At 53.0% G+C, this 567,275-nt stretch overlaps 10 protein-coding genes and 3 long non-coding RNA genes across 20 annotated transcripts; 9 read left to right on the top strand and 4 right to left on the bottom strand.

Moving 5' to 3' along the window:
• Window positions 1-5,417: 5,417 nt before the first annotated feature.
• On the bottom strand, window positions 5,418-22,533 carry GALT (galactose-1-phosphate uridylyltransferase). 3 transcript variants are annotated; one of them, XM_059725334.1, is made up of 11 exons: window positions 22,427-22,533; window positions 21,043-21,212; window positions 13,083-13,158; window positions 12,724-12,772; window positions 12,084-12,213; window positions 8,593-8,649; window positions 7,645-7,767; window positions 7,341-7,473; window positions 6,738-6,821; window positions 6,124-6,278; window positions 5,418-5,905 (listed from the first exon to the last, which is right to left on the bottom strand). In XM_059725334.1, exons 1-11 carry the CDS (start codon window positions 22,440-22,442, stop codon window positions 5,840-5,842), a joined length of 1,059 nt encoding a protein of 352 aa, XP_059581317.1. In that variant the 5' UTR covers window positions 22,443-22,533; the 3' UTR covers window positions 5,418-5,839. The 3 variants fall into 3 exon arrangements, with proteins under 3 accessions (XP_059581317.1, XP_059581316.1, XP_059581314.1); XM_059725333.1 differs by lacking the exon at window positions 22,427-22,533 and adding an exon at window positions 22,237-22,376; XM_059725331.1 differs by lacking the exon at window positions 22,427-22,533 and adding an exon at window positions 22,121-22,189.
• Window positions 22,534-22,631: 98 nt separating this feature from the next.
• SIGMAR1 (sigma non-opioid intracellular receptor 1) lies at window positions 22,632-28,336 on the top strand. Its single transcript, XM_059725335.1, has 4 exons — window positions 22,632-22,860; window positions 24,528-24,728; window positions 25,980-26,072; window positions 26,622-28,336. The coding sequence occupies exons 1-4, from the start codon at window positions 22,713-22,715 to the stop codon at window positions 26,846-26,848; spliced, it is 669 nt and encodes a 222-aa protein (XP_059581318.1). The 5' UTR covers window positions 22,632-22,712; the 3' UTR covers window positions 26,849-28,336.
• Window positions 28,337-51,322: 22,986 nt separating this feature from the next.
• Window positions 51,323-94,649, top strand: ARID3C (AT-rich interaction domain 3C). 2 transcript variants are annotated; one of them, XM_059725329.1, is made up of 7 exons: window positions 51,323-52,007; window positions 82,048-82,120; window positions 90,129-90,312; window positions 91,001-91,245; window positions 91,551-91,808; window positions 92,772-92,861; window positions 94,417-94,649. In XM_059725329.1, exons 1-7 carry the CDS (start codon window positions 51,501-51,503, stop codon window positions 94,566-94,568), a joined length of 1,509 nt encoding a protein of 502 aa, XP_059581312.1. In that variant the 5' UTR covers window positions 51,323-51,500; the 3' UTR covers window positions 94,569-94,649. The 2 variants fall into 2 exon arrangements, with proteins under 2 accessions (XP_059581312.1, XP_059581313.1); XM_059725330.1 differs by having other exon boundaries at window positions 51,325-52,007; window positions 91,554-91,808.
• Window positions 94,650-104,015: 9,366 nt separating this feature from the next.
• Window positions 104,016-114,613, top strand: DCTN3 (dynactin subunit 3). Its single transcript, XM_014597910.3, has 7 exons — window positions 104,016-104,139; window positions 104,224-104,308; window positions 104,604-104,690; window positions 105,434-105,517; window positions 106,758-106,816; window positions 112,972-113,031; window positions 114,099-114,613. Exons 1-7 carry the CDS (start codon window positions 104,044-104,046, stop codon window positions 114,186-114,188), a joined length of 561 nt encoding a protein of 186 aa, XP_014453396.1. The 5' UTR covers window positions 104,016-104,043; the 3' UTR covers window positions 114,189-114,613.
• A 5,184-nt stretch (window positions 114,614-119,797) lies between these two features.
• On the top strand, window positions 119,798-124,715 carry RPP25L (ribonuclease P/MRP subunit p25 like). The gene is made up of 2 exons (XM_014597899.3): window positions 119,798-119,887; window positions 122,365-124,715. The coding sequence occupies exon 2, from the start codon at window positions 122,376-122,378 to the stop codon at window positions 122,931-122,933; it is 558 nt and encodes a 185-aa protein (XP_014453385.1). The 5' UTR covers window positions 119,798-119,887; window positions 122,365-122,375; the 3' UTR covers window positions 122,934-124,715.
• Window positions 124,716-135,381: 10,666 nt separating this feature from the next.
• Window positions 135,382-349,477, bottom strand: DNAI1 (dynein axonemal intermediate chain 1). Of its 4 annotated transcripts, none has more exons than XM_019480027.2 (20): window positions 349,328-349,477; window positions 331,201-331,275; window positions 327,944-328,042; window positions 326,469-326,549; window positions 324,738-324,864; window positions 323,229-323,308; window positions 321,021-321,173; window positions 320,531-320,590; window positions 317,888-318,022; window positions 311,081-311,165; window positions 308,510-308,627; window positions 304,222-304,265; window positions 262,050-262,297; window positions 233,701-233,790; window positions 228,313-228,400; window positions 223,763-223,842; window positions 213,806-213,954; window positions 212,041-212,140; window positions 179,889-180,074; window positions 135,382-135,651 (listed from the first exon to the last, which is right to left on the bottom strand). In XM_019480027.2, the coding sequence occupies exons 1-20, from the start codon at window positions 349,358-349,360 to the stop codon at window positions 135,547-135,549; spliced, it is 2,136 nt and encodes a 711-aa protein (XP_019335572.1). In that variant the 5' UTR covers window positions 349,361-349,477; the 3' UTR covers window positions 135,382-135,546. The 4 variants fall into 4 exon arrangements, with proteins under 4 accessions (XP_019335572.1, XP_019335573.1, XP_059581310.1 ...); XM_019480028.2 differs by having other exon boundaries at window positions 349,349-349,477; XM_059725327.1 differs by lacking the exon at window positions 349,328-349,477 and adding an exon at window positions 348,153-348,286.
• Window positions 155,982-161,952, top strand: LOC132249671 (uncharacterized). The gene is made up of 2 exons (XR_009461196.1): window positions 155,982-157,977; window positions 159,037-161,952. It is a non-coding gene; the product is annotated as an uncharacterized LOC132249671 (long non-coding RNA).
• LOC109281286 (uncharacterized) lies at window positions 289,674-299,016 on the top strand. The gene is made up of 3 exons (XR_002087893.2): window positions 289,674-290,233; window positions 296,810-296,923; window positions 297,496-299,016. It is a non-coding gene; the product is annotated as an uncharacterized LOC109281286 (long non-coding RNA).
• A 98-nt stretch (window positions 349,478-349,575) lies between the features above and the next one.
• Window positions 349,576-476,397, top strand: FAM219A (family with sequence similarity 219 member A). Of its 2 annotated transcripts, none has more exons than XM_006269952.4 (6): window positions 349,576-349,847; window positions 419,259-419,358; window positions 456,741-456,843; window positions 463,756-463,836; window positions 464,233-464,287; window positions 466,221-476,397. In XM_006269952.4, exons 1-6 carry the CDS (start codon window positions 349,788-349,790, stop codon window positions 466,374-466,376), a joined length of 555 nt encoding a protein of 184 aa, XP_006270014.1. In that variant the 5' UTR covers window positions 349,576-349,787; the 3' UTR covers window positions 466,377-476,397. The 2 variants fall into 2 exon arrangements, with proteins under 2 accessions (XP_006270014.1, XP_006270013.1); XM_006269951.4 differs by having other exon boundaries at window positions 349,583-349,847; window positions 466,218-476,397.
• A 9,411-nt stretch (window positions 476,398-485,808) lies between these two features.
• On the top strand, window positions 485,809-499,366 carry SPMIP6 (sperm microtubule inner protein 6). The gene is made up of 7 exons (XM_019480029.2): window positions 485,809-486,124; window positions 492,179-492,326; window positions 495,314-495,426; window positions 495,987-496,053; window positions 496,272-496,477; window positions 497,948-498,037; window positions 499,290-499,366. Exons 1-6 carry the CDS (start codon window positions 485,990-485,992, stop codon window positions 498,035-498,037), a joined length of 759 nt encoding a protein of 252 aa, XP_019335574.2. The 5' UTR covers window positions 485,809-485,989; the 3' UTR covers window positions 499,290-499,366.
• A 1,743-nt stretch (window positions 499,367-501,109) lies between these two features.
• Window positions 501,110-504,196, bottom strand: LOC109281285 (uncharacterized). The gene is made up of 2 exons (XR_002087892.2): window positions 503,860-504,196; window positions 501,110-502,013 (listed from the first exon to the last, which is right to left on the bottom strand). It is a non-coding gene; the product is annotated as an uncharacterized LOC109281285 (long non-coding RNA).
• A 65-nt stretch (window positions 504,197-504,261) lies between these two features.
• LOC132249670 (myogenesis-regulating glycosidase-like) lies at window positions 504,262-527,357 on the top strand. Its single transcript, XM_059725325.1, has 2 exons — window positions 504,262-504,379; window positions 518,910-527,357. Exon 2 carries the CDS (start codon window positions 519,100-519,102, stop codon window positions 521,134-521,136), a length of 2,037 nt encoding a protein of 678 aa, XP_059581308.1. The 5' UTR covers window positions 504,262-504,379; window positions 518,910-519,099; the 3' UTR covers window positions 521,137-527,357.
• Window positions 527,358-534,492: 7,135 nt separating this feature from the next.
• MYORG (myogenesis regulating glycosidase (putative)) lies at window positions 534,493-540,687 on the bottom strand. Its single transcript, XM_059725324.1, has one exon. It carries the CDS (start codon window positions 540,066-540,068, stop codon window positions 537,954-537,956), a length of 2,115 nt encoding a protein of 704 aa, XP_059581307.1. The 5' UTR covers window positions 540,069-540,687; the 3' UTR covers window positions 534,493-537,953.
• Window positions 540,688-567,275: the final 26,588 nt, after the last annotated feature.

Genomic DNA, 567,275 nt, shown 5'->3' with positions numbered 1-567,275 from the left:
GGTGGCCTCGTAAATCAAGGCTAATTGTGCATGCCGGGCGGGGACGAGCTGTGCAGCAACCAGTTTGCCCACTAACCGACTCAGCCACGGGCCCGGAGCCGTGGAGGAGGAGCTGAGGCTGGGCACACAATGGCCCCACTTGTTGCAAAGAGAATCGCAGCCAGGCATCTGCTGTGGTGGGGAGCAGGGTGCAGCCGCTGGGGCCCGCGGGAGATGAGGCAGCCCCCGTAGCTGATGCACGGACTCTTGTCTCAGGAGGAGGGAAAGGCTGTGCAGTGCCCTGACTAGGGCCCAACCCCTCTCGGTGCAGGTGTTGGACCTCGGAGCTGGGGAGCGGCTGAATCTGGGGAGCAGGTGGGCCAGAAGCCTCCAGCAAAAGGGAAGAGCGATGCTGGGCAGTGCCTCAGTGGCCTACTCACTCCCTGCCCTGGACAAGCCTGATCACAGGGCTGCAGGCAGGTGCTGGGAGCAGCTGGGGGTGCAGAGCCAGAGGCTGGTCCCCCAGCCAGCTCCACTGGGGGCCACGGAGCAGGGCAGCCCCCAGGGTCCTCCTCCAGACTCGCAGCCCTCCCAGCAACTGGGCACAGAGCAGGGAGGGAAACATCCCAGCCCCCGTCCCTGGGTCTTGGCAGCACATCAGGGCTCTGCAGCACAGAGCATGGGGTGTAACTGCAACCCTGCAGCATCGTTTCAACACAAATGATTTGCTGTGACCCAAGAGACTGACTCGGGGAGCTCTACAGACTCGGGCTGAGTAGCTTCCCAGACCCCGTGCAATTGCAGGGCTTGCAAACACCAGCTCTGGTGCAGCTCAGGACCTGTTTGGTGCAGGGAGCCCTTAGAGAGACAGCTTGGGGTATTTGGGGCTCTCTGGACAGGTCCAGGCATTTGGTTGCCCTGAGACCGAGCCCCTGATGGGTAGGGGGGCTAGAGTCAGGCTGCCCCAGCCACAAGCCCCATCTGCCCAGGGCTCAGCCAGCAGCTGGTAGCAGCTCCCCCCAGGGTCATACAAAGCCTCCCCACTCGTCACCGCCGGTCCCTTGCAACAGCAGCTGCGGTCCCTGCTCTTGGCCCTAGCACACCCCTCGCCCGTGGGGCACCCGCCTCACACCCCACATCTCACCCCCAGGCTCCTAGGACCCCAGAGCCCCCCAGCAGCTGCCTCCTGGCCCAGCACCAGGCCAAGGGGAAGGATGCTCTCAAGGTCAGGCAGGGCACAGGCAGCAGATACAGGCATGGCTCCAGTGCTGGGTCACGCAGGAGCCGCACAGGCAATAACGCAGCAGGAGGGAACCGCATGCAGCACCTCGCTGCTGCCAGCACCTAGCGACCAAGGGGCCTTAAAAAACAAATAGGGCCATTTAGATGCAGAGACAGGAACGAGCTGCGGCTCCCAGCAGGAGCGCGATGGCTTTTAAAGACAGTGAGACAGCAGCAGCTCAGCTGTTCAGGGCAGACAGCATGGGCAGGGTATGGTCTGGGCCAGATGTGCTGGAAGTGGCGTGCCAGGAGGCTCCAGACTTGCCCTCGGTACCAAGAGGCTCTCCCACAGCACCAGGCCGCGGCTGAGCCCTCTCAAGGGGCAGGAAAGGCTGGGGTGCAGCCCTCACCCTCTGCAAGGGTCACTGTGTACCTCCAGGCACCCATGCTGCCCTGCTCACACCTTGTGCCCCAGCTCTGGACCTCAGTGCAACCCTCGCCATGCAGCTGTGCCAGGGTTCGACCTCCTGCAACATGCTCAGGGATTTCCCAGGAGCTAGGGCAGCGGGCCAGGAGCAGTCGCGCCAGTCCCAGCTCCATCCCCTCCTCCTCCCCCCACCAGGCAGCCAATAATCAGGATCAAGCAGAGGAGACAAGTAGGGTCAGATAACTTAAGGAGCAGGAAGTTGCTGGTTCCTCCCAGTCTGCCATGTGCCAGGTAGGGTAAGGTATGACCAGTGTCACGTAGAGGGGGAGGATCACCTCCTGGGACCTGCTCGAGATGCATCTGTGGATGCACGACAAGGTGCGGTTGCCCTTCTTGACCGCGTCCCCACACTGCCGGCCCATGTTCATTTTGGCATCAATAATGACTCCAAGATCCTTTTCCGCCTCTGCACTAATGAGAAGGGAGTTCCCCAGCCTGTAGGTCTGCTACTGGTTCTTCCTCCCCAGGTGCAGCACCTTGCACTCGTCGGTGTTGAACCCATCCTGTTCTCATCCACCCACCCCTGTAACCTGTCCAGGTCCAATTGCAGCCTGTCCCTCCCTTCAAGCGTGCCCACTTCCCCCCACATCTGTGTCATCTGCGAATTTGAACAAGGTGCTTTTTACCCCCTCGTCCAAGTCACTGATGAAGACGTTGAACAGCGCAGGCCCGAGGACCGAGCCCTGGGGGACCCCACTGCCCACAGCCCTCCAGGTCGAATAAGACCCGTCCACCACCACTCTCTGGGTGCAGCCCTCCAGCCAACTAGTGACCCATCCGACTGTGTAGGTGTTGACACCACAGTCCCCTAGTTATTTAATGAGGATGGGGTGAGAGACAGTGTCGAAGGCCTTCCTGAAGTCCAGAAAGACTACATCCAATGCTACCTCTGCGTCTACAGATTTTTGCGACCTGGTTGTAGGAGGCCACCAGGTTGGTCTGACAGGACCTGCCTCGAATGAACCCGTGTTGGTTACCCCTAAGCATGATCTCCCCTGCCGGCCCCTCGAGGACATGCGCCAGGATAACTCTCTCAAAAAGCTTCCCCAGGACCAAGGTAAGACCGACTGGCTGATAGTTCCCCTGGTCCTCCTTCCTCCCTTTTTTGAAAATGGGAACCACATTGGCCCTTTTCCAGTCCTCCGGCACATCACCAGAGCACCACGAGTGCTTGTAAAGCCGTGCCAGGGGTCCCGCAATGACTTCTGCCAGTTCCCTCAGCACCCTGGGGTGGAGGTCATCAGGACCAGCTGATTTAAATACACTCAGTCCCTCCAGAAACTCCCTGCCTAGGTACTCGCTGACCCTGGGCCTGGGTGCACCTCCCCTGGGGCCTATGGAGGTCCGGGGGGGGGGGGGAAATGACCTGGTCCCTGTTCAGAAAAAAATGGATGCAAAGAAATTGTTAAATAGGTTAGCTTTGCTGTCTGGTGTGATGACCAGATTTCCTTGCGTGTCTTGCAGAGGCCCCACATTACCCGGTACCTTCCTCTTTTAAATAGAGGGCAAAAAGGACTTCTTGTCATCCTTGGTCTGGGGCGCTAGTCCCAGTCTCAGTCCCATCTCCACCTGGGCCTTCCTGGCCACCCCCCTGCAGCCCCGAGCACCCGAGGTGTAGTCCTCCCTGGGGATGGCTGCTCCCTTCCATTGGATCTATGCCTCCCTTTTAGCTAGGAGACGTTCCCGTATGCTTTTGGTGAGCCATGGGGGCTTTTACACCCTCTTGCCCCCTTTGACCTTTGTTGGGATGACCTCCCTTTGGGCTTGGAGGATCGTCTCCTTCAGGAACGACCACTCTTCTTGGACCCCCGACTCCCCTCCCCTCCGGGACCTCAGTGCCTCCCTGACTAGTCTCCTTACCTCATTGAAGTCCGCCCTCCCGAAGTCCAGGGCTGCTGCCTTGCTGCACGCTTCCACCACCTTGCGCTGGATGGTGAATCCCAGCATGCGAAAATCCCTGTCGCCCAGGTGGTCGAGCACCCGCAGCCCCCTCACCAGGTCGTCGCCCGTGACCAGGACCAGGTCGAACAAGGCATCTCCCCTGGTGGGGCTGTGCACCTCCTGGGTTAGATGGAGGTCCTGTATCTCAGCTAGGAACCTGCATGAGCGGGCAGACCTGGCTGTCTGCTCTTCTCAGCAGATGTCTGTAAAGTTCAGGTCACCTATGATGACCACGTCCTTGGACTTAACTACCTCCGTGAACTGACTTAAGAATTCCCGGTCTAGCTCTTCCCTTTGGTTGGGTGGTCTGTAGTAGACCCCCACCGTTAAGTCCCTTTCTCGACATCGGCATCCTGCCCGCCCCAGCATGTCAGCCCCCATCAGAGTCAAGGTGCCCCCAGTCCTGCTTATTGGGGTCACCTGGGCTCAAGCCCCTTCACAGCAGCACTGTGCTCTGGAGGATGTGGAAATAGGGAGAGCAGGATCTCAAACCCACGGTGCCTGAAGCAGAGGGTGGACACTGGTCTGGGCAGAAGCAAATACATCCCCACAAATGCCTTCAGCTGTTGCAGAAGCTGCCAGCTGGGAGTGGGGGTTCACTGAGCAGGGTCCAGCCCCATTATTGACCCCATGCAAGACACATCCACACCTGGGACCCCAAAAGGTACTTGCTCCCCCACAAGCCTTCTCCCCCAGCGCAGGCAGTGGGCACCCCTGCTCCGCGCCAGGCTGAGGGGCTGTGGGCAGCGTGACAAGCTGTGCAACCCCTGGGGAGGCCTGGTCCCTTGCAGCACCAGCCTTACCTTCAAGGCAGGATGAGAGATGCCGACTTAAAACCCACCCCACAACCTCTCCCTACTACAGACCCTCCTGGGAAAAAAATAAAATAAAATTCATGAACCCAGCATCTGCCAGCTGCCAAGGAAAGGGAGCCACTACTCCCACGCTGAGCTTTGCCAATCCTTTGGCCCAAAACTGGAGCACTGGAGGTGGGTAGGGAAAAAGCTCAGATCTCAGGGCCTGGTAGCTGAATTGCTCACCCTGGACCAGTTTCTCCAGCACAGGAGCTGGTCTTGCCAGCACAGGGGACTGGGGGTGTAAGGGGGGTTGTACCCTCACCTACTGGAGCAGCAGCTGCTGGGATACCCAGCTGCCCAAGCTACGGGCAGAGGCCTGAGGCCCTGCTGCCTGGCAGAGGAGCAGGGAGCCCAGCTCAGCACCACCCTTGACCTAGGCAAAGCTGTTCCTGCTCCAAGTCCAGGCCCAGGGCTTGGGGGGCAGCACTGGGACACTGGTCTCACCCATGGGGGGGGGGGGGTCACAGAGAAGCCAGCGTCCCAGGGCAGGCACCCTGAGCTCCTCGTAAACCCCAACCCCACAAATCCCAATCCTCTTCACCACCCCCTCCACACTCTCCAGGGCATCCTCCGACTCTGCTGCAGTCAGCAAGCACCTATAACCAGCAGCCCCAAGTCAGGATGCCAAGGGGACATGCATGCAAGTGAGATGCCCAAGGCCAGGACAGCAAGAACAGGGCAGGAAGGGGACAGCAGGATCATGCCCCAGCTGCGGGTACAGCCATACCCGCCCCACTAGCTCAGTAGGGCTGGGGCAGAGAACCACAAGATGCTCCCACACCTTCTCCCCTGCAGTCAAGGTGCTGGCAGCCCCAGGCCCAGGGCACCGACCGGCTGCCCCACGCTGCTCCCGGAGAGCCCTGGACCCCTCAGGGGAACTCCACAGAGCAGGCAGCTGAGATACTCCCACCAGCCACAGGACAGGAGACTACTTTGGTCTGCATGGTTTATTGGAAGGCAGGGGGAAGGGGACAGAGGCACAGAGCCCTCCTAGTCCCCAGCCCAGCCAGGCAGCTCTTCCCAGAGGTAGGTGAGGTAGAGGGAGAACTGACTGGCAGGAGCCTGAGTGAGATGGGGCGGCTGCAGGCACAGGCACGAGGGGTTAAGGAACAGCAGCAGCAAATATGTTCAGCAGCATGGCCTGGGAGCCTGGCTCAAGAGGAGCCAGGAGTGCAGGGAGCCCCAAGCCTCCACCCAGAAACGGCCCTCGGGCTTGGACCGCTCACAAGTGACACGAGTTGGCAGGGCTGAGCCCATTCTCCCATCATGCTGCAATGTAGTTCCCTCCAATGCAAGTCCTGGAGATGCAAATACAAGCCATCTCCGCCCCGAGGCCGGCAGCCCCCCGGCCCCATCACTGCGCGGCCTGGGCCCTCGTGCGGTAGTGCTCTTCGGGCAGGCTCCGGAGGCGCTGGGCAGCCTGCAGGGATGAGGACGGTGTGGGTGAAGTGCTGCACCCCGGAATGAAGGCAGGGCTGGACCTACAATGTAGGGGTGCCCTGGCCCAGTGCCACCACCCTCCCCTCCCCCACAATCCCCATGCAGTGTGTCCTCTCCCTGCAACCCCTTCCCCTAACACCCAGCCAGGCCCAGACCTCTCCGAGAGGACCCCCAACCCCAGCCAAGCCCCCCACTCACCTGCTCAGGTGTCAGGTCACGCTGGGCCTGAGCCAACATCTCGTAGCCCACCATGAACTTGCGGACAGAGGCCGAGCGGAGCAGGGGTGGGTAGTAGTGGGCATGGAGCAGCCAGTGCCCACAGTCCTCCCCCAGGTGGGGGCCCGTGGGGGCACCTGCCGGGGACACGTGCCATGAGCCAGGCTACCAGAGCCCCACTTCCCTGCCAGCTATGGGGGCAGGTCAGAAAGCCCAGAGCTAGGAGGCACAAGGGCAGACCCACAGCCCCCCCATCGCTTCTTCCAGCAGGGCTCAAGCCTGCTTATTAGGGTCACCCAGGCTCAAGCCCCTTCACAGCAGCACTGTGCCCTGGAGGATGTGGAAATAGGGAGAGCAGGGTCTCAAACCCACGGTGCCCGAAGCAGAGGGTGGGCACTGGTCTGGGCAGAAGCAAATACATCCCCACAAATGCCTTCAGCTATTGCAGAAGCAGCCAGCTGGGAGTGGGGGTTCACTGAGTGGGGTCCAGCCCCGTGGAGACCCCATGTCTCACCCGCTCCCCTAGGGGGAGGCTGGATTTGAACCAGAAGCCACCACATCTGGACCAGAAGTGTCCTCATCACCCTAGCTCTTACCGTGCCACCCCATGGAGTAAGGAAAGGAGACCTCGAAGAGATTGTCATACTTGGTGAGGAGCCTCTTCATGATGGAGGCCAGGCCTGCACACAAGGACACGGGGCTCAGCTCAGAGACCCCACCCCACCCCACCCAGCAGGAAAGGGAGGCACCCCAGCATCTATTAGGGGCTCTCCAGGACCACAGCCAGCCCCCTTTGTAGGTACAGGACAGCATTCAGTGTGGCCACACTGCTAGGAGCTGCCTGCACCCACACCTCATCCAGGGATGTTCACTCTGAAGCCAAATGATGGCAACAATGATTAACAATCCAGCGCCCATCACTTATGACTTGGCTGCAGGTCTGATGAATGAATGCTGGGATAAAGAAAGGAATAAAGCCCAAAAGCCTCTGGGAGGGGGCACCCTCCTTGCCTCTACATGCAGGGAAACTGAGGCAGGGAGGGGGTCTTCTTCTTGCTCAGATGCCAAGAGCCCTGCCCTTCCTGCAAGGCTGGAAGAGAGAGCCCCCGTGCCCTGGCGGCCAGCTCGGAGCCAAGCCCCAGGCTCCTAGCTACTCTCAGCAGCTGGAGCCCCCGGGGTGGGAGGGGACAGGGACTCACTGTCTCGCTCATCGGCGCTGAGGTCCTGGAGCCGGGTGACGTGGCGCCGGGGCAGGAGCAGGGTCTGGAAGGGCCACACAGCCCAGTAGGGCACCACCACCAGCCAGTCAGTGTTTTCCACCACCAGCCGCTCCTGTGGGAACAGACCGCCATGGGGCAGGGGCTCCAGGACCCCTTCAAGCAGCAGGCACCAGAGCCAGAAGCCCAGGACCCATGGACGAGTCCTCCCCCAGCCCCAACCCCCCTGCCCTCAACTTCCCCAACCCAGCCAGAGCCAGGGCTCTGCCCTGCTTTTCAGCTCTACCTTCCTCTGGGCTTCCAGCCGGCCGTACTCCAGCAGCAGGGGCTGGCCGTGCGCCTGCAGGTGCTCCCGCTGTGTCCGGTCTTCCAGCCGTGCCTCATTGGGCAGGAAGTTGCTGGCCCAGACCTGGCAGGGACAGGCAGATGGATGCTGGAGGGGGAGAAGCTCCCAGGGCTGGGAGGCGCCCTTCAGAGCACGGGGCTCCAGCCACCAGCAGGGCCTAGGCCAGCTGCCAGGCAGCTTGCGGGTGTCAGTCAGCATCACCCTATGGGGCTCTGGGGTCCAGACAAGCACCCGGGACCCAGGACCGGCTTTGCTCCAAGCCAGCAGCACCAGGATTGATCCGTGGGGTCGCGCTGACCCCTGGTGGAAGAGGTGCGCACTGCAGCCACCAGCAGCTGCTCCGACCCAGCTCCCTGCCCTGGGGTCTGTCGTGAAACGCATCCCGCTTGCATCACTGGGCTATGCTCGTGTCATCGCTTGCACCACCCTGATGCAGAGAGGCTGGTGGCCATGAACAGGACAGCAAGAGGGGTTCCAGGACACGCACCCCATCTTAGCTAGGATCGCTAGGCTGGTACAAGCCAGCACAGCCATGGAGGCCCACACGGACCCCAGGCAGTGAGCAACGCTGGGGTAGGGGCCAGGCCAGGTCACCCCAAAACAGGCAGAGAGGCTGGTGGTAGCATGGACAGTCCCTCCATTGGGCCCAGGTACATGCCGGGAAGCAGCTACTTTGACAGCAACTGTCCCATCACCTTGCTCTGAGCAGGTTGTGGGTAAATGCACTGGTTGGGGGGCTGATGGCCAGATCAGGGCCACAATATTAGGCTGAGAAGGAAGAGCAGGGCAGTGGCTGGCGGGGTCGATAGCAGAGGGTGCACTGGCAGGAGGAACAGAAAGGTCAGGAGATATCCCGGGGCCCTGCCCTCCGCGGCACCCTCCCCTTACCTGGCAGTGAGGGTGCGGGTTGGAGCAGCCCATCATGGCCCCCTTGTTCTCAAAGATCTGTGGGGACAGGAAAGAAAGAGAGGTGGCCCTCAGCACCCAGTTTGTCTGCCCCACCGCAGCTGCCGCTGGCACACCCAGGGGCAACAAGAGGATGCCCGGACCCCTGGGTCCCACTGAGCAGCCAGAGCCAAGTCTTGACTTCAACTGGGCATTAAAAACTGAAGCTGCTGGGGGATGGGTGGACAACCAAAACAAGCCCACCAGGCAACAGCTACAAAACCAACAGGTTAGGGCAGTCATGGGAATCCACTCCTACCCCCGCCCTCAAACGGCATCCTCCTGGGAATGCGAGGAAGCCTAGGGCTCCCAGTGGGATGCTTACGTGTCTGTACACCAGTGCCAGGAATTTGAGGAACTGCTCCTCCTGCTAAACAAGAATAACTACAGTTTCATAGGAATAATGGAGACTTGTTGGGACTCCACCTATAACTGGGAGATGGCTATACCCTGTACAGGAGAGATTGTGCAGAAAGAGGGGGGGTGCGGGTGTAACTCTGTCAAGGACCGCGACACGTCCCTGCAAGCTGACACTGGCACCCAGGGAGGACGACTGGAGACCCTCTGGGTTAAAAATACATGGGGAACGTGGCATAGGGGACACAATGTTAGGAGGTCTGTAGTAGACTCCGACTCAGGATCAAGAGCTGGACCAGGAATCCGCAAGGGAACTGGCTGAGGCTGCACCTTCTCAGTGCATGGTTGTCAGGGGAGACTTCAACTACCCAGACATCTCACGGGAAGAGCACTCAGCCAAGTCTGAGCAGTCACAACGCTTCCTCGCACGCGTGGACGATCTCTACCCAACTCAAGAGGTCTATGCACTGACAAAAGGTAAAGTGCTGCTGGACCTGGTACTGGCCAAAGGAGAGGATCTAGTCAGCAACTTAAGAAGAATTGAAGGGAAGCTGGGAGACAGTGACCATGAGCCGATCACTTTTACTACCCATCGCAAAGCTGGCAAGTCATTCAGCAATGCAAAAGTACTTGATTTCAGGAAAGCTGACCTTGATAAGCTCAGGGAGACTCATTGTAGAGGCCCTAAAGGGGCCATGACTTGACAGGGAGAGAAGTCCAAGAGGAGTGGTTGCTCCTTAAGGGAGAGATCCTAAAAGCACAAGGGATGTCCATCCCATCTCGGTGGAAAAGGTAGCAAGAGGGCACAGCAACCCCCTTGGTTCAGCAAGGGGCTCATAGACCTCCTACATCTAAAAAGAGAGGCTTGTAACTGATGGAAAAACAGGAATCACTGCTAAGGAGGAGTACTCTGAACTGGTCCAGACTTGTAGGGAGCAAACCAAGAAAACCAAGGCTGCAGCTGAACTCTACCTGGCTACACGTATCAAGGACAATAAAGAGTCCCTTTTTCAGATAACGTGGGGAGTCGGAAGAAAAGCAAGGGTAACACTGGACCCCTGCTATACCAAGTGGGACAACCGACAACCGCCACACAGGAAAAAGCCAACCTGCTTAACAGGTACTTTGTGCTGATGGAAAAACCAGTGCAAAAGGGACTGCTCTGCCTACCATGATGCAGGACAGCCAGGGTGAGGGTGAATCCAGCATTGGTGTAGACCTAGTAAAGGAACACCTTGAGAGGCTAGACACCTTCAAGTCAGTGGGTCCTGACAGACTGCACCCCAGAGTACTTAAGCAGCTGGCAGGAGTCATAGCCCAGCCACTGGCAAGGATATTTGAGAACTTGTGACACTCAGATGAAGTGCCCAAAGACTGGAAGAGGGCCAATGTGGTGCCCATCTTCAAGAAAGGGAGAAAAAGTAGATCAAGCTGATTGGCCTGTAGATCCCCAGATCTCAACCCTGGGGAAGATTTTGGAAAATATCATAAAAAGAGACCATTCTTGACAAGCTGGCTGACGGCAACATCCTAAGGGATAGCCAGAACGGGTTTGTTGTGGGTAGGTCTTGCTTGACCAATCTCATCTTCTATGACCAGGTGACCTATCACCTGGACAAGGGAGAAGAGATTGATGTCATATCTGGACTTCAAAAAAAAAAAAAAAAGCATTTGATCCAGCGTCTCATGATCTCCTCAGCTACATCAGTCTGACGGCTGGGGAATTGGCTCTGAGGCTGGACCCAGATAGTGGTGGTCGATAGAAGTGAATCACTCTGGTGCTCTGTGACCAGTGGGGTCCCCCAAGGCTATCCCTGGACCGGTTCTCTTCAACAATCTTTGTTAACAACCTGGACACTGGTGTCAGAAGTGCACTGGCCAAGTTCACCAACGACACTAAACTTCAGGGTAGAGCATCCACACCCGAGGACAGGCTGGTGATTCAGGCTGACTTCGACAGGCTTAAAAAAAAGTGGGCAGATAAAAGCCTGATAACATTCAATACAGAAAAGTGCAAGTGCATCAGGATCTGGGGCAACGCCTATTCACCAGAGCACCCCAAGGGATGACAAGGTCCAACAGTCACAAACTCCAAGAACATTTCATGCTGGACATAAGGAAAAACTTCTTTACGGTCCAAGCCCCCAAGGTCTGGAATAGGCTGCCTCCAAGAAGATGGTGCAAGCACCTACTTTGGACACTTATCTCACTGGGATCCTTTGACCCTAGCTGACTTCCTGCCCCTGGAGCAGGGGGCTGCACTTGATCTTCCAAGATCCCTTCCAGCTGTAATGTCTATGAATCTAAGTCACACCCCCCCCAATTCATGCCTCAGTTCCACCCCCCCACCCACCCCCCAGATCAAGCAGGAAGACAAGTGGCCCTTGGGGCTGAGCATTAGGCAGCCCCAGTTTAGGATTTATTTCAGACTCCTCCTGCAGCTCTGGATCTGACAAGGTTGCTCCCTCCCAAGAAACTTGAAATGCCTGTGGCTGGTTGAGAGGGCCACAGTGAGCAATCCAAGGTCCTGGGGACACCGGGCCCTGGGCACCAGCAGCTCAGACAGCCCAGAGACCTGGGGAAGAGAGAGACACCCGACTCCCTAGACTCCCAGGAAGCCCATGGCCCTGCTTTGAAAGGGGAAAAGACGCCAAGCTGGAGCCCAGCCCAGCAAGGGAGTCCCAGGGTGGGGTGGCAGGAAGGAAGGCAGCCCACACCCTGCAAGCCTTGGCCTTCCTGCAGCATCCATGCCTCCCCTGGTGCTGCACACACACAAAACAGGACAGCCTCTCCCCTACCTGGCCTTGAGACAGTTTCCTCTCCTCCACAATGGGGGCAGTGCCCCGAGGCATGGAGCCAGCCAGCAGGGGTGGGAAGTAGCAGGCCCGACTCCCCAGTGACAGCAGACTTCTCCCCCCTGTGCCTCCCAGGGGACAAGGGCACAAGGACACCTGCCAGTCAACCCCCTGAGGAAGTCACTGGATAGGGGGTACCCCTTCTGCCCCCCATGCTCCCAGCCCACCCCAAGGCCACGACAGCGGCAGGGCACCAGGGATGGAGGGAGGCGTGGTACTGACCTGTACCCAGGGGTAGGTGGCACCCAGCTCTACCGCAAGCTCTGCCCACTTGTCAATCACTGCCCGGATCTCGGGCAGCGCCATGAGCGGCAGCGTCATGTCGGACCAGGGGTGGAAGCACATCACCTTGCTGGGGGATGGGGGGAGTGCGGTGAGAGCAGACCCGGTGCTCGGGAACCCTGGTGGGGACGGACACCCTCCCAGCCCCAGGCTGCATGGGTCGGGTACTGTAGCCGGCACCGGCCCCCAGCTCCATGCCGGCCAGCAGAGACTAGCAGAGCAGCAAGGCTTTAGTGGGGTGGGACCCCACCCCCTCCCACCCTCCTGCACCTCCAGGATGCCATGGGGGCTGTGAGGCAAGTCCCTGGGTCTCCAGGGTGCCCCCTCCTCTAGCCAGCTCAATACTCCAGCCTCACAGCACTGCAGGTTCATGGCCAGGCAGGGTCCCACCCAGCACGTGGGGGTCAGAGCTGAGACATCCCTCCTCAGCAAGCATTTAAGGCATGGGCACTGCCTGGGGGCAGGGTGGGGGATGCTGGCGAGTCGCCTACAGCAAAGCAGTGACCCAGAGCAGCTGCCTCTGTGCTCCCTCCAAAGCCCTCATGGGGTTAGTGGCTCCAGGCAAAAAAGTTTAACTTACCAAACTCCTTGGGCAGAGGCTGATCGGAACAAGGGGTGGTCGCCAACATCTGGGAGACAGCATGTTAAGAAAGCAGAGGTGAGCTTAGCATGGCATAAGCTATCCAGCCTTAGCACCCCTCACCCCTGACCCACAGCCACAGCCTCCCAGAACCCTGCTGGTGCCCCTCACGCCCAAGCCCAGCCAGCCCAGGCCAGGCCCCTCCAGAGCAGACAGCCTGTTGGGCTGGACTGAGCACTGCCCCACGAGGGCCCCAAGGCTGGAGCCCAGCCCCTCAGCCAGTGTCTGCTCAGGGCGAGGGAAAAGGGGTGGACAGGCCCCATCCCTCGGAGTCTCAGGGCACTGTGGCATTGCCTTACCGGGCTCTGGGGCATCTGGCTCCAGTGCAGGGAAGTCGTTGTCGAAGACAAAGGTGCTCTCATACTCGGGATTCACCTGCAGCAGGAAAAAAGGGCAGGATCAGGGCCCACTTCCCACCTACCCAATGATGTGTCTCCCCTGCCCGGCCCTGGCACCAGCTCGCAGCAGTGGCAAGATGCACGGGCAGGGATGGTTGGAGCCGGGATCCCAGAGCACACTGCAGCAAGGAGCCCTGCATTAAAGAGATGTTAGCAAGAGGCTGCCAGATGGATATACACAAAGGACCCAACCAAATCCTCTAGAAGATGAATACAAGACCATTACAAATATAAATGCAGCAGCCAATCTCCAGCTTGTCAAAACCAATGCCTGGGGGCTCTTGGTCCCATCACTGTCAGACTCTTTACCAAGAGGGAGTTGTGTCACCAGCTTTCCTACATTCCTGAAGCATTTCAAGTATTTACAGTCATTTTCTTTTCTTGGTTCTTCTCTCCCTTTTGCTCCTTCAGTCCTTAAAGTCTGGGCTTGTGCTCAGAGTGGGGGTGCAGGGGGAAAAAAGAGAGAAGTAGGCTTCAGTGTTTTCAAAAAACACAAGAGATGAGGAAAAAGAAAGCCTGCTGAACTTCACATTTCCCCCCCCCATTTTCACAGCAGGGCTGCTGTTGCTGCAATGGTCCAGGGAATATGCCCAAAGCATGATTGCGCTTGGTAAGATCTTTCATCAGGTGAATGACACAGATAGAAGAGATCTCCAGACAAAAAGAAATCTTGTTCTCCCAGTTTCTACAAGCAGGCCTGGGACTGACAGGCAGACACCACGGGGGGAGGGCAGTGCTAGCTCAAGCAGAAAAATAAATGGCAGGCAACAAGAGGCAACTCTGCCTTGGCAGGTTAGAAACAACCTGTGGCCACAAAAAAGTACTTTGATCCCATGCAAAGAAACAGAAATGACCCCCGAGTCAGTGGGCAGTTTAGCAAGCCAGCAACTTGGGCAGCAAGATGAACAATAAGATGGCGGGGTGGGGCTCATGCAGAAAAACAGCTGTAAGTCTTATACCAACAGCCTGCTCTGCAACCTGCAGCTTGAGCAGCGATGCTGGGAGCACAGCAGAGTTTGGGGCACAAACAACTGTAAATCCATCTCCGGGGGAAAACAAAAGGTGCCAGTCACAGGGCTCCAGTGCCTATACACCAATGCTAGGAGCATGGGGAACAAGCAGGAGGAACTAGCGCTCCTGCTTGCAGAAAACACTTACAACTTAGTGGGGCTAACAGAAACCTGGTGGGAGTCTACCCACGACTGGGCGGTGCACGTTGAGGGCTATAAGCTGTACAGAAAGGATAGAGCGGGGAGGAGAGGTTGCGCTCTATGCCAAGGAGCGACATACATCAACTCTTATCACAATGGAAAAATCAGAGGAGGAGAAAGTAGAAGGATTGTGGGTTAGGGTACATGGAGGTCAAGGGGAAAGGGATTTGGTGGTAGGGGTCTGCTACAGACCCCCACACTAAGGGGAAGAACTAGATTTGGGGCTCCTGAGGCAGCTCTCGGAGACCATAAAGACTAGGGAAGCAGTAGTCATGGGGGACCTAAACTACCCAGACATCTACTGGGAGATGCAGACGGCAAAGTCCCACCGTTCACGCAGGTTCCTATCCTGTGTGCAGGACCTCCACCTGACACAGGAGGTGCACGGTCCCACTGGGGGGGAAGGCCTTACTGGACCTGGTCCTGGCAACGGGAGACGACATGGTAGGGGACCTACAGATCAGTGGTCACCTGAGGGACAGTGACCACCAAATACTAGAATTCACTATAAGGCGTCGAGTGGGAAAGGTAACTAGTAGGGTGGAAGTGCTAGACTTCAGGAAAGCTGACTCCACAGTGCGTCATTGACTAAACGCCTGAGCTCACCGGAGTAAGAGATTTGGCGAGATGGGAGCCCAGGAAGGGTGGCTGCGCCTCAAGGAAGCGATCCTTCGGGCACAGAGGGAGACGATCCCAATGTAGGGGAAAAGGGGCCACGAGGCTTCCTTGGCTGACCAGAAAAATCCAAGGGCAAAAAAGGGGGGGGCATACAAGCAGTGGAAACAAGAAGAGATTGCTAAAGAGGAGTATGGCTCCTCTGCTCGTGCTTGTAGGGAGGCAGTTAGGCGGGCCAAAGCTGCCATGGAGCTGAGGATGGCATCCCGAGTTAAGGATAACAAAAACCTGTTTTTCAGATATATAGGGAGTATCTGAACACTCATGGTGCACAGGCCAGGTCCCGGAGGACTGGAAAAGGGCCAACATGGTCCCCATTTTCAAGGGGAGGAAGGAGGATGTCGCAGGGCACCTTAGTGCCTGCTCCTAAGAGAGGAGAAACTGCCAGGGAGAGAGCCCTGGCCTGACATAACGAGCCCAGCCAAGGCTTGCTCAGGTAATGAGCGCAGCTGTGGGTTGCCGGAGCAACCAAGCAGCGCCAGCTGCCTGTATGGGGGCAGGGCCTGGCCCTTATAAAGCTCAGGGCTGAGGCCAGGCTGGCAGCTCTCTGCCCGCAGCCGGAGAGGCAGGAGCTCCCTCGGCCGAGAGATGGGAAGGAGCCTAAGTAGCAAGTACAGCTCATGATAGCCCTGGAGGCTTGAACTATGATGATGAGTTATGGCCGTGCGGCTTGCATTTGTGTTACAGCCTAGGGGCTTGTGGTTTTGCTTTGTGTTTGTGTTATTACACCCGGAGGCTTGGGTGAGGCTGTAGGGGTTGGAGGAGGCCTCAACTATAGGGACCCCAGAGAGTGTGGGGTGCCCTAGTGCCAAGAGGGCGCATTATCTACATAGCGCCAGGGAAGGCGCAGCTCGCACGCCAGTGTATGAGCGACTGGCGGCGAGGAGCGCGGTCAGTAGGTCGTGGGCGCAACCCGTAGGTTGCAGACGGGGACCTAGACCCCGGATTGCGTGTGGGGGAACATAGCCCCTGTATAGCGCCAGGGAAGGCGCAGCTTGCACGCCAGCGAGCAACTGGCGGCGAGGAGTGCGGCCAGTGGGTCGCGGGCGCAGCCCGTAGGTTGCGAACGGGGACCGAGACCCCGGATTGCGTGTGGGGGAACATAGCCCCCGGCCCCAGGAAAGGGGCGGTATTACTGAGGAGCCCAGTGTGGGCGCGGCGAGCCCCAGAGAGGGGGAATGCCATTGTGTTTTATTGAGTAGCCCAGTGTGGGCGCGGCGAGCCCCCAGAGAGGGGGAACGCCATTGTGTATTATTGAGTAGCCTAGTGTGGGCGCACGGGCATAGCGAGCCCGGCCGCAGGCTAGTGCGGCAATCCCCCTCAGACCAAGGCAGGGCGCTGCGGTTGCCCCTGAGAAGACAGGGAGTAGCAGCGCGGGGAGCCAGAGTCAGGGAGCGTGTCCGTGCGGTTGGCCCATAGGACCGGAGGCCCGCTAGAGAGTCCCGAAGCGGAACCACACCGGCAGGGGAGGCCCAGAGTGGGCTAGACGGGAGTCCCAGCAAGAGGCTGGGCACGAGACAGGGAGCCCAGAGTGGGCCACATTAGAGAGGAGGCCCGGGAAGCGGGCGTATAGACCGAACAACGTCCTTTACATCTGCGAGGCTTGGGGCGTGGTATCAGGGGAGGTAGGAGCCACGCATAGCCCATAAGGCTAGGGCGCTTGGGTAGCGCCCATTGTACGGGGAGACCCACGAGGGGTCCAGGAGCTGACAGGCCCGAGGAAACACAAGGCAGCCTCCCTATTACATATTCGATCAAGACGTGGCGGGCGAGAATGGAGGGTGCCCTCGGGCCGGAGTAGCGCGGCGAGAGGGCCTCAAAGAGATCACGGCCCTCCGCGAGGACCCCGCTGTGACAGAGGACCCAGGGAACTATAGGCCTGTGAGTCTTACCTCCTTCCTTGGCAAAGTCTTTGAAAAGATTAAGGCTCACATATGCAAGAGCCCAGCAGGAAAAATTATGCTGAGGGGAAACCAGCACAGGTTCATAGCAGGTAGATCGTGCCTGACTAATCTAGTCTCTTTTTGTGACCAGGTTACAAAACGCCTGGACACAGGAGTAGGGGTTGCTGTCGTATACTTAGACTTCAGGAAGGCCTTCGATACGGTATCCCACCCCATACTGGTGAACAAGTTAAGAGGCTGTGATGTGGATGACTACACAGTCCGGTGGGTGGCGAATTGGCTGGAGGGTCGCACCCAGAGAGTCGTGGTGGATGGGTCGTTATCGACCCGGAAGGGTGTGGGCAGTGGGGTCCCGCAGGGCTCGGTCCTTGGACTGATACTCTTTAATGTCTTCATCAGCAACTTGGACAAGGGAGTGAAGTGTACTCTGTCCAAGTTTGTGGATGACACAGAACTGTGGGGAGAAGTGGACATGCCGGAGGGCAGGGAACAGCTGCAAGCAGACCTGGACAGGTTGGACAAGTGGGCAGAAAATAACAGGATGCAGTTCAACAAGGAGAAATGCAAAGTGCTGCACCTAGGGAGGAAAAATGTCCAGCACACCTACTGCTTAGGAAATGACCTGCTCGGCAGCACAGAAGTGGAAAGGGATCTTGGAGTCCTAGTGGGCTCCAAGATGAACATGAGTCATCAGCATGATGAAGTCATCAGCAAAGCTAACGGCATTTTATCATGCATCAGCAGGTGCATCATAAACAGGTCCAGGGGGGTAATACTTCCCCTCTATCGGGCGTTGGTCAGAGCGCAGTTGGAGTACTGCGTGCAGTTTTGGGCACCGCACTTCAAAAGGGATGCGGATAACCTGGAGAGGGTCCAGAGAAGGGCCACTCGTATGGTTAAGGGCTTGCAGGCCAAGCCCTACGAGGAGAGACTGGGGCACCTGGACCCCTTCAGCCTCCGCAAGAGAAGGGTGAGAGGCGACATTGCGGCTGCCCATAAATTCATCATGGGGGCACAGAAGGGAATTGGTGAGCTCTACTCACCAAGGCACCCCTGGGGGTCACAAGAAATAAAGGCCACAAGCTAGCAGAGAGCAGATTTAGATTGGACATTAGGAAGAACTTCTTCACAGCTCGAGTGGCCAAGGTCTGGAACGGGCTCCCAAGGGAGGTGGTGCTCTCCCCTACCCTGGGGGTCTTAAGAGGAGGTTAGATGGGCATCTAGCTGGGGTCATCTGAACCCAGCACTCTTTCCTGCCTATGCAGGGGGTCAGACTCAATCTATCAAGATCCTTTCTGGCCCTAACATCTATGAATTTCACAGCCCCTTTACCTCCCAGCTGCTGAAGGAAGTTCAGGGGTGTTTAAAGAACATGCATCAGCACCACTACAGAGGGGAAGAAAGGGTGCAAATCTCCGCATGCCCAGGAGGTATCCCCAGCTGAAGGAGAAAGAGAAGCCCCCTACTTAACAATGGCATGTGGCAATTCAACAAGTACATCTTCATGGGTTGAAGAAAGCAGCATGTGCCCCCATGTGTGGAAATAACACATCCGTCCCTGCCGGGAGCCACGTACATGGAGGAAGTGAGACTGCACATGAGGGAAGAGCACCCTGAGCTAAGGGGCTGCCACTCCCATTAGCCAACAGCACATTTGTATCAAAAGAACCTGCCATGACAAGCAGCAGAGTGCTCATCCCGTGCCAGCCGTTACAGTGCTACCCAAACAAGACCGCGAGGACAGGCCACTCGGGCAGTGCCAGCCTGGGCTCAGCTAGGACACCCCTCACGCCACAAAGCCTGAATGCTGCCTATACCCACAACCCCAACACAAGGCCTGTCAACTGCAGCCAGCCTCTCTGGGGGGAAAAGCATCTTGCAAAGCTTTAGCAATGTAGTGCGCATGCTTGTTATTACCCTGAAATAGAATAGTTTTTTTGATAGCATACTGTTAGGTTAACAATAATTTGGATTATTAAGTAGTATTAGCTTTACAGCTGAATACAAGGCATGACCTGTGGCCTAGCAATGCAGCTGACCACAAGGCAGAATGATAGCTAAGTCTTTGCTTGTATCAAATATTCATTTTAACTGTATTAAGCATTTTCCGAGTTAAAAAGTGGATCTGTGTCTGTGCGCTGAAAAATCAGCTACAGCAAGTAAGATAAGACAGGGAAACCATTGTTCTGGGTGCAGTGGTTGTGTCCTTGAGAAGTATCTACTACTGTGTAAGGTTTTGCTAACATATTATAATGTTACTGTTAATTAACTTTTAGCTTTTAAAGAGTGCTAGTTCAGCTTAATAGAAATATGCTGTTACAAAGATTTGTAAAGCACCGCCCAAGTATTGCTTCTGTTAACCCTGTAAGTCTTGCCTTATAAGTACAAAAGATCGCCTCACCCTTGAGGGGGGGCCATTTTGCCTTTTGCTGGCTTTATGGTCTTTGCTGGAGCAAATAAACAGCTGTCTTTCTTTACTCGCGTTGTCTGTCTATCAAATTACAGCTAGACAACGAACCACAGGGAGGTTTCTCCCACCCCAGCAATAATCCAAGCAGCAACAGCTGTAATAGGTCCTGTGCTGCCGGTGACATCAAACAGGCCCGTCTGCATGTGCCAAGACACTGTACCCCACCACGGGTGCAGAGGAATCACAATGCCATTTTGGGAACAGGCGAAGGCAGGTTAGGCATTCCAACTGCACATCCAAACCCCAGCCCAACTTCCAACAAGCCCTGGGTTAACAAAGCACAAGGGTCAACGAGCCAATTCCCTCAGGCTGTGGCATGCTGAGTGTTGATATGCTAATGCAGGAGCCAGGGGCCGGACAAAAGCAAGGAGACTGCAGCCCCAGCCTCTGGCTCCAGGGAGTCTGCAGAAGCCCCCCCCACCCAGGAAGGGGCTACTTGCCATCACAAAAGGGAGAGGTTCTGCAATACAATGCTGTTCTGCAACACAATGGCCTGTAGGCAAGTTCCTAGAAGAGGGTCTAAGCAGAAATTGAGGTGATGAAGCAGACAAAAAAAGGGGGGGGGGAGAAAAAGGGCAGGGGTGTCTTTGCAGTCAGCAACATCTGCTCAGACCAGCCAGACGAGGGCAGGCAGGGGTAGGGTTCTAGCAGCCCGGGTGCCCACATCATGCTATCATCACAGAACCATCTCTCATAGAAGGGACCTTGAGAGATCACCTGGTCCAACTAGGGATCAAACCTGCGACCTTGGAGTTATTAGCATCCCACTCTAACCAGCTGACCGCAGCACTCCCTCCCTCCTGGGGGTGCTCACAAAGAAGTTCCAGCCAACACGTAGCTGGGGCTGTTCCAGGACAGCAGGACACTGGCTAAGGGTGACCGCAGCATGGCTACGGGCTGGTGGATTTAACACAAAGGAGTTTAGACCTTTACTGGCACACAGAGGGAATCCCAGTGCTGGCCACAGGCTTCCAACATGGCTTAGATTCCCAGTCCCCACCAGAGCCCCCATAGGGGCAGCTCAGTCTGTTCAGTCCTGCCGCGACCTGGAGACCGCGCCAAAGAGGGACAGATGGGTGGCTGTTGCAGACACTTTCCAGGAGCACATTGCTGAGGGTGCTAGCAAAGTCATGGGGCTTCCTCCATGGGAAAGAGAGGGTCTGTGTCCCCGTGCTGTCCCCCAAGGGACCACACCAGACTCCCTGGGCATGGATCCATGTACACCAAAGACCGCACACTTGATCCTACCCCACTAGGCGAAGGAGTTTGAGACACCAGCCAGCTACTCGAGAGCCGCTTCCAGGGGTCAGAATCATCTGTGAAGCCCCTGGCACAGGGTAACTCCTTTGTCACTCCCAGATGCCAGGAGCAAAGCCCAGAGGACAGAGCCAGGGTCCTGGCAATCAGGACTCCAGGGTTCCAGCGCCAGCTCCTGGAAGGATCAGGCCCCTTAACAGCGAGGCTGGGTTCTGCAGAGCGCAGCCCAGGACAAGCACGTGCTCTGTAATGCAGGAATACCAACACCACTTCCCCATGCCCAGGATGCACGTCCAAGTGTCTCTGCCCTGAGCATACCCCAAGCCCCTGCACCAGTCTCCTACCTTCCCATTAGCTCGCGTTGCCCCAGGGCACAGCGGGTTGGACGGGTCATAGCGGGGCACATCCTCCTGCACCGGCTTCTCCACCTGCCCCTGCCAGGGGCGCTTCATCCTGTGGGCAGACACCAGGACCCAGTCGTCCCGCAAAGGGTTGTAGCGGATGTGCTGGTGCTCTGGAAGGGAGAGCAGTGTTGTGAGCGGGGAGTGGAGCTGCTTGAACACATCATCCCCCGGTGCTGCTAGAGCTGTTGGACACAGCAGAAGTACAGAGACCCCCCCCACCTCAAACCTGCCCGACTTCACCCACAGCCCAGCACGGGTTCCCACTGCAATCTCAGCACAGGCCAGGCGCCAGGACTCCTGGGTGGTCTCCCTGGCTCTACCACCGACTTGCCACATAACCTGGGGCAAGTCACTTAGGCCAAGGCTCAAAATATCAGCTAGCGACCTACACAGAGGGAGTCTCCAGCAGAGTTCACTGGCTTTCACCTTCCTCCTATCCCACACCTGAAGGGGTGCATAGGGCTGTCTCCCATGCAAGCTCCAAGCCTCTCCACCTGGCAGCCTGCTGTAGGCACTACGCCTGGCACTGCCAGCACAAGCAGGGAGGCTTCTGTCACCTCACACCGCTCTCCTCTGGGGGCACGTCCGTGCTGCAAAGGTGCATGGGCCCATCAGCCAGAATGCGGGACCCGACTCTGAGGAGCTGGGCACAGGTTACTGGTGGTGAACAGGGTTTTAGTGCCTGAAGGGCAGTGTAATTGCTGCCACCCGCTGGGTCTGGAGACACAGCTAGGGGTGAGGGGTAGGGCAAGTACTCCGCTGAGAAGGGGAACAAGCCAGAGCAGCAGAGGAGCTGTGCAACACAGCAGCAGGGCTGGCATCCCCAGTTCCTCAAGTCCTGAGCACAGCAGGCAGCCATGCAGGATTGCTGCTGGGGGACAAGGCTGGGTAAAGGATGTGGGGGCAGGGGGGAGGGCACAGCACCCTCGGGGGTCCCCAGAGGTCCCCTCTAACCCAAGCCCAACCTGAGGCAGGATCAAGCCTGTGCAAACCAGCGCGGACAAACCCACTGCCCAACCTCTGAGCACGAAGTCGGCCCCAGGCATCGCCCCCGACCCTGCCCAGGGAAAGCAGGGGGGCCGCAGCCACCAGCGTCCTGCTGCTGCAAAGAAAAGGGGGGTCACAGACACCCACAGAATCACAGGCAGCGGTGGGAGGTCCCTGGCAGGGAGCCACAAGGGAGCTCAGCAAGTCCCATCCAGTCCAAGCAGGACCAGGACCAGCCCCAGCTCCATCATCCGCCCCAGTCTGAGCAGGGGGGAAAGCCCTGCCTGGCCCCAGCGCGGCATCAGGCGAACCCAAGAGCTGACGGCAGCGGCAGTACCTGCCGCGCGCTCCATGCTGCTTCCGCTCCCGCTTCCGGCGCCGAACGCTCGCGCGCCCAACGTTCCATCCGCTCCGCCCCGCGCCGCGCGCCTCTTAAAGGGGCCGCCGCGCCCTGCGCTCCTGCTGCTGTGGCCGGGCCGGGGCGGGGCTGAGCCCGGCGGGGCGGGGCGGGGTTGGGGCCGAGGCCGGGGCCGCCCCGCCTGGCCGGGCCGGGTCGGTTGGGGCCGGGCCGCCCCGTGCGGGAGCAGAGCGGGTCGGGAGCGGAGCGGAGCGGAGCGGGCGCGATGTGGGTGCTGGGGCCGCGGGCGCTGCGGGCCGGGCTGGTGCTGGGCGCGCTGGCGCTCGTGCTGCAGGGGATGCGGGTCTGGCTCGGCTCCAAGCGCTACGAGTTCCAGCCCGACGAGATCGCGCAGATCGCCCGGCACCACGCGGGTACGGCCCGGCCCGGCCCGGCCCGGCTCGGGCTGCGTGGGGACCTGGGGGAGGGGTCCAGGGGCTGATCTGGGGGAGGGGTGCAAGAGCTGGTCTAGGGGTGCAGGGGGCTGCAGGGACCTGGGGGAGGGGTATAAGAGCTGATTCAGGGGGCCAAGGGACTTGGGAGGGGGTGCAAGAGCTGATCTAGAGGTGCAGGGGGCTGGGGGGACCTGGAGGAGGGGTGCAAGAGCTGATCTAGGGGTGCAGGGGGCTGGGGGGATCTGGGGGAGGGGTGTAAGAGCTGATATAGGGGTGCAGGGGGCTGGGGGGATCTGGGGGAGGGGTGTAAGAGTTGATCTAGAGGTGCAGGGGGCTGGGGGGATCTGGGGGAGGGGTGTAAGAGCTGATATAGGGGTGCAGGGGGGTGGGGGGATCTGGGGGAGGGGTGCAAGAGCTGATCTAGAGGTGCAAGGGGCTGGGGGGACCTGGGGGAGGGGTGTAAGAGCTGATCTAGCGGTGCAGGGGGCTGCAGGGACCTGGGGGAGGGGTATAAGAGCTGATCCAGGGGGCCAGGGGACTTGGGAGGGGGTGCAAGAGCTGATCTAGAGGTGCAGGGGGCTGGGGGGATCTGGAGGAGGGGTGCAAGAGCTGATATAGGGGTGCAGGGGGCTGGGGGGACCTGGGGGAGGGGTGTAAGAGCTGATCTAGAGGTGCAGGGGGCTGGGGGGATCTGGAGGAGGGGTGCAAGAGCTGATATAGGGGTGCAGGGGGCTGGGGGGATCTGGGGGAGGGGTGTAAGAGCTGATATAGGGGTGCAGGGGGCTGGGGGGATCTGGAGGAGGGGTGCAAGAGCTGATCTAGGGGGGCTGGGGGGATCTGGGGGAGGGGTGTAAGAGCTGATATAGGGGGCTGGGGGATCTGGGGGAGGGGTGTAAGAGCTGATATAGGGGTGCAGGGGGCTGGGGGGATCTGGGGGAGGGGTGTAAGAGCTGATCTAGAGGTGCAAGGGGCTGGGGGGACCTGGGGGAGGGGTGTAAGAGCTGATCTAGAGGTGCAGGGGGCTGGGGGGATCTGGGGGAGGGGTGTAAGAGCTGATCTAGAGGTGCAAGGGGCTGGGGGGACCTGGGGGAGGGGTGTAAGAGCTGATCTAGGGGGCTGGGGGAAGGGTGGGGGTGGTGCAGGGGGTTGGGAGGAGCCTGGGGTGCATGGCTGGAAGGGGCTGGAAGCTGCAGCCCACAAGGGTGCAAGGGGTTCTGGTGGCGGAGCCTTAGTGCATGGAGGCAGGCAAAACAAGGGGCTTTGCAGGAGGTCTCTCAGGGCTGGGGGTCAGCAGGTGCCCTCTGCGATTGCCCAGGAGGCCTGAGGGCATCCCCTGTGAGCCCAGGACTGCTCCAGGCAGGGCACAGCGCACAGCCTGCACCCGCTCACAGTGGAGCAGTGAGCCCCAGGGATGGCAGGGGGAGCCCAGGGTGATTGCAAAGAGCAGCCGGTGCAAAGGGCAGCAGGTCCGGCTCCCCCCATCCAGTCTCCAACAGTTGTTTGAACTCAGTTCGGTGGCTTGGGCTGGCAGGGGCAGGAGCTGGCAGGGTGTGGAAGGTGGAGCCTGCAGGAAATGGAAGTGAAGCAGGGGCCTCTCAGAGACGCTGGACATGAGCCAGGCTGAGCCAGCCGTGTCTGTGCCGTAGGCCTGGACCATGAGCTGGCCTTCTCCAAGATCATCATGGAGCTGCGGCGGAGGCACCCAGGCCACATCCTGCCGGACGAGGACCTGCAGTGGGTGTTCGTGAACGCAGGCGGCTGGATGGGCTCCATGTGCCTGCTACACGCCTCGCTCACCGAGTACGTACTGCTCTTCGGCACCGCCATCGACACCGGGGGTCACTCAGGTAAGCAGTCGCTTCCACCCCCTTCCCTGATAGCCACCAGGTCTTGTGCCTGCGCCAGCGGCTGCAGCAAGGGAAGTTGAAGTTAGATACTAGGAAAAACTTTCTCACCAGGAGGGCAGTAAAACACTAGAACAAGTTATCCAGAGGGGTGGTGGGATCTCCATCCTTGGAGCTATTCAAGACCCGGGTAGACAAAACCTTGTCTGGGAGGATGTAGTTGGGGTTGGTCCTGCTTGGAGCAGGGGGTTGGACTAGATGTGACCTGAGGTCCCTTCCAGCCCTCATTTTCTATAATGTAAGCCAGGCTGCAGGGCACTGCTTTGCTGCATGGGCCCAGCCCTCTGTTTGGGACAGGTCTTTGCGAGGCAGTTCACTAGGAAGGGAGAAGGGGGGCGAGCCACAGAGCCTGGGAGTGGACATGCCAGCAAATGGGGACCTGCTCAACTGGGTCTGCCCTGGGGCTCTGCACACTGGCTTGTTCCCTGTCTCCTCCAACCAGTGTCCACAGTCACAGTGCCTGAGCAACAACTGGTCCCACCAGTAGCTGGGGCAACTGCTTATGGAGACAAGTGGGCAATTGGGATAGGGAAATACGAAGCTAGACCCCGAGGCATCGGCCCCACTGGGCAATGACTGCAGTGACCGGTTCGGCAGCTGCCCTGGTGCGTTGTGTGCCCAGGCCTGGTCACCTACGTGTGGGAGGTGGTGTTAGGGTACCAGGGGAACCCCATGGGCACTCAGGCTTGTCTCCCCAGAGCAGGGAGGCTGTTCTGAGATGGTCCAAGGCGGGGAACCGACCGCTGGTGGCACAGTGCAGGGAGGGAGACTGGTGCTAAAGGACGTTGCTGGCACCCGAGCCTGGCTTGCTCTGTTCTGCACAGCCAGGACTCCTGGGTTCCAGCTGGCAGGACATGTTGGCCCTTCCCCTAAAGTTACGCCAGCTTCACCTGCCAAGGACTTTGGAGCAGAGAAATGTGTTTGAGGCAAGGATTGTTTTGGATGGCCTTGCCCTGCCAGAGGCTGATTCAGCACCAAGAAACCCGCCTGGCTAGTCCCAATCCAGCAGGGCTTGGCACAGGCCCAGGACTGCAATCAACCAGTTGATCCAGCAGCTCTGCTCCCTCTCTGCATGGCTGAGCCTGCCATCAACTCAGACGTGCCCTCCAGCACCTTGATCCAGCGCCTGGATGGGACAGAGGGAGCCTGGGGCCACACCCCAGAGCCCTGGCATGACCCAAATCTCTCTTGCAGGTCGCTACTGGGCTGATATATCGGACACGATCATCTCAGGGACCTTCCGGCAGTGGAAGGAGGGGTCAACCAAAAGCGAGATGTATTACCCAGGTGAGTGTGGGGGGCCCCTCACGCCTGTACTCTGAGGCTGGGTCACCTCAGGGCTTTGGGGGAACAGGGTAAGCAGGGAGGGGGTGCTGGGTCTCTGGAGAGCTCTTCACAGCTGCCCAGCGAGGCAAGTAAATGCAATATATGCAGGAGGTATATAACTGCAGAGCATGCTGACAGGGGAGGGGGTGCTTGAGGAAAGCTGAAGTCCTGACAGAGGTAGTGGCAACCCCAGGAGGGTTTATATGCCTAGCATCAGGGCTCCAGCCAGCCTGATATTGGAAGGGAGGGCAAGGAACTGTTCCAGGACTGTGTAGCAGACAGCAGGTTTGTGCTGTCTGGGACCAGGCGCAGTCCAGGTCAGCCCCTGCCTTAGCTGCCCCCGCCAGTGCTCGCCTCTCCTCTGGAGTGCTGAGCTCCCCCTGTTTCCAAGCCCCTCCTGGGACCCCCACACAGCTGCACCAAGGCAATCCAGGGGCAGTGCTGGCAGGTGGGGATTCTCCTTGCCCTTCCACCACCCCCCAAAATGATGGCCGGTGCATCTGCCTGCAGGGGACACCATCGTGCACCGGATGGGCGAGACCACAGCGGTGCAGTGGAGCGCTGGGACATGGATGGTGGAGTACGGTCGGGGCTTCATCCCCTCCACACTGACCTTCGCCCTGGCCGACACCATCTTCAGCACTCAGGACTTCCTCACTTTCTTCTACACCCTCCGTGTCTATGCCAAGGGGCTGCTCCTTGAAGCCAGCACCTACTTCATCGGCGCTGCCCACTGAGGTCTGGGTGCTGGGGGCCATGCCCTGCCCCTGCCACTTCTGGATAACACTAGGGCATCCCTGCCCCATCACCTATGCGCCCCTTTCCAGCGGGCGTCCAGCTCTGGGGGCTAGCCGGACTCTGCTGGAGAAGGAGATCAGCCTTTGGGAACGCCCAGCTGCTCCTCCCTGGAGGGACCGTTGTTCAGACTGGCTGCCCTGCGGGGGTCCCCAGGGGTCCTGCACACTCTGGGTGGGGCTTGGGCCCAGCCAGAGGTGCTCCCAGGAAAGAAGCACGGCCAGGAAATGGGTGTGCCAGCTGGGGAGGAGCACAGGGGGCACAGGTTGTAACAGCCCTGTGCTGGACACTTCCATCTGCGTAAGAGCAGGGTCTGATACAAAGACCCCCTGGACCAGCTCCAGGGTTGGCCTCCTGCCCTCGGTGTCAATGACCTGGCCCCACACTCGATCTCCTGGAGTACCACTGCTGCCATCAGCTCTGCCTCCTGTCGGTGCAGCCAGTGCCCCTAGGAGCCCTGTGGTGCCAGCCAGGCACGCACGTGTGCATATGCATCTCAGCTGTCCATGAGCGTGCGCTGTAATGCCTTCTGACAGCTCAGGGGAGGGGGGAGAGGTGGCAGAGGCCCCCTCCCCTTGTCAGGGCAGAACCATCATCCATTGCCTTCACCAAGAGCCTTACTCTGGGTCTGCACACATGTCCAGGCTGGGGAAGGGCAATGCTCACCCAGGGGCTGTCGCCTGGGCAGAGCAGACCCAGCCCATCCCCCTTGCCCTTCTGCCTCCTGTGAGGCCTTGCCCCACAGCCGTCATATGTCCTACCCCCACAACCTGGGCACCCCCTGACTGGCACATCCTGACCCCCAAGCGGGACAGGGCTGACCGGGGGGGCAGCAGTGAAGTCCCATGGCCACCCACCCAGCGGTGGCAGGCTGCATACTGCTTCTCCATGAAGCAAAGAACTCAGAAACGGTCCAGCATCCACCTTCACTGGTAACATCCAGGGTGCTGCCCCATGGGGTGGAGGTAGGAGGATTGTAGGGGTGTTTGAGGGTGCTCTTGGGGTCACCTGCTGGCCCAACAGTGTTCCCATCCTCTTGTTACCTGCTGCCCAGGGCCATTGTGAACGCTAGCCCCTGTGGCTCGGCCCTCCCATTCTTCACAGAGGGCACAGCCCTGCTCCGTTTCCCCCTCCCAGGGGCAACTGGCTCCCATGTGCTCTTGCCAGGGCTGCAGCTGCTCTTCCTCCCAGTCCCAGTGCACTAGTGGGGTCGGGAGCTATGCACCCCCTGCACCCATCTTCCCTGTAGCTGGGATCCAGATGGCCCTGTCCGCCACATACCCAGCAGCGCCAGCCTCTTCTGTTCCCAACGCAGCGTCAGCCCAGCAGCCACCAAATCCCATTGCTTGTGTCAGACTGGTCCTGTCCCAGCCTTTGGGGGGGACATGGTTAAGTATGTCACCAATAAACCTGCTCGTGTGACCAGTCTATGCGCAGAGTCTCTGCCCCATGCAAGGCCTTGGGGGGCCTGGGTGGATGCAAGCATTGTGCAGCCCCTCGGAGGCCAGCTCCCGGCTGTAGAGAGGCTCTGGGACCTTTCCAGCTCTGCCTCCTAGCATGGCCCCATTGAGTTCTGCTATGTGCTGTGGGGGGAGTAAGAAGAGGGGTTGGTTTGGCTTGTGCATGGCCAGTGGAGCTCCCACGTGAGCCCTTTCATGGCTTGGTGAGTCTTGGTGCCAGGGGGAGCGTGGGGGCTTTGCCAGGCACTCCCTACCCCTGGTGCCTGGCATTCCCATGACCTCCACTACCATCCGGGGGCTTGGGTTTTCTGTGTGCAGGGGCAGGGGCTGTCTGAGCCCAAGCCCCTTGCTGGGAACGTTTCCTCTTCCCTGTAAGGTCCCCTGGGGATGCGGAGCTGGGGTTCCAAGGTAAATGGGCACGCAAGCCTGGCTCAGGCCCTGCCCAGGCAGGATCACCCTATCTCCCCAGGTGCCACCAGCCAGCAAGTGGCCTCACAGCTGAGTCCCAAACTGTCCAGACATCCTGTGGTCTCTCAGCTGCTGGCGGGGCTTCTCTGCCTTTGCTCTCTTCCTTCCCAGTCCCAGCAGTGAGAGTCCTAGCATTGCCCCAGGTCCTGCCACAGCCAGGTGGGAGCTCAGCTAGAAACCAGACAGCCCCTTTCCCAGGGGTCTATTTGCAGATGACACCAAGTTGGGGGGAGTAGTAGATACACTGGAGGGTATGGCTAGGATTCAGAGACCTCGACAAATTGGAGGACAAAAAGAAATCTTATGGGGTTCAACAAGGACAAGTGCAAAGTCCTGCATCTAGGAGAGAACAATCCCCTGCACTGGTGCAGGCTGGGGGTGACGGGCTGGGCAGCAGCTCTGCAGAAAAGGACCTGGGGTGATAGGGGACAAGAAGCTGGACAGGAGCCAGCAGTGTGCCCTTGGTGCCCAGAAGGCTAACGGTGTCCTGGGCTGCATCGGTAGGAGAATTGCTGGCAGATTGAGGGCAGTGATTCTTCCCCTCTATTCAGCGCTGGGGAGGCCACATCTGGATCCTGTGTCCAGCTGTGGGACCCCACTACAGAAAGGATGTGGAGAAACTGGAGAGAGTCCAAGAAAGGGCAGCAAATGGTTCAGGGGCTGGGGGACATGATTTCTGGGGAGAGACTGAGGGAATAGGGAAGGCTGAGAGGGGATTGAAGAGCAGCCTTCAACTCCCTGCAGGAGGGTTGCAAAGAGGATGGAGCTGGGCTGTTCTCAGACAACAGGACAAGGAGCAATGGGCTCAAGTTGCAGCAAGGGAGGTTTAGGTTGGATATTAGGGAAAACTTTTTTCACTAGGAGGGTAGTAAAACAGTGGAACGGGTTCCCTAGAGGTGGTGGACTCTCCATCCTTGGAGGTGTTGAAGACCCGACTAGACAAAGCCTTGGCTGGGATGATGTAGCTGGGGCTGGTCCTGCTTGGAGCAGGGGGTTGGACTAGATGTGATTTCCAGGGGTCCCTTCTAACCCTCATTTTCTACAGGGTGCAGGGGGTGCTGGCAGCAGTTGCTCCATTCCCTCCTGCTGAGCCCGCAGGGAGGAGCTGGCTCCCCTGGGTGCCGCCAGGCTGCCCCTTCCCACTGGCTGGCCCCGCGGAGGGCACGAGGAGCCTGGCTTCGTCTCTGCAGCTGCCCCCACGGAGCCTGGCTTGGACACTGCAAAGCCCAGAGCTGGGCCACCTGCCACACTGAGTTAAGAGCTCCCGGCTCCCCTCGGGAGGGTCTTGGCCTGTGCCAGGGGAAGTGGGGCCACATCCAGTGAGGCTGGCTCTGACTCTGCTCGACTTCCAGGGCTGTCCTCTTCCAGCCTGCAGGAGAGGGCACAGGCTGCCGCCAGCACCTGCAGCCTCCCTTGCTGCCTACATAGGGCTCTTCACCACCTGCCTCCCTCCTCTTGCGCTGCCTGGTAGGGAGCAGGATGAGCAGTACGGGGCCGATCCTGAGAGCCTGGCAACCTCCGGGGGGCAATGGGCTCTGGAGCTGGTAGCCCCCATGGACAGACCCCTTCTTCCTGTCTCGTAAGCCCCAGCATTGGTGAGGTATGGTGCAGAGAAAGGGGCAAGTCCAACCCTGCAAGGTCCCATGTGTCTGCCCGGACACTGAGCAGGATTAGGCCCAGGATCCAGCCCCTGCAGGCTGCGTGCTGGGCCAGGAGGTGGCGGCATTGCCTTTCCGCAGGCCGGCAGCATCTCTAAAGAGGCAGCGAGCGGTGCTGGGCACAGCCAGGACAGGTCCACCCCGGGGCCGTATCCTGACCTGCTCCCCTGGAGCCCCAGAGGTTCTAGCCAGACCCAGGGCCCGCACAGCGGGGCTGGGAGTAGGGGTAGCTGCCTGGGGCTCCCCGCACGCACCGCTACGCTCGCACGGCTTGGGCGCAGGACACGTGGCCCAGGTGTGGAAACGGGGCTGGCGTAGGGGTCACTCTCGAGTCAGCTCCCACGGGGGAACTGCATGCAGAGCCATAACCCTCTGTAAAGCACTGGCTCCCCCCTTCCAGAGCAAAGCACGAGGCTGTGTCCTGCAGTCCCCTGGGTCTCTGGGCTGGCTGCCAGCATCATCCAGCCCCCTCCGGCCCTGGCCAGACCCTTGCTCAGCCCCGAGCTCTGCAGCTCAACTTTATTCCCCATTACGTCCAGCCCAGCCTGTGCTTTGCTTCCTCTTCCTTCCCTGTCTCCCCCACTCTCCTGTGTCACACCAGCCCTCCCATCTCAGCTCCCGTGCAACACAATGGATCTCTTTGCACAAGTGGGTCATTCTCACCCCTCCAAAGCCAGCTGGGACACTGTTCCCCCACCACAGGGACAGCACAGGCTTGCAGCACTGCCAGCGAAGCCAAACCCAACCCTGGGAGCTGCCCTCAATGCCCACCCGAGACTGGCTTTATGCGGTCCTGGCTGCACTGACAAAGGAGTGACCAGGGTTGTTGGCCATCTGGGATGGAATGGGAGCAAGAGTTTGGGCTGAGAAATAACAGGGACGACGCTGATCATGCCAAGCCCTTGGGTTTGCAAAGGCAACACTTGGACTTCTCATAGCGTCCTGGAGCCATCAGGCAGGCAGGGCCCTCAGGAGACCACATCTAGTCCAGCCCCTTGCTTGAAACGGTCAAGTCCCAGCAGGAGCATTAGCACTACTCAGTCCCCACTCCCCAGCCTGGGCTGTAGCCAGCACCCAGTGCCTCTGAGAGAGGTGGAAAAGCTCAACACGAAGCAACAGGAGGGAAAAAAATTCCTTCCTGGCTCCATGTGGCAACCAGCAAAGCCCAGAAGCCTGGGTAAGGAAAAGCAGCCTCCACAGCCTGACTGCCCAGCCCATCCTGTCCTCCTGGCCTCTCCAAGCAGGTCCCAGCTCCTTTTGTGCTTCCAAACCAGGCAGTTTTGGTTCAAAACTAAACAATGTTTAGAAGGGGAAAAAAATGAGGGGTGGATAAAGGAACGCAGCCAAAGACCAGCAAAGCGGCGCTTCATGTTGGTCTATTCTCTCTCCAGCCCCAACCAGGCTGCGGCTCACGCTCGCGTGGGGGACGCACTGCACGTGCCGCCCCATTGCTCTGCTCAGCCCCATCGGGCAGGCAGAGATGCTTCCCCCTGGTCCGGCCGGCACCAATAGGGGCTTTACCCCCCTGAGCCGTGCATGCATGGCGGGTAGGGGCCTCTTCCTAGGAGTCTGAGCCTTTCCCTGTGGTTGCACCCACAGTGCCCGCGTCTCCTCTGCTGTTGCTTGTGGCAGGGTACAGTGTACTCCCGGTGTTTTTGGTTTGAGTCTTGCAATGGGCAGGGGTTGGCAGTGGTGGTTTGGGGGTGTCTTGGGGTTGGTGGTTGCCAGCAAACCTGGCCCCAGCCCAGCCCTGTGTCCCCTAGGGGGGTCGTCGGCAGGCGTGGATTGCTGTCGATGTCAAGCTGTGTGATGGCAAAGATGCCAAAGCCGTGGCAAGCTGTGTGATGTTGTGTAGGTGATGTGCCAGCTGCCATGGGACCATGGTGGAGCTGCCGGGTTGCTTCCCTTTGCCTGCTCTCTCTTTCCTACAGTGGCCCCATGCATTGTCCACATACCGTCCTGCAGTGACACCCGCCGTGGAGTCTATCTCCACAGAGCCCACAGAGGGGCCCCGGGCAGTTGGGGACTCCTCGACCTGCCCTGCACAAGGGCATGGAGCAAGGGAACTGGAACAGCGCCAGAAGCAGGGCTGGGAGGGGTCTCAAGTCCAGGCCCACTAGGCAACCAGTTCTCCAAGGATCCCCCCATAATCACACCTGTAAATGCACACAGCAGCACCGTGCACAGCTGCCATGGACCGACTGCAGGGCCACAGCTGCGCTGCATGAATGGGTGCTGGCTGGATGTGTGCACTGGGGTAGCATGGTGTGCGAGCAGAAGGGGACGATGTGCCGGATGTGAGAGCATCCATGTGAGCATGTGGCTAGATGGGAGAGGTGCTCGTGGGGTGATGCCATGTCTGCAGTGGAACAATTGTAGCATGTACTATGTGCACATTAAATCAATTAAGTGCAAAATGCCTGTGTGTGTGTCTGGGCGGGGGTGGGGGATTGGGTGAGTGTGCAGAATGGCCCTCGTGTAGAAGATGCACACAGGATAAGGTGTGTGTGCAGGGTAAGTGTGTGTTGGTCAGATGATTGTGAAGGGGTGTGCATAGGGAGGCTGGTTGTGTGGCAGTGGGTGCCTGTGTGTACAGATGAGTGACTGCATGTGTGTAGAGAGGATGGACTTACAGCATCCTTGAGCCAACAAGCTGGCAGGGCCCTCCTATTACATCTGTCCTTGGAATAAGTCAGACCAAACCAAACCAAAATATTTTAAAAAGAAAAGAGAAAGGAGTAAGAAAAGTGTGTTTCCAAAGAGCACAGCCAGGAGCGCCGGCTCTGTTTGCACAGACCCTCTTTCTGTACCTGTCCGGCCGGGCTGACAAGTGTTAGACGGTTCTCCACCAGCGCTGAGTGCTGACAGTGCCGGATGGTTCTCCATCAGTGCTGCTCCCAGGCCTCCCTCCATGGCGTCGCCTTGTAGCTGTACTTGCTCTGCTGTTGTAATGCTTCAAGACTGGTGCCTTGCGTACGAGTTCCTTTCTCCTTTCAAACGCCTGCTCCTGGGCTTCTGCCCCGTCCCATACCATCGCCTTGTGCATTCGCTGTCTCAAAGGTTCACCAGCCTCTGCCAAGTGTGCACATGATCTGGAAAGATAGTTAGCCGTGCCGAGGCATCGCTGGACTCCCTTTTCATCTTGCGGGCTCTGCATTTCCATAGTGGTTCTCAGTTTCTTAGGGTCAGGCCAAACACAAGGGATCTCTGTTCTCCTCTCCTTCAGCGTGTCTGAGTTCAACTAACTTCTCTGCTCCCTCCAGCCGTTTGGGAGCTGCCCCTGTTTAGCAGTGTGGTTCTTGCCAGCCTCTTCCTTGCCCCCCAGTTGTGGTGTCTGCTACAATCCTGCAAAGGTTTTCAGATGGCTGCAGGACTCATCCAGCTTAATATGCCAGAACTCATGTGTTAAGTCACAAACCACGGACACTTTTGCCCTCCATATTTCAGGCAATAGGTCCTCAAGAGTGGGCAATGGGTAAGTGCCCTCCTCAGTGGTTTGGGATCTATGCAAATCCTCAGTTTGCCAGATGGTTTCCTTATGCTTGGACTAGATGACCTCCTGTTGGACTAGGTGATCTCCTGAGTTCCCTTCCAACCCTAATTTTCTATGATTTATATCACTGCTGAGCTGCCGATCCAGTTTGTATTAATTGTCGCTGATTTAATAATGTCTCTTGTCAGGCTTGGTAGTTCTTGGTAGGATCCGGGGCTGCCCACCACGCACAGAAACATGTGCCCAAGTTGCAGCAGACTTTGTCAATCCCGGATAGGCTTTGTCAGCCTCTTTAGACCCACAGATAAGACAATCATAGAAGACAATCATCCTTGACTGTGAGGGATTGCTGAAGAAGGAGAAGTTCCTCTTTGAGCATCTCCATCAGGAATAGTGGTACTCCGCGCTTTGGCAAGCATACAGGTTGGACTTGCAGGTCTACCTCTCACGTGAGCTTTCCCTCTCCCTTCAGCACATCTTTGTACTCCTGTAAAACATCTGCCACAGGCCACACTGTGCTTCCTCCCTCCCGTCTCACATGCAGGTTTTTCTGGCGTCACACTCAGATCGGACGGCATTTTTCAGAGCTGCGTTCCAGCCGCTATCGTTTTCTGTACTTGGGATTTTGTATCGAGAGTCTGCCTTTACCCACTGGCTGCAGCATTGTTTTGTTGCACATCACTTGTATCTGCTCACGTCTCTCCAATCTGATATCACCACTGAGTAGTTCTGCAGGCACCGCACTGCAGCTTCATAAAACCATAGAAAATGAGGGTGTGAAGGAAGCTCAGGAGGTCGCATCTAGTCCAACCCCCTGCTCCAAGCAGGACCAGCCCCAACTACATCATCCCAGTTAAGGCTTTGTCTAGCCAGGTGTTAAAACCCTTCAAGGACGGAGACTGCACCACCTCTCTGGGTGACCTGTCCCAGTGCTTTGCCTCCCTCCTAGTGAGAAAGTTTTTCCTAATATCCAACCTAAACCTCCCTTGCTGCATCTTGAGCCCGTTGCTCCTTGTCCTGTCTTCCTCCACAATCAAGCTGGAATCTGTCTGGTTGCTGCTCCACTCATCATCACTGGCAGCCGTCTGTCTTCAGAGACCATACTGATGGTTGTACCACCACGGTTTCTAGTGTGGCCAACTCCAATGTGCAACAAGCAGACCCTCTGGCAAATTGCACATACAAACCTGGTTGAGGTTGCACCAGTGTGCCGAATGCCATCTTGTCTTGCCCGCCTCTGACACATCTTCCCTGTCTCATCATTGACCCGCTCCAGCTCAAAGTGACATAGGCCTTGCTTCATAGTGGCTTTCCACTCCCAATGGTCTGAAGTGATTGATTCCCAGTATTGACCATCAATGCACAGCTCATGGAGGTTTTCTTGCAGATTGGGCTGTCCAAGTTGATGCTGGCCAGTGACCAGCTCACCACAGAGGAGGTCCTTGGGGATTCAGCCTTTGCTCACACGATTCACATGTCCTAACCAACGGAGGCATCTCTGTCTCAGGAGCATGAACATATTGGGTATCTTGGCCCATTCCAGACACACCAAGTTAGAGATTTTTGTCATGTTATTTTATGCCCAGAATATGGAAGAGACATCAAAGATGGAAACTTCTCAGTTTTCTTTCTTTCTTGGCATAAGGAGTCCATGTTTTGCTGCTGTACAATAGACAGATCTAAGCACGCAAGCGCTGTCGATGGGCATCTTTGTCCATAGAGCGAGCACGCCATTTTTCCAAACTCTTTTGAAGTTTAGTTTTGCTGTTCCACTAACATAGCTGCAAATATAGCACATGGCTCTTTGTCAGCTTTCTTCTGTAGTGCAGGGATGTTCAGAGTATTTGGATCGGCTGAAGTCAAGGGAATCAGTGTCCTCCCCTATTGCATGTATCGTGGCTTTATTTCTTTTGGGGTTGCTGCGGCACCGGGACACAAAATGATTTTGTTTCCCACAGCCCAGGCATCTTTGCCCATAAGCTGGGCATTTCTCTTCCTGTCTTTCATGCTGCTTCCCAAGGCTGGAGCCTCTTTGTTCTGCCTCCTGGGCTCCTTCCATTTGGCTCCGTGTATTTGTTCTGCAGCAGCAATTGTTTTCATTCTTTCTTCAGATAATTCAGTTGCCCTTGAAATTTGGAGGCACTTGTCCAGAGGCTGGACAGCCTCTTTCAACAACTTCTCTGTTAGCTTAGAGACAGGTGTCCCATGAATAATTCTGTCTCCATTAAGGGAATCTGTGGTCTTTCCAAAATTACACATGGACTCCAATGATGTCAGCTCTATAACATAATCAGCTATTCATAGAATCAGAGAATCATAGAAAATGAGGTTTGGAAGGAAGCTCAGGAGGTCACATCCAGTCCAGCCCCCTGCTTCAAGCAGGACCAGCCCCAGCTGCTTCATCCCAGCCAGGGCTTTGTCGAACTGGGTCTTAAACACCTCCAAGGATGGAGAACCCACCACCTCTCTGGGGAGCCTGTTCCAGTGCTTTACTTCCCACTTCATGAGAAAGTTTTTCCTACTATCCAACCTCAGCTTCCCTTGCTGCAGCTTGAGCCCATTGCTCCTTGTCCTGTCATCTGCCCCCACTGAGACCAGCCCAGCTCCATGCTCTTTGCACCCCCCTGCAGGGAGGTGAAGGCTGCTATTCAATCCCCCTCAGTCTTCTCTTCTGCGGACTAAATCAGCCCAGTTCCCTCCTCCTCTCCTCACCAGTCCTGTCCCCCAGCTCACAGCCATTTTCATTGCCCTCCACTGGGCTCTCTCCAACGTGTCCACATCCTTTCTGTAGTGGGGGCCCACAGCTGGACACCAGACTCCAGATGTGGCCTCCCCAGTGCTAAATAGAGGGGAAGAATTGCTTCCCTTGATCTGCTGGCAATGCTCCTGCCAATGCAGCCCAGGATGCCTGGCAGCAAGGACACACTGCTGACTCATATTGCTTCTCCTGGATCCTGATTCTGGGTTTAAAAAAACCCTCAAAAAACAGCATTGTCCATGGTCTCATTTTTGGAGGGATCACAGCACTCATCAAAAGCCTTCCTCAGCTGCATGTATTGGGCCCCTCAGGTAAAAGCCACTGCCACCAGGTTTCATACCCAGAGCTCTGTGCCAGAATTGAAGGATCCATGTGGACTGCAAGAACTGGGATCTTTATTTGAAGTCCCTGTGCTCACTGTGGCTGCTTGCAGCTATGAAGTGCAGTGTTCTCAGGGCTATTGTGAAATTCCCTGAGCACGTGGAGCTTCCTCAAGTCATTCTCCAAATCATCCCCACAACAACACTTGTTCTAACCTACACCAGCCCAGCCAAGCATCCGTCTGACCTGCTTGTAGGCCTTAGACCTGCTCTTTCAGTGCTGGAGATCCCACAGCCTCTCTAGGGACTGCGCTCCAAAATACCTAGAGACAGCTGTGTATATGTGTCTGCGGCTAGCATGGTCGTGCGTGCATGTGTGTATATGCAGATGCAACGCTTGTATGTGTGCATGGCCGGGATAGCTGTGCATACCTGCATGCATATGTAGACACAATGATTTTGTGTGTGTATGCATGGCTAGGACACATATAGGATATACACATAGGATAGCTACGTGTATATATATGCATGGAGTGTGTGTGTGTGTGTGTGCATGGCTGGGGTACCTGTTCATACTTGCATGTATGCATAGGCCCAATGACTGTGTGTGTGTCTATGTGTGTGTGTGCATGCACTCATGCATGGCTAGGATATATATTGGATATACATGTAGGATAGCTACATGTGTGTATATATAAGCACAATGCTTGTGTGTGTGCATGCCTGGCATAGCTATGCATACCTGCATGTATATGTAGGCACAACATTTGTGTGTGTGTGCATGTGCACATTCAAGCACATGGATAAGATATATATAGAATAGTTACGTGTGTATATATAGGCACAATGTTTGTGTGTGTATATGGCTAGGATAGCCGCACGTAGCTGTGTGTATATGCAGGGACAATGCTTGTGTGTGTGTGTGCATGGCTGGGATAGATATGCACACCTGTGTGTCTGTGCAGGTGCAAAGCTTGTGCATGCACGTATGCAGGCAGGAAGGCCAGGTACCTTGCAAGCTCCCCTCCCTCGCAGACCCTTGCCCACCCATCCTCGCCGTGTCCCGTCATTTAGCACAAGATACTGTTGAGGAATATGAGTAATTTTTAATTGGTGTCTGCAGGCAGGCAGCTGAAGTCAGCAGCTCGTATCAATACCGCTCCACTTACGGCGAAGGCCAGCGTAATGAAAATCCGATGGGCCCGCCGCCGCAGTAAATAAGTATGCCATTAGAATGAGAAAATCAAAGGCCCGGACAGGTCCTTTCTCTTGCCCATGGATTCCGGCGATTACGGAAATATTGCTGCTAAATAACATTAGTGTGAACAATCTCAACAGGGCTTTCCGCAGATACCGTGTCGATAACTCCATCCCGGGGGCGGGGAACCCATCGCTGCCGGGGCTGGGGCAGGGGCCACGAGACTTGAGGAAGGCTGGTGCCTGGGGTGCCCAGCTTTGCACGCTCCCTGTTCCCCACAACAAAGCACCCAGGCACTGTCCTGACAGCAGAGGAGAGCTGTGAGCCTCCCCAGACTCTGTCCCCCTCCCCAGACTCTCTGGAGGTAGGCAGGGTTCGTGGGCCCTGTTGTACCCCAGGAAGGGATATGGGGGCAGGGAGAGGCCGCGACTGTGAGTACCCCCTCACTGGCAGGCGTGCACACAGCAGCATGGTACGTGGTGTGCACACATCCTTCGTGTCCGAGTCCAGCATCCTGGTGTCCCGATGGCACTGGCTTCTCCCCTGCATTGCATTACAGAGCAGCCTGCTACGGGAACAGGCTGTAGTCACTCGAACCGCAGGCACTGTACAGCTCTGCCCTGCCCTGCCCCTCTGCTTACTGCCTCAGGGCAGGGCAGGCCGATAGTCTCACTGGACTGAGCTCTGCCGTTGAGGCAAGTGACTGTTATTCCTACCTTAGAGGCAGGGGAAACTGAGGCACGAGGTCAAGGGGCCATGACCAGGGTCACTCAGGGGGTCAGTAGCAGAGTGCAGCTGCCCCCAGAACTCCTTACTCCCCTGCCAGCTCCGCAGGGCAGCACGGCCTCACAGAGGCCGGAGTGGGTGCTGACCCAGGAGCCCAGCCGCGGGGAAAGGATGACCAGGGGGGCACAGCACTGCCCACAGGCCCCATCCTGCTCTGTGCCCCAGATCACCCCAGGCATGAAACAGCCCAGGTGCTGGGAACCCCGGCAAGTCTGACGGCAGGTCTGGGGGTGCAATGCACTCGGGGCGCTCTCCTGTCTCTGGCCAGGCTGCAGCACCCTGCAGCACGCCGCCCGAGCCCTGGTACTGGCAGCTGGGTCTGGCTAGGAGGTACACTGTACACACACTGGCCAGCCCCAGCTGGCTCTGATGGCCTGGGAGCCCTTAGCTCCTGGTTGGGGCCCCTGGCATCCTGACCTTGCCTGTTCCTAGCTCCCATGCCCAGCACCCCCAGCACTGAGCCCTGACTGCCCCAGCAGAGCCCCCCTATGGACTGTCCCTAGGGGGTTTGTGCAGATATATCCATGCAGGATGATGCAGACTTTGCCCTGGCCCCTAGCGGGTATCTCCCAGGTGAACCGTGGTCCATCGAGGGTGTTACACATCACCCTCCCCAACGGCTGACGGAGGCCCTCACCTTCCCCAGCATGGGACCCCAGTAGCCAGTGTACCTGCTCCTGGAGGGCTGGAGCTGGCACAACAGGGAGATTTGAGGCTTGGGCTCTGGACAGGTGCAGTCACCACCTCCCACAGCTCCCCACTGCTTCCCCAGCTGAGCAAGGCTGGGCCAGAGCAGTGCTGGGACAAGAGGCTGAGGCCATCCCTGGCATGGCTGGGCCTGTAGCTGGTGAATCAGGAGACGGAGCAAACCCTGAGGAATGCCTGAGCCGGGGGCTGGACTAGACTTTTCCTAAGATGCTGCAAAAAGCACGTCCCAGCAACTCGCTGTTCGCACCTGGAAGAGGACAAACCACCCTCCCTGGCCTTGCAAGACACGTCACGGTGGCTTCCCGAGAGGCCACGCACCCATAATCACCGCCGCCAGCTCCAGAAACACCAGCCAGCCTGGACCAAGGCTTGGGGCTGAGCCCTTCTTGGACCCGAGCTGCACTTTCCAACCCGGTGGCTCAAAGCAATGCCAGCCGCTGTCCATCAAAGCACATTCTCCCCATGCCGTGCTCTGTCTTGCTGTCTCTCTGTGTGCAGCGGCTATTGATTTGCTCACAGGATCTATCTATCTGGAGGATCCATCTATCTACAGATTCCTCCTGCAGTATCTATATGTTCAGTGTATCTCTCCATCTCGGCGGGCTGTCTATAGTATCTGTATATCCACAGCGTCTATCCATCTGCCGGCAGTAGCTATCTGCGAGCTCCCTGCAGCATCTATCAAGGCCTGGCATTTATCTATAACCGTTATCTACGTGGCCCGCTTCTGTCGACACCAGAGAGAGCCAACCTGTGGCTTCCTGCCTCCCCAGGACAGCATCACGCAGCTACTGGCACTGGAGACTGCATCCAAGAGCTCAGGGTACAGGACGAATGGAAATGGAAAGGGACGGACCTTTGTCATCTCAGGGCTCATAGGGTTTTGTCCACACAAGAGCTCAGCTCAGCCGTGACATTCCCTTGGTTATAATCTTTCTGGAGCCTTGTGAGGCCGCCCCGTGCCGATACCCAAGGGGAGAATGGGGTGAGATGGGCACGGAGGCACCTGCTTCCACCCAGGCATGACGGGATGACCGTCTCCCTTGCAGTCCTCTCAGGGCCCAGGAGCAACCCTGGGCAGGAAGGGCATGGGGGGAAGCTGAGAAGTTTAATTGCAAGGTGTCCTGTAGAGCAGATGGACACGTCCATGCCCCTTAATTGACAGGCCCCTGGGATGGGCTCTGCCATTCTCAGGGGAGCCAAGGAGACCGATGTGAGACCCTCTGCCATGCCGGGGTCCCTTGTCAGTGCCCTGATGCTGCTCCTACCCCCAGCACGACACGGCTGGCCGGGGCCGTGAGCCCGGGCTGTCACTAGATGTCACTAGACCCCATCCTTGCTCATCCATGCCAGACCCGTGAGTGTGGCTGAGCCAGGAACAGCTGGCACCGGGCAGGGGTCGGCCCAGGGCTGTGCTCTGCACTGTCTTGTGCTGGATTTACCCCCTCCCTGCCCTTGACTCTGATGTCTTAGGGGTGTGGGAGCTTGGCCGGACCCTCCATGGGGCAGAGCCCACCTGCTTGGTCTGCGTTTGTGCAGCACCTGGCACCACGGGGGCCAGGTCTAGGCCCACAGCTCCTCAGGGCTGCTGCCAGATGCATGCAGCTGGGTCTGCGGTGGGCACCGTCTCCACCCAGCACCTGCAGAGCCCTGCAGCCCAGAGGGATGGAGAGCCCCATGAGGCCTGGTCCTAACCCATCCCATAGCCTGGGCACAAGATGGGCCAGAGCCCTGACAACTGCCCTGCCTCCCATGGCAGCTCAGCAAGGTCCCTGGGACTCCAGCAGCTCCCCCTCCAGCCTGGGCTCTCTGGGGCAGGGATCCCACAGGAGACTGAAGGACCCTGATGCCCCTCGTGCCCCTTTAGCTCCAAACCTACCTGCTGGGCACTGCCTTCAGCCAGGGAAATGGACCCCTTTGCCTGCCCAGCCCAGAAATAAAGGACTTTATCTCATCCACACCTTGCTTAATGGCTTTGTGGCCCAGTGAAACTGTTTTTGTCTGGTGCAGAACTTGTTACCAGATGCAACACAAGAGCGTGGGTGCGAGGCACTCATTTTTCCCTCCACCTGGGCCACTCCCCTGCTTTCCCAGGCAGTGAGGAAGCCTGGATGGGGGGTAGGCAATGGGTTTAGAAGTGGGATAAAAGTGGGAAGAAGAGCTCGACCCCGCGAGGAAAAGGAAGGACCAGTTGGGAACAGGTTGGTCCTGTCTCAGCTTTGTCCACTGGAAAATAAAACCAAGACAATCCTGGTTCTTAAGGCAACGAAAAGGTTTCTGTGCCCCTCAGTGTTTTTGCAGACCTGGGCTAAGCCACAGTTGGTGGCAGACAGGTGAAAGCATAGTTGTATGTGGAGAGCCTTGCAGGGCTACTGGGCATCATGGACTAGGCAGGGAGAGTTTGCATGCACAGGGAGCTCCAGGCAAAGGGGCAGCGATTCAGGGCCCACCCCTCCAACCCAGCCCATCGCCCCGCTGCTGCTCCAGATGCGGGTCCTGAAGTATTACGACCCCACACCTCTCTGTAAGTGTCCCAGAGCAAGGGCCACCTGCTCCCTGCCCTTGGGGAAAGCATTCACCCAGGACAATGTACACCTGCTCACAATCATGCCCCCTCCTGCACACATGTGACGTGCCGCACGCACACTCACAGTGACACCCTGACTCACACCTCACACGACAAGCACACACAGCACGCTGACAGCCCGACTTGCACATCACATGGCATGCACACGCCACCATGCAGACACCTGCTCATGCCCACGGCATCCCTCCATCGGCAATCCCTCGCAGTCGAGGATGACTGTCTTCCCCGGTGGTCTTATCTGTGGGTCTGAACACAGCTGACGAGGCCAATCCAGGATGGACAGACTCCGTTGCAGCTCGGGCGCGTGTTTCTGTGCGGGGTGGGTGGCTCCGGGTTCTTGGTCCGGTCCACGAGACGCTGTTTCTGCCCCTCTCACTTCTCCGTTTCCTGTTGTCATCATGAGGTTTCAAAGTACTGAGATCCCTGCAACGGACTCTTCCTCCATTTGGGGCGGTCCCGGGCAATAACCTCCCACGAGTTGATGCTGATGTTGCATTTTTTCAAGTTGGCCTTGAAGGCGTCCTTGAAGTGCTTTCTCTGCCCTCCTCTTGATTGCGCGCCTTGGCTGAGCTGGGGGAATAAGACTTGGTTTGGGAGTCTGGAGTCAAACATCCAGATGATATAATCTCACTCATAATCTCATACACAAACCCTGCACACCTCTTCATTCATGTACAGTCACATGCTTGATCCTATATGTACAAAGGGTTGGTCCCACATCTGTACGCATTTTCACTGGGACATATACAGTTAACTGCACGCGCGCGTGCGCGCACACACACACACACACACACACACACATCTTTTGAAACCCCACTTCCACAGGATGTGTCAATTAACACAGCCCCTCCTTGCTGCGGCCGCTCTCCAAACCCCAGGGCAGACATCACAGGGTGGCCTCTGCCTTCCTGAGAGCCCCGAGCCCGTGACCCGACCCCCATGCATTTGAGGCATGTGGTAATAGCCCTGCACTACACGCCCTGTCATGTCTGATTGCCTAATTGAGCTCCCTCCCGGCCTTATTTATGGAGCAGGTTCCCTGCAGAGATGGCCGAGCTCAGTAGCTCTCAACCTCCGTCGGCTCCCGGCGCCCCTTGGCTCTTTGCTTTCGCTTGGTTTTTTTAATGACAGAAAAATCCCAGAGCCGTTCTTCTGTGGCTGTGTTGAGAGTCTCCGGCCCCGATGCAACCAGGCTTGGAGCTGTTGTTTCCAATGGGAAAAATCCACCTTGCCGTTGGCCGAGGCTGCGCTGGCTTTGGTCCCCTGCTCCTGCAGCCTTTCCCCAGGCCCTGCCTGGTTTGGTGGTTCTTCTTGGGCACATCTTGCCATAGTTGCATAGTTGTTAGGGACTGGAAGGGACCTTACAGATCATCGGGTCCAGCCCCCCTGCACTTGGGCAAGAAAGACTGCTGTGATATGCTTGTTCCCTCCTCGCTGCCCAGGGAGGGACCTCCCACTATGCCAGGCTTTGAAGAGAGCCTTGCTCCCTGCTTCAGGGACTCTCCTTTGGCATTGTCCAGAGCTTCACAACTACCCCAGGGCTGTTACCCAGTTTTGCATGGAGGGGAGAACATGCTCCCAGCCACGGGCCAGGCTCCTGCACTGTTTGAGACAGGGCTCAGCCATGCCAGGTCTAGTCCAGACACTAGCAGGGGTGGGTAGTGTGCGTATTAACCCTTTCTGCTTCCTCCCTCCTTACTGTCCTGTCTTACCCTTTCCAGGGCACTGACAGCACTTCTAGCATCCAGTGACAGGGCAGCTCCTTGCAAAGAAGAGAAGTGACTGCATGGGGGGATCCTGCACACACCATGCCCAGAGCACATGCAAGCTCCGGAGGAGAATCCAGCAGCCGGGCTCCATAGGGCTGGTAGGACCCTCGGGGCATCACAGCTCGTCCAAGCCCCCTGCTCTGGGCAGGACCAGCCCTGTGTAAACCAGCCCAGCCTGACCTGCTCTTAAATACTCCCAAGGATGGAGACTCCACCCCGGCTCCAAGGCTGAACCCGGCTCAGGGTGCGTTCTTCCTCGCATCCAACCTGCCTGGCTTTCATTGCAATACAAGGCTGCAATCCTGTCCCCTTCAGCCACACACACAGCTGAATCACCTTCTCCAGACCTGCCCCAGAATAATTCAGCTAGACACAAGGACTGGACCAATGCTTGGAGGAAAGGAGCATCAGTCACTAGTGAGCATGGCAGCTAAGGATACAGCCTCGGCACCAGAGCTTCCTCAAACGCTGGAGGCTGCAAGGGAGAGAGGAGCAGGGGAAAACCCCTGCTCAGACCCAGCTCACTCCCACTTCCAGCCTCCACTCTCTGCCGCTGCGTGACACAAGGCATTGGGCAAGATGGACATAGGGTCTGACCCAGTCAGTGGCAATTCTTATGGATATGTGCCCAGCAAGGCAAATTTCAACCCTCAAAAGCCCAATTTCTAATGGGAGGGAAAATGGCCTCATTAACCCTCCAGGGTGTTACGAGAACATCTGTCGCATTTTGCAAGCTCCTGGTGAAAAACAGCCTTGGGTGGAAATCAAGGATTGCTGCTCTTTATTTCTCCTGGTCACAAGAAAAAGAAAGAACAATTAGCATCATCATCAATATCATTCTCTTCCACGGGTCTGACGCCTCCCGAGAGCAGAGACCTGCAGCAAGCGAGATGATCGCAAGCTCATTGGCAGATAACGTGTAGGGCGCGCACCAGGGGAAAGCTAGTGATGAACTCTTCCGGCTGCCCCAGGCCAGTGCTGGAAGCCCTGTTGTTTGAGATGCTTGAAATCAGACCCAGCCCTGGAGGTTGGGTGTGGGGGGCCAGCACACCTTGTACCCCCAGGCCCTGGAGCGCTCCCGTTTGCTGCCCCTCGTGTTCATAGTAATCACAGAAAATGAGGCTGGAAGGGACCTCAGGAGGTCACATCTAGTGCAACCCCTGCTCCAAGCAGGACCAGCCCCAGCTACATCATCCCAGACAAGGCTTTGTCTACCCGGGTCTTACACCTCCAAGGATGGAGACTGCACCACCTCTCTGGGGAGCCTGGTCCAGTGTTTCACCTTCCTCCTCCTGAGAAAGTTTTCTTCATATCTAACAGCAGCTTCCCTTGCTGCAATTTGTTCTAAGGGGCTTTGGCAGTTGCTAAATACACCCTGCTAAAATACACCATGCAGGAAAGGGTATAGCCTGGCATGTGCGGGAATGGGAGACACTCAGGACTCCTGGGTCCTCTCCCCAGCTCTGCTGCCTTTCTCTGGGATGTGAGGAGAAGGAAAGTGCCTTGCAAGCTCTTACAGGAAGGGGCCTTAGCAAATGAAGTGGTGAAGGGGTCGTGCCAACGTCCCCCCCAGGCCACCTGTGCTTTCCTTCACCAGTGGGGCTCCAGGCCAGGGCTCGTCATTCCCTCGGAGGCAGGGGGATCTATACCCTAGGCAGATGCCTGCATCTCATGGCGATGGGCGCTAGCAGCTATCCCATCTTGCACCCAATGCTCTCCTTCACGACGGTCTCTGCCAGGCCTCCAAGAGCCATGCACAGACAGTATGGGCCAGACTGTGGTGTCAAAACAGACTGAGGTGCCTTAGTGCAGTTCCCAAGTCCCAGGATATACACCCAGGCATTTCCTTTACAGCACGCCTCATCTGCCCCTTAGGATGGGGCCACGTGGAGGAGGAGATGATGCCCCACCTGCCTCCTGCATTAACAACCTAACAAGGCCTTGAGCAGGCTGCAGTATCCCTGGTTGGACTAGGTGATCTCCCAAGGTCCCTTCCAGCCTTACTCCCGTATGATGATTTCTATGAATAGCTTTGCATTTAGGCACCTAAATCCACTTAGATGCCTCATGGGGGGAGCAGCACCTGGTCCTCGCTGTCCAAGCCAAGTTGATCTGAAGCACCAGCAGATCAGACAAAAAAGATTCGATGGGCACGGAGCAGCAGAGCGGCCCCCATAGAGTCTCTCACAAAGGGTCAGAGCTGGGAGGCAGCTCTGAAATCCCAGCTCACCCAGGATGTAACCCAGTATGAATAATGGTGGGTTACTTTCAGACCCCGCAGCCTGTTTCTATGCAGCTCGCTCCTTAGTGGATATAACCAGGATGCATCGTGGGCAGAGGGGTTCCCTGAGCTGAGCCATCATCTCCAGGACCCCCACCCCTCTGCCGGGAAGGGTAGGCAGTGGCTGCAGCAGTCCCAGCTCAACCAGGAGCAGGACACACGGTGCAACCGGTGGGGCACTGGGGGCTTGGATCCGTCCCATCAGACTGCAACATGGGACCATGGCTCAGCGCGGAGCCCAAGGGCTCATTACCAATTCAGGCCCAGGCTGCCTCACACCAATCTGGGGAACCATAACACCACGAAAAGGTGGCTATTAGAAGGGGGCTGAGCCACTGGCTCTTGGTTAAAAGGGGCCGGATCCTGCAGCACTTGGGGAGAGCACCCAGCTCAAGGGACATGTTATAGGGAATCAGCAGGGTGCAAACTCAGGGTCCCAAGCAGCTGGGAACCAGTGCTTCATGGCATGTGGCCTGTATCAAATGCACAGTGGAGCTTAGCCGCCTACGATCATCCAAGGATCCAGTGTCAAGAGGTAGCACTCCGGGGTGGTGAGGAGCACCAGCAAAGGAGAGAGGCTGCTAAAGCCATCAGGATCACAGCCTGTATTAATAGGAGTGTTGCCAGCAGATGGAGGTCAGTGATCCTTCCCCTCTATTCAGCACTGGGGAGGCCACATCTGGAGTCCTGTGTCCAGCTGTGGGCCCCACTACAGAAAGGATGTGGACACATTAGACAGAGTCCAGTGGAGGGCAACAGAAATGATTCAGGGGCTGGGGGACAGGACTGGTGAGGACAGGCTGAGGGAACTGGGCTTATTTATTTTACAGGAAAGAAGACCAAGGGATTGAATAGTAGCCGTTAACTCCCTGCGAGGTGATTGCAAAGAGGATGGAGCTGGGCTGGTCTCAGTGGGGGCAGATGACAGGACAAGGAGCAATGGGCTCAAGCTGCAGCAAGGAAAGTTGAGGTTGGATATTAGGAAAAAACTTTCTCATCAGGAGGTTAGCAAAGCACTGGAACAGGCTCCCCAGAGAGGTGGTGCAGTCTCCATCCTTGGAGGTTTTGAAGACCCGACTCGACAAAGCCTTGTCATTCCCAGGTACTATTACACTGTGGCCACGGGCCACCCCAGAAGCAGGTGCACTCACTGGGAAGAGAGCATGAGTCACAGCAGGTGCAGGATACAAGGCGCTGGGTCTGAAAGGCACCCTTGGAAATACAAGACAGTTGCTTATAACCTACGTTATTCCCAGCATCAGCTACAATCAATCTTTCATCTCAGGGTCCCATTCAGGAATGCCATGTGGGTTCTCCAGGCTCTCAGGGTTTTCTGGTCCTGGACAGGGGTGGGGGAGTGTGAGCAAAAGCTGCTGCTCCCATGCCAGAAACAGACACTTGCTGAAAGCTGGAAGCCGCTGGCAGGAGGGGCAGGGCAGCTGCCTGCAAAGAGGAGCTGGGAGCTCAGAGCCTACTTTGCAGCTGGCAGTGGGATGAGGAAGAGGATGGTCTGGCACCCACATTTTGTGATGTCCTGTACCAATGTAGCCGTGCAGGATGAGGTCTCACACTCCTACCAGGGACCTCCCCTGCACCCTGCCATGTGCCAGCTCTGATCTAATTAAGGTTGACATCATCAGGCCATCAGCTGAGCCCCTTCAGCTCCATGCATCAGTCCTGCATCCCAGGCATCCTCCTGCTGCGAGGGCAAAACCCCAAAGTCTCAGCCTGCAAGGGCTGCCACTCCAGCACCAGGACTTGGCATCCACAGGATCAGAAACCAGGAGGATCTAGGAACAGGCTTGAAGGCAAGAAGGCACTTTGCCCCTCATCTGTTCCTTGCGCACATGTGTGAGTGCATGTGTGAGTGAATGAAACATGCCAGGCACACGGGCAGAGGAGGAAGGGGAACAGCAGGCATCACACCAGGGAGGCAATATGGCCTGTGCGCTTGGTTGTGCAGAGGCTCCATGCAAGGCGGCGGGGGCCTGGGCACTGCCAGCTCACAGGTCACCATGACAGGAGAAGTGCACAGCCCAAGCGTCCAGCCCCCTCTGAGGTTCAGCCCCTCTGCTCCAAGTCTCTGGTCCAGACTCACTGGATTGCAATGAGAGCCTGCGTCTTTGGGATAAATGTAAATGCTAGCAGCCGCCCGGGCCGGGAATGTTTAGATAGCACGGTGATAACTGGGCTGGACGTGCCGGGGAGAGGGAAGAGCGCGCCGGACCTTCCTAATCTGCCCAGGAAGAGGACGGGAACACCAGGAATCTTAGAAATGTGCAAGTGTGCATGGGCGTGCATGTCTGTGTTTGTGTGTGCAGGGCCATGTGTGTGTGTGTGCACATGGGCATGTGTGTGTAACTGTGCGTGTGTGTGTGCATGGGTGTGTGCTCATGGGTGTGTATGGGTGTGCATGTGCAGCTGTGTGCATGGGTGCGTGCGCACATGGGCATGTGTGTGTAACTGTGTGACAGTGCATGGGTATGTGCTCATGAATGTGTGTTCATGTGTGCATGTGCAAGTATGTGCATGGTTGTGTGTGTGCATGCATTATGTATGTGTATGCGTGCAGGTGTGTGTGTATCTGTGTATGTGTGTGTGTGTGTGTGGTGTGTGTGTGCATCTGTATATGTGTATGCATGGGCTTGTTTGCATATGTATGTGTCTGTGTATGTGCATGTATGTGCATGGGCATGTGTGTGTGCATGGGCGAGTGTGTATCTGTCTGTGTATGTGTGCCCATGGGTGCGGGTGCATGTGTGTCCATGTGTGTATGCGTCTCTGTGTGTATGCGTGCATGCGTGCATGCATGTGTATACAGGGCTAGACTTGTCCCAGGACAAAAGCTGCCCAGAAGATCGAGCCCTTCAGCTCAGGGTAAAGCCAGGAATTCGGTCTTAATGATGAATCCCTAGGCCGTGTGGGCCAGGGCACGGGTTTCATGCATGTTCACACAGGGGCTGGTGGGGCACAGCGCATATGTATTGTGTGTGCATGCGTGTGCGTGTCCCCTCATGCTCTCAGAGGTGTTAACTTGCTGCCCCGCTGCCCCTCACACTGGAGGGGCTTGTCCCCTGCCCCTGTCCCCAGCTGATGCGGGAGACCCAGGTGGCTGGGAGGCAGATAGGGTCTTCTGTCCAGTGCGCCTGCCCCTGGTGCTCCGTCTCAGCAAACCTCACACATAGGTGAGCACGCACATGCACACACAAGGAAACATCACACGCTCGTGTCAGGTATGACAGGCATGCTAAAGAAGGTCATGGACCCGTCTCTGTGGACTTGAGGCCTTTTGCAGCTACCCAGAGCTCAGCCCCCCAGCACGCGCGCACGTGCACACACACACACACACACACACACACACACACACTTCTAATCATGCACAAACACATGCATACACACCCTGCCTCTGCTTCCAGTTACCAAACACACACGCAGGGGCTGCTCACACTTCCACCCAGCTCCCACCCGGCTCACATTCACACCCCCGTGGCCGGCCTGGGATTGTGGGCAGGGGCTGTGCCAACCCCCAACTCCCACTTACACACACCACCCAATACAGTGTGGGGCTGCCAAGCGATCTGGGGCAGGTGCTTGGAGCCCCCAGTGCAAATACACACAGACATGCCTGGGGGTCAGCGGCTGCCCCTCCCCTGGGCTCCCATACTCAGGTGCAAACACACACCTACAGACATACACACACGTGGGGGGCAGAGCTCTACCAGCCCCCAGACCTGTGGGGTAAGAACACACATGGAGACACTTGGAAGGGGGCAGATCTCCTCCCTTCCCAGCCTCAGACCTCTGGGCTGCGAACACACATGGGCACAGACACGCGTGGGAGGTCAGAGCTCCCGAATCCAGCCTCAGAGCTCCTGGCTCTGAACACTCACACACACACCCAGACACGCGTGGAAGGGACAGAGCCCCCCTGACCCGGGCTCTGAACGCACATAGACACATGCCTAGACACAGGTATGTGTGGGGCCTCCCACACACACACACACACATACACACACAAATACACACAAACAGAGTGGGCAGAGCTTCCCCTACCCCAGCCCTGAACACACACAGACACACACACACACACATGCATGGGGGTGTCAGCTCACGCTGCCCTGGCTCCAGTCACACACGCCCAGACACGGACACGTGTGGAGGGGACAGACCCCCCCTCCCCGCCCCCCCCCCCCCTCGGACCACACACAGACGCCCAGAAAACAGACACAGGTTGGGGAACTCCCCTCCCAGCCTCAGAGCCCTGGGCTCCAACACACACACACACACACACACACACACACACACACACACACACACACACACACACCGTGGGGGGTCAGTTTGCCCTGCCCCAACTCTGAACACACACAAACACACGTGAAAGGGTCAGAGCTCCCCCCACCCCAGCTCTGAACACACAGCCACGGGTGGGGGCAGGGGGTCAGAGCTCCCCCTCCCAGCTCTGAACACGCACACACCCAGACACAGACACCCGTGGAAGGGACAGAGCCCCCCCTTGCCCCCGGCTCCTCACACACGCGGACCCACACCCAGACACAGACACACGCGTGGAGGGGGACTCCCCTCCCACCCCCGAGCTGCGCTGCGCGCACACACAGACCCACATCCGGACACAGACATGTGTGGAGGGGACTCCCCTCCCACTCCGAGCTCCGTGCTGCGCACACACACACACACACACGTAGACACGCGTGGAGGGCACTCCCCCCCCACTCCAAGCGGCGCGCACACACCGCAGACCCGCGTGGGGGTGCGATCTCGCCCTGGCCGGCCCCGCACGGCCCCGAGCGCGTGGGAAAGGCTGGGCGCCGGCGCTCCCCGCGCGTCCGCGGGCGGTGGGCAGGGCAGGGCAGGGCAGGGCAGGGCAGGGTCCCCGGGGCTCGGCTCGGCTCGGCTCGGCTCGGCGCGGGGCCGCCCCCTCCCTCGCTCCCTCCCTCCCTCCTTCCCTCCGTCTGTCCGTCCATCCGTCCGCCCGTCCATCCCCGCCGCCGCTGCGAGCGCGGCTCCGCCGCCCCTGCCCCTGCCCCAGCCCGGCCACTTGTTGCGCGGGGCGGGCGCTGGGCTGGCCCCGGCGGGGCCGTGCGGGCATGGTGGAGAACACGCGTGGGGCGGCCCCCGCGGCTCTGGTGAGCGGGTGCCGGGGCGGGGGCGCTCCCGGCTGCCAACTTGCGAAGTTGGAGCCGGGGCCGGGGCCGGGGCTGAGCGCGGCCGCCGTGTGCTCCGCGCCCGGGGCGCTGCCCGCGCGGGTGCTGCGGCTGGAGGCGGTGATGGAGAACCTGCAGCGGCAGCAAGCGGCGCGGCTGGCCCGGGCCGACGGGGAGCCGGGGCCGGGGCCGGGGCCGGGGCCGGGGTCGGCGCCGGGGGCGCGGCTGCAGCAGCGGCAGGCGCTGGCGCTCCGACACTGCCAGGCGGTGCGCTGCGGGCTGCAGCCGGACGACGACGAGGACGAGGAGGACGAGGCCGGCGGGGACGGGGACGGGGACGGGGACGGGGACGAGGACGAGGAGGCGCCCCGCTGCCCGGACGCCCCCGGCCCGCTGTCCCCCGCGCCGCCGCCGCCCCACGAGTGGACCTACGAGGAGCAGTTCAAGCAGGTAGGAGCCCCCCGGCATCACGTCCCCCCTCCCCACGGCCTGCCTGCTGCGGGTGGCAGGGTCAGCCACCCCCCGCTTTTCCCCTGGCACTTGGAGGGGTCTGGGGGGGGGGGGGCAGGATCAGGACCCTGCCCCACGCGTCCCCTTGCTGCCCCGCTTGCAAACTCCCCTGTGCGCGCACGGCTCCCAGCTCATTGTCCAGGCGCTGTATTGTTCTCCAGGACGGGGTTGCCCGGCCCTAGTGACCCGTGCTGGCCCCGGGTGCAGGACTGGCTGGTCCCGCACAGACCGCCGGCGTAGGGTCCCCGGCCCCCCTCCAGCAGCCCAGCCTGTGTTGCCAGGGGAGGCTGCTGGACAGTGGGCAGGATCGGGGCTGGAGTGGGAGCTGGGCTGGGGCCCGGTCACCGGTTTGCACCGATTTCACTCCTTCCCTGGGAACTGAGTCTCCCTCCCCTTGCTCGCTGTGACACGCACACACATGCACGCCCACTGTCACACAGATACACCATGCCGGGCAGGAATTGTTGCACACATGCTCTACTGCACACAGCTGCACACTCACACACATGCATTGTCACACACTGTCACACACTCACATGCAGTCTCTCCCGCACACAGTCATTCATACATTGTCACCCACACTATCACATGCACACACTATTCCACGTGCAGTTATATGCAGTGTTGCACACTCACATGCACACAACACATGCACAGTCACGCACACATACATGTACATAGTATCTCACACACACTGTCACACACACGTCACATACAGTCACACACGTTGTCACACACTGTCACATGCTCACATACGCACTCTCTCCCGCACACAGTCATTCACATGTCATTCTGTCACACACACAAAATCACATTCTCACACATAGACACAGTCACACACACTGTCACAATCACTTCTACACTGTCACACACACAGTCACACTCTCATACAAACAAGCCCATACTCTCACACACAGTCACACCGTCTCTCACACACACACACACACACACACACACACACACTGTCATGCTCACTTGTACGCATGCACACACTGTCACACTCTCTCACGCACACCCTCGTGCAGTTCACCTGCTGAACACAGGGGAAGACGGGCCCCCTCCGGAGACGGGAACTGGGGAGCCGCGGTGCGCTGCGGCTGTGCCGGTGGGAGGGGGAAAGGAGCCGGGGCTGGAGCCAGGCGGTGCAGGGACCGGCTGCCACGCAGCCCCCTGCAGACACCCACAAGGGGGGTGCAGGCGTGGCTGGCTGTGCTCCACTTTTCCTATCCACGCCCGACCAGCCCACCCGGGAACGGGCAGGAGCGTGGCTGGAAGCACCCCAGCAAGGCAGCTGCATGGAGCAGAGGGCACAGGGCCTCTTGCTCTGCTGCTCGGCAGGTTGTGAGTCCCAGAGGAGGCGGCAGGCTGTGGGGGGTCTGTGCTGAGCCCAGGTGACTGTCTCGGGGTCCGTGTTTGCAGCCAGTGCCCGCTGCTTGCTTGCGTACAGCTGGCTGCTGGGCAGTGCCGGGAGACCGTGGCAAGGTTGCGTGGCTTGGCACGCTCCCACCCAGGACGTCGCAGAGATCCTGGCTGTGCTCCTTGGCAAATACCAGAGAGACAGAGACAGCCCTGTGTGCTTAGCCCCCCAGCCCGGTGTGTCAGGGCTCAGCCCCCTCCCTGGAGCCACTGCCTCTGCATTGCGCAGCACCGTGGCTGTCCCCGGTTCTGCGCGCAAAGCACTCGTGTGTCACCGATGCTCCGGGCTTCCCGTCCAGCCAGCCCCGGGCATCGTGCGGGGAACAGCCTTGCAGTGGCTCTGCGGGGTGTCGCGCCCCGCGTGCATTCTCTGAAGGAGAAGGGGCTGCGGGGGGTGGGTGTGGGGGCTGTGTGAAGGCAGCAGCAGGTTCTCCTGCTTGTGAACATCCATGCAGCAAGTGTCAGAGTCCCGGGGGCTGAACCTCCTTGGATCTCTCTCCTTGCTTCCCTCTGCAAAAAAACGTGGTTTCTGGTGGGGGCTGTGCTCCATGACCCCCTGAACCTGTTGTCCCCAGGGGTGGTGGGCCGGGGCAGGTCCCTGAGGGTGCATGCATGAGGGCAGACGCAGACAGAGCTGCATACGGCACCGTCGACCCCTCTGCTCACGGCTTGCGCAACGGCCGGCTGGCTCCCAAGGCTCCCAGCGTGGCCACTGGCCCGACTGGAAATCACTCCTCTCTGCGCACAGGGCCGTCATGCATCAGGTATGCGCACCGGCAGCTCGCGGGGGCCGGCCCGAGCCCCAGGCCCCAGGCCCTCCGAGCGCTCGCTTGGCCTTTGGTCTATTTCTGGAGCCGGGCATGTGTTTCCAGCGAGCGGCCGGAGGAATCGATGGGGTGGGCGTGCTGCATAGATCGAATAGCGCAGCCCGCAGCAGCTCCCCCGGACGGGTTACGTTACAGCCCGGGGCACAGGAAAAGGCAGACGGTCCGGTTCCCAGGGGGGCAGCAGGCAAGGGGGAGAAGGGCTCCCGGCACAGGGGCGGGGTGCAGGGCAGTGCGGCGAGAGAAGGCATTCGAAGCATTTGCATCAGGCTGGGCCCAGGCAAACGGGCAGCCCCGGAGCTCATGGGTGCAGGAGAAACCCAGGCGAAGAGATGGGCATGAATGGAGAGCTCTGCAAAGCCTGGCCTAGCTCAGAGCAGGGGGCTAAGACAGTCCTCCTGCTTCCACCCTTGCAAGGCTGTCTCCCCCCCTGACCGGGCTGGCAGGGCTGGGAGGGCTTGTCCAGCCAGCCCAGCCGGCGTTCTTGGTCAAACCGGAATGGGAGCTCCGGGGTGCCAGGCACGGCCTCCCGTCAGTGCTTCCGGATGCTCCCTGAAGGCTGCAGCACTGCATTGCCTCCTCCCCTGCCAGTGGGATGCATGGGTCCTCCCGCTGGCTGCCTTGCTCTGTGCCTCAGTTTCCCCCCTCCCCGGCTTTGCTGGAAGCAGGTGCAGTTCCCTTATGGGTATGTCTGGTCTCGCCCCCTCGGGCGCCCCTGCTCTGGAAAGGGACCCGTGCCAGGCAGGGGTGAGGAAACACCTTCTGCTGCTGTGGGGAGCTCAGGTCTGGCCAGAGGCATATCCAAGTGTCATTTGTGGGACCACTGTGTCCTGAGGGAGGGAGAGTAGGGGCATGCTCTGCTCTGTCTGCAGTAGCTGGGGTCATAGCCCCCAGGCTGTGGGCCAACACAGTGTAGACACAGGGCCAGAATGGGCCATGCATGCAGCAGGTGATGTGCCACCTGCATGTGCACACATGCATACACACATGTACATGCTCTGCAGCTCTTGGGACATCCCTGCGGGGAAGCGGGACGTGGGGAACACACAGGCAACATCCTCCACACACGACCTCTGACTGGTGGGAGGATTTCCCTGCATGTGCACACACGCACGTGCATGTACATGCACACATACATGCACAGAGAACCCTCCCACACACACACAGCTTGCACAGAACGGCGCTCTCGTGCCTAAACCCAGCAGTTCGTTTGCATCTGCAGGCTGCAATGGGGGCAGAGGTGAGTCCTCGCCTCTCCCTGCCTTTCTCCTGTGCCCAGCCCCCTGCCTTGCAGCCAGCCCTGGCTGCACGTGCTAACAACACTTTGCCTTCACCCATCGGCTCCCGTCCAAAGGTCTCAGTGCTCACAGAAAGCCTCATGACCCCAGCTGCCGCTTATGTCCTCCTGCCAATGCTCCTGCTGGGACCAAACCCTGAGGGTCCTGGCTAGAGGATCTTGCCCCTCTGCTCAGGCTCAGACCGACTCTGTATTTGGGGTCAAGAAGAGATTTTCCCCCTGGTCAGACTGGTCCGGACTGTGGGGTTTTGCCTTCCTCTGCAGCAGGGGCTTGGCCTCTGCCAGGGGTCTCTGGAGTGTGTATTAAAACCCTTTGCAGCAGCAGGACGTGGCACCGTGGTCCCCCTGCTTTCCCTTTGGCAGGGCTGGGTGTGATGCTTGGTGCTGTGTTGGGATCAATGGTAGTTTTACTAAGAGGTTGGACATTGGATGTATCTGGGCTGCTTTGGACAGGGCTGATCCTGCCTCAGGCAGGGCTTGGACTAGATGTGACTTCTGCAGGTCCCTTCCAGCCCCACTTCTCTAGGATCCTATGATTCCTGGGGTGGTGGATCTAGGCAGGAAGGAGAAGGGGGCACTGCCCTCTTCAATTTGGCCTCGCACAGGCACATTGGACTATCAGGCCGGTGTGGAATCGGAGGCCGCAGAAACGCCTCTCCGCATTATTGCTCACATGCTCTAAGGAGAAGCCTGCATCCTGGCTCTGCAGCGCTTGCAATGCCAACAACGAGACAGCGCGTGCAGCTGCAAACAGACGTGCACCGGCCGTGTCGGTCTCCGGGGCTGAACCTGGAGACAAGCAAACAAGGTGCCAAATGCAGGAGGGGTGGAGCTGGGTGTCCCAAACTGCTGCCGTCTGCTCGTGGTACTGAGCAGCTGCTATGAAGGGCCCGCCTGGAAGGTGTGACGGGGTCTCGACAACATGCAAGGCCTGGCCATGTGCGCACACGGCTGGACTCTGGCCCGTACAACACAGTGAGCGCCGCTAGAGGACTCACGCTATTTAAAGGGATACCCCCACCTCCTGCGCACCACCCAGATTGTTGCCTGTGGTGCAGCCTGAGGTGTTAGTGATGCAAGCAGGGAAGTGCATGGGGTGATGTTCTTGCTGCTTATCCCAGCATCAGCATGGATGTGATGCTGAGAAGCCAGTTCTACCCCGTGGTCCACATATTAACCCCCGCAAGCGCAGAGGGAGTGACAGTGGTGCAAGGTTTTACCGCAGTGGGTCTAGGAGGGGGGTGTTCCTCCTAATATGTCATGGGTCCCACCCTGTGTCTCCGTCCTTTATCCCTCCTGTAATGCGCCGGCTATTCACCCGCCCGCTGGTGCCGTCGCTGTCGGCACAGTCTGGTGATAAGCACGCTGTGCAGTAAAAAGGCCTTTCTCTATCCAGCACGGCTGGAAACGCGTAATGCTTTTTGCCACCTTGAAGGATCTCAAAGCTGTTTGCAAATGAATAAGCTGAGACAAGAAGTTTAGACCTGTCCATCCATCCATCTATCCATCCATCCATCCCTATGCAGCTCCTATACCTGTTGTCTCAGCACTTATTTATTTGATTTCTATGCTGCCGTTCCAGCAAAGGCTCAAGGCAGCTTCCCGTGAGAGACAAAATAGCATATAAAAGCAAGCAAACTATTAAGATATAAAATGTCTTCACAGTAAGGGTTGCCATAATCTGGAACAGGCTTCCAAGGGAGGAGGTGCTGTCCCCTGCCTTGGGGGTCTTCAAAAGGAGACTGGACAAGAGCGTGGCTGGGGTCGTCTGCCCAGGGTAGGGAGTTGGACTCGATGACGTACTAAGGTCCCTTCTGACCCTAATATCTATGAAAAACCAAAACTCCCCAAAACCTGCCCCGTTATAGCCTGGTGATCTTGAGTGTATTTGCCATCAATACGGGCTGGTGAGAGCATAAGAGCTGCCATGTACCGGGTCAGACCATGGGTCCCTCTTGCCCACTCTCCCATGTCACGTGCCAGCAGAGAGCGGATGCTGGAAGGGGGAGTGAGCTGGGTCTGACCAGGGTTTGTGCGCTGTCTCATTTGCAGCCTCCAGCATTTAGGGTCTAGGAAGTTCAGATGCAGAGGCACTGAGGTCTGGAGCGGAAGAATGACTTGCCCAGGGTCTTGCTATCACTCCGGGATAAAGTGACGGATTATACCCTTAACACCATCCCAGTGGAAAGACTGATGCTTCAGGTCTCACAGCCCCGGCTCCACGCTCCCTGGGCTTTCACGCGGAGTCTCTGGCCCTGTGCTGGTGGTAGGGAGCACGTGGCATCTGCTCCAAGGGGTCCTGCTTCTTTGGCCGTGCCCGAAGCTCAGGGCCGGGGCAGCGGAGCTGGGACAGCTGCAGAGCTGGCTGGGGGCAGGGGTGGGGGCTCGGGAACACCTGGCGTGGTGCCCTGTAATTTGTGTCTGTGAGATGCTTGCTTTCAACAGCGCTTTGTAATTGTGTGCTTCTGTTCGCAGGCCGGGGGGACACAGCCCCCGCCCCACACACCTGACCACGGCCGCCGCGCTGCGTGGCGTGTCCGGGCCCAGCCCAGAGCTGGCTGGGAGAGGGGGGCTTTGGGGTCAGGTGGCAGCTGGCTCTTCGGGAGGGTGTGTGGTCTGTATGTCCTCCCCACAACTGCAGCAAAACTCAGCAGGGACCTGTGGGAGGGGTGCTTGTGCCCCAGCTACTGAATGGCACCTCCAGCGCCCAGCCATGAGCTGGCCCCTTGCACACGCATGCACCCATGCTCGTGCCCCCCCACCCCAGCCTCTCTGCTGGAAGCTGGGGAACTGTGCAGCTCCTGGACCAGGCACGGTGTTTGCCCGTGCCCAGGAGGGAGGCTGTGCCAGGGGTTGGATGTGCCTGGGAGCAGACCCAGGGACACAGCCTGTTCCTAAGGGCACTTGAGTGAGTCCTTTAGATCAGCCAGGTTTGAGTACAGAGCTCCTGTCTAGCTGGAGACTCACTGCAGCTCCCAGGGTGGTGCCCCGTGGGCAGGCAGCAGTCCCTGTACCAAGGTGGCTGCAGCTGCATTAGGTCAGGCATCCCCATGCAGGCTATCCCTGTATCCATGCTCTGAGGCTTCCCCAGGGCTCACAGATACCTTGAAAATCAACAGCAACGTTCCAGTCAGCCCCTAGGCCAGTTCTTCTGAAACTCTTGGAAGCCAGTCCTCCCAAGCACCTTCCGTAGTTACCATCTAACAGCCCCGTTAGCTCCTTTTGGGACAGAAAGGACATCATGTCATCTGGTTTTTCCTTCCAACATGGAGCAGAAGTGTTTGCCCAGCCTCTCAGCTTTGCCTGCCTTGTTAGTGACCGTTCCTTCGTGCCATCAGTCATATCCTGGGGGGTGCTAATGTCCTCAAACTCAACTCCCCTGTCCCTTGCTGCCCTTGGCTCTGCTGGCCACCCAGTTCCCTTGTGTCCTTTCGCTTCCCATATCAACAGTCTGCATCTCCTGGGCTCTGACTTCTGCCCTGGCTATCGCCTGCCCGAGCGCTCCGCTGCTTCTAGACGCTCTCCCTTCCCCACTGAGCCAAGGCTGACCCTCACCAGCCTCCCCACAGGGCCCAGGGCCTTAATAAAGCCGAGAGGTGTGGGGGTCAGAGCAGAGGCTGGCGCGGGGAATGTGAGGAGCCTGGGTGGGGCTGACCCCTGGTGCCCCGTCCCCCCCCATCCAGGCCTGCGTCTTTAATCCAGGTGCATCGGCCAACAAGCTCGGGCCTCCTGGTGCTTAATTAAAGGGTCTCTGGTTGCATTCCAGCCGGGAGGCCTGGCGGGGGGGTCAGGGCATCTTCCCCTGCCGCCAGATTTCTCAATTGCCACTGGCAGGCGCTAATAGGGGAGTGTTTCCCCACCCCACCCCCCTCCCCCACACCTGCTATGGGGGGCTGACCAGGAGCAGAGGTCAGGGGCCAAGAGTGGAAGGTCACTGCATGCCCGGTTGGGGGTGGGGGGCTCAATCCCATGCTTCTGCGGGCAAACGTGTGTGTGCACAGGCGTGCATCCATGTCTGGCAGGGTGGGACATAGAGATTAGACCCTGCACATGTGATATTTCAGGTACAACTCCAGATCCGGAGAAGGGGAAGGTGTCTGGGGGCCTCTGGCCTGCAGATGCTCCCCATGTTAACGCCCTGACGCAGCGTGAGGGCACGGACACACGAAACAGCCCTTTAAAGGCTCCGTGCAGGGGGAGCCTGGACAGTCAGTGCAGCCCAGGGCATGGCTGGTGGGGGCAGGGGTGGCCCCGAGGGCTGCAGGGGAAGCCCCCTCGGCCCCCTCCCCAGCTCTGCTGGGCTGGGCGCAGAAGCACCCGGGTCCCTGCGGGATGAGGGCAGGGATGAATCTACCCCCGCCGCTACCACACGCCCGCCCCGGCCTTCCCAGCTGCTGTCTGTAATTGGATGTCACCAGAGTCTCCTGGTCCTGCTCCCTCGGGGTGGGTCGGGGCTAATCCAGTAATTGGTTTAATAACGAAAGGCAAATCCCCGTGCAGAATCCGCTGGCCGGGCTGGGAAAGCCGGGGGCTGTAGGCGGGCGAAACCCCGAGCAGCAGGCCAGAGCATCACTGCCATCAGCCACCGTTGCGTTGCCCCTTTCTGGCTGTGGACTGTGTATGTGTGTGTGGCCTGCACACCTGAGTGCATTTGTGTACAAGTGTCTCCACCAGTGTCTGTGTGTGGTTGTGCCCTGCACATGTGTGCATGTGTGGCTACACCTGTGGCTGGGTGTCAGTGTGTTCTGCACATGTATATATGTGCCTATACCTGTGTGTGCTGGTGTGTCCTGTATACGTGTGTGCATTTGTATACACCTGTGGCTGTGTGTCAGTGTGTTCTGCACATGCGTGTATAGGTATCTATGCCTCTGTGTGCTGCTGGTGTGTCCTGTATATGAGTGTGCATGTGTCTACACCCGTGACTGTGTGTCGGTGTGTTCTGCACATGTGTGTATACGTATCTATGCCTCTGTGTGCTGTGGGTGTGTCCTGTATATGTGTGTGCATGTGTTTACATCCGTGACTATGTGTCGGTGTGTTCTGCACATGTGTGTATATATGCCTATTCTTGTGTGTGCTGGTGTGTCCTGTATACGTGTGTGTGTCTACACCTGTGACTGTGTGCTGGTGTTCTATGCACATGTGTGTATACGTGTCTGCCTGTGACTGTGTGCTGGTGTGTCCTGCATATGTGTGTGCATGTGTCTACACCCATGACTGTGTTGGTGTGTCCTGTACATGTCTGCACATATCTACACCCTCGACTGGGTGTTAAGGTGTCTTGCACATGTGAGTGCATGCTTCTATGACCATAAGTGTGTGTTGGTGTGTCCTGCACATGTGTGCACTTGTGTTAATGCCTGTAACTGTGTATTGGGATGTTCTGCACATGTATGTGCTTGTCTCTACATCTGTGAGTGCACTGATGTTTCTTGAACATGCATGTGCATGTATGTGTCTACACCCAAAACTGTGTATTGGTGTGCCCTGCACAAGTGTGTGTGTGTCTATGCCCGTGATTGTGTGTTGCTGTGTTGTGCACATGTGTGTGCATATATCTACCCCCATGACTCTGCATTAGAATACCCTGCACGCATGTGTGCATTTGTACATGTGTGTCCTGCCCTCTCGCACTGCTGTGCCCAGCACTATCTCCCCATGAACGTGCTCCATCCCTGCTGTATCCCCTCTCCACCCAGCTGTGCCCATGGAGCCCTCGCTGCAGGGCACAGCCCCTGCCGCACCTCGGGGCATCTTCCCTGGAGCTCCCTCAGGTCCCCGATGAGGGGAGATGAGTCTGGGGAAGGGCCAGTGTAAAAGGGCAGAAAGCCCTGGCACTTCCACCTGGGGCTGTGACTGGTGTGTCCTGCACATGTGTGTGCATTTGTGCATGGCTGCCCTGCCCTCCCATGCTGCCGTGCCCAGGGCGACCGATGATGGCAGATTGTCTGCGGTGTATCCTGGCATACCCGCAGCCCTGGGTAGCTGGTCCACTGCCTTCCCAGGGCATGATGGGGTGGGAACACAGGCCCACAGGGACCCAGGGCAGGGGAGGTCTTACAGGCTGGACAAGACCAGGCCCCTACAGACAGAGAGTCTCGGGGCCCAATCCCCTGCCCCACAACAGCCATATACAACCCCCTCCCACCAGTCTCCAGGTGTCCTCCATCCTGTGTAGGGGACCAGCGCCCACCCCTTCTGCTATAGGGATGCAGAGCAAGGGGTGGGGGGCACTGCCCTTGGCCCAGCCCGCAGCTCACCCCGGGGTCACAGCCCCAGAGGCATGTGCACCCGGGGCTCTCGATACCGTGCTCCCTTCATGGCTCTGGGCCGGCATCACAACAAGCACATCTGGGATCTCTCGAGTGTATGTTAACCCCCCTTGTAGCAGCAAGACGCTGATGCCTTCATCTGCTGGCTTTACCTGGGGCAGGTTTGGGGGCTCTTGGCATCTCTGGGCAGTGTCTTGGTAGCTGTGCCCCAGGGTGACGGTGTCATTTTAGGACCAGGTCAGACAAGGATGTGCCTGGGATATTTGGGGCTCTCTATGATGGTGCCCAGCAGTGCCACACAACGCTTTGGGGCAGGAGGTGGCGGGGGGACGCACCAAGGCAGGCACTGCAGGTCACCCCCTTTGCTGGCTGGGAACGCTGACCCTGAGCAAACGCCCCGCAGCGGCCATTCGCCTCGATGCCCCCGCCTGGGAGACACTGTCTTCGGTTCACAGCACGGCTCCCCCACCACGTTCTCCAAGCCGAGCCCCCAGCTCCCTGGAGTCCCCCAGCGTTGAGCCTGAGGATGCCCTTCAACCCCAGCCCAGCCCTGCTCTCTCCAGCCAACTGCGGAGGGTGCTGGCATGGGTGCCAGGCTCAGGGCTGGGTCTCTCCCACATAGTCCCCAGGGCTAATCTGGTGGGGGACCTGGGCAGAGAGTGGGCAAGCCCCCTGCACCTGGCAGCTGCAGGCAGTAGGTGCCTGGGAGCAGGGCACTGTTTGCTGAACAGAAGGGGCAGGGGCAGGCCCGGGGAACTCCCCTCCCCGCTCATGGGGAAGGGAGGGAGGGAGCCCAGCTAGGGGCCTTGTGGCCTATGGACTCTGCAAATACTCAGGTAACAGCAAGAAGAGGGAGTTAACCACTTCCCTGCTGCATCGGGCAGGGGGTCCTCCGTGCAGAGCCCGGCAAGGGAGAGCTGCAGCTGGAGCCGTGCAGGGTCCCTTTGAGGCCCCTAGCTCCAGCCCTCAGAGCCGGCTCAAGCCCCACGTGCCTTTTGCATGGGAGATAAGGCTCCACTCCATTGCTACACTTCCATCCCGCTCCCTACTGCTCTCTGTTCCCCCCCAGAGGCAGCTGCATTTCCCTGGGACCCACTGCTGGGGGGCTTGGGCGGGGGCCATGTGGCTAGGACACAGGATTAGATACTGCTTCAAAGACGACAGAGCACTGCTGCTTCAGCCCACTGCCCTAGAGACCCCCCAGCCTCCCACATCTTGGGAGCTTTGATGGATCCCCCCCCTCTGGCTGTGCTTCTTGGCAGCCGTCTCTCCGCTGCCAGTCCCTGGTCCCGGGTCCCTGGGGGCTTCCAGCCGGTTGCCATGGCAGGAGCACAAGAGAAGGATGCTCTTGCAAAGAGGGGGGTCTCCAGGGCTGTGATGGGGGAAGGGATGGCTCTGGTCTGGCATTATCCTCTCCCCCCCACCCCAGGGGGAACACAGGAGACCCCCAAGCTGGGCAGAGAGGGGCCTGGAGCAGCCGTGGGGACCCCAGTAGGACAGACCCCCCCCTCCCCAACCTCCCCCACCTCGCTTCCCCACTTCGATCCATCCAGGGCTGAGGCTGAGGACCTGGCTGAGAGCCCTGCTCCCACCCCATGGGCTGCGACGTGACAGGGACTGCGTTTACTGGGGGTGGGGGGAGCAAGAAGCAGCTCTGCCCTCACCCCAGCAGCATGCAGCCTTGGCCAGGCCAGGAGGGGAAACTGAGGCATGGGCTGCGATGTGGCGGAGCCAGGAGGCCACGCTGTGGGCTTGTTAGTCCCATCCGCAGGGGAGCTCCCAGGTCTGGCTGCCCCCCAGGACGTGGCCCTGCTGTCTGGGAGCCTGGTCCGGCTCAGGCGACTATGGGGGGAGTGGGGAAGGAAGGTCACGGGACCCCTGGGCTGAGCAGGCCGAAGCCGTCTGGCCCGTGTCATGCCCATGCACAGGCTGTGATTTATGGCCACGGGCCATCCCCCATGTCCTGCGGGGCTGCTCTCCCAGCCTGGGCGCCCTGTGACTGGGTGGATGAGGCAGGTGGCTGGGCACAGAGCCCGGGGGGTTGCTCGGGGCACTGCCGGATGTGTGGCAGCCGGTTCCTGACCTCTGACCCCCAGACCCGTGGGGTGCTGCGTGGATTCCTTCTTGGCAGAGTCAGTCCTGTGCACACGCCAGACATGCATGCACATGCGTGTGCACTCTGAGGGCATGCAGGCCCCCAGCCTGGCTACAGCTGCACACATGAGCCAGGACCCACGTGGCTACAAGGGGACACACAGAAGTGGGCACATGCACATGCATGTCTCATGTTGCTCCCATAGAGCTTCAGCCCCGGCCCCAGTGCCTGCAGTAGCTTGCTGGCCTGCACATCGCTGGCCGGCGGAGGTGAAAGGTCCTGACCCCGTCCCTCCCCACCATCGAGTGACACACGGGGTCACGGCCCGGGTCAGGGACCGGTGGATACGGCACAATGGCCCGAGCCGACAGTGGCACGTGCCCAGTGCCCTGCCCCCATCTCCCTGCAGCCGCACCACAAGGGATAAGCCCACAGGCCTGCGCCACCTTAGAGCAGCAAAGACTCCGGTGTAATTGCCTTGGCATTGGCATTGGCACCGGCCCGTTGCCGGGGCCAAAGCACCAGTCTGGCAGGCAGGACTCTTGGGTTCCTGGGTCCCTTCCTGTCCCCTCCTACCCCTCCCCCAGCCTGCTAAGCAGGGCTGGGCTGGGTCAGCGCCTGGATGGGAGACTTGGCAGAGGACGTGGGTGACGTGAGTCCTCCTTTCAGGGATTCCCAGTTATTCTCTAGGCCACGAATGCACCCGGCCCCGGGCTGTCCCTAAAGGCCCCAATCCTGGGGCAGGAGAGGGGAGCAGGGGCAGAGCCCACAATTCGGTGTCCCCACTGCCCCAATAGCTGTTTGCAGCTGCCGTGCTGCACCCCAGAGCTGAGCACCTCGTGGCACTGCTCCCTGCTTGCCCTGGGCCTCTTGCCAGCGCAGGGCTGGGCGCGCGCCAGGTCGCTGTTGCAGCTGCCTGAGCAGGGGCCGGGGGTGGCCAAGAGCGTGCCCACACCCTGCGCATCTGGGCTTGCAGCCGGGGGAGTGTATGGGGGGTACATGTGTGTGGGGATGCATGTGTGCATTTACACATGTACATGTGCATCATTTAGGTATGTGCACATGTGCAGATTAGATGTGTGAATGTGTGCATGCGTGTGCACACATGTGTGTATGTACCTGTGTGTACACTTGTGCACATCTGTATGAATGTGGTTATGTGTCTGTGCGTGTGTATGCACATTATGTGCTCATGTGTGTGCTTGTGTTCGTGCATATGCATACGTGCCTGTGTGCACATTATATACGTGAGTGTGCATGTGGGTTCGTGCATGCACTTGTGTATGTGCAGCTGTGTGCATGTTCTGTGCACAGGTGTATTTGTGTGGTTGTGTGCATGCATGCGTGGGTATGTGCACATTATCTACCTGTGTGTGGGTGTCTGCGTGCATGTTATGTACGTGTGTATATGGTTGTGCACATGCACATGTGTGTGCATGCACGCACATTCCTTACATGAGCGCGTGCATGGGTGTGTGCTCACACATATGTATGTGTTTGTGTGTGCACATTTTGTACATATGTGGTTGCATGCATACATGTGCAGGTTATAGGCACACATGTATGCGCGTGTGAGTGCACATTATGCACACGTGTGTGCTGCCTCGCAGTGCAGCAGTGCAGTGCCTGCTCCCCAGCTGCGCCAGGGGCCTGCCCTGCCCGACCGGCCCCTGCCTCTGCCCCTCCAGGGGGAGAGTGGCCTGTCAGGCTGGCCTGGCGGGCAGGGGTCGCAGAGGTTAACCTGAACAAATCCCCTCATTGACTTCCTGTCGGCTTCAGCCATGAACTAATCATGGCAGGGAAGGGGGGAGGATTGGGCTACGTTCCCCAGCCCCCGGCCTGGGGGTCTGCGCCCAAGGCAAGGAGCTGCCTGGAGGCAGGGCAGGGCCAGCCATGGACCCCCATGCAGCTGCCCATGCTGCCGTGCAGCCCCCGACCCCCGGGCAGGCCTGGCACTGGGCAGGGGAGAGATGCAGTGGGCCTGAGCAGCCGCTGATGCCCCATTGCAAGCACCTGATCTGGGCACCCAGCGTGATAAGGGGTCAGATCCTGCTGCAGCATCAGGACTGGGTCCCACCTGGCTGTGGTGCCCCCTGCCAGCCCTGCCTTCAGTGTGGCCAGCAGGTCCAATGGCTCCCACGGGCTGAGGCACTTGTGTGTGGGCAGGGGAAGGGGCTGGATCTGGAGCAGGGGTGTGCAGGTGTGCATGTATGCACATGAGAGTGGGGGTATCAGTGTGTGCTCATGTGTGTGGAGGTATGTGTGTGTGTGTGTGTCTGTATATGCATGTATGGATGTGCCTGCAGACATGTGTGTGTGTGTGCGCGCACGCGCGCAGGCCTGTCTGTGTGTATGTGTGTGTGCAGGCATGCATGGATGTGTATACATGAAGGGGGGGTGCTGATTGGTGTACGTATGTCTTTGTGTATGTGCATGGGTGTATGCATGTGCATGTGTCTGTGTGTGTATGCATGTATGTACGTCCATGAAGGTGTATGTGTGTGTATGTTTGTGCATGTGTGCAGGTAGGTGTGGGTGTGTACGTGCATGGGTGTGTGAGTACGTGTAAGGATGTGTCCATGTAGACATATGTGCATGCATGTGCATGTAGGTGTCTGTGTGTCTGCACATGCATGTGTGTGTGTGCATGTGTGTGTTATCATTGTGTGCACACACGTGTACCTGCGGGTATCTGGATGGGTGTGTGTACACGTGCATACCTGCAGTGCGTGTGCAGCATCTCCTCCCTGCCTGGTGAGAACACCACCCCCTGCTTGCTCTGTCCCCATCCGCAGTCCGGCCTCCTGCATTCTCTGCCACTGCCCCCTCCCCAGGCCTTGGTCATGCCCCTTTCCTGCCTCCCACCTTTTTCCCCATTTGTAGGACAGGGACAAGGACAGGGACAGGGATAGGGATCTATCCTGCCCTTTACATGGCTCTGAGACCAGCCGACAAATCATGCTCCAAGGCAGCTTCCCTGGCTCCCAAGGGGCTTCTGCTTTCCCTTCTGTCCACACTGCTGGGCCTGCTGCCTCCCCAGAGGCCAGGTCCCCATGGTCTGTTGGCTTTGCACAGCAGCCCCATGGGGGACCTAGAGGTTTTGGAGCTGTGCCCAGCCAGCACATCCCCTCCCCTGCCCAGCAGCCGGGTGACACTTTCAGATGAGGTGAGGCAGCCTGCACCCCTTCAGATGGTCCTGGCGTTGGGCAGGGGCAAGAAGGGGGGCAGAGCAGGGCAGGGGAGGGGGCCCAGACAGGGCATGTCTAAGAGGAGGGTGGGCAGCCACTGGACTGGGATAATCTAGGCATAGCAATGCCTGTGCTCTGCTATGGGGGTTTCCCAGGCTTCTGTGTGTTGCTGGTGCCCCTGCCCCCCACTTTCTGCGCCATGTGTCAAGGGGGGTTTGCCTCCCCCAGAGGCGCTGGGTGCTGCAGCCTGGGCTGGGGATGGGGACTGGGCTGTGCCAATGCTCCTGCTGGCACCAACCCCGCAGGGGCCTGGCTGGAGGGTCTTGCCCCTCTGCCCAGGGTCAGACCAGTGCTAAATTGGGATCAAGAGGGGATTTCCCCCCTGCTCAGACTGGTCCGGACTGGGGGGTTTTGCCTTTCTCTGCAGCAGAGGCACGGCCCTGCCTGGGGTCTCGGGAGTGTCTGTGAACCCCCTTTGCAGCAGCAGGACATTGGCAGCCGTGGCCCCTCTGCTTTCCCTGGGGCAGGGTCGGGGGTGATACCTGGGGCTCGGGCTGTGTCAAGGGGACTGTTGTGCTTGGGGGTTGGACACCGGGTTTGTCTGGGCTGGTTTGCATAGACAATCCTGCCTCAGGCTGGGGGGTCAGACTACATGTGACCCCCGGAGCCCCCTTCCAGCCCTTCTTCTCTATGACTCTATGAAGGGGCCGTCTGAACACTCAGAGGTCAGCTCCAGCTCCGCTACTGCTTCCCTGTGCAGCCTCAGGCACATCCCTTGCCCTCCCGGTGCCTGTGACGTGGGGACACGGAGGATCCTGCATGCCCAGGCTGCATTGAAGGCAAAGCAAACCCCTCATGCCCCAGCCCCAGAAAGCCGTGAAGGCTGTGGGCTTCCCTGGCTCCTCGGGGCGGGAGCTCAGCCCCTCCTGGATCCCAAGGCCGGCACCCAGAGCAAACACGTGCTCACCTTTCCCCGGGCCGGGTTAATGTGTGCAGGCGCGGGCCCACGTGGGCACCCACGCCGGGGAAGAACCACCCGCCCCGGTTAACCATTAAACATGGGGGAAAGGGGCTATTTAGCCAGAGAGGGGAGGTCTTGGTTGGGGTGCAGTCCCCATGGGCCATCAGGGACAGGGAAAACCCACAGCCAGGACCTGGTGGAGTGTGTGGGGACCCCGCAGCCCGGCTCTGTGCCAGGAGGCAGTGGCGCGGTGCATGGGGGGCCCCCAGTGAAGGCAGCGCTGGGGCATGGGGTGCTGCTGGTGCTGGCAAGAGGTGGAAGAGAACAAAAGGGGAACAGGGGCAGCGGGGTGCGGCCCCCCCTTCCAAGCTGGCAGGCCGCCGTGCCCTTCCCAGGCTGGCGACAGCTCCAACCTTAATAAGCAGCAGCCCCTTAACCATTAACTTATTAACGGCGCGATCAGGCCCCATTAAAGGCTGGGACATGGGGGGGAGGGGGCACAGCACTGGCTTCAAGGTCACGGGGGCTGGGCAGAAGGACAGGCCATGGGGTGAGCTGAGACCTGCCAGCTCACTTCACCCGCCGGGGGAGGAGGAAGGAAGGGGGGGGGGGGGGGTCCTCTTTGCGCTATCCCAGCCACAGGGGCTGAAAGGGGCTCGGACCCGGTGACAGCACCGCTCAGCAGCTGCATGGCTGCAGGGGCAGGAGTGCTCCTTCGAGGTCAGGGCCCCGGCGCGCTTGGTGCTGTACGTGCAGCTTGCACTCTGATAGGCAGGCAAAGCCTGGGGGGGACCCTGGAGTGGAGCGGCCCTGATGCCCTGACACTCAGCTGCATGCTCGGACCCCGCAGACCCCAGGGGGGGCACAGTGGGACCAGGAGAGTCTCCCAAGGTCATGCAGAGATGCAGTGGCAGAGCTCAGGGCTCTGTGGCTTTGCAGCGTGCCGGGGCACTGCTGCCCAGGAGAGTAGGACACAAAGCAAGGTGTGAGCAGCACACAGTGTTCGCACAGACCAGGGAGGAGGGAGCCCCGTACAGCTCTGAGCAAGGAGACTTGAGGCCCCGCGGCCTGTGGGAGGGCATCCTGGGGTCCCCCCAGACTCGGGCTCTGCTCAGCGCTCCCCCATGGGAAGGAGTGGATCTTGTACTGCAGCGGCAGCATGGCCGCTGTTACCCTGCCGAGGTCCAGGCCAAGGATGCCTCTGCTGTTTGTACAGCACCGAGCACCTTGGAGACCCGAGCCAGAACAGAGAGGCAAAGGAACTTGGCCAGGGCCACCCAGGCAGGCGGTGGCAGAGCCCCAACCCCCAGCCTACCTCCTTGGCAGGGCATTGCAAGCCCCAGACACTCCTGGGCATGTGCCTGGCTATGCTGTGGCATCTGCCTTGGCCCCTGTGCCAGCCCTCGGCTGCCCAGAGGGGTGGAGAGTGGGGAGAGACCCCATCCATATCCCCTCCTCCCTCTGAGCCCAGCTCCTGCAAGGGGAGCTGCTGGCTCATAGCCACAGGGAAGGGCTGCATCCTTTCCTGGCTCCCTGCCCGACTGTCCCAGCCTGGCACAGGTCTGTGCTGGGCAGGGCTTAGAGGATGGTGAGCCTCCTTCGCGCACGGGGCTGGACTGATGGTGCAGTGTGGCCAGCCACCCCCCGGACTGAGGGCAGCCTGCAGCAGGATGTACAGCTGTCATCCATGAGCGAGTGTGTGCATGCATGTGTGTGCACACACATGTGCATGTATGCATGTGTGTATGAGTGTGTACATCTCTGTATGTGTGCCTGCATGTATATGTACATGCCCATGTGTATGTGTGTGCGTGTCTCTGTGTGTCTGCATGTGTACATACATGCCTGTGTGTATGCATGTGCACATATGTGTATGCAAGTATGTTTGTGCACCAGTGTGGGCATGTGTATGCATGTGTATGTGTGTTAGTGCGTGTGCGCGCGCGTGCATGGAGGTGTGAATGCATGTGTGTGCACATGTATATGCATGCATGTGCATGTGTGTCTGTGCTTGCATGTATGTAGGTATGCATGGGTGTCTGTGTGTGTGTATGCATGTGTGTGCATGCACACGAATGTGTGTCATGGCTGCAGGTGATGATCACACTCCCGCTCGGCTGCAGCCGGTTAGAGGCGCTGCCGGGTTCTCCTATCGCCCATCATTAGAAAGTGCACGGCGGGGGGTGGAGGAGGGATAAAAAGCGGAGCAGTTTTGTCCCATGCTTTTAATAACAGTGCGTTCGACCCAGCGACCTCTGACCTCGCCGGATAAGCCCCCATTATCCCTAGCGCTTAAGTAATAAACACATCTCCATGGCAACGGGATGGGGGGAGGCTGGGGGGCTCTTTGGCCATAGCCCTGAAGTCTGTGGGCTGGCAGATGGGCTCGGGGGTCCCTGCTGGGACCCACCGCAGAGGGGCGGGTAGGTGCACGGCCCTGCCCTGGGACCCGGGTACCAGTGCCGCCAGCACCGAGTCGGGCCAGGGGACCAGGCGGGGGGCCAGGGCAGCCCTGCACTAGGTGGGGGGCAGCCTGGGGGGGTGCAGTGGCTTGCGGAGGCTAATGAAGAGGCTGCCTGTCTGCGTCCCAGCATGGGTCGTTAGCAGGGGCAGGGGGAGCTGCGGGTGGGGTATCGATCCTGGGCCTTGACAGTTTAATACTGGTGTTTATAGAGGAATATCGCTCCATCGATGGCGTTAAATGAGTTACTAATTATATCAATACGCCCGCGATTAAAAAGGGCCCGCTCAGAGGTCACCGCCTGCCGCCACCACCGCCGCCGCAGGGGGCTTGCACAACTGCCTGGGGGCTGGGCATGTGTGTGCATGCTCACACGTGTTTGTACGCCTGCCATGTACATGCACACGTGTGTTCATGTAGTAGTACGTGAACCCACGTGCATGGGCATGTAGTCCATGCCTGTGTGTATTTACACACTAAGAACATGCACACATATGTTTGTACACCTGCTGTGTACATGCATACATGTGTTTGTGTAATAGTATATGCACCCATGTGTTGGTGGGCATGTAGTCTGGGCCCATGTGTGTTTGCACACTATGTACATGCGCACATGTATTTGTACACCCGTCATATACATGAACACACATGTTTGTGTGCTAATAAGTGCATACACATGTGTGTGTGCATGTAGTCCATGCCTGTATCTGCACAGTATGTACATGCACATGTGTGTTTGCATGCCTGTGTGCACGCACACACACGTTTGTGTGCATCTGTGAGCATGCATGTGTGTGCTCATGCATGCACACATTTGTGCCTGCTCTTCTGGGCATTGTGCCCATCGTCACGTGCCAACTGCTCCTGCATGCTGAAGAATACACCCAGGGCTGGCTCTGGCTGAGTTTGGCCCCTTGCTCATGGAAAAGAGCTGGGGTCAGGAAGGGTTTTCCCCCCGAACCAAAGACATGGGCTTCATTCATCAGAGACAGGGCCGATTGAGCAAAAAGACTCTGGGAAGAACACGTCGGGGCTGGGCAGTGGCACAGAGAAACACCCTCATCCTGGGCACAGCCCAGCTCAGCCAGTCACTGGCACCCCGGGCCCTGTCTGTGCCACGGCTATCTTGGCCAGGACCAGCCATGAGGCAGGTGCTTTGGGGTCTGGGGGCGTCTGGATCTGTGTTCCAGTCTCATTGCCCAAAAGCTGGGAAAGGTCCATGGCCAGCGCTGGGGAGGGGAGCAGGAGCCTAGGTGCTGGCTGGGAGCAGGCTGCAGGGCTCCAGGTGGGAGATAGCAAGGGAGAGGTGCATAGCTTGTCCCCCACACCCGCCTCTCCCCTGGCCATGCCCCTCTGTGCACAGCCACGCCAGGAAGAGCCATGAGCTCCCGGCGCCAGCCGTGGCCTCGTGCTCATTTCTGCCCGGGAACCTTGACCCTGAGCCTTGGGGGCAGGTTTTGCAAGCGCTGGCGGCTTGGCCGGCTTCCAGCTCCGGGGGTCCTGTCCTTCCTCCTTTGTGCTCCCAGCCAGACACGGGCTGCGTTGTCACCGCGTTCCCAGCGCCGGTGAAGCACGCCGCAGAAGAGCTGCCGTGCTGTGCCCAGAGGTGCCCGCACTTCGCTGGGAGGTGAAGGGGGCCCCATCCGTAGCTCCTTGAGGCTTGGCATGACCAGGCACACAGAGGATCTTCCCTCCAGCCAGCCCCAGACTTGTGCCTGAGTGCGTGACGCCCATCACCAGTTTGGCCCCTCTGGGCTGGGGTAGCCAAGAAAGGGGGGCGCGTGCTGGGAGCCTGCCTGGTCCCAGCACCCATCACTCACCTGTTCACCAGCATGCACACGCACCCATTCACCACCATGCACATATTCACCAGCACATGGACTCACCCCCACACTCATTCACTAGCACACACACACACACTCACCAGAGCACACACTCACCCATACTCACTTGTTCACCAGCACACACACACACTTTCCTGCTCACCTATTCACCAGCACATACACTCATCAGTACTTACCCATTCACCAGCACACATACACACTCACCCCCTCACTCTCGCTGGCACACTCACTAGTGCACTACCCAGCACACACTCCCCCATCCCCAGCAGTCTCTGGTTCACTAGCCCACACACACACGGCTGTGTGCATACGTGCACTCACTCATGCATTCATCAGTACACTCGCACATACCTTCTTACCCATATCTGCTTGCTGACCCACTCACCAGCATGTTCACCAGCACACACACTTGCACTCCTTCACACACACTCCCCAGCTCACTAACACACATGTGCACACATTTGCATGCACTTGCACACACCCACTCACCCATTCTCCAACAAAAGCTCCCAGCAGACAACTCCCACTGCCACATCCCTGTTTGCCAGCCTGTGCACACAGCGAGCACAAGCACACGTAGACACCAACACCCCCCCACATGCATGCATTCATCAGCTTGCAGCAGCAGCAAGGCCACACATCATCGCTGCTACCAGCATATGTGTGCACCAACACACACCCAGGCACGTGCATGTGCCCAGGGTGCCCCCATGTTCCATTTGCTAACAAGCTCCTTTGTGCTTTCTGCCACCTGGGGTGGAACAAGCTTAGCTTGTGCGCTTGTGTGCAGTCCTGGCCACATCTCAAAAGGGGTGTAGTAGAATTAGAAGAAGTCCAGAGAATGGCAAACAAGATGATCGGGGGCCCGGGGCACTTGCCAGATCAGGAGAGACTAAAAAAACCCAGGATAAGACCCAGGATAAAACCCTCTCTTCTCTTCAGAGAGGAGAAGGCTGAAGGGGGATAGGACAGAGGTCTATAAAACCATGAAGGTTGTGGACCAAGTGACCAGGGACCTGTTGTTCACCAATTCCCAGGATACCCGCTGACATGAGTAGGTGGCGGGTTTAAGACTAACAAGCGAAAAGGACTGTTTTACTCAACGCGTCGTGAACTCGTGGAATTCCTCGCCGCAGGAGGGGGGAAGGCAGAGAGCAAGGGCCTGGACACATTCGTGGATGCTGGATCTACTGATGGCTCCTGAACAGAACAGCTGGAGATGTTTCCTCTGGCATCTCTGAACCCATAATGGTGGACGCTGGTGGGATGGTATTGAATAGGGGTTAGATCACTCTAGAGAAGCCCGTTTCGATGCTCTCCCTCTATAACATCCACCCCTGCCACAGGATGGGGGCAGGAGGGGGGCGAGATGGACCAGCCTGGCACTGCTGATGTCCTTATGTTCCTATACCTGAGCCAGGCTGAGTGTGTCCGAGTCATCTTCACGGGGCAAATGGGATATGCTGGTGTTGCTCCAGCTCCAAACACAGCCAGGTAGGGAGTCCTCCGGACCGGCAGCAGGGCAGGGGCCTGGAACGGCGCCGAGACAGGTTTATGGGGAACCAGCGGAGCGTTGTGGGCTGGCGGCGGGGCCGGGAGGAAGGAAACGCAATCCTTGCGGGGGCCGTGTCCGGACGCCCCGGTGCTCCGGGGCCCGGAAGGTGTTTCCCCATGAGCGCGTGGCTGGTTCCCAGCTTGGCCTCGCTGCTGGAGCAGGGGGGTTTCCCTCCCTCCCTCTCTCCCTCCCTCTGCCCGGAGACACTGAGCACAGCAGGACTGGGCCAAGGGAGCAGGAGCTCCTGCCGCGGGGTCTGGCTCCTTCCCAGAGACCAGCCTCCGGCACGGGAAGGGACGTGGCCTCTTGTGTTTCTGGGGGTCCAGCTAGCTGTCAGCCCAGGGGTCTGTGGCCTGGAGGCCTCTTCCCACCTCCGTCCCTATTAGCGACATTGCCGCTGAGGCAGCTGGTAGCTCAGTTGCTATTATTTGGTGTGCTCTCTGCCCCTCTCGCGCCAGGTGCTGTACAAACCCAGCTCTCTCTCTGCGTGCGTCGAGCTCCCCTGTCCAAGTCCACGCTCAGAGCTTCGGGAGGTGTTATTTGCTCCCAAAGCACCTGCAGATGTGTCCTGGTCCGTGTCCTCTGCAGCTCCGGTGGAGTTCCCCAGTGCAGGACGTGGCATGACCCAGCCATCGGCCTGGAGCCAGCCTGGCCTGTGCACCAGCCTAGCTGGAGATGGAGTTGATGAACCCCCACATTGACACTGAACCGGGCAGGCATGCGTCCAGCACCGTGGGCCCGTGTCCCGCTGCAAGGCAGGCTGAGGGACAGGGTTGGCAATCTTCGGCTGTCTTGACCTGGGGTTAGCTCTGCTCATATGCCCCATCCCTGCGTATGACACGAGCTGTTACAGGGCTCTGCTCCACACTGGTCTAGGGTGCTGCTGAGCCACCTGGGTGCCAGGCTCACCCAGCCTCTCTGCCATTGCCTCCGGACTCCCCTCCCGCTGCCGCGGGGCTCAGGGAAACCTTGATCCTTGCCCGCCTGGCTCTGTGCACCCTCTGCGCCCCCATCCTGCGGATGCGGGTGAGTTATGTCCAGCAGGGAGGGGGGACCTGCCATGGCGTGCGCTAGGGTAATTGGTTTTTAAACGACTCTGTTTTGTCGGGGCCAGGGTGCGGCGCCGGCTCCTTTGTGCACGGCCCGGCCATCCATCCCTGCTTGCCCACTTTTGTTTCTTTTCAATGGTTCTTCATCCTCCGCCGGCCGCCTCTATCGGCCCTTCGATCCGCGCTCATTTTTCCTGCCAGGGCTCTGACTTTTATGGCCGGGGCATTGATCCAGCGCTTTGGTCCTCTCTGTCCCCCCCCTCCCGGCATCCTGTGCTCTGGTGCAGGCATCGGTCCAGGGTTTGGGGTCACGCTGAGGCCCCTGGCCTTGGTGTCCTGCCAACAATGTGCTGGGGTTTCCTGGCGGGCTGTCCAGACAGCCGGCACGGTCATATATGGACAGGGGGCAAGTCCAAAGCAGGTCCCGGGTGCGGCACATCTCGGTCCGTTCTGACGCGGTCTGATGCCCTTTGCTGACACGCCGCGGGCGGTCCTCTTCCTCTGGCACTGAGAAGGGGAAGGGCGAGGTTTGGGACACCTGCCCAACACGTACATGCAACACTGCCAAGGCACGTGCGTCCCACCGCCCGCCCAGCCATGCACCTGTCACCACCAGCACACACAGGCACCACCGCCAATGCCACCACACACTAGGATATGCATGCTCCACTTTCAGCCCCCACACATTCATTGTCACACACACATCACCACCAGTGCACATGTTCACTATTGCACACACGTACCCCTAGCAACACACATTCACTATCGCATGCATATACCACCGCCAATACACACATCATATATGTTCACTGTCATACATACCGCTACCAACATGCACTATTACACTACCTGCTGGCACCAACCCACAGGGTCCTGGCTGGAGGGTCTTGCCCCTCTGCTCAGGGTCAGACCAACGCTAAATTGGGGTCAAGAGGGATTTCCACCCTGCTCAGACTGGTCTGGACTGGGGGGTTTGCCTTCCTCTGCAGCAGGGGCACGGGAGCATCTATGACCCCCTTTGCAGCACCAGGACGTTGGTTGCCGCGGCCCCCCTGCTTTCCCTGGGGCGGGTCTGGGTGTGATGTGTGGGCTGTGTCGGGGTGCTGGTAGTTTTGCTCAGAGGTCGGACAATGGGTTTGTCCGGGCTGGTTTGCACAGGGCTGATCCTGCCTCAGGCAGGGCTTGGACTAGATGTGATCTCCAGCGGTCCTTTCCAGCCCCACGTCTCTATGACTATATGATATATGTGCACACAGCCTCAGAGATTTGCTCACACCCACAGACTAGCATGCACATGCCCCGCATGCACACACTCTCATGATGCACAAATGGTATCACAGATCCACTGGCACGCACCCACCGCAGATCCCCTGAGATGCATGTATGCATGCCTACACTCACTTGCTTATATCCACATGTGGCTGGTACACCCAGTGCTCCCAGACATGCTAGCACACATGGACACATACGTGCTCATGCACATACAGCTCACAGATGCACTAACAAGCGTATGTGGTGCACTGTGCATGCTTACCCCGCTGCCTGCTCTGGGTCCCTCACTGCAAAGCTGCCCAGCACCAAGCGTGGCCTGGTCCTGCTGAGGCTGAGGGGAAGGGGCTTGGCAAACCCAAGGGGGTCGGACTTGATGATCTATTGTGGTCCCTTCCGACCCTAACATCTATGAACCCGTTGCCCATGCCCACTGGCATGGCTGAGCCAGCTGTGCTGAGCCCTGCAGAGGCACCTGCACCTTACACCTGCCTCCCCTCCATGCCCCCAGCCCTTCAATCAGCTGCGTCTCCCATCCATCACTCCTCGGTGACATGGGACAAACTGTGCTTATCGTATCATCGATAGGTCCTGGGTCAAGCATCCCCTTCCACCACAGCCTCCCGCTAGACCGCAGCCAGGAGCCTCCTCTCCTCTAGGATGCAGGGGGCTCCACCACCCTGTCATATGCAGGCATGGGGCATAGCAGAGCAGGGAAATGCACCCAGGCAGCAGCTTCCCCAAAGCCCATTCATGAGCACATCCATTGCATGCAGCCTGGATCAGAGATGTCTTAGTCTGGACCTTGCAGGGACCTCCCAGGACACTGGGGCACCCAGCCGGTGGCTGGCGTGGTTTTCTGTGCTGCCTGGTAGCAGTGCCAGGCCAGCAAGGAGTCTCGGTGCTGGCCACAGCAGAGCCTTTGGTCCAGCACGGTGGCCCTGGGACCAGGCACACCCCCTGGGCTCCAGCCTCTTCTGGGGTGGAAGCCCCATCCCTGGCACGTTCCTGGAAAGAGACTGCCATGGCCCCTTTGCAGAGGTTGGCACTGCCGTGCTGCGCTCCCCCCCAGATCATCAGCTCCCTGCAAAGCAAGTGCAGCCCTGGTCACTGCTTGGAGGGGAGATCTCAGCGGCCGTGGCATTAACCCCTTCATCCCCTGCCTGCTCTCAGGGTCGGTGCCATCCCAGTCTGCCAGGTCCAAGGCTCCTGCTACCTGCTGGAGGCTTGGGGAGTGGGGGGGGGGGGCACTCTCTCTGCCTGGGGCACAGTCCCCTTCCACCTTCCTCCCTTCCCCCACTAGCCAGTGCAAATATTTGTCCCCAGGACAGCTCTAAAGTCCGGGGTTTGCACACAGGTGAGTGCCCTTCTGGGCACCTGTGGGGATCCCGGCAGCGGTGGGGGTTGGTGGTGGAAGAATACACGTGGGGATCCGGAGCAATGAAGGGTGTAGGTGGCCGAGGGATACCTGGTGGTCCTGGCACTCCCCGGGCACCAGCACCCCTGGTTCTGGGTCTTCCTGCCATGCCAGCTGCCCCACACAGGTGTGCAATGCACCAGTGTGTCTCACCCCCGCTGTGTATCACAAGCGCTGGCCCCAACCCATCTCCTGGGAGCTGGCTGGGAAAAGTCCCCAACATTGCTGGAAAGGCCCCAAGACGCAGAGGCGCACAGAGCTGGTCCCGGTGCTGGTGTTAGATATTTCTGCACCGCAGTCGAGCCGTGATGCCTGGGATATTCTGCAGAGAGCAGCATTTGGGAGCCCAGGGTCCCCACGCTGAGTGCTGGGACATGACAGGAGCCCTGTCCCTGGGGCAGCGGGATGCTCATAGGAGCCCAGAGGGCTCCCCGTGCCCCTGAGGAAGGCTTCAAACCCCCTGACACATGGAGCAAAAAAGGGGTAAGAGGGCAACCAGCACAGCCCAGGAGCCTGGGAAATCCCCACAGCAGAGCATGGGCATCGCTGCACCCAGATCATCCCTGCCCAGCCTCTCCTGGACACCTCCAGTGATGGAGAGTCCCCCCTTCCCTGGGCAGTCTGGGGAGAGGACCGTGCTCAGCAGCAGCAGAAGGGAGCAGAGTCCACCACTGGCTTCGTCGTGCCAGAAGGTCACAGCCTCTGGGACAAGGTCACGGAGGGGCAGAGCCGGGGGAGCCCTGGCTGGGCAGTTAGGGGGTGAGGGGTGGGCTCTGCTTGCTGTCCCGGGCTGCAGGGCAGGGGGGAGGGTTCCTGGTGCTTCCCCGGTTTCTGGGCTTTGCTGTTTGCCGCGTGGGGTCAGGAAGGAATTATTTTCCCCTCTTGCTGCTACACTGGGGGGGGGTTGAAGCCTCCCCCAGAGGTGCTGGTGCTGCTGCAGCCCAGGCTGGGGCTGGGGCTGGGCTGTGCCGATGCTCCTGCTGGCACCAACCCCGCAGGGGCCTGGCTGGAGGGTCTTGCCCCTGCGCTCAGGCTCAGCCCAATGCTGCACTGGGGGCAGGAAGGGATTTCCCCCCCCCGGTCAGACTGGTCCAGACTGGGGGATTTGCCTTCCTCTGTACTGGGGGCACGACTTCTCTCTGGGGTCTCTGGAGTGTATGTTAACCCCCCATGCAACAGCAGGACACTGATGCCTTCATCCCCTGGCTTTACCTGGGGCAGGTTTGGGGGTCTTGGTGTCCCTGGGCAGTGGGCCTGGTAGCTGTGCCGCGGGGTGACGGTGTCGTTTTAGGAACAGGTCAGATAAGGATGTGCCTGGGATGGTTTGGACAGGGCTGGGCCTGCCTCAGGCAGGGGCTTGCACTAGATGTGACCTCCGGAGGGGCCGGCAGCCCAGCTACCCCGTGATTCTGCCATCCCCCTTCTTCCCCCAGCCAGCTTCTCTGCCTGCTCCCTTTCTGGCTGGCCCCATGCCCTGGCTCTGAAACCCCCGTGCCCGTACCTCGACTTGTGCCCCACGGCTCCCTACTCTCGGTTGCAGTGCCCCCACCCGCAATGGTGCCTCTGCCGCCATCCAGCTGTGCACACACTCCGCAGCAGTGCCAGATGTGCAGGCTCCTCCAGAGCCCAGATGTGTGGGGAGGCTGGCAGGGCCTGGTTGGGCAGATGGCACTGTAGGGAGCAGGACAGCATGACACCGGGGCATCAAATCATGTCTTGAAATGATGAAGCAGCTCCATGCTGTGGGGAAGAGCTGCAGCAGGATGGTTGGGGTGCAAGGAAGGGACCCCTCAGGAAAGCGCTCAGCGCCTTGGTGGCAGAGGTGCTGTTCACCCTGTCCAGAGAGGTCTGGGAGGGAGGACCCTGACCCTAACCCTAACCCACCCCGGCAGTGGAGGGGATTCGTTCCTTCATTACTTAGAGGGGTCCAAGCTGGACGCTGCTCTGGTCCCTCCTGCTGGTGCTGGGGTACTTTTCCAAGCACCGTGTGTGCCCAGAGACCCCCTTGCCCCGCTCCCCTGGCATGCAGCCACCTCTGGGGAGGAACAAGGCCGCTCCACAGCTCCCCAACAGCTTGGCATATGCACAGCAAACTCGTCCCCTGCCTTTGCAGACGCAGTCCCAGCACAGGGCTACCCTGATCTGGAGGTTCCCCAGGGATCGGAGCGTCACAGCTTCCCATGGGAAGCCCCGTGCTCTCTGCCAGCCGGGCCCGACACCCAGCTCCTGGCCAGACCCTTTCTCAGCCCTGTTGGGGGATTCCCCGTGTGTGTACCCAGGGCAGCCTTCCCTGCCAGACCGTGTCAGCAGCCTGGCTGGCACCGAGCCTTAGCAAAGGGCTCTGACCCCGCTGAGCAAACAGCCCAGCTGCCAGGAGCCCCAGGCAGAGGCAGCATCGGCTGGGCTGGGGCTTTTGGGGTGGCTGATGGACGGGCACGGAGCTCAGTGATCTCGCTGCGTGGCGTTTGGCTTGTCCTTTGCCCTCTGGGGATGACACTTGTGTCCCTGTGATGTGGAGGCTGCCCCAGAGCATGCGGGTGGCCAAGCACAGCAGTCGTGCCCCCACGTTGCAGTTGTCACAGCCCCATGTTGTGATATCACTGCCCATGGTGCAATAGCCACATGCCGTAGCAGGCCCATGGCATGATTGCCGCAGCCCCCATGTCATGACAGTGGCAATACGATAGATGCATGTTGCAATGGGTGCATGGCGTGATTGGTGCAGCCTGGGTCATGATAGCAGTGCCATGTCATGACAACAGTGAGATGTCATGATAGCCACACGTTACCGGCTCACGTCATGATTGGTCAGCCACTGCGTGGTAGCTGTGTCATGTCGTGACAGTGGTACTATGCCACGATAGCCACATGTCATCGTCTGATGCACCCAGTTAACAGCGTGATAGCAGCATCATGTCATGACAGCACCTCCTGCTATGACACATTGCAATGGGTGCATGCCACGGTGCCATGCCGTGATGGTCATGTCATACATAGCATGGTATAGGCATGGCCCTTGCTGTCCATGTGGCAATAGTCACACTGTGGCATAATAGTTGTGTGTCATGATCACTGTGGCTTATATCATGATAGTGGTACCCCATGACACAAAGGTTGGGGGTTCACCTCACAATAGCTGCCCTGGGACATAAGGATGGTTACACCTCCGCTCCGTGGCAGCTGCATGTCCAAGCTGAGCTAGACTCCCCATGTCACAATAGCTGCAAACCCTGTCGTGACAATCATGCCTCGTGTCATGACGTGATGTGACGGCAGGGTACGGCTTTGCTCCTGCTCCGTGGTGGCCACACGAGGACATGACAAGGTCCCTGCCCTGTGGCTGCCGTGTGCCCGTGTCATGACAGCTGTGCCCACAATTGCTTGGGCTCTGTCTTCCTGTTGTGATGCTGCACCGTGACGTTGGGGGTGGGTGGCTCGTGGTCGCGACTCTGAGAAACCCCCTGTCTCCTGGGCTGTGGGAAAGAGAAGGGGAGTCTGTGTCTGTCCGTCCATCCACCCATCCATCCATCCATCCATCCATCCACTCATCTGTTATTATCATACAGCTCATCCATCCACCTGTCTGTCTGCACCCCAGCCCTTCTCTCTATCCACCCCCATACACCCAAGGTATGTCCCTTCCCATCTGTCCTCACAGCCTGCCTGTCTCTCTGTCTAGCCTCCCCCGTGCTGGGGTGTCTGAGCACCTCGGGGGTATCTAAGCCTTTTGCCAGCCTGCAGCTGGGAGCACAGGAGCTGCCCTGAGCACGGCATGGTGCCCTGGGGCCCTACGGCAGGGCGTTCAAAGGGCTGGCACGGCACCAGCATCGGGCTGGCTGCCAGGCCAGCGGTGAGCTGGATGCTGGCCACGCTTTAGCACCGTGACAAGTTCTCCACGGGCAGCAGGTGCCAGGGCGCCGGGCGCTGGAGACAGCACAGGCTGCAGTGGTGGGGAGTGAGCGCCACAGCCCAGGTCCAAGAGCAGGGATGGGCACCTGGGCGGGCGCTGCGGTCCCGGTGCTGTGGTCTCGATGCAGCCAGCGGGGAATCCAAGCCAGGGTCAGCGCTGGGCGACGGGGGAGGCAGACTCGGGCACCAGGGAGGCGGATGGGGCAGGAAGCAGCAGCCCTGGGCACTTGCCCAAGAAGCTGGAGTCCTGCCTGGGCTCACAGCCCTTCTCCGCTGGAGGGGCTCAAGCCCAGACCCGTGTCAGCACTCGGAGACTCCCCACTGGCAGTAGAGGGCACAGGGCATGCAGCAGAAGGCACCTTCCCCTATCCCCCGTGCCCGGCCCCGCCAGCCTGACCCCTGTTCCTCTCTCCCCTGCAGCTGTACGAGCTGGACGACGACCCCAAGCGAAAGGAGTTCCTGGACGACCTCTTCGGCTTCATGCAGAAGCGAGGTACGGGCAGGGGGAGCAGCCTGGGGTGCCGCAGCGCCGCCAGCATCTGTCTCCAGGCTAAAATGAGGGTGCTCTGGGGATGCTGGCTCTGCTCTAACCGGTGCAACGGGGGCTGGGATAACAGGGGGCCGCGGATGGGAGCTCCGAGTCACGTCCCAGCCGCGCCGGGAGGCCGGGGGGGCTGCACCGTCCCTGACGGACAGCTGCCCCCTCATCGGAAATCAGTGCAGCCGTGTTATCAGCCCCCAGCGGGGAAACCAGGCCGCTGCCACAATCGCGGGGACTCGATAAATGCTTTAACCTTTGCCCTCTCTCCCCCCTCCCCAGCCGGCCGGGAACAATTACGGGCCCCCGCGTACGGGGCCGGATTAATTAGGGCTCTTTGCCAGCATCTGGATTAATGAACACGCCGCTCGATAGCGCATCAACCCCAGGCAGAGGTTAATGCTTTGCTAATTAACGGGGAAAGGCCAGGCGGGCTCGCAGGGCGGGTGGAGGGGCCTGCTCTGCTGGGGGGGGGGTTGTCACCCCCCCCCCACACACACACACACACACACACATACACACACACACACACACACACACACACACACACCCTTTGGTGCTTGCTGTCTGCTAGGAGGGTGCCTGGGCTGCAGCCGAGACCCGGCAGACTCGTGTCACGCAGGGGTTGGCCATCACAGGGGAGAGACAAGACACAAGGGCAGCTGTGCAGGTTCGTTATCTCTCTCTCCAGAGCTAATTAACTCCAACGCTGGATGCTAATTACCCAGCAGCCTCTCTGCTTGCGCCAGGCTTTGTGCTGGACAGTGTTGTCTCTGCTCCCCCCACCCCGGATCCTGAAACCCCAGCTCTTGGGGGCTTCGTGCCCGCGTCCCGGCCGCGTGCCCGGAGTCGCACATCCTGGCCGAAGCTGCTGCGCCTGCCGCGTTCCACCCCAGAGGTGGCTGCATTTCAGCCCGATTCACTCTCCTGTGAAGGGCTCTGGAAAGGTCCACGCACGGCTGTTGTCCTGGGAGCAGATGTATTGAGGGCGGTCGTTTATGTAGGACCTACACAAAGCATCTGTTGCTCCAGGTCTGTTCCAGCACTGGGAGGTCGGCGTGGGCACGGGGAGCACATGGAGCCGGCCAGGGGGTGGATACTCCTCCCTGGGCATGGCAGCAGGGTTGGGGAGGGAGCATGCGGCACACAACGGGGGGCAAAGCTGGGACTGGGGGCTGGGCTGGGGGCAGACAGAGCAGCTGCTGGCCGGAGGAGGGAGCTTGGCAAGGCGCGGGGGATTTATGACCCTCCTTTGTAGCAATATTTATCCAAGCGCTGGGCCGTGAAACTGGTTCTTCCTGCTCCCGCAGGCCCCCTCCTTGCAGTGGGAGGAGAACAGGACCTGCCCAGGGGCTTTGAAGATGCCCAAGTGTGAAACAGCCTCAGAGGGGTGGTGAAATGGAGCCTGCCCGGCTATAGCCCCTTTACCAGGCAGCTGGGCAGGCCCCTGGCTCCGGGCTGGGGGCTGTGCCAGGCTCTGGGGCATGGCAGGCATGGGCAACCGTGGCTCCCTGGTTGAAAAGACGGGGCTGCGGTGGCCAAGACAGGGCCTCAGCATGGCAGGGAGGGGACTCAGCATGTGGCTGGGGTGCTGCATGCGTGTGCACTTTGAAGTGCACAGAGAAAGGAGCCGGGGGTGCAGAGGAGCACTAGGTCATAGGTAACCCCTCGGCTCCTGTTCTCTCTCCCAAGCTCAGCAGGAACAAGCCTAGCTGATGCTTGGAGGAGCGACCTTTTTGGGGCTAGGGTGCTGCTCCCAGGTTATAGGCACTTCTCCGTGTCTCAGCCGCAGCGTAGCTTAAGGCCATGCTAGCTGATACGTTCCTCCAAGGGCTGCTTGTTTTCTGCCAGGTTCGGGTGGGCAGCGAGCCTCGTTGCAGCCTTAGGGCGCTTGTACACGTTGCGAGTCGTTCACGTAGATGTTGTGAAAAATCACGGAAAATCGCCACTTGTGTAGCATCATAAAGACTGCCGTTCCACCCCAGAGGTGGCTGCGGTCCAGAGACAAAGAAGATCTCTCGCCCCCGGTTGTGGAGCCGCGTGCGGGGTGCGGCTGGGAGAGGGCAGCAGAAGCAGCAGCCGGAGCCCTGCGTGGGAGCCGGGCGGAGGAATGTCAGTGTTTACCTTGAAAGTTTTTATTGCTTGACCTTGTGTCTCCGCCCCGGCTCGTGTGTGTGCGTGCGCGCGCACGCATAGGTGTTCATGCACACATGCATGCAGGGGAGAGAGGTGCTGTGCCTTTCTGGCGCGGGGATACCAGAGCGAGACGGCGTGCACGTGTGACTCTGAATGGGTGACCCGGTGGGGGCATTCCTCTGCCCGCCCATGTGCATGTGTGTTTGTACACCTGGGTGTGGAGGGGCAGAGGTCACATGTGTTTCTAGAAGGGTGTGTAGAGTCTGCGGGGGAGGCAGGGCACAGGGGCGTTTGTGGGGATGGGTGTGTGGTTGGGAGTTAGCTATGTGAGCGGTGTCTGGCTGCATGTGGGGGTGTGTCTGGCTGTGTGTGTGCATGATGTGGGGGTGTGCTCTGGTGTGTGGGCCACGCCTGGGTGACTATGTCTGCCTGTTGCCTAGGGGAGTGTGTCAGGGGTTTTGCCTCTCTTTCTTTGCCTGTGAGAGAATGTGCGCGTGTGTTTGTGGAAATGAGAGAATGTGTGTGTATGTGTGTGCGCGCACGCGCGTGCATGTGTGGTAGGTGTTGTAGACATGTTGGGGAGGAATTATTTAAATTTCATCCATTATCTTGTGCATATTAGTGTATATGGGGAAGCAGCATGTGTGTGTGCAGTATTGTAGGTGTAGGTATGTGTGCATGTGTAAATTGTGTTGTGCATGTGAAAGAATGTGTATGAGTGTATACGGGGGATGTGTGTTTGTGTGTGTGCATGTGTGTGTTTTGGGAGCAGAGCATGTATGTGTGCGTATACGTGTGTGTGTGTTGCGTATGTATCTGGGGGATCAGTGTGTGCATGTGTGTGTGTCTGGGGGAGCAGTGTGTGTGTATGTGCATGTGCATTTGTGTATATATGTGTATGGGGGAGCAGAGTATGTATGCATGTGTGTGCACACGTGTGGTACGTGTATGGGGGACCAGTGTGTTTGTGTATGGGGGAGCAGTGTGTGCATGTGTGTGTGTGTTCAGTGTTGTAGGTGTGGGTGTGTATGCGTGCGTGTAAATTGTGTTGTGCATGTGAAGAAATGTGTGTGCATATGTGGGGGATGTGTATGTGTGTGTATGTGTGTATAGGGGAGCAGAGGACATATGTGTGTGCACGTGCGTGGTGTGTGTCTATGGGGGAGCAGTGTGCGTGTGAATGTGCATTTGTGCATGTGTGCGCATGGGGGAGCAGAGCGTGTGGGCATGTTCATGTGGTATGTGTGCACCCCATGTGGGGTGGGGACGACACCCATGTGTGTACACATCTGTGCACAACCCCAGCTCCATCCATCACCTCCTCGTGAACTACAGACATGGGTGAGCCCCCCCGGTCCCCACCCAGCCGACTGCGTGTTGCTCCCGTGTCCTGGCAAGGGAGGGGCAGGGGGAACACGTGTGCCCGAAGCCCCCGTGGGCACGGGGGGGGGGGGGGGGGTCCTGGCTCACAGGCGCAGCCCCCTCAACAGGGCGCCCCCCCAGCTCCCCACCCGCAAGCTTGAAAGTGAGCTTGGGCCGCGCTGCCTCGTTAGGTCTGAGCAGGTCATGACCCCGACGGTGCCCTTTGACCCCGGCGCCATCCATCACCAGCTGCCGGGCGCTGACACGGGAGGGGGGAGGCAGGGACACGGGCGGCTGGATTGGCTTGCACGCCCGGCTCCGTTTCCCCACTAGAAAGGACTCCCGTGTGCACCCAGGTTGCGTGCACGTGCACACGGGGCCCAACGTAGCCAGACGGGGAGCCGACGAAGAGGGGGTTCGGTGCTGATGGGGGCCGTGAGGGGCTAAGCCGAGCCGCGGGGGCCGTTCCTCGCAGGCCCCCCCGCACCAGAGGACTGGGCCTTCAGACCCCCCCTGAGGCCGCGGCGGATTGATGCGCCCGCTGTCAGCCCTAATGAACCCGCCGCCGCGTCCCGCTCGCTGCTTGTCGGAGCAATTAAGCCCCTTCCATCCGTCAGCGGGGCGCCGAGATGAGCCACGCTGAGAAATGGGCCCTCGCACCAGCCACCCGCTGCCTCCCCCAACCCCTGCGAAGCCACGGCCCCTGTGCTGCCCCCCACGACATGGGAGGGGGTGCATGCCGGCTGGGGGGGTCCGTGCCATGGCTGGCAGGGCAGGGGACGGCTCCGAATCTGCAGCGATGCAGCTGCCTCTGGGGTGGAGCAGGGAGGAGTGACGAGGCGGAACGGGGTGCTTGGCTGCCAGGGGCTCCCAGCAAGCCTCCTGCATGCACCCAGCGCCTGCTAGGGTGCTGAGGTCAGTGGGGTGGGTGCAAAGCTGCCCTCAGTGGATGCACCCAGGTGCCAGCTGCCACCCCCTTGACACAGCTCGGGGATGGCACCCTGTACGCGGCTGTGCCCCGGGCCGGGCACAGGATGGGATGGAAGGATCCGGCCTCCCCCGGGCTTTGCATCCCCCCCCGCAGCCGTTCCCAACCCTGCCGATAATTCCCCTCCATCCATCACGCCGGAGCTAATTGTCGGCCCACAATGGCTGCGCCTCCTGAATGGGCTTTTGTGCGCCTCTCCAGCCCGGCGCAGGGAGCCATCACTCTGCGGGGCCCCGACAGGTCCCTTTGTGCCTGCAGGCCCCTGCCGCTCTGAGACGCCCCCGAGATTAATGACAGCCCATTTTCATGTGTGCACGCGGGGGGGTCAGCCATCTCCTCCAACCTGAAAGCCCTGGGCAGGGTCCGGCCCCAGAGCTGCACCCCACTGCCCCCCGCCATCACTCGCCTGGGGTCCGTGCAGCATCCGAGGCAGAGACGAGGCTCCCGGCTCGGGTCTGGGGCCAGCAGGGAGGCGGGGGGTGGTCCCTGCACCTGGGCTGAGCCCCAGCAAACTCACTCCCCTTGTGATGCAGGGGAGGGTGGGACTGGGCCGTCCCAGGAGAGCAGTATCCCGTGTCTGCGGCCCCTGCCCAGCGCAAGGGCCCCGATTCTGCACCCAGGGAGCGTGCCGGCGAAGGCGGATGGGTGCAGCGGCAACCCCCCGAGCCCCATTCTTGTGCACAGAGAAGCTTGTGGGAAACAGAGACCCCCTCACCCTGCCTGGTGCCACCTGGCTGGGTCCAGACCCCCCACCCCAGCCGTGGCATGATGGAGCAGCCCACAGCAGGGCTGCTGGGCTCTGTGCGGGACGCCTGAGCTGTCCCGGGACCGGGAAGCTGCAACGTTGCAGGGAGCAACGAGGCTTTGCTTCGAGGAGATGCCGGCGGCGGTGGGGGGGATGCAGGACCCAAACTCCTACCCCCGGCCAGGCCGCCCAGACAACAAAGTTAAATGAACTCAGCCAAGGAATAAAAGGAGCTCATTTGTCAGGCTCCGCGCAGCCGGCAAGCCAATATCGGGGCCATAAATTAGGGTCCGGGAAAGCTGCGGTGAGTGACGGTTTCGTTTGAGGTGGGAAGCGGGCCCGTGACAGCCTCTGCAAGGCAAATGGATGGCTTTCCGATACCGCCACCGCCGCCCAAAGAAAGGCCGGGATGAATGCGGGGCACCCCCGCCCGCCTCGCTTCCCGGGCACCAGGCATTGGCGTGACCTCCGGGCGCTGCATCGCTGCAACAGTGCAGCAGCTGCGACAGCAGGGCTGGCACACGCGGCTCCTGCCTGAGCTGACCGTGGTCAAGCTGGCACCGGTGCCCGCGCATGACCAGGGGTCTGCAGAGGCCCCTGTCCCGGAAAGGGGATGCATTGGTGACTCCACGTCGCAGCTGCAGCCAGCGCTGCGAGCAACCACGTTGTTAGGAACGGTCCAGGAGCCAGGTAGCTGCATGCTTCAGGGCAGGCTCTGCCTGCGGCTGCGGGGGTCAGGAAGAAATGCTGCAAGAGGGAAATGTTCGCACTGCATCATGATTTTCCCCGGGTCCTGGGGGGAATCGGAGCCGGGGGCAGCAGGGAGATTTGCCCCCTCCCCAGCAGCTCCTGTTCCCCCAGGTGAACCCAGACCCTTCACCCCCGGGCCGGTCCCTCTGCCCAGGGCTGCGGCTGCACGACGCTCCCTCCGCCTCCCCGGAGAGTTACGGCATCGCAGCGGCCGTAATTCTCGCTGCCTATTGAGGGCTGCCACCATAAATCCGGGCTGCCCCATAAAACTGCAAAGGCAAAGCACAGGTTAATGATGGCAGGTCAGGCCTCAGGGCCCCTCGTGGCGGCTGGGGGACACGAATGGGGCCCTGCAGCCCTGGCACCTGGAGCCGGGCAGGGCTGGGGGGCTGCTGGCCTGTGCCCCATGCCCCAGGACAGCCTTGGGAGCAGGAGGAGAGAGGCAAGGGCAGCCTGCTTGTGGGGTGCTGGGGGCAAAGGGCAAAGGGCACCAGCTGTGCCCAGGTGCTGGGGCACAGAGGGGGCTATGGGGGTGCTGGGAGATGGGGTCTCTCTGTGTCCCCGCCATCCGTGCAGCCTCCGCGCCAGGGCTTTGCTGGTCCCGGGGGCGCAGGGCCGGCTGTAATTAGCCCCTGAATATCTGGCAGCGCTGTCGATGCTGCAGGATTATTGGAATTGATCTCAGCCGCGGGGGAGGTGGGGGGGCAGCCGCCCGGGGAAGGCGAACGGCGCGGCCCTCGTTAGCGCCCGCCCGGGGGCTCCGAGCGAGGCGGCGCGGCCTGGCCCCCGGCAGCCGGGACGCCAGGGTTTGCTGTCTGCCTGTTGTGGGGGGGCAGGCATCGGGGCTCAGCATCCTGCACTGCCTGGAGCTGGAGCCGGCGCCAGCCCCATGGAGGGGCGACTGGCAGGACCCTCCACCCCCAGGCCTGGGCTTCGGTGCCTGCTGGCGTGGCCCCGCTGGCGAGGGGCATCCGGGGGCCCCAGCTGCTCTGTCCAGCCTGGTCCCTGGATGCCCGTGCACTGCCCCACTTGCTGGCTCAGGGCTGGGGGGACCTGGTGCTGGACGGCCCAGGGGGTCCTGGGGTGCCAGGCCAGGCTGGCTGAGGGGTCCCCGAGGGTTGTGCCATCCCGGTTGTTCCTCGATGCCCAGCCCTGCCCCATGCACCCTGCACCCCGCTGCAGCTCCAGCTCCCCGGGGCTCTACCTTGGCACCTGGGGCCTTCCCCGACACCCCCGGGGGCAGGGGCAGGTGTGGGGCCGGGTTCCCAGCCCGCCTCAGTCGTTCTGGCCTGTGAACACACACGAGCTCTGCACAACACAACACAACACAACACACTCCCTCTGCACAACACCACACGGCATAATGCAACACAGCACACCTGCCTTCTCTCCCACACAGCACCATGCAACACAACACGCCTGCCTTTCCTCCAATACAGAACACAGCACACAACCTCCCACCAATACAAAACAACACAATGCAACACAACGCATATGCTCCCTTTGACAGCACAACACAACACACACAGTAACACAGCACCATGCTCCCCACAACACAACACACGCATTGCGATGCAACACACACGCTGCCTCCAACATAGTACAACACCCGTGTGTTCTGTACAACACAACACACTCCCTCCCTCCAGTGCAGCCCCACACACACACCATGCACTATAACGCGTGCTTCCTCCAGCACAACACACGCGCACTCCTCCAGCACCACACAGCACGTGTGCTCACGCTCCAGCGCCGTGGGCCAGTGTCCCAGATGCCAGTAGCTGCCCACGGTGACCTGGGGTGGGTGTGTGCCTGCGGCTGTGTGGGGACACAGCAGAGCATCCCGCTGTGTGTCCTAGACCCCATACTGCTGGACAGGAGCTGAGTCCCCGGGGTCTGCTGACCTATGTGTCAGCACATGGCTGGCTCTTGCCTTCATGCCCCTCACCCCGTGCCACGCTCTCTCCCCCCGTGTCTCCCAGGGACGCCCGTGAATCGCATCCCCATCATGGCCAAGCAGGTGCTGGACCTGTACACGCTGTACCGGCTGGTGACCGACAAGGGCGGCCTGGTGGAGGTGATCAACAAGAAGATCTGGAGGGAGATCACCAAAGGCCTCAACCTGCCCACCTCCATCACCAGCGCCGCCTTCACCCTGCGCACCCAGTGAGCTGCGTGGCTGGGGGACGGGGGGGCTCATGAACCCTGGGCATGGCTCCTGCTGCCCGCTCGCTCCTGGCCACGAAACCATGGCTGTGCTCGGGCACCGTATTAAGAGAATGGGGTGGCTCCATCATGACCATGAGGGCTGCCCACGTACCCTCAGCTCTGCCCCTGCCAGGTTGCAGCCTGGGCTGTACAGCGCCTAGCACAGGTGCACCTCCCTACTGAGCGGGTTCTCCGGGCACCGCCGCTGTGCAGGAGTGAAGGGCAGCGCTGCTACAGCCCTGCTCACCTGAGCCCAGGCTGGGCCACCTGGGCATCAGGATCCTCAGCCCAGAGCTTGGGCTGAGCTGCTAGTTCTTAGGCATGTATGTGCCTGCGTGTACATGTGCATGCATGTATGTGTGCTAGCATGTGTGCATGCCTGCGTTTGCATGGGTGCACATTTGTGTTTGAGTGCATGCGTGTGTGAATGTGTGCGTGCATGTGTGCATATGCATGTGCGTGCGCGAATTTGTGCATGTGTCTATATGCATGTGTGCATGTGTGCGTGCAAATGTGTGCACATGCATATGTATGCACACATGAGCAGGTGTGGGTACATGTATATCCATGCATGTGTCTGTATACATGTGCATGGCAGTGGGTCCCCACCTCCCCTGTCTCACTCACACCTCCGTGCCCCCCGTAGGTACATGAAGTACCTGTACCCCTACGAGTGCGAGAAGCGAGCGCTCAGCTCCCCGGGCGAGCTCCAGGCCGCCATTGACAGCAACCGGCGGGAGGGCCGGCGGCAGAGCTTCAGCGCCGCGCTCTTCAGCTACTCGCCCGTGGGCACGCCCGCCATGCTGGCCTCCCCCAAGGGCCCCGTGCCTGCCCTCGCCCTTGCCACCCACGGCTGCAGCCAGCTCGCCCAGGTGCACGCCATCAAGAAAGGTGGGTGGGGAGGGGACAGGTCCCGCTTCTCCGGGGCTGAGAGCTGGCAGCTCTGGGTACCGGTGCGTGTGGGCTGCCCAGAGAGGCTTGCCCCCAGGATACGCCTGGCCCGTGCTGTCCATACGGCCACACAAAGAGAGGGCAATATGGTGGAGGGAGGCTGAGATGCCCACCCCATGGCATCTGAGTCCCAAGAGCCCCTATGCCCGGTGCTCCCATCGCCCTGCCCAGCTCTGGGGGGCTTTACCTGGGGGTATAGGGGTGCCACCCCGCACCCCCTGAACCCCCGCCCTGCCTCATCCCAGCAGAAGATGGCCTGCTGTCCGCGGCGGTGCCTGGGCGCCTCACCATCCCCGTGAGCCTGGCGGGGCACCACCTGGCAGCCGCCTCCCAGGCCGCGGCGCTGGAGCAGCTGCGGGAGAAGCTGGAGACGGGGGAGCCCCCCGAGAAGAAGATGGCACTGATGGCAGAGGAGCAGCAGCGGCTGGTGCAGCACGCCCTGCAGCAGAACCTCCTGGCCATGGCCTCCCAGCTCCCCATGAGCGTCAAGATCGGCAGCCGAGGTACCTGCCGCAAGGCGGGGGCATCGGGGCCTTATGGGGCACCCCGGGGTGCAGGCGCTGCCCAGAGCCTGACAGCTAAGCAGGGTTGGGCCTGGCTGGTGCGTGGAAGGGAGACCCCAGGATGCTCCAGGAGGTGCCGGTGCCTCTGCTGCGTGTTGCTCTGCGGTGGGGGAGATGGTAGGATTGCTATGGAGGGGCCTGGGAATGCTGCAGCCATCTGCGGGGCTTGAACCTGTGTCTGCTTGGCTCCAACATATGGGTAGGGCAGGTATTCTTCCATGGCCAACACGTAGCGAGCCCACAATGGGGAAGATGCCCGTGACACGGTATTCCTACGGTCAATCTCTGAGTGTGACTCCCAGGCAGGTGGTTGCACACTCAATGCTGCACGGCACCCTTAAAAGGATCTTGCGGCACCCCAGGGTGCTGCAGGACCCCTGCTGAGACCCACCACTGTGATGTCCCGGGAGCTAGAGAAACACTGCAGGTGTCAGGGTTGACAGTAGCTTTACCAAGGGTTTAGATAATGGATTTGGTTTGGACAGGGCTGATCCTGCCTCAGGCAGGGGTTGGACTCCGGAGCTCCCTTCCAGCCCGATCAGGGGCGTTTGCTCTACGCCCGTGGAGAAGGGCGCAGGGAGGGGTGGATGGGCAGACAGACGACAGCACGTCTGCAGATGAACGGGGGACTGAGAGAGCCGCTGTGAAGAGGTGGGAGGCCGGGGGGGTACATAGAGGGCATGCGTGCTCAGCAGAGAAGAGGGATGGATGGAAGGACGTGTGCAATGACACACTCGTGGCCTGCCCCTTCTGGGCCGTGTTAACCCCCCCCCCAAGACCCACCCAGCCTCACGCCAGGCCAGGAGCAGAGAGCCGTGGGGCCGCGGCCCTTCCCTCCGGCGCTCCCCCATCTCGTCTCTGTTTCTCTCCGTGCTCATATCGGTATTTCCTCCCCCTCCGCAGATGACAGACAGGAGACTGCATTGAACCTGTCCACCACAGGTATTAGCAGCATCAACATGTCAATAGAAATAAATGGAGTTGTCTACACAGGTAAATAGAAGGGCTGCTTGGGCCGTGTAATTGCGGCCGGGAAATCCAATAAGTTATAGCCACTGCCGGGCCGGCGAGTCCTTCCTGCGAGCTGATGTCTTTACTATAAAATCCATTGTAATGAAGTGGCAGGGCTGAGAGCGCCGGGGTGGGGGCAAGGGGGCAGGGGGCCGAGCGCTGGGAGCCCGGCGCCGGGGTTGGCTCCGTGCCGGGGGGGTCTGGGGTGTTGGAGGCACTGGGACGCCTGGGATGTGGCTGCTCCTGGGAGCGGGTGGACGGGCAGGTGGGGGTGTCTTCTCTGCCCCTCCCTTCCCTCTGTTTGGGGACGGCGGTGCTGCCAAGGCACTGTCTCAGCCAGCAGCAGGGGGTACCAGTCCTGGACTGGTCCTGGGTGGGGTGGGCTGAGCTGAGCAGCGCCAGTGCCTCTCCCTGGCGGCTCTCCATGGCGGCTGCTGAGCATTGGGGAGGGGGCACGAACCCAAGTGTGCTACCCTAGGGCTGCACAGGGAGCCGCCATGCTCGGCTGCCACGGCTTTTTTCACCATGGCTCTGGGTTCCAGGGGCTTGGCCCGCTCTGGGCTGGCAAAGCTGCAGTGTGTGCCCAGCCCAGAGCCTGAGCCAGCCCAAGGGCCCCTGCCAATGATGTGAGCTGGGCCCGTGGGCCCCACAGTGGGTGGTGGGTGAGCACTTGGGCTGAGGTCTGTGGCCGTCAGGGGAGGTGAGCGAGCCCAGGGGAGGCAGAGGGAGGGGAGCAATCTGCACATAGGTTCAATCCCTGTGTATGTGCGTGTGTGCACATGGATGCATGTGTGTGCATGCATGCTTGCTTATATGTATACATTTGTGTGCATGCATGCTTTGTGTGTGCACATACTTATTCATGTGTGCACGCATACTGTGTGTGCATGCATGTTTCTGTGTGTAGGTGTGCATGCATGCTAATGTGTACTTGCATGCCTGCATGTTTGTGTGTGCATGTGTGTGCGTGCATGCTGCTGTGTGTACATATGTATGCACATATGGCTGTGTGTATGCATATGCATGTGTGTGCATGTGCATGTGTGTGTACATATGTATGCACCTGTGTACATGTATGCATGTCTAAGGGCATGTGTGTGTGTGTGTGAATGTGTGTATGTGTAGGCACGTGTATGCTTACCAGTGTGTGTGTGCATGCATGTGCATATATGTGTGTGTATGTTTGTGTGCAACTGTGTGGTGTGTGCATGCGTGTTTCCCATCTGGGCTAAGTGGGTCACCCCGTGGCCCCCCACAGCCGCCTCCCCACCCCGCTGAGCTGTCCCAATTAAATCCTGACACTGGCTCTGACAGCAGTTAAATATTTAACTCCCTGCAAAGGTCAGGCTGGATAAACAACCCCTGCATCCGCCCCACGGCCCCGCACCCCTTCCCCAAGCACCAGGCCCAGGTGGGGCGAGCTGGGGGTAGGACAGGGCTGGTGGGGAGGGCATGCAGAGGGGTTCCCTGCTCAGGGACCGGAGGCTGTGCCGTGGGGCTGTGCCAGGGCTACCATAACCCGTGTGTTTGCCCACAGGTGTCCTGTTCGCCCGCCGGCCAGCGGTGCCCGGAGCCCCCAGCAGCGCCGGCGGGGGCAACACCCATGGGCGGGCAAGCCCAGCGCCCTCCCAGAACCAGCTGCTGTCAACCTCTTCCCACAGCCACACTCCCGCCAGCACCTCGCCGTGAGCGGGGGGGACCGCCAGCCCCAGCCCCCACCCCTCCATCCTCCCTCGCACCCGAGGACGAAGCACCCCTGAGCTATGCCCAGTGGAGCACCCGCTGCCACCCTGCTGCGGGGACACCGTGGACGCTTGCCAGGCTGCTGCCTTCACCCGCTCGCCTCTGCCACCTCCTTCCCCACCTGCCTGGGCCGGGGGCCTGGTGCCAGGCTGGGGGCTCTGAGTCCACTGCCCGGGGCCAGGTCTGGGCTGGCGGTGGCTTCGGCTGCTTGAGTACTGAGCTGAGGCATAGTGGGGTGGAGGGAGCCACACGCCTGTGCCCTGCATGGCACACGTGTGCCCTTCCACCCTGAGAAGCTCCCGGGCTGTCCTTGCACGCTCACGTGATGGCCAGGCTTGTGTGCCACACCTCCCCACAGGGCATGATCATGCACACCCTCTGTCCTCACTGTTGCACCCCTGCCCAGTGTCCTCCCCTGCACACACACACACACACACACACACATGCACACGCACACACTCTCACTCACTCATGCACAAGATGTTACGCACATGCAGTCTCTTCACCGTGATGCCCACACACATAATCCCCTTGCCAGCCCCTGTCGCACACATGCTGTCCTCCCCTGCCTGTCACACGTGTGCAAACACACAATGACCCCTCTGGTGCAGGCACACCCCCCTCATACACACACATACACACATGCACACACCGCCCTCCCTGTCACACCCACCCCATTCTCCCCCCTCTCACACAGGGTGCTAGGCCTCTTACACACACACACACCTCCCCCCCGATACACACACATGCACATGTGCATGGCACCATCCAAGCATGTGTGATGCCTTCCACGTGACAGGCGTGCACTCACACAATACCCCCTCAATACATGTTGCACTTGCTCCTGTCATATCCCCCCAGTACCTCCAAGCACTTGTACAACACCCCCCCCACACACATGCACTTACTGTTGTCCATGCATGCACACAATCCGTTACATGCGTGAACTCACACGCTGCCCTCCATCACACGCATGCACGCGCTCTTGCTACAGCCGTGCACACACGCAATCCCCCCACTGACGTGGTGCCCCCGTGACCCCCAATCACCCCGGGAAGCCAACGTGGATGGTAGCCAGGGCAGAGCCGGGGCGAGAGGAAGAGGAAGGGCGGCAGGCAGGGCACAAAGTCGTGCGTGCAAGAGAGGGATGTGGGCTGGGCTGAGCCTGGCTGTTCTCCCTCCACTGGTCCCCCATTGGGCGGGGGATCCCTCTGTGGGTGCTGGAGACTGGGAAGGGGCGGGGTCTGGTGGAGGGTGGAGCCTACACTGGCCTGGGTCCAGAGTGCTGTATGTGGAGGGCGGAGCCTATGGGAGGGGTGGGGCCTAGTGGGTTGAATGCATGTGGGGGATGGAGCCTGGGGGGGAGGTGAGGGGTGGGGCCTACTGAATTGAATGCAAGGGGTGGAGCCTGGGGGTTAAGGGGCGGGGCCTTCTGGATTGAATGCAAGGGGGTGGGGCCTGGAGGATGTGAGGGGCGGGGCCTAGTGAACTGGTGCAGGGGGTGGAGCCTGGGGATATAAGGGGCGGGGCCTAGTGGGTTGAATGCAAGGGGTGGAACCTGGGGGATGAGAGGGGCGGGGCCTAGTGGGTTGAATGCAGGGGGGAGGTCCTAAGGGCAGCGGAGGGCCCCCGCCCTGCTGTACCCCAGGGCATACCCCCCTCACCACACTCCCCTTCCCCATGCCAAGATTGCCAAATACCTCACCGCGGGCGCCGGGGGGGCACCTGGCTCTACCTCTACCCGCTAAACCCGGCGCCGGCCCCCAGCCATCCTGGCTCGGCCCAGCTGTGCGGGGGCAGACCCCCAAGGTACCAAAGAAAGGACCGAGCCGCACAGTCCTCACGTCTACCTCATCCTGCAGCGGGTCTCGATGCCAGCCCCTGTGTGGGCAAGGGCCGGGGGCTGTGGGGAGCTGGCTCCTGTCTGCGTCACCGGTGCTGTCCCCGGCGGGACCGGCTCCGATGCCCTGAGCTGTCCGGCCCGATCCCCTCTGCATGTCCCTGAACGTTCAGAGAAGAGGCTGAAATACTCCCCGATGCCGACCAAAGATGGACGAGGACCCTGCTCCCCTGTGGCCTTGCCCCGTGAAGCAGGTGGAGCCCCCCACAATCCCCCAGGATGGGTCTGGGGGCAGCTGGACTCGGCCATGCGTTGTCTGGCGGGGGGCATGGGCTGAAGCTATGGACTTCGAGGCCACCGCGCTACTCGCCCAGGGACCGGACTGAGCCGGGGAAGGGGGTGGGGGAGCTCCATTTACAGCCGGTACCAAAGAGCGGACGCATCCGGGAAGCGGCGGAGCCGCGGCCCACGGAGGAAGGGGCAGGAAGCAGCCGAGGATCTCACTTGTGTCTGCCCAGGTGTCCGTCCGTCCGCCTGCTACTCAGCTGGTTGGAGGCGCTGTCTGGGCAGACTGCTCCTCTGCTCCTTTCCTGGGCTAGGTCCTTCCTCCTCCGGGAGCGGGTCTGGGAGCCCGCGATGGGGGCTTAGGGGCGCCCGTGCGGCAGCGCCGCGCTCCCGCGCGCTCGCGCAATAAAGATGCTGCTTTTCTCTGACGTGCCCTGCGCCGCCTGTGTCTACTGGGCTTGGCCCCTGCTTTCGCTCCTTACCCATAATGCCTTGCTCTCGCCTCCCACCCACAAGCCCCCTGCTCTCACTCCTACTCGCAGTGCCCACTGCTTTTGCTCCTTACCCACAATTCCCCCTGCTCTGCTGCCCACAGTGTCCCTGCTTATGTCCCTTACCCACAATGCCTGCTGCTCTTGCTCCTTACCCATAATGCCTTGCTCTCTCATCTTACCCACAAGCTCCTTGCTCATGCCTCTTATCCACAATGCCCTCTGTCCTTGCTCCTTACCCATGATGCCCCTGCTCTCGCTCTTTACCCACGATGCCCCCTGCTCTTGCTTCTTCCCCGTAATGCCCTTTGCCCGTGCTCCTTACCGATGATGCCCTCCTGCTCCTCGGGGGCCACGAAGGTGGGGGCCGACCCGCTCATGCCTGTTCCCCCCACGGATCTGGGGAAATGCAGGCCGGGGGAGAGCAACTGAGGCTCAGCTCTGACCGATCCCCCTCGGCCCAGCCTCTGGTGCACACCGGCTCCTCCACGTGCTCACACGTGCATGCACACGCACACACTGGCCCCCTCCATGCGCATGCGGGTGCCTCTGCACATGAATACACAGTTTCCTCCATGCACATACACACACACGTATCACTCTGCATATACATGCATGCACCCCAACCACTCTGCACATACACACACACTGGCCCCTCTGCAAGTGCACATACACGCGCACACATACCCCACAACCCCTCTTCACACACCTTGTTTCCTCTGCACGTGCACACACACACTGATCTCTCTACACACACACACCAGCCCATCTGTGCACGCATGCGCACACACACACACACACTCTCCAACCCCTCTGCACACGCAGACACATACACGCGCCCCTGGGCATGTGCACACCCGCACAGGCCCAGGATGGCCGCAGGTACAGGGACAGACCTCGCTGCCCGCTGCATCCAGCCACCTCCTGCCTGGGGGTGCCCGCTGGGAGCCTTGGCAAGGCAGGGCAGGCCTGGCTGCTCTCCCCCATCCCCTGCTCTCAGCTGACCCTGGAGCTTGGCCGTTGTGGAGCACCGTGGCACAAGAGCCCAGTGCAGCCCCTGCCCTCCTGGGGCTCATAACCATGACTCCTGGCTCCCTGCTCCAGCCGGCCTGGACACACAGCATGGCAGGGCTCCCGGGGCCTGCAGGGAAGGAAGATGGGAACATGTGCCCTCCACCCATGCAGGAAAGGGGGTAGGTAAAGCTGCTGGAGCCCCACGGTTGCACCAAGCTGACAGTAGCAGGTTGTTATCCCCCACGCAGCCTGGCTCCTAGAGGCATGGGGGTCAGGAGTTGAAGGTGGAGGGCAGCACGCCCTAGGGCCAAGCCCAGGCTGGGGAGGGGTGGAGGGTGAACATGGGCTGTCTCCTTCCGGCTGCAAGGCCCAAGCCTGGGGCGCAGCAGAGGCTGGGGCGGAAGAGGCCATGAGCCTGGGGGTGCTGCTCCTGAGCTGGGGCACAGCTGGGAAGCGTCTAGTGCAGGCTGGACTGTCGGGGTGGGGCTGGATGCGTGTGTGTGTGTGTTTCCATGGGACAGGGCTGGATGTGTGCAGACAGGCACGTTTGTGTGTGTGTGTGCACCATGGGATGGGGTGGGTGTGTGCAGAGGCCCATGTGCATGCATATATCACAAGATGGGATTGGGTGTGTGCATGTACATGCCTTTGCAGGGACCTTATCCTGGCCAGGACCCCCACCACAGGAGGCAAAAGCAGAGAGCATGCGTTTGGGGGGCACACGCGTGTTCCTTTGCAGGGGGGTGCACATGGAGCGCTGCCTAGGTGCATACATGACAAGCGTGTGCCTGTTTGTGTGTGTGTGTGTGTGTGCGCGTGTGTCTACATGTGTGCATGCAGAGGGACAAGGGAGGGCCCTGTGTGTGTGCAGGAGGGATGCAAAGAGTCATGTGTGTGAGTGTATAAGCATGTGCATGTGTAGGCTTGTTTAAGTAGGGACACGTGTCAAGAGTAAGGGGTGCTGGCTGAGCTGGGGGCTGCAGGTCAGGAGTGAGGGGCACCCTCGTGTGTGCATGCATGTGTGCGTGTGCACACCAGGGTGCCTGTGGGGCCTCCCCGCGGTCCAGAGCAGCCCAGGCCCGTGGAGGTGTAGAGGGGCAGAGGCCAGGCTGAGCTAGGAGGGGAGTGGGTGCCATGGCCTGTGGCATCAGTCCCTGCTGTGGCCTGGACCCCGGTGCTGCATGTCCATGGCGACTGGTGCATGCCGTTTCTTGGCTCCAGCTGATTTCCCAGGGGGTTGAAGGGGGGATGCTCTGCTGCTTGGCAGCTGGCTCAACCCCCACTCCCCCAATCCCACCTGGAGCTTTGAATTGCCCGCCCCCCCTGCTTGCTGCTGCAGTGACTGCATTGATTCAGCAGGGTCACAGCATCCAACGCCTCTGGGCCAAGGGATCCAGCCAGGGAGGCAGACAGACTGGAGTGGGGTGCAGGCGGGCTGCCTGTCGGGAGTGAGGGGCATCCATAGCGCTGGGGTGGAGGGGGTTGCAGATTGGAAGATCAACCTGCAATCCCTCGGGGTCTCCCTGGACCTGGAAGCAGCCAGAATAGAGTCCCAGGGTCTGATGCATAGACAGGACCAGAGCCGGGCACTGAGGAGCCCGCAGCCCCTGAGGACAACATGCCAGGAGCCCTGGCCCGACTTTCCCCGCTCGCCCGCTGACAGCAGCCATCTCGGTCCTGCTAAAGTTTGGAGAGTCTCTGCACAAGTTTGCCGGCCTTCGAATACAACCACTGTGAGGGCTCCGCGCTCGGGGACTGCAGTAATTGTCAGATGCCAATTAGCAGTTTGGGGCTGCGGCTGAATTCATTAGCACCTCCTTGTTTTAATCATCGGCGCCCGTGGGATCGATGGGGTGGAGAGGCGACGTGGCGGGCCCAGGGCCTGGGGAGAAGCCCCCGGCCGCCTCGCTGCGTTCAAAGGCCCCTTGCAGGCAGAACCGATGGCTCGATCGGGGGGTTTTAATGCGTTTGAGTGGCTCTTCCCTGCCACACGGTGCCGGAAAGAAGCGTGCATCGATCCATCGGGTGCGTGAGGCCCTCACACAGGAAGGTGCCTCTTTCTACAGTGCAAATCAGCATTGATCAGCTTGAACCGCTCGTGTTCAGCTTTGAGATGCGCCTCACATCTCCCGAAAAGAAGCCGGTTCCCCTCCCCTCCCCTCCCCTGGCTTCATTAAGCTCTCTCTGCTGCGGGGGCCGCGTGCGCCGCAGGGGCATCGCCTGGATGTCCTTCACGATGAAGGTCTCGCAGCTCCCAGGCTGAGGAAGCAGAGGCTCACGGGTCACAGTTGCCTGGTTCTCACTTGCCTTCACGCGGCTTCGCTCCAGTGATGCTGCGGAGAGGGGCTCTTGTACACCATCTACCCCATGGGCACTTGGAGCTTGGCCACTGTCACCACTGTGGACACAGGCCTGGATGCTTTCAACTATTCACCACGCAAAATGCCTTGCCCACAGGTGGGTGATCTCACTGCTATGGTGTCTCCCCTGAGCATTTTCGTGATAGAGTTGGTATGAAAATGACAGCGCTAACTGTAATATCACCAGGCGGGGAGTGTTGTTGGATTTATTGTCCATAACCGCGTCCCTCTGTCTTAACAACATATAAGAACATCAGAATTGCCACTGATCTGCTCAGACCCCTAGGTCCTTCTTGCCCCGTCTCCTTTGTCACACACCAGCAGAGAGCGGAGGCTGGAAGGGAGAGGGACTGGGTCTGAGCAGGGGTTTTCCGTTCCTCTCTCCCTTGCAGCCTGCATTGAAGGTCTAGGAAGCTCTGATACAGACCGTGCCCCTGACTCCCTGCTCAGTAGTGACTGATGCCCCTGTTCTCCAAGCATCTGTCCAACCCTTTGTGAATCCGGCTGAACTCTCAGCTTCCACCTCATCTGGTGGCCACAAGTCCCACTCTTTAACGACATGCTGGGGGGAAAAGATCCTTTCAGACAGTGCCCCAAGTGCTCTCTGTTGGCATGAGAAGGCATCTCTTGTTCCAAGAGAAATCCTTCCATCTCCTGACCGTACGGTCATGTCCCCCTTCCCAGATCAGCTCTGCAGCCTTGAGCGTGGTCTCCAACTTGTCCCCGGTCTTTGCCGTATCACGGAGTTGATGACAACGCTCCGACCCAGCTTGTCCCATCATGGAGAGCTCTTACATGCACCAATCGCCTGGTGAGGGCAACTTGTGTGTCACTGTCTTGGTGGATGATCAGAACAATTCCCCGTGTCAGCACTGCTTGAGGAGGAGACTGTCAGAGCCCTCAAAGCACTACGGCAGTGGTCCTCGACCTCTGCAGACTCCAGGGTGTCCCATCCCCCGCCCCAGCTCTTTGCTTTCACTTGTTTCCTGACTATGGAAAATGAACAAGAAAAATTCTTCCTTTGCACAGAACTCAAAGACTGTTTGTGTCACTGGATTCTGGGTTTATCTCTGAGTTTATCTTACGAATCATGTGCAGGTGTTGGCACACCTACCGGTGCTAATATTGCACAGCACCCTGCGACACCCTTAAAAGGATCTCCTGCCACCCTGGGTGCCGAGTAAGAATCACCACACTCAGGCAACCTGCCTGCCCTTTGGGTCTCTGCAAAGCTTCTCTCCAAAGGCAAGTGCTTGTTTCGGCTCCAGTAGGTGAGGCCTGAGCAGGAGGGGCAGAAGGACCTATATTCTCTCTCTGCAGCCACTGCAAACATCACGGGGCCACATCGGCAATCAATAACTTCCTGGATGACTGCTGGCTTCTACTGAGACTTCCCTCTCCACGGGGGGCGGATAATTGGTTTATTTACACTAGAGTCCAGCGAGTGGTAGGCAGCTTCCAGACACTCTGAAAGGGTGAGAGTCTTTGCACCAGGGAGCTCCACGTCTAAACCCAGACACAGGAGGCAGGGGCTGGGAAGGGGAAAAACAAAGAAGGGTGTTTTATGCAGCCAGCCTGATTTGCCATTGACAGCACGGCAGGAAGGAGCCTTGAAAGGGGTCTTACATGGATCAGGGATGTTATACTATTAAAAGGAGCTGAACTAGTTAATTGTGCGGCACTTTGCCAGTAGAAGATGCAGAATCTTATACTGCGATGAGGCTGGTTTCCATCCACATGGTCTGCGGAGGAAAAAAAAGGTCTTAAAATTGACTTGGACACAGAGCTCTTAATCTGATGGGAAGAGAGTTACTCTCGGTTGGGTCGGGAGTGGAATCACCGATGCCTTCGGGATAAAGCTGGGGTGCCTGCGTTGTCACATAAGAGCTGCCATTGACTGGGTCGTTCCATCGGTCTGTCTTGCCCAGTCTGTGTCACACGGTGGCAGAGAGCGGAGGCTGGGAGGGAGAGCGGCCTGGGTCTGAGCAGGGCTTTTTTTCCCCCTGTTCCTCTCCCCTTTGCAGCCTCCAGCATTTAAGTCCTGATTCAGAGGCCGTGCCCTTTGCTCCCTGCTCAATAGCAACTAATGCCCCTTTCCTCCAAACACGTGTCCAATCCCGTTCTCAATCTGGCTGACCTCTCAGCTACATCTGGTGGCCACGAGCCCTACTCTTTAATGCCACGGCGGATGAAAAATAACTTCCTCGCGTTAGTTTTAAACCGACTGCCCGCTCGTTTCACGTGGCGCCCCCTCATTCCTCTCTGGCGAGAGACAGTCGGTAATAAATCCCTATTGACTTTCTCTTCACCATTTAGTATGTTGTAAATGCTTCTCCTGTCCCCGCTCGAGCGTCTCTTCTGCACTGAAGTGGCCCGTCGCCTGGAGGCTCTCCTCGTACGGAAGCACCTCCGTAGCGCCCATCACCCTTGCAGCGAGGGGACCAGAGCTGGGCACAGTATTCAGAGCGGCACATCACGCCGCGCCAGGACACAAGCTTCACCGCGGGGCACTAGACGCAAAGACGCGCCGAGTGTCACGATGCTGCAGCAGCTCCGAGAGCTGACTCCTCAGCCCTTGCGGAGGCTCTTTCCCTGAATGCCGGCCGTGTTGCTTTCTCTTCCGAGGCGTGCCGTGCGGGGGGGGGGGGGGGGATCTGGTTGCCGTTGCTTTTGATACGCAGGCTGCCGGGGTCTGCGTGTTTCGCACGGCTGACGCCAGCGAGCCGTCCTCCAGATCCCAAAGGCAATGCCGAAAACACAACTGGGATCTGTGTTCAGTGTTGAAAGCTCAGAAAGGTTGGTTGGTCTCCGACGGCGCTCCCGCTGGGCTGATGAACCGTCAGCGCTCTCCAGGTTTTCAGTTGTTTTCAGTCGTTTTGCTCGTTCCTGCATTTTTTACGATCTTTCTCGAGTCGGCCAGCGGTCACCGCGCCTCTTTCTCCCGTGCTGCTTTTTGGCACCGTTGCTCGCAACCGCTCGGTGCAGGGGTGCCACCCTCCACGACTGTGCTGGAGTCTTCAGCAATTAGGTATCTATGTCCGGGAGACTGCTGAGAGCCGCCTGCGACATCCATGATAGAGCGTTCATTACAATTAAATGTTAAATGTTGGATCCACTTTATACAGTAGAACTGGGGGTTTGTAAAACGTAATAATAATAATGTGCATTTTCCTTCTGACACCTCCGCGAGCCACGGGGGCAAAGGCGGCTACGCGAGGCAGGCTTGGGGCCTGCCGTCTCCATGGCAACGCCTGCCACACGGAAGCGCTAGGCCGGAAGCGCGCTCCCTCCGCCCCGCCCAACTACTTCCGGGTGCCGCTGGGTGCCGCTTCCGGCTCGCGCTGCATCCCTTCCGGGCGGCTCGCGCGGCTATTGGCTGTTGGGGGCGGCGGGGACCCGCCTTCACTTCCGGCGCGGGGGGCGTTGGCAAGATGGCGGCGGCAGCAGCCGAGGTGCGGCGGTTGCAGGCCCGGCTGGAGGCGCTGGAGCGGCGCGTGCTCGGGCCCGGCGCCGGCGGGCCGCGCAAGGTGCGGGGATCGGCGCCGGGTCACCACCACCCCTTCCCCCGGGTTGAGGCCTTACGACTCATTTGTTTTTCTCTCCCCTTGCAGCTGGCGGACGGGCTGGTGAAAGTGCAGGTGGTTCTGGGCAACGTGGCGAGCAAGCGAGAGAGGGTTAAGATATTATTCAAGAAAAGTAAGCGAACACCCGCCACGCCGGGGGGGTGTCAAGACCCTTGGATGAGGGTGGGGGGGGTTATGGGGGCAGTCAAGACCCCTAGTTGGGCGGGGGGGGGGGGTTAATTTGGCTGCTGCTCCCCCCCGTGGTATCTTTGAGCCCCGTCCTGTGGAAATCCGTGGTCCCGCGTTAAATACCGTACACGCAGCGTTTATTTCAACAAAACGCCGTAGCCGGTGCAGTTTGGCACCAGGCATCGCTTGCAAATCTCGTAACGTCCCCTTTTGCTCTTTCTTCCCTGAAACCGCATCAGTTGAAGACGTGATAAAATACCTGGACCCGCAGTACATCGATCGCATGGCCATCCCCGACGCCATGAAGCTGCAGTTCATCTTGGCGGGTACGTGACGAAGTTCATGCCTTTACAGACTTGTTTTCAGTGGCTCCCCAGAAGGTGGGTCGTTAGTTGCGAAAGGGAAGGAAAACTTTTCGCGCAATTTCCGATCGGGGGGCTGAGAAAAGAAACGCTGCCTTTGGTGTCCGGCGTGTCCCCGCGCTGTGTTACGGCGGCAGAGCGGAGATGGATGAGCTGGGAGGACAAAACTAAACTGTTGACATAACAAAGCTGTGCTTGGAGGCCTTAAAGCCCTGGACGTAGATTAACTCTCTCTGCCTCGACGTCCAGCCCTGTGTAGCTGTGCGCAGGCAGGCCCTCGCCCCTGCAGCTGGGGCCGGTGATCGCAGTCACTTCGGCGGAGTTTCCCCTGATGCCCCCTAGTGCCAGGGAGATGGAATCAAAGCCCAAGACGTTGCTTTAGTTGAGGGAGCAAGAATGCCTGGTGCTTTCGAGGGCTTCCTCCTCCACCCGTGTATGGTTTCGTTTGAGGCAAGTCCCCTTGACTGTGGCTGTAGGAATCTCCATCTGATAATGCCCCCCTCCACATGCTGAAGTTTTCAGTTAGTGGCCTCTGCTTCCTGAAAGGTGCTCGGTTAACGAGCATCGCTGTGTTTAAAGGATTTAGGTGCAATTTGCAGTGACTTTCTTTCCCCCTTTCCTCCAAGCAACTCCTCTTTTCCTTGTGCCTCGAATTTCAAGTAGTGTCTTGCTTCCCTGCATTTCCTCCTGTGTCTCTTTTCCATCAGAGGAGCAGTTCATCCTGTCCCAGGCAGCTCTGCTGGAGCAAGTGAGTAACCTCCAGCCGTTTCTGGACAGCACCCACATCAAAGGTAATGCCCCTTCCCCCACAGCCGCCTTATGGTTGCAGGCTGCTTCGAGCAACGTCCGTTTCCTTATGCCCTTGTGCCGAAAAGGGTATGGAAATGGTGTCTGCCTCATACTGAAAGGGAGCCATTAGCATAGTGACGGGCAGTTGTTTGGCCTATGGGCCACATAGGCAGTTCTGGGGTACTGCTGCGGGCCAGTCAGCCCTCTGCTGCTCAGTGTAGGCAGGTGAGTCCAGAGCAGGTGTGGGCCAGGGCGGGGCTGCGCGTGCGGGTTCTGGCTAGTCCAGAGCTGGTTCGCTCTGTCAGACTGAGTCCAGAGTGGGCATGGGACGGGACGGGACGGGACAGGCAGGGCTGTGCGTGCGGGTCCCTGCCAGTACTAGAGGGCTGGGGCCAGCGACGGCAGCAGCCAGAAAGAACTGCTACCTGGGCTGCCTAGCTGCATGCCCAGGGAGCAGCAGGATCTGCTGGCTGTATTTTACCCATCCATGCATTAGCAGGCCCGACATCTGAAGAGTTTGCAGCCAGCAGCATGCCTCAGTGCTGGGGAGCTAGTAATATTGGACTTACTAAGGAGTGAATTCACAGGCAGTAGCTACTCTTTGGCTGCTATGCCCTGCCCTCCCTTGGAGACAAGCCCTGAGAAGGCTGCAGAGCCCAAAACAGTGCAGTGCCATCAGTTGCATGGCCACCATCCTCTGCAGCACAGGTCTGAGTGTACTGTCTTGGCCATGGTACCATCACTTGGTGGTGAGGGTGAGTTCAAGTGGACTAGAGCCCATGCTGTACTTCTGTGCTGGTAACTGTCCCTGAGAAGTAGGAGCACTCTCAGCTTGACTGTTAGGGGGAGTAAAATGGAGGCCAAGATAGATGTTCTTTGTAACAACCCCTTGACTTACATTGGGAAAAAGTAAAACAACCATGTCAGTGCCTGCTGGTAGGTAAAGGAATGAAAAATATGCCACGTTTCCTATGTATGTAGTGAGATTGCGGAAGCAATAGAGGGCGGACCAGGAGATGTTTTTTAGTTTGTCCTGATCCTCAAGCAAATGTCAAAATGTTTCTCTGTTAACTTGCAGCCCTTTAAATGGCAATAAACAGGGCTGGGTGGGTTGTGTTAGTGTGCTCTGAGCTGTTAAAAGCTTCCCTCTCATGCAGACATGTGTTAGGCAAAGCCCAAGATGAGGGTTAAATAGTCCCATTGATGCAGAGTATCTAACTGAATTCTGTTCTCTGCTTTCAGCGGTTCCTGAGCACGCGACCAAACTGCAGCGGCTCTCTCAAATCCACATACAGCAGCAGGTAGAGTGAACGCTTTTGGCCGTCTTAGAATCACAGACAATGAGGGTTGAAGGGATCTCAGGGGTCACATCCAGTCCAACCCCCTGCTCACAGCAGGACCACCCCCAACTACGTCATCTCAGACAAGGCTTTGTCTACCTGGGTCTTCAAAACCTCCGAGGATGGAGACCCCACCATCTCTCTGGGGAGCCTGTTCCAGTGCTTTACTACCCTATACATAGAGAGGATTTTCTACGTATCTTGACCTCAACTTCCCTTTCTGCAACTGGAGCCTGTTGTTCCTTGTTTTGTCATCTGCCTCCACTGAGAACAGTCCAGCTCCATCCTCTTTGCAACCCCTGCAGAGAGCTGAAGGGTCTTTGTCTTCAGCGGAAAAGGAGAAGTGGGGTGGGCTTCTGTTAAGCATGAGAGATGAAGAGCCCAGCTGGAGATGGCCTGTCTAGCTGATTTGCATTATGGTTTTCAATTTTATCCAAATCCTGGCCCTGGCACTGACTAGGAAGAGATCCTATCTGAGTGTGTCACCTGAACACACTCAGCTTGAGGGGTGTTTTAGACTGCAGTGGACATAGTTTAGTGTTTCTACTTCCCAGGGCAGAGAATTGAGGCACAGAAATGTATTGATTTATAGGATTATACCTCCATTGCTTGAGACTGTAGGGGGGCTGTTAGGAAGGCTAAGGCGGAACTAGGACTAGCGACTAGGATCAAAGATAACAAGTCCTTTTTTAAATACATAGGGAGGAAAAAGAAGGCACCAGGTGATGTGAGGCCCCTGCAGGACACGCTTGGCAATCTGGTGGTTGCACCAGATGAGAAAGCTGACCTCTTTAACAAATTTTTTGCCTCCATTTTTCTGAGCAGGGGACTGGGACATATACCACCCCCTACCCCCCCCAACTGGGATTCCAGACAGACCCAGGAGAGGCACAGACAGGCCTAGGGGCAGTGAGGGCCTAGTCAGGGAACTTCTGGTAGGACTAGATGTGTTCACATCAGCAGGTCCAGATGCTTTCCACCCCAGGGTGCTGAGGGAATTGGCGGGAGTCATTGCTGGACCCTTGGCATGGCTTTACAAGCACTCGTGGTGCTCTGACGAGGTGCCAGAGGACTGGAAAAGGATCAGTGTGGTCCCCATTTTCAAAAAAGGGAGGAAGGAGGACGCAGGTAACTATAGGCCTGTTAGTCTTATCTCGGTCCTGGGGAAGCTCTTTGAGAAAATTATCGAGGAGCACATCTGCAAGGGGCCAGCAGGGGAGATTACGCTCAGGGGCAGCCAACACGGATTCATTAGGGGCAGGTCCGATCAGACCAACCTGGTGGCCTTCTACAGCCAGGTCACCAAATCCCTGGATGCAGGTGTAGCAGTGGACGTAGTCTTTTTAGACTTTAGGAAGGCCTTCGACACTGTCTCTCACCCAATTCTCATTAAAAAAATTAGGCGACTGTGGCATTGATGCCTACACAGTCAGATGGGTTACAACATGGCTAGAGGGCCGCACCCAGAGAATGGTGGTGGACGGGTCTTTTTCAATCTGGAGGGCTGTGGGCAGTGGGGTCCCCCAGGGCTTGATCCTTGGGCCCGCACTGTTCAACATCTTTATCAGCAACTTGGACGGGGGGTGAAAAGCACCTTGTTCAGATTCGTGGATGACACTAAGATGTGGGGAGAGGTGGGCACTCTAGAAGGAAGGGACAGGCTACAACTAGATTTGGACAGGTTACAGGGGTGGGCGGATGAGAACAGGATGGGTTTCAATACTGACAAGTGCAAGGTGCTGCACCTGGGGAGGAAGACCCAGCAGCATACCTACGAGCTGGGGAACTCCCTTCTTGTCAGCACAGAGTCAAAAAGGGATCTTGGAGTCATTATTGATTCCAAAATGAACATGGGCCGCCAATATGGGGACACGGTTAGGAAGGCTAGCCGCACCTTGTCATGCATCTACAGATGCATCACGAGCAGGTCAAAGGAGGAGATCCTCCCCCTCTATGCGACACTGCTCAGGCCGCAGTTGGAGTACTGCATCCAGTTCTGGATGCTGCACTTCAGGAGGGATATGGACAGCATGGAGAGGGTCCAGGGGAGGCCACTCACATGATCAGGGGGCAGCAGGGCAGGCCCTATGAGGAGAGGCTACAGGACCTGAACCTGTTTAGCCTCCACAAGAGAAGGCTGAGGGGGGGATCTTGTTGCCGTCTGTAAACTGGCCAAGGGGGACTAGCAGGCATTCAGATGTTAGGGTCGGAAGGGACCTCAATAGATCATCGAGTCCGACCCCCTGCATAAGCAGGAAAGAGTGCTGGGTCTAGATGACCCCAGCTAGATACTCGTCTAACCTCCTCTTGAAGACCCCCAGGGTAGGGGAGAGCACCACCTCCCTTGGGAGCCCGTTCCAGACCTTGGCCACTCGAACTGTGAAGAAGTTCTTCCTAATGTCCAGTCTAAATCTGCTCTCTGCTAGCTTGTGGCCATTATTTCTTGTAACCCCCGGGGGCGCCTTGGTGAATAAATACTCACCAATTCCCTTCTGTGCCCCCGTGATGAACTTATAGGCAGCCACAAGGTCGCCTCTTAACCTTCTCTTGTGGAGGCTGAAGAGGTCCAGGTGCCCCAGTCTCTCCTCATAGGGCTTGACCTGCAAGCCCTTAACCATACGAGTGGCCCTTCTCTGGACCCTCTCCAGGTTATCCACATCCCTCTTGAAGTGTGGCGCCCAAAACTGCACGCAGTACTCCAACTGCGGTCTGACCAGCGCCCGATAGAGGGGAAGTATCACCTCCTTGGACCTATTCGTCATGCATCTGCTGATGCACGATAAAGTGCCATTGGCTTTTCTGATGGCTTCGTCACACTGCCGGCTCATGTTCATCTTGGAGTCCACTAGGACTCCAAGATCCCTTTCCACCTCTGTGCCACCCAGCAGGTCATTCCCTAGGCTGTAGGTGTGCTGGACATTTTTCCTCCCTAGGTGCAGCACTTTGCATTTCTCCTTGTTGAACTGCATCCTGTTGTTTTCTGCCCACTTGTCCAACCTATCCAGGTCTGCTTGCAGCTGTTCCCTGCCCTCCGGCGTGTCCACTTCTCCCCATAGCTTTGTGTCATCCGCAGACTTGGACAGAGTACACTTCACTCCCTCGTCCAAGTCGCTGATGAAGACATTGAAGAGTATCGGTCCAAGGACCGAGCCCTGCAGGACCCCACTGCCCACACCCTTCCAGGTCGAGACCGACCCATCCACCACGACTCTCTGGGTGCGACCCTCCAGCCAATTCGCCACCCACTGAACTGTGCAGTCATCCAAGTCACAGCCTCTTAACTTGTTCACCAGTATGGGGTGGGATACCATATCGAAGGCCTTCCTGAAGTCCAAGTATACGACATCCACCCCTCCTCCTGTGTCCAGGCATTTTGTAACCTGGTCATAAAAAGAGACTAGATTAGTCAGGCACGATCTGCCTGCTACGAACCCGTGCTGGTTTCCCCTCAGCATAATTTTTCCTGCCGGGCTCTCGCAAATGTGAGCCTTGATAATTTTTTCAAAGACTTTGCCAAGGATGGAGGTGAGACTGACTGGCCTATAGTTGCCCGGGTCCTTCTTCCTCCACTTCGTGAAAATGGGGACCACATTGGCCCTTTTCCAGTCCTCCGGGACCTGGCATGTGCGCCACGAGTGTTCAAATATTCCTGCCAGTGGCTCTGCAATGATGTCGGCCAGTGCCTTCAGCACCCTCGGATGGAGCTCATCTGCGCCTGCCGACTTAAACACATCCAGTTCCTCCAAGTGACTCTGCACCATCTCAGGGTCAACGCATGGCAGTCTGGCGCCTTGCTGCTGCCTCTACAACCCCAGTGAGAGACTTGTCGTGTCCCTCACTTAGGATCACCGAGGCAAAGAACTCGTTGAGGCGTTCAGCCTTGTCCCCCCTGTCCATCACCAACTGTTTTTGCCCATTCAGTAGTGGTCTTATACTGCCCTGGGCCTTCCTTTTACTCCCTATATATCTGAAAAACAGTTTCTTGTTATCCTTAACTTGGGTTGCCATCCTCAGCTCCATGGTAGCTTTGGCCTGTCTAACTGCCTCCCTACAAGCACGAGCAGAGGAGCCATACTCCTCTTTGGTAATCTCCCCGTTTCCACTTTTTATATGCCCCCTTTTTAGCCCATAGGCTGCTCTGGATTTCTCTGGTCAGCCAGGGAAGCTTTCTGGCCCCTTTCCCTCTTTTTCCTCGCATCGGGATCATCTCCCTCTGTGCCCGAAGGATCATTTCCTTAAGGCACAGCCACCCTTCCTGGGCTCCCATCTCTTCAAAACTCATACTGTGCAGTGTGTCCTTGACTAATCACCTGAGTTCATTGAAATCAGCTTTCCTAAAGTCTAGCACTTTCACCCTACTAGTTACCTTACCCACTCGACATCTCATAATTCTGTTATTTGGTGATCACTGTCCCCCAGGTGACCACTGATCTGTAGGTCCCCTACCATGTCATCTCCCATTGCCAGGGCCAGGTCTAGTAAGGCATTCCCCCTAGTGGGACCATGCACCTCCTGTGTCAGGTGGAGGTCCTGTACACAGGATAGGAACCTGCGCGAAAGGTGGGACTTTGCTGTCTACGTCTAAGATATCCAGGTAGTTTAGGTCCCCCATGACTACCGCCTCCTTAGTTTTTATGGTCTCCGAGAGTTGCCTCAGGAGCCCCGCATCTATTTCTTCCCCTTGGTGTGGGGGTCTGTAGCAGACCCCCACCACCAAACCCTTTCTCCTTGCGCCCCCCATGTAACAACCCACAATCCTTCTACTTTCTCCTCCTCCGATTCCGTCTTGATGAGGGTTGATGTATACTGCTCATTGACATAGAGCGCAACCCCTCCCCCTTTCTTCCCCACCCTGTCCTTTCTGTACAGTTTATAACCCTCAATATTTACCGCCCAGTTGTTGGGAGAGTCCCTGTTCCCCCGAACACTGCCAGGAGTAACTAGGAATAACAGCCACAAGGTGACTGAGAGTAGGTTCAGGCTAGACATCAGGAGGTGCTACTGCACAGTCAGCAGCTAGGATCTGGAACCAACTTCCAAGGGAAGTGGTGCTTGCTTCTACCCTGGGGGTCTTCAAAAAGAGGCTAGGCAATCACCTAGCCGGGGTCCTTTGACCCCAGCGTTCTTTCCTGGTTGGCAGGGGATCGGACTTGATAATCTGCTCATGTCCCTTCTGACCTGACCAGCTATGAAACTATAAGTCGGGTGGGCAAAATGCGGCCCGGGGGCCGGATGGGGCCCACCAGGCCACTTTGTCCGACCCACGAAAATTAGAAAATTTATATTTATCTGCCCCTGGCTGCCTGTCATGCGGCCCTCAATGGCTTGCCAAAACTCGGTAAGCGGCCCTCCACCTGAAATAACTGCCCGCCCCTGCTATAAGTGCTGGGACTCGCCTTTTGTTGCATGGGAGTTGTTTGGGTTTTTTGTCTATCTGAACCCTGATCTGAGCCCCCACTGGGCCATTCTTCCTTGCTTTGTAGTGTCATCGTAGTCTCTCCCCATTCTCTCCTCCCCTTGGGGCTTGTCTTTCTCCCCATTGGAAGCTCACAAGGCTGTGACTCCCTAATATATACCTTATCTGGCATACCAAGGCCCAGATCTTACTTGCCGTCTTTGCACTACTGCTGTATAGCAGTTGTGATGGTTTGAGCAGTCCTTGTTAGTTGCTGTACAGAGTCCAAAATGGTTGCTGCCCAAAGAACCTGTTCAGCCGCCACAAGAGAAGGCTGAGGGGGGATCTGGTGGCCATCTGTAAACTGGCCAAGGGGGACCAGCAGGCAATGGGAGAGGAGCAAGGTACACAGGGTGGGGAGGGGAAGACAGACGTTGGATCACTTCAGCCCCTCTGTTGCTCTGGTTGTGCTCTCTGGAGCCTTCGCCTGTGTTTTTTGTTGATAGAAGTCATCACATTTTGATGATCAAAAAAAAAGAAATTGGAGCCAGGAACTGGAGGGTTTTGCTCTTGGCCCTGGCCTGAGAGAACACTATCCCTCTGTCCCAGCTTCCCTGGGGTAGTAACTTCCCTTCGGGGGTGGGTGGGTAAATGCTCTGAAGTGCCGTGTCAGTGTGCGGCTGGCACTGCTGCCTGCTCACCAAGTGCTCTCTTCCTTTAGGACCAGTGTGAAGCCGTCACTGAAAACGTCAAAGCACTCCTAGAAGACTACAACAAGATGGTATCCTTCGCCTGGTGCTGCGGTCACAGCCCCTGCCAGTGGGCAGCTGGGCACCTCACTTTGGGGTCATTAACTAGCAGGGACACCCTCTACTAGGATCCTTTAGCCCAGGGTTGGCCAGTCCATGACACCAGTGACACGGGCAGTCTGTGCATGGCATGTGGTATTGGGGTAGGAAGCAGAGCAGTATATCAGGCAAGGAATCAGTGACACTTGGGGGGGGGGGGGGGGTGCAGGGCTAATTTGTGATGTGCCTGCCAAAAAGGTTGTCCCCCGCTGCTTTAGCCTGTCAAGTAGTAGGGCAGCAGATTTAGCTCCAGTTCCCAGCTAATGGAAGCAGGAGCGCCTGGCACAGCAAGGTGTGGCCTGAAGGACCATATCCCTCTGCTCTGTTACAAGCGGAGCTGTGTGGCTCTGTTACCTGAGAATCCGAACGCGGATGCCACTGTGCAGGTCCATCCCTGTCCGTGTGAGGGGGATCTCAGCTCCCACCTGGGCTGATGTTTGACCTGCCTGGGAGAGCTGGGCTCATGACAGCTATGGAGCAGCCTACATTCAACCCCCTTTCCTGCCAGCTACTCACCAGAGCAGAAGACTAGTCCAGGCTGACAAACCACTGGTGTAGCCGGGTGCTTGCCTGAGCGACGTCAGAGGTATAATTGCACTCCGAGCTTCTGTCCCCTGCAGAGTCCAGCTTAAAGCCCTTATTGCCACGTGACAGAGTGGATCCCTGGGCCGGGAGGTCTAGGGAGATGGGTGCTTGCACTGTCACCTCGTTGTCTTGGCCTCCCTCAGAACAGGGACTTCCATGGGGTCTACTTAGTATAGGCACTAGGCTTCCCCTGGCTTGAGAGTTTGTCCCTTACTGCTGCTGCATGTCACCGTAGCCTTTCGCAGGCTGGACCCCAGCCTCCATTCCTGTCCTATGGGACCTTGTGGGAGAATTGCGCATATGGTTAAAGAGCAGTGGTGCTCAGACTGGCCCCTTGGCTCACTGGTCCGTTCTAAGATCATCCTAGCCCCTCAGGTCGGCCCCCCCCTGTGTTTTCCTTAAGAGCCACCATCAGACTGTGCTCCTGTCGAAGCAGTTTGTCCAGTGGGACGAAATACTGACCCAGTTGGAAATGGCCAAGCAGGTGAAGCCTGTGGCAGAGTGACAGCAGCAAGAAACACAGCCTGCGGCCATGGGCAACACCAGACACATGGGTCTCATGGGAGAGAAGGGCAGCGGGACCTGCCAGCCAGCATCCAGCACACAGGATTCCCGTCTTTGGATCAGAGCACTGCACAGCAGGGCCTGCACTTTCTTGTTCAGTAGGAACACGCTGCAGGTAGGCGCCCAGTGGCTGCGGCCAGCTCCGTCCTCCCCTGCTCCCTCCTGTGAAGCCAAGTGTCTGGTGCCTCTAAAAATCCAACCGTCTGCGCTTTTTATTTGCACTTCTCCAAGTGGTTTTGACTCTTGATTTGTAACTTATTTAAGCTCCTGCCCTGCTTGGCCCCATATTCGGGCTGGCGGACCTGACTATAACAACCTCTCAGCTATTGCTGATCCCTGGACCTTAATAAAACCCGAAGACACTAATGGCACTGGGTCTCGTTCAGTGTTTCCTGCCATCAGTTGCAGCTGGGGCTGTGCCTGTGGGCCAGCAGCATGCAAGTGCTTGGACTTGTATATACCTGTGGGTCCCCAAACTCTGAAAGCCACCTTCCTGGCACAGCCTGGAGGTCAGCAGAGCTAGGCTGGCTGTGAGCTTCCTCCCAACAGTGCTAAGAGGTGTGATTTGATGCTGGGAGCAAGAGTAGTTAGCAGTCAGCCTGCCCTAGCTAGCTCCCTGGCACAGTGAGGAGGAGGAGTGTTAGCTGAGCTGCTCTGATTGGCTGAAGTGTGTGCCTTTTTGGGACTGCAGCCAATTGCCGTGCTTTGTCAGTGGAGGGGCCTGTGCTCTGACACCCTGTAGCAGCAGGATTATGACCCGACCCCCCCAGCATATCTAATAAAGCGGGTACTTCTGACACTGCTTTACTGCTGTTTCACGCTGTGGGTTTCTAGCTCCTAGTCGAGGCAGTGCTGCTTCCCTTCCCTGCTTTGTGGTTTGAAGCAAGGAGGAAGGGGACTCTGCCAGCTGACTGGTGCTACCAGCTGTCCTTCAGACAAGAGGCTTTGAGAAGAGGAAAGGAGCACAGCCAGCTGGTGCGGGGCCTACCACAGGCTCACAGGCCTCGTACTCTTCAGGCCCTCGGAGCTTTTCCTTTGGGGGTAGGAGAGCTGGAGGCTTTCCAAGAAATGCACTGAGAAGATTGTCTGGCAGCCAAAACAAGGAGCAGAAAGGGGTCAGGAGTAGGGCTGTACGAAATTTCATCACCAGTTTTGTTTCGACCTGTTTCGAGGTCAAAACAGCAAAACTGAAACGAAACAGATATGGCCGAAACAAAACGAGATGCGTCAAAACGTTTCAACGCTGTTTCAACGTTTCGCCCGTGGGCTATAATGGGGAAGGTCAAAACAGCCTATAACTTTGTCATTTCTGGCCAGATTTGGATAAAACTTGCAGAAATGGTAGCCCCTTCTGAGGGCATAAAGCGTGGCAAGTTTCAGGAAGATAGGTGGAGGGGGTTTGGAGAAACTGCACCCCAAAATCCTGAAAGCGAAACTCATGTCGTGTATGTGTTGATCCGCAGTAGGGTCAAACCTGCAGGCATGCTAGCCCCTGCTGAGGCCACAAAGCCTGCTAAGTTTCAAGGAGATAAGTACAGGGGTTTGAGGGAAACTGCACCTCAAGCTGTGGACAAGCAGAACTCATGACATGGGTGACCCTGTGTGTGCTAAGGCACAGCAGGGTGGAAGCTGCAGGGACGGTAGCCCCTGCTGCGGCCATGATGCCTGCCAGCTGTCTAGATCGGTGCAGGGGTTCTGGGGCCCCTGCACCCCTAGCTGCTGACAGGCAAATCTCATGACATGGGTGCTTGTGCAACCGCTGCCTCTCATCAGGCAGGAGGACCAAAGATCCCCCATCACTTGCCACCACAGACCTGGGGTTAATAATTGACCACAGTATGAACATGAGCCAGCAGTGCGATGCTGTAGGCAGCAGGGCCAACAATACACTGGCATGCATCAATTGATGCATCTTCAGCAAAACCATTGCAAAGAAGTGATTCTCATGCTCTGCTCGGCTCTTCTCAGCACTGGTGAGACCTCAGCTGGAGTGCTGTGTCCAGTTCTGGGCTCTGCACCTTAGCAAGGACGTGGTAAAGCTTGAGAGAGTCCAGAGGAGGGCTACCCATATGATCAGAGACTTTCATGGTAAGCCATACAAGGAAAGGCTGAGGGACCTAGGACTCTTCAGCCTGAAGAAGAGAAGGCTGAGAGGGGACCTGGTAGCAGCTTACCACTACACTAGGGGAGTACATCTAGGGCTCAGTGAACAAGTGTTCACCAGGGCACGTACATCTAGGGCTCGGTGAACTGTTCACCAGGGCATCCTTGGTGAAAACCAGGAGTAACGGTTACAGTGTGGACACCCTAGTTGTGAAGTCGTTTTTCCTAACATTGAGCCTGAAACAATCTTCCAGGAGTTTGGGACCATTCCTATCCTACGGGTGAAACATTGAAACGGCAAAACGTTTTGACGGAACAAAATGGAACAGCTGTTTCGACTCGAAACACAAGTCGAAACAAAATGCTGTTCTGTCGAAACAACGCTTCTGTTTCGCACAGCCCTAGTCAGGAGCTCTGGCTTCTGATACCGGCCTCACCAAACCTCTTCCTGCCTCTGCACCTCTCAGGAGGCATGGAGGTATGTGTCCTCTTGTTGGAGCCATGGCTGCTGCAGTGCCCAGCAGCCCTCCCTGAAAGTTGCTGCTGGACAGTGCTAGCACCTGCGGCAGCTCTGCCTCCCATCTCTGAGAGAACTTGCAGCACGTCCTGCAGGCAGGCAGCCTGGACCCTTCACACCTGGCAGCAGAAGCAGGTTCTGCAGCCAGGGCCCAGCGTGGAGCTCCTGCTGTTTGGATGTGGTGAGTTCCCCCTGACAGGGACAGCAGCAGCTCGAGGGGCTCTGAGCCGCATAGGGCCCTGCAGGTCAGACTAACAGCTTAGGATCCACCTGGAAATTGGGTGGCATCCAGTGCAGCTCATGGAGTGGGAGCATCACGTGCCACTTGCAGAGCTACAGCCCACCTACCTGCCCTCAGGTCCACGGGCTGACCCTGGGTGGGGGTCAGAACTCTCCATCCTGCTGATGTGCTGAAGGGAAGGAAATGGGCTTCGCGCAGCTTTCCCGCTGCTCCTGCCAGCATCGCCATGCCCTCGTGTGCCCCCAGCTCCAGCCAGCTTGCTCCCTAGGCACCGAGCCAGGCATCCCACAGCAATGGTCGGATCCGAGGAGGCAGCAGCAGCTGCAAACCTCCCCCACCAGTAGTACTGGCCTCGAGTCCTCCGCTGGGCGTGTGGGATGTTTGTTTCTGGCTTTTCAGCTATTCAAGAAAAGAACCATGGCTGCCTGTCTCCCCAGAGTTACAGCACAAACACACGCTTTTCCTTCTTTGTTCGTTACTTTTGTAACTTTCTCATCCCAAATTGTCCAATCCTTGGGTCCCATACCGTATCTTTTTAAATAAGGTACTCCAATCCTACTCGGTTTTTGGTTTCGTTTTCTTTTAGGGAAACTTGTACCTGGTTTCGCTGACTGTACCAATCGCAGCACTCACTGTTTCCAGTGCCTTATATAAGGCACTTTGTACAATTGCATTGCTTAGTTCTGGGAGGGCCTCGACCGTGGCTAATAGCCATAGCATAACTCAGTTTGCCTGCTACGCTGCTGTGCTGCCGTCTGAGCCTGGTGTGATGACCAAAGCAGGTGCTCTGCAGCTTTAGCTTTAGCTACAAGTTCTGCTCTAGGCTCTAGTGGAAGGCTGCCCCAGCTGCCCTGGTTTGGTATGTGGGCATCTGGGTTGAGGACCAGCAGCAACAGTCCTACTGGCTAGGACCAGTTGGCCTTAGGCTGGCCTCATGGGCTACCAAGGCCTGGTCAACATGTGACTCAGCCCAGCTTTAGGGAATCCACTTGTCCCTGCAGACTGGAATATGCTGGTCCCAACAGAGTTAAATGTGTCAGGACTTAACGAGTGGCAGCAGAGAGACCGGATCTTTGTGCGGTCAGGGGGCCTGCCCGTAGCTGTCTCTGCTTCTAGCATGCCGACGGGCTGGAGGGGGCTGGTGTGGGGTTGTGTCATGTCTGGTGAGATCCCCCTCCTTGGTGCGTGCAGGGAGCGTGTTTTCCCTGGCGTGTGCAGCACCCTGCTCGGGGGCTGGGAGGCATGTCGGGGGGGGCCCAGGCTGCTGTTACCCCACAGCCATGCAGAGCTGCCTGCAGCTGGAGCGATTCCAGGGGGCTGGGCCGTGGGCACACACGAGCTCCTCTGCAAGGGCAGCATCAAACCGCTGCACAGTCAGCCCCAGGAGCCGGCTCTACACTGATCCTCCCAGCTCAGATCTGGTGCCTGTCACCTGGACGCCTCTTCCTATTGGACTGGCTCCTCTGTGGGCTTGAAGTCTCTTCTCCCTGGTAGCCAGGCCCTGGGTGGGGCACAGACCCCAGGGCCTGGCCCTTTTCCCCTCCAGCCTGCACTTGCAGAGCCTGTGAACTGAGCGGCAGCACTTCCAACGCACGGTGCCTCCAGCCGGCCCCACGACCACCCACGAGAGGGAGCTGCAGGCCTGGCAGAGAACAGACGTCCCCTCGTGCACCCGTGCGAGGCAGTCCCCAGCTGATGGTGCTGCTGCAGCGGGGCTCTGGAAGAGCCTGTGCCCGGCTGTAAGGGCCCTGCTTGGCCTCGAAGAGCCCTCGCATTTCTGTCGCTGCAGGAAAGCTACCGCTGGAATCTGTTTCTGCGGTGCCAGCGCTGCGGAAATGCCCGAGACACGGCCCCGGGGGAGCAGAGCGGAGATGGGAACGGCTTATTCCAGCATTGGCAGCGCAGGTCAGGCTAACAGCCTGGGACCCAGCTGGAAACCAGGTGGCATCCAGCGCAGCTCACGGAAGAGGAGCATCCCCTGCCACTTGCAGAGACACCTGCCGCAGCCGCCGGCCCTCGGCGGGAGCTGTGGGGCAAAGAGGAGGGAGAGCCGGGCACCCGCGTGGGGGCATCCTCCTTGCAGGTAAAGCCTTTGCTGCCCCTGCGCCCGGAGTCGCCCATGGTTCGTCAGGATGAAGGCCGGGGGCTGTTGCTGAGTTGGTTGAGTGCTAGAGCCGCGGGGCTGCAGGAGGCCTGCAGAGCAGGGGTCACGTCCAGCCCAGCCCGGGCCACCCCCCTGGCTGACTAGTCACCCTGACAGCCCCGGGCGTCGCACCCGAGCCCACCACGGGCAGCAGGGGCCGCGGCAGCCAACGTCCCGCTGCAAAGGGGGCCAGAGGTGCTCAGTGGACCCAGGCAGGACTGTGCCCCTGCTGCAGAGGGAGGCAAAAGCCCCCCATTTCGGACCAGTGTGAGCAGAGGGAAATCCCTGCCTGCCCCAGTGCAGCAGCAGAGGGCCTGGTGGGGGCACGGGACCGCCTGGCCCCTTCCCCGCGCCGGGCGGCCCATGGCAGGCGCACGACCTGCGCCATCCTCAGCCCCCGCTGTGCGCGCGGGGGACGCCCGCTAGGGGGAGCCGCTGCTCCGCGCCGGAGGCGCCGCTTGCGTCACAGGAGTAGGGGCGGGGGCGGGTCGCTCTTCGCGCATGCGCCCTCGCGGCCCGCCTTCGCGCACGCGCATGCTGTTCGGCGGGCTCGCCACGGGCCGAGTGCGCATGCGTGTTCGCCCCTCACCGGAAGTGGTCGCCGTGTTGCGGCGGGGAGGCCTGGCGGCGGCAGTGGTGAGAGCGGGCTCTGAGCACGCTTCCCGGGGCCCCGCGGCTGTCTCCGCGGCTGTCACCCGGGGGGGGGGCGGGTACGGGCGGCGCCATTGCCCCGCCGGGGGGTGGTGGCGGGAGGTTCCATTCATGCCCCGGGCCCCGCGGATGTCCTGCGGGGGTCCGGGAGGTTCCACTCATTCCCGGGGCGGTTCCATTGATCCGGGGGGGGGGGGGGGGTCGAGCGGTTCCACTGTTCGTTGGGGGGGGTCCCTCGGACGGTTCCATTAATCCGGGAGGGGGGTGGGGCTCGAGCGGTTCCATTGATTCATGGGGGCTCTTCAGGCGGTCCCATGGATCCGTGGGGGGGGGGGGATCTTGGGCGGTTCCATTGTTCAGGGGGTCCCTCCGGCCGTTCCATTGATGGGGGGGTCCTCGGGCGGTTCCATCGGTCGGGGCCCCTGGCGCTGGTGACTCCCGCCCCAGGCGCCTGCTCCCTGGCCAGTGCATGGCCGTGCTCTGCTGTGGGGGTTGCCCCCTCCCCCCTTCCTGCTACGTGGGAGGGGGTTAAGCCCCTGTGGGAGGCTTGCTGGCTGCAGTCGGGGCCGGGCTGTGCCCATGCTCCTGCGGGGCCCTGGCTGGAGGGTCTCGCCCCACGCTGCGCTGGGCTCGGGATCAATCCCCCCGTGCTCCGACTGCGTGTGATAGCGGCGGGACGCGCGGTGCCGGGTCCCCTGCTTTACGCGTGGCGGGTTCGGCCGTCCGGTTTAGCTGGCGGGTTTGCGCGGGGCCGAGCCTGCCTCGGGCGGGGGTTGGACTGGACCTGACATCTGCTCCCTTCCCCCCCCCCCCCCCCCCCCCCCCCCCCGCTGCTTTAGGATTTCTATAAATTGCGATAATATTTTTCCATAATGGGGGGAAAAAGTGAATGGGAGCGGAGATCTGGCATCTTCCAGGGGGGCCTTGAGTCTCTCTCGAGTCTGCGGAGGCTGAGAACCGCTGATCTGTAATTGGCAGGGTCCTAGGGAAGCTGAGCTGAGAGGCACCTCATGGGGTCCCATCAAGTCCGGCCCCTGCTAACCCCCCCCGGCACAGGTCTGTGCACCCTGCTCTTGAACACGTCGGAGGATGGGGAGCTCACAGCATCTGTTAGTCTGTCCCAGGGCCTGACCCCCCCGAGTCTGCAAGTTCCTCCTCGTCTCCAGCCTCAGTTTCCCCAGCAGCCGCTTGAGCCCGTTGCTCCTAGCCCTGCCCCCACGGAGAAGAGCCCACCTCCATCCTCCCTGTCATCGCCTTTCAGGGATTTGCAAACTGATCAAACCCCCCTCCAGCCTTCTCTTCTCCAGGCTAAATGCCCCCAGCTCTTTCAGCCTGTCCTCGCCAGCCTCGCCGCCCAGGCCCCGTCGTTTCTGTCACTCTCCCTGGACTCCGTCCAAACTGTCCCCGTCCTCCTCCAAGTGCGGAGCCCTAGGCTGGACACGGGGCCCCAAGGGAGGCCTCCCCGGTGCTGAACGGAGCAGAAGAATCGCCGGCCTTGATTTGCATGTTTGTACAGCTCAGGAGACAGCTTATTTTGCAGCGAGAGCGCACTGTTGGCTCCTATTCAGCTTATGGCCCACTCATTCCCAGGTCCCTCTCTGCAGCGCTGCAGCCCGGCCCCTCGCTCCCCCGTCTGTATTTGTGCGCGCCGGTTTTCCATCCCAAGTGCAGGACTTGGCACTTGTCCTTGCTGAATCTCGTCCGTTTGATTTCAGACCATTTCTCCAGCTGTTGGACGTATGCGTAAGGCTCGGGAGGTTTACAGTCCAAACAAAATAGGCTACAATGGGCAAATAAACCTAGCAGCGCTGGTTCTCTTCAGCTTCTGGCTCTCCTGTTGCATCTCCCACGGGCGACTGCTTGGGCTAAATGCAGGAGAATGATTGGCTCCAAATGTATCTGCAGCGCGTTATCTAATACCTCAGCATGTTTTAATTAAAGCATGTCTATTACTGCTTTGCATGACCATCTTCTCTCAGAATCCCTGGCCCTGAGCTTTGACAGCATCCAATTAAGTTATGACTGTAATTAAATTCTCCAGTCTGATTAGTTAAACACCTGTACAGCAGATTTTAAAAAGGGAGTTATGTGAAGCGGAGGCATTTGGGATGTCTGGGATTACTCTTCGCTTGCATGCCATATGGTTGTAAGTGCTGGAAACTGTCTGATGGCTCTCGGGCGAATGGCTGAAAGGCAGGGACTGTTTTCCTTCGTTTGTAGAGCATGTGGTAGCACTTTAGGCAACACAATATAAATACCTGATTTATGGATTAAAGCACCGTTGCCATTCCTGACTTCGGGTAGGTATTTCAACCATGTCCAGAGTCGGAGCATGTTGTGCTAAGCAGTGATTCCCCGCAGGCTGCTTGGCACGAGGCTAGGAACGAACAGACGAATCCCTCTAAGACAGCCTCATGAATCATGATTAAGAGATAATCACCAATTTGTGCTTTCCTTTGCAGTGTTGGAAGCAATGGAGAACTATAAAAAGAGCAAGATTGTGGAGAAGCCCTGTCCTCTGCCTTTCTCCAACCTGCCCTCAGACATTATCGAGATGAAGGTGAAGGACGGCAGCAAGATCAGAAACCTGATGGGCTATGCCATCGGCAAGATGGAGGCGGACGCTGTCAGGCAGATCCTTTTCACTGGCTCGGGCAAAGCTGTCGGCAAGACCATCACCTGCGTGGAAATCATGAAGCGGAGGCTCAAGGAACTCCACCAGGTCACCAAAGTGCTCTTCAGACAGATTGAAGAGATTTGGGAGCCCATCGTGCCCGAGGCGGGCCTCGACACCTTGACAGTGAAGAGGAACATCCCTGCCATATGCATCTTGCTGAGCAAAGATGCGCTCGATCCCCAAGAGCCTGGTTATCAGGCTCCAGGCTCTTTCGAGGCCTTCTGGATTGAGACGCTCGCGGCAGAATCCCAGGGCCAAATGAAGAGGAAGCAGGGGGCGGGCAGGGGGACCGGCAGCACAGGAAAGCACCCCAGATCTGTTGGCGAGCGTGGGGAGTCCTGCAAAAAGCCCTGAAGCAAAGACGTTCACAGAAGCAACCGACGGGATGAGAAAACACACTGGCTCCTCGAACACTAACACTCAGCACGTGATGCCAAGGTCATTGATGCAACAGGGCTGGAACGTAGGTCAGCTGAGGGAGGGAAGGAAATGGGGTGTGAAAAGCAATCCGGTCAAGCTGTTGTGAATACAGACTCCTCTCAAAGCTAGTCTGACATTCGCTTGGAAGATTTAGGATGCAGTGCCCAGTACTAGTGCACCCTCCGTCCTTGCTGGAGGTGGATGGTGGCAGGTGCTGTGTGTTTGCACTCCGAGCTGTGATTTAGGTGGTATTTTCAGCTGCCCCCAGTCAGCGATTGCAGTGCAGTTTTATCGGGTGGGACCAACCAGCAGCCTTTGCAGCTGTGAGGTCCCTCTTCAGGGTGTGTTGTGTTCATCCTTTGGAGACAGGCAAGTGCTCTGAACGGAGGACTGGGGTCTCTCTCGGTTCTGCCAGCGATGCCCTGTGACCTTGGACTGCTCCCCTCTCCTCCGTGACTCGGTTTCCTCATCTGTGCAATGGGGATGTTTACGTGCGTTTCGCGGGGAGTCGAGGGCTGGTTCGTGCAGAGGTTATCTCAGTATTACACTGCTTTTTGTAACTGCTAATGGCAAACTCCAAAGCCAAAAGCTGGTTTCCTTTACTGCTGTTTTACCTTCACTATTGAACAAAAAGTTGCCTCTTTATTTAACATTAAAAAAATCTTTAGTTGGTTTTTCTTTCCACTGGAGACTTAATAACGTTTGGAGGTTGGGACTAGGGACACTGGACTGAAGCCTAAGCACTGAGCTGTTCCTGAGATGAATGTGAGAGTTTTTCTTTTCGTCAAGAAACTTCTCAGTGGGGCCCAGAGCACGCGCGTTTCAGTCTCCTTCCCCAGCATTTCACCTCAAACACCGAAAGGTTTTCTGACCTGTTTTGTCCGGAGTGAGGACAGCCCAGCTTTGTGTGCAGCGAAGCGGGGGTTTTTTGTTCATTTAGATTTATTTAAGGTGTTCTTGCAGCAGTTCTGAAGGCAGGCAGGACTGTTTCGGGACCCGCCAAAAGCACCTTCTTCCCAGGAAAACTGCCAGGGCAACTGGACAAACACATAAATCAGTACTGGGAAGACGTGAACTGCATGAGATCCCTTTGTGAGGACGTGAAGGTTTTCCAGGCCCCGTAGCAGCCATTGTGTTCCTCTGTTAGCCCCCTCCCAGCTTGCCTGAGGCGTCATGATAGCAACACTTTTTATCGCTGCAGCTCAACGGTACAGAAAGTGAAGATTTATGCAATAATCAGTCCCTTCTGTGGGGTGGCTCTCACCTCTCCTAACACAAGCGCTCCATTCAGGTATCAACAGCCCGGCTCCATTACCACGAAATAATAAGTCAATTGTATTGTGGGGCGGACGTACAAAGGCGGGTGGAACAACATCGCGCCTGTCTTGAAATGCGTGACCTGGAGATGCCCCACTGACGTGGATCCCCTTTGCTTCCAGCTTGAGTGGCTTTACTAAGAGCCGGGGCAGTCAGAAACCAGATACCCTTCAACTCAGATTCCTGGTCTAGGGACAGCACGAGTAATCCTGAGACCCGTCTCCATCCCACACTTCATCCAGCATTGACTCTTCACGTTTACTTGCGCGAGAAGCTGCCAAGCGTGTGTTGGCACGTGAGAAACTTGGGAGACTGGGAAGCTGCTTACGCAGCTCTGTGGGGGTTGGTTTCGTTCCGTTTTCAGACACGTTTCAATAAACGGGGCCCCTGTTTTCGCTAGCTGCTTGTGGGGTGTTTTTGAGCCGCTGCCATGAGCTCCCAAAGCACAATTCATGCAAATTGGGTCCTGCAGTCAGCCAAGTTCACGAGCATCTGCTTAAGTGTGCAGATAATTCCCACTGGCTGGGCTGTTCCCTGCTTCATGCCCCAGTTCAACAAGGTACTTGGGAGTTTGAGACTGTTTAGTCATGAAATATATATGTGAGTGCCTTCCACCAGAAGTGCAGCAAGGCGTACGGCTGACTGGCTGGAGACGTTCAGGAGATGAAGAGCCAGTTGAGTTGACTTGCCCATCATCTTCAGCAGAGGCATGCTGCTCCTGGCACCCTGAGATCTAGGACCCAGGTGGTTTTTATTAACGAATTAGCAGTTTAGCGGCAAGTAATAAGTGTCAGAGCAAACGGGCACAAACGCCTGCCTGCTCGGGCTACTTGCTCCTGTACTGATTGCCCTAGGGCTCGAAACCATTCCAGCTTATTGCTAATTTGCCCTTCTGAAAGACAGCCGTGTCCTGAAATAGCACGTACAATCATCTCTGTTTGCTGGCCTGCCACGTCGTGGGTAGCGCCTGTTAATCCTGGCTGCAGACTGTTTGTGTTTGCAGTTCAGGAAACGGTTGTACTACTCTCGACTGTGCGTTGGGGGGGGTTGGTTTAGAGAGACTAAAACGGGGGCTGCACTTTAGTTTCTATTTTTCTGTCCTGCATGAGCTCTGATGGCTCCAAAACCCAGCGAAGGAACTGATTTGTTGATCAGCTCTGGGAAGAATTTCACCTCCCCTGGGGAGCCCAGCAGTTAACACAGGCTTCTCCCCACGTCTGCCCCCCCGGGAAGCCCCAGCTCTGATCCTTTTTGAGGAAATGTAGCTGCAAAACTGTGACAATTGCCAGTCCTGCTTCCTCGCGCCCATCCCTGCCCAATGCAGGCAGCTCCTGTTTGTGAGGACAGAGGAATGGGCTGGCGTGGTCACTGCGTGATGATTCCTCTGTGTAGGCAGTGACTTGACTCCAGTTCCCTTGTTACCCATCCATTATCCAGTGCTGTACGCATGGAGGTGGGGTGGTGGGCAAGGGGAGGGTGTGCCTGCACCGGGCCATCGCTGGCACCATCATTACGCACCGGCAAAGTTCGTCTCAAAGGCCCTGTCCTAACAGCGTGCTCTCATTTAACAGCTACAGCGCCCGCTGTTCCAGCAAAGGTGCCATTGCTCCTTGTATCCTGCCGTGCAAAACAACCCTTTGCCTTCTAGGTTTCAGTCGATCCATCTGCAGAGCTCTGGAGGGGATGGCTCTGCAGGGGGAAGCCTCTTTGGGGGCTGTCGAGGCAGCATCAGCCCTCAGTGCCCACAGCAGCTTGGGCCTATGAAACATCTCCCCTCCAGCGATGAATCTGTGCTGATGGCAGGTGGCCCACTGCATGTTTTGCCCTGGATTTTAAAACAGGTTATAGGACCAGATTTCTCTTAGTGAGAGACAAGCTGCTGGTTACACAGGCAGTTGTCCTAGGACAACTGTCCGTGATCTTAGTGCCTCGACGTTGGCGGGAGCTGGCGCCACACATTGCAGCCATCCAGGCTCGCCCCGGGGGAGATGGGCAGAGTCTCAGGATTGCCGTCTGTCCAGAAGGATTCACAAGGCCCCTCAAGCAAAGCAGAAGCCTCTTTTAAGGAAGAGAGGAGTCCCCATCTGCGGCCTACTCTCCTGCAGATAGACCTGCAACTTCTGCAGAGGAGCCTGTGGCTCGAGGATCATGCTGAAAGTCCCCTGAAGACCCATCCATGAGCTGAAATGCAGAGATTGCCAACAGTGCAACAAGCACCTGATGCTGCTTGGGGCGCCCGAGTGCTGCCACGGCATGAATAAAGAAGTAGTGGCACAGAGCAGGGCGCGGGGGGCAAGGCTGTCCAACCTGCTGCCTTTCCCTGCTCGTGAAGGCAGGGTAGAGATGCACCTTTATGCATAAATAAGGTATGTACATGTGTGCGCATGCGCATCTATATGTGCTGTCCTTCCACAGCACCTGATGAAGTGAAATCGCGTTTGCAAATCTTGTGCTCTCTCTCCCATATATATGTGTGTGTACACACACACGAGAGCCCGAGTTGACTCCATCAGACACTGAAAGGGCAGTGCAGAGCACGAAGCGGAGTGATGGGAGTACGGCGGGTGGGAAAGCTGGGGGAGGAGCGTGGGGCCGTCAGAGCTAATCCTGGCAACGAGATGAGCGTCCCTATTCCCCGGTTCAACCAGACTGACCGCAGTCTGGTCTGGTGCTTTTGTTCTGCAGGTTCCCTTTTACACCAGCTACCCGCCCCGCCTGCACAAGTGGCGCTACCCCCTTGTCAAAAGCGATGCAATCCGGACATGCCGTGGATGGTGCTCCTGCACCCCTGGCACTTCACACTGGTTGTGGAGGTGCAGAGCGTGTGCCAAGCTGCTGGGCTGCCCACCTCGCAGGCCCCTGCAACCCTCGTGAGAGGAACCAGGGCAAGGCGAAGTACCTGGCTCTGGCTCTGGTCCAGTCCAGGCAGCTCTGATGCCCTGTATTTTACAGTCAGCTCTTCAAGCCCTGGAGAAGAAAAGCACTGCTTCCTCCTGGAGGGGTGCCCGGTTGGGCTCAGCGTGGAAGCCTTCCCAGGGCGCGCAGCAGCGTCTGCCTTGGTGAGACCTCTGCACTACCCCGCTCTCTCCCCCTGCCCTGGAGAGCTGCCCGAGCCGGGGCGGGGGCAGCTGTGCCGTTCACAGCAGCAGCAGCAGCAGCGTGCGCGCTCCGATACCTCGACCCCGCTTGGATCGCAGCCCTCTTTGCAGGCACCTCTGCTCCGGCGCTGCTCTCTGGAGGCCCCGAAGCAATTAGCGGGGCTGGTTATGGAGCCAGCTCCTGCCAGGGCAGTGCCAGGAGGATGAAGCTGTCATGTGAGAGGTGCAGCTGATGGGTTATTTCCTTCTCAGCTTCTCATGCCACCCTGCCCCCAGCCCCTGCTCTTGGCTTCCTTTCCCTGAGCATTGGGCTCTGCTTGTCCGGCCTCGTTGCCCCTGTGGCTGCCAGCCACGGGCCTCTGTCTCCCTCGGAGTTTGCGCACCTCGGGTTGAGTCTCGGGGCAGTGGGGAGGGGATGGGCAGTGGGCGCTGAACAGCCAGAACGGGCATATGGACCCTGGTGGCTGGCTCGCGGCGGGCCGCATGCCGACAGCTGGAGAGCTGTTGACACCAGTGCCTGCCTCCCATCGCACTGGGACTACTGGGACCTCGCCTAGCTGTGCAGCAGGGGTAGCCAGCCTGTGGCGTGGACAGCTTGTGCGTGTGGGGCAGGTGGCACAGCAGCAGATGGAGCAGGGAGCAGCAAGCGGAGCAGCAGAAGGGGATAGCAATGGCATTCAGGAAGCATGCAGGACTCACCTGTGTCTTGCCTGCCAGAGAGCTGCAAAACAGTTACCCCAGGATTACCGTGGGCCGTCTAGCTGGAGCAGCAAAAGCTTCTGGGCTCTTCTGGGTGCCCCGGGCCCCTTTTCTGCTCCATGTGTTGGGGGTTGGAGCATCCCCCAGAGGCGCTGGGTGCTGGCTGCAGCAAGGGCACAGCCTCGGCCTGGGGTCTCCGGAGAGTGTTTTACCGCCCTCCAGAGAGGTCTGGAGTCGGGGCAGGTGGGCTCTGGTTCTGCTGCCTTTCTGCTGGGAGGCACAGAGCTGGACCGGTCCGTGCCCCGGTGCTCGGCCGTGTGCTGCAACTGTGCCATCAGGACTGCCCGGCCCCAGGCCTCTCGCCCCTTGTGCTTGGGGCGGGGGCAGGGATGCCTGCAACCCCGAGGCACCGTGCACAGGACGTGTGTCGCTGGCAGTCTGCGCCCTCCGGGAGCCCCTTCAGCCAAGCGTCTCCCACTGCTGGCCTGTGCCAGACAAAAGGGTCTCTGACACCCCCGCTGAAATGCAGCCGCCTCTAGGGTGGAGCGAGGCAGGGAACAGCGCGCAGCGGAGCAGGACGGGGCAGGGAGCTGGGCATGCAAAGCGCTTCGAGGAGGGGCTGATCCCAGAGAGGCAGCGCCTGCATGGCTTGCCCGGACCAAGGTGTGGAGGGGACCGGGCGAGTGCCGGGCAGCGCTGCCTGACCACTCAGCCCCACATGGAAGGAGAGGGGCCTGGGCTGAGCTGCTGGCCTGCACAGGCCGTGGGCAGGAGGGCAGTGATGCCATGCCAGCGTCCCCCAGCAGCTGGGACAGGGACGGGATGAGCCAGGTTTGCCCTGTGTCGGCCCCTTCCCTGCCCATCTCTCCCCTACCGCTGCCAGTGCGACCGTGACACCCCTGACCCCGGGTTTCAGGCTGTCCTCAAGATACTTCCGTCCCAGGGGGGCACAGGGCCGGGCCTGGCCCCAGTCTTGGTGCCCTGAAGAGCCAGCCCGAGCCACGTCCAGGCCTGAGACGTGCAGCCATGAACCTCCCCTGCTTGCTCCGGGGATGCTGCACTCCCCAACAGAGGTGTCTTGGGGCAGCCTCGTCCCTGGTCAACTCCTTTGCTGCCCTCGGCCTGGCCGGGGCCCCGCCAGCTAAAGCAGCACCGAGAGGCCAGGACGTATTCCTGTTTGCCCGGCCAGCGGGATCCAGCGGGAGGAGGTTGCTGCGGAGCCGGGGGGTGCCCGGGTGCTGGGTCACGGAGGCGGATGCAAGGGCTGGGTTCTGGGTGGTTCTGCCGGCTCTGCTACTGACTTGCCTTGTGCCCTTGGTCATGTCACCAGCCCATGCTCTCCCAGGGGGCTGCCGTGGGGCTCCTTCATTTCTGACACGTATTCAGAGCTGCAGGCGGGGGCGCAGCACTGTTCAGCACCCCGTGCGTGGTAGCAGCCCATCGGGGCAGCCCTGGGGCCTCCAACGCAGCCACCCAGGTGCTTCCCCGCCCCTCCAGCCTGGCTCTGACCTGTGCCAGGGGTTCAGCACAGCAGACAGTGCCGGCCAGGCCCAGCCCAACCCCTCGCAGCATCACCCCAGCTCCTGCCTCCATCCCTGCTGCAGAGCGCGGGAGGCAGCTTCCCCTGGGCCCAGACACCCCCCCAGTGACTCCCCCCTGGTCAGACTGGTACAGACTGGGGGGGGGGGGGGGTTGCCTTCCTCTGCAGCGGGGGCACGGCCCTGCCTGGGGTCTCCCTTTGCAGCAGCAGGACGTTGGCGGCCGTGGCCCCCCAGGTTTCCCTGTGGCAGGCTTGGGGGCTCTCAGTGCTTGCTCGCTGTAGCAAGGGCTGCTCCCGGAGGGCTTAAGGGCAGGTCCAGGCAGGGCCACAGAGAGCCTGGGTCCATGCAGGGAGCTGCTCCCTGGCACCGGGATGGCGTGTTGCTCGGACGATGCACCTCCAGGTAAACCCCTCTGTGCCCAGCCGGGCTGGGCTTCTCCAGGGACCAGGGGAGCAGGATTCGTGCCTTGGAGACCGGGTGGTCCGCGAAGTGCGGGTCCAGCTTGGATCTCTGTTAGCACGACCGGTCGCTGCTTAGAGAGGCTGGATTTTCAAGCTGTGTCCTCCAGGCCAGTGGGGAAGTGTGAGGCTGTCCTGGCCTGTCCGGTTGGTGAGAGATGGTCCCGTTTGGCCCGGCTGCTTCTGCCAGCGCCTCGCAAGCCACGGCCTGGTGGTAGGGCTGGATCCAGGGGGTGCCGTCACTCCCCCTGCCTTGGTTCCTGCTCCAACCAGTGTTTAAAACCAACTGCCCAGCAGCGGCTGTGGCATTTCTATACAGGCAGCGCCGAGGGAGTCCATTGACTTCACAGTTCATTGTCACCTTGCCGAGCCCTGCTAAACTCTTCACTCCGCAGGTGTTAATGACCCTCTTTCCTTTCTAACGGCCGTGACGTTCCAGTAATCAAGCTATTCTCGCTGCTGCTGCCCTGTTGCTGCTCCTGGAAACGTAGCTCCTGTTTCACAGCCCCACGGACTGTTGTTTTTTCTAGCTCAAAACATGAGCTCAGGTGTGGAGATGTTAATTCAGGTGAACGGTAGCGCAGGTGTGGAGCTCATGTAAGCGAAGCACGGGGGAGCACTGCTGGGATGCCTGGGGAAGAGACGAGTGAGGAGGGATTCGACAGCAGCCGTCACCTCCCTGCAGGGGGGCTGCAAAGAGGATGGAGCTGGGCTGTTCTCAGTGGGGGCAGATGGCAGGACAAGGAGCAATGGGCTCAAGCTGCAGCCAGGGAAGTTGAGGTTGGGTATTAGGAAAAACCTTTGCAAGAGGAAGGTAGTAAAGCACTGGACCAGGCTCCCCAGGGAGGTGGTGGACTCTCCATCCTTGGAGGTGTTGAAGACCCAGGTAGACAAAGCCTTGTCTGGGATGATGCAGCTGGGGCTGGTCTTCCTTGGAGCAGGAGGTTGGACTAGATGTGACCTCCCAAGCTCCCTTCAACCCCTTGTGACTATGCTCAGGAAGGCTTGACTTTGCTTTAGGACTCTGAAGAAGACGCACCTTCAGTTCTTGACGACTACACGACTAACCAAGAAACCCTCTTTTGCCGGGGTCGCCTGCTTTGCTGCGATTTTTATGCCTGTGCTGTAGCACACGGATGCACGTTCTAGTCACGTTTTGTTCCCTGTTTCCACCGTACGCCAGACAGCCCGGGGCCGTGTATTAGCCAAGCCTTTTATTTTTACCTGGAGAAAAACCAGCCCAGTGTGACGCCTGCGCCCCCCCTCCTCGCAGTCCTCTCCCTGCTCCGGGGGGCCGCAGGCTGGGCAGGGCCAGCGCCCGGGAGGCCTCCCCCCACCCAGCCCGGTCTGCGGGTGTGCGGGTGTGAGAGTGGGTCAGTGTGTGTAAGTGCAAGTGTAGGAGTGTGTGCACATGGGTGTGCAAGTGCATGAGTGTGGGACTGCAGAAGTATGAGTGTGAATGTGTGTGTATGCAAGTGTAGGAGTGTGTGCAAGTGTGGGAGTGTGCACATGTGTGTTCATGTCTGTGTGTATGCAAGTGTGTGTGTGCATGCAAGTGTGCGTGTGTGCATGCAAGTGTGTGTGTGCAAGTGCATGAGTGTGGGAGTGTGCATGTGTGCATGAGTGGGAGTGTGAATGTGCGTGTATGCAAGTGTATGAGTGTGTCTGCATGTGTGTATGCAAGTGTATGAGTGTGCATGCATGTGTGCACGTGTGTGTGCAAGTGCATGAGTGTGTGTGTGCATGAGTGGGAGTGTGAATGTGCGTGTATGCAAGTGTATGAGTGTGTGTGCAAGCGTGGGAGTGTGTGCGTGTGTGTGCAAGTGCATGAGTGTGGGAGTGTGCATGGGTGTGTATGCAAGTGTATGAGTGTGCATGCATGTGTGCGCGCAAGTGCATGAGTGGGAGTGTGACTGTGAGTGTGTAAGTGCAAGTGCGGGTGGGTGGAAGTGTGCGCGTGTGCAAGCCCGTGTGTGCGTGTGCGAGTGTGTGCGGGCCGGGGGGCGTGTCCGCGGGCGGCCAATGGCGGGGCGGGGCGGGGCGGGGCCGGTCCCGCGTGGGGCAGAGCCGAGCCGGGCCGGGTTCCGGGCTCCGCGCTCCGCTCCGCTGGCGGTGGGTCGGGCGGGCGGTCTGGCCGGGTCGGGCCGGGCGGGCGGTGGGTCGGCCTGGCCGGGCCGGGCAGGTGAGCGCCGGGCGGCATCCCTGGGCGGGGCGGGGTGGGGCGGGGGGACCTGCCCCTTCTCCCTTCTCCCCCGCAGCGCCCCAAACTTGGCGGGGCGGCGGCGGGACCTGGCTCCGCGCGGGCGGGCGGGCGGGCGGAGGGATGCCGGGCTGTCGCCGGCCGGTGCGTGTGGCCCGGCTCGGCCCCTGGCTCTGCGCGCCGGGCGGGCGGTTGCTGGAGGTGCCGTGTCCCCGTGGGAGATGCCCCGGCGGTCTCCAGGGCGGGCTGGGGGCCGCCTCTCCCCTGCTGCAGCGCCCGCCCCGGCCGGCCGGGGTGCGGCCCCCAGCTCCTCGGGGGCGCCGGGCCGGGGCCTCTGGGGCACGGGGCACCCTGGGGCGATACCCGCTTTGCATCCCTCCTGCTCCAGTGGGCGGGAGGCCCCGCGGCTCCGTGTGTGACACTCTCCTTGTGCTCTCCACAGGTGCACGCGGGTGCTGGACGCGCCGCAGCGATCCCGGGCACTGGGAGGCTGGACGTCCGGGCAGAAGTGACCGGGACCCTTCCCGCGCAGGAAGCCGACGCTGCGCCCCTCTGCAGCGCCCGGAGCCCAGCCCTGCTGCCCTCCGGCTCCGGCTCCAGCTCTGCCAGGTGGACGCCCGTGCTCAAGACCTGGCCGTGCCCAGTGGAGACGTGGCGGAGGCGTGTGGGTGCCCGGGATGGTCTCCCTTCGGCTGCCACGTCTGGCGTGACGGATCCCGGGCTCTGGAGGCTGAGCGGTCCCTGCTGCTGTTGCCCAGGGGCGATTTCTAGCACCGCCTGCCCCCGCCGATGCCTCGGGGGCGCACGCGGCCTCCTCCGTCGCCAGGCCGGGCCTCCTGGGCACCGATGGGCAGAGGGGGGGCCCGCGTCTCCCGGCGGCCCAGCCCGTGACGGTCATGGGGGCAGGTCTGTCCACCGGAGCCGTCGTTGCCATCTCCTTTAACTGTGTCGTCGCCTTCCTCATCCTCGTCCTCTTCCTCATCCTGTGCAAGGCCTGCCGGACCCCCTCCTGCCCCAAGAGCCCCGCGGCCGACGAGGGCAAGAACGAGGAGAAGTACCTGCTCCAGCCCTGAGCCCGTTGCCCGGGCCGGCTAGGAGCTCCATGGCTCGTGCCCCCGGCGCCCCGGCCCCTGCGGGGATCTCTGGACCTGGCACCAGCCAGCCGCTCGGCCTGCCTCGGACCCGTCAGAGATGCGCGCGGGGCTGGCTTGGGCATGCCAGCTTCCCCGGCGAGGCGGGCAGCGGGGGACCGGGCTGACGGGGCTCGGGGGGTGAGAGCTGAGGGAGCAGCGAGGCTGGGCATCACGGTGGCCTGCGGGGAGCGTTGGAGCTGAGCCGGGCCTTTCCCCTCAGCTGCTGCGGTGGCAGGCAGCTCAGGGGGCGCTGAGCAGAGGGTCTTCCAAGCCTCTCCCTTCCCGGGGGGGGGGGTGACCGGAGCTGTGCTCGTGGCGGGCCGGCTCCCCGCTCCCGGTGCAGCGAGGGCAGCCGTAGCCTGGCAGCTGTGAGGTGCTGCCGTGCACGAAGCGATGGGCTAGCAGGAGGAGGAGGAAGGTGAGGGAGGGATGGAGGATGTGGGGGGCAGTGGAGGGGGCACATGGTGGCAGGAGCAGGGCCCTGCTGCTGCTCCAAACCTTCGGGGGCACCGGGCTTTCTAGTACCCTGAGTGGGGGAGCTGGGGACCGCTGCTTTGACATCCAGGCGGTCCCTGCACAGGGACAGTGGTCCCGGTCGGGGTGGGAGGCTGTGGTGAGCTCCTGCGTGGTGCGGGAATGGCCTGGAGACCGAGCTCGGGGGGGACTGCTGTGCGGGCCCCTGCACGTGGCAGCCAGGGAGCCAAGGAGCAGTCTGCTCAGTGGCCCCCTGCCCTCTAGCCTCTTTTCTCCTGGCTCTGCTGCCCCCGGTACAGCCCGGCATGGAGCAACCCCTGTGCTGCTCCCGCCCAGGGCAGTCGGTGACTGCGGGGCAGGCAGGATCCTGGAGGGCAGAGGTTACGTCACGCCCGTGACATCACACCTGTCTCCAGCTCGTGGTGATGTCACGCTCGGGGGTCAGCAGCCGGGCTGGGGCTCACCTGGCCTGTCTGGCTAGGCAGCAGCTCGGTGGCACTGGACTGTGCAGGGAGGCTGTGCTGGCAGAGGCCAGCGTGTTTGCTGCGTGACTGGGAAGGCACATGGAGGCCTGGCTCTGGGGCAGGGTCTGGTGGTCCAGCTGGGAGCCGTGTACCCGTCGCCTGCCCGGGCAGAGCCCTCCAGCAGCTGGCGGTGGGTGGGAGGCACCTGCTGCAGCCCAGCCCTCGCAGAACGGCAGCATCTTCCACCCTGGCTCAGCTCGGACGCCCGCCGGGGCTGTGAGGGGCCGATGGTTTCTTGCCAGTGTTGGCACGCAGACAGCTGGGTGTTGGCAAGCTGCCTCTGGACCCCTGGCGGCACTCCCCGTGCCCTCCCTTAGCACCGTGCTGTCGTGTCGCCAGTGCCGACCTGCAGCCAGCGCTACAGCCAAGCAATAAGTAGGTGCTCCGAGGCCGGAGCAGGGTGCCTGTCCCCTGGCCCAGCCTTTGCAATAAGGGCCTCGGGGAGTTCCCAGGGCTGGGGGTCGGCAGGTGATGTGCCCAGTGCCTCTCACCCAGGGGGCTCCTGCCATCTCCCCGGCTTGTCACGTTAACGACCCGCCATCAGGTGTAATCAGTCCCTTTGCGGTTGTGTTTTTACTAGGACAATAAATCTACCATAGCAAATAGGCCGGCGCCTTGCCCCGTGCTGTGATTTCCTCGCCCGGGGGGAGGCTTGGCTATAGCATCTCCGGGCCCGAAGGGGAGAGTAGCAAGCTGGCATTAGTCTCCCGGGCCCTGCTGCCAACCCTGCCTCATGCCCACAGCTGAGTTCCTCCCGGCCTGGGCCTGTGCCCATGGCAGAGAGCTGGGAGGGGGTCAGCAATGTGGCCTGTGCCAGGGTCTGCCCCGAAAACCAGATCCTGGCCCTGAGGGCTGTGCCCCGGTGCTGGGTGCTAAGCCTGGACGACCCCCGCTCACCCTGGCCGGCGCTTCCCCAGCCACAGCTGTGCCACTGCGGGGCCTTTCCACGGCTTTATTGACTCGCTGGGCAGCCAGGGCAGCACACGCGATCGTGTGTGGGGCCAGGATGGGCACGGCCTGCGGGGCAGCCAGGAGACCAGCTCCTCCATGGAGGAGCCCAGCTCGGGTGATGTGCGAGGAGTTGGGGCTGAGCTGCCACCTGCTCACTTGGCCTGCTTGCTGTCTGGCTCCCGCACCAGGTTGAGCAGCTTGTCCAGCTTGGCGATCTCCACCTCGGGGCCCTTCTGCACCTCCTGGCCCTTCTTCTCCTGCGGAGAGAAAAGCAGACGGGGCTGTTAGCGGAGAGGAGCCGGTCACTGGCACTTGGGGGGGGCCTCTCCAGAGAGACGTGCCCTCCCTTGTGACCCCTGAGACACCGGGCACGGTGCAGGGAGCCTGCAGGGCTGAGAGGGGCAGCCGGTCCCCAGGCGGGCATGCTGTAGGGCTGATGCACTGGCTGCACCCTGTTCCCCACCAAGCCCGCACCTGCGGACAGAGCTCATTTGGGCTCCCGCGTACCCTCTGTGCCCAGCCCAGTGCAGCTCTGCCAGGCTTGGCACGGAGCCGGGCACTGCAAGGAGGTGAGGGAAGGGCACTGGCTTCCTCAGCACCCACCAGAGAGGAGGAGGCCGAGGCGTGCCGGGTTTCGGGGCACATGCTCCCCCATGCCCGGCAGCTCACAGCGGTGCAGGGAGTGAACCGAACCCCGCCTGGAGCCCAGCTGCACCTCCGGCCCCGCGCAGGCCCTTCTCGCCGCCCCCACACACCGCCTTCCTTCCAGGCTGCCCCACAACAGCAATGCTTCTTCCTTTCCCCCCTGGTCCCGCAGCCCTCGTCTCCACCCCGGCGGTGTCGGGACTAAGTGGTGACGGTCCACAGCCGAGGAGCCCTTCGCTGGAGGCTTTCAAGCAGCGCCAGGCTAGGCTGGAGCAGCGCGGCCGGCTCTGTGCAGGGGCTGGACCGTAGGAGCCTCGGGGATGCTACGTAAGCATCTGGCCATGTCACGACCTGGGCTGACGGCAGTCTCCAACGCTAAAAATAATACCTAGCAATCCCTGTGCGCGTGGTGCCCTGCTGCTCTGCCCACCCACACCTGCCCCAGGGCAGGGCCTCCCCCGGGTCGGGGAAAGGCATCGGCAGGGAGAGGAGGAGGTGAGCAGGCTGTGGACGGGGGCCTCTGCCGGCCTCGCGCCCACTGCCCTAGCGTGGCTAACGTGCGGGGGGCTGGCATGCGACAGCTGGCGTGTGCCTGGGCTCCCTGCCGGCTGCTCCTGCCCTGTCCCATGTCACTGCCTCGCCGAGCTCGTCTGCTCTCCGGTGGGGATTGCAGGCTGCCAGGAGCACGACCCTGGAACAGCCGGTCCCAGACGCCAGGCAGGCACTCGAGCAGACCCTGCTTCTGCTCCCCTGGTGCCCACGGGGAGGGAGAGCGCGCGGGGGCAGCCGCCCGGGCCGCCAGCCTGCTTTTTCTGTGAGGAGACGGGCCCGTGAGCATCGATTCTGTTCATCTTGATGGGATTTGCTGGAGCGACTGTTGGATTATGCTCCAGAAGCGCCTGCCGGCTGCCTCGGGATTAAGGATCAGGCCAGCTGAGCGGCCAGGCGGATATAACCCTGTACATGGCGCAGGAGCGACGCCATCGCAGCCCCGGGCACTCGGCTGGCACGGATGTATTGCTGCAGCCAGATGCAGGACGACGCAGCCACGGGTCTGGGGCACTAAGAGACACCGTGCAATGCCTTAGGCACATCAGCCAGCTCTGTGACAGTGACACACACACGCACATGCACACACACAGCGAGAGCCCAAGCTACCTGCTTCTGGGCTTTGCTGTTGCTTCCTCACCCCTGCACCCTCCTTTTTCTGCTCCATTTGTTGTGGGGATTTGAAGCCTCCCCCCGAGGCGCTGGGTGCTGCAGCCCAGGCTGGGGATGGGGCTGGGCTGTGCCAATGCTCCTGCTGGCACCAACCCCGCAGGGGCCTGGCTGGAGGGTCTCGCCCCATGCTCAGGGTCAGACCAATGCTGCGTTGGGGAGGAAGGGATTTTCTCCACAGCTCATGAGGGGTTTTGCCTCCCTCTGCAGCGGGGGCATGGCTTCTGCTTGGGATCTCTGGAGCGTCTATGAACCCCTTGGCAGCAGCAGGACGTGGCACCGTGGTCCCCCTGCTTTCCTTGGGGCAGGGTCGGGGGTGATGCCTGGTGCTGTGTCGGGCATGAAGGTCGTTTGACAAAGAGGTTCGATGATGGATGTGTCTGGGCTGGTTTGCACAGGGCTGATCCTGCCTCAGGCCGGGGGCTGGACTAGCTGCAGCAGGCCTGGCCGGAGCACAGCGTCTCAGCAGGACGGGATGCTGCGACTGCGTCGGCTCAGCGCTGCGCTTGCTGCCCCGGCTCCCGCTCGCTGCCAGGCCACGGCCCAGCTCCTGGCAGAGCCAATTCCCCTACCACGCCAGGGCACTGGGACCAGGCAGGGACGATGTGCCCTGGAGCAGAGGACACGGTGGTGCTGGGGAGGAGAACCTGGTCATGGTCCGGGGCACACCCACACCCTGGTGCACTGCGTCCCGGTGCTGGCCGTCTGTCTCGGGTGAGGAAGGGTCCTGGGAGACCTGGGAGGCAGCGCCTAGAAAAGGAGCCATCTCAGCCGGCGCGGAGGATGCAGGTTGGGAGGCCGCGCCAGCTGGAGGAGCCTGCAGGGACTGGACAGGGGAAGCTGAGGTCCCACAGAGCCCGGCCCTGCAAGGGCACTGGTTTGCGCACGCCTTGTTCCAGCCGGCACGTGTTGGGCCCATCCAGCCCCTGCGCGGCGGCACGTCCGTGCTGCCATCACTCCCTGGAGAAACGCAGGCACGGAGCTGGGGGCGAGCAGCGGGCAGTCGGGCTCCTGGCCCTGACGACGGGATGTGGAGCCCAGTCCTAGCCAGGACCGCCTTGAGGTGGTGTGACCACTCCTGTCCTGCTGCGATTGGAGCCATGTGTGAGCCTGGTCAGGAGGGGCTGCGTGCGCCAGCTCCAGAGCACCGCGAGTCCCAGCGCCGACGACCAGCATAAGCCAAAGCCCAGAGGGGAAAACTCTCCCTCTGGGTCATGCGATCAGGGCTGTCAGCAAGGAGACTGGGGGGCAACGTCACGGGAAAGTCACCCCTTTCTTGGCTCTTACAGAAATATGGTGCATTCTGGCATGCGATTTGGCAGCTTGGCGATTGCTGATACGTGTCCAGCTGTGCAAATGCACAGGCAGTGTTACACACTTAACACCACCCCCCCGCCACCAAATGTGTCTCCCTAAAGGTCTCAGCGGTCTGTAGCGCATAGCCGTGTCTTCATCTGCTGTGCCCCTTTCTCCCTCTGATCTGTAGCCTGGGGGCTGCCCCCCTCCCCCTGGGAATCGCCGCCTTTCCGGCTCACAGCTCCCTGCTGCTCTGGCACCAAAGGGGCTGTGAAGCCTTGGGAGGGCTGGAGAGGAGATGGCAGTGGGTTTGGCACAGCTGATGTCCTCCTCCTTCCCAAATACGCCAGGGCATGCCTCCCCCATGGCAGGCTGCTCCAAGGTGTACAAAAAAGCTCTCTCTGGTGCTGGAGTTCAGGTGGCCACAAGGACAGGACAGAGGGGGACGACCTCCCAAAATTCACTGCACCCTGTGAAGAACCCTCCCTGGCTCACTATCCCTAACCCTGACCCTAACCCTGACCCTGCCCAGAGTTCCCAGAGTGCGTCAGCTTGTGCACATCTGGGCACGTGCACATCTGGCCACACTGCCTAGATGCAGCCAGGGGCACTGGTGGTGCCGAGCGGGGTTTGACACAGGCCGTGGATGGAGCCCGGTTCCCCATCGCGCCGCTCTCCCGCGCTCTCCCTCTGTCTGGCAGATTAATCCCGAGGCAAGTCTCACACCAGACAAACCCCGCCACTTAGCGACAAATCTAGCAGCCGGCGAGTGGGTGACAGCTCACACCAGCAGGCGAGCTGGCGAGGAGAGAAACCATCACATCGTGGCTGCAGGCTTGAAAACCAGGTACCGGCTGCTTGGCCCGGCTGTTTCCTGCGTAGGCGGCTGCATCGCCTCTGCTGGAACCTGCAGAGGTGACGTCCGCGGGGCCAGAGCTCGGCGATGCCTGAAGTCCCACGAAAGAGGGAGAAGTTTTCTAGCCGGGGCAGAGCTGCGGTGCAGCGTGTCCGCTGCGTCTCAGCTGCCCCAGTGACCGCGATGACGGCGTGCTCCGGTAAAGTTCACGGAGGCCGGAGGATGTCCCAGAGGCTGCGAGACTCCACAGGAGCAGCGCTGGGCTTTGCAGATGCCCTCCTCCAGTGTCCTTCCACCAGCCACGGCCGCTGCATCGTCTCCCTTTGTCCTTGATCCAACCCAGGGCCCACTCCAGGCAGGTGTGCGCCCTCCTTCCTACAGGCTTTCCTAGGAAAAGAGCACCCCTGAACGGGCACTAAGACTGCTCGACCAGGGGACGGGCTCTGGGCTGGATGCTCAGCATCTGCCTGGGCACCTGGAGGAACTGCGGCCGTCTGTGAGGCCTCCGAGCCCCGGCACAACGCGCAGGAAGGACTAGCTAGGGCCCTGGGAAGAGGATCCACAGGCGACACAAACAGGGAAACTCTTTAGGGACCTAACTTCGCCAGTGCAGACCGCAGGTATGGGCCTTCCCCCGCTGGGATTCGCCAGCTGGAAACCTCTCCTGGGCTCAGCCAGCTCTGAAGTCCCCCTGCCCTCATCTTACCCCACGAAGCCAGTGGGGCGAGCACTCACCACCACGTGGGAGACCCAGAGTAATTAAACATGCACTGGGCCAGAGAGAGAGCGAGCAAGAGCACGAAAGCTTTTGACTCTGCTGTGGCCATCCCCGGGCAGCGGGCAGGCCTGTTCCCATTCACACCCAGTCTCAGCTACTCCCGCACCCATTTGGACCGCGCTGGGGCTGAAGACCACACTGTGCTGCTCACCATGGCCAGGACTCATGCAGAACTGGCTGGCTGAGCTCTTCGCAAGAAAAAAACTGCTCTGATATTTGTCTGTAGTCAAAAAATTAGTGAAAACTAAGAGCTGGTGTTCTCCAAGTGGGGTATGGAGATGCCTCGAGTCTAAAAAGGCTGCGGACCACTGCTCTTGGTCCTCCAGGCTTGCCCAGGAGTGGGTGTCAGCTGAGCAGGGTCTCCGAGGATCGATGCATTGGATTTAGGAGCCCACCGTGGCACTCAGGCAGTCCCTAAGTGCTTTCGCCTTCAAAAAAGCTGCTTATGTGCTTTTGAAACTCTTCCAATCTGGGCACTGAGCATGGGAGTCAGCCTCCGAGCCAGCGCTTCCTAGACCTTCAGGGAGCGAGGAACAGGGGAAAACCCTGCTCAGAGCCGGTTCGTCTCCCTGCCAGCCTCCGCTCTCTGCCGCCGCGTGACACTGGGGACCGGGCAAGACGGACCTTTGGCCTGTCTCAGTAAGTGGCAGATCTCATGCTCTTATTTGCCTCGACATACATAAAACACGTCTCTTCTGCAGCCCAGGTCCTGAGTCCTGAACTAACTCACTCAGAAGACCCTCTCTCGTCTGCTTAGAGACCAGGCTTTATTAATGTACCTGCCCCGGTACGGGTCAGATGCTGGCAGGTCTGAGGCACGTCAAACCCGGCGGGTTACTGCTCTAATTAGACGCCTCCGTCTCTCTCCCTGTATCACCGTGCTGCTCAGAAGCAGGTTAGTCTGGTAAGAAAGCCGATTACACACACACAGAGCGACTTTCACCGCCCGCATCTCTCTCATCTGAGGCGCATTTGCTGAGAAACGTGGGTGACCCATCGCACGGCAGCCTCGCAAGCCAAGCCTGCCACGGGCCCAGAGTGGGGCAGCGCTGGGCTGCACAGGCAGGGATGCAACGTCACCCTCCAGACTACGGCCCTCGTTGGCCCGCGCGCGCGGGTGAGAGAGGAACCGCTCTGACAGGAGCCCCAGCAGCAGGGAGGAACTACCACTAAATATTCACGTGCTGTGCTAATAACAGTGCAGCGCCTCAGTGCAAGGTGCATTGCTTCTTGCGTCCATTCGCAACCTCCTGCTAGAGGAGCATGCCCTGGACGTCACTCCCACCAGACCGCTACCAGTTCAGCATCGTCTAGTGGCAGCGTGCGCGTGATGCTGTTTCTGAGCTTCTCCCCAGGTAGCTTCCCAGTGACCCAAATCCACGTCTGGGGAGCGGGGCGGGCTTGCGGCTGGCTGCAGAAGTGCTGCGAGTCCCAGAGGTGCTGGCAGGAGGAGGAACGAGGACTGCATCCTTACAGGGAGAGGTACCAGGTGTTCACGGCTCTCGCCAGCTGCGTGTGGAGATGCTGCTACTCAGCACCTCTGAAGACAGGGCTGACTCGGGGGTTTCCTGTGCAAAGAGGAAGAAAGGAATGAGCCTTCTGCATGAGCAAGCAGAGACTTGATGCCTCCTGCTCCACTGCTGAGACACAAAGCAATCCTCCTCTGATGGAGAGCTGATGGTCTGGTGGCCCACAGGCTGCAGCAGTCATCAGCCCCAAATTTGAGCTGCCCTCTCCCTCAAGCAGTGATCCTCAGCTGGGGAGGTGCAGGCTGCCCGGGTCTGGGGCGTCTCAGAAGGTTTTCCTGGGTAGACAAAGATGTCGTGGTGCAGTGAATTGGTTGCTCCCCTTTCAAAGGCTGTCAGTGCCAGAGCAGAAGAATAGTCATGTGTGTGGGTATGTGCGTGTGTGTGTGTGTGTGCGTGTGTGCATGTGTGTGCACACGTATGCATGTGTGTGCATACACACACGTGTATTCTCCCTTTGAAGAAGTTGGGCAGGAAGCAGCCTTCATCTACAAGACGTCTGGGAAACTCAAGCAGAAAAGCAGAGCCACATAAACACGGAGACGATCAGGTCCATTAGCGGAAGGGCTGAACGAGCTCCTGGCAGCTTTTCTCCGAAGGACGAGGCCCCCGAAGTCACAGGGGATGTGCACCTGGGGTCTGGCTGTGCAGACCGGGTCTCGCTCCTCCTCGCCGTCTCTTGCAGGAGGACGGAGAAGTCAGTGGTTTTGCTCCAATGGAAACGCGTCCATCTGGCTGCAACAAGGCCCCGCGGGAGACATGCAGTATCTGAAAGAGTCAAATCCTTCAGGGCTTCCTCCACACTCCCCTCAGCTCTGGATGGGATGGGCCCAGGGCTTATTTATTGACTCCGCTAATGAGAACCATCTCAGTGGTGTTGCTCTTTGGCAGGCTAATGTGTTAAACTGAAGAATAAGTCCCTGGTTGGGTACTGCTGGCTGGGGTGAGTCGCAATGCTTTTATTTATTGCTCCAGACACAGCTGAGGCCTCACTCTAGGCAACAGACTTCAGGCAAAAGCTGTTTTTTCCTATTTGTCCAGCATATGCAACCGATTCTGTAGCCCAGCCACAATGCAGGAGCCTACTGGCATCTGACACAAGGGATGAGACCAGCCATCCAGACCCAGGGGTGGTGCAGGAGTCCCGGTTGTGCTAGGCTGCAGCACGCTACGCTATAGGAAGCTCCCGTGCCAAAGCGCAGGATGGGAGAACGGGGCCTCATGACCGCTGGAGGACCCAATAAGCAAAAAAATAATGAGAACACACTAATGAGCAAAAAAAAGATGCTGAAGGGAGCCCGATAGCAGCAGCTGAGAAATTTGAGGATGAAGGTAAGAGACAGAGAGGGCACGAACCCGAGTGCAAGTGTGCAAACTTGGCAAACGAAACAACGTGCCAGAATAAATCCAGAGTCTGGAGATCTGTCCCCGCTGAGTCCCACGGGAGTGGGAACCACGTGCGGTGTCTCCGCCTGTCGAGGACAAGCCGCACTCAGCTGCACTGACTGTCCATCAGCCCAGCGGGTGCGCCGGCCGAGAATGATAAACCTGTCTGAGCTTTGGCTGCTGAAGACGGACCTGAGATGTTTTTCTGCCTTTCCTCCAGGATCCGGGACAGCGGCCGTCCAGGACACGCAGACCCCGGCAGCCTGCGTACCAAAGCAACAGCAACCAGACGCCACCCGCGGGAAAACTTTGCAGGCTCAGAACAACATATAGCTGCTGCTTCACTGCGCTCCCACGATGTCCGCTCCATCAGGCCTCGATCCTCGCCAAGTTTGACTACTTCTAGGGCTCAAAGGGCGCGTTGTTTCCATTGGCTCAGCTGGGAACGTCGATGAGATGCCGGCGGCTGACGATACCTGGGGTGTTTCGAACGGTGCCCGTCACCGGGGCATCTAAGCGCTGCTGGCTTTGCACTACAGAAGGGGCTCCTCGCTGTGGGCAGACGTCAGCCTGGCGCCACCAACAGAAGTCGGCGAGCAATGACGGAGGCTACTGCCCCGCACCCCGCTTGCAGGGGTTGCAGCCGCTGAGCGCGCACCAGCGGGATTCAGCGTCCAAGGAAGCTGGCACGAGGTGGTGGCATCGGTGATTTCCTGGAGTGCAAGAGCAATCGTTCAGTGCTCGGGAGTTTGCTGGAAGGGCCCCCACTGCCGAAGCTTGGGTCTGCGTGCATGGTGGCAGGGAGCCCTGCCTCGGCTCCTCCGGAGGCTCTTTGGGCTTTGTCACCCTGCAGGGCCAGCCCCTGGCTGCTCAGTGCCACGAGGAGCAGAGGGACCCTGTCTCCCCGCAGCTTCCCGCTGGTGTGAATAGGCTGCAGCAGGAGGCAGGAAGGCCGACAAAAGCAGCAGGTGGCTTGGGTGGGGACAGGAGCTATTCTGGAGCTGATGGGCTGTCCATGCAGATGTGCAATGGGGGCCCAGCTCCTGACCCTCTCCCTGCCTCGGGCACGGGTGATCAGAGCGAGCGGTGCTGGCTGATGCTGCATTGGAGCGAGCAGAGACTCCTCGGTCCCTGGGGTTTTCCCCAGTGTCATGTCACATTCATGCGGGTGCTTGCAGCTACCAGGGACCTTTGCAGTTCACCTACAGCTTCACACCATTGAGCCTCCCTCCGGCACTGAAATGCAGCCACTTCTGGGGCGGAGCGCAACAGCCCACAGTCATGCTACACAGCAGTTTAAAGGCAGGACGTGGATGCTGCACCTAATTCAATAGGCAGAGCTGAATTAACCATGGCTGAGTGCACCTGGAGGGGCTGAGCAACACCCCCCATCTAGCCAAAAGGGCTTGTGGTGGTGTATAACAAGCATAAAAGGAAAGGGATTTTCAGTGCAGGTCCCGCTCCCTCGGATCTGCTACACACAGACCCTGAACTGGAGCCAGACCAGGCAAACGCAGCTCCCTCCGTCCTGCTTCACTACGACACCCACAACCAGCTGGCTCCACGCTTGGTGCAGAGGCCCGAGCTGGTGCGTGACAAGGCCAGAGAGGAGGGAGGTCTGCATGGCCGGGTCAGAGCCGGGCTGCGGGGGATGGAGGATGGCAGCTCGAAGAAGCACTCGCTTGGCACTCTGCTCGCGGAGCATCATGAACTTAATGGCCACAATATGGACTTCATCTTGGCCCCAGCCCATGCTCTTTGGCTAATGGATCCGGTCTCCCTCTCTCAGAGCAGTAAAACACAAGGCTCATAAACTCTCCCATCGAGCCAGGAACACAGCTCTGCCACAGCGCTTCAGCGCTTATCATCCATCTGCATGGCTGGGAGCAAGCAGGAGCCCCTGGGCCTGATCCAGCTCACAGCGAGGCTGCTGGAAACCTTTCCAAGAACTCCTGGACCTGAGCTTGGCTTCTTCCCTTCTGTTCTGCTCCTGGGCTCTGCACCTGCTGTGCCTCCCTTTGGGCAGGGAAGAGCAGGGTGCCGAGGGCCTGGGCATACAGGAGTGGGGCCGGGGGCAAATGTACTGATGGGAACCGAGGAGGGCAAGACCTTGGGGACACCCACAAAAGCCTCTCTGCGGTTTAGACCCCTGCACTGGCACCCAGGCTACAAAGGGACTTGGGGGCCTTCAGCCATGGGTGGGGGCCTGGTAGGTTTGCAGAAGCACCTGGGTGCTTCCCATTTGCCTGCACCGGGGCACTATCTAACCTCCACCCAGGAGCCCACCAACATCTTTAGGTGCCTCAGTACCCTCGCAAAGCTAGGTCTTCACTGCTTCTCCTCCACTGGCTTTCAACGAGCTGGAGGCCTTGGCACCGCTGAGGTCTTCATATGGCTTGAGCCTAGGTGCTGGCTTCACTCAGACTTGGGCTGCGGCACAGCTACCTTGTGTCCCTGCTGTGCACAGCTCCGGAGTAAGGACTAGGCAGACTTTGGTATCTAAGGGTCAAATTGATTATGAGAAAGAAGCCAAGTCTTTGGACTGGAGCGTCTGTCTCATAAGAGCACCACCCAAGACCATCTGATCGCAGCGGTCTTTCCTGCCCAAGTGCAGGAGCTGGACCCGATGATCTGTAAGGCCCCTTCCAGCCCCTAACAACTATGAAACTATGAAACACCAGCAGTGCCACACTGTCCTGGGTCAGACCCACGTCCAGCCAGCCAGCATCCTGTTCCCGAAGTGCACACTGTACAGGGAGAGCGCGGACCCGGGTACCTCTAGCGAGATCTAGCTGCTATTCAGTACTCTCCCTGGCGTCCACCATTACTGCTGCAGATATGCCAGAGGAAACTTCTCCACCTGTTTTGCTCAACAGCTGTGAATAGATCCATCGCCCGTGAATGTGTCCAGTCCTTCGCTAACCCGGCTCTGCTCTCTGCCTCCCGTGACAATGAATCCCACAAGGTAACGACGAGGTCTATAAAAAGGGACTTTCTCTTGCTAGTTTTAAACCTTTCACCCACTAATTCCAGCAGGTTCCCCCTAGTTGTAGTACTCTGGGACTTGGTGAACAACAGTTCCCTCTGCCTTTGGTCCGCACCCTTCATGATTTTCTGGACCTCTATCTGATCCCCCTTCCGCCTTCTTCTGAATAGTCCTAGGCTTTTTAGTCTCTCGTCTGGCAACTGCGCCAAGCCCCTGACCATTTTAGTTGCCCTTCTCTGGACCTTTTCTGATTCGACTTCATCCCGTTTTGAGATGTGAGGCCCAGCACTACACACGCCATTTGAGAGGTAGGCATATCACGGACTTGTATGAGATGAGATCCAGGCAGCAAAGCAACCCACCCTGCCTGTGAACAAAGCTTCATTTTCTCATATGCTCCAGGGAAACTCAGGCGCGCACTGATCCAGTCCAAGCCCCAAGCTCCCACGTGCCCCACCCAGCCGAAACCACGTCCTTATCCGTTTCCATTGGCTCGACTGCCCAGACGCTGCAGTGTGCTTATCGGCAAAGGGAAGAGCCCCGAGTCAATCTCCCATTCAATCTCCCACCTGCTTTGACAGCTCTGTTCCTGGCCTGCAGACAGATTAGCCGATGGAGCGGAGATAAGTGGTCGGATTTATTTTGCAGTTGTTTGGAAAGAAATGGTGCGGGACTCGTCGCATTAGCCTGGAATTAAATCCGCTGAAATCCCCGTGGGGCGATTAGCGACGGTGCCCGGTAGCCGGTCTCGGATCGCGGGCAGCATCTGTGGAGGGCTCTTACACCAAACCGCCGTGCGAGCCAGACATTGTGTGCTGGGGAGAAAGACACTTGGGACCACGGCCTTAAAGCTCTTGTCTGCCTAACTCCCACGGAAATCAACAGGGCGGATCCTGCCTCAGGCAGGGGTTGGACTAGACGTGACCTCTGGAGCTCCCTGCCAGCCCTGCTTCTCTATGACTTCTGCATTTAAGCACACCGAAATTTAATGCGCATTATCTTAATGTGCATTAAGCGGGTTTAGGCAGGCGTCTACATGTGCAGGCATTAAAACTCATTAACGCTATATGTGGACTGACTTGGGACTAAAGTTGGTCCCAAGTCAGTCCACACACACAGAGCATTAATGCGCTTTAATGTGTCTACACATGTGTTAATGAGCTTTAATTATCCGCACCTAAAGTTGATACCTACATTTGCAGGTATCAAACTTAGGCAAGAATAGCTTAAATTCACCACTTTTAATGAGCATTAAGGGGGTGCACGTGTAGATGTGCACCCTTAATGTGCATTAACTTAGACCAAGGCGCATTAAAGCATCACATGTAGACGCACCCTATGAGCCATGCCTGGGCTTCAGTGCTTGTAACTCCAAAGCACACTGAAAGCATGAATGACCTGGCCTGGAGATCCTGCTGAGGTAGCTAAGCGAGCATGACTGTCCTCGTGTCACAGACAGGCCAAGGATGCAGAGAGCTTAACTCCAGGGAGAAAACATTATCTAGTGATCAAGGCATGAGGCTGGAGCCAGGGATCCTGGGTTCTGCTCTCAGCACTAACGCCACCTCGCTGCGTGACCTTGCTCTATTTTTCCTGTTCCTGAGGGTGGATTTGACAGGCCATCAAGCACTTTACTGCAAGGACAGGGCAGGGGCAGCAACGGGAAACCAGGAGAAGCAACATTACCAGCGCAGCCGGCTCATCTGGAGACATAAATGTGTGTCCTGAAGGCCCGCAGCCGCTGGGCAGGAGAACACAAGATAGAGATCCTGGAACTGCGGATGAAAGGAGCTTCCTCCCCCCGCCACCCCCAGAGGAGGGAAATAAGATGACAGAGTGAAGCAGAAACCAGAGAAGAGGATATCAAAGGCCAAGCTTTGGAGACCCCAACGGCTCTTCCCCCGAAGCGGACGCAGGGAGCAGGTCAGCATGCACCACAGATCAGCTGGTTTGATAGACGGGCCGGTCTGCAGTGGCAATTGCGGTAATAGCTGTCTAATAATGAACTGCCAAGTCCCAGGCTGGGGTCTGTGGACGTACGGGGGACAAACCCGGTCTGGGCTCCACTCTGTCCTGCAGGGGAGTGGGTTGCAATCCCTCTAAGGGCAAGCAGCCTCCCCACAGCACTTCCCACCCTGGGGGCCATAACCAGAGCCTGTGCACTGCACTCATGCAATGTACTGTAATCACTGTCTATGCAGCCTGTGTCTATGTACGGAGGCACGGCGCGGCCTGGGAAGAACAGTCCTCACTGACCTTTCTCACTAGGAGGGTGGCGAAGCACGGGAGCAAGTTACCCAGAGAGGTGGTGCAGTCTCCATCCTTGGAGGCTTTTAAGGCCCAGCTAGACGAAGCCCTGTCTGGGATGATGTAGTTGGGGCTGGCCCTGCTTGGAGCAGGGGGTTGGACTAGAGGTGACCTCCTGAGCTCTCTTCCAGCCCTCATTTTCTCTGATTCTTTGCATGAATTGAGAAGAAATATAAAAAGCAGAAATCCATGAACAAGCAAAACAGCTGGTGCGAGAAAGGAGGGGTAGAATTAAAACGACAGGAATGAGGGTGGGTGTCGAGATAGTGGAAGAACCAAAGGGATGAACCAGGTATGAACTTGGCAGAGACGAGTAGCAGTGGAGATCTGGACAGACAGACAGAAAGCCTCGACACGAGGACTTGGGGTATAAATAGGGGGGGCCGCACTGTTCATTTCTTTGTAGCAATGAAGGGGAGCATGATTCCCACCAGGAGTTTTTTGTCCTGGCAGCTTTCTGAGCTGGGCTGACTGCTAAACAGCCCAGGCAGCGTGGTGTCTGTGTGACAATAAACCCCTCCGAGCTTTCACCGCTGAACATGAAGTTGAGTCCTTTTTTCTGTGCCGTACCCAGGGTCCAAGCACCGGCCATCCGCAGCGCCCGCACACCAACGGCCTGAGTGCCAAAAGCAACACCCGAACACCACACATCTCAGAACAACATACCGCACGCACGCAGTGTACTGGCACCAGCGTGTATGTACTGTGCACACGCAACGTACCGTAACCGCCGTGTACTGAGCCAATTAAGTACCTCTTGCTTGTGTCCCCGTCTGCGAAGCCGGGTGCAAAAGGCAGGTTGGCAGCAGCCTGATGTGCAGGGAGCCCTATCAATACGCCCCGAATGCAAAAAGCAGCAAGCCGCTAAACAGCGGCGTGGCGAGAGCGCTGGCAGGACTGAATGGTTCATCAACAGCCCCGCATGGGTACACAGGGAAGTGCCTGCGAGACGTAATGTGATTAGGTGCATGAGAGTTGGGAGAGGAATTGCTGCACAGCTGTGTCGTGCATCTGATCACTTCAAACTGTCAAGGATTATTTACGCCCCGCCAGGCAGGGGCAGCAGGAGTACACGGCACAGCAAACCGCAGTGCCGCACGCCGAGCACGTCCTCCCTTCAGTGCACCGCCAGGAATTACCTAATTAACTCCCCAAGACCCCTGTGGAAATAAGAAAGATGGTTCTCCATTCCCTGGGGAAACCAAAGGCACAGAGAAGACCAGGCCAGCATTTCCTGTGCGGGGTGCCTATGGTAGGCACTTACAGCTATATTTTGGTACCTAAATAAATGGCTTTCCTTCCAGAGCGGCTGAACGTGCATGGTGCCCACTGACTTCAGAGCAATGGGTGGCAGCTCGAGCACTAGTTGAGAAGCCTAAATGCAGGTATAGGTGCCCGAGTTTGCAAATGCTGTCTAAAGCAATTAGGCCAAGGACATCAGTGAAGTCGGTAGTGAAGCTGAGGCCAGCACACAGCCGTGCCAGGCTGTTTCCCGTGCTGTCTCATCAGATGTTACGGCGATGGGGCAAGGACACAGCCCTGACACACACAGAGGCAGTTTTAATCCCCTCATCATTTGTCATCAGGCTCGGTGCCGGGCAAACTGCAGAAAACCACCACAGACGGTTGAAACTCTCTCTAGCAGTGAGTGAGAGAGGAAGCTCGGGATGTTTAATTTGCCAACCTGAAGCACTTCATTAGGCAAATGATGAGAAAAAGGAACCATGCCCTTGATCTGGACAGCAAACAGCCTGGCGTGCTACAGGTAGCAGATTTCTTGGCAGCGCTGCCTCCAGCCATGTCTGGTCTGCTCCTGAACATAAGGACAGTCCTGTGATGCCAACAAAAGAGCAGGCGGAGGGGAGAGCAAACCATGGGGTTTGAACACACCCCAGAGCCAACTCTGTGTGCAAGCTGACTCTTGCTCTGCCCCCAGTTGAAAGTCACCTTCCCTGCAGGGCTGAGGCAGGGCTGTCGTTTCAGGGCTACGGCTCCGAACCCCAAGCCCAGGCGTGTAAAGCCAAAACCGCGGAGTCGCAGCTACATTGGAAAGCAAATCAAAGATGTTAAGGGCTGGAAACGAAGAAGCAAGGAATGCAAATGTGGACTGTGCCCTGTGGCAGAGGGCGGTTTTATAAGAGCAGCGATTCCCGGCTGGGTGTAATCAGGCTTTTTGTGCCCGATCAGATCAAGCTGCCTGTTAAAGACCCACTGGAGCTTTTCTTTTCCCCTTTTCCCTTGGGGTCCTCAGTGCTGTGAGAGACCTTCCCACCCCGTGCAGCCCGTCTGGCTGATTTTACTGAGCTCTGAAAGCCATTTTGAAAGACGCTGCCCAGGGCAATCTTGGCCTCGCTCACTGAGGGCAGTCGAAGCTGGCGCCCTTCTGGAAGAGGGCATGGAAAGGCATGAAATTCAGGACACTCCCCGTGGAGCGACATGACCCATCCAGTCCATGACAGAGAAATGTTCTGTGCTGGAGAACAGCGGGGAAAATGGAGCCCGTGCCTAAGACTCCAGTCAGCTTTAATTACACGGCAAAGCGGAAGAGCAGGCACTTTCCTATTATTAAGATCACTTGAGACAAAAAAGATCTGCCACGGGGCCTAAATTACAGAGAGGGCCAGCGTGAGATAATTTCCGCTCACACTAATTAACAGACATCACTGTATGTTCTGAGCAAATGCATGTGCACGCAGCGTGCAAGATGCTCAACTCCCTGTTGCTGGGTGAAAAGGGGTGGGGTGGTATTGAGAGGCTCTCAACCCCCAAACCTAGCCAGGAACTGATGAAAACAGTTGCCATCTGCTTCCCAAGGACCCCCCAAGCCTCACCTGGCGCGGGGCGTGGGACCACAGAGTACCTTTCTGTAGGACAGGCTTTGGGGTCCCAAGGAGGCTGCTACTTAGCTCACAGGGAGGTTGTTAGCTTGTAGGACATGTCTATGTGGCGGGAGGCAGTGCCACGCCGAGCAAGCTGGCCTGGATGCTGGAGGAAGAGCAGCTGCCGGTACCCGACCACGCTGGTGTCTATGTGGCACTGCCCTGTGCCGTGTACACACCCCGGAGAGGCACTGCGCAGAGCAGCAGAGCAAGCCTTCTCCTCTGTGATTAACCGGCTGCTCCAAGTACAAGACTCAGTTTCCCTTTGTCCGGGACCGCCCAGCAATGCTCTCCTGCCCCAGCTCAGCTGCACGTATCCTCAACAGACCCTCATGCTCCCGCCCACCAGCGCACCAAGCCCTGACCGTCCTGGCACAGGCGACGAGGGCAGACAGGACGTTAGACACGGCCTCACGCTCTTCACGTTGCCTCCCAGCATGTCAGCGGTGCGGCACATCCCGCCGGGGTAGATTACAGCAGCTCTCAGCTGCCCCGTGGTGACCTGGCACATAGTGCTGTGGGCTAGAGCACTTGCTTACACTCGCTTGACCAAAGCTGGGCTCGCACAAGAAGAGTCAAAGGAAATGATCAGCCCAGAAGACGTCTCGGGGTATGACTCACTTTAGAAAATTCAAGAAAGATGGGATGGAAAAAAGCTAGGTTATAGGGCTTGCTCAAGGTCCTTTGCAATGTACTGAGTGGTTAGACCAGGCTAATTTTAGACAAGATATAGCATAGAGATAGCATAAGAACAGGCATATGAATATTCATTAGAGCAACCCCTATTAGGAACCAGCTGTTTTACCTTACACGGTCAGCTTTTTGTTATTATCGCCAAGCCAAAGAGCATAAAAATCTGGGTTCATCTCAGATGTTTCGGTTGTCAGCCTTGAACCACGATTCTTGCTGAATAGCCCAGTTGCAGGTGAGCTAAGATAAGAGCTCTTTTAAAATTTAATTTAAAACATTTCCCCTACCAGGCTGGCCACCTGCTAGAGACTTTTTAAGATTTAAAGACTTAGAAATGTTAAAATAATGTGCATTTTATGGGTGTTTAATCAATTGCTTGATATGTCTTATCTGTACTGTTTAGTCAGCTATATCTTTTCTGAATTTTATTCTTCGATTTGCTATTAAAATGTATCTATGTTTACATCTGTGAGTATTTAGTTTGGGGAGACTGGCTCTTTGAACCTGTCTGGGTTCTCAGAACACACCTGAGGGTCAACACCAGTACGTGGTGAACAGCCCTAGTGCAGAGACCCAGGTCCAGCCCCAAGAGGCTCATTACACGTCCAGTTATACGACGTCGTCCGAGGGAGTTGGGCTGGTTGAGTCTGCAGAAGAGAAGACCGAGGGGGATTGAATAGCAGCCTTCACCTCCCTGCAGGGGGGCTGCAAAGAGGCTGGAGCTGGGCTGGTTTCAGTGGGGGCAGATGGCAGGACAAGGAGCAATGGGCTCAAGCTGCAGCAAGGGAAGTTGAGGTTGGATATTAGGAAAACTTTTTCACAATGAGGGCAGTAAAGCCCTGGAAGGGGTTACCCAGAGAGGTGGGGGAGTCTCCGTCCTTGGAGATGTTTAGGCCCCGGTTAGACTAACAATGTCATGGTGTAAGCTGTACATGCTTGTAGGGGAAGCTATTTACTGACACTTCAGCTGGGAAATGTCTCAAACCCAGCTGGCCCATGGTGTCTGGTTGTGCTAACAGGACCACTTCACCTGCCTGCTCTGTTAAGGGTGACGCACCCTTGGAAACATTGCCAGGGACCAGTTTGTGCACCCAGGACAAGGCAGGATCTACAGTTAAGCCGGGGACTGGCACAGGAAGCACAGGGCTGGGGGAAAGCTGCTGGTCCCTTCTCTTCTTGCGCTTCTTATTCTCCTAGAGGCAAGGGCAAACTTGGCCATAAAGCCACGCAGCCAACTGCCTGCATGTCAGGAAATGACACTATTAAGGATGCACTCATCCCCTTAACTCTGTCCCCTTGTGTATCGGCATTATGGCAATCTTTCATTACACCATCTTATGCGACATGTCAGATAGTACGCCGTGGTATCACACAGTCTTTATTTGTTACCTTCATGTGTAGCATCTTGTTTAAACTTTGCAGACTTACTCTAGTTTCACTGTCATAATGACTCAGTGTATTTTTAACTGATTTTCCATTAATAAATGTATAACAAAATGCGACAGATTTAAGAGGCTATGTCTGGCTAGACCTGGAGACACTCTGCAAATGCTAAATGAGCTCTGTTGTCTCTCACCAGTCATCTCTTAAAAAAACCACTTTGGGCCAAATCCCATCCCATTTATCAGGCCTTAAAGTGGACTTAAGTACCTAAGGGTGAAGTTACATGCTACACTTAGACTACGCTAAGCGAATTTAAAATGCAAGCATCTGCACGTTAAAGCTCATTAACTTACGTTAAGTGCCCTCTGAGCATCTTATTGTCATGCCACTTTAGGCGAGGGCTAACTCTGGGCTGTGCTACCCAGCTCATGTCAGGGTAACTTCAGTCTGCTCCACAGAGAAAAAACGAGGGATCTGCAGTCTCCCAGCATCCCAGGATGCACTTCTCCTAGACTCCCCCATGTCCCCCAGGTGTCCTGGCTCCTGGCCACACACCTGCCCACCAGCCCTCTTGTGGCAAGTCAGAGCTTCACAGGCAAGAAATGATCTTAACCCTTAATGTGCGACTGCTCACAACGCGGTCTAACGTTAACACGGCTTAACGCTCCACGGATCTCGTATGGGCCGAGCGTAACGTGGAACTTGACCCTCAGCCCGATTCTAATCCACGCTACTTGAGTCCCCGAGAAACCGTTCATGCGAAAGGTGGGTGGGTCCTCCTCCTCCTCCCTGCTTTCAAACACAATCGAAAGGGTCAGCTGATGGCATGTTACAGAAGTGGATGCAATATGGACTTCCAGGCTTTGAGCAGGGTAGAAAACAATCGTATTTAGGCACTTAAGTCTACTTCAGTCCCCAATGGGCAGAACAGAACTGGGCCCTTAGTGCTGTATGAATGGAAACTTGTAAAAACCACATTTTGGTTTACCAGGGTTTTTTTGTTTTTCATAGAAATCCTGCCAGACTAGCTTCCAGGGAACTTGTATTTCACTTGTAGCAGTAAAACCCAGCTCAGGGCAGAGCGTACTTTAAATTGTGGTTAAACAAGTTCTTATAAAACTCACAAAACAATTTGCATGCAGAGATTATCCTTTGTTGCTGAGGTGAAAATGCTTTGCATTTTTTGCTTCAAAAAGGCATCTTTCAACAAGCTCTGGTCACTAGTCGGGGAAGTGCAGTGGGACCAGGGGCCAAAGGTGAAAAGTGTGCATGAAGAGTGGTCGCTCCTTAAGGACACGGTCCTTGAAGCACAAAGGAAGTCCGTTCCCATGAGGAGAAAAGGTAACAGAAGGGCTGGGAAGCCCTCTTGGCTAAACAGGGAAATCATGGCCGTCTTAAGAAAGAAGAAAGAGGCTTATAAACAACCTCCCAATTACAAGCATCCCGAGTATGAGAAAACTGCCTGTGCGGGGACAGAGGTTCACCAGTCGACTGAGGCACTGCACTCAGCAAACAGAGGAAGTCCAGGCAGGCCGGCTTGGTCTCCCAAATGCCACAGGTCACCCTTGGCATAGGTGCCGAGTACATGGGGGCCCGAGAGCCCTGGCTCCCCTCAGGAAGAGGGTAGGGTGACCACCTGTCTGTAATTGGGTAGGACAGTCCCGAAATGGGAACATCAAGTCCTGGGCTGCATGACTCCAGGACAGTATTTATCCCGGATTCCCACTATCACGCAGAGATCCAGGTTGGAAAAACGTGGGAAATGGCAGGTCTCCCCTTGCAGGCTGGCCGGCTCCAGCTTGCAAGGGGCTGTGGGAAGCAGGGCGCAGGGGGTGCCACGTGCATGTGTTCACGCACACATATGCACATGGCCAGGAATACAGCCCCCAGCTGAGTCCTCAGGTAAGTCTATGGGGAGAGGGGGGCAGCTTGAGGCCCCCACAGTGAGGGAGGGAGTGGGGTAGGGGCTGGGCCTGGGGGTGCCGCCCAGCCAGGATGGTGCATGGGGCCCGAGGCCTGGGCAGGGAGTAGAACAGAGCCGCGGGTGGCTTGTCCAGGGGGTCGGGGGCAGCTCCCTGCTCCTGCGCACACTCCCAGGGAGGGAGGAATGGGGGAGCACATGCCCCCCAGATCTATGTGTGGGACAAGGGCAAATGTCAGCTGCCCGCTGAGGGCTCGGGGCTCCCCGCTCTGCTGCCCCAGACCCCCCGAGGCATCCCCCTCCCCACCTAGCAGCAGTGGGGGGGCAGCACATCATCGGTGGGAGGCTGCAGCAAGATGCGACTGTAGGTCTCGGTCCCGGCAGTACCGTGTGCAGGGTCTGAGAGTGGATTTGACTCTGGTCCCACCCCAGCTGGAGCACTGGGGCCAGGGTGAGGCACCACATATTAAGAGGGATGTGGAGAAAGAGGAGACGACCCAGAGGTGGCAATGAAGATAAGGAAGGGGTAGCTGCATGATGGTGGCTGAGAGGACGAGGCATTTGGAGACAAGGAGATATAGAGGGGACAGGAGAGGGCAGTTTTAAACATCTACAAGGCTGCCACGAAGGAGGGTGGGGGGACTGTTCTTTTCCCTTGCAGCAGAGAACAGGATTACAGCAAAGCAGATTGAGACTGGGATTCGATCTCAGGGTTATCTCCTCCCTGTAAGAACCAGGGGACGGAGGCACAAGCTGCCCAGGGCAGCGGCGGCATCTCCTCTGGGCAGTTCCCAGCAGAGGCTGGATGGCATCTGTCTGCGCTGGGGTAGGAACAGAGCAGTCATTGTATTAAGCTCCTTCACAACTTGCTTAGAAAAGCATTATTAAATCTAATGGCCCCATGCCTCTATTGCAGCTTTAATTATAACAGAAGCAGCTGAGAGGATATGGCTAGCAATCAATCTCACCAATGTGGCCGTGGCTCTCTTGAAACTTGAAAAAGGCTCATCTGACATCATGGTGTGAAACCAGAGGGACGCTCACATTAACCTGTCGCCGTGACCTCGGACAGCGGCGACGACACCGCTGATGACGGCTTTGCTGCTGAACGCTGCAACGCTGACCAGACTGCAGCGCCTGAATTAATTTGCTGTGTTTGCCACCGTCTCTCTGTTGTACTGAAACATAATTACTTCAATGCCGTAAGACCGGTTAAATCCATCTGCTTGGCTGCCTGTGGAAATTAATGGAGCTTCTTTTCAATAGAGTATTTCAAAATAAAGACAGGCTGCAAAGAAAACAACGTGGCACTCATTACGGTCCTGAAGGCAGGCGCAGCCTCATTCAAGCTCCTCATCTCTGTGTCCCACCGACAGAGCAGGCACGAGCCAGCGATGCTTCCAGCTCCAGGCAGACCAAGGGCAGCTCAATGAAACAGATACCTGGCAATTAATTAGCGGTGAGATTTCGGCACAAGAGAAGCCCTGTTAGCAGAGGTTAACTGGAGCCGGTGCACATACAGAACAGAAGCTGTGCAAATACGCTGCGTTGTGAAGGCAGCCACGTGGCAAAGACACACTCCCCGGTCAAGATGTAATGAAGCAAAGGTGGAAGTAGAGCCTTTAACTCTGGGGCAGTGTCACATCAGGCCAGATCCTCCGTCACACGGCATCGCTCAGCTCCAGTGCGGTCGGGGGGGGTGGGGGAGAAACAAGGATCCTTGTACCCCAGCAGCTAGCCAGGCCCCTAGGGGCCTTTGGGGACCAGACAAAGGCTGAATTGGCACGTGGCAGGCTGGGGTCAGGTGAGCACAGCACCTGCTTGAGCTGAGCTAAGTACCCAATGACAGCCGTTCAGCAGCTCCCCCATTCCCATGCTGTCTCTGGTTTATGGAGCAGGCACGGCAGCTCATCTGCTGTGGCCAGCCCGTCCATACTCGGGTGCAGTCCAGGCTGGGGCAGACCCTTCCAGCCCAGCACGTCTGTGGCCCTGCACTGTGCACCTGAGCAGCTTGGTTTGCAGAGAAGTCGAGTGCCCTAAACCCCAGCTGATCTCTGCCCAGTGGGCTGCAGGGGTTGCACTGCAGGCTTTCCGGTGGGTTCCCGTGTTGTTTTCCTGCAGGAAGTTATTTGAAGACCGCACCAGATGGAAAACCCAGCACTTCCCAGTAGTTTGTTCTGCTCACGGTTTGATCTCTGGGTTTACAGTTAGGGAAATACCAAGCACTCTTCCGGGACTGGAGCTTATATTCCTGCGATGGAGTTCACTGGCCTGGCACCAAACCCACAGACCAGCGGTCCTCCTCTAGCAAGTTCCTGGCCGATTCCATCTGGTTTAACGTCTTTGGGTTCATCCCTGGAGGTGCTTGGCATCATCGCTGGGGGAGAAGTACTGACATCCCACGCTGTTGGCCTAGATTGGGAGGCTGTGAAGGAGGCAGTAAAGCATGATTAAGCGGCGGATGATGTCTTAAGAGGCCTCGGGATGATAAACAAATAGTTCTTTTTTACCAATGCAGAACAGCGGCCCAGGATCATCTACGGAAAACACTGAAACAAGGCACGCGATGAAAACAAAGCGTTTTAGGCCAATGACGGGATGAAATCAGCTGCAGTCGGCTGTAACTCTGCAGTGGGCTGGCACGATCCAAGGGAAGAGCGGAAACAACAGAATCGCCATGTCTGGGGTGAAACTGCACCACTATCATCTCAGGTGCGTAGGACAGGAACGGCCAAAGGCCTCAGCCGGGATCAGGACCCCGGTGGGAGGCAGTCAGGTGGGAGGCAGCCAGGACCCTGGTGGGAGGCAGTGTAGCTTCATGGAGAGAGCGCTCGGCTATAACTTGGGAGAGCTTGGCTCTGTTTCTGATTCTATTGCTAGCCTAGGTGAACGTCTTCCCCCTTCTGTGCCTCAGTTTTTCCATCTATAAAATGGGGACAGTGACCCCAATTTAGTTTGCAAGGTGCTTTGAAATGAAGCACTGGAACAGCTTACCAAGGCAGGTGGTAGAAACTCCATTCTTGGTGGTTTTTAAGACCCGAGTAGACAAAGCCCTGGCTGGGATGATGTAGCTGGGGATGGTTCTGCTTGGAGCAGGGGCTTAGACTAGATGTGACCCCCTGAGCTCCCTTCCCACCCTCGTTTTCTATGTTTCGATGATTCTATGAGATCTGTAGATGCAAAATGTGCCACAAGCCTCAGCATCCCTATGCCCCCGTCGTTCCTGAGAGAGGCGCTACCCAGAGCCACAGGAAGACACGCTGCTGTCCCCAAATGTCTTCATGCAGTGACTTCAGCAGGAGGTGGGAGTGAGGTTTAAACACAGCTCAGCCATGTTTGTGCTCCAGGACAGCTGCTGGTGCTAATCTGCCTGGCAGGGCATAACGGCGCCCTGCAATGCGGGAGTTTTGCGCAGCGAAGATGGGCCTGGCAAAGGGGCGTTCCCGTGTCCAACAGCCGAGTGGAAAAACAAAGGGAAGTGCACAAGGAGGCATTTGGTGCTCAGGAAATGAAGCCCAGATTTAATGCCTGCAATTACACTTTCATTAGACTCATCAAGATAAGATACTGTGAGGTCCTCTTTGCAGTAAAGACACATGATTGAGGACATAAAATCCCCCCCCCCCCCCCCCCCCCAGATAAAGCTGCTATGGTTTAGGGCATGCAAGGGAAGGCAATTCAGGAAATACTGCTGGCATTTTCCCTCTGCTATAAACTCACTTGGCGGCTGGATCATTGGTTGACCACAGTTATTTCTTATTTTATTTTCAGCACCCACGAGGGAGCCGAGCAGCCAGGGGTTTATCAGACGCAGCAAAGAGCCTGGAACCATGCTGGTTTATTCTGGCCTCCTGCGGGCTTGTTGTCAGCACAGGCAAAGTCAAGTGCACCGTACGTGATTATCTGGTGCCTAAATGCTGCAGTGATGGATGCTCTCCGAGCTACAATCTCTCCCCTAATCCAGTTCCTCGCGTTTCTGGAATTGGATCAAGCCCGGCCGGCTAAAAATGACCTCCTGGAGGGAGCTCCCACCGGCTGCCGTGCCAGGGCCCAGCTCCAGCCTCCTCCAGGCATTCGGAGTCAGGACAGACCTGGTGCAATCACTGAAGGGGTCCAGGGAACTGTGACCAGGACTCAAGTTAGGGGAGATGCTGAGCTACTTGGCGGGGTCTCCTTGGACCCTGACCAGATAGGTCTCGTTACCTCCACTTCACAGATTCACAGGAGTTATAACCTGGCAACCACCTCATCTACTCCAGCCCTGCACCTTGGGCAGGACTGATTATACCTCCTCCAGCCCCGGCAACTATTTGTCCAACCTGCTCTCAAAACCTTCCCGTGAAGAACGTGTCCCCACAGGGAGCCCGCTCCAATGCTGCACGCTTTATAGATTGAAGTCTCTTTTCTATACAATCTAATTCTTCTTTGCTAGACCTTAGGCTGGTTCCTCCCTGGTCTTCCATCAGCGGACAGCTGATTGCCGTTGCCTTCGCAAGGACCTCTCACGTCCTAGAGGACTGCTATCATGTCTCCCCTCTTGCCTACGCTCCGGAGACTTGGTTCCTTCAGTGCTTCCTCCCAGACCTTGTTTTCCAAGCCTCTCCTTGCTCTGTTTTTCTTCACAACTACCCCACATTTTTAAGATGCCAGATGAGGCCTTGCAGTTACTGAGGGGAGAGGAATAAATACTCCTGGGTCGTATAAGCAACACTGCTGTGAAGCCCTCGCAAAAGGACGGTGGCCTGTTCTGCAACAGCATCACAGCCCCGGCTCCAGTTCACTACATGGTGCGCAACAGCCCCTGGTCCTCTTCTGGCTTGTTGGTTTGAGGGGTATCAACCTCACTATGGGGGCAACCCCACGTTGTCTACTATTTTTTCATCCTGTGAAGCTTTTAAGTGCTTGGTTACACAAATATTAGTCTGGGTTAATTTAGATCGAGATGATCATGCCTTGAATAGCAGGTAGGACTAGATGGCCTCCTGAGGTCATCCATCATCCAAGTCACCCATGAAAATACTGGATAGTACCAGACCCATGACAGATCCCTGTGGGACTTGATACAGCCTCATATTTGACAGCAAGCTGCTGACAGCTACCTTCTGAGTGCACATTTTCAAACAGCTTGCGGACCACAGGGAATCACAGACTCATAGGGCTGGAAGGGACCCCAAAGGATCATCGGGTCCAGCCCCCTGCACGAGCAGGAAAGACATCTGGGGTCCGATGACCCCAGCCAGGTGACCGTCCAGTCTTCTCTTGAAGACCTCCGGGGTAGATGATTGCACCACCTCTGTGGGCAGCTTGTTCCATAGTCTGGACACCCCGGTTGTGAAGAAGTTTTTCCTAATGTTCAGCCTGAAACTATCTTCCAGGCGTTTGTGACCGTTGTTTCTAGTTTCCCCCCAGGGCACCCTGGTGAACAGTTGTTCACCGAGCCCCTGATGTACGCTTCTGATATAGCAGTAAGCCGCAATCAGGTCCCCTCTCGGCCTTCTTTTCTTTAGGTTGAAGGGTGTGAGATCCCTCAGCCTCTCCTTGTATGTCTTGCCATGCGAGTTCCTGATTATGTGGGTGGCCCTTCTCTGGACCCTCTCGAGCTTTAGCACATCCTTGCTGAAGTGCAGTGCTCACAAATGGACGCACTACTCCAGCTGCGGCCACACCAATGTTGAGTAAAGAGGGAGAATCACTTCTTTGGATTTACTGGAGATGCATCGATTGATGCATGCCAGGGTTTTTTTGGCCCTACTGGCTACTGTGTCGCATTGTGTGTTTGCAAGCAGGTATTGAGGGCCAGTGCCCAAAGCCCCACTAAGGGGACTCAGCCGGTGGCCAGACCTGGTGGTAGACGTCCCAGGCCCTTGGGTGCTCTTGGCTATAGGAACTGCAGTGCCTCGACCATGCCAGGCCGAGGAGGACCTCTGCCCTTTTCATTCTCAACACACCCATGCCAGCTGGTTTTTATCACCTCGTTCCCTACTAGACGCTTAGAAACCGATTGTTTAATAAATCATTCTGGACTCAAGCACAGCCGAGCAATGAAAAGGTTGTAAATCTCTAAGAGAAGCAGAGTTTACGAGGTGAAGGAACGGCTTTTGTTGGACCAACGTATGCAGCGGGGAGGCAGGCGTTTGGGGGGGAGCGCCCCTCACCAGCCGAGAGCAAGGGAGCCGAGAGCAGCCGGAGAAAGGGGAAACCCGGGAGGCTATGAATAAAGGGACCAGCTGAAGGGAGCCGCCTGATCTCTTCAAAGTCCTTTCAAGATGAGCAAGGGCAGAAGGAGGTGTTTTTAGGCCAGAAGGGCCCATGACGACCTGAGGACACCTGAGGAAGGGCAGTTTGTGCCTGAAAGCTTGCCCTATGCAGTCAGTCCAATAAAAGGGATCATCAGTGAGCCCGTGCCTCGTATGCATTTCCTGGACTATCACGGCTACCATCACGCTCTAACAACCTCGCTGGGTAACGTGCCCAAGTGAATCACTCCTGTTTGTCTTTTAGAAAGGGACATGTGGTCCTCATCGTAGGAGCTGGAGTGGTTGGGCACAAGCTGCCCGGATCTTATTCTGCCTTTTTCCACTCAATTAAGGAGCTGTCGACTGTTAGCAACCTCATCCCCCGGTCAGTACTTGCAGGCTGTGATCACGTCACCTCTTGACATTTTTTCAATAAATAACATAAATCGAGCTTCCTAAGTCTGTTGCTCTATGTGGTGTTTTCCAGACCTCATATCATCCCTGCCACGCTCTTCTGCGCCCTGTCAAATTTTCCCCCAGCTTTGGGGAAGTGTGGAACTGGGACCAATATCCCAGTAAGAGACTCGCCAAGGCTGAATGCAGAGGTGAAGCACCTCTTTCTCCCTAGGTGATGCGCCCGTGGTTATGCATCCGAGGTCTGCACGAGCCCTGGCGGCTGCAGCGCCGGACTGGGTTCACTCTGTCCACCGTGAACCCTTCGGTCCCTCTGAGGCAGTTGCACTCCTGGACAGAGTTCACCATCTTGCAAGTGCAATGTGCTTCTTTGTTCCTAGATGCATGCTAGCGTTTGGCTGGACGTTGCCCAATAAGACCACCTCGCCAAGCGATCTGGGTTGTGCTCGAGAACCGACTTGCCTACACGCAGAGTGTCACCAGTCTTTATGTCATCTATAATGATCTAGTATTTTCCTTAATGCCCAATCGATCTCTAATCCTCCAGCTCGCTGGGCTGAGAGCAGATCCCTGCAACAGGACCCCCGGGCCTGGATGATGATTCCCCATTGCTTTTTTGCCCCTTAAGCACCTTCTAATCCAGCACTTCCCAAACTTTGGGAGCTGCTATTCTAATCCCTTCAGCCCAGGCTGCATTGGTCTTGCATAGGGCTATTTTTTTTTTTTTTTTAACTGAGAGTTTTAAGTTTTAAGAATTAATCTGTGTTACAACCTTGCCCTCACCCGTGTCCCGATAGGGCCATTTTTCTATACTATAAATAATGCCTTTCACCAGGGTTTATTGCAGGACGGATTTAGACACTATAAACCAAGGCTGAAAGCCTCAGAAGTGAGTAATAGGGCCCGCGTAAGTGGAAGGAGGTTGAAGAGGCCTTGTGCGGAGAGATAAATGAATGACCGCAAGGATGGATCGGTGTTTATGTTCCCTGTAATTCCCCATATCACATAATGCAAATGTCTGGGACGCATCCAGCTCAGGCTGTCAGAGCCGTTTACAAGAGCCATATCGTTCCGGCTCCTCCGCTCAGTTCTGTCAATTTGCCTTCGCTGCAACACACGGGAGCAAACACTTAGATGTGCTTTTAACATGATAAATGGGGATGGAGAGGAATGGGGATGCCCAGGAGGAAAGCGCATGCCTTCAGGGTCCTCCAGGAGCTGGTGAGAGGGCAGGGATCCCAGGCTCCCATCTCACCTTGCTTGGGAAACCTCAGTGCTCGCTGGACCACCAACAACCTTGACTCCTTACAGAGCTCCTCGCCTCCTCTTCCTCCCCATCACCCCCCAGGTTGGCAGTGTGCAGCGTCCTTACTCCCCTCCCTTCCTGCACGCTCAGCCCAGCTGTTACTGAACACCATCAGCTCAGCCTTGGCAAATCTGACCCTTCCCCTCTTCTAGCAGCCCCTTGGTGCTTTAGACATCCTCTGCCTTGCCTGCTCTGGCCTCCACGGTACTCACACCCTTCCTCTGCGACTAAGCTTCGTTAAAATCCATACTATCTTTGTTCTCGTCCCAAAGTCTGTGCCATCTAAACTCGATCTGGCAGCAGGACGCTTGCTGTTCTGGGTGCTCGCTGCCCAACTGCGCCTTGAAACAAAAATGGAGAGCCAGGTTTTTGGCTGGTGCAGAAACAGCCTGGAGAGGATCAGGAGGCATGCGGATCCCAGAGAGGACTTTGCAGGTCCCGGAGAAGTAGCGTGCTATGGGAGGGAGGTGGCAGACAGGCAGCCGCACGGCTGTGCTTCACCCCAGCTGGTGGGCAGACGATACAAGCTCAAACAGCATCACGCGCCGAGAGCCCTACCAGAGATATCCGCTGGGCTTTCTAGTCCAGAGAGTGCAGATAAGCTTCGGACTTCAGGTGTTTCTGACTTTTCCCACCGCGCGTGGCAGTACCCCAGATGTTCTCCATGCCCCTGTGCAGATCTGTCGGGTCCTCTTCCCACTGCCCTCCGAGCCCCACCTGGTTTCTGCGTTAGGTGCAGGACAAAGGGAGCGGGTCTCCTGGTTTTCTCCGTGAAGACCCCTGTGCCTGGTAGTGGGAGCTGTCCTTCTTAAGCAAGCAGGATTCATCAAGCCTTTGGTCCCAGGCAACCTTGCAACCTGCGCCTCTGATGAGGCCACGGACCTGTGTATGATGAACTGGCCCTGCTCAGGCTGGGCCCCGGAAGAGGAAACTATTTTTGCTTCCTTCTGGCTCAACAAGTCTCTGAAATCCCAACACCCTGACTCAGGAGGGAGGGCAAGGACAATCCTGTGGGTGCTGAGACCCCAACGCCTCCTGGGATGTCCTCCAAAAGCAGGTTTCAGAGACTGCATGTTCTGGGGCCCAGCTCCGGTACGTCGGCCACAGTTCCCAAACTGACGCCCCTGAGATCAAGGCAGAGAAATCCTGATTCAGACAACTGAGCTGCGCGGTGTGATTAGCGGAGGTGTCGGACAGGCACTGCTCCCAGTGGCGTGCTCTGGGCCCAGCTGAACCGTGAGCCGAGCAGGGTTTGAAACGTGCAGCGGTGCTGCAGTTCCTGCAGGCCGTCCGCGGGCTCCGGTGCACCATCCCACCTTGCGGCTGCTCGGGAGGCTTCGCTGGGCCTCTTGATTTTATGCTTTTCGTGAGACAAAAATATTCCTCTTGCGTCAGCTACGGCGCTGGGCTCAGCAAGGCGGTTGATTCATCTGCGATTCCTTCCCGGCTTTCATTTAAACAATTCCCCCTCGAGCCCAGCAAATTAATTGGAGCAGAAGACATGTATTTGGACAGCCTGCCAGCGCAGGTGTCTGTCGGGGCTTTCTCTCCCTTGCCGAGGCGGCTGGTGGATCGCACACGCTGTGTGTGTGTGTGTGAGCGCACGCGTGTGGTGTGAAATGCTGCCTCGGGGCAGTAATCGAGGTGTGCAGGGTCAGGACTGTCTGCACGTTTTGTTTCTACCCGGGTGACGGGAAACACAATGAGAGAAGTCCGTGTTGGCTGCGTCCGGGGGGACATAGCGTATACCGGTGGAAATGAGTTGCCAATGGCATTACCCGACGCCAGCCTGGCCCCGTACGATCTGGGGAGGTTCCCCGCGGAGGCTGCTTCACGCTCCCTCCCAGCTCGGGGGCTGCCTCACCGCCGTCCATCGTTACCACTCCCCGCTTCCCCTTTCACTGCAGGGGACCTGCCCCAGTGGCTGTAGCTGTCGGACCGTCTCCAGGGTCCCCAGGTCAGACCGGATGGACGCGGGGCAGGGATCCAGCTCTGCAGAAGTCAGCAGGAAGGAGAAGCAGGGAGGCTTGGAGGGGAGCAGGCTGTCCCGGACTCCCGTCCCTGGACTCGCTGGAGAAGCGAAGGACTGGCTTACTCCTCCCAGCAAGCACCTGCCTCAGGGAGCCTCAGAACCAGCTCCCTTGCTTTGCTCCCCTCCCGGCCCCAGGTGCTGGCCTCCTCGGCTGCCCTGAGACACAGCATCAGGACCGGGGAGGAGGAGTCCTTCCTCCCCCAGCCTGGGAGGAACGGCTCAGACCCGGCTCGGGCTCTCCCCTCGCCCACAAGCAGGGAGTCTGCCTGACCCGCCATCTCTCCCCGCTTTTCTCAGCTACTCTGTGCTACGGTTCACGGAGCTCTCTGCACCTACCTCCTCCACCGCCAGCCTGGGGTTGTGTCCCTCAGGCCCCCTTTCTCCACACCGCTGCCTCCTCCTCAAGCCAAGGGCCCTGCACTCTCCTTCTCACTCCCTGTCTTCTTGCCTGGGCAGGGAGGGAGGAATCCATCGGGACGTCCTGGGAAGAACAGCACGGCTAAACCAGCCGGCCCTTCGGGGCTTGCAGCCGCTCTCCCAGCTGCAGGGTTACGGAGCAGGTGAATCTTTTCCGGTTTTCACAGCGGCCCGCAGGGCTCTGGCTACTCTGGTCTGGAGTTTGCCGACTGCAGCATTTGAACGCTCCTGCACTACAAACGGAGCGATGCCCCGGGCCAGGTATCAGACCAGAAACCCAACCCAGCACCTTCCTCTGCTAGTCACTGCGATGACACAGGTATGCTGAAACCATGATGCAAAGGCACCAGTAGAATAAGCAGCTCGTGACAGGGACTGGCCCTGGCCGGGCTGGACGAGGAAGCCTGGCCCGCAGCTCCCCGGTGCAGATCCTGCCCCAGCGCTCTCCAGAGCAGTGGTTCTGCACCGGCAGGTGGGGACGGCCCCGCGGTGCGGGCCAGGCAGCACCCTAGTCAGCAGACTGTGATGTGGGCACTGAGCAGAGCACACGTCAGCCCTCCTCTGGGCAGCCAAAGGGGCAGATATGTGGGGCCAGGAGGGGGAGAAAGAGATGGTTGCTGCCCTGGAAGGGAGGGAGCCTGTGGGGCAGACAATCCCACCGCTACCCACTGGATACCGAATGTGCAAGGCACAGAAAAGCCTCCGAGTGGGGCCGAGCTCTAGGGCTATGAAGCCACGCGAGTGCCCCTGAGGCTCACGGAGGCGACATGGGATTTAGGCGCAAGAGCTGAGTCGTATGGAGGGTCGCGCCCTTCGCCAAGCTGGCCGCAGCTGTTCACAGCGCGATGAAAAGACGGTGCAAAGGGAATTAACGATAAATGGGGATTAAGACAGCCCTGACTGCAATTAACTCACGAGTCACATGACTGGACGGGTAATTAGCAGTGACAGACGCTTAAGCAGAGTGAGCCCCAGAAATGCCAATGTTAAGTCCTGGAGGGTGGAGCTCCAGCTTGAATCTCCTGGGCCCCAGCCCCGCTACGGCGCTCTCTTCAAGGTACCCCGGGGCTTGGGGTGTCTTCATCCTGCCTTGCAGAAGGGGGACGAAGCCTGTCTATATGGTGCACGGCTGTGTTAGCACGATGCCAAGAGCTGGAGCTGGCCGAGGTCTCTGCTCCTCCCCGGCTGGGAGCTACTGTGCCTGGGCTGCGAGGGAAGGTCTCAGCACAGCACTGACCTGAGCCGCGCAGACAGACCGCAGACCCCGAGAGCTGAGGGGCCTTGCCCCTGGTGACCCGCAGTCTCATGCCAAAGCCAGGAACAGAAGCCAGGTCTGCTAGGGATTAGCTTGTGCTGCTTCCCCCGGGAAAACCAGCCCGCTTTGGGGGGAAGTAACGCCACCTCTGACCACAGCCAAGGGAACAGCCACCCTGACAGCCAACATCGAAAGAACGGGTAGTTCCCCATCCGGCCCCTGTTTCTAAGTGGCCCTGGTCAGTGTTAGCAGAGGACCCAAGGGCTGTACGGCCCCTCCAGAAGAGGCCAGAAAGGCCTGGCGGCAGAGCAAGAAATGGCCCCTTTTTGGGTCACACTGTAGATATATTCCCAGGCTGCATGGGGAACAGCAGGCTCTCAGAAAGCAGAAGTCAGCTCCAATGCAGAGCTGGAAATGCATCCCAAAAACTCCATTCGAGGAGCTAACATCACACCACGGTGCTGCCCCTCAAACGCGCACTGCGCGAGGGATGCTCAGCTCCGATGCCAGGCGTGTCAGCAGAGGCGCTGACTTGCTGCTGCAAGGGAAGAACGAGGAAGGAGTGCTCCCAGCTTGAAACCCCGGCGTGTGTGTGTGTCCCCAGCTGCCTCTCCAGTCCTACCCTAGATGCCTTTTGGTCTCCATGTGCAGGTTTGGGTTTGGAATAGTCTCATGTGCCTGACGTTTAGCCTGACATACAGAAGAAATCTGCAGGGCCTCTTCTTATACACAGTTAGGAGAGCAGATGCAAAGGGAAGAGCCTGCAAGCAGGGGCCGGGCACACAGCCTCGCTGGCTGCCAACCTCGGGGGCAGCACTTGGGGCTGGGCTCTTCCCGGGGTTCCCAAACCAGGTCCTGGCTACCAGGTGTTGGTGAGGAGGTGCCTGGGCAGGCTACCCCGGCAGCACTGCCCTGGCTGCCTTGGCACAAAGCACCTCTTACAGTGCTGCAGGGCTGGCCACGTACGCACAGTTCCCTAAATGGAGATAAGCCCAGGACAAGGGAAATGAATGAGATGCTTCAAGGCGAAGCCCTGGCCTGCACAAATCCATCAGCACTGATGTTTCCCCTATGTGTCCTGGAAAACACAGACGGGCCAAATCCTGCTCTTGGGCACAGCACTGCAAATCACATGGAAGGTGGTGGAATCCCTTGGGAGTTACAGAGCTGCGCAAGAAAGCAGAGATCTCTGTGTTGTTCACCCAGATCGCGGGCGTTCAACATCTGGCCTGTGGAGGTGGGTCGTCTGGCCTGCCGTCTTCTCCCGGGACTGCAATGGAGGAGCAGAGGGCAGGAGTCACCCACTCCTGGGGCTTGCCTAGCTGCTGCGGGGGGGAAGTGTCGGCACGGTGCCCGCTGCAGCTGCCGCCGAATTGACCGCTCCTCGTTGCTACACCAGCCGCTCGTTCAGGAGCTAGGGGAAGCTAGGCAGGAGAAGTCAGCCCTGACCTCCCTGACACAGAAGGCGCTCGGCACTGCTCAGCACCGCGCAGGTCTGAGCCGACACCTTAGCAATTATTCATGAGAACAATCGACTCGTCTAAAAATGGAGGGACAAAGGGAGCTGCGCTGGCTCCAATTCCCAGCACCTCCGTTTCAGACTAATGCACCTTCCCCGGACTGCCAGGAGTCAACCTCAGCTTAAAATAACCCACCGGTACTGCTGAGGCTGTGTCTCTACTGATGGACAAAGTGAGAGAGGGCAATGGGGTTGACGTGACATGCCGGGAATAAGGATGGGGGTGACAGGAGGCCAGGAACAGAAGAACGGAAGAGTTCTCCCCGTCCCCCCAAGCCCAGCGCGCCCACCGGCGGGCTCTCTTCTCCCCTCACCGATGCTGGTGCCATCAAGTCACGGGACCCTGGTGAACTGGGAAGAAGGATCCAGCCTCTTGCGTCTATTCCTGGAGGGTTTCATTTAGCATTTCTGTTATTTGGTGCGCTAGCAGCAAACACCTGATCTGCCTCCTGTGCAGAAGCCTTCCCTGATGGCTATTCCCCCCCCTCTAATTTTTGTTCAAGCAATATTCTCAGTTTGAAAGGGATCCAGCAGGTAGGAGAGAGTCTGTTCAGGCCCTGTGGGAGGGCCGTGGGGGCACTAGGGAAGAGGCAGGGGGAGAAGGGAAAAGATGCCCTCCTGCCCCATGCAGCAACCAGCAAAGCCTAGAAGCCCGGGAAACCCCATAGCCGAATACAGGCACAGTGAAAAAGGCCCCCCAGGGCACTTCTGGGAACAGGTCTGCACAGGTCACTGGAAAGAAAATAGTAAGAGTGACGCTGTTGGGGTGATGGTTCAAAGCCTGTGTACGCAGGGACCTCTGCCCAGTTCTAGCCGACGGCTTTGCAGAAATGCATCGAATCGTATCTACTCTATTCGGTCTCCTTCGGTGAGCACAGTCAGTCCCAGACGAAGCCGGCTTGTATCTCAGGAAACCGAGTTTTGCTTTTGCCTCCGCTCCTGGTGTATCAGGTTGGGCAGCTGCCGAAATAACTCACGTGACCGAAGAGCGGGCATGGCAACAGAAACAGCCTACTGGCTTTTAACTCTTCCAGGCACTGATGGTCACTGCAAACGCTCTGCATTGGAGCATGAAAACCACTTACATTTGGGACCTAATTTGCCAATGAGGTCATTTACCTGGCAAATGAGTGTGGGTGATCGTGATCAAGCACCTGATGCCCACATGCATATTAGCACCAGGCTGGGGACTGTGCTACCGCGAGGGCCCCAATCCTGGCTCAAAGCCTGATGCGAGGCACTGGATAAACAGAGAACACAGGCTCCAAGGAGTTTGCTGTGTAACCAAGGGAGAAGAAACTGGTCCCCGTAGCACACAGCTGGGGGAGCCCAAGGGAACAGCGAGGTGTCTGGTCCACGTGATATGCGACCCTCCCATCGCACTTGCTGCCAGCTGGGCGTGTGCCTTTCAACGTGACTTAAACCTGCCTTTTGCATCCTTGTTGGCTCTGCTGAGCCTGACCCATCAGTCTAGGCATGTGTCGCTCTTCTGAGCAGCATATTTCTCTTCCAGGGGGGAGGAGAGGTAGAGACTTCCTACAGGCTGCAAAAAGACGGCCAATGCCAGGAACAGTTTTCCTCCTGGATGCCTCAATCCAAGACGTTAGCAATGTTGCTACCATCTTCCCTGGGCTGCCCTTATGGCCCGATCCAGAAACCACCACATTAGCAAACTCGCCTCTTTGATTATAACATTTCTTAGAATCACAGAATCATAGAAAATGAGGGTGGCAGGGAGCTCAGGTGGTCACATCCAGTCCAACCCCTGCTCCAAGCAGGACCAGCCCCAACTGCATCATCCCAGCCAAGGCTTTGTCTACCTGGGTCTTCAAAACCTCCAAGGATGGAGATACCACCACCTTTCTGGGTAGCCCATTCCAGTGCTTCACCACCCTCCTCACGAGAAAGTTTTTCCTAATATCCAACCTCAACTTCCCTGGCTGCAGCTTGAGCCCATTGCTCCTTGTCCTGCTACCTGTCCCCACTGAGAGCAGCCCAGCTCCATCCTCTTTGCAGCCCCCCTGCAGGGAGGTGAAGCTACTATTCAATCCCCCTCAGTCTTCTCTTCTCCAAACTAAATCAGCCCAGTTCCCTCATCCTCTCCTCACCAGTCCTGTCCCCCAGCCCCACAATCATTTCCACTGCCCTCCACTGGACTCTCTCCAGTGTGTCCACATCCATTCTGTAGTGGGAGCCCACAGCTGGACACAGGACTCCAGATGGGGCCTCACCAGTGCTGAATAGAGGGGAAGAATCACTGCCCTCCATCTGCTGGCAATGCTTCTGCCAGTTCAGCCCAGGATGTTGTTAGCCTTCTTGGCACCAAGGGCACACTGCTGGCTCATCTCCATCTTATTTTCCACTGTCCCCCCAAGTCCTTTTCTGCAGAGCTGTTGCCCAGCCCATCAGCCACAGCTTGTCCCAGTGCATGGGACTGCTCCCTCCTTTGCACTTGTCCTTGTTGAGATTTCTTTTGGCCCAATCCTCCAATGTGTCAAGGTCACTCTGAATCCTAGCCCTGCCCTCCAGCATATCTACTACTCCCCCCAGATTGGTGTCATCCATGAACTTGCTTAGGGTGCGCTGCATCCCATCTTCCAGATTGGTAATAAAGATATTGAACAAAACCAGCCCCAGGACTGCTTTTTATCTTACTTTCATCTGTTTTGGTTTGAAGCCTTTGTTCCGCTGCTGTTTTTCTCTCCTGCTTGAGCGTCAGAGGGGTTGATGCGTGGCTGTTTTAGATGTTTTGTTAAACAGCTGCATTCTTCTGAGCGTGGTAACAAAATGCTTTAATTTCTTCCTACCCAGCAGATGAAAAGAAGCTGGAAGTGTTTACCTAACTAAGCAGCCCTACTGGAGCCAGATTCCCACAGCAACGTCCCCAGGCCAGCTCAACTTCTTGGAATTTAGTGCAAATTAAGAACAATGTGTTACTAATTAAGTGATTTCTCTCATGGAACACACTTCAGTATTTTAAGTGTAGCTCAGATCCCTAAAGCAGTGCGTTCAGCGGCAGGGCGAGCAGTTGATGCTCCATAAGATAATACAAGCGCTTGGGTGCGATCTGCACTGGACTCCAGGGGAGACTGGCTTGCTAAGTCCCTGAGGATCCGACTGGACTTTGCTGAGGTCCTTGATGGGGGAAGGTGTCCAGTCCCACAGAGCTCCTTGCTGGATGGGGGCTGTGTTTCTATAGTGCCTAGCACACTTTGGCACCTACAGAAGTAAAAACAGCATCTCCCCATTTGCAGCGAGGAAGAACGACCCATCTCCTCTGCACGGGGACCGCTACGCTGCAATTAGGGTTTCCGGCACACCCCCCAGTCACTGCGACCACACTGTCACCCTGGCCAGCCTCACTTTGTGACTCGACTGGCTTTCTGCAGCCCCAGCGTGTTTGTCTGAGTGCAAAGAGCACAGAAATCCTGCTGGTGTGGAGGAAGTTTCATTTAGGTTAAAGAAGCAAGTGCCAGCTCATTGCGGGAGAGCACAGGGTGGACGTGCCCCTGTGGCAGTCTGCCCTGAGCACAAGATAGCCCCTGCCTCAGACAGCAAATCCTCAGCGGTGTGTCGGCAAAGGACAGCAGACAGATGCAGAACTGAGCTAGGCATCATCAGTCTCCTGAGAAAGGGACTTTGGGAAATATAACTGGGGCTTCGGCAAAGGATTTTATAGGACGGCACAAGGGAACCTGAGTTGGAAGGGACTTCAAAGGTCATCCAGCCAAAGCCCCTGCACAGATGCAGGCCTGGCGGTTCTTAACCCATCACGGACACGTGCCCAGCCAGCCTCTTGAACGCCACCTCCCACACCATGATGTTCCCCATGCCGCTTGTTCAATTAGGCTCGTGTTATCCCAGCAAAAAAACTCCTAACCACTCTGCTGTTGTTTGAGCCCGCTGCCTTGTGTCCTATGCTTGGCAAAGGGGAAGAAGTTTCCTTCCTCTTCTTTGTGGAAACCTTTCAGATACTTGAAAACTGTTATTCAGCCAAGTCCACAGGCTCCTAGTGGTAATTTGTGCTAGCTCAGGTTTCTCTAGCTTATCACACAAGGAAGAGACTTGGGAGGCATTGTGGAGAGTTCACGAATAACACCAGCTCCGTGCTCAGCAGCCGTCAAAAAGGCAAACAAAATGTTAGGGGTGACAAAGAAGGGAACTGTGCTTTCCAACAAAATGGAAAGTATCATGATGCCCCTTAAAAAATGCACGGCGTGTCCACCCCTTGAATACTGCGCCTAGTTGTGGCCCCCATACCTCAGAAAGGAGGTAGAAGAACTGGAGAAGGTGCAGAGAAGGGCAACAAGGATGCTGCGTGCTTTGGAGGGGCTTTCCTAGGAGGAGAGACTCACGAGGCCAGGCCTGTTCTGTTTAGAAGAGAGGGGGGACACGAGAAGGGTTTACAACATAGTAAATGGTGAAGAGAAAGTCAATAAGGATTTATTACTTCCTCTCTCACACAAGACCAGACTGAGGGGTCACAAAATAAAACTAGTCGGTCATAACTTTAAAACCAGCACCAGGAAGTTCTTTCCCACCCGGCGTGTTGTTACAGCGTGGGACTCGTGGCCACTGGATGTGGGGGGAGCTGACAGGTTCGCCCGATTCACGGAGGGGCTGGACACGTTCTTGGAGGAAAGGGGCATCAGTAGCTATTGAGCAGGGGAGTTAGGAGCTCAGCCTCTGAATTCGAACTTCCTAGACCTTAAATGGTGGTGGCTGAAAGCAAGAGAGGAGCAGGGGGAAACGCTGGTCAGACCTAGTTCACTCTCCCATTCAGCCTCTGCTCTCTGCCACTGTGCGGCACAGGAGACTGGGCAGGATGGCAGGACTCAGCAAATGGCAATTCTTCTGGACTTACGAGAATGGCAGGGGCGGCTGTGACAAAAGCCTTACGAGAGTCCTGGTATGTGATGTGCGGATATGTGACGTACAAGAGTCCAGATACGTGATGGGCAACGTATTTCTCTCATCCACCAAACCAGTTACCCCATCAGAGAAGCAAATCATGATGGTTTGGCCTGATTTGTCCATAACAAATCCGCGCTGGTTGCCAATGATCACTCCGTCTTCCTCCAGATACCGACACACTGAATGTTTCTAAGTTGCTCTAGTAACTTCCCAGGTACTGAAACCAGGTTGGTTCAATGGTCATTCCTCAGGGCCTCCTTACCCCGCTGCCTTTTCTAAAGAGGGGCACTGGGCTAGCCCTTCTCCTGTCCTCTGGGATCTCACCTGGCAATGCCTTGGCAAGGACTATTGCTGGCAGCTCTACTCTTCCAGCCCCCTCAGGTGAATGCCAGCAGGCCCTGCCGGCTCCAAGCTGTCCACATTCTCACTCTCTCCAGAGCTGCACTGTGCTATCTGTCCACTTGTAGGGTTTCTTGCACATGGGACCACTGCAGCAAAGCCAGCTCCGAGTGAATCTGCCTTCTCCAAGCGTTCTTTGAATAGCTCACCTTCCCCACGAAGAAGCAGACACGCAGCCTCTCCTGATCTTTCTTTTCCATTCGATGTGTCGGTAAGAGCCCCTTGCTGCTGTCTTGGACAGCTCCTGCCAGCTGCCCCGATCTGCGTTCTGGAGCTTGCCCCTCCAGGTTCAGACTGTTATTTCATCCTCTCATCATCCTTCCTTCCACTGCCTGCCTGTCTTGCTGGATTTTCACAGAGCAAAAATTAGCAACATGAGAGCAGGATTAGTACAAAAGCTACGCAGGTGAGGAAAGGAAGGTAATGGCATTTGCATTTGCTGATAGGGGAACAATGAGGCTGGAGCTCAAGGGCTGGCACAGGGACCAGCATATTTAATAGTCACATTGATGACCTTGGCACAGAGAGCAGATGTGTGCTGTTGCTAGGTCTTATGGACAGAGTCAGACGCCATCACCACTGCAGCCTCACTGCAGCAACAGAAAGCCACTGCTCATGCACCACTCTGGAAAAACATCTAGCTTATGACAAGGATGTGAGAAGAAGAAAAACCATGGTGGCCCAAGATCTAAGTATTACATTATTATATTATTATAGAGGAATAATAATAGTCTCTGCATGGGTAGCTGCCTTAAGATGTTTAACCAGCATGACACAGGCTGCCAACTTTGACGCGCTCAGAACCACTGCACTTGCAATGGCGTATGCCCCGGCAGAAGATTGTGCCCCGGTATGGTCCAGAAGTTATCACACTAAAAAGCCTGACACTGTATTTAACAGGCTGCACAACCTACACACACACAGATGTACTCCCTGTACTCTTGGGCATTGAACCAAGCGACATAAGAAGATAGATCCTAACATCATTACTGAGAATAGAGGCAAGAGCTGATGAAAATCACCTGTTCCATCAACTGTTAACTGACAACTTGAACAGATGGAGGTTTAAGAGGCTTAAAAGCCATAAACTGTTTATGTATGAAGCCCACAAGCTCCTGGAGGAGACTGGGGATGAGGAACCAAACCTATGGGCAGCAATGGAGCGGGCCGACCACTGGGAAAGGTCAGACCTACCCCTACAGTGTTTCATACCAACACCAAATGAGTCCTCCGCTGGGCACAACCTTGACAGAGAAGCGTGGGTCAAGCTGAATACACTGAGATCTGGACACGGATGCTTCAAAACAACACTTCACAAGACGAACAACTTGGACAGCCCCCTGTGCAAATGCAGGGCCCAGCAAACAGCCAGCACTTAATCAAAAGCTGCAATCTTTACAAATGCCCAGACGGATCTTCACATTGAGCGATAAATCCAGACAGCGGCTCATAGAATTGGAAGTTGAAGTCTAACATCATATGAGAGAGAGATTATTATAGAAGAACAGACCATCAAGACTGGAGTAACAGAATATCAGACCATGGACCTTTAAGCCACAGCCAATGTCCAGGACCCCCAAGGAGATCCTTCTTCCAGGCACCATCTTTCCCAGATATGAACCCTCTCCAAAACACCTCCTAGCATTCAGCACAGCCCAGCTGGGCCAGCGGTCTTTTCCCTAACACACTGGATGCTGGGGATCACAAATGCTTTTTTATGCTGTGGTTTCTCATGCTTCAATTTATAAGAGATCCTGCATCACAGCTGGCAAAGGTACTGCAGGGGGTCGCTCTCCTGGGCTTCATCAGGCTGTTGCTCCCCTCGCATCTCTCAACAGAGCCCAGCAATAATCAGTCTTTTAGCAAATAAAGCAAGGAAATTAAATAAAAAATAATCCTTTTTGGCCCTCAGCCAGGCTGGCTGCCCTCTCTTAAGGGGACAAGCCACCCTGTTACAGGCACCTAATCTAGGGTTGGGTATTTGACCGCTCAAAGAAAGTTTGCTCAATCGACCGGTCAATATTGGTCAACAATTGAAAAAAATTCTTAATAGGTCCAAATAATACACAGAAAAAGCACAACTTTGCCATTAAGAAATGTGTCAAAAAACAACACAAAACCATATTTCTGTCAAGAAAACTACCAAAAAAAATGTTTTTTGGAAACATTTCTATAAACTTTCACCAGCCAAAAATACGCAGTCAACTGACAGTCAGTTGACAATGTTTGACCCGTCAGTTGACCGGCTTACATAAATCCCATCTTCCAAAGTGACGTAGGCACCTAGTAGCTGAAGGGGACATTTTTAACACATCTCAGTGATGCAGGACCTTAAGGCCTTCAAGAGACAATGGGACTTAGGCATTCTGGACATTTGACTCGGGCACTATGAAGGTCACGTTAGGAAGAGGGTTTCATGTCTTTTTGAAAGTTTCAGCCTTTGGCTTCTCGGTCCTGCACGCCGCTAAGAACCAAGCTGTGGTAATGGTGCTGAGAAGTGTTGAGGTGAGGAGCTTCAGGTGTCTACAAACTGGAATGAATTAAGCTGCACGCACCTCCGGCGCCCTACCCGGCAGGCAGGCAAAGGGCAGCGGAGTGGCTCACGGGCACGTGGGGAGCCCGTGGCAGCGCTGTGAACAGAACCCGGGAGTCCTGGTTTCTCCCCACCTCCCTTTCCGTGCTTCAGCTGTGAGACAGACAGGATTAAGCTCAGCCCTGCCATAACTCCCTCCACTTCAAAGGAGCTGGGCTGCGTTTAGCTCTGTCTCTCCCGGTGATTCCTCTCCCGGCAAACCCAATTACATGCCAGCATTAAGGAATCTGCCAGAATATACAAATCCTGCCCGTGGAACAGACAGCCCCGGTCTGTTATTAGGGAGAGAGAGAGGTTTTGGAATGACATGTGGCTATTAAGAGTTCTCTGTCGAGCGAGGTGATTAGGCTGCTTGTCTTACCTGCCTGGAGCACATGGCCCAGCTGTGCGGGGAGCTATGAGTAGCAGCAGCGTAGCGCAGCCCCGCTCCTCACCTAGCCCCGTACACAAAGATCAGAGGGCAAAAAGGACATGTGGGTGAGTGCAGGAGGCCAGGAAACCACTGTGTCCTGTCAGCTCATTAGTGCTGCCAGGACCATCAAGAAAATGCAGGGCCTGGTTTCCAGCGAGCTGATGGAAGGGTGGCACAGCTTCCTCATACAGCCCAGCTTTGAGGCCGTCACGCATGGGCGGCGTTAGGGCCGACAGCAGGACAACAGGGAGCACAGGGCACCTCACTTGCAAGAAAACAGTCTAAGGACACAGGCAGGCAAGGTTCTTTGAATAGACCTGATATCTTTTCTTAGACCCACTGAGTAGTTGGAAAAAAAGTTCTTAGCAAGCTTTCGGGTGCAATCGCCCTTCTTCAGGCCTAGGGACTCTCCGCTTTTCTGAGACTCCAAGGAATGACCTTGCAATTGGGGGCTTTGCAGTTGTGGGTTTCCACGGCTGCTCTCTGAGGTCATGCAGCTAGTCGACAGCTGCGAACAGAATCTAGGAGCCCTCCTGTCCTGACACGCTGACTAGAGAGATCGCTGCTTGAACTGGGCAACAGATTCACACCTATTCCTGGATTTCCAAGACGCCCCAACTTTAATGCCACAACCCAGGCAGGACTTTCCCAGGTCATGAAGAATCCCCTACTGGGTTCAACATCACCTTCCCCTGTTGTCTTGCATTACGTGATGTTGGAAGCACTGAGGGCCACAAGCACCATGTCTGCCCTAGAGAACAAACTCACTGATTCCTCACCCCAGTTCACGCACCTGCGTGTGGCCAGCCAGGCAGCCAGGCTGGGTCTGCAGGACCTACACAGCCAGCACGTGTCATTAGTCATTAGGGATCGCACTGCTTTTAATTCAGACCTGACTTTAGACGGGCGACGTGCACAGATCGGCCTTCTGCTGCCTATCGGTTGCCCCTCCTTCCTCCCCACATGTGGAGGACACATTTAATCCCATGTTAAATGTCCCTTCAAAGACAATGAGGCAAGCAGAAGATGGACAGCTTAATAATGGCTGAGAGCAAGAACTTACAAAGAGGAGCCCATCACTTGCACCCCATTTGCACACTTCTTGGAAAGCAAGGCTTGTCATTTTTAAAGTCACTAGACAACTGCTGCCGGTTACTGGACAAGTGTCTGACAAAGCGCTGCATTTCCTTCTCAGCCGTTGCTGTCTCCTGCTAAGCAGCTGCTTTGTTTAAACCCAGACGTGGCTGCATTTCAGTGCAGAGCAAAGGGATTAAACAACTGTGTTGTGTGGGCCCCTCTGCTTGATGTACCCTTGCTAGACCACCGGGGCCTTTCCAGCTTTAGAACAATCTGGGACACCCTGAGCAGCAGAAATGGTGGCTTACATACGCCCAAGAATTAATGGATCAGCAAGGGAAGCAGTAAAAGAATGGGCTGTGAGCCAGGCAGAGAGTTCGGATGTTCCTGGGCTGGGGCTGTGAAGAAAGAAAAGAAACTTCCTTTCTCCATGCTGGCATCACCTGTATTAGATCTTCATGCAGCTGCCCATGCTGCTCACCTGAATGAATGGCACTCAGCTAGTCTTCCTGCTATTATATTCAGACAAGGAGAGATTCCCATCCCACTCACTCCAACGGCAAGCCACAGTAACTCTGCTAAAGCCCAATTACCCAAAGTTAGGCTGGTGAGAGGAGAATTGGGCCACAGCCTGTCCTCAGCCTGTCCTCAGCATGGGTTTGCAGGGTAGGTAAAGTCCTTTGGGATCAGTGTAAAGAAAGGTGCCGCAGAGATGCAAGGCTATGGCCACTAGACCAAAGCCCTTCCTTGGTGCTGTGAAGTCCAGGTGAAAATGGTCCGCTAACAAGAGAAGACTGTGTTCAGGGATTATGCAGGGCTGACAGAGAAGAGCCTTGCAGTACAAAGCAGCCCTGCTCACATAGCTGAATGAGCTGCACACCGGCAGCCCTGGGTTAATACTAGTTAAGAAACATGGAAGAGTTTATCAGAAGCATCCTGCGCTACTACCTAGTCCTGAGCTTGCAGGAGAAGGCTAGGTAGGTTTCATCAAGTCGCTGAGGCAGGTATGTGGCTGTTGCAAGTAGGTTGGGAGAAGCTGGGGAAGCTCCTTCACTGGAGGGCTTCAAGCAGAGGCTGGACAGGCATCTGCCGTGGGGTAGGAACAGCACAGCCTGCATCTGTGCAGGGGGGTGGACTCAGATGCCACTTGAGGTCTCTTCCAGGTGTGGGATTCTGGAGCAAACTTCGAACAGGGGCAGTGAGGGCAAATCTGTCACCTACAGCTAAAGTGGATCTTCAGCTCTGGCTGCCTGAGATCCTGGGTGGTGGGACCAGGTGGCCTGGGAGGCTGGTCCGATGTTTCTAGGTGATGCGCTCCCTATAGAGAGAGGAAGCAAGTGTGCCAGCCCTGCAGGGGACCCCAGGAGGAAGTCAGGCCTAGGCAGCAGCTTATTTTGTCCCATTTTTGTGAATAAAACCAGGACTGCAACAAAGGTAGGGTGAGGTAGGTAGCTGTGTTCATCTGGACTAGACTGGATGACCTCTGAGGTCCCGTCCAGCCCTACTTCTCGATGACTCTAAGAAGTCAGGCAGGAGGCCGGGTAAAGATGCACCTTATACACTAACTAAATCAGAGGTGCAGAAGCATTCATGAGCTCACGATCATGACAGCTTATGCATCTCTTATTTAGTTAGTCTACAAGGTGCATCTCTTCCCTGCCTTCAACAAAGGCATGAGTGTGGAGCTGCTACAACATAGCCTGTGACCTGTGTTTGGAAACCACCTGCTCACATGTAGTTACTGCCCTGTACGATGGGGCATCTTACAACTGGCCTACTGGCCAGCTAGAAAAAAACCTTGAGTTTCCTTTTCCCCACGTCCATACAGAGCAGAGACAACCCCCACAGCTAGTGTTGTTCCTTACTGTGTAGATCATTTCTCACAACCCCAAGGGCTTTACAAGAGCGTCGCTACCGTGATTCCCATTCTGCAGGAGGACAAGTTGAGGAGCAGCAAGAGGAAGCCACTTGCTTGAGGCCACACAGGCCTGGTGCCACAGGCTGTGCCTTGCACACGGGAGCTCTGTGCATCCACGACGGCGCCCTTACCTTAGGCATCTTGCGCAGATTGGGGGAGAGCTTCAGGCTGGTCACGTGGCCTCGGTCGTCCCCGATGATGATGACAGGGTAGACAGGGTTAAACTGGACGTGGGTGATCTTGTTTTTCTTCTTGGCCACCACGGGCTGGGAGCAGATCGCTTCGTACTTGTTAATGCTCAGATCAAACACGTGGGCCTGGGAAACAAAAGTAGCCAGCACAAAAGGGATTAATCAAGCATGAACATCCATTTGCAGCAGAACAAAGCTGAGCAGAGTGCCGCGGCCAGACAGGCCTATGAGGTCCTGGTGAAAGCCATCCCTGGGGACCTGGCACAGAACTACTCCCCACAGCCTGTTCCCAGGGCTTTGTCCTGTTGCAAACAACTCACGTGTGAGGGCACTGAGCGCTTCCCAGGGGAGACTGGCTGGCAGTCTACTTGAGATGCAGAGTGTGCCCTCATTTTAGCTCCAAGGGCTCTGGGGGCCTGTGGAGGATGTTGTTCCCAAGCCCACAGCAAAGCCCCAGCTGACCCAGCAGCCCTCCATGCCCGGATCAAGGCTTTAAAGTAACCAGGCAATCATGGTTTCCATCATGCTTGCTGTGCCCAGCCCGGTGCGAGCCCGGGAAGAGTTTCCAATGTGCTGATTAGCCTTCGCTGCAAAGCTTCCGAATATTTTGGGCCTTAATAACACAATAAGGAGCAGACACACTAATAAGCAAATTAGGAGAATGTACACGCTATGCTAATGAGCGTTTCCCTGGACAGAGGAACCGAACAGTGCGCTGTGGGACTGGCTGACACCAGGCCTTCGCGGGAGCCCTGCTCTTTCAGGCACCAGCGTAGCTACAGCATCTGTATTCATACAGCAGCAGCATCTCGCAGCTCACAGCCGCGCTGTGCTGGGGGCTGTCCAAACACAGAGCACAGTGGTGGCTTCACGTGCCAGGACTCAGGAGGGCTCCCTGGGGATGGTGTGAGAGAACCAGGTCCCAGCAACTCTCACATCATCTGTTCAGGGTCTGATGCCTTCTGAAGGGCACAAATCCTGTGCATTGAGCCCCACGCTTCATTCACGCCATTGTCATGTCACAGTTACTGTTCGGCACTGGTTCCAGGATGCAGGCACCTGGGCAGCAGGGTCCCACCATCCCAAGAGGCTGCTAGCCATGAGGAGAAGCCCAAAAGTAAGAACAGCCACAAAGGGATTCAGCCCTTGGACCCAGTGTCAGATCCTTGTCCATCCAGAGAGGCCAGCTAGGCCAGGCTGGGAGCCTCGTCTGCTCTGAGATGGACCGGAAGAGGAGGGAGTGAGGGCACTGGTGCACTGGTGTTGCAAAGTGGGGATTATTAACACAAGCAGAGGTGTGATGGCAAACCCGGGGACAAGCTGAGACGGGCACAGCTGGATGTATGCACACTACCATTACAGCAACCAGGAGCAGCCCAAGCTCTGCACAACAGCATTAGTGCAGGGCATAAGCCTGTTGCCTGGCCAGTAGCAGCATCACATGCAGAGCGGGTCTGGCTCACTGCAGCCATGGGTTGTTGCAGCCCTGGGTGGAGGCAAGAGGTTGCACAGGTATGTCCTTAGTAGGGCTGTGCTTTAGCACCCCAGCTCAGCTGCCTGCTTCCACTGGCCCCAGTGTTGCTCCTGGGTTAGGAGACTGCTGCATGCAGCAGCAATGCCAAATCCAGTCTGCTGGGAGCCCGGAGAGAACCAGCTGGCCACGCTCTCCCGCCTTTCCAGCCTGCTCGTGCCCTCCGGTTACTCGTCTGCCTACTCGTCGCCAGCTCCACAGCAGGGCACGGGGGCCTTCTTCCCAAAGGCTGCACAGATGCTCTCCCTCTGACTCTCAGCTCTTGTGAGCCCAGACTCAAAGCTATTTTAAGAGACCCAGCCTGGCGCAGAGACCCCAGTGACTTTCAAGAGCTTGGCAGGGAATAAGGTCCAAGGCTGCCTGCATTCAGGACGCCTGGTTTATAGAACCATAAAATCCCAAAGAAGTGAGGTTGGAAGGGACCTCCAACCACTGCCTGAGGCAGGATCAGCCCTGTCCATCTGTCCTATGCAAATCCAGCAACTTTTTAGCAAAACTTCACAGTCACCCCTGACACAGCACCAGACATCACACCCGAACCTGTGACAGTGAAAGCAGGGGGACCAGGACAGCTGAAGTCTTGCTGCTGCGAAGGTGGTTAAAATACACTCGAGGGATCTTTTACCCCCGGTCAAGCTGGTACGGACTGGGGGGGGGGGGGGGGGGGGTGCTGCAGAGGAAGGCAAACCCCCAGTCCATACCAATGTAACCAGGGGTAAAATTCCTTCCTAACCCCAACTATGGCATTGGTCTGATCCTGAGTGGAGGGGCAAGACCCTCTAGCTCTCAATTCCAGCATGCAAAGGTGCTGGCATCATACATATCACCTGTGCACCCCATGGAGCTGCCCGTGAACCTCCCTCTGTGGAGGCCGTGGCCTGCAGAGCCACCACATGCACCAAAAAGAAGGCTAAAGGATGAGTACATACACTGAGAGCATTACAACAGCCCTCAAAACCCCTTCACTCGAGGTGCATACAAGGGCTTAGGGGCCTAAACGTTAGGCATAGGCGAGTCCAAGCTGTTGCCCTGCAGATCCTGGCTGGAAGGCAAGGGAGGGCTGCTCACATCCCCGGTCCATTAGGTGTCTGTGGAGCACCCCTGGCTGCCGACTGGAGTGAGAGCACCGAGCTCAGCACCCCGGCTGCTCTCACCTCCCGCACACAGGCCCAGTGGTTAGAGTCAACCCACAAAAAATGGGTGGTCCGGGCTCCAGGCCTCCTCAAGTGATAGGACCAAAACCTCCCACTTTGCAGGGGAGTGCTTTAAGCATGAGGCTACACAGCTCCTTGCATACAGACCCCTGCTTCCTCCTGGCCCACGCTGGCTGGTGCTGAGCCACGGTGGCCAAGTGTGCATGGGTTATGTCCTCAGGAGGAGTACGGGATGGGGAACCGGACTACAGGTGAGGAGCTGTCTGCAAGAGGGGAGCCCCAGGTCCTGAGCCCTGCTCCCGGACTCTCTCTGCCTTTTATATTAGACAATCCCTGGTTACAGATGGCCAGAGCCCCAGGGACAGACACTCCTCAGGGCAGGACCTTGTCACGGGACTGCAAGTTCAAGCTCTCTCATGCCTATTCCTCTGGATCCGTGAGTCCTCTGGATCCCGACCCCTTGGTCAGTAGCCCAGTTGCAACAGGGAAGGTGGCAGAGGATGGGGAAGGGCCAGACCGCAGTCCTTCCCCAGGCACATGCTGCAGTCCTTCCTTCTCCATGCTGAGTTGGGTTGGCTAGAGCATCCTCACTGGGCTCCAGCCCCGTCACCTTCTTACCCGCGGCACAGATAACTGCCAGTTAACGCACGTTTCCCACCAGCCCCAGCAGGAACAGCAGTAGTCACTCAAAGTCTTAACAGTTAACTCAACATCATCTCCCGCTAATGCCAACTAACTCTCATCGCCAACAGTTGCAGAGGCTAACGCAACGTGACGCCCCTGCACAGTCCGTTACAGAAGTGAGCGATCTCTCTGGCTTGAATCCAGGCCAGGCAGGAAGATTCAGGCGCTGGTTTCCTTCTTCGTCTTAAGTGAAACGAAAGAAGCCGGAACATTTGATGCTAATGAACGGAGAGGGGCTCTAGAGGGAGAGCTGCGAATGTGCTCAAGAAGCTGTGTGCGTCCTGCCAGCTGCAGCTTGTTTACGGGCACTGAGAAGCCACCGAGCCAGGCATTATTTCAGCGCTGTGTCGTGTTCACCGGGAGAATCTGAATTCAGGCATTAAAGAGAGGCGACGAGATTGCAGTACAACATCATGCATAATTATTCCGAGGAAGAGCACATCGAAGTATGAGCTTCTCATTGCACAGAAGTGGGATGGGGGGTGTTATCTCAGACTACACGTGCAAGAAGGTGGCGAGCAGCTTCCCAGCACTTTTATCCGAGACGGGTCTGTACAGGCGCCTGCCGTCACTCGGGTTTCAAATGGACCCGAGGTCCAGCGATGTGTCTGTCAGGTCCCTTAAGTGGTTGGGAAGACACAAGGGTTTCAAGGCTGCAGACTGGGATAACATCACATGCTAACAGAAAGGAGAGAGGAGGAAAGCATCCTTCCTGATGGAGAAGAAAGCACTTAGAGCCAGCGAATGGTCTGGGTTGGGGCAGGATCTATCAGATGTTTTGTGCTTCTCATAACAGAAACCGCTGCCAGCATCACAGCTGTGTCCCCAATTAGCCGCGTGGTTGATCACAACGTGCGGCAGAAAAAAGTGCTCTCTCCATAAACAAATGCCGAAGGACCCTGCGGATCAGAGCTCATCGGCTGGAGCGAAGCCAGTGAAAACCCCGGGCGCCTGCGAGAGCTCCACATCACCCTCCACGCAGCGTGTCCCTGTATAAATAGAAGCTGCTACGCGATGCTTGTACCTGATTCCCAATTCCAGTGCTGCCTCTGCAAAGCGAGAAGCTCTGTTGCATATTTAACTGAGGCCCCATGAAAGATGCATGTTGAAGGCCTAATTGTTTGGCTTCATGGCAGAAGTTTTTATTAACTCCGGGGCATGAGTCATTCCTCTGACAACACTAGCTCAACGTGCCGTGACTCAAGAGCCAGGACCCCTGGAAAAGGCCTGGTGGTGGGAAGCGGTCTGCTCACCTCCATCCGGGGGGGCAAGCGGAGATTCACCCCCACCTCTCCCTCCCCACAGCAATGTCTGCACCAGCTGCGTTTGCAATGCTGGCAGTGCCCCGTGTATTTGCATGGTGCTCAGGCCGTATGGCTGTAATGCTGCTGGAGCCATCTGTAAATGCAAATATGCTGGCTGACAGGGCCTTCTCCCAAGGCAGCCAACAGCTGCATGCCGGCGAGAGGCCAGGGATGAGGATCCAAGAACAGGGGGAAATGTGTGGAAGGTCAAACAGAACAAGGAGCAGTGGTCTCAAGTTGCAGCAAGGGAAGTTCAGGTTAGATAGCAGGAAGAATTTTCTCGCTAGGAGGGTGGTAAAACACTGGAGCAGGTTGCCCAAAGAGGTGGTAGAAGCTCCATCCTTGGAGGTTGTGAAGACCCAGGTAGACAAAGCCTCGTCTGGGATGATGTAGCTGGGGCTGGTCCTGCTTGGAGCAGGGGTTGCACTAGATGTGACCTCCTGAGCTCCCTTCCACCCTCCTTGTCTGTGATGCTAGGATTCAGACACAATCGTGCCGATGAGGGCCCCAACTCTAATGCCCAACTCTCGTGAGCTCGCAGCGCTGGGGTGTATTTGCTGCTGTGCATGGGGCTGCAGGGAAGCAGGAACTGTTTCGGTTCTGATGGAAATGTCGGGGCACAGGCAGCGGGCAGCTTCTCTGAACTGTGGGTTGGGGGACGACAGGCAGCGCTCAGCGAATAGCACCAGCGCAGCGTGCCGCGAGCGTGTCCCCGGGGCAGCGGAAGGAGGGAGGTCGGTAGTTCTTCCAGGGCACCTTGAAGGCACGGAGCAGTGCAGGGTATTTGGGCACAGCTTCAGGCAACGCAAAACAGCATTTCTCCTTTGAGAGGCAATAATTTGTGTTCACAGAGGGTCTGGCCTGTGGTTCAGGGAGGAGCTTCTGCCCAAGGGATCCAAGAGTCCCAGCCTGCAGAGATCCTGGTCCCATTTATTGCATCATTGACCGTGCTCACCTTGGTGAGGGCTGGAAGTCTCTCCTATTCACACACAACTCACCCGCAACACCTAGCTTCCCCTTGACACCAAGACAGCTGCCCCCATCCTACCAGCCCAGAGCTTGTTTCTCAGCACTGCACCTTCACACCAGTTTATAAGAATCATAGGAAAGCAGGGCTGGAAGGGACCTCACAAGGTCATCTAATCCAGCCTCCTGCTCAAGGCAGAAGTATCTCTGACTACCATTAAATACACGGGTCTACAAGGTGGCAGCAGGAGCTAAGTTCAAGGTGAGCAAAAGCACCTGTCTGGCCATGGGAGTCTCGGTCCCCCGTGAGAGGGTCAAGACCCTCAGGGTGGAGTCTGACCCCGAGCTGAGCAGAAGGACAGCCTAGGAGAAGAAGACCAAGGTGAAGCGGAGATTGGGTCTGTGGCATGCACACCACCTCTTCATGGGGGGGGCACATTCATAGATTCATAGATTCATAGATGCTAGGGTCGGAAGGGACCTCAATAGATCATCGAGTCCGACCCCCTGCACAGGCAGGAAAGAGTGCTGGGTCTAGATGACTCCAGCTAGATACTCGTCTAACCTCCTCTTGAAGACCCCCAGGGTAGGGGAGAGCACCACCTCCCTTGGGAGCCCGTTCCAGACCTTGGCCACTCGAACTGTGAAGAAGTTCTTCCTAATGTCCAATCTAAATCTGCTCTCTGCTAGCTTGTGGCCATTGTTTCTTGTAAACCCCGGGGGCGCCTTGGTGAATAAATACTCACCAATTCCCTTCTGTGCCCCCGTGATGAACTTATAGGCAGCCACAAGGTCGCCTCTCAACCTTCTCTTGCGGAGGCTGAAAAGGTCCAGTTTCTCTAGTCTCTCCTCGTAGGGCTTGGTCTGCAGGCCCTTGACCATACGAGTTGCCCTTCGCTGTACCCTCTCCAGGTTATCCGCATCCCTCTTGAAGTGCGGCGCCCAGAATTGCACGCAGTACTCCAACTGCGGTCTGACCAGCGCCCTATAGAGGGGAAGTATCACCTCCCTGGACCTGTTCGTCATGCATCTGCTGATGCACGATAAAGTGCCATTGGCTTTTCTGATGGCTTCGTCACACTGCCAGCTCATGTTCATCTTGGAGTCCACTAGGACTCCAAGATCCCTCTCCACCTCTGTGCCACCCAGCAGGTCATTCCCTAGGCTGTAGGTGTGCTGGACATTTTTCCTCCCTAGGTGCAGCACTTTGCATTTCTCCTTGTTGAACTGCATCCTGTTGTTTTCTGCCCACTTGTGCAACCTATCCAGGTCTGCCTGCAGCTGTTCCCTGCCCTCCGGCGTGTCCACTTCTCCCCATAGCTTTGTGTCATCTGCAAACTTGGACAGAGTACATTTCACTCCCTCATCCAAGTCACTGATGAAGACATTAAAGAGTATCGGTCCAAGGACCGAGCCCTGCGGGACCCCACTGCCCACACCCTTCCAGGTCGAGACCGACCCATCTACCACGACTCTTTGGGTGCGACCCTCTAGCCAATTCGCCACCCACCGGACTGTGTAGTCATCCACATCACAGCCTCTTAACTTGTTCACCAGTATGGGGTGGGATACCGTATCGAAGGCCTTCCTGAAGTCTAAGTATACGACATCCACCCCTCCTCCTGTGTCCAAGCGTTTCGTAACCTGGTCATAGAAAGAGACTAGGTTGGTCAGGCACGATGAGGTTTGTTAATGAGGTTGAAGATGTGTGATGGAAAGTTTGTGATAGAGCATGTATGTATATAACTTCATATATATATATATATATATATATATATATATATATATATATATTAAATAAATAAAAGCGTCTCTGACAACCATCCTAGCCAAACTTGTCTAACCTGCTCTTGAAAACTTCCAAGGACGGTGCTGCCGCAGCTCCTCTGGGTGCCTGTTCCAGCGCCTGACCACCCTCAGTCAGAAAGTTCCTCATCGTCTCCAACCTGTTTCCCTGCTGCAGCTTGAGCCCATTGCTCCTAGTCCTGTCCCCTGTGGCCACAGAGAAAAGCCCATCTCCATCCCCCTGTCATCACCCTTCGGGTACTTGAAGACTGATCAAATGCCCCCTCAATCCTCTCTTCTGCAGAGTAAATAACCTCGCTCTTTCAGCCTCTCCTCATCAGTCTTGTCTCCCAGGCCTCTGATCAGGGTTGTTGCCCTGTGCTGGACTCCTGGTGCTCCCATCCCACCCCTGCAGCTTTCTCAGGAGTGCCTCTCCCTAGTAATCCTCGCCCTACCCTGGTTCCCATTCCTCTAGCACCAAACCCAGTATAAGACAGTGACGCCCCTCCTGCAGCCACCTTTTGAGGTCTCTCTCAGCGTGATGAGGAGCCATGGCAGAGGCTTCAGAGTGGAAGCGGCTGGACAGTGCTCCCGTCAAGCACCCTGAGAAGTGGTACCGGCCTACCACTGCCCCCTCCTGCTCTGAGAATCAGGAGTTACACTTCAATAGAGTGACACACACAAACCCGATCGCTGGCCATCTCTCTGCAGAGACCCATGGCAGCTGGGGTAGCATCTGCCCTGATGCTAGAGCCTTTGGCTCAGTGCAGAAGCCTGTGGCGGGGGGCAGCAAACCCCAGCCCATGGCCACACACCTCTTCAATGCAGAACAGGACCCTGCCGAGGCCAAGAGGAGGGTGCCAGCCTGGTCTGCATTGAGTGCAGCTGCTGCACCCTGCACTCTGCCCTGGAGGGAAGAATCAGGGGGAGAGGTGACGATTCATTGGAAATGAGGGGGCTGCTTGAACAGCTAAGAAACTGGGGGTGCACCCAGGCAATCTGATCACAAGCAGGGCTATCCCAGGCTGGGCCAGTGGCCCTGCTAGCTTTTGCAGTCTTTCTGGCAGTGGCAAGTTGGTAGATGCTTTATAGGGAGAGGATACACACAGGGCATGTCTAGAGTGACCCATCCCGTCCAACCTCCCTTGCACCCACCATCACTGGTTTTGGGCTGCCCTGATTTCTCGATTTAATAACTCCCAATGGGCCTGTCCTCCGTGAACTGGTGTCACCCCTTTCTGAACCCCGTTCTACCACCCACCTCTACAACCTCCTGCAGCAATGCATCATACTGGGGAGCTCTGCACTCAGTAAGACCCTTGGATTGTGGATGAGTCTTTTCAGGGGGTCACAATCTCCTCTCTCTGCTTCCAGGGCCTCTTATCAATAGTTCAAGAGCCCCACTGTGATCCCTCTAACTATGATGAATTCAACCTAAGAGCAGAGATTGGGATGAGACGCAGGGATCCCACCGTCATCTAGCATGGAAATACAGACCTGCTTGCTGACTGCGGGGCTCTCTAGAGAGACCATCCATCAGCAGGGGGATAAAAGCCAGCACCTGGGCACGTGGCGGTTGCAGCAGTGCCCTCCACACAGGAGCCGGTGCTCTGGGGAACATGTCTTGTATGGCAGCCCCATGGCTTGTCAATGCAGTTGCCCTCAATGCCTTTGCAAAGGCCTCCTGGTCACTACCCAGGCTTCCTTCCAGCCATGGGAGCAATCCTTCCTTGCTCATTATGATATCCGAGCGCCACTGAATCTCTAGCAATGTATCAATGCAATGGCAGTTATTACTCACATGGGACTTCCCTGTTTAGTTAATCCACATCATTCCCCCAAGGAGCAGGCACCTAACAGTGTTCCCATCTCAGCGATAGGGAAACTGGCTCATGGGGAATTTAAGCAACTTGCCTGAGGTTGCAGAGTCCGTTGGCAGTGCAGCCTTGATTAGCGTTCGGGCTAGTCTCAGCTCCCAGCCTACTCTTAGTCCGCTCCCCCATGCTGCCTCTGGGGCAGGGGACCAAGGCAATGCCCAGCTGGGGGCTGCAGTATTGTACTGACTAACACATCCCAAACAAAGCAACTTGGCTCTTGAGGGAGATGAACCTGCAGGTAAGGACCATGCTCTTCAGTGAAGAAACAGCCAGGAGTTGCACCTAATAAATGTGGGTCAGTGGCCAAGCGAGTCCAATCCTTGTTTGGTTACAAGATGGAAGATGTGGAGTCCTGTATGAAGTGCTGGGACCCACACTTTTAAAAGGACGTGGAAAAGTTTAGAGAGGGGCCAGAGGCAGGTCACAACGACGATGACGAGCTTGGAAAGCAGGCCATGTGAGGAGAGGCTGAAGGAGATAGGCATGTTTAGCTTTCAGAAAAGGCGCTTAAGAGGGGACACAAGAGCAGACTTCAAATACTTGAAGGGCTGCCATCAAAAAAGGGGGCAAGCACTTTTTCTCTCTTGCTGGAGAGAGGAGGATGTGGACCTTGAAGAGCTTGAAGTTGCAGCAAAGTAAATTTAGATGGATCTCAGGAAAACTTCTTCAGTGTCAGAGCAAGGAGGCCTAGGGAAGCTGTGGACTCACTCTCCATCACTAAAGGAGTCCAGGAGAGGTTGGGCAGCCACTGGTGCGGGATGATCTAGGAGTAGAGATGCCTGTGCTCTGCCATCGGGATTTTTCAGGCTTCTGGGCTTTGCTGGTTGCCCTCACCCCTTTCTGCTCCATGTGTCAGAGGGGTTCATAGATTCATAGACGTTAGGGTCGGAAGGGACCTCAATAGATCATCGAGTCCGACCCCCTGCATAGGCAGGAAAGAGTGCTGGGTTCAGATGACCCCAGCCAGATGCTCCTTCTTCAGAGGCACTGGATGTTGGCTGCAGTGTTGGATGGGGGCTGGGCTGTGCCAGTGCTCCTGCAGCAACCAAAGCCAGAGGGTGCTGGCTAGCATCTTGCCCCTCGGCTCAGCCTTGACCACTGTGATCTTTATCACAAATACCCTGGAGTGACCAGCAGCCCATATATGAGGGGGCGTTAAAGCCATCTGCAAAGGACTACGCTTTGTGGAGACAAGCAGGACTGGAAGAGGAGTCTCTTCGGCCCAGCCCTCACTTCAGCTGCTCTAACAGGGAGGCGGCTGAGGTTACAGAACGGAGAGGACAGCTGAGAGAGCAGGTCCCCAGTGACGGACGTCCAGGCGGTGCAAGCCACCAGCAAGCTGCTCCTGTGACTTCTGGGACTGCAGTTGCCAAGCCCCTCACTGTTTTGTGGCTGTATCCTCAAAGCACTGCTCTGAGGCTTGGCTGTGCAAGTCTCCTCCCTGGACAGCTGGAGAACCGCGGCACGGAGATGTTATGGTCGTGTCTGTGCCGCCTGCCTGCCAAGCACCATTCTCCCAGCACCCTAGGAGCCTGACAAGCGGGGAAACTGAGGCAGAGAAGTTAAGGGACTCATCCAAACCATCCCAGACAAACATCATCTACATAAGACGACCCTCAACCCTGACACAACACAGTCCTAAGCCCCGAACCTGCTACAGGTAGAGCAGGGGAACCACAGCAGCCAGCGTCCTGCTTCTATAAAACATTGCCCATATACACTCAAGACATCCCAGGCAAAGGGCCACGCTCCCCGCCACAAAAGAAGACAAACCCCCCACAGTCCGCTCCAATCTGATCGTGGGGTGAAATTCGTTCCTCGCTCAAATATGGCATCGCTCTGACCCCGAGCAGAGGGACAAGACCCTCAGCCAGGACCCTCCAGTGCTGCTCCTAGCAGGAGAATCAGCACGCCGCTGCCTTGCACACGTGACCTGACTAGTTCTTTTTTAGGAGCCCAATTTTAGACACCCAAGGTTGGGAAGCAAGTCGGCTAATAATGAAAACCAGACCTATTCATGTAAGCAAGCGTTATCCGGCAAGGACGCTGCATCCCAGAGGGAGCACAGGAGGCCGTGCGAGACCCCAGCTGCTCTCAGATGACTGAGCATGGCATTTTGGTTTGGACTCTGGTGGTGAGGACCAGCACTGGGAAACCCATACTTGTGGTATTACGTTGCTGCTGCCTCTTTGGATCCCGAGTCTTTTATGAGGATGACCTGCCCTGAACCAGGGCTGATGCCCCTTGTCCCAAGTCTATGCCTTGCTGTCGACCTTCTCCCTCCATCACCAGCTTGTGGACTGCATCAGCTTGTTCTGGCAGCATGGCCTCTCCTGACCTTGTCTCACCTTCACTGCTGATTCTTCCTCACTTAAAAAGTGGGCAGCCACCATGTCCTGGGGGGGGTTTCCCTTTGAGTTCAGCCCCTTCCCATGGAGATGCTCAGTCATCCATTCTTCATTTTCCCAAACTGTCAGTGACAGACTCACTTTCACATGTCTTCGCATAAGTTTGGATCAGATTAGAAAGACATGGCCACTAACAAAAGAGCACTTTGATCTGTGAAATCTGCTGGGCTCTAGCGTACCATTGCGGAGGCCAGGTTAGATGCTTTCTGAACACCCTGCATGTTCGCTGGCAGCTGAGACAAATGAGCTTGTGCATGTTTGGAGCCGAGAGGCTTTGCCCTTTGCTGCCACTTCCATTGAGGTGACCTGGGAGCTGGGGCCTGGCTTGGTCCTAGTCATCTCCATCGTTACCAACCACATTCTGGCCCTATTCATTGAATCAAGGGGTTGGAAGAGACTTTGAGGGTCACTTGCAAACTCCCCCTGTGCAATCCCACTGCCCTGCAGAGTCAGAGGTCTTTAGCCACGTGGGATTTAGGAACTAGCTCTGTTGTAGGTGCCAAGACAGGGCTCCCTGCTCGCTATCCCAGAGCCGCCTTCCTCTGCACAGCTCGCAAGGGGGAAAGTGCAAACTAGTGTGTGTCATTCCAGTCAGCAGCCCAGAATTGGATCCGCTAAGTGAGATGGTGCCGGGCCACTGCTTGAGACTGAGCTGTGATCGTTCGACCTGAAACAAATGGGAGTCTCAGGGCAGCAACAGCACAAGCCAATGGACCTGGCCAATCTTCAGGGATCAGGATCCAATAAACTCCTCCGAGCTTGTTTCATCTGGATTGCAGCTAGGATGCTGCCTCCGGAGACACAGCCAGCTGCAATAGTCTGAACACCCTTGTATCCCAAACATTTCCCACTCCATGTTGAACCCACTTGCTCTCTTGGAAGTGCCTGGCATCTCCTACCGCTACCCAAAGGCCTTGGTGCATCAGCCACTGAACAGGTAACGTCACTCCTACACACGAGGGGAAATGGTCGCGCTTCCAGGCCGGTAGCACCATGACTTGTGCAACCTCCCTGACAAGGCAGCAAAAGAGGAGCTTGGCCTGCGACCTACAACGCATGCGGCCCCTCCTGTCCTGAAGAAGTTCTGCTCTGTGACTGCAGCCTGTGCAGACTAGTGTCATCCGCTCTTCCCGGAGCTCAGTACGAGGCAAAGATGGGGGGGACGGACGACATGGGGGGAAAAAAAAGCAGACATCTGGTAACTTGGCAACAAAGAACAAAATCAATGCAGGACTGAAAGGTGAAGGATGATTTAATACAGTGCTGCCCCGTGTGTCCTGACATCTTTCTTATTGCCTGGCTTCACTGTCCTTGTGATGGATTTTCTTTTGTCTCCCGCACGGAATCAGGATTCATCAAACACTGACAAAGCCAATGAGGATATCAAGTTCCCAGATGACAGGACAGGGAGGCAATACATTTAACAACACTCTGCACGTAACCTCTAGACACTGTCTGACATCGGTGAGGTGGCAGGAGCATCCGAGAGGCACCGACAAAAGGCAGGAACAAAGCAGAGCTGCCTTTGTGTAGAGCAGACGGCGCTGCTGTAGCCAGGGCCCAAACTGGAAAGGGCTTTGTTTGCAGCCGGGAGAAGCTACGTTGCAGCTGTTAGCAGGCAAGGGGAGAGAGATGAGAATTATCTCCTAAAAAGAGATCACCCAATTAAAACCAGGCCAGGTGGTCAGGTCCCAGATCCAAGGGTCAGTCGGTCGGGGAGTCCAGAACCCGTGAGCAGAGACACCCACTTGCTCCTCAAGCTTCCCCGCCTGGGTCTTGCATGCTACCCATGTCGGCGGGGGCATCGTGCGAAGGTGCTTCTTACAATCCAGGCTTTGCATGGGACCAGTTTTGCTGCAGAAACTCGCTCTCTGACCAGCCCGGCACATGATCCTGCCTCAGGCTTCCCCTCCACCCCACTTCCCCAGTGCTTGCACTAGCTGGGTTGCCCACATTCGTTCAGCCCATCCCGCAGCCTATCCAGACCCCCCAGCTCCTCCCTTCTGCTCTCTCCAGCTTCTTGTGTGTCCTCCTGGGGCTACTCACCCCTTCTGGGCCTGAGAGCGGGGGCTACAGGGTCCCTTCCTCCAGGCTGAGGCCGAGGAGCCATGCCCGTTGATCACAAGACGACGGAGGGGTAAAGGAGCCTGAACCCAAACCTGAGCTCCTGGGCTCCACTGGCTTCCAGTTCCCAGCACTGTTGGGCTGTTCATAGGTTTCATAGACATTAGGGCTGGAAGGGACCTCGGAAGATCATCAAGTCCAGCCCCCACCCGAGGGGCAGCAAGTCAGCTGGGGTCATTGGATCCCAGCAAGATAAGCATCCAGTTTTCTCTTGAAGGTGTTCAATGTAGGTGCTTGATCCACCTCCGGTGGCAGGCTGTTCCAGACCTTGGGGGCTCAGACAGTAAAGAAATTCTTCCTTATTGTTGGGGGAGACGCTATCTACCGGCCTCAACAAGTCGGAGTGGCTGCTTCAACCCCAGGCAGCTGGCCATGGATCAGAAGGGGCAGTCCCCATAGGTGACTTTCTGAGAGGTCTGACCCGTGTGAGGCCGGCCGGACTGCCTCACTTGCAAGAAAGCCGTAAGAGCTGGCAGCATGGCATGCTCCATCCCTCCTCAGAGCCTGGGAGTAATTCACTGAGCCCAGGGAAGTTTTGTCTCTGCAAAGAGATGGTCAGGCTCTGCCTGAGCCCTTTGCAAGTACAAGTCGGTCCTGGCGTGCGAGTGCTGAATGTGGAGTTCCTGAACGAGCTGAAGCCAGCACAGATGAGAGCCCCTTGGGTGCTGCAGGTCGATGGCTCCATAAATGATCGCTCTCCCCAGGCCGGATTCTCATGACAGCAGGCACCGCTTTAATCCCACTGAAGCCAATGGAGTTAACCTCGCTTTACACCATTGCAAGGGAGATTTGAATCAGGCTGCGTGAGTCAGCACGGAGCCAATAGCTCAGCCGGGGCACCGCTGTTCAGGCTGGATGAGAAGCAGGGATCCCACTCAGCGGTGCTCTTGGGAGAGCCACGGTACTCTGTGCAAAGCTACGGCATTTATCCTGATCTCAGTGAGCGCTGCCTGCCAACTTGGCTTCCCAAAAGAAGAGGGGACTCCCCTTCCTGGCACAGTCCTAAACTGGCCAGATGCCGCCCCAGAAGTGGCTGCATTTCAATTCTGGCTACAGGGCTCCTTACCTGTTATGCATACGTCGGTCCGCTGCACCTGGGGATGCTTCGCAGTGAAAGGCAATGCTAAACTAATATCTGTCGTGCAGCTCCTGCTTGCTTGGGAGATTTGTACTAAATTAGCCAGGTTTCAGCTCAGGCCTGGCATGGAAGACGGACTGCTTTCCCACACGCGTGAACGCAGGGAGAGCTAGCCGAGGTGTTTTTACCGCAGTCTCTCCTATCACAGCAGTGTAGACATACACTGGGATGTTTAGCTCTGACACCGTTCAGCAGAGGCCTAGCCAATACTGAGCAGCATGGAATAATTACCCCCTCTGTCTTCCGTGAGATGTTCCTGTTAACGTCTCCCAGACTAAGATTTATCTCTTTTGCAACAGCATCGCTTTATTGACTCATTTGGTTTGTGGGCCATTATAGCTGCTGGATCTTTCTCTGCCCTGCTGCCACATAACCGGTTATTACTCATTTTATATTTGTGCATCTGATGTCTCCCTTCCCAAGAGCAGAGCTTTGCACGGGTGTTTATTGAATTGCATGTCATCGATTTCAGACAATTTATCTGATTTATCAAAGTCATTTCAAATTCCTGCCCTGACCTTCGGCGTGCCTGTAACTCCTCCCCACTTGCTGTCAGCCACACTCCATATGTCGTGGTCCAAACTGTAGAGACAAGGACTAAGCCAGGGGTGGTCAATCTGCAGCATGTGTGCTACAAGTGGCATGGGTAGCCTCTGAGTGTGGCATGCGACAGATCAGGGAGGGTACGGGCAGGGGCAGGTGGGGCTGGAAGCAAAAAACAGCAACAGATTGGGCAGGGAGCTTACGGCAGGGAGCAGAAAGCAGAGCAGCAGATTGAACAAGACTGGAGTGGCATTTGGGGAGGGCTAATTTATGGTGCACGTGCCAAAAAGGTTGGCCCCATTGGACTAAACAGGAAAATTCAGTCAACACCCCTGCTGGACCCCACTTGATACGTCCGCCCCGGCTGACAGCGAGCCATGGATAACTCCTCTGTGAGTGCAGCTGTGTACCCACTTCCTACAGTTTTGTCTGCGCCGTTCCCAATTAGCTTACGAGAACATCCTGCAGAACTGGGGCCGAAGCCTTAGTGAAGTCCAAATACTTCCCATCCACTGCTTCCCCTTACCCTGCCCAAAAAGGAAGTTAGTTTGGTGTGACACAACTTGAACTTCACAAATCCAGGTTGGCGCTTTCGTTTCTTTTGATCCTCTAAGTGGTTGTAATTGGACTGTTTAATCAGTGGCTCCAGCATCATTCCAGGAATAGAAGCTGGAACGACCAAGCCATAATTATCCAAGTCCTCCTTTGTGCCCCTGCCTCTTGCATCTGAAGATCAGTGCTACGCTCACTCTTCTCCAGTCCTCCAGGACATCAACTCTCCCTCCAAGGGCTCTCAGAGATCCTGGGTTTCATGTTCGCAGACTGCTGGAGGAAGTGGCGGACGTGCACTTGGCTAAGTTTAAAATCAGCCCCTGCTGTCAGGAATACGTGGAAACTCGGGGATGCTCAACCTCTGGCCCACAGGCCACATCCAGCCCCTGACAACATGTCATCTGGCCCGCAGGGCTCTCCACAGGCCTGATCCCAGCATGCAGGGCTGGGCAGGGGCAGCATGGGGCCCTAGGGTCCGATTCTGGCTTGCGGGGCCTGATCTCAGCACATGGGGCTGGGCAGGGCCTCCGGGCCCAATCCCAGCACTGGTGGCACAGGCTCCGGGGCCCAATTCTGATGCATGGAGGCAGGGATGGCCCAGGGCTGACTTAACTGGAGGGATGGAGCCTCGATGCTAAGAGGCAGATAACACATCCTGATCTCTAAGTGTCGGTCTACTTCCATCTGTGCGGGCTCTTGCTCTCTGAGTGGACTCAGATTCAGAGGGGAATTGGAAAATGCCTCACAGTTCCTCTTGCAGAAAGGAAGCGAGCCGTTGTGCTGGGGGACCTGCCCTCGGCTGTAATTCTGTAAATGCAACTTCAAGCCATGTCAAGTCGGCTTCTGCCCACTTAAGTGCGACCAGAGGCACTTACGGGGAACAAGGGAGGAGGAAGATGTACTTTGCTACTGGCTTCGTGCCCCCAGGAGTGTGCTGGGCACTGCATAACAGGCTAAGTGTACACACGGTCGCTGGCAAGACAGGCTGGGAGGGACAAGCAGAGGCTGGGAAGAGAGACACATCCATTCACATAGAGAAACTGGACCTTTTTAGCCTCCGCAAGAGAAGGTTGAGAGGCGACCTTGTGGCTGCCTATAAGTGCATCACGGGGGCACAGAAGGGAATTGGTGAGGATTTATTCACCAAGGCGCCCCCGAGGGTTACAAGAAACAATGGCCACAAGCTAGCAGAGAGCAGATTTAGATTGGACATAAGGAGGAACTTCTTCACAGTTCAAGTGGCCAAGGTCTGGAACGGGCTCCCAAGGGAGGTGGTGCTCTCCCCTACCCCGGGGGTCTTCAAGAGGAGGTTAGATGAGTATCTAGCTGGGGTCATCTAGACCCAGCACTCTTTCCTGCCTATGCAGGGGGTCGGACTCGATGATCTATTGAGGTCCCTTCCGACCCTAACATCTATGAATCTATGAACCACTGCTGCTACTGCTCCTCTTCCCAGCTGATCCCAACACCCTTGCAGGCCCTCCCCACAGCCTGCAGCTGGAGTGGGGCTGGAGCACCTCTGGGCTGCCCTGCACCTGGGTCCACCAGATATGGTGGTGAGTGGGTCCCTCTCTCCTGCTGCTGCGCCCTGTCCAGCCCCGTCGGATGTCCACACCAGCCCTGTGGTTCCAGCTGTGGGAAGCAGCTGCATGGGGCCAGTGGCGATGGCAGCCAGGTTTCCTGCCCCTGCTCCCTGCCAGGTCCCACCTGTGTGCCCCCCACCAGCCAAGAGCAGGGGCAGGAAGAGGGAACCTGCTGTCCCAATGAAGCCTGGTGCCCAGCACCACTGCTCCCACAGCCCCTGGCTGGAGAGCAGCAGAAGCTCTGGGGCTCTTCTTGCCCCCAGGTCAGTCGGGGACAAGTTCACCCTTCCTGCACCTGCCCCCTGCCTGGCCCTCCTGGGCATCCCGGGCAACCCAGGGTCTCCAGCAGCACCTCCAGGGCCTGACCTGCGCTCCCTGCCCTCCACCGGTGTTTTGGCTCAGAGGTGGGTTCAGGCTCTGGCCCTGCAGCTGGGGAACAGGATCCCCGTACCCTGATTGCAGAGCCATCTCCCTCAGTGGGACAGACCCCATCCGAATGCGCTCTGGAGCTCCCACCACCGCAACAGCAGCTGGTGGGCAGGGGGCCCCAGCTGTGTAGGTAACACCAGCCACTGTGGCTCTCGGGCAGTCTGCGCAATATCCTCCCCCCCGCCCCCCCAAGCAGCTCTGCCCAGAAAGCAGAGTAGCTCTCGACAGCTGGTGCTGCCAGCAAGAGCCTCAGGGCATCATGCTGGCTCCCTCTGAACCCCCACTGCCCTCAGGAGGGGCCAGGACCCTCCTACCTAAGCTGGCACCAGGGAACGAGCTGGGATGCGACCACACCAGTGCCCCCCCATGGATCTGTCCCCGGCTCAATCACATATGACAAAGAGGTAGCCAGCTTGGGGGTGACTGAAGCTGCGATTGGAGGTGCTGAGGCAGAGCGTGCACTTTCCAGACACCAGGACTGGGGAGGGGAGGGCAGCGTGGACGGCACCAGGACGGAAGAAAGAGCCCAGCGGGGCATCGAGACCTTTCCAGATCAGCAAGACCTGAGATCAAAGCCGCAGGCTGACAAGGAGCCCTGCAGAGCCTTGATCCGAGCGTGTGGGAGCCAGTCGATGGCTTGGAGCAGCAGGGTGCAGGGAGGCAATGAACCCGGCAGCACCTGTCTGGCCTGGCTGCTTTGGCTGGCATTGGTGCTCAGCACTAAGGAGATGCACATCGGGCAGACAGGGCCCATAGAGGCTGGCTCATCACCTTGCAGGGGTAAGCCCAGGGGGTCGGTCTCCCAGGGCAGGGCTTGCAGAACCGTGCCCCCAAACTCCCTGCAAAAGCATTTGCAAGGCTGGGATCGCTCAGAAAACCTTACAGCTGCCAAACTCCACCTGCCTTTTAGCCACGCGCCAGCTTTTGCCTCCCATTAGTGGCGAGCAGGCAGGAGCCGTCTGAAAATAGCCCAGCATTTATCCTCGCAGGCAGGGAAGGGGGGTCTCGGGAACGGCTTACGGACCCCTTAGGCCCGCCTCCAGGGGAATCCTTCTCTGCAAGTGAGACGCGCTCCAATCCTGATCACGGAGACTTGTTATACAAAATAATTGTTCAGTGGCGCATGTTTTCTCCGCATGGGAAAGGGCAAGCACGCTTCTGGACTGCCAGGGCGGATTAACTCATTTCCACAAGGTTGTGGCGTTTAAAGCATTCCATATTTTGAAAGGTCAATAGCTTTGGTAATGGGGGAAAATGCCCTGGGAGCAGCTGTATATGAAGTGTTCTTTGTAGGAGGCATGCAGCAGCATGGCATTTATCTTGAAGCCATCAATATTTACAGAGGCCAGCAGTAATACCACTGGGCCTTTGCTGCCTTGCAGGGGGGGTTTTGCAAGCCTCAAAAAAAAAAAAAAAAAAAAAAGACACACACACAAAAGCAAATATACTTGGGCTTAATTAACTGAACCGCTTCACCTGGTCCGATGCTGACTTCTTCTCACTAAAATGAGTTTTGTCTGTCGCAACAAGGGCACTGTTTAGTGGCTGCTGTCTTACCCTAGAGATGACCCAGGATGCCTGGACTGCAGCTGCTGGACCTTTTAAAGGTCATGTCATTGTTTCCCATTTAGTCTCCTCTCTGATGGGAAGTGGAGGAGAGCAAGAAATGCATCTAAACCTTCTTTTCGAATGCATCTTCCATCAGGGCTGGAACATAGCATCTGGAAACTTTTTTCTAGGGTGCGTTTGCACCTGGCCTGCTCCCCAGGGGGGCTCTCTGATACTGGCATCTCGGGTTTAACCCAAATTCAGCTGGAGAAATAGCTGCTTACAGGTGTTTCCTGCTTGTCTAGACTTAAAGGGTTGTGGCCTTACCCTTGAGGGCACCCCCCCTAGCAGGACAAAGCGTGGCAGAGCATCTTCCTGTTTCCACCCCAGCAACTCTGCTGACCCACCCAGCTTTCAGCGCCTTGCCGGTTGGGGGGAGTGTGCTGCCGGCCCTTCCAGCCTACCCAAGATGGGAAAGGTCCACTGAGAAACAAACTCTGCCCCTGCCTCTTTCAGGGCTCAGCAAGCCCCTCATCCCTTCCCCAGCTCTGTGATGGACCAAGAAAGCCAATGCTTCTGCTCTGCTGAGCAAACCAGTCTCCTGGTGGCAGCCAACTGCTTCCCACTGGGCTTACCTTTCCATGCGGAGGGTCCAGCAAGAGGCCACCTCCCCTGGCTTCACACCACCCGCCGGGCTGCTGCCCCTCAGCTGTCCTGGGCTTCGGGGCTCTTCCCTGGAGGCCCAGCTCCCACCTCCGGTGTCACAGGTCAGTCCTGATTAGGCCCTCGGCTGCCCACGAACTCTTCCAGCCCGGTGCACACCTGCCGTAGACATGGCTTTGGCACAGCTTATTGTTAGGCTCAGTGCTGACGAGTCCAAATGTGAGATGGGATTTTTCAATTGTTTTCCTTGGACTGCATCGCAACCAGGCTCTATCATAAGCTCTGGCCTCCAGAGGCGAGCTCCAGCGAGCTCTGTGGGAACTTCAAACCATTCTGGGCTGTGCTGGGAGGGGGGATGTCAGGCAGTGAATTTCGACTGGCAAAGGTCTGTGGTTTGTAGGGAAAATCCAAGACAAGCCCAAAGCAGGATCCCAATGCAAACGCCGCTGAATGTCAGGGCGACTGAAAGCCACGGCCAGCTAAGGCTCAGGACCCTGTAGCAGGTCTCTGTCTTCACAAGCTGATCCAAGCTCCCACAGCCAAATTTAGGAGTCTGCTGAATCCAGATCCACGTCCACTTCTTTCTACATCAGAAGCAGGTCACTCCGCCAAGCCCATCTTTCTGCTGGGTTTCATTATTTGTTATAGGAAGCCTGTCACCCCTCCCGTTATACTTCAATACGGCTAATCACATTAGTAACTACCCCCACATGTCCACCTGCAGCTTAACCTAGGAGGGACATCGCTGAGCTGGAGATATCAAAGCAACGTCTGCTCAAACAACAGCGTGTCAGGGTTCAGTGTTAGAATAAAAATATCTATCCACCTGCCTGCTAAAGGAGCCACAGTGTGCTCTTCCCAGGAAACACAGAGCAATCTGAAAGGCAATTATCTTGCCGAAATGAATATAGACTATTCTCTGTGGCCACAGGGGATTAGGAGCAGTAGGAGATTAGGAGCAGTAGCCTCAAGCTGCAACAGGGGAAATGTAGGTTGGAGATGAGGAGGAGCTTTCTGACTCTGGTCAGGCACCTCGAGAAGCTGTGGGATCTCCATCCTCGGACACTTTCAAGAGCAGGTTGGACAGATACACGGCTCGGATGGTTAAGTCAGGGCTGATCCTGCCTTGGGCAAGGGACTCAACTGGATGACCTCATGAGGTCCCTTCCAGCCCGACTTCCCTATCATCCTACGATCAACAACGTACCAAGCAAAAGACTCAAAGGAAAGGGAGAAAACTGTTCATCAGCAGCTTCTCCAAAGCAATTCAGCAAAGACTGACTACAGAAGTCTGGAGCTGTCTGGTATCGATGCAAATCAGGCCATTTATCTAGGCTCTGAGGCATCAGTGTAGAGGCCTGCCCTTTGCCAAGGATGGAGCGGCTCTGGGCTACCTCTATTTTTTTTTAAATTTTCACTGCAAGTTTTTATTTGGGTTTCAGTACATACCCCTTGCAGTGTTTTCCCCCTAAGTAGGCCATGCAACTAAGAGCAAGACCCGTCAAAGGAGAAGGGGAGTATGGAATAGGCCGTTTTCACCGTACCAGGCTCGAAGCCAGGCAGGCCAGCTATTCACGTTCCTTCGATTCCTTAACAAAGGTGCTGTCTGTAGTGCAGGCACGGCTGCCAACGCGCACAGCCTCACTGGGAGTCTCAGGATACGCAGAGCTTTTCTCCAGGCCCCGGCCCTGGCTGAACCCAGCCCAAAACGCAGGCAGCAGAGAAGAAGGAGCCTACGCTGATGATGTTTCAAGTGTCATGATCTCCAAGTCAGTTCCTTGAAGCCCGGGGTCTGACATATGATTGTTGAACCTTTTGGGGTTGGCAGTACTGCACTAAGGAGGAAACGCTAGTCTTTAACATCAGCACCGGCGGTCCTTTAAGACTTTGAAATGGGCCTCAGTTTTAAAAGGGGCTCTGAGCAATGTTGAACTCTTCAGGCCTGATAATAGGTGGGTGCAAAGTCGGAGGCTGTTCCCGAACGGGAGGCAGCGAATGCCTCATTCTCCAGCTGCACACCCTGGAGTTTTATGTAGCTTATTAGCATGGATTTTGTTCGGCCATTAATGCAGCCTGCCCTTCATTAGCGAGAGATATTGAATCATTCACACTAAGTGAGTTCGGCGCTAAATGGAACGTCTCCAGGAATGAATAGATTGTAAGCAATTATCTGCGACGCTTATGGGAAACCTGAAAGGGTCTAGGAGAAATTCAAAAATAATCAAGCCAGGTTTCAGCAGTGTCGAAATCCTACCATGCTCCGTCAGGGCTTGGTAGCTGGAACAAGGGGCTGGGCTTTCTGACCATGCCGATCCAGCGGTATCCAGAGGGGAAGGAGCCCCCAGACCAGTCAAGGCAAGAGTCACCCCATGGATCATGATTGTGAGGGCAGCTTTGCTGCTCCCTTTCAGCCAGCACAGAGGGCATGAAGGCTCCTCACAGCAGTGTTAGCTCCTGCCGAGATACTCCGTGGGAGACGCACAGGCTGAGCAGGGAGGCGAACCTGAAAATCTAGGGAAAGCTGCTCCTTGAGTTCCCTGAAGAGGTCAGTGGGACTTGATCGCAGCCCAGGAATGAGGACACGATGGCTTCTAGCACAGGGCTCTTTAGCACAGCCGGGAAAGGCAGAGTGAGATCTAGGGCACAGAAGGCATGAACCCTAGATGGGGTTGGACAGGGTGGCACAGATCCACCATGCGTTGGAGGTCTCCTGCGGAGAGCACGTGGCTCTGAAGGGTATGGAGTCTGAGCGGATGCTGGGGTGTGATACAGCGATGCGTGGGGGCATCCCCCGTCCCGGGTCAGACTGAGGTTCACAGGGAAGGGCCACAGTGGTCCTTTCCCACTTGAAAACCTGTACCCCTGCTGCGTGAAGCAGCCAGCACCCTGGTGGCCCTCAGTGTGTTCCCAAAGGGACGGCCTGGGATCTACCACCTGTACACTTCCACTGAACGAGCCTCAGGCTGCCTGCAGCTTCAGTGAATAGCATGAAATCAGGGCTGGGACCCTAGAAACCTGGTTTTTCACCAGAGCTAGCATGAATCTGAGTCACTTGACCCATGAGTCAGAGTTTGCATCTTATGTGGCTGTTTAGACCAAAGTCAGAGGCCATCCCAAGTGGGCGTTGATATACCCCGGGGACAAGCTGTGGGTGGACGGATAAGACCGGGCCCCTATTCCTTCTGCACATCATGGTGCTGTTTACTCCAGTGCAAAGTGGGGGGGAAGCACTCTGTCCACTGGGTGTTTCACATCCCGCTGCTTTGGTCTAAACAGCCACATAAGATGCAAAGCATTAAGCGATGGGACTCCAGCAGTGGGACCCCAGGGAATCCAGGGGTTCAAGTGCTGCCTGGCATGGATTTCAGGGCTCCTTTGTTCCTTGCTACGTTATGGCCCGGTGCCTCTTTTCTGCTGGGGATCTGCGCTAGATGGATGAATCAAGAGTGCCCAGTTTGTTTTGGAGGCAACAAGTTCACAGCGCAGCTCACTTCGTATTGACTTACAATAAAGTGGTAAGACCTCTAACTGGATTCTTTGCTCTGAACCTTGGCCTGCTCAGCAGTTCATGGGCTATGGGCAGGCTGTTTTACAGCAGGGATAAGTCAGAGCCGCCTTTTAGCCCAAGAGTAAATGGCTGTCAGCCCTGCATAGGCCTCCGCATGCACATGGGGGGAAGAGGGAGTCACTGTGCTAGGTCCCCAAACCTGCATACACCCAGCAGGACCTCGCCAACCCACTGCCATGGCCTCATCAGACCAGGTGGGGTTCATCCCATTTGCTCTTGTATTGGCACCTTCTCTTAGAAGCCTTACTCAACCTGAAAGTCCCCAGCTGCAATAGCTTTCCTGAATATACCTTTACTTGCCTGGGAGGGGATTAAATAGCAGCCTTCACCTCCCTGCAGGGGGGCTGCAAAGAGGATGGAGCTGGGCTGGTCTCAGTGGGGGCAGATACAGGACAAGGAGCAATGGGCTCAAGCTGCAGCAAGGGAAGTTGAGTTTGGATATTAGGAAAAACTTTCTCACTAGGAGGGTAGGTAGTAAAGCACTGGAACAAGTTACCCAGCGAGGTTGTGGGATCTCCATACTTGGAGGTGTTTAAGTCCCAGATAGACAAAGCCTTGGCTAGGATGATGTATTTGGGGCTGGTCCTGCTTGGAGCAGGCGGTTGGACTAGATGACTCCTGAGGTCCCTTCCAGCCCTCTTTTTCTGTGATGCTATGCCAGAGCCCCCCAACACCCCCTCAGTCACTCCGACCTCCAGATGATGAAACCTCACCCGAGCCCCCTGGATGTGCTACCTGGACTGCAGTAATGAGCTAGGCAGAAGGTGGGGCAGGGTGGCACCTTAGAGACTAATAGGCTCACAGAGGTAAGAGCTGTTGTCAGCAATAACCTACTTCGTCAGATGCTAGGAATGGACCGGCAGAAAGAAAAGATTTCACAGGGAAGGGAAAGGGGCAGGGAAGGAGACACCACTAACAGCGCTGTTCCCGGTTACCTTTAAACCACTCTAAGGCTGTGCAATGACAGGCGCTGTTAAAGCCAGAACCGTTTCCAAGCAGTGGCAGGTTAAGCCTAAGTGCTGCCCTTGACCTGCAAACTATGACTTGCCACTAAGGGGCCTGGCAAGAAGTGGCATGGCCTGGAGCCAGGACTCTCCCTCTCATCTCGGAGTGGAGCCCCAGGGGTTCAGCAGTGCGAGCATGGAGCCTGGCGATGCACGCCTCCCCGGGCTCCATGTTCCCACCATGCTCAGTGCTAGGGAGCTCTCTCCCTCCCAGAAAAGGGGGAAGCTGGGGAAGGGAGCCATGCCCTCTCCCCCAAAATTGTCCTGGCTAGGGGACAGCTGCCCAGATATGGGGCAAAGGCATAGCACCCTGAGGGGAAGGCCGTGTGCCTGGCCCCCAGCCCAGGGGCCTGGATCAGATGTCCTGGGGTCCCTGGAGCCAGCCACATAGTGTCATGTGGGCTGGGGTCAGACCCACTGGGGGTGTTGGTGGTGTTGCCTTGGGGCCAGTACACCCCCTGGACAGCAGAGCTTGGGAGAGTGGAAAGGCTGTTGGGGTAGAGGGGCTGGGAACCGTTCATCCTGGGATGCTGGATGGCTGCAAATCAGTCACTTTTTCTCCGTGGAGCAGACTTATAATACCTTAGCTCAAGCTAGGTAGAATGGCTCAAAGATAATCCTTGCCCGAAGCAGCATAACTTGAAGACTTGCTGGTACTTAGCACAGTGTAACACCCTTTAATACGCGAATGCTCCCGTTTTAAGTGCCTTTAGAATGGTTTAAAGGTAACATGCAATACCACCCTAAGAGGGGTAGTAAGTGGGTTGATTAGATCAACTCCAGAAAGCACCTAGAGACCCTCACAAACTCCAACCCATCCTGAGACCCAAAGAAGGATCCCAAATGATGGCCTGAGATACAGCTGAGAGCCATCACATTGTTACCCCCGTAACCGCAGAGATTTTCCCAACTCAGGGCACTGCGTGGTACATTATTAATGGTAATTATTGATTATGATGGGGTTCTGGGGCCCACACCATGGCAGAGACTGTACCATTAGGAAGTTGTTGCCATGTTCTGTTAGCTCAGTGCTGTTGGATCAAGCTTGAGTATCATCTGGTGGAGTCAGCCTCAGTAACCAGCATTTAGGGTATTACATACCAGCTTAAGGGCCATGTTCTGCCCATAATGGGGGGACCCATAGATGTTAGATGTTAGGGTCGGAAGGGACCTCAATAGATCATCAAGTCCGACCCCCTGCATAAGCAGGAAAGAGTGCTGGGTCTAGATGACCCCAGCTAGATACTCGTCTAACCTCCTCTTGAAGACCCCCAGGGTAGGGGAGAGCACCACCTCCCTTGGGAGCCCGTTCCAGACCTTGGCCACTCGAACTGTGAAGAAGTTCTTCCTAATGTCCAGTCTAAATCTGCTCTCTGCTAGCTTGTGGCCATTGTTTCTTGTAACCCCCGGGGGCGCCTTGGTGAATAAATCCTCACCAATTCCCTTCTGTGCCCCCGTGATGAACTTATAGGCAGCCACAAGGTCGCCTCTCAACCTTCTCTTGAGGAGGCTGAAAAGGTCCAGGTGCCCCAGTCTCTCCTCATAGGGCTTGGTCTGCAGGCCCTTGACCATACGAGTTGCCCTTCTCTGGACCCTCTCCAGGTTATCCGCATCCTTCTTGAAGTGCGGCGCCCAGAATTGCACGCAGTACTCCAACTGCGGCCTGACCAGCACCCGATAGAGGGGAAGTATCACCTCCCTGGACCTATTCGTCATGCATCTGCTGATGCACGATAAAGTGCCATTGGCTTTTCTGATGGCTTCGTCACACTGCCGGCTCATGTTCATCTTGGAGTTCACTAGGACTCCAAGATCCCTTTCCACCTCTGTGCCACCCAGCAGGTCATTCCCTAGGCTGTAGGTGTGCTGGACATTTTTCCTCCCTAGGTGCAGCACTTTGCATTTCTCCTTGTTGAACTGCATCCTGTTGTTTTCTGCCCACTTGTGCAACCTGTCCAGGTCTGCCTGCAGCTGTTCCCTGCCCTCCAGCGTGTCCACTTCTCCCCATAGCTTTGTGTCATCTGCAAACTTGGACAGAGTACATTTCACTCCCTCGTCCAAGTCGCTGATGAAGACATTAAAGAATATCGGTCCAAGGACCGAACCCTGCGGGACCCCACTGCCCACACCCTTCCAGGTCGAGACCGACCCATCCACCACGACTCTTTGGGTGCGACCCTCTAGCCAATTCGCCACCCACCGGACTGTGTAGTCATCCACGTCACAGCCTCTTAACTTGTTCACCAGTATGGGGTGGGATACCGAATTGAAGGCCTTCCTGAAGTCTAAGTAGACGACATCCACCCCTCCTCCTGTGTCCAGGCGTTTCGTAACCTGGTCATAGAAAGAGACTAGGTTGGTCAGGCACGATCTGCCCGCCACAAACCCATGCTGGTTTCCCCTCAGCATAATTTGCCCTGCCGGGCTCTCACAAATGTGAGCCTTGATAATTTTTTCAAAGACTTTACCAAGGATGGAGGTGAGACTGACCGGCCTATAGTTGCCCGGGTCCTCCTTCCTCCCCTTTTTGAAAATGGGGACCACGTTAGCCCTTTTCCAGTCCTCCGGGACTTGGCCCGTGCGCCACGAGCATTCGAATATTCCCGCCAGTGGCTCTGCAATGACGTCGGCCAGTGCCTTCAGCACCCTCGGATGGAGCCCATCCGGGCCTGCTGACTTAAAGGCACCCAGTTCTTCCAAGTGACTCTGCACCATCTCAGGGTCTACGCATGGAAGTCTGGCGCCTTGCTGCTGCCTCTCTACAACCCCAGTGAGAGACTTGTCGTGCCCCTCGCTTAGGAACACTGAGGCAAAGAACTCGTTGAGGAGTTCAGCCTTGTCCCCCCTATCTGTCACCAATTGCTTCTGCCCATTTAGCAGGGGTCCTATTCCTCCCTGGGCCTTCCTTTTACTCCCAATATATCTAAAAAACAATTTCTTGTTGTCTTTTACTTGGGTTGCCATCCTCAGCTCCATGGTAGCTTTGGCCCGCCTAACTGCCTCCCTACAAGCACGAGCAGAGGAGGTATATTCATCTTTAGTGATCTCACCCTGTTTCCACTTTTTATGTGCTCCCCTTTTGGCCCTTAGGCTGCCCTGGATTTCTCTGGTCAGCCATGGAAGCCTCCTGGCCCCTTTCCCTCTTTTGCCTCACTCGGGGATCGTCTTGCTTTGTGCCCGAAGGATCGTTTCCTTAAGGCACAGCCACCCTTCTTGGGCACCCATCCCATCAAAACTCCTACTCTGCAGTGCTTCCTTGACTAATCGCCTGAGTGCATTGAGATCAGCTTTCCTAAAGTCTAGCACTTTCACCCTACTAGTTACCTTACCCACTCGACGTCTTATGGTGAATTCTATTATAAGGTGATCACTGTCTCCCAGATAGCTACCGATCTGGAGGTCCCCTATCATGTCATCTCCCGTTGCCAGGACCAGGTCCAGTATGGCATTCCCCCTAGTGGGACCGTGTACCTCCTGTGTCAGGTGGAGGTCCTGTACACAAGTTAGAAACCTGCGTGAGCGATGGGACCTTGCTGACTGTGTCTCCCAGCAGATGTCCGGGTAGTTTAGGTCCCCCATGACTACCGCCTCCTTAGCTTTTATGGTCTCCGAGAGTTGCCTCAGGAGCCCCGCATCTATTTCTTCCCCTTGATGTGGGGGTCTGTAACAGACCCCTACCACCAAATCCCTTTCTCCTTGCCCCCCATGTAGCCTAACCCACAATCCTTCTACTTCCTCAACCTCGGACCCATGTGGGGTGTGTGGTGGGGGGGAAGGGCCATGTGGAGTGGTGCAAAGTGTGCATGTGTTCCCAAAGCCAGCCTGGCAGTGCAGGGCAGGCCAGCCCTGGGCGGACAGGGAAGTCCGCGTTGACGCGCACTTGCCAGCATGCAGCAGGGATGAGATGAAGCCCGGCTCCCACCCCAGCACTTGCTTCATATGAATATTCATCACAGTGATTTGCATAGATGTCTACCTGCTGCAGTCCGCAAGGACATTACAGTGATTTCCTGTGACGGCTCCCTGTGCTACTCTGTGCTAACGACACATGCCTGATCAAGCTGCTAGTGTGACAGCTCTAGACCCTTCCTACCCCTTCCCCCAATGAACCCATGCACAGCTGACAGAAGGGCTCCCAAGGCTCTGCTGTAATCCCTGCCTTGGGCCTGCTTCCCAATGTGTCGCTGTCTCCTCGGGGTACTCCAGGGGACAGGAGGGGCAACAGGAGCTCCCTGCCCCCTTGGGCAAGTGGCCAGTGTAGGCTGAGTAGGAAAGGGCCCCTGGAGTTAACCCCTCGAATGCCATGGACTCTGCAACTTGACATACAGCCATTAACTGGATTGGTTTCTCCTGCCCTCTCAAAGGGGAGGCTGGCAAGGCAGGTCGGTTCCCCCTTCAACTACCACTGGTGCCAGACTCACCCAGGACCATTCAGCACGTCATGGGGGAAGCAGGTAGCTGACTGCAGGTCCACAGGCTCAGTAAACAGGACCCACATGGAGGAGGGGTGGGGGACTACAACATGGCTCGATGTTGGTTGGAAGTGTTCATGCTGTTACCACTACTGGTACCCTGGCCTCTGGGCCCGTGACTCAGGCCACCTGAGCCAACCCATGCCCTTTCACAGCCGGTCCCTAATTACATCAAGCCACTGGCTTTTTGCTGTTTCAACTGCAAAATGTATTTCCAGTGCTCAAGTACTCCTGGACCTGGAGATGAGAGGTTTTCCAAACTGCCCATTGCACACAAAAAAGTTCACAGTCATTTGTAGCCTGTCTCAAACCCAGTCACATGAATGAGCGATCGATGGATGATGGCAGGACTGACTGGGCAACCTGCGTGCTTCACGAATGAGCCCCAGGTCATGACAGCACAGCAGCATCACTCCCATCTGCTGCTGCCTTCAAAGCTGCAGGGTTGCAGGAGACCAAGGTGAGGGGTGCAGGCACTGGGGGAATGTGTGGGGGGATGGCTCTTGTAGCACAAGCTATGCAGCCAAGGCCACAGGAATGACTGACCTGCTGGTAAAGACCTGACAAAGAATATGACACAGCCAGTGAAGATCAGGCTGCTCTTGGGTGGAGCTGCTGGTTTAACTGGGTGCAGGAACAAGAAGTTCGTGCGGGCCGAGACTGGATGTCGTGTTCTCTGAACACCATTAAACACCGTCCGGGGCCCAGGGCTGTCACTACATCCTTCACTCTTCCCATCTGAACCTTGCTGCTAGCTCCAGGGAGGGGATGGTTTGTGCAGGTATCAGCATGACACTGTTAACACCAGGGCTCCATCTGGCTTGTGACACACAGCTCTGATCTCCTGGCTTCCACCCTCACAACACAGGTGACCTACTCTGACCACCCCTGCCTTGCTCCATTATACATTTTAATCTGAACTACTGCCCCAGGCTGAACCAGGCCTGGCTCTGTGGCTGATGTGCCTTTGCTCTTGGGAAAGCTGCCACAGGTGCTCTACAAACAAGCAGCTAGGACCTTTGCTTTGCATTTGCTGGAGAAAAACAGCACGTTTGTGAGCAAGGGGCCTTGAAATCCCATGGCAGTGCACATACTGGGGCTGTTCAGAGAGACGACCCCACGACTGATTCAAGTGGCAGCACTCTGGCTCTTCCTTGGAGGCTGCGTCGTTGAGTCAGGGCTACACTGGACACTGCTTTGCTAACACTGAGTGCTCTGCCTGAGCCGGCCTGGCTGTGGGGCAACCAGGCCACGCTAGTATATCAGCAAAATTAATTTTTCTTTGACTATAATGGTTAAACTGCAATAAAACTGCCAACCTGATGATCTAGGACCAAGTTCTCTGCTAGTATTATTGGGAGAAGCCCCATGCTGTCTCATGTGCTACATTCATACCAGCAGAGAAAGGGGTCTGTCGTTTCACAGCAATCCTTCTCAGATGGCTCCCTGCACTGGCAGCTTGCCAGGACTGAATTAACTGTGCGAGATGCTAGATGGATGGTTAGGGGCAAAAATCTAACTCCCATCAGCCCGACATTAGGACTGTTCTAAGTATTGCGCTAACAAGTCATTAGTCTTGGAGACGATTCCACCTGAGTGCCGGGTGAGAAATGCTGATTTCATCCCATTTCATTACAGCAAAGGGCTCCGGGCTGCCTTTGGACACATCACTGTAATTGAAGGCTTATATATATAATATATATATACACTTTAATGCTTCCCTGAATCTTGGAAGTTCAGGCAATACTGATCCAACGTCAGGTCCCTCTGCAGGACTTCCCCATCAGAAGCCCATTGACTTGACAGTCAAGGAGCAATTTCAGAGGAAGGCCCAGGTCCCAGGAAAGCCTCTGGCCACACTCCAGGCTACCATAAATGCTTCCACCTCAGGTATAAACTGGTTCTAACATGAGTGCAAATGGCAGCTTTCGTGGTGTTGAGAGGGGTTCGACATGATTGGGGTTGCCAGCCCAGGGGGGTGGAGAGAATGAAGGAAGCATTATCAAGAGGAGGGTATTAGAGAAAGCAGCCTTCTCATGTTGGTGGTTTAAATCATTGTGCACTTCTCCCATACCAATGGCAACCTTCATGCCTGCACTAAGAGGAGCAGGCTCTCAGCTGAAGCAGGATCTGTGTTTGCTTACACCAGAGCCCCGGGTTTGGCTCCCTAATAGCCATTACATTGGCTTTGCACATCTCCAGAGGGCCATGGGAACTGCCTGACTTGGACAAGGCACACGCATCCCCGCCATCCTGCCATGGCTGAGTTTTGCAGCTGGCCCCTGCCATCTGCCAATGGGTCCCCTGGTTTTCAGTTTAAGACAGGCAAAGGCATTGGCACTGCTGTGAAGAAACCTTGCTGGCTATGTCATCCCGGCAAGTGCAGAAGCAGTTTTGAGGGGGAAATGGGAAGTGTTGCTGCCCCGAACTCCTACCATACAACTGCCTCAAGATACTGGTGAGCTATGGAGTCAGGGGCAGGAAGGGAAGAACTCAGACTGAGTAGGGAGCATGTGTTACTCTCCTCCCCAGCTGCCAGCCACCCCACTCCACCCCCCTGTAACCAGAAAGCCTTATTCCCAATTTCTCGCATGCATTCCTGCTCCTGAGTCTCTGACTCCAGCCCAAATGAGGCAGCCAACAGCAGCTGGCCAGATGCAGCCAGCTGGGTGCTGACCTGCCTCCCCACTCAGTCTGGGAACACTGGATTGCAAGGGCCTTTCTCCTGGTTCCAGCACATCTCGCTCCCAAGCTCCTACCTTCCCATCAGTGGTGACCGCAGCAAAGGTGGTGGAAGAGAAAGGTGCCCAGGCAACGTCGCCTACAGCCGAGTTCAGGTCATAGATGAACATTGGGGTCCTGAAAGGAAAGACCCAAGGAGAAGAGCTCATCTCAATACATGCCACTTCCCCAAACCAATGACTTCCTTCATGCTTGCAGTAAGAGGGGCTGTGACCTCAGCCCCGGGGAGAAACACAGAACAGAGCAGCCTCTGGCGTCAGCAGTAGGAGGTGGAAAGTCTCTCTCCTGCCAAGGTCTTTGCATGACCCATTGGGGTGAAGGCAAAGCAGGCTGCTTCTCCCCCCTCCTCTGGAGGTTGCACTAAGAGCTCCCCCAGCCTTCCCCCAGGTCACAGCACCCTGGCTCATTCCAGAGACACTGGCCAGTGAGAAGAGCTGGAACTGGCCCACTTTCAAAACTTCAGTTCTATGATTGTGCCCAGATACGTGTCATTCACAGGCCTGGGATCTATTGCTCTCAAACGGTCTGTTCCTTCTGCCCCCCTTGTTGCTGGGTGTCATAAGTCTTTTGGCCGTGAGCTGCCAATGTGGATTTCATGTCACATTTTCCTGTAAACCTGAACTGAAAACCGGAGACGTGCCTGCTTTTGTATCACCCAGGCTGGGCCAAGGTTTGCTTTCATTAGCCTCAGGTTTTGGGGCTCACAGGCTGCAGAAGGGGGGCTATGAGCCCTGCAGGACAACAGGGAGATCCAGCTACTGAGAAAGGGCATGGAAAAGAGGAACCACTGGGTTTGAATAAAACCCCTCTGAGTCAGAAACAAACCTGAATAAGAGCCCTAAATCCCTGGCATGACCTTGGGAGACACCTTCCAGGGACTTACAACACTGATGCAGCTCTGCAACACCCTGGAAGCAACAGTACATTGTCCCAGTGGGTCAGGCATGGCCCAGACACAGACCCCATATACTTACAATGTAGGTGCTCCCCATGTGTCCCTCGGGGATAAAGGTGACCACAAGAGACATAACCAACAAGTTTTACACCCTGGAAGATACTCCACTGCTCCTGGGGTACAGGATGGGAGGTGGGGGGTCTCCAAACACCAGAGTGGTGGGAGGGGGACAGTGGTCAGTCTCGTGTCCCTGCACTTAGTTCCTGTGCCTGCGTAGCCTGGGGCTGCCCCTGTCAGAGCAGATTCAGGGGGAGGGGGATTCTGAAGCCCCTTTGAAGTCAGTGCCTGGGGCTGATGCTTGCAATTACTCTCATCTCTCCCTGCAGCGGGCTCTGTGACTGGCTCTCTGCCTTCCCAGTTGTGCCCCCACGGGCTGGCTGACAGTAAGATTGCTCCAGCGGAAGGCAGCAGTTGGGTGGGGATACTCCTAATGGGGAGGGATGGCTGATGTCAGATAGCCAGGCCCAGCACCATGGGGGTTGTTAGCCTCCTGCCCACATACTTGTAATGCAGGGCTGTTTTGACCCAGAGAGCTCAGCTGCAGGCCAGAGGAGAGGCACACTATAGCTTTCTGGCACTAGACTCACACGTGCAGCAGTCCAGGAGCCTCTGCTGTTACTGCTGGAAGAGCTGCTGCTCTCAGTAAAAACCCAGAGAATGAGGGAGTCGTTAGCAACACGTCCAGCCAACAGTGATGCGAAGAACCCCAGATGTGAGCAGACCAGGCAGGCTGCACACCGTGTGCATTATTGCTTGTGCTGCAAGCTGGACTCTCAACCCACAGCCGTGAACACTCAGCGCCCAGGTCAGGACGCAGCGAGACTTACTTGATAGTGTGGTCCCAGATCTTGACGGTCCAGTCAGAGCTGCAGGAGATGAAGACTTTCATGTGGAAAGGGTTCCAGTTCACGGCATCCACAGCCATGTGATGGGCATCAAATACGTCCAGGAACTGGCTTGAATAGGCCTTGGAGCACTGCAAAGGAACCAGGAGCTGGGGTCAGGGACAGACGTGCCTTGGGAGCGCGGCAGGACGGCGTCTTGGCTCCGAGGAGCGCTTTTGGTTCTGGTACCTACTGGGGACGGGGTGCACGGGGTCATGACCATTTGTGCCAGGCATGTGGACACCCTGGCATTACCGTGCTAGGCAGCAGGGTCCCCTCACACACTGTCTGCTGCATCGGGGCTGCCTCCTGTGCTAGGCGCAGTGCAGCTGTGTTCACGCTGCACTGCAGGAAGGGCTCAGCAGCACGGCTGAGTGTCAGCTTGCGCGGGGCAGTGCAGCCCGTGAGGATGCTGCAGCCTGGCACGGGGCATTTGCAGCACAGATCTCCCTCAGGTTTTTGGTTAGTGCATGTGATGCTTCTCCCCTGCATGGTTTAGCCCTGTGCCTGGCAGAGAAATGAGCCTGGATGGGAGAGGGCCTCGATTCATTTCCTTCTGCCCACACTTACCATTTCTGCTGTTGGATGCACTGCAGCTGTGTGCCCTGCCCAGGGCTTACTGCCCTCTAAGACACAGCCCCAGGGAAAGGCAATTGCTAAAAAGCAAGGGGGACAGTGAGGGGCACGCACTGCTAGCAACACCCAGGGAAAGCCTGCCTCTGTTGAGGTCAGCATTAGATGGGGGCTTGCAAGGGAGAGCACAGACACGGGCCAGTGCTCCTGGGTGCCACGAACAGCGATACTGCAATGCACGTGAGTGCAGTTGAGTGTCTTGGGAGCAGGCCTGGGGAACGGCTCCAGCTGGGGATAGACCATGGGGTCTGTCCTCTGGTTCTCAGCCAGGTGGGTCTGGCAATCCTGCAGAGCCTCTAGCCGGCACTCAGCCCCCCTGGGTGTAATGCTGCTGGCAGCAGCAGTGCTGTGGTCCCACGGCTCTGTTCTGCAGTCAGAGCTGCTCAGCGTGGCACCATCCTAGGTAGTACTGGAAAGCCCTTGCTGCTCTGTCCAACAGACCCTGTCCAGGAACGGATCCTGCTCCATCTCCGAGGGAGATCTATGTCGGGGTGCTCGACCCCAGTGCCAGCCGACAGGGTCCCCACAGCCATAGTCCTGTGTGCTAGATTCAGCATTCAGGGGGACGTGAGGCCCAATCCCAGCACATGAGACTGAACAGAGACAGCGTGGGGCCCCGAACCTGTGTACAGAGTCTGGGGGAAGCAGCACGGGGCCCCAGAACCTGATCCCCGCACACAACGATGCATAGACGTGGTTCAGGCCTCCAAGGCCCCCATCCTGGTGCCCAGAGCGCGACACAGGGTCCAGGACCCCATCCCAGCATGCAGGGCCAGGTCGGGGTGGCACTGGGTCCTGAGCCCCCAATCCCAGCAGGCAGGGTGGTGCAGGGTCCCAATCCCGGCACGTGAGGCTAGGCGGGGGCAGCTCAATCTGGATCAAGATGTGTGGGCCTGAATCCTGGGCTGCAGGGTCTGATCTAGCCCATGGACCAGCCCTGCACTATTCATCTGCCTGGCAGGGCCAAAGGCTGAGCGCCACTGGTGCAGACAGGCTCCTCACCCACTGACTAGGTCCCAGGGGGCACAAAGCAATGCGTGGGCCAGCAGAGCTTCCAGTGGGTCAGTGCATGCATGGATGGCTCCCAGGTGCCCAGCAGCAGGGCCAACTTGTCCCCGGCGAGGGTGGCTTTAGCCTGCAGTTAAGTGCTGCTGTGAGTGCCAGAAGAAGGACTGCCCAGGACGTGACTCTCTTAACCCCGGAAGACTTTAAAGTGCTTCATGACTGGTTGTTCTCTAAACCCGGTCTTCGTTTAGCTAGTCTGTGGAGAATGAAAGGCAATACCATGAACAGCCTCCAACCACATCCTGCACTGGGAAATTGCCCCAGGCCCCTGGGGGACAGGTGCTCCAGCAGCCCCAGAACCCACACATAGCTGGTCCTAACGCCACTTGGGGAAACGACCCAACAGCAAGGGAGGCAGCCAGTCAAGCTCCAGCTGGCAAGGGCTCAGTGGGTGGGAGCTTGGAGAACCCAACCTGCAGCATGCGGGAAGAGCTCAGCTTGCCCACAAGCATCCCTAGAGCTACCACCCGTTGTGGCACGTGGATCATAAATGGCGACCCACTCCAGGGCCATGCTGGCAGCCTGCAAAGTGCTCAGTTTCTGTGTCAGGCTCTGCTCCTTTCTGCAGCACTGGATTTCAGGGTCAATGTTCCCCTTGTCTGGTCATGTCACGCTCAGTGACAAAGGGCCAAATGCTGCCCAGCTTTGTGCTGGGTGGAAACAAGATGCTGGAAGCCTCTTCCCTCCCACACACTTGCACCAGGGCAGGAGGTGCTTGTAGTTAGGCATCAGGCTCTTTCAGGCTCTGGCCAGCAGAGACAGGAGATGGCCCCAAGGGGACTGGCCCACGTTGCCCTGCTTGCATCTGAAAGCTGGCACTGGAGACCACCCTGCTGCACCTTTCCGTTGCAGTCAGCAGGCCTTTGTTGTATGGTTTCCCTCGGGCCCCAGAGCCCGTCAGCCCAGGGCTCTGCTCTGTCCAAGTCAGGTGCGTGAAGTTACAGCATTGCCCAAAGACACCCTCAAGTTCCTTCTGCTTTTCAAGGCCCCGCTCAGAGGAACCACTACAGCCTGCCGCAATCACAGCGGTCTGCCTGCTCCATCCTAGGCTGGAGTTTGCAGAGAGGGGGTCAGGAGCCATCTGTTCAGCTGATCCAAAGCTGCAGGGCCCGCCCTTCGTTTGCCAAAGGAGGTGGAACTTTGTCCATCACCCACTGACGAGGGGCTTGGCCAGCAACAGGCTGAGACCAAGCTGCAGGTAGTCAGCAGTGAAGAGTCTGCCTGGCGGGAAGCCTGGGGACCAGCTGTAACGGATGACCAGCAAACGAGGGAGGAGCCACAGACAGCATTAAGAGCTGCAGGGCCAGAGAGCCAGGGAGAGAGGAGGCTGGCATGCCAAGGGAGAAGCCTGGAGCCAGGGTCACACCTCTGCTTCTCTCTCATCTGCCTTTCCTGGAGGTGGGGAACTGCACCTTTAAGGGGCTCTTGTAAGATCTGGATCTACCTGAGCCACCTTAGAAGCTCCTGTTACCAAGGCAGCTCTGGATACAGCTGCAGAAGAGACCCCCGGTTATCTCTGCTAGACCCCTTGGCTCTGGCTGATTTCTGAACAGTCCCCCAGTGTGTGTGTGCGGTAGGGAGCAGAGTGATTCGTGCACCGGACCAGAGGGAGGAACCCCAGGTCCTTCAATACTTGCAGTCCTGGTAGAAGTTGCTTCATGCAAGATGATGCTTGATGATAACTTTCCAGAGGGGACTATGACGTGGCTGCCTGCAGTACTAGGGGACCGTTCGGTGGCCCAGGAGTTCCCTTCTAGCCCTATATCCAATGCTCTGTTGTTTGTGCACCTCTACACCAGTTTCCTCATCCAAAAAAGCCAGGAGGTAATGCCTCTCCAGACACACGCGCACAGAGGGGCCCTGGCATGCATCTCTCATCAACAACTAACTAAATCAGAGCTATATAGCATAAGCTTTCATAAGCAGTGGACTTACGTCACCAGATGCTATCTGGCGTAAGCCCACTGCTTACAAAAGCTCGTGCTATGCATCTCATTTAGTCTATAAGGTGCAAACTTACCCTGCCTTCTCCCTGACTTCAGACTACCACAGCTAACTACCTCTCTCATTAATGCCAGGGATCTTTTTCTGGAAATTAAACTGCTCGCATTCTTGTTTCACTGCACAGACCCCTCACATTGCCATGTACCACGTGTGCAAATGGTGCAGGTTGGATGCCCAGTGCAATCAGTTTAGGTCTGCTGAAGCGTTAAGGGAATGGGATACTTGCAAAGCAAAGGCTGGCTGCACAGGCAGCGGCCCATTGGGGCTCTGCAGCTTGGCTCTGTCCTTTCTGCTGGATGGTCACCGTCTGTGTTCTGACTGGTCTTTGCCCTCGCATTGCCTTTGTATGCCAGTAGTGATTAAGGCTATTCATAATGCAGTATCTCCATGAGGTCCCCTGCTTGAGGTCAACTGCAGGAATATGGCACCTGCCCCAAAAGGATTGCTGAGCTCTGGGAGATGAACGTCGCTGAATCATCTCCCTTTGCAGCTCAGGCTCATCAGAAGTTTGCTACTACTGCCCAAGTGCCACGTCCCTGAGACACCGGGCCCGCAGTCATTATCCTGCAGCAGTCTGCTGTGACGGTGCATGCTGTAGCAATGCTCTCTAACTGCTAGTGCTTCATCAGAAGGGAGGGGAGAGGAGAAACGTGTGCTGGCTTGGTTTTGAAAGCAGCTCTGTTGCAAAGAGGCAAGCAGGACACGGGTAATTTGACAAGTGAAAGAAGCTGCTTTCTTCGACTGTCAGCGCGAGTTATTGACTTGAAAGACCTTTAATGTCTCGTGGCTTTAATCAAGAAGCGTCTTGGCCAGCGGCTGTCTGGATCCCACAATATTAATATTCAGGGGACTATTTTTAAGGCTTTCTCTAGACAGAATTGGGCACAGTTTTGATCAGAGGACACTGCAGCCATCACGGAGGGATGGCTCAGTGTCTTGGCCCCAGGCTGGCTGGCTGGAGTGCATGAGGCTGACCCAAGGCTTGAGTGCCAGGCTCAGAAAGGAAAGGCATGTAGTGGTTGTTGCTGAGACTGGCTCCAGCTTTCAAGGACCAGCCGGTCTCTTCAAGAACCCGGGGCCTCCTTCAGGGTTGGGACGCTGGAAGGAGCCCTTGGCTACATGCCCAGCAGGTCCCTGCCCTTCAGGCCTGGCCCCACCACAGAGGGGGAACAGAGGCCATTCACTGTCCCTCTTGCAGCCCCCCCCACGCTGTCTTTTTCTGCATGAGTCCCCGTGTCACTAAGCACAGGTGGAAACTCTCCGCTCCACTTTCGAAGGGAAAACTGGGTCTGGAAGGTACCTGGCTTCCCCTGCAGATCATAGCGCCCTCCGCACCTCTCTGCTTTGAGAGAAGTAACAAAACCTCAGGCAGATGTCACTGGTGCCCTCCGCACCTGGCCCTTGTCGGCAAAGACCTGGCGCAGTCATCACAAGTGTGGGGCCCTTTAACTGGTTCTGGAGCTAGGTGACAGAGCTGAAGTAGCAGAGGAGGGCTGCACGGCTGCTTAAAGGGGCTGGAGTGACCTAGGAAAGCAGGGAGCTCCGTTTACGTTTAACACCTGTAAGGGGCGAGCAACTGGAATACCTGAAAAGAGGCTGAACGCATTAGTCGTGAGAGACATGGGGTACACGAGGGACCAAGGGGGAGAAGGGGGTGCAGATCCCTACAAAAACCCAGGCAAAGATGAGGCCTGTGGGGTCTCCTGCTCATCACCTATGAAGACCTGCGGATCTCCCGAGAGACTTTCTGAATACCTGGCTCCAAGAAGACGCTCTGTCCTCAGGATTATGTCAAATCTATGCAAGGCTTTCTCGTGTCTTTTTGGCTTGTTATTTTGCATTTTAAGTGAGGATAAGTGGTGCATGCTGTCACTGCATCTTACTGGGCTGCGCCTTAGCTTAGGCAGAGTTTGCCTGTTGTTCTTTGTCGCATACTTGAAATTGCAAATTGCTGTGCTCAGTAAATGCTTTCTTCAGAGAACGGACTATTCCTTCTCAAGCATTCATGAATTCGGTGCCACTCCGTAATGTGAAGTCTGGTAACACCCCTACCAGGAGGCAAGCTGTCTTGCGGGGGTGACCACACACGCATGTCTTACCCTTGGCAAAGGGCAGACACTCAGAGAAGTAGAGACAGAAGAGACCAGTAATACGGTTACAAGCCCTTACCATTCACAATGCTGATCCCACTGACTTTAAAGGGAGCGAAGGAGCTGTGCACTTTGCCAGCTCAGGCCCACAGCTCCCAGGCAGCATCCGTTCCTAACAGGGAAGTCAGAATCATTTTAAAGGGACCGTAGCCATTGGAAAAAAAATGTCAAGTGGAAACGTGAAATCTGCCTGAGGTTTTGTTACAGACTAAATTTAAACTTTTCCATTCTGCTTAGCTCCTCAAGCCTTTCCCTTCACTTCTTCATCTGGATAATTACACATGGGGAATGTGTATTATAAGCTGAGCTGAACCCCCCCCACCCCCCTACTGAATACTGTGACATCTGATCACTGGCACAGAAGTTTTAAAGCTAACTCAGACTCCAGAGCCGGGGATGGCAGCTTCTGTCTGAAGCTCTGAATGCTGCCTGAGATGTGCTTGGGATATTTTTCTCCTATTGAAGTAGAGATAGATGTGTTCTCTGGAAGCCGGCAGAGCTGTTACGATGGTTGAACAAGGACCCTGTCTATAGCAGCATGGCACATGGTAACAAGGCAGCTGGCGAGAGGGGCATGCGGCAGTGCAGCGGGATACGGAGAGGTCTGGAGACTTCTGAGGCTGCAGCATGTGTTTGTGAAGCTGGCCAGCAGCACTCCCGCCTGCACCGAGCAACATCAACCTGGCACAAAACTGTCCCGCTTCTCCCTGCCCAAGTGATGGATGGATGGCTACCAAGACACTAATCATTCTGTTGGGTTTTACTGGGTTGCTGACAGAAGTGCTGTGTATCAGCTTAATGTAAAAACCAATAAAGGGATATTTTTCCCTTAAGAGGCTCATAATAGGCTGAAAACAGGGCTCTGCCATGCTGACAGCCTCAGCCAGGCTGGGATGATGCTTTTTTTAAACCCACTGGAACCTAAAGTGTTCAGAGAGATTCGTTAGGAGCAAGATACTGAGTTGCTTCCTGGGTGTTGCTTTGTGTGTTCTCAGGCAGCGAGGACCTTGTATCATTCTCTCTCCTCCCAGGTATTTGGAGGCCACTGAAACCTTACAGTGCCCAGCAGTGATGCCCTCAAACACGATGGGCTGCCTGAATGTGCTAGCTCCCTCGCTGGAAGCAGGGCACCCAAATCTGCCTAGCACTGGGGCGCGCGCTGCCAACGAGGCTGCCCCAGCGGTGTGGAGCCCTGAGGTAGCTCAGGGAGCCCCAGGGCATGTTTGAGGGCACCACTGCTGGGCACAGTAAGTTTGTGGCCTTGGCATGACTTACCAGGAACACTGCCATTTCCCATCAACTGCCCATTGGCTAGGAACTGCCGCTGTCCAAAGGATTTACAGCCGCAACTGGGGTTTCAAAGCCTTGCTCTGAACCGTCCGGGTCTGTGCGTCTCCAACTCGCCTTCCACACAAATCGGAGCAATTCATAAACAGCCAGCAAGGAGCCATGGGTTCATATGAATGCAGAAGCAGTTTGTCCTCTATGTAAAAGGGCAGTAGATAGGCCTGTGTGTAATTAAGATAATGATGTCTTGGCTTCAGAAATGCTATTAACCAGGCTATTTTCTGAAATTCACTGTAATTGTGCCGCAGCTAAAAAATTAACATATTATCATGCTGTTTGTTGGCAAGTTCTATCCCTCCGGAAAAAAAAAATGCCTTTCTGAAATTTTCTTCTCAAATCCCTATAATAAATGATTAATCTATAGCTCCGTCCCTGCAGAGAACAGCTTTCTGCTCAGCTCCTAAGTCTAGCCTCTCCTTTCAGTCACCACTCAGGTGGCAAAGTCACCTTAGGAAAGCCCCCGGGCAGCTCGCTGGACATGTGCTTCTCTGTCCGGCAGAGAGAAGGAAAACAGGCCACTTCCCCGATGTGAAACATTTCATAGCGATGGGGCTCCAGCCTTCTGGGGCAGAAGCAGTGAAGCCCAGATACTTATGCCGTGTGTTGTAATAAAAGGGGTTTAGCACACATACAGAAACCATGGGAAAGTGAACAAAAGCTTAAAAAATGTTCCAGCCATCCAACATGGTAATGACTGATGGGAAAGAGAGATTGAATCCGTCCGAAGAACGCAGCCCTTGGACTATCTCAGCAGGCTGGGTTGTGATCGTATCTGGGGAACTAGGAACCGATGGACCAGTACGGGCGTGCTGGAAGTGAGGCCTTGTGGTGAATGAAATGGGTGTATGAAATCCCCCTTTTTGGGATCCTCAGAGAGAAAGACTGCATAGGGGGGATTCACAACTAAGGGATACTTGGGGGTGAGGGGAGACCATCACTCTGCATCATCCAGAGACACTGTCCCTCATTCATCAACCTCAAAGATCAGCACATCGTCGGGACTCCATGCCTCAGCATGGCAGTGGGGATGCCCTCCCCATCCAGCAGCACAGCGGCAGCTAGGAGCCCAGCCGAAACCCCGAGACCTGCTTTGTTTCTCTTTCCCTGAGATGTTCCTTTCAGCCCCGTTACCTGCCTCCTGTTAGCTCTTTCTCCCCCTTCCTTCCCCCATCTCTTTCTTCCTCTTTCTCAACTTCCCGCAGAGTACACTGCACAGCTGGATGGGGTGAGCTGGCCCACCTAGCTTTGCCCACCTGGAGGAGGGCTGGCAAAGGAAAGACAGATGCTGTCCCAGACAGGGCACTGAGCCAGAGTCCAGGGTAACTGCTCTTGTGGCTGATCTGCAAGCCCAGACAACTTTCTGCCCTGGGCATATCAACAGAAAGCCCCATCGTTTTCCCCCTTGTACTAGCTGTCCTTGCCAAAGCAGAGGAAGTGAGCATTGTTCGGAAGTTAGGGTTGAGCAATGCCACCTTCCTCTCCAACAGGAAGGACTGCTTGGCACAGTAAGAGATTTTAACCAAGATCCTCTCCCCCCTGCTTTACCTGTTGAAGGTTTGGAGGGTTAAGTCTTGTGTTGTGTCAGGGATGACTCTGTAGTTTTGCTAAGAGGTTGGACAATGGGTTTATATGGGACAGATTGGATAGGGATGATCCTGCTGACTCAAGCAGGTGGTGGAACTAGACCTCAAGAGGTCCCTTCCAACCCTGCTTTTCTGTAAGTCTATGATTCTGTGAACAAGTGTCTTTGAAAGGCTGATTAAGTGGGTTACATAACCATCCCATCCCTTTCCAAGCGCTCCTTCTTTGGATTCTCTCTCCTGTCGCAGAATCAAGGCACCGAATACATTTCCAGACTCTGCCGGGAGCTGCCCGCTGCGCGGGTCACTGTAACTAAGCAGGCTCTGTTCTGTGTGCGATGCTCCAAGCCCTTCTTAGCTTTCTAAAACTAATGTAGGCAGGGTCATACTAGTATTTATTCCATCAGAATGAACACAACAGGCCCATACATGGAGGCCAGCACTTTGGAGAGGCTGACCAGATAAATGGGAAGCTGCCAGGATAGCTGTGTACATGCTCTGCTGGAAGTTAGCACACAACACTAGACTGAATCTCCAGTCCAGCTAACTATTGAAGTACAGGCTTAAATACTTCACGAGAGCAAGACTGCAATCTCCACAGCACCCTTGCAAGGCAGGCATTGCTGTCCCCATATTACACAGAAGCCCTGAAAAGGCTGGAGCACAGCAACAGAGGACACTGCACTGGAGCATGCTGGCTTTCCTGACATATGGCTCCTCTTCCCCAAGGCTTGAGAGCACAACAGCTGCTCAGCACGGAGCTGTTTGTGCCACGGGCAGGGCACTGAGAAGGGACGTGCTGTAGTATAGTATCCCGCGTGTCTTTGTTCTACCATCCATACAGAGCTAGAGGTCCATGCCCAAACTGAAGGGCCTCTGGCAGACCCCCAAAGCCATGGGAGACTCCATGCCTGCATCACAGGGGGACTGGGAGCAAGCAATCAGGTCCTCGTTCTGGGCCTGGCTTTCAGGGGACAGGGTCCTGCACCCAGTGGGGCTCCAGACAGGTAGTGCACGGACCTGAGCGCACTACTAGGACTGAGCCTGCTGGGAAAATCATTTGGATGACAACAACCTGACAGGAAATTCAGCAATGATGGGACATAAAACACAGCCCTTACCTTGTAGATCTTCCCTTCTTCAGTGCCAACGAGGAATAAGTAATCAATCTTCTTGTGGAAATCAAACGACGTTCCACAGCCTGGTTGAGAAGGGGAGAGTGGTCAGTCAGGGAGGTGTCAAACCACCTGGTTATTGCAGAGATCACTTCTGAACATCTTAGCAGATCGACTAGAGGTCCCGAGTGAGAATCAGGCCTCACTGCAATAGAAATGCCTGCTAAGAAAGCACCTGCTCCAGAGTCACAATCAGCAGAGACAGGGTAGACAAAGGGCAAGAGTGGAAATAAAGGCCCAAAAGAAGGGAAGCGATTTGGAGAAGTTCACCCAGCAGGTCAGCAGCAGAAGCCAGGTCTCCAGGCCCCTTTCCAACCCCTTGTCCACGCTGCCTCTCAGACTGGTTACAAGACTCAACAAAGAGGAGGGTTAGAACAGCTGCTCTGTAGCACCAGCGACCAGCCGAAGCTGGAAAACTAAGCTTGGGGATACAGGTCCCTGCAAGCGGCAGCCTGATAGTCTAATGCATGCCACACAGTGTGGCCGCCGGTAAAAACTCAGTCTGTACAAAAGGTAATGGTGCAAACTGGACAACAGGCATAGAAAGACACCTTGAAAGATTCCAGCTGACAAGAAAGAAGGACAGACAACCCCCTCCCTCCAAACACAACTGAATCCAAAGCGCCTGCTACACAGACTGCAGAGGCACTGTTTGTAAGAGAAGCTCTGGCAGCACAAATGTCCAAGTTTTCTGCTGCTGCATTTCTATAGACCAGTAACTAGGACTCCTTTTCTCTCTCTGGGGTCAGATTCTAGCCAGAAAATGCAAATCCTTTTACCGAGCCCCTTTCAAACAAGGGTGCTTCACACCTCATCTTTAAGTGTTCCTCACATCTTGAAGGCTGTGGACAAGTGTAACACTAAGCCATTTTAAAAGCAGGCAGGGGTGAGGCAGGAGTTACCCACATCAGTTGAATCTATAGGGCTGTTTTGTCTGTCTGCACCTAAGAAAGAAGAGTGAAGCTAAACTGCTGTTTCTCCCAAAGTCTTTCACTCCAGTTTAAAGTTTAAAAAGTTCAGGGTCTGTTTACAGTACAACAGTCAGGACAGCTGAAACATTACAATGCTCAGCTCTAAAACACTATCATTTCAAGTGTTTTAATGGCTTGTCTATTTACATGTAAGAGTTCAGATTCAAGCCCAGACCCAACCTGCTCTTTCCTACGCCATATGACAATACTTCTAGGGATCCCTGGGTGGCCCTGGGAAGTCAGACAGCCCTCCTTGAAAGCACAGTCTATCACAGGGGTGGGCAAAATATGGCTCATGGGACACATCCAACCTGCCAGGCCATTTCATCCGGCCCACAGGCGCCCACCAACTAATTGGTGGGTCCAGCCCGTGCGCCTCGCTCCCACCCTCGTGCGTGGAAGGGCCCAGCCCAGCCAGCACGCGGCTTCCAGAAGAGGCTGTTGCTGCCACTGCCGCAGCTGCGGGGGGACGTGCTCAGCTTCCCCGGTGTCCAGTGGCTCGTCCCCATCTCCCTGCTGCAGCGCTTGCTCTGGGCAGCGGCAGGGGGAGCGGGAGCTACAGCTGGGCAGGAGCGTGGAGTCTGGGGCTGGGGCTGGGGGGAGTGTGGAGGCCGTGCCCAGGGGGGCAGTGGGAGTGCAGAGCTGAGGTGGGCAGGGTGTGGGGAGGATGGAGGGTATGGAGCAGCAGCAGGTGGCAGGTGCTTGGGGAGCTCGTGGCCCGTGCAGACACTGCTGCCTGGCAGTGCACAGCTCCAGTCAGCACTGCTCTTGGTGGCAAGAAGCACAGCCAGGCTGGCCCACCTCTATCAGGTGGGGCTCTCCGCGGTGCATGTGCAGCTCCTCGCGCTCCTCCAGGGGAAGCCCCACCTGACGGGAGTCACTTGCCTTCCCACCCCCAGCTGTGCAGGTCCTGGGACTCCACCCAGCAGCGGCGTGCTGGCTGGGCCAGGCCTTTCCGTGCACAAGGGTGGGAGCGAGGGGTGCAGGCTGGGTGAGGTATCATTAGTTGGTGGGGTCTGTGGGCTGGAAGAAATTGCCTGGTGGGCTGGATCCAGCCTACAGGCCATATTTTGCCCATCCCGGTCTAAATACTACACACCAGAACCTCGCTTTCTTCCAAAGATATAGTATCAATTAAGTCAATTAAACCTCTTTTTAAGAATAAACTCCTAGCCATGGCTTCTCCTGCCTGAGGAGGAACAAAGAAGAAAACTCATATGACACATTTCCATCCTTAGTTCTTCGACACTCAGATGTGCAGCATGTGCATTTTGCGATGCCACAAATCTCTTTCCCGCTCCACAAACAGCGCATGTTGCATGTTTAACAGGTTGCAGGTTAAACTGTGCCCAACGCTGCTAATTTGCAGTGCTGGGGCAAAATTTGCTACCGGGATTTCCCAGGAGCAAAAAATAAACCCTAACAAAAAGCAGCACAAAGCACAACAAAGTGCAGCGTGCTGGGACAAATGCAGAGACGGGGGAGAAACCGGTCTAGGGCTGCCTGCTCCCTTGTCTCTGCATGCTGCAAAGCCCCCGCTCTGGGACACACTGCGCCCCTGCCAGCCACTCCCCAGCTGGCTGGGGCAGCGTGCCACCTCGAGACAGGGGAGCAGGCAGTCCTGGGCTGGCTGCTCCTTTGTCTTCGTGTGTCCCAGAGTGAGGGCTCCGCGCGTGGGGCCTCCATCTCCAGGCACGCTGCACCCCGGTCAGCCACAGAGCAGCTGGAGCAGCGTGCCTGGAGGCAGGGAAGCAGGCAGCCCAGGGAGCTCGGCTGGCTGCTGCTCTGTCTCCACATGCCGCTCCTTGACTAGCTGCAGACCACATGAGCAGGGGCATGCACTGCAGCACAAAGTAGAGGCACAAATTTCTGGCATTTGTGCTGCTGCAAACACACGCCCCTGCTCGTGTGGACGTGGCCTCAGATAGCACGGTAGTGGGCTAGAAGCTAAATGGAATAGCGGGATGGTGTGCTTCAAGGAAGAGATGCTTCACCAGGATGACTTCATTAACATGGAAGAGTCCACTCTCCCTTCATCCCCTTCTGGAGAGCTGAGACCCAAGGGTGCCGTGTCCTTTGTTAAAAGAAGGCATCAGTCATCGCTGCTTGTAGGTCATTGAGGCCGCTTATGTTCCACTCTGGAGGCAGACCGCTTCAGCCCTCGGGAGACGCCTTCCACAACTTCATGTGAAAATTCAGAACAGCGACTCTTGATGAAGTAGGATTGAGAGGAAATGCCCTACACACTAACGTACGTGCTAACACAGGTCAGGGAAGCTGCACGTCACCATGGCAGATGGTAGACACTGATTAATGACAGGCCCTAGGAGTCTATGGGTTGTCAGTGAGGTGTGACATGCACATTTTTGGGGAGAGGACAAAGCCAGCCTGCCTGCCCTCAAGGCTCAAAGACGTGCAGAAGATCAAGAGTTACAGCCTCCATAGGAAGAAATTACAGTGGCAACAAGCATGTTAGAAAACAGGTTTTAAGGAGGTGCTTGAAGCGGCACGGAGAGGGTTCTTGGCACACAGGACATGGGAGGCTGTTCAGGCAGACAGAGGGATGTAAGAGGCCAAGCATGGGATGGGAAGGGTGACAAAAGGAGAGTTTTGAGGGCTGAGCAGAGGCTCATAGGGAGTATATTTAACAGTATGCCGTGGCTCTTTCCCCAGCATTGAAAGCAAGTAGCACAGCCTTAGAGAAACAGCCCATAAGCATATGGACCACAGGGAAAGCAAACTGCAAACTGCTTCAGCTTCCAAGCACCAATCTGGAGCAGGATGAAATGGGACCTTGGAGGGCGCTGCTGTGGTATTTTTACTGCTGGATACTTGTCATCCTACATAACACTGAAGCATTCGGCAAAAATCCTTGGAAGTCGGTTCCATGGCACCGTTAACCAACAGCAAAAGGCCACAGAGAATTTCGCAACCGGGCTGGGATGAAGTCCAGCTATTTTATACGCTGACCTGCCCTCACTACAGAGTAGTGCACAGCGCTCCACAGAATATTAACGTGGAAAGAGGACAGTTCTTCTGCAAACTCTGGCTCTATCTTCACTGTCAAAAAATAAATTACATTTAAAAAAGCCTGCAGGAGAGCTAGTTCAGGCTGTGAGATCCTAATGGAGATCAGGCACCGCTTACTTTCATTTAGATGTGTCAGTCCAGGTCAGCCCCCCACCACTGTAAGGTTGAAAGCTGACCTCGATTTGCTACATCAAGACAAAATCGATCTGAGTGCTTTGTCTGCAGGGGGATTGAATGAGAAGCTCATCTCACTGCTCACAGGACAGGGCGATGAAGACACGGCCTAAGCCTCAACCCTTCAACCAGGCTAGTGACCAGCGTTACAGAGTGATTCTTCATATATATTGACTAACATGCAAGAAAAGCTGCTTTCCTTTACAAGTCTCTCCCCAGTATCACCCCCTTCCAAGCCCGTTCTCTCCTCTAATGTGTGTGAATGATTGATTAGAGGCTCCGTGCGGTAATTATCAGGGTGGTAAGGACTTGGGCTCTTACCAACCGTGTGCAGCTGCAGTCCCTCTGGCCCCTCTATTGTTGCTCCCTCTACCACCAGCTTGATGACATCTGTATGAACCAGCTCATTCTGCAGGCAGAGGAGAGAGACTGGGGATTAATAACAGTCTTTGTGGCGACAATACTGTGACGTCCCTCACTGGGAAATGGTATGTTTGGGCGAGGAATTTTAAAAAGTTGTGCAGAAAGTTGTTTAATGTTTTGTGCCAGCAACTGGCAGCTTGCTAGCTGAGAGGTCTGAGAGCTAATGAGAGATAATGAGAGCTCCCCTTCCCTTTCCCAGGAAACTTATACTTTCACACTCACCCACTGTACGGGGTACACACACCTGGCTTAGACACGCTGGAGTCCTAGGTCAAAGTTTGAGGTTTGAACGCTATTAGTTAGGCATCTATGTGGCCTGATTTGTTTTCAGAAGTCCTGGCTACTGGCTGGGCCAGATAGTTTTGGTATCTCTTGAACTCAGGCCCAAGGAATTTTAGATTGAATATTCAGGGGGAAAAGGCACTCGAAATGAGCAGCTTTGGAGAACTTAGGCAACAAGGGGAGGAGAGCGCTCATGTCGTGACAATCAGCAGATCATGCTTTACTTTCTGTAAGCCAGGATATGGGAGAAGAGAACTTCAGGCCCCTGCCACACGTTACATATAGCACACAATTCACTGGTTAATTGTGCAATAAATTTAGACTGGAAACACATGCCAAATAAGACTGGCCACGTGCAAAGTAATTATCATGCAATTAACTGGCTAATCGCACAGTAGGTTTAGACACAGACAAGGTAATGATCACACCATAGAAATGTCCATCCAGCTCTGAAAAGAGCCAACCAGCTACAAAGTTAGTGCTTGGAAATTTGTAACGACTCTATAGATGGTTTCTAGTCAGCTTTAATGTGAGCATGTGTCAGGTCCTTCGGTTGCTACTCATCCAACACTAGAGTCCTGCTGTGGGGGTGAGCAAAGAGGAGGGGACCCCTTGGTCATTCCTGTCCTTTACAGTTTTCCTGTTACTATAAATGCAGCTTGCAACCTAGCACTCAATCTCCCAACTGCTGAGAAGCAAGTGCCAGGCAGACACAGCTGGGTGCTCGCCTCAGGGATGAATGCCGCATATTATGATCTGCATTATCATAACTCCTTTCAGGCCTAGCCAGGAACCAGAAGTCCACTGGACAAACCCCGAACAAGGAAGTGCAAGTCCCAAGGAGCGTACAATCTAAGCATGGGACAGGTGACAGACAGACTGTGGGGGGGTTCAAGGAAATAGTGAACGTGTGCAAAGATCCTTTGTGAGCATATATTCAGGGATTAGAATATTTTTGCATAATAGGAGCTGGTAGGTAATGTGGGAATAGCCTGGGGCGAGGGGAGGAGATAAAAGAACAAAGAATTAAAGACTAAATTAACGAGCACCCTGGGTGAGGATTGGATGTTTTCAGGCAATTTTTAGATTTTTCAGTGGAGCAGCTTGAGAACAAAATGTAAATCTTCAGTTCGGTGATCCCAGCCTCGGTCAGTGCAGAGCACAGGTGGAGAAGGCGGCTCTGCTCAGCCACGCCATACCAGGGGAGTCCTCTTGTAGTGAGGGTAGAAACGGCCTGACAATCATCTGCAGTTCATGGGGGGTGTTGCAAAAGGAGGTGTAAGTCAGACTTGCTCCCAGCAGCTTCCTGACAGCTTTGGGGGCTTCACACATGCTTGGCCCACACCCTGAAGGGGAAGGTGGTGGATGCTGGTGTTGCTCACACCTGCCCACCAGAGCTGTTAGGACAGGGGGGACCCCTGAGACTTGTACATTCTTGCATGCTGCTGTCAGTGCTTCTCTCCTGCTACGTGTGAATTAAAACCGGTCAGACTCAGCGGCTGAAGTCCAAAGTGACATGTAAGAAGCCGTGAGCTATACAAGCTGCTAAGCAGCAAGAGCCTAAAGATGTGTCTTCAGCATGGTGGCGGCACATCCCTGCTAGGCAAGGCAGATTTGACCTGCTAGGACACTCCCCAGCACGTCCCACCTGCCTACTCCCACACTCCGAACCCAGAGATCTGCTGCTGAGGCAGCCCCCGGCTCCCTTAGCAGCAGCTCTCTGGCCAGAAACGGAGGTCCTGAGGATGAGCACAGAGGGGATCCCAGGTTGGCCTCTCCGGCGCATTTCCAGGCTTGAAGCATGTGCGTGGGAGCGGATGTGTGGGTGCACATGGGAAGGCCCCGCCAGCTCATGCTGCCCTGGCACTGCATACCCTCTGCGTGTCTAGAGTCTGCACGGACCTGGCATAAGCTTTGTAGGTGGAGGGAGGGAGCAGAAGACGAAACGACTTTTTAGCTGGTTGCTTTGCCCCACCCCCAGCCTACAGAGGGCTGCAGACAGCAGGCAAATTAACAGCAGCCTTTTTAAATGGACAGCTCAGATTGTTTTATTTAAAGACCACTCCTTTCTACACCGCCCTGTGCCCCTTGGCTAGATACAAAAGCAAGTGAGGCTTGCACCGATCTCTCTCTGTCTCTCTCTCTCTGTCAGTCTCCGTCTAAGTGAGGAAGCCTAGCAGCACCCAAAGATGGGGGTTTTCCATCTCCATCATAGGGAAGCCTGAAATGGCCAAGTGTTAGTGTGGCAGATTGGTGGGAAAGAGAAACGCTACTGAGAGTCAAAAATAAATAAATAGATAAATAAAAATTTAAAAAAAGAGAGGGGCTGCTTTAGGAACAGGTCTGCTGTGGCCAGAAGAGATGGAGCCAGGGGCTACAAAAGCCCAAAGCAGGAGAGGAACTGGGCAGTCTGGCCTAGACAGCCCATGGAGGAGGAGCTCCCAGAGGAGATCTGTGAACGACAAGCCACTAACTGCAAACTGCAAACTTTGAGTAAGCCCAGAAGGGCTGGAGCTGGGATAGCCAGGAAGATATGGAGGGAGGCCTGGGGAAAAGGCATCTTGGTGGGAGCCGAACTGTTGGTTCAGGGAACTAATCTTTGAAAACTCATGGCGATTAGGGGAGGTCCCGAACGACTGGAAAAGGGTACATATAATAGTGCCTATATTTTTAAGGACAGGAAGAAGGAAGATCCAGGGAACTACAGACCAGTCAGCCTCACCTCAGTCCCCAGAAAACTCCTGGAGCAGGTCCTCAAAGAATCCATTTCTAAGCACTTGGAGACGGTGATTAGGAGCAGTCAGCACGGATTCACTGGGGGCAAGTCATGCCTGACCAACCTGACTGCCTTCTGTGATGAGATGACTGGCTCTGTGGATGCGGGGAAAGCAGTGGGCTGATGTACCTTGACTTTAGCAAGGCTTTTGATACAGTCTCTTACAGCATTCTTGCAAGCAAGCTGAGGAAGTACGGGTTGGATGAATGGACTGTAAGGTGGATAGAAAACTGGCTGGATTGTCGGGCTCAACAGGTAGTGATCAATGGCTCAATGCCTAGCTGGCAGCTGGTTTCAAGTGGAGGGCCCCAGGGGTCAGTCCTGAGGCTGGTCTTGTTCAGTATCTTCATTAATGACCTGGAAGATGGGATGCAGCGCACCCTCAGCAAGTTCGCAGATGACACCAAGCTGGGGGGAGTAGCAGATACTCCCTGGAGGGAAGGTCTGGGATTCAGAATGACCTCGACACATTGGAGGACTGGGCCTCAAGAAATCTCATGAGGTTGAACAAGGACTAAGGACAAGTGCAAAGTCCTGCACTTAGGACAGAACCAGTGGTGACACGTAGAGGGTGCACAGGGGTGCACGTGCACCCCCTGTGAGCACTGGTGCACCCCCGGACAAGGCCGCACTTCCCGCTTAGGCGATGGGCGGGGGGACAGGCAGGAGCACTGGTGCCCACCCTGCAAGTGCCGGCCAGGGAGTGGGAGCGCCGGATGTAGGACCGCGGCCACTTTTTCCAGGAGCCACTTCTTCCCAGTTGGTGAGTTTTGCTGCAGGGGGATCCCCCCCTCAGTCACTGACTGATCACTGGGGCCCCCCTGATTAAGGTGGCACCAGTCGCCCATGGACAGATCAATCCCATGCACCAGTACAGGCTGGGGGTGACGGGCTGGGCAGCAGCTCTGCAGAAAAGGACCTGAGGGTGACAATGGGCAAGAAGCTGGACAGGAGTCAGCAGTGTGCCCTTGTTGCCAAGGAAGTTACCGGCATCCTGGGCTGCACTGGTAGGAGCATTGCCAGCAGATCGAGGGCAGTGATTCTTCCCCTCTATTGAACAGCAGCCTTCAGCTCCCTGCAGGGGGGCTGCAAAGAGGATGGAGCTGGTCTGTTCTCAGTGGTGAAGATAACAGAACAAGGAGCAATGGGCTCAAATTGCCGCAAGGGACGTTGAGGTTGAGGAAGAACTTGCTCACGAGGAAGGTAGTAAAGCACTGGACCAGGCTCCCCAGAGAGGTGGTGGAGTCTCCATCCTTGGAGGTGTTCAAGCCCCGGGTAGACAAACCCTCATCTGGGATGATGTAGTTGGGGCTGGTCCTGCTTCGAGCAGGCGGTTGGACTAGATGTGAACCCTGAGGTCCCTTCAACCCTCATTTCTATGAACTCTGCATTTTGCTAATTTTGGGGCAAAGTATACCCCTGATGGCAGAAGCCTGCTGCGAGGCATGGGACAGCTGGATGGGAGGCTGCTGGAAAACACTGTTGTGTGAGTGCTGCACTTGCAAATTGATCTGAACTAATGAACCTTGGGGAAGTGACTGGGGGCAGCAGCTCCTGTGGACCGAACCGGGCTTACAAGCTCGTAGGGACTAATTTGAGGCTAACAAGGCCTCTGGGACTGATAAAGCCTCTGGGACAGAAAATGATCATGAGACAAATAGGTTGGTGAGGCAGTGGCTAATGAGCAGTGGCTGAGGAGTTTGCACTGACTGGGCCAGAACTGGGAAAACCCAGTGATGAGAGCTGTGGAGAAAGGCATCTGAGGGGTCTCTGGTAGAACTGATGGCTGACCCCCGATTAACATTTAACAACAAGAGGTGGCAGGTGAAACAAGGAGACCACAGGGGTGCTGGCGTGGAAAGGAGGCCAGAAGGTGACAGACTGCACCTTAGACACCAAGACCAGCTACAGATCAACTGATGAACTTGTTCTGGAGCTGTATTCTCAAGGGAAAAGCTGGCTGAGTTGACCAGAGAGTTTAAGCTTTGTGTCTCCCTTCCTGAGAAGCCTCCCAGTGATCGTTTCCTTGGAGAAGGAGAAAAGGAAAGGCCTTGTTCTGCCCCTGTTTGTGTCTGGCTCTCAAATTAACCATGGGGGTCCTGTGCAGAGAACCGGGCTCTCCTGCTGCAGTGCTGGCCAGCCCAGACTCATTGCAACTACTCAGATAAACACGCTGCTGACAGGACACTAGCATCAGTTTGGAAGAATCCTCACAATATAACATTTACCTTAACTAAAGTCCAGGACACAATCCTCCCATCGGATGAGATGGAGAAGAAGTTTAAATTATTGTCCATGTCGTCCTTCTGCCACTTGACCTTGAAAACAAACACGAAGAGTTAGCACGGCAGCACTTCAGGCAGGACAACTACTCAGTCCTTGGTAGGAGCGGTGTCTCCACTGAATGGGTCTCCTTCCCCCGGGAGCCCTTGGTATTCTGTAGCAACACGCCAGCGCTCCCTCTTGCCAGCGTCGGGGACCCACAGAGGTAAGAGCAAGAAAAAGAAGGGTCTACATGATGCTGATGCCCGTTGCTCCCCTGCTCTGTGCCATGAGTTGCAAAGCCAGGCCCAGATGCTATGGTCTGATCCATGCAAACAAATCCCTGCGCACCCGTGAAGCCCCACTCACAGTAGTGGGATGTTTAAACCACATGAAATCCAGCAGATAGAAGGGCCCACCTGTACACTTCAAATTGCAGGATCAGGGCACAAAGGGTTTGCAAAGAAAGCTCTGCACCAACAAGTTCAACCAGGCCTGTAAATCATGAGCTCAAAGGGTGGTCCATGTCTCCCACAGTGCATAACAGCGACACACAAAACTTGGGCAAGGCAGTCAAAGCCCAAGGGCCTTCAGAGATTCATCAGACTTGTGGCATTCCCCCCCCCTGGCAGGACAGGCCGCTCAGTTTGGAGATGACACTCCTTTCCCTTCTCCAAAGCTGACTTCTGGCCAAAATAAGGTGCCGTGTCCTGCCAAACCTTGTACACACAGCCTTCCCACATGTTCTGCACAAGGCAGGGGAAGGCACTTTGCTTTGGAGCTATGCCCTTTCAGCAATGGCTTTCAGTACCTGTGCAGTGTAGAGAGGTTCCTCTGCACCGTATTCAGGTCCCACTGGGTCAATCCCAGTAAGTAGCCTTACTGGGCAGGGGCTAGATGTTGCATGGGAGAGAAGAGAAGCTACCCCAAACACTTGCTAGAGACCCTCAGAGGAACAGCCTCTTCCTCACTTGAATGCAGCTATGCTGCCCTCGCCCAGAAGCCAGCTTGCACCGTGCCCAGCGCTCCAGGGCTGTCTCCAGCCTGATGGAGGCCTGGAAACCCATGTGCTGGCTGGTTCTCTTGGTGCAATCCCTAGTGGAGGGGGGTCCTCCACTCTCACAATCGGTGCCCACCTCAGGAGCCAGGAGCCTGGAGACCCCCTCTGCATCACGGTAGGGGAGGAGTTGGCAGAGGCAACGCCTGGGAAGCTCAGGAAGCCGTCCTCACTGTACCTTACAGCTGTTGGCTTGGCTTCCTTTGCAAACATTAATTTAATCCATTTAAGGATTAAACATCCTTAAATATTTTGCAGGGGCTCAGACATCATTGCCTGAGTAAACCGCTCTTTATCACATGTATCCAGGTCCCAGAGGAGTCCACAAGTAGGACAGGGTCCCATGCGAGGTCTCTGCTGAAGCAGGTTTACCACCGAGGGGTGTCACCGCTCCGCAAAGGGCAGCAGAGGGGCTGGAGCTAACGGGCTGCGCCGACAATGGAGCTTCTCTTGTTAACATGTAAATCCTCCTCCATGGTTTCGAGTCTCGGCAGCGTAAGAGGATTTGCCTTTTCAATGCGACTGTGCAGGGACAGAGATCAGAAAGTGGATAAACGATCTGGGGTTTGTCAGAGAAATTGCAGCTGGACTGAAAGTGCCGAGATTGCTCTGATTTCCCAAACTAGAAATTCAATGAGAGTGAGGAGTAAAAGATGACCTGCCACCAGGTCTACCCACTCCCACTTCCACAGGCATCCGTCAGCTGAGCACGGGCACTATGACTTACAAAGCCTGCCCTTGTGATGTCCAAGGTGTATTTGTCTCTGTCCAAATACAACAGTCAATGTATTTCTCTAGCCGTCACACATTATTAATGAATCTGATTATCATAGAGCTTACCAAATCCTTCATTTAGGACAAACTAGGTGGTATTGTCAAAAAGAAAAAAAAAAGAAGCAGGTTTCTCAATACAATCTTTAGAGGTATTGGGTTTGCTGGTACTGCTCTCGTGGGGGAAAAAATCATTGATCCTATAAAAAAAAATTGTGTGTACGATGAAGTCTTATGGAGCATGAAAATGGAGTGAGGGACTTGCTGAAGAAACATCGATGCTGTCACGAAAAGGTTTCTACCTAGAGCACGCTGTTCTGAGGAAGGAAAAAGAAAAGTGGAGGAACTCCATATTAGCATCTGTTGATACGCTACCCATCTGGCTGAGATGCGACTGAAAACGAACTGATCTGGTGGCATATGGCTTATGATTCCCTTGATCAGGACGGCTATGAGTGGTAGGTCACGGGCAGCAGGTACCAGCAATGCTCCCCGCTGCTTCACACAAAAGGAAGCGCACGATGCAAGACGCCAACAAAAAGAAAGGGCCAGCGACGGTCGGGTAACTGTTCCAGTGGTGCATGGACACCGTTTCCACCAGGCTAGGAAACGGGCACCGGCATTGCTGAGAATGGCTGCTCCAGGACCATCGGCCTGCGATGCTGATCCCCTGCTGCCGACGGCTGGCACTGCTGGGTACGCCCTGGGAACCCTTGACCCGACACTGAAAACGTTTTAGGTGCTAGTGAAGTGGTGCGGACCAGTTCTTGGCAGGCAGAAATTGTGATGGAGAATGTGACCCAGCAGCCTTTCTCACCCTCTGTAGCGCCTGCCTCACCCGTGCCAACAGGTCAGCTGGTTCCAGAAGGAAGGAGATGCTATGGGAATGTGTGACCAAACGCCTCCAAGAGTCTGGCCCTTGGTAATGGAGGGGTCCCTAAACTTATCTGGAATCACAGGCTTTTTCTCCCCTGCCCAAAGCATTAGGAAAACTCTCCCCCTTAGCTCAGACACATCCTCTTCAACCCATCTCCTCAAGCACATGGGATAAATAGGTAAGCCTTGTAGCATATCCCCAAGGCAAACTGACTCAAGCTGAAGTAGGAAAAGCAAATTCCCGTGTTGCTGCCTTCTCATGGGAAGTACCTGTCACCACGATTGGGCTGTTTAAACCTGGGAGTCGTGAGCTCAAGTGCTCTGCTGGACCAAACACGCTGAGATGGGGCTTCGAAGGGAGCAAGGGCATGGACCGTTTAGGACGCAGAACAAAGCGATCTGAACGGCGCGTGGAAGCGAGCTGCAGGGCACAGAGCACAGATGTCACGCGCTTCTTGCGAGAGGCATCACAAGGCATGACGGCAGCTGCACGGTGCATTTGCAGACGTGTCGAGGAGTTTTCAGGGTTAGCCCCGAGCAGCGCGCATGTTAGCAACCCCATCTGGAGGCGATCAGCAGCCCACATCTGAGAAGGTCATGATTGTCCTTTGTCTTCCACAGCCTGGGACGCTGCCCTAAGCTAGAGCATTTCTCACCCGCCCTGCACTTCGCACGCTCTGCATCCACAGAAGCAGTTCTCCCTCTTGGATCAGAGCGTAAAAGTCGAGGACACACATAAATGAATGCCGGCACCCCCCATGGAAGTTAGCTAGAATTTCATAGCGCTGAACGGGCACCAGCTCTTTCAGGCTTCCTCCACACATCAACCCCTCCACAACGTTGATGGCTTGTGGGTTTTCTTCTCTGCTCTCTGAGTGCTGCGAGCATTCATTAGTTCAGTGTGGAGCCTTCCACTATACACGAACAGCTTGTATGTCTGTTCAGCACAGGCTCTTGTTCCCCTACCGACGTCTGTGCATGCGGGACAAACCTCCCCTCATTATCTGCTTCCATGCTGGGTGTGTCCTGACAATACATTTTTTTTGCACACTGGCCATTTTTTGTGTGCGTGCTGGGAAGTTAATTTTGTTAGTTAAGCATGGGATAATGATCTCAGCAATTTAACAGCAGGATAATATACACAAGGGTTGCTTATCGCATGTTAAATGAAAACCGCATCTGAAGTGTTTATAAAATTATTTACAACCAAATGAGAACTTTTGCATCTAGGGATACTTAAAAAAAAAAAAAATCAAGTATTGTGTGTATTGCAATCATGTCTAAGAGCCCTGGTTATGGAGGAGGAATCCACTGTCCAAGCTCAGTACAAATTTCATCAAGGCATTACTGCCTTTTTTCCTTATTTATGTACACCAGGGTGCTTCTCCCTCCAGTGGATTGCTGTAAAAATACTGACTGGCTCCGGACAGACAGAAGAAATAGGGAGAAAATATGCACTTGGCCTCTCCAGATTCTTCTCCTTGTAACATCATTTTTGAAGTCTATTGATATATTTTGTCTTTATTTAGACAAAATTAGATATATTAGACTATTAGAAAATATTAGACTATTAGTTCAATTTTCTACCAAATTTAAATTTAGTAAAAGTGAAGGGATTTTCCCCCAATGCTTGCCAATAGAACATGCTTCAGGACTATGCTTTAAGTTTTACACCGGGGGTGGGCAATTATTTTGGGTGGAGGGTCGCTTACTGAGTTTTGGCAAGCCATCGAGGGCCGCATGACAGGCAGCCTGGGGCAGATGCATATTAATGTTCTGAATTTTTTAGGGGTAGAATGGCCTGGCGGGCCGCATCCAGCCTGCGGGCCGCATTTTGCCCGCCCGTTTTACACAGACAGCCTGTTGGTTTTGTGTTTTTAAAAAGGGATCATACATTCTCCTGCAGTGTTTTGAAGCCCAAGTTGCACTCCTGGGCCAGCACATGAGCACCTGAATGTCAGACTGACTAGAATCAGACACACAAAACCAACCAGACAACCCAGAGACATGCAGAGTACACAAGGAGAAGAACAGAAAAAAAGAAATGAGATGTCATTCCAAATGTGAATCCAAATGCAATAACAAGCAAGGAAATTTGCTCTTCCAGGTAATGGGTATTTTAACTTCAAACTTCATCTTTTAACTCGGTGCAAAATTAGCCTGCGGAATTCGTTGCTACCAGATTGCCGAGGCGAGTTTAGCAAGATTCAAAGACTTTATGACTATTTGTAGAGATAATGGGAATGCCCGCAGCTAGACTAACTGGGTTAAAAGGAAAACAAGGAGTCCAAATCTTAAAGTCACAGGCTGCCTATAGACGTGCTTGTTCACTTTAACTACACCTTGTTGAATGAGCTTTACATAAAGCGTCCTGCAGTCATTTTGAAACATGGAGGGGCTTAATACACGTGACGGTGAGCCATTCTAATTAGAGCGGCAGGCCAGGAACTGTTCTAATTAAAACACTCCACCCCCACCCGCAAGCACGTGTATAGACAGCTGTAGAAAAAGACGGGCTACAACAGGCCTCTGGAGGTCACATCTATCCCAACTCCTGCTCGGGCAGGATCACCCCTATCCAAACCATCCCATACCAGCGCTTCTCAAACGTATTCCTAAAACCCCACAAACAACTCTGTTGCACAACTACAAAGCACATTGCCTAAAACATCAAGAGCATCCTAAACCACCCCAGGTAAAGCAAGGGGAAGGGGGCACTGTCAATAGCCCGCCACTGCATGGGTTGTTAAAACACATTTGAAAGAGCCAAGGCAGAGGGCCATGCCCCCCACTGTGGAAGAAGGCAAACCCACCCTCCCCCTGCCTCCTGAGGCCTTACCACTCTAATCACGGGATCAAATTCCTTCCTGACCCCAAACGTGGCGATCAGTCTGACCCCAAGCAGAGGGGCAAGACCCTCTAGCCAGGAGCCTCTGGCTCACCACTAATTATGTTAGTGAGCAACATCCCCGATATGTGGGTTATTTACTGCCGGTGAAGAGAACACAAGCCCCTTCCCGTGAACCAGCTGGTACGCATTGTGGCAGAGGCGGTATATCAGATGAGGCCCCCCACTTTACCAACATGCTGCGAAAATTCCCCGTTTCTTTAAAAAAAAGCTGGGTGCATTTAGTTGGTGTGGAGCTTCAGGATGGTTACCGCTGGCTTTGGCAACATGTAATTGGTCCAATCACCCCTGCGTGACTTCAGTGCTTCGCAAGCAGCCATGACAAGACTGACAAGCCGTTTTCAGCAACGGAGTAAATCCGAATAAGGCAGCGCTGGGACCAGCATTCACGGACACTGAGGCCTGACAGGACCCCTAGATCATGAAGTCTGACCTCCTTATACCCCAGGCTGGTGGCTCCCTTTAGACCCCCTGTACCACTGGGGGCCAATCTTTTGTGCAGGCGTGCCACCGATTAGCCCACATCCTCCCCAAGTGCCACTCTGATCTCTTCCCCTCCCGTTCTGTCGCTCTACTTTCTGCTTCCTGCCCTGACATCCTTGCCCAATCTGCTGCTCTGCTTTCTGCTTCCTGCCCTGTTGCCTGTGTGTTTCTTGCCCTCTCCCCCATCCGCTGTGCATCACACACAGAGGCTGCCCATGCCACTTGTGGCTCTCGTGCTGCCAGTTGGCCACCCCTGTCCTACATGAAACCTAAAGATTTAGTTAAGACAGACCGTCCAGTCCCCAGAAAACTAAACTGTTTGCTATGGGAAGAGGAAAGGAGAGAGAACAGACAATGGCTGAGGTTCCTGCAATGGACGGAAGGGGATTCAATAGGTAGCACATGCCAAGATGGTCCTAGCAAGTGCTAGCAAGTCCTCAGAGGCCTCCACCCAGACGGAGCCCACGGTCCCGGGCTCCACGCAGACGGAGCCCCTGGCTCTCGGCTGCGGGGGCTGCCTGTCCCTTTTTCAGGCTGTGGGGCCCAGGAGCATGGCTAACTCCTCTTGTGGGGTCTGCTCCCTGCTGGGGTCTCTGGCATGCCAGCTGGAGGAGCTCCAGGCCGCAGTCCAGAGACTGCGTGCCATCAGGGACTGTGAGCAGGAGATTGACTCCTACTGCCAGGCCCTTCTCCCCCGGGAGGCCGAGGGTAGACCATGACAACTATTCATCAGAGCACCCCAGGGGATGACAAGGTCCAAGGTCACAAACTCCACCGTGACCCTTTCAGACTGGACATAAGGAAGCACTTCTTTACTGTCCGAGCCCCCAAGGTCTGGAATAGCCTGCCGCTGGAGGCGGTTCAAGCGCCCACTTTGAATGCCTTCAAGACACATTTGGATGCTTATCTTGCTGGGATCCTATGATCTCTGCTGACTTCCTGCCCCTGGGGCAGGGGGCTGGACTCAATGATCCTCCGGGGTCCCTTCCAGCCTGAATGTCTATGAAATCTATGAAAAAATGCGCTCCGGGTCCTGACCATATGACCTGGGGACAAACTCCTTTCCAGTCCCAAATCTGGCAATCAGATTGGTGCAGGGCTGGAAGGCACCCTGATTGCTCATGCACTCCACCCCCTCCCTGCCTGAGGCAAGACCCAAAAGTACCCAGACCATCCCCAAGACATGTTTCTCTAATTTGTTATTAACCCCCACCCGGTCATGTGGGTTCCACAACCTCCCAAGGCAAAACTGTTCCCAGTGCTTCACTGTGCTTACAGTTAGAAAGTCTTTCTTAATATCTCGCCTAAATCTCCCTTGCTGCAATGTAAGCTGATTATTTCTTGCCCTACTTCTAGTAGACATGAAGAACAGTTGATCATTGTTATCTTTATAGCTGACTTCAAATACGTAAGAGATGGTTATCATGTTCTCTCTCCCGCTTCTTTTTTTCTAGACTAAATCATTCAGTCTTTCTTTACAGGCCATTTTCTAAACATTTATCCTTCTTGCTGCTCACCTCTGGACTCTCCAAAGTGGCTGCATCTCTCTTAAAGGGTATGGCTTGGGACTGGGGACATTATTCCAAGGCAGCCCTCACCAACACCGACCAAAACACTGTATGTTCTCACATAAAACACAACCCCCAGTAAGACATGCCCGTTGGCTTTGGGAAGACAGAATGAAGCGGGGAAAAGCCTTTTCAGGAGTATGGCACCGTAGGGCAAGGACAGAGCCTCATCTTCAGTTCACTCACCTGCTCGTTCTTGCTTAAACAAAAATTGAAACCCAAGCAAGCTGTTGCTGAAGTCTGGTCTGTATGGGTGGATCTAGGGTTTTGAAAAGAGCTATAAAGACTGCAAGGCTGTGAAATAGGAAAGAAGAGACCAGGAGTAGCTAACAAAGAGCAAAATTACCAGAAGAAAGGCTAGCTTGATTAGTGGAAGATGAAGAATATTTAAAAGGAGAGGTGGTCATTAACACCCGTGAAGTGAAGAACAATGAGCCATCAAGTCAAATGACTTCCTCAGCTGCCTGAATAGAAACGTCACTGCTGCTGCCAGGCAGTTGGATTGGACAGGAATCAAAGCAAGACGCTTCTATTCCAAGAAGAAATCGGCTGCCTTAATTAAGAAATGCTCTTCAATTTTGGAGGGCTGATGTATGGGGAAAAGATGGGTGTGGATGCAAGAAAACATCGTAATTGTCTCTCATGTTTTGGCAGAAATGTGTGACATCCCCAAGTGACATTTGTTGCTTGTGGAACAGCCTTGTCCTGACGTCTCATTCACTCTGTGGTCCGGTAGAATCTGATTGTGCCCTGCCGCGACTAGACCATTTATTCCCCTTCTTGTATTTGTGCACATGAGTCGTCCTTCCTAAATGAAGTACCTTGTACATGTAGTTGTTGAATTTTATCATATCGATTTTGGACCAATCTATCAAACTCATTTTTAATTCCATCTAACCTAATTCAGCTGAATCCACAGTGCTTGCAACTCCTCTCAGCTTGGCGTCACCCACAAGTTTTATAAGGGTACTTTCCGTTCCGTCATCCAAGTTAATGACAATATTGACTACACGGAGACCCAGGAGAGGTCTCTGTCAGACATCAGCAGATATGTCCTGACAGCTAGACAGCAAATCACTTGCAACTATTCTAGGAGCCTCTTTTTAAACCAGTTGTGCCCCCAGCTGAAGGGGGTTACATCTAGAGAATACTGCCCAAGTTTGCTGAAGAGAATGCCATGTGGGACAGTGTCAAAAGCCTTATGAAAGTCTAGGAGAGGGGTGTCAAACATACAGCCGGCGTGGGACGTGACCTGCTGTGGAATTCAGGGACCTTTGGCCCTGCTGACCACGGCCACAGCTACTGCTGCCTTCAAGCCATCACTGTGCACCCAGTCCTCTTCCTCCCCTGGACCTCTTGCCACCACTGCCATCTCTAGACCCCTCGCCAACACCACTGCCAACCCCTCACCACCTCCAGACCTGCTCACTGCTGGCCCCCTCACATGGCAGCCACCCCTGTGCCCCAGGCTGCAACTGGTCCACAAGGAGCCCCATGGTCTGCATTCAGCTTGGTCCACAAGCGAGTTTGATACCCCAGGTGTTGGACATTATGTCTACCACTCGACTGGGCCAGTTACCCAGTCAAAGCAGGACATTAGATGGGTTGCCACTTGTTCTTAACAAGCAAGGTTGGTGTCTTCTTTTCACCTTATCCTCTAGGCGTTTGCCAGCTCTGATTAATCGGCACTTATATCTTGGCTGGTAGTGAAGCTGGGCTGACTGATCAACCCTTTCAGAAGCCCTTCTCTGGCAGGCTGGGTGAGGAGAGGGGTCATTGCCCATTCCCCTCCTGAACTTCCTCCCAGGCCAGGGTATGTGATACTCCCTCACTTGGCTTCGATTGTAGAGTCCTCACCAAGCATAGTCCTTTGCCCATCTCTCAGGCTCAGTTCTCTTCAGGCTGCTCTGTAGCTTCAGTGAGTTCCTCCTACCCTCTTCCCTTTGGGGCTGTATGGTCTTCCCAGCCAGACGTGCATCTGGTTCTTGAGCTGGCCATCCTCCACCTAGCCAAGCAAAGGACCCCTGATTCTTCCTCCGGCTCTCTTAGCTGTAGCCCTAACTGGGCTGGTCTCCTCATGGGACAGTGCCTGGTTGCCTACTTAACAATTTACCAGCTCCAATCAAGGACTGAAGACCACAGCAGGCCTCTTTCTTCTGAATACTAGCAGGATTATTCCCATGGCAGGAGCCATCTCCTCCCTGCTAAGAGCAGTCTGCATTGTGCTGCTGTCCTGGCATTGTTTGGCTGAAAATGAGCATCGCCACGAACGTAGGTGCCAGCACGTGAGCTACATGTTCATCTCTTCTGTGGTCCGTGGCCACATCAGAAAGCATGTGGCCTGCAACCAGCTTGTGGGGGCTTCTTGTTAGCCAGTAGCCAAGGGTCCCTCTTACCCACAGTCTAAGAAGTTACTACCTGTTGGTGGGCTCTCTCTCTGATGGAAACAGCCTCCCACTCACATGTATTGCTGGGTGTTCCTCACCTTTGCATCCCTCCAGAGTCCCTGCCTCTAGAGACAGACCCCCCCATCTTGTAGCTATAACCTTCTTTCCCGGTTCCCAGATGCAGGATCTTGCATTTGGTCGTACTTAAATACATCGTCTTGGATTATGACCATCTAACCGGACCATCCAGACCACTCTGTAACAGGGAGCTGTCCTCCTCAGTGCTTGCAATCCCACTGATCTTTGTGTATCTACAAACTTCTTCAACAAGGATTTTATATCACTAGAACATTAATAAAAAAATATTGATTTTGGACCAGGAACCAATCCCTGTGGGACCTCACTAGAAAAAGCCCCACTCACTAATGTCTCACATTACCAGTTATATTTTGACATGTGTCTTGTAATGCAATACAATGCAGATTTTATTATATAAAAATGTGATCCTAAAACAAATGCTTTGGATAAGTTTGAGTCAGCTGCTTTGGCTGACCAGAGGCTCAGACCTCATTAAAATAACTAACATTTCTCCCCCCAGATAAAAAAAAAATTGCTAATGGAACTGAGTAAGCAAAGCAAAAGCCTTGCACTTAGTATAAAACAAGCTTTGCTCAAAACAAAATAGGATTAAAATGTGCTCATTTAAAATAAAGGCCTTGCATTTGAAACAAGCCTGCCCACGTTGGGCTGTGTTTATAGAAAATAAAAGCACATGTGCAATCAATATTCAAGTACGCACCTGAGGTTTTAATGTAATTCAATCATGTTGTAAATAATAAAAAGGTAACATGAAAAACATCCTTAATTTGTGTATACAGACTCTAAAATGAATCCTCCAGCAGCTCCCCACTGCCCACCGCCATCTAATCACCTGCCTAACCGTGATTAAAGGCTAAGCTGGCAACAAATTTACAAATCAAACTTTGTGCATTTGACGGAGATGGAGTATTGCATCCAGTTTTGGAGGCCGCACTTCAAGAGGGATGTGGGTAACCTGGAGAGGGTCCAGAGGAGGGCCACTCCTATGGTTGAGGACCTGCAGGTAAGACCCTATGAAGACAGACTGTGGGATCTGAATCTCTTCAGCCTCTGCCAGAGCAGGCTGAGAGGTGATCTTGTGGCTGCCGACAAACTCATCACGGGGCGAGGCAGCAGGGAATACGGGACACTGCTTACCAGGGCGCCCCTCGGGGTTACCAGAGATAATGGCCACAAACTGAAGGAGAACAGATTTAGATTGGACATAAGGAGGAAATTCTTTACAGTAAGGGTTGCCAAAATCTGGAATGGGCTCCCAAGGGAGGTGGTGCTTTCCTCTACCCTGGAGGTGTTCAAGGGGAGATCAGACAGGCATCTGGCTGGGGTTACCTAACCCCAGTGCTCTTTCCTGCATGCAGCAGGGGGTCGGACCCGATGATCTACCAGGTCCCTTCCGACTCTAGAAATCTATGACCTTATGGAAGAGCCTGGGCAGGCCACAATTTGTGGAATCACCTGTATTGCCTGTATTCAGTAGACCCGTAATCCTGTTTAAAAGGACACATTTGATAAAAGCCTCCTATCCCTCACAGAATGTGCCGTCCACACTTGCTGCACTCGGTCCTCCAGGAAGACACTCTTTTTTGACCAGGTGTGAATGCTGGCTTGGGCTTGTCTGAGTTTCCACTGGCTTGAGCAATGTACCAGTCCTCCGGTCTTCCCTTGGGAACTTGTATGCTTCTTCCTCCATTTGGTTCGTCCTGGTTGCTCTCAGCTGGTGTCCTGCTTGCCCTGTGGAAGTATCTAATCATTGCCAGCTGTGAAGACATCTGTTGAGTTCTCTTATCTCCGGTGCTGACCGAGTTTCCAGTCTCTGGTTTCCTTGACTCACCTCATCATTTGTTGCCTGCCCCTTCAGATCTGCTCTGGTGATGATGGAAGCTCGGTATCCAGAAACCCTCTTTCCCTGATGCTCTGCAAGGTGGGGAGGTATTTCTCAAGACCACACGCTTTTGCTCATCACAGCCACCAGCTCGTGCTTCATGCTGATGAATCCTTCTGTCTTCAGACGGGGAAGAAAACACGGCAGTCACAATAACCGCTGAGTCTTTATCTTTGTGGAAGAGATAGTGCAGTTCCTCTGAAGGTAAAGCTCCAAATCCCCATGGCAATCCCACTGCCGGATGTGCCTTGCCTGCTGCTTAGTTGGCTTTTTTAACGTAGTTATGCTAAGTCAGCTCTGCCTGCTTCTATCAGCCAGCAATCACTCAAAGACTAGGCGCTAGTTCAAGGTCATACACCTGGAGCAAAATGCTTGAAGATCAAGGCAGCTCTCCTGAAATCAATTAGCAGAGAGCTCACTCACTCAGCACCCACCAAACACAAGACCAGCAGTGTCCTTATAGGCAAAGTAACTCTTCTGCTAGTTATTTCCTGCCCTGGAGTGACAGCCCTCTAAATGAAACCCCTTCCATGCTGGGCTTTGGCTAACGGTGAACACAGGATGAGACCACCTACTTCACACTTTGATTTAGGGCTAAGCTATTGCAGCTTAGCTTTCACCTATCACAGCATAAGTCTGTGTGCATGGGTAATTATTGTGGGACAGCTGATGCACAGTAAATCCTTTCCACCATTTTTATTTTATGTGAACTAAGTCTGTTCACATACCGTCTCTGTTTGCAGGCTGCTGGTGAGCAGGCCACAGAGGGAGCAAAATACCTGAGCACTTCATCTTCGGGCTGGAATCGAGGGACAGAATGGGGAGCTGCAGTATGGGCATAAGAGGCGAGGTGAGCATAATACGTCAAGCTGGCAAACATTTGAAATGGCTGCGTAGAAATGCCAGGTGCATGGGGAATAACCAGAAGGAGGCAGAGGGCTCAGGGCCCAGCCAGACATCTGATAAAACTGGCATCCCAGATACCAGGTGGAACAAATCTCGAGGCTGGAATCCCAGCAGGGAAGGGGACAGCCGGCTCAGGAAGAACAGGCAGGTCAGGAGGGAGGAGATGTGCCGTGTGCTGAGTGCATATGTGCTTGCTATACAATTCAGGAGAGACAGAGCTCACTGAATGCCTCCGGGTGGTCAATGAGGACAAGAGGAGGAGCGATGTCATGGGAAGGATCTAGTAGGGACCAGGAGAAGGAGGTGGGTGAGGCTTTTCTTTGAAACAACTATCAAAGTACCCAAAGAAAGGAACTGATGGTAACGTGGGACTTTTAGCTACCTAGCTACCTGTTAAAAAAGCAATATGCAGGACAAAAATGGTCCATCAAGTTCTTCAAATGTGTTGGGGATGTTTTGTTTCAGATGGAGAAGGAGGCTACCTGCCGTTCAGCTATTCCAAAAGTGATTCTCACTTACTGGGAAGAATTGATGGAGAATCTAGAGGTGGACGGAAATCTGGGAAAAAATCATCATGAAATGAGGGAGTTCACTCTTCTAAGGAGAAGAAAAAAAGGGTATCAGGGCAGCAGAATAAGGATAATGGACTTGAGAAAAGCAATGTTAAGCAGGCTCAGGGAACTGGTGGGAAGAGTCTCTCAGGGAGATAAGCTCGACCTCTGAGGAAAGGCTTTGGCGTTGATTAGCCTTGAAGAGAGACGGCTGAGGAATAAGATGATGATAACCTTTCAATATGCAAACAAAAGAGAACAGAAATCAATTATCATCCTTCCACTGAGGGGAAGACAAGAAAAATCAGCTTTCAATTATAGCAAAGAAGATCTAGGCTGGATATCAGAAAACTTTCTCACCGCGAGGGTGCGGAAATACTGGAAGAGGCTAAGGGAGTCGTGAAATCTCCCTTGCTGGAGGGTTTGAGGAAGGGGTCAATCCAACAGCTGCTGGGTTAGTCAAGGTGGATTGAGTCCTGGTGCTGGGCAGGGGTAGGACTGCCACTAGACAGTCTCTCGAGGCTGCTTCCGACCCCCTCCGAGTCTGTAACAGTTTCTCAGGTTCAGAAATTAATGTTCTGTCTGATTTAAAATGCAGCTTCACCTTTCAGGAGTCGCTTCATATCAAGTGTAACCACATTGTCGCTGCTTCATTCACTGTAATAGATTACATTTCTTTGTACCAAAAAGCCGGTCTTATGACTGGGACTGGAGACTGATGGAGTGGCATAAAGAAAAATTACTTCGATTTATAAAGAAACCTTCCCAAATAAATGCACTGGGGAATGTTCTTGTGGTGGAAATCTGGATTTGCTTTTAAATGCAAATGTTTCAGCAATGACATTAATCTGCAGATGAGAGAACGGATAAGGCACAGCTGAGTACTCAGACGTGTTGCTGTCATTTATAGAAAAAATATGTTGACAGTTTAGTGCAGAATTATGAGCCATGAAAAAATGGATCTGCTTGGTATACTTATAAAATAAGCATGGTCCCTTGTTAGAAACCATTAACTGGATAATGTCTGCGATGAATGTCTTCCCAGAAATGGGCCAACAGTCCTTTTATACCATGTTTGCTTTAGGGAGGGAGAGGTTTAGGCTGCAGGATTTACTCATTTGTCTTCTCCAGAGGAATGAAGGGATAGCCAGAGGTGCCACTGCTCTCCTGTCAGCCTGTGCTTTCCTTATCTTGCAGGCATGTTTAATGTGGCCAGCTTGGCTCAGAGGTGGCTGTCTCTATGCTATCTCAGGTTAGAAGCTTGCTCAGATGTCTTCTTACTCTCGCTGATGCTCATTGTGTCCACAGCCTTGCTCTCAATAAACATACCAAACCCTAGAGCCAGAATGGATGAGAGATGGAGATGTAAGAGAGTGCATTTCACCTTGGAGAGAGGGCAAACAGATGTAGTGGTGGGAGCAGAACTGAACGGCACTCCACGTTCAATACAGAGAAGCCACGCTCTCCGGGTGTGGGGGGTACCTAAGCAAACTGCAGGATCTAACTCGAGCACGTACCTTTGAATTGCTCTGTTTTGTTGCGCAAACGCTCTAGCCAGCTTTAAGCCTAAAAAGAAGGAAGCCCCTTTAGCTTCAGTGGAGGCTGGATAACATAAAAGGTAGCTCAGCTGGCGTAGGCCAGCTCTTAGTCCAGAGAAGCAGTGAGGATGTGCAGCAGACTCCTGTTTCCCTTGATGTGCCCAACTGGGTCCTATCCAGCTACGTAAGGGCTGTTTTTGGCACTTACACATTTAGCAATCCCGTTCCTTGTGCAGCTTGGACACGCAAGCGTCTACATAGCTACCAGGCATAGGACGAATGCATGTCAGATGCCAAAGAAGGAGGGCTCCCCCATGTTTTAGCCTACTGGGAAGCAGGAAACCTGGGTTCTGTGCTCCCCTTTCTCCCAGAGGAGTTTGAACCTACGTCTCTCCCACCTCCCAGCACAGTGCTCAGGCCAGAGGCTTGGCATTATCCAACTCTCCTCTAAAAGTTGAGCCACTGCACCTTGCATATACTGTTCATGGATGGGGAACAGTGGGGAAGTTTCTGTCCCCTTGGGAGCAGGGGTCAAGGCTAGAGCCCAGGCAGTAGTCATCTCAGGAAGTAGCTTAGTTTCTCCCCCCTGGTTCCATATATCTTCGCCTCTATGCTACCCTGGTTCAAGAGGAGGCCTGGAGAGGAGACTGTGTGGGGAACAGGATCACAGACTGTGAAGAGGCACCAACAACAGTCCCTATGCCGCCAGGCAAGTGCCGTTTGGGCGCATGGAGTGACATAGGACCCCATCCAGAAAATTTCAAATGTTTCCTCTGCTATCAGTGGTAGCAAGCAGCCTGAAGGTTTTGCTAAAAGCTTTTCTTCTCTGCAGTCCTTGCAAACTCTGCCAAACAGCAGGAGAGGAGGCACAGCATCATGCTGCTATCACAGCCCCTGCCGAGGCAGGGGCATAGAAGAGGACACGGGATCGAGCGCTCCAGGTTATTTTGAGGACTCCATGAAGGATATGTACAATTTTTGCATTTAGCTGGAGAAGAACTTTCCTTCAAAGACTGTCTTCGGCAGCCCAGAGGCATTCTTCATCCTCGTCTCTTCCTGAGACCCACAGGTCTGACCTTCCTTGCTGGTGTACCGGATAGCAAAGTGTGAGACCAGCAATAGGGGGAGAAGGACATGGTACCGATCCCTGCAGAGTCACCTACAGCACAGAGACTTGGGAGAGGAAAGGGCAGGAATGAGAATGCATTTTCTCTAATGCAAAGATACGCTGCAGGCCATGTCTGGTGATGGTGGGACTGACACAAGGGACACAGCAATGACCTGAGCAGAGAGTATGAAGGTGGTCCTCAGACAGCAACATCCACCCCAGGGCCAGGGCAGAAGGCCTGCACGTCACTCCAGCTCATGAGACAGATTTAGCTGACAGAGGCAGCAGCGACACTATAAATAGATCGAGCATAAGCTGGGCCCATGTGCCATGGGATTTGAGTGCTATGGTTTGGGAGCACAAAGCACTTCCCTAGGTATCAGTTGGCTTATCTCCTTCTAGTGCACAGCACTTCCTATCATGCCAGGCTGGCTTATTAGCATCCCAGGAGCCAGGACACCCAAAAAAGTCTCCCTTATTTGCCCTTTCCAGTGGTTGAGCCCCCTGTGCCACCCCAGATGCAATATGATGTTGCCATGTCACGTGCTAGAGGCCAGCAAATTTTTAACCTGTTACAATTCATGTCTCGGTTTTAATTCTGACTGCGCTCAATGAACAGGACTTCCAGTTTAGATTAAACATGAACGGCACCTATATACATGCTGGACATCTGCTCCAAAGCATGATCATTAATCAGGTCTACTGGAGCGTGTTAATTCATGTGCTCCAGCAGCCTCCACATCTTGTCTATTCAGCATCCCCACATTTCCAAATGGCAGCGGGGGCACTTGAACTAAAGTTTGACAAACTCCACTCTGCCTTGGAGCACGTGTATAGACACCCGAAGTGTCCTGTCCTGCGTGTAGCAGCTGCAGGGAGGTAAGAGAGCTGGTGTCGAATCCTGGAGCTGTCCAATGCCACCACAATCAGAGGCAGCATCTAACAGAAAGTTCCCACCATAGCCGAGTCCTGCATATTGCAGCAGGGACTGGAAGAATTGGGTCCTAGACCTGTCCGGTCCTGGGCTCATCCCACACCACCCCGAACTGCAGCTGCTCAGCACCGCCCAGGACTCTCACATGGCAAGTGCTGTCCTGGGGGTGGAAAGAGGTGGTGGGGGCGGTTCTGTGAGAACAGGCCACATCCTCCGTGGACAGAAATCTGTGTTACTTCACAGCCATCAACGGACTGTGCCACGGTCTACATCCATTGGAGAGCTGGCCCTGCGGGTTTCACTAGGTTTGGCGGTTCTGGCTTCTATTTTATGTAGAGGCAATAGAGTACTGGGTGGAGGCGTCATATCCTGAGCTCCATCCAGCCCTAAGGTGGTGTCTGTTAGCTTCCCGTCACAGACAAAACTCCTGCCAGAGCTTGCACTTGACATTGGTGAGTTGATAACATTGGTAAGTGCAAAGCAATGCATATGGGGAAAAATAATGCTGTGCATTATCCAACTCTCCTCTGAAAGCTGGATCCAACTCTGCATTCACAGCAATGGGCTCTGAAATAGCTGTTGCAGGCTGGAGCCACGATGGAGAGAGAACAATGGCTCGGTGTTCAGTAGTGACAAAAAGGCTACTGATGATTAGGAAGCCCTCAAAGGAACTGGAAACCAGACAGAAAACGTTAAACCAATATAAAAATCCCTGCTGTGCCTCCCACTTCAGCGCAGTGCGCAGCTCTTGTCACCGCACCCAAGAAGAGGTAGATAGAGTAGAACTAGAAAAGGTCCAGACAAGGGCAACAAAGAGGAGCAGGGGGATGGAAAGGCTTTCATACAAGGAGAGACGGAAATGGCTGGGAGATATGAGAGAGATCTACGAAGTCCTGAGTGGTGTAGAAAAGGTCGCAGGGTACCCTTATTTGCTATGTCTCATAGTAGAAGACGAGCAGGCAGCAGGCTTCAAGCAAGCAAAAGGAACTACTCTTTCTCCAATGCATAATTAACCCGAGGAACTCGTTGCCACAGGGAGGCCAGAAGCATGAGTGGCTTCAATACTAGGTTAGATGGGTTTATGGAAGATGGGTCAGCCAGGGGCTGCTAACCACAACAGGCAGAGGTACAACCTACTGCTGGGGACAGCAGATGGGTCTGGTTACCATGTTCTTTACGCTCTTCTTCAAGAGGGGGGCGGCCAACCTGCAGCAGGGTGCTGTACGGAGCATGGGCACACGGCAGACCGTGGAGGGGACAGGCGGTGCAGACCCAACAGGGCAGGAAGCAGAAAGTGAAGTGCCAGGGAGCACAAGGCCAGGGAGCGTAAGGCAGAGCAGCAGATCAGAGAGGGGCAGGAGAGCAGAGTGGCACACAGGGAGAGTGCAGGGCTAGTCTGTGGCCTGCCAGAAAGGTTGGTGCCCCATTGTTCTGGAGCATCCACGACTTGCCGTTGCCAGAGACAGGCCTGTGGGCTGAGCCAGCACGGATATTGTGACGTTCTTGGTTTCTTATGGCAGACCTCCCCGTCGGCCTCTCCTCTCCTGTCCCTCAGAGATGCAGCCTGCGCTGGTGCACTCAGGACCCTTTTGGTCTGACTGCCAGGATGAGTCAGGAGACGGCGTATGCTACACACGCTCCGGGAATCTGACTACCCGACTTTTACGTAGGTGCCGTTATAACATTTGAATCCTTTTTCTCCAGCAAAGGTCTGACATGCCGTGTAGTAGGCAGCTACTACAAAGCAACAGAGCTAGATTCAAAACATCTGTGCATCAAATGAAAGAGCTGCAGCTTCCCCGCAACCTTAAACTGTCAGGCCAAGGTTTTTCCAGCACCCACATGCCTTAACAGGCTTTGAAAATCGGAGTGCCGAGTTTCCTACGTGAACTAAGATGACTACAACTAATAAGTGAAGGGAAAATGTGAACATCTTGAATACAGATATCAGTAAAGAGAAACCAGCCTAAAAAACTACAATAAGGTGCTTTAGATCTCCAGTAAAAGGACGGGGAGGAGAGGAGGATAATACAGCACAAGACCAACGTCTAATTAGCTAGCAGCAGCCGGGACAAAAGGCAGCCAAAAAATTCAGCATTGCATGACAATACGGAGGAAAAAACTTCATCAAAGCAAAATTCTTTTTTCAGACAAATGTTACATGAGGCACCAGGGAGTGTTTCAGAGCTTGGCAAGAGAGTTTTAGACCCGACAGAATCGGTACCCAAGGCGCAGTTTTAAAATAAGCAATTGTACCAGCCACAGAAACTAAAACTCCAGGAGTTTCCATTTGAGGCTGCCTTGATAAAAATGCGACATCCCAGCTAAAAGATCAGAGATCTTGTTCTTTAATATTAAAAATCCTTAGGAGGAAAGTTCAAGCACTTTTCTTCTCTAAGCTTAGCAGGAAATGTTTCCAAGAAGTGCCGCCAGAGAAGTTAAGTACCAAACAAAAACATTTTATAAAACCTCTATAAAGACTGCAGGCAGAGATCCGGCCTTTTATTGCTGAATGCCGTCCACCATCTCCATGTGCCTGTGAAACCCACCTGGTCCTACCAGGTGATGCCCTGGCCTCAGGGATACATGTCTCCGATCCCTGCTGGCTGGATGACAGCATTCAATACGCTTGAGCATGAAGCCTCCAGTGCAGAGGGCTGCAGGACAGCCCCTCAGCGCCACGGGCTCTTGCTCACCTGTCCTCTGCTGTCTACACTGACTTTCCATGAGATAGCAAATCCAGTTCAAGGTCTTGGTCTTCATCGTCAAGGCAATCAATGCTCTGGGCTCAGAAGAGCTAAAAGAAAAGCTGAATCTCCAGGATAAAAACAGTCAACCACTTAACTCTGGCACAATACTGCTAAGGCTTGACCGAGCAGGGGACAGTTTGCAGAGGGGCTGGCGTGAGACCGCAGAATGAACTCTCCAGTAACTAACAGCCAGGAGACACTTTCCCATCTCCTGCTTTCTGTGCAAGCTGCCCTCATTTTCCCTGCCTTTTCTAACATAAATAAGCGATTGCATATCTCTGTTAAACCCCCTTCCAAAACAACGCTCCAGCGCACACACTTCTCCCCATCAGCAGAGAATGAGAGAACAAACATGACAGATGCTAGCGGAGCTGCTTAATAAGCGGCTGCAAGCTGTTGAGATCCTACAGCGACGAGCGCGGTACGAGACCTGGGATGGAATAGCTGACATCCCAGCCACCTTCCCCTGGCGGCGGTGTCCGCTGCGCCGAGCACTTCAGCTGCACGTGGCTCCCATGTCACAGGAGCCCGAACGGAGCTGGGAACCGAACCCAGGCTGCCGGAGCAAGGCCAGGTTCCTTCAGGCGCACGCAGGCTCCTCTCGTTCTGTGCCCGGATTAGAAGATCTGAATTAAGCAAAAGCTCCTGGACAAGCATACAGGGGATCCACCTAGTTCCCACTACATGAGGGGTTAACCCCAGCTTGTCTTCCCCCTCCTTTCATCTGATGGAGAAGGGAAGAGCTGCCTGGAGATGCACAGAAGGCAAAAAATGCTTGGGAGCTGGGGGCCTCCCTGTGCAGACACTGGATGGACCCCACATGGGCTGCTTTGCTTATGTTGCCAGATCCCTTCATGACGACTCTCTCCTTCGGTACGGTCTTTATGGCTTGTTACTGGCTCTGATTTCTGCTCTTATTCTCCCCACTTGTACTCTCCACCTTGAAAGCCAGCCCTTCAGTTCCTATCATGATAGCCTCCTGTACTGACTTAAGGCCCCTCATGCACTCCCCAAATTTCTGTTTGTTCTCTGAGAACAGCTCCCAACACTGGCTTCGACCCGGGCTCGATATATCTGCCAAGCACCCAGTAGTGATGAACGACACCTGGGAAGCAGACACTCTCTGCTCTGCACTGATGAGCAGGGAGACCGCAGAGCTGTCCTCCGAAAGCTGGTAGTGATACGGCTTTGCTAACCGCTGTCTGTCTTGGTCCTTTATTTCTTTACCTTTCTGTTCCCATACCGAGCCTGAAATCCAAGGAGCAAAAGGCTGCTGCGGCAGATACAATCTCGTAAAGGGACGTGAGCCGCAAAGGCCATTCGTCTGGCTGTGGGTGACTGTGCTGGAAGGAAATTGCCAGTCATCAGAAGGGTAACCGCCAGCTGGCACGGCAGCCGATTATTGATGAAATGTCTATTCTTCTCCTAAGTGCACTTGATACAATCAGCTCTACTGGGAAGGTTTCATTGTGCATGCAGTGAGGTGGGTCAGATCAGGGGGTGAAGGGCAAGGCTGACTCAGTTTGTAACCAAACTCATTCACCAGCATCAGCAAAACGATGGGGAATAGCTTTCCAGGCGTAATTCCAGGTGCTCCTTTTGACCTGTGAGGTCCTAAATGACCTAGGCCCTACGTTCCTAAGGGGCAGCCTTCTCCCTTATCGAATCATAGAAAATGAGGTTTGGAAGGGACCTCAGGAGGTCACATCTAGTCCAACCCCCTGCTCCAAGCAGGACCAGCCCCAACTGCATCATCCCAGCCAAGGCTTTGTCTACCCGGCTCTTCAAAACCTCCAAGGATGGAGACTGCACCACCTCTCTGGGGAGCCTGGTCCAGTGCTTCACCATCCTCCTAGTGAGAAAGTTTTCCCTAATATCTAACCTCAACTTCCCTTGCTGCAACTTGAGCCTATTGCTCCTTGTTCTCTTATCTGCCCATCATGATCCCAAAGGTCAGCCCGCAGCAACCTCCTGCAAGTACCACGGATACACCAAGTGCACTTGGCAAAAATGCACGCAAAGTTGTCCTCTGCAGTGGCTCCTCCGTTCTGGGCTTCCCTGGCTCTTGAGGCCCCCAGAGCCCACACCCAGACATCTTTCAGAAGCAGGATAAGACTTTCCCATATGAGCAGGTGTTTAGCAAACAAAGCCAGGCCGAGATATTGTTGAAGGGGTCTCTGTTTTACATGGATATCCCAGTTCCCTTTAAGTTGTTTTGTTCCCTTGCTCTCGCGCTTGGTAAATTATTCTGCCTTCTTCTTGTAAGCTGACCTGAACTTTTGTTGCGGAGGGCAGCATATAAATCAAAGAAAGAACGAACGAACACCTTGTTAAATGGTCTGGATCTGGCTCGGTGAGGTACTGTCATTCATTACCGAATCATTGGAGAACCGAGTCACAGCACAGAAATTACAAGTGGAAAAGGCCGCTCAGGCTGCACTGGCTCACCGGAGCGCCCGTTAATAATCTCAGGTGTGTTTTACTCAGTCTGGATTTCAGTTTCAGGAGACGGAGCTTCCACAAAGTCTACTGGGAGGTTTACACAGTCTGCTGCCTTGCAGAGATAAGACACTTTCCTGATGCTCTGCCTACACTTCCCTGTGGCAGATTTCATGCTATTAGGAGCTTTGCCTCTTTCCTTCCGTCCTATGCATTAATATCAAGTTCCAGTGGAAAGGTGCTTGGCGAGGTATTTTAATGCAGCAGGCAGGGGTTATACCCATTAAAGTGCACATCCGCACCCTGAAATGGTATCCTGGGGTCCCAGGTTCATAGTGCCCCCGTGACACCAGAGCAGAGAGAATAAATTAACAAGAAGTAATAGCGGTTTTTCTACCTGGCAGCTCTGCGTGGGGGGTCCAAAAGTCCAGTTGTTTCCTGTCTACCTGGCATCACTACCAGTAAACCTGGCCCAACTGAAATGTATTGTCAGTGCAACTGAGTGAAGGAGAAATGAAGGAGAAAAAAGCTCCAAACAGCAGTGCTGTGGGGTCTGGCTCCCCGCAGCAGCACTGGCTTCGCACTGAATAATAACACCCTGCTTTCTGAGGGCAACATGTGACTTGCGACACATCCGAGAGTGGATCTGCTGGGGAAGAAGATCCTTTCTTAAGAGCGCCAACAGAAGCACACTTTGGAAATGCAAACAGCCTCACTTATCAACCCCTTCTTTGGTATGCTCAGATCTCTGAACCTGCCAACGTTTTAAGCTGAAAATATTCTTGTGCCCAAAGCCAAATGATGGGAGAGCGACCAAAAAAACATTCCCCTGCTATAAATACTTCTGGCATCTTCAAAACAAGCAGGCTCAGAAAAAAATGGCAAAAGTCTGAAGCAGGCCAAGGAGACAGAGTCCTTGCCAAGGATTGTCCCCTTGGCAATGTGACGTCTTCCCCACAGAGGCTGCTCAGATTTGCATTTGCACAGATGCTGAGCAGAGCCAGCTGAAGCCGCTGTTGTAACGTACATGGATTTTGTACAAGGGGATCAGGAGTATCCAGACATGCGGCTGTCCCCGGGGGGGCAGGAGCTGTTACAGCACCTCACCATTAGATAGCGATGGAGCAGCTAATGGGCAGCTAGCTAATAGCCTGCTTGTATTTACCAAACAGATACGCTGTACCGGAAGCAGACACACGACACCGAAACTGGTGTATTTTATGCCGGTAAAGTTTTAACCATGCGTTTTCATGGATAATTCTCCATAGGATTGTGCAAAGATATCCTGGTGAACAGTTTTCTGTCATCTGTCTGCTGCATTTCTACACCAGTATAACAGATGCTATCTCAGCGTCAGTATTTCACCCATCCACAGCCATAAATTCACATTGTGGGCCAAACTTTGGCATTTAGCTACTGGTCTGAGTAAGCGGTGTTGCACAGATACACACACCAAAGACTGCTCAAAAAATGAGATGCCCTCTGACACTGCCCTGAGCTAGATACAGACACAGGTCTTGACCTTTTGTTGACGGGATCGTTATGTTGATTAAATTGGGTTTCCCCTGAGCCCTGCTATCAGGTGTGTTTTCTCTTTAGGCTTTTGCTGTCCAGTCACAGCTCTGGCATATTTTCTCAAGCCAAAAAATACAAGCAGTAAAGGTGGGGACTCAGTGCTCCCACACCCAACAACCCATTCACTTCTCATGCAATATGAGACTCCAGGTCTAATTAGCATTACATACCATTATGAAGCATTGGCAATTTTCTTCTCTGTTCTTTTAAAGACATGACAAGGACATTTAATTGAAGGAACGGCATTAATCTCAGGTAAACTGGAGGTTTTTGCCTTGTGCCTGATAGCACAACACTGAACGTTAGCACCACACTGCAAAGATCAACTCAGCGGGCCTGGAAAGTTAAAGTGGCCATAACTACAGTCATGCTGGGAACTGAAAGAAGTTTTCTAAGCATCAAAGCAGGAAGGCTCTGGAAACAGGTTTCCAAAAAGCCCAGCAAGTCTCACGTTGGCGCACATTCAGTGATGAAAGGGATTATATGAAACGGAGACCCGTTACAGTGGGGAATGGCCCAGGAGGACTCTCCCAGCCCCATATTCCCATAAAAGCTTAGAGTTCAACAGCTACAGTAGCTTAGCTGTACTGCATACAGGTGACTGTTGTCTCTTCCCAGTCGTGGCCTTAAATTAGTTGTTTAATATGTTACTGACATTGCGTGACTTTGAACATGTAATTCAAACGCCGTGTTAACATGATCCAGCATTTCTTCATTATTTATACCGCAGTACAGCTCGATGCATGGAAGGTATTTCTCAATGATGTGGGAGGCTGCGACTGTACATCTTGCAAACCAGGGGCCTGGTATTTTAGGCAAAAAAATCTATAGGGAGGCCTTTTGCATTTTATAGTGGTTATGTTAGCATTGGCTTTGCTTTATTAAAATGCTTGAGCTCACTAAGGCAATACTAATTCACTACAGATTAAGTGGTAAAAACAGAGAGAACTGCCAGGTTTTCTATTCTAGTCTGAAGACATTTGCTTCCCACTTTCCCCCTCTATTGCTAAAATGCAGGCATTGTTTCAAAAAGAAAGAGTCAGTCAGCTCAGAAAATAAAGGCTTGGAAAAAGCACGTTTCCTTCATTTTTTGGCAAAATTCTAGATTATTCCAGTGCAAAAGTCACAGGCCAAGCCCTGCAGTCCCTGCCAGGAGTATGAGCTCAGCGAGGATGGCATGGCTTGGCCCAAACAGAGGAGCAGCACCCACTCTTACAGAGAGCTTGTTAGAGGAACAAAGCCTCCTTAAATTATCTTCGAGAAATGAGGTCTCAGATTTTAGAACCTGTTAGTGCTGAACAAGGATTAAGTTGCAAGTGTCTCAGCCATAAAACACTGCCTGTAATGTTCCTATTTCTCCCCACCTAATGAGAAGAAAGCCATCTTTCAAACTTTTGGTGGTTGCTGATGGATGTGTGTGGCTCAGAGCTTCTCCAGTGGGAACACAGTGTGTTCTTTTGATTGCTTTGCAACAGCCTGGTGATGCACTTGTTTTGCTAACAAGGTTATAAACTCCTTCTGGAGCCCTGCTCCAAGAGCACAAATACTCTACCGCCGAGCGGGACTCAGCGTTAGGACCCTGCAGCCTTTGGAAACACAATCTAGGAAGCCAGAGCTGCAGGTCAATGCCACCTTCAAAACGAAAAGTGGCCTTCTCATCTACTGATGTCCAAAAGGTGTTTGCTTGGCCTTTCCTGTTTGCATCTGCCTCCCTGGAGCTGCCAGTTCTTTGCCACCAGTGGGCTACACTCCTGCCAGCTGCTATGCTGAGGGCTGCTTGGCCCCCTGCTCTCCCATGAGTTGGTTAAGTTGCACTTTGGCAGCTAATCTAGACATGTGACTAGCATTTGGGCCCACTGAGCAGAGTCTAGATCCTCCTGCTCTTGTGGAAGGCAAGTGATTCTGTGGTGGCCACAAAATAGAGGAGGGAGAGGTCAGCCCCCCTCCCACCTATTATCCCCAAAACCTAGTGGTTAGGGCACCTCTCCAAGGAGCAGGAGACCCAAGTTTAGGCCCCCAGAGACAGATATGTTTGGATTTCTATTTCCCCCTCTAGCAAAGTATCCCAGCTGCTGGCCATGGGTGAAGCACAAGAGCAGCCTCCTGGGCCAGGAAGAAAGTGAAGCAGAGAGCTCCTGGCTCAGTGAGATGGACACTGCCCTAGAAGGGAAAGGGCTGCAAGTTCTGTTCCCTGCCCTAGTGCTCCACTGTGGGCCACCCAGCTCCTATCAGATGCAGAAATGTGCTGGTGGCAGGTGCAGGAGGCAGTACCCAGAGCACCCGCCTTGCTAAAGCTGTGCCCATCTCACTGAGACATGTGGAGGCCTGGTCCCACATAGCTTTCCCTCCTGGCTGCCTGGGAGGCAAGCACCAACAGAAGAAGAGGGCATTCTTGGCAATGCCTAGCCTACAGGTAAAGGCACGCTGCTGTGAAGTGGGAGATGAAAGCAGAAATTCCACTTGGGGAGCCTAGAACCCGGACCTCCTACTCCTTGGACAAGTGCCCTGACCACTAACCTATTCGGCCAAAAGACGGGAGAGCCCTCCTCTGTGACCAAACAGGTGCTAGTCATGGGTTTTCTGGGCCTTACGTGGAGTTTACATACCTGCCTGGGTGTAACAGGCCCACAACAATGCACCCATGTGCTGTGCTCTCCAAATCATTTCCAAGTGTTTGCTATGATCATCCATAGCAGCTGGACACCAGACTGACTATGAGGTATTGCAGCCACTGCAAACAGCTGGAAAATGCTACCGTGTGGCTGGAGGGGCAGCCAGGTGCTCCCACAGGAGGGTCCGTAGATGGAGAAGTCACCGTGCCAACTGCACCAGAATCCTGATCAGTGGCCGCGTCTACACGAGATGCTGACTGAGCAGTAGCTCATTGCTACAGTAATGAGCTGTCAGCACCACCAAAAAGCCATTCGGGGATGCGACTGTGCATTAAAACCAGTTACTGCGCGGTGATTTAGTATTTGTGTATGTAAGTACTAAATGACTGCTCGGTAACAACAGCACAGTCAGTGTCTTGTGTAGACGCAGCCCGTGAGTCTGAAAGGAGCAGGACTTCAGTCATTTAGCTGGTGCTGAGGCCAGGCAGTCTCAGAAACAGCAGGAGAGCAGTGGTTACCAGGAAAGTTCTTCCCATCTGTCTCTGGGGCCAGGGGAAAATATATATGTGTGTTTACTGGGCATTGGGGAGAGAGAAAACGTGTTGGGGACTGGCCCAGCTAAACCTGTGACCAGGTAACTAAGGACATTTACTCTGGAAAAAAGTGCTGCCGGGTAAGAAGGGAGTGTAAACTTCTGAAGTTTCTGCTTGGGGAGTTAACTGCAATATTCTGTTTCCATCTTCCATGTGTCAGCAGCTGACAAGTGCCATTCAGGCTGCGTGCGACCCCAGGCTCTCTGGGAACCTCCTGCAACTAGAGCCCCATGGCCCTGGTGACCTTCTGGGACTCTGTTCAGAGGTAGCTGTAATAACATGGAGGCATTTAGTTGGGGTTTGGTTTTATCTGGCACACACCAGACCTCCAAGGTATGTCTACACTACATGTAATGAGGTGTCTGCAGCATGGCTAGCTCTACACTACCTAGTTCAGGTAGCAATAGCAAGGCAGATTCAGCACCAGGGATTCAGAGCAAGCCAGTGACCCTGGTCCATATCCACAGTCCTCAGCATGTCTGTGTAGCCCCTGCTGTAAGGTCTGTGCTCCCGCACCTCCACTCTGTTGTTACCCAAACTAACCACATTCAAGCAGCACAAGTACATCTCCCTGGGCTGCCAACACCCCTTCAAGTGCTGTGTAGACACAGCCTGATGGCCAACAGGAGCTAGCACCAGAGTCAGCCCAGTTAAAACATTGCCAACTGTGCACGCTCTTTGCAACGTTAGCATTGCCCATGGATGTACACACATGGCCTGCCTATTCCTACCCCTGGGCTGCCAAAAACCTTTCTGATCTATCCCAGTGTAGCACGTTTTTGTTCCCAGCTACATGAGGCACTGTCATCAGGTGTGGGGAGGAGGTTGGTGTACAAGTACCCTTTGATGTGGATTAGGTGCTCTTTGCATCTCATCCATTTCCTGCTGCCTGTCAAAATCTAGTCCTTTGCTTTACCTTTGGAAAATAAATAGCCTCACATGCAAGAACATACAGGAGAAACTAGCTCCTCCCCAGGGAAGAAGACATTCATCTTAATGGAAGTGAGAGAAAAATAAGCGTTTGAACCACGTTCTGCTGACCTGCTTAGTTTCTGTTGTAGCTCGTTATTGCAGCCAGTCCCTACGGGCTTCCATATATTGCAGAAGTATTTATTAGGCCTAAAGTTACCAGGCAGTAATTAATGCTGCTGACAGATGCACAGAGACGGATGTACCTGTTCATCCATCCCACTCCCGTTGCTGTGGGGTCTGAACTCAGTCCAGTTGAGCATCATCCTAGATGAAAGGAAAAGCAGGACTCCCCGAGAGGGCACCCACCTGCCAGACGGGGTCTGTGTGCTTCCCTGCCTTGGCAGAACTCTTGTAGCTGGGCTGGGAGTGTGGCTTCTTCAGGTTGTAGATGGCCACGTTGCCGTCATAGAAGCCCACCGCCAGAAGGTAGGGGTAGTCGTTATGGATATCAAGGCACATGATGCCGCTCTCACTGCTGAAGGTGTACTCGGGGAAGGAGGGGTTCTTCATGCTGTACAGCAGGAGCATGCCTCGGCTCTGCTTCATGAAGTCATCTAAACAAGAGAAGCAGCACATCACAACGTGAGCAGAGACCTCCCTACCTCCAAGCACCTCAAGCGTTGAAGGATGCAGTACAGCAGCAGTTGTTAACATGGTCTCAAAAGGGAGCTTCCTGTGAGAAAGAATTGTGAATACATACCTTTAAATGGGGTGGGAAGGACAGGACTGAGCTTCCCTCATCAGGGACACGCATGAATCAATGCCTCCCCGCTTCAGTACTCCAGAGATTGGACATAGTGGCCATCTGGCCAGGCAGCAAGGTTTGTGTTTTCACTGCCTTTTTAAAGGGGAAGGGTTGACTAGCCAGTGAAGAGTGAGTCTGAGTCTTCTGGTCGGTAATTCAGTGCACTGGATTTTTATGCACACTGCACACGTGCTCTCAGAGCTCAGGATGCCTTATTAACTTCTGTCTCAAGGAATGAAATTCTCTCCCCTGCTGTCTGCATTTAACCCCTTAGAGCATGTGGCACCAACACACTGATATACGGTGCACTGAACAAGCTACCGCTGCTGATTTCTAACCCCTCATCCTTGTTTTGTTACTGCGATTCCTTTTTTGCCAAAATTGTTTCCCTTTTTACTTGTGTTCCCCTCTCCCTTCTGTTGTCTGAAATTAACTCTCACCTCCCGGCATGTCTGCTCTCCTCTCTTTACTAGTGGTCGGGCATTTATCTTCTCTGTTTCTCCCTAGTCCTGATAGTGCCCTGAAGATCTCAGTCGTTCTTTTGAGACTGCTCCCCAGGCTCCGGAGGAGTAGGAAGGCTGCTAGCGCAGATAAACTCACCAGAGGCCAAGAAGGAGCTCTGTAGAAATCTGCAGAAACAGAACTCTCCGTGGGCACCTCAGCCATCTCTGCTAATGCTTTTCTTGCTGCTACATGCCCTCCGGCACATGTTATTTGGGAAGCAAATGTATTGCTTGATGGAAGGATGTTTGTCTTCAGGGGCATGCTGCATGCCTCTACACAACAAGAGTGAGCTCCTTAACATTATTTCCTACCTCGCTTGAAATGCTGACCAGCTCTGCAGGACAAAGGGTCAGGGAACATGTTCCCCTGAGATAACACTACTTTCAACGACCTCTCCAAGCAGATGGAGAGCACTCTATCCCTGAAAGGTGAGATACTCACAGATGGGCACTCGAGCATTTGTTTGATGGAAACCTCGTGAGTCTGAATATTTGTGAAGAACACTGGAAGTCACCCATGCCCGGATAAAACTGTTACTCTGGCTTCCCGTTTGTACTGCAAAAACCTTTTCACTTTCTAAACACAGAACAATCCTTTCCTTCGGCAGCTAAGGGAGCAGGAGGGCAAAGTGGCTTCCTTCTTTTGAAACAGAAAAGAAAGACTCCTACCTCCCTGTCATCTGAAACACCCCAGAACCATGAGGAGAAACATGTTACAGAAAAGAAGGGGGAGATTACTACCAGAAAACCAGTTCAAAAGAAAGGCAGAGGACACGGTGGCACTTCAGAGATGGAGCAGGCTCGGTGCCACACAGAACGGTCCAGCACCCCTGGCATTCAGCTCCAGGCTGCTCTCCCACTCCGACTGTCCTGGTAGGGGATGGGACTAGGACCAATGGTCTCAAGCTTCAGCAAGGGAAACTGAGGTTGGAGATTAGGAAATGAAGGAATCTTCGTCCTGGGAAGTTTCGAAGAGCTGGTTAGATGGACGCTCGGCTGGGATGGTTTAGTCAGGGCTGATCCTGCCTCGAGCAGCAGACTGGACTAGGTGACCTTGGGAGGTCCCTTCCCTCCCTACTTTCCTATGATCCTAACCGTTAGCAGTATACCAACACTTTTCTCTAAGTGATCTGAGAAAGGCGTCCCTTGGGGGCCGGAAGCTTGTCTAACATTTCTCCCAGTTTTAACCTAGGTCCAATACAAGAAATCACCAAAGAAACCTTGCTCCTAAGCACACGGAGTAGCCCATGGTGCTGTCAGCCCCGGAAGCACAGGGCTACCCTGGAACAGGAGGGGGCCAGCAGGATGACTTCTGCTGTCCTACAGCTTCCCAGAAAGAGCAGGGAGAGAGCTTGGGCATTTTGCCCACATAGCAAGCGTATTTCTACAGGGCTGTCAAAACAGCACTAATACTAATAAGCAGTTTTTGAACTGCTCCAATGCTTAGAACAAACCCAGGCACTAAACTGATACATGTCCACCGCACCTCTGGGGAGCAGATGTTAGTACAGAGGTGGAGTACAAAAGGAAGGTGAAATGACTTGCCCAAGGTCACCCAGTGAGTCAGTGGAAGAACCAGGAACAGAGCTGGGGACCTAGATCACAGTGCCTCTCGGTGCATCCCGGGGGAGGAAGAACAGTGTCTGCTGATGGATTCGAAGAGCCGCTGATGGACCTACATGCCAGTCGGGAGTCCCACCCCAATGAAACGCCCAGAAGTGCTGTGCCATGGCAGTGCCTGGCTCACTGTGGTTCCCACATGTGACCATGCAGCCCAGTCTGTAACCACGAACACTGGTAGAAACCTCCAGAAAGCTCCCCCGGAAGAAGAACGTTCTTCAGAAATTCACAGTCATAGTTTAAGGCCAGAAGAAACTCTTGGATCATACTGTCTAGTGATCACGTCTCTAGTGCTGGCTTTTTGGATGTCACAGGTGCTTACGTTTCACCCAGGTATCCCTGCATGGAAGCCAGAAACTTGCTTTTGCCTAAAGGCTATCTGAAGTGATCGAGTGATGGAGAATCTACCACCTCCTTTGGTAGTTTGTGTCAATGACTAATTGCCCTCAGTGCTAAAATCCTGTGCCTAATTTCTCTTTTGAATGTGTCTGGCTTCAGCTTTAGTACCTGACGTTTTCTTTCCAGGGTCCCTGCTTCCAGTGATACCATCCCCACTTCCGCAGGGCGGCCTGAAGTCCCTGTCCCTCTGTGCTGAATGCTGGGTGTGTCTGCATTAAAACCCCTGACGCACTAAATGCAAACTCCACCGGTTTTTTGTCATCTGCAAAATATACCAGCAGTGCTTTTATATTCCCCTCCAAAGGATCATTAGTTTCAGGTCCGGATCTCTGCGGGCCTGGATCTCTGTATTAGAAACACCCCCATTATCAGGAGATTCACGCTGGGTGCATCTACACATGCAATTAATGAAACTGAATATACCCTGGCTCAATTTGAGCCAGAGTAAACTAATCCCAATGTCACTGTCTACACATGCATTTAAGCGCAGTCATTTACTACACTGCTGGATACCACTTGTATCTGCCGGGACTATCCAGCAGCGCAGTAAATTAGTCTACTGCACCCCAAATGCCATGCACGTGTAGACAGTGATGCTTGACTGTGCAGCAAATTAGTCTGCCATGCGATAAAGCATCTCCGGCAGATGTGCCCACTGAGACTACCTTTTGAGGTCTATCTGTAAAAACATGATACCTCCCTGCTGGGGCTGTGAGTGGAAGGGACTCAGTGGGCATGAGTGTTTCCGGCCATCGGGAGACAACATAACCTTCTAGTCAGTAGAAACTGGCACTGCAGGGCAGCAAGCTCTGATTCCTCAGATCAGTTCCCTGGGGACAAACAGTAGGTTGTTTCCTATTATGCTAATTTAGGCACTTGTCACCATTTAACGGGCTGCCTGACACCCTTCCTGTAGCTCTGGCTTTCATTCCTCATCAAGTTCCATTTATTGGCAGCAACTGTTGAGGAAACACAGGACTTGTAGGTCTGATGCAGGGGGGAAGAAGAGGAGTTTCTCAGTGCTCTGGACATTTGGGATGAGAAGAACCTGACAGCTCCCACAGCAGGGTGTAATTTATGCACTTCCTGAGGCTGTGAGAGAAACCTAATGACTCTGCCATGGACTCTGCCATGACCGGAGGCTGCTTGTCTAAGCCGTGAGGATCAATAGCTAAAAACAGCCTTTAAAGACACGAGCTGTCGAGGAAGCATGCACCCTCCTTGAACAGGCCAACTGGCAAATGAGCTTCGGAGACACTGCAGCCAGAGGGGGCAATGGAGATGAGAGAGCCAGGAAACTTTTGGAACAAAACATGCTTGTTGAATCTGAGCAGCAATCCCGTGAGGCAGCCAAGGGCAAAGGCCAAGAAGATTCGGTGCCTTCCTGAGAGCAGCGGGAGCACTTGACTTCTTGGGCAGTCCTGCCCAGCCCATACAAAGAAGAGTGGTATCTAATTAGGAGTCAAAGTTGCAAATTAGGAAGGGAGAAAATGCTCTAGGGCTGAGTTTGCAAGGCTGTATGAAAGAGCTGGCCCTTTTGCTTATGCCAGGGGTGTCAAAGATGAGGCCCATGGGCTGGATCCAGCCCATGGACCCATTACACCTGGCTGCAGGGCTCCTAGAGGGGCTGGGAATTCAGGGGTGGGGCAAGCAGGGAAGGGCTGTCACTGAGGTCCCAGCTCCAGAGCCAACCCCACTGGGGACACGTGTTGGTGACGGGGGACTAGTGACAGCCACGTTAACCCCTGTGCTGCTGCCACTTGTGCCCCTGCTGCCACTCACCTCACTCCCGCTGCCAGGCTTGGATCTGGCTCAGGAAGCTCCTGGAGATCCCAGTCTGGCTCAGGGACCCAAGTGAGTCTGACAGCCCTGGCTAAAACCACGCAGATCTGGGGGAGGCCAGAAGCATTTGGAAAGCACTTTTCAGATCCGCCGTAGTCAGAGAATTAGCCTCAAACTTGGGAGACCTGCATTTCTGTCTCTGCCATGGACTCCCTGTGCAACACTGAATAAGTCTTTCAGTCCTTGTGCCTCAGTCCCCCACCTTTGAAATGGGGACAAGAGCTTTTCCCTGCCTCCCAAGGCAGTTAGAAGGAAAAACACATTCCTGCTTGCTCCGGCAATGGGACTAAACATGTTCCAGGTGTGGGGAGTGCACCTGCTCAAGCACACAAACGTGCCCACTGGCCAGGGGAAGGTGCTGTGAGCTTTCCACCTCTGACGGTCCTTACATGGACAGACCAGCGATGGCTCACAACGTGCTCCAGTGGCATGGAGCAAAGTCAAAGTCGTCTGATACAAGCTCCCTTCTCCAAGTCATCCCCTTCTTCAGCCACTGCTCACAACTCTCCTATCTTCTCTGCTATGCAAGCTGGCAGCCTTTCCAGCTTCCACCCTCACCCCCAACATGTTGTGACCAAATGTGGTTGCTTCTTACTATGAAAACATTTCCTAAACCTCCCTGCTTCCCTCCCCATTTTTCTGGACAGAGTCCTTTCTCCACGGGGCAGATTAGTGGCTCAAAGGTCTTCCTCTCTCACCAACCCCCTGGTGCCGCTCTCCCCTGCCAGTCCTCCATCCCCTCGTTCTGACGCTCCAAGCGTCATTCCTCCTGCATCCCTGCATCCTCAGCCCCCGCTCTCACACCTTCCTCCATGCTCACTTCCCTCTGACAAGCCCTGCACCTGACCCCCCACCCTTAGGACAGAGACGACCGCTCGCTCTGTTCTGCACAGTGTTGGGCACAGCAACCACGTGCAGCAAATGCCTATGAATAAGAAGTCACTGTCAGTCATAAATTGAGCCTCAGTCCATCTGAGGCAGTATCATGCAATTATTTTAGAGATACAAAAACAGACTCGGAGAGATCAAGTAGTCTGTTCATGCTAGGAGCAGAACGCAGGATGATCTTACTGTCAAGCCTGTTTTCAAAGCCATCAGGGCACGCTGCTTTGCAAGCTCGCACAGAACAAGCAATTTCTGTTGCATCAAGGGGGAAAGCCATGCTATGTAAATCCAAGTACCGCAACCCCCCCCACATAACGTGTGATACAGCCACTTAAGAGTTCCCAGAGATGCAGCTTCTACACAGGAGGGACATCTAAATGTGCAATTAGTTCAACTGAATAAACTTTGGCACAATTTGCGCCAGAGTTTATTGCTCCTGGGCGCCATGTTTACACGTGCGCCCAGGACCACAGCACGTTGAGCTAGGGCAGAGCAGCCCTAGCTGGCAGGGTGCCCAGGGGGCCAGCCTGGGGTTGCTCTGATCCAGCTCAATGTGCTACAGAGAGGCTGGCTGGGGCACAAGGGTGCTATAGGCTGGGACTAGCCAGCAGGCATCCTCCACACTGAAGCCCCCGTGTGCCCCAGCCAGCCCTGTTAGCATCTACATGTAGGCTGCAGTGCATTAAATACCGCTGCTGCAGGATAGTACTTGTGTTTACCAGTACTAACCTACCAGGGAGTTCATTAGTTTACTATGGGCCTGATAGGGCTCCACATCTAGACACTGAGACTTTACTGTGGAGTTGATTAGGTAACTCCATAGTAAACATCTTGTGTAGATGTGCCTAGGTTGTGACACAAATTCAGGAACTGCCATGTGTCAGTTAAGTTAAGTTAACGGGAGTTTTGCCACTAGCTAAAATGGAAGCAGTATCCAATGCAAAGCCCTTGTGATCTGCCGCCAGCTCAGAGTGACCAATTTATCCTAAGATTCTTCTGAAGCTAGTTTTTATTGGCTTTTGTCTACTTCTGCCAAAAACAGTAAAGCTGGTACAGAAAAAAAATGCTTGGGTTTCACAGACCCAGCACAGAAAGTTGCTGCCTAATAGCGTCAGTCCTGGCAAGTGACTTAATTACTCTGTGGCTTGGTTTCTCTGTAACGAGGTAGTGAAACAATACTTCCCAGCTTCAAAGGCCAGAGGAAGACGAGCTGAAGCGCACAAAGCACTCCAGAGATGGAAAAGCGACACGTATGCCAGATGTTCTTATTACAGATTCAACAGCAATAATGAAGCACAATGCGGTGAAACAAAACTGAACTTTTTGCTCTTGCTCTCCGGTACGTTTCTCAGCATAAGCACCGGTCTTGCTAAAGCCGATTTCATATGAAACACCTGCAGATCCTCTGGGTTCATTTCCTCTGTCTCAGACCTGGCATATTTGGTTTGCACTTGCAACCAACTGAATATTTAACAGTGCCATCATGTGGCCAAGGGTTTCGTAGCCCTGGTTGTCTTTCGCATGCATGCTACAGCCTAGGACTCTGTCTCAGCTGGCTGATACACCGCTATACAAATGCCTGTTTTGTACAAACATTCCTGCGTGCTGTCATTGCAAAGGGACCTGTGCTGGCTACCTTTCCACATTTCTAATATACCCAGTGAAGTGTTCCCCGGAAGAGGTGCTGATGCACTCTACAGTTAAAAGAAAAGCATCCCCCATGTTTTTTATATTGAAGGCTGATAAATGCCTAGTCACATGAGCCCGTCCTGCCTTGGACCATAGAAGTAAGGGTTGCCAACCCTCCAAGATTGCCCTGGAGTCTCCAGGAATTAGATATAAATCCCCAGGAGACTGCTGAGAGTCACCTGGGAGATAAATGATAGGGCATTCATTAAAATAAATATTAAATGTTGAATCCGATTTATACAGTAGTCCAGTGGGATGGGGGGTTAAATGCAACAGTAATGTGCATTTGCCTTCCTGCCGTGAAGTCTATGCACCGTAATCCGTAACCGATATACACAAGCACCTGGATACGTTCACATTGTGTGTCGCGGGCACATTAGCATTCAGGAAACCTCCCAGAATAAATGCAAATGGGGTTGGCAACCCTACATGGAAGAGGCACCTAGAGAGGAAGGAGCTAAGAGAGGGTTTTTTAAAAAAGACGTGTTGGACACACAACACATTTACATCAGGGTAACGGCCCCTGCGCTGCCATAACCAGGCACGCACACACATGTAAACTCCCCTGGCAGTGTAAGTGCTTGGTGTCTAGGGAAAATCAGCCCAGGGGAGAACTGCAGTAAAAATACACCTGTTTAAGTTGCACCAGTGCAGGGATCATGTGTCCACTTCCACCCAGGGGAGCCCTTTGCTCCGGCAAGCAGGCTCCTAGTACATGCTTCCCTACCATCTAGTGGCAAGGTGCTGCAACAGCACCTGCTGCCCGCAGTGCTCTGCTGCTCGGGCAGGACCACGGTGTAGTTTTGCACTGGGATATTAAACTGATGTACGTAGCACTGGGGTAAATGTGTCTCATATCTGGGCCCCTGGAAGAAAAGAGGGAAAGTAACTGAACATCATTTACCATGCCTCTGAGCACAGTTGGGAAAGGGGAGGATGCTTACCTGCTTCGGGAACTTTAAAAAGTCCCCAGAGGCACGTGCAGTGCGATCTTCCCCCACCAGTGGGTTGAGGAGGAGGCTGGGAGCAGAGGTGCAGCTACCCTGGGAGCATGGGTGGCTGCTCCCACACCCCACTTTGCAAAATCCTGGATCCACCCCTGGAGTTAACCGAATAACACGGACTGACACCTGGGTCAAATGCCAGCAAAGAATATCCCCAGGTAAACCCTCCACTTTTTACCAGCTATTCTCATTCCCTTCCCCCATACTCTCCTGTTCCTCATCCTTTGACTATAGCCACTTTCATTCCCCCTTCCCCCTCACCTGTCTCTCACCTACTGACCACCTCGATTTACATTTGAACTGGCTGGCTTTCTTGCATACCTCCTGGCCTCTGGCTGCTGTACCACTCCATCCAGGAAGAGCACAGACCGTCTGCAGACGCTTCCTCAGCCTGACGAAGGGTGTTTGTGCCCGAACGCTTGCTAAGAAGAATTTTTCCACTATTTGAGTTGGTCTAATAGAAGATATCAGATTTACCCAAAGAACCCTGTCTGCCAATGTCCTTAGACCAACACGGCTACAACCTACACCCCTGAAGCAAGGAATATGATTTCTCTACAGTACACGAGTAGAGTTGGAAGAGAAATAGGACTCCAGTGTCATCTAGGTTAGCTCCCCACTGGATGACATTGTCCTGTCTCTGGCACTGGGCAGAAGCAGTCAGTTCACAGGAAGGTGTGGAAACCCAGGAGTAGGCAGAGGTGACAGGTCGCATCCCTGTCTCTTATTGCTAGAGACTGGCTTAAAAGCTGAAATCCTTCTGCAATACTTGTCATCTCCAGCTACAATAACCGCATAGTCTTGATATCCAGGCAGGTGTCCAAATCCTCGTTCAATCTCACTGCACTCTTGGCCTCAATACCTTCATGTATTAATGATGCATTATATGAACATCTGTTTCCCTGGATCGGCTCCAAATGCCCTAGCTTTAAATTTAACTCAACATCCCCTTGTTCTTTTGTTATGGAGCGGGGAGAACAGATATACCTGATCCACCTTGTCTGGACCAGTTAGCATCTGATACCCTTAGACTAGACCTCTTCTCATTTACCTCCTTTCTAAATGTAATAATCCCAGCCTACTTAGTTGCTCTTCAACAAGTCTAAAACTTCACTTGGCTGTAGCTGATAGGGTCCCTGACGTAGGTTTTTGGGGACTTTATTCCCTTTTCAAAGCTTTTATTTATTTCTGTTTAGTGGGACATTTATTGCAATGCAAAAAAACCCCAGAGAGATCCCTGCAAGGCTAGTCCAAACCTCCATTCAATAAAGATTTCATTACTCCCTAACCTGCTCATTTATTATTATTATTGTTGTTGTGTTGTCGTTGTTGTTATTATGTTAACTACATTGATGGCTAATGTTTCAGTTAGTTGAAGGTCTTCAGAAACCCAGACAGAATATAATTTATATAATTATATTTAATTATATTCTAATTATAGAATATTATTTATATAATTCTAACCTAGAATATAACTTTCACAATCACATTTCATAACAAGTGGTACACATTAATTATACTTTGAATTACATGATATTCTAGAGATTGGTAGTTATGTAATCATTAGTTACTAGTTAATACTTATACCACAGTAAAATGCAATGGCTACAGCTTGCATATAATGGTCGCATTGCTCTGGCCACTGAATAAACCTGTAAGTGAGGATTTAATACCAGATGTGCTCAAGTGCACAATGTTATTCCTCTGTTTAAGAGCTCACAGAATCTGCTGGCTATTTCCTGAAGGAAACTACCGTTTACTGTTTTAAAGAAGAACCTCCTGTCAAAGACCAGTCTCCGCTTATTGAGGTCTCGCCCTTCTGGCAGCAGCAGGGTGAAGGTCCAGGAGCTGGGGGCACACACCCACAGAAGCAGAAGCAGAGAGCTCCAGCTACGGCACAGAACGCACCATATCAGAAGCAGAGAGGTCGGGGCGCAGATTGCCCTCTGTGTCCGGGCGATGGTTTGGGAGGTTGATGGGAACTTCTCTAGTCAATAAATAACCCAGCCACACCTGACAAGAACGCTAAAACAAATGGTGTCTGGACAGTGCTGAGTGCAATGGGAACTTGGCCTGTGAGAATGGCTCCAAGTGGCCAAATCAGTAATAATATTAAATAACCATGCTCTCCTGTGTGACTGATAAATGCCGTGGATATTTGCATCTCATGGCTGAACTGGTCTTTTCAGAGCCTGCATCACTTCTAGGCTTTACATCCAAATCTGATCTGTGCTACAAGGTGAAGCCAGTGATTGGCAGTCAGGATAAGAAGCTTCTGAGGCTGCTAAAAGGAGATTTCAGAACAAAAGCATGACTTGTCTAACAAGCTGCGTTCCAAACGGCAATAACCCTAGCCACCTCCTCTTCATTTGAGTCTCCTATGAAGCCAGGTGGCTTGGTACCTGGCGGCAGGGCTGGGTCACAATCCTTGGACGAGAGCGATGGAAGATGGAGAAGGAAGAGAGGAGGGATGGGAAGAGGGAAGAGCCTGGTTTGCTGGATCTGTACCCTGGAATGAGCTACTGTCAGACGATGGAGCTGGTCTGTGTGGTCTGCATAAGAACATATCACATTTGCTTCTGATACCCGTTCAAAACATGATACAGTGGAATAGAGGTCTAGGGAAGTTGTGGTATCTCCATCATTGGAGGTGTTCAGGAGGAGGTTGCACAGCCACTGCTCAGGGGTGATCTAGGCATAGCAATGCCGTGTTCTACCATGGGGATTTCCCAGGCCTCTGGGCTTGCTGCATGGGGCCAGGAGGAAATATTTTCCTCTCCTGCTGCTAGATGTGTCAGGGGGTTTTTTTGTAAGGCTTCCTCAGAGGCATTTGGTGTTGGCTGCAGCCAAGGCTAGGGATTGTGGATGGGCCATGCCAATGCTCCTGCTGGAACTTAAACTCGGAGGTTCCCAGCTAGAAGGTCTTGCTGCCCCACTCAGGGTCAGGCTGATCGCCATATCTGAGGGCAGGAAGAAACTTTACCCCATGGTCAGATCAGCACAGGTGGTGGGGTATTGCTTTCTTTCGTAGTGGGGCTGCAGCCCCTTCCTGGGAATTCCCAAACTGATATTAACAACCTTTACAGCGGCAGGATGTTGACCACCTAGGGTCCCCCTGCTTTACTTGTGGCTGTGTAGTTCTCCGTGTCTCTCCCCTGGGCATCGCATATATGGGTTCTTCTTGAACCTTGCCATGGTTCTTTGGGATGAGCAGTTTGGTTATTGGGGTGACTTTGGGTCGGTTCCCCAGGGGCCTCGCCTGCCACGTCTTTGATGATTATGTTTGGATCGGGAGGACAATGTTCGGTCCCACCTCCCCTGGCACCTTCCCTTAGTCGTTCCCACTGTTCCTCCTTTGTGGGGCTCTGCCTCCCCTACACCCTGCCTAACGCCAACCGCAATGTTGTCACCTGTGTCGTCAAGGTTGATGTCCTGAACCTTCTTGGTGCTCAGGATCTCAGGATCTTATAGCCACAGGCTAGTGGTGATGTTTTTCTCCCAAGCGTCTCCTATGGCCCCCTTCTCTCGGCCTACACAGCGTCCGGCCTCAGCACCGTTCTGTCCCCCAGTGCGCCACCTCTTCCCCAAGTTTGGTACCTACCGTCTGTGGCAGAAATGCCACAGTCTGTGTCCCTCTCCAGAAATCTGTCTCTGCCAGCGTGAGAGGCTGGTGTTGAATTCCTCATAGATTTCATAGATTTCATAGACATTAGGGCTGGAAGGGACCTCGGAAGATCATCGAGTCCAGCCCCCTGCCCAAAGGGCAGGAAGTCAGCCAGGTTCATAGGATCCCAGCAAGATAAGCATCCAGTTTGCTCTTGAAGGTGTTCAATGTAGGCACTTGAACCACCTCCGGTGGCAGGCTGTTCCAGACCTTGGGGGCTCGGACAGTAAAGAAATTCTTCCTTATGTCCAGCCTGAAACGATCTTGTAGTAGTTTATGACCATTTGACCTAGTCGTCATCCCTTGAGGCGCTCTGGTGAACAAACGTTCCCCCAGATACTGGTGGTCACCCCTGATAAACTTGTAGGTGGCCATCAGATCATCCCTGAGCCTGCGCTTTTCCACGCTAAAGAGCCCCAGGGCTCTCAGCCTGTCATCGTAGGGTCTGCTTCCCTGACCTCTGATCATGCGCGTGGCTCTTCTCTGGACTCTCTCAAGCTTCTCCACATCCTTTTTGAATTGTGGAGCCCAAAACTGGACGCAGTACTCCAGCTGCGGCCTCACCAACGCTGAGTACAAGGGGAGAATGACGTCCCGGGATTTGCTTGAGAAGCATCTATGGATGCAAGCCAGCGTTTTGATCGCTTTACTAGCCACAGCATCGCACTGCAGGCTCATGTTCATCTTGTGGTCAATGATGACCCCCAAGTCTCTTTCTTGCATAGTGTTGGCCAACATAGCACTGCCGAGCCTATAAGGATGCTGCGGGTTTTTCTTCCCAAGGTGGAGAACCTTGCATTTATCGGCGTTGAACACCATCAGATTCTCATCCGCCCACTTGCTGAGCCTGTCCAGGTCAGCCTGGATCACCCGCCTGTCTTCTGGTGTGGATGCTTTGCCCCAAAGTTTGGTGTCATCAGCCAACTTGGCCAGTCCACTTCTGACTCCAGTGTCCACATCATTAAGGAAGATGTTGAACAGTATGGGTCCAAGGACAGAGCCTTGGGGGACCCCACTGGTCACAGGACACCGCGATGAGTGACTTCCATCAATTACTACCCTCTGGGTCCCACCCCGGAGCCAGTTTTCCAGCCAGTGGATTGTGGGGGACCCAAGGCAACAACTGGCCAGTTTCTCTAAGAGGTGATTATGGGTCAAAGGCTTTTTTGAAGTCAAGATATATGACTCAGGGAGGGGGATCTTCCTCCTGCCTACATGATAAAAGCCTGGTGCCTCAGATGTGGATTCTCTGGTCACCTGGGGGGGGGGGGGGGAGGGAAAAGCCCCGCCCACCGGCCCAGGTAGCCAGTGATGTTTTTTAAATTAGTTGGCTGGTGGCCAGCACTGGCAGCTTCGATTGGACTGGGCTGCTGAGGTCAGAAAGGTTATTTAAAGGCCCGGTCCAGGAAGAAGGCAGCCATTAGCCATGCGATCATCCAGGTGAATCTGAAACAGGCTCTCTCCTTATAACCGCATGCTCAAAGAGTGACCTGCCTCCAGAGGAAAAATCCAACCACCTCTGGATGATATGTGTGAGTAAGCTACTCGAGATCCAATTAGATATTTAGCTTACAGTAACTCAGATGCGTGATCAAAAGGCTACCTCAGCCATACAGACTTGCTCTATGGGATTCCTCTGATATTTCTATGATACTGCTCTACCTTTTACCCTGTTTTCACCCTACCCCCTGTAATCAATAAAGTGCTCCTTGTGACCGGTGTGGGAGACTTATTGAGGGGTGGGTCTAAATTATGCCGAGGAGGTCCCTTAGGTCTGTGGACTAAGGGAGACTTTCCTAATAAGCCCCTGACTTGGGGAAGTGCCCCAAGTGCTTGTATTGGGTCTAGGACCCATTGGACGATTAGGCCTGTGTTCTCCAAGGTGCGCAGAGCCAGAAGTGAGTCCAGAGCCTTGGATGGTGGCAGCAGGAACCCCAGGCTAGCGGGTGTGCTCCAGGGAAGGGGTCGGGCGGACATGAGGCACCCCAGGGAGGCACTCGGAGCCTGGACGGTGGGCGGGCACAGGGAGGTGGGCGGCTCAACGCAGGAGCGCCCCCTACTGGCCCGCCACACCGTCCATCAGCCGTGTCTAGATCCTGGTACTGCTGGGTTCTCCTGGGCTCCAGTCTTCACTGCAGACTTCCTCTGCCCACGCTGACCCCATAAATAAATCCTCGGGCCCTCTCTGGCCCTGCGCTCTTGTAGGGACCCCTTCCTGGGGTACCAACCAGGTCCCCTTGCTGGGACCACTTGTGAGCTTTGGCTCCTCCGGACCAGATGGGAACTCCACTTCCAGTCCCTCCACTTGTCTTCTGCCAGGTCTTTTATCCTGGCCGCGGGCATCTGGCCGACTAATCGTCCGCGGCATGTTCTTATAAAGCATGCCCAAGCTGACACAGGAGCCGTTCCCGGCTCCTCTCGGCTCGGCTGTTTTTTTTCCTCTTGATCTTCACCCGTGGTGGCTCCACCTGCCGCAGTTTCACTTTCATCACATTTGACTTCTGGCGCGGCGCCCAGCCGCCTCCATGCCTTGTCCAGTAAGTCTTTTTCACAGGCAGGTTTGGGTGTGATGTCCTTTGTTGTGTCAGGGTTGATTGTGTCCAAATCCAGCAGACAAGGATCTGTATGGGATGGTTTGGATAGGGGGACAGACAGGGGTTGGACTAGATGACCCTTCCCTTCCCAAGCCCTACTTCTCTATGGGTCTTGATTCCATGATCCTAGCTGTACAAGTCGAAGGCCAAATTCTGGCCTAGAGTCAGATAAGGCAGGAAAAACATGGGCAAATCTGGAAAACGAGGGCACAAAGCAGATCTGGGGGAACAAAGGGACAGACAAGAAACACTTTTCTCTCACAGTACCCAGCCCCATGGATTGCTGCTTTGGGAGACTAAAAACCTCAAGGGATTTCTGTAAAATGAAGCATGGCAAGGAAACTGCAGCACCAGACAAGGCACGACAGGAAGCCTGGGAATGTAAAAGCAAGACAGAGAGGCAGGTACATCACAAAGTGAGTATCACATACCAACTTGAAAGAGTATTTCCTATCGTTTCCAGAGATTGGTTCTTAGGGAACTCATCTTCTGACCACAGACAGGGATTCAGCTTGCAAAAGAGAGGAACAACCGTGAGTGTCAACCATAACACACTGCAGGTGAGTTCACAGGTAGCCAGGCCGCTCAGACCTTTGCAGCTCTTGGTATCCCTACCCTCTTAGCAGCCAGATACCAGGTTCAGGGAATTCACTGAGATGGATATGAACAGAGTTGATGAACTGTCTCTACTTAATCAGCAGAGTTCAGAGCAAGACTGCGACTCCTGCTCCTCTACGAGGGAGCAGAGTACTGCTCATGAGAGGAGGTAAAAGAGGCTGGCTGACCTCTTTCCCAGTAGTGTCGTTGTTAGTATAATAGCCAGTCTTCAGCATCTGGCAGGTTCTCATGAGAACAGTTCTGAGCATTGGTTTGGGAAGGCTTCTGCAACAATAAACACAGCCCTTTTATTGGAGATCTACTGCCTTCCCATACGAAAAGAATAATCTAAACACAGTGTGATAATAGTGTTTGTTATACCGCCACTTGGACGCACAACCTCCCAGCACCCTGTGTATATTAAGCCTCATGTCATTATTAGCATCCCTGTTTTACAGATAGGAAACCAAAATGAAGAGGGTTCAGTGAGCTGCCAAGTCAGTAGAGCCAGGCAATGGCAGACTCATAAAGGGAAGCGACTGTACCCCCCCTGCAATGCTGGATTTTACTCAGGAGCCACCAGCAATTTCATTATTCTGCTAAAATAATGGGGTTGGTGACATGAGGCCTCACAGGAGACTCCATAAATGCAGCTTCATTTTTAGAGCGTGCCGAGTACCAGTCCTCAGTTGGGAATTTCATGAGTTCCCATTGTGATCCTGTGGCCACAAGAGCTATCCTTAAACCTACACTGCAATTGTGCGCAGGAGAACCCCTGCACGTGGCATCAGTGAGACCGATCCTGGAGCACTGTGCCCAGGTCTCGTCCACAATTTTAAAAAGATGCTGCAAAACTGAGGAAACTGCAGAAAAGCACCACAGAAATGACCGGAGGACCTTTCTGGGAGACATGTAAAGAGCTTGGAGCGGTTCAGTATGTTAAGAAGGTTGAGCAATGACTCAGTTCAGGTGTCTGAGTATCTTCACAAGCAGAAGCCAGGTCCTGACCTAATGGGTTCATTCATCTAGCAGCAAAGGGAATTACAAGAATGTAAAACCAGCCAAATCAAAGCGAGCACTAAGGTAACCTCTCTTTAACAGTGAAGCTTATTAACCAGTGAAGCAAGCAACCAACAGAAGCGGTGCGTTCTCTGCTTCTTGGTATCCTCGGATCAAGACAGGATGCCTTTCTGAAAGATCAGCTTCAGTCAGACACAAGTGATTGGACTCTACCCAGGGGCAGCTTGGAGAAATTTTCCAGCCTGTGCTACAGAGGAGGTCAGACTACGTGAGATAACCGTCCATTTGAGCTTCAATGTCTATTAATCTATGGGTTCCCAAAAAAAGGGAAGCGCATGTAAACCAGCGTTGCTGGTCATACACAAATCTTGGTTCCCATGTCTTCCTTTTATATGCTCTCTCCCATTGGGATTTTAGATCAGGGGATATATTTCTGAACACACCATCCAGCAGACAGTAGTTTCAGCCGTCTGGAATGGCATTTGGCATTGCCTTTGAGAAGTCAATCGGAAATCAGGTAATATGCCCTGTGAAAAGGTTGGCTAAGCTTTCTCCACAACCTGGCCACAAACAGATGACTGATAATGAAAAGACCTGCTTCACAGGCAGCAAGCTTGGTGAGCTAAGGAAACACGAATCTGCATCACTTAGCAGGAAGATTTCTGGGTAATGGCATGCAACGATTCATAAAGACCTTTACTTTAACGCTAGCTGTGATGGCAGCCAGCTACTGCAATATTACAGAGCCTGTCACTCTTTGGTTCAGCACTCTCTATCAGCCCAAACTGGCATTTCCAGGAAACAGAAAATGAACCCCACGCTGGAAAGGAGCAGAAGAATTACTGAGCTGCAGCTTCTAACAGCCACGAAGAGTTCAGAGCATCAGGCAGGGAATGCCTCTTTCTGCTGTATTGATCAGTAATTGCTTTTACACCTATCCTGAGGTTCAATAAAGAGAGCCCAATTCCATTCTCACATAGGCTGGTTTTAATCAGAAACTACTACTGAATTACATGGAGTCACACTAATATGCAAGGGGCTGAATGAGAAGAGAGTTGGGCCCTGGGCGTTTCTGGAAAGCACCCACCTGACAGCGAGAACAAGTCTAGACGATGGAGGAGGCGAGGGAATACAGAATGAGGGGTGCTGGTTAGCTCTTGGGCTTCATAACAGAGCTCAGAGCATTTTATCCACTGGTTATAATTCAGATCAACATCTGTAGCGAGCTGCTGATCCTGGGATTTTCTGGTGGCTACTCAATGGTCCAGATAAGAAGAAATGTTCGGTCCAGCCCCTGGTGTGCAAGTGTCTCTGTATTAAAAATTAAACACAATATTTAGCAGAGTTACAGAGAAGCAAAGGCTTTCCAGACGGGCAAAACACCCGTAATTCCAGCGGCGACCAGGGAGCACTGGGGTGGCCAGTATCTCTAGAAATCGGGCCTGATGTTTACCTAACGGCTTGCCGAGGCGTACAGGTGAAGGGGGACTATGCCGCCCCACAGCCTGAGTCTGGCTCCTTCTGTTAATAAAGAGAACGTCACACCAGAAGGGTGGTGGCACCTTTCTGAAGCTCGAGTAAGTAGTGACATCAGGGAGCTGACGCTGGGCTGGTTGTACGCTCAGCTGAGAAGCCCCCAAGGGTGACGTTCCTCCCCTTTTTCACCTTTTTGACGTTTCTTTCAGTTCTCTCTGCCAAATTAGCTGTTCCTACATGAACAGTTGGTCCCAGTTCATCATCAAAGCCCAAGGAAGATGTCTCTTTTGGACCACCTAACATGTAATACCTATATATCCCAACACAGAGACCGTTCATACCCAAGTTCTCGAATGCACAGATATGAGCTGACAGGCATACACTTGCACAGGCGCTAAAACAAATCCACATAAGAAAAAGATGCACATGTTCTGAATTCAACATGAGTCTATCACCCCTTTATGCACCTGGCCCCGCATGCATTATTTCAGGCTTTGCACTATTATATTTCAGGCCATTTCTATTACTCTGATCAGCAGCTAGCTAGTTCTTGTGCGATAATCCAAGTCCTCTTCAGTACTGGCCATACTGCTCAACTTTATGGCAACCAGAGATTTCAGGAGCATGCTCCTAAATCACTCATAGAAATATTAAGCAGGATTAATCCCACAACTGATCCTGGAGGAATCCCAGTAGAAGCTCTTTTCATCCTGATAACTCCTGTGTTATTAGATCTGTTGTAATCTCCCTTGTAGCCAACGCTTTATTCACCTTACACCTAGTGTTATTCCCTATCTTTCCATTGTATCTAATAAATTCCTATGATGAACAGTATTTTTATCTCTCTCTGATTAACATATTTATTATTGCTTTCAAAGCTCTTGGAGACTGATTATCCTGTTTGAAATTTCCAGAGACTCGAAAGTACCCAGACTTAAACTGCATCTATGATGAGAGTCAGTGAAGGCTGAAAGCATGATACTCCCTTGAGCTTATTCTCATGGTTCAAAAGACTAGGGGGTCTTACTGAGCTTCGAATAGACACTGGAAGACTCTGAGCTCCTGAAGCGGGGATCTGCAGAGAAAATGTTATGCCCGAGACTCTGTATTTCTGTTGAGCTGTAATAACAAATGAAGGTCAGAGCTATAAAGGCCTCAAAGGTTTTTTGAGCTTCAACCCTCCTGAAAATAATATATTGTGTGGATTTTCTTCAGGCTTTTACAAATCCCCTCTGTTCAAAGATGATCCTTGCTCACCTGCAGAACACAAGTCTGGGGAGCAGAGTCTTTGAGGAACAGGTTTTTTTTAAGCAGTCTTTGTACAATGTCTTTGAACAGCATTACCTGGGGATGATGACAAGACACCTGCCCAAAGCTGCGTACAAAAAAAATTATACCAAAGAACCATCTTTTCTTGCATACTGCACACTGTAGTCCCAAAACCCAGCTGCTGGAAATTTGAGTGTACAGTATATTCAAGAAATACGGTAAAAGCAGGTTCTTCATGTAAAGTAAGCCTTGCAGTGATCTACAGGGAGCAGAGCAATAAGCAGGCTCATCTCTCTAGCTGCTGCTAGTTCGTTACTACCAGGAAAGATTTTTTTTCTTTATTCTGCCTTTCAAAAAACAAGGTGTGTATTACATTCTGGGGAATGTCCTATGTACCAGGAGTACCAACAAGCTGAATCCAACAAGGACTAAAAAATGTTAGCGCCAGAGGGGACTAGTGCATCATTTAGGGTAGTAACCTGATCCAGGGATTAATCACTTGCACAATTAAACTTTCAACCTATTTCTAGTTTGAGCTTTGCTTACTTCTATTTCCAGCCATTAGATTTTGTTCCATCTCTGTTTGTTATGGAGCTCCCCAGTACGATTTCTTCTCCCTGTGCATTTTACTATACATGGTTTAAATACAGTATTTTACTATAGACACTGATCAGATAGCCTCTCATACTTCTCACTCATAAGCAGAATAGAATGAGCTTGTAAAGTCTCTCGATATAAAGCAGGTTTTCCAGACATCTAATCATTCTGGTGGCTCTTCTCTCATCCCCGCCAACTTTCAGCATCCTTACAGAACCGCAGATAACAGAACTGGACACAGAAATCAAGTAGTGATTCCAGCAGTGCTATACACACGCAGCGGTAGTAAAACAGCCCTCTTCTGGCGTTTACCTTTCTCTTAGCCAATGTAGCCACCAACTCATAATAGGAGCTCTCAAATAGGAGTTACCATGCATAATACAGGCCACATCTACATGAGATACTTACTGAGCAGGAGAGCGTTACTACTGTGCAGTAGCGTCGCAGGGCACGAACTGTGATGTGATGCTACTGTGCAGTAGTAACGTGCTACCAGGCAGTAGTAATGAGGTACTGTGCAGTAAGCATGACCAGACAACTGCAGGGATGCTACTGCGCAGTAATACTGGTTACTGCACAGTCATTTAGTACTTGGTTATGCAAGTACTAAATTACTGCACGGTTAACAACTATGCAGTCAGTGTCTCGTGTAGACGCACCCATAGCGTCCTGGACAAATTGGGGGATTGGGCCAAAAGAAATGTCATGCAGTTCAACAAGGACAAGTGCAAAGTCCTGCACTTAGGATGGACGAATCCTATGCACCGGTGCAGGCTGGAGACCAACTAGCTAAGTAGCAGCTCTGCTGAAAAGGCCCAGTGGGTGGGTGACAGTGGACAATAAGTTGAATAGGAGCCAGCAGTGTGCCCTTGTTGCAAAGAAGGCTGACAGCATCCTGGGCTGCATGGGTAGGAGCGCTGCCAGCAGTTGGAGGGCAGTGATCCTTCCCTTCTATTCAGCACTGGGGAAGCCGCATCTGGAGTCCTGTGTCCAGCTGTGGGCCCCACTACAGAAAGGATGTGGACACATTGGAGAGAGTCCAGCGGAGGGCAATGAAAATGGTTGGGAGCTGGGGGACAGGACTGGTGAGGAGAGGAGAAGAGAACTGGGCTGATTGAGTCTGCAGAAGAGAAGACTGAGGGGGATTGAATAGCATCCGTTATCTCCCTGCAGGGGGGTGCAAAGAGGATGGAGCTGGACTCTTCTCAGTGGGGGCAGATGACAGGACAAGGAGCAATGGGCTCAAGCTGCAATGGGCTCAAGCTGCAACAAGGAAAGTTGAAGTTAGATAATAGGGAAAACTCTCTCACTAGGAGGTGTTGTGAACAGGTTACCTAGAGAGGTGGTGGAGTCTCCATTCTTGGAGGTTTTCAAGACCCGGCTAGACAAAGCCATGGCTGAGATGATGTAGTTTGGGCTGTTCCTGCTTTGACCAGGGGGTTGGACTAGATATGACCACCTGAAGTCCCTTCCAACCTTCATTTTCTGTGATTCTATGATGAAAGGCATAATAATACCATGCATGTTTTAAATAGAGTCTCTGTTTCTTTATGCAGTCCCGTGACTTTTCCTAAAGATTTAAGATAAAGACTTCTGATCCTCATGATACACTTAGACCACGAGAATGTCTTAGTACAGAGGGAGCAGCTTCTCATATGCCCATGTAATCATCACTGTTAAATAAGAGCTACAGAATAGAGGTCCTTCTTCCCAAACCAGCCCTTTCAAAGATGACCCCCAGAACCAAAGCTCTTGCTTTGGATGTCAGCTGGCAAGAGGAGTCAGGATTCGTTCATGGGGTAAAGAATAGGTAGTACTAAGTCAAAACCTCTAAAGACTAGAGGCTACCTACTAGGATCCAGTCTCTCCCTGTGGACCCCCTTCAGATCCACCTCCCTTGTGGAGTCCAGGCAAGCAAAGCTCTGGAAGAAGGATGTTCCCCAAACGCCCCTTGGCAGAAGTCTGCAGTACTATGGGCCCTCACAGGCCATTTGTCCAATACCCTGCACAGAGGCAGGCTGCCATGTTCCTAAACCATGCCACAGGGATGCCTATACAGCTTCTGCCTGAGCATCTCCACTGTCTTTGGGCAGCTTGTGCCACAGTCCTACAGTTCTCACCATTAGGAATTGATTTTGAGATGTAATATAAATCTGCTTTGCTGCAGTTTAAACCCATTGCTTTGGGTCTTCCGTTTTATTCTCCCACTTTTTCATTGCAACCTTTCAAATACTCAAAACCTGATAGCATATCCTCCCTAAATCTCCTTTTCCCCCAGACAAAATGTGGACAAGCATACTACATATGCAACCCCAAGCCAACTCAAAAGACCCTTCATGTCTACAGATATTGAAGTCAACAAGTACAACAAGCCTGGGCAATGCCAAAACCAGGTTGGCTGACAAACAATTTAGCATGGCTGGGAGATAGGAAGTGCAGTGATACATATGTATTTTACACTCCCTAGCTATTTCCATTCTACCCATTTTTGCCCTGCCCACATTTGATTAAAATAATCAAATCCATGTTTAAGGGAATGTCTGTTTCTTTATCTATGTCAGTGGCCAGCTGCTGGTTGGATTGACCGAGTTTGGGTTGGAGGCAGGCAGCAGGGTCCCAACCCGAGAATTTATTGTTTTTTTTTACTGACAATCTGCAAACTTTTTACTGACATCCAAACTTCTATGTAATGATCAAGAGTCATAGTGCCTGTAAAGTGCTGGAAATCAGTGGTGGACAGCATATTCAGGAGAAGGAAGTTTGAGGGAGGGAACAAAGGAGAGCTAACACTCATAGGAACAAGGAGGACAGGAACAGGGATGGGAAGGAAAGCAGAATCAGTGCATGAGTGTTTCAGGAAGCAATAGGAATGTTGAAATAAAACCACTGTGTGTGCAATGATCATTTAGTGGACCTTATCAGTTCCCTACATAGTCGTAAATGATGGGCACATTCAATAATGACACCATCAGTGTTCTCCACTGCAGTGTAGTTTCTTAATCACTGCACGCAAAAAGATTTTGTTTCAAAATTGATCTTACTTTCTGAAACACCCTTGTAATGATGTGTTTTAACACAATGTGAATAACCTTCTGATCGGTTCAGCTTGCTAACATCACTGTTAGGCAAATGAATAAAGCCAGTCGGCAGTTGAAAGCAACAGGCTACAGTGTTTGGCAGAAGTATTGTTTTCATCTGTGTGCTTTCACACCAGCTCCTCCTCCACAAAGTATCTCATCAACTTATGCTGGAGTGAAGAAAACGAAAAGGTTTCCTTCAGAAAGCCTCCGCAGGATGCCAGAGTGTGATGGGCTTGTTTGTAAATATTTGATTAGAAAGTGTGAGGAATATTAGCATGAAATCATGCAGGAATTGACATAGCAATGCTGGTCGATTAGAATATTTATATGGGCTAGTAATGGTAGCTCACGTAACATACAGTGTGCGACGCATACTTTCTCTGCTGAACGCCCCTTGCACAACAGGCAGTGAATTCCTTCCACAGCAGAAAGGATCTAGATGTAAAATGTTGGGGTGCTCGCCTCCAAACGTGCCCTTGTCCTTGGGATTTGATAACAGTCTTCAAATACCTGAAAGGCAATTATTAAGAGGATGGAGAAGGGCTTTTCTCTGGGGCTGCGGGGGACAGGACTAGAAATGATAGCCTCAACCCGCAGCAGAGGAAATTTAGGCTGGAGATTAGGAGGAACTTTCTGACATGGTCAAGCACTGGAACAGGCAGCTAGAGAGGTTGCAAAATCTCCATTCCTGGAAATTTTCAAGAGCAGGTTGGAGTGGGATGGGCTAGATGACTGTGTGAGGTCCATTCCAGCCATACTTTCCTATGATCCTTTTAGGTACAATGTAGAACAGAGTAGGAGCTGGGATGCCCCTGGAGCCTTTGTATGTATTCCCAGACATCACCTCATTTTGGTAATGTAAGAGGAGACTTTCAGGGGCACAGAGTGGAGCCAGGCACTGAAGTCCCAGTGGCTTCCTAACATAGCTGCCCTTTGGCCATCTCCCCCATCAGGAAGGCTGTACCTAAGAAGCATGCATCTAAAGCACAGGGTACAACACCACCTGGGTGTTTTACCCTGAAGGACTGCGTTCCAGAGGGGCTTTGGAGTGGTTTTCCCCAGAAGAGTCCTTTTTCCTTAGCAGGGAGACTTCCTTATGGTTTCATCTATTTGGTGAGCGTTAGAGGCATATTAGCTCTTTAACAAGGTGCAAAGGAACACCAGCATGGGAGGACTTCGTGTCTCCCTACATCCTAGCTAATCTAGACTGGACTGCACACGTCTAGGGGACACTGACTCAAGGGAGGCTACGGTAAGGAAAGGATATAAAAGTGGAAGAGGCAGTGGGTGCTGAGTCCCCAGGAGTCTTTGTCAATTTGTGCTGGTCCTGAGTTTTGGTTTTGGAAATAAAACAAGCACGAAGCAAAGGGGCATGATGGGACTCGTCACTGGGATTTTGCTGTTCCTTTCCTGCTGATAAGTTTACCACCAGCTCACAGTCTGACTTGCTCCACTTGGATTGTGATTGAAAGAAACATGTTGGCATCCAAAGATCATAGATGCAGAGCTGCCTAACTTATCCTTTCACTATGTTACAAACCCCGACTGCTTGCTCACTGCAGAGTGGTGCAGAGAACCCAAGTAGCCTTCTCCAGTGCACATAGCCCCACATGGGAAACAGCTGCTGTCTGGGTGGAGAGCTCGGGCACTGCTCAAGCCCGTTCAACCACTGCTGCCAAATTCTGCAAAGGACTGAGCAGTGTGTCATGTTTAAACCTCAAGACAACATCAATGGAATGGATGCACTGCCCATATTGCCAACCAATTTCCCACTGAAAACAGTGAAGCTTATTCTGATCTCATGGAAATTTTATATAAACTGAAGCTAGCAGCATTCCACCAGGATAAATCCAGGGAGGTGTCAGGTATCAGGTACCTTCTGCGGTACTCATCTCCCATACTAGAGAATGTGAGGAGCACTAAAACAATCTCAAAGAAGTTTAGTAGTGACACTTACCTGGGCCTGGGACTTATTTTCCAATTGTTTTGTGTAAAAGATCTCAGTCGCTTCACATCGGCACCTTCAGAACCCCTGTTGGGCAACTGTGTTCCCAAACTGAAGACAATGCCTTGTATCACTTAAGGTGAGAGCAAGAGTCTGTTTTCTAACAAAGAGCCTGGAGAGCTGGATAAATGCTTGTTAAATCAAAGGTGGGAAATTGCATGGTTAACTGTTAAGTGCCAGCCAATGGGGAGTTTTAACCACCTGGGAATAAAGGATTTCAAATGGGAAATGCAGCAGTTCACTGAAGTCTGATATAGCAGGTGGTCACTACAAAGCACAGGCCTCCACTAAGCGCCATCCCGTCCATTAGCTGAGACTTCCTGTGGGCAGTATCAAACGTGAGGGTTGACGTGGTTTTATGCAAAGCAGCCAAACTCCCAAATTGAATTCCAGCCTTGGCGTGCAGACAGGGACCATGTCCTGTCAGCCGTAGTGCCGTGTGCTGGAAATGATAAGAATTTGTTTCAAAGGAGAAAAGGAAATTGCAATTTTCCGAGCACGCTGTGAAGTCGGGGAGGATTAGTGTGCTGTCACAGGGGCTCAGCAGCACTGGAGGATGAGCTCCGGTGCCTTTAAGACAGAAAACAGGGATGGGAGAGCCTTGTGGGGCCCGGGGCTTGGCTACAAATCTCCAGAATCATTTAAACCTAAAAGTTTAGGTTTGCACGACTCCCCTCCCTGAACCTGTTCTCACTGGCTGCCGAGGGAATTTGAATGCAGCCCAGACTCTGGAAACATCATCGGGATCCTAACATGACAAGAATCGTGTTACGGTCCCTTACCAAATAAAACCACATTAAAGGAAACCGATGAATAGTTAGAGAGACAGGAACTGCCAGACTGGATCAGATGGACAACCTGTCTTGGCTAGCTGCTTCAGAGAAGGTGAAAAAACCCTCAGAGGAGGTAGCTAGGGCAGTTTTGCCAGTCCCTGACATTTTGCCATAAGTCTTGCAACATTTGGAGGTTTTATTAATCCAGTCCTGAATGCAGTTACTTAGAGAGAAGACGGTCAGCTTTGGGGTTTGTTTGGGGTTGAAGAAGTACGTTTCCAGCCTTCTGGGTAATGGAGAAAAGTTCTAAAACACGAACCAAGAGCACCCTAGAGGTGCAGAAAACTAATAACAAGAGTAATCTCATGATTAGGGGAGCCTTCCTCATGACTTCTGAACACCTAGAACTGGCAACACTGCCTTCAAGGAAAACTTCCTCCAAAACCTCAATATGCCTCAAAACAGAAGATTTATTCTTCCTTCCAATCCCTTTTCAGCACTAACTGCTGTATCTCTGGATATGCTTGTTCTCTGTGTGTGTGATATATATATATATATATATATATATATATATATATATATAACAGACACACACAAGGAAAGTAAGCATATATATAGCTCCCCTCCACCTTTGTAAGTATATCGACAGTCTTTACATCATCCACAAAAACTGTCTGTGCCCGAATGGTGTCTATCACGGGCAACGGAGCTGCTGTAAGAGAAAAAGCAATGAACAGAAGGGGGGCAGCCAAAGAATAACCCCCACTCCAGTGTGCAGTTAGCACAAACCAGCCCAATCTAATTCATGGTAACTTATTGATGTGCAACTCATCTATGAATATAGGCTATCGCAGAGCCCTTATAACCTCCGTACAGTGCTCCATACTGGAGCACCTTGTGCAAAACCCAAATTGGCCAATGAAGCACTTGCACAGGATTTCAAAGCAAAAAATCATCCAGAAGACCCCTGGTTCAGTGGCCACACAGCCCCTCTGGGTTTCTAAATTAATCAGTGCAATTTGGGTCACCTACAGCCCGAGGTGCCCCTTTGAAACAGCCAGGCATCTACATCTTGGCTCAACTCCGCTACAACCTAAGTAAGAGGCTGAGCAGCACCGAAACAGCACCTCCATCCCTGAAAAGAGATCCCCCCCCCGCCCCCAGCCAAGGCTCGTAGATCAACAGTCAGTACCTAGCCCATTAAACCACAATGCTCCCAGTGCCTGCACCATTATTATCTTCGAACACAGCATCTGGTACAAAACCCAGCGAAGGCAGTGGGAGTCTTTCCATTTACTTCAGTGGGCTTGGAGCAGACTTTTTGCCTTTGATGTCTGGCAATACATCTTTTTCTCCAGGAGAATCAGAGATAAGATGAATGATTTTCTTTGAGCGCCGCGTTCAGAAAGCATTGTCAGAATATAAAGTAATCTAAAACAAACAAACTGATTGGAGCCGTGCGTTCTTGGGAGGTAAAGGATTTAGGGCTGAAAAGATATCAAAATTCATTTTGAGCCGGTACGTCTACCGCAGCTCCGAGGCACGCGGCTACGGGCTCATTTACAATTCCTGCAGCACCTTCCACATCTCTGGATTGAAATATGAATGTTTCCTATAGCAAAATAATAATAATACGCCTTTCTTCCCAGGAAATTACTGCTTGCCAAATTACCAGCCTCACAAAAGGATCACATTTAAAGTAGTTCCTCTAGCTTCAAAGACTCTGACTGAAGCTGAAAGATGCAGGTCATCTGTTCCTATCTAAGCATGCCGTTACAAAAGAGATGCAGAGCACAATTCAGGACAGATGACTTCGGTATGATGATCAAGAGCTTGTGAAAACAAATCATTCCACAAAGAAGCATTTCCACTGCACTGAGACGGTGAAAATAGGACTTCAAATTCTAATCTATGATTTTAAATGCTTTTAACGTGAATAGGAATTCGGCTGTTTGACCATGTCACCCTGCGGCTGGACACTAAACCAGTCAGCTGAATTCACCGTTCGCATGGCTGAATTCACGTGTGTGACCCGTGTGTTACTGAAACGGAGATTAGAGTTTAGCAACAGGGACTGGAAGGGACTTCCAGGGTCATCGAATCCACTCCCCTTCTACTGCAAGCAACTGTCATTTAATCCCTATTGGATCCTGCCCCTTCATTTAAATAGCTCTTCTCCCTCCCTGGTGCTTCTCAGTTCTCACATTTGTATACAGAGCAGCCGTATCCCATCTCAGCCTTCCTTTTAATCTCTTCTCCTGTGTCTGGCTCTCCATTCCCCTGGTGACGCTAACAGCCCTTCTCGGCACTGGCTCCAGCTTGAACCTCGGTGACCAGAGCTGCACGCCGTATGCTGGTACAATGGTATTAATACTTCCTTCTCCCTACGGGAATTATCGCATCTGACACATCCTAGTCTTGCATCTGCCATTTTTATGGCTGTGTAAAGACAAACAGGGAGAGCCTCAAGCAGATGAACGAAACCAGTAACTGGAGTTCTCCAAGACGTTTTGTCCACAGTCAGACTGGGGGGATGTGGCCAGTCACTGGTAAGAAGCTTCCTCTTCTCCTTCGTGTGCTCGTCCCCTCCGAAGCAGTGAGCCACACGTACGGGGAGCTGAGTCTCGGAGTACTGTAGGTGAACGGTGACTGGAGGATCTCTGCCAAAAACAGCATCCAAGCTAGAGGACTCCACGAGAGCTTTGTACAGATGTGGGCCAAGCGCCAGGTAGGTGCCCTGCAGGTGACGGGTAGAGAAACTTTGGGAAGAGCAGCCATGGGGGCACCCTGGGCTCTAGTGAAGTGGACAGAGACTATTGAAGGCAGATGCAATTTGGCAGGCTCATTGCACAACTTCATATGACCCAGTATCCAGTCAGGTGAGCTATGGGCTTATATCACCATGCCTTTACACCTCTCCACTTAGCTACAAACAGCTGTGGAGATTTTTGGAACAGCTTAGTCCTGTGCAAGTGACTGGCCAGTGCCCACTTACCATCCAGAGTACGTACTGAGGACTCAGCTCCGTGGGTGACTAGAAAGATACCTCTTGATCCAGGTGAAACTCATTAATTGCAGCAGGTATTTCAGGCAGATGCTAAGGAATGCTTTTTCAGAGAGAAAGTATAGAGGGAAGCCGCTATCAAGGCTGGGATCTCACCAACCCTTCTGAGAGAGGTAATTGCCATCTTGGTAGCAAGATGAAGTAGCAAGCAGGTCGCCACAGTCTCAAAGGGCAAGCCCATACGAGTTGTGAGGACCATGTTCGGGTGCCTCTGAAGAACAGGGTCTCTACTGGTGGGAAACACCTTTGCTAGGCCCCTGAAAAATCTCAGGCTGATATTCTTAAGTTCAAAAAGTGGCCTACAAAGATCACAATCAAGGAACCACTTGGGCTAGGGACAGAAATTACACATACATGGGTATAAGTGATCAGAAACCAGTTCAAATCTGTAACACAACAGAAGTTCAGCATGCAGAAACCACTTTCAAAATGGCCAAAACCAGTTTAAGATAAGCCTGGGTGGATGTAGTATCAGACTTAACTGATTTAGGTTAAATCGGTTTATTGAACTTGTGTCCCAGATTTCCTCCAGATTCAAGTTAACTCACAGGCCCTCAGCATCCCAAGATGCCTTGCACCTCCTCCATAAGCTCTCCCTTGCAGAGTGGGCAAGTTAGCTCTGGCCCAAGCTGTCTACTCCAGCTGAGCATGGAGGTGTGCTCTAGCGCCTCCCAGCTTCTAGCCCAGGCCACTGCAGGCACGTGGCTGCATTTCCGGGATCAAAAGTGAATGTTTCACTTGCTTCTTGGTTCAATCTATACAGCTTTGACTAACCTGTGAAGAGTGATTCAGATTCAGCCTTGGGCCTTTTGGCTGTCTGTACTTAGCCTTGGAGAAAGGTGTCTGGAGTGGCACCAAGTGGAAAACCTCCACCGTTCCTGGGGAAGTCCTTTCTGCTATGTTTGGGGATGTTTCTAACAGGCACAAAACATCCTTGCTCTACCTGTGAGAGCCATTCAACATCTAGGCTGAGAGGTCAGGGTGTGGAGGTCTGGATAGAGCCCCCTCCCCTCATCATACCGATCAGAGAGGTGAGATTCTCCCGGGCAGTACAGGAACTAGGAATGTGTGCTGGATACTGGAATAACTCCCCACAAAGGGGGCAATTTCTGAAACCAGGAGTCTTTGGTGATGGCATTTGAAGAGCTCCCTGGCCAGAAAGTGAGGGAAGAGTTTCTGGTCCCAAATGTGCTTGTGGGACCAAAATATCGGTGCTGCCTGATGCAGGAAAGAAACCATTAGGAACAAAGTGTGTGTGGGGGCCAGGGGGCACCTCCAACCCTCACTCTGGGGAAAGAGGGAAAGGGCCTCAGGGATTAAAAGACAAAAGCAGGAAAAAAGCAAATATAGGGATGCAGAGGGTGCGAGGTTTCCAGTGGAAACAGGCTGCCAATGCGGACCAGCAAAGTGCCCCAGCCCCGCCAGGCGGCTGAGAGGAAATACCCACTGCCCTTTACCCCTCACTGTGGGGAAGTAGAGTCACAGCATCCTCTACGGACTCTGCTGAGGCTAAAAGGCTCCAGGGAAAGGCTCGGGGGCTGAGCACAACCACTTGCAAGTGCGAATGTGCCGGGGGACAATTACTCGACAGAAAAACAAGCGGGCAGGAGCCAGATCTTAGCCATATCTTGTAAAGCAGAGGGAGGCAAAAGGTTATAGGCAATACAATACTTTTAAGATGCCAGTTCTGCCACCTTCACAATGCACAAATCACCCTTCTCATCCCCATTGAAGCCTTAGAGATCTCATTATTCACTTTGTTCCTGCTTGTTCTGCTGTGTTCCTAGCAGCCCCCCAATAAACAAGACAGATTTCCTTCCAGTCCCATTTGTCCTTTCATCTTCACTCTTTGTACTGGTGTTTATCCTGCTAACGCGTCCGGTCTCTGCCTGGCTTCTGATATTCCCTGTTACTGTTGTTGAGGAACCTTTTCACTAGGTCTGCAAATCCCTCGGAAGACGCCGGGGGCCACCGTCTCAGAGCTAAGTGCCGTCAGGAGAGACAGTATTTGAGCAGACTGACAATAACACCGGAGGGCGCGTCTACATTGTGGACCCAGCTAAGATACCCGAGCTAGCTCTGGAAATGGAGCCAGGAGAGCTGCATTTGCAAGATGCTGGCCCTGCAGTAATTAGCTCTACAGAGAAGAGGAGTTTATTACCCTGAGTGCAGCACCACAGTAATGCAGGTGTACTGCTTCTGGTGCCAGAGCTGGGGTGCGCAAAGCTGGCTTAGGCACTTCCTTCCACCAGCCAAACATACCCTGAGAGATGCAGGAAGTGCTGAGAACGTAGGTGGGACTAGCCACCTTAGATCAGTATTGAACCAATGATCCAAAGGAGAAACAGGGCATTACACACCTATGAGATACCAGCAGAGCCTTACTTTTTGTTTTTAAAATCCTTATAGCACTGTTTGTCAGACTTCAAAAGTTTAACAGCGCCTGTCTACCTAGATTTTCTGGCCTCGATAACTGTAATTTGCTCGTATAGCTTCCCCCAGAGTTTCCGCATACTTCGCCAGTTATGGTCCTAAACTATCCTGCTGATTCAGTGGTGGGCGAGGTGCAGTGACATTCATCTGAACAAGAAATGCCATATAAATCTAGTTCCTTGTTAGTTATAAGATGTTCTGTAGAATGCTAAAGCCTGAAATCTCTTATATCTGTGCACCCAAACTAACACGTTTAATCTAACATCCTTATGGAAAGACATGGAATCCAGCTCTCATCTCATATACAGATTTAGAAGCTCGCCCCCTCTTTTTTCTGTTGCAAATTATGAAATTAAATTGCTCTGCTTAGAAAGACATGGCTGCCGCTTTCTGTGTCTATCTGTAAGGTGCATCTCTACCCTGCCATCTGTTTGGGGCACAACTGTTTAATCTATGAGGCCTGAAAGGCTTTAATTGACATTGGGGTCAGCGTAAGAGCATGGGAGTGAAATGTAATGTCAGAAGGCAGGGTAGAGATGCACCTTTAGAGACTAACTAAAGATATACGGAGAGAGCACAAGGTTTCATGAACCCAGTGATGTGCAGAGGGCAGACCAGAGGATCCACTTGTGGCTTCGGTCCTTAAACCGTGAGATCAATTAATATGATTTTCCACAACGTCAGTTGAGGTCTTTATCATTTCATGTTTTACCAGTGATATAGTAAGAACGTTCATTATTGAACTAATTAAAAATAGATAAAGAAGTTAATCTAGGAAAAATTCGGCAAGTCTCGGAGAACTTAAATTATGACCAAATAATTAAGACTCATCTGTCATGTGACCCGTGTAATATATTATGTTTACCACACTATATTTGCTCACAGAATTGACACCATGATAGACATTGTCGGCTCTGCATTCACACAGCCTGCCTGTCTAGAAAGTGCCATCTTGTATTTGGACAACAGATTAAAACAGGGTGTTGTAGTTTGCATTTTCATTACGTTCAACTGATAATAGTTATTTGGGGATCTCAGTAAGTTAGATGGTGAAGGTCTGAATCCCTATCACTGACTCAACTGGGAAGACACTTCAGCACCAAGCCAGAATCACAGGAGCCATGAAGGAGGGTCCAGAGGCTTCTGCATGAGCTCTTAGGCCTATGATATTAGAGGGGCAAAAATCGACCAAATGAATTATCTGCTCAGCTCTATTCATAAAGTGGAAATTAAATGTGTCTCTGGCTGTGGGGGTTAACCTGTGGGAGGAAAGGAGACTTCCTGCAAAATCCCTCTCATCTCTCCCCAGCAGGCCTAGTGAACCCATGCTACCTTCCAGTTTGGAAGGTCAGGACAGAGCTGCCTATGAGGATGGTCACAGAACCACAAGGTTGGAAAGGCCCTCAAGGGTCATTCGGGCCAACCCCCTGCACAAATGCAGGATCCCTTACCCCTAACCCACCCCAGACAGGTGGTGTCCAGCCTCTTCTTGCAACCCTCCACAATTCCTGTTGGCAGGTTGTGCCGTTGTTTTGCTGCTCTTAGAGTTGGGAAGTCTATCCTGAGCTCTGATCAGAATTTGCATTACTGCTGTTCAAACCCATCCCCACGTATTGTGCCCCCTGCGTCAAGGGAGAACAATTGTTCTCCTTCTTCTTTACAGCAGCCTTTCAAATATTTGAAAACGGCTATCATTCTTCCCCACCAGTTTGTGGGAGCTGCGGAAGAAGGTGTGGATTCACAGATTTTACGGCGAAAGGGAGCCTTCGGATTATCTAGGGTGACTGCCTGCAGAACACACACCATAAAGCTTCCCTAAATTAGTTCTTGTTTTAAATGCAATAGCTCATGGTTGGCCTAGTCAGGCAAAAAATCAGTCTTCCAGGGGGAAAAAAAATCCAGCCCGATTTAATCTCAACTAAATAACTCCTTCGATGGAGAATCAGCCATAGCTCTCAATTGTTCCTATGGACCTTCACTGTTGAAATCTGCACCTTAGCTCTAGTTTGAATTGGTCCTGCTTCAACTTTCACCCATTAGAGCTTATATGCCCTTGTCTGCTAGACTGAAGAGCCCCTCTGCTATCAATTTTTGTTCCCCATGAAGGTACCCTCCATGATCAAGTCACCCTTTGTTAAACCGCGCAGACTGAGCTCTGTAAATCCCCCACTAAGGCACGCTATCCAACCCTTTCCTCAACCGCAGCCCTACAGTACTTCCCTGAACCCTCTCCATCCTCCTCCTTGAATTGTAGACACCGAAACTGGAGAGAGTATTCCACTACTGGTAACATCAGTGCTGGACACAGGATGCTATAACCTCCTTGCTCCTATTTAAAAGTCTCCTGTTTATGCATCTAAAAAGCTCATTTGACCTCTCAGCCAAAGCACTGAACCTTATGTATAGCTGCTATCTACCGTGACACCCAAGTCTTCGAAAGAGTCACTTGCTCCCAGAACAGGGTTCCCTGCTCTATAACCATGGGCTACATTCTTGTTTCCCAGACGCATGAGCTTTCTGAGATTTCTTGACAGCCGATTCTTAATTCATTATGCTTGACTGATACTGTAAAGTCCTATGTTTTTAATCAGAAAGTTATTCAGTAGTACGGCAAGCACCTTACAAAAGTCTAAGTGTGTTACAGGGATGTACTTATCATTACCTACCAAACTTATGGCATAGAGGCCGGGTTGACAAGACTGGTTTTCCATAAGGCTATGCTGACTGGCATTATCTGTATTCCTCTCCTTTAATTATTTTATGTGTGTCAACTTGTCCACTATTTTGCCAGAGATAAAGTCAGGCTAACCTGCCAACAGTCCTCCAGATTGTTGCATTTGCCCTTTTTGAATCTGGTGCAATATTAGCATTCTTCCAACCCTCTGGAAATTTCCCCAGACTCCAGGAGTTGTTAAAAAGTAGCAGAGATAACCTCAGCAGGGTCTTTTTAGGACTCTTAGGTGAGTCCTTCAGGCCTGCTAACATACTCTGGTTACTAATGGGCAAGAAGGTATTTCATCACCCTTAGGCAGCACAAGCCCATCATCTGCCCTTTTTTCTCATTTGTTATACTTTTTTTCCAACTTTCGTTTGTTTTTTTGTTGCCAGGGGAGGCTTTGTCCCGGTGATGGGAGAAGCAGCAATGCTGTCCCCTCTCTGGTTTCTTTGTGACCCCAGGTGACAAGCCTCAAGTCTTCACCAGTCTTTGAGTGTGGCCACCTACTTCTTTAACTGGCTTCTTGGTTGCCACATGGGGCTAGAAGGGATTTTTTCTCCCCCTTCCTGCTGCTACATGTGTCAGGGTTTTTTCTAAGATTTTCTCAATGGCATGGGGTGTTGGCTGAAGCCCAGGCTGGGGATGGGACTGGGCTGTGCCAATGCTCCTGCTGGGACTTCAACCCAGAGGTTTCTGGCTGGAGGGTCTTGCCCCTCCGCTCGGGGTCAGACCAATCACTGCGCTGGGGTCAGGAAGGAATTTCCCCCCACACTGGTACAGGGTGGCGGGGATTTTGCCTTCCTCCGCAGCACAAGACAAGGCTTCTTCCTGGGATCCCTTGAGCGTATTTTTAACAACCTTTGCAGCAGCAAGACGTTGGCTGCTGTGGTTCTTGCTTTCCCTGTGGCAGGTTCAGGCGTGAGGTCTTGTGTTGTGTCGTGGTTGATGGTGTAGTTCTGCTAAGAGTTTAGACAATGGCTTTGTATACGGATGATATGGGATGACTGTGCCTCAGGCAGGGGTTGGACTAGATGTGACCTCCGGAGGTCCCTTCCAGTCTGACTTCTCTGTGATTCTCTCTCTTTCACCAGGACCGAAGTATCAGGCTCTTCTGTACAGACTCTGCCCACCACAGCTGCACCAGGTTGAGCAGTCCCTGCAGCTCTGCTTGCCAGGAGCTATCACCAGTAACAGATATTTTCAGAGTGAGCACAAAACGACTTTCCAAAACACAATATTTTGGGGTTTTCACTGCAGACAGTTGGTGCAAGAACCAGGATTTGTAGGCAGTAAAACACCCTGTATATACAAGCCTATGTCCTTCACGCGTCCAGTCCCTTGAGGTTACTCTGGAGGGCTTGACTTCCTTCAAAGAGTCTCTTTCTGTACCAACCTCTTTCCCTGACCAGCCACTGGCAAATGACCCATTTTCCTTCCACTTTTTTTCTCACAAGACAGGCTTCCTGTCTCTGTAACATCCTTATGATCATAGGTTCCCAGACCGGGCAGAATAAGCCTTTTAACTTTGCTAGTGTCTTACCAATTACAGCCTAGCACTGTTTCTCTTGACTCTTGCAGTATTCTCCCCAAGGTATTTTATCTCTAGTAAGAATTGGGGTAGGGGGAGGAGGGGGTGATTGGCTTACTTTTCTTAACTACCCTTTTTGACTTCATAAAGTCAAGGAAATACACCATACAACACTCATATGCTACATAAATTAATACAGAGCTCATGTCTTCTTTCTTTCTTTCTCCTTTGTGGGACTGCGGTTTTCAGGGACATCTGGTAAAATGTCCGTAACCAGTTCCCAAGCGTCGGTCACGCTCCTGGAACGGATACAACTGAAGGGACATTTAGCAAATGAGTGATGGCTCTTAGTCTCAACTGCAGACAAAGACACAAACTACGTTGGTGTTCGAGAGCGTTCGAGTCCGCCGTGTTGGCCAGGCCCATTATGGAGATCCAGGCCAGATGCGAAGCAGATCTGCGCAGAACTTTGTTTCGACGAACTACTCCAAAGGTTTGAGAAGGTTTCAATTTCACTTACAAGACAAGAATTACTATTTAAATGATCACGGTGCCTGTTACCCCGCTGGCTTGGTCTCTAAGAACTTCACCAGTCTTGGTATTTTCATTTCTAAAATAAACTCCTGCAGCCTGGAGAAAGATTAGCAGGGAATCCAGCTCACTCCGCTTCCTGCTGTTTTGTCTGGCAGCATGATTTAGAAACACGTACATTTTTAAAGCCACCTGGAGCAGTCTTTGTATGAGCTCTTTCAGGGCTAAGAATTCAGCAGCCAATAGTCAAGCCTCTTTTTTCTTTTTTTACTTTCAAAAGCTCTTTGGACACGTATCAAAAGGGACCAGATTTAATAGCAGCTTGTCATGTAAATCCAGCCCAGACAATATCTCCAGATGTTGCAGCTGTCTTCATGCCTACCACTTTGGCAAACAAAATCACAAGCAAAAATCATCCACAAGCATAACGCCCCCATCGAATCCCCCAGGCCTCCTAAGCCTCCTCTCTATACATTGAATAGAAGTTTATACGGGCTGTTAGGATCTCTCTCGTCATTGCTGTTCTGAGGGACATTGCTCCTGGTAGGAACAATGCTTCCAAACTGGTCCTTGGGCACTGGGATCACACGTTTCCTGCTACTCCAGCCCCAAATAAGTTCTGAGGACTGGTCCCCAGTGCTCACATTTTACCTGAAGATAAAGCCACACTGAAGAAAAACCATACTCTTGGGATTTAGGAGCGTGTAGGAGAGGTGAACTGTTGGTACTCACATTGTTTGACTGAGTGCTTTAAAAAAGAAAGTTAAGGATTCCTCTGAATCTTCAAGCCATATAAAACGCTGCGGCTTCTAACGAAGAGTTAACACTGGAGCTCATCATGCTCCCTGGAGCCATTTACGATATGGTTTTTCATCACATGGATCTCAACCTTCCTGCTGACTCCTATATATCTCCTGGACACCATAGGCGTGCTCTAAAGCCTGAGGCACCTGGTCTGCAGAGGAAGGACATCTGGTCAAAGCTATCATCTTTATTATTCTTTTTTTTATATCAGGATTGCTGATTTGCTTGATAAGTGCAACTGTCCTGATACAGAATGCTGTATTTTTCCACAGTATTTGGTGAGGTACCACATATAATTTCAATTTAAATCTTGAATGAACTGGGCACATATTAAAGGGATTAAAAATTTGCTCCTGAGAGATCTCCTAATGTAGTTGTCAATCAAGTGATATAAATGAGTGGGGTTGCCTCAAGTGGGGCTCCCCGAGGATTGATCCTTGGCCCAACACTATTTAATACTTTTATCCATCTTAGACTCATAGGACTGAAAGAGGCCTCAGTGATCATCTAGCCCAACTGCCTGTACAAATGACCTCTTCAATGATATAAAACACTGCTGGTAAAGTTGGCAGAGACACAAGACTGGTGGTGCTGCAGACAATTGGGACAGGTTGCTGTTACAGCATGGTTAAATGGCCATGATCCAAAAGGGAGCATTTTATCCAACCAAATGAAAGTTAACACAGCTGGGAGCCAAAAATGCAGGTTAGAGCTATAGGGCGAGACACACTAGTTTGGAAAGCAATCACTGACCAAAGCGGGTAGAGTTCATATGGACGACCACTTTAAAGCAAGCTCTCGGTGCAATCCAACAGCAAAAAGAACATGTGTATAAAAAGAGAGATCAAAGTAGTCGTAACCTGAATGAAACAAGTTTAACATTACAGTAGTTTAGTTCCACTTATACCAGTACAGGACTAGACACTTAAACCGGTATAGGGGTGGATATACAGAGCAGGTTATATCAGCACAGATTATACCAGTATAACTATGACATCTGTCCACATCCTAAATAAGCCAAGTTCTCCCAGTCTCCTCTCCTAAGGTGTTTCACAGTCCCTTGCTCATCCCAGTAGACCTTTTCTACTCCAGTTTCTATTTCTCCTTCTTGAATACAGGTAATGTGACACGCACACAGTATTCTAGGTGAGGACTCACCACTGCCCTGTACAAATAATTCCCACCTCCTTGTTGGCAGCAATTCCTCAATTCAAGTATGATCTCTACCACAGATCATTGATTCACTGATGGATCCTGAGGTTACTTAATAGTTCAATCCTTGAGCCACAGACCTTGTCTGCAGAAGCTGCAGGTCTTCCCTGCGGGCTGACACTCCCAATCCAGGGCCACAGGGAAAAACTGGAAAGGTTTCATTACCAGCTGCTTTCTTCATGCCGAATTCCAGTCTAATGGCCTGTTTCTGCACACGCGTGCTACTGATCACAGTGTTTGGAGTGAGCGCGGCTCTCAGCTGTACCTGTACGATTCAACTCTCACAAGGCAAGGGAAGCAAACACTCCAAACACACCAGTCTTGTTTCATATGCATCTCACCGTTGCGCTTTCTGGACATCTCCTGGGCAGAACATTTCTCGGTTGCTCAGGAATTGGTTCCTTCAGGAGCGATTCTTCATTCCCTGGTGCTTGATGCTTGTGAAGCACTAAAAATGAACTGATTAAACGGACTTGAAAAATGATGGATGTGCTGAGACATGAGACCTTCAGCAGAATGACTGATGCCTGAAAACTATCGAGGGGAGTGGAAGGCTTCAGTGCATCGACTCGGTGTCAGCTCACCCTGCTTCTCAGTTAGCTTAAGTGTTTCCTATTAGAGGAGCACTTTTCTTTAACTCCTCTCCATCAGCTCAGCAGTGATAACAGGATCATATCAAGTACAGCCGCAACTCCTTGATTTGTGCTTACAGCACCTAGGATTCCCAGATGGTTTCCCATCCAACCCCTACCAGGCCCAGGACTGCTTAGCTTCCACGATCAGAAAAATGGAAAGCATTAGCTAAAACAAACAAGACCCACCGGTGCTCTTAGATGTGGTCTGCATAGCCTCTTGTACCAAGTCAGCTACAGTATACTGATTAGAGGTTAACTGGGTATTTTTTTTTAATCCAAAACAGTTAAGCTGCCAGGGGTTGTAGCAGTCACACTGGTATAAAGGAGCTTTCTTCCAGCAGGAATGAGTCTTCTGAACTTTTGAAAATAAGTTGAATCAGTACAAACCTCTCTCTCCTGGTGTAACTATGTCCACACTGGGCTCTTGCACCATTTCAATATACGATCTATTCAGCTAAAGCAACACAAAAGCTGTGCACAGATGAGCCCCCTGGGCACTTCAGACACCCAGTGCCTTTTGTGTGGGTCATGGTAGGAATCCACCCTAGAACGCACCCACTTAGCCTTGGGATAGGGGAGATACTGAAGAAAAACAGGAGGAGAGAATATAGTAGATAGGCAAATATTGCTTGCCTTGCTGTCATCTTGTGCTGGGACGTGGCATTTTTCCCTGAATGCTGTCAGAGTCATACTGGCCTCTCGAGTATGAACCCAGGAGACCACAAAGCTCCAGGCTGCGTCTGTAGTCTATCAGCAAAGTGGAATGTAAACCCAACACTTACATGCCCTCCAAGGACCCGCGTGGCAGGGATGACAGCCCGGGCAGCATCCCATCCATCTCGTTTATGCAGAAACAAACCGGAGTGGAGAGCCAAGTCTCTCTGGTGGGAATACAAGTGAATTTTGGCCAAAAAGCAAAGAGCCCTGAATTGCAAATTATGACAACTCTGGAAATTAATCTAGTAATGCTAAAAAAGGTTTCCTTGGCCAGAGGATCTAGACAGCCCCATGCCAGCAAGATGCATATCGGCATTGCCTACTTGTCCCAAGAGATCACCAGAGACAACTCTGAGAAGAAGATAGGAAGCAGTGACTTGGATCATGGCTGTTAGTGAGCCCTCCATAGAATGAAATGAAAATGGGATCCCTCACTCTGAACATGGATTGTGTTTCAGGTAATGCCTCAAGTACTTTGGCATGAAGGTCACACCAGTAAGACACAAAGCCCCGAGCTTATTCCTAATTTTTCCGTATTTTCTGTGACCTTAGGGAAATTACTTTCTCTCCCAGCATCTAGGAACCCTTTTCTGCTGCAATATGAAGGCAATAACAGTCTCTTTGGATATCTTGCCTGTTCGGACAACAAGCACTTTGTGACTGTGATATCCTACCTCCTTGTATGTACAGCACCTAGCACACTTCCATGTGCTACCCTAATACAACCCCCCAATAGCTGCATACAATATGAATTGCAAGGATAAAAACAGAACGTGACACCATGTTCCAAGTGGGGCAGGAACCTAAAATAGAGAGGATAGATTACTATTCTTCTTTACTATACATCTCTTTCCAAGCCACCGTATGTGACAGCATGAAAAAAGGTGGAGCTATGGCCCTGCTCCATCTTGTGCCTTTCCTGTATTGCTCTGAGGACAGGCAATGGAGTCAGGACAGGCATTTTCTCTAGCAGTGCAAGGGAAGGGCATCCTGTGTACACCTATCCTCCACCCCCGTTCCCACCCCTGCTCAAAGCCTGGCTCTAACACTTGTGCCAGTACGTGCTGAGTCAGAGAGTTCCCCCCAGGGCACTTCAGACTTCTCTGTAAAACCCCCCATAACAAATACGTTTCTGAGACTTTAATGGAAAGATATTTATTTTTAAAGGAAAATTTCCCCTGAACTCCTGCCTGCATATGGGTTTTTCATAAAGAACAGCGATCCCGGCCTACATGAATTCAGTCCCAGGCCTGGGAAGCTGTCATCATGGTGCTATTCCAGGAGACACTGCCCGCATTTACATAAGATGTTGACTGCGCAGTGGCTTGTTACTACTGTGCTGTAGCGTCGCGTGGCACAAAGTGTGACACAATGCTACTGCGTAGCAGTAATGAGCTGCTGCACAGTCAGTGTCATCTAAAAGCCATTCGGTGATGACCCTGAAGTCATTTCATAGTGTAAACACAAGTACTAAATGACTGCGCAGTAACGACTGCACAGCCAGTGTCTCGTGTTGATGCAGCCGCTGAACATGGACTTACTTACATACAGCCAGTTTCCAGGGTCGGGAAAGAAGGAAGAAGAGAATTTAACTTAACACTAGAAGTCACAAGCAGGAAATCAGACTGTTGAATCGTTTCAGTTTAATTAATCCAAGCTGCTATGAAAGTAAGATGATCTTATTACTATACCATTTTTAACTCAGCAGTGCCCCTGTGATTGACAACCACCTTGCACTAATAGCATAGACTATTCACAACGGTGTCTAACTTTATCAGCATGACTGACACCACCACAATACACACGCAGTTGAAATTTGCCAGTGTATGTTTAGCAAAGGAAGTGGCAGGCTGTCCGGCATGTGTTATTTTCAGCCAGGACACCACCTGTGAATGCCACTCCCCTCTGCAGAAGTTGTTATTACGGCCCCAGACATCTGTAATTCATAGGGAGCGTGTTCCCGCAGCAGCCCTGGCTGCCTGTCATTCTTTTAATCTCAAAAGTCAGGCAGTGAATACATAATGCCTCATTCCAGTTCTGGCTTTTAAATTAAAAATAAATAAGTAACAGTAGCAAGAAAGGAATCGTGCACATCCACACAGAGGAAGTGAGGGGCCTCGTGCCATCTTTTTCAAGGTACAACTTAAGCCAGATCATCTCTGATCCTCAGAATCCATACAAAGGATACTGCCCCTTCCCTGTACAAAGGGTTGGGCTTAGCCCCGCATAAAACAGCCCCTAACTCAGGTGCTCAGACCCCCTCAACCGGTCCACTGGGTAAGAGGGAGACAGACACAAAGAGGGAAGGGCAGCAGGAGTGGGGCTGGCAGGTCACTGTTGTGCCCCCAAATTGCCAGAGACTTACAGAGGTTTCGGGCTGCACTGGGTCTCCTCTATTCCCCTCCTGTCAAGGACACCAGGCCTAAGAGGAGGTTGAGGCAGAAGTGCATTTAACATCACCTGTACAGGAGCCGTGGCAGCTTGAGCCAAGGAAAGACAATGGCAGCCTCAGAGCCAGCAAAGAGGGGGCTTTGGGATCCTAGGCTGGACCACTGGCCACCATCACGGAAGGAGCGAATCCCCTCCTCCGAGTACTCTGGGAAGCTTGGTGATAGAGCCCTGCCCATGCCCAGAACTCCTACCTGCTGCTTTTTAATAGAAAGCAGTGATCCCAGCCTACACAAATTCAGTCCCAGGGCTGGGAAACCAATTGCTGTAGTTTAAAGAAAAGCAGGATGGATGGGGAGGACAGGGCATTTGTATTCAGAACAGTCACTGGCATCATCCCCCAACACAGACACTACAGGAAAGAAGCAGAGTGAAAGTCAACAGAATTTCAAAATCTTGCAGGGAGGGTGACAGGTTTTTAAACCACAAAAAGTTACCAAGAAGGAGAAAAACCCAGTCCCCAGACTGGGCTGATGGCATGGGCACTGGGGTTATTCAACCATATCTTACTGGGACCCCCAGGGAATAGTTTAGAGGGCAAAACTTGCTCAGGTGAACCTATAACAGCACCTCATATGACATAACTGGGAAGCATCCCCTGTATAATGCTATTTAAATTGTCACTTACAAGAGCCATGTCCCACTGCAAACAGATCTTTGTACTTCGGATTCCTGCAACAAGAAAAGAAATGCAATGCTGGATTGATCGGTCATATGTAGCTCAACAGACCTGCATGGAACCTAAAGGATTAGGAAGTCTAAGGGTCGGATCTGGCAAATAGGTGTATGTGATCACAGATGGGCAATTTTTTTTTGCAGGATCAAAATCAATGCAAGGAGATGACGGCAGCACCTGGAAGAAATAAGGCAAGGGTAAGAGAAAGGTGAGGTCAATGAGGTTTCATTCTCTAGGGCTGCCCACTTGGTGCACTGCAGTGTCATGGACAATTTACTTCTAAAAATACATCTTAGAGGAAGGCTCAGTGGCTGCTGCCTATATCCTAGGACCACCCCACTCATGTGAGAACTGGCGGCTACTCAGTCCATTCATGAGCAGTGTAACTTGCCTGCTGTAGGGTGGACTCAGCATCCCTAACCAGAAAGACAAATTCCTTCTTCAAAACTGTTCCCAGCTTCATTCCTGCTGGGGGAAGTGGGTACAAGACATCAATGGTTCTCAACCTTTTTAGGTGGAACACTTTTCAGCTTGACCAGAGTCATGGCTGGACTCCCCAGGTATGACCAATTAAAAAAGCTGTGAGAATGTATACATCTTATTAAAAGCAATGGATTTTTTTCCCAGGGAACTGAGCCCTTGCTCGTCTCCGGACGGAGAACGCTAGCCCTAGCATGCACCCCCAAGCGATGAGGCAAATGACGAGGTGATCTGAGAAGGCATGTGGCCTGTAAATCACTGGGGAGAGTTGGCCTTTAAGATCAAAGGTATTCTCAATCTCAGCTATAGGAGAGTCCCACATTATCTAATCCCTTTAATTTGTACTAAAGCTACTTGTCTCAGTAACATTGTGCAACAGTGAATTCCACACATTGATTATTGTAACAATTTGGGATCTCCTTCTGTGGCTTGAACAAGCTCTCAAGGGTCTAGTCAAACCCCTTGTGCAGATGCAGGGTTCACTGGTCCTAAACCATGTGAGATAGATGCTCATCCAGCCTCCAAGGCAGGATATTCCACCACTTCTACTGTGACACATAGGGAGCTATTTATTTCATATGCTTGCAGTTATTTCCTGTGCTATATAAGTAAAGAGCAATGGAGTTCTATAATCCTGTGCAATGTCTGTGCCTGCTTGCTTTCCTTACAGCCTGTTCCTGAAGAGTTAGACCCCCGACCAAAGTGACCTCACGGATGGAGTTCTAGAAGAGGATGTGCTTGAGCTACAAGAAAGCCATATAGGTTGAAATCAAGTGGAGTGAGGTGCTTAAGTGGGCCTAAATGACTTACCCTAGATTCATAGATGTTAGGGTCAGAAGGGACCTCAATAGATAATCGAGTCCGACCCCCTGCATAAGCAGGAAAGAGTGCTGGGTCTAGATGACCCCAGCTAGATACTCATCTAACCTCCTCTTGAAGACCCCCAGGGTAGGGGAGAGCACCACCTCCCTTGGGAGCCCGTTCCAGACCTTGGCCACTCGAACTGTGAGGAAGTTTTTCCTAATGTCCAGTCTAAATCTGCTCTCTGCTAGCTTGTGGCCATTGTTTCTTGTAACCCCCGGGGGTGCCTTGGTGAATAAATACTCACCAATTCCCTTCTGTGCCCCCGTGATGAACTTATAGGCAGCCACAAGGTCGCCTCTCAACCTTCTCTTGCGGAGGCTGAAAAGGTCCAGTTTCTCTAGTCTCTCCTCGTAGGGCTTGGTCTGCAAGCCCTTAACCATACGAGTGGCCCTTCTCTGGACCCTCTCCAGGTTATCCGCATCCCTCTTGAAGCGCGGCACCCGGAATTGCACTCAGTACTCCAACTGCGGTCTGACCAGTGCCCGATAGAGGGGAAGTATCACCTCCCTGGACCTATTCGTCATGCATCTGCTGATGCACGATAAAGTGCCACTGGCTTTTTTGATGGCTTCATCACACTGCTGACTCATGTTCATCTTGGAGTCCACTAGGTTACATATGAAGCCCGTAGCACAACAGAGAGCTGGGTCCTAGCCCCCAGGCCATCATCTCTGCCCAAAGCACATAGTCCCATTTATTAAAAACAAATCGCTATGTGATTCCTGCCAGTGCCCACACACATTGCAGACCTCAAACAGGCATACCCTTGATTGCTGGCTGAACTGCAGGCTGAGGAGGCTGCCTGAGATAAACAGCAATGAAACGTATCACCTGACAGACTCTTGGTGGCACTCTGTTCTGATTAGCACAATGCACAAAATGCTTCTCTTCGTTTTTTACTCATAATAATGATGGTAGCAATGGCCATTTGCATTTCACGGGAACTGGGCTGGGAACTGAGAGCTGTTCCAAGACTGCCCAGCTTGAGAAGCCAGCACGTGGGACTGAATGCCCTGGGAACTGTACTTTTATGAGTCATTTGGCAGAGAGATGACCAGCCACAGCTGCATCAGAGGACCTTATCACTTCTCTTAGGTGAGTGGGTCTCAGCAAAGATACCCCTTGTTAGACTCTAGGCTCTGCTCAGAAAATGCCTGCTCTTAGTTTCCACTTGTTTTTTGACTACAGAAAAATAACAGAGCAATTCTTCTGTTGCAAAGAACTCAGAAAGACTATGGCAGGGCAGAATGGTTTTAACACTGTGAATTCCTATTTGAAATCTCAGAGTGAATCATGCTTGCACATTTGACAGCGTTAACATTGTGTGGTATCCATGGCACCCTTGGGAGGAGTTCAAGGCACCCCAGGGTGCCCCAGGATCCCAGCTGTAAATCACTGGCTTAGGCAATGAGGATTGCAGGAATGCTGCTCCCAGGCAGAGGACACCTGGGTGAGGATGGAGAGCCCCACATGAGGGACTGCAAAGGACTGTGAAGCCTAGAGGGAAGGCCCTGGGGATGGAAGGATGGGGAAGCTTGTGGGACCTAGAGAGGCAGTCTGTGTGGATCCCTAAGTCAGCTCTAATTTGGAAGAACTAATTAAGGGCCTTGTCACACGTTACATTTTGCATGTTTTAAACGCACTTAAAATGCGAGTGACTGTGCATTCAAGCAGTGAAACACCTGCAAAATGCAAGCTGCTCCACAGGGATAACACAAGCAATTTGTGGTCCTCAGCCAGCCATAACATCAGCCAGGGACCTCTCTGCTGTACAAAGCCTCCAGGTGGGACAAGGAAAACCACACATCAGGAGGAAGGATCCTGGATTTGTCACTTGTCAGGTTGTTCCACATTCAAGTTGAAAGCCAGGTGCTTGCAGCCCTGGAGGGTCCCAGCCCCGGCACTGCACCAGAGCTGATTCAGGACTCTGGTGCAGTGCTGGCACTGGGACCAACAATCAGCGAGCTGTGCATGTTGGGTGTAGTAAACATTACCATGCCACTGCCCAGAACATAATCGGACCTTAATCTCACAGAGATTTAACATGCACTAAGCGCCCCACAGGACAAACCCTAAAGCTGGTGGAGAATATAAGTTGACAGTAATAAGTGAGAAGGGGGAGTTCCTTGGAAAGACCCGTGGTTGTGCTCTGACTGACAGCGAAGCAGGTACACAAAGTGCTAGACTGGGTAAGTCCCTCTGCAGGAACCTGTGCAGCACCTCGATGGGGCCAGTCTCAGGAAACACTCCTAGTCAGGACAGTGTTGCAAATACCCACTTGCAGGTAAGCCCAAGTAGAAGTGCTGTCCTGAATGGGAGCTCAGGCATCTGACACATCCTGTCCCACTTGCAGTAACCCAGCTAGACTGCCCAATTGCACTGGCACACCCTGCTCTATCTTTTCTTCTCCTAAACCCATGCCTGAACCTGTGCCCCATGCTCTCTACGTACGGTGTCCGTCATGTTCTCTCCATTCTCTGTCTGGGCCAGTTCAGGACAGACCCACCTGTACATCCTGCAGGGAGGATATGCTCGTTCTGTTTGAGAACCCTCTTTGTCCTTGTGCTCTGTGCAAATCCTGCTCTGTCTTCAGCCACTGAGGGGTGATGGAAGATGAGCACCAGCCTGACAGAGTCAGTACCGCAGCACGAGCCCTGTGCCCAGAAGCCCCTGGCCCCTCCAGCCATTGTCAAAGAAGAACCGAGTGCAATGATTTAAAGCAAAGCGCGTGCTCCCTGGAAGTGCTCGGAATGTATTTAAAATCGACCCCTAGTCTCCTTGCCGTGATAAAGGAGGCAGACTCCTGGACAGAGGAGCGCTGCCTTGTAATAAATATTGCCGTTTATTCTGTGCCTGCCCAAGCGCTGGAGAGAACATTTGCAAGCAATAAGCTCACCAGCAGATGGCAGTCACTGCAAGCCTCTTGGCTTTGTCGTACTGGAACTTCCACAGCGGGAGGAGGGTGCCCAGCTGGTCCCGGTACTCGTCCGAGGCATCCTCGAAATATTTGAAGTCTGAAAAACCAGAAAGGAATGGCTGCATTTCCAAGGGATTCACCGGGGCAAAGCTGGAGAGAATTCCTCTCCCCAGCTCCAGTAATCCAGTAGCTCCTGGACGGCCCTACCTGTGGTCAGAGCCTCAGCTAGCCCGTCCCCGTACAACACAAAACATGGCGTAGTCTCTGCCCCGAAGATCTCGCAGGCTAGAGAAAGGGGACAGGCTCAGGCTGGGAGGGGAAATGGAGACACAGAGACTTGTTCAAAGTGAGTGACACAGGGCTGGGGACAGAAACCAGGTGTCCTAGGCTGCAGGCCTGGGGCACCCAGCCTCGCTTTCTTTCGTGGCAGCAGTAGAGCCCCTGAAAACCTTGTCAGGCATTTGGAGGCACAGACTGTTATTGCTGTGCTTTTTTCTGGGAGTCTGGACAAAGTGCAAGGTGCTGTACAAATGTTAAAGAAAGCTTGGCCCTGCCCCAACACCTGTCAGGAATTCAGGTGTTAGGAAGAGGAGAGAGACAGAGACAGACAGGGCCTAAGGGTGCTTAGACTCATTCAAGGAAGTCTTCCAGTGGCCCTATGGCTGCCAAAGACTGCACAGGTCCCCACCTGCTCAGAGCAGTGCTGGCATTGTATGTCCCCTGGATGACTGGAATTTGCCATCATTTTTGTCTTCTAGTAGGTCTCCAGCTCCACTCACACTTGTGTCTTAATACCTTAATACCTCTGCTTTCTTGCCCTTCACACTACCCATTTCATGCTCTTCCATGTTGCTATTCTCTCTCCTCACCCTCAGGATTTGGCCCCTTCCTGCGTGGAACAGCCTCCTTCTATTGTGTCAAGCATCCATCATCTCTAATACTGAGCCCTGGACCAAACCTTCCTCCACTGACCTCTGCCCTGCCCCTCTCCGCTGCCTTCCTCACCTGATTCTTAAGCACTCTGTTCTCTGTCTTGTTAAGGACCCAAGTCTGGGAACTACCAAGAACTGTTGTCTCCCCTGAACTCTGGGTTGCAAGCCCGTTGAGAGAAGGGACTGGTCTCCCTACATCTTGTGAAGCAGCAGTATGCTCGTAGTATACAGGTCCCGGGGGAGGAAGGCATGCTTTCCCAGTACATCCATGCACAGATCTCTCCCCCTTCCCCTGCAACCACAGGGAGGCTCTGCAATGGTCAGAATGGCAATGGGACAGATCCTCAGTAAGTGTAAATCAGTATTGCTCCCAGTCAGCAGAATTATACCAGTCAAAGACCTGCTCCAATATATCACATCACCCTTCTACTAGCGGCAGGTCTTCTGTCTGAATCGAGACAACACATAATTCAGCCAGAAAGTGCCTCCTTGGTTGTAATTGTTCTGAGGGTTGAGAAGTAAAACACCTGAATGCTGCCATGCTGATGTGTTTTATTAGGTATATGAATAAATAATAATCCTAGATGCTTTGCTAGTGCTTTTTCTTGGAGGATGTTAGGGTACTTCACAAGTTCCCATTAATTAATTTGTCCTTTCAATGGCCTTGGAAAGCACAGAGCTGTTATCAGCTCCTTTTTGGATGGGGCACCTGAGGATGTGGGCAATGAAAGTGATTTATGCAAGGTCACATAGTTCTGCAAAAGAGCTACAAAGAGAGCCCAAGAGTCCTGACTCCCAGCTCTCACTCCAACCATTAGGCAACAGTCCTTCAAAACAATGCTGTACCCCAATACAGGGGTCTCTGCTGGGGGTGGGAAGCTTTAAGGTGCCTACCTCTGGCCTATATGGAAGAAATGCATCTCCCCGAGTTTGGCCAGTGCTTGGCACTAGGGGGTGTGTTAGCTGGCTGTGCTGACCCAAATGGAGCACAGCATTCTGGGTTATGTTTCCATAAAGGATCTAATCCATGCTGGAATTAGCCGGTGGATTTTAAAAGAGAGGTGACCAAAGGCTGAACTGAAACCTTCGGGTCACATTAAGCCCATGGTGGCCTTTGGAGGAGACTGTTAGTGCTGACGGCACTGTTACATGGAATGAAATGGCATTTGGTAGCTGGATCCACAAGCTCTTCACATTGCAATGACACAGGGAAAGGGCCATAGCATCCAAGTGCCTCAAGAGCAAAAAAGGATTCTGCTGGATTTCGTATCTAGTTAGTCCTCTTCCTTCCCTGTGTCCATGCAATGATCCATAGCAGCCACTGAACCAAGCATGGTCACAATGCTGAGTAGCTGATGACCTCCTTGAGGAAATGATCATCAGCATGACATTGATTGATGACCTGATCCAAGGAGTTGTCAATTTGGATCGATTACAGCTGGAGTCTGACAGAATTAGACACCCATCCATGACCGAATGGGACTTGGGCACCTAACCTGGAAACCTCAGCCTACATTTTCATAGGAGCTTTAACAGCCCAGGTGGCAGCCCTGCACTACCCTCCTCTGCAGAGCTGGTGCTCCGAGTGTGAACGTCGTCCCTGCTGCGGGGGCTTTACCTTGTGCAATGTCGTCAAAGGTGTTCTGATTCACCATCCGCTCCATGATTTTGGCTGCCTTTGTCACCTTGGTTACATCATCACTCTGTCAAGGACAAGAGGGAGGAGAGATTTTATATTGGACGTGTCAACCAAATGAGAAGTTAGCTCCCTAAAACTAGCATCTACTGGAGAGCCCCTAACATGAGGTCTCTAGTCCAGGGGTCTTCAGGTCCAATGTAGATAACCAAGAGCAAAGGATCTAGAAGTTCTTCAGAAAATCACTGGCAATTCCAGCTGGAGAGACACACAGATCAACAGCAACAAACAATAATAGCCTGTGCTGTGGGAGTCACATGTTGTGCTGGAGATGTTCAAAGGCACAAAGTACAACGGGGTGCCCAGCTCCCACTGAAAGTCACTGAGAACCTGGCCCCTCCATCCCTTTATGGAAAATCCTGTCCTTATGGTCAGTGCTGCTGTGCACAACAACTGCACCAAGAAGCACTGCATGATGCTGAACACAGGAGCAACAGAGGGGAGAGAGCTGCTTTTCAGACCCATCTCCAGTGGCAATTCCAGGGATGGGCCCAGATCCCCTGCACCTGCCCCCTTCCCCAAAGTCTGGAGCAGTCCAATCCTACCTAAAGGTAAATAGTAACTGCACCAAGTCCATCAGGGTAACAGTGACTTGTTTAAAAAGGGTGGGTGCAGAGACCTCCAAGCAACTGCCATGGAGTTTGTGTCTATACCTCTGTAGGGTACAGCATGGGCCCATCCACACCTCCAAGGCTTCCCTCCCCAGAACACCGTTAGGGTTCAAAGGCTCCAGTATGGCATCCCCTTTGGTTTGGAGTGCACCAGCATTTACAGAGTGCTTCATTCCACATTCAAAGAGCTGTAAAGGTGAACTAATCCATGCATCGCTCCAGGGGACTATTGCCCTCCTCTTCTACAGAGAGGAAGGTGAAGCAACTTGCCAAAGGCAATGCAGAAGCAGCAGCAAAGTGAGGAATACAGCTCCAGATCTCCTGACTCCCAGACTCATGCTCCTTCCTACAGCCTACCTGCCATCACACTGAGCACGTATCCAGTATCAGAAGCCTGAGGAAAGCTTTACTAACCCCTAAGTGCTCACCAGTGCTACCACGCTTCCAGCACTGCTAGTCACAGATACCTGCGGCCATGCCCTGGCACACAGCCCAAGAGGTCTCAGCTCATGGTACTGTGCAGACTCAGTGGGACCCCGTCTCCCTGACCCAAAGAGCTTGCCATGCACGAATCACTGAATCAGAGCAGTAGGGTGGAAAAGATCTCCAGAGGTCATCTAGTCCAACCCCCTGCCTGAAGCAGGATCATCAACATAGGAAGCACAGAATGGAGCAGGGAATCAAATGTATGAACTGAGCCAGTATAATACAGGCACAGACTTTCACCGTCAGGCCTTCAGTCTACCTGTACGCAGACCTTGACTGAAAACCTCTAGATGCCAGAGAACAATAACCACGTCCACAAAAACTTCATGGATCTACATTGGTTGGACACGTATTGCAGGACGGGCCCGCAAATATCTGCTTGTGAAAGAGCATGTGTGGGAAGCGTGGTTCTGACTTGTCCACTGCACCTTAGAGTCAAGGCAGCAAAGATGATCCTAAGAAAACTAGCGGGTGTTGCTACGAACAATCACTACCATGAAAGCCTCCATTATTTCTGCACCCTGGAAGAGCGTAACTGAGGGGGAAGGCACCAAGGACTTGCTGCCCCTACAGACAGCTGCTGCTCCTGGTCTGAGAGGCTGCCTAGCCTTGTCCCCTCCATGCCCACGCAAGATATCCATACATTTCTAGTGTTCACAGCATGACTCTGTGACCCTGGCAATCAAGGCTGCATCCCCTTTTGGGATGCTGCGATTAGCTACCAGGGAAAGTGCAGCAGCTGTGCTCAGGGTACGGTTTGCCATTCTCTCTTCTCTGGGATACTTGTCTAGTTGGAGTTTGTGAGATGGCAAGGTTGGGATGCCGATGTACTTCTCTCTCAGTCCAGCCCTGCTCCGTCCCCCTCCCTCGCTATGGAAAACATGGGTGTGTGAGCTCAGCACTCACTCCTTCTGAAGCTGCAGAGGAAGCAGCCAGCAGGAGTTACCTGCTCCTCCTTCCTTCACTACCACTGACCAGCCGGCACCTCCAAGTAACATCACCTGGATGCAGGGGTGACTGCTGACCAGGTGTCACAATATCCCTTTAGTCGAGGACAGGCAGGCACAACCCACACACTGCTGTGGCTCCAAGTCCCCCCCTTCCTCAGGTCTGGTTATATGCACTAAGAAATCAAAGATTCAAGGAAAACAGACAGCTGCAGCCTCCTCGGGCCCCATTCTCCAGATGGCTCTGCCCAGATCCCCTCTCTCAGCAAGCCACTCTGACCTCGCTTCTACCCAAGGGGCCGCCTGCTTCGGCAAAACCCGGTAATTCATTCTCAGCAGAATCAGATCTGCTTCAAGGAAAACCCGCCGGCCTCACACTGACTTCAGAGGAGCTGTGAGGCCATTTGCTCACAGGGCCTTTATTTACAGGAATTGGTGATTCAAAAGTGTTTACCCTGCAATGCAGAAAAACCGGTCCAGAAGGACGAGAAGGGGCGTAGGTCAGTTTTCTTATTAACTAGTTAGGCTGAAGCTTTTCAGCCAAGCAGCCCTGCACAACAGCACGCATGGCATTAACCTAAACCCAAGGCAGCAGCTTTCTGATTGGCTGCTTCAGGGTTGATTATTCAGGATCTGATGAGGTTTGCTCTTCAGTGTAATACTGATCTCTTTAAAAAGGCCCATCTGAAAAGGATTCCCCCTCCGTGAGCCGCTTCTGGGCTGACGTTCTGCCTGCAATCCCCAGCCCACCACCAGACTGATTTATGCTGCTCGGGTTTAAGTAAATTATATTTGGAAACGCAATAATGTTAATGGAGTCATATGTTCTGACTGGATAATGGTCTGGGAGTCTGGAAATAGATGGCCTGGCCTGCCCATCATGTTTCTTTTCAAAAAATCCTTTGCATTTGCTGGTCAGAGGCTGGCTGGTTGCAGTGTATAACCCCATTAGCCTGGTTGCTCAGCTACTAACAAACCAGGATTCTGCTGATGTCCAGGAGACAGCTGTCTGACTGCTATTAAACCAGGAACCCGGATAAAAAAGCCAGTATGCAAGAATCCCATTGATGCCAATTAAGTAATGGCTGGCACCTCCAATGACAACCAAGCTACACCACCAGACCTCTCTGCTTCGAAGGATCTTTAACGTGTAAGAAGGAAGCCTCCACGAACACTCACTCGGGGCTAACATCCTCACGGCATCCCTGCTCATTGCCAACGCAGCATCGCCAACAGGCAGTCTCCAGGGGAAGTATTTTCACACTGTGAGTATGGGACCACAATAGATGTGATGTAGCCCAGTGGGTAGGGCCAAGGTTGGGACCATGGTACAAGCTGAGGGTTAAGGGCCTAGAACAGGAACCAAGACACCCATCAAAGGTCTGGAGCCAAAATGTGCACTTGAGACGCACTGAATCTGGGAGCCAAAAGTCTAGCAAAAGGCTTAGAATAACAGCTGCTGGCTTTGAGTGTTGACCAGCCATGGAGCTACCTGGCACTCCTGGGATCACATACTAAAGGCGCTGCTCCCAGCAGCTGGTTCCACAAAGAGACCACGTCTGTGGCCAAGCTGCGGGGATCTGCTCATCCAGCAATGGCTCGCAGGCCCTCAACTGACTGCTATTAAGCCAGGAACCCAGAGAGCATGGATCATCCGTGAACTGTTCACCACAGCTATGCGACAGAGTGTGTCACTGCTCACTTACGGATTTGGGAAGGCTACCCTACAATATCTCCATTATCCAATGAGGCAAAACAGTAGAAGGAAAAACGGCACCACAGAACTGAAAGGGATGTCTTGGGTCACCAAGCCCAGTGTCCTGCTGTCACAGGCAAGGAAGTCATACAATTCCCTTCGTGAACTTGCTGCACTTCATCTTCAAACTCTTAGTTTCTTTCATCCCAGCTACTCTGTTCTGATGGTTAAAAACTTCTTTCTAATTTCCAACTTAAACATGTTTATGACAAGTTTGTTCCCATTTATGTGTTCTTGTGCCAACACTGTTCGGTAGCTCAGCTAGCTCTTCTGCCTTATTAGTTGCCCCCAGATGACAGATCCCCTCTCAGCTTCTGTTTTGCTAGCTAATTAGGCCAAGCTCTTTTCGTCTCTTCATCCTTCCCTTTCCCCTGATTATCCTCCTATTACGCTGGTCTCCAAGTCAGTATGTGACTGAGTAGGACAGCCAAGTCTTTCTTTCCTCTGCTCTTTCCAACTAGCAAGCTTTCAGCTTGTAGCATATTTTTTGTTATTAGTCCTTAAGTGCATACACTTGTACTTTATCCTATTACATTTCATCTCATGCCAACTCATGGGAGATTATCGCCCAGGACCGCCCCAAAAGGAGGAAGAGTCTGCTGCAGGGATCTCAGTACTTAGAAACCTCATGACAACAAGAAGTGAAGAAGGAGCAGGAGCAGCGGGAGCAGCAGAAACAGAATGTCATGGAGCAAAGCAAGACTCCAGCGCCACCCACCCCACATGGAAACACACGTCTGAGCTGCAGCAAAGTCTATCAATCCTGGATAGGCCTCAACGGCCATCTTCAGACCCACAGATAAGACATTCATGGAAGATAATCATCCTCAATTGCGAGGGATTGTCGAAGAAGACATTTTATCCATTTTTATTATTCCAGTCCCTAAAATCATTCAGCTCTTCCCATATTCCAGTCCTCCAAACCGTTGACAGTGCCTCCCAGCCTTGTGTCATCAGCAAGTCTGACTTGCACACACTAGCCAAGGTCACTAATGAAAATATTAAATATGACTAGTTCCAATACTGATCCTTGAGACTCCACTAGTAAGCTTCCTCCAGACTGATACTTCTCCTTGAGTACAACCCGTTGCCATCCTCCCCCTCTTTGCTGACCTTACACCCCGTCTTCTGGTTTTGAACCCCTCAATGCTGTACCTTCAGAGGGACCACTTAAGGAACAAGGTACTGCTCCACACTTCACTTCTGCTTGCACAGCCCCACTGCTAGCTATTAGGGAATTGCCTGTGCCTTGCATACCCCTGGAATTTGATTCTGGCACCTCTTTGCTCTGAATTCTGCAGACTGATCCTGCATGACAAAAATAAATGTTTCCTTTCACTTGTACAAAACGGACTGCTCTTTCAGCTTTCCTGGGATCATGTCTGGAAAGCGTTAACAGTGAAAAGGAAAATACCAAATGGGATCATCAAAGTATCATTTTAAGCTTTCTGCTGAGGTCAATGAAGCATGCAGCAGTTTGTATTAATGTAGCTTCATTGGTACATTTCCCATTTCATTTTAATGACCTGCTTTTGGCAGTCCCATCCTTCTAAGCAAGTAATGACATTGTTGACTTGCGGCCCTATCCTTATCAAGGGAAGTCGTCCTTACTCCAGCACATGCAGTATTTCTGATGATAAAGCTACCTTTTTTTTCTTCCAAAAGAGCCCTTTAAAAAAAAAAAAAATCACACTCGATTTATAGGCAAGGTTGACTTATAATCAGGCCCTAACTGTCTTGACTTTTGAACTTGCAGGATTTTTGTGCGTGCAATAAAAGTACCCCATCTTGAAATTTTTTCAGTGTCATTTTCATTTTCATATTTTCAAGTGCATTTAACCCTTTTGGTTCTTTCCTTAGTTATCTGACTCTCCTGTTGGATTCTGGAAGGTCCAGAGTAGTTCATGGTCATTATCCCTAATTATCATCTATTTATAGTTGGGGGGGAAAAATCTCTGAAAACATGGGATCAATTATACCAGTGCTGCTCACAGTTTTGGCCCTGTGGGCCAGATGAATAGCGCAGGGCTGGTCTGTGGGGCAGATCAGGCCCCACGCCACCTCCATCGGCCAGGATCAGGCTCTTGGGGATCCATGCTGCCTCCGCTGGGCCAGGATAGGACTCTGGAAACTCTGTATGGCCCCCTGGGATCAGGCTCTAGGAGCACTGTGTGGCCTCCCCAGGACAGATTTGGGCTCCGTGCTTCTTCTGCCGAGCTGGGATCGGGCTCTGTGGCTCCATGCTGCCTCTGCCCAACTGAGATCAGGCTCTGGGGGCTCTGGACTGCCCCAGATGGGGCTCTAGGGCTCCCACATTGCCCCTCCCTGGCCCTCACCCACCAGGATTGGACCCCGTGCCACCCTGCATGCTCAGTTTATCACAGAGGACCACAGCCTTCAGGGCTCCCCACGAGATCTATAGGAAGCCCCACAGGCTGGATTACATGGCACCAGGGGGCTGGATCTGGCCCGTGGGCTGGGGACTGAGCAAGCAGATTTTGCTGGTCTGGGTGGTTGGTCATCCACTTTATAGCAGGTTGCTGAGTTAAGGACAAAACGCTTAGCCCTTTGCTAGTTTTTATTCCACAGGGTGCTGCTTCTTCACTGACAGAGCTCATCAGTGCTCTCACACAGGTGATCGGAGAAGCTGTGCCCCTTGAAATTAAAGCTTCAGAAAACAGGTGGAGGGCCTCCATGGTCTGGCACAGCTGTGTGCTACGGCTGTAGTATGGCTGTACTCCCACAAAGAGGACTCAGACTCACAAGTGTAAATGTCAGACAATAATCTCTGGATTTCCTACAACACCTCAATCGAACTTTGAGAAGACTAACCACTGTACAAATGTAGCCAGCTTTCAGCTATGGATGCAGCCATTGCCACCATATTCATGTTCCTCCAAAAGTTATCAAATGAACATAAGGCACATACCTGAGACTCTAGAGAGGTCAACTTTCCTCCCCTCCTCTTGTCTTCTTTCTTTGTAACTAGGGCTCTTTGCTTCTCTTTCTCCTTTGACTTTTCCAGTTTTTGAAGTTCCTCCACATAAGCATCGTAAATCTCCCACTGAGAGAGACAGAGAAAGAGATCGGACTTGCAGGCAATCTCCTTACAACTTTTCTTTCCTTTTTGTGTCCTTGTGACAAGGTATTTAGCAGAATTCACAGATTTCATTGGAATCTGACAGGCCGTACCATGAGTGCTTCTGCTGTTGCCTCGAACTTGCGACCAGCCCTCTCCTTACAATTGAGGGAATACAGATCAGCAGGCCCCACTTCTACACATTCACAAAATGATGTAGTACTAACACTAGCAACGCTCCACCCAGCATCCACTGAAATCAGCAAATGGGTACTTTTTTGCCCATTTTGTGAAGGACCAAGATCAGGATCTTAAAATCTCATAACAGCAGTGACAGATAGTGCATCAGTCACACAGTACTGGGTTCTTTCCCATTTCTTCCTCTGGTCTCTTTTTCATACTCTGACTCCACCTCTTCCCTGTACAATGGGTTCATTTTTTCCCGTACTCAGTAAATGACACAAGTGCATTAAGCATTTACCTCAATAATATCTAATGTTGCATGGCAAAATCCCATTGTAACTGCGCAACACAACCTAAAACTTGGACATTGGCTCTGCAGTCCAAAACCAGGTAAAGCTTTCGAAAGGCTTCCTACATTGCAGAACCTCACATATATGGAATGCCTTCCCTAAATGAACCCAGGAGTATTTTTCTTGCGTTCGGAAATTATCCATTATTTATGAAGTGCTATATTATAAAGAGCAGAGCTAACATTTTATAAACATGCAAAGACAAAATAGCTGCTCCAAAATGCTTTCCAGTCTAATTCAGAAAGACCAGACTGACAGATTATAATTCAAACACAAACAGGAGAAGGGAAGTAAAAGGCTTTACCAAACACATGCAGTAGAGCAGGAAGGCAAGGAAGCAAGGAGTCAAAGGAAGTATCAAACATGTAGAGTGCTACAAAAAGAAATGTGAAAGCAGGAGTGGGAAAAGCACAAAAGCTTGAAGGAAGTGTATGGAAAACACAGGGAGCAACAGAAAACAAGAGAACCGATTAAGTGAGAGTCTGTTTACACATTTCATTCCATAAGTGGATAAAAAGAAAGAGCTGAAACATTTCCTCCCAATTTTCAATGCTTTCATCTAAACATTCAGGTATGGCTCGATTCATTTAACAGGTCCGTTCTCCCAATCCCTCAGGTTATCCTATTATCAGAAAAGGGCCAGAAGAGAGCTCTTCCAGCCAGCTACATGCTATGAACTACAGTTAAGAAATAAATAGGAACACATTTTTGCCACAAAATAAAGGTGAATTTCTCTTCTCCACCATATATCTCTATCAGAGTTTCTCAGTTAATGTAGTCAAACTAATACCTTGTTTTGCACACTGATGTGTCTCTAGTACAATGGGCCACTCAACACAAATTGGGCCTACTTCCGTATCAGTAACAATCACAAACACACCAGCTGAGCATTTGTGAAGCAATCGGTAAACATGGCTGGATTCCGTATACAGTGTAAGTAATAATGAACTCCAGGTGTAAAACGTGCCATCCAGTGGTTTTCAACCTAGGGTCCGTGGACTGCTGGAGGGCCCATGAAAGATGACTATGATCAATCAAAAGTATGTGAATGCCCCCCTTACAATGCAAAGAAGTTCACAATGAAAATTTTCCATTAGAAATTTTTAGGGGTCCACAAATGAAAAAAGGTTGAAAACCACTGTCCTAACAAATTAAATGTTTTTCAAAAAAAATTGTTTAAGACAGAAAATACCATGTATTAATTCAGGACAGATCTTAATCTGAGTAAACTGGCATAGCCTTGCTGCCTTTGAAGGAGTTAAATAAAATGTATTTAGCCTGGATCTAGATCTGACCCTCCATGGCTTTTATTATAACAAGTCCTGCCTGTGGTTTCACTCATTATTACAACTGTGGCCTTTTGCTCTCTGAGATGATTTAGGCAATGGATGGAAAAACAATTCTGCATATTTTGAATACTTGTAAGCGCTCCTAAAAACCCCACAGAATGGGAAGCAAATCTCTGGAGGCTCCTTTTCTATATACTAGACAATCCTTTCAGGGTTAGCAAAGGGTATAAGTTTGCCAGGCTGGCTCATAGCTGGCTGGTCAGTAGCCAACAGCTGGACCTAGAATCTCTAAGACTTGCCATTAGAGATACGGGCCCTTAACAGGTTTATTCATTATAACTAAGACAGGGAATGAGTATGGACAACCAAACATATGACAATCTTATTCTGTTAGGTCTTGTTTCTGGGTCTACCATCAAAGTATTTGAATGCCTTCTGCTTATATTTTTAATATAAACAAGATGGCTTAAATCAGTACAAACCATATTTTCTCGAAACCAAGACATGCTTCCCCCACCTCCTATTAGCATGTATAGAATATAATAGGGAGGGAGTAGTCATCTTAAATTTGAAGTCATCTTGAATTTGGGTAAATATGATATTTCTCTCCATTTCCTTACAGTCCCCCTGACCTCCTTTCTTACACAGACAGTAAAAGAATTACTGTGTACCTGGTTAGCAGTGGCTGAAAAGTTTGCTCTAGGAGGAGGCTCCATCTGACATGCTCTTTCCTGAATATTAAAAAAAAACAAATACAAAGAGTGAATAGCAGTAAAAATGCCACCTCGCTTAGCAAAAGCGTTGTCTCACAAAAGACTCCAGCTGTAGAAATTGCCTAGAGGACTTCAGTTCCCAGCAGGGAGAGAGGGAAAGAATATGCAAACAAAATTATACCCAGCACAGGGGCAGAGCTGTGATTTAACTCTCCATTTGTACAGCGACCCGAGAACCCTTGGAGAGAACACACTACAATCCAACCAGCGACCATTTCCCTCCATCACCATCTTACCCATCCCAGCATTTTACACAGATAACCATTCTTGGCCCCTCTAATCTTTGCAGGAGGGACATGGATTTGGCTGTCCGCTCTCTGTTCACAAAGGAAGAATTTGAACATCAAGTGCTCATGTATTGCCGAAAGGGACAGCAGTGGCAGCCCACCCGCAGCGGGTTGTTGAATGTCTGCGAGGCCCTCTCACAGAAGTTGAACTGGTTGGTGAGCTTCTGTTCTTTTGCTGACTGTGGAGAAGGCTCCTCTGCTTCCACAGGTTCAATGGTTTCTGCAGCCTCTGCAGCTTCTTCTGCTCCCGCAGCCTAGGGAAGAGTGGAACGATGCTTAAGTAAAAGGTCGTGGCATCTCTATCATTGCAGGTTTTTAAGAGCAGGTTAGACAAATATTTGGCTGGGATGATTTAAGACTATAAGAACTGCCATTTACTGGGTGAGACCATAGGTCCATCTTGCCCAGTATCCTGTGTCACACAGGGGCAGAGACCAGAGGCTGAAAGGGAGAGTGAGCAGGGTCTGACCAGAGTATTTTCCACTGTTCCCCTCTCACTTGCAGCCTCCAGCATTTAAGATCTAGGAAGTTCTGATTCAGAGGCTGTGCCCCTAACCCCCATGCTCAATTGCTAGATTTTAAATAGGGATGATCATGCCTTCAGCAGGAAGCTGGACTACATGACTTCATGAGATCCCTTCCAGCCCTGTTTTTCTATGATCTAAGAACAAAAAGGGGCAGAGATCTCTCTTCAACTTCCAAATGCCTATGCCTTTGGTTGCTGGAGTCCCAGTGTCCAGCTGAGAGGACCTGTTACTCAGGGCCTATGTACTTCATTGATGAGACAGGAAAATAAATGAACGTGGCTTGTGAAGTCTACCAAAACAATGGCTGAGCGATATAACTGCACAAGTACATCAGGGGAGCACATATCAGGGCAGGAGAAGAGCTACTGAAGCTAAGGAATAGTGCTGACACAAGACCAAATGGCTACAGACTCACCACAAATGGGTTTAGGCTGGAAATCGGAGGGCATTTTTAATTGTCAGAGCAGTGAGGTTGTGAAACAGCATCCCCATAAGAGCAGTGGGACAAGAAGCCTGACTACTTTTAAGTTGGAGTTTGATAAATCAATTAATGGGATCATGACACGGCTATGTGCAACAGCAGGAGAGTGGAGTCTGTGACCCATCTGGTTCTTCCGTTTTATGTTTCATGTCCGTGTCTATGTTGCATGTTTTTTGTCTCTGCAACAGGGTTAGTCTATACCGCTCTCACAGTGACACCAGGACAGTCATTGAGAAACAAGTCCCATCTATTTGTTCCCAGTATGTCATGCACCACTGGCTGAACCATGTCCTGTTGTCTCTCCTTGCTGCCTGCCCAAGCATGCTCTCAGGATCTCAGTCACAGGCCCTGATCCTGGGAGCAGCACTGGGCACCCTTGGCGTCATCCTAACCGCAACCACACATTTACCCAGCAAGCCACACATGCAGTGTGGGAATGGGTAGGTGGACCTTGCTTCTCAGTGACATCTCAGAATGGCCACAAAGATCATAAACACCACCAATGATCTGAAACGAATCTGCCCTAGAAACCCTGTTGTGTGGACAAAGAGCCAGCGCCCCACTGTGTGCTCCTTCCTGACCGCTGCCTTTGGGTCAGGCCACAAGACTGGTTTATTTAACTGGCTTATGTTTGATGCTTGTGGATCCCATACTCTGCTTCTGTATCTGCTACACTCTTGTTTCTTTGTTCTTCCTATAAAATTTGAAAATGCTCTCATTTTGAATATGTGATTTGCTTGTTAGTAAATTGTGGGGTTTCTCCCACATTTTTGTAAGGCTGGCTGGTTCTTTTGTAGATGCCTAGAAAAAGAACACAAAGGATCTTCTATCACAAAGTAATAAGATGCCTTGAAATAGCTCCCTCGGAAGTAGACAAATGAAAGAGCTGAGTATTGCAATAGTAAAAAAACAATGGCCTCCAGACTTCTCTCAGCGCTGGTGCAGTGACATGCAAGCAGCCCAAGGGTCGCATGTGCCTTGTATAAAATAAGGCTGATTCATTACAGCTGACATGCCGCACACACAGACCGCAGGTCCACCCAGATGGAGCACTGGGATCAGACACAGGAAGGCATGCCAAAACCTCTTATCTCCATGGGCAACACTGCCTCATTAAAGAGTGGAGAGGGAGCTGTAGCCACCTTATAGACTCTGCATGAGACATATCTGCTGGGGCCACAGAAGTCATGAAGGCATCAGGCACGGAGCCTCTTCTGGTCGTGATTCTAATGCACAAACTGACCTCAGACTTTAATATTTAAAATCAAGTTGACAGTTCACAGGTGGCTGGGGGCCATTACCAGTAGATCTTCTTTGCTGCTTTCTTCTATAGCCTCTATCTCTTCAGTTTCCACCACGGAGGACCCAACAGGGGCCAGTTCTGAGAATGGAAGAGATAAGTTTATCAGCTCTGGCTGACAGGCTTCTTCTCCTAGGTGTCCCATACACTTTCCAACTTTTTCAGCATCAAAACAGACTTATCACACTTATGGTCTGAGGACCCTCCACCCTTTCTACTGAAGAACATGCACCACTAAGCAGAAGGCATGCTATTACTGTAGTGCCAGAAGAAGACCATGCAAGAGCAAGTCTGGCTGTCATCTAGTGGTTACAGCACTTTGCTGGGAGGGACTTCCTTTTCTCAGCAAAGTGCTCTAACCACAATAAGGAACCCTTGTACTTGCTCCCTTTCTGGCCCAATAACTCTTGCATGCTTGACCAGCAGAAGGGATAGAGACTGCCCTCTCCCAGACTATTCTATGGGTAGGGCACTATTCAGTGGTTAGGGCACTTTGCTAGGAGGCACAAGATGTGGGTTTGAATCCTTTAAGCTAAAGAACCTGGGACTCCCACTTCAAAGGTAAGTGCTGTAACCACCAGGCTAACAGTTAGGCACTCACCTTCAGTACAGGAACTAGCTGACCCAATCCACGGTGAAAATAGGTATCCAATGTGCACCCCCAAGTCAGGCACCTCAGCTCCAGAGAGATCCAATAATTCAGAAATACATTTGCCCCTAGTGTTTCCTGCTGGCCACCTCTAGGTTCTCCAAGTCATCCTTTGGGGGCACCTCACACCTCCCATTCTCTGTATAGTGCCCAGGTGCCTAACCCTGCGCAACCCTTCAGATGTCCTTAATTCTCCACACTGACTGACTGTGTAAAAGCCTACACACCCAATACCAGGTCATCCTCCTGGGGCTATCTGCCTCAGTTTCAGGAACTGCAACACCTAAATTAAGGCACCCAAGAGGCCAATCTGGCTGATACCCACTGATCTCATTTTATGGAGGCATGATCTGAAATAGTGACCTAGCTCTCACAAAGTCATAGAGGGCGTTAGCAACATTACTAGAATTAGACTGCAACAAAGCTGTCTGCCTGCCTAGATTCACATCACAGCTCACAAAGCTCTTGATTTGGGCATGTTAGGGACCCATGGGAAACCCTTATGTTACAGCCCAATCTGCCCTACAGGCTAATTGTGTTCACATGGTTTATGCTTGCCTGAGTGAAGAGGAAAAAAATGTGACCACCCTCTCAGAGAACTATGGATGTGTGCAATGCAGTCACTATGCAGGCACAGCAGCACCGAGCTCAGTGGAGGCTGGGCAAAGTAGCTTATCCAGCCTGCAGCATAGGTATACCCACTACCTGTGGCTATACCTATCCTGGGAAATCCTGCTTGGAAAAATAAAGACTGCTCCATGCTCTGGCCTCCACTTGCTGCACGCTCATTCACCCATACCCACAATAAATTACATCAATTCTTTGCTTAATAATAGTCCCTGTATCATCTTATAAACCAGCCTGTCGTTGTAGCTCTTCTGGCACTCTGTCGTCTGCCTTCATCTGAGTCTAAGGACAACAGGTTTCCATCTAGGGAGAAGTGGATGGCCATCTGGTCCACGCTGCTTATCGGTTTGTATGTCCGTTCCTGCAGAAGGAAAACAAAAACTCAAAAGACTCAAATTGGGGCAGCCTGATTATTTTAATCAGTACATCACTTTTGCCTTCGGATACTAGAGCTGAACAGGTTTATACTGATAACCAGGCCCATTTACCATTCACACCTGTCACACTGCAGTTTCCACACCAACAGGAAATGAAATAACTATCTGAGTCTAAAAGCTAGTCAAGGCCACAGATTTACAACATAGGGAGAAAAATCAGGGCTATTCCAAGAAAGTCTATCCATGTTCAAAAGAAGGGGTTAGGGTTTGATTCAAACCCACTGGGATCAATGGGCTTTTTTCTGCTTACTGACCTAGACATGTGGGCAAGTTATCTGAGCAGTGACCTGAGGGGTTCCCAGCTCCACTTCCAGCTCCTCCATTCACAGACCAGGCAGCTCAACGTGAGTCTGAGGCTCCAGGAAGGTCAAGACCCCTAGCAGCTTGGAGCAGGACCAGTGCTGGAGGCTGGGTGGTAGTGTTCCTGCCTACCATGTGGGAGCTCCAAGTTCAAGTCCCAGCTTTGGTGACTTGGGGTGAGTGAGCTAACAAGGAAAAATTCCTCTTGCAGTGGAAAGGGGCCCTTGTGTTTTCTCCCTATCCAGGTACTTAAGCCCTATATTTCTTTGTCCTTTGACATTTTGTATTCTGTGACTTTTTATATTTCCCCAACCAGTACTGTTTGCTCTGCTGTTTGTGTTTTATATTTTGTTAACCCTGTCTTTTGTCAACGATTGTAAGTGTCTAACCTTTGTTGAATCCTGCCCCTTGGGCCATTGTAGTGTCCACTCTACCCCCTGATTATGCCTGTTATGTTCCCAGTATTGTTCCCTCATTAAAAGGTATATGGTTAAGTCCCCAGTGGTGGTCTGGCTCTGCTCTATAGGGGGAGGAGAGTCCCTACACTTCCCACAGCGCTTGTGCACCTGCTTTGATCCCTTCAATTGGAGAGGGGGTACCTTTTGGAGTACTGCCCGGGTTACACTAGCTAGACACATTACGGGAGCAGCCTGCACCAGGGTGATGGACAATGTGCCTGCCCTCTGTACCCTACAACATTGCAGGAGAAGCTGGGCTTCCTGCAGCACACTTCTTCTCAGAGCCTCCTCAGGAATCCTTGCCATACACCTTACTCCTGTTAGTGGCTGCTTGCCACAACTTGGCCCTTAATTAGCATTGATTGCACCAGACACATTTTGGAACTCTGATGAAATTTCACAAGCCTGGATCCTGCTGAGTTATAAATGCCCTAGGGACTGTGTAAAGAATCCTCCCTTCCCCCTGACCGCTATTGAATGGAAGGATTTATCGCCTGAGATTAGCTGCACTAATTATGCTCACTGTCAGAGTTGGCTGAGAAACTGTTTTTAGCTGTTTCTGCATGCACAATTATGTTAACGTTTATAGATTTTTACCCTTTGCAACAACCCTTGGAGAACTGCTGTGAGGATACATGAAATAAAATAAAGCCTTAAGAAAAGTCATGTTTCCTTGCTATAAATTAAAGCCAAGCACAAAATCAACAAATGGCAGACAAATCTCAGCCCGGTCTTATCCAAACTCGAATCTGCTGGTCAACAGCACTTACTTTAAAGCTGTATCTGACGATATTCTGTGGAGCATGAGGGTTATTGGCAGTCAGGATGCGTGTAATCTCCTCCTTTAATTCCTTTGGAATAGAAAAACAGGGTCATCGATATAACCCAGCTGTTAATGCTGAAGTAGATAATACAGAACAGGGGTGCTCAACCCCTGGCCCATGTGCCAGATCTGGCCTGTGGTCTGCATTGCTCCCCTGCTGCCAAATTTCTGGACCAATGAGGGGCCAAGACCCTGCATATTAGATCAGGCACCTGATCCCAGCTGGTAGGGGTGGTGCCAAGCCCCAATCCCAGCATATGATGCCAGTGCCAGGCCCCCAGGACCCAATCCTGGCATGCAGGGATGGAAGGGGGTAATGCCAGACCCCTGGTACCCAATCTTGGTGGTAGGGGATGGCACCAGGCCCCCAGGGACTAACCGTGATGCACAAAGCAGAGACCTGGCAGGATGGGGCCCAAGGGCTCAATCTTGGCACACAGGTTTCCAACCAGCCCACAGACTGGCCCCCTGCCCCTCACCTAGCCCATGGGGCCAGCAGGGTGAGCATCACTAGTACAGAAAGATCAGCATGTTCCTTACTTCTACTGTGTTCAAACTGCAGCGGATACCTTACCCAAAGCTTATGCCACCAACTAAACAACATCAATAGTAAAGTTCCTGCAGAATATAAAGTAATATGAAATGTCATGTATGTGATGTGAAACTAGAAGCAGTGGCATCAAGTTAAAGCCTTGTTTGGCAAACACCGCTGGTAGAACATTTATTCTTACAGGCATTTCCATTACCTTGAATGGGACTACTCAGATTCTTTCATCGTACTAATACTGTTGGATACTACTGAGATTGTGACAGCACTTGAAAAGAGCAGGAGGTTTTCTTCACACTGAGGAAGACAGATCCTGGCTTGAAGCATGTACAGTCCCAATGCCTAGAGAACACTAAGCCCTGCAGCAAGTGTTTTCAGTTATTAACAGTGCCATTAATGAGTGGAGGGGTTGGAGGAAACGTATATATTTCTTTCACTGAGCATATGGAGCTCCTGGTGCAACACCACGTGAGGCAGTGCCATACCAGGTTTGTAAGGCCTGCTCTTTGCAACGGGAATGAGGATGGTCTGGAGTCCCTGGCTCTGCAGCTCTGTTAGAGCCATCTTGCCAGGGAATACTGCAGAGCCCTGGAACCCTCCATACACAAGACCCTTGGACTCCTGCTGGTCCCTGGGGTCCTCTGGGTTTGTGTTACAGCTCATGAACTATTCTACAAGGGGTAACAGTCTCCCAGGCCTTATCATCGAAGCTGCTTTTAATGTGGTTTGTAGCTCAAGGTAGTGCTGCAGTTTAAACTGCAGTTATTGCACACTGAAAACTAGCTGAAGTGTCTGCTATAGCAGGACAGCTTTGGGGTTTGGGAAGGTTTTTTGGAAAAAAAGCTCATGAAAACCACATGCGCTGTTTTACTCACCGCCTCGGTCAGCTCCAGCTGATCTGGGGGTTTGATTAGAGTTTTTGCTTGTGCCCATTCATCTTGCCCTTCTCCCACTTCAGTGGACGCATCTTCATCCTTGCATGGAAACAATGAACCCGTTATGCACTGAAATCATGACAGTTCCTTTCTTTACCAAAGCAGTATTCCTCCAGTCCTAGGTGAGGGCACGAGAAAGTTGCTGTTCCTAATCTGACCTGTCCAAAAGATGCTTTGGCCAGTCTTAACTAACACAGAGCTACCTGCCTGGGCTATAAAAGTGCTGGAGAGCTCCAGCTCCATCAAACGAGGTGTGAAACTACTCAGCACTTCCCAGGATCAGGCCCTTGGTTACCGTAGAAGCTAGCTGCCTCATCTGAAAAATCATTTATTCCTCTTCTCAAAACAGGAGCAACACTTTTGACCTCACCTTTGTGACTGCAACAAAAATGATCAGGGACCTGGGAAGCAAGATTGATGAGGAAAGGTTGAAAGAACTAGGGGTATTTAGCCTGGAGAAGAGAAGACTGGGGGGGGGGGGGGGGGGGGGGGGTGGGTAAGAACAGTCTTCAAATACTTGAAGGGTAATTATAGACAGGATGGAGATGGACTTTTCTCTATGGCTGTATAGGACAGGACTAGGAGCAATGACCTTAAGCTGCAGCGGGGGAATTTTAGGCTGGAGATTAGGAAGAGCTTTTTTACTACGAGGACAGTCAAGCACTGCAACAGGTTACCTAGAGAAATTGTGCAATCTCCATCCTTGGAAATGATCAAGAACAGGTTGGACAGACATTTGACTGGGATGGTTTGGTCAGGGCTGGCCCTGCCTTGAGCAGGCGGCTGGACTAGATGACCTTGTGAGGTTCCTTGCAGCCCTACTTTCATGTAATCCTATGATTTAAAGGATGATAGTTTTAGTTCCCTTGATCCTACTGCAACCAACCTCTAAATGAGCCATCATTCACTAAACCAAGCCTGTACAAAAACTCAGTAAAGGACTCACAGTTACTTTGAAATATTGTTGCACAAGCTACAGTACAAATTAGATCTGCTATAAAGATTTAGGCATGCTAGTTTTGGCAGAGGAATGCTAAATATTTTCTTGAAAAGGCTAGGAGGTTTCACACTGAAGCAGAAACAAAAATCTAACTGCCACTGCAATACCACAACGAAGCATTTCTTGGCGTAAGGTACCTGATGATGTCATGACACAAGATTATTAATGGAAAAGTGACGGTCGGCTGCAGGGCTGCGTTTAAATTCTGATTCATTACCAGTATATTTGCAGAGCATGGAGTCACTCACTAAAGAGTTTAGCAGCTTGGGGCAACGTTTCTCTGTTCTATTGAAATATGTAATGACTTGAAGTTCAAATACATCAACTTTTCCTTTAAATACAGCTTTTGTATTTTCCTTTAAATACAGCCTATTACACTACATATCAGTTAGCCCAGTGATGAGCCATCCACAGCACTTGCTCAGGCCAGGGTCTAGCTCTAGCTGAACTGAATGTGCCCGTCTGGGTTTTGGTGGAGTACATAAGATGCCCATTACAGAAACACTGCGTGATATTTATGATGGAGCTGAAAAAAAATCTTCAGGCTCCTTCCCCATCCTACCAAACAGCCAGGAAGAGATTCCACTGGGAAGCAGGAGAACGAGAAGACAACTCCAAGAGCCAAAGACAGCCTGAGGTTCTTGTCGTGCTTTCTGAGTGATGGTGCTCCAGTACAGCTTTGTTATTTATACCGCACCGTAGCAGTACAAAACACTAGACAATTCATTCTAGTGGGCATGCACTTAAGAGTGCTGTATTGGACAAATGCCGGTTTGACCAGTTTGTGTGTTTTAATTTTCATAACAGGAAAGAAAATAAATAAAGGCAAACAGGGAGAAGGACTAGGATTTCTGTCTCTCAAGAGACTAGGGTAAAAGTAACATCGTTAATTGTTGAAGTTTACTCACAGACTGAATCAGGACACTTAGGGGGCAAGTCTATTGTCACTTGTGTGGCTAAACAGCCACGGAAGTAGATTTTTGGCATTACGCGCAGTTTGCAATTCTATTACCTGTGCAGCGTGCACGCACTGAAGACATGACTGGGTAATACCTAACCTCTGGCTAGGTGGCTAACTTACTACTTTGGGTGGCTGGAGAGACACGCATTCAATGCATTTGGGAACAGAGGGGCTATAATCCTTGGTCTCCTACTGTCTGGGCGAGTGCCCTAACTGCTCAGCTACCGGGGCTAAAGCACAAAGGGGTTGTCCTCTGAGTCCATGTAACAGTTGCTGGTCCTGGTTTTTTGTCCAGCTACAATTTTATGACTTGTGATTGTATACTGACTACCTGCATGCAGTGGTGTGCCTGCCCAGCCAGCACGTGGCCTATTGAGCATGCTCAGTGCACATGCACATGCTACACTCAGAGTAACAGAATTGAAAGGTGTTCCTAAGTGCCAAAAAAGCTACTTACACAGTTAGTGAACTGTCATTCAGGCACATAAAGAAACAGAATTCTGCCTCAGTAATAGGATTATCACTCACAATTCAGTGTCAGTTTAGTGTGATGCCATTTCCATACAGAAGCTGATAACTAGGGTGGCAGGGTTTCACCAGACGAACAACATTCCCTCTTTAAAGAGCCAAAAAGGAATACTGAATGGGATCGAGATATGTCATAAGGAGATGACAAGCTGCTTACTTCCAGCAGAAGTGATGAGCCTTGTAAAATGCGTCAGCTGCTGTAATTCACTTAACTCTGCTAAAGTCAGCAGAGCTCGGCGGACCCACATCAGCTGGGGGCCAGCTCTACGCACAGATTAGAAAAAGACACCATCCACAGCACGTATTTGTCTTTCGGCAAGAAGGCTCAAAACATAGCATTGGTCTAACTGTTACGGTTCTGCATTTAACCACAAGAAACCGAGCTCTGCTTTCAGGTTTCTAATGACAGCACGTTCTTTACTTGCAGCTCTTGTCTGGAGTCAGTTTGCATTTTTAATCTTGTCAAGTTGTGGTTTCCCTTAAATGGGTTTTAGTTTAAATTTCCATTTTATGCTCTAATTTCCCAATGAAAATTCCCTTTTTACTGGACATCTAGAGCCACTCTCTATTGCTAAATAAATCTCCATGTCTCCAATTAGACAACGTACGGTTGTGATTCTAATGGAATCGATTTTGGTTCTCAGGGATGCACAGAAATACAGCCGCCTAGAAAGTTTGGTATTTGGTAACTATAAATGAGCACCTTACCCGTTTTCTCGAGAGGCTTCTAGTGGGCTTTGACTGTTGCAGCTTCCCTCCTGAGGGTAGTTGATCACTGTGGCTCTGAAACAAGAACACGCAAAGTGAACAAGGTGATATTTCCAAGCATAACCAGAGCAGAAAAAACGAACTGTAAAGAGCTGGCCAGTGTCCGTAACAATAATAATGGCTGGAGTATCAACAGCTCCGTCAGCCACAGATCCCAATGCCTTCTACAAACTGATTTAAAACTTTAGACAAACAGTCTTAACCCACTGCTGGAAGGCATTCACCTTTGCAATATAGCACAGGAGCTGTTCAGCAGCACGCAGCAACACAATACAATGCTGGCTGATGCTGTTATTTGTACAACTGTTGCCCTTCGCCCTATTCATAAGCCAGGACCCCAGTGTGCTTACTGTTGTACATGCACATCAAACAAGAAGATGGTTCTGGCCCCAAAGATCTTACATTCTAGGTATAAGAGAAGAGACGAGAGGTGGATACAGATAGGATGAGGGGGGTACAAGGAGACCAAGAGACAACGGTGGTCAGCTCAAGAGGTGGTGCACTCAGCATCCAGCAAAATGAACCACTGTCAAGTGCTTTGAAGTCACTGTGATAACGAAGAGTGTTGAGGAAGGATGATGAGAAGAACAATGAAATGACTTGACTGATGTTTAATGGGGGGCTTCTCCCAAGCACGAGGTACAGCATTGCAGAAAGTACGAAGGTGCTTGTTTAACACGTGGGCAATGGAGGCTGGCATGAGGAAGGCACAGACCCTTCGACAGTGAATGAGAGATGAGGTAGGACCTGGATAAGCCATGAAAGGCCTTGGAAGGAAGACATGTAGCTTATGATTGACGCAACAAATTGGGAGGGGCCAGTGATGGATGACAAAACAGGACTTTCTGTGCCAGCCCTCTCTGGAAGATGCTAGGCAGAAAGAATCTGCAAGACGGAGGGAAAGCCTAAATGGACGACCTAGACAAAGGTGCTAAGCCAAGATGATGTCCAGGTTGTGCACTTAAGGGGGTGGACATACAAAGAAATCACCGCAGGATAGAAAGGGGTGGGATTTCATTGTATACCACCACACTTACACATATTGTGAAGGGAAAGCGCAGGGGGATGTGAAATGTTCAGAAGACAAGTACAGGGAGGGATGAGGGGGGAAAGAAGGGAATTCAGGTGGGGTGGGATAGGGTGAATGGAGTGGTTGGAGGACAAGAGCAAACTAGGAGTTTCTGTCTCTGGGGCAGAACAGAAGGAGAAGAGAGATGTTGGAGAACAAAGGAGAAGGAAGCCAAGCCACAGGGCACTCATCTTGGACGTGTCTATTTTCTCTTGGAAGAAATAAACAAGAATCAGTGTGGAAAGCATGGAGAAAGGAGCAGAGAGGACCTGGAGGCTTGTGAGGTCTTTTACCATGGGCATGGGTTTCAGTTAAGTTGGAAACATGGCTGGGGTGATGTAGTTGGGGCTGGTCCTGCTTTGAGCAAGGGGCTGAACTAGATGTGGCCTCCTGAGGTCCCTACAACCCTCATTGTCCATGATTCTAGAAGATGTTTCATGATGGAGATACAGAGGTGAAGGAGGAGAGAAGGACACTGTAGTGGAAAAGGTCAGCCTGGGCACAGAATTCCCACCAGAGATTCTCCAAACTCAGCAGCACAGACGTTGTCATGGAAGAGAGCGGTCAAAGAGTCAGGAATGAAGGTGAATGACTCATGGAGGAATCAGCAGCTGCCATTAATGGGAGGAGACAGCAGAGAAGAGAAGGCCGAGAGCAGACAACAGATCTCAAAAAGAGACAGCATGGGACTGGGGGCTGGTGGGCACTACTGAAAGAGGACTGGTGTTGGTTGAAGAGAGGAAGATGCGAGAGGGAGAGCGACAGGTGAAAATCAAGTCACATGAACAGCCCTTTTGGTGAGTAGCAGAGTTGAGCCAGGTTGAAGGAAGGTGTGAGGCTGAGAAAACATGCACCCGAGGGTTTAGATGGGTCATCGACGTAGAAGCCACCTAGGATGTGTATGGAAGAATCAAAGAGAGCGCCATGAGCCAGGACAGAAAGTGAATAACACAAGGGACTGAAACTAAATGGTAAGTGTAAGTAAGGAGAAGGGAATTATGAAATGAGGCCAGGACACCAGAGCTGTTGTCCCTGCTCTTGCAAAAAATATGCCGTTGGATTGTCCATACATGCCATTACGAAGAGAATACTGAAAGGATCTAGTGAAAAATACAGTTAATGTATCCAGTGGGTGTACTATAAAGAAGGGAACACAGCCTGCCTTGGCAGAAAGATGACCATAATGCTCCCACCTATTATTTCTATAGTTCCATTATCCGCTAGGACTTTGCAAGAGAAATTTGAAGGACAATATTGTTCAGATGAGGACAAACCTGGTAGCACAAATTATACCAACCCAGGACTTTCTTCGGCAACTTCCAGCGGTGTTTTCCATTTGCACAAGATACGCCATGAGAGATGACCCACACCAACACGGTGTCAAGGAAGTTATTTTCAGGAAACGGGCACCTTACAAATATGATTACCAGACAGATCCATGCATTCCTTATGATCAGAACACACAACTAACAATTTTAAAAACTAATCATATCTAAAAAACTGTTTGGTTTTGACTCCATTGTGAGCCCAAGAGTGGAGTTATGAAAGGCTGCAACCTTACCATGCAAATTCCTGACTTTGGAATGGCCAAGCTCCCTACTGTAACAACGTTTTTTTACACTTATATTAAAATTACTGGGATTTCATTCTTTGAAAATCCCCAGGAACCACTGCCTAACTGTTTATTAGCATGCCTGCCAAATGCTGGCAGGATTCAAATGCCTATCAGTTGCAGATCAGAGCATGGTAGAATCCTGCAATTGGAAGGGGCCTCAATGGCCATGTAGGCCACAATTCCTAAACTACCCAGACAGAAACCCACTTCGCCTCCTTTTGGAAACCTCCAATAAAGTAGATCTCTCAACTTTCCTTGGAGCTTGCTCCATCGTCCTGCTGTTTTTTTTACAGTCAGGAAGAACTTTGCAAGTTCTCTCAGAAAACCTAGGTAAGAATCCAGTAATATTTTGCACTTCTATGGCACAGAGCAGTGACCTTTCATCTAAAAACCTCACTGTGGTTCATAAAACATTGACTGTGACTTGCTGCAAGGTAGGAATTATTATTACTTAATGAGAAAAATATGAGGAGGCGAAGAGATTTTCCATAGGTTTCTATAACACCGTGGGTCAGTAGTAGAGCTTAAAAAAAGAACCCAGGAGTCCTGACTCTCTGGTGTTACTCAGACCATGAGACCATGCTGCTGATCTTTACGGTTGCGATCCTTTGGAAGCAGATAACGCGGCAAATGTATTTTAAAAGGAACATATTGAATGTTAATTTAATGCAATTTAAGGAACAAAATTTAAGACAGATTTCCAGCTCACAATTTAATTTAGACCCAATTCAAAATTGAACTGTTAACTTTAAATAGGAAACAAAGCCCCTTTACCATTACCCTCCATAAATGAGTCTATAAAAGCATTTATCTGGCAGTAAAGGCATTGACAAGGCAATTTGAATGTAATTGTTTTTGGCAGTTGTGCATATTTCAATTAGCACAGCATAAAGAGCAATCAGTGAATAAAATGTCTGTAGCTATGTTAAAAAACCAAGCATGACGCCGAAGAAAAGCAAAAGCCTGCCTCCACCAGAAGCAAAGGGAGCCCAGCCCGCTCACCCTCCTCACCTCACGGACACAGCTGAGCGGCCGAAACGTGGCCCGTGTCAGGAGGCAGGATGTTACAGCAGCAGAACTCGCCTGTGAGCCCAGGGGATTTTGCAGATTGTGCAGTGCACATGTCAGCTTTGAGCTTTTTCAGAAGAACCTCACTCAAACGTGGTCTGAAGAAACCGATGCTGGGTTATATCCACTCTGGCCAGCTACCATTGTTTCCAACTTGAGCAAGATCACACTGAAGCTGGTGAAAGGGCAGCTGAAGCTCATCTGGGGTCTCTGTCCGTTCCCAGACACTCCGGGCACAGGTCCGTGTGCTGGGTTCCTGGCCTTGTGCCAGGGGGGTTGCAAACCTGAGCCGCCCCAAGGGGCTCCCAGGGCCCCAGACCCTCCGTGCAGTGCTATATGCACCAACTTCCTGGCCTTGTGCCCAGGGTTGGAGACCCGAGCCGCCTCTGAGCAGCTCCCAGGGTCCTGGCCCATGCACTGCTCGTGCACCAACTGAGTTGGAGACCTGAGCTACCTCAGGAAGCTCCCAGGGTCTTGCTCCATGCACTGAAAGCCATGGGGAGGCCAGCACAACAGAACAGGCTGAAAGCCATGGGGAGACCAGCACAACAGAACAGGTAAGGAACAAGAAGGTAAGAAACAATGGGCCCCTTGGGACTGGGAGCGGGGGGGCAGCAAAGGCGCCAGTCGCAGGGCTCAAGTGCCTATATACTAATGCTAGGAGCATGGGGAACAAGCAGGATGAACTAGCGCTCCTGCTTGCACTAAACACCTATGACTTAGTGGGGCTAACAGAGACCTGGTGGGATTCATCCCACGACTGGACGGTACAGATTGAGGGCTATAGATTGTATAGAAAGGACAGGTCGGGGAAGAAAGGGGGGGGGGGGGGTTGCACTTTATGTCAGTGAGCAATATACATCAACCCTCATCAAGACAGAATCCGAGGCTGAGGAAGTAGAAGGATTGTGGGTTAGGCTACATGGGGGGCAAGGAGAAAGGGATTTGGTGGTAGGGGTCTGTTACAGACCCCCACACCAAGGGGAAGAAATAGATGCGGGGCTCCTGAGGCAACTCTCGGAGACCATAAAAGCTAAAGAGGCGGTAGTCATGGGGGACCTAAACTACCCGGACATCTGCTGGGAGACGCAGACAGCAAGGTCCCATCGCTCATGCAGGTTTCTAACTTGTGTAGAGGACCTCCACCTGACACAGGAGGTGCATGGTCCCACTAGGGGGAATGCCATACTGGATCTGGTATTGGCAACGGGAGATGACATGATAGGGGACCTCCAGATCGGTAGCTATCTGGGAGACAGTGACCACCTTATGATAGAATTCAACATAAGATGGCGAGTGGGTAAGGTAACTAGTAGGGTGAAAGTGCTAGACTTTAGGAAAGCTGATCTCATTGCACTCAGGCGATTAGTCAAGGAAGCACTGCAGAGTAGGAGTTTTGATGGGATGGGTGCCCAAGAAGGGTGGCTGTGCCTAAAGGAAACGATCCTTCGGGCACAAAGCAAGACGATCCCCAAGCGAGGCAAAAGAGGGAAAGGGGCCAGGAGGCTTCCATGGCTGACCAGAGAAATCCAGGGCAGCCTAAGGGCCAAAAGGGGAGCACATAAAAAGTGGAAACAGGGTGAGATCACTAAAGATGAATATACCTCCTCTGCTCGTGCTTGTAGGGAGGCAGTTAGGCGGGCCAAAGCTACCATGGAGCTGAGGATGGCAACCCAAGTAAAGGACAACAAGAAATTGTTTTTTAGATACATAGGGAGTAAAAGGAAGGCCCAGGGAGGAATAGGACCCCTGCTAAATGGGCAGAAGCAATTGGTGACAGATAGGGGGGACAAGGCTGAACTCCTCAACGAGTTCTTTGCCTCAGTGTTCCTAAGTGAGGGGCACGACAAGTCTCTCACTGGGGTTGTAGAGAGGCAGCAGCAAGGCGCCAGACTTCCATACGTAGACCCTGAGATGGTGCAGAGTCACTTGGAAGAACTGGATGCCTTTAAGTCGGCAGGCCCGGATGGGCTCCATCCGAGGGTGCTGAAGGCACTGGCCGACATCATTGCAGAGCCACTGGCGGGAATATTCGAATGCTCGTGGCGCACAGGCCAAGTCCCGGAGGACTGGAAAAGGGCTAACGTGGTCCCCATTTTCAAAAAGGGGAGGAAGGAGGACCCGGGCAACTATAGGCCGGTCAGTCTCACCTCCATCCTTGGTAAAGTATTTGAAAAAATTATCAAGGCTCACATTTGTGAGAGCCCGGCAGGACAAATTATGCTGAGGGGAAACCAGCACGGGTTCGTGGCGGGCAGATCGTGCCTGACCAACCTAGTCTCTTTCTATGACCAGGTTACGAAACGCCTGGACACAGGAGGAGGGGTGGATGTCGTATACCTGGACTTCAGGAAGGCCTTCGATACGGTATCCCACCCCATACTGGTGAACAAATTAAGAGGCTGTGATGTGGATGACTGCACAGTCCGGTGGGTGGCGAATTGGCTAGAGGGTCGCACCCAGAGAGTCGTGGTAGATGGGTCGGTCTCGACCTGGAAGGGTGTGGGCAGTGGGGTCCCGCAGGGTTCGGTCCTTGGACCGATACTCTTTAATGTCTTCATCAGCGACTTGGACGTGGGAGTGAAATGTACTCTGTCCAAGTTTGCAGATGACACAAAGCTATGGGGAGAAGTGGACACGCCGGAGGGCAGGGAACAGCTGCAGGCAGACCTGGATAGGCTGGACAAGTGGGCAGAAAACACCAGTATGCAGTTCAACAAGGAGAAATGCAAAGTGCTGCACCTAGGGAGGAAAAATGTCCAGCACACCTACAGCCTAGGGAATGACCTGCTGGGTGGCACAGAGGTGGAAAGGGATCTTGGAGTCCTAGTGGACTCCAAGATGAACATGAGCCGGCGTGTGACGAAGCCATCAGAAAAGCCAATGGCACTTTATCGTGCATCAGCAGATGCATGACAAATAGGTCCAGGGAGGTGATACTTCTCCTCTATAGGGCGTTGGTCAGACCGCAGTTGGAGTACTGCGTGCAATTCTGGGCGCCACACTTCAAGAAGGATGCGGATAACCTGGAGAGGGTACAGCGAAGGGCAACTCGTATGGTCAAGGGCCTGCAGACCAAGCCCTACGAGGAGAGACTAGAGAACCTGGACCTTTTCAGCCTCCGCAAGAGAAGGTTGAGAGGCGACCTTGTGGCTGCCTATAAGTTCATCACGGGGGCACAGAAGGGAATTGGTGAGGATTTATTCACCAAGGCGCCCCCGGGGGTTACAAGAAACAATGGCCACAAGCTAGCAGAGAGCAGATTTAGACTGGACATTAGGAAGAACTTTTTCACAGTTTGAGTGGCCAAGGTCCGGAACGGGCTCCCAAGGGAGGTGGTGCTCTCCCCTACCCTGGGGGTCTTCAAGAGGAGGTTAGACGAGTATCTAGCCGGGGTCATTTAGACCCAGCACTCTTTCCTGCTTATGCAGGGGGTCGGACTTGATGATCTATTGAGGTCCCTTCCGACCCTAACATCTATGAATCTATGAAACCACTCGTACACCAAGTGCCTGGCCCTGTGCCAGGGGTTGGAGGCCTGAGCTGCCTCGTGCAGCTCCCAGGGTCCTGCTCCATGCACCGAGCTGTGCACCGACCCTGCGCTCCTCAGCAGCGGGGCTGGGGACATGGCCGCTCGCCACTCCCATCTGGCAAAGAGGTCTTCGGGCTCCCTAGGGGTGCCTCACATCTGGCCAACCCCCTGACTGGAGCACACCCCCTAGCCTGCAGGTAACACTGCCACCACCCAGAGTCTGGACTGATCCTGGACCTGTGCCCTCTTGAAAACACAGGCCTATTATCCCTTGAGGGTACCTGACCCACTGCAAGAACTTGGGGTGCTTCCCTCAGTCTGAAGCACAAACAGCGGGCTTCCTTAGTCAGCCGAACTACGGGGACCTCAAGGCATAATCTAGCCCCTCTCCCAATATGTCTCCCATGCTAGGTACAAATGAGAATGTTATTGGTTACAAGGAGTAGGTTTGGAATAGGGAACAGGATAGAGCAATATCAGAGAAATCCCTTAGAGCAAACAGTGGCATGGTAGCCTTTGATCATGCATCTGAGTTACTGCAAGCTATATATCTAGTTAGATCTCAGGTAGCTTGCTCACAAGTATCATCCAGAGGCAGGTGGAGATTCCCTCTGGAGGCAGGTAGTTCATTGATCATGGGTTTCAAGACAGAACGCAAATTTCAGATGGCCAGCTTCTCTGAGAGTTTTCATCATGGCTGCTGCCTCGCCTCCTGGGCAGTCCTTAACTTCTGTAGACCTTATGACCTCATTTACCTGATCCAATGAAGGCCAGCAACTGTTGGCTGCCAGCCAACCAATTTGAAATGCATCACTGGTTGCTGGGTAGGCTGGGCAGGGTCTTTAGCCCCCTCCCAGTCAGGTTGCCCTCGCTTGGAACAATAGGGAATTTAAGCCCCCCCAAGGTGTGTGAGGCCAGTCACATAGGCAGAGAGCAAGTTTCCCACCTCCTTCAGGAATGTATCCAGTTCAGGTTACAACTCAGGGTTACCTGGGGCCCACAGGATGTCTGCCCTCTGTAGTGACCATGGTAACCAAATTGTCACATAGCAGAGTTTGGGGAGAGACAAGGATGGTATTCTGCCACACTTCATAATGCCAAAACCTGTAGTCCATTATAAGGTGCTAACAGCTGCAACATTAGATCCTTTATCAACAGAAAACTTTCAGTGCGGTCCAACCTGCACTACCAATTTCACACTTTCTGTGTGTGAGATTTGGTTCATCTTTAAATCAAGTGTCTGAACTGCTTTATATTTTTTTTATTATAGAGGAAAAAAGATCAAAAAAAAAGGAAACTACTGGCAGTTTCCCAAGTGACACTGCTGTGTATTAAAGGACCACTGTCAGAGTGATGTTTGCATGGGACAATCCTGTTCTTCCATCCCTGAGCAAAGTAGGGGGCTGGAGGAAGTGGCATGACAGAAGACACAGAAAGCATGTAATGTCTTAGGTAAGCTGCACCGGCATTGTTCGACGAATGCATTTCACTTCTGTCCTGTAAGGGGGTAATAATAGAGGAGTCCCATCTTCCTGGGCTCTTCAGTCCTGTGCAGGCTATCCCAGAGGGTGGGTCATGGTGATTAGGAAGCAGGTCTGAGAACCACCAACTCGCTTCACTCAGAGCACAAGAAGCCTTCAGTCCTTACCTTCCAACGCAAGGTGTACAAACCTCTGCACCTTCTTTCCATACCTCGGACCAATCCAAGCTTGCTCTCTGGTCATTCTCAGCATTTGTTCCTCACCTCCCTTTTGAGGCCTGCCAGAGCCTGGGCCTGCACATTTTTTCAGAAGACTTTTCTATTTGAGCAAGCATTTAGCAAAGAAAACCAGGCCCAGATGTTGTCTCATAGATCTCTGGTTTATTTTGTTATTGTGTTTGCCCCTTTTCAATTATTCTGTTCTCTTACGGTAAGCCACCCTGAGCTTTTGTTGGGAAGGGTGGCATATAAATCACATAATTAAATAAATAATACAGATTGTGTATAGTTTTTTTTAGAACCACTTTATCCTCCTCTGCAGATCACCTCTAAGTTATTGATGGTGGTGCTTGTGGGTAAATCATTTTCTGTGTCTGAGGAAGCAAAATATCTGTTCCCCAGGGCAGCATTCATGCAAAAACCAGGACTGGACTGGCTTGCAGCCCTTGGGATGGGTTGTGGCTCCAGAGACCTTTCCACAAGGCAACAGCACCCATTCTTCAGGCCCAAATTCTGACTGATAGAATAGTCAGGGTGCACAGCAATGCTACGGCACGCATCATCCTGCGCAGAGCAAAAATGTAGAGGAGCAGACCCCACCCCAACATTGCGTAGTGCTTGCTGCCGGCCATACATGGGGTGCAGAGCTAGACACTCCCCCTGCACTGTAGGTTATGTAATCATGTCCCCTTGGGCAAGGCAAAGCTCCTTACTTTGATCAAGGCATGAAGGGCTTGATCCTGTTTTGCTGCTGAGATGTCCAAATGGCATTTATGCAGCTTTCAGACATGTAAAGTCAGTCAACGCGGCTCCATTTTGCCCCATGCAACAGCCTGAATTCTGCTAAAACGTCTCCTCCTTACTCCATCAGAATAAATTGAACGCTCCTCAATGAAAGGATGAATAGTCATAGAAAATGAGGGCTGGAAGGGACCACAGGAGGTCACATCTAGTCCAACCCCCCTGCTCAAAGCAGGACCAGCCCCAACTGCATCATCCCAGCCAAGGCTTTGTCCATCTGGGTCTTAAAAACCTCCAAGGATGAAGACTCCACAACCTCTCTGGGTAACCTGTTCCAGTGTTTTACTACCTTTCTCATGAGAGAGTCTTTCCTAATATCCAACCTCAACTTCCCTTGCTGCAGCTCGAGCCCATTGCTCCTTGTCCTGTCATCTGCCCCCACTGAGAACAGCCCAGCTTCATCCGCTTTGCAACTGCCCTTCAGTAGCTCTGGGCCATCCTGGGTGAAACAGTCTTGTCTCTAGCTGTGCATAAAGGCTGCCCGTTGATGAGAGAGCACCGCGATTCTGCAGGCTTCACTCTCGGGGGTGCACGAGTCCTGCGCCTGGCTGCATTGTCTTGAAGCAAACACAAGCCAAGGCAGGGATGCTGTAGAGCTATTCACACTGCAGCAGCTGCATGCTATGGCCAGATCAGCCCAGTGCCAGCCCCAGGCTATCAATGCCACAGGTAGATGCTGCACCCCAAAGCATGCTGGTGGAGCCATTCCAGCTCGTGCTCACAGGCTGCTGACAGACATGCAGACCCCCACGCTAGCTCACGGTGCTTTACATAAAGCACCATGAGTTCAACCCCCCCTTCCCCGCACCCAACAGAGATTTGCCTGTTGGGTTGGAGGGGAGGGGGGAAATCAAGCCTGCCTGCAGGAGCTCAAGGACCCTGCCTGCAGCTGAGTAGCCACCTCTCTCTCCCAGCCCTGTTCCCCCCCTCCCCAGCTCTGGGGCTGAACGCAGGGAAGGAGGGAGGAAGGGAACCAAGCAGCCAGCTGGAGTGTGCCCAGGCTGAGCTGGAGAGGAGGTGGGGGTGAGGAGGGCTATTAGGCGGGGTGCTCCCATCCACCCCGCCCCCCTCCAGCTCAGGCCAAGCAAACCCCAGCTGGCAGCTCCCTTCCCCTCTCCCTTCCCTTCTTGCTGATAGCCTGGGTGGCAGGGCTGGACTGCATCAGCCCAGCCCTGATGGCGCCACAAATTAACCCTGGGAGAAGACAAGGTCTAAGGTGCTTCGAAGTGGAACGCCTTCATCCGATCCCTCATTTGACAAGGGTTAGTTTGTCACGCGATTGGACACTTTAAAAACGCTCTGCAGCCGTGCACGTGTGTCACGGCATGGCTGTAGAGTGCTTTCAGGGGGCCGATTGTGCGACAAACGTAACTTCTGTCCTGAGACCTCAGTTACACCAGAGGCTGACTGCACAATGGGTGTGCTGCTCAAGGGCAACTTGGTCACTATACCTTACTACTGCAGGGTAGACAAAACTTCAATAAGGTCTCAGTCTCAACCTTTTTAGACTCAAGGTCCCCCTCCTTAGACTCCAACCCCCTCAGAAAATGCCAGCTCTTCACTTCCACTCATTTCTTGACAACAGAAAAATACTAGAGCAAGTCTTCTGTGGCAAAGAACTCAGAAAGCTCACAAGAGGTCAGAATGCTTTTCACTCCGGAGTCCTATTGGAAATCTCTGGTGCTTTATCTTGTGCATCGTGTTTTCACACCTAACAGTGCTAATATTGTGTGGCACTCCACAACACCCTAAAAGGATCTCAAGGCACCCTGGGGTGTTACAACACCCTGGTTGACAATCACTGCTTTAGTTGCAAAATGAAAGGAGATCTTTTTTTAAATTATATCTTCATATTTTCCCAAGCAGGAAGCAACTGTGACCACGTGAAACCTAAGAGCCTTCTCCTGCCTTTGTTTCAAGGTAATCGGCATCATCACAGATCCTCAGAAGAGGTAAGAGGCTCCAGACCAGCTATGAACTGACTGCGCAGAGGAGTCTTCCATCATTGACTCTTCTGTGAAATCCTATGAAATGTGGACTTTCATTTCTACCCAGGAAAACCTTTACAATCTTTTCTCCAATGCCTGATGAAGGGTGTTTGTGCCTAAAAGCTTGCAATTAAAGATTTTTTTGTGCAAAAATCTTGTTGGTCTAATAAAAGATATCATCTCTACTGCAAGTCCTGATCGCCTTTAGTTGTAAAATGAAATCTAAGCAAAGTGGCCTGGACTGCCTGGGCTGCAGGTCCAGCCTGAACTACCACAGACCTCAGAGGGAGGGGAGAAGCTGGTTGATCAAGCTTTAAACGAGCTTCCCCAGCGCTTAGAACCCAATTACAAACTAATAAAACACCTGTCACCAGATGACAACAGCCCCAGCCTTACTCGGAGACCACTATAAACCATCCCTGCTCCCTTCCTACTCCCCTCACTAAATCTCAAGCACAAGACAATGAGATGACAGGATTTAGCAATCACAACGCGCCTGCTAAGTTTACTTTATCTTCCAGCACGCAGGCATGATCACTCCTGCTTCCCGGGAAGGAGGGCACAAAGGTTAGCATATAATTTGACAAAACAGATGAACAAAGTGGCTTGTAGACTTCTGTGGGGAGGCAGGGCCGTCAGTTAGAGGCATTGAGAGCTGACATTTCAGCAAAGCAATCTAGTTGTTTCCTGCTAGCTTCTTAGTCCTGGTTTGAATGTTAGCAGCCTCCATAGTAAACAGCTGCTTGGTACAATGAGCACACTAATGTTACATGGAAGCAAAATAACTTCTGGCTTTCCCTGAAGCCAACATCAATTTACACACGCCAGGGATGCCATTTTAACAGCAATTTGCCAACAAGTTTATTAATCTGCTCACTGAGAAACATTAAACTAAGTGTTCGGTTTACAAGAATGGTTTAGTACATACTTAATGCCAACAGGCACCTTTGCAAACCTCTCCTTCTAGGAAAATAAAATCTGCTTGGCTGTTGCTTGCGTTTTATGGAAAGCCTTCTGTGTTTCTCTTTGACAAGTTCCTTGGATAGAAAAGGGAATCACTTATATGGCAACAAGCACAAGCCCATGTGCCTAGGTTAATGAGAAACATCTTGCTGTTCAAACCAATAAGCCTTTCTTACAGTGGGAAAATGACCCGCTGCTGACATTGAGAGCCGACACATGCAGCTGAACTGGGTTTGAACTCAGTGGAGATGTAGGTGCAAACAAAGAGACGATGCACCCTGCACTGGTTCAGGAACTGTGGTTAAACCCGGCTTCACCTGCATGAGGATTTATCTGCCCAGGGTTCATTTCATCATGAAGGAAAGGCCGTACGATGCTAAAGCCACAAAGCAGAGTATTCTAGATGCGCTGAAGTTGTAACCCTGTCTCTGCTAATACTTTACTCACCTTAATGCCACTCATCGGCGAGCAACATCTTCTGTTGGACTTTTTAAAATCAATTTTCTGAACCCATGTGTTGTTGGCCACTTGTTAGAGACCCCCTGGGTTCTCTATTCCCAGTCCTGCCACTGACTTAGCACAGGTCCAGAAGGAAGTTGCATAAGACCAGTTTTTCCAAGAACCTCACAATTAGTTGCTTTGCTCAAACCATTTGGGGCCTGATTTAACAGAGTGCCTGATACTCCCATTAACTTCATTTTGAGCTGGGGGTGAAAATATCAGCACTAACCTTCTGTGCTTTCCCACTCCCACCTCCAGAATGGGTCCATTATTACTTACTGTACCTCACAGGAATGCTGCGAGACTTGATTGCCTGCTGGGCACTTTGAGATGAAGGATGTTATGAAAGCACAAAGAATATTATTGCTTTTTTATTAACACAGATGCATCAAGAGCACAATGACTTAGCCACACACAATTGTTTAATACATGTTGAACGCCTTATAAATCTATTCATGAGCACACAGATACAAGGAAAATGGGTCACAGGCACCTTTGACTCCAATTAAGTCAAATGGATCACCTTGAAACCCACTGTGTACATACCTGAGGGCAAATCAGCTACAGGAATAGCAGTTCAATCCGAGGAATTGGAGGGGTCCATCCATTCACAGATGGAGACCCAAAGAGAAGGACAAGGAGAGTAAAGCAGTAGGATCAGGCTGGACACTGACACAAAGGCTCAAGTCGCCAGGATGAGAGGTCAGAGAGCAATTGTGCATCAAAGTCAGAGAAGGGAGAGGCATGATGGGGCCAGAGGGATGGTAGGTAACAGCCATCTGGAGAAGCAGAGAGAAGAAATGATCAAAAGCCATTTGAAGATGGAGCAGATGTTGGATATGAGGGTGGGACTGGGACTGACAGGAGCGAAGAGGGGAACCTGACAATGACCGGGCAACTTTCTGAGCCAGGGCGATGGGCCCAGAAAGAAAGCCTGGCTATGAGAGGAGAAGAACAAGTTGAGGGGTTGAGGGGAGATGGAGAAAAAGTGGAGCTCAGGAGAAATGAGGGAGGTCTGGAGAGATGTGGAGCAAAGGGACGGCAGTGGATGCGCAGGATGAGGGAAAGCCACAGGGAGGCAGCAGATGGAAACAAGACACAGCGCGAGGAGGCAGCACTGCAGCCAGCTGCGCTTTCTGCATTGACACTTGGCAGAGAAAGGAGGGGCGCAAGGGGGATTAGAGACTCAGGACCTTTGATACACGTTTTCAAGAGAAACCCACTAGCCCTTGACTCACCAACTCATTTCTCATGCGCCACCAGGCATCAGCAAGGGGCAAGTGTGGGTCCTGAGCCTGCAGGAAGCTCTGTTCAGGCACAGACATCACGTCCCTGCTCACAACTGACATAGGCTGGACTTGAGCCAGGCACCTATGTCTGTCCTCTGGAGCCGATAACCTGAGCCCCCACAGCAGGGCCATCAAAACTGGCAGGCAGGAGGCATAAACAGGAAAGTCTATCACGCAGGCTGTGGTGATTTACAAGGAAGTAATTCTGCTGAAGGTTACCTGAGACGGCATAAAAGCCGGAGAAGGAACTTCGGCGGTTTGCGAGATCTCAAGAACCCCAAGATAAAATGGCTGTTACTGCAGCACATTTCTGAGACTTTTCAAACAACATATGGATCGGAGACTTTGCACTTCAAAAGAGTGAAAGTAATGACAATATTTATTAGCATAACAAAAGTGCTAGCAATGATTGAAAACACAGAAACTGCACCTGTAAAAATGAAAGGAAGGGATCGTTGTCAGAGCCAGCCTGAGTTTTAAAGGGATTTTGAATTATTCACAGTATGATTATTAATTATTTTCATAACTTTAGCATAAACATCCCCATTATCTGGTACTGAGGGTGATCTCAAGTTATGAATTTCTGGATAATAGAGCCCTTTGGGACCTGCTCTTAATATTGAGTGCATCGGAAATGTCAGAGATAAGTACTCTGTTATCCAGGAAGTTCCTCTTCTCCATACACAATGAAGTAAGTGTGCTGTGCAGGGGGTAGAGGCTCATGTGGTGTGCCACCGGTTACCAGAATCAAAGAGCGTGTGGACTTGTGTCATCAGGTCTGCATGGACCTCATGGCCCTTGCTCAGTGCTCAGGGTTGCCTACCCCCTGCATCTCCCTCTCATCATCATGCAAAAGGCTCTTCTCTGCCTATCTTTGTGCCCTGGTCCTGGGGGGTTTGTCATTAGGTCCCTGCCCTGCAAGCACTGGTCACCTCCAGTGCAACACCCAATCGGTGCATTGCCATCCAGCCGCACCTACTCAAATCATGTCTCAGTAATATCTTTCCAGGCTCATCTCCTCACCGTCATGTCCCTTTAGTACCCTTGAAGCAAGGGCCAATGGCAGGCCAGTCTTTACTCCACCCCAATTCTGCAACTCACCAAAACAGCATAAGCTGATGACTCCTCAATGAAGCCATGAGCATGGCACCACTGTGGTATCATGGAGTCTGCTGCCACTTGCCTTTTTTTGGCAAGATAAAAATCTTGGCATACATTTGTGTAGAGGATACCAGGTTCCTGCTCAGATTCTGGCTGCATTAAGTAATTCGCAAACCCTCCATTTATGGGCAAACACTATCACAAGATCTCCTGGCACTGGCCATGATGGCCATACAACAAATCAGAAAGAGGAAGATCAGCAGAGGTTTTCTGTGATTATGGGTCATCCTTCTGCTTCTTCCTTATCTCAGATGTGTCAAGAGAATTCCTCTGGGCAACATCCACTGCCTCCCTGGATTACTTCACGGAGCGATGTGCACTGCTCCAGCTTCTCTGATCACTATTCCCAATGGGCAGCCTTAGGCTGAACTTCTGGCCTTCACTCCTATCCCTGTTCTTTCACTTGGTAATATGTTGTTTTTGAGGCTCTGTTACCTCTCTCCTCCATTGCAAAGACAGCGTTTTTGTTCTCCATAGGCCAAAGCTCACTCTCCTGCAATCCGAATAGGGAGAAATCAGCAGTAAAACTCCTAGCAATTTCAATGACGCAGGTGCTGATATGTAAACCCTGGTCTGCAACACACTGCATGTAAACAGATTCTTTTGCTTGCAAAATATCTAATGAAGGCCACACAGTTCTGGGTGGGCTCAATGAGTTAAGTGAAAAACCAGGACTTTAGAAAACAAGTTTCTCAGGATAGGGTTGTCTTTGCCCTCAAAGCAGAATGTAGATTCAGGCAGGCAGAACCTAGTTTGGCTCTCGTTTGTGCCCGGTACAATACTGAACACATCACTGGCACATAATAAAGGCTGCACTCTACCATCTCTCCTCACCTTGGAGTATTATCTTACTTACTATTCAAGGGAAACAGTATCTCTGGCTACTCCCTAGATAATTTTCTGTCTGGTTTGAAGTCATATATTATAACTGCTGGGTGGCAATGGTGTAAAAACAATCATCGTAGCAACAGCTGCCGCCTGAAATGTAATCAGAGAAGCTGGAATTTTTTTTTCTACATCTTGGAGAAGGACGGTCAGAAGATTTACGAATGTAGCGATGCCAAACTCCTGAAACCAGACCAGTGATGTGCAACAAATTGCAGAAGGTCTTGTGTGACAGAGCCTCAATAACTGATGGGAGCCAATGTTGCTAAAGACAAGAACAAACAAGCAGCGCGCGTAGCCCAAGGAGAAGTGCTAACTCACCTCCATATCTTCAGCTAACTTTGAAGTTAAACTACTCAGCTCCGTGCAGGGCTGCATGCCTTCACCTTTCATTAACTTCAACGGGAGATGCAGAAGATGAGCAGTTTGCAGGATCACTCTGCAAGCCTATATTGACTGTGTTGCTGTTATCGTTGCTAGTTTTCCTTCCTAAGCTTTCTGTGCCTTCGTCAGCAAATATTTTTCCCTTTTTATGACGTGCCAGGAGTGTTTCATTTAATGGGACGTGGATCAAAAGTTTAGATCCACAATTTAGATACTGCAACTTGTAAGATCGAACGTATAAAATACAATCTTGCTATGAAGGGGGGCAGGGCATTTGTAATCTGAGTGAAAACTGTTTGTCCTTCAAGCTCACTTGCAGGATTTTAACATCAACTATTACAATATTTTGACGGTCTGAGAAGAGGAAAGAGAGCCTGACTCAGGTTTTGATCCTGAACTGCGACACATGCGTGTACAAAGCCTCACTGAAGTTGACGGGACCCCAAGCAGCCCACGTGCATGGGTCACAACATATGATCTGGGCCGCCCTGGCCACACCGATAAGGACGTGTCCTGCTGGAGACGGGGAAGACAGGGCAGGGATGGGTCATTCTCCACGACCGGTTTGTGATACTCCTCCTCTTAAAGCACCTGCTATTTGACACGCTCAGAGCACGAGCGAGGCCGGACGGACCCGTGGTCCGACTCCGGACGGTAATTCTTATGTTCTTCATGTTTATTTAGAAACTATAGTGATGCCAAGTCGTAATATCTCTTTACGGGCCGGTGATGAAATAGATGCAGGCGTGTTGGTGTGACAGGAAACACGATGCTCAGACTATGCTGCGACACCACGCCCACGCGAAGTCGCTACGTGACGACCCGGCGCAATCAGGATCCCAGCTGCCCCTTTAAGAGGTAAGCGAGCCGAGCTATGATGTCACACCGTGGCACGGTGACGTCATGCCACGGCACGGTGATGCAGCCGCCCAGAGGGGTACATAACCCGAGCAGAGGGAGGCACTGGTGTGATGTGAGGGGGAAACGTCACGAGGTAGACATCCAATGGAGGGACCAGCCCTGTGACGTCACTCTCCCGAGCAGTAACGTCACGCCCCACCAGGCGGTGACGTGGAGTGGCGGGGGTGGACGCCCCGCCCCCCGGCCCTTACCTGCAGGCGCTTGTCGCGCACCTTGGCCGGCATGTCAGCAACGGCCCCCGGCTCAGCCGCCGCTCCCGGAAGTTGATGCCGCCTCCATGGCAACGGACCGGAAGTCCCTCACGGCCCCCCCCCTCCGGGGAAGCCAATGGTACATCCCGACCTCCAGAAGAGACGTGGTCTTGCCCGGGAGTGGAGCCTGCGCGCCAGTAGGTGACTCGCCCCGTTTGCCCCGCCCCTCATGAATGATGCAGCAGGGGGGTGGGGCCTGAGCGCCGGCCGGGGAGTCGCTCGGTTTGCCCCGCCCCCTCATGAATGATGCAGCGCAGGGGCGGGGCGCGGCGCCGGACCCGGAAGCGGAGCGGCTGAGTCACCCCGGCGGCGCGGGGATGAGGCAGCAGCAGCGCGGGGCGGCGGCGGGCGAGTCCCTGCCCGCCTGAGGCGCCCGCTCCCCGCCCAGCCCGCCGGCACCATGATGGAGGAGATAGACCGGTTCCAGGTGCCCGCCGTGCGCGCCGAGATGCAGCCGCTGGTGAGGGGCGGGCGGGCGGGTCCCCCCTTCTCCTCCCCTCTCCCCCACCCCCGGTGCTGACGGGGGGTTGCCCCGGGATACGCACCCCGCCATGATGTCATCCCTTTGTCGGGGCGGGGGGGGGGATGGGATTACGTCACCGTAACGGATTAACGGACACAACGGTGCAGCTCGCGGGGGGGAGGGGGTTACGTCATGGGGATGACCGTGGGGCTTGTTGGGGAGGGGGTTGCGTCATGTATTAACCGAGGGGCTCGCGGGGGGGGATTACATCATGGGGGTGACCGAGGGGCTTGTGAGGGGGACATCATGGGGGTGACTGAGGGGCTCGTGGGGGGGATATCATGGGGGTGACAGTGGGGCTTGCGGGGGCGGGGTACGTGATGGGGGTGACTGAGGGGCTCTTGGGGGGGGGACATCATGGGGGTGACCGAGGGGCTCGCGTGGGAAGGGGGGGGACATCATGGGGGTGACAGTGGGGCTCGCGGGGGGTACGTGATGGGGGTGACAGTGGGGCTCGCGGGGGGTACGTGATGGGGGTGACGATGGGGCTCGTTGGGGGGGGGACATCATGGGGGTGACCGTGGGGTTTGCGGGGGAAGGGGGGGACATCATGGGGGGTGACCACGGGGCTTGAGGGAGGGGGGGACATCATGGGGGTGACCGCAGGGCTCGCGGGGGGTGCTGTGCCCATGCTCCGGCAGCACGGACCGCGGGGTCCTGGCGGGAGGGTGTCTCCCCTCACCCACGCAGGGTCAGCCCAGGCTGCGCTGGGGCAGGAAGGGACCCCCCGGTCGGACTGGGGGGGTTGCCTTCCCCTGCCTGGTGCTGGGACCTTTGGAGCTGTGCCTGCCGCAGCCGCCCTGCTCTCCCCGGAGCCGGGCCAGGGCCGAGTCTCCCGTCCGGTCGAGATGAGCGTTGGGATTACGTCTGGGCTGGTTTTCACCGGCCGACCCTGCCTAGATGTGACCTCTGCGGTCCCTTCCAGGCCCGTTTCTCTGATGTGACTCCGGGACGTGTTTCCGTGGATGATTGAAGACCCGCCACGTGGCACAACGTGTGCAGACCCAGAGCCCGGTCGGTCCCTGGGACCCCCTGATCCTCTCTGACCCTGCCGTGTTTGTGTTGGGTATCAGCCCTGACGGTGTTTTATGTTACCAGGTTGCAAATTGCAGCCTGTGCCCAGCTGTAGTTAGTGGTATCTCTGACGGCCTGCCCGTAGGCAAGAGGCAGTGAGTCTCCTCCTACGTGGAGGGGCTTGGTTGGCACCGCATCTTTGTGTCGTTCTCCCTTTGAGACGTGTGAGTGTCTCTTAAAAGCCGTGTGCATCTGACGGCGAGGAACCCAGCTGTGCAGGCAATAGTTTTGCTGTATTTAGTTTGCCAGTGGTGGTGGGAGGAGGGATGGGGTGGAAGCGCTGCTTGAATTAAGCTGTGATTGAAGAACTGCGGGAACAGCAGCGGGGCGGTGGGAACGGAAGGCCCCAGAGCTTCATAGCAAGGACCCCATCAGCAGAGAGTAGATTTTTTTTGGCCCGTTTTTCCTTCCCTCTTGCTCATGATTGTGTCAATCCCACGGCAGCAACAGCTATCAAGTGTGATGAAAAATAATGCATCTTTGTTGTCCTGTGAGATCCTTATAGAAAATGGAAATAGACAGCCCAACGTGACTATCTTTGTTAGTTAATGGTCCGCCTTGCGAGCCTCTAGAGTCAATGCAGGATGAAATGCTGAGAGGACCGTGTCTCAGTATTTGTGCATAGAGATGGCACTGTGAAGCTGCAGGTGATGCTCCATATTACATTTTATAACAGTCAATCTCTATTTAGAGCTGCTCAAGCACTTGTTTGCATGGAGAATGCAGGTCATGTGCAAAGAACCATTATTTATATCAAGTAACTCGACACAAACTGGGGTTTTTTTAACCATCTGCATGGCATTTCTGTGGCACCGGGGAGTGGAAAAGTTTTAGTTTGGTTGGTTTTTTTAATTATTTTTTCTTACTGCATATCTCATCAATTGAGTTTAATTATGCAAACACAGATAGCTGAAGTGATGGCTACAGTACAGTAAGAAACCCAAGGCGGGGTTTATAGAGGAATGCAAGCTACTACAACATGGTGTCTGTTTTAGATGTAAAAGCAGAATTAGCTAGGGCTTTGCTGCTTTCTGAAATGGAAGGTAGTAAGGACAGTGTCTGGTTTTAGCAATAGTTGATCTCTCTCACTAACCAGTCCAAAACCCATACCTTCTTTCATCCTTCTGCCTTCTGATAAGCAAGGCTGGCTGGCTTGCTTGCTCTCCTGCAGTATGCTGCTAAACACTTAAGGCTTACCCTATTACCTGGCTAGAAGAACCCACACTTCCAGATGGAAGCAGGCTACCTGCCTCATTGATTCTGCTTCATTTTTTCCAGGGAGGTGCTTTATGCATGCTGTTGGAGCTCTAGGAATCATTGAAATACAGGAATAAGCTTTGCTTCAGTATTACAGTGAAGCCTTGCTAGTAAACCAGCTCTCCCCATACTTTGATTTCCTCTGGCATCCAGGGTAAATGAAGGCTGTCTCCAGGATCTGACTGTATGAGAGATCACTATGAAACATCTGGGAGGAGGCAAAAAGGGGCTTTGTGAAGTGCTGCTGCAAAGCTCTTTAACAACGATAGGTGGTGGAGTATTGGCAGGTCCATGTTAGCATTGAAGATGTTCAGCACTCAAATCTGTAGTGCTGCAGCCTTCCTTATTCACGACTGGAGACGGCACTGTGCTTCTGAATTTCTTATTGCCTCTAGCGTCTTCAAAGCTTAAGAGAATAAAATTGCTTGGTGAACATATTGAAATAACAAACTTCCTTCAGATCCTCATGCCAATTTTTGCTGGCCATGGGTGTCAGGACAAATGCTTCCTCACCAATTGGATGGTGGTACAGGGCCCTTGAAATTTACAGTTTTTTAATGAAGGAAAGTTCTAGCCCTTATAGTTGTAAAGGAAGTGTGAACCAATGTAATCCTGCCATGTGAAGCCTGCAGGCAGTTCTACTCCTGCTTCATTTGCCAAATGGAGCAAAATGGAACTGACAGGGCTGGTATAGCACATTGTTGTGCATAGTAGTGAACAAAGTTGTTATAAATTTGGGATAAGCCATATTGGAAGAATACATTAGAGCTATCTGAGATTGGAAAGGGTAGCCTAACTCTAAACAGAGGAGTTAGGACAAAGGAGAGAAGTGGAGACACCAAAGCAGCTACGGAGTTCCTCAGTTGGAAAGAAGATGGTCTGTTTCTCCTGCTTTTCAGGAACCCAAGTTGCAGTAAAGAATTTAGCAAGTTTCACAAAGAGGTTGGATGGATATTATGGTTATTATAATTCTGGATAAGTCTTAGTAGCATTTGAAAGGCATAAGAAACATCATGCTTCAGAATTTAAACTAATCACCTATTAAAGATCATAATGAGACCTTGTATATGGGATGGATGGCCACATATCACACACCCTCTTGAGGCAGCTGGTACTGGCCATTGCCAGAAATAAGATACTGCAGGACTAGCTGCAATCTGGTATGGCAGCATCTTGAGGTCAGTGATGGCTTATAATGTCTTGCACTTGATCAGTCAGTACCTGATCAAGAAGCTAGAGCCAGGGAGCAGATTACAGGGACAGCATCCTGTTAGGCTTCCCAGCAACTGAGGTGTAGCCTGAGTTTGTCACCCTAGCATTACCCTTGTATGTACCTGTTGGTTAGGTTCTTCTGTGTTTGAATTGGTCTCTGATCAGGTATGTGCACTTTTCAGTCCTATGATTCCTGGGTTGTAATTTTTTTTTAAAAAAGAAAATTCCATTTTGCAGTACTGTAAGCCGTTTAGCCAGCAGCTCACTGGCTTTAAGACTAGCCTATCTTTGCAACCAGAATCAAGACCTGGTTACCTGCACTGCATTGGAGGAGCCAGGATGTCCCTGCTCTGTGTCTGATCCTATGACAGCCCTGGAGATGGAAGTATTTTGTGGTGGCTCCGTTTTGGGGACATCTGTCCAGAAAGAACCAGGCTGAGACTCTCTTGACTCCGCATATAGCCCAGAAATGACCACTGAACGGTGTGAGGCAAGGATTTCTTAGGTTGATACCTTTTATTGGACCAGCTATGTAGTTGGGATAAAGTTAGACCGGCTTTTGAATGGAAGGTGTTCTTCAGGTACCAAGTGCCAATAACTCTTGATCATATTATGGGCCTCATTCCAATTGATGTCGTAGTGTGGCTCTTAGTGTCTTGCCTGTTCACTTTCAGCTCTTGAGAAATATTTGTCTCATCCTTGTTCATTTGCAAGTTAGGACCAACTTAAGTATGATGATTTTGGATCTCAGCCCAAGAATTACATGTCCAGGAATGTTTCCTATTCTTAAGAGTTGCTATATATATTGATGAATATATATCTCTTAGCAGTGGGCATGAGACCAAAGTAAAGAGAACAGTGTGTTATAGCAAAATACCTTTGTTGTACCATCTGGCTGTTCGGTCTCCACAGGCGACTGTGTAGAAATAAGTGAGTTGCCATCTGGTTGGTGCAGTAATTCAGGTGAAAATGAAACGGGCAGGAATGAGTAGTGACCCAGATTCTTTTGTTGAATACACTATGCATCCATTGGTGAATACAGTGCTGTAGGGGAGAAACTGTACTTGCTTTAACAACTAGTACCAAACTTCTGGGATGTCTTCTCATCTTGAACTGGTGGGCTGTTGCTTCCCAGGGTTTTATATCTGCTGCCAGCAAAGCAGACAAGTCAGAGTTTAAGCCTTCATTTCAGTTGGAACTTCCATGCCGATCACCTTCTGCTTTTAAAATGAATGTGAAAATGTCTCAGTTAACACTTCTGACCCTGTTTCTTCTATATGTATTATTGGTGATTTAACTATGACTGATTATAACCTAGGGCTCTTTGTTCTTGTATTCCAGGCTTTACACAACACCGCCCCTTCCTCCTGGTGACTTGCTTCCCTTCTGGCAGGCTTTTTGCTTGGACTGTTTTAGTTCAAATTCACTAAAGCATGCATTTCAGGGCATAGATATTTTCCCTTCTTGGGTCATGTGAGAAGTAATGATTACAGGATCTGCCTCTGGCTGTGGCCAGTTCCTAGAGAGAATATAAAGACAATAGTGTAAAAATGTCTGCATCTTGACTCCCTTTGAAATCTATTACAACTACTCCTCCATACTATAGAGATCTTGACTAGCATGCTAATGTCTAGACTTTTTTTGAAAGTTTGCTGGCTTGAGAAGGCAACTTCAGTATGCTTGACTTCCGATGTCTTCATATTGAGCTCCTGGATGAGTGCCAAAGATCAGCCAAAAAAAACAACCCCTCCACCTAACTTGACAGTCTGTTGGCCTGCTGATCTGGGCAGCATTGAAATTAGGAGGGTGGTGCAGTAGTTAAAAGCTTAAATATGACTGTTCTTAGAAAGTTGTCTGCAGCCTTTGCAAAAATCCAAATGATACCGAGGCCTATTGATCCCCTGTCTGTGGGGGACTGTAGCCTCATGCCCTTTGACTACCTGGTTTGACAGTAACAGGTGCTGTAATTACCGAGATAGGATAAGATAGAAAACCTGATGGTGGCTTTTTTCTGAAATAACTTGCATTCACATGGAGGCAAGTTTTTAAATGCTAGTTTTGCTCACTACTGAACATGTGATTGGGATGGCCAGACCCTGCCCAGCCAGGAGCTTCATCAGCAACTTTACAGAAGCATGAGAACTGCACGTAGCAAATAAAACAGTGGAGAGAACTGGCACAGCTCTTGGTGCTCTGATCGAGAGAGGGTATTGCCTGCTGGAATGTGACATTCCTCAGTGATGAAGTTGGTTTGGGGTTGGAGAGAAGTTGTAGAACTGAGTAGCATGGGGCCCACTAGCTGCATTCAGGCCATCTTGCCCTACAAGATCTCAGGGCCCATCCCTCTAACTTAGTGATGTAAAGCCAAGATCATGGACAACTGTTCTCTCCCCCTTTCAGTCCGTTTGCAGGAGTGCTGCAGGTGTTGTGCAGACTCTTAACTCCACTTGACCTTCTCTATAAGCATGCATTATGAGAGGATAACTGCAGAATACTAATGCAAACTAGAGTTTAGTTCATAACTAAAGCCAGGTACAGGTAGCAGGAACTTCAGCTCAGGAAGGAGTTACTGCAGTGAAGAGATGGAGGGGAAGGTGCCCAACAGCCAGCATACTAAACTTTAAACACATGTGCACAACAGGAACATGGCATCCCTTTGAATCTTTCAGACAGAGAGATGAGGAACTGTTTGGGGGGAAGGGTAGGGAAAAGCTACTATGTTCCCCTTCAAGAGTGCCTTTTCCCCCTCCTCTTCTGTTTAACACATCTCTCTAAAAATATCCAGCCCTTTCTTTGAAAGCAAGCCATCCAGCATGTCTCGATACTATGGCATGGTTCTACATGTTCAAAGTGATGGAGAGGAAGACTCTTGGCCAGTTGTGGCATTAAGTGCTTCTCACTAGGGACTTGGGGTTTGCTTTCATGCATTTAACTAGAAATTCCTATCTTCCTCTGAATTGATGACTGGTGACCACCTGTCCTCCATCCTCAAGGTGTCTGCATGTTTGTAATGGTCCTTTAAAATTGAGGTTTGACATAATGGGCATTCAAATTGTTGAGCAGTTCAGGTTCTACCTAAAGCAGTTTACCACTAACTCTTTCATAACATGCTTTGGTGTGCTTTCAGTTGGAGGAAGTAAAATCTAATCCCACAATCCCCTATCAAATACTGAATCTTCTGGTTACAGTCTCTCCATGGAAAACGAGGGTTGGAACTTGGAAGGGACCTCAGGAGGTCATTGAGTCCAGTGGTTCTCAACCCTTTTTTGTACCAGGACCCATTTGTAAACATCAGTGGCCAGTCCTGACCCAGCCCCCCAGTGTGTGGGGCAGGGGGTGGGTGTGAGGTGCAGGCCCCAAACAGCCCTTTGCAGGCTGGAGCTCTGCCAGCCTGCAAGGGAAAAGCCACGGTTTCCCACATTTTTCTTCTTTAAAGGAGAATCTATTTTTAAAGCTTGTTCAAGACCCTTTCATATCCAAACAAATTATAGTTATTTTACAACTGCAGCAACATGCTGGGACTTCTTAGTCTCCTCCTTCCAACTGTATGGCCTCATTTGGTCAATTCTGAATTTAATCTAATCTATTGAACTGTCTATTTCTTAGGTTTGCTCAGGTGTTTCTGACATGTCTGTGCTCTTTCAGGGTCCTTTATATTTTGAAAATACAAATAGTGTCTGCAAAGTCTCTTGTCTGTTATCTCAAAATGTTTATAGAAGTTAAGGGGGTTAGAGAGGCAGTCTCCTCCACTGAATGTGCATTTGGAGAGGGGAGACAGGTGGCATGTCTGGAGAGTAATTGTCCTAACTGATGTACGCTGCCATAGGCATCTGCTATGGTGCTCTACAGGTTGTCATTGTCAATTATTACAATTGGATGCGAGTACTTAAGCCTGTTTTATTGCCTATTATACCTAAAGCAGGATGACTCTCCTAATAAACCTAAAAATTCACTGGCAAATATACTTGTTCCAGGGATAGATTTTTGTAGGTGTGGGTCTATCTTTGCCTTCCACGTCCAGGCTGGGCTGATGTAGTTGGGCCTTGTGATGCAGAGCTATCTGAAAGCCATTGTTCGGTGCTTCTCGGTTTGCATTCTGCAGAACGGCCAGACCCATTTTCTAGCAAGTATGGGTCAGTAAGGTCCATATTTGCTGGAGCCTCTTGACTTTAACCGCTGATCGAGCTAGATAAGTTTGAGGTCATCCTTCCGAGACCACATCCCAGCAGTGAAGCTGCAGGCTGGTGTGCTCTGACCCAGAGGAAAGCTCAGTAGCAGCTTATAGCAAAATATCTGCCCAAGACAAATTCTCCACCCATGTCCGCAGCGAGGAGGAAGGGTCTGTATTGGTTCTTACTGTCTGACTACTCCTTGGGTTACTGAAATGTCTTATTTCCATACCTTAATGACCTTGTATGCACCTACCTATTCCTTTCTCTTCCCAGCTGCTGGAAGAAGCTCAGAGGTCAGGTCTTCAGCTACATGCAAACTTGGCACAAAATAAAATGGGGCTTAGTTTTCTAAATTTTTAGCAGTCTTTCCTTTCCATTTCAGAAGAGATTTGAAAACACTGGCAATTTGTCTTCTCTCTTTTATTGGAACCTGTGCCATAACTCATGAAACAAAACACTGGTGCTGCCTCCTTGGCCACAGTCACAGTCCAGAGCTATTCTAATCCATTCTGGAATGGAAATACTTTTCTGTTCTTGGGCACTAAAGTGTGCTTTCCATATTTTGCTTGTTTTCATTAGACTCTGGGGAAAACTTCCATCTAGCTTTTAAATTAAAGTTTACTTTTAAAGTAGGCCGCCTATTGAAACAGTTGGGTAGTAAATTGTGTGTAGTCTTCCTTGCTTCAGCAACTAATTAAACTAATTTAAGATTTCACACCATTCAGTTCTAGTAAGTGATTTGAAGATTGAAGTTGTGGGTTTTGAACAGACAAAGGACCCTGTTGCATTGTCTTGTGCTGTGAAGGGATTAAGCAATAAGGGATACTTGTTCGCTAACCTTGTTTAAGGGAGCCACTTGACTAATACACGGGACTGGGAATCAAAATAAGGATTTTGCACCCGGTTCTGCCAGCCTTTCCAGGACACTGGAGGGATTGTTTTTCAGTTTCTCTGCTTCTATTAAATGACTCCTCTTCCTTCATCTCTCACCAGATTTGAGTTGAATATATTCATCTTCATAAAGAGATTGTCACCATATCAGTACTGAAGTTATGCTCCCAATTCATGGAGGTGCATGAAAAGATACAGAGTAGGTGGGGATTCCCTCATTTATCTTGTGCTGTTTTCCCTCATTTATCTTGTGCATTCATCCTTTCTCTTCAGAATCTGGTCATTTCAAATGCAAGGTCCCTAAGGGACAGCTCCTACCGCTGTGCAATTGGCATCTTAGTAATGTGCCACCAGCAGCTAATAAACCTTTTGACAACTTGCAGGTAACTCTGTTTGGTCCACATGGCCATTATTCTTCCTTCAGTCTTTTTTACAGTGTAATCCTTTTACTGGATGAGCATCCAGTTTGGGGAATGCAATAAAACCCAAGCGTTTGCTCTTCTGCCTCAGCCATGAGAGCAGTGAACGCTGCAGGTAGAAATTTCCTTTTGATTCTCAGCAGCATCTCCAGGGGATTGTCTGCATGACTAGGGTGTGCATCCATGGTCGGCTCATAGGACATCAGTTCATAATTTGCCTAAAAGAAAAATGGTGCCTTTTAAATAAGGTACAGAGTGCAATGGCCATATCTGACATGGGGCACTTAAAATTCAGATTCCTTACTGCGCCCTCTGAGAGCCTTTTCTTATTCTATAGATGGAAAAATGGTAGGAGTCCTTCTCTACACTTAACAAGGCCCACTGATAGAGCAGCGTGGCCAAATTCCCTAGTGGGCATGTGGCTTTATGCTGCTGAACTTCTGCTAGTGATGCTTAAACTAGGTCCCCAAGCAGAATAAGTTTTGCCATTCTGACTATCTGCTGCCAGGTTTTTGGGAGCAAAAGCAGTCAGGGGTGGAAAAAGAAATTATATTTCTGAGTAGCTTAACTATTCCAACAAGACTTGTGTAGGTTATGCCCCAGAAAATAATTGTTGGCCTTGGCTGGTGGTACGATTAGCACGTCCCAGCACTGTGGCTCACTAGAGCATGCCTTTGAGAGTACATGCATTGTGCTGAAGTAGCTGGGAATGCCCTGCAGCTTAGCTGTTTGAGTTTCTCCTTGTATGCTTTCTAGGGAAGGTTTGGAAAGTTTGCTCAGTTGTTCGAGAGACTTTGCCAGCATGTGCCATGAAGTTACACACAGTGTTGAAGTAGGACTGGGTTTTCTAAATCTCCATTTTCAATTGCATACCCCAAGCTGTAGGTGTGACCGTGTACAAATCAAACAGGTGTAACCATTACCCCAGTTTATGGGCAGTGTCTTGTCTGTGACTGCCTGGCTCCATGCTCTAATAGCATCCCTCTACCTGGGGTTTGTTAGTTAGAACAGATTAACCTTTTGGTCTCTTCGGAGTTCATTTTAGTAAATCTGGTAGATATTGTGTGTGTGCGCTTAATCGTAGCACAATACCCGAGTTGGACCAGTGACAGCTCTCTGCATTTTACAGTATCGTGCAGGATATACATGAGTGCATGTTAGGCACTAGAGTATAAAAATCCACTGAAAATAGAAAACGCCAGGAAGAGCACACACCAACTGCTGAAACTTTCTTAGCCTGACGAAGGGTTTTTGAACCCAAAAGCTTGCTTAATAACCATTCTCCAACCATTTGGGTTGGTCTAATAAAAGAGATCAAATTCACTCAAGGAACCTTATCTGCCTAGTTAGAGTCTGGCTCTTTTCAGCTGAGAGAAGGGTTGCCGATTCTTGTCCTAGGTCAGCACAAATCCTTCTGACATCAGGCACCACATTGCCTCATAGTAACAGCAAGTAGACTGGTTATTGGCTTCTTGTTGAGCTTGCTGCAGCCTTTGGCAGAGCCTGTGGGATCAGGTGAGGTCTGCTGCTGGCCTCTCCTGATCCTTGCTTCCTAACGAATTGTCTCATTTGTTGCCATCAATCACGTGCCGGTGTACTAGGTCCACCTCTGCTTCCCTGCGACATCAAGAAGTGCATTGGATTTTGTGACCCTGACCAAGGCATCCTTTCATCCTCATTCCCAGTGCTACAGAGTGTAACGCTAGAACAGCGCACATCTGCTTTGTGTGCTCATTTGCTTAAAGTAAAAAGTCAGTTCTGCTAGTTCCCCTCTCCCTCAGGTGTTTGAACCTGGAAAACTGCTGCTATCCAGCAGTGTCACCATGGCCTTGCTTATACTTAGTAACTCTACTCTAGGGTGACCCTCGCTAGCAAAAGCATCGTTGATACTCGTATGAGTCCTCTCTAAAGAGCTTATTCTGTCCCGGGTCCTGGTTTAAGCCATATAGTCCAAAGGACACTTTCTAGTATAACTATACACTATAGACTTCAATGATTTGGCAGAGTGGAACATGGCTTTCATACTCCAAACTAACATGGCTCTGCTGGAAACACTTCCTCTAATGCCAGCCAACTCTGTTCTGTAACAGTCTTGCCAGCATGTAAGATTTGAGAGGGGATGCCGGGTGGGAAGGGAGGTAAGAGCACATGAGTCTGCTTCTGTTGGCTTACCTGCCCACCCACGCACCCAGGCTGGTTGAGCTTCCAGTTTTGAATTCCTCCTTAAGCTTCCTGTAAAACCCCCACTACAAAGGAGCTCTGCTGCTTATGAAGCCATGTTCTGGTGCCATGAAATATGCTGTTTGTGGCTCTGAAAAGATACGGTATTTCAGAACCTTTAACTGCTGGCTCTCTTCTGTCTTCCTCAGCAGTGGTGGTGGTAGTGCAAAACGGTGAAAGGCTGAGCAAAATGCACACAACCCAGCAATGCTGACCAAATACTTGGTTCCTCACACAGCTCAACTTTTGTTCTACTTCCTTATGAAAGATTTAATAGCCAACAAGACAAGTTCCAGTCTCTCTGGACTCCATTAGAAACACATTTTGAACATGGCCAGCAGTCTGCTTGTATGAATGGATTTTTCATTTGCACCGGTCAATACGAGTAAGGGTGCAAACAGCTTAGTACTGAAATAGCTGGTTGTAGTGAGTTTGATTGCTAAGCATTGATCACTGGTACGGCCGCTTTGTTTAGGAACTTGCTTCAGGGTCTTCTATGGAAGAAAAGCTTGAGCTAATAGAGGGAGAGTTGCTGGTGGCTTCTAAAATCTGTAGAGCCCAGAAATTCATGTGTTGTCTGGATAGAGAGCTAGCTGAGAAATTAAGAATGCATCTGCTCTGTGTTGGTTTGTATTGACAATTAACAGACTGTCCACACCAAATGGGAATGTTTCTAACCACAGACAGCATTGTAGAGCCTTGTCAAGCAGGTCTTGTCATGGAGTTCAAATGAAATGCCCTCTCATTGCATTTTAACCAGGTCTTGCTCATCCACAAGCAGTGCAAGCAAGTGATTCTTCAGTCTTTGTGGACTAGCCCAAGATTAAAAGGACTACACTTCTGAGTCTGCAGTAGATGTTTTTCAGAGCCCAGCTCTGTCTGTTAGATCCTCCACTGGCAGAGCTGGACTTGAAAAAGTCTCTAGTGTCAGTGCAGTTGAACCAGCAAACCCGTGCTTGACTGGCATGGGTTGTTTGGCTCAAGTTGTGCAAAGGGAATATTAGGCCTTGTCTATGCTCACCTGCCTCTGGCAGCAGACAGCATTTTTCAGTACCCAGCTGTCAGCGTGTGTATGTCCCCATGCTTCTGGTGGCCACGCTTTGCTCCACTGCAGTGTCCATGTCCGCCACAGACCTTTAAAAAGGTCCCAGTTGCTGATGGGGCTGCTGCAGTTCCCCGGTGGTGGTGGGATCCCTTTGCTTCTACCTGCCAATGGCAGATGCTTTACTCTGCGCAAAAAGGGTGAGGTAGCTCCCTGCAGAATGGGCAAGGTTTTCTCCCAGCAGTGCACTGCTTGCTTTGGACATACTCTGTTTTTTGCCAGTGAAGCATTATGGTGTAGACCAGGGCTGTAACATGCATGGAATATCTTTGTGCTACACCAGCAAAACACTTCTGGTGCAGACCTGGCTTGGGGTCCGAATGCCGAGGTGGTCTTTCAACATGAATCCCTTTGGAAGGACAACATTCCCAAAGCATTTAGCGTGATTAGGAGTTCCCTGTTGGAGTAGCTGGCTTTAGGACACGATGATTGCAGATGAGGCTAAGATGGGGTGACCTTTGAGGTGGGGTAAATTCCCAGATCCTGACATGTCACCGCACATGACAAAAAGTCAACGCAGTCCTGGAAGCCAGCATCCAGGCAGGGCAGGACTAAGACCCCATAGTGCTCATTAGCTCCACATCCATAGAATACAAATGATACTGAATCAAACACTGAGCAAAGACTTTCACATGGATGATGGTGTAGAAGCAGCTTGGTGTCCAGCAAATTCTGGCTTAAAATGGTGGCACAGCAAGGACAGAGAGAGAATCAATGTGCAGTGTGTCTGGAAGGGAGCAAGAACAAAACCACTTCTCTGAACTCCTTTGGGAAACTGAGAATCGTGAGGTGCAAGTCTCCAAAACACTGAGACTGATGCTTCCTGAGGAGGTAGTGTGCATTCCCACGCTGTAGCTCAACTCCTGATGCTTTGCTGTTTCAAAGTTGTTATTCCAAATCTGTGGTTCATAGACCACATAATGCATGGGAAAGGACTGCCTGGAAATGCAAAGAATTGGAAGGTCGCATGACTTCTTGGCAGAACTTGTTGCCCCGGGCTATCGCCATGTGACTGTAGTTATAGTGCTTCCAGTTCAGGAGGTAGCATGTGCGGAGCGATGCTGAGTGATTCAGCAGGGTGCTGTCCATCATGGGGAGAGAGATGAACCTGTTACCCTATTTTCCTGCATACATCCTGCACCTTTTCCTCCCAAACCAGCTGGGGAAAATTGGGGTGTGCTTTATGTGCAAGGAAAAGGACTTCCCACAGGTTCATAAATTTGAGTGGGAAGGGGGAAGCAGAGCCACAGCAATTTAATGCTGCCCCTGCACCTTCCCTTCTCCTCCTGAAGGAAGATGCCTTAACTGCTCTGCAATTCATAGGATCAAAGAAAATGAGAGTTAGAAGGGGCCTCAGGAGGTCACATCTAGTTCAACCTGCTCCAAGCAGGACCAGCCCCAACTTCATCATCCCAGCCAAGGCTTTGTCTATCTGGGTCCTAAAAACCTCCAAGGATGGAGAGTCTACAACATCTGTGGGTAACCTGTTCCATGCTGGCTGTTTCCATGGCAAACAATTTCAGAAAGTGCAGTCGGGGAAAAGGCAGGGCAGGGCAAGGCGGCATCTTGGAAACTGTGAAAGCAGTTTCTTAACTCCTCCATTGGGTCTGACCAGAGAGGCAGAGGCTCCATGAGAGCTGGTCCGGGTATGAATGCAAATATTTCTGATCTAAAGAGTTTATCTGGGATATTGGAGGGTGCTTTACTTGCATCACTTGGCTACTTCTAATAGACACAAAGCCTCTCCCTTTCTGTCGAAGGGTGGTTTTGCCTACCATTAAGTATATTACCGGGCACTGACATCTGAGGTTTTGTGGCCATGAACTTGTAAAAATAATTTTCAAGACTAGAATCTAAATCTTTGAATTGGAAAAGGGGGGGAAGATTCACTTGTGTGTTCAGTTTTCCTCCATTTCACCTGAACATCAAACCAGTGAAAAACTGTGCAGAAGTGTGCAGTGTTCGTGACTCCAGGTTAAGCTATAAGGGACAGCACATGCTTAGGCTCTGACTTTGAGGTGCTGAATCTGTTGTGTTTACCATTTGATCGGCAAAGGTGGTTGTGTGCACTTTAAGTTAACAGAAGGGAGGCATATGAATTAAAGATGCATTAGAGCAAGCGAATGGCTTTTTGTCAAATAATTACTAGATGCAGAGAAAATGTTGAGCAGCCTGCATGTGAAATGGAAATAATGTCAATAAAACCAGAGAGAGGCCAACCTGGGGTCTGTTTCTAGCTCTGTGTACTTATTTTGTGACCTTGGATTATCTGTACCGCCAATTTTCCCCATCTGTATAAGATGTTGAGTGCTTTTACCTAGCCCTGGAAAGTACTGAGACAAGGTCTACACTGGGAATGTTTGCTGGTATAGCAGTACTGAATTAGGAGCCTGATTTTTCTCCTGTAACAGTAAAAGCTCTAGTATAGACATCCTTATACTAGCACAAAATGTACTTTTGTTGGGCTCTCACATGTCACTCGCTGAACCAGCATAAGCTATACTGACAAAAAGTGCTTTTGCCAGTGTAAGCCCCATCTAGGCTGAGAGGGTTTCTTGGTATAGCCATCACAAACAGCCTTTTGCTGTTGTCAGCCCTGGCCTTAGGTCTATGGATGAAAACTGGTCTAAATGCTATTACCGCTCCCATGGACTAGGAAACTTTGTCTTTGTTCACTCTTGTTCCATGCTAATTGAAGTGTGTAACTGGACTAGGCAAGCTCTTACTAATTCTTTCTTACTGAGCTTGGACCTCTTTTGGCAAAGGCTTTTGCTGCAGTGAGGCTGCCTGTTCAGACTGTTGCTGTGTCGTGAAAAGCAAATAGGGACCCTTCCAGAAATGCTACTGGGGTAGAGTGTGGGAAAATCCCCAGAGCCATCACTAAGCTGTATTGTAAGCATGCTGGGGCAGGGTCTTGCTCTCTGTAGCTTTTATTTAGCCTAGTGCAATGGGGGATCAGGATGGAAGGGAGGCCTCTGGGCACCATGTCAGTAAAAATGAATAACTGAATCCGCTTTGGTTAAGCCAGTGATGCTCAGTCCTGACTGGCACAAGCCCCACAGGTAGTCACCATTAACTATGGAGTCATGACAGCTTGGAGTGAACTGTAGCAAACACGGTCCAGCTCAAAAGAGAGAGAACCTATAGTACTTCAGCTAGCATTATTAGTACCGTGACCAATAGAGAGTATACATGTTGCATTATTCATGATTTCAGGAAAGGGGAGGGGAGGAGTTCCCATAACTGCAGTGGAGGGGCTGAAGTGTCTGGTGCATTGGGACCTTCAGCCTTTGTATTGCCGGGTTAAATTCAGGTGGTGACCCCTGACTTTGGAACAGTTCGTAGCTACGGCTGCTGTGCTTTAGACCAGCGGTTCTCAACCTTTTGCACCTTGCGTCCCACCAACCATTTTGTCAAAAAACCCTTACATGACCTTCGAGTCCCACCAGTGGGACATTCCCACCAGTTGAGATACACTGCTTTAAACTAAATTGCAGAGAAATCTTGGATTTAAAGTCACCAAGACTGGTTGTTTGTTAAAACCAAGAAAAGTATCACTGTCCTATCACAACTTTTGTTTCCAACTTTTCCAACCATTTCCTTTCTACCCACTTTAAGAATGAGGATGGGGAAAAACCTAGGGGACTCCCTAGTCTCTTTCCCTCTTTTTATGACACCTCCTATAAATGCAAGAGTGTCTCCAAGCTCATGCATTTGTCAAACTCCTCTTCCTTTTGAGGAAGATTTCTAAAATCTCTCCTATCCTGAAAGGGGTGTAGGTTGTAGCCGTGTTGGTCTAATGACATAGGCAGACAAGGTTCTTTGGGTAAATCTGCTATCTTTTATTAGACCAACTCAGATAGTTGGAAAAATTCTTCTGTGCAAGCGTTTGGGTACAAATGCCCTTTGTCAAGCTGAGGAAGCATCTGTAGTTGGTGTGTGCTCTTCCTGGATGGAGTGAATAGTAAAGAAGCCAGGGGCTGCATGCAAGAAAGCCCGTCAGTGAAAGGCATACCCATCCTGAAAGGCACTCCAACCAGACGGCCAACTTGACTTGGTCTTGGATTGCAGTGTGAAGAAGGGGCATTTCAGAACATTGTCAACCAAAGTCTCCTTCAAGTTTTAAAGTGAAATATGTATCCTTAGTCTAATGTCCTAGGCTGCTCCCCCACAACAAGTAGGAGTGTTCCGAATGAAGTTTCCAGACTTCTCAAACTAGCCAAGCAGCCAACTGGAAGCAGGTCTTTTGTAGGGCCACAGTTTGTCTTAAAGATGCAAAGCCCTGTCAAGCCTGCTTAATCAGCTTGTGAGCAGTGCATTTAATCCAGGTGTCAGCCTTTGTTTTATGAGCAGGTAGCCTTAAAGAAGAACACGCCCTATATTTTTTTTTAAACAAAACAAAAAGGGGGAGGGGGTGGCTTTGAAACCCTGTAAAGCACTATATTTTTCTCATCGGCTTCCCAACCTGAAGCCTCTTAGCTTCAGTTTCTCTTAAATAAGGATTTGCAAATGAACAGTGTCTAACTTCTCCCCTCCCAACTGGGGCAGTTGGATTTTGACCATTGTTCCTTTCTTTCTGTACAGTATATGATATAAACAGCCAGTAATTCCCTGTGATGTTAATGGAATTTGAATATATGTGAAGTCTGCTGGCAGGTTCTTTAGCAATTAGTTCCATTGGTGATAAGGATTTCATGTTAGAAAGCAGGGAAGCTCGGAGCCACTGCCAAGACTGTCCTATTAAGGTCAGGTTTGGAGTAACATTTGACGCATATTAGACCCTTTCTGGGATTTTACTTCTCTGCTGGTGGCATGGGAGGCTGTCTTTATCTGTATAGGTTTAGCAGAGACCGAAGAATTTGCTCTTAGTAGATACGGAATGGCTTTCAAAATTGAACTGAAAAATAAATCCTTTAGTTTTTCAAGGTTGAAAGGCAATGTGTTTTTTTTTTTTTTTTTTTTTATAATTGTTTTCTGAATTCAACTAATAGGTAAAGGCTGTTTAAATAATTACCAGTCTGGGAAATTTGATACATCTTAATTTAAAATGAAGGGTTTTAGATTTTTTTTTTAGATAGCTGCAGTAGCCTTTTCCTGTACTTTTGTCATGGGGTAACTGCTAAAATATGTCTAGGGGTTTTAGTCATTTGACCTTGTGTCAAAATTGTCTCCAAATAGTTCTCTGAAGTCAATATTGCACAAATGGAAATGGCACCCCTTTAGCCTGTTTGCAGATCGTGCAATACCATTTGACAGCATCTGATGAAGTGAAGTTGGGCTCACAAAAGTTTATTCCATATTTCTCTGATTTAGTTAGTCTATAAGGTGCAAATCCAACCTGCCTTCTGCCTGACTTCAGGCTAGCTTGGCTAGCTACCTCTTGCAATACAATTTGTCAGGTTCAATGGCTCAGGTTTTTTTTCAAAGTGGGCTGCGGGTTACGTGGCAAGTAACGGCTACCACTTGGCTATTGACTGTCCATTGTCAGCATGACCTACAAGGGACACTTTGACCTTGACCTTCTGTTACTGCTGGTCTGCTGCGTGTAGTGGTTTAAAGATTGCTGCGGCTCTGAATGAAGCAGCATGCTGCACCTGCACTGAGCACCTTTCAGGATGGAGGGAGTTCAAGTTAGAAAGCTGGGTTTTTATTGGAGAAAGGCAAAGCTTGTGTGTTTAATTGGAGCTTATCTTTTAAATGACTGAAAGGCTTTTTAAAACTTATCCTTGGTCTTTATGTTAAATTGAGACTTAATGGTGCCGTCTTGGAGAACAGTACTGAGGTAGGCATGTCAGCCTTTACTATAGAGGGTGACAGGTGCTTGCTTTTTTTTTTGCTTCTTTTTTTTATTTTTTTTTAAGTTCTTCCAAAATGTTTGGCAGGAGTTTGACTTGGGCATCAGAAGAACCTTCAAACCATGTACCTAAAAGAGACTCTGCTCCCTTTGTTCGGGTTTCAGTTCTTGGTATCTGTCATGTAATTTCTCCCCATTTTCTGTCTTGTTTACAGCTATCTTGGAAAAACAAGACCTAAATTGCTAATGCAAAGGGAAGCGAGAAAAAGTTAAGGGGGAAAAAAAATCCCTGACATGAACCCTATTTTTTTCCTCTGCAGGTCATAGTTGAATTTTCAGCTGCTTTTGCAAAACTGTTTTGCTGTAACCTGAAGTTTTAGGGCTTTTTATCTTGAAAGATTGAAATATGCCTACTGGATGTCAGGAGTTATCCATTTTGCCTGAATGTGCTGTACTTCTAAGCAAATGAGAGAATAATCTTTATTTCCATGTCTGCTAGCTCATCACCAGTGAGAGAAGCAATACAGAAAGGGGACTGATAGCTCAGGTGAGGTTTAGTAACATCATTTTAGTTCTTGCTGAATTGCCAAGTGGTTCTGGAAATCTTTTATTCCAGATTGGCAGAGTGATAAAGTCTGCCAGCTGTGTCTAATGAATGCTTCATCTTAGCAGCCACCCAAGTAAAGAGACACTAAGTTGAAACCCACCTGGGAGTTGGACTTGGAAAAAACTGAAACTTTTTTCTAGGACAGGGCTGCGTTTTGTGCAACAAATGTGGACTGTAGAAGGCTCTGTGGAAGGCAGCATCCTTTCCTTATGGAAGCTTGATGCCTGCAGGTACTCGATTCACAGGAGGCAGGTGACTTCTTAGGTGTGAGGCTGCGTCTCTGGACCACAGTGGGCCGTACCTGCTGGAGCTCTAGTCTGGGAGTTGCACCTCTGCATTTTGGCAGCTCTCAGAAGCAGCTGAGAGCCATTGCAATGATCAAGTGTGCAGACTTTGGGCATCTGGAGATAGGCAGTCTCAGCCAGGTACCTGACAAGTCTTGTGAGAGCCTTCTGCATGTACTTGAAGGGCAACATGACCTGAAAAGAAGGAAGAACTAGTCACTGGAAGAGGCAGTATTTTGGATCACTGTAGATGAAAGGACACTTTATTTATAGTGGTAACAGAGCTGAACAATAAGTGTACCATCTTAAACAGATAAATGTAATATATTGAAGAACTTGAAATCAAAGAACAAGTCAAGTTGGCCGTCTGGTTGGAGTGCCTTTCAGGATAGGTATGCCTTTCACTGATGGGCTTTCTTGCATGCAGCCCAGCCCCTGGCTTCTTTACTATTCACTCCATCCAGGAAGAGCACACCCCAACTGCAGATGCTTCCTCAGCCTGACAAAGGGTATTTGTACCCAAAAGCTTGCAAAGAAGAATGTTTCCAACTATCTGAGTTGGTCTAATAAAATATACCCAAAGAACCTTGTCTGCCTGTGTCCTTAGACCAACACAGCTACAGCATACACCCCTTTCAGGATAGGAGAGATTTTAGAAATCTTCCTCAAAAGGAAGAGGACCTTGGCAAACACATGAGTGTGGTGACACACTTGCATTTATAGGAGGTGTCATAAAAAGAGGGAAAGAGACTAGGGAGTCCCTTAGGTTTCCCCCCATCCTCATTCTTAAAGTGGGGTGGAAAGGAAATGATCAGAAAAGTTGGAAACAAAAGATGTGATAAGACAGTGGGGCCCAACTTTTTTGGCAGGAGTGCTACAAATTAGCCCTGTGCCTCCTCGAGTGCCACTCGGACCCATTTCCTCTACCCGATCTGCTACTCTGCTTCCTGCCCTATCTGCCACAGTTCTGCCTGTCCCCTTCCTAGTCTGCCACATGCCCCATGCAGAAGCTGTCTGTGTCACTTGCTGCAGCTCGGCCACCCCTGTGCTAGGATAAGTGCGCACTCTGTATCCAAAATGTGAGTGTTTGTTCAGGATTCGCCTCTGACTTGCTGCTACTTGATTTGTTAATGAAGTTGCAGGATTTTTGCAAGGACTCTGTCAATGTACTCTCCCAAGACCTGCACTGCTGCATGGCTGTAAATTATCACACCAGTAAGTGCTGAGTGTAATTAAGAGTCAGTGCAGAGGATTAACATTTCTGAATCTCTAATATACCAAGGGACAGTTCTGTGGATCTCAGCAGGAGAGGCGTCAGTCATGCTGCAGAGGCTCTGAAAGGTGATGTACAGCACTGCTGGTATGCTGCATTTGGCCATTTTGTTTTGTTAGCTAAAATAAATATGCACGGTTGGTATTTAATTCTTATTCTTTCTTGGGTCCACTTGGTGTAATAAATTGTGTACACCTAAAATCTGCATTGCTGCTGCTTAACTTAATTAACCCTGGATACCTTTCTTTTAAGAGATGTTACATCTTCTATTGAGGATGCTCTATTGTGGCTTTTTTTTTTTTTTCAATGGACATATTAGAGTTGGGGCACTGGGGATGCTAGGGAAGGAAGAACTAGCATTCGGGCCGTCCTTCAGAATGCTTAATCTTGTTGTAAAGTGTTTTGAAATCTCAGTATAGGATAAGTGCAAATAATTTATGGCATCTAATTTACCTTGTGACGGTGGTACGAGTAAAGGCTGTAGCTTCACTATGACTTCTTAGACGATAGTCTAGTTAAATCATGCTTTAGTTGAAAATATTGCAGATGTGTTATGATTGTTCTTGGAGTTGACCTGAAAGTTAGTTTGCAATTAAAACATGCTGCTCTGTATCCTGGTCTCTTACCTTAGCTAGATATCTGACAGCCAGGGTGGAAATACCTCCAAGGAAAACCAAGTTGCTGCAGGGTTACTCACTTGCTGCTATGTAAGATTCGGTAGGTGATGTTCTTCCCTCTGAGTTTTGTTCTGAGCTAATCCTCTCAGCTCTAATATCAGATCCAGGAGATGTGCCTCCAACAGCTGTAGCTGATCTTACTCCCTTATTAGAGCTCTCTAGTGCCAGTCACAAATGAGGCTGTTAACCTGGCTTCTTGACCAAACTGCAGTTTGGGTAACTAGTTGAACCAGGCATGCAGATAATTGGCCTGTGCGAGTCAGCAGCGATCCGATCCGGCTTCAGAGCCCTCCGCTTCGGATGGCAGTGATCCGATCCGGAGCTCTGGACCGGGTTTCTGCCTCAATCCGGCCGAAGAGGCTCCGAAGCTTCGGAGCTGCCTCGGAGATCCGGCCATAGGGTATAATGGGGGAATCAATGAACTATCTATAACTTTGCTGGTTTTGTCCGATTTGGATGAAACTTGCAGGGATGGTAGCCTCTGCTGAGAGCATGAAACCTGACAAGTTTCAAGAAGATTGGTGCAGAGGTTTGGGGGGAACTGTACCCCAAATTGTTGAACGCAAAACTCCTGTCACGTCTATGTGTCACATCGCAGGGGGGTCAAACGTGCAGGGCTGGGAGCTCTTGCTGAGGCCACGAAGCCTGCGAAGTTTCAAGAAGGTCGGTACAGGGGTTTGGGGGGAACTGCACCCCAAGCTGCGCACAAGCAAAACTGGTGCCATGGGTGACAGTGTGTGTTGGGGCGCAGCGGGGTGACAGCTGCAGTGATGGTGGCCCCCACTGCGGCCACGACACCTGCCAGCTGTGGAGGAGATGGGTGCAGGGGAGTCCTGGGGCCCGGCACCCCTCGCTGCTGACGGACAAAACTGGTGCCACGGGTGCTTGTGGGACTACCTGTGTCTGTCTTGGGGCAGTTGCTTGTCTGTATTGATTCCTTCCTCTCCTTAGTCTGTGGTTTTGTAGGTGCTAATTGATGGCAATTAACTGGCTACATTAGCTAGGTCCTGTGTATTGAGCTGGTCCCTGAGTGATTCGTGATTGATTGGTAACTGGGAACACAGTAGCTTAGCAGCCAGGCCTGTGGTAGTGTCTCCCACACCCGAAGACAGACAGTCGGTCCCACAAGCACCCGTGGCACGAGTTTTGTCCGCCAGCAGCTAGGGGGGCAGGGCCCCAGAACCCCCTGCACCCATCTCCTCCACAGCTGGCAGGCGTCGTGGTCGCAGGAGGGGCCACCATCCCTGCAGCTGTCACCCCGCTGCACCTTAACACGCAGCGTCACTCATGGCACGAGTTTTGCTTGTCTGCAGCTTGAGGGGCAGTTCCCCCCAAACCCCTGCACCGATCTTCTTGAAACTTGGCAGACTTCATGGCCTCAGCAAGAGCTACCAGCTCTGCAGTTTTGACCCCCCTGTGCTGTAACACATAGACATGACAGGAGTTTTGCTTTCAAGAATTTGGGGTGCAGTTCCCCCAAACCCCAGCACCGATCTTCTTGAAAGTTGGTGGGCTTCATGCTCTCTGCAGAGTCTACCACCCCTGAAAAGTTCATCCAAATCGGGCAAAAAAACAACCAAGTTATAGCTATTTTATTGTTTCCCCATTATACCCTATGGCCGGATCTCCAAGGCGGCTCTGAAGCACTTTGGAAGCGCCAAACTGCTTCAGGAAGCCGAATGAGGCAGCGCTTCAACCCAGACGTGCTGCTTCGGACCCGAAGTGTCCGAAGCCTCACACAGCCCTAGCAGATAATGCTGCTGCACAGTAACGTTGCATCACAGTTGTGCCCCCCAACGCTACTGCGCAGTAGCATCTCATGTAGGTCTGGCCTGTCCTGCAGTTCTGCATCACTGCAGGCGCGGCAGTGTCTTGATCCTTGGCCTTGGCTTGCTTGGAGCTTTTAGAATGACCTGTTCCTCTCCGTCCCGCAGAACCTGGCTTGTTCTACAGGAAGGATGGCAGCAAGACTGCACAGGGCTCCTGGGTGGCTGATACCAGACCCTCCTTAGATCAGAGCCACTGAGTGCTCCAGTTTCCTTTGTCTTTCTCCATCATACGGAGAAAGGAAAATAACTTGAACCTTAGTTTTGATTGCTAACCAACTACATTGGATAGGTCTGAGAGTCAGCCTACTAGTACGTGCTGCAGCATTACTAGTCTGGCAGTCCCTGGTAATGGCTTTACTAATAGAATTCAGCTGCCAGAATTTGAATCCATGTCCTTTTTAGGGAACCCGTGCTGCATTTGCTTGCATTTGCTAGTATTACTCTAGCCCAATGTCTAGGGTGCTAACACTGGCATGATGCCACAGATGTCCAGCCTGACCTCTGGCAAGGAGTTTGTAAATCTGTTCCTCCCTCACTAGAGATCAAGTTGCTCGGATGCTGTAATGAAGGGATGTACTGGTACCCAAGACATGCTGGTGGTCGTGTTAGCAGAACTTTGTTTGCACTACTATACTACATCTCAATCCAGTCACCTTCTTGAGCGTTCTCGCCAAACAACTGTGGTGGTCCAGGGGAGACCACCGAGGGGCTGGGGCAGAGCTGTGTAACGAGTGGCCTTTCCACTGAAATTTCTGAAGGTGGATACAGCTTGCAAGGTTCAAAATCAGCAGCAAAGCAAGTGGCAGGGATCCTTTCTGATCTGCAGAGGAGTTGCTCTTTGAAGTCCATATCCCTTGCAGATGGCTCAGGCAGAGGGGATTTTTGCATAGCTGAATGTGCACATACTCCTGGATCAGCAGTTCCCGTTAACAGAGCTGCACAACGGGGTGGCTTTCAGTGCGCCGATGCCCTTTGCCCCTCCCATGCAAGAGCCAGCTGATAAGAGAAGGAGAAAGGCAAATGCAATTTGGTTTGCACATTTTCTTCAAAAGCTTTCTTCTAGCTCATTTTCTTTCTTAATATGTGACACATCCCATTTCCCTATGCAGACAGCTCCCTTCTGGAATCCTAATGTCCTCCAAAGAGAAATGTCAGCTTTCGGGGCTCAGTGTTTGGATTTAAGGAAATTAAAATGCATTAGAGAGTCCAGACATACAAAAAACTAGAACTCTTGGTTCCAAAATGATACCTTTTATTAGACCAACTGGAAAATGGCAAGAAAATTGAGTCCAGTGCACTGGAGTACAGACTGCTTCGTATTGCCTTCATTTCAGGCTTTCCGTTTTTAGAGGGTTATTGAGGAAAGCATTACATAGCTGGGTAAGTGGGAGGTGGGTATGCACACCCTGGCCAGTCACAGCTTTCAGTAAGCTGGTCCATCTTGGGGTTCAGTAGGAGCAATCTTCCTTCTTCACAAGCTGCTCTTCCATTGCCTTAAAGTGGAAGGAAAGAAGGGTGCTTCTCCTTGCCCAAAGCAAAATACCTGTTCCAAGGCAATAATTTATGCTAACACCGGTGATACTTGACCCCCTGCCATCGGACGTGCTCTGGTGTCATGAACAGTGACATGAACCCTCAGACCATCCGTGTTCATTCAGATATTCTGTCCAGTGAAAAGGCTTCATACGGACAGTCCCGTCAGGGGAAGTTTCTTTGCTGCTCAGACCCTGGATAAGTGGTGCAAATTACTATGTTCTCCATCCACTAAGCAAGTTTGTTTTTTTTTTTAGTGAAGCTTGGGAGTTTTTTATTCCAGTTCTTTCTTGACATTAGAAAATAGTTGAATTGAGTCAGATTATGGAGCTTGTCTGAACACGGTGGCTTTCAGAAGAGGGCCAGTCCCTTCCTCCTAATAATGGAGAAGTCTGGTTCTGCCCCAGGCAGGCCAGAGACCATCTGAACGGCTCCATTCATGTAATATGATGCATAAAGAGGATTTTCAGGTGGCTTGGAGGCCTTTCTTTGTTTCCTACCTGGCCTTGCTACTTTTTTTGTTACCTGAATGTCCTGGTGTATGCTCTTTCAATTAGATGTACTGTACTGTCCCATCACATGCATTGTCCTCAATGAAACAACAGGAAAAATCCTGAAAGAAAACCCTAGTTGTCTGGGGGGGTGGGGATGCTGAGTGCCCTCTAATTCTTGACTTTGCCATTTGGAAAAGCAAGAGAGATGCAAAAGTGCTGCTGGTGTTGCTAAATTTTTGGAAAGTTCATTGTCCCATGAGGGAATTGCATAGATCTGCCTCTGAACAGGCCAGAGCACGGGTTTTCGTGGTGCTCAAGCAGATTCCTGGAAGTGTTTTCTTTTAAAAACCTAGATTTGGCTGCTTGGCTGTTTCCTGAAGAGATAGTTGTGCTCCAGAGTCAAGTCTCTGTCAACCAGCAGTCGTGAGTGGATGTGCACTTGGTTAACACTGATTAAAATTGTGGTCCCAATGAAGCAGTCAGATGGCATTTCCCTCGTGTTGCTATAGGCAACTAGCGTTGCAAGTTCACTGAATAGGTCTGAGATGCAAATATGTTTCTAGGGCTTTCCAAACAAGCTTCTCCCTATACATGAAGAGTATTCTGCCAACCTTGTAAATACAGAACCCTAACGACATCCAGACTTATTTTTATTATTATTTTTTAAATGTGTTTCCACTGCAGAAAAAATTTCCTATGTTGAAGTCTCTTTCCCTTCCTTCCTAGTCTGTCTGGAGAAGGATGTATTAGACCACTCGATATTTATCCTGTCCTTCCAATAAAATTGCATTGAGTCTGTATTATAACAATGCATTTTCAGCTGCAGCTGGCCCTTTCTGGGGATGTTATTGCCTCTTGCTTTGAGGGAGAAGCCAATAAGCCGACTCGGATAAAAAGAATTCATCAGAGTAGACTTGGAACGTAAGAGGTCAGACCAGAGGTCCACCTTGCCCCATGTTCTGTCCCACTTTGCTGCTTGGTATTTTGTACCGACTCACTTAGAACCTGGCAAAAATTAGATTTTTCTTGAGTGATGAAAGTGCCCAAATGCACCCAAAGACAATTAAATCCTGCCATGGCAACGTTCAGGCATCATAAAGCACTTTCAAAATGTACTTCAAGCTTGTATTTGAGGAACTCTGTAGAGGCTGGTGCTAGGTCTGAGTTGTGTCTTCATGTTGTTTGAGATGCGTCTATTTATTATATACTTACGGTGGGCCTGAGCCCACCAGGAAACGGCAAGCCTCTCTCAGTGGTTAGAAAGCCACTGAATGTAAAGTAACGACATTCTTGGGACAAAGGATGATAAAACAAGGGGAGTGTAGGTTATAGGTGCCAAAGGGCAAAGAACTCTGGCTAGTGCCTGTTGCCCCTCAAATGTACCTAAGGACCCAGTGGACTCTGTGCAACTTCTGTGCACATCTCCAGGCAGAGTTATACTGGGTAAAGGAAGACAGTCCCACAGTTGCCTGGATTCCCCCTGGCCAGTGCCTCCTTCCTTAGCTGATACCTGGACGCCTTGGCCAGGGCCAGGAGGAGGTTGAGCAGAAAGTCCCAGGGCTTAATGGGGTTCGCAGATAGGGAGTGCATAAAATAAAAGGTGCAGGGGGAAGTGCAGGACCTCAATAAAATGTTCTTCAGGAGGTGGTAGAGAGGCTGCAGCCTAGTATGCGCAGTAGCCATGGGCCAGGGCGTCCCTCCAGTTGCAAAGGGAAAGGAGTTGGGGGGGACTTTCAGGAAGCAACCAGAAGCCCTCTTTGGTTTTGTCTGTCTAGTCTACTAGACCAGACCACTGCCAACCCAGGATGCCACCGTTCTCCATGTGCACTAGGATCTGAATAGCCTCCTGCACATGGGGAGTAGAATCGTACTCAAGCTTTTGGATTGAAATCATATCTTAAAGCTAGATCCAGCATGGCTACACTATACTGGAGTTACACTTAGACCTACAATAAGTGTTTGTACCTCCAGTTTTTCTTGGTTTTTTTCTTTTTTCATTGTTGCTTGGAAGAGATTGTGTAAGAACAGGGGAGAATCCTACACTTATTTGGAGAAGATGGGTTCTTTCCTTTATGAACAGATTCATACCAATTGCATTACATTCATTGTTTCGTAAAGATCTTTTCAGCTCCTGGTGTTTTCGGACATCACCTGGTAGAATTTGGTGGCCCCAAGACTGCGTTTTCAGTATGTAATGTGGTTGTTTTTCCAGAGAGCATCAAGAGACCAGTGTTTCATTAACAATCCTCTAATCCTTTAGGGCAGGGGTGTGTCATTCAGCGCACAGGGCTTCCCCTGGGTCTGGAAATTTGGTGGCTGGGGAACAGTAGCACCACACCCTTGCTGCCAAATCTCCAGACCAAAGGGGATCCCCAGGCTCTGCATGCTGGATCAGGAGCCAGATCACAGCCAGTGCTGCGTTGGGGGTAGTGCTGAGCCCAATCCCAGTGTGGGGAGCCAAAAGAGGGAGGTGCTGGGCTCCTGGAGCCCAATCCTGACATGCAAGGCTAGATTTGGCCCATGGACCAACCCTGTGCCATTCGTCTGGCCTGTGGGACCAAAAGGTTGAGCACCACTGCTTTAAGGGCTGCTTCTAAGTTAAACTTTTTAATTCAGTTTCCAGACGATCTCTGTGTGATATGCAGTGGGGTAGTATGCATTGCAGTACGTGCAGGGAGATCCCTCTGCACCATGCAGCATTGCTTTCCTTTGCCACTATAGAGCAAAAATCCTGAAGACTCAGTTCTCATACAAAGTAAGTTGGTGGGAAGGGGAAGGAGATGGTGTGTTGTGCATATTTTCCCCCTGCCTCAGTTAGTTGTGCCCTTCCCTGCTGCTCTCTTAGCCACTGACACTGAGGATCCAGCTACTGGTATCTCACTAGCACTTTCTGTTGGTGAACTGGTAGTTTAAATCCACCTGACCCCGTGTCCCTGATGTGAAAGGGTCTAAAAGCAGGTAGGAAACCATAGCTCTCACGTCAAAACGACTGTTGTATTACCTGTGAAATATCCAGCTGACCAATATTTGTAGTATCTGTTGGCTGGATTGTTAACTTGTCACCTGACTACTCGCCTAAGAAATCCACTATTCTACAACTTAAAGAAGCAATTCTATGTAAATGAAAAACATCTAGATCACCTGTGCTTGCTTAGCAACCTCTGGTTTAAACAAAAAAAAAAAGTGGTAAGTGAGCAAGTTAAAATGGAGGTGGCCAATGTTAATACTCTTGGCACATCCATCTCGGGAAAACAAGGTACGATGATGTCAAAATTGATGTCATCTGGCTAGCAGAGCACAGCTGTGATTTGACTTAGCAGTCCAAGCCAAAACTCTAAGCTTTTTTGCTCGTGAGTGGGAGTAACCACAAAGGACGCAATTATCTATGCTGGTACTTAGCTTGCATCATGGCTCTGATCTTTTGGGCCCCAAGGGGTTTAGAAGCAGGCTTATGAGGCCACCCCTTTGTTAACACATGTCTAGACAATTGCTCATGGGAGACTAAGGCCTGTCAGCGAGGAGCTTTTTTGCATTGGCTTGTTTGGATGCCAGGGGTTTTAATCAGAAAAAACACAACTCTTCAGCATACCTGGCCTGCATTTACAAACCAGCTAATCTGCTCTGAAAATGGATTAAATTCACTTTAAGCCAGTACAGAGAGAGCTGCATCCATGCAGACCCAGGCTTCGTAATTCTTTTTGCCAGCAGGAAGTCCTGCTGCTATCCCACATCACACTTCACACGCGGATGCAGCTACCTTTACCTGATGCCTTTTCCTGCACTGGAGTCATGCTGGCCAGCTGCTGTCTTTCCATGTCAATGGTGGCATTCAGGGAGGTGGGCCCCATGTGCATAGCAGTGGGCAGCTACTACTTGGTGCTCTGCTAGCCAAACCTCGTGCATCTGCTTGGCCCTTAGCAGAGATCATGATTTTTCTGGTCTGGGGTGAGGAGGTTGCTGAATAGCTCTCTCAGCTGTGGGCAGGCTGTATTTATTGACTACAAGGATAACAGCAGCTGATGGCATGCCAAGATATAGGAGCATATGGTGATACAAATGATGGTCGGGGCAGTCCTGGGACTATTTTCATTGCCATGACAAAGGAAGGGAGCTTGATGGGATTCTTTGACCAGGAGATCAACACAGCCTTTCTCGGTACTAGCCCCTGTCATAAGCTGAGCCAGGGTTTTGTCAAGGAAGCTGCAGGCCAACCCCAGAACTGCAGACAGTGCAACAGGAGCCCTTGAGGACTGCAATGAAGAGAAGCTTCTCTGGAAAGTCCTCCGCGCAGCACCAAAGAAGACAGATGGCTCCTGAAACCACGGTGTGCGCTCACAGCATGACAGCCCTGCAGAGGCGGACCTCTCCCAGTAAGTAACTCTTGTTGTTCCAGGTACCTGATATCCCAAATCTGCCCACCCTAGCAGCAGCTGAGAGCCTTCCTAAGCCTACTTAACTTGATTGCAGCCTCCGTCTCAAAAATAGCATCTACTCCAGTAGAAATTAACCTCTGAGAACCTTTTATTTGAAATATCGAAAAAGCTCCTAGTCATCCTCTGCCTCCCTGAGGCTGGTGGCAGTGCAGGAGTTAAACACCTTGGGATGTGAACGTGTCTTACCAAAATGGCAGGTTTATCATGTCCACATCACTTCCCAGTTGGAGTAGGGTGAGGTTTGCTTGCTTTAAAGTGCAAAGGTATATTTCTCAGGGTGACATTGTCATAATGTGTAGGGGTTGGTTTTAATCACTCTCCACTTTGATAGCCCCACCAGTTCCAAACAGTCACTGCAGAAATGCGGAGCATCCTATGCTGATCTGTAGGTGCTAATGAACTTGGAGCAAAGAGAATATTTAGCCTGTATGAATGCTGCAAGACAAGCTGGCTTTCTCCGAGCCCTGTCCGGACAGCGTTGTCTGTGCAGTCCGGTCCTACAGCTGCTCCGGAGCTGCCCTTTCTAGTGAATAACATTGCTGCACGTCTTGATCCTGTACCAGATGCCTCTAAGTACAACTGGTCTCTGCTGCTTGGTGATCACTGCAGGGTAGCTTCCTGCACATAAGGGCAGCCTGCAGAGATGTGTACTGATTCAACCTCCTCCCTGCTGTCCCTAGAGGCCTCATTCCCATCCCCTGCCCAGGATTGCTACAGGGGTCCTAACTAGAGGGGAAAACAATCTGGAAAAATATCTTGCCATCTCCAGGCTCACCCTAGGTTGGGAAAAGACTATAAAAATATAGCATTCCAAAAGTGATAAAACATTTTGTTTCCTTAACATTGCCATGGTTACACTAATTACTTGTTCTGTTTCTCACCCTCACCAGTTTCCGCACCTGATCTACTGTGCCCCCCCGGACAGAAACATTATCCACCTTGCAACGCTGACAGATCTCCGGTCAGAAAAGGAAGATGGATGAAATGTTTTGGGATTTTTGTCTGCGTCCCAAAAGAAGGATTAGAATACGAAAGTAGGGAGAGCTTTTTTGTGTGGTGTTTCTTGCAGAGAGAGGACAGAATTAACAAGGGCTGCTGCGGAGAAAGTAGAGAAGTGAAAGGAAACATTGGAGTTTCTGCACAAGCAAACCATTTTTGTGAAAGAGCATTTCCATGCAGTGATGTCACCCAGACTATGACCCTTACTGTACCCAACAATCCTATAGCCCACGGAACAGTGCATGCTGGGAGGGATCCCCACATTCTAGCCACAGATACATCTCACCTCCAGCGTGGAGGAAAACTGGCTGCTTTAATTTAAAATAAAAATCAGATTTAAGTGTTCAATTAAATATCCTGTTAAAACCTCTGCAATTAAAGGGTGGTCTATATTAAGGCCGAGCTTACTCCTATTTTTAAAAATATTTTAAGTAATGCTCTTGCTACAGATACTTGAAACAAACCAGGATTGGGGAACTGATGTATATCCGTACTCTAAGCACCTAGAACCAGAGTTTGTGTTAAAACAGCTCTTGATATCTATGGCCTCTTCTGCAATTGCTGAGAATATTTTCTCTTTTAGTTTGAGTAGTTCATGTACAGTTACAAATTGAGGAAACATCAGAAAATCTTGTTTCCTTAATTCTGTGAATAAAAATGGAGGGTCAGGATGAGCGCTGCTACTTCTAAAACTGGGTAGATGTAGTAATTGGAAACGATCAGTTCTGTTCACTACTTATACATGGTTTTTGTTAGTGTACCAGTTCGAGAGCTAAAAATGTTAGGATAGATGCAGCGATAAGCTTGTTAACTAATAAACAAGTTTAAAATGTTGGTGTATTTTAACTGAAGTTCAGTCTAAGTGAAACTTAACACAAATACAAAATTCACTATCATTCAGTAAAAATTTTGTCATTCACCATTTTTCAATGTAAAAATAGGAATCTGAGCAAGTGCACAGAACTTTGCAATTGCTTAAGTGTGTGTGTGTGTGTGTGTGTGTGTGGAGAGAGAGAGAGAGAGCGCTCTTGTTAGCAAAAAGGTATCACATGTATGGAAAGACTCTACTTGCTTCGTGTTGTTTTTAATGACTACCAACCACTGATAACCTTTGTTGTGCTAAGGGGCATATAGGACAGGAAGGAGAACACACAAAACAAGAATAAGATTGACTATTTAAATCCAGGTTTCCTGTTTTCTGAGTTCTAACCAATCCACTTTGTACTCACCACTTCACAAACCAAGACCATGGGAGCACTGAGCCTTCCTTGACTCCTGCAGCCACAAATGTCATCTTCCCTTGCCAGTCTACACCACAGGCAGTGACAGCATTTGGAAACGCCCTACACCTACACACCTCTAACCAGGAACCGCATCTGCAGTGCTCTGTTGTTTGATGTTGTGGTTTATATTCTACTGGCTTGAAGTTTTTTTTTTCCCATTTAATAAGGTTCAGTTGCCCAATTTGCTGCTCAGTGAAGGCTATTGCTAAAGGCCCACCAGTTTCCAAAAATTACACGTGCCATAAACATAGCACAACATGATGCAGGAAGGGTAGGGGTGTGGTGCTCTATGTCAAGGAGCAACACACATCCACAGTGAGTAACACTGGGTCAGAGGAGGAGGAAACAGAAGTGCTCTGGGTTAGAGTAGAAGGAGGTCAGGGGGAAAGGGACGTAACGGTGGGGGTCTACTACAGACCACCCAACCAAGGAGAAGATCGAGACCAGGAATTCTTAAGTCAGCTCCCAGAGATAGTTAGGTCCAAGGATGTGGTTGTTATGGATGACCTAAGCTTTCCAGACATCTGCTGGGAGGAGCAGACAGCCAGGTCTGCCCGCTCACGCAGGTTCCTAACTGGCATACAGGACCTCCATCTAACCCAGGAGGTGCCCAGCCCCACCAGGGGAGACGCCTTGTTGGATTTGGTCCTGGCCACGGGCGACGACCTGCTATGGGGTCTGCGGGTGCTCGACCACCTGGGTGATAGTGATCATCGTCTGCTGGAATTCACCATCCAGTTCAAGGTGGCAAAAGCTTCTAGCAAGGCAGCAGCCCTGGACTTCAGGAGGGCGGACTTTAACGAGGTGAGAAAACTAGTGGGGGAAGCAGTGAGGTCCCAGAGCAGGAGGGAGTTGAGTGTCCAGGAGGAGTGGTTGTTCCTTAAGGAGACAATCCTCCAAGCTCAAAGGGAAGTAATCCCTACACAAGTCAAAGGGGGCAAGAGAGCGCAAAGGCCCCCATGGCTCGCCAAAAGCGTCCGGGAATGTCTCCAAACAAAAAAGGCGTACACCCAATGGAAGGGAGGGGCCGTCACAAGACAGGACTATAGCTTGGGTGCTTGGGAATGTAGGGGGGCGGTCAGGAAGGCCAAGGTAGAAGTGGAGCTGGGACTAGCGACCCAGGTCAAGGACAACAAGAAGTCCTTTTTCAAATACATAGGGGGCAAAAGAAGGTGCCAGGTCATGTGGGGCCTCTGCAGGACACGCTAGGAAATCTGGTCATCTCACCTGATGGTAAAGCTGACATATTCAGCAATTTCTTTGCCTCCTTATTTCTGAGGAGGGACCCTGATATCTCCCCCACTGGCCCTCCCGAGGGCCCTGTGGGTGGCACACCCAGGCCTCAGGTTAATGAGGACCTTGTCAGGGAACTTCTGGAGGGACTATATGTATTTAAATCCGCAGGTCCTGATGATCTCTACCCCAGAGTGCTGAGGAACTAGTAGGGGTCATTGCAGGACCTCTGGCACAGCTCTACGAGCACTCATGGCGCTCGGGCGATGTGCCGGAGGACTGGAAAAGGGCCAATGTGGTCCCCATCTTCAAAAAAAGGAGGAAGGGAGGACCCAGGAAACTATAGGCCTGTGAGTCTTACCTTGGTCCTGGGGAAGCTTTTTGAAAGAATTATCCTGGCACATGTCCAGGAAAGGTCGACAGGGGAGGTGATGCTCAGGGGCAACCAGCATAGGTTCATTAGGGGCAGGTCTTGCCAAACCAACCTGGTGGCCTTCTACGACCAGGTCACCAAGTCCTTGGATGCAGGTGTTGCAGTGGATATAGTCTTTCTGGACTTCAGGAAGACTTTCGACACAGTCTCTCACCCCGTTCTCAGTAAGAAACTAGGAGACAGTGGTGTTCTGATCTACACGGTCAGATCAGTCACTGATTGGCTGGAGGGCCGCACCCAGAGAGTGGTGGTGGATGGGTCTAATTCGACCTGGAGGAATGTGGGCAGTGGGGTCCCCCAGGGCTCGGTCCTTGGGCCCGCACTGTTCAACATCTTCATCAGTGACTTGGGTGAGGAGGTAGAAAGCACCCTGTTCAAGTTTGCAGATGGCACTAAGATGTGGGGGGAGGTGGGCATGCTAAAAGGAAGGAACAGGCTGCAATTGGACCTGGACAGGTTACAGGGGTGGGCGGATGAGAACAGGATGGGATTCAACACTGACAAGTGCAAGGTGCTGCACCTGGGGAGGAAGAGCCAGCAGCACACCTACAGGCTGGGGAACTCCCTTCTCGTTGGCGCAGAGGCAGAAAAGGATCTTGGAGTCATTATTGATGCCAAAATGAACATGGGCCAACAGTGTGGGGACGCAGTCAGGAAGGCCAACCGCACCTTGTCGTGCATCCACAGATGCATCTCGAGCAGGTCCAAGGAGGTGATCCTCCCCCTGTATGCGACACTGGTCAGGCCACAGGTGGAGTCCTGCGTCGAGGTCTGGGTGCCGCACTTCAGGAGGGATGTGGGCAGCATGGAGAGGGTCCAGAGGAGGCCACTCACATGGTCAGGGGGCAGCAGGGCAGGCCCTACGAGGAGAGGCAACAGGACCTGAACCTGTTCAGCCTCCACAAGAGAAGGCTGACGGGGGGATCTAGTGCCCGTCTACAAACTAGTCAGGGGGGACCAGCAAGCATTGCTCCCCCGAGCACTCCCAGGAGTTACAAGAAACAACGGACACAAGCTAGCAGGGGGTAGTTTCAGGCTAGATGTCAGGAGGCGCTACTTCACTGTCAGGGCGGCTAGGACCTGGAACCAACTTCCAAAAGAAGTGGTGCTGGCTCCTACCCCGGGGTCTTTAAAAAAAGGCTGGACGAACATCTGGCCGGGGTCGTTTGACCCCAGTACTCTTTCCTGCCGCGGCAGGGGGTGGGACTAAATGATCTCCTCAGGTCCCTTCCAACCCTGCCTACTATGAAAGATGATTTCATGAAACTATTGCACAAGGCATAAGTAAACATCCATTTCAGGAAATCCTGGCTCCGACTAATGCAGTCCTTTCAGAAGGTATGACCTCATCATCTAGCTTTAACATAAGAGGCTTCCTTGACCCTACTGTCCTGCTCACGTGTAGCTTGCAGCAGTGGACATCCTGGCTGCTCTCCCTTTCCTTTGCAAAGCAGAGCAAGCAGCTATCACTCATGAGATGGATATTACCTAGCAGCTCAGAGTTATGGGATACTGCCACCTCAGAAATCATCTTTCTCCTGACTAGCTCAGAGGCTTGGTGTGGAGAGCAGGAATAGGCTTGTGAATCTTTGCAGTGCTGGAGCTTGGGAAGCCCAGTGATGCCATTCCATCAGACTCCTGAGCATTGCTGAGCCTTGACTTGGGAAATCCCTACCCTCTTGAGCTGCCAACACCAAGCTGGTTACTTACTGACTTGTAGCAGTGGATCGGTTCTCAACCTTTTTAGATTCAAGGCACCCGTCAGAAAATGCCAGCTCTCAGCTTTCATTTTTTGATTATGGAAAAATAATAGAGCAATTCTTCTATTACAGCGTACTTGGAAAGAGCACAACAGTTCATAAGGTTTTTGATGCTCTGGATGCCTTTGAAATTTGTTAGTTTATCTTGTGAATGGTGCAATATTTAGCACTATGTGGTGTGCAAACACCTATGCACATCATCCTTAAAAGGATCTTCTGGCACCCCGGTTGAGAATTTACTGCAGTAGATGGTAGCAAGCTTCCAGTGCGTATGAATATACCTTTCTACTGAGTGGAACTGTCAAACTGGGGTGCTACTCTTGCAGGTTTAACTTGATCTTTGGTAAAGCCTTTGTTCTTCTGAAATGCTGCTGATGCTGCTACTGGTATCCTCTGAGTCAAGGGCTAGTTTCCTGAGCCCAGAAACTCTGATCCTCCAGGAAAAGAGTCCCCAGGAGACTCTCTGCATCATCCTCTTCCATCCAAATCCATTCAGCCGCTCTGATTCTCAAAGCAATCCAGAAGAATTGTGTATCGGTGGTCACCCGGGAAAATTTTCCCTGAAAACGAAAGGAGACGTATTTGATCTGGTGTCATGGAGATTCATTAGCTTTGAATTTCACAATGTTATTTTTAGAATTCCTTTTTGAGTAGGAATAAATTTGAATTTCCATGCGGCATCTATATAGTTATGGTGACTGGCCTCTATCAATATGTCGGATGGTTGGGAGGAGGCACATCTGTGTCTAATCAATCCAATTAGAGCTGAGTAACACTAGTATTACAGCAGCTTGTTTTCTTGATAAAGAAATGTTGATAGGTAGGCTACCAAATTGGCATCTTGAATATGAGCACTACATCTTCATAATGGACTAGAAGAAGGCTGACCCAAAGACTGCCTCCGTAATCCTTCCGAGCGTGTTCTCCACAGAATCTGAAAGTCCAGTATTCCCCTCAGGACTCTTCAGCTGTCTAGCCACGTATATCTTCAACTGTTTTTTTGACAGCTGAAAATTTTATGTTCCTCAGGTTTGCTTTTTCCTGTGGAAATCGGTACATTCTGGTCCCTAAAATAAGGTTTCTAAAACCCAGCCCTTGTCTTTAAAAGTGTGCCAGAATGTCCATTTGTAACAAGAAAAGCACATTACTGGTGGGCAAACTGGTGTGAAATGAACCACCTGCTTAGTCCAGAGTACGGTACGTTTGGCTACACTCAAACTGGTGTCCCTCTTAAAATTATGGGCTGTTTAATAGCAGAGATTCCAGACAATTTCCCCTAATCAGTAGCAGGTGCCACCCTCGCCCTCCTGTTCATTGGGTGGTCCAGTGCCCCCTTGCTAATCCTGTAGTCAGAGTGACTAATAATTGGGTCCTTGATGCTGAAGATTCAGCAAGGTCTAAGAAATAAAACCAGCTGTGATGACTGACAGATCTTCAGTGGCTACGTTGTTGGCTCTTTCCTTTCCTCCCACACAGTCCAGACTGAGCGGACAGTGGCATTTGGGAGAAAAGCTCCTTGTTCCTGAACGGACGTGCTTGGTGCAGAAAGCTGCACTAGCGACTCTGCTCCTTTAAATGACATTTGCCGTCTGCCACATCATTAGAGTCTCTAGATAAGCCAGAGTAGCTGCTCAGCCTTGCCTGCTCTGTCTTCATTAGAGGTAGTCAATCTTTTGCATATAGCAGCCTCTATTTCAAAACCTAATTCAAAACAAAATCGCATTCCTGCATGCAGAAGTGGTGCTCCAGGACAAAGACTGGTGGTTAGAGAATGTCCTTGTGCAAAGGCACTCATTGGCTTATTTAGTATTTAGCACACCTCACCCAAAGCCTGCGTGGCACCTTGTTCTTGAGACAGCAGCCCCATCAGTCTGGCCGCTGGTACAGAAAGGCAGGAACAACACTGGGAATAGGAGAATGCAAACCAGATACAAACTCAAAGCATTGGGTGCAACTGGCATTGTGTGACCATGTCAGCATGCTCAGTGCCCTGGGCGCTGTCTCCACACATTCTCGTTCAGGATGCACTGGGAAGATCCCAGACTATTCCCCCTTGGGAGGCTGCTTCGAGGGGGCTGGCAAGAGTTAGCGTGGGGCAGAGGCAGGAAGCTGGAGTGGCAATCCACCCCTTGCTCGTGTCCCCTCAGTTACCCAACAGACTGGCTTTTGGTACCGTGGGAGCCACGCTGCTCAGTCACTCTTTGAGGCCGAGCTGCTCTCTAGCTGTGGGGGGAGCGTGGCGATCTGTTGATTTCAGGTTTGAAAGGAATGAGTAAGTGCGACTCTCTCCCGGTAATGTTGACATCAGGGTTATTATAGTATAGTGCTGCAGTTGTGGTTCAAGCTCATCTGATCGGTGCGGGTGGAGCTAGTGCCTGTAAACTTGCTTTTTCCAAGTGGGGGAGTTCCTTTGGGAAGTCTTTTGAGTTTCTAGATGAAGTCAGGGGGGTCGTTGTACTCTGTGCAATGCCTGGAGGTGGGAGCACTTGGGAAAAGAGGGTTGGCTCATTCTCCCTGAAATGGTTTCCACCCATGCTGAGGTCACATCACCGCTATGTCTGGCGGTGGAGAGAGAGGAAAGGCACGTGGCAGAGCACTGGAACCTACGGTGTTGAGTAGGCTCCCTTGGGCTCGTCCAGGGCTTGAAAAATGAAACAGATGCCTGCCAACCACAGGTCAGTACAAAGCACAGGAGGGGAGGGGAGAAATCCAGTCTTCATCCTGCTGTTGCAAATGTGGCCCTTTATCCTGCTTGGATTCCAGTTGACCAGTGATAGCAACTGGGTAGCGCTCACTCTCGCCTGTTTGAAATGAAGGAGCACTATCGCTTCAAAGGCAGACCCTCCGAGGGGAGAGGGTCTCTTCTTTCTAGGGGCTGGCAGCTGCTAATCGGACTGTTTCAAACGCCGCTGCTTTTGGAGCAGTCCCATTGGATTCTCTTAGGATTCAGAGCACCAGCTAACAGGAAAACTAATGGTGGAAGTAACCTGTGCAATGCTTTTTGCAGTGCTACAGCTGGGCAAAACATGACTGGCTGACAAGGCATTGAGGCTGTCTACCTGCAAACTTAGGGAGGCAGCCCAGTGTGGTCTCAAATCCAGACAAGTTTTTTTGAGCACATAAGGGTTAGAGTCTGTTACTTTTTAACTGTGAGCTTGAATTCACAGGAAGAGATGGCATCCTCCCCACTTTCCCTCTGGGAAGTTTCCTCCTGATGTATGACAATTATGTAGCCTTCTTAAAGCTGTAGCACCCTACTGAAAGGGTAAAAGGATTTTGAGTGTCCGTGCTCACCAGGCCATTAACATTTGCTGAGGGTGCTTAATTGTTATTAATGATATGGTCACCTGTCTCCTAAGAAAGAGACTGTGACTCACCCATTCGTTTCAAATAGCTCTATGCAAGTGATGGCTAAATGTGGTTTCTGATTCAGACTGATGGAACAGAGGTGAAAGATTGCAGAACCCCTTACTTGTCCTTTCAGCCATCCAAGGTCTCGGGTTAATCTAGTAGAAAGAAATTAGGGTTTGACAAGTCAGCTGGGCAGATGCACTCGCTTTCTGTCTCTTCACCACTGTGTTTTGATTAACATTTTGAGCCTCTGACTAATTGCAAGAGTCAAGGCCTTTTAAGCATCATATTAGATGGTGAAGGCTTCAAGTTGATACCAAAATACCAGGACAGATTGCAATTTAAAAAACTGCCTTCTGTTATTAAGTAAAAACATGACACATTTACCTTCCACAAGATGAATGCGTCTTGCTGAAACTTGACAGGGCAAGTACATCATTAGACAAGCTGACACAGTCTACAAAAGAAGAGGGAGTTGAATGTATAGAGGCGACTCGGCCATGGATGCTCTAATCGAGGCACTTTCCAGTGCAAGGTTTTAGGCTACTCTTTGACTGGCAAGTGTAATGTACTCATTCTGGCAAATGTTAATCAGCTTTTTGTAAATGCATTTTAACTTCTTAATTTTTTTTTCTTGCTATAGTTGTGACCTGCAGGGAAGCACTTAATTGGTTCCTTTCCCTGGCTGACTACATGTCTTCTTGCTGCAAAAGGGAAAAGTGTGCCTGTGGGATGAGAAGCTAAAAGAAAAACTGCTGTACCTAGGCTGAGCTCAGTTTGTGGTGCTCAGCACTGCAGCAGCGTGCTCCTGTGAACTCCGCAGAGCAGCACTGCACTTCAGAGGAGCAGTGCAAGCATTTGGCTGCCTGCTTCAGTGTGTTCCTGCTGACTTGGATTGATAGGGACAGCAGCAGGAGGCCAGGCAGTAATAACATGCCATCCTGAGCCACAAAGATGGAAACCAAGGCCCCTCTGGATGGACAGGCTGCAGGGAGGAACGGCAGGGCAGTGCCTGTAATCAGGGATAAGTGGGTCACCCGTTTGAGGTTCCCCCTTTCCCCTGATGCACTAGGGGAGAGCAGAAATGTCTGAGTTAACCCAGAAAATGGACACGTTCCATTACCAGATGCACTTCCAAAATCTAAGGCTCTAAAGTTTTCAGGCTTCAAAACAATACTTCTTACTAAGCATTTAAACAAACCACTGTACTGTTTCCAGGAGCAAGTTAAAAAAAAAAAAAGTCCACTTAAATGCCCTGCTTAATTTTAATTTGTCTGACTACATCTTTCCCAATTACATTTCCCATGCAACTTCCTATCGATTAGATGGCATTGTATCTAGCACATCACCAAAATGCAGCAATCTCTCGTGACTGGCTACAAAGCAGAGTGGGATTATTTAGGGTCCTTCCTTCCTTCATGCGTCCTTGTGACAAGGTCTTTTGCAGAATTCCTGGGTTTCGTTGGAATCTGACCATGAGCGCGTCTGCTGTCACCTCAAACTTGCAACCTCTAGGCTGTCAGCTGTGCACCTTGGCACCCACACTGTAGGGTGAAAGGCATTGTGTAAATGCAGGACTACTGTTAGTACGTACTTCCCATTAGTGGAGGTAGGTCTCTCCCAGCAGAACACAGTGTCATGGTACCTGGTGCAACTCGAGTAGCTGCAAGTCGCAAGCACAGGCTGGAAGTTACCAGCAGACTGCTGCTCGCAGTAATCCATGCGTCTCCGGTTACATTTTGGAACTGCAATGCAGCCCCCCATTGGACTGATCAGCTCTGATGGAAAGTATTCAGCATGTTGAATTCAGGTCTTGCAAGCTTACAACATGAGCCCAGTAATCCAGTTACTAGCATGTGCAAGTCCTTTTGATTTCAATGACATCTGCATGCCTGCAACTAACAGGGGCCTGCTTTTCCTAACCTTATTATTTGCAAACTCCTCCACTGTGGAATGGGTCTAAGCCAACCAGGAGGGAAGTCCTGATGGGAATTGTCTGGGGCAATGCTTATTGCAGAGTGCACATTGAGGAAGGAGAACTCTCCTGTCCTTCTCCCACTTACAAAACTGTAAGGGAAGTGTTTCCTTGAAGGGGTGGCCTTGTGGCGCTAATCACTGTAACAAGCCACTGCAGTGATCTGGATGCCGTGAAGTGGTCAGGCATGAGGAAATGACTCCTGCCACAGGTGAGAGACTGTCTGCAAAACCTACTCGGGCTCTGCGAGAAACATGGAGACCATTCTGCTTAACCTAGATCTGAATTTCCCACTAGCTGGGGGTAATGCTAAGGTTACTCCCCAGCTGCAAGCAGTGTTGGGTAGTTCTCAAGTTGGCTAATCACTAGCTTTTTTATGAGCACTTATCTGCTGATCATGTTCTCTTCCTGTCCTGGGGACTCTGTTAAACATGCTGTTGGCTCAAACGGAAAATCATACTGCTTTTTCTTTTCTTCCCCAGACTACATTAATTGGTGCTGGAAGCATGGCTGTGCAGCTGATGCCAACTGATATGGCTGGGGCATAGCTTTTAAAATTGTTCTTCTTTCTTTCCAGTGGCTCAGTACTGACCTTGTCTTGAATGAGCCTTAAGGAACAGTGCAGGAGTCATCCTTCCCTCCTTGCCGTCTGGCACCAGCCAACACAACCATGTTATCTGTAAGCATTAAATACTCATTTTAAAGTTTTAATCTTCTAAACTCTTGAATAAGGTCTGTGAGACCTTGAATAAGCTGTCGCAGAATGCCCTTGGTTGTGCTGCGCTGGTGGGACAAATACGACAGCTGTATGATTCAGCACCATGGCCAGAGCAGGGAGCGGAAGAAATCCTTGGAGCCAGCGATCGACAGGAAGAAGCACATCCCAAAACCGGCAGCCAGAGAAAAGGTGCTCAGCAGTTGCCCCCAAAGAGCATGCCACTCGCATCTGCTTTAGCTGATGCCCAGTCAAAGCTGCTAACTTGACTGCTGCTAAACACAACACCAAATATTTCCTGTTGCTAGTATGGGCAAAAGGGTCATACTTGAGGGCTACGAGTGCTAACTGCTGGCAAGAGCTTTGCATCTAGCACCTGTTTTCCATGAAGCAAGATCCTCTGTAGAGTAGACCATCCACTAAACTGGCACCACTCATCCTTTTCTACAGAAGTGCAGGGACCACATCCTAGTACAGTAGGGACTTGCAGCATGCTGTGAGCGACTTGTGTGCTGTTCAGATCATTGCAGGAATCCTCTGTCTCCCCCGATAAAAAGGCTGTCCCAACCCACAACCTACTAGGCTGCCAGGCTTTTGGCTGACCAGTCTTGGTAGCTAATGGCCCACAATGAAAGAATGTGGCTTGTGTCATGTTTAGCAACCCTAAATCCTCCCCCCTGCCTCCCACAGCCCGGACAACTGGGTACCTATTTACAGGAAGAAGGCAGGGTAGAGTTGCACCTTATGGACTAAATCAGAGGTGCATAAGCTTTCATAAGCAACAGCTTGCTTATTAAAGCTTTCTTTTATCACTCCTATGTCCCTCAGTGGGATAACTTCTTTGTTGCTGGTCTCTTCTGCCCACCTTGCCTTTCTAAGCAGTGCCCCCTCCCTTCTCCTTCCCTATCCTTTGTATTTCAGTCACTGCTTTCTGTTAAGAGGCTCTGCTCTCTGCAGTCCCTTGATGGCATCTGATGAAGCAAGCTGTTGCTTGTAAAAGCTTATGCATCTCTGATTTAGTTAGCCTGTAAGCTGCAACTACCCTGCCTTCTTGAGTTCACACTAACACAGCTAACCACCTCTGTCAACCCATTTACAGCTGGCCCAGCTGTGATATTGGTCTGGAGCAAGACTTAGTCACACTTCTGGGGCTATAGTGAAATGCATTAACTGCTCTACTACCCCATACCTCCTCCCCACAATACTGCTTGAGAAACGCTAATGAACCCTATACCCCATCACAGCTAATGGATAACTATCCAGTTATAGTTCAGAAAGCGTCCTGGAGAGCATTATGTAACACCTTGGGAAAATAACTTTAGTTCTGACCTTTAGCTTGTTGCTATTGAATCCCGCATCTTGATAGATGCAGCTGGTGCCTGTTGCGGATGGAGCAGTATAACATCTAGGCACATGGCATATTGGACATAGTTTACATCTTTTTTGCTGGTCATCCATAAGTGAGGTTTCTTTTTTTAAATAGGTGGGGCCAGCCACATAATTTTGAGAGCCTGAGTAGCTGGCTGGAAATGTTGTGGAATGTCTTCCATAACACAAGAGCTAGTAGAAGTCTGTTCTGTGTAACTATAGATCAGTGGTTCTCAAAGCTGCCCTCAGATACTGCCAGCCCTTAACTTCCACTTGTGTTTTTGACTTCAGAAACATCACAGAACAATTCTTCTGTTGCAGAGAACTCGGAAAGCCCACGACAAGGTGGACTGGTTTTTATGCTATGTATTCTTAGTTGAAATCTCTGGGTTTGTGTGCGTTTGTTAGATTTATAAGTAGGTGTCTCCAGAAAAAGGCGTAGAGTGGCTTACAGTGAAAACAGATGAAAGATTAAAATAGAGTGTTAGGGCTGCAGGCAGCATAGTGATTCATGTAGGTGTTTGCACACCTAACCGTATTAGTATTACGTGTTAGTATACAGAGAAAAGGATCTCATGGCACCTGGCACCCTGGTCGGCAATCACTGCTAGAGATGGAGGGTGTTCCTTAGTGACCTATTTCTGGATTGGAGATCCTATCTTACCTCTTTCCCCTCCTGTTCTCCCCTTCCCTGCAGCCTGGTAGTTGGAGTAATTGCCTGCTTTCTCTATTCACATTTAAACCCAGATGCAATTTCAGTTGTAATGTCTCCTAATAGTTGGTTAAACATCCCTGATCAACAGTTCCCTAGAGGCTATCAAATTCCAGAATCTTATTTCCTGAGGTTATTGCAAACGTTTTCTCAGGCCACAAGGTCAGGAACTTTCCGTGTTTCCTCTCCTACACAGATATTTCAGGAAGCAGATTGGCAATTACTGCCTCTTGCCTCATGTATTTTAAAACACCTGATTGCCTGCTCTCAAATAGAAATCTAGCACAAAGGCTATCAAATGCAAATAGTTTGCTGTATGTTAATTATATGCCGATATGCATGTTTCCTCATATTAAACGAACACACCTCATCTTAGATGTCACGTTCTTTTATCTTTACTTTTGTTTTGCTAGTTATTCCCACTGAGGCCAAATTGTACCCTTTTACCCTGTTGTAAATCCCAAGTAAGGCTATTACAATCTTGACACTTTTCCAGATTTCCAGGAGCAGACGTAAAAGCAGCACTATGCCTGCTGTCCTTTGTTGTGTTTTAAGGATGCAACTGCTGTGCATGAAGTACAGCTCTGAAAGGGGCCCCAGCAGCGTGCGTTTGGACAGGACATCCAAGCGGCAGCAGAAATTCTAATAATTGCCGACTGCAGTCTCTGAAGTTTCATGGGTGTCGGGCGCGGATGGCTGTCTCGCTGTCATCCTGAGTTCTGTTCCCAGGGCTGGATGTGCGTGGCTGGCTGACAGCCCCATGTGTACTGCATGGGAAGAAGGCAAGGCTGTATTTGCTGTCAGTGTGGCTTATGGTGACACCGTGAAAGACTTCTGCAGTAAAGCTGGACTTCAGAAAGAGGAACAATTGATATTACCTTTATTTTCAGCTCTGGTTTCTTTTTTTTTTTTTTTTTGGCGGTGTAAGACTCTCCTCCTACTGCAGATTGCAATGTGTCTGTAAAAGCTGACCTGGAAAGGTGTGAGCTGAGTGCTTCCATTACAGCTTGGGGTGTCTGTACTGAAATGAAAACTGCTCGCCCGGGTTCAGCCTTTATAATGACAGCTGTGTAGCGCCCTGCCTTCTAGAGACGTTCTGGAGTGGCAGTAGCCGGTTTGTAAGCCAGGAAGATAAAAACCCCTGAGTCTGACAGACAGAAAGCACCCAGCTTGGAAGTGCTTTCTTTTCTGGGCCATCTAGCAGAGGGATGGGCCAAAAAGCTCTGTGTCATCAAAGAGTCTCAAAATCCAGAAATCCAAGCAAGTCTTGTCTTTCCATTTGCACCTCCTCTTTCCTCTGTTCTGAAACAGCCAAGTACTTTGGTCCTTTCATTCATGCTTTCCTTCTCCTTTGGTCCTCCAGATGTTTTTCGCGGTACTCCAGACACAAGGGACTGACTGATGCAGGGAACAGATAACAGGATGCAAAACCTTTCATGCCTAAACTGCCCATTCCTCCAGCCTAGGTTATACCCCAAAGTCATTATCATCCAATGGCTGCTCAGCCCGAGAAGCACTATGTTTCATGGGGGACATTTTCCAGCATATAGGAGTCCACATTGGAGGCAAAAAGCCGTCTTTCCACACTGACTTCTTTTCTGGCCCTAATACATAGCAGATCAGAATGGCCTCGATAACACATTACTTCCCTGCCTTATACACGTGTGCCTAAATGCAGAGCGCTGCCAGGGAAGCAATATCGAGGAACCTGCTTCCCACTAGCAGCGGAGCAGATTTTGGCATTGAACTTGTGGGGGACTTCCTTGCTTTTCCCACCATCACTAAGCTCAGGTATCCTGAGAGCAAATAGGATTTGTTGCTGCAACTCTAAACAGTCAGGGGAACTGCAACTAGTTGGGTTATTTGAGAGAGAGCCTGAAGCCCAGCAAAGCTCCCGTCCAGTAGTGCTGATTGTTAATAAGGCTTTGAGCTTCAAATCTGTTTGTAAAATCCTGTCTCCCCGTGAAGTGGCTAGCATCTCCGTTTTACACCTGGGGAAACTGAGGCTGATTTGCAGTGCCCCCTAGCCATGCTGTGCCAGAGCTGGAGAAAGACCACAAGTGTCCTCTCCCCATCCTTGTCCCTTCAAATGCTAGAACCTGCCCAAGTAAAACACCCACTTTGCCCATCAACGGGCAGTCTCCCCCAAGTTTTACAGTTATCAAAGCATCCAAAATAGTTCATCTGTTCCTGTGAGCTGGTGTGCAGCTTGTTGTTTAGCACCTTTTTTTATAGCAGCAGTACTGAAAGATGTGAGGGAACTTTTAAACAAGTTAGGAAAAAACACCTGAAATAGCAAGTGTTTCTAATTATAAAATTAAAGCTGCCTTCCTAAACTATTTGTTTCCTGCCCTCCTAAACTATTTGTCTCCTTATAATGACTTGAACAGCCTGAAAATGTACTTGGCTGTGTTTAGATCTCTGAATGCAAAAGCTGAATCGTAAACCAAACCCATCCAATGGAAAATTACCCTACTAGCCTGGGGCAGTAGCCCTAATTACACCCAGTTTATGGCATGATACAGAGCATCCCACACAGCTAGTAACCAAGCTACGAGTCCTTCCAGGTGAGAGAGCACTCAATTAGAAGGAGAGGGATTTCATTATTTTAAAAGAGAACATCAGCATTACATTTTTCTCTAGTTCTTCGAATTCAGTTTTCCAAGCCCTGCCATGTTTGTCCAGCTTAGAAGACAGCAGTTCTTTATCTGTGCTGTACCAGACTGCATTAGGCAATGCTTCTAAAGAAAAAGGGGCAGGGGGCTGCATTTCATTAGTCTGAGTCAAGGTTTTGTCACCTCTTGGATGGAAGAAATGCAGATTTCTCCATGAGGAAGAATAATAGGAATTGTTCAGAGTGTTTTTGTTTGTACATAGGCTTCTAAGTTGGTTCTTGGACCTCAATACTGTTGGCCAGTTGAAGGCCAGCATTGATGGTCTTGTTGTGCAACCATGTATAGTACATCTTTGCAATCCCAGTCTGCTTTACAAAATGTACTAGTTATAGCAAGTGGAAATGCAGTGTACATGGTCTCTACCACTGAAGCGTAACAGTCTTTGGGACACAACATAATAATTGTTTAACCATGCAAATTGGCCGAGCAAGTGAAGAGTATTGCATCTAGTAGAAACTACAGAGGGATCATTAGGGAGTCCGTAATGAGCCAATTTGGCATATGTGCAGGACATTAAGGCTAACATCTGTGCTCTCAAAGTGCCATTGAATCTCCAGTCCCAAGCGGGCAGAACTGAAGTGGAAAGGACTGCGTCCTCCATTGCGATTCTCTTTCCACTGAGTCAAAATGACTTGGGAGGAAAAGTCAATGTTTACCAAATGATTAAGACTTCTAGCATCACCCAGCTTTTGCCTAGAGCTTCCCCAGCCCAATTCTGACCCAGCCTCAGCCCCCTCAGTTTGAGGTGTGAGTACATTACAGTTTGCACCCGTCTGGCTGCAGCCAGGGAAGTAGATTGAAACAGGAGAGGGAGCTTTTATGGCATCAGCCAAGGAAGATGAGACATTGTAGGGAAGCAGTGTTTAATCAAGCTGGGAAGCAGAGGGGAAGGCTTTCTCTGTTTTTTACCTACCTCCATCATCCAGGCTGCCGTACTTCAATCTCCGTCTGCAGCCAGCACAGGATAATTCAGTCTTTAACTTTGAATAAATCCTGGAAAGCGCAGTTTTTCTTTTCCAAGTCTTCTGGAGGGAGGGATCAGTAGCTTATTGTGATTCTCATGCAGTCTGTTAAGTGATCTAATACGTGTTGGCTAAATGAAATGAAATTACTTGGGTTATGAAAGACACAAGACATGCTGATTTCAGCTTGAATTACAATGACCTGCTTTCCTGATTCTCCCAAGAAAGGAAGAGAGTTTGCTGATAGCATCGTTCTCATTATACGTTGCTATAATACAGGAAAAATGTACTGTATTCTGGCTTCCCATCTCCGGAGACAAATATTGTTATATTATATGATACTGGGGTTTTTTAATCTTTTAGACGACTTTCGTAGAATTGTAACTCCGGAACACAAGATAATCTTTAAACAGATGGCTCCCTCCCCAATGGACCATCAGTAGGATCTTCCCCCCTGTTCCATCTTATCTGTTGCCATCACTGGGCACATATACACATGCAGTTAACATGCCTGGATTTTCTGTGCAGAAAATTCAGGCACATCAAACTGCTCCCATGCACACGTCTGCACGTGCGCCTGTCAGGAGCAATTCAGTCCTGCTCCTGCCCTGCTCTGCCCTCCTGCAGCAGCCAGGGGGAGCTCGAGACTCCCCCGGGTGCTAGCCCCAGTGGGGCAGGTGGCATGGGGATCAGGCCTGGGCTCCGGAGGGGCAGGGAAGAGCTGGCCTGGCTCTGGGGACAGCTCCTTCCCAGCTGCACAGAGATTGGGGCTGGGGAGAGCTCTCCCAGCTCAGGCAGCAGCTTCCTCTCAGCTGCACAGAAATCAGGGCTGCCCCAGTCCACACAGCTGGGAGGGAGCTTCCCCCAGAGCTGGGGGGGGCTCCTGCCCCACAGAGATCAGGGTTCAGCCAGGAAGCAGGTGTGCCCCCCTGCTGCCTGGGCTGATCAGGAGCAATTTGCTCCTGGTCAGCATCTACACATACGCTTTAGCATATTCATTTAATGCACCCCTTTTTACTACCTGTATCTGCTGATACTAGAAAATGGTGCATTAGACTAATCTAATGTGCAGTAATTGCCACGCACGTGTAGACAGTGACAATTTACTGCACATTAGATTAGGCTAATGCTCAGTAAAGCATCTTGTGTAGATGCACCCACTGACTGCATGAGTTTATATACCTTTTAGTAGACATGAGACTCTTATTATAAGAGTTAGCATTTTTCACCTGTCGCTGCTAACAGCTGTCACCTCTAAGGCTTTCATGAGGCTTAAGTATCTCTAACTACTTAAAGCCCACTCTACTGGAGAATCTTAAACAGTACTCCAGTTTCATAATATACTACACATATGCATATGCATCCAAATGTAGATAAGTTATTAATTCAGTTGTTATGCCTCTGACTGCTGATGTTAGGAACTGGGGTCTAGGTGATTAGGGAAGGTCGCCTGATACATGGGTAAAGTCCAGGGCTCTTATCTGGCCTCATTGCAGCTGGAATCAGTAAGGGAAAGAGGTAGGGGATACTGTTGATTAGTCTGGACAGATCTTTTTATATACTCTTCCCTTTAGTATTCACATGCTACCACGGTGAGATACATGATACTAGGCTAGATGAACCTGTGGTCTGACACAGTATAGCACTTCTTATGTCCTCACGTTAGCTAAAATGGAAGGAGTAGTCCCTTGACACTCGAAGTAAGTGACTTTGCTGAATATCTGTGATGTCAGCTTTAAGCAGGTATGTACCTGGACATTACTTAGGTTTGTAGGATCATAGGAAAGTAGGGCTGGAAGGGACCTCACAAGGTCATCTAGTCCAGCCCCCTGCTCAAGGCAGGATCAGCCCTGACTAAACCATCCCAGCCAAGGGTCTGTCCAACTTGCTTTTGAACATTTCAAACATGGAGATTCCACAACTTCTATAGGTACTTTGGGGATGATCGCTTGAGATTACCTATTGCTCTCAGTTTATTATTGTGTTAGTGATTTCATATATTCTTCTGCCTTTAAAATCTTCCATTTCAAAAAGGCTCAATGAAAGAAAAAATCAGGCTCTCTCCCTTACCGGAGCTGAGCAGGAAGTCTTGTTACATTAGACTTTGCTGGAATGGAGCCTTCTCAAATAAGGATAGCCCTTTACTTTGTATTCTGGATTACCTACATAGTCTCCTGCTATTTTTTGTCTTGATGAAAAGTTCATACACCGCAGAAGGTAAGATGAACAGCTGTTGCTGGAAAAAATGGCAGTAATTGGTCACACTGAAGAATAAAATCTTGAGCCTCTACACAGGTATGATTGCAGCATTACCACAGCTGCGATACCCGTGCTTTGCTGCAAGATTGGAATGGTGTTTCCACTCCAACTCATGTGTTACATTTCTCGTGCCCTTTGATTTTTTTTTTAATTATTATTTTAAATCCCAAAATACTGAATGTCAGCGCTAATAGCTATACAACATTGCAATGAAATTGTAGAGCAATTACTAAAATATTTATACAAGATGGGCAGGCACATCTGAGTTCAAGCCACCGCGAACAGCTGTAATTGAAAATCAGCTTGGCACTGTTCCTGAGTAATTGAGATTCCTGTCCCTGTCTGTGCAAAAGGGTCAGCATGAGTTGGGGAATGAAGGCAGTGGGCTAAGCTACCTGCTTAATTCATGTGAGCTGAGAACAGTGCTGACCTGAATGGGGGTTGGGCCTGCAGCCATTTTCAAAAGCAAAAAATTGGGTACAAATTCGTTCCTCAGGCCCTTGGAGCAGTTGCAGTAAATGGACCTAAACTGCAATTTCATATCCATTTCTGCTCAAAGCTATTTTGCAGGGACTTTACATATTATAAGAGCAGAGCGACTTTGTCGTGCTGTTGTTGGAACCTGCTTCATTTTTCTTCTACAAAGGAAATAGTCTGCAGCTTTTTGATCGCTCGAGAGTGATAGGAATAGGAGTCTTGAAAGAATTTGTTTCTCGCTAAGCATAAATGCATGTTTAGCATTAAATGTTTTGTTTCATTTCATGCATGCACTTTTTAACAAAGAAATGAATGACTACTGCTCTTGTGTGTGCAAAGACAAAGGTGAAGGTCCTCAGAATATCTTGACATCCTGAGATTAAGCTTCATGCTGCATTATTGTCTTTTTATTTATTTGATTTGTATGCTGCCCTGTTCCAAAAAAGGCCTAAGCAAGCTTACAATAAAAACAAGCTAACTTCTAAAAAAAGATAAAATAGTGAACGATTAAATAGTTCCCCAGACAGTACCTCAAAATTTAACACTCCCCTTCCCTGTTAAATGCCTGCCCAAATAATACCTTACACTGCTTCCAGATCTCGAGGCTCAGCCTCTGGCAGACCTCAAGGGAAAGACAGTTCCAGAGCTGAGGAGCAACTACCAAGAACAATCTCTCCCCATGTTTCTGCTGGGCAAACTTGGTGCAGAGATGGAACTTGCTGGAGGTTGCTCTCAGTTGACCTTGAGGATTGACCTTTGGCACCTTGGGGAGCCAAAGGAGGGCTCTCACCAAAGTCCACCCACCTATTTTGGGCCAGACGCTTGCCTCAATTTTTCTGTCTTCAGTCAGTCTCTAGTGGGTATTACCTTGTCCGGAAGGTTTCCTCTCTTTTTCACTCTGTTTTCTATAGTAATAGTTATAGTCTTATCACTTCAGCCAGCTGTGATAAGAAGCCCGCCACAATGTCTTAATGGAACATTCTGCACAATCTCTCCTGCCACGACTTATTGTTAAGGGAGAAAAATGACTGGACATGTGACTTTTAATGTTGTTGGTCTTGAGGTCTGCCTCAGTGTAGTGAGGGCTCCACCAACCCCTACACCCTCGCCTGTTCCACCGGGTCTTCATTCACAGTCCGTACAGTCAGCCTCAGAGCTGTCTAGACACTTCTTATATCTCTGGGTCTGACAAATCAATAGCCACGTTGAGCCTGGTTATCCTCCACCAGGCTTGAAGCAACACAAGGAACTGACTAGTATTTTACCTATTTTCCTGGCCTGTTGTCTGGGTAGTTGCGTCTCACTATCCTGCTATATCTGGGAGGAATCCTCTCCCACTCCAAAGAAAAGAGAAAAGAAAACAAACTTTGACTTCTTCCTGCCCTTATAGTCCAGTCTTTATGGTACCTCTTCTCAAACCCGGGGCGGCTGCTTGCAACTCTGGTGAGTTAATCTTTCCCTCGGCGGCTCTTCTCTTTTCTTACGGGCTCTTCATGGAACATAAGAAAGGAGGTGATCCCTTATTTATCTAGGGCCCAAGCCATTTAGGACTTGAGTAGTCAAAGTCCCTTGAATTGCATCTGGAAAGGAATTGGAAGCAAGTGCAAACTCTGAAGTATGGGAGTTAGGTCACTCATGGTAACCCAACGCCATCAGAAGTCACACACGCATCTTGTTAGATGTAGGTAATGAAATACGAATCGGAATGTAACTTGCTGGTCATTGCAGTGTGTAAGAGGGCTAACCCAATCCCAGAGAGTTCTCTGCAGGCTTTCTGCATAAGATTGTATAATAAGACATCATTTCTTGGGGCTGTGTTAAATTAAGCAGGGTGCGATAACAAAGCAGTTGTCATCTTGCTATAGAATCATAGAAAATGAGGTTGGAAGAGAGCTAGGAGGTAACATCTAATCCAACCCCTTTCTCAAAGCAGGACCAGCCCCAACTACATCATCCCAGCCAAGGCTTTGTCTACCAGGTCTTAAACACCTCCAAGAATGGAGACTCCCCCACTTCTCTGGATAACCTGTTCCAGTGTTTTACTACCCTCCCAGTAAGAAAATTCTTCCTAATATTTAACTTAAACTTCCCTTGCTGCAACTGGAGACCATTGTTCCTTGTTCTGTCATCTGCCCCACTGAGGCATGAGTTCAAGGCCTGGTCTGGACTCCTGTCAAAGACCATCCCTCAACTGCCCCAGAAACAAATGGGCAACAGGGGAGTTGAGGACAGCCAGCTTCAGTGCTACATTTCACTCCCTTGTGTACCATTGGCTACACAAAGTGGTGTGCCTTAGCCACACAAACCCAGTGAGTCCTTTCCTGTGGTTGGGCCTTTGACCTAGATATTCATCACATAATATAGCTCCAAAATTCAATATAGCTCCCCTTCTCCCCATCACAATAACACCTTGAAACAGATTCTTACTGCAATATAATAATTGTCAGAGATGAAGAAATGTAGAGCAATGAAACCTAATAGGAAATCTAAAACTTAGACCTTTTTAGTAGGCCACAGTGGTGTTAATACTGTAGGCAAGGGATGTCTTTTATGAACCAGTGTTTCTCTCAAGAGGGGAACCTTTCAAGACTAATGGGCTGCCAGGAATGTGGGCGATGTGGTTTGCTAGAGTGAAAGCAAAAGAGTTGGGAGGAAGGGCAGGCAACAAGAGAGGAAGTGGCTGAGAGGAGTGAAGAATATGAAGAAAGAGGGGATATGAGTTCGGATCGCTGCCCTTGGCTTACAGGGCAATCCTCACGATTGCCATCTTCAGTGATGCAATTCTCCATTATGGCTGGGGAAGGCAGATGTGGCCCTCTTTGTTTTAGATGACACTGCCATTCATTTGGGTGCCGTGCATGTCCGTGCTGTGAGTAGCTGGGGTAGATCTGCACTGCTGCAAATCTGCTCTGCCCTGTAAAAGTTCACCATGTAAAAAATGAGTTTCATCGAAGTTGTCGTAGACTCTCTTGGAGCTGCAGCCGCAGGAGCAGAGATGGATGAGATTGCTTTAATGCAGCTCTTACACATAGATTAGGTAGTGGTTAGAAAGATACTATATCATTCAAGATTTAAGGAGCACTTTCCGAAAGTGCCTTCAATTAACAACTAATGGCAAGCTTTTCTCAATGGCTGCTGTACTAATCCGGTGCAGCCAGATAATGATGATGATCATCCACAGAGACTCCAATTTATTTATCATTTTTTATTTCATTGGGTGTCTTCCGGATATCCGAGCAGGTAGCATTCCTAATTGGCTTCTCCATAACGTCAAGTGTGTTTGTTCAGATCAAATCAGTTAATGCTCTGATGTTTTCTCTTTCACTTAAGTTATTTCTCACAGCACAGATGAAATAAATCTTGCATTAGTGAGCACTGTTGTTTGTGTGATGCCAAAGATATAACTAATATGCAAAGAAAACAGTACGTTCCTGATTGTGTCTGTTGTCTCAATACCAGTGGGAGATGAGAAAACCTGTGTAGGGCTAGTTCATTTAAATAGCTTGTGTCCGCCAGTATTTAAAAAGAGACTAATGAATGGAAAGCATTTCTGGGGCCACCTGCAGTGTTAATTAAGGGCTGTAAGAAAAGAGGGGTAGAACCAGGGCTCCTGGGACCCTTCTTGCTGGAGTTGAAAGAGCCCTTGGTCCTCATTTACTCAGCAGTGATAGCTTTGTGTGACCCATCTCTAGCGAAGCTGTCTGGGTGCATTTTTGAGCTGTTCTCATTAAATATAAAAGGCTTCCGTACCAGTGAAAGAAGTGTGCATAATTCTTCCCCACTGCTTAATAATTCTCAAGACTATTTAAAAAAAATAATGAAAGCATTTTCAAAATCCAGTTGATCCTTTCATTGGCTCTTTGCTTGTCTCTCTTTCCTGTGCTAAGTTCCACAGACAGGTAGATGGGCCCTGCCTCAGATTTTGCAGTTGGGAGACGGACTGGGAGAAGATGGGACGTCACGGGGAGGCAAGGTGCTTTGGCTAGAAGAAGATAGGAAGTCATGGGGAGTAGTCTTCTTTTGAGTCTAGTCCAAGAGTTTGCCTTGCACTTCAAGTTCACGGGCCGCTCCCATGCCTAAGACGTTAGGAAGGATAAGGAATTGGCAGAATCAGCAAAAAGGGATTAAGGAAATTCATGGGTGAGGAAGGAGCCATCAGGGTCTGTGAAATACAACAGTCAGGGATGTCACCTTAGGCTTAGGGTATAACTATACCTATGACTGTTGGTGACCGGAGAGTCTGGCACAGAATAGATCACTACCCGCTCCCTCTTTCTTGTGCTCTTCCTCCAAAGCAGGGCTGTCAGTGGATCCATGAGCTCTTCCTCCAAAGCAGGGCTGTCCAGCTTCTGAGCAGCCATGGGTTGCACTGCCCTGTCACCACCTCCCCACAGGTCTGTCTTTGGGCAGCCCTGCTCTAAAGCATCTGCCGCTTGTTGCTGCTGGAGACAGGCCTATTTGTCATCCCATAACGGTGGGCTTGGGCCCACCAGAAACTGCAGGCCACACTCAGTGGCTAGCAGGAGGCCACTGAGAGCACCACGACTAATTTATTGGGCCAACAAATGAGAAAGCAGGAGTGCAGGTTCCAGGGTAATAACCGGGGAGCCAAGGGAGAATAGCAAGCGGAGAGCTCCAGCCAGCGCCCGCTGCCCTTTGAACATATCTAAGGATTCTGCGGCTGCCGCCTAGTGAAAGTGCTCGGAGACGTGAACGGACAAGCAGAAGGAAGACAGCCCTGCAGTTGCCTGACTTCCCTTTGATCAGCTTGAGTTCCCTTTGATTTCCTTCCTGGTCTGGTAAAGGGACAGCTTGGCCAGGGCCAGGAAGAGATTGAATGCAAGGTCCCAGGATTTTGTGAGGCTACTGGGATAGATGGCCCCTTGGTCTGGCCCAGTTTGGCAGTTCTCATATTTGGCAGCTCTATGTTGATTCCTTCTTGGGCTGAGAGGCAATAAAGTTTGGGGGGTACGTTTCTGGTCCCTTTCCAGAAGTACAAATCCAGACCTTGCTCTGGACTTGTGTGGAAGACTGTCTGCAGTCAGGCCAGTGTAAATGGGCTTCTGGTCATTCAGGGCAGGTAGCGAAAGGCACCTGGATGTGACGCTGGCACGTCAGTCCCTTGTGTGGTGCTGGCTGCGGAAACTGGTTGCTGTAACTGCACCAGTCTTATGGGGCCCTGAGCACAACGGACCTTTGATTCTTGGCTGTGACTAATCAAACACGGAGAAGGGGGAGCTCGCAAGGGGACTTGGTTCCTATCGGGGGACAGGACGTCCTGGGAACTGAAGGTGAGAGTAGAAAGAAATAAGCCGGTATACCAAGCCCCGTTGCTGAGATGTCCTGGGAGCCACGGTGAACTCTGCAAGGCTTTGATTGGTTTGCTTTATGTTAAAATTAATATCAAGTAGTTGCAGGAGGGACCTTTTTCAAAGGCTTCAGTGTGGCCTTGGCCAGTACAGCAGCTGGCTGCTCCTTGTAGCAGCCTTTTCTTCCTGCTCCAAGTTGTCAAGTGCAGTTAGTGGAAGTGCATTTGTGAAAATATTTGTGAGCTGGTGGAAAGATCACTGGTCTGGTCTCACCTCTCAGCTGGAATGGCACAGGCCTCCTTTGCAATATCAGCAAGCAAAAAAGCAGATGTGAAGAGCTGGGTGTTATTAAATTCACTATGTCAGCTCAGGGGAGGAAGAAGTTGGCATTGCTGTGGAGAGCTCAGGGAAGGGGCATAAGTTTGCGTCAACTGCTAATTATGGGGGAGTAAAAAAGAAACTTTCCCAAGGACCAAGTTATTCTACAAGTGCCCGCTGCCAAGGTTTCCATGTGTCTTGGAAGCACCGGGGTACGTGTCACCTTAGTGAGGAGAGAGATGACCAGATGGATTGCTGAGCAGTGCATTACGACAGTTTGTACGTTCCCGTTTCAGTTAATACTTCCATTATTCCCAGTTCTTCCATGGACGATTAGGGAGGGTGCATGTGTGTGAGAGGGAATGAAATCTGATTTTAAATGACAGATGTGAGCAGAGTAAATAGTCATGGAAGGAGAAATCAAATAGCTGTAGAAATAATCACGAGCGATTTAACACAAGGGAACTGCATTAAAAGAACATTTCAGGTTGCAAAGTCAAGCACTTAAAAAGCTGGTGCCACTTTAATTTGTGGCCCTGATGCATATGCGTTGTGCGGCAGTATGTGACCATGGAGCCAAACTTTTTTCCACCTACTCACTGCCATGTTCAGCGCAAAGGCGGACAGGACTCAGTTCACGAGCAGCTGTTCAATATTTTGTTTTGTCCTCGTTCAGTATGCACCCCCAGGCCTGCTTTCCCATGCATTATTCAGACCTTCGGCTGAAGACAGAATTGTTAGTCTTCTCATGGCTCTTTCTGCGGTGCTCACACTATTGTATCTTAGTGCTTCCCCATCGATTAATTTATCTCCATGACGCCCCTCTTAAGCATTAGCCCAATGTTACAGATAGGGAGGTGTTAGGGGGTGATGCACCGAGTGCTTAGCATTATCTGTGTTCAGTTGACTTCAGTTGCATCTGTGAAGTTTCTGGCAAATCACACCCCAGGGCCTCAAGGCAGGAATCCAGAAAATGAGGGGCACACAAGGAATGACTGCTTGTGAAAGCTCAGTATAAGAGACCTGCCCGGCGTCACAGAGGAAGCCCATGGCAAAGGCAAGGATACAACCCAATTCTTTAGTGCAGCGTTCAGCTGCATAAACCCAAGCCCATCCTTTCTCTTCCTGCAGTTCTCTGCTTTGTGCGCTATACAGCTTCCAGGCCCTGCAACAGATAAGGGATTTGTTTTATGGATAACAATTCCCTCACTACACAGGCCCGATGCATCCCCAGATCATCCTCTGCATTGCCTAACACAAAGATCCTTTGGAAAAAAACAGTTTGTGATCCTGTCGTTAAAGACTGAGTCAATGCATGGGCCTGAAATACGGTTTTGGTGTTTTGGGTATGACCTTAAAGTTCGTGTGTGTGTAACTTCCCTAGGTTTTTAAAAAAGCAAATGTGCGGCACCCAAACCTGGGGAGTCCACCAGGTGATGGCAGATCGACACGGTTCACCAGCAGAGTTTGGAATCGTCCGATCCACCCCGCGGATCTCTGCCCCTGAATGAAGTGCAGACCCACAAAGGTATTTAGGTGCAGGCTTCCATTCAGTGGGATGAAGCATCTCAGTAGGGAGTTATCTGCAGAGGTGTGTAGGGACCTCTTTGCCTAACTGACAGCAATAGTAGGTTGTCATCCTTCATGTCACCTCCGATGACCTCATGAGGTCCCTTCCAGCCTCGCTTTCCTCTGATCCTGTCTGCACCAGCATTAGTGAGAAATGACCCGTATACTTTGGCAATGGGATTCCCAGGTGCTCGGTGACGGCAGAGGAGTGAGGAGAGATCAAGAACTGGGTTCTGTTCCCGGAAAGGGAGGGAGTGCTAGTGGTCACAGCCCCTTCTGCTCCTCACAGGGAGCTGTAGCTCCTTGTCCTAGCTCTTCAGCCACTTCCGTCCTCCCTTCTTCCCAGCTGCAAGTCTCGCTGTCTCCCCCACTCTCCTTGCCCAAGCATTAGCAGCTCCCCCCTCCTGGTTACTCATCCTCTGTCTATCTCCTGTTCTGCCTCCCTTTTGCTCCCTGCCTCTCTCTCTCCTTGTCCCAGAATCTTTCTCCCACGTACCCTAGGCAGAGACCTCAATGTATGCTTCTTCGTCAGATCTGCCATGGCTTCCCCACCCCCTGGTCTCCAATCCTGGTAGTCTTGCCCTGCCTGTCCTAATCTCCCCACAACTTCACAGTTACTTTCTTCCCTCCCATCCCAGTCCCACCTGGCTCCTTGTCCCAATCTGCTGTTCCCAGCTCTTGCCCCCTCCACTTCCATGTAAAGCGGCTTCCTCCCTCACACTTGCTAGGGAGAGCAGTGCAAGGATCACTGAGAGCATGCCGGGCCTCGTTTCCCATGCCAGCCTGCAGCAAGTAGGGCAGACCCTGCATGGGATGTCTTGCTTTCTAGGCTCCATCCAGGTCTTCAAGAGGCCCTGGCTCTGCTGAGACAGAACGGGAGCCGTTTGGTCACGCACGGGCGCTCTGCAGGGACAGAACAAGCTCAGTGGAGATGTTAGGCGGCTAAATTCCAAGTCTTTTGCTAATCGTGTGCAAGCTGAGGCTTTTCAGGAGCGTGGCCAAAATTGGATGGATTTTTCTTGGGAATGGCAAAGGCCCTAATGCAAAGCTCCCCACCGTCAGTTTTAGTCTCTGCTTCAAAGTATGGTGTCCTTAAAGTCTCTCAAAGAAAAGGTTGCCTTTTTTTTAATAATGAAAAATACATCTTTTTCTCTCTACCTTTTCAGGGAAGCAGCTAAAAATCATTCAGTTCCATTTAAGCCAGACACTCGGCATAGAAAATTTCAGACCAGTTATTTTAAGTTTGGCAAAGCTATAGGCAACTGGAAAAGGATCTTGTAATGGGAAGTGGTGGGCCAGATTGTTAACATAGGGCTGGAGGAATTAGCTATACTGAAGGTAGCATGCAGAAACCCCGTCAGGTTGTAAAGCCTTCTTGGGAGTGAAGGGAAGACAAATTCTTCCTGGTTTGCACTGGTTTCTGTTCAGAGGGAGATGGTTAACCATGTTTGCCTGAGGTCAGACAAAAGGCTGGATACATATCCACCTTATACACTAATTAAAGAAGATACTCATAGAGCACAAGCTTTCACAAACTCGAGTTCACTTCATCAGATTGTTCATGGTTTCACTGTAGAGAGGCCTATTCTTCTAGAATATAGAAGAATTACCATTGCAGACTAAATATCCAGTCTGAGTTGGCTATTTAGCCTAGCATCCATGTGCTGGTCTACCCAGGGATACTAGATTGAAACTATCACCCTGTCATCCCCCACCCAGAGAGAAAGTGGCACAGTAGCAATGGTGATCTCATTTTTTCTTTTTTCCATAGGCCGGGAGCTTTCTTGGCCTCCATTGTTCCCACATCCCGACGGCGTTTCCTCCTATTGTTGATTTGCACAGCCGTTTCCTTACGGACAGGCTGGGGGCTGATTGTTGTTTACTCTGATGCCCTTTCAGAATTGCAGATGAAGCTGTTTGCATCTGTCTTCAAGCACTGTTGGGATGGGAGAGAGATGCTCCAGCCATCCTCCTCCTCACATACCTTCAGAACCACAGGGAAAGAGGGGATCGGTCAGGGATCCAGACCAGGGGCACTAGGCAGCAGGTCTGGAGCAGGGCGAGAGTGATATCTAGCCAAGCCACAAGCTAGGAGCTGGTTGTCAATTGAACATAGGCCTGGAAGCAACAGGGGTCAAGGATCTGGCAAGGCAGTCTTGAACACAAGGAGTCCGGGCTGGAGTCTGGAACCAGGAACTGGCAGGCAGGATCCTGGGGCGCTGACAGAAGTGACGACTTCTCGCACGCTCAGGCCCCAGAAATGCTCTCCAGCTGTGCACTGACAGAAGTGCACAGCTGCAGAGCGCTTTAGAAGTGCCTGATTGCACGACAATCTGAACCCTCCTTACATGTGGGTTCAGGTAAAGGCACTGCAAAGTGGAGCACCTTCATTAACTTCTGTCAGTGCACACCGGGAGCTGATATAGCCCAGCCCCATCCCTGGTGCCGTCTTCAGGCTGGAGCCTTGTGTGTGTGGAGGGGGGGTCGAGTCCACCCGCCCCACCCTCCAGCACAGGTGGGGCAAGCCCCAGACCATGCTCCCTTCCCACCCCCCGCTCTAAGAATAGCACTGGAGCTGGGTGCGCGTGGAGAAAGACAGGATGGGACGGGGCTAGGACACTCAGCCACTCCAAACTGGAGCCAGCATCTGTTGGGTCCTGGGGAGCGCTCCCGCAAAGCCCCGTGAGTTACAGGAGGGAGCTGCACATCTGTCAGCCCCCCAAGGCACAGGGAACCAGAAACACAAAGTCAAAAGCCTCTGGCTAGACACGGAGGCATCTGTCCTGTTGAGCAGCCTGCTGGGCACCGAACAGGCTGCTGCTTCAAAGCAAGCGGCGAGGCCCAGCAAGCAGCTGGGGCCAGATGGCAGTACATGGGCCATTGGCACCCAGGCCCGCTCGGGTAACTCAGGCCAGCTGCTGGGTTTTGGCTGCCCTGGCCCCTGACAGCCCAGCTCTCTTGATCAGCTTGTTTCTGTGCCAGGTACAAAACAGTGAATCTCTCTGTGAATCCTTCATCCTGAGCACCCACAGTGCTGAGGGCATCCTCAGTCTTTTGGGTTTGTCCACCGCGTGCTGTAATGGGTAAGGGCACCAAAGCATCTCTGAATGCTCTTGGGAGACAGCATGTCCAATGTGGCAGGGAAAAATTCGTGCACACAGCATGTGGTGACACGCCAACCAAATTCATTAAACCTCCCACTGCTCGAGGTGACTGCCATGGCTGCGCTGAGAGCAGCAGTCCCTGCAGCCCTCTCTGGTCTGCCGAGAGCAGGTTGGAGACGCCTCGGTTCCAGCTGCTTCAGAAGTTGTCCTGGCAAATGCACCAGAGCTCTGTAATGGCAGCTAGAAACACAAGAAGAAACCCACTTGGCTCTTTCTGCCGGGGCCTCTTCTGTCCCACTGGCTGCTGGCTTGGACAGGGAGCGGGGGGCTCCCCATTCTGCGCATGCAAACAGGGCTTTCCTTACGGTCCTCACGTTTGTGCCTCTTTGGGGGGAGATAGCAGCCGACTCCAGTGCAGACCTTTCTTACAGCAAAGCAGTTCTGAATGTTTCATTTATACAGTGGTTTCCCTTTTAAGTCAGCTGCCGCCTCCCTCATTAATCACGTAATGAAGACAGTCCTAATACAAATGAATAGGGAAGAAGGTAAGCCAAGCGGCACTGCATCTATCCCATTGCAGGTGAGTAAGCTGTGGAGCCACAGATGAGGTGGAAAAGGGGAAAACCTAAGGAAGGAAGAAGTGTGCACAAGAGCCTGATATGTGAAAAGCTCACTGAAATGAGCTGTGCTGCCAGCATTTCTTAGAAATGGCTCTTCCGCCTTGTCAGGGTAGAACGGGGCTCAAGCTCTGCCTGCAGCGCTCCCCATTTTTCCACGCGGATGTGTTTGCCCTGCTGCTGATTCGGCTGCTATTTACAGGGTTATTTCTGTCACAGGCTTGGCTCAACAGAAACCTTCTTATAAATATGGAAATCCAATGATTGAGCTCGCTCTCCCTTGGGACCTGCTCAAAGCATTTTGCTAAGAAGGGGGAAAAAAGGTAGCTGAGAATTGTCTGCTAGCTGGCTTTGTCTCATGTTCCACAGCCAAGAAACCAGCCAAACCTTCAGGCGTTCGCCTGAGTTTTCCTCTGCAGCGTTCAGCTGTTTTGCGGGGATGCTGGAGCGCTGCTCAGGATTACCACATGGTCGATCTGAATTAGAGTCCTAGATTCTAGCTCCCAAATCTTGCAGTTTTCAGGGTGGTACATCTCATCCCAGCAAGAGTCAAGCGGCAAGGGGAGGGCCCACGTGTGCTCTGCACAGATGCAAATCAGCATCCATCTGTGCTCCTGGCTGAAGAGGCAGCAATTCTTCTCAGCCATCAGGAGCCTGGCATGGGGAGGTGTTAATGGCTTACAGTCATGCGTGGGGGGGTTTTCTAAATATTGCTGCCATAACCTTGGATTCATATTCCCAACCTGTTTGTATTGCCCACCGCATAAAAGGACAGCAGGTGTTAAAGCAGACGCTGGCTGCATAGTGTGCTGGAGGAAAGGAGCTCAAAGCAGAGATCAGTTTTTTGATTTGTCTAAAAGGGTCTAAAACTTCCGTTTCCTGTTTCGTTAAATGAAATCGTTACTGGAGCTTGGGTTTCATCTCCATCAGTCTGGGGCCTGGCATCCCAGGCTCCTACCCAGCTTCTGCAGATGCCAGTTCATCTCTTCCTGCGCAGCCCCCATCCTTCCAGGCAAAGCCATCCAAGCTGACAGCCTTGCCTCATATTAACCAGCTCTTTCCTGCAGCGGAGGTGATTCTGAGTAAGAAAAGCATCCGCCAGCTCTTTCCCCCACGCTCTCCCCTGGTCTGAGCCTGCAGTATTCCCAGCTTGTCGTCTCCCTAGCAAGCAGGGCATGCAGTCCCGGGGCCTTCTCTGCCAGTCATTGTTTGTGGTTTGATTTTCATGGTTGAAAGGACCGCTACATCACTTCCTGCTGAACTGCGAGTGAAACATCTCACGCTACATCTCCATTACCACCATTGCGAGTGGACGCTGAGAAAAACTGGGACTCAGCCAATATATGTATAAGCAGCAGCAGCATTAACGCAGCATTATCTAATCCTGCCCAAGGATTGCTGGCCCCAAGGGCAGTGGGTCGAGAAGATGCACAGTAGGTTTGTGGCGAAGGAGAAGCCCTGCGGCTCTGACAGGCCCAGGAGTTAAACCCGGTGAGCTCTGTAGTCTTTGCCCATTTCAGCGTTAAATCTCGATGGAGCCTTTCACTGAACCGGGAACCAAATGAGAGCTTAGGAAGGCACAGTTCTCTTCAAGCCTCCCTCAGAAAACCTGCCCTACGAAACACTCCCCCTTGTTGGGAACGAAGGAAAGTAGAAGCTTTACACAGGGCAGGAGCCGTGCAGAACAGGGGATAATTGCTGGAGTAGGAGTGAACAGGAGGAATAATTAAAGTAGCTTTAATAAAAGCTCTGCGTGGGTGGATTAGAGCAGCCGGGGGAGTAGGGCAGGTGGGAGAAACAAGACCTGATTCATCTAAAGCAGCCTGCAAATTGAACATACAGGAAATCGGCCGACCTGCCTCCTTAGACAGCTGTGGAGCAAGCCAGCGATCCTTCTGACACTGACCCAGTACGGGGATTCATCAGCCCGCTGAAAGGTCTGAATGAAGAACTAGCCAGGCCTCTTCCTGTCATTGCTCCCAGGCCACCAGGCCTTAGGAACATCACATTTGCCATGCGGGATCAAGTCATGCGATGCTGTCCCTAGGGCAGTGGGGAAGAGTGGTCATCATAAGCACTGTGTTGAGGAGCTGGTATCCTTGCAAGGCGTTAAGCCTGGAAGAATGAGCCTGTGCCATCCTCTGTGTTTTCACTTTTCTCTTCAGCACCATTTATAACTAAATCCTAATCCCTTCTTCAGAAGCTGGAACGACCTGCCTTGGTGTCTGGGCAGGCAGCAACCATTGAGTTGGTCTGTAGCTGTTGCTGCAGCCCTGACTGCTTCTCCACCTTCGCATCTTTGGACTTGAAGACCATGAAGCGCGTGCAAGTGATGGAACCTCTTGCCTTGCCATTTCCGACCCTGTCTGCCACTCTTTAGAGGTATGGAAGTCCCCACAGGGGCTCCTCTATTATCTTCCCCCATCTACAAGTACTGGTTACTGTTTGCACTGATTTGGGTGCTCCCTGTGAAGGAAGGGGCATGATTTACTCTTCTCAGACAAGGTGACTCGCCACCTCTTTGAAGCCTCTCCAGAGTCGAGAAGTGCCGCCCCATCCAACGCTGGAAGCGTGATGGAAAGCTGTGCTTTCCCACCGGACGGTCGCTGCGTCTCCCAGCTCTCTCCTCCCAAATTCAGGAGTCAAGAACCCGGCCTGGCCGCCACGGGCAGGTGTAGGGCACATGAGATCCCTTGTCTGTGCGGGACTTTGTGCCCCACAGAGCTGATCACTTGAAGAGTGGAGCTGGTCTATTAGGAAGGGGTTCAGTAGGGGTTTGAGCTCCCAAATCCTGTTGCAGTCACTGCCACTGACTCGCTGAGACCCGGGGCCTGGTATTTAACCCGTCTGGGCCTCAGTTTTTAACCATTTTTTACTCTTTCTCATCCGAGTGTCAAGGTTGAAGACCCAAGGGGGTGGGGGAGTGCTGCAGCTGGCCATGTATTAGACCCATTGTCACCACAGCCGCTAAGGAGTCCCGAGCTGTGATTTACCACCCGAGAGGCAAGCGCGTCTCATGTGGGACCCCAGGGATTTGGCTGAATCATTCAAGAGGCAGAAAAAATATGTGCGGTGCTCCATCTTCTCTTATTGAAAAATAATAAAAAGCTTTTGCAGCAGAGCCATCCCGAAAACACGCGTCAGCGCCTGGTTTGAGATAGTTTATCGCGTCCTCGCGGCCTGTCAGTGCGCTGCGGGTAACCCTTCCTCTAATTTGCAACGTTAATGGTCCACTTAAAGCCGTGTAAAGCGCGTGCTGATACCACCTTTATAAATGCCCGTAATAATACTGATGGTTGTGCCGGTACGAAGAGGAGCTCCGAGGGGAACGCTGCATTGAGCGTACTCTGTCACAGCAGAAGGATGGGGCACGGGGGCTTGCTCACACTTGTTTCTCTGAAGGGCATCTAGCAAAAATCCTATAATTACTTCCATTTTTCTTCTTTGTCCCTCAATCACTTCCCTAAACTGTTCAGCTTTCGAAATTCATCCTTCGCCTGTATCTGAGATGCTTCAGTTAAGCCATATGTCTTCTTTCTTTTCCCCAAGACAAAGTAAAATCTCTCCTATGCTACCGCTAACATCAGGGACTTGGAAAACAGAAGCTTGAAATGTGTCATTCATTTTTCATGGCTTATTCTAGACACTTGTTACACGTCGCTGTCACTTTGACAAGCAAAACTAAAGGAGGTTGTTCTCTCCCTGGGTCGCGTGCAGCGAGCACAGCCCAAATATTGCAGCGGGCAAGTGTCTGGGTATGAATCGCCTCCGTACACATGTAAACATATAAACATATCTGTCGCCAATCTGGTTTTAAACCAAGCAAAAATCTACCGCCTGAGCTACTCGTCTGTGATGAAGTTAAATGTATCGCAGGGTCTCTCGTGTAATGCCTTTTAATGCACCGTTCAGTTCTTGTTCGATTATCTGGTAAAGCTTTGGTCATACAGTTGGCTGGTCATACAGCTTTATGCCCTGGGTTTTTTTTATCTCTGCAGGGTTGATTTTTTTTAAATACTACAAGGGCATAATGGCAATTTCGTCTGATGAGGGGTGCCTGGAGTCTAAAACCATTGGAAGCCATTGGTGTAGAGTCAGACTTTGCCTCAGGAAGGTGTGGAATAATTTTTCTAATTTTTCTCCTGCTCTGGACTAACCCTAGCATTGTAGCCATCATCTCCCGCTTGGGTTTTGTACAAGCAAGTTTGGAAAGCCACCAGGCTGAGCTGCAAATGCTGAAGTCTTTTTTGTATGCATGGAACAGATGTAGCCTGGGTGGTTGAAAGTCTTCCACCCCGCTGCAATGGAGTACGTGCCCCGCAGAAAAACAGTCCAGAGCTTTACCCCAAAGTGCTCAAACTCTGAACAGGGACGGACTTGACAAGCACGTAAAAACATCTAACCGGTACGGCACTGGATGGGTAAGCAGAGCAGAGCTGTAAACACGATTGATGCAGTCACTCATTTAGAGCTACCAAGCTGTCCATACGCTTTGAAGTGAAGAAAAGGCACGCATGTTTGGAGGGTGGTAGGGGTATTTTCTATCCTCTGAGAACCCCTGGCAGGGATGGCAGGTCCTCTGCTGTCCTTGGAGAGCCGGGTTGTCACACGTGAGCACCCTGGATACAAGTGCCTGCTCACCCGAGCTTTTCTGCACCTCCTTGTTAGTGCGAGTTTGCAGAGCAAGGCACCACAAAACCAGCCTTTGCACGTGCAAGTCTCTTCCCTTGGCTGTCCCAGGAGAGCGGAGTGGTAATTGCCTACAGCAGTGTGTCTTGGGCACATCCCGGTACTCAGACTTTCAGCACTTTTAAGTTGGGCAGACGAGCACTTAACGCCCAGCTATTTTTAGGTGCAACCGTTCTAACTGTGTGACACTAATGAGCAAGTAGGTCACAGTGATTCAGCCTCTGATTATCAAGCCGGCGTCTCCAAACTGCTGAGTAAAGTGATCGCTGAAGCCTGCATCTCATTCCTTGCTTTGTCATTTTAGGGGGCAGGAGCTCACCGTGAAATTGTCTTGCTTGCAGCAGTGACCAGGAGGAGCAGCCTTACAAAGCCTTTGGATTTCCCCCAGCCTGGGATCTGGCTCATCCAAGCACTAGGGAGGGTTGAGCACACCAGGCCAGACAATTTTCACTGCTGCTATTTGGTGTTCAGTGAAATAAAACCCAAGTCAAGAGCTTTACAAACAGGCAGTTCACCATGACTGGAATCACACCAGCCGAACAGTCAACCCCCTGTGTGTGGGGCTGCCTGGTCTAACTGGCTCCTTCCCAAAGTTGTCATGGGGTGGGAGGCAGAGGATGCTCACAAGACCCCCGGGGACCAGAGGCATTTTCCAGGAGGCGTGGAAAAGCAAGGCAGCCGGCGATGAGTAGATGGCACGGTGCCATTGCACAACTTCTTTGCTGGTTGCACTCATTCTTTTTTGCCTCCTTGTGAAACACTGAGCATTGGCTGCTGTCTGCATGTCAGCTTCAGCAGGTCGGATCAGATGTGGCAGGCCTTGTGTTCCTCCTAAAGCTGGGTAAATCCCACCAAAGTAGGAAGGGAAATGAGTGTTGTGTGTGCCTTTAAACTCCTGAAAAAAGACTGTGCTTCAGCCAGCCCCGTGGCCCTTTTCATGTTAGCTCTCCCTGACTGCTCCGGCAACAGGAAAGCTTACAGATGTGAAATGTTAGCATCCATGCAAAATACACTGGTAGGATACAGCAGGAGCTGAGGGTTTCTAATATCCGTTGCCAGAGCCTTGACACAGAGGGAAATAAATAAAACCCCAACAAGGATCCGTCCCCCCATTCGGGCAGTGCGATGGTGCACGCACAGTTAGGCGGAGAGAATTTGAGCACCCGAGCAGCAGTTCTTGGGATCACTTGATTTCCTCCTCCAAGAATGAGGGACCAGGAAACTCAGAAATTAAAAAGCTTAATGTTTCCTGCGATTCCCCAGGGTGCTCCATCTGAAAGATTTAAACCCCCTGCAGCAGCTGCAGACTTTCATCCTGATGCAAAGCATTCTGTTCATCCCAGTCAGCAAATGGCAATAATGCCGTGTGACCAAGGATCTGTTATACGGCCGAGCTGTAATTTCGAGCTTAGACTACACTAATGCTTGTATCAATCTGGAGGGTTATTTTTTTTTCTTCAGAAAAAAGAAAAAAGCTAAAAGCTAAAAGTAAATTCTAATAGCAAGTAAATGTGATGGAATCTCAATCTGCTTGTAGGCATTTTGCAAGCAAAAAGCTAATTAGCCCAGTAAATGACTCTCTAGCAGCATTGGATTTATAGAGGAGGAACCTGTTCCCTATGCACAGGCACAGATCGCATCCATTTAAGGAGCGGCAATTCCAACCCAAATGCCGTGGGGATTCCTTCTCTCTCGGTCAGGTTTGTGACTAGGGAGTCTTGTGCCTTGCTGCAAAGTGTATGTAAAATGATCGGTGGGAAGTACCGGAGCGCCTCTGCCCTCCCAAGCCAGGGGCATGCAGTAGCATTAGGAGAATTGCCCCCTGTCCAGCTCGGCTCTCATTTCCGGTCTGCGCGGTTTTGGGGAGCAGAAGACTGCAGCACTTGTTGGGGCAGTGGCTGTTCTGCTCGCACTGCCAGTATTGCTCCCCATAACGTGAGCCAGTCTCCCGGGATGCAGTACACCTGTTCCCTTCTCAGGCTCCATTTCAGCCCAAACTTTGGACGTTGGCTCAGATTGTGAACTTACCTTGTCTTGTTAGTTCAGCGCTGGGGCCTGGGTATGTAGACACCTCCCTTCTCTCGGTTTCCATGCAAGTTAGGGAGGTTTTTAAATATCACTTGTGACTCCTTAGCCTAGATGCCTAATTCCCAGGGAGGATCCCCACCTGGGAGAGCACAAATGCACTTTTCAGTGACAAACGGATGTCAGATAATGCTTGGAGATTTCACCTGTTCTCTCAGGATGTTCATTTGCACTGGAAGCAGAGCAGGCTGCCCTACCGCTCTGTGGCAGCTTTATAAAATGAAGTATTCCATCAGACCCCCAATTAGCTGTCATCTCGTCCCGATTGTCTCCTTTCTAGCATGATGGAGAGACCGGCGTTGGGAAAAAAATCACATTTGCAATGTGCACTTTTCAGTCGCTATCCTGTCACACACCTGGCATGTAACATGGCCAGCTTAATTGGGTAGGTGGATTTGAAAGACCGGTTCTGCTTTATATCAGCATCAAGGTAATCCACCTTTCAGCTGCAATTGTAAAACAGATTGAACACCTGAGGTTATTAGAGATCTGGGGTTTCTCTTCCTAAGAGCAGGAATTTTAACCATGCTGTGGCACCTAAAACCCATCACATTTTGTCCAGCTACACCTTTCCTGGGGGCTGTTCTTTTCACTACCCGTACTTTATTGTTTCTGTGCACCGTTGGTGGAACCGCTACCGTGTTCCTCCCCAGCTGGGGTTGCACAGGTGTCGAGTACAACGAGTAGTCATGTTCTGCAGAACTATGCGTAAGGTATTTTGAAACCCTTGGATGAAAAATGTAAGGAACAAAGTTCTGCTAGTCATGAAATGCAATGATCGCTGAGAGAATACAAATAAAGAGAGTCTTGGTAAAATATCATCACCTTAAATTTGCTAGAGTCCCAGCTCTGTTAAGGCAGAGCCTTAATGGGCTGACATACTTTTATTTCACAAGCGCCCTCTCTTCAAAAGGTGTAAGCTCCTCCATGCATAGCGAAGAGGTCACGAAGCCAGGGGTAACAGTCGGATCAAGGGCGTTGACATTCTGGGAACGGTTCCCCAAGGGAGCTTCATTAACAGCAGAGGAGAGAAGCCCCATTTTCAAATCTTTCTCAGCTCCTTGCAAGCACTGTCATAAAGCACCGAATTGCACAGGTTTTTTCTTTCTTTCTTTCTTGAGTTTTTCATTAATAAACTTTGCCCTTGCCAAAAACAAAACTCAAGACATGGAGAGAATGAAAATGTTGATTATAGTATATGAAATGGTAAGTGCCAGTATTAGCATCCAAAGCTGTTGCACCCGGTGAAATAAAGAGGACGCTTTCCTTGAATATTTGGCGTTTAATAATAGATAGAAGTTTTCCATGGAGTTCTACCTGTTGTGAATCAGAATGTCTTTGTCTTAGTTTTTCCCTCCTAGGTGGGAAGAAACGGATGCTTTTGACAGCCAATTTTAATTTTTGCCCTGGTGCCACAAAGGGAGAACTTCAGTAGCTTTGAAGCCTGCAATGAATGGTGGTTAAATGTTTTATCACTGATGGGATTGTGTGAAATGGCAGCCTGCATATTTTACATGGTTAGCAAAAGACTGCTATAGAATACACTATCACCAGGACTCGATTTTTTAAAGACCTTGATTTCCCAGGAAAAGAGACATCGCGTTTTTTGGTGACGGTTGGTTGTTGTGGCATCCAGGAAGAATTTTACTGCTGATGGACAGATCCTCAAGACCCCATAGTTACACCCAATGTGGGTCCAGAATGGGAAGTAAAAACTGATTTGCCTTTACCCTACAGGCACCAGATGTTTCACCTCCATGTTCATCCAGTTGTTGGCTTTGCTGAGGCCTGCCGCCAGATAGGCAGTTCATGCCAGGTAGAAACTGGACTCACGCTGCAAATGCAGTGCACTCAGGCCACCAAGCACTCATCAAATAGGAATGGCTTTGTCTTATTGCCAACCTGCTGACCCAGAGGTAGAGAAAACCCACTTTATATTCCTAGTGCAATTCATCATCTAAGCCTGTTGTTGAAAGCTAAAATTTTCAAATAGGACCTGAACATTAAACTTGCTTCTAAAGTTGTGGAGTGTTTGTCTCTGGTTTTATTTAACTTAAAGCGCAGACTTATTTTCTGTTCCCTACCAAACCTGTATACTGAGTGGCCTTGCCTACCAGTGAATTAGAGAAGTGACTGTCTATCTGTGTTTGCTAAAATGTGTCTGTCTGTCTTTTTTTTTAACAGGATCCAACAGCTGCATCCATCTCTGACAGAGACTGTGCTACAAGAGAAGGAGAGACTGTAGCCATGAACTATAAGCCGTCCCCACTCCAAGTGAAACTAGGTGAGTCTCTGTGTGCTAGCACAGAGTGGTATCTTGTGTATTTTAAAATATGTAGGACTGCAAAAAAATGCAATAAGAGTTCAGTATGGTAGGAAGTTATGTGACACGACATTCATGTCCCCACTGTTGCTGCTGAGTGCTCCAGTTCAGCTCAGACAACTTTGCAAAATGGCTTACAAATCTAACTATAACCCAGACAGTGTGCTGGTAAGAACAGCTCTTTTTTCCGTTATCACATCGAAGCTTCTATAATTTAATATCTGTAACCACAAGGGACAGTGTAGCCTTTTGCCTCTAAGAGGTGCATCAAAGCAAGTTCAAGCCTAAGCCTAAGCAGGAACAAGGGTACTATAGAGAAGACTATAAGAGGGGATATGACTGGGGAGTCTTTGTGAGGAAATCTCTCCGGGACTGTCACCGGGGCAGATCCAGAGAATAAAACAGGGTGCTATGTGCTGGGGCAAAGATAGCAGATATGGACCCAAGACTGAAAAGGAGGATCACTGTAGCACCAGAGAAGAATCCACCGATCAACCCTTGTGGTTGGGACCAATGATTCTGCTAGATTATCTTTAGAACAGATAGCAGAAGACCATAACAGGCTCAGGAAGATGCTGCAAGAAATAGAGATTCTGGGGATCTTCAGTGGGATCTCCTAATCCCGAGAGAAGGAGGGTAAAGGTGTCTTAAAATAATGCAGAACAACAAATGGCTCAAAAGCTGGGGTTGGAAGGGGGTTATAGGAAGTTTGACCACTGGCAATTGTGCTTGGACAGAGGACTCTTCTCAACAGATGGTCTCCATCTGGGTGTGTGTTCTTCTGGTCTGCTCGGGTTGAGTCTGGCATGATTGATCAGAAAAGCTTCAATCTAAGGAATGAAGACAAAAGACTGGGAGAAACTTGTGTAAACTCCATGCCTGGCTTTAGTCTGCAGGAAGAGAAAAAGTCAAGTAAGTGAGGATATGACACTGGATGAGGAGTATTGGAGCATAGGATGATAAGAAGACTGTGGTTGGGTCAGCAGTACACTTGCTGACAGGACTGTACCTCATCTGGCTAGGAAACTGGGGTTGGGCAGGACAAGCAAGGTCGTAATGGACCTTGAAAGTGCCCAAACAGGACTTGGGCAGAATTTAAGCACCCAGATCTCAAGGGGTGATCCAGATTAACCCTGTCCAGCTGCTACAAAACTGCCTAGGCACATGGAGTCATTAGATACCTTAGCTTGACCCAAGAATATGCCTTGGCACCCAGAGGTAGACTGCCCCGTACGCTCAGAAGCAATCCACACCAGTCACCAAAGTGCCTCACTGCCATCTAATCTCTGTTACAATCCAGATCATGGCAAATGACCATGCCAAGATGCAGCTCAGTAGCAAACAAGAGTGGTGGTACCCTTCTTCTTCCCAGTAGCCTAATGATTACACCACTCACCCAGGAAGAGGAGAACCCCTCAGCCTGACAGCGATTTGAGTCCACATCTGCCACTTCCAGAAGAATACCCTAGCTACCAGTTTATAGAATAAGCTGGTGAGGGCACTCTTTACCCCTCCTGTTAATTGTATCAGGTTTCCGCATGCTGAACCCACTCATATTGAATCACCTTCCCATGCCAGGAGCCAGTCATTTAGAAATGCAAAGCTCAGGTGTAGGTACCTTAAGAATCAATTTGAATCCTGGTCTGGTCCTGAAAAATAAACATGAACTGAGAAATCCCCAGCCAAGTTGGTTTAAATGGATAAAGAAAAGTAGGTCCATAGTGTAGGTTCTCAGTTTCAACAGGAAAATCTTTGAGAAACGAAAGGAGCTAGTTAGTGAAGTCAGCTGGACTAAGGACAGTTGAATGTGGAGAAATATTTTACACTGTTAATCTAAAGAAATGTGAAGCTATCAGGAATGTCTAGCCCAAAAGTAAGGGAGAAATAGGTAGGAAAGGGCTTCAGAGGAATCTGTATGATTAACCATCTCAAGAAGAATTCCAGGAATAAGCTGATGGTCTACAAGGAATAGGGAAGGACAAAACACAAAAAGCTATGGTTTAGACAGCAAGAAGTGTGGGGGGAAAGTGAGAACTGCTGGCAGTCAAGCCAACTTGGACCTTGAGAAGGATACTGAACACACAGGAAAAGTTTCTTCATATACATAGAAAGAGAACAAGAAAAGAATCATAGAAATTAGGTCTGGAAGGGACCCCTGGATGTCATCCAGTCCAAACCCCTGCTCCAGGCAAGATCACCCCATCCAAACTATCCCATACAAGTGCTTGCCTAACCTAGTTCTGAAACTGCACAATTAATACAGGACATATTGCCCCAAGACCTCCCAAACCTGCCACAGGAAAGCAAGAGGACAAGGATTGTCATTGTCCTGCCACTGCACGGGTTGTTAAAATCCATTTGAGAGAGATCCAAAGCAGAGGGTCACTCCCCCTGCTAGAGAGGAAGGTAAAACCCTCTCCCCGACCCACCTTTCCATGTCAGTCTGACCATGGATAAAATTCCTGACCCCAAATACAGCAATTGGTCTGCCCCTGGGTGGAGGGCAAGACCCTCTACCCAAGAACCGCCAGGTGTTAGTTCTGGTGGGAGCACTGGCACAGTCCAGTCACAGCCATGGCATCTGCATGCCATTTTATAGGGATGGGGTGGGAGAACTAGGTATGGTACATATATTAAACAAGAACTCTTGCAGATCTCAATAAAGACCTGGGGAGCAAAGGCATGATGGCTAATGAGAATGAGGGTATGGCAATAGAAATTGCCACAGCCAAAGTGACAGCAAGTCTCAACGAGCTCAATGCATTCAGTCTGGCAGGGGGGTCACACTGGATAATCCCCCTTGTAGATGTTTAAAAGAACTGGTATCTGAAGGGAGAGGTGGTTAGCAAGACAGAGGTGGAGAAGAGCAAGTGTCCTGCCTACATGGAAGAAGGGCTTAAAAAGCAATCCAGCCTGATCTTGATAATATGAGTCTTTAGCACATGTTTTGAAGGAAAAATAATTGGGCACATGGTAATAAATCATAGATGTGGGGAGGGAGGGAACAGCATGGGTCTACCAAAGGTAGGTCATGCCAGACTCACTTGGTATTGCTATGACAAGACAGTTGATATCACATCAAAGGAATTACAAAACTCTAATCATTTGGACTCGAGTGAAACATTTGATATACGGTTCCACTTAGGGAAGTATTAGTTAAGATAGGGCTTAGCAGAACAGGTACGAGGTATGTAAAGCACTGGCTAATGGGGAGACCACACCAGGTTCGTCGAAAGAGGGAGTGTCAGCCTGGAGGAAATGACTAGTGGAGCTCCTCAAAGATCAGTCTAGGGGCTGATCTCTCGTAGTAGGTCCATTTATCAGAACAGGAAGTAGAAGCACATTCAGGAAATTTGCAGGTGACCTAAAGCTGGAAGGCAGCGTCGGTGCTGAGGAGGATCAGGATGCTGTTCAGGAAGAACCAGATGACCTGGAGGCATGGAGTAGTCACAGAATCCCAAAGCAGGAAAGGCGCTCAGGGGACATCTTCTCCTCCAGCACCCTGCAGGATGTGCTGCTCCCAACCCATCCCGACAGATGCCATCCAGGCTCTTCCTCCTCCTCTGTTCAGTATTTGTAAAAGAAGGAAGGTGAAAAAAGAATTAAGTGCAACATTAGCAATTGAAGATCAAAGAGCACGATTTTTTCCTAAAAACTGGGAGCTCAATAGTCAGAAATGACTGAAGAGGAGAAAGACCTGGGTGTACCAGGATACAGGCAGGCAGACCAGTTATATCATGATATTACGTTAAGCGCTGGAGTCGATGACTGAGAGAGGTCGTGGACTCTCCATCCTTGGGAAGTTCCTAAGAGCAGGTTAAAAATGCATTTGGCTGAAATGATTTAGACAGGAGCAATCCTGCCTTGAGCAGGGGGTTGGTGACAGCTTGAGGTCCCTTCCAGCCCTATTTTTCTTTAATTCTTTATCCATGTGGAACGATCCTGGTATAAACTGTGACCATGTCGCTGGTTGCTGCTTGCTCCTGCCAATACTGGAGTAGCAAAACCATCGCATCTTAACCCCTGAATAATGCAAGGTGAAAGCAATCAAGCTCTAGGAGCATGAAAACCTACCAGTTAAATCCTAACAGCTGTTGCTTTCTTTGGAGGTAACTAAAGCAGTTTAAAAAGACATCTGTCTGTAGCCTCAGTCAGTCATAGGATGAATATGAGCCCTAACAGCATAAGATGGAGCCTGATAAGTTTATGAACCAGATTAAACCATACAGTTGCCCGCCAGGAGGTCCCTTCAAGTGCTGTGTTCCTGCAAGAGAAATATTTAGTGCTGATAAATGCTCTGCTGGTACGGGTGAAATCTAGCAGCTGCTTGGAGGAAGCCAAGGCTTTCGCTTAGGGCGTGCGCTCAGCGAGTGTTGATTATATTTGTGTCCTGGCTCCGGCGGGAAGTCTCTTCCAGCGTAGCTAGTGCACACAGTGTGCCTGGGCAGCTGTGCTCCCATACATCCCACCTGTCCCAGCCAGGTCCACAGCCAGTCTTTGCTCCTGGCCGCTCGGAGAATCCTCAGGGTTTTATGGGGCAGGAGAGGAGTCACTTGATGTCTTGGTGATCCACTGATGCTGGTCTTTAATCTTCGTCAGCTGCAGCTGCTTAAAAACACATCTGACATGCAAGATTTTTTTACTCCACTTAATGCAGCTGACTTCCCTTATTACATTGCCTCTGTTTTCGTCTTTCCTCCACTTTATGCCTGGCATTGGGTCTCAAACTCATTGGGGCAGTGACTGTCATTTAATCTCTTTGAGAGCCCCATAGAAAGTTATGGAACTGTATAAATGTTTAATAGCTTAGCTTAAAGAGTTACTGCCTGGTCATTTTAGGGAGCAGGGTTCTGGTCCTATTGCAAATGTTTCATATGGATAGCAGCATTAACCTTTCTTTAGCGCTGTTATAGCATAATCAATTGCTGTAATGGCAAACCTAGTCCCCTGTTCCGACGGTGGATTGATAAATGTCCTTTTTCCTTTACGAAGTTTTGAAATGTAAGCCAGCTGCATGGGTATCCTGGGAATCTTGGTTCAGATGAGCTCAGTTAAATACCGACATGGCAGAAATACAGCTTTTACTTCCAGGGGCAGCAGTATTTGGAAATGCAGCAGACGTGGTGGGCTGCATCCCAGGAGAGGGAGAGTGTCTGGGACTGCAGAGCCATCCATCCAGGCAAATGTCCCCTCTGTGTCAGGAGGGCTCTTTGGTTTCACAAAGCATTGCTCATGGCATTGTGGGAGTCAGAAACAGGAAGAACGTCACGGCTGCACTAGAACTGTAGACATACTGCTCCGAGGCTGGGGCTGGCCTGACCAAAATTGGGGCAGTAAAAATATCATTCTCCTCAAGGGAAAATGCACCGAAGCCAAACTTAAAAATGCACATAAATGGGCAGTACCTGCCTATGTGGATACTATGCTACCTGGCTCTGGTGGCAGACCCCGCATGCTCGCTTGTGACTTATCACTGTATCTCCTTTACGGCATGATGTCTTGCTTAATGATTTACTTCATCCTGACTTTCCCAACATAAATTCTGATGTTTCTACCGGGTTTGTTTCATTGCGCTGGATTGCAAACCCCCCCGGACGGCGGCCTTGCCTCTCTGTTTGCAGATCGTTTCACCATAAGGCAAACTGCTTCGCTGCTGTGATGTGCACGGATAGAAGTGCTTGCAGAGCGTACCCAGCTTATGCTCCTCAGAAAGTCTAACAGATGGAGCTGGGAGAACAAGGCAGAGCTGTGATAAGGGAAAAACAGAATAATCCCGAAGTGTAAATCTCAGCGGTTTGATATCCGTCAGAATGCAGCAAAGCCCCCGGGATTCCCAAAAGACCGTGCAACGAAGCTCACGCCGCCTGTTTGTCCGCTTCCTGTTTTTAATTACACTTTTGAAATCTTCCGTAGTTTATGGTTCTCCTGCCCGTTGTATTGGAGAACAGGGCGGTGTAAACAAGCTTTTCCCCAGCACTCCCCAAGCTTTTTGGGCCAACAGACCAGTCAGCCCTCAAAACTTTTGGGTGCTCCTAACATTTTAATGGAGGTAGGGGGGCAGGGGCTACAGTGTGATATGTGGGCCCCTTACCATGGGCTCCAGTACCAGTTCAAGGACTGTTGTAATAGTGCTTTCTTATAATATTTGGGAACACAGCCACTTACTTGAGTGCCAAAATGCAATTGCATGTAGGAGGGGAAGAAGTCGGGAGTCTTGCTAACTCCAGCCCACTCTGATTTCCCCTCACCCACCTGGCAGCTGTGATTTAGGGCACGCAGTATGCCTCAAAGATTTTCTGTCATCTGCACTGAATTTCATGCATGGTGAGGAAATATCAGGGCCTCGAGGGTAGGGATAGCAATATAATCCAAAGCGTCCTTGCCCAGAAGGCTGGCTAGCTATTAGCACCATTCCTCACAAAATCAAAATTGCCGGTGGTGATGCTGGCCTTCTGGAAGTTCATGAGCTCCAAGGTTGTCTTGATGGCTTTTAGTGAGACCTGGTTAAGAAGTTATCGTGTCTAGGATGGGAATGGGCTTTCACTGGATGTGCAAATGAATAGTCTATGGAACAACGTGCAGAAGGAGACTGAGCTGGGGATACGAATGCTTTTCACTCCAGATCTCCCAGCACGTGAATTATTCCCATTAGACTCTCCCTCATTTAGACGTTTGGAAGCAGAGCTGAATTCAGAGTTGGCCTAATGTCAGTTGGCCAGATGAAGCCTTCACTCTCTAGGATGCAGTACTGAGGGCATTTGTGTTTTACATTTGGATTTTATTGCAACACTTTGTAGAAGGAATTTCAGAAGTGCCCGATAATTGATCTGTGTTCCTTGCTGCAGCTGTCTTTCCCTCCAAGCTATGATTGCACGCTGAGGTTTCTCCTAAGTCCAAAACATGTACAAGTGGATACTAGACAGTAGGCCTGTGCAAATAGGGAAGTATTCGGTTTGGATTTGGATTCGCTGATTTAGAGAACAGTATTTTGATTCGGTGATTCCAATCACTGTCCCTATTTGATTCAGCCAAATCAGCTTTGAAAGATTCAGCACTGATTCGGGGAGATTGGAATCAGCTGGGGAGAGGCAGGCACAGCTGGGCGGCTGCAGGTCCTCCCATGGCTCCTCCAGCTGTGCCTGCCTCTCCCCAGGCGGGGGAATCCTTGGGAGAAGCCCCCATGGCTGCCCTGCCTCGCCCCATCCCCCACCCGGCCCAGCCTCCTGGCACTTTAAAAAAAATCAATATGTAAGTAAAAAAGCCCCGCACTCACTGGCTACAGGAGCAACAACTGGGGCCTCTGGGCGCTGGTGGCAGAGCTGCATGGGGCAGTGGGGAGCAGCAGGGATCGCCCCCTTCAACTTGGCACCCATTCAGCAGCTGCCCCATGGTGCGGGTGCAGTATGGCTTGTCAGGGCACTCCGCACTGTCTGGGAAATGGGGCCACGGGCTGAGCCATGCCGGGCTCCGGCTGACGTGGAGCCGCCCCAGCTCCCAAGCAAATCAAACCGGCAGAGCCCCCGCTTCCAGCGCTGCCGTGCTCCCCCATCCCCCTCTCCGAGTAATGTGCCTCCCACCCCGGCTGGGCAGCTTGTCCCAGCCGCAGTCGGTCCCTTCCCCATGCCCTTCCCTCCCCCAACCCCAACAGACTTACCTGCTGGAGGCAGCTGTCAGCTGCCTGTTTAGTCTATGGCCGAATCTCCAAGTCGGCTGAATCTTTTTCCGAAACTTTTCCGAATCGATTCATATGCTTCAAATCTATTTGGAGCTTTTACTTGGTCTCCTGATTCTATTCAGATTCAGAGATTCGGTCCCCGAATCGGGCCAAATCTCCGAATCGAATCAGCTACTGAAGCTTTGCACAGCCCTACTAGACAGCCCCATAAGGAGAAGCAAGTATCACAGAGCAGCCTTTGATGCAAGCTACAGCAGTCTGATTATGTAATCTCCCAGCAGAGCCAGAAATGTTCCTTGCTTCACAAAGCAAGGAGCTGTCCTCAGGTTAGGAGCAGGAGAGATGTTCCATGAATTAATAGAATACCAGCATCTTCCTACTAAAGACTGCATTGCAGGAGATTTCTCATGAAGAGAAGGCATGGTTCACTCTGGGAGCACATCTCTTCCACCCGGGCTGCTCCTGTCCTGGAGCCCAGGGGTTTTAATAGTCTAGGCATAAATGCCCCCCAGGTCCCTGCCCTCTCCCATCTTTTCAGTGGGGGGCCGTGGGTAGGGAGTGAGGGGCACCTGAGCAGGGTGTGGGACTGCAGGTTGGGAGGAAGGGGCCGTGTTGTGGAAATGGGGTCAGAAATGGGGTCATGCCGAGGAAAAGGTGCGGAAGCACTGCCATACAGAGACGCTGATTAAGTACGTCTCCTCCCAAACACCAAAGGCCCTTCCCACTCAGCGTGTGCCGGCTATCACATTAACATCAGTTAGCCAACAGCCAAGAGTCGAAACTGGAATAAAGTATTCATTCAGGCTAGGAACAGGCATTGCATTTGTCCCTGGATAAGGTGTGCCTGTGTTTGTCCCAAAACAAAAATGTCCTGGGATTAGCACGTACACGCATTGCCCATCTCATCAGGGTTTAGTGAGCTGCTGACTCCAGTGCTGCTCTTCTGCCATTGATTCAATGACACAATCATGGGATAACTGTACAGATGTGCTTTGCAGTACCCCAGGGTAAACTGTTACTACCTTATCAGGGAAACTGTTTTATAGGATTTACCCTGGAACGATGGACATGGACATCTGTATGTTTGCACTTTGCCCTAGGATAAAATGGTTTGTCCCAGGATAAATGTGACATCTGCTTGCAACCTTAGAGCAGTTGACTCTGCCGGTGATTTAAGAGATGAAAGCAGAATTCCCGTTGCATGGGGTAATGGAGCGTGTTATATCCCCGAGGCACTGGAATGCAACCAGACGTGGAGAGTGGGGTTTATGGACGGGTTTACATTCCTGGTGAAGATCAGTGTTAACTGAGGAAATGATCCCCAAGGAGAAAGCGGGTAAGCTGAGAGCGCACACAACAGTGTTTAACTCCTGCTGTCCTACCTCTTGAGTGCCACTGATTTATGACAGATATCACATTGCTCCACTGCCTGGAAGGAGAGGTCCTGGAGGGGGAGCAGTCAATATTAGTTGAGAATGAGAGAGGCTCCAGGGTTCAAGAAAACTAAATCCACACATTCCTAACTCCAAACTTAATCATTGCAGATGTATCTCCAGTCCCCAGGAAGGGTTGCCTGCCTTTCTGCCTTCCTGTTGATTCTTCATTTCAGGAGCCAATTTATTTTTCTAAGAAAATGTAATACTGCTGGGTTTGCTGCAAAGCCCCTCCACCGAGCAGTTGCAGAGTGCACCACACCGTAACCCCAGCAGTAACAGTGTTCAAAGAGACAGCCCACTCACAGGCGGCTGTTTCTGTCTTTGCACAGGCCTGGGTTTAATGACTGAGGACTGGGGTCCAAATTCAGCCGAGCTGCCGGTTACCATGGCAGATTGCCAGGCACTTGAGACCTGCAGCTACGTTATGCAAAGCGAGGGCTGATCACAGCAGCCTGGATCTGTAGCATGGAGGTTCAGCCTGCAGATCCCCTACCTGGCTCTCTCTTCTGGGGGCGTGGTAGAGAAATGCATGCTGGGATATGTAGTCCCTAGTAGTGGACACCCCTGACTGTTACACATGAGTCAAGCTTCTTGCACAGAGCTGAAGAGTACAGAAAGGATCCGTACAATCCTGCTGTGTGTAGTTCATTTTCCATGATGCCTCTTTGCCTCCTACTTTATACAGCGGAGACTGGTGTCTTTTAGGTGTTTCATACAGAACACAGAATAACAAGCAAAGGCTGTCAATGGCTGGACAATCAATACCATTAGCGTATCCTTTTGTCAGCTCCTCAAATAGGGAACTATTCCCAATTGTTCTGCTGTAACAGGGCGATTAATGCTAATTAGGTAGAGCAGCTGTTGTTTCTGGGAAGAAGCTCTGTAGGTGGATTAGAAAAGCATTTTTTAAAAGAAGACTCCTTAGCTGGCTCCCAAGGTGCCAGCTCTATTAATAACACTGTAGATCTCCATGTCCGTATGCATTTACATTGAGACCTCAAGTGACATCATTACCTTAAGTGCATAAAGCCCTTTTCCTCCCTTGGAAGTTCCCATTTCCTTTAACAGTCTGTCCTGTGTAGTGGGAGAATGAATAATGGGGAAGCAGGGGCACATCAATAGTATAGCACCGCTATTGATTTTCTTGGCAATGACAGAAGCGCAGCCTCCCACTCAGAGGTCTCCCAGGGAGGAAAGGAATTTATTTAAACATTATTTCATGTGCGATTACCCTTTCCATTTGTAACAGAAATTGTGCATACAGTTAGTTTACTGGAGCATCCTCTCTGCACTGTACCTCGTTTCTACCTGGGAGTGTTTACAGGAGGGAAGAGGCTGACACTCTAGCAAGCGAGGGGCTAAGTGGTGGAGATGCAGGGCATTTTGCAAACTGGTTGTAGTTTAGGCAGCAAATGGGAGCAAGGGAGGGGATGAGCCCAGTTTGCTGTCAGGGTCAAGAGGAGACTGATTTACTGGGAATCTGAAAGGCCCAGGTTGGAAGAACGGGACCGGCAGGTGGGAGGGCAGTTGGATGAGATCAGTGAGAAAGGAGGTGCAGGTTTTACAATCCAGGAGTGAAGCTACTGATTTGGATTAGAAACTAGTGAGATAAGCGTGGTGTTCCTGACTATATATAAATGTCTTAAAAATTCATGAGAAAAGCCAAAAATAAGTATTTGCCAAGGGGAGCTACATGGGTAGTCTGTCTTAAAGCAGAAGACTGAATGTCAGGAATTCTGGGCTCCATTTGTGTCCCTGCCCCTGATTCACTAAGTGACTTTGGGCAGCTGCCTTACTCTTCACTCTCCGATCTGTGAAACGGGTAGGGTAGCAAAGCAAAGGTTGCAAATCCTCTAGTGGAGAGCCTGTTGAAAGTCTCAGTCAAGAATGTAACACCGCCCACCCCGAGCCTAAGCTCTGCAGCGCTGCAGAGGGAGTAAGCAGGAGAGTACAAGGCATGGGGTATAATTTACCTTTTCTTATTTTTTCCATGTTGTGAGTGCTGTGCTTCTGAAGGGTCCACCAGAGTATTATCCGCAGAGGTGCTGTGCACCAGTGCAGTTTGACTTTGACCGTGGAAGGGGCAGCTGTGGTTGTGTTGAGGAGAGGATTTTCCTTCTTTCAGTCCATGGTGCCTCAGCTGAGAGCACCCTAGTCTTCCTGCTCTGTAGTAGGCAGTGCATGTGCACGGCCATGTGCATAACACAACTTACCAAGAAAGAGGCAGAATTCAGCATCCTGCTTGCCATCACACACCTTTGAGGTAAACAGACTGCTCCAACTTTTATTCGAGCCTGATTTGCATAAAATGAACTTTCCCACCCGGGAGAACTTACACCATCCTCTAGTTCTCCTGGGCATGACTTTCATTTCTACCTGGGAGAAATTTTACAATCTTCGCACTCTCCTTTGGCTGAGGAAGGGCATGTGAGCCCAAAAGCTTGCAAATGAAAAAAATCTTTTTTCATTTAGTTGGTCTAATAAAAGATATTGCTTCTACCACAAGAGTTCTGACTATGTATATGTATATGTACAGACACCGTCTCGCTGATGTGAACTGCTCCAGAACAGGCCACTGCATCTGCAGACTGTATCATCCCACTGGCATTTTGCCCTTGCACTGGAGTCATTAATGAGGAGACTTGCTCTGTGCCTACCTGACAGCTGATCCAATTTGTTCTGACTGCTCAGTGGTCTGGGCTCTTCCTTTGTCTTCTCTACAAGTTTCCATGTTCAGCGAGTAGCCGCGAGGGTTTGCAGCCTGCTGTATAGTGTCTCGGTGCTGAAGCACTGAGTCCGCAGATAAGTACTGTATTAAATACAAATAATACGCGCTTGTCAGCAGACAGGTATTTGCCAGTGCAAGTGCACTGCGGTTCATGGCTCTTTGCTGCCGTTTCCAGGCCAAGAGGATCCTGGTGGCACGCTAAAAACCTTCCTGTCCTCTCTGAGGAGCCTACAGATCTAGAGAGGGCAGGAAAAGAAGGCAAAATATAAATTAACTATGGTTACAAAAAGTCGAAACACAGTGGCACACAACCCTTCCTCGTATGGGGCCGTTTGTAATTCTTTATTTGCATTATAGTCGCGGGTGAAGCCGAAGGTCAGGGGCTCCGAGTGCTGTACAGAGGTGACGGTCCTGACCGCGGGGTGCTTACAAGGTTCATGAGAAGACTCAAAGGATGCCATGGAGAAGTGCTAGGAAGTCTCTTGAATAACTAGCAGCTCTGCCAGTTCTCCATATGCCTGGCATCACCCAGCTTGGAAGAGAATACGAGTTTGGTTTAGTTTTGCTAAACCAGGCAGCCCGGGACAAGTCACGGACGGGGCCTGCGGCACAGCAGAGAAGCAGGAAGCAGAACTGGCATAGTTAGCTGGAGCGGTAGAAGAGAGACTTGCCTAAGTGGGGCTAAATCACGAGAGGCTGTCCAAGCTTCTTCGTCTAGGGTGAAGGAGCAAGACTCTGGGGAAGACTAGCCAGAATGAAGAGCTGGCACGAGGGTCCTAGCAAGCTTTTTATCGAGACAGATAGATTTGAGGTAGGAGCAGGAGTCAGAGTGGGAAGAGAGGAGAGTAAACTAGAAAAGACCCATGAACAGGGACAGAACAAGTCCTGGCAGTTTGAGCAGAGCAAAGCCGGGGTTGTCGAGAACATCAGCTTCCCTACCCTTCCTGCCGCAGACCCCGCTTGCACTGGCTTTATTCCGCTCCCACACCTCAGCCATTCATGGTCTGCCCCAGGCTGAATGTTTTTGAAGGTTTCAGGAGAGGAAGCGGTTGTTTCAGAGAACCGGCGGTGGGAAAACACATTGCCCATGGCTTAAAACAATCTCATGATTGCTTTTTGGAGACGCTCCAGCAGAAGAAACAGAGCAGCCAAGCAAGAGGCAAGAAGGGACTTGGCACGTGAGCAGGCTGTAGTCAGCTGTCCCAGCTGTCTGCACTGCATCTGTGGACTATCTGAGAGGGACACTCCTGCTTGTGTGCTCCAAATCCAGCAGCGCAGCAGTGAAGCCACCCTGGGACATCTCCTCCTGGCTGCTGTCCAGATCGTAGCCTCTGCCGTCCTGAGAGCAACCAGGGAGAGCACGCTGGTGCCCCTCGAGCAGCTTCACTGCCTCGTTCCCAGGTTTGGCAGGGGGGCAGGAGTGGGTGGGTGGGCTTGCTCAGGTTCATCACACCTGGGGCATGCCAAGGGTGCAGTGTAGACGCCCTCTGAGCCCTGGACTGAAGTAAGAGGAAGCACGACTGGGATGCTGACGTGCTTCACCCCTGGCAGAGCCAGCCCGTGGTCTCTGCAGTCGTTTTATGGCACTGCAAGCAGAGTCCTCCGGCTGCTCTCCTTCAGGACTGCAAACTTCACGAAGCTCTGCTCCCTTTCCAGCTGGCCTCTTATTTATCGAAGCAGGGCCCCGTTGGGAGAAAACAAAGCGTTTTCTAGATGCCGAATATTTACAGCAACAAGATTTGCTAAAAGCTGCGAAGCCCACTGCAATCATCGGACGGTCTCTGATTCAGTTTCTCTAGCTGTTAATCGCCCTTCTCGGGAGAGATCTGAATGATTATATTGGTCATGTTAGAAGAGCTTCTGCTGGTGAAGGCATTTCTGGTGTCATGCATAGGCATCAGACATCACAGTCAGATACTGGGCCCAACTGCTTCCTTGATGCACCTCTATCCAATCAGAACAAGAAGAAATAATTAAAAAAATAAAATGCTAGTCTGGGAGAGAACATCAGAAAGCCTTATCAAACCTGTTGCCAAACATGCAGTAGAAACAGCTTAGTCCATTGTGGCCCCTGGGCTCCTGCTACCAGCCAATAGGACATCCTGTTCAAAACGTCACCGGTACAGACCGTGGGAAGACTGCAGGTGGGACTTGTGGCACACGTGTACCAAAATGAACTGCAGCGTTTGTACTAAAAGTACTCCTTCAACAGCAGGTGCCGTTCTTGTTACACGTCTGGCTCATTCCCTGGGAGGGGTTTTCCCCTTCCTCCTCATTCTCCAACCCTGTGTTGCCACTTCTTCAGCTTCTGACTTTCACCTAGGGCTGAGCAAGTGCCGAGCACTCAGCAAAGCATTAACCTCCCTGAGTTAGTGCAGAACAGCGCCCCGTTTCTCCGTCCCATCTCTCCGGGGTCTGTTTTGCCCTGCAAAATGTTCTGCAGAGGATTCGTGAAGAACAGCTGGACCTGTGCTGCACGGGCACAGTGACTCCAGCTGCCTGCTCCCTGCTGGGTGTGTTTAAGCAGCGCTCTGGTATCTTTTGAATGTGTCTTACATCTTGAAAATAGATTTACAGATTTCGTGGCCACTTCCAGCCATAACTGTCATGTAGTCTGCTACAGGCCGTGGTCATTCACCTTGCCATCCCTGAGCCAGCACCAGTAACACCTGACTGGACTGCAGTTCACCTGGCAGAAAGTTATCCCACGTTGCTCTCCAGGCCTCAGTGGGTGCAGATCCCATCCTATTCCTCGGTGACCTGCTCAAGGGTTAGTTTAAAAAACAGGCCTGGTTGACTCTGTAGCTTCAGGTTCCAGCCATTGGACTGCTCTCTGCCTTTGTGTGCTACCTGAGCTCAGCCTTCTTCACCCTGGGCACACACCTGTAGGCAAGTTACCTCTCAATCTTTTCTTCAGTAAGGTAAAATAGAGCAAGTTCCTATATAAAATTACAGCCTCGAGGGCATTTCCTGCTTTTAAGGAATTGTTTAGAAAAGGTCCCTGTGATGGACAGCATTCATCTCCTCTTCCCTCCAAATTCAACTCGGGTATTTTAGGGTTGGGAGGCGAGCACATGGACATTGGAGCGCGCTCAGAATACAAAAGCATCCTGCTGGTGCCCCACTGAAACCAGAAAATAGCCACAGTTGTTTTAAAGCCTACCCCTTGTTCTGTCCCAGTGGCAAAAGTCCTGGTCTGTGCGTCGGCTTTCCACACTTCTCATATAACTATCTCCATCCCCTTCCCTACCACCCACCTATAATCTGTACAAAGTAGTGCAGTTAAAATCCAGACCCTTCCACCCCCGCAACTCCTCACACCTGCTCTTCAGGCCCTTCGCTACATCTCTCCTGCTCTCAACATCTGTCATATTATTTGTCCTTACCTTTAAGACTCTGCATACCTCTTCTGCTGCCTACAGCTGACCCCCTACCTCCCATGCCTGGGGGATTTCTTCGTGGTGCCCCCTACTCAGAGAAGAGCCAGCACTGATTTTGATTCAGCTCATCTGGGCTCCCGTATTGTCATCCCTCGCAGTCGAAGATGATTGTCTTCCATGATTGTCTTATCTGTGGGTCCAGAGATGGCTGACAAGACCAATCTGGGAAAGACAGACTGCTGCAGCTTGGGCACGTGTTTCTGTGCGGGGCAGGCGACTCTGGATTTTTGCTCCGGTCCACAGCATACTGTTTCTGCCGCTCCCGCTTTTCCACCTCCTGTTGCCTTTGTAAGGTTTCACAGTACTGAGATCCTTGCAGCAGACTCTTCCTCCATGTGGGGCAGTCCTGGGTGATAGTTTCCCATGACTTGATGTTACATTTTTTTCAAGTTGGCCTTGAGGACGTGGCCCTCCTCTTGAGCTTATGCCTTGACTGAGCTGGAAGAGTAAAACTTCCTTCAGGAGTCTGGAGTTGGACATCTGGATGATGTGGCTGGTCCAGCAAAGTTGATGTCGATGCTCATTGCCTTGATGCTTGTGGTGTTTGCTTGCGGGAGGATGCTAATGTTGGTGCATCCGTCTTCCCAGTAGATTTGAAGGATTTTCCTCAGGCAGCATTGATATATTCTCTAGCAACTTGAGGTGTCTTCTGTATGTTGTCCACATCTCAGCTCCATACAGTAAGGTGAGGGTCATGACTGCCGGATAAACCATGAGCTTGGTTATCAGTCTGATGTTGCAGTCTTCAGACACCCATTTCCTCCGGCACCTGAAGGCTGCACTTACACTTTTAAGGTGATGTTGGATTTGTCCGTCCACGTCAGCCTTCTGCAAGACTTGGCTTTCAGGCTATGGGAACACTCAACGTTCCCCAGTCTCATCATAAATCTGAATTACCTGAGCTAGAGACTGCACATTAACAGCTTGCTAATGGAGGACCTTCATCTTCTGAATGCGTCAGTCCCATTTTCTTGCATGCCTTGGTAAAGACATTGACAACTGCCTGAGGATCCGCTTCCAAGTAGAGCACAGATGACAGCATCAGCATACCGGAGCTCAATAATTAAGGTTGGGGTGGTCTTGATTTTGGCTTAGAGTCAGCTGAGATTAAACAGCTTGCCATCCACTTGGTAGTTTAGCTCCACTCCGAGTGGTCAGACGTAGCATCATGGTAAGGAATAGAAAACAGTGTTGGAGCAATGATGCAGCCTTGCTTAATTCCCATCTTAACCTCAAAGAGATTGGAGGAGACCTGATCCAGGGAAGGGGAGCCATCAATGCCCATTGGAAGGAGCATTTTGAAGATCACAGTCGTTGACCAGAGTCAGCTCCATCCTGCAACGCCCAGTCAGAGACGATCCTGGAATCCCTCCAACCCTTGACGAGGCGAGGAAAGCCGTCAAGCAGATAAAGCATATCGAGAAGATAAAGACAGACAAGGCATCTGAAGCTGATGGAATTGAAACCTTCATGCAGGAGGAGAGGAGCGCACATCACAGCTCCATGCCCTCATCTTCAGGATCTGGAACGGGGAAATCTCATGTTGTAAAGAACTACTGCTCATCGCATGGTAGAAACGAACCCTCCCGGTGCTTGAAAGCATTCCCCTTGTATACATAAAGGGCCTCATTTTTGCTTGCATCCGCATTTAGTTTTAACCTCATTCCCTCCTGCTTTACATTTAAAGTAATTGCTGCTTTATCCAGTCTCCCTGGTAGCAATTTTTGTTCACCTGGATACAATTGATGCAAATAAGTTAGCAAGCACTAACATCTTTGGGAGGAATGCTGCAGTCCTCCCCCTCTGACTTGGCATTCGGAAATGCACCAAGTAGAGAGCACTTCCTGCCATGAATAAACTACACAGTGGATTTGAAAATAGTCTTTAATCACACTGGGTATTCTGAGCTTCCTGCTGTTGGCAGCCTTTTTGCTGCAAGGTGAGCTCATGTGTGATGCCGGCAGCGTAGGGGCGCAGTGTCGCAGAAAGAGAAGAGAAGACGGAGGGGGATTGAATAGCAGCCTTCACCTCCCTGCAGGGGGGCTGCAAAGAGGATGGAGCCGGGCTGGTCTCAGTGGGGGCAGATGACAGGACAAGGAGCAATGGGCTCTAGCTGCAGCAAGGGAAGTTGAGGTTGGATATTAGGGAAAACTCTCTCACTAGGAGGCTGGTGAAGGACTGGAGCAGGTTACCCAGGGAGGTGGTGCAGTCTCCATCCTTGGAGGTTTTGAAGACCCGGGTACACAAGGATGATGTACCTGGGGTTGGTCCTGCTTGGAGCAGGGGGTGGACTAGACATGACCTCCTGAGCTCCCTTCCACCCTCCTTGTCTCTGGTTCTGTGAAAGGAAACTGAATCTCTCTGCCTTCAGTTCTGGGCCAGAAAGCAGGAAAAGCAGACTTTTCAAACACGGGTTTGTGGCAGGCTGTGGCACTAGATGTGCAAGAAGGAGCCTGAAGTACAAACAAGGCAGTGCGAGCCAGAGATGCAAAGTCTGCTGTATTAAATGACACTGGGCTATAAACAGACCTTGAACAAGGTTTTTTTTAATATTTAGGTGACGCTCTCAGGTATTGGGAACGAGAGTTCACAATTTGGGTGGCTTTTTATCATTTACCATCCAAACAGATTTCCTTTTCTTGTTAATGTTTCAGGGCAAGCAAGTCCTTTGGCAGGTAAGCACACCCAGTAATGCTTAGTGAGTTGTTTCCATGGGCTAGGAAACCCACCCGAGCTGCAGCATTGGTCACTGAACGTATCTGCAAAATCTGGTCCAAGCTGATGAACGTTTCCAGTTGCAAAAAACAAAACTGGGGGTGGAAAGGCATGAATCACAAAACTGCTGGACAAGAAGCAGTTGTATCCATCCCCTTTTTGTCCAGTAACTCCATGGTCATAGCACTCACTCTGAGTCCAGGTTTTATTCTTTCCTCTGTGCAGGGGCAGTTCAGCCCACCTCTGCTTCCACCCATGAAAGGGCCATAACCACAGGGCCGTGGGGTTTTCTGGGCTATGGGACTTCCATGCCCCATTGGTCTGGTCCACTTGGGATAACCTTAACATTTAAACATTTGCTAAAGCAGGGCCTGAAACCCAGGTGTCCTCCACACCCAGCCCAGGGCTCACTCTCAGTGGCTCAGCAGACCGCTCCTGAAAGCAGCTTGCCCTGACTGCCTGATCGTCTGGCTGGTGGGACCCCAGTCGGAAAGGTATCGGGAAGACCCGGGTTGAAATCCGCTCTCTGCTTCATTTGGGGCTGGGTGTTGAACCCAGTGCAGGTGAGCAAGGGTGAGGGGCAGTGTCTGAAATAAGTACGTAAAGGGGGAAAAGGATGGTATCAGCTTTTTATGGCCAGGTGGTAGGACATGGTCCGCATCCCAGCAGAGGAGAGGTCCAGAAGGAATTTGACAGAGGATTAAAGAGGGAGAAAGGGCCAGTTCACGTGACACTTCTTCAGTTCCCTGCGTGTTATCACGGTGGAGCCAGTGTCTTGGCCGTGCTGCCTCTCGAGTGAGAGCTGAGTTGGCAATAAGCTGCCTGCAGCACCTACTGGGCATTTTGCCTCAGCCTGTTTCTCTCCCCTACTTCATCACGTATTTGAGCAGGTTCAGGTGAGGATAGAGTACTTCGTTATGCAGCCGGCCAGTCCTTGGACCTTCTGGGTCAGCCCTGAGCTCCCAGGGCACCGGGATTGCAGGGGTGCTGCGTCTGGGACAGCTTTACCAGTGAGGACCTCTGTGGTGACCCGCAGGTTTATTTTAGGCTGGGCTAATGAACAGCTGAATTTCAGGAGCTTTTCTTACACTTGGGGACAAAACACGAGCGCGCTCGGATCCCTTTGGAGCTGGCTTCTCTTGCCAGGTTAACTGAGGGGTTGATTAAGAAGCAGGAAGCAAAAGTGAACTTCTTCATTTCCCTCAATGCCAATCAACTGATCACTTTTCCTGATGCACGGTGGAAGGCCTGCTTTATTTTCCAGAAGAACGGCAGCCTCCAAGCTCAGCCTGCCTTCCAACTCTAGTTATTTCTCAAGTCTCCTTTTCTTTCTAATTGATTATTTTTAAAAGCCCCATTAAGTTCCAGCTAGTTATTTTCTCAGGGGTAGCTAGAAGACCTTGTGTGGCTGACAGGCATGACGTTTGCAATTCATCTGAGATCACATGGGACAGGAGAGCTGGGAATAACACCCAACAGACCTCTGCCTCCCAGTCCCCTGCCCAAGCCACCACGTCCACTCTCATAGCATAGTGGGTTCCTCCACTTACCCCTGCAACTTCAGTGCTGTTGTTTTTAAACCTTAATCTGTTGCTTACTGTGGCTGGCCCCCTCCTGCTTCTCGTGTTTGTAAAGTGATCTAATTCCCGACCACTTTAAAGCTAAATTTAACCTTCCACTAACTTCAAGGAGCCTTGAGCGTGCCCCAGAGAGCAAAATGTGCTGCTTTCAACAGGATGCCTTTCCTTAGGGTGGTGTTACGTAGTACTTCCTAATGCCTTTAAATGCTGAGTAATCTTGTGATGTGCACAGGCTGTTCAAGGTCCACACCCCTCTACTTCACCCAACGCAGAGCATTACGAAGAAAACTCAGAAGGGAAGGAGAAACTCAAATGCAGCGAGTGAGTCAGACAAATGACTGATGAGCAAGAGCCCCAAACACGGACATAACGACTGTGCAGTTGTCATGTATTGGAGCTTTGTTTCCTTCGGGCAACAGGATCTCTTAATGGGCTGTGGCACTGATTCATGTCGCCTTGTTAAAGGTATTTAAGTCTCGGAGACTGGCACAGATTGGGTTTCTGCAGTGATTTAGATTTTTAAAGGGATCCTGCCAGAAAAGACTGTATGCCCTAATCTGATCATTGCACAGGACTTACGCAGACAAGCATACGCACAGCACGTAATGAAGAATTAAACAAGGCAAAGGAGGAAGCCAAGAAGGCGGCTCAGAAGAGCATCACAGGTACAGCCTGGACATGGGGGAGCAGGGTTCAAAAGCAAGCCCAGGGTCAGAGCACCTGGTATCAACACGAGTCTTAGATAGCACATTGGAGGCTGCGTTGGGTCCATGGTCAAGGCCAGGCCAGGAGGTAGGGAATCCAGGGTAGGCAGGAGCAAGGTCCTGGGATCCAAGACAGAGGTGAGGCAGGAATGAAGCTAGAGCAAGGCTGGAGGCACCCAAGTAACCAGACTACCAACATTGCTGCCAGGACAATCCCCCAGGCCAAGCAGGAGGATTTTATAGCCTTCCCATCGAGAGCTTGTGCCTTCCATTGGTTTCCTTGGATCACCTGGGGAAGCGCACGGAAAGGACCAGGCTGGCCTGTGTCCAGCACCAGGTTTGCTGCTTGGTGGCACCGTAGCCTGGGCCTCTGCCCACAAGCCTAGAAAACCTGGGTTTGAGCCTCCGAGGTCCTGACAGAGAGTTAAATAAGTGACCAAGCTATAGAAAGGTGGCTGAGTCCACTGCACAGGACAAGAGGCTTTTGCAATGTCTGTGTTGCACACCTGCATCCTATCAATTCAAGGCAGAGGACAAGAAGGATTGATTTTAAGCCAAAGGAAGTTAAAATCCATGTAACATCCCTGGAGGGTGAGGTCTACTACTCTAATAGCTTTGAAGAACATTGTTTGGGTCTCTTGATAAGGAATTCAGAGCAAGGGCGGAAGGGGTAACAGGCACCTTCTCGAGGCTCCATCAGATATGTGGAAATTCCCATGGGAAAAATGTAATTATTGGTCTATAGCAAACTCCTAAATGGAGCCTATAGCCAAGGGGAAAACAAATCTCTTTCATGGTGTTGGAGTCTTGAACAAAGAGCAGCTTTGAAAGGCTTATGTTATATCTAGCAAGGTTATAGAATAATTCTAAAACTTTTCAAACACAAGATAAAACAAAAAAATGCTACTTTCCTAACCTTGCAGGCAGCTCTCTAGTCCAATGGGACATCACAGAATAAAGCATCCAAAGAAATTACGCAGAGCCCAACAATACACAGGGACTTAAAAGGGAGAATCAAAGGGGTACTTATTATGCGTTCTCATTTGAATTGACCTATTTACTCTTGCGCTGGGTGGCAGATCTAGCAGGCAGCATTGGAGCTGGCACTTGCCAGCAGTCGCGGAGAGGCTGCAGCATTCAAAGCCCTGATCTAAGAAGTGGCAGCATCGCAGGTGGAATAACAGGGCAGTTGTTGGCAAGTCCTGATTTCCTACTGGGGATCCTTGTTGACTTTGACAACTCTGCCTTGTGTGCACTTGAAGGCAACTCCAGCTTCATCTTTTCCCGAGTAGAAACCCGATTGTGCTCCACTGGGATGGCACAGGTCCTGTGCTCCAGGATCTTCGGGCATGGCCAGTTGGTTTGGGGGAAGATCTCAAGGATTTGTTTAAATTTGAAATCCCAAATCCCACATGGTATCCCAAAGCCAGCTCCACCCTTCAGCTGGGAAGGAGCACAGACATGACTGAAGTTAGCTGCAGAAGTGGCACTTATGGGCCTCTTAAGCATGTCTTGAGGAGGCATGTAACTCCATGCAAGTCAGGGGGTCCCTCCCACCCTTTAGCCCCACTGCCTAGTGGTTAGAGCACTTGCCCAGGGCATGGGAGACCTGTGTCTTAGGCTCCTCGTGCTCAGAGAGGGTTTGAACCTGCATCTGCCTTTTCCCACCAAAGTGCCCTAACCCCCAAGCCTCGCCGGGCATTTTAGAGCACTCTCCACCCTGCTGCTGTGTTTCCCCTGACGAAGGGAAAGATGTGTGGAGCCCAGAAGAGAACATGGCAGAGGGAGCTTGGCAGTGAAATGGGCACTGCCCCGGCAGGGAACGGCCCCTGGGCCCATTCTGTGCCTTTTATCCAATGGTGATTAAATGCAGAGTACAAGAAAACCCCTGGGCCTGGAGCAGGGGCCAGACCCCAGCTCTCCACCCCCTTCCCATCTCACTGCCTCTGGCTCGTTCTTCTGGCCCCAGGTCTCTTCTCTCCCCTTCCTGGCTGCCCAGCGGGCCAGCTCGAGCAGGGTGGCACATGCTCTGGTCCCCTCCCTCCTCTTCTTCCCTCACGCAGTCACTAGTCATGGTTTTCCTGTTATTAAGGGTTTAGGCGCCTTTCCCATGGGAAGTCAGGCAAGTTATGCAGGAACAATAGGGTCTAAAACCCTGCATACGTGGTCCTACGTGCCTCTTCCTCACCTAGAAGTCCAACGTGTGGGTCGGCCGTTTCTCAGCTGTTGAGACCAGTCATCTCCAGCCACGCTCCGGGGCAGGTTGTTCTCAGCAGAGAGCCACAAACTCACTTTTCCTCGCTTCCCTTGACCCAACCGACCTGCAGAGGGTATTTCACCTGGGCTTTCTCTGGGGCACAGAGAAGGGAGGTTTTTTGTTGTTTGTTGGGGGTTTTTGGGGGGAAGGGAGGGGGTGTTTATGCCGTGCAAACATATTCTTGTACACCTTCTCAGCAAATCCAACTGGAGACATGTCGGGGTCACTTGTAAATATAAAGCATGGAGGGTTAATGATTTTGCAGGGTGCTAAACATGTACGGTGTGCCCTGCAGGTATCTTTTGATCCGACTGTCAGTGCCGGCAATACCAACGCAGTCAGCCAGCTGGGCTGCGGGGTCGGCAGCGACTCCAAACCCTGGTTTCCCAGGGCCAGCCAAATAGGTGTTGAGGGGTGAGAGAGCCCCTCCACGATTGTGGAGCATTTGCACTACAGCAAGAGAGCCCCTTGTTCCTTACTGCAGCGACTTATTCCTCCATAGCTGGCCAGAGTACGACAGGTCCATTAGGACCCACATTACACCTGCCAGGGTCCCCGCAGTGCTTTTTTGGCCTGGCACAGAAAACGTGTCGTCGTTGATTAGGATCTGAATCTCACCTCCAAAGCCGTGGTCCTGCAGGGGGACTGAATCGGCGTGAAGTGGCAGAACCCATTCCACTTCAAAGTGTGGCCACAACCAAAACAGGACTGTAGAGATAGTCACGGGGAGGAGAGGCACGGATTTATTGCCATCACATTAAATTGGCTCCTTTTATGGGCGAAAAGATCATTTTTCCTTATTTCTGATGCTGCGCACTCTACCCAGGATCCGGGAATCAAACCCGTCTCTCCCTCCATCGCCCGTAATGAAGGCTTTGTGCTTGGGTCTGTCGAGGCGGGCAGACCACCGTCTGTCTGGTGCACCGATGAGCGTACGGGCTCCTGCAGGGCCGGTAGGAGTTAAGACTTGTCCTTGTTGGCAAAGGGAGCCAGTGTCACCTGAGGACACATGGGGAGTGGATACATGGGAGAGAGAAATGCCAGCTCGAGTTATTTTTCTGTCTAGCCCTGCATAATACCTCTGCGCGCTACGCATGCTGGAGCTCCCTCTCCCAGCGACCAGCCCTGCTACATCCTGCTCCAGGCTGTCAAAGCATTGCAGTTCTCTCCTCCAGACGAGAGATGTTTAAAGGATGCAGATGCACAGTGTCTCTCTCCCAGGGTGCAGAAACCCGTCAGGGCCCCCCAGCTCTGAAGGCTCAGACGCCATCAGCCCCTTGGGCTCTGGCTGCCCTTTTGCTGGTGCGGAGCTGGAGATAAGTAAAAGGTTGTTATTCCCCGAAGCCTGTCACTGCCCTTCCTTTCACCTCGCGGTTGCAGCTGTTCCAGGCGCACAGAGCTGTTGAAAGCACAGAGCATTTTTCTGCTACCCTCTTCTCTTCTCTCCCTGTTTGTTTCTCTCCCCTCCTCGTTGTGCCAGATTCACGGGAGGGAAACTCTCCCTTTGCCCAGGGAAATATGAATATTAAGATATTTTCCATTTGGTGCTCAGCAGGGCCAGAGCTTTCGGTAGCATGAAAAAGGGTCTGTGTCCTGAGAGGGCCGCTAAGCAGAGGGGAAAGGCATTGCTGTTGCATCTTCCCTGCATTTGCCTGAGTTCCCCTGGGGAAGGAAATGCTGCTGCTCCTGCTCTCGCCTCTTCCCAGCCCATTTCCAATAGTGCTCCCTACCAAGGTCATCTCCGCGTTAGATAATCCCGTTCCCTTTACTTCCCATCCCATTAATGTGCAATATCTCTGAAGTTGCTGATAATCTAATAGAAAGACATAAGGACCGGTGAAAGGTCGTGTTTGCCGTTACCAGGCCTGGCCACTTTGGCTTTACAATGGGAATTAAGCATATTTGATAGAAAATAACTTTGAAGCAGAGGAAGCCAGCCTTTCTGAAAACAGAAGATGTTTCTCAGCAAGTCGCCTCTCCGGTTCCTTTTCAGAGCATCTCCCCCCTTGCGTGGAGCTGGTGCTTGGCTCCCGCTCTCTTCTTTGGCAAAGCCCTCGCTCCCCGCTTGTCCCCGTTGTAGGACCCTCCTTCCCTGTATCCTGCTCGCACCTGCCTTCCCATGCCGCTCTGCCCGGCTGGGATAGCTTCCTGCCTGCAGAGCCGAGTGGAAATTTTCTGTCAAAGCCTTTTGTCTGCCTGGGCTTTGTGTAACGCAGGCTTCTGCAGGGAGCGGAAACGGGAAGCTTCTGGGCAGAGGATGGAGAAGCTGCAGCTTTCCCTGGGGAGGCTGCAGGGGGGCGAGCTGGCCAGCTGCCTCCTTCTCGTGCACCCTGGCCTCCTCACCATCCTCCCGCTTTCCCTGTCGGCACATAAGAGCGAAGCTGGTTATCTTATAATAAAAGTGATTTGCAGTGAAACCAGAGCTGACAAGAAGCATGCCCTAACTAAAACAAGGCGTCTTGGAGGCTCCTCTCCCTACCCATATGCCTTAAATGTCTCAGGGGAGGGACAAGGCCTCCTGTGCACCATTTGTGCTGCGCAGGGACCCCTTGCTTACTGGCTCTGGGTAGGCAGGGATGCACTCTGGCAGCTCCTCTTCTTCTTTCCCACTCTCATTTTATCAGCTCCCCCCACCTCCATCCAGCTCCCAGCTGAAACAGGAATGTGCCTCAGCCAGGTCGGTCCTTACACTCGTATGCTCACAAGTTCCCTTGGGCAAGAGCTGCATGTGTGTGCACAGTGCCCAGCACAGCAGGGGCACACACCTGACAAGTCTTAGCTAATGGCTGAGCAAATACAGGTTGGTTTTTTCCCCCTCTTTGATGAATGCAGCCAGCCAGAAGGAGGAAGAGGGAGGTAGGCACGTCAGGCTGCCAGAATTTCTGCCTCGCTGGGTGGCTGAGATGAGTGGGTCGGATGGCAGGGACTCTGCCAGTTCTGGGTACTCTCACGCGTGCCCCCGTGAAGCCAGCCTGCTGCTGAGAAGCATATTCAGAAATCCCCCCCACCTGCTGTTTCAAACCCCCCCCCCCCCCCGTCTTAATTTTACAGTGGAGAGGAGATGTGGAGTCCCCCAACGCTGCACCTTCTCAGGGGGACCAGCCGTGCTTCAGCATCTGTTCTGCTCTGTCCAGGAGTGCGAGCATTCGTTCTCCAGGCAGCGCTAACCTCTGGTGCAGCAGTGCCCTCGGGGCGCTCTCCGGCAGCCGGCCTGGCCTGCATTAGGACAGCTCACCTGTGCGCGCTGTTCCTCAGTCCCGTGACGCACACAGGGGACAACAGGATGAGGAATTATGTGCGTCCTCTAAAGCCTCTTTGCAGTAAATACCAGTAAAACCCCGCGTTCCCACCTTGGATGTCAGAGCTGCAGGTGACCGTGCCTGTCTGCAATTCTGGTCTCTGCAGGAGAGGCCCAGTTTGCTCTTCGCCCTGCACCGAAGGTGCTTTGCTGCACCTGCAGCTGGGCCCCTGGCAGCAGGGACATGCCTCATCTCGCAGCTGGCTGACCCTTCCCTGCTGCAGCTCTTTTTGATGGGAAAGGTGTGCTTTTCACCATTCTGGCTGACAGTTTGGCTCCCTCGTGGCCATCTGCTTCCCTGGAGTGACTCGGGGGTGCATTTTTCTTTTGGGGACCTTCCCCAAAGCTCCACTTCCCCTTCTGAAGTGTACGTCACGGCTGCTGCCCATACGCCGTCAGCATGTGAGGCCGAGAAAGAGCAGAGCAAAGGCAAGGCTTCTGTACGGAGCAAGTACCTTCATGGAGGGTCAGCTGGGGGCTGAGGGTAGTTCCTCCTCAGTCTCAGGAGTAGTCTCACCCCCAGCTCCCACAACCAGGAAAGGAGGCAGGCAGCAGAGAAAAGGCAGGTCTAAAGCAAGCAGGTGCCCATCCTACCTCTGCCAGGAGACCGGCACTGGGAGGGCAGCGGAAGAGCTCACACCAACAGCCACAAGCTGAGGAGCTGAGCCACCAGACTCCCCTTGCAGCCAGCTCTAGCAGGTCTCCCCAGGGCTTCCAGCTGGCGTCCCTAGCTTGCAGGTGCAATGCAGGCACTAAGCAGGAAGGAGCAGAGGGATTTCGTTTTCAATCCCCACTTTACTCCCTGAGATTCCCAAAGGGAGTTCCCAAGGGACAGAAGAGGTAGGTGAGCCCAGTCTCTTTGAGGACAAGGCACAGCTCTTGTCTCTTCAGGTACTCCTGGCCCGGGCTCAGTTTTTCTCCTTCTGAAGCAAAATCCAGAGGGGGAGCATGCAGCATCTGGCCAGACCCCAACCCCAGACCCTTCTGCTCCTCTTCTGGGTGCAGCATGGGACAAAGCCAGAGAAAACTAAGGCACAGGTCCGGCTGCTTCTGCTGCAAGAACCACGTTCCTGTCCCCCGGGGGCAACAGGCAGTTGTTGAGGCAACAGTCCTCCTCCTCCATACTGGGAGAGCTACTGCCAGGAGACTATTCAAATGAGAATAGTCTGCGTGCTATGAGACTGTTCTCAGCATCCCCGTGGCTCTCCCATATGAACTGTAGCTCCAGCCCTCCACTCATGCTCTCTAGGAAGAGCAGCCAAGACCAGAAAAGGGGGTGTCTAACCACGTCAGTAAAGCTGGTAAAATTTTGGCTGTTACCCCAAGCTGTTCCTGGGGGTCACCTTGCCCCTGCACCTTGCTTTCATCCCTGCCACCCAAGCTGCTGTTGCTGCCACCACCTCCCCCTGGCAGCAAACTAGACGGATGAAAAGCTGCACAAGAAGACTCAGACAGTCCCTGCCCTGGACCAATCCCATACCACAGCATAAATCTGAGAGGCAACAACCTTATGGAAAAACTCCCACAAAGCTAATTAATGAGAGTTTAATCGGCAGATTGGTTCATCATAACCATATTAAAGAACTAAATGAGCTTTGGGACCATTTGTCGGAGGTCCAGACAATGGAAACCTCTCTAACGAAGAGATCAAAATGGTAATCCTGTTAAAGGAATAGGTTTACCATGCATAAAGGCTTTGTAGTTGAGTTGCCACTGCTCCCAAGTACCTCGGATTCAGGCTGATAAGCAGAATAGCAGTAACACGACACCCCAGGCCCTTCTTAGCCTGCTCTCTTGCCAAAGGTTCACAGTAAATCCTTCTAGTGAAAGTATACTCCAACAGCTCTGCTCCAGCTACTAAAATATGTAAGAGTGGGGCTGCACTCTGACAGTTAAACAGTGAACTGCTTCCTTTAGCGGGGAAAGCACCTTAGGTGTTGCTACCTAAGTAGGTAGTTGTCGGAGGGTTGGCACGTGATGAGTATCCGTTCGGCTGGGAGGCATGCTAATCAGTTCTGGTTGGATTACTCCCTCCCTTTTCCTTGTATTAAGTACAGACTGCTATTCACTGCTAAGGGCTGTGGAACAAAAATCCACAGGTGACAGGAGTTCTGCATTGAGGGTGATTGAATGCAGCGGATATGTAACGGGTCTGCAGTCTTGTCTTTATACCCAGGATCTCAAATAGGTCCACGACGGTCACTTAAGGTGCCTGCAGTCAGTGTAGGGAGAAGGAAAGGTCTGAAGTTCTGCTCAAAAAGAAAAGGTACTTCAAACAAAGTCAACCCATGTCAAGTAGAGCCTCTGTTATCTGTTTGCTTTCAGCTAGCGGAGGGTGATATAATGGTCCAGTAGCACAGATAGTCCAGACAGCAGCGCTGCTTACTAGCCAGGAAATTAAAATCTCACACAACTATAACCTTTGTAGAGTAATTTAAGTACAAATCTTTTATAGGCTGTAAAGCATATACCTTAGCTCATATTGCTATCATTCAGCCCATATTTTAGACTTGTGGAAGTACATAAGATTGGCTAAATGTCCGTGCAGTGCAAACCCAGCTATCCAAAGCTCTGTTCAAGCGCTTTGATATGAATAGGCACGGTGTCATCACCTTTATAGCTGAAGGCTGGGAATGTTTCCTATAAACCTTGGGAGTGAGCAGGTTTATATAGCACGCACATCCCTTACCCTGGTAAAACACATGTTAAGTTATACTCTCTTACACGCATTGCTGGGCTTGAATGTTTCCTTATGCAACATCAGGATCCATTGCATACCAATTTTGAGGCACATACTGATGTCAAATCTCTTTACCTGATAGATGATTATTATTGCACCATTAGGTGTCTGGCATTTGAGATGAAGACAAAGCTGTTCTCCATGGAGTTAGTGTGCATCTAATGGACTTTTCTTTTTTTTAAACTTCATAATGCTGCAGTAGAGCTGGGCCAAGCAACTGGATGTCTCCAAAAACTTTATTAAATTTGAGACAAAAACCACGAGTATGCACTTGCAGAAATTGGTTTCGAATGAAATCGCTTTGGGTTTTTTGTCGCTTTTTAAAATGGGGCAGGCAGGCAGCAGAGTTCAGTTCTGAATTATGGAATAAAAGTCTGCAGGGTTTGGGGCGTGTTGAACTTCTCAGTTGTGTGTGTGCAAATAATGTAACACCTCCATCCATTTGAACTTTCCTCCTCTGGGTGGTGGGGAAAGGGTTTTCCTAATGTAATTTAAAAATGGCCAAAGAAATCTCTTTAGAAATGTATCATTTGGGGAAGGAAAAATGCTGTTGGGACTGAACAATTGTAAACTAAATGTATTTGGCTATAGTATAATGCTGAGGTCCCATCCGCCATTCACAAAAGGGGAAATAATCTGATGTATGTTATTTGTAGTATCTCCTGGTTAGTAAAGGCAAAAACCTCCAGCTTCCAATCCAACATCTAAGAGGAAAAAGCAGAGGAGGATGTCTTCCAGTAAAGGTCCTCGCGCACCGGAGCTGTTATTGGTGTTGCCTAGATCCTATCATGGTAGACACACTTGCAAGCCATAGGCACAGGTGCTGCAAAGTAAAGTGAAGGGATATCATGGCTGTCCACTGCTTGTAAGTCAGCGTGCTCTAAAGGCAATAGAGCCTTTATCGTTCTGCTGCCTGAAAGTTGTGCCGCACCTTCCCACAGAGGAGCACAAACAGTATTATCAGACTGGCAGTGAGAAGGCCTCTCCGGGCAGCACTTGGGAGGAACATGAAGCGGGGATGAATATACCCCGCTTCCCCACAGGGCTGGTTAGCCTGGGCAGAACACCATGCCACCCCAGCCCTACTGGTCCTGGTCCCTGAGTTCGGCTGTTGGGAGCTATCTTGGAGATCTGCATGGGAGTGAATAGTGTTGTGTGGACACATCCTGTACCGCTCAGTATGTAAAGCATTAATTATTTGTTGCACTAGCTGTTTAATTAGAAGCGGAGGCCCGGACCTTTGGTGTTGCTAATGGATGCAGGCATGGCTTTTGTGTCCCCCACATCAGAGGGCAGCTTGAGACTGGCCAGACCCTTCTAGTGATGTAAAGCAGCCTGGCTGTGAGCAGTCCAAGGGGACAAAATGACAGCGAGAGTTCAGCAAGGCATGAGGAAATGCAGCTGACATTTTCTGAAGGTATCTGTCTGTTTGCAGCCCTGGTACAGCAGGGAGCTCTGGGCGCAGCTATACAAGCTTGCTCTTATGGGTCACTTCCTACATTTATACATAGCCGGCTGGTTTCCCCAAAGCTCCTTGGGTCAGCCGAACCGAGGGGCTTTAGGTAGAAACACAAGCTGGCTGAACTGGCCCGACTGGGAACCTCACTTATTCAAAACTTCACTGAAAATGGGTACGCACGTCTGGTGCAAGGAAGAGGTATTTGGGATAATCAGGGCTGTCCTTTGTGGCATATAAATGTCAGTCCATATTCCCCAGGTGCGTGGAGCAGAGCAGCCTGGGAACAACCCGATTCTCCTCCACGTCCTATGCCACCTGGCTCCAGAAGTGCAAAGGCCAGTCTCTCCAGGAGCGCGAGGCATTTTCCAGCTCCCGTGCAAGAATGCAGCTCCCACGATGGGCTGCTTTGATCGCTGCAGCAGCAGAGCACAGAGGGGTTGCTTTCCTCTGCTCACCGTACACCCACACTCGGTGCGCACACAGCTCCCATCACAGTGAATAATGGAGGGGGAAACGGGCCCTGAAATCTGGTCCAGATGTGACGCAGTTCTGCTTGACGAATGGCCTCTGTCAGAGGGGAAGTGAGTGAAGGTTTTCCTGCCGGCAGAACCCATGCTAATACGCCTGCACTCAATTACAGCAGTTAAGTGAAAGTTGGGGCTAGGAGTTGCCGTCAGCATTTCATTCCTTTCCCTTCCTCGCTCCAGACTCCATTGATCATTCAGCAGAATGTGACCAGACAGGTGGATTTTATTCACTGTGCGCCGTACACGCGCTGCTCCTTGCGGGGCAGACCCAGGTAGCAATTCATCAGGGGATGCATGCAGTCCTCAGCCTCTGGAGTGCTCCCATCCATCGACGGGGCAGCAAGGAGTCAAACATCTCCGACCACCTCATTTCCTGGGACCCAAAGATGGAAAAAGACCCATTATGTCACAAAAAACCGATTTCCCTTTGTCCTCCCAGCTCATCAAATCCCAGAGGCCTATGTAACGTGGTTCCTCTGGTTAGTCCGCCAGTAAAGCAGGACTGAGAGCGAGGAAGTGGTTTGTAGGATCTGAGTCTTAGCACAGCTCCTTAGCGTGGGCTAAAGGCAAAAACCTCCCACCTGAACTTTGCACCTCTTCCCTCAGGTTTGCAAAATTAACACTTGTACAGCGTACCGAGGGTTTTCTGTATCATGTTCTGTATTACAGGCTTTGTCACTACATTTTTGTGCAGAATACTAAGCTAGCTGAACACGGTGCCTAGCAAGCATATACGAAGTGGACTGACTTATGGAATACAAAAACCCCTTTCATTTATAAAAGGCCAGAGTGCAGTATCAGAACTGGTTATGATTTTTTAAAGACTGAAATCAAGAGGAATAAATAGTTCCTCAGAATTTTTAGCTGCAAATTTATAAACCGGCATGTCTGGCTAAACCTGTTCTGCATCGACTCCTCTGTCTATTTATCCTCTCTCTGATAAAAGAAAAAAAGCAGGGGCATGGAACAAAACTCGAAGGCATTCACTTTAAAATGAAAGAAGGACATACTGTTTTATTTAATCCCTGATGACTCCACAGAACTCCTTGCAGCTAGATTCTGTTGTGGCAACCGGCTTGGATAGGCTGAGGCATTTATATGTATAAGAGCATCCCCAAGTATTAGCAAAGGTATTTTTGCTTCCATTCTGTGAGGCACAAGCTCCTCCAACAGAGGCTGCCTCTGGACCGTGTATTCTGTATCTGGCCACTGCAGTGGTTCTTGCTCCTTTCTCTGGGATGCTCTTCATAGGATCTCGCAGCACCCCAGGGTGCCACAACACCCTGGTTGAGTATCCCTGGACCACTGTTTTAATCATGTCTGGCAGATCCCATTTTAATATGTTCCTTTATGCTAAGGGAATGAAATCTTCATTACCAGTAAAGCTGCTTCAGTTGCCTTGTCCCCAACAAAGCACTTGTTGGAGATGCACTGGAAGTAGACACTGGGGATGTGCACTGGGGAGTGAATTCTTCATTGCTCCATTCGGGTGGCATTATTATCCCCGTATTGCAAGAGTGTCTTTAGGTCTGGTCCTCACTGTGCTAAGCCCCGTACAAACCCCTGCCAGAGATGGTCCCTGTCCCAAAGAGATTGCATGCATCGTCTCATCTTCAGCAGCAGATGCAGAGTCAAGAAAGAAGCCCAGGGTAACACTGGCACTATTTTGAACAGTAACAACCCACTGCCCAGCCTTTGGAGAAAGCCCTTACAGGAAACAACCTGCCTTCCTGGCCTCTTTGTGCAGACCACCCTTCTTAGTGCAATATTGGAGCATCATGTGAATGAGGGAAGAAACCGTGCTGCAGACTGCAGCAGTGCAATAGTGGATGAAGGACAGGGGTGAGAAGGGCTGACGTGGTTGTTTGCTGGGCCCGGTTCTGCCATGCTCGCTCTTGCTCCCCCTTTCCTGCAGTCCAGGGCGGCTCGGCAGCGTGGCAGGGGGATCCTGCTCCCCCTCCTCCTTTGCGCATGCTGTCCCGCATGCTTTCTGCCTGCATAATGTCAGCAATTAACATAAATGGAAGCAGCGCAGCCCCGTTCCCCAGGGCGCCAGGCTGAAAGCACATCGCAGTCTGCATTCTCCGACCCATCTGCCCAAACGGAAGCAGACCTGCCACTGCCTTCCACGCGCGTATACGGAGCCAGGTGGACTACCCCGAACGAGACAGAGCCTATTAACGGCGAGACAGGAAGTTCAGCATCCTAATGGAGCTCCTCACAGGCGCCCCTTGAGAGCGCATGGCACAGGCAGGCAGCTTCCCGGCTCCCAGGGTTTGAGCACAGCACCAAATGTAATGGAAGCGGGAGGGAGTCATGCCCGCCTGCTCCACTCAGCCAGGGGCACACGGGTGTCTCGGACCCGCTCAGCCTCCCAGAGCCACTCCCGGGAACCAGATGACAAACCTCATTGGCATGAATGGTTACGGTTCAGTGCAGTTTAAATAAAAGGCATAAAATCGAAGGGAAGTGGCACGTTTCAGACACTGTTTAATGGTTTCCGTGAAGGATGGGGCCTCATTATAACACTGCCCTTCTGTGGAATTGGTATCGACTTCTCCGAAATAGATGAAGAACAACCTTGTGTCCATTCCCCAGGCGCAAAGACTGTTCTCTTCAGTGTCTGCCACACAGGCTTTGTACTGATCTTTAAACAGCTAAGGCACCCAGCATAAAAGCCTGAAAGGGGCTTGCAGGGAGTCAGCGCTCTCTGGTTGTTCTCTGCTCGCCCCTTGTTTCGGGGATCTTTCTCTTGCTTTGCCGCACCGACCCAGGCGCTCCTGGGAACGTACATTCCCATGGGGAGTTATCCAGAGTTCAGCAGTTCCTACGACCCCTCCTTGATTAGCAGGAACCGATTTGCCATCTGGTTGCTTTGCAGCCTTATGAAGGTCGTTGCACGTGTGGCGAATGCCGCACGCAGTGTGTTCTGTCCTCGGTAAGAGAAACCCAACCCCAGGACCTGCAGAAGATGAAGGGACAGGCTGTCCAGGCTAAACCTTCTGTTGCTCTGATCCTCTTTGATTCAGCAAACTCAGCCTCTGGAGGGGAGATCTTTAAGGCCCATGCAGGTGCTGGGGCGAGTGCCAGGGTAATTCAGGAGGTGGGACTTTTCCCACTCACCTGAGTGTTGTGCAACAGGTGCAGTTTCTTGGATGAAACAAAAAGTCGAGGTCTTTAATGGACACTGCAGGGTTCCCAGGTCCTTATGAAAATAGCAGCCCTTTTACATTCAACGGGCAAATAGTTAACAGTGGCCACAGCACAGGACTCCCATCTAGAACAGCGCCTCCTCCCTGGGCTGCAGAGTTCAGCTCTCTAGCTTATTCCCCTTCGTACCCCATGAACCTTGTACTCTTGGCTGTGCAGGAGAGGCAAGAGCCCCCTCCCCAGCCTAGCACGTAACCTTCTAGCCAGGCCATTTCCTAGGAAGTGGGTGACCTGGGTTTGAATCCATGCAGACTGAAAAGGGTCTGAAACCCAGATCTCCTGCTTCCTGGGTGAGCGGCCTGGACACTAGGCTACTGGGCAAAGGCGGGCACCATCTGCATCACCAAAGCCCCTCATTCAGAAGGCCTGCTGGGTTGTAAGCTGAAGTCAGGGATGCATGATGCACGATGCATCTCCAGGTTAGATGCCTCTGCTCCAAGGAGAAGCAGGGGTCCAGACACCCTCCTGGATGTGGCACTCCTTCACCTGCTTTTACTGAGCATCAAAACCATTAGGATCATCTTCAAGAGACACTAGTCTCCCAACTCACTACCCAGGAAGCATAAACCCCCTGGGCAAGGAACCTAAATGTTAGACGTCAAAATGCTGAGGTGGAGATGCCTTCGAGGGCAGTTCAGATCCGGCCTGCCGCTCCCCAGATCGGGACATTGCAGCGCGCAGAAGCCAGAGTTCGGCTCCCTGAGATCCAGCGGGGAAGCACCCAAGGGGGTCAGCGGCTGCTGGCTAGGGATATTTCAGATCACTTCTTGTGGGTCAGGCACCCAAGCTCTGCCCAAGTCCTGTGATGGTCAGAGCCCAATGCTTCAGAATCTCAAAGCTCCCACTTTCCAAAAGGAGCCAGACATGAAGAACCCAGGACCCCTTCATCTTCAGTTTTCCTGGGGCACCTAGGGGCTGGAGTCACTTGTGGTGCTGGAACCCACATTCCTGCGCCACGTCTGGAAATGTCACCCCAAGCCACAAAATAGGAAGCTGAGGGGTCGTGGCGGAGGCAGTGGATCATGCAGGTCAGAAACACGTCTCAGATAACAGGACTGTCGTCATTGCCCATTTGCTTTATGAAGTTCGGAGGTTGCTGGGTGTTGTACTGAGAAAGATCTTGGCTTGCTTTTGGACTGATTGAACAAATGCATCATCGGAAATGGAAAACAGAACTGGTGCTTGCCCTGTGCCGTCAATGGGAGGTAGGGAACGATGATTCGTGTTGAAAGCCTAATTATCTTACAGCAGAACGAGATCAACAAAGCATGCGTGGAGCCAGGTACCTGTTGGGAATCAGGACGCCTCTTAAGCCCTTCATGGCTCGTTTGTAGAGTACTCATTTCCCTACACAGGCAGAGGCCCATAGCCTTTCCACAGTGTAAGTTGTAATCAGGTTCCCCTGTAAGGCCCTGTGTTATCCCCCTCTCTTTATGTGATGTAAGAATATTCATTGCTGAGAATCCCAGTCTGGTTTGGAGCTGCAGTCACGGGAGGTTGCCGTGGTCTCTGTCCCACACCTGCCTCCATGTAACTCAGCCAGAGGGAATTACTAGTCAGTCCTGTTCCTACAAAGCCCGATGGAGTTTATTCACCGTTGACATTAGCGGGATCAGAATTGCATACCGTCTGCACAAGTGTAGGGTGCTCCTAGGTCCTGGTACCACATTCATTGCCACAGGGTCTGAGTATCTTTGCTGATTGCCTTTTCCCCGTAGGGTCCTTCTGTAGCTGAAGGCAGCGCTCTTTCTGCGGTTCCCTTCTTTGCCCGTCACGCGGTTCCCTGCCTTTGTCCCCTGCACTCACGTCACACGGATGCTTCTAGCTATGGGGCTGGCTTCCCTTCAAGAAAGTGCTTCTCTCAAAGAACATGTAATAACAGCTTTATTTCCTCTCACCCAACAGAGACTGACCACGCACTAGAGCATTGCAAACATATAGGGCGGAGAACCATAATCGCAAGAAAAGTTCCCCAGCCAGTGGCCCTGGGAGGCTCCAGCCCAGCCTTAGCTGCCCCAGCATTCAGGTGCAGAAGGCCAGAAGCTTCCAGCATTTCTTTGAACTCCATCAAACTCAGAGTGATTTCATCTGGCTCTTCTCCTCCTGGTTGGCTCCAGACTCTGCTTTTCCCTCGGAGCCCTCACTTGCCTTTCAGAACAAAATGAGGGCAGTTAGCCCCTGTCTTCTCTGGCAAACTGCTAAGGCAACCCAACTGATTTCCCCAAGGAGAGCAAGAAAGGAACATAAAGCAAAATGCTGCAGCATAAAGTAGACATAAAACAGAGGAGAAAAATAGCAGATAGGGCCGCTTCCGTATGCTGTCTAGATCCGATTCTTGCAGCCATGCCACAGGCAACGCAAGCTGTATCAACTACAGAAGCAACCCCACTAAGCATCAGACCCCCCATTGCAACCCACCTGCACCCTTTGGTCTTACTTGGGTCAGAAGCTTGCCTGGGGTGGGTCGAGGTCTTTCTGCATGGGTGGTACAGCATCTGCCCTCCCTCCTTGTATCTCTCATCTCTTGGCACCCCCTCAAGTATAAATAACACCAAGCTGATGGAGAATAGGTTTAGGTTGGAGATCAGAAGGCAATATTTTACAGTTAGGGTGGCCAAAATCTGGAACCAACTTCCCAGGCAAGTGGTCCTTGCCCCCACCTTGGGCAAATTCAAGAGGAGGTAGGACAATCACCTGTCTGGGGTCTTGTGAACCCAGCATTCATTCCTGCCTGTGGCAGGGGGTCAGGCTAGATGATCTGTTCAGGTCCCTCCTGACCCAAGCTACTATGAAACTATGAAACTGTGGAAGGCCGAGTTTTGGGGCTGCAGGGTCTAAATTATGGTTGCAGCTCCATAGGTGAACACTTTTATTAGGGAAGGTGATCATAGCCTGTCCATATGTAAAGCTGACTTTGAAACCACTCTAGTTCCAAATCTACTTTCTGCTGTTCTGTTTTTCAATTCCCATCTCATCGACAGCTAGTTCATGCTCTGAAAAACAAGTACACCGAGTAATGTTCTACAAATAGGACTGCAAAGTGCTTGCTGTTTTTTAAAAAAAGGCAAGGAAAAGGTGCAAAGCAACAATGAGATTCAATTTGGGGTAAGCATGTGAGCCCATACCTGGGGACAGATAATGAGCAATACGAAGCATAGAAGGAGAGAGTAAGGAGCAAAGCACTAATGCTTCCTGAAGCAGGAGTAATTAGCCTTGGAGGGAAGTGGTAACTTGATGTTAGACACTAGATTGGACAAGAAAATGTATATTAGACAAGGACCCTGCTTTGGCAGGAGATTCTCTTGCATCATCATTTTCTGGTAGTTCCTAATTGGGTCTCGTAGCCAGGAAGCAGGTGATCTCAGGGGCTGGCTTCCCATATCCGCATCCCCAGAGTAAGCTCTAATGCAGCTTGCCCTGCCCTCAAGCCAGGCTCCGGAGATAGAGAGCGCCCATTTCCAGGCATTTATTTTTGCTGCACCTTTCACCAACTCAGGATCAGCTCTGTAAGCTGCAAGGTGTCCAGGCAGTTAACATCGCTCACCTTGCTCTCACTTTTTTGTTTCTTATGCAGAGAAGCAGCGGGAACTAGCTCGGAAGGGGTCCCTGAAGAATGGCAACATGGGAAGTCCAGTTAATCAGCAGCCCAAGAAGAACAACGTGATGGCACGGACAAGGTAGAGTATTTTAAGTGTTCAAGTATGCCAGGTACCACCCTCCCTGGAGGGCTTGCTAGGAGACAGGGACAACCTTGGTTCCTATTTGCATAATGCTGAGCACGCTGACTGTTGGTAACGGTAATGCTGGCTCTCTCGGGATCCGACAGGCCCCACGCTCCATCTGCTGCATTGCACTAAATTTCTCGGGGAGATACAGACAGCAGCAGGGCCCAGAAATGGTGAAAGCTCGGCCTGGAAAGGACTCGTCGACTCCTCTTGAAAGGAAGCCGTCGGTCCTGTTGAAAGCAGACTAAACCCAAAGCTCCATCTGCTTGACCAAGGTGCTCATGGCAATCCAGAAGGCCATGTAATCCGTCAGGCAGGTGCGTGTCTGACGCTGCTTCCAATAACAGCAACCTGATTTAGAGCTTAGCTCTGACTCTGCAGCTTTTATCCCAGTAATTTGGCTGCACCTCTTTGAATACAAATGCTTCCAAACCCAGGTTGACTTAACAGCCCATCTGGATGTGTGTGGCTCTATATACCGTTCTCCCTTACACATGCACCTTTTCCCCAAAATCACCCCCTTCCCAAACTGGGGGGTGTTTAAGGTAGGGATGTTGTGTTCTTCACTTGAAAAAAAAGCAAGCTGGAGATGGTTTGCATCTGCCAAGGTGGCTGAGTCCTGTGTTAACCCTCCCACAGCCATAGCTGTTGGCTTAGCACTGTAGCTTGTGCCTGCAGCAGCAGGTGAGCTGCAGGAAGTATCTTGATTAGGCATCTAAAGTGAAGGCATTAGCACTTCATTTGCAGGAACTTATATAAAGAATTACTTGCAGTAAATCACTAACAGTTTTGCTGCTGCCCTTGGAAGGGCACAAGGCCTAAACTTGTGCGACACGGTGCGTCTGCGCATGATGCTATGGTGCCATAGCATCACACTACAGGGACCTAGCAACCACATGCGTCTACATGTGACAGCAGCTACTTTGCCGTAGCAGCGCATGGCCTCGTTATAGTGCGCCGCGACAGCAAAGTAGCAGCTAAAAACAACCATGCGCCTGGCATACGGCACAGTATGGGCTGCTACTACGCTGTGCTTTAGTACTTCCAAAAGGAAGTAGCAACATTGCTGCACGGGCATGTGTAGGCGCACCCACAGGGTATGTCCTCCTGGAGACGGACAGTGTCTAGGAGATGCGTCATCTCAGGAGACAGTCCGGGTGAAGCAGCTGGCACCCAGTACTTCCTGATGCTACACTTCCTGGATGCTCTGTGTCCCCAAGAGGACATAGGCAGCCAAGACTGGTAAAATCTCCCCAACCCCCCATTTTCTGCCTTCCAAAAACAAGGTGTGTGTTTTATTTGGGGGTGTTATATGCACAGGAACATAGGATCTTTCCCGTAGACTCTGAACAGCATCACCACCTTCCCAGAGCTGGTAAATAGTTAGTTTGTGCTACTCACTGTTGCAGGTGGCTAGGCCACCTGGGCACCAGCCCCACACAGTTCAGCTCTGTCCCCATTTATTGCCCATAGTACTAAACAAGTTTCAAGAAACAACAGTGAGCATAAATAGAGAATTTTTAATTGCTGATGACCGGCTAACCAAACCAGCTTGTGGAGGTGAAGTGTTGCAGGGGACCGTTACATCTCCGAAGTGTGATAAAACAATTACATCTCTTATACCTTTATTAAACATTGAATAACTGTAGAAACCAATCAGATTCTAATGACTGCATAAAAAAGCCAATCACCGGGCACCACACAGAGATGCAGGCAAGTGTACCCTATTTCACTGGGTTGGAATATGTACCAATTCGTTGTCTCCTTATTGCTGAGTCTTTCTTCACATTTCCCTGTCTTCTTGGAAGATGCTTCACTAACTTATCTCCCAGGTGTGATCTGGAAGGGCTTTTAAGCTCCCTGCTTATTATATAATTATCAGCTCAACTTCTTGTTTTGTACAGCGCTAGGAGGAGGAGCTATCGTCACAGTTTTAATGCCAAATTCCCCAACCAGACCTATGCCCTGCTGGAAAGCAAGTATAACTCCAGGATGTCACCCTCAAACTTGTACTGGGGCAGGATGTTATTATGTGCTCCGTGGTTTGGTCAGGGTTTCTACCGTCGCATACAGGCAAGGTTTTTAGGTGCCACTTGTACATCAGGTGGCCACACCAGCCATGTCCGGTGTTTATCCTATTACAGGTTGTCCACGTGCTCCGTAGAAGGTTAAAGCCCGGTTGTTGCCTTGTTGCAGGGAGGGCTCTGTTTGAGTACCACAGCAAAGATGCTGTTTTTCAGCGGGCACCTGTGCTTAAGAAGAGAGGAGGATGTTCACGGGCGGCTGAGAGATTTGCAAAGATTCCCATGTATGAAGTGCACTAAAAGCTGCCCTTCAGATCCTCTTCACATTCTACGTGTCCATCTGACAAGATGTTTTGTTCAGAGTCATCTCCAGTACCTGCAGCAGTAACCAGCATTCATGCCAGGGCGCTGCCAGGTTTTATTTGTGCGTTGCTGTGATGTCCGGAGGATGTGTCGGTGGTTCACGCTTGGAAGTTTGGGCCCAGGCAGAAGCCTCGAGCCCTTTGTCACGAGCAAGCGATTCAGCAAATGTAACGAAGAAGTAGAAAATGTTCAGCAGGGTTTTGTGTGCCACACTTCTTCATAGTCTCCCACCTAAATCAGGAGAGTAGGAAAAAACGTTTGTTTCTGTGGGCTTCCCAAGAGAGAGGGATAAGCCTCATTGCTTGGGAAATTAGAAAATACGGAGCCCTGCAGTCAGTGCTGGGACTGGGCGTGAGGAAGGGAGGGGAGAGCTGGCAAACAAAGGGGACTCGTGGAAGGATTAGCAGCCGCTTAAGAACTGCAAATGGAAATGGAGGGCTGCTCCTGGGAGAGGAACAGCTATTCACAGACACTTTGGGATTAATGCTTGAAAAACTGTCTCCCCTCCGCGACAGATGTAACTTTAATCTGTTTTAAAAGAAGATGGGGGTCTCGTCACTTGGGAGCACCCGGCAGCTGTTCTGATTTAACCATTACTTCTGCACCTGTAAGTGAGCTGACCCCCTGTAACGGCAGCCCTTTACACCAGTGATGCTCAACCTCCCAGCCCCGCAGGCTGGATGAGTAGCACCAGACCAGTGGATGGGCTGCATCTTGTGGGCAGGGATTGGTTCATGAGCATGAACTGACTCACCAACACAACCCAGCTGCCAGATCTGGCTGCCACGTGACCTGGCACACTGGCCTGATCCGCACGCTGGATCCAGCCACAGACCAACCCCATGTGCCGGCATTATCCAGCACATAAGGCCATGTCCTCTGCCTGCAGGACTCCCCACGAGTCCAGAAATATAGCAGCGGGGGAGCGGCCACAGCCTTCTGGAAGCAATTAATGCTGCCACCGCTCCCCCACCGGATCGCTGGACCCGTGGTGAGCCCCGTGGGCTGGGCTGCAGGTTCAGCACCGGTACTTCAAATGGTTAAAGTGACATCACTCCGCTCCACTTCCACCATTCTCGGGGCAGACAGACATACCAGTTGCATTGGAACGTCTTATACTGGGGCGATTTAATCCCGGTGTAACTGTTACATCTGTCCCCATGCTTAGATTTCTGTCACAATGTCTTGCTGACCATTAGTCTCATCACCCTCTGCCCTCAGCCTACGGGCACTTAAGTAAGAAAGACCCTGTCAGGGACCCTCCCAGTACCCACGCCTTTCCCTGATGACTCAGGCCCCAAGAGCATAAGCAAAGCCCATGAAATTGTTAAAATAGCGTCTTTGCACTGAAGCTTACCGCATGCCAGTTCTTGTGATTTTGCTGGAGATATTTCTAATATCCATCTCTAACAGTACTTTCACTCCAGGCTGTGAACTCACTTCAGTCTCGGTGGAATGAGAGCACTGAAGAAGGCTCTGTAGTTTTCTGCTGACTAGTGCATTATTTCCCCCCTTTTATCAGTCTCTTCCTTCTCCCAATCTTGGGGTTTTTTCTTTTCACTTTATTCACCTTATCATTCCCCCTCCCGCCCCCACCACCTCCCTTGTTTCTTGTTCTTCTGTAAGAGTGTTATAAATGCCTGACACCAAGCCTCCAGTATCGCATTTCCCTCACTGCCCTGTCTCTGCCTCTCTCTCATGGGGAGAATCAGATTTAGGGATAAAAGAATAATTCAGCCCTTGACCTTTGGGAGGTTGTTGGCATGGTGCTCTTGCTGGTCCTGCATTTTTTTTTGAGCTAGGCCAGTGTCCACTAAGATCAGTCTGAAAATCCCAGATCACTTCAGGTGGGGCAGTGAGCCATTGGCTGGTATCATTGTACAGTAATTTTTTTGATCTTCTCAACCCAGGACCTAATCTCCTGATCAGTCCAGCCCTCCATTTATGGAGTTTTTTTTTAATCAATACTATTCCTTTCCTCCCCCGTCCAGCCATGTTCCAGCTCTCAATCTCTCTCCCCCCCGTACCATGTAGATAGCTTTCTTTTTCCTCTGTTCCTTCTTATAGCTCAGCTAGACTCACATTTTGCAATTGCATCTTTCATGCTCAGTAACTGAAAACACTGTCATGCGAAGCACAAAGATGATGTGCACATGAGGGGGATGAGGCAACTGGATTCTGCAGCATTTGAGAGGCCAAACAACAGACAAGAGAGAAGAGGAAAAAATGTGAAACCAGGGTCGGAGCTAGCACTGCAGACTCTGCCTTTAGGAGTAACATTAAATGTTTATACTGCAGAGAACAATGGGGCTAAGTACAAACAGTCAAAAGGCCCAAGGCTGAATTGATTCAATCTTCACAGGTTAGTCTAATCTGCCTAGATTGAACCGATAAGCAAGTGAACAGACATTCACTTTTGATCCCGGAAATGCAGCCACGTGCCTGCAGTGGCCTGGGCCAAAAGCCAGGGGGCGCCAGAGCACTCCTCACTGCTGGGCTGGAGCAGACAGCTTGGGCCAAGGCTCGGCCACCCACCCTGCAAAGGAGGGGTTTGCAGGGAAGGTGCAAAGCATCCTGGGGTGCTGGGGGATTATGCATTGACCTGAATCTGGTGGGGGTCTGGAATAGAAGTTCAATAAACCGGTTTAACCTAAATCAGTTCAATCTGATACTACATCCATCCAGGTTTATCTTAAACCAGTTTCAGCCATTTTGAAAGTGGTTTGTGTGCTCTGAACTGATGTGTTACAGATCTGAACCAATTTCTGATCACTTCGACCAGTGTATGTGTCATTCTGTCCCTAGCCCAATAGTCAGACATTGCTCGGGAAAAGGATGTAGTTGATTATCGAGGAAATAAAGTACACCATGAAGGGCACTTTTCCCAGGTTACCTGACAATACAGGGCCGATCTGGACAGAAGTAAGAGCTCTTAGCTGTCGTATTTGGGGTGGCAGCTTTAAACTGAAGAGCGAGCTTGGCGTCCAGTGCAGCTGGCCAACTCTGGCTGACCACAGGCTCTGTTCCTGAGCCTAAGTGTCCTGGCTTCTTGATCTACTTCCCATATTGTTTCCAGAAGTAGACAGACCCTCCCATATGCCATGGAAGGCTGGATCTCCGTTTTGCAAGAGGCTCCCTTTGTTTCCTCCACTTCACTGGTGCAACGGATTGGAAATGCTGCAGCCGCTTTGAAGTAATTTTTAAAAATGTAGTTTTTTAATGACTTCAGGAGGAAACTGGCTAATACAATCAGTGGCAAACCTGCATGTGCGCTTTGATGTGAAATTCAATATATTCTGCTCTTCCCTGGAGTTGCCAATCTTCAATGCACAGCAGCTTTTTGTATGGCTAATGTCACGAGCACTTTGCAGAAATTGCCGGTGGAAACGCTGGATGCTTTTTGCAGCTGAGCACGGAGCAATTGGAGCTTTTGGCCTTGGTCAAACGAACTGTCGTCTGTAGACTAGCATTAACCCTTCCGTTCCCAAAAGCCAAGCTTGCTGAAGGAAAATGAGCCCCTTTGTTGAATTTTGCAAGGTGTCGGTAAAGGAACAGAGCATTACTCCATTGAAAAGGAGGGGGAAGTTCGCCCCTCTGCCATTGTTTCAGCTCTCAGCATACCTCGCTCTTGCTTCCCTGGTTGAATCTGGTTCTTGTGTACAAGGTTTTCTCCATTGCTGTGTCCATTTAGAAGCATCGTGCTTTTAAATGCAGGATGCAGTTCTAGAGTACAGCAGTTCTCATCAGGGGGTGGGGGAGTTGAAGGTAATAAACCCACTTACTTTACAGGAAGATCATGAATCGATAGTCCGTTCCCTCACCGTTTCATAAGTGATTGAGAGTATTAGCTTGTATTCGATAAAATCCTTGAGTATATTTGGGTTCTTTTACTGCACCTAGCAATTCTCACTCCTCACCTTGCTAAATATAGCCGTGTTTTCTGAACGCTGGCAAACTCCGAAACATTGGCAACTCAGAAATCCCTGGCAGGTTTTGCATTGTACGTGGCATGATAAATATCTCGGGTTTTAAATAAGGATTTACTTATGTAAGCTTCTGCATTTGGGGGTGGGTAAGAGCTGAGTCCATACAGACCAGCGATTCACTTATTTTGATTATTAAAAGTGCCAAGACCTGCCTTCTTATGGCTTCCTTGTAATATAGGCCATTATAACTTCTTGACTGCTACAAGATGCTAATCTAGTAGTCCACGCTCTGAAGACCCCAACACAGAAGGGACCAGCAAGTTCCCTTCGTTCATCCCTTTGAAATATGTTTCACACAAACCAAGGGCAACACTTGGTTCCATGTAATTGCATCAACCTATATTTATTTGTTGAAGATGTTTAATAAAAATGAAGTCATCTGAAATGAGGAGACCCTCTCTGCTGTCCTCATTGGCTCGTGGCCTTGACTTAAGCTTTGCACAGTACTGAACTTAAATTTGTATTTAATAGAAAATATTTAATTCTTGCAGGCTGGTTGTTCCCAATAAAGGCTATTCATCGTTAGATCAGAGTCCAGATGAAAAGCCACTGGTAGCCTTGGATACAGACAGGTACGTAGAGTTTCTTAACAATAAGATTGTATGTGGGATATTGCATTTCTTCGTGAGTAATTCTGAAATCCAGGAGTCCTGACCTGCCAGACCCATCCTTGAATCACTCATGTTAGTTCCTCTCCCACCTTGCTGTGACCTCTAGCACATCTCTTAGTCTGTCTGCCCACCTCTGTATACAGAAACGTGTATGGAAACACTCATTTTAAGACTGACTTTGCATGCACAGTGCCTTGAAATCTATTGCTGAAAGGTGCTCTGCAAGCACAGACACTGCACGGTTAACCTCTTTGTGCAGAGAGCTGAGGTCCGCAGCATGGAGAGGCAGGAATCTAGAGACAGAAAAGACTCTCTAACTGCCTCCTTCTCTTTGCTGTATCTTGTCATTCTCTACAGTGATGACGACTTCGATATGTCCAGATATTCCTCTTCAGGATACTCATCAGCTGAGGTGAGTTACACTCCCTTCTGCTTGCCTTGCCTCAGTGACGACGGGAAAGAAATAGCGTTCCAGAGAGGAGCAGGGCAAAGCATTTACAATAAAGGGATCGTGGAAAGACACAGCAGCAGCTGCACGATAATTGTATTCTTGTTGCTGAGCTAAAGGCCTCTCCCCTCGCCCCTTTGGGACAGGTATAATTTTATCCACTGGACGTATTTATTCTCTGTAGCACTCGGGGTTGGAATTTCCTGCTGCCAGACCTCCAGGGGAAAGGCGTCTTGGCAAAACCGATGCAGAAGGGTTAGACTGTAGGCCCCTGCTGCTTCAGTAACCATCTCTCTGACAAGTACAAATGAATGAATTCCCTGGGAAGCAAGAACGACACCATTTAGCGCCGTCTCCAGAGGGGGACTATTGACACATGCTATGAGTACAGGGGTCACTTTGTGCACAGTGAGCAACCTCCCCCTCACACCCTCTTTTCTGCCCAGGACAGGAGGAAGCTCCAGGAAGAACTTGTGAATAAGCTCTTCCTAGCTCTAGCTTTGGCTGAAGCGCAGGCCAGGGGCTGTGACTGGGCTATGCCAGTGTCCCTGCTAGGAACTGGACTCAGAAGTTCCTGGCTAGAGGGTCTTGTCCCACTGCTCAAGGTCAAACTGATCCCCACATTTGGGGTCAGGAAGGCATTTTACCCCATGGTCAGACTGGTATGGACTGGGGGTGTTTTCCTTCCTCTGCAGCAGGGGGTGTAACTTTCTTCCTGGGATCTCTTCCGTATATATTACCATAACCTTTTATAGAAACAGGATGTCCCACCTTTACCTGTGGCAGGTTTGGGTGTTATGTCTTATGTTGTGTCAGGGTCAACGGTAGTTTTACTAAGAGATTAGACAGTGGCTTTGTATAGGATAGTTTGGATAATGATGATCCTGCCTCAGACAGGGGACTGGACCAGATGACCTCCAGAAGCCCCTTCCAGCCCTACTTCTCTAGACCCAGAGGTTCCTGTTTAGAGGGTTTTCCCTCTCCTCTTATGGTCAGACTGATCCCGACATTTGGGGCCAGGGAGGAATTGTGTCCTGTGGTCAGACTGGTTGAGATTGTCGGGGGGGGTTGCTTTCCTCTGTAGCAGGGGGGCATGGCTTCTGGCTTGGATCTTTTATCTCCCTGCTTTACTTGTGGCAGGCTGGGATACTTTTGGGGTCTTTGGCCAATCTGCCTTGTAGTTGTGCAACAGGGTTGATTGTGCAGTTTTCACAATAGGTTAGACCAAGATTTGTACAGGATGGTTTGGATGGGGATGATCCTGCCTTGAGCAGAGAGTTGGTCCCTTCCAGCCTGACTTTTCTCTATTTCTGTGATCCCTTGCTCCTAGTCCTATCCCCTACAGCCACAGAGAAAACTATTTCTTGAACCTCTTTATAATTGCCTGTGTTCCAGAACAAGGGAGGGTGTGAATTTAAAGGGCTGTAGCTTCTCTGGGTTTCATGCTCTTACTCTGGAATCGGCTTAAAACAGGGGTGCTCAACCCCCAGCACAGGCCAGATCCAGCCCTGGGTGATGTGTCATCCAGCCCATAGTGTTCCCCACAGATCTGGGGGGAGCCCTGGGGCCTGTGGCCCTACATGCTACATGGGGCATACAGGGAAGCATGGGACCCAATCCCAGCCCACAGGGCCAGATGGGGCCAAGGCAGGAGAGGCGTAGGGCCCCAGAGCCTGATTCTGGTGCCGGGCAGTGGTGGCACATGGAGATGGCACGGAGTCCAATGGACCAACCCTGCACGATTCGTCTAGCCCACGGGGCCAAAAGCTTGAGCACCACTGGCTTAAAACAAAAGGTAGCACCCTTACATCCTTGCAGGGTACTTCCTCTGAGTTTGCCCCATTCAGAAAAATAAATGTCTAAAGTATATGACTGTGTGTCTCTTTGTTTGCAGCAGATTAACCAAGACTTGAACATCCAGCTGCTAAAGGATGGGTATCGGTTAGATGAGATTCCAGATGACGAGGACCTCGACTTAATCCCCCCTAAGTCTGTCAACCCCACCTGCATGTGCTGCCAAGCCACCTCCTCCACCGCCTGCCACATCCAGTAAATGAGGACAGCAGGGCGTGATCAGTGCTTTCCACTATAACTGTAAAACTTAACGGCCATTGCTTCCTCCTATGGTAGGACGTGCATCTCTTTGTGTTCATGGAGCCAGGAGAAACCAAAAATCCATTTTACGATCAGTTGATAAGTTCTTCTTAAGCTCTGGTTAACAAACATAGAGGCTTGAAGTGCCAGACTGGGCCTGGTCTAGGGAGTTAATGCAAAAGGGCCCAGTGGTCCTAGGTCTGTACAGGCTCTGACTGAGGTCTGCATGGTGGCAGGGCTGGTTTGGAGCAGCAGTTATTCCTCCACGTCTCAGCTAATCTTATTGCAAGATCCATGGTGAACTGGAGACACAAGGTCTTTCTAACAGGGTGAGGAGGGCATTATCCTTAATTCATTCCCTAAAACCGATCCATTTTTGCCAACTAACTGGGTCCGGGCATAGGAGCAGAGTAAAACACTCTGGAGGGGAGCCAGGCTAGCAAGGAGTAAGATGCCCTGAAAGTCAGCTGCACTCACAGAGCACACGTAGGCAGCATTTCATCCTGGGTCAATACCCACAGCCTCTTGGGCAGCCATGTCACACATCTGATGAATCTGCTCCTCGTTTCACCTTAAATCACCCCCAGACAGGTAAAATTCTATCCACAGGCCATCTTTGCTCCTTTTAGATTACTTTACTTCCAGGAATAACCTTACAGTCTCCACAAATTCAAGCCAGGTCACATTTCTTGGGTTTTGTTTAAATTTTTTGTGGCCCAGCTCATGCCAAAAATCCATTAAATAAATTCTCATACGTGCAGGGACACAGAGATTAGGGCGGGAAGATCAAACGCGGTGAAGAATGCACATTTTTCCCAGGTTTTCACATGTTTATCAACGCAGAATGCCAGTGTGGTCGGCGTTGTCCTAGGCTGGGAGGGGGAGCATCTTTTGGGAACAAAAAGACTGCAGGTAGGTTCACCTCATTAAAAGCACGAGGAGAACTGCTGTTATCCCACCTCTGCCCTTTTCTGGGACAACCATCGCTCACATTAAAGCTGTCTCAAGAGTGAGGGAACTTGTGTTTAGACAGTGCTCTCAGGAAACCTGGCTCTAAAATAAATGGATGGACGGTATCATCAATTTGCCCAGCAGCTGTGTTTGACACAGGCAGGTTTCCTGAATCATGCAGCACGTTGGCTTCCCAATTTTTTTCTTTTGTTTAGTTTTTGGAGCTTTTGGCTGCAGAGTGCCCAGGAAAGACTGCCAGCATCGCCTTTAGCACTCACCTTAGCCCTGAGCAATTGAAAGATTGAGGAAAATTCAATCGTTTTTTCTAATCTCAACTCCTTTCTGGAAATTCAATAATATTGCAACAAGGTGCTCAAGTTTCACCTTTCTGTAGTACAAAGTCTTTGTTTAAAAGCCGCGTGCAGTCAAGCGAGTCCTTAAGCGGGCACTGTCACCTGCTCTTAACAGCTGTAAGTGGTGTTGGCTTTGATTCTGCCCATCACGAGGCACCACACCGTGTGCCGGTCTGAGCAAAGGATCAGGAGATGGCGGCTCCATTCCTCTCTCGCATAGTCGTGAGCAAGACACTGCAAACTGTGTTTTCCTCATCTGTGAAGGAGGGGAAGGAAATTAGGGTGTCGTGAGGGCAAGTCATTATTAGTGATCATGCTTTGCTTCTTCAAAGTGCTTCAGTACTAACTTTTCCTGGTCAATAGGGAGTAGATCATCCCAGAAGCAGGCTCTGCTGCTGCTTTTGCCCTTTTTAATCACCTGATGAACACTAAAGCAACACAAACTGCCAGGGCCATTTTCTTTCTGCTTCCGTTGTGCCTCACTTCAGCTCCGACGCCAGCAGAGCTGGTGCTCAGCTTTGGGAAGAACTAGTCACCTCCGGATAGCAGAGGAGCTCTCGCAGAAAAGGCGGGTGTCAGTTGTTTTCCGGGGAACACATTTTTTTTAAAGTGGTACTGTGGCTAAATAGGAACAAAAAACCAAGGTCAAATCAGTTACCTGAATTGCTCGACAGCGTCCTTTTAAAGGCCACTACGATGAGGCTTTCAAATTCCTCAGTGGCATTGTGTAAACCAGGACGAATCAGGTCCCACTTGTACAGACACCCAAACGTCCATCATCTCTCTCCTCCGGGTCAGTGCTCCATCCTAGGGCACAAACTCTGCCCTACCGAGAGCCCAACCTGCCTGTGGCCAGCACCTTGCGGGGCTGCTCACCTGCAGCGACATAATCCATGTTCTCTGCCGTGTCCTATTCCAGCATGGGCTTCCCCTCTCCGATCAGTGCCTTTGTGTCCTGATCAAGAGGGCGTGCTGCGCTCTGGAGCTCACCGTCTTCACACAACAGACCCCACCTGCTATTTCTTTCTGTATCCCACCACAGCAGCATTATTTTAATTGCCCCCATTTTTTTTTCTCTTGTGAACTAAGCACCTGCTTCCAGTTTAACCCTCTAAGACCTCTGAGATAGAAATGCCCAGTAGAAGGGGAAGGGAAGTTCGGACTTCGTCCAGGCAGTGACGTCACTGAATGCCGTCCACAGCCACACGCAGTCACAAGCTGACTTTTGTTCCTTGTTCACAAAGGGGTTGGTTACAAAGAGCTGGCTTGGCGCGATCAGATACCTAAAATGGAAATTTTTGGCTTCTCCTCACTCGATGCTTTGTGTCCATATATTTTACTAGGGGAATAAAATAGACAGGGTGGGGGAAAGCAGTTATCAATGTCGGGTTGGTATCAGGAAGGCTGAATGCATTGAGAAAATGCACATGTAGCTACTACAGAAAGTTGACCTATAACCCTGTTACACTGCAGCCTCTTCTGCAGAATATGAACTAGTTTTATGGTTTTTTAATAAGGTTAGTACTATGGTGCACAGTTGGGGTTATGTATTACACTGAAAAATGGTTGGTTAAACCTGGCTCTCCCTTTGTGGCCTCATGTTCAGATCCTGGGTTCAGCCAGAATATGACTTCTCCTGCCTTGTGCCAGCCAAAGAGGCCTAGACTAGTGTATTGTCCACCATGCTGTGAGGCTCTCTCTCAGACCCAGAGGATTTTCCTGATGCTCTGCATTGTAAAACAGGCAGCCTGCTGGCCAGGAGAGCTCTCAAATGTCTGTAGATTGCTTGAGAGAAAGCTGGTTTCCAAATCATCCCTATTTCAAGATGCCTTCTCAAGCATCAGAAACCCCATCTTCCAGTCCCAAGCCCCAGGAAGCTCCATTACAGCATCCCAGCATGTGAAAGCCTATTGCACTATCAGCCAAAAGTACCATGCCAATACTGTTTGCTTAATGGTGGGGATAAAATTCTCACAGTGACCCACAGGCCTCACAGAAGCATTTGCACCTGATGCCTTTGAATCCAAGCCCCTCTGTTTGCTCATAATTAAGGCCTCCAAGTTTTAGTTACCAAAGCACCAGACTTTAATCACATTCCTTCCTTTTTAACTGCCACATGGATCCCGCGGGCTGGCTCTGCTACGTAAGATGACAGCACACAGGCCTGGTTTTCCAGCGCTCCAAAGATTAAGGTCATAACTCGGTTTACAATGAATATTCACACTGATGCCACGTTGCCATGGGCAAAGAATGACCGCTGTCTGGTGAGTGACTCCCACTGCAAGGTTATTATATATTGAACCAACCCAGCAAACAGCCCTGTCTAACCTCAGCGCCTGAGTCACCTCTACTCAGCATCTTGGCGTCCAGTATGTCCCAGTATGAGGCACCAGTGGGATTCAGCATGGGATCAAGTTACTTTGCACTGACATTGCGTGTGGAATGTAGCATCCAAGAGGGCACGGTTCGTGCTCACTGCAGTCCTGTTCCTCTTTTGTTCACCTGTCACCAGAAGCGATGGTGCAGAAAATGAAACAGAGGCACCGTGCTGCCTTGCAGGGGCCTCCAAAATGGCACGTTCCTAGAATCCGTGTCCTGTTCGCTGGGCCAGCAAGGTCTAGGAGCACTTAGAGCAGCGCTGAAAAGCTAGAAAGGACATCAGATGCCATCTGAAAAGAAAGAGAACGTGGCAGGCAGTCCCACAGCATTTAGAAGCAATGAGAAGGTGGGACAACCTTTTGGAGTGAAGATAAGGTGGGAGGGAGCATTAATGGATGACAGATTGCTGCCAACCAGTAATGAGCTGGCCTCGAAAGCTTCTTAACGATTACACTGACTTGGCCTTTCAGATGGAAAATGGAGCTCCAGGTGCTTTCTGGTCGCTGCACTTAGGGCCAGTCACTGCATTCATGTCCTCCTGCAGCCCTTGCTCTAGGCTGCGGGTAGAGGGTGGCGCCTGGAAGGGGGAACACCTGCTGCTCTCCATCAGGAGTGCCATCCCCACGGCCTGTCTGACCAGATGCCTTTCCGGGTAGAAAGCCAGCCCTCGAACCAGGAGAAGTGCTGAGTTATCTGGTGCACACTGCTTACTACATGACTTGCACGGACTGCGTTTCAGACGTGGGCGGAAGTTTGTACCCTGCTGTTCCTCCCAGTGCATTTGTTACCAGCCCACATGCCTTTGTGTCTGCTGTGTCGCTTTGACTGTCTTGTCCACTGCTGCTTGGTGACTGCATAAATGTGCTTGGGGAGTAGCAGCAGACGCACCAGATAACCCACCTTCTTCTAGGGCATCCCCAGAATAGCACTGGGATGGCCAAGCTCACTCACCAACTGGACAAGCCTAGACCAACCCACCCAGCCGTGCGCTGGCTGGCACCCTCATTCCTCAGCTGCTCTCCAGAAAATCCTTTTCTCTTTCTCCTTTCAGCAATTATTTTTTTACTCTGCTGCAGAACCTGAGAGGCTTGAGAAAGCAGTTGCCTGATGGAGCAGAAATGAGGAGGAAGGGGCAGGCAGGCACCAGATGGAGCAGTGGAGTGGAGGAGGAGGCAATGATTGCAGATGTTGCAGGGCTGTGTTCCCCACTCATTAGGCAGCTGGCATGCGCGCAGCCCCAGCGCTGCTGCTCCAGCCAGGTGGAAGGCCGCAATGGGTTTGACAGCTCTTCAAGAGGATGAAGATGCTGACGAGGGTACAGGGGCCGGAGGGGGCTGGCTACATGGACTGGCTGGTAATAGAAATCAAAAGCCCAGCAAAAGAGCCGACTTGCTAAGGAGATGCTGAGATGAGCACGCTTGCAATTGAGGGGTATAAACCAACATGTTCATCCCTCTCTCGGATTCAGGACTTCGCTTCTGACCCTTTGCTTTACCTTTGCGTCCTTCCTCCATACACACGCACAACGTGGCTAGTGCTGCATAGGATTAAATTCACCGTGGTGTCCCGATAGTGCTTGACTGAGCAGATGTAGGCTTTGCATGACCTGCGCGTGAATCAAAAGTGCATTCACTCCTGCTTTGATCCCAGCTTCCCCCCAGAGCTGACGGCAAGGAACAGTATTCTCTTTCAGCTCGTTTTGTCCCTTGTATAAATAATAGATGCCCAGGCAGGGCTTGGGGGAATCTAGGCGTCTAGCAGAGGATGACGATCTAAAGAGAGACACTGAGGCTGCTCCCAGCTCCCTTCCCTGGCAAGGGGTTGCTGATGCTCAGGATCAGACCCTTTGTGACCGCTCCCAGCCCCCACCAAAGCTGGAAGGGTGCAGTAGCACTAGGGGATGAATCGCCCTCTGCTCAGCTTTTGTGGGAACATGGCGAGGGTGTCACTTCCACTCAGCGATTTTCTTCAAAGTTTGAACTGCATCTCATCAGACAAGCTTGCCGCCATTCCCAGGGCTGGGGATTTGGTCAGGTCACACAGCAGGGACGGCTTTCGAAGCCAGACGTATCCAGACCAAGCAGGTCAGTGACTTTGCAGTGACCTAGAGCAGGCCACAGTAGATGGACATCAGAGCGGGAGGAAGCAGGCAACCGTTCTGAGGTCCTCTGGCAGCACGCAGGCTGCTGGTGAGACCCGGTGCCCGACCATCAAGCTGTAATCCATCCTTTGCATCGCACGGCTACGTTGTAGGGTTGGACGGAAGTTCCCCGATGCTGAAACTGTATCTCCCTCCTGCGCCCACCTCGGTGGTGTCTCTGACCCCAGGGCATCCTTACACCGGCAGCATCCCGACTCTACCTGAAAGAGTGCTGGAGACAGGCCAGGAGACCAAAGACTTACGCATCATCGTGGTGAACTGAAACACACTGCAGTGGCCCCGGCAGAGGACACGGATCCCCAACACGAGTCAGAGGGCCATTTGGCATTGTGTTCTGGGACCTACAGGTTTTCACAAGCCGTGTTGGTGCGCAGACGAGAGGCTGAGCAGGGGACTCAGCACAGAACCTGGGTGTTCTCCACATCTGGACCATCCGGCCTCGTGACCGGCAGCAGTGTCACAGCTTTCCCCTTCAAACACAGAAAGCAGCTCCTCCCCGTGGCTTCCAGGTCCAGACAGTCTGCGTGGCCCAGCAACAGGCCCCACTCCACCTCTTCCTCTGACTCCCCTTCACACTAGATGGATTTGCATTGGGAAGGAGTGCATCTCAGGTGTGACGCTGCTATCTCCATAGTCACAGCGTATGATGGAAGCAGGGGGTCACATCAAGGCAGTGGAAGCAGCCCTCGTTAAGATGTACTCTTTCATGCACACGGCTGGAAACCACCGTGGCCAGCGCCAGAAGAGCACAGCCGTGTCCAAGGGGCAGCAGCGAGATAAGTCCCATTACTTAGGGAGATGGCGGTTCTCCGAGTTGCATTTTCCTTTCTCGTTCTTCATTCAGCTCTGCTCTTTTGCAATACCACAGAGGCTCCAAAAAAAATTAGAGAGCATCTCCGTCCCAGACACTGATGTTAGGGCCAGGCTCCTTCCAAAATGGCAGGGGAACTGGGGTTTCTTTTACCAGTCTTTTGTGATATGGTCTTGTATCACCTCCAAACTCACAGGTTTCTCTGCTCAATGTCTTGGAGCGGCCTTGAGCTGAGTAACTTCCACAGCTAAGCCTCTGGCTGCATGGACATCTAGGACCTTGGGTTTTATGCCAGGCCTGGCGATCGGCACTTTGAACATCGGCCCAGAGGGAGAGCTTGCATACAAACTGACAGGGGGTGGGGAAAGGTCTGATTTCTCTCCACCCGTTTCCATCCCCTCAGGATGGCTCCTGCACAACACGTTCTGATGAACAATGACTACGACTCGACCAAAATCAGGGCTGCTGACCCAGGCAGCAGGGCAAGGGCACCCTTTGCCGTACAGTGCGAGACGATGCAATCAAAGCACCGTCCTTGGAAGGGCTCGGGTTTCAGGCCGGCTGTGCTTCAGTTGCCTGACTTCCCCGCGTATAATAGCAGCACAGCATTGGAAGAGCCCCCGCTTGCTCCTGTGACAGGGGGCTCCAGGCCCTTGGCTCAGCGGTCAGGGTGCACAGCCTGCTTTAGAGGTGGGGTCGGGCTTTGATATGTAGACTCACGTCCAGATGTCCCTGGAGTTCAGAGAGGTGGGGATCTGGGCTCCTGCACGGCTTCATCTCTCCCTGCAGGTAAAAACACCGAGTCCTCCCTACGTGTAAGTAGTGGAAGCTTAATGCCGCACAGTTCCCATGAGAGCTTCCCTCTTTCCTGTCCCTTCCTTTTCCCCCCAGCCTCAAAGGCTGCATCACGTGCAACCTCTTCTGCCAAAACACGTTCCCATTCCTGGCTGCTCTTTGAGGAAGCCAGAGAAGTCACGAGAGTAACGCTGGAAGCCTCCTTTCCTGGGAGGCCGATCCTCATTCAGGCATTGACTAAATTACCTGAAATAGTTTGGAGGCAAAAACAACACGTAGGCAGCCGTGGCAGGGAGGGTGGTTGCCTTCCTCTGCAGGATGCTCAAGGCAGTTCTCATCTACAGCCCAAGACTCAAATTGCTTTGGCCTCAGAGAAAGTTTGAATCCAACACTGAACTTCACGATCAGCCTCACTGCCCCCTTCTAGATAGTACCGGTGATACGGGTGTGGGGTCATAGGGCCCACGACGGAGATGCATGGGGGTGAGCAATGAATTAGCCACACGCTGCCCTGTATTTCATCTCAGTGGACCCCACAAAGAAAGCAGGCTTCCTGGTCAGGCTGTAGTTCTGTGGGTAAAAGGGTCTATTGGCAACTTTAAATCTCTACAGGGGAGGAAAGGGGGTTTTGCATATTTTTAAGCCTTTTACTGAGCCTTCGGTATATTGAAGAAGGAAGAAACCTAATCACCATTTGAATAGCCTTCTAACGAACAGGTTCTGAAAGCAGGTGCCACCTTGCATGTCGTCCTGCGCGGTGACACGCCGCTTGCAGATCTCATTGTACCTACTGCGGACGAGTCACCTCGTGCACTGTACGGGAAGGGGGGCAGGAGACACAGCGCTGACCATTGTGTTCAACAGCTATGGCTTCCCAAAAACACAGAACCGGACCAGGACGGGGTCAGGGAGGGGGAAAGCAGCAACAACAATAGAAGTATAACTAGTCGTCACAGGTAAACTTCGGTATCCGTGTCCAGTGGTTAGTTCTAGACTCGCGAGCCTTGTTATATTGCACACGTCCTCCATTCACACCTCGGTTTTTCCTTCCCTCCCCAAGACGTTGCCATTATTGTTTTCGTTACACAACCGGCCCCGCGGGGAGCGGCAGAGATTGTCAGAACAAAAGGACTCTCAGGCCACAGCTCTCGTCTCCGTCTCCCGCTCAACCCCACGTTGAGCTGTAAGACGTGGTCGGCCACTACTAGTCCAAGTTGTATTAATGTATTCAAGCTACTTGTTTCAGCGGTATCCCGCCAGTACTCTGAAGGGGCCGTGTAAAAGGCTCTTGCCACCACCTTTGCTCACTGACAGCCCTTTGCAAACACCCCGTACTGGACACGCATTGGGCTGCTGTTGGCGGTAGCTGGCACTGCCCAGCTCACACGCGCTCCCATTCATGCAGCTTCACTTGCAGAAGCTGGCAGGAGGTGGCTGCTGCCCATTTTTGATTTCCCAGAGGGAGAGGGGATCTCTTTTTTTGGCACTACGATGCTTCATTAACCTCAACACGGCCAAGTTACGGGAGGCATTAATAGTCATGATTGATCTGGTGCGGCGAGGCGGCATCCAGGCAGGCACAGAGGCATTGCATTAATGACCGATGCCATGGCTGGGTCTCAAAACTGGGTCAGGCCAGCCCAGTGGTTTGTAGAGAGCTTTTTTCCCCTCTCTCGGGAATCGAGCTGGCCTCTGCTTTCAGCATGCTGTATTGACCCCCTAGATAATGAACACTGAAGCGCTTTGCCCCGGCACATCTTGTCTCAACCCGAACATAACTGCTTGTACCCCGCATTGAAAAACCGTGACAAAAACCAGTCCCAAGGTCTCAATTCCCTGCAGTGTCTGACACAGCAGATGAGGGGATGGAAGGAGGTGCCCACGAGGCGCTGGGCTCCAGATCCTTTCTGGACGAGTTCGATAAAAATGTCCTTCCCGTGGCAAGAACTCCTGCCGTCAACATCGATCTCAGCCCAGGAGACGCATTTCTGTCCCCGGCTGCTCCCACGTGTAGTGAAATGGCCAATGCAGAAGTGTATTAAGTGTAACATTCAGCTTAAATAATCCGTATCATTAGGAAGAAAAGACATTATTGGCTTTTTTCCACAGTAAGAAACTGCTACTTGTTTGGCCCGGCATGACCCGTTAATGCTGCCCTTAACTTGGCCCTCCGGTTTCTTTCTGATTTTGCTTTATTACTCCTCCTGACGCGCCAACCCGTATCTTCTAAAGAATGGGTTTTAACTTTCCTTTCCTGTTCAAAACATGTAGCACACCGTTGTACTTCTGTTCCTGTCTGCGTAGAGTACTGCCTTAAACAGATCCGTTGTGTTGTGTTTCTTTTCTTTTTTCGTTCTTGGTTTTTTGTTTTGTTTTTTACCGTCAGTTTTATGCATTAATTTATTTAAAAATGTGTTTTTTGGAAAACATGTATAATATTTTTTTAACATTTCCATTGCAGTATTTATCATTGTTACTGGTTGTGTGTAGTGTAACAGAATTAATGATATTAAAAAGCATACATATGAAACCCTGCCCCAGCCTCTGTCATTGGCAACATCCAGCCTGGCTCGGGGAAGAGGTGAGCCCATTACAACTGCAAGGGTGGTAATAGCCTGGACATTTCTTAAAGCCACACTAGCTATCCCATAGCCGAACGTTTGTGGTGCGCCCTGCCTGGCGAGGGGTGTGAGTTCAGTGGTCCTGAGAATCTGCCGTTCATAACGAAGCCTTGGACCAAAAAAACCAGAGCAGTTTTTGGCACGTCCTCGGGAGCCGTCTCAGACGGTACCGGCAGATTCACAAACAACGGCTTTGGCATGCATCTTGTTGCTCGCTGGGAGGCCATCAGCCTCTAGCTAAGGAAATCCAGTCCATCTTCCCCTTAGCCCCCCGCACAGACAACATTTTGTGTTATTTGTAGTGTTTTGTGAGACATTCAGCCCGGCCGGGGCAGTCACCCTTCCTCTGTGGAATTGGCAGGATACATTTGCTGATGCGGCAGTCATCACCCGCGGGAGATTTCCAGCAAAATACTCTCTTGTTTCTTGTCTCGTTATGAAAAATGCATGCATTACCCAACCAAAGCCCCACTTTACAACGGGGTGGATTTGATTGCTTTCAGGTTCAAAATTGGCTGCTACTTTGGACACAGAAGGGAACAAAAAAACCAGAGATGACCTAAGCCGCAGGTAATATGCATATGACATTAAATATTTAGCAACTGATGATGCTTTCAAGCCCAAGGTAGGCAAACTCCCCGGTCCTAGCAGGAGGTGTCATTATTTCCAACAACTTTCTGTTCTGGGAAGCCCGAGTTCCTGTATCACCCAGTTCATTAATGTCCAGGTGGGCGGCTGTGATGGGCCGGCTGCTCTTTCCACGGACTCAGCACACACCTGCTTTTACTTTCGGGCCCGGGGGAGACTTGTCTAAAGCGGCTCTGGCCCGTTTTCAAAAGGGCCTAAGGCAGGTCAGAGCCTCCATCTCACTGGAAGCAGATAACCTGGGCTCCTAAGGCTCTTCTGCTAATGAGATTGGGTGCATCGGAGGTCTACTCTCAGACCCCCTCCTTAAAGCAGGAGGCAAGTGAAATATTGGGGACTGGGCTATGCCACCCCTTCATACCACGTAGGCACTGTGATAGATTCTCAGTCCGTCCGCGCTGCAAAGCACAACTTGTTTCTACTCATCGAGGTAATTGCTAACCTTAGGCAGCCGCTGGCAAGAGAAAACGCCAACTAATTTTACACTCCAGCAATTTAACGATCAGCTCAGTCGACGCTGTGCCAGTCCCATCCCTGTGTCCAGAGCTGCCGATCAAGTCTCAGCAAATAAAATGTAAAAAAAAAGAGTTTGGACACATTTCCTTTGGCAGGCCACTGCAATAGCCCACCAGCCCTGGTTTGGTTCCTGCTGTTGGATGGTAGTTTTGAAGGCTTATGTAAACCAAGCGGGTTGGTCTCAGTCCAGTTCCAAGTAAATCAGTGCTAAATCGCAGCAGGCGTCAGCAAAACTTGGCACAGCTGAGCCTGCTCCAATGGTCCGGGTAGAAACCAAGCTACAAAGGCAGACAGGAGCTTAGGGGGCAAGGAAGGGCTGTGTTGAACGGCAGCTGCCAGTATTGTGGCCCCACAGTCCCAATAAGCAGGGGACGTGAGGACTGGGCATTCATCTAGTACCTTCTTGAGCATGAAATAGTCCTAGGATGAAATTTAGCCCAAATGCCCATTAAAACGCCATCAGTTTGCATAGCACGCACAAGTCACTCAATATGGATTAGTCTGAAGCCCTGGTAGGATGAAACAAGAGCCTTCAGTGGTTCATTAGCTATTGTGTTCCTCTAGGCTTCCTCCTGCTTGGTACAAAGGGTTTGCTTTAGCAGCCAACAGTGATAAGTGGAGGAGGAGGACAAGGAGCAGTGGCCGTAAACCGTTAGAGGATGGTTTCAGGTTAGATGCAAGGAAGGGTGACCCGAATCTGGAGTAGACTTCCCGAGGAGGTGGTGCAGTCCCCGACCTTGGGAGTCTTCAAGAGGAGACGGGACAGACGCCTGGCTGGGATCATTCGATCTCAGCCGTATTCCTGCCAGAGCAGGGGGGTTGGACTCGATCTTTCGAGGTCTATGAATCTGTGGAAGGATCCTCCAGGGCACGCTGCCCCGCTCGGAGCCCATCGGTGCCACGGGCCTCAGCTCTGAAGCAAACCAGTGAGGTAAGACCACGCTGCCCCTCTTGTTCCCGCCCCGTATTCTGCCGGCATCGCCGAACCGAACCGTTTTTGGACCTTTGTCACAGCCCTGTAGATCTATTATGTTTGAGGTGTACCGTGGTCTGTGCACGGCCAGACAGAGGATCTGCAGAAAGGATCAAGTCCCCAGGCTGTTCAGGGCCAAGGATTTGCACTGGCCTTCCCTTGAGCAGACCGTGCCAAGACAGACTGGCTCGCCGGGGTGAGGAGGGAGACGATCACACCTTCCAGACTAGCAGCGGGCCCCTTGGGAAGGTCGTTAACAGCTCAGAGGGCAGATGCAGAGGAGGAAGAGGAAGGGACGTGTTCGGACAAGGCAGCTGAAAGGAGACAGCTTGCAGCGACAAATACAACTAGAGCAGTGTCGAACGCGCAGATGGGAAACATGCGGCCAAGACGGGCGGTGGCCAGGAAGAGCCGAATCCATTTGCTGGGTGTGAAGAGCGCGGCACGGGCAGGTGTTCGCTCAGCCCCTGCCCCATCTGGTGCCAGAGGGCTCGGCTTAGACGCTACCTCCAGGTCAGGTCCCCAGCGATCTCCCTGTTCCTCCCAAACAATGCATGGCAGAGGAGGAGCAGTGCCTCTCGGAGGAAGACCACCACACCTCAATCCTGGGGCCTCTCTATGGATGTGACGTCGCTGCAGAGCTCCCCGGCCCTCTTCCAGCCAGGCACAAACCCAAGTTCAGCTAAGTGTTCGGCCCCTCGCTGTGCAGCCAGGATGCAGGCTTGTTGCTCTCAGCCTGGGACGGAGAAAGCATAGCACAGCGGGCTGCAGAGCACTGTTCCTCCTCCATGCAGCACAGCGGGGGGGAGAGGGGGCCTGGTTCCCATTTTTCCTCCATATACATCACCGTTGGGAAGATACGGCCACCCGGGACAGCCTGCCTTGTAGCACCGGTGCCTGCTTTGCAGCTGGAAAGCTCCACAGTAGGTTGGGATGATGGTGGGGGCTGCGAGCAGACATTTATCAGTGCTCATTTCTGAGGCTGGGCCTCTAAGCCGGAGGCAGGCGGCGTCTCCGCAGCACGTGCACCGGCATGGTTATGTGCTTGGGGGGTTTAAGCCATGCACAACACTGATGATGATGATGGGGCTGATCCCTCCTGCAGAGGCAGCTGCAGAACAACCGGTGCCCGGGACCGGGACTCATCGAGACTCACGCTGGCTCGGCCCAACTACCCAAAGACACCCTGAACACCCTCCACTGCCCCAGGTAAAGCAGGCACGTAGGAGCACGCCCCCCACCCCAGCCTGCTCCGTGCCGACCCAGGCAGGCTCTGGTGCCAGTCCAGGGGCAGCCCGGCCTGTCTCCCCCCAACCCTGCGGTTCTCGGCCTTTTGAGACTCCAGGCGCCCCTGCACGGACTCGAGGCCTTCCTCCAAAAATGCCACCTCTTTGTTTTGCCTCCAGAAAGATAACGGGGCCGTTCTCCTGGCCCAGCCACGGATGCCGGTGCGAGATCTCCGGGTTTCTCTTCGGCGTCCTGTTTGCGCACCCCCAGAGCGAACGCGGCACCCTCGAGAGGACGGCCAGGCCCCGCAGGGCGCTGGGGCAGCCTGGCTTTGCAAGGGTGGGGATGGGAGGGCGATTGGTCCGTGTCCTGCCATGCACCCCTGGAGTGGGGCAGGCAGCGCCCAGCCCTGGCCGAGGGGTAGGCAGGCTGCAGCGGCTGTCCGCAGCCCCCCGCCCCTGGCAGCCGTCGGGTGACACGAGAGCGGATCTGTCACGGAGCCGAATGGTACAAAAGAAACCTAGCAACCGCCTGGTGTCCATAGCAACTTCCCAACCCGGAGAGGTGTGATGACAGCGCGAGGCATCTGCTCCGGCTCCGGTCCCCGTCGGCTGCACTCTCCACCGGCTCCCTCAGAGACACAGCATCTGAGCAATGCTGATGGACTTGTTCCCCCACGGCCCGGCCCGGCCCTGCTAAGCCCGGCAGAAAGGCACTCGGTGCTTTCAGAAGCCGCCGTTCACGGTGCGATGCTGAGACCCGAGTTTCAGTCCTCAGGGACCCCTTGAAGTCACCGCAGGCGCTCAGCAGCGTCCCACCCTGCCCTGGCATGCAGACCGCATGCTGGAGCCAGGCCGCAAGCAGGCCCGGGCTGTCATCGGGGATAACGTCGGGGCTGGTGGGGAGGGACACGCAGGGGGTAGCCTACCAGACCCGCAGGCTGATGATGGAGACTGTGTAGATGCATCCACCGCTCGGTCTTTTCCCTTAATTGGTGCAAGAGGTGGGAACGCCACTTTGGACTCCGAGCGGAGGGTGAAATCCTCATCTCAGTGACGAGAGAGCTCGACGCAAACCTGCTGTTAACGAGCGAGGTGAGTGCGAAGTCTTGTAACGGGTGTAACGGAGATCGGGGGCAGAATGAAAATGCTCCCCCCTGTCCCGGAGACCCACGCGGGAGGAAAAACTCGAGCTGAATGGTGAAAGAGCCCCGCGGGATTGCTGGCGGAGCAGCCCTCGCTTCCAAGCCCATGAAAGCAGCATCGACCCAACCCAAATCTTTCCCTCCTGGCTCATCTCAGCTTCACGCTGCTGAGCAGAGCTAAAATACGGCACCGAGGCCGCGTCTTCTGGGTGAACCAAACCGTGCATCCTGCCCTAGCCGCTTTGTCCACCCTCGCCAGGAGGGAGGGAAGTAGCCTGGATGGGGGCAAGCAGTCAAGGGATGCAGCTCCATTATGGGGCAGGTGAAGACGCCTTGGGGACTTGTTGCTACTCCACTGGACTCATTCGAGGCGATGATGATCCATCGGGAGTGGGGGCGAGGTAGTGTCTGTCCTGCAGGGCCTGTTGCCTGCAGCCGGGAGGTGGAGGAGTGCTTGACGCCGCCTGAGCTGATGTGGAAAGACATGGGTTATATCCCCTGCCCAGCAGGTCAAGGACTATCATCCCACAAGGCTACTGCCCAGGGCAAGGTCTCCAAGCACCCAGTGCAGATGTGAGCGCAGACAGACCGGCCACTTTCCACTTGCTGGATGGCTTAGCAGACCGTGGCTTGCCAGCCCGGGGCTCAGCAACCGCCCAACGCCCCGTCCGGCCGCTCACCATCGCTGCGCACCCTGCGGCACAGCTACCAGGCCCCTTGCCCAGAAACACTGAGAGCCCCCGAACCTGCCCCAGGGAAAGCCGCGGGGGGCGAGGGCTGGCAGCGTCTTGTTGCTGCAAGGGGGGTTAAAATGCACTTGAGAGATCCCGGGTAGAGACCACAGGGAAAGCAGAAGGCTGCAGCCGCCAATGTCCTGCTGCTGCGGAGGGGGTTCATAGACACTCGAGAGAGGCCAGGCAGGGCCGTGCCCCCGCTGCAGAGGAAGGCACGCTGCCTGCCCCGAACGTGCACGGACCCCGCCGAAGCCCGTCTGCAGCCGGTGCAGAGAGAGCAGGAGGGGTCCATAGCTCAGGAACAAAGTGAGGGGTGGGCGAGGACGCGGGCATGGCTCGCGCAATCCGGCTGCAAACGGGGTCGGCCTGTCTCCCCAGCTCCGCCAGGCTTGGCAGCCCCTCAGTGCCCTCTGGTCTGCTCCCGTCACCCCCTGCCCCCCCAGGCATCCAGGCCCGGCTCCTCACCCTGCTGCTCCCAGCCTGGGGCTGGCACGTGCATGGGTCGGGGGGCTGCACTGCTCCGGGGGAGCTGACTGAGGGGGGCGTGCGTGGGCTGCACGGGCATCTCTCTACCGGGGAGCTGAATGGGGCCAGGACCTCGTGGCCACCCGATGTGGTGGAAGCGGAGAGTTGAGCCAGGTCAAAAAGGGACCGGACACAGTCTTGGAGGAAAGGAGCATCCGTCACTATTGAGCACTTTCCTTTCCTGCGTGGGGCCCGGACCCCAAGGACGAGGTCTCTGGTGGGCCAGTCTATAGTCCACCCTCATCCCACAAGCCATGGGGGACCCTAGGCTGACAGCTCCTGCATGGAGGCACTTCTGCAGGTGTGCAACTTGCACACTTCACAGACCCCCTAAGGCTTGGCCTTTCTGTCGGCAGAGGGAAACCCTGGCACACACCTGCCCCGAGTGCCCCAAGCTGCAGCCCCTCCAGTCCTGGCTGCACCTCTCCCCACACCTCTTCTCTCACGCACTCCCCATCCGTGGCCCCAGCGAGCCCCGGGACCGCCTGGCTGCGGCCAAACCTGACATCTCTCAGACCAGGAAGGAGGCTCTGGCCGGGGGAACCTGGGTGATGGTGGTCCCTCCATTCACATCTCTCCTGGGTTTTGCTGGATGGTGTCCACACCCCTCCCTGGACACGCGTGTGCAAAGCACGCAAGCTACTAGGTAGACACGTGGAGCCCACACACCTGCAGACCAACATAGCAGGTGGCCTGCAGAGAACTTGCACACACGTGTCAAGCCCCGCACTGCACGGGAAGCATGCATCCTGCATCGCAGCTGTTGAGCCAGCCACAGGCCCTCCTGTGCCCAGAGCTGTACTGTGCCGGGGGACCAGCATACAGCACAATTCAAAGATTTAAAGTACATGAGATCTAACTGAGCTGTGTTAAGTAGGGTCAAACCCAGGCAGCACAAGGCCTTAGACTGGTTACAGCTCCTGTTAAATCCCTGATCGTCGTCCGGCTCCATGCATCTCTGTTGCATCAGGTAACATATATTACACTGCTTTGTATTCCTTTTTCTTGCACCGTTTGGAAGCCTGATACTGGAGACGCCAGAAAAGAGGACCATAAATCGCAACAGGCTGGAAGTAAATGGGAAACGAGAGGGTCTGCAAGGGAATTGGGAAGGGAAATGGCTAAGGAAAGTTTTTAAGAGCAGGTTAAGATGAGTGATTCTCAAGCAGGGCACCACCGCACCCCAGGGTGCCTCGAGCTCCTTGCAGGGGTGCCGCAGGGGGGCCACGCAGTCTTAGCACTGTCAGGTGGGCAAAAAACGTTTCACAAGATGCACCCAGAGCGTTCATATAGGAGTCCAGGGTGTCAAAAACCTTTCTGACCTGTTGCGGGCTGGCTGAGCAGTTTTCCACGAAAGAAGTGCTCTATTAGTTTTCTGTAGTCAAAAAATGAGTGAAAACTAAGAGCTGGCATTTTCTGAAGGATGCCTGGAGTCTATCAATACTTGTGCGCCTCGAGTTTGTCGAGAGGTGCCTCAAGTCGATCGAGAAGTGCCTGCAGGTCCGGCAAGAAGCACCTCAAGTCTATTGAGGCGCCTCGAGTCCATCAAGAGGCCCCTTGAGTCCATCAATAGATGCCTTGATCTATCAAGAGGTGCCTCAAGTCTATCAATAGGTGCCTTGAGTCCATCAAGAGGCACCTTGGGTCTTTCAAGAGGTAGGCCCTCTTGTTTCCCATTTACTTCCAACCCATTGCAATTTATGCTCCTGTTTATTAGCTTCTCAAGCGTCAGGCTCGATAGGCGCCGTGAGCGTATCCAGAGGCGCCTCGACTCTATCAAGGGGTGCCACGAGTCTAAGAAGGTGGAGAAGCGCTAGGTTAGACAAACGCTTGGCTGGCATGGTTCGAACAAGGCTGATCCCACCTTGAGCAGGGAGTCAGCCTAAATGTGACCTCCAGAGAGCCCTGGTCTCTGATCCTACCTTGGGGTTCGGCAGTACGTTCAAAGCAGGAAGCTGCTAACGACCCAGCGATGCCACGAGACCCGCGAGAGCTGAAGGGACGGGTTCGAGAAGAAAGGGACACTGCTGAGAAGTCTGTGCCCCGTCGTCAGAGGTAAGGATGGTTGGGGAGGTGCCTATCCCCCCCCCCCGCCCCGCCTGCAGGTTGTTGGCTATGAGGCGGGTGCTTGGAGACCCAAAAAGTGCCCCCGCTCCACACCTGCGTTATGCAGAGGTGGACAAGGGTCCCTCTCTCCAGGTGACTGTCAGAGGCAGGTGCAAAGCCACCACCCTCAAATCTGGGGGGGACATCACACAGATCAGACTCGGCCACAGCCGTTCACTCTGAAATCCAGGCTGCTGCTTCTCCAGCTCCAGGGCCCCGGCCTCCACATCGTCCTCACACCTGAAAACTGCTCACACGGGGGTGGGCTCCGCTGTACAAAGCCAGCTGGAGGATCGGGCTTGTAAGCCACCAGCTCCTGGGCCGGGATCCATCGTCCCTTGTGCCGTGGTGCACGCAGAGCCAGCAACATGAATAAGCCAGCGCTGCTCCTGCTGCGGGCAGGGGGACGGAGGAGACGCGGCAGAGCAGGGCTCCTGCAACAAACCATCCCAGAGAAAGCAGCAGTTCATGCCGCAGACCTTCAAATAGGCCTTAGGATCATACGATCGTAGGAAAGAAAGGCTGGAAGGGACTTGACAAGGTCCCATCTAGTCCAGCCCCTGCTCCCGGCAGGATCAGCCCTGACTGAGCCAGCCCCGTGTCTGCCCAACCCGCTCTCTAAAACTTCCACGCGTGGCCATCCCACAATGTCCGTATTATGCTGTGCTAAAAGCCAATGCTTGACCGCGCTCAGAGTCAGAAAGTCCCTCCTCATCTCCAGCCTCAGTTTCCCCTAGTTACTCCTAGTCCACAGAGAAGAGTCCACCTTATGGGATGAAGTAGGCCTAGGAAGATGGGGAGAAGGACCAAAGGATGTGGCAAGAAAACATCAGAGGTGAGAAGGTTTCAGAAGCAGGGTAGCACGGGGAGACCTGCAACAGCAGGCGAGAGGACTTGAGAGGCAAGAAAGACTGAGCTGGGGGCTGGCTAGATCGAGTGAGCGTACCGCACGCTGGGTACGTTGAGATACAGCGGCTCACCCCAGGGGCAGATACAGCTTTATATTAATGGGAAGCAAATGCAAGTAGGGGCTCTGCCCTCAGCTCACGCTGGAGTGCCTGGCTGCAGGTGTCCCAAACCTTCATGTCTTCGGGACAGAGTCTCTCAGGCTTGGGTAAGGCTGCCCTTGCAAGCCGGGCACTGCCGGGGTGCTTAGGAGTGTGGGGCTCAGCCATGATCAGTGTTAAGATCCCCTTCTTCGCTCCATAGAGATCCACGTAGTCCGTCCTAGACTAGGCAGGACCTCGGGAGGTCCCGTCCGGCCCCACTCCTCGAGCGTCGGGCGTTAAACTGATCCACGACGAGGATTTCCCGGCAGGTCCCGCGACGAGCAGCTCAGGGCCTGGCCCATGGGCTGAGGGACAGACGCCAGAGGTGATTTAAGCCACTGTGACATCACAGGTGATGCGAGCAGGGCAGGTGCCCGGGAGAGGCTCAGGGACCACACGGGCGCTTGCCGTACCAGCATGAAGAGCTCCTCTGCCTTCGCCACCGGGCACAGCGGGTTGCAGCAGGTGGGAAGTCCAACGCCCTTGACTGCAGCACGAGGCCCCTTAGCCGCTGACGCCGACCCCGCCGGGCATCCCCGAGCCCCGTGAGGAGGAGGATTCCCCGGCAAGAGCAGCGTCAGGATGTTCCTCTTTGCCCGTAAAACCAAGACCCCCATCAGCACCTACACAGACTCCTACAGGCCACCCAACAGCATGAGGAAAACCTTCCAGGAGCCTCCCATGACGCTGGTGAAAGAGAACAAGTTTGTGACAGAGGTAAAGCACGTGCTCACACGGGCACCGGCCTCTGGTGACCCCCCAGCAGGGGGTCCCAGCACCCCGAGGTGCCTCGAGACCCTTGCAAGGATGCCCGCTGTCCGTTGCGCGAGAACGGCTCTAGTATTTCTAGTGCAAGCTGCGAGCTGGCATTTTCTGCGGGGGTCTGGAGCCTGGCAAGGGGGCACCTCGAGTCACAAAGGGTGGAGAACCGCTGGGCTCGGCGCTGTCCCCACGGGCCGCGAGCTGCCCGCGCGGGACTCCAGCGTGGCACCTGGGTGCCGGCCTTGAGCTGAGCAAAGTGAGGCCAGACCTTTCCACCTGCTGCCTTGGGCAGCAGAGCCCGTCCCAGGGGAGCAGCATTGCTTTACGTGCCCAAAAGCTGCAGTTAGGCAGTCAGGTGCCCTCCTGCCATTGAGCGCCGGTGGCTACGACGTGGAGAGGGAAGCGGTCCTCACCCCTGGTTTCTCTACAGCACTGTGTATCAGTAGTGCTCACACCACGCTGCTGAGGTCTCTGGTGTTATCATCACCATTTTACAGATGGGGAAACTGAGGCACGTAGCAGGGAAGCGACTTGACTAGCGCTCAGGTGGGCTGGGTGCACACTGGCACTGCGCCTGGGGTTGTTCCCTTCCTGCTGCGCGGGTCTCGTGGGCATCGACCAGGAGCAATCCTTGCCAGGCCCAGGTGGCAACTTTGTCCACGCCGCAGTGGCTGGAGCAGCGGTGTCCTCGGGGCAGGGTCCCGGGGTGCTTCGCTGGGCCCTGGGGCCACCCCCTTGGGGCAGGGACTTCATGGTGCAGCACCTGCCTCGGCTCCAGCCAGCCCCGCTCCATCGCTGCCGGTCTCAGCCTCGTGGACCTGGCTCCCTCTCCTGGCCAGAGGACGGCAGAAGCAGCAGGCAGCTTCGCGGGGTCGGAGCCTGAGGTCTTCCTCCACGCCGTCAGGACAGTCCTCCAGCTCCTGGAGGGTCTCCCCGCGTGCCCCATCCTGCCCCGTCCCCGCACAGCTCTCCCACACGCTGGGCCTGGCTCTCCAGCGTTCAACGCAGGGAAAGGCTCCTGCTTTCTGTGCTTGACCGGAGGCTCCTGTCCAGTCCCTGCCTCGGCCACTTGCCACGTGAGCGTTGGAAATCGCCCGCCTGAGACAGGCTGAATCACGGCCCCGATTGTCAGTCATGTGTGCCGTGCGCCTGGACGCACGACAAGCCGGGGAACGCCGCTCCGCGTGCACCGATGAGACAGGAACGGTCGTTTGGCTGAGCGTCTCGACGAAGACTTGTGTTTGGGCTGGTTTGGACGGGGCTGATCCTGCCCATGGCAGGGCGTTCACAACTCGATGTGGCCTCTGGAGGTCTCTTCCAGCCCCGCGTCTCTGCGGCAGACGCTTCGTTGCACCTTTGGCCCAGGCCGATTGCACGCGGGCTACGGCGGTGGGAGGCTGGGCATTAGGGGCAGGAAGCCTTTGGTTTATTGGAGGTGCTGCTAAAGGAAAGCCTGGCGCCTTTCTCCTACAGCAACCATTTGCTGACCCCCTCGAGTGGATGTGGGGGTCCGAGGGTTTCTTTCGGCAGCCCCCCTTCTCATGCAAAACCAGGCCTTCAGTGGCGTAGAAACAAAGTGCACCAAATTTCCAGGGATGGGCACCGCTAGCCAGCAGTGAGCAACCCGGGAGAGCCCTAGATCTACTTTCCTGATCCGAGCAGAAATAAGGAGTCTGTCCGCGGAGCCGTGCTGCAGCTTAGAAATCGTAGCAGTCGCTGGCGGGTGCCAGCCCGGCAGGGAGATCCTAGCCGGCTTTGCAGACGTCGGCTGCCGCGGTCCCCACGCTTTCCCTGTGGCAGGTTCAGGTGTGACGTCGTCTTCTGTCAGGGCTAAGGGGAGTTTTGTGACGAGTTTGGAGGATGCTTTTGTGCAGGAGGGTTTGGACCGATCCCTGGCCCTGCCTCAGGCAGGGGTCGGGCTAGATGTGGCTTCTGCGGGTCCTTTCCAGCCGCACTTTTTGATTTTTATGAACCGTTGGAGCCGCGCTACGTCTGAAGCTGGGGGCCTCAGCAGAGGATGCCGGAGGAACCGAGCTCTTATCTCCCACCTCACACAACGGCTCGCAGCAACCAATGCAGCAACCTGTCCTTCTTAGGCAAGCGGGTGCACACTTTATCGGGATTAGCTGTCCTGAGACCGACTGCTCTTCCAAAAAGCTCCTTGTGCCTCTGACGCAGCGGCCTACCTTCAAGTTAACACCATGAAAATCCTACCCGGCTACTTGAACGCCCGATGAGCTCAACACGGAGATCTGCACGTTGCGCGGTGCAATCCTAGGTCTGCTCCAGACAGCTATGAAGCTGCAGGGCATGTCCTTGGGCACCGTGCCGAGGCGGTGCCCGGCAGACTGAGACAGACCGCCTCGCATAAACTGGCCTCGCGGACTCTTCTGCACCTGGATTACATGTACGTCCCTGGATCCAGCACGTGGACCTGGATACATCCGACTTTGGTAGGGTCAAGGGACCACGGCTGCATAACACGGCTCCTGGGAAATTCACAGCAACAGGGAGGGCAGAGCGCAGAGCCACCGGCTCCAAGCCGCGTGCCCTCCACCACGTGAGCTGAAGGAGACTCTTCCTCTGTGCCTAGCAATATGGGGCACAGGACACACATCACAGTCAAATGTGGACACCCCTCCTACCCAGGGCTTCCTCTGGGCCAGTGTTTTCCTTCAGCTGGGGCTCCCTGGGCTCTGGTCAGGCCACCTTCACTCCTGAACCCACATTCACATGCTTGTGCCCAGGCCTGCAGCCCTGCTGCTGCCCCCAGCACCCCCAGCCTCGTGTCACAGCGACGGTCCCCTCGCACTCGGGCCCCGGGTCCTCGGCTCAGGGCCAACAGTCCTGCATCCCTCGAGGGCAGCGGTGCCCGCGTGGACAGGGCCTTTGGGAAAACCGACCACTGGGAACGCTACATGGAGCCGTCCATCGCCCGAATCCCAGTTCATCCGCTGAGCTGGTAGTTACGGAGGTTACTGGGCACCGATACCCAATGTTGTAATGCAGCAAACGTGGAAGATGTTACCCCGGGAGCATTGCTGAGAGCTGTTGCTATCACACCTCGGATGCCCAAGGTGCCCGCCCACCGTTATATTTTCCCGACATTAGGGCCGACTGTGACATCACAGGTGATGCGAGCAAGGGGAAGCTGGCATACTCGAGACACAGACGGCGCTCGCTCCAGAAGTGCGGGCAGCTTTTTCCTCTTCTCCCCCGCGACGCGACTCAGAGCTTCGCTCCGGTCACGCAGCCCCTGGTGCGGCCGTGCCCGAGCTTGGACGGCAGGCTCAGTCCCCGTCCACGACCCGAGCACAAGATGTTCCTCTTTGCTCACAAAACTAAGACGCCCATCAGCACCTACACCGAATCCTACCGGCCTCCACAGTCCATGATGCACAACTATAAGGAGCCTCTGTCGAACACGTGGAAGAAAAATGAGTTTATCACAGAGGTAAACTCGCACGTCGAAGGGTGCAGCTCTCGGGTCCGTGCCCACCGGAGCTTTGCTGGACCACGCGGAGGGAGGATGGGTGCTGGGAAGGGAGGCTGGCACGTAGAGGACTGCTGGGAAGGGGTCTACGCTGCCTGGGGGGCCAAGGCTGGAGGTCCTGCTGGGAGAGACTGGGATTCAGGGACTTCGGGGCATGCAAGCAAGTCACCTAGCCAGGGAGGAAGAGGAGGAGTTGGGGCTGCTGTCGTGCTTAACAAACACAACACGGGGATAATCCCCCCTGCCCGATTCAGAGCACGGCTTTGAACCAGGTGCCCCCTGCGTGAGGACCCGAGAGCAGGATGTCGGGCAATGCAACGAGGCCATTCTGGTCTGCAGGGAATAATTAAATGTTCACCGAGCCAGAGCGACCCGGCACGCTCCAGCGAGGGCAGAGAGCCCGGTCTCCATCCCTGCACTTGGCAACGTGTAAGGATTTGGGGGCTGGGGGTTAAAGTGGAGGAGCTTCTGGTGGAGAGACGGAGGGAAACGAGCACTGCCGTGCTCTGTAGCCCCGAGAGGAGGGAGCTCTGCTCGGTCCGAGGGCAAATCTGAGTAAAGAGGCTTGCAAAAAACAAGGCCAAGTTGAGCCTGCGACCTCCCCACGTGCCAATAAAAACATCCTCGTGAACGCTGCGCACTGCCCGCGAGCCCCGCGATGAACCGGGAGCTCGTCCTTGCATTCGAGGCCTCCCTGGCTCCATCCTTGCCAGGCCTGTCTTCGGTCCCTGGCTCTGGGAGAGATTTGGCAGCTCAGGGGGTGGTCATGGCACTATTGGCCGTCGTGGGTGGATTTAGCTCGCACAGCTGCTCTGGATGCTCGCGGGCACGGCGGTCGCTCAGGACCTGGGGTTGCAGGTCTTGTTGCTTGCCCGAGGGGAGGCTTCGTTGTCACCGCTCCCCTTCGAAGGGACGTGGACGGGCCAACAAGCAAACTGCAACAGGTCTCGAGGAGAGGACCAGCGAGAGCAGTGGGGGAAAGGGGAACGGGCATCGTGAGTCCAGTAGCTCAGTGCAAGCAAAGCCGTGGTATCAGAGCCAGATTTGCAGGGTGCCGCTGACCCACGTGCCGGCGGCTACAGAAGCAGGGAGCGGGGAGCCGTGGCGTAGGCCGACTGATCCCCTTCCACCGTGGAAGGATGCTTTGAAAATGCATCTTCCCATTTGAGAGCCCGGCAGTGCAACCTCCTGACTGCCCGACGCACTTCGGACAGGCCCGGGGGAGCACCCGGCCCGGCTGGCAGAGGACGCAGCTCCATCCGCCTCCGTCTTCCTTGGGAGCCCGCGGACGGACCTCAGAGCCCCTGACCCAGACTAGGCCTGACGGCACGACGGCTCCCAGATCTAATGACAACGCTAATAATCCTTCCAGCTTCCCCACCCGCTCTGCAACCATGAATTCATTAAGCAGGATGCTTAATTAATTCTCGTTCCCTGCCATGCTTGTTCTCCTCCTCCAGCCAGGCCGCATATGCCATCCCCTGCGCTCTGGCTGTGCAGTGAGCCACGTCCTCAGGGGTCTCGCAGGGAAATGACAGCGATTTCCATCTCCGTGTTAAAAAGGAGTCCAGGCGAGGGCATGACGGGCGTCCCCAGAGCTGCTCTCCCCGCTGAGGTTACCAAGCCGTGTTTTCTTCCTGCAGGTCTCTCCTGGGTTGAGGAGCGTTTGATCTCCCTGGCCCACCTGCCATGGACGGAGAGGCTGCAGAAAGGGCTCCAGGCTTCATGTTTGCTTTGCCAGCTGCTCCTCTCCCCCCGCCTGCGTGCATCCTGCCAGCCTGCTTTGTGCCAGGCTGTTTGCTCTGCATTGTGCTCTGCTCCCTGCTGGAGCTGGGGACGAGGAAGAGGGAAGCTTGCATGTCACCCTGGGTTACCCGCTCCCAGCAAAGCCCTCCCAGTCCCAGACTGGTTTACCCAGCTGCCAGGGAGGGCCTGCTGCTGCATTTCTGAGCTGCCTCCGGGCTGCATCCCCTGCCAAGTGAGCTGGGCAGCTGCAGGTGGGGTCCGGCCGCACGCCTCGGAGCAGGGGAGCATGCAGAGCAGGGGGATGCAGGGCTGCTGGGTACCCCTCGACTGCCGCCCGGCTGCTGGACTCGGAGCCCGTCAAGCAGGGATTGAGACGTTGCCCAGAGACGTTCAGAGCAAATGCGGTTGCTCTGGCGAAGGGGGAGAGACTGGGCACGCGGCTATTTAGCAAACACAGAGGATAGAGGGGCTGAATCCTGCTCCATTACAGACCAAAGCAAGTCTCCAGCAGGAGCCAGCACATTGCCCTGTCCCACACAGCTTATAGCACAGCTCCCTGAGGATGGGTGCAGGGCGGCGTGCACCTGGGTGCGTCTTTTTGGTGGGTTGGGTGATGCAGCTCCAGGGAAGAGGTGCGGGACAGGGCAGGACCTACATGCACCGGGCGGGGAAGTGCTGAAAGATGCCTCTGGGGGAGCCTGGCCAAAGGAGCCGTGTACCCAGGTGCAAGCGTCCCTAACTCATCTGTCTCCGGTGCCTGTTGTCTGCAGGGATTAACGATGCCCAGAGTGGAAAATCCGGTGAACCAAGCTCACCTGGAGAGGATGATCAAGCAGGCAGTGCAGGAGTATTCCTACAAGAGCTCCATAGACCCCACCGCTTATCGGCCGGACAAGTACTGGATAACCAGGCCCGAAGGTACCGCTGGAGCGCTCCCTTGCCCGTGCCCCGCTGCCAGCTCCCAACTCCTCCCTTACATCCCAGCTCCCAGGCCCAGGGGCAGAGACGGTTGAAGCCTCCCAGCGGGACCGCACCGAGTCCCTGCCACCCATTTGGGTTTCTCCAGCGTAGCGTTTGGCCACGATGCCTTGTACCCGCGGTGCCTGGGACTCCACTGGGGTCTCCCATCCAAGCACCAGGCAGGCTCGGACCTGCTCAGCAACCAGGATAAAGTGCATGCAGGGGAGTAGGGCCAGGTCCCACCGCTGCTGCAAACGGGCTCCATCCCCTGACTCTCCCACCTCCTGTTGCAGCTGCCGGGAGGGGAGGACAGAGACCAGGGGACCTCTCCTTGTTAGCCTCCGAGCAAAGCCAGCCCTGCTCCCCACGCAGACGCTGCCCCACCTGCCTGGCCCTTTGCTCTGCCCCCCAGATGGGAAGGAAGATGGAGCTGTGTGTGTGCACCTGCCACGAGCAGAGACCTGGCACCACCTGCGAGCACTTTATGGGTGTCACCAGCAGCGAGCAGGGCAGACGTGGGTCTATCCAGGCATGAGAAGGGATGAGGTTGCCTGAAGGTGGGCAGGCCAGGCTCTACATTTATTGACCTGGGAGCTGCAGGCGCCGAGACAAGATCCCTCCTCTCTCGGCCATGGGGATACAGAGGGTCCCTCTTCCTCCCTCCCGTCACTGAGCTTCTCCCCTTCTTTGCAAGGTTCATCTTCCTCCTCCAAGTGGGGAAGAAGAGCTCAGAGTTGTTCCGGGGCCCGGCCCAAGCTCATAAAAATCAAGTTTGGTTTCTTTCTTTAATTGGTGGCACCCACGAACTGGCTTCCTCGTGCCCCCCGCTCACTGCTTCTCCTTGGTGCCCTTCCCATGGGCACGCCGCGGCTGTGTCGGGGCTCAGGTGCTGGAAGGGGATGGGATGGTTGCTGTTACAGCTCAGCTAAGTCTCCAAAACAGGTGCCCCGCGTGAGGGTCCAAACGACACCCCCGCAGCTCCCGGCAAAGCCAGGAGGCTGCATACAGACTTTGGGCCCAGGTGCAAAAGGGGGTCCGAACCGCTGCGCGTTCAGTGGGACGCAGGTGCCCAAATGTGGGTCCAACCCTTGGGATCGAAGCCCCGGCTGCGAGGTTTGAAAGTCCTGCTCTGGCTCCATGCTCCCCGCGCTTCTTTAGCCGCTGAGCAAATAACGGGCTGCAGACGTCGGGCTCTGCTCTCCCGCCAGCCCCCTCGTAGCCCTTCGGTTCCCCCAGCTGCGAGCAATGCTGGAGGGTCTCGCAGGCAACAAGGTCCCCATGAGCTGTGGGTCAGGGCCTGTGCCTCCCGCTTCCCTCCTCCTATGCCAAGGGGATGCGTGCATGAAGAGATGCCGTAGCCATACCAGGGATACCAAAGCATCTCCTTCTACTTCGGGTAAGAAGGAGGATCGCCTTTCTCTCAGGAAAGCTCCCAAAGGACCTTTAAAAATGAGGAGGGAGCCAGGCCTCGCTGTAGGTCGCATCCCAAGAGGGTACCTGTAGCACCCCAGAGCCTCTAGCATTGCAATGTGGAGCCGATTCGCTTCTAGCTGCAGTGGAAACGACGTCGGTCCCTGCACCGAGGCCCGCATTCCCCGACCTATAATGACGAGGCATGGCCCTGCTCAGTTCATGGGATGTCATGAGTTTCAGCCTAGACACCAGGGCCATGTGTCTGGCTGTCTTCAAGCATCCAGCCAGGCTCGGTTATCCAGGTTTTACCCAGGCTGCGGTGGTAGAGCCGTGGCAGGGCAAGGAGGGGGAAAGAGGCGGTATCCCCCCAGCATGCAGCACTGAAGGGCCAATACTGCATCCAGGTCCGTGCCCTGTTTTCAATGGGCCTAGGAAGGATGCAGCCGAAAGCCACCGATATGATTGCAGGGCCGGAGAAAACAGCAAGAGGCTGCAACAGCTCTGCCTCTTTAGCTCTAGGCAAGATCAGGAAGAGATTTGATTGCAGAGCACAGGCGAATCTGGCTGCTTCACAGGGTCGGGCTCCTGGCTACCAGGGTATACCAAGTGGCAGCAAACAGCTGGGCAGGGCCACGGACGTGCTTCACATGTTGGCGGCATCAGAGGGTGTTTCTCCAGCGAGCTGCAAGGGACCACCGATGAGCTCCTGGGAAGTAAAATCCAGGGCAAACAGCTGAGGAGCTTGTCTCTGAGCTCCACGTTGCACATAGCCCATGCTAAATCTGTGGCACGTTAAGGGTTAATGCCATTTCTTGCTGCACAGCTCTGATTTGCCACTAGAAGGCTGGTGAGCAGGGGCCTGGCTGGGAGCAATGAATCCTGGGATGCTGGAGGACTGCACATTGCTGGTTTTATCTCCAGGGAGCAGGCTGAAGTGAGCCTAATATGAGCGGGGGTAGCACGGCCCAGAGTTAACCCTCGCCTGATGTGGCGTCACTTTGGGACTCTCAGAGGGCTTTTAACACGAGTTAATGAGCTTTAATATGCAGTCGCTCACATTTTAAGTGCCCTTAGTGTGGTCCAAGGGCAACATGCAACTTCACCCTAATTCAGCCACCTGCCATGCACCCAGTGGGTTGCAAACCTCTCACTTAGGAATGACCCGGGTTATACTGCATCTTCATGAGCAGAAATGATTGGGAACAGAAATGGTCCTTTGCCTGGTGGAAAAAGGCAGAGCAAGAACCCGCAGCCAGACCCACTCCAGTAATGGGTCACAGGTTGGCCGCGGAGGGCGACTGGCCATTGGAGTCCAAGAGCAGAGTGGGGGGTCCCATCTCTTGATGACTTCAAGGCCGGGGGCACATTTCGGGCTGGCATAAGCTACGGGGCTTGATACAGGGGTTACCAGGTCTCACGTGGGTCGTACCAGAGGCTGGATCCCAGGACCTCAGAGCACCGTGGAGCTGCAACTGCTACTCTTCTCCTTCCCCAACAGAAAACGTGCGTCTGTCTGCCCGCTTGTCTTTCAGAAACGTACAACCCCATTTTTGTGAAAGGCGACCGGTACGCGACGTGGCGGACAGGACCCTACAACAGTGCCAGCTGGAACAGATACACCACCTACCTGCCCCGGCTGCCCAAGGTTACCCCCTCGTCCGCTCTACGAAACCAGCCAAGCTCCTAGCCCGCCATGGGGGGGGGGTCTCCTTGCAAGGCTATGGGGTGTCAGTCCATGGGGCTCTTCTAACAGTCCCAATGCGAATCGCCCAGCTAAGCCCCCTCCCCAAACAACAGCTTTGGCATCTCATTACCCACGCCTCAATTTAATCTAATACTGCTTCTCACTTCCACCAAGGCATCTCAAGGCAGTAGGGCAGCAAGTACAATTATCCCTGTATCCCAGATGGAGGAAAAAGGTCATGCCCACTGATGGAGCTAGAGGCCTTGGTGCTTTTGAGGAGCTAGGTCTAAGAGATGAAATGCAACGATACCCTTCAAAAGGAAGACCGTGTTTTCCCATGTCACCATCACCACCAATTAGCCCTGGGACTGGGAGTTGCCACGGAGAGGTCGAGGAGGCAAGACGGCCCCTCACCTCCCCGAGCAAAGGGCCCTGCCCCTGCTGTTCCCGCTCCGTAACGGACTCGAGGGCTTTGCCCGTTAGCCGGATGTAAGCAAAGGCTCTGAAATCTTTCCTCCCAGGAAACTGAAATGGAGACCGTTCTCCGGGAAAGATACCCTCCGAAGCCCGACCAGCTCAACAATTATGGTAATTGCACTGGCTTGGCCTAAACCCTAGCTTCACTGGAGGGTCCCCGGTGCCCTACACTGTGATACGACTAGAGCATGTACACCTCATTGGGACTAACGGGTGGGCATGGTTTGCCCCAGTCGCCGTGGACTTGGTAGCAGAGGGCGGGCGGGCCAAGGATGCCACGGGCCCTCGTGTCGGGGCTGCAGGCTGCCACGAAACCCGTCTCGTTGCAGAACGGGAAGTCATCATCAACATGCTGAACAGCTTGTCGCGGAAGCAGCTGCCCTCCCTCCAGCACCAGCACACGGTGCCCGGGAGGCGCCCCTTCCAAGGCTACTACAGCCCGTGCACGGGCCGCCACTACTGCCTGCGAGGGATGGATTACTACGTGGACGGAGCCCCCAACGAGAGGCGGCTCAACCAGCTCGTGGAGAAGATTGTAAGGTTCGGAGGCTGCGCGGGGGACCCGCAGCTTCCCCTCTCAGGCCTGGGAAGGGAGCAGGGATGCACGGAGAAAGGACTCTGCTGGGAGCGGGGTGGCAGCCCCGTTCAGGGTCAAGGGCTTTCTCTCTGGGGTCTCTGGAAGCCAAGACATCCGGGGGAAGCACCGGCTTCAGCAAAGTCAGAGTCCGGCTCATCGGTTCCTGCAATGGGGGCTGGAGTAGCGATTGCAGACCTGGATGGAGTAGGGGTGCAGCAGGGCTTGTGGGGACAGGGCCCTCGCTCCCATCCGACGTGCCAGGGGGCAAAGGGCAAATGCTGCGCCAGGCTCAGTTGTCCAAGCCGCTTAGCCAGGCCACCGGGTCAGCCGCGTCTCCGGTGCCCGAGCCAAGAAGCCCCCAGGGATCCCCTCTGGCAGCACCCGGGGCGCTGGGGAACGTGCCCTTTGGGCCTGCACCTGCCACGCTCCTCGATGCCTCGGTGGTGGGTGGGAAACGGGAGCGGCCCCCTGCTCCCACCCTCCACCCCACTGCCTGGGACCCAAACAGTATCCCCCATAGCTGGGAAAGGGCCAGGAGAGGCTGGGAGAAGTGGGGGTGCTGGCAGGAGAAGCCAGACCACTCCCACCCCCACCCCCTCATGCCCTGGGGTCCCCCCGTTGCCTCTGCCATGTGAGGGGGGCAGAGAGCTGACACAATTCATCGCAGCCACTGGCTGCACGAATCACGACCGAAGGCAACGCTGAACTTGCACCCAGGAGACGGGAGCAATCCTGGCCAGGGTGACAGTCTGGGAAACCTCCCTTCTGCCCCTGCCCTACCCCCAGACACAGCCCACGTTCACAGTGGGACAGAGGATGCCAAAAGAGGGGACCCCAAAAGCCCCACGCCAGGCTGAGCCACAGAGGTTGGAGGGCAGGGCGAGGAGGGGCAGTTACCAACACGTGGCTGATCCAGGGGCCTGGGGACAAGCAACGCGCTAGATGGGGGCAGACAGTGGCCATGCACCAAAGCGGGACTGTGAGCCCCTCCGCACCGAGTCGGAAAGCCGCTTTGGGCATTGCTTTTGTCCAGAGAGAGAGCTCGGGTGCAGCCAGGTTTGCCCGAAGCTCAGCCCTTGGGCAGGTCACTGGGTGCAGGGCTGGGAAAGTGACCTCCTAGCTACCCTGGGACAGGTGCCAAGGACACACTGGCTGCCTCCTTTCCCCGTGCGACGGAGGGAGTGCCAGCAGCCTTCCCCCAAGCCCGAGAGCCCCAGAGAGCCATCTCCCCTGCAGCGGGGGGCTGGGGCCTTGTCTTCCCCCCCATTGCACTCCCAGCACCATGCAGCTCTCTAGTGCCCACGCTGCTCCGTCGTCCCTTGCTGGTGGGGAACATCGCTAACCCCCCAGCTTACAGCGACACGGAGGAGACGAGGGAGCCTGGCCGGCATGGGCCACGGCTAACGCGGGCCCGCCTCTGTGTTTCAGGAGTATCCCATACTGCGACAGCCGCCGGGAAACGACGTGCCATGCACCTTTGCACAACCCGCCGCCATCATCCCCGTATATGAACCTTAAGTAAGAGCCTTACCCCCAGGGCTGCTGGGAGTGGGGGGCACAGGGGTGCCGCGAGGTAACGTATTTCCCCGTGGGGAACAGCCCTGCACTTTTCCCTATGACGGGCCACTGCCGTCACGTCGGGATTTCAGTAAGGTCCAATGACACGTCTGATGGTAGCCCGGCAAGGCTCCCAGGGAGATGAAGCCCCTTTTTACTGGGCAGGCCCCTCTGATGTGTTTGCTGGCTGCTAACCCGCGACCTGCACTCCCCTTCCTCTTCGCTCATCATTTGTCCCATGGGATTCAGCATCATCCCTTTAGTGGCTGCCCTCCAGGTACTGAGGGGGGCTCGTAGTTCCTAGGTCCACCGCCTCCGCATAGCAAATAGGCCTGCGTCCCACCGTGGCAAGTAGCAGACACATTGGGGGAAGAGCATAAGACGGAAAGCACAGGCAGCAGAGCCCCTTCGAGACACATCTGCATGCCGTGCTGGTCCCTGCGGGTTGCTAATCTGCCTCGTCCTTCCCCAGCCGTACCTCTTAAATCTCTGCAAATTTACTTTTAGGGTCCTTCCACCCAGTTGGCAGCTCTACCCTGGGACGGGCCTTGCGAGGCCTGTTTGACGAGATTAGCCGCAGCCAAGGACTTTGCTCTTCCGGGCTCAGGTCCAGGCCTAGGGACCTAGAAACCAGTGAGATCATGAGCTCATGATGAGGCTGAAGCAAAAACACAACACACACACACAGCTCCCACGCTAGATGACGAACCTGGGGCTGTCCCCATTTGCATTCTGGTTTCTGAGTCTTTTTTCTCCAGAGCCAGGAAGGTGAGAGATCTGCTTTTTAAAAACCCTGGAAGCAGATTCTGACCTAATCCCATGACTCCAGGAGCTGGGGATTTATGAATGCTGCCCCGTAGCCCTGGGGCTGGCGATATTAGCACCGGAGAGGCATTGCAGGCGTGTGTGGAAAATGCCAGCCCACCCTGGTGCATTCTGGTGCCTGCTCTGAGCTAAGCACAGGCAAGGCCCCGCTAGGAAAAGATGTTCAGGGCCCAGGGCAAGGACATCCCTCTCCTCCTCTCTTGCCTCTCAAGGCGGCCCCCTGGCCCGGCCACCCTTCACCAAACCCAGCAGTCGGTATTTGGCAGCGAGCAGGTGGAAGCACCTTCCTGCCGTCGCTCAGCAAAGAGCAAGTCCGGGCTGCACGTCGCGGGGGTTGACAAGGGAGCGCCCGCAGGCTTATACACCTCTGCTGTGTCTCCTCTCCCAGGTGGGACACGAGCCACTTCAAGAAGACAGGAGCCCAGCGGGGCAGCTACGTCATTCATCCCGAATTTGCGTCCGAAGCCTGTCCCGCTCCGTCGTGTTGGTGAAGGGCAGAGACCGGCTTCCATTAAAACTGGCTATAGCAGCCGGCGCTTTCCTCGGGCCGTCTGTGCGTGCCCCTCTGCCCACCCCAGCGAGGGGGGCAGCACAGGCAGCTTTGCAAGACCTGCATCTCGCTGTGAGACAGCCAAAGGGCAAAGCCGGCCCCCGGGACGCAGAGTGTGGGGAGGGCACCAGCTCCCACCGCAGCATTTGGGGAGCAGCGGGGGCTGCACAGAGGCAGAGGCACCCCTCAGGAGCCCCCCAAGCCAGTCTCCAAGGGGTTTGGGAATGGTCGATGCACTGTCCCCAGGCCTGGCTAGTTACTGAACAGGTCTTGCTCCGCCAAAGACCGTCCCTCTCGCCCACCACTGGGCTGGGCAGCCCCTCTAATGTCTTTGCATGGCTGATGACTTTACTACTCAGTGCAGTTGGTGCGAGAAAAGGGATTAGGGTCCCAGGGGAGACCGAGGGCTCTAACAACCCCCTTTTGAGACCCAATTGGCAGCTGCCTTTTTTCCAGAAAGTGAACGAGCTCATTCCAGAAGGCGAATGGGATGTGTCGCTAACTAGTCACGGTCACCCGTTTCACCATCGTTATCTATGCTAACAAACACCTTGCCAGGACACCGTGGCTATCACCAAGCCCCAGAGGCGCTCAGAAGCTGCAGGTAGCAGTGGCAGTAGACCTGCAAACCCTGGTGCTGCAGGAGCATCCCATATGTCCCTTAGCCTTCCCTTACGGGACCCTGGAAATGCTGGAGGAACGTGCAAGGGGCACCCGTGACCCGCCAGGCACTTCCACTGGTGGGGAGACCTCGTGCCTGGTGCTGCCGGGAGCTGGGTGCAAGGGGATTAGCAAGCAGGGATGCACACCTGGCTCTTCTCCCTCCCCAGCAAGCTGGAACTGGTCTGGGCCCAGCTCTACCTGTGCAAAATGGAGCGTCCTAGGCTCAGCAATGTGGAGTAAACCAGTCCCATAATAGGGTGCTTGTACACGTGACGGGGGTTTAACCCCCAACAGAGATGAGAATCTGTTCAGACTGTGGGGGCTACAGAAGATAGATGGATCCAGGCCTTTGCCTCTCTGTTGACAGACCACACTGGGCTGCCTTGGATTTTATAAAGTGGTCGCCTCTAACAGCTGCTCATCACCACGGACCCGGCCCTGCTTAGACCGTAGCAAACCTGCTCCAGGCTCTGGGGCTGCCAGCCTGGCTCCATTTGCCGGTAAGAGAGCAGGCAAAGGGGGCACCATTAGATGCAGCACATTAGCGCAGCTGGAAATAGAAGCGATAAGCAACAAATACATTCGGCACCTCCGACTCGTTCGGGTTTGCCAAGCTGTCCCGGTACGAGCTGGCATCTATCTAGGAACCGAGCAGCTGAGACAGACTGGAGGAGGAGTGGGAATCTGAGAACAAGCCGTAGCACCAAAAGCCCTGCTAAGCCCAAGGCTCAAGGGAGAATAGGTTGGGTTGTTTTAAACAGAACAAGTTATAGCCACCCCCAAATCATTGCTAAAGGCAATGTGAGCACAGGGGGGCATGCAGGTACGTGGCGTGAACAGGATGGGCACAGGAGGCAGCAGGTATTGGGGCAGCTGTAAAGCAAGCCTGGCTACAGGAGCTGTGCTGGGGGAGCAGGCCAGGGAGGCCAGGTGGCTGCACACCTGGCTCATTAAGGGCCCGGCCGAATGCACACCGACGTCAATAGGAGTCTGTCCTCCGGCTCCAGGGAACTCTTAATTTGGGCTGAAAACTGCACGTACCGACAGCTTTGTGACTCTTCTCAAGAAGCCCCTCAATAGCTATCCCTCCCTTTAGACCCAAAGGTGACATTCTTCCACCGCCCCTCCATCTCCCTGGTTGCCATTCAAGGATTTCAGAAGTGTTGAACCAAGAAGACGAGTTTGAATCCGAGTCCTTTCCAGGCTGTCAAGTGCTGCCCGCCCCGGGCCAGGCTTACGGCCTCCTCGCTCTTGCAAAGTCCCACTAGCTTTGCCTCCCTCCATGCCTCCCATGCTTGGAGTGGCCTGCAATAGCAGACACTTGCTTCATTATTAACCCATATCCCATTATTTCCAAACCTGGCCATTGGTCCGAGTCCAAGTAGAGGAGTAAGCCAGGTCCCGCTGCTGCCAGGTCCCACTTTTTTCCAATGCCCAGCAGCAGCCTCTGCCCAGCCACCGCCGCCACTCATCGTGGCTGGGGCAGGCGGGTCTGGAGCGGGTGCTGCAGGGACCTCAGCCCCCGAGGCAGGGTGGGCTGGGGCCAGGGCTTCATGCTTCATTTTCCAGGAGCCGAAAGAAGCTGCCACCACCAGGGCTGCAGGGAAATGGAGCCCGGCCACCAAGTGGCCCCAGTCCTGGACGTGCCACGTGCCCGACTGCACCTGCTCAGGTGCTTTTAGAGCGTGTCAAACAGCACGTGCATCTGCACTACTAACTCCAAAGTGCTTCAAAGGCATTTGAAGTGCTTCAGTCCATCCGCACCCCTCGGCTTTCTCCACATTTCTGGCTCGGGCCCTTTCACTCGCGCTGAAAGAGGCAAAGGAGGATCTTGGCAGCATCAGACCGTGATAGCACAACCTCTCCCGCACTGTGTCTGGCAGCAAGACAACGGTGGCCCTACAGAAAGACAAGGAGTCACAGCTTCTGGCAGTTGCCCCTGCTAAGTGCCCTGTTCCTGCCCCATGGACACTTCAGGTGCGCTATTCCCCTCCAGGCTGGGTACCTCATTGCCATATATTTTGCACAACTTTAAATAAATGCGAGAAACAAAGGTGCTTGCAATCCGTGTTGACGGCTGCCTGCTAATCTCCGGGGACACCTACGCAGCAAAACAGAGTGCGAATGTGGTATATGTGGCAGCCCACCTGAGCTGGCTTCTGTCTACCGGGCCTGGGTGCCAACGGCAGGGAAAGCACAACGCACCACCCGCGAACGTACCCGAGGGCTGCGTGGGCCATTGCTTCTTTACTGGTCCGGGGACGTGAGCCAGCGAGATGGGATCCAGTTTGACAGGACTGCCAGCGATGCAGCCGGGCCCACGGGCACCTGCCATGCTGGCCACAAAGGTCTCAGGCCTTGCATGGGTTCCTCTGCGTGCAGACAGGGAAAGCAGCCACCTCTTAGCGGCCTTTAGAGATTAATTCTGCTCGCCTGGGATAGACGAGCGGGAACTCCTCAGCCATCACATTCATCATCGTGGACTGGGAACCCGCAGCTGCCAAGCGTGGGTCTGAAGCCGGCGCTGCCACCACTGGGCCCTTCTCCTTCAGCTGCCAGCTGCCTGCCCACTCCCCCTCGAAAAAGCAACGCTGTGATTTATAGGAGCCCGTCACGCCTGCCGAATGCAGCCACTGCCTCGGCGCGTGGGTGGGAAAGCAGCAAACAGGCTGTTCTCTGGCAACTCCTCTCTACAATGCACGTGCCAGCCCCTCTCCTGGGGCCACGGGGGCAGGCGGGGACAAGGGACGCAGCTAGCGGAGCTCAGCGACAAGGCCGCCCGCACCGAAAATGGCCATTTAAGTGCTACAGGCCCAGAACCTTTTATGAGAGGCAGCAGGATCCTGGGGAGAGGCCGGTCCTCGATACCACAGTGTTTCAAGAGAGCATAGCCAAGAGGGTGATATCTGTCTTGGCATCTTAGAGCCCAGCACACCCTGAGCTGGACACGGCAGGATGTCCCCAGCCACGGGGCGGGTGCTGAGGGCATGCACACGTATGCATGCGTCTTCCCAGGATCAGGGCCCCGGACAGAGCTCAGACAAACGGACCCGGAGAAGCTCTTGCAATGCTGGGAGCATGAATCACGCTCCAGGGCATCCCGCCTTGCTCTTTGGGCAGAGGTGCCAGCTCTGGAGCGCCGTAAGCCCCCGTTCAGTGCGAGACGCCTGCTGCTCTGGGGTTACCTGACACAGGGCACACAGGCCTTACCTGGCCGAGCTTCATTTCCCCACTTGGCCCAGCGGGGGCTGGGGGAGAACTGCCCGCGGTGCTAGGTAAACGGGAGCAGAACAAGCTGCCGTCCACGGGCTCTCGTGGCACCCACCATTCGCGGTATTTAGCAGCGGGGCAGATTCGAAGCTTGCCTGTCACATCCCAGCCGTCAGCACAGGAGCCCTGCTCCGGTCCTGGATCGCCAGGACACGGGTGACTATCCCCCACCAGCTGGGTTAAGGATCCCACCGGCATCCGGGCTGTTTGGAGGCTGCAGCTCCCGCCCTTCTGGCCTTTCGCTTCCCGGCCCAACGCTTTTTAAATCCAGTTTGGTTTTTCTCCCTGGGCAGGCAGCTCTGGGCTTGACCTTCCCTAGACCCCCAGTTCAGCACCCACCCCCCGCACGCACCAGGACGCGGGGCCTGGTCACCGAAGAATCAACCCCGCCTTCCCCTGCGCAGCCGGAAAACTTCGGGGACCAGCTGGATCGCAGCAGCGCCCTGCATTTAGGGGCCTCCGACTTCGGGGTTACCTGCACCTCTTTGCACCTTCCTCCCTCTTCTCGGGCACCGGACACAGCCCGTCTCCCCGAGCCAGCCTTCCCTGGGGCACCCCGCTGCTCCTGCCGACCCGCACAGGGGTTCGCTACGCCAGCACACTGGCGCGCCAGCCGCGCGGAAACGCGGCCCCGAAGCCCTGGGCGCCAGCTCCCGGAGTCCTGGGATGACGCGGACCCCCGGCTCGGCTCCAGCAGCAGGAAGGAAACGGCAAAGGCTGGGAGGCTCCGCGCCCCCCCGCTCCCTGCTCCCTGCTCCCCGCTGCGCTGGGGCGGGAGCGCGCTCGCCCCGCGCGGGCTGCGGGGGCCGGGGGGGGCCCTCCCCTGCGGCGGGGCGGGGCTTGGGGCGGGGCGGGGCGGGCCCGGGGCACCGCGCATCGCGCCCGCACACGGCAGCGCCCGCACCGCACCGCAGCGCAGCGCAGCGCAGCGCAGCTCCCCCTTCCCCCCCACAGCCCGGCCCGGCCCGGCCCGGCGGAGCCAGCGCGGCGCGGCGGTGAGTGCGGGCGGGCGGAGCGGGGGCGGCGGCGCGCGTGTGAGCGCGGGTCTGGGCATGCATGTGCGTGCGTGTCTGGGGTGTGCATGTGTGTGCGTGCGCGCGCGCGTGTGTGTGTGTGTGTACAGGCTGGGGGGTGGATCTGGGGCGGGGGGGGTGCGCACGCGCCTGGTGGGTGGCGTGTCGGGGTGTGTGGGTGGGTGGGTGTGCGTGTGTCTGTGGCGTGGTGTGTGCAGATGTGTGTGTCTGGGATGCGGTGTGCATGTGTCAGGTGTGTGCATGCAGGTGTCTGGGGTGCGGTGTGTATGTGCATGTGTCAGGTGTGTCGCGTGCATGTGCCTGGGGTGTGGTGTGTGTGTGCATATGCATGTGTCAGGTGTGTGTATGTGTATGTGTCAGGTGTGGCGTGTGTGTGCGCACATTTGGGGTGTGGGGTGTGCATGACTGGCAGCAGGTGCGCATGTGTGCGATGGGTGTTTACTGGGGGGTGAGTGGTGCGGTGCGTGTATGGTGTGCTTGACTGGTGAGTGGTGTGACGGGTGTGTGTCTGTGTGGGGCATGTGCTTGTGTGGTGTGGTGGGTGCTTGTGGGGTGTGATGTGCAGGACTGGCGAGTGGTGTGCAGATGCGGTGCACGTGCGAGTGGTGCGTGACTGGTGAGTGGTGCAAGTGGTGGGTGTGAGGTGGGGTGTGTGACGGGTGCGGTGCGGGACGGGGTGTGTGTGTGGTGGGTGCGGCGTGGGCTGGGCAAGTGGTGCACGTGCCCCTGGCGGGCAGTGCGATGGGTGGGTGGGGATGGTGTCTGGTGGGTGTGGGGTGTGCGTGGTGGGCAGGCCTCTACCCCAGTCGGCGCCGCGAGCAATCCCCGCCCCTGCCGATGCCCCGGGCCAGCTCGGACCCTGCCCTCCGGCACAGGTCCCGGGTCGCTCGCGGCTGCCTCGGCCGCAGAGCCCCCCAGCCCCTGCCCAAGCGAGGCAGGAGCGACCCCAAACCCGCCCGTCCATCTTCCCCGGCAGGTTTCCATTCCCCGCCTGGCGCCCTACACCCGACCCTAGAAAACGCTGCGAGCGGGAAGTTGAACCCAGATGCCCTGGAGATAAAAGCATTTGTGACACCTGGAGAGTTGCAAAGTCCAGCCCAATTCGGGCGTCTGCGTCTGCTCAGCGAGGCCCCAGATTCACACCCGTTTGCCAGCACCCCGTGCGTGCGCGGTGCTGTTTGTTGGTGCCTGTTGTGGTCACCAACACTCTTTGGGTTGTAAACTCCTGACCCCGGGGACGTGCCCCTAGCTGCGCCCCCCGGCTCCCCGCGCCGCGGAGCTGTTTTGCAATAACAACAGCAGCTAGGTTTCATACACCACGTTGTGCAACCACGATAGCCTGGCCTGGGGCCGGGTTTCTCAACCTTTCTTTGTTTTGCTTTTAGACTCGGAGCAGCCCTTGTTAGACTCCAGGCCCTCATGGAAAATGCTAGCTTGCTTTTCACTTCTGTTTTTTGGCTGCGGGGAACTAGTACAGCAGTTTCTTGCAAAGACCTCAAAAAGACCACGAGGTTTTTAACACTGTGAATTCCTACTCGGTGCCTCTGGGCTTACCTGGTGCGTCGTGTTTGCATGCCAAACAGCGCTCCACCCCTTGCAGGGATCTCCAGGCACCCCCACGTGCCACGGCACCCTGGTTGGGCCCGGCACTCCTGCCTTTATCCTCAGGGCACTGGCTCCCCTGGGGCGCAGGCAGCTCGTTAGGAAGCATGAGAAAAACTCGCTTTCTTCCTCCTGCTGCGTCCCCTCTCTTGGTGGCAGGTACGCTCTGCTCGCAGGCCGAGACCCAGCCAGGCCCCCGGAGGGACGGGACGGGACGGGGGGAAGGAGCGTTCCTCACGCCAGGGCCCGCTCCAGATGGCTGCCCCGGCTGGGGTTTAGAAGCAGCCCGGGTGCAGGTGCTCACATCCCTGGAGATCCAGCTCTTTGCACAAAGCCATTATTCAGCCCCCGCAGCCAGAACGTCCCAGAACATCTCTGTGACTCAGTTGCTAGTAAAACGCCAGCGACGCAGCCCAAGTCCGGCTGGAAAACGCCGCTTAGGTTTCTGCTCCCGCCCTGCCTCCCGCCATCTCCCCTACGCTCTCGCGGGCTCGGATTTCAGAATTAGCACCCGGCGCCCCGAGCTCTCCGGCACGGCTGAGCGGGTGCCTGAACAGGGGCTCAGCTTCCCGGCTGTGCTGGGGGCGTTTGGGCCCTTTTGGGACCAGGTGGGCAGTTTGGGGCTGCAGCCTCCAAGTCCCGGCTCCCTGGTCAGGGGTGGCAGGTGGAAGTGAGCGCTGAGCTCTCTGGGTTGCATGGCGTAACACCAAGGGGAAAGGGCAGGGGCAGAGACCCACCACCTTCCTCTCCTGCTGCTTCCTCCCAGGGGCCTCCAGCAGGCCCCTGCTCTCTCATGGGGACTCTGTTTTAGAAGCAGTGGTGGTCTGCAGGCCCACTTAGCCTTGGGTCACTGCTGCCTTACAGGGCTCTTGCCACTCACCCTCAAAATGCAGCTGCTTCTGGGGTGAATCGGAGCATCCTAATAATATTGCAGTGCAGCAGTAAAAAAGCAGCAGCAACCCAAGGAGGATTTAGGTTCAGCTACAACAGCACAGGGAACTTGAGGAAGCCGAATGCCAGTGCCAGAGATGTGGGTCCTTTGTCATGCTTTCTCCCTGTTCCCCTCCCCTGTTGTGCAGTGAGAGGGCACCTGGGCTCCCGTCCTGCTGGAGCACGAGGCCTCGCAAGGCCCTGCATGGCTGAGCAGGGTTGGGGGCAAAGGACCTGTCCCTGGTCGGACCCAGAACTTGCCTTAGGTCCGCTCCAGACCAGGCTGCCCAGTACAGCTGCCCCAGTTCCCCTCTGCCGCCAGCACTCGGGCAGCTCTTCCGAGCACAGCAATGCCCGTTCCCCAGATGCAGGTTATACCAGGAAGAGCACCGTCCTGTGCAGATAGCATCATCTCTAGCAGGCCTTTGGCCAGCTTAAAAGCATTGGCAAGTGCGCACACACGTGTGTCACAGACACGCACGCACGGTGCTGTACGTTTTCACCTTTCACACAGGCTTAAAGGGATGTTGGCAGGTCAGTGGGGCTTTGCCAAAGCTCCTTACGAGGCCTGCCCATCACGGCCGGGCTGGGGACACTCACCTGCGTGCACGCGCAGGGCAGGGAGGATGCCTCAGTCTCCTCCTTGCCGTCACCGATGGCTGGGCCCCATCTGGTCACTCCCAGGGGGTCTCCGACAGCCTCCCCCCACTCAGGGCAGCCCCCAGCAGCCTCCCGGTCTCCGAGATCCCTTCAGCGGAGGTGAACCCAGGCTCTCCCTCTGCTCGGACTCCTTGCTGCTCCTTTGCTGCAACCCCAGAGCATCCAGGAGCCCGGTGCGCTCCCCGCAGCAGCTTCCTCTCCTCTCCCACCCCCTCCCCAAGGCAGCCAGGCCCCTGGGAGTCTCCACTATTCCCAGTCTACCAGCTGCCTTCCCACCCTCCAGCTGCTGGGTTTGCTCCCTCCAGCATGCAGCCCACAGCCCACACTGGGTGCAGCAATCAGCATTCATTGAACAGGCTGGCCCGCCCCACCCCATTACAGGGCCTCTGGGGAAGGAGAGGGATTCCCTGCGTTGTCCTACTAAGGCAAGGAGCAAAAAGCAGCTGTGGACCTTAAAACAGGCAAATTCAACTGTTTAGATATAAGGGAAAACTTTCTCACTAGGACAGTAAAGCACTGGGACAGGCTCCCCAGAGAGGTGGTTCAGTCTCCATCCTTGGAGGTGTTGAAGACCCAGGTAGACCAATCCTTGGCTGGGATGATGTAGTCGGGGCTGGTCCTGCTTGGAGCAGGGGCTGGACTAGATGTGGCCTCCTGAGCTCCCTTCAAACCTCATTTTCTGCGGTTCAATATTTACACCAATGATCCTTAATCGGGATGCCTTGAGATCCGTTCAGGGGTGCTGCAGGCTGGCACGCAGTGTTACCACCGTTAAGTGTACAAACACGATTCGCAAGATCAACCCAGAGACTCCCTATAGCAATCCGGCGTGTTAAAGCCGTTCTGACCTGTTGTGATCTATCTGCGTTCTTCTGCAACACAAGCATTGCTCTCGTATTTATCTGCGCTCAAAAAAGCAAGTGAAAACGGTGCTGGCATTTTCCGAGGGGCTGCCTGGAGTCTAGTGAGAGGCGTCTCAAGTTGCGATCCACTGGCTTGCACGGGCAGAAATGAGGTAGACAGATTTGGCAGTGCAACCTTGCCAACCCCAAGCCTCCACAAGTGCTCTTAATTGGAGGGACGCAGCTCTCACAGTTGCAGGTGCTTTGCTTTCTTTTTCTTCAGCCTTTAGGATTCATGTTTTCCAGGGTCTTGTTCCCCCTCCGCAATGAGAAAGGCAAGACACTTACTCCTTTAATAAAACGGGATTTTTCACATGATAACAGTGCCCCAGGAGATGGATGGCTCTGAAAACTAAGCAATACTGTGAAAGCTGGAGAGTTGGCAGCACAGCAGATGATACTCGTGGTTAAAAGAAAATCCATCTTGTTAAAACTTGTTTTGGATCATTAAGAACGTGCTAGGGTCATCGATAAAGCCACCTTTATCACTGGTTCAACCAGACTGTTTCCTTTTTTATGTTCTTAGCTCTCTGATCAGGTGTTTGAGCAGGACCCTAATATAAAGCAGCTTGGGCGGTCTGTTTGCAGTAGCTTGTACTGGGGTGCAGAATTGGACCACAGAGCACAGGTCAGTCCCTAGGACAGACCTGCATTGTGCAGAGCTTTGGCTGTCAGCTATTCTTGCAAGCTTGCCTGGTCCCACAGGGGTGGGGGGCGAGCCTAAAATAACCTGTCTCCCCCTCCCCGCTGCCTCCACGTATATATATGCCTCCGTGTGTGTGTGTGTGTATATATATATATACTTATATATATATATATATAGGGCCCTCTGTGGGGGCAAGCGTCCTGTGGAGTGGGCAATGGCAACCCAAAGTAGCTGTCTCTTCTGTCCCTCACCTCTGTGCCCGTGCAATCCAGCAGTGTCCCCTCCTGCAGAGACAGGACATGCATGTAGATGGTCTGTAGCAGGGTCATTGCTGTCTTTAAGAGCAGGCTGCCCTGGTTTGCTAACTGGCCCGCACCGCAGGAGGTGTTTGTTCTCATACCCAAAGCGGCTGTATGTTCAGTAGTGCCAGCATCAAGCATTCAAAAATCAGAGGATTGCGTAAAACCTCATGGGGGAGATATTAATTCTGAGGTTCTCTTGATTTGCTGTCTGATTTTTGGCCCCACTTCAGGCCTCTCTCCATAACTGGAAGGAGCAGCATGTGCTCCTTTAGAGAAACTAAAAGCGCGGGGCTTCTGGGATCCCTTGACTCCAGGAGACGGTGCTTTACAGAGTGGGGCGGCAGCTGGCTGGCAGCCCTGCCCCGCAGCAGCGAGGTCTCTGTGATGGGAAGAGACGCGTGAAGTTTCTAGAGAAAGCCTGTTTGAAAAGGCATGGGCTGAACGCTGCTCCCGGAGAAGCTGTGCTGTTACCGCGCACGGTGCACGTCACGCCAGGCGCCTTGCACCATCCCTGCTCCGCACACGCGCTCTCCGTGTGCTGCTGTCTGCCCATGGCCTGGCCTGGGTGTCCGCCAGCACGGGAGCACACGCTTATCAGTGATCGGAAAGATGAGGCCGCCCGGCCCTGGGACCTGGAATCTTAGCCAGGCTTATTTTTAAACTGCTTAAAATACACAGACCTACATTTCTGGGGGCCCGGTGGCCTCGAGACCCAGGGATTTGCAGGGAGGTATTTAAAGGGTGAGGGCCATGCCGTGTGGCTCGTGCTAGGGTTTCACTAGCAGCCTGTGAGGTGGTGCCAGCACGCTGGGGTCACCAGGAGCAGGTGGTGGTGGCTGGTGCAGCTGCTGGGTAGTGCCCTGGTGATGGAAAGGCTGGGGCAGTGTGTGCATGGCGGGGTGGGGTGGGGTGGGGTGGGGTGGGGTGGGGGGGATAACCAGTTTGCTGGCCTCTCGCTGGACAGCATCACTCAGACAGGAGGCATGAAGCACCTGCCGGGAGCCCGGGAAGCAGCACAACCCCATCAAAGCCATTGCAACCAGCAAAGGCCTGGCTTCTTTTTTGCAACGCAAAGGGTCATCACCCAAAAAGGCACCTTGGTAGGGACACGAGGGCCCTTGCTGTTCCTAGGAAGCAGTACCTAGGGGCGAGGCCTCTGAGAAACTGGGGTTGAACTAGAGGATCCGTGAGATCCTTCCTCCCCCCAGGATCCTCTGGGTCTAAATCTCCAGGTGCAAGGATGATACGTAGGTTTATCCAAGTGGTTGCATTTCTCCGCAGCGACCGATCCTATCACACCAATATTCATTTCTCATGAAAGGCGCTGCTCAAGTGGAAGGGGCTTTTCATTTGGATGCTGAGGTCCTGGGACTACTGCCCACTCATTGCTGCGGCCCCAGTTTTCCCCAGGGCGACGCGGGTGCAGAGAGGGGAAGTCCGACAGCTGGGAACTGACGGGCAGAGCAGTTCGGCGGCCGAGCTTCAGCGCTCAAGTGACACGTCTTGCACACCCAGCGCTGCCGGTTACCCGATCCCCGTGGGTGTAATTCACTCCAGCACTTCACTTCGGAGAGCTTCGGTGATGCATACGTTTCATGCCGGCCTTTCGCAGCGGGGTCGAGCCCACCCGAATGAGCTGCGCAGAGCCTTTATTCTGACCCGTGGCTCCAGACTTTGAAGGGTCCGTCCGGGGTAAACGCGGTGCCTGAGAGTGTAAAGGTCTGTTGCTAAATGGCCTCTCGAAGCCGTATATGGCTTAAGCACAATTCCTGCTTCATTCGGGTCAAGGGGTGGAGTTCCTCTTTCGTCTCGCTGGTGGCGTGTTGGGCAGCGTGCTTCGTCGGCACAGGGCAGCCTGCCTCCCGAGCAGTTGAGACCTGATTTATCCTACCCAGCCAGGCAAGGCCAGCTAACCTCACCTAATTACAGGCTACATCAAGGTTAGTGCCATTGCCAAATAAAAACTAAGGTGACCCCAGCAATGAGAGAGGTGCAACTCCAGCTGTTCGGAGAACGGTGATCTTGTCCCGGGAAAAATGTTACGACCCCGGAATATTTTTCCATTGAAAATTGGGGTGAAGAAAGGCAGCATCTTTCACGAAATGAAATGCAAGAAGGGTTTCGCTTGGGGCTCCTCTGAAACGTGCGGTTTTGTTTCCATTCAAAACGCTTGGTTTGGATTTCAGCGCTACACTTTTCATATCAAGTCAGCTTCAAAAGCAGCACAAACCATTTTGCACTCCCAAAATATCACAGATGGGATAAAATGATCTTCAGGTGAAAGGAATCCAGCGCCAGGCTCGCCCGGGAGTGACGTGTTCCCAAGGCGAGGGCAGAACGGACACCTTTGATGTGTCCCAGACACCGACTGGAAGGCTTTATTTTTTTCTTCCAGCTGGTAAAAATAGACGGCTGCCCGTGCCCTTGAAGGAGCCGAAACAAGATTCAGCACTTCAAAGCCTCTGGCAGTATCCAAGCGAGCCGTGACGCTGCTCACATCGGTTTCCAAGGTTGCTCATCATATTTGTCAGGATTATGCTTACCGCAGTTCATGCCTTGCGGGCAGCGTGCGGCTTCGGAGCCCCTCTGGTATAAGTCTTGAGCCTGGGAAATTGAAACGGAGGTTGGCGGGGAGCGCAGCGTGTGCTGTTGTTGCTGCATCCTGCGACCCAGGGACGTTAGCCATGGGCTGGTGAAGGTTAGGGATGACTTGGCCAAGGGACCGACTATGCATGGGCGCCCACTGTGCCAGGTGCTGTCCAGACAGAGAAGTGGATGATCCCTGCTGGAAAGAGCTTACCGTACCAATAGAGAGACAGGTCCAGGGTATGGCCACGGGATACAACAGATAGGAAGGGGTAGCCAATGGCATGGAGCCCCACAGCGCTGTTTTCGGAGGGCATCAGCTAAATGGCATGAAGCGGGGAGACGGGGCGCAGGGGGGGAACGGAGGGGGAGGGAAGGGTTGGGGCAGACAGCCCGGCACCTGGCTGAGAAAGTCCGCTCCGAGCTGTAAGGGCGTCTCTGAGCAACCAGAGGTCCCTGCTTTGGCCGAGTCTTTGGGTGGCTGCTCTGCAGGTCTCCAGGCCTCCAGGGAGTTCGAGTGCCCTTCCTATTCGTCTTTCCTGTTGGGGCGGGGGTGTCTGCGGCGCGGTTCCCTTTACCCACTTCCTTCCCGCAGACGTGTTTGGGCTGGGGACGGGTCTCGTCCGGCCTTGTTTTCCTATGATTTATTTTTCACGCATGGCAGCACATGATGCTGGTTCACTAGGGCCACGTCATCTTACTCCGTACAAACGGTTGCCCTGACTCAGTGTAGCCAGCGCTTCTAGAAGAAGGGAACCAAGCTCCTGGGGAAGCCGAGCTCTTCCGCATCCTGGGGCCAGAGCATTGCTGGTGGTGTCCTTCCAGGGTGATGGAGAGGCCTCCGCCTCTTGCATGCAGAAGCCAAGATGTTCAAAAAGCCCAGAGTCTGACTCCAGGCTGCGGCCTGCCTTAGCTCCCTGGGAAACTGGTGATAAAACCCGGTGGAGAGGCAGGCCGACATCAGATGCAGTCCTGTATTTCCCATAGAGAGAAGCCTCTCTGAAGTGCTGCGTCTCCTGCGTTTGGCCCTTTCTCCAAAGCCGTCCATAGCATGGTCCGTGCCGACCCCTCTTGCACCCACAGCCAAACTCTGATGGTCCCCAACTCTCCAGGGCTTGTGTGACTGAAACTCTGTCGGCGTGTCTACACACGCATATTGACTGCTCCGTAATCCAAATTACTGCACAGTACGGGCACACGTCTACACGTGCATGCCCGTACCGTGCAGTAACTATGGCAACTTCCGCTGACTTGATTGTAAATTTGATACCTGTGTTATGCAGATATCAAATTTACCCCTGATTAGTTACTGTGCAGTAGTGCACATGTAGATGCCTTACTGCACAGTAACTGTGTGTGTGGACTTGAGTCCCAAGTCAGTTCACACAGCATTAATGTGCTTTAACACCTGCACGTGTAGATGCCGGCCGATTCCCACAGTAACTTACTGCGCAGTAAGTTTAAGCCAGCGTAAATGCACGTGTAGACACGGCCGGCGTGTGTTAGTAAAGTCCTCTGCTTTCCTCTCCTGGAGGCTAGCGCTCCCCTAGCAGAGCCAGGCCTCCTCCGTCAGCTTGCCCGGGGGTGGCTTTGCTTGTTTGTTTTGCTTTCCTGCACTTGCTGATGGCAGCAAATCTCTGGGAGGCTAATTTGGGACATGTGGGCAAGGGCTTGTCACACAGCTCTCCCCCGCCCCGGCTACCGCAAGCATCGGTTTCTTCCGCGAGCGAAGAGGAGCCCGGGGAGCAGATGACACAGAGCTCTGCTATTCTGAGACGGGCCAGGAGTCGAACCCCACCCCACTCTTCCTCCCGCTTCTGGATCGCAGGAAACTTCGCATAAAGCACATGAGCTCTCTGGCTCTGGGAGCTGTTTTCTTTTTCTCCCATTTGTTGCTGGCATCCCGAGAGCTTTTAGGCTGAGAGCCAGGTTGAGAGCATGATCAGACCCAGGCAAGCTGTCCTTGCTCAAGGCTGGCGTAGAATATAGCCTTCCCTGACTCCAGAGCAAAGCTTTCCCCTCTGCCGTTCATCCGACTGCCACCGTCACCTCCCTGAGCTGGGTGGCGTTCGTGCGCCCGAGTGGGCTGGAGCTGGGACTTTTGGCTTGGTTACGATACAGCCCCTAGCACCCCGAGGCTCTGATCCTTGACGGGGGTTCCCAGAGCTTATTTTAATGTGACTTGTTAGGATGAAAGGGGTCTCTTCCCAGACATGGTTGCACGCAGCTTGAGTTAGACATATTTGCATTTTCATTTTCTTACCCCTTGAATTTGCATTTTCTTACCCCTTGAATTTGCATTTCCTTACCCATTGCATTTGCATTTCCTTACCCATCGCATTTGCATTTGCTTACCCAAACCCTAAGCCCTCTTTTTGGCCTTCTGGCCCTTGACATACATTTGTAAATGGGATTATATTTATAACCTGAGCTCTAAAAAACCTGTTGACACCTCTCCATCTTCAGGAGCCCATTATTCACAGCTGCTAGGAGCCCGGGTCTCGTTACAGCAGAGGGAGAAATCGCCAGTGCCTGACACAGCGCTGAGGTTTTGCCTGGACGGTGACAGGGCCTTTGCGGCTGGTGGAGCTTTTGTTTCCGACTGCAAAGGGCAAGTGCCGACTCTGCGGCTGCGGCAGGGAGGGTGTTTTTGTTTTGTTTTAGATTCAGGGAAACTAATGAGCAAAAGCAAAGCGTTCCCTGGTGGAAACAGTGTGATCCCTGCCCAGAGCTGGCTGCATTTCAACAGCAGCTGGGAGGCAGCAACAGCCCCGAGGCCCGTGTAGCAATCCCAGATCTCAAGGCAGCCGCTCTACCTCCACTGCAGGTTGTGTATAAACAGTACGAGGAAGTTCCCGCCCTGTCTGTAGATAGAGATGCCGATGCCGTGGTTATAACTCCATGTCTTCCACGATTTTCCCCAGGCACAACTTTCCTTGTCAGCCCCCTGCATCAGAAACCCTTGCTTTTGTCCAAGGTTCTTCCCCGCTCCTTTGAACCCTCCTCCTCCCCGCGATCTCCCTCACCCCGACACTCCTTCGCCTGCCTTGCCTGTAAGATGAACTACAAAACCCATGTCTGCTCAAGCAGAAGCAAGATGCTGAAAGCAAGGGGAAGGGTGCATGCACCCGTCTCGCTGCTGTGCCCTCCGTTTCATCTGTGCGCTACCCAGGGCTCAGTCATCCCGAGCCCCTTGCACTGCAGCGTGCCTGCCTGGTTGCAAGGGCACTGCCTTGCACCCCTTGCACCGCAGCGTGCCTGCCTTTTTGCAAGGGCACTGCCTCGCACCCCTTGCACCACAGCGTGCCTGCCTGGTTGCAAGGGCACTGCCTCGCACCCCTTGCACCACAGCGTGCCTGCCTGGTTGCAAGGGCACTGCCTCGCACCCTGTTCTCTCCAGAGCAACTTTGCCTACAATTAACTATCTGAAGGCACCCGGCAAGATGTGTGCCCTTATGTGAGCCCCAGTGCTCCTGCAAGTTGGAGCAGGGATGTTCTGGGCACTCAGAGACACTTGTGTCACGCTTGGCTGTGACATGCCTGCCTGGAGGGTCACTGAACCCTGAGGATGGGCCTGTCTCAGTTTTACTTTCAACTGGGGGCAATGCTTGCTTCAGAGAGGAGGGAGAAATCCCCGCAGCGCTCACCCAGGCTCCATCCTACCTTGGACAAGGGTGCACCTCCATGAGGCTCATTTGCAGGCGTGCCGGGCTTTAGGGCTCCTGCTACCTGAAGGCTTAAAGATAATCTAGCTGCCCTTTCCCTCCACCTGTAACGCCATCCTCGACTCCATATGTGGAGGGAGCCTATCGCTCAATTAAACCTATCGCTCGTTCAGTGTAATCGGACTTTAATTCTACCCTAATCCCATTTAAACCTACTAGGAGGCCAGGAAGGCAAGGACCTTCTGGGGGAGGGAGGAAAGGGCTGTGTCGGCCCAGACTTCATGTCCTTCTGCTGTCTTATGAACCTCGCGTTTCCTCCAGGTCCCAGGCCCACTGTTTCCCTCTTGCTGCTCTGCCACAGGCTCCCTGTGTGACCCTGGGCATGGCCTTTAGTCTACCCCGTGCTTCATCTTCCATTTGTAAACAAGGCTAAAACTTTCCTGCTCCACAGGAATCGCAAGGTGCTCTGGTGCTGGGGTGAAGACCACCCCGGAGCGGGGTGCAATCTATCAGGCCTTTGCTTCTTAAACCTTTGAGCAGCTGGAAGCACGCTGCAGGCTTTGATCCTCAGCCTCGGGCAGGCTTGGCCTTGAGGATGGCCTGTAAGCTCTTTGCAAGCACATTCAGGCCAGGCGTGCGGGACTGCTGGTTGCAGAGCAGGTCTCCGGAGGAGCCCTGGTCCTCTGCGGCCAGGCTTTGTGCCCTGTTTCCCGACAGTCCTTCTGCTCCTGTGAGATGAGCAAGTTCATTCATCCCGTTTTAGAGGAGGCGATGCTCAGGTGCAGGAAGCAGAAGTGCCTTGCTCCGAAGCTGTCCAGCAGGTGAGCAACAGAGCTGGAAATCGGTGCCAGAAGTCCTGACCCCAGTTCCTGCTCAACTTGTAAGCTGTGTTTTCTCTTCTAAAGCACGAGGGACCCGGCAGACGCTGTAACCCAGGACACCCGCCGTGCCTGCCTTCCCTCCCTGCGGATGGTTGTATTCCCAAAGCTCAGGGTTTCTCGCACGTTTTAGACCCGCTGACAGCCTTTAAGTGTCTTATCGAGCAGCATGCTTACTTAGCACAAGACTTTTGATTGCACAGAAGGAGAGGAGGGTCTATGGAGATGCAGTCTGTAGACTGGCTGTGATCCACTTGCTGTGGCCAGACGGATCACCAGTCATCTGCAGACCACCGTTTGGGAGCTGCTGGCCCGGCTTATTTCCATTATCAAGAGTCCGGAGCCACCGACCCCCGCACGGAAACAAGTGCCCGAGTTGCAGCAGAGTCTGTCGATCCCAGATCAACCTCATCAGCCGTCTTCGGACCCCCAAATAAGAGAGTCGTGGAAGACCTTCGAGCCACCATCCATCCCATCGGGGCTCGGGGACGTGGGAATATGTCACGGGGAATGGGACGGGGAGCGAGATCCCATCTGATTGCATTTTTTCCATAGGGGATGCACTCTTGTTTGGAAGCAGTGCAGAAGTAACATGGGGAAAGTTAAGTTTCCGTGAGGAAGAAAACCAGACGTTTCATTATTTTCCACGTGAGAACTTTCTTCTAAAGACAGATTTTAGGGAAGCAGCCTCTTTCCTTTAATCAAACTATCCCTTGGAAGGAAAGCCTATTTTCCTGATTTTTTACTCAACAAAGATGGCATCTCTTCAGCTGAGATTCACCAAGGGCCAGTGAGGGGAGGGGAGGGGAGGGGAGGGGGACCGCGGGTGAGAAATACCTGGGCTTGTGTTTGGCCACGGACAGCTAACCGGGTGGTACCTGGTGGCCAGTCCTGCTGCCCGACCCCAGCCCTCTCCCTCCGGCTGCCTGTTTGCAGCTTCTCCTTCCCGCCGCTGTTCCTGGGCTCCTGCCTTCTCTCTTCTTGCTTGGCGTGTCCTTTCCTTTGCCCCCCTGAGCTGCGCTTGGCCGGGCAGAGCAAGCTGGCAGCCGGGCAGGATCCACGAGGATCTTGGCATCCCTGCATCAGAGAGCAGGATTATAACAACCTGCCCTTGGCTGCCTCTGCTCAGACTATAGCCAGCTGGAGCGAAGCCAGAGGCAGGACCTGCACAAACTGGAGCTCAGGTGCCCAAGAGGAAAAGCCTGTAAAAGCTCTGAACCATTCATTTTCTGCAATCCCTGTCCTCTCCCCACCTCCGCCCTGAGCGACTGGACATTTGTCCATGGGAGAACGGCATTTCTCTTCCTTCTTGTGCATCCGTAATGATGGCTCAAGGTGCAATAAGTCTCCCTTAAACTATACTTCCAGGGTTTATCTTGACTGCATGGTGAATGCAAGTGATAGGCAGGACCCCATCCGCACCCGCCGGCCTCGGTCTTCAGTGGGGGAGCTTTAACCTTGAGATGACAGTGTCTTGCATTAGCACAGCTCATCTGGTGCTAATACGCATGCCCTGATAAAATCACCCAGGGTGATAATACACCCTGCACAATAAGAGTTAAGGCGAGTGCAGCTAATCTGAGTTAAATCCAGAGTGGAAACAGCCGGAGATAGAAAGCCACATTGCTTAGAGATCATCACACAATTGTGTATAGCCCTGCCAGTTAGCACCACCCAGGAAGGATGCTAACAGCTTACTGACCATGGGGTTTGTGAGCAAACCATACAGATCTGCCTACACATTAGCAAGTGATCAGCTTTCGCCCATGCATGTCTGTTCATTTGCACTTAGCTGTAACGGCCCCGAGTATGCCATAAAATGTGACAGCTAGGATAACGAGCCGCTCAGCCCCAGGCAGGTCTGCGGGCAGCGCAGAGAGACTTGTGCTGATGCCAAGTGCAGGGGTAGAGTACACCTCGCTCCAACCTGCCCTAACAGGCGTCCAAAGCATCTGTTGAAAGTTAACCCCTAAGTCCCAGAGGGGGTAAAATATAGTAGTCTGGTTGCTGGAAAAAAACCCTCAAAAACTTAAATATACCAGTGCTCTTTCGTGTGCTCTGATGAATTGATTTAGGGTATATCTGCATGACCCACTGCCTTCTTCGGGACAGATCTGTCCTTTTCATCCACGTGTCACATGGGTCCTATAAGTGCCGATTTTTGGTTAGGGGTTGGGTTTCCGTTACGAGCTCAGAGTCTCATTCTCGGTGTCTGTACCAAAATGCTGGGGCCACATGCTTGGTTGGACCTTGGCCATGACCGTGACTGATACAGATCCATTGGAGCAGCGCTTAAATCTCCACCTCCTTTCTATTTCAGGCACCGAGGATTGACTGGATTTGGAGTGGGAAGAACCGCTGGCTTCCTAACCCACTTACCCGGAGATCCAGAGAGGCATCCCACTGTGAGAAACAAGCCCTTTCCCATCCACAAGATCTCCAGACCGGGGCTTGACAGAAAGCCCGCTATCCTTTCATTTAGGCAGACTCTGTACAGAAAGGATAGCATCATGTATACGTTCCTACCCGAAAACATCACCCCCATCAAACAGAAGCCGTCCAAGGAGCTGCGGCCCATGATTGGGACGATAACCGTGGGGCTCCTGTTGTTCATCGCGGCGGTGGTGGCGTGGTGTTACTACACGGCGTCGCTCAGGAAGGCGGAGCAGCTGAAGACGGAGCTGATGGACTTGAGGAAGGACGGCTTCATCATCAAGAACCAGGACGGGGAGGTGGTCTTCAGACTGGCCTTCCAGTCGGGCGCCCTCGACCTGGAGTCCTGCTCCAAGGAAGGGGAGATCTTAACCTGCACCCGGTCGGACAAGGGGAAGCTGAACTTCTTCATCCAGACCGTCAAGCACAAGGACACGGTGATGTGCTACCGCGTGCGCTGGGAGGAGTTCGTGGCCGACACGGTGGTGGAGCACACCATGTTCTGGGAGGACGCGCACTGGTACGGGGGCTGCGAGATGAGCGTGCAGCACTGGCCCATCCGGCTCCCGGGCTACCAGGAGCCCACGCCCTTCGTGACGAGCGACGTGTACTCCTTCCGGGACAGCTTCGGGGGCATCCTGGAGCGGTACTGGCTGTCCTCGAAGGCGGCCGCCATCAAGATCAACGACTCGGTGCCCTTCCACCTGGGGTTCAACGCCACCGAACGGTCCCTTTTCTTCCAGGCCCGCTACAAGGACTCCCCCTACAAGCCTCCCCTGGGGCAGCAGCCCTTCCCGGAGCTGAGCTACAGGGTGTGCGTCGGCTCGGACGTGACCTCCATTCACAAGTACATGGTGCGGAGGTATTTCAACAAGCCCTCCAAGATCCCGTCGGAAAACGCCTTCCGCTACCCGATCTGGTCCACCTGGGCCCTGTACAAAAACGACATCGACCAGGACAAGCTCCTGCGCTTTGCAGAGAAGATTAAGAAATACCGTTTTAATTGCAGCCACATCGAAATCGATGACACCTACACGCAGGCTTACGGCGACTTCGACTTCGATCCTCAGAAATTCCCCAACGTGACGGAAATGTTCAAGAAACTGAAAGAAGATGGGTTTAAAGTGACCCTGTGGACTCATCCCTTCATCAACTACAACTCCTCCAACTTTGGCGTGGGGATAGAGAGGCAGCTGTTCATCAAGGAGCCGACGGGAAGACTCCCCGCCATGGTGGAGTGGTGGAACGGCATCGGGGCCATCCTGGACTTCACCAACCCAGCGGCCAGGGAGTGGTTTCAGAGCCACCTGCGGCAGCTGCGCTCAAAGTACGGCATCTCCTCCTTTAAGTTCGACGCCGGAGAGACGAGCTACCTCCCCAAGCAGTTCAGCACCTTCCGGCCCTTGTCGGACCCCAGCATCTGGTCCCGCCGGTACACCGAAATGGCCATCCCCTTCTACGAGCTGGCCGAGGTTCGTGTCGGCTACCAGTCCCAGAACATATCGTGCTTCTTCCGCATCATCGACCGCGACTCGGTGTGGGGCTACGAGCTCGGCCTCAAGTCCCTCATCCCGACCGTGCTCACCATCAGCATGCTGGGGTATCCCTTCATTTCGGCGGACATGATCGGGGGCAACTTTTTCCCGAACAAGACAGGAGGAGCGGTTGAAATCCCCGACCGGGAGCTGTACATCCGCTGGCTGGAGCTGTCGGCCTTCATGCCGTCCATGCAGTTCTCCATCCCGCCCTGGCTCTACGACAAGGAGGTGATCGAGATTGCGCAGAGGTTCACGGAGCTGCACGAGTCCCTGGTCGCCCCTCTGCTGCTGGAGCTGGCCGGGGAGATCACGGACACGGGGGACCCCATCATCCGGCCCATCTGGTGGATTTCCCCGAGCGACGAATCCGCCCACAAAATCGACTCCCAGTTCCTCATCGGGGACACGCTCATGGTGGCCCCAGTGCTGGAGCTGGGGAAGCAAGAGCGCGACGTGTACCTCCCCGCCGGGAAGTGGCGCAGTTACAAAGGGGAGTTGTTTGAGAAGACCCCGGTCCTGCTGACGGACTACCCGGTCGACCTGGATGAAGTTGCTTATTTCCTCTGGGTGTCTTAACGGGCTCCCCCATCGGCTTCAAACTGCGGGATAACCATGCCTTACTGTAGGGTTTTGAACAACTAATAATTCTAATTGCACACTTTATTTGGAGTGGGGAGGGGAGCGACGTGGAGAGGAAGTCTGGGGATGGAGAAATGAATTGGACCTGCCTTGAGTATTTTTTTAATCAGTGGAAAAAGTTCTAATTTGGGTTGACAGTTTCCTTAAATATCTCTTGATCACTGCAGGAGGAAAGATAAACGTGTCCATCGGCACGTGCAGGAAGCGAAGACCTCAGTTCGGTAGTGTTTCAAGAGGTGAATGTATCGTATGGCTGGCTGCGGTGCAGCAGGAATGTTCCTTGGATTCATTTGTTCTCCATTTGGAAATGTGCAATGCGCCCATCCACCTCCCGCATCTATGGGGAACAGCCCCGTAGTCTGCGTCTTTCTAAAAGGCTGCACGCTTCAATACGAAGCAGGGATCCCATACTGGGGTTTGGCATCTCTCCGCTCACTGCCCCTGCCCAAATCCAGGGCAGACGCCAGGAAGTTTGATGCTCGTGAAGTGCAGCCTTTGGAGTTGGTGCAAGTGCCATAGAGACAGCCCCAAGTCCAGGGGTAAGGACAACTTTAAAAGGGAAAGGGGATAAAATCGAGCCTGGGAGGATTGCTACGGCACAGCCAGCCTTAAGTTTTATAATGTGGCAAATGACTTTTTCTTTTTTTAAAGAGGATAAAGCTAGCTATATTTTTTGCTTAGTCCAATGTTGGACTTGACTAACAAATGCTCTATATATTCCCCCTTCTCTCGGGTACCAGGCAGGCCCAGGATACCCGACTTACCTGCAGGTATTTTAACTGTCCAGACTGCACATAACAGGCAGCCACGTTGTTCCATCCCAGCCGGCTGCTAACACCTGCTGTCAGGCTTTTTTGCTTGCATGACCCTGCTGCAAACATTGCTCTTCATAGAGTGAGGACATTTATAACGTGTATCCTATTTTTGTAAGGAAGCAAAAAGGACTGTGGTGTTAATGTGCAGAGATTGGGGAGTGGAGAGGTTTCTTCCCCCTTTTTTTAAAGATGTGCTCGCAGCCCGGTTGCTGACAGAGGAATGGCCAGATGGAAAACAGTTCAGAGGTGCACGTGAAACTAGCCTGCTGTGTTTGAGAGAGCAGCAAAGAGCTCCCACCATCATTTTTGCTGACAACCAGGCTACCAGCAGGGATAGAAAATGGACGTGTGCCCCAAAGTGTTGTGCCAGTCATCAGGCCTTTCCTATAGTTTGCAAAGAAAGGTTCTCACACACAGTAAAATTAAGCTAATATACCAGGAATGTCTCAGGAATGAGTTAGGGACTATTACACTTGTATCGAAGATGCCTGTTCCCTCATCCCAGATAGTTCAAAAGAGCCTGACCCTCAAGAGACCCTAAATGAAGTGGATCGGTGGATGGATGCTGAGTATTTCTGGAGCTGGAGCCTTAAACATGACCTTGTGGATTCCTTTGAATAGAAAGGCACTCTTTTTGAATAGAAAGCCACTCTTTTTAAAATGAGATATTTCTTCTAAAGACAACCTGTGTCTTAAATTGAGTTAAAAAAAAAAAAGAAGGAAAAAGCTGTCCTCTGCACCATGTAGAGGCTGTATCTAGGAAACGCCTATTTCTTTATTGCCTGGGGTTTCTTTTCTTAAGCTGAGGGTCAGCAGATCGTGGTGCATCTTAAATTCAAGGGGAGGTCTGATAGTCGAAGGAACATGGTCCCGATTGAACCGCTCAGCTTTGCAACACCTCCTGTTTACCCCCTAGTGAAACTCAGAGCCCCGCCGCCCGTTGTCTTGGCGTCCTGCGCGCCAGCCGGGCCCACCGGGATGGAGGGCTGGGAGCTGCCCAAGCTGGCCACAAAGGAGAGGAGATTGGCTTCGGCCACGTGCTCCGTGCATCTGTCTCAGATCCAGACGTGGAAGGAGCGCAGAGCAAGGCCTCCACTAGCAATTTATTGCAGAAAAATTTGAACGTTGCCTGCTGCCATCCATGTCCACGACAGTCCATTTCAGACTCTGCAAATATGCTGAAGCTACACCTCAAAGGTATCCCTCAGTCCATCTGATCGACCTAGGCTTGTTGAATGGTTTATTCCCATTCATCTTGGGAGTCGTCGAGAAGAAAGAGGGTTGGCCGCAGAGTCCTGGCTCGGCTGAAGCTCCGAGATCCTGGTCACAAGTTTTAGGGTCTCCATAAAGAGCTACCACTGGAGGTAAAATCTCTCTTCCCTTCCCTCTTCGTTGGCTACAGCCTTGCATCATGACTCCTGGGTTCTCGCCGCTGTAGATGCATGCCGCGTTTGCAGAGGGCCTGGGCCGCATCGATGGGGACGCACCTCCTTTTACCAGGTGTGACTGCGACTGAAACAACAACATGACGGTTGTCACCAGCGCAGAAAAGCTGGAGGAGAGGAGGAAGCGGCAGGGTGAAGAGGGAAACGTTGAAGGCTGTATTCTCAACGTGATCCTCCGCGCTTCGGCTCTGTGCATTTCTCGTCTGTGGATGTTTCGGGGTTGGGGAGCACTTCCCGTTCCTTCTGGGCAGCTGGAAAGTGCCACCGGGTCAATAGAAAGGTTAGAAGAGTCAAATACTGAAGGTCTCGCTCTACACGCGACTCCTCCAAGGGGGCTGGAGTCCGAGAGCAGAACCCAGCGTCGCTGCATACCTGAATGAACCACAAGCTAAAACACCCCGATATAAAGACCGACCGAAACTCCAGCTCAGCTTACAGCTGCATCTCAGTTGTGTGGGCTGGCCAGGAAGCGTGGGTGAGCTAACAGATGTGAAGCTGGTGATGCTGGATCCTACTAGTTGTGCCAAAGGGACCTATACGCTTCTTTGGGCACCATGGGGAAGATCCCAAAGGACCTTGAGTGACAAACTGGCTAGACGACTCATCACAGGTTGAATACGTCCGCCTTCCCCTTGGACCTGCCCTTATTCTTCTCCCCTCGCCCTGGAAAGAAAGAGCTCTGTTACTGAAAGTTTAAATTACCGCTCTTCATTTAACTAAACCTTTTTATGAATCAGTACACTTTATAGAGCCCCTTTATTTTTCTAAATGCCATTGCACTCATGAGAGTTCGACTCTAGCTGCTAGGAAGTTGCAGGGGAAATCACTGAAGATGTGTCATAGGCCACGGACCAGTGACATCCATTATTTCAGACCCCAGCTTTGGAAGAGCCTCTTAACCCTGGTTGTGTTTAGCCTTGGCATTGCCACGCAGAATTCATGTCACCGGTGGTCTCCGTCGGACAGCGCGAACAACCCAGAAATGGCTCGGCTCCTTAACGGTGCTGAGCCACTTCATTAGGACGTGATTGTTGAGCCCATTGCCTTGATTTTCACCTCCCTGTTCTGCCCTGGAGCACACTGGCCCCTTGGAGATGTTTCCTACTGTGACAGGTCGTCACTCTAGGCCACCCTTAATGTGGCCCACGCACCTGTCTCTGGGCAACCGCCCGCCTTGTCTCGCCTGCCACGTCTTGGTCTTAATTAATTAATTAGCGGGAGGCTGCCCTTATGCTGCCCCCTCCGCTAGGGGGCGCTGTCTGTGGCTCCTTTCCTCCCCAATACCGCAGTCCACGCCTCGCCAATGTAATCACGGTTGTCTTATTCGCTCACTATATGGCCCCTTACCATTCTCCCTGGGCCTTCTTTCCTGTGCTGCCCCCTTCTGGGGCTTTCTGGTGCCCAACTTGGGCTTTGCGATAATACTGCCCCCGTATCTGGGCTCGTCGTGCCCAACTTGGGCTTCTCTATGTTGTCGCCCCTTTCTGGGGATCTCTACGCCCACACTTGGGCTTATGCTGCCCCCCTTTCCGGGGGTTTCTGTGCCCAACTTGGGCCTCGAATACTGCCCCCCTATCTGGGGCTTGCCGTGCCCCACTTGGGCTTCGCACTCGTGCGACCCCCCCTCTCTGGGGCTCGCCGTGCCCCACTTGGGCGCCTTAAAATACTGCCCCCTTTCTGGGGCTCGCTGTGCCCAACTTGGGCTTCTCAGTCATGTGACCCCCCTTCTGGGGTTCACTATGCCCACACTTGGGCTTCTCCTTAGTGCTGCCCCCTTTCTGGGGCTTGCCGTGCCCAACTTGGGCCTCTCAATAAGATGTCCCCCGCTCTGGGGCTCGCTGTGTCCATGCTGGGCTTCCTCAAATGCCCCTCTCTGGAGCTGGGATCTCTACACCCCGTATGCTGCACCCCTACTGGCGCCTGGGTCCCCACGCTACTGTGGGTCTCCTATGAGGATACTGCGCCCTCACTGGCGTCAGGGCCCCACACCCCTGTGGGTCCCTACGAGGCCTCCTCCAACCCCCAATAGCCTCACCCAAACCACCGGTTTTATAACAAACAGCAACACAAACTTGAGCCTCCTGGCTATAAATCAAACATACCCAACTGCACGCGTCTGCTGTTAGCGTGGCCTGTGACGTGAATTCTGTCGCATCGTTAAAAAGGACGAAGCGCCATCGTTCCTTCTGGGCTGGCAGTGCCCAAACCGGGCTGATTTCACTAAACACACACACAATCTGCAAAACAGATGGAGTGGGGTGGATTGGATCTGCCTTTTGCAACACACGGCTCGAAAGCCGGGGCCCTCGCGCTTGGTCCCACAGAGCCACGGCTGGACGGGACACACGCGCGACTGCCTTCGAAGACTGTGGGGTCGATTCAGGGTTGCAAGTCAGATGCTGATAAGTTTTGTGTTGTTTTTAACCGCTTCTCTAACTCTTAATTCCTTCCCTACTCCATTGTGTACGGTTATCATTTATATAGACCTTCAGGGGAACAAAGGGAAGTCTAATAATGCCTGTCCATCTGCCACAAGGCAGTGGGAACAGTCTCATGAGCGGTGACTACCTAGGTTTTCGGCCTTGTCTGTGCAGATATTTTGGTAATGGGCAGTCCTGGCCACCGTCAAATGGCCAGCGTGTGTGTGTGTGCACACTCAGGGCTTCTGTCCGCAACATGCAGCCTTTGTGCCCAGCGTGGGAGGAGGATCACAGCAGCTGGCAGAGGCATGGGAGTCTGCACATGCGTTCTGCTGTCTGCTGGGCTTTCACCGAAGTTTAGGCGGAGGCAGGGTTTTGCACGGCGGTGCTGAGTGTGGACACTCTCCGTCTTAGTAGCCAGTCCTGTGGTGCTAGATCAGGCCGGAGGTGACTTTTACACCAAGATTTCCAGCCCAAGTCCATCAGGCCCTTTTAGCTGCTGTCTTTGGAACGTGCACAGCAGCTTTGTAGAGAAACTAGTTGTTTTCTCCCCCACTTTTATCCTTTCAAGTATTAGGAGACTGAGCCTAATGGCCCATCCTGCAGTACAGAGCGCTGGGGGCAGGAGTCTTCCTACATTTGAACAGAAAAGACCCGTGTTCAGGAGCGGCACGTGGAAGGTCGCTCTCCCTCCTGGGGTCAGGGCGCACTCCCTTTGCTGTCACAGACACTGCAAGGGAGATGGGCACTGCTCCTAGCTCCCTTGTCGTGAATATTGGGTAGCTCCCCAGTGGAGTCCAAGCGATGCAAACAGGTCTAATTTGCTCGTGAATGCCCAGGTCACTCTCCCTCTCTGGAGACGGGCAAGAAGGACCTGGCTCCGACTCAGTGCATGGCACATAAACTTTTATAGTGTTGCCCAGAGAATGCTTCACAGCCCAGATCAGAAATGGGTATCAGCATGGATCTGGTTCCTGTGGTCACAGCTAAGCATGGCCATATTTCTGCATTACTACAATGCTGGGACAGTCCAGAAAAATCACCCCAAACTCCCGCTGATTTACACCCCAAGGGAAGGTTTGCTTGACCAGGGCAAGCACCACAAGCAGACTGGCTGCTGGGAAAAGAGCATCAGTAGTTGTGGTTACAGGGACAGCTGGCTCGGCGGTGCCGCAATGTGTGCACGCCTGCTGGAAGGCTGGCTGCCGAATCGGGGTATTAACAGGCAGAGCAGACTGTAAGGGAAGGACTTGCACAGAGCCCTTTACTTCCAGAGCCTGATTTTCCTCACCCCTCCACCCCGAGACTGCCTTGTTCCAGATGGATGTTGCTAACTCTAACCAAATCAGGAGGGAAACCTTGGCTTTTTGTTGAAAGTTGATTTTTTTTTAATTTTTTTTTTTTTAGTATCAATGGGGTCCCAACGCTATATCATGCTTCAAACCGCTCTGTTTGGAATAAAAGACACTTTCACACACCGGGCTTCTCTCCATCCTTCCCCGTGAGGGGCAGTCGTCCACGCGGCCTTGCTGCCATCTCCTGGGAGGGTTGGCGCTGTAGCTGGCTGGGCTCCTGTCTAAGTTGCTTTGCAAAGACCTCGGCGTGCTTGGAAGTGAGTGTCCGGCTCCCAGCCGTGGCTTCCCGTTCGTTCACAACTGGGACTTGGAGTGGCCAGACTGCTTCAGAGCGCCGGATCGGCTGCTTTCCTCTGCATGTCAGCAGAAAGGGGACGGGGATCCCAGACTCGGGCCATTTCCCTGCAAATCATCACCTTCTGGGTGCTGCTTACCAGATTTTGGAGGCCTGGGTCTGTCGGGTCTGTGTGTCCAAGGCTGTGTCTGCACCCAAGAGGGCTTGATTTGTATAGAGTAAGGGTGTCAAACCGGCTTGCACCCCCCAGTCCAGATCTGGACTGCAGGGCTCCTTACCAGCTTCATCCAGACCCACCTCCGGCCACCGAGAGCCATAGGGATGAACACAGCGGTCGCTCACCCCTGCTGCTGAAACGCCTCCCCGGGGTTCCACACCCCAGCGTCTGGCGGCAGACCTCACCCCCCGAATTCACAGGCTCTGCAAGCCACATGACGCTGCCCCACAGGCAGGACCCAGCCCACATATTTGATGCCCCTGATGTGGAGGGGTTTTTTTGCCCTCCCCCTTCTTTCCCTGCTTTCAATGGCAGGCACCTTCTACCCTTCTCAGCAAGGGAGGCAAGCACATTGCACAGCCCTACAGGCAACCCCCAGGCTGGAGCTATTTAACAGGGGAGAAAGGCGAGCAAGCAGCAGTGCAGAAGAAAACCCAGTTCAACCACTTCACTATCCTCCTTCCAAGCCCTTCTTAGACCTGCCCTTTGCTGTGCTGCCCGCAAACCCTGGACAACACTTGCCTCCTGGTGCATGGTGCCTATAGATAAAGCCAGCGCCATCCTGACCCAGGTGGCTTCCCTGTGGTCCCCCACCTCTGCAGCCATGCATGACAGCTGAACGTGAGGCTCCCTGGGGCAGGGACTGTTAATTCGGTGTTTGCACCTTGCACAATGGGCTCCTCGCTGGCGACTGGAGTCCCTAGGGCCTGACCCAGCACAACCGGCATGAAACACAGGAGGGAGACCCGGGGGAGAGCTGAGTCTTGAGGCTACTGGTCTGAGGAGGGGTGTTTCCTTCTCTTCCTTCCCCCTAGCCAGTGTCATAGAAATCCTAGGAGAAGCAGGGCTGGAAGGGACCTCCATCGGTCATCTAGTCCAACCCCTGCGTGAGGCAGGATCAGCCCTGTCCAAACCATCCCAACCAAACCCATTGGCCAACCTCTTTACTAAAACTACTGACACAATGCAAGACATCACACCCAACCCTGCCACGGGGAAAGCAGGGGGACCGCGGCAGCTACTGTCCTACTGCTGCAAAAGGTTGTCAATATATGCACGAGAAATCCCAGGTAGAGGCCATGCCTCCCTCTGCAGAGGAAGGCAACTCCTACCCTGACCACCACCACCACCACCACCACCAGTCTGTACCAGTCTGACCAGGGGGGAAATTCCTTCCTGACCCCAAATGCAGTGTAAGTCTGATCCTGAGCAGAGGGGCAAGACCCTCTAGCCAGGACCCTCCAGGTTTGAGTCCAGCAGGAGCACTGGCCCAGTCCCCATCCCCAGTTTGGGCTGCAGCAGCACCCAGTGCCTTCGAGGAAGACTTAAAAAATCTCTGTGATGCATGAAGCGGCAAGGTGAATTCCCTCCCAGCCCCATGCAGCCACCAGCACAGCCCAGAAACCTGGGACATCCCCATAGCAGAGCACAGGCATTGCTGCACCCAGATCATCGCTGCCCAACCTCTTAAACACCTCCGGTGATGGAGAGTCCATGGCTTCCCTGGGCATTTTCCTGTCCCACGTACATGCAGTCACGCTGTGTGGGGCAGCAGGGTGGGCCATGGGAGCAGGAGAGCCTGAATGCATGCCCCCAAACATGAATCTCTGCAGGTGCTGGTGGGACAGGTTTGCCAGCTTCCTTGGAGTGGGCACGAGCAGGATGCACCAGGGATGGCTGCGCACCTACCTAGCCCCTGGCAGCTTTGGGCTAAAGGCATGGGAGATTTGGGCGCTTGCCAACCCTCATGAGCCTACTGCTTGCTTGGGCAGGGAGTGTCTGTGCCCCTGCGTGTAGCGCAGGAAGGTGCGGACAGCTGGTACGTGCAGCTTCTTCCACCCCCCAAAACCAACCAGCTCTGCACCCCTTTCTAGTGATCTACTGAGCAACCAGAGGGATCTGGGGGAAGAGACTAGACGGGGCAAGAAAGGCTGTGGGAGAGCAAGAGCAGCTGTAGGCACCCGCTCAGCTCAGTCTCCCTTGCTAGGAGACAGGTGCTGGGTGGGCAGCATAGGGCCGGTGCCTTTAAGAGACCCAGCAGTACATGCAGGGGACCACAGTGCCGGGTGCAGGTCAGTCATCCCGCCCCATCACACGGGGAGACGCTGCGTTCGAGAGACGCCCTTTGATCCCGATGCTCTGCAACAGAAGGTTAATTTTCAAGCCTTAGGCTCCTATCTTATTTACACTGGTCTAACCCCCGAGTAGCTCTGTTTGCCCCACTGCAGAATATGACCTTTTACACTCAGCGTTTTAATTAGAGCCAGGCGCGTCTGCTGGGCCTTATGGCTTTGCTGAGGCATGAATCTTGTATCCTGAAGTATTTGGCCATGGGGAGTGTTTCTTGCTAATTAAAAACCCCAATGGCAGAGCAGAGGAACCGTGAATGGTTTTTACCAGCGAGTCCAGGTGATTTTTCAGATGAGTGATCAGCGCCAATGAACAAGCACGAAGCAGAAAGTTAATGTTCTGCCGATCAAGGCAGGGTCCCGGGAGGGCTCTGCAAAAATACCCCTGCCCTAAAATCGCAATGGGGTGAACTTTTTGGATAAGAACAGGACAACAAAGAGAACTCGCCAAAATCTAGTAGCAAAAAAATCACAGAAAATGAGGGCTGGAAAGGACCCCAGGAGGTCACGTCTAGTCCAACCCCTGCTCCAAGCAGGACCAACCCCAACTGCATCATCCCACCCAAGGCTTGGTCTACCCGAGTCTGAAACACTTCCAAATACGGAGACCCCACCACCTCTGGGTAACCTGCTCCAGTGCTTCACTGCCCTCCAATGAAGACTTCCACTAGAAAAAAGATGTCATTAAAAAGGAAAAGAAATCCCCCAGATGTTTCACAGCATGGAGAGTTCATTGCTCATAATTATCATCATGCCTGTCACTTAGAAAGGCCTGAATGCAGCTCACTCAGCACCAAGCTGCAGCCACCTCTTAGCGGGACCTGAGCAGCTGATACAGCAACGCCACGCACCACGTGGGACGGAAACTGAAGCTCTGCCCAGCTGAAACCGCAGAGGGAGGTCAAGAAAGCAGAGTGGAAACCGCCCCAGGGCCCGAGCTGGAGTTTGCAGCTAATATACGTGTGTCACAAGCTCTTTAATGACCCCAAATTGGCAGGACCTCAGTCCTGTGTCCAGCGCATCCAGGATTAGCACTGCAGCTGCCTCGAGGGACCCTACCACACTATGTGCTGTACAAACGCACGCCAAATGAGCCCATGATCTAAACAGACCACCCAGACTACGGGCAAGGGGAGGCACAGAGTGACTTGAGGCCGCCCGGGAGGTCTGTGGATGGGTCAGGATTTGTGCCCAGGTGCCAGGCCGAATCTCTACGCACCGGCCCCATGGCTAGTCTGCACCCTGAATACGGTTTATGGACTGCATTAAAACATGGGGCAGCTTCATCCGCATCACCTTTGCACTGAAGGGCCCGCACTCCTCCAAAGGCAGCGCCTCCAAAGCTGCTGGGCATCGCTAGCGCCGCCTTTCCTCGGATGTGCAGCTCCCAGCAGCAGCTGCCTGCGCTGAAGGCGTTCAGGGGAGTTCCTCTGATCAAAGAGCGCGGGTAGACGCCGCTTTTCCTCTGCTCGCCGGAAGCCTGTGGCAGGTATCAAAAGGAAAGGCGGTATATTTAGCCCTGCGCTGAGCTCTGCTTTGCTTTCATCTCCCCAGATAAAAGGCTGCGGGGGGAGCATTTTGCCCCTCGCTGTCACGTGTGTGATGCTGCCACTGCCTTTGCACTGCGCTGTCACTGGTGTCCAGAAAATTGTTTTCCCTTTAGCGCCAGCTCCCGGCCCCAGCCCCAGCACACATTCAGCCAGCTCCTAGCGTGCTTCAGTCCTGGTTTCCTAGGCATTATGGTAGCATAAATAATAATAATGGGTATCTAGCTGGTCCTTTGATCCAAGGCTTGGGGTTCGAGGCTTGTTCCTCTCTGGCTGCAGCACAGCAGCGGATACAAGGCGTGATTTTCTGGAGGGCAAAGACCAAGACCTAGTAAGGTGCCTGGAAACAGGAGCTGAATGCGGGGGCTGAGCAGGGCAGCAGTGGGGCAGTGCAATAGAAAGGATCCTGGTGTGGGTGTGGGAGATGGTCCTCAGCTCAAATGCAACAGCGACTTGCTCCTGCCCGTGCAGCGGGCAATTCAGGAGGGGGTCTTTGCTAATGTGGCCCTGGACATACAGGCCGGGTGCGATGAGTTGGCCCATCCTGGACCATCTGAATGGGCGAGCCGGGGCATCAGGTTGACCCTGGGAAATGTCAGAGATGCCCGCACACCTGTACTCCATCCTCACCCTCTCGCCCTTACCCTTCAGGCACTGCGGTATTGTGCTCCAGAAACTCATCTCCTCGTGGAAAGCTCCGATTAGTGTATTGTGACAGGGGGGCTCCCGGGGCCGAGCTCTGTGGCCCGCCCGCCTGTCACCGTGACAGCGGGCCTCCTCAGGGCCGAGCTCTTCATGGCCCGCCCGCCTGTCTCTGGGCAACTGCCCGCTCATCTGGCCCGCCACGCCTTTGATGATAATGAGTTCAATTATGATGTTAATTAAGCGGGAGGCTGCCCTTCGACTGCCCCGATGCCCAGGGGCGCTCTGCGGCTCCGACCTCCCCTAATACCGCAGCCCAAGCCTCGCAGATGGCATCATGGTGTTCTTCCTCACCGGCCCCCGCACTGGGCCCCAGAATCTTCTATGCAAGACCCCACTATGGTCTTCCCCACTCAGGCGGCCGCTCCGCCGTCATCTGGGCTACCTCACCCTCCCGAAGCCTTGTTCCCCTCTCGGGTGTGGTCCCCCCAGGACCTTCGGCTACCAGCCCTGGCCCACCTCCAGGCCAGTCGGGACCCCAGGCCCCCGGCTCTTGGGCGTCCCTCGCGGTGGGCCCCCGGCCCTTTTGACCCTCACCGGTCCTGGCCCCGGCATGGGCCAGTCGAGGGGACTCTCCCCTTCGGGCTGGGTCTCTCTAGCCACTCACTAACACTGGGCCTCACCGTGCCACTACTCCCTTCCTCCTAGGAGCAACCGCGGCACCTCGCCCACATCACTGCCACTCTCGGGGTCCGCCCTCTCTGGGCCCCTCACACACACGGGCCCTCCCGGCCCTCCTCCAACTCAGGGGTCACCCACCCGGTGCTGGTGGGAGCTAGGGGTTAAGGCGCCCCGACCCGCCTTTCACCGGGGTGATCACTGGCCTGGCATTTCCTGGGGGCTCCCGCGCCACTGAGAGCCCCCCCAGACCACCCACTCCCGGCAGGGTGCAGGTTCAGGTCATGCCCAGGACCAGGAGCCTCCTGCCATCCCCATGCAGCTCCCCCTTACCTCCGGGTCATACACAGCCGCCCTAAGGCCAGGCGATGTTGCTGCCTGCCCTCCTGCAGCCAAACTGCCTGGTTTATATAGGCCCCAAAATGGCTGCCCTAATCAGGCACCTGGAGGCTGCCAGCTCCAGGCCCTTAAAGTGGCAGAAGCACCCTGTGCTCCGCCACACTCCTCCCCTCCTTAAATCACCGCCCCCTCTCTGGGGCCTCTCATCACCACCCCCTCACACTGGGGCTCCCCATATTCGAGCCTCCGGTCTTATGGCCCCACGCACTACCGACCTCCCAACTGGGCTCACCGTCCTGCTCTCTCCCCTCCCGAAGCCTTGTTCCCCTCTCGGGTGTGGTTCCCCCGGGTCCTTCGGCTACCAGCCCTGGCCCACCTCGAGGCCAGTCGGGACCCCAGGCCCCCGGCTCTTGGGCGTCCCTCACGGTGGGCCCCTGGCCCTTTTGACCATCCTGGTCCTGGCCCCGGCATGGGCCAGTCGAGGGGACTCTCCCCTTCGGGCGGCTACCGCAGGACCCTGCCCCCTTGAGGCCTATCATTGTGCTGGCCTTACCGGGCTCGATGTACCGCCCCCTCGCACCGGGGCTACACAACCCGCTGGTTGCAAGTGGCAGGAGCACCGTGTGCTCCGCCACACTCCTCCCCCCTTAAATGGGGCTCTCATCACTGCCCCCTCTCTTGGGGCTGATCTCCCTAACGCCCCCTTACACCGGAGCTACGCAACCCACCGGTTGCTCTCACCACCGCCCCTGCACTGGGGCTGCCCGCTCACTGGGGCCGGGGTCACCATACCCCGCACGCAACCCACCGGTTGCATGTATGTTAATGAGCCAGCCATTTTGGCCCTGTCTCATCTCTCCCTAAAGCCAAGGGATTGCTTTACCTGCTATGTTCATCTGCCAGCTGGGCTCATCCTTTGTGCCCTCAGTGGAGGGAAGATGGAGGGGGTTGCGTCCTTACCCCAGACAATGAGAAACCCATGTGCAAAGCGGGATTCAATCTCCCTTGGCTTCTTACCAGGCTTTCCACACTGGAAGCATTGGACAGTCTTGAGTGGATGTATCCTCCCAACACTTTGCCTTGGGTCCTAGCATACAGTGGGGTGCTGAGGACCAGAGAAGCTCAGCGCTTGACAAGCAAAGAGGCTTAGGTGTCCCACTGATGCTTAACCATTGCTGGGGGATCCCCATCCAAAATGGGGGTCCCCAAACTCCTGCTATCACCTAAACTGGGAAGGCCTCGATCTTTCCATGTTCTCCATTGTGGTGTCCAAAGAGGCGGTTGTCGGGACCCAGGGCAGCCGGCCAGCAGCTCTCCCTGACTCCCACCCGGGCAGATAAGGGTCCAGGGCCTTAGAAGGCCGTTAGGCGTGTACTTGTGGTGCATGGAGTGGAATTAATTAGGCGGACGCTTATCAGTTGCAAAGCAAGATGATTTATTTACATCAAGGTGGTGTAAGACGGAGGTCAGAGATACTTAGTTAGTTACAGCTTAGAGATCGTCGTTCAGTCATTCTGCAGATATATATATACACGGGCCAGCGGTCAGCTTATCGGGCATGTGGGGCAAGGGTACGCCAGGGAGGTCGTGGCGGGAAGACGCTGACAACTGATCAATTTGTCAGATTTACTCCAAGGTTTGGCAGAGTTGTCTTCGACTTTGCAAAAAATGTAAGCGGGTTTTGTTTGTATGATAGCCAATTGTTTTTCGCCACGTCATAAATTTAATTAGAATCGCCAATTATCTAGCGGTCTTTGCTAGGGAGTTATTTTCACAGGGTTACTCCTTGTTTTCTTTGACCAATTATAATGATTTATATAAAGCAAAGAAGGCAAAAGTTTTTATCTCTGTTAGTGGCGCAGCAATAAATTTCTTTTTGACATGCGCAGAAAAAAGGGGTTACTATCATTATTGTTAATCCTTAGTTAACCTAGTGCAGAAAAAACTGTTTTAAATGGTTATTATTTGTTTGTGACATGGGCACTACTTAATTTGGTTGTGACAGCGGTTGTGGAGGTGACCAGAAGAGCCGGTATCTTGAGGTTCAGAGCCGATCCGAGATCTGCATGACTGAGATGTGATGAATAGCTCCAGGAGGAAGGAGTGGGTCTTGGCGATGTCGGGTCAGCTCTTGCCCTTGGTTTCTCTCATCTATCTGCCGCCAAGATGAGGCAAGATGAGGTCCTAAAAGTGATGGATGCCTTATCGTACACCATGGGACCGCTGGGGACACTTCAGTGCTCGGGGTCCCAGGCACTCCTATGAACATTGCATTTCTTCAGACTGGCCTGCAAGGTGTCTTTGGGTCTCTTTTTTTGCCCACCTCTAGAGCAGCGGCCACCAGTGAGTTGGGAGTATGGGACGTGTTTCAGGAGCAGGTGGGCAGGCATCCTTGGGACATGTCCCGTCCAGTGGAGCTGGTGCCATATAAACCTGGCTTTGATGCTGGTGGTGTTTGCTGGAGCCAGTGCTTGCTCTTTTGTCCCTCTAATTAACACAATTTCCAAGGAAATCACTGATGGTGACAATCACAATTTTAAGTGTTGCTTAAAGTGTTGCTTTTAAGTGTTGCTGATATGTCATCCAAGTATCCCACCTGTACAAAAGGGTGGGGATGACAAACTTCTTGTCTGGTTTGGGTCCTGAGGTCACGATCAGGATCCCTGCCAGGGGACACACCTCAGACAAAGCCCGAAACATCTGACCGTACCATTGGGCACCTTCCTCTATTAGGTGCCTAAATACCTATAAAACTGGTACCCTTTCTATCTCTTTACCTCACTTCCCTTTCTGGACCATCTGTCAGAGAAAAAAGCCATGCAGTCCCTAATATCCAGCCATGAAGTAGCAATCCAACCAGCAGGCAATGGAGGAGCTATTGTCATCCTCAGCCATGGAGACTACATCGGTGAGGCTACCAGACAACTCTCAGACACCAACTACTATGAAGAATTAGGAGAGGATCCCACACCAGTATTCAACACGGGGAAAAAGCCGCCTGTCTTGCATTCGACTACAAGAGGTGTGATGGGAGGCTGTGACTGTGGCTCTGGTTTGGGGCTGGAGGTTGAGCTGCAGACGCTGCTCTCTCTGCCACCTGCCCCTGCGCCGCAGCCTCTGCTTTCCCTTCCCATCGCAGCTCGGACCCCAGCTCTGGTCCTGCTCCAGCCCAGGGTATGAAGAACAGGGCACGTACATCCACCAAACCCACAATCACTCCCACCCCGCAATTCGTGACCCTCCAAGAGCCCCTTAACCTTGCCCAACTCATCAGAAGTAAACTCCCTGCTGAACACCAGGCACTGAATGGGACCCATCCCTAGCTCAGCTAGAAGTGCAAGACCTGCCACAACAATCAGTCCCTGCAGCAAAACCCTCAGGCTATACAGATCGTATACACCAGCGGTCTCCAACCTTTTTAAGTGGGAGATCACCTTTGGCATGGAAAAGCAACCCAAGATCTACCCTTGCCGCCCAGCAGGTAAGTCTGTGGGGAGAGAAGGGGGGAGAAGATCGAGAAAAAACTATTTGGGGGCGCACCTCCCCAGCAGGTAAGTCCCACCCAGCCGGGGCCCCACTCAACTTACCCCTGCTCCTGCCTGTGCAGCACTGCCCCTCACCGCGGGGGCCTCGATCTAGCGCCCATCCCTTCCCTCCCCCACGGATGGACCTGCTGGGCTGGGGCATGCACGTGCATGTATGCGGGCACTTTGTCTACCCGGGGCTTCAACACCTCCAAGGATGGAGACTCCCCCACCTCTCTGGGGAGCCTGGTCCAGTGCTTCACCACCCTCCTCCTGAGCGAGTTTTTCCTAATATCCAACCTCAACTTCCCTTGCTGCAGCTTGAGCCCATTGCTCCTTGTTTTGGCATCTGCCCCCAAGCAGACCAGTTTATTGGACTCGAAGCACCAGGGACTTAACATAGATAATGACTTCACGGTCCTTTATAATCTTCCTGATACTTGCTAACCCCTGCTCTTTACAGATGATAATGACCCTGCTTAACAAGTTTTTGTCCAATTTGCTGTTCAGCTCAGCTGTGCCTGCTTGTCTCAGAGGCCTGAGGAATGGTATTGTGGTCCCCAAAATCGTGCCTGTGTCATATAAGAAATGAAATCCGTGAACTCGGAGTCTGCACAAGATTCAAGCACGTCCTTCCATCCCACTGGTTTGGGGATTAAATCTTCGAAGTCAATAAAATGCAGGCGTGGATTACATGGGTATACAAATTGGCACCAGAGATAGGCTTGCTGGGTTTCTGTAGGTAGATCAGTCAGTAATCTCCCTCAGCAAGATGTTTGAGACTGATGTCAACCTTAACTTCCCCGTGCTGAGATCATTGCGTTTGCAGCCACTGCTCTGCTACCTTTTGCAAACCTGTCACATGAGCTGGTGGCAGGAGCCTCTGTCTCTGCAGGAGTATCACATGAATCATGCTTAAAAATTATTCTGCTGTAAGCAATGCCAGCACCGAGAGCAAAGCCACTTTATATTACAAAAAAATAAAATTGAATCAGCAGGGTGATGGAGTCACCGACCAACCCACACAATGTCCTTTAAAGAAAAACACTGTCAGTCATTGCTGTCTGAGGAGAGCATAGCGAGCAGAATCTGTGCTTTCTTTATGCTGTACATATACACGATACCAAGACCGAGATGCTCAAGCTTTAGAAAGGGACATTTTAAGTGTCAAAATGCTTATAAAAAGATTGCGGCGTGCCCCGATTATTACCATTGAGAAATTGCTCTGTGCAATGGTTATTGCTATCCATAATATCATAGCATGGGGTATTGATCTCAGGACATAAAACGCTTCCTTGGTTATAAAGTTCATTAGCCTTTGCAAAGCTTGAAGCCGAAGGGGAGCCCGTTAAGACACCCAGAGGAAATAAGCAACTTCATCCAGGTCGACCGGGTAGTCCGTCAGCAGGACCGGGGTCTTCTCAAACAGCTCCCCTTTGTAACTGCGCCACTTCCCGGCGGGGAGGTACACGTCGCGCTCTTGCTTCCCCAGCTCCAGCACTGGGGCCACCATGAGCGTGTCCCCGATGAGGAACTGGGAGTCGATTTTGTGGGCGGATTCGTCGCTCGGGGAAATCCACCAGATGGGCCGGATGATGGGGTCCCCCGTGTCCGTGATCTCCCCGGCCAGCTCCAGCAGCAGAGGGGCGACCAGGGACTCGTGCAGCTCCGTGAACCTCTGCGCAATCTCGATCACCTCCTTGTCGTAGAGCCAGGGCGGGATGGAGAACTGCATGGAGGGCATGAAGGCCGACAGCTCCAGCCAGCGGATGTACAGCTCCCGGTCGGGGATTTCAACCGCTCCTCCTGTCTTGTTCGGGAGGAAATTCCCCCCGATCATGTCCGGGAGAATGAAGGGATACCCCAGCATGCCGATGGTGAGCACGGTCGGGATGAGGGACTTGAGGCCGAGCTCGTAGCCCCACACCGAGTCGCGGTCGATGATGCGGAAGAAGCACGATATGTTCTGGGACTGGTAGCCGACACGAACCTCGGCCAGCTCGTAGAAGGGGATGGCCATTTCGGTGTACCGGCGGGACCAGATGCTGGGGTCCGACAAGGGCCGGAAGGTGCTGAACTGCTTGGGGAGGTAGCTCGTCTCTCCGGCATCGAACTTAAAGGAGGAGATGCCGTACTTTGAGCGCAGCTGCCGCAGGTGGCTCTGAAACCACTCCCTGGCCGCTGGGTTGGTGAAGTCCAGGATGGCCCCGATGCCGTTCCACCACTCCACCATGGCGGGGAGTCTCCCTGTCGGCTCCTTGATGAACAGCTGCCTCTCTATCCCCACGCCAAAGTTGGCGGACTCTTTGTGTACAAAGGGATGAATCCAGAGCGTAACTTTAACTCCGTCTTCCTTCAGTTTTCGGAACATGCCCGTCACGTTAGGGAACTTCCCCGGGTCGAAGTCGAAATCGCCGTAAGCCTGCGTGTACATGTCATCGATTTCGATATGGCTGCATGTGAACCCGTGCGCTTTGATCTTTCCTGCAAAATCAAGAACCTTGTCCTGGTCGATGTCGTTTTTGTACAGGGCCCAGGTGGACCAGATCGGGTAGCGGAAGGCGTTTTCCGACGGGATCTTGGAGGGCTTGTTGAAATACCTCCGCACCATGTACTTGTGAATGGAGGTCACGTCCGAGCCGACGCACACCCTGTAGCTCAGCTCCGGGAAGGGCTGCTGCCCCAGGGGAGGCTTGTAGGGGGAGTCCTTGTAGCGGGCCTGGAAGAAAAGGGACCATTCGGTGGCGTTGAACCCCAGGTGGAAGGGCACCGAGTCGTTGATCTTGATGGCGGCCGCCTTCGAGGACAGCCAGTACCGCTCCAGGATGCCCCCGAAGCTGTCCCGGAAGGAGTACACGTCGCTCGTCACGAAGGGCGTGGGCTCCTGGTAGCCCGGGAGCCGGATGGGCCAGTGCTGCACGCTCATCTCGCAGCCCCCGTACCAGTGCGCGTCCTCCCAGAACATGGTGTGCTCCACCACCGTGTCGGCCACGAACTCCTCCCAGCGCACGCGGTAGCACATCACCGTGTCCTTGGGCTTGACGGTCTGGATGAAGAAGTTCAGCTTCCCCTTGTCCGACCGGGTGCAGGTTAAGATCTCCCCTTCCTTGGAGCAGGACTCCAGGTCGAGGGCGCCCGACTGGAAGGCCAGTCTGAAGACCACCTCCCCGTCCTGGTTCTTGATGATGAAGCCGTCCTTCCTCAAGTCCATCAGCTCCGTCTTCAGCTGCTCCGCCTTCCTGAGCGACGCCGTGTAGTAGCACCACGCCACCACCGGCGCAATGAACAGCAGGAGCCCCACGGTTATCGTCCCAATCACAGGCCGCAGCTCCTTGGACGGCTCCTGCTTTGCTGGGGCAAAGCGTTCAGGCAAAAGGGTTCCCACGGCAGTCTCCGCTGGATGAATAGGCTGATTTTCCACGAGGCCTGGAAGCCGAACCTTGCATCTGGAAGCTTTGTTCATTACTTTCTAGTTTTTCTCTGGCTCCCCAAATGGAATGAGGAAAGCGAGATTTGATTTACGAACGGAGCTGAAATGTCCCCTCCAAGTCTATTCAGTCCTGGATGCTGGTCCCTGGAATACAATTGGGGAAAGCTGTTATGGGCAGCAAACACATAATTGAATCCTGCTTATAAAACAAGTCCCTCCAAGCTACGAGCTGGGGGGAGGCTCCCCGTGTCTCTCCGCTTTGTCCCAGTTACAGTTGTTTGCTGGCTCCTGGGTGCGAGTTGTTCAAATGCAGCTCTCCCGACGGGGATGTGCCAAGGCTCCCGTGAGCCTCGTTTGGCTGCAGCCCGGCTCAGCTCAGCCAAGCATGGGGGTTGGGATGAGAGCAGAGAGTGGCCTCTGTGTTAAATAAGGGCAGGTGGCAGAGACCGCTGCAGAAATAGCTTCACCCACCGGTCTCTGCTCTGCACCTCGACCCTGGAAAGGAGGCAGGGAGGAAACCCTGGTGCACTCCAGCGCTGCGCTGCAAACCTGAGCTTCCTGCGCGCTCGTGATGGGCAGCATGGGGGACCCCCTGGATGTGCGCTCACTGCTTCATTCCCCGTGGGCATGTGGAGGAGGCTTATTTCCCCAGGGGCACGACTAAGCACCGTGCCCAGGGCAATCCTGCAGGAGATCAGACCCTTGCTGCGTTCACCTGTCAGGAGAGAGAAAACCTCTGCCATGAAGACCCTGCGGTCCAAATACCGGACCAACGGAGGGAGGCAGGAGAAATGAATGCACGCAACAGAGACATAACTTCATAATGGTCACACCACTGGTCCCAGCAGGGCATCTGAGCTGGGAAATGAACCCAGCTGTCCCCGGTCCCAGCCCGGCACTCTTTGCATTGAAACACCTCCCCAGGAGACACTGGTGACATTTTCTCTGTCAAGCAACCAAATCTTGAACTGGACTCGGAGGAAAACAAAGGTGTTTTTAAGACTCAAACACCCCTGTCAGGTTTTAAATATGTCAAGTTATTCCCTGAAGCAGCAGACCCAAAACACCAAAGCACAGGCGTTGTAGCAGTGCGGAGGGTAACGGGCTTGGGGAGAGGAAAGTTCCCAGAAACACCTTGCGGACGGTAGGAAAAGCAATTCAGCTGTAAGCTTGCAAGCTTGAGCTATGCCTTAAGTATCTCCAAATATATCACGTCCTTCTCAATGACATAAGTGCCTAAATATAGAAATGCTATGCTGCTGCGAGCTCCATTAAACGTACCGGCAGTCAGAGTTCAATATCAATCGGAGCAGCTTCCAAGTGACCTAAATGAGTGGCTGGATTTTTAATAAGATCTTGCAAAACAAAATGTTTCCTCTCTGCTCTCTGCACGGCCTTGACTCCAACCGGAGAGGACGGCAATGGAAAAACTCGGTCCCCAAGCAAGGGCAATTTCTTATATCCACCTTGTGTGGTCTTTGGGGCTGCAGGGGAAATTCGTTATTTGTCGGTCTTGCTGTAGGGTCTAGGAGCCCCAATTCTGGTTTGGGGTCTTGTGTGGCTAGATACTGTTAAGAGGAGGAAAAGACAGCCCCTGTCTGTGATGAAGCCCCCTTTCCCCACATTAGAATAGGACAGCTGCCCTTTAAAGGCAAGAAGCTGGGCATTTCCAGCTCCATCCAGCCCTAGAAGTATAAAAGAGGCATGCTAGGGGAGACCGCGGGTGGGTCCCAGACTGGCATGGAGGAAGGCGCTACGGGGTAGAGGATGCACTCATTACGGGCAACCAAAGGCCTGGAAGATTGGCATTGCTGGCTTGCAGCTCTGCACAGATGTGGACAGCTGTCGACTGAGCAGAGCAGCAAAGGCTCAGGGGCTCCAGACTCCGGCAAAGCAGGGAAGTGGGTCTGCCGAGCGCTGGCAATAGAGACTCGTGTTGGCCAGCCAAGCGCGGGAGTCACCCAGGGACTCGGAGGCCTCTTGTTCTCCTGCTGCTAACTTTGCCTGCTAGCGCCCAGAAGCATCCACTGCCAGCTGAGCTTCTCAATCTGCCGGGCAAAACACATTTTTCTGTCTTTTCTGTTTAACCCTAGCTGAGTCCCATCATACCCACCCGCTCCCGGTCCGGCCACAGCAGTTTCAGAACTCTTCAACACCGCGAGACCGTGATGAATTGGGGTTCCCGAGGGAACGAGACTTCCCCCTTCACTTCCCCCTGTCCCGCGCACAATGTGACAAGCAGGAGAAAACTAAGAAATGGAAAGGATAAAAAATAAACCCACAAGTTTCCAGAGTCCTGGCAGTAGTGACAGCATGCATAGGTCTGGCTAATAACCACACACCGGATCCATAAACCCCTCCTTGGGACCACAGCTGCTGCCTAGAGGGCTCTAGTGAACCTTTTTTTGCTCTTTTTTTTGCATCTCCAAACTGGAAATGTTTGTGACAACGCACTGGATTTCCATCACAGGGTCCTTTACTCCGAGTCACAGTGCCGCAGGGCTCGAGCTGCTGCTCCACACTTCCCTCTACTGCAGACTGCCTGTTAATGCCACGCATTTAGGGACCGAGCCGGTAACGGGTTTCTGATCGGTCCCATTTGCACAGCTGATCCTCCGTACCAGCCAGACAGGAATGACGCAGGGCAGGAAGTAGCAGTACTGGACGTCCTTGCAAAGCCCAGCGGTGAGCAGCGATGGCAAGGTGAATTGATTGCTATGCTGACCTTACTAGCAGAAGAGGAAAAAGCAAGGGAGGGAAGAAAAGGAAGCTGAATCATCACTGCGGCAGTGACCTGGGAAGGGCCTGCCTGATTTCCAAGGGGAAAGCTCTGGTGCCAGCAGAAGTGAGGTCTCTTGGAGGAGTAGAAAGGAGAAAGGTGCTGGATGTGGAGAGAGAAGTCAGGATGCACTGTTTGCCTCCGGCAGGCTGCAGCTTGCTCCTGGTTTACTAGGGGATCCCTGATATCCCGCTCAGAGCCCAGGTGCATGGGGGAGATGGGGACAGGCCGCAGACCGAAGCCATCATGCCTGCAGGCTCTACAGCTGGCCTGCCTGGCTCTGGCCTGATCTCTCCCATGAGAGCTATGTTCCTTATGGCTGGCATGGGACGGAGCATGTGCTGGGCTCCCAAGCTGGCAATTTGCAGATGCCCACTGGGGTTTCTTGCATCTCTGAACCCTTCCAGATGTCCTTCAGCAGCAGGCAGCAGTGATCCTCCAGTAGAGCAGCCCCATCGCCAGTGCCAGCCATGGCATGAGACAGCTCTGACAGGCTCCCCACTGCAGCTGAGCCCATCCATCAGCAGGGACCCAGATGCCGGGGCTTGCAGAGTCGCTGCTGCCTGAGCATCGCGGGTGAGATGTCTTGTCCGGCTGGCAGATTTCAGCAGCAGCTGCTGGGATCCATCATCCCTTTGCAGGGCAGGAGGGGTGAGGGTGGAGGCAGAGATGCAGAAGTGGAAGCTGAGGTCATCTGTGCATGAAGGGGTGAGCATGCCAGCACGGCAGGGTTGGGGCAGAGAAGAGGACAGGACAAGTCCAGGACCTTCCAAATCAACAGGTTTGCTGGGCAGCCGAAGCCACGGCAAATCCCCACACTCCTGTCTGGGGAGAATCGCAGCAGATGCTGACGGACCACTGCGGGGGCAGGCAGGCTAGAGCCACAACCAGGCCTGGGTGCTACAAAGTGATGCGACGCTGCCTCGCTCCAGGCACCTTGCTGCCTGCACGACTTCTCTGCAGCGGGTTAGGCACCAGGATCCCCCTGCACAGCACAGGGGGTGAGAGATCCCAGACGCCAGCACGTGGAGCAAGAGGAAATGCTTTTTGGAGAGTTCAGCATCTTTCTCAGGGCTGCAGGTGGGCAAAGGTCTTCTCTGGAGACGCAGAGCCAGGAACACCCTCCAGCTGTCGCAGGAGCTTTCTCACAAAATAGCCAGAGGACGGGGTGATGCGAGTAACCTAAAGCCCCATAGTCAGAGCCCTCACCCAGGATGAACAGGGGTTCAATGTTCAATGCTCTCCACGGCTTGAAGGGACCTGAATCTGCATCTCCCACCTTCCTGCTGACTGCTCCAGCCACCAGAGTATTGGCTATTTAATAGGATCCTGGTCCTTTCCACCCTTGCTGTTGACCCTTTTGCACTCAGCATGGAATAGCTATATATCCATTGGTCCACGAAGAAACATGACTGTAGGCTAGTGGTTAGACCTCTCACTGCATTTCCATCCTTGTCCCTATTAGCAATTAACATAAAACCCTTAAATAAGGGGTTATATTTAACGTTAAGTTTCCTTTTTTAAAGGGTCAATACACTATTAATAGTTATCAGCACATTACAGGCAGTATGTGCATTATATGCAAGTGGAAAGTGCCACAGGTGGCTAGCAGCCAGTTGGCCTCTGGTTAATTGTTATATTTCATAAAACATTAATTAACATTTTTTAAAGCTATTTAAATATGGAAGCCCAATATAAAGCATGTCCAAAAGAAGGGACCATTCTGGTCGCACATCCCTTCCCATGGCCATCTTGCAATGATGCTAGGCAGGAACTTGAATGTTGCAGGCCTTATTACTACAGAGAACAAAAAGCACCTTTGCCTATTCTTTTTCCTATGTGAAGAAATGACATGATAAACTCGGTGTCTGATCTGGCTATGGATGGGGCAGCGCGGAGTCAAGGTTATCAGGCAGGAAGGATGCTGACAGGCCAGATACCCAGAACACAGACCTGAACACCAGCAAGTGATAAATCCTGGCGTGGACACAGATGTCTCAGTGACAGTCTCAAGGACTCTCTAAGTTACAGAGCTGGGCGACAGGGACACCTACCTCCCCGTTAATAGCAGCACGCTGCTCCCAGAGAGTGCTCTGCACTTCCAAAGACCCTCCTGAGCATGAAACGATGCCCCGCAGTTTGCTCGTGTGGCTGGTAAGGAAGGAGTAGGATTGTCCGTAGAAGGAAGCGGCTGAAACTGCTCGCAGAGAACAGTTTGAGATCTCCCTTTTCAATTAGTGCTAAGCAAACTCAGTGCTGGAACAATTAGTCGCCTCTCTTATGCCTTCCCAGAACACTGGGTGCGTCTGCACAAGACACTTTACTCAGGATTAGAGACAATTACTGCACAGTAAGTGTCACTGTCTACACATGCAGATGCTTCTTCCACCATAATTAGCTCTAAGCGTGAGCAAATTTTCTACCTGCAACTGCAAGTAGCAAATTTACTCACAAGTAATACAGCACAGTAGTGCACAGGTGGGCCCCTGACTGAGAGCAAATGTGGCTCTAGGCTCCCCCTGCCCCTCCCTGCCTGGTGCTAGCCCAGGGGCTGGCAGGGAGCACGGGCCCAGGAGACAGCTGGCTCTGGGCTGGGACATTGCTCCCTGGCCCCGGCTGCTGCCTGCTGCTGAGGTGGGCTCCAGCACCAGCACCCAGGTGGGGACAATGCCCCCCTGTCCTGGCAGGAATCCCCACCCAGCCAGGGGCTTGCTGCTAGCTGCCCCATCAGGGCAGGAGGCTAGGACCTGTCTCTCCTCTGCAGCTCTTTCCAAGTCCTCTGCTCCTGTTGAGGGAGCCGGGGCCAGGAGCTCCCTTCTGTTGGGGGAGGTGGACATTGTCCCTGCCCAGACTTCACTGGCAGACCCCTCTCTGGCAGCAGGCAGCCCCCCAGGGACAGAGAGAAATGTCCCAGCACCCGCCAGGAGACAGCTATCTCCTGGCCCTGTGCTAGCACCGAGGGGGTACCTAGAGCTCTCCCTGGCTGCTGCAGGCGGCCAGTGCAGCACCAGCAGGGGCAGGATCAGATTGCTGCCATGAGCAGCAAATCTGCTCCTGAGTCTCTGCATGTGTAGATGCCTGCCCAGGAGAGTTTACTCTAGTGTAAACTGCTCCCAGATCATTTGCATGTGTAGACATACCCACTGTCAGGGATGGAGCAAGCTGACATGACCCCCCACTGATGGACTGCACTGCTGACTGACCAGGGTTACTGGTACAGCCAGAAGGAAATGGGCCATAAGCGTCCGTGGAACATGCAAGTCCTGGCTCGCTCCCTAGACTCTTACTCCTACTTGTGATGTAGAAAATTGAACTGAAACGGGAAGCTCAGTTCATACAGCCCAAGTAACAGCCATCAGCAGTACAAGACTCTTGGTCCAAGTTCCTATAACGCTCAGCCTAGAGTGGACAGGTTAAATATCCTATTACTAAGACCCTTAATCCTACATACAGACTTCACCCGGTGGTTTATATGAACAGACCTTCCATGCCCATCCAAATACTCTTGGCAAGATATTGGAAGACCCACATCTTCCTTCAGTTCTGGCCTTCTCTCGAATCATAGGGAAGTCATGCTGGAAGGGCCTTCAGAAGGTCACATCCAGCCCAAGTACCTGCTTAAGGCAGGATCAGCCCTGACTAAACCATCCCAGACAAATGTTCATCCAACCAAGTGTTCATCCAACCTGCTCTTAAAAACTCCCACAGATGGAGATTCCAGTCTCTCTATGCATCTGTTTCGATGTGGGCATGTCTACACGAGACACAAATTGCACAGTAGCCTAATAACACTGTGCAGTAGCGTGGCGGGCAAAAACCATGCTAATACGTTCCTGCACGGTAGTATTAGACTACTGCACAGTAAACATCACTAAAAATATGCACGCCAGCACTACTGCGCAGTAGTGCAAGTTGCTGCGCATTGATTTAGTACGTGGTTATGCAAACACTGAACGTAATGCATAATAACTACAGTGCATTAATGAATGTGTAGATGCGCCCAGTTTAAACCATCCTTACTGGGAGAAAGTTCTTCCTCATAGCTAACCTAGATTTTCCTTCCTGCAATGTAAGATCATTACTCCTTGTCCCCTCCAATGTGGCCACAAAGAGTAGTGTTGCTATCCTCTCTATAACCGTCCTCTGTGTAGTTGAAGGCTGGTTTCAAATCCGCCCTCTGTCTTCTCTTCTCCTGGCTAATTAGTCCAGACAAAACCATGTGCAGAGCTGTGAATGATCCAGGCCTCCATTTAGCATCATGTCTGAGAGAAGGCCTTTCTCATAGCAGCAAATACCTTAGGACCACATTAGATTACTAACACCCTGAAAGGGGTTGACTCAGACTTGGCTCTGTGGAAGGAGCTCCATCTACCTAGGTAATGAGACCATGTACAAAGTTGGTTTTGAGCTTCTAAAGAAACTTGCCCTCACCAGAGCAGGGCTTGAATTTCATCAGGATGGAGAGCGCCCACCACAAAGAGCAGCACGGCTTTTTCTGGAGGGTCACAAGGCAGTAGCTAAACTCATCTGGCTTGATCGAGCATCATTTCCACCAGCACAGGACACACTGGATCATCCTTTGCTGTCAAGGACATACAGGGAGTGAAGAGGGCTTTTGAAGATGCCCTGAAAAGATGAAAGCACAATAAAAGAAAGAGGAGGAGTTTCATGTGTCAGCAGAAATCGTTGAGCAGGTTGGAAGAAAGACAGAATACATTTAAGTAGGAGAAAATGTACTCTTCGTTCAGGCTGCTTTGAATGAAAGCCATCATTCTGGGTGACCGCCATACAGAGGCATGAGGTCAGGAGCAAAATGGGCCTGAATTGTGCTTTTCTTCTATAGACACTAGGAAGGAAAAGCAATTAGAGGTTCTGTTTCTAATGAGGCACCTTTGGAAACTGCCTCTAGTTATTGGAAGATGTAACAGCTCAGTTGCTGTCATCAGAAGTCAGTGGTACCCAACTCCACGCGCTCTGCCCCTTTTCCAGGGAGGGATCCAGGATTTACTCCCATTGTCTGAAGCCTACGATGCCTATTATCACTTTTATGGTCCCCTTGAAAACTGCAGGTCCTTGCACTTTGGGAGTTAAGTCACTCTCTGACAATAAGGGTGGAGGATGAGGTCTTCATGGGGCACATGAACCCATATCTGCCCACTGTGGGCATTCTTCACCTGCAATCACGCTGGAGACAGAAATCAAGGCTGGCCAGACCACGGATCTGATCCCATCTGGCACGTCTGACTGGAGGCTACATTAGAGTAGTTCAAAATAGAGTTGGGTATTTGACTGGTCAATTGACTGGTCAAAAATTGTAAAAAGTTGCCAATAAGTCCTAATAAGCCCATATTTTCCATTAAGAAACATGTCAAAAAACAATAAAAAATCACATTTCTGTCAAGAAAACTACAAAACAGTGCAGGGGTGTTTTTGTAAAATTGCTGTAATCTGCGACCGGTCAAAAATATGGAGTCAACTGACCAGTCACTTGGCAAAATTTGACCGGTCAGTTGACTGGCTTGCCAACCCTAGCTCAAACAGCTGAAGCAGGCAGGGGTCAGCGGTCAACTGTTCAAAACCAATGGCTCCAGTGGACCTGCCGTTTCTAAACCTACCCCTACTCTAGCGTTACCTAGTTGTACGGGGTATCCCTACGCAAGAGTATCGCGCTTCTGCCCTCTTTCTCCCTCCTCAGAGGCCCATGCTCTTTCCATTCCTCCCATGTGCTTTCTGTGGGGTTCTGCAACCTGAAAGCTTTCAAACTTTGGCTTGTCCTGACCTGCAGAAGGTTTTTCAGTTTATCCATCTTGAAGCTGGACAATGAAAGGTTTCTTGTGAAGTGAACGCAGATGACGGGAATGAAATATCAGCCAAAAAAACCCCACAATGCTCCTTGGTGCTCAGCTTAAATTCAGCAAGTGAAGTCCCTGCTAAAGTCGAGAGAGCTGCTCACAGGACTGGACTCAGGCCTTAATAAGCCTTCTGAATGGGCTTTAATGAGGTTGGCACTTGGCTGGAGATTGGAAGGCTTCAAAAGGTCGGGTGGCTAAAAATAAAGGTAATGAATGTACTTGCCGCCATCTGCAAGGATGTTGCCCAGGGAGAGCGAAGCATTTGTTCTCTAAAGTGCATTGCTATGAGTAAGTGCAAAGAGACGCATGCATTCCTGCCGGGAAGGACGTCTTTGTCAGAGAGACGGCAGCTTCTGCAGAGAAACAGCTGGGGCCATTACAGATCCCTGCTTCACACATAGCAAAATACAGAGGCAAAGCAAAACCACGCTTGGGTGCCTGAAGGTAAGCAGCTAAACCCAAATGACGACTCTTTACGGCCAGGGTTTTCATCCCACGGCTCAAGCATCAAGGCCAGACTGATGCTTACAAAGTGTTTAAGGCCAGAAGGGCCTATTACATCACCTAGCTTGACCACTTGAGTATCACAGGCCACTGAGTTTCATCCAGATACCCCTGTGCTGAGCCCAAAGACTTCAGCAAGACCAAAGCATTTCAGTCCTCAAAACTCCTGCGAAGTGTGGGGAGCAGGTGAGACTAGCTGTGGCCTCTGCAATGACAAGGAATTGATCCCAGCAAAAGAAGGGGAAAACCCCACAATGATCTACACCAATCTGACAAATTCTTATTTGACCCCAAATGTGGTGGCTCTGATGCCCCTGAGCATGTGAACAAGACCCACCAGACTGGCATCTGCAAGCTGTCATTCTTTCTCACATTAGAGCAGGGTTGTCCAACTGATGGCCCATGGGCCAAGGGATTAAACTGCAGCCCCAGACTCCTTCTGGCCACTGCTCTCCTCATCACTTCATCTGCTGCCGCAGCAGTTGGGGTCTCTGGGATCCCCCTCCCTTCTCTGGCTTTCAGGTCCTGCCCCAGGGAACGAGGCAAGACAGGGTAGGGTAGAGCCATGGGGCTCAGCACAGCCTGCAGTGCCAGGGAGAGCCTGCAATACGGTGCAGCCAGGCAACTCACAGTCAAGGAGGTGGGTGGGCATCAGCCCCCCATAGCCAGGGAGGTGAGAGGTGGCAATGGCCCCACTGGTGCCACCCCTATAGTGTGTGGCCCGCAGCTGCTAAGAAAGTGGACATCCCTATGTCAGAAAATCAGTCAATGAGTTTGTCCAGAGTCCCTTCTTTACCTGAGTCACTCTCTGATGCTTCAGAGGAAGATGGAGGAGCAGCAAGGGAAAAATTAGACTGCCTCTAGCCAACTGCAAACTGGGAAGAGGCAGGGTGGGGAATTCCTTCCTCAGTCCTGTAGATCACTTGTTGAAACCCTGTGGCCTGTGGTGCTTTCCCTAGTCCTTGCATCAAGTGAGGGCAAGCTCTTGTAAGGTGCAGACAGAAGTGCAGCTCCCCAATCTAACTCATGGTGCTTCCCAGGAAGCGCCATGAGTTACACCAATCCTCCTAACTCAACAAATGTTTGCTCAATCTGGCATCTATCCAGTGCAGGGGGGGCAGGGAGGCTTGAATCTAAAAACATTGAGACCCACCAAACTAGAATAATAGAAAATGAGGCTGGCAGGCCCCTTGGGAGGTCACATCTCATCCAGCCCCCTGCTCTTGACAGAGTTATCCCTATCTAAACCATGTCAGACAAGTGTCTGTTTGACCTGCTTTTTAAAACTCCCCAAGGATAGAGATGCAACATTCTCTCTGGGCAGCTTGTTCCAGTGCTGAACCACCCTCAGAGTGAGAAGATTCTTCCTTTTATCCAACCTTAATTTCCCTTAAAGATATTTAAAACCATTGCTCCTTGTCCTATCATCTGCAGACACAGAGAATTGTCCATCACCCTCCTCTTTAAACGCCCCCTTCAAGTGTTTGCAGGCTGTTACCACATTCTCCTTCAGACCTCTCTTCTCCAGGCAATCCCATTTCTTTCATACCAATTAACCTGGGCTGTTCTTGACATTAATGAACAACTCATAACAGCAGGGAGGTTCACCTTCATTGTGAAGAAGGCAACTGGCATCCTGGGCTGCATGGGTAGGAGCGTTGCCAGCAGATGCAGGGCAGTGATTCTTCCCCTCTATTCAGCACTAGGGAGGCCACATCTGGAATCCTGTGTCCAGCTGTGGGCCCCCACTGCAGAAAGGATGTGAACACATTGGAGAGTCCAGTAGAGGTTAACAAAAATGGCTCAGGGGCTGGGGAACATGACTTGTGAGGAGAGGCTGAGGGAACTGGGCTTGTTTAGTCTGGAGAAGACAAGAATGAAGGGGGATTTGATAGCAGCCTTCACCTCCCTGCAGGGGGGCTGCAAAGAGGATGGAGCTGGGCTGTTCTCAGTGGGGGCAGATGACAGGACAAGGAGCAATGGGCTCAAGCTGCAGCAAGGGAAGTTGAGGATGGATATTAGGAAAAACTCTCTCAAGGGGAGGGTAATGAAGCAATGGAGCAGGCTCCCCAGAGCGGCGGTGCAGTCTCCATCCTTGGAGATTTTTAAGACCTGGCTCGACAAAGCCCTGGCTGGGACGATGTAGTTGGGGCTGGTCCTGCTTCGAGCAGGGGGTTGGACTGAATGTGACCTCCTGGGGTCCCTTCCCTCCCCCAGGGCCTGTGGGTCTATGATTCAATGACACGTGAGGCTTGTTTACGGGTAACGAAGAGGGGGAATGGGAGCTCTGGGGTTGCTATCTTTCAGAAACCCAGGAGAGGGCAGCAGGAGACAACCTTTCAGTGCTTTGGTTTGTTTTAACTCCCTGAAGTTGTTTACAAGATCTGTGGTCTGGGAAAGGGTCCCCAGGAGAAACGGGCTTATTGAATGGTTCAGTGCAGCTGGCTGCACAGGCACGCCATGTAAGACAAATCCTAGACCCCGTGTCCCTTTGACAGACAGAAAACCTGCAGCAAGGAGCCGCTCCAGATTGGGGCTGTAGTTTGGAAATAAATACGGGGAAAAACAAGCAAAATTAAATCTCTAGAGATGAAACCCAACAGAAAGCAGACCTCTTCCCTGTGAAAAGAGCTGTCATCTGCTCTCAGGGGCAACAACCAGCCAATATTCAGCACTGATGGAAACCAGCCTGTGTGGTGTCACTTATTCCAGTCCTGCCGCTTAGCAGGTCCCCGGTGCCCTTGCTCCCCTCCCGTGCTAGACGCTGCCCCTTTCCCTTCCCTCCTCCTTTGGGGCACCTCTCTGCTTCTCTAGCCCTTCCCGGCCAGGGTGGTTTTGTCCCGCTTTCTCCTCCCAACAGCCCACTTTGAGATTTCCCATAAAACTAGAGCTGAGATCATTGTGTTAGGATTTACAACGCTGCTCCCATGCATTGCATCCCATGGCCCTGCCTGCAAGAAACACAAGCGTTCACCCCAAAGCCATAGTAAGCTTCTGAAATCTGAAGCGATAGCCTTTCTTGCCCAGTTTTCCTGCGGCTCCAACTCGACACAGCATCCATCCGCTCTTCTGTCTTCCGTGCAACTGTGCGGTGTCACAATATGCCAGGGTCAGCTATGTCCCAAACCAGAGAAAGCTGCTGTTCAGTGACTAGTCCTAACGTATGATTATTGGATCATAAAAGCAGGGCTGAAAAGGGACCTTATCTAATCCAGCCCCCTGTTCAGAGAAGGATCAGCCCTGACTAAACCACCCCAGCCAAGCGTCTGTCCAACTTGCTCTTGAAAACCAAGGATGGAGAGTCCACAGCTTCTAGGCAGCCGGTTGCAATGCTCGACCACCCTCGGAGTTAGGCATTTTCTCCTAATCTCCAACCTACGTTTCCTCAGCTGCATATAATTGTCTTTCAGGTCTTGGAAGACCATTATGAAATCTCCTCTCTTCTCCAGGCTAAACAATGCTAACTCTTTCTGCCTTTCCTCATAATTCTTGAGAAACATTGTCATGTCTTTGTCTTGTTCTGGGACACAAGTGTGTAATATGGGCTGCCATTTTCAGAAGTTATTTATCCTGAGACAGACCTCCGACCTGGGGCATTGCAACACAGTATTATCAGCAACTGGAAACAGGGCCCAATAATGGGAAGTATCAGGCAATCACTATATAAGCAATTCATATGGAGCGACACACGGAAACAAGATAAAGGAATAACATGCTGTTTTACCGTTCAAAAACAATCCTTGTGACCTTGTCTTTGAGCACCCGCACGCTCCGGAGAAAGCACCCAAAACCTGGCCAGCGGGTGGCATTTGTGATAGGGACGTGCCCGTTTCCTTCCTCCTGTGAGAGCTTGCCCAAATTGGGCCGAGTAGAAAACCTTTGTAAAATCTCAGTGTGCAGATGCTCAGTAGAGATTTCAACAGCTAGAAGAATCCCTGCGGGCATTTAGGGCTACCGGCCTGCTCATATACCATCCCCAGGGTCCCTCAACACCGAGCTACAGGGATTCAGATGGACTTGACTGGTTTGGACACCTCCAGCTGATGGGGGCCAGGCACTGCACACCTGTCTCACCTGTGCTCTGATACCCACTGGCAGCGGACCCTGCCTGGCTCAAACATAGAAGAGACAGAAGTTTGAGCAAGGGAGAGGGAAAGGAGTGGGCTGGGAGCAGGCTCCTCTTTGGAGTCCACAAGCTTCCTGGCTTTTCACCACCCTTCTGCCCTCCGCAAACACTCGTGAAACCAGCCGGCAGGTGTGCGAGTCTCTGTCCTCTCTGTGGTGCTGTTAGGATTTCGCCCACGGCGTCTGCAAAGCATTTTATGATCCTTGCTGAGGAAGAGCAAAGTGAGCTCCTCTCTATACAGCGTTTTCAGCTTTTCATGTGAGAGGGACTATGCAGGGAAAGAAAACCATATCTTAATATGGAAAGCTAAATGCAAGGACATGAGCAAGCTGAGTTAGGGAAGTCCCTGCTGAGTCCAGGAGTCTCCCAGCATGGCTCTCTCCATGGGGGGCTGCATGGCAGAGCTCTGCCTCAAAGAGACAGACAAAGCAGGAAAGCTTCCTGCTCCTCACCCCAGCTCTATTTTACCTTGGACAAATCATTTAATGCCTCAGTATTCCCATCTGCAGAATGGCTTCCCAAGCTCTCTGCCTGCCTTAGCTAGCTGTTGCAAGGCACAGTGAATTACATGTAGAAAATCAGTATGATACCTTTGCTTGCAAGATGGGGCATATACCTATTGCCGGCTCTCTGAGCGTGCCGGTGGTCTCCTATTCTGCTATTTATCTTCCTTTCTCTGCAATAATAGACCAGCTTCATCCCTGGTGCAGCTCCACTGACTTCCTAGAGTGCACAGGGAGGTGGGTAGCAGCCATGTTAGCCTAGACAGCGGCTAGATTTGCACCTGATAGGGCACATCTACATGAGACATGGTAATGCACATTACCCTAATTTAATGCACATTAAGGGTGCACGTCTACACACGCACAGCCTTAATGCGCATTAAAAATGGTGATTTTAGGCTCATCATATCTAAATTTGGTACCTGCAAATGCAGGTATCGAATTTAGGCACACTTAGTTAAAGTGTATTAGCACACGTGTAGATGCGCCCGTAGACTGACTGAATCAGAGACGTGTAGTATAAGCTTTCATGAGCCCAAGCTCAGTAGACTGCAGCCGTTCGTGCTGCAGCTCCATGGCAGTCAGTGGAGGATTTTGTTGAGCCCTGTGCTCTAGGCATTCACTGCACTGCAACAGGAGCTGAGAGGGCAATTTCTCCTCTTCTATGCCCAGCCTCTTTTATGTCCTACGAGTTCTCCGTGGTCTCATTTGCATTGGCATCTCCCTGCCACTGCTATACTGAGGCTAGTTCTGTATTGTTGCTTGTGAAAACCATCATACAGCATAATAATTAATAGTATTCAGCACTGAAAGCCCCAGCAATGGGAATCCCCCGAGCAAAGCAGCCAAACAATGCACAGGCATGAGAAGGTGACCACAGCTTCCCCAAAGCCCTCGCCCACTCAGCACATTGATCGGGGCAGACTGCCGGTTTCCGCTCCAGGGATATTTGCTTTCTGCCTCAGGCTACAGTGAACTCCATCGTTGCCTGCCACATACAAGTGAAAGGCAGAGCTCGGTCTGCTGACTTCAGCTTATTTTTGCAGAAATGAGAGACTTTGCTTCCCCTGACCTGAGATCAGTTGGACCCTTTTTCGTGAAGATACCATTTCAAATGAGGGCAACCCGACCTCCTTCACAACACTGGGCCAATTAAAGGCCTAATAAACTGTTAGACTCAAATAAGCTGTTGAGGTCCCTTCCAACCCTAGCATCTATGTTAACCTGAACTGTGAATCGGTGAAGTGTGGCTTGCAAAGAAAGTGGATTGGCATCCTCAGAGGGGGCCATCGCTCAGCAAACCTTTTAAAGGAGCCTGTCCCAGCCTGATCAGGTCCTTCTTTAGCCTGGAACAAGGTCAGTGTGGGGCACTGAGTCTGCAAAGCCTGGTAGAAACCAGGAAATGTGGTTGAGATCAACTGACTGCAGGACTACTAGAGCAGTGATTCTCAACCGGGTTGCCTACAAAGAGGTCCTTTTAAGGATGCTGTGCAATATTAACATGGCTACATGTGAAAATACCTACACATGATTCACAAGATTAACCCAGAAATTTCAAATGGGTTTCCAGAGCGTCGGAGCCGTGCTGACCTGCGGGGGTCTTGCTGAGTTCTTTGCAACAGAGGAATTGCTTTAATATTTTTCCATAGTCAAGAAAGGAGTGAAAGCTCAGAGCTGGAATTTTCTGAGGGGGATTTGAGTCCAACAAGGGGACCCCTGAGTTTTAAAAGGTTAAGAATCACTGTCTCACCCAGTGCTTCAAACCAAAGCAGCATATTGCAACCAAATGGAGTGAGTGAAGTGGCCATGGTGTCATTCATACAGAAGGGCTTTACAGACCAAACAGCACCGTGTAAGAAATGAGGTGCTGGAGGCCTCTGCATTTCACAGACTTACAAGGGATTTTAAAATGGAGCAAAACAGGGTGCAACATTCTTCACTGGAGCACGTAGGAGTGGGTAGGAATTAGAAAGCCCTGAAAATACCCAAGGTTTCTGGGAAGCCTGTTTGTCTTGGCCTCCCCTGGTATTTGCTATCAGAAACTAACTCTCTGCAGAAACTGATAATTGCAGCCGTCTGTGAGCTCGACTGAACGTTACCCGTGCCCACAGCATTGCTAGGGGAAGAGGTCAATGCGAGTCCGGAGGCCCAGTGATTCTCCCATGCATTGCCAAGGATAGGAGCGGATAGTTGACATGGTCTGGAAGCTGTCTGTCATCTTTCAAGGGATTTTCAGCCCTTTGGTAGGACTCTGCAGCTCCCTTTCAGGTACCACCTGCTTAAAGTTTCCTTCAACTCACTACTTCCTGCAATGTCAGAGGAAAAACAAATGTTGTTAGCCGAGGTCTTCAACATGAAGCGAGGGCAAGCGCTCACAGATGCTCTTGGAAAGTGCCGTGCTACTCACAGTTTAAAGGAACAGTTGTTATAACGTGACATTTTGCTTTTTGATTAAAAAAACAACATTAAGTCATGTATAGAAACCTGTTAAATTAAGCGTGTCTTTGTTAACCAAATGTGGTGAGATGGAAATATGAGTCATGTCTAATTGACATAACTACTGTAAGAAAAGAGATAGAAAGGGAAGTTTAGGGTGGTTCTGGGAGGTGTCAAAACTAAGAGATGAAAAGATCCATTGACAACTGACCGGTGCTGTTGCCGCACTTCCTAGTAGGTAGCAAGGTACTTCACTCCGTAGCCTAGCAGTTGAATGCTTAGCTGCTTAAATCTCTCATTGTGTTATCACTGGTTATTTTAACTTGTTCCTCTGAACTCTCTCTGGCTCCTGAGTTTGCAGCTGTCATAGCGAAGGGGTTGTAAAAGTTGTCCAACTGCAAGCGCAAGTTTGCTGCGTGTGCACAGCTATATATGTGCCCTTCCCTCCCCATACAGGAATTGCCTTGGGCTTGCAATTGCACACATGCGCACACTGTTTCCTGATGCCCAGACACTTAATGGCTAATTCAGTGCATTGTAGCTATTCAGACCATCTGCTAAGCAATGTAGTCCAGATGGTAATCAGAAGGTTGTGATTGTAGGCATCTGTGAGTACATCTACACAACACGCGTTACTATGCAGTTGCCTAGTTTACTGCACAGTAAGTATGTGCATCTACACGTGCGCATACTTACTGTGCAGTAAAAACCCTTAATTATGCTTAAACTTGCTACCTGCAAATGCAGGCAGTAAATTTAAGTGGGATTAGTTATTGCAAGGTAATGCACATGTAGACACAACCTGGGGGCAAATTTGCTCCTGGGTCTGCCCACTAGGGGCAATTCCCCTGCCCTGGAGCACACACCACAGGCAGCCTGAGGGCATTGCAGGGCCTATGTGTCCCCCTGGGCAGGCCTGCTGTGCCTACCTGCCTGCCAGCACCCCAGCACTGCTGCCTGGCACTGCCATCAAGGCAGTGCCGTCAAGCCACCTGCATGCTGAAGGGTGCTGCAGCTCCTGCCCAGCCCTATCAGCCCCCTAGGGCTCTGCAGGCTACTTCTGGCAGCAGGGCCAGTGCCACCTGCATGCAGCATGCCCCCAACAGCCTGCCCTGCACCTGCATAGGCATAGCCTCTGCCGTGCAGCCCTGCACTGGACTGTCCCATGCTGTGGCTCTCCATTGGGCACTGTTGGCAGCTGCCCAGGCCAGCAACACCAGGACAGCCATGTGGGGCCCAAAGAGCCAATGCAAGACCCAGCATGACCTCGTCCAGGCCCGGGACTGCACAAGGGCATGACCGGTCAGCACAGCAGTGCCGCATAAAGGTCAAGGCTTTGCAGGCACAGTGGCTCACCGTAACCAACCATAATCATCGGTCCAGCCATGCCCACAAGACCATGCCCTTTATGTGACAACTGACTAATATTTTGGTACCCCAGGACCCAGGCTGCAACCTTGTGGGTTATACCCCACCCTGCCCGGGCTCCTCCGGTGACACATCACTGGAGGAGGGACCCTCGGGCATGCAGCGCCTCATTCTGCCCAGCTCCCTGGCTGCAGCCTCCACCAGCAGCTCGGGGAGCCCTGGCCAGTGCCTGCCCTGCCAGCTGCGGAGCCCCAGACCCCACAACGAGGAATGGGTAGCTATGACACAGCCGGCTACCAGCAGCGCCAACTCCTCCCCGGGAGGGGTCCTGGCCATGTGCCTGCATGGCACATCCTGCAAGCTGAGGACACCAGACACAGCTCCACAACTTCGCCAGCTGGAAGGACTGCACTAAGCCTAAGACAGGCCCCCTGCGGGGAGGGGGGGTGCAGCCAGATCCTCATCCCACTTGTCCAGGAGCTCCCTGCCCCGTGGTCCAGGCACTGTGAACTGGGCGGCAGTGCAGCAGAGAAGTTGGCTTGCAGAGGGAGAGGTGTGGAAGAGGGGTCTGGACCTGGGACAGCAGGTGCTGCCAGGAGTCTGGCCTGTCCTGCCCTGGAAAGGGGGTGGGGCAGCACCCAGAGCCCCAGGAGAGCACACAGGGATGGGTGGGGGGAGGAGGCTCATCCAGCAGCCACCTGGGCCTGTCTGCCCAGCCTGGCTTACCATGGTCCTGTGCATGGCTGACCCCCAATCTGAGGTTGGGTAGCATGGGCTGGTGCAGAGCATCTTGTCTCTGAAATGTTGCAAACTCTCATGAAAGGCTTCTGTCTCATGGCTCTGCAGGTCCAGCATCGGGACGTGGCGGAGAGGCCACAGTGGCCAGCAGGGATGCCAGCTCAGGGTTGCCGCCACCCACCTCCGGGGCCTTCTGGATGTGCCAGTTACGCCAGAGGCGCACCATTGACTGGACTCTCCTTCTCCAGTGGCTGGTGGTGGAGTTCAGTATCCTAGGCACTTATCTCTGACAATGGCACGAAGTACGTATATTAGAGAAATGGTATATAAATTCCTTGTCACACCCACTCTGGCATCAACCATCACTGGTTTATAGAAGTCAAAGGACAGAGACCAGTTTGGCTAAAGCATGAATTCTTCAATGACTTGAAACTAAAAAGGGAATCTGCTGAAAAGTGGGAATTTGGCCGTGTTACTAAGGATAAATATAGAAATACAGTACAAGCATTAAGGACATGATCAGAAATACCAATGCATGAGTTGAAATACAGCTAGCAAAGGACATAAAAGGCAACAAAAGTCATGTTATAAATACATGAGAAACAAGATGATGACCTACAAAAGCAGAAGTGCTTTTCTAAATGTGGAAGAGTTAATAACAAGGGATACAGAGAAGGCTAAAGAGTTTAATGTTCTTTTTACTTTAGTTTTTCAAAAAGGCTATGAGACAGTGAGTGCAGTTAACATCAAGAAAAGAATGTGAGCTACTGAGTAACTCAATAGTAGATAGACAGAGTCTTTTGGTTCAAGCTGATATCTTCTGTTAGACCAACTTGGAGTTGGTTCAACTTGGGTTGATGTTTCGGCCAACTTGGGTTGATGTTTCCAGCAAGCTTTCGCGTAGCACGGTACCCTTTTTCAAGCTAAGTGGAGTGCAGGAGGGGGTGACTCCTCTGTGTACACTGGGGATCTGTCCGTAGTCTGTGCAAGCGGATATACTCTCCCACGTACCTACTGTTTGAGCATTTTGTGCATGGGATGAAGTATATCACGTTCTTTGATGTACAAGTGTAAGATCCAGGGATGGGCTGGTTTTGTTTTCTGGTGTAGATATTGTGGGGGCTGTGAAGATGTGTTGACACATTTTGCATCAATTTTCCAGGCCTGGTTTGGATCCATTAGTGGTGATTTGGGCTGTGATGACCGCACTCCGTCAGACCTCGCAGTCCTCATCCTCCAAGGACATTTACAAAGCACCTTCCAAAGATGCGCCCATGAACTCAACGCCATCACCGCTCTGGACACGAAAAATCATGGACTGAACAGAGACAGGAGCTATTGTCCTCACTACAGTCTGCCTAAACCCCAACCATACCGGGTACTCATACCATAACCCACCAAAAAAATATTTTTCCTGCCCTCCCTGCTCAATGCAGAAAGTATGATTGGCTTCAGAGCAATGCAGCTGCCATATCCACTTGCACAGACTACGGACAGATTCCCCAGTATACACAGGGGAGTCACCCCCTCCTGCACTCCACTTAGCTTGAAAAAGGATACCGTGCTATCCAAAAGCTTGCCAGAAACATCAACCCACCTCCAAGTTGGTCTAATAAAAGATATCAACTCAAACCAAAAGACTCTGTTTATCATATAGCCCCAGACCAATGCAGCTGGCCCCAAAAGAAAACCTTCAATAGTAGATACTCAACCTGCCATTGAGAAAGAGCACCTTAGTCATTATTAAGATAAGCCAGTGACCTGAAGAAGGGCACTTAATGCCCAAACTCTTGTCCAAGAGTTTGCCCAATGATACTGCTGGCCAATACAAGCTATAACAACAAATATAAGGTAAGCCAGATATTTTCAAATCAGCAGGGCTTGATAAGATTCATTTTAGAGACCCAAGAAAGGGGCTGAGGTAAGATTGGCTACTGTCTTTGAGAGCTGATGGAGGTCAACTGAGGTTTCAGGATACTGGAAAAGGATGACTATAATGCCCATCTTTATACAAGGGAAGAAGGAAGACCAGGGAATTACAAAATGCCTGTAGAGCTCTGATACCCACAAAAATCTCAGAGGCTCAGAGCATATCCTGAAATACTCCATTTGTCAGTGGGTTACAAGGTTACATAACAGCCAACATGCATTTATCAAGAACTGGTCGTGCCTGCTCAATGGATTTGCTTCTGTGATAATGTTGTAACCTGGTGAATAAGAGGCAGCCTTGGATGTGATGTACCTCTCCTACTTCAGTAAGACTTTGATGCTGTCACCCGTGATAGTCTCATAAATAAGCTCAGGGAATACATTCTTGATAAAATGACTATACGGCCGGTGCATTATTAACTGTTTAGGTAATTACGCCCAAAGCATAATCATCAAAAGCTCAAGCTTGAACTGGGAGGAGATGTCAAGTGAGGTCTCAGCAAACATAAAGCCTTGGGTGCGGACTGCAGGAAGGCACCTTGCAAACCCTCTACACAATGCACAATTGATCCCAGCACAGCATGAGGAAAAGCAGCACTCCAAGAAAGGAGTTTGACAGAAAGCACTGGGGGGGAAAGCTTTTCCAGGAGACATGTGCTCCCCCATGTGACCTTTCACTAGTAAATGCTGCACATTTGGGACAAGCTGGCTGGCTCCAAAGTAGCAGGGAGACTTGTCCTTAAGGATTTTTATAAGACCTGGAAACCTGCCAGGGATCATTCTCCAGAAATCAGGCAGCTGCATTAGAGGAAAAGATTTATCTCCAGCTCTCTCTTTCGTTGGGTGGTAGGATTTTAACAAGGGATCCCCACATGATGCCATAACCATTTGAGTGCAAATAATCCATTCTTCGGGTAAACCCAATATCTTTTACTAGACCAGCTCAAATCGGTGGAAAACTTCTTCTTTGCAAGCTTGCGGGTAGAAATACCCTTCGCCAGGCTGAGGAAGCATCTGCAGATGGTCTCTGCTCTTCCTGGATGGAGAGGAAGAGCACAGGCCATCCGCAGAGACTTCCCCAGTCTGGCAAAGGGTATTTCTACCCAAAAGCTTTCACAGAAGAAATTTTCCACCTATTTGAGTTGGTCTAATAAAAGATATCGGGTTTACCCAAAGAACCCTGTCTGCCTACAGCCTTAGGCTACAACCTACACCCTTGAATCATCCATTCTGGTAGGCTGATCCCTGTGATTTCATGGGGAAGCTGAACAGCTAAAACCTCTGCCCAAATGGCCTTGACTACTGACCTACATTTGGTTCCCAGTGAAAACACACAGGAACAGTTATACAGTATGCTACGGTCTGCACAGACCTTGGAGAGGAGAGCATGGGTTGCAGTAATGCCGTTTTTGGAGGGGACATTAAAAAGCCAGTCTGGGTGCACATGGCGGCAACCATAGCTACAGGTAACGACTTCTGGTAAATCATTCCAGTAATTCGGTTTCATTCTAGAAATCAGGAGGCCTCTTATATTATTAACCAGTCCACAGCACATGAAATGCAGAGTCAGTTCTTTTTTAAGACAGAAGAAAGCAAAAGCTGTGAAGGCTGCAACCTTCCCAGCTCTCAAGTAAAAGACTTCTTTTTATTTGCTCTCAAATAAAAGACTGCTTAAAAGAGAAAGCAGGATTTTATTGGAGAGCAAACAAAAACAACCAAAAAAGCTTCTTGTCTTTTAAGAGTCTTGTGGTTTTTTAAATATTTTTACGCAGCAGAGGTTGCCAAGATTACGTGTGCTTGGCTCTGCAAGTGCCCCTCTCTTGCTATTTTCTCTCTCTTGCTCTGTCGTTCTGCTCCGAAAGCACCTCCGCGCTGACGACTACCCCTGAGCTGCAGATTGCATTGCCATCGTGTTCAGATCACGACCTACCCTTGTGCAACGTGCATGCAGCTCAGCCAAAGCAGCTCAGTTTTGTCCTGTACTACCCCCTGTTGCTCTGTTTCTGGGAACCCTCACGTAACTCTTACTGGCAAAGTCACTGGCTTTTCCAGCGTTGGGCCTCTTATCAGCTCGGGCTGCCAACTGCATGCAGATGAACAAGCTGTGATGTACTTCCTCCAGCAGACCAGCTGTGCACTGCAGCTGTTCTGTGGTAAGTGATGCTGAATAATGTGAGGGGACCTCTGATGATCCAGCTGTTTGCTGTATGACTATCAGAGTGAAAATTGGGAAGCACTGCAGGTACCAACCCATTCAGAGTAGACGCACTGGGTATGGTGGCCTGGGGCTTATTCCAAAAATTGGAGGATGGTGGACCTCCACCCCAGGGAGAAGTAAAAGCACAAGGCCTGACACCCAAGAGGGTGCATTCAGAGTCAGGATTGTGGGGAACTGCACCTTTAACAGGCTGTGGCATGAGCCATTTGGCACTGGTCACTGTGTTGTGCGGCAGCTGCTGTTATGCAGCATTGATCAGCAGGAATTCAGGCACGCTCTGATCAAGCTGCTTGGCTTTGAGTGATTTCTGAACACAGGTACAGAGGTGCAGCAGGTCTGCAAGGGCAACAGCAGGTATTGTCAAGGGCAGGCTGCTGGACATTGATCTTACAGCAGTGTGGCTGTTCCAATGTGCATTTATCCAAGGGATTATGAAAAAAGACCCAAATAAGAAGGAGCATCATAGCCCAGCCCCTGGCACGGATCTTCGAGAGCTCCTGGTGCTCTGGTGTAGTGCTGGAAGACTGGAAGAAGGCCAATGTGGCGCCTATCTTCAAGAAAGGGAGGAAAGTGGATCTGGCAAACTAGAGGCCCATCAGCCTGACTTCTATCCCGGGGAAGATCTTAGAAAAGTTTATTAAAGAGGCCATCCTTAATGGACTGGCCGACGCCAACATCTTAAGTGATAGCCAGCACGGGTTTGTTGCTGGTAGGTCTTGCTTGACCACTCTCATTTCCTTCTATGACCAGGTGACCTGTCACCTGGACAAGGGACAAGAGATTGATGTCGTATATCTTGACTTGAAAAAAGCCATTGATTTCGTATCCCATGATCACCTCTTGGCGAAACTGGACAATTGTGGCCTCAGGTCCACCACGATCCGCTGACTGGGGAATTGGCTCCATGGTCAGACCCAGAGGGTGGTGGGTGATGGAAGTCAATCATCGTGGTGTCCTGTGACCAGTGGGGTCCCTCAAGGCTCTGTCCTTGGACCCATACTGTTCAACGTCTTCATTAATGATGTGGACATTGGAGTCAGAAGCGGACTGGCCAAGTTCGCCGATGACACCAAACTGGGGCAAAGCATCCACGCCTGAAGACAGGAGGGTGATCCAGGCTGACCTGGAAAGCTAAAGAGGCGGTAGTCATGGGGGACCTAAACTACCCGGACATCTGCTGGGAGACGCAGACAGCAAGGTCCCATCGCTCACGCAGGTTTCTAACTTGTGTAGAGGACCTCCACCTGACACAGGAGGTGCATGGTCCCACTAGGGGGAATGCCATACTGGATCTGGTATTGGCAACGGGAGATGACATGATAGGGGACCTCCAGATCGGTAGCTATCTGGGAGACAGTGATCACCTTATGATAGAATTCAACATAAGACGGCGAGTGGGTAAGGTAACCAGTAGGGTGAAAGTGCTAGACTTTAGGAAAGCTGATCTCAATGCACTCAGGCAATTAGTCAAGGACGCACTGCAGAGTAGGAGTTTTGATGGGATGGGTGCCCAAGAAGGGTGGCTGTGCCTTAAGAAAACGATCCTTCGGGCACAAAGCAAGACGATCCCCGAGCGAGGCAAAAGAGGGAAAGGGGCCAGGAGGCTTCCATGGCTGACCAGAGAAATCCAGGGCAGCCTAAGGGCCAAAAGGGGAGCACATAAAAAGTGGAAACAGGGTGAGATCACTAAAGATGAATATACCTCCTCTGCTCGTGCTTGTAGGGAGGCAGTTAGGCGGGCCAAAGCTACCATGGAGCTGAGGATGGCAACCCAAGTAAAGGACAACAAGAAATTGTTTTTTAGATACATAGGGAGTAAAAGGAAGGCCCAGGGAGGAATAGGACCCCTGCTAAATGGGCAGAAGCAATTGGTGACAGACAGGGGGGACAAGGCTGAACTCCTCAACGAGTTCTTTGCCTCAGTGTTCCTAAGCGAGGGGCACGACAAGTCTCTCACTGGGGTTGTAGAGAGGCAGCAGCAAGGCGCCAGACTTCCATGCGTAGACCCTGAGATGGTGCAGAGTCACTTGGAAGAACTGGGTGCCTTTAAGTCGGCAGGCCCGGATGGGCTCCATCCGAGGGTGCTGAAGGCACTGGTCGACATCATTGCAGAGCCACTGGCGGGAATATTCGAACGCTCGTGGCGCACGGGCCAAGTCCCGGAGGACTGGAAAAGGGCTAACGTGGTCCCCATTTTCAAAAAGGGGAGGAAGGAGGACCCGGGCAACTATAGGCCGGTCAGTCTCACCTCCATCCTTGGTAAAGTCTTTGAAAAAATTATCAAGGCTCACATTTGTGAGAGCCCGGCAGGACAAATTATGCTGAGGGGAAACCAGCACGGGTTCGTGGCAGGCAGATCATGCCTGACCAACCTAGTCTCTTTCTATGACCAGGTTACGAAACGCCTGGACACAGGAGGAGGGGTGGATGTCGTATACCTGGACTTCAGGAAGGCCTTCGATACGGTATCCCACCCCATACTGGTGAACAAATTAAGAGGCTGTGATGTGGATGACTGCACAGTCCGGTGGGTGGCGAATTGGCTAGAGGGTCGCACCCAGAGAGTCGTGGTAGATGGGTCGGTCTCGACCTGGAAGGGTGTGGGCAGTGGGGTCCCGCAGGGTTCGGTCCTTGGACCGATACTCTTTAATGTCTTCATCAGCGACTTGGACGTGGGAGTGAAATGTACTCTGTCCAAGTTTGCAGATGACACAAAGCTATGGGGAGAAGTGGACACGCCGGAGGGCAGGGAACAGCTGCAGGCAGACCTGGATAGGTTGCACAAGTGGGCAGAAAACAACAGGATGCAGTTCAACAAGGAGAAATGCAAAGTGCTGCACCTAGGGAGGAAAAATGTCCAGCACACCTACAGCCTAGGGAATGACCTGCTGGGTGGCACGGAGGTGGAAAGGGATCTTGGAGTCCTAGTGGACTCCAAGATGAACATGAGCCGGCAGTGTGATGAAGCCATCAGAAAAGCCAATGGCACTTTATCGTGCATCAGCAGATGCATGACGAATAGGTCCAGGGAGGTGATACTTCCCCTCTGTCGGGTGTTGGTCAGACCGCAGTTGGAGTACTGCGTGCAATTCTGGGCGCCACACTTCAAGAAGGATGCGGATAACCTGGAGAGGGTCCAGAGAAGGGCAACTTGTATGGTCAAGGGCCTGCAGACCAAGCCCTACGAGGAGAGACTAGAGAAACTGGACCTTTTCAGCCTCCGCAAGAGAAGGTTGAGAGGCGACCTTGTGGCTGCCTATAAGTTCATCACGGGGGCACAGAAGGGAATTGGTGAGGATTTATTCACCAAGGCGCCCCCGGGGGTTACAAGAAACAATGGCCACAAGCTAGCAGAGAGCAGATTTAGACTGGACATTAGGAAGAACTTCTTCACAGTTCGAGTGGCCAAGGTCTGGAACGGGCTCCCAAGGGAGGTGGTGCTCTCCCCTACCCTGGGGGTCTTCAAGAGGAGGTTAGATGAGCATCTAGCTGGGGTCATCTAGACCCAGCACTCTTTCCTGCTTATGCAGGGGGTCGGACTCGATGATCTATTGAGGTCCCTTCCGACCCTAACATCTATGAATCTATGAATCTATGGACAGGCTCAGCAAGTGGGCGGATGGGAACCTGATGATGTTTAACACTTAAAAATGCACGGTTCTCCACCTTGGGAGGAAAAACCTGCAGCATCCTTATAGGCTTGGCAGTGCTACGCTGGTTAGCGCTATGGAAAAAAGAGACGGGGGTCATCACTGACCACAAGATGAATATGAGCCTTCGATGTGATGCTGCGGCTGGTAAAGCGACCAAATCGCTGGCTTGCATCCATAGATGCTTCTCAAGCAAATCCCAGGACGTCATTCTCCTGTTGTACTGGGTCTTGGTGAGACCGCAGCTGGAGTACTGCGTCCAGTTGTGGGCGCCGCACTTCAGGAGGGATGTGGACAGCATGGAGAGGGTCCAGAGGAGGCCACCCACATGATATGGGGCAGCAGGGCAGGCCCTACGAGGAGAGGCGACGGGACCTGAACCTGTTCAGCCTCCACAAGAGAAGGCTGAGGGGGATCTAGTGGCCATTTACAAACTAGTCAGAGGGGACCAGCGGGCACTGGGGGAGTCCCTGTTCCCCCGAGCACTCCCGGGAGTTACAAGAAACAACAGACACAAGCTAGCGGAGGGGAGTTTCAGACTAGACATCAGGAGGCGCTACTGCACAGTCAGGGTGGCTGGGACCTGGAACCAACTTCCAAAAGAAGTGGTGCTGGCTCCTACCCTGGGGGTCTTTAAAAAAAGGCTGGACGAACATCTGGCCGGGGTCGTTTGACCCCAGTACTCTTTCCTGCCACGGCAGGGGGTCAGACTAGATGACCTCCTCAGGTCCCTTCCGACCCGACCAACTATGAAACTACGAAACTTAATGCACCTTTATTTAAGGTACATTAAGGTGATTTAGGTGTGTGTCTACATGCAGATGTGCTAATGAACATCAAGGCACATTAAATCTAGGCTGGCATAGCTAAATCGCATTAGCGCATGCATAGCCATGCTAATGAGCATGAACACAGCGTGCGTTCATTGGTGCACACCACATTAACGTCTATTAGGCATCCACATGTAGGCTAATGCGATTTAACTATGCCAGCTTAAATTGGCACTTGCTATCAAATTTAGGCAGGATTAGCCTAAAATCACCATTTTTAAGTTGTATTAAAGGCACACGTGTGGACACACACCCTTAATGCACCTTAAAAATGGCGATTTTAGGCTAATCCTGCTTAAAAGGGACA

The sequence above is a fragment of the Alligator mississippiensis genome, chromosome 3 (genome assembly GCF_030867095.1).
Source record: "Alligator mississippiensis isolate rAllMis1 chromosome 3, rAllMis1, whole genome shotgun sequence".
NCBI classification, from domain to species: Eukaryota; Metazoa; Chordata; order Crocodylia; family Alligatoridae; genus Alligator; species Alligator mississippiensis.
This window is presented reverse-complemented; position numbering and strand designations above follow the sequence as displayed.

Coding starts and splice junctions, on each gene's coding strand:
- GALT (XM_059725331.1), bottom strand. CDS start 22,148: ATGCCTGGGGCCGACTTCGTGCTCAGAG. Junction 21,213..22,120: donor GGCCGACTTCGTGCTCAGAG/GTTGGGCAGTGG, acceptor TCTCCCTTCCAG/AGCACCAGCACATCCGCTAC. Junction 12,773..13,082: donor GCCAGATGCCCCAGAGCCCG/GTAAGGCAATGC, acceptor GCTGTCTCCCAG/ATGTTGGCGACCACCCCTTG.
- SIGMAR1 (XM_059725335.1), top strand. CDS start 22,713: ATGTGGGTGCTGGGGCCGCGGGCGCTGCGGGCCGGGCTGGTGCTGGGC. Junction 22,861..24,527: donor GATCGCCCGGCACCACGCGG/GTACGGCCCGGC, acceptor TCTGTGCCGTAG/GCCTGGACCATGAGCTGGCC. Junction 24,729..25,979: donor CGACACCGGGGGTCACTCAG/GTAAGCAGTCGC, acceptor TCTCTCTTGCAG/GTCGCTACTGGGCTGATATA.
- ARID3C (XM_059725329.1), top strand. CDS start 51,501: ATGGTGGAGAACACGCGTGGGGCGGCCCCCGCGGCTCTGGTGAGCGGG. Junction 90,313..91,000: donor GCCTTCACCCTGCGCACCCA/GTGAGCTGCGTG, acceptor TGCCCCCCGTAG/GTACATGAAGTACCTGTACC. Junction 91,246..91,550: donor GGTGCACGCCATCAAGAAAG/GTGGGTGGGGAG, acceptor GCCTCATCCCAG/CAGAAGATGGCCTGCTGTCC.
- DCTN3 (XM_014597910.3), top strand. CDS start 104,044: ATGGCGGCGGCAGCAGCCGAGGTGCGGCGGTTGCAGGCCCGGCTGGAG. Junction 105,518..106,757: donor GGACAGCACCCACATCAAAG/GTAATGCCCCTT, acceptor CTCTGCTTTCAG/CGGTTCCTGAGCACGCGACC. Junction 106,817..112,971: donor AAATCCACATACAGCAGCAG/GTAGAGTGAACG, acceptor CTCTTCCTTTAG/GACCAGTGTGAAGCCGTCAC.
- RPP25L (XM_014597899.3), top strand. CDS start 122,376: ATGGAGAACTATAAAAAGAGCAAGATTGTGGAGAAGCCCTGTCCTCTG.
- DNAI1 (XM_019480026.2), bottom strand. CDS start 345,845: ATGTCAGTTGTGAGCAGGGACGTGATGTCTGTGCCTGAACAGAGCTTC. Junction 323,309..324,737: donor CAGAAGAGCTACAACGACAG/GCTGGTTTATAA, acceptor TTCCATTCTCAG/AACTGGCCCCTGTTGGGTCC. Junction 262,298..304,221: donor TGCAGTGGGACATGGCTCTT/GTAAGTGACAAT, acceptor TCTCTTGTTTAG/ATGACTTCATGAAGCAGAGC.
- FAM219A (XM_006269951.4), top strand. CDS start 349,788: ATGATGGAGGAGATAGACCGGTTCCAGGTGCCCGCCGTGCGCGCCGAG. Junction 463,837..464,232: donor GTAGCCTTGGATACAGACAG/GTACGTAGAGTT, acceptor CATTCTCTACAG/TGATGACGACTTCGATATGT. Junction 464,288..466,217: donor CAGGATACTCATCAGCTGAG/GTGAGTTACACT, acceptor CTTTGTTTGCAG/CAGATTAACCAAGACTTGAA.
- SPMIP6 (XM_019480029.2), top strand. CDS start 485,990: ATGTTCCTCTTTGCCCGTAAAACCAAGACCCCCATCAGCACCTACACA. Junction 496,054..496,271: donor CGACCAGCTCAACAATTATG/GTAATTGCACTG, acceptor GTCTCGTTGCAG/AACGGGAAGTCATCATCAAC. Junction 496,478..497,947: donor ACCAGCTCGTGGAGAAGATT/GTAAGGTTCGGA, acceptor TCTGTGTTTCAG/GAGTATCCCATACTGCGACA.
- LOC132249670 (XM_059725325.1), top strand. CDS start 519,100: ATGTATACGTTCCTACCCGAAAACATCACCCCCATCAAACAGAAGCCG.
- MYORG (XM_059725324.1), bottom strand. CDS start 540,068: ATGAACAAAGCTTCCAGATGCAAGGTTCGGCTTCCAGGCCTCGTGGAA.